The following is a 428942-nucleotide window of genomic DNA, read 5'->3' as shown; positions in this document are numbered from 1 at the left end:
TGACCTGGCAGAAATCAGACTACAACAGAAGTCATGTATGCACATATATGTGTGCGCATGTACACATGTGTGTGTTGCAGGAAAGAGAAACAGATCAGGTTTAAAGACCCTGAAGCACAACAGACGCTGATACTTTCCAAGGAATTGGGGGAAAGGCCAGGACCAATGTCTGGCATGACTCTGGGGAAGGTGAGACCTGGAGAGAGAGACCGTGTTGGGGTAAGATGAGTTGGAAGGACTGAAAATAAGCTCCTTTGCCAGCATGCATTTGGTTCCCTTTTCTTACCTCCCTGTGCCAATGCATGGCATGGCAATGGCAAAATAATGCCTTACAAAACAATCTCTTGAAAATCATAGAAGACACAGGTTTGAAACCCAAAGCTTCAACTGCAAGAGGCAAGTTTTCAGAGGCTCAAAGTTGTTTCTTGGATCTGAGAGTTGGGTGGATTCTGAATATACAAATTAAACCATGCACAATAGAGCTGGCAAAGATATATTAAGAATAAAAACCATTTTCAAACTCAACAGGAGGTGAGACTAAGAGGGGAAGAAAAGAGAAAAAAATAGGAGAGGAGGCTAAGAGAGTGTCTTATAGAAGGAATCCCACACTGGAACACCTTCTCCAGGCAAACCCCAAAGGTGGGGAAGGGGAAGGATAGAACCTCAGTTAAATAAGGGGCATCTGGAGGGCACTTGTATCTGCTTCCTTTCTGGGGCTGCAGAAGGACCACAAGCCTCAAGGAAAGGGTACATTGTCATCAAGGTGCTGGAGTTGGGTTAGTACGGTGAGGTCCAGGTGGTGTTAGACTGGAGGGCAGTGCCAGGGAATTCATCTCCACACAGGCGTGGCATGGGGAGGTAAGGGAAGGGTGCAGGTCCTAGCTGAGCCAGGGGTGTGATGAGGGGACACACGCATGGATGACAGTGTGGGCACCCTGGCCACCAGCTGAGGGGGAAACTGACAACAAAACATCAGTAGGCTGGTTGTACCCCTCAGGATGCTCATCAAGGGAAACCCGTGGGTGATTCCCTCTCCCAGAGACCAACATGGCAGGGGTGGAGAAGTGGGGAGGGAGAAACTTTGCAAATACCTGTGTTTAAAACTAAGAAATCACTGATTTTGATGGGGCTTACCTGGCTGCAGCTAGGTCAAGTTTTTTAGAGCAGAAAATGATGACTAGAAATGGAAATTAAATCATTACAGAAGAAGAGAAACAAAGGTCTGTCTAGTGAAAGCAGTGGTCATGTATGGATGTGAGAGTTGGACCATAAAGAACACTGAGCACCGAAGAACTGATGCTTTTGAACTGTGGTGTTGGAGAAGACTCTTGAGAGTCCCTTGGACAGCAAGGAGATCCAATCAGTCAATCCTAAAGGAAATCATTCCTGAATATTCATTGGAAGGACTGAAGCTGAAACTCCAATACACAGTCCACCTGATGCGAAGAACTGACTCATTGGAAAGGACCCTGATGCTGGGAATGATTGAAGGCAGGAAGAGAAGGGAATGACAGAGGATGAGATGGTTGGATGGCATCACGACTTGATGGACATGAGTTTGAGTAAGCTCTGGGAGTTGGTGATGGACAGGGAAGGCTGGCGTGCTGTAGTCCATAGGGTCACAAAGAGTTGGACACAACTGAATGACTGAACTGAACTGAAAAAGAGAAAATTCTGTGTTTGCAACCTGTGTCTGTAAGTTGTCAAATGTTTGACCCACTAGAGGAGGAATGAAATTAACCGTTGCTTTCGTGGAGCCACCTGAGATTTACACTTATTTTCTCTGGAAAGAACACAACTCCACCATCCATATACCTACACACTCCCGCCTTCTCACTTTCAAAAGGCACAATTATAGGGAAAGTGTGGGCATGTTAACCTTCAAAGCAAGCACAACCTACTGTCCCAGGGGCTGGAGACCTGAGGGTGAGTCCACAGAACGCCCTTGGTTATTGCAAGTTTCGCCAATTCACCAACATGGAAGAGTAAGTTCATGTAATTCAAAAAATGAAATTGGAGCTTCAGGACAAACTGCCAGAGTCTCCTGCCCATCAGGAGATGGGCACTTTATGGACATTCACTCCATAAATTGCCAAAACTGAGTTGCTGAGAAGGAGATCAGAGAGTGAAAGTGAGGGGCTGCAAACTGGTGAAGATACGGAGAGGGGGTCCCATGGATGCCCAGACTGAGCCCCCAGTTTGTCTCTCCCTGAGGACACTGAGCTTTGAGACAAGTCCAGCCTTGTCTCCAGGACCCGCCCTGTCACCCTGACCCTTTAACTCCAGAACTCCTTCACCTCATCTTCCCATCCTCACTATGACTCTTCAAGCTTGAGCTCCTTTCCTGTCTGAGCATCCCAGTTGGTCCTCCCAGCTCAGGTGCACCCAGTATCCTTGGTCACATTTTCCTCAGTGCTCCCTAGAAAGAGGGAATCACAGCATCCTGTAGATGGCTCTGGGTGGCCCTGGTCGATGCGCCTCACCAGGAAGACAATGAGCTCCTCCCCACAAGGCAGGCAGTTACTCATTCATTCATTGGACAAATATTCCCTAAGTATCTACTCTGTGTCAATACCCAGTGCACTGACCAGTGGTTGAAAGGATAAGTGAATGATGCTTCCATTTGCAGACCAGGGGAGTCAGAATGGTGCAGAGGAAAGACATGCGCTCTGGAGTCAGAGACACCCAAGTTAGAAACCCAGCTGAAATTTGCATAGCTGGGTGAGTCTCATGGACAAATTTACTCTGAGTCCAAGTTTCCAGAGGTAAATGGTAATAGTAATATCCAATTCTGAGTCTAAAGAGTTTTGAGGAGTAAATGAGAATGTTCATAGAAGAAATGGCACACAGAAGCCTTAGCTTTTTCCCCATAAGAAAATTCTCAACTATTTCTGGTCTCCCATTGGCCACACAAGAATTTGGCAAAGATTTTGAGTTGCCCTCCCAAACCTTTTCTATTTAACTTCTTCTTCGTGTGTGCTCAGTTGTGTCCCACTACTTGTGACCCCATGGATTGTAGCCCACCAGGCTCCTCTGTCCATGGGATTTCCCAAGCGAGAATACTGGGTTGCAATTTCCTTCTCCAGGGGATCTTCCTGACCAAGGAATTGAATCCATGTCTCTTATGTCTCCCTCAATGGAAGTCAGGTTCTTTACCAGCTAGGCCACCTGGGAAGCTCAGTTTGGAGAATGCCAGTTCCAAAATGACATTTCACATCCACTGTTGTACCCGGGACAGTCAGGTGGCTTAATTCAGGCCAATAATTTGCAAGCAGAAGTGGGGCTTTTAGAAAAGTTCTTTAAAGTGAGCTGCCACAATTGGTATATTTTGCTCTTCTTCCTTCTTCTCACAGCCTAGAGTGAGGATGTGATGACTGAAGTTGCAGCAGCCGTCTTGGGACCATGAGGTAACTGTGAGGACAGAAGCCATGCACCTAGGACGGCTTGAGCAGAAAGACGGCATTGGTGACATCGTGGAGCTCTGTCCCAGCTTGGATGCCACTTCTAGAGTGTGTGTTGTGTGAGAAAAAACTAAACTTCTATCTTATGTACCTCACTAGAGCCTTTTATTCCTGTTACATGCAGCAGAACTCAATCTCTAACTGAAATCACGAGTGTCGGCTGATCACTCAAATCTACCCAATCATAGCACAGTAGAAAAACTGGTAGGAAAGTTGGTTTTACGGTTCATTATTGTTATGTGAAGTGGATTTTCGATACTTCTAAACCAGGAATATGATTAGAAGGAAAATAATGAAAATCATGTTCTTTATACCAAATCTCTGAATTTAGATATCATTCTCTGCTCTTATCTGATTACAAAGGCAATAGAGATTCATTTAAACAAATTTTGAAGCTGTTGAGAAGCACAAAGGAAAAATAAAAGAAAATCATCTGTAATCAATTCTCTGGGAACAAGTAGTGTTAACATTTTGCTTTGCATTCTCAAGGCCTTTATTTTTTTTTATTATTTCTACATAATCACTTGAAAAATAAGGCTCCTTCTTTTCTTCCTCTTTCCTTCCCTCTCTCCCTCCCTCCTTCATTTCCTTCTTTCCTGTTTCATTAATTCATTTACTGAACAGAATTGATTAAATGGTAAACACTGTTATCTCCCATAAGTCTGCATATTTTTTTACTTATTTGTATTTGTTAAAGCTCTCCTAACCACTCATCATCATCAACACCACTGAACAACTGAATAACAACAACAAAACTGAATAAAATATAGAATGTTTATATTAGGCTGTACTGCCACAAAGACATCGATAACAACACAGTCAGTCATCATTTGTTAGGCCCTTAATATGCACTGGACATTGGGAGTTGGCTCAGATGGCTTAATGGCTCAGATGGTAAAGAATTTGCATGCAATGCAGGAGACCTGGGTTCAGTCCCTGGGTTGGGAAGATACCTTGGAGAAGAGAATGAAAACCCACTCCAGTATTCTTGCCTGGAAAATCCCACAGACAGAGGAGTCTGCCAGGGTCACAAAGAATCAGACACAACTGAGTGTCTAACACTTCATACTTCATTGGGAGTTGACTTTCTCTTTTCATCCTTTCAACAACCATGAGATGGGTACTATTTCATATCCTGGCTGTACAGATGAACAAAATCAGTAGTGTGAAGGTTGAGAAGCTAGTGTAGAGTCCCACAGCTCCTCGGGGGCAACACAGAGCCTCAAATTTGAGTCTGTCTCATACATTGCTCTTCTTGCTCCAGCTTCATAATGGAGAAACTTAGACGACTGATTCCAGATCTTTTGTCTTTTCTACTATATGCCTTTAATGGTATACATTTTCCCTTACATACTCTTTGTGCTGCATCCATTCATTTTTCAAGTTGTGTTTTCATTTTTGTTCAACTCAAAGTATTTTAAAATTTTTCCTTGAGACTTCGTTTTGACCCATGTGTTATTTAAAAGTGTGTTTTTAATACCAAATACTTATGAGACTTTCCAGCCCTCTCTTCTGTTTTTGATTTTTAGTATAGTTACACTGTGATATGACAACATACTTTGTATAATTCCTTTTCTTTTACATTTTTTTCAGTTGTGCTTCATGGTCCAGAATATGGTTTATATTTGGAATTTTGCATGTGAACTTGAGAAGGATGTGTATGCAGATGCTGTTAGATGGAGTATTTCTCCTTGTAGTTCTATCACTTTTTGCCTCATGTATTTTGATACTTTATTGTTAGGTGCATATGTATTTAGGATTGCTATATCTTCCTGAACAACTGACCCATTTATTAATATGTATTATCTTCATCCATGATAATTTCCTTTGTTCTGAAGTCTGATTTGCTTCCTTGTAAACTTTCTTTTCTTTCTTTATTTGATTAGTGTTGACATGCATGGAATATCTGTCTCCATCTTTTTTCTAAAGGAAATCAACCCTGAATATTCAGGAAGGACTGATGCTGAAGCTGAAACTCCAATACTTTGGCCACCTGATGCGAAGAGCCAACTCATTGGAAAAGATCCTGATCCTGGGAAAGACTCAGGGCAGGAGAAGAGGGTAGCAGGGGAGATGGTTGAATGGCATCACCAACTCAATGGACATGAGTTTAAGCAAACTCTGGGAGATAGTGAAGGACAGGGAAGCCTGGCATGCTGCAGTCCACAGGGTCGCAGAGTCAGACAGGACTGAGTGACTGAACAACAAAACAAATCCCTTTACACAGAATCTGTTTAAGTCTTGGGTCTTTCTGGGACTCTCTCAGTTAGACTGTGCCTTCAGATATCAGGGTGGGAGTTTGTCCTGTGACTTCAGTTCTCTGATGGGCCCCAGAAAAGACATTGGTTTTCAGTTTTTTCAGCTTTTCTTCCTGTTGGAGAGAGAGAAGTTCTGACTTCTAAGCACTTTACATGTCAGATCTGAATCCAGAAGTTGCCTGAAAACTTTTATGTCTTCTACTTCTCCCATCATGCTCATATTTTCTCCTTCATTTTGAATATACAGGGAATATATAATAGCTGACTTAATGTTCTCATATGCAAATACTTTCCTATCTGTCATTTCTAATACAATTTCAATTGGATGGGTGTTTTTTTTTTTTTTTTTTTTCATGCTTATGGATCTTATCTTCTTGTTGTTTGCATGCCTGGTAATTTTTAATTGGATGCCAGACACCAGTGACTTTATGTTTATTGAACACTGGAGTATCTTGCATTCCTTTAAGTGGCTTTGGGCTTTGTTTTGTCATGCTTCTAAGTCACTTGGGATCAGTTTAAATTGTCTGAGGCTTCTTTTCTTCTTTATTTTTTAAATCTTTTAAATGGCTTTATCAAGATAAAATTTACATACTGTAAAGTTCACCCACTGAAAGTATAGTTTCTTGTGTTTGTAGTATATTTACAGAGTTATGCAATCATAGCTGTAATCTACAATTGGAAAATTTTCACTACCCCAAAATGTACCCAATAGCTACCACTCTCCGTACTCCCCATGCTCCTGCCCATCTCTTATGATTTCAGGCAAATATTAATCTACTCTCTGTCTCTATAGATTTGTTGAGACTTGCTTTAAGCTTTGCTATGATGGGCCCAGAGCAGTTAATTTATTCCCACTACCAAGGCAAGATCCATCAGAAGACCAGCCGATGCATCACACTCAGGCTAGTGGGAATGGAAAATATTCCCAGTCCTCGGTGAGCTTTGGGAATTGTTTGAAAACTACTTTTTCTGGTGGTTCGTTCTCCCTGCTGACAGTTTCTCCTCATGTACACAGGGCTCAGTATTCAGACAGACTCAAAGGAGCCCTTCTGTTGATACTAACTTGCCCCCTCTCTCTTTCTCTTCCCCCTCTAATGGCTCTCCTCCATATTCTGCCTTATAAATCTCACTTGCCTCAGCCTCCTTGATTTCCATTCTTTGTCTCCTCACCTAAGCAAACTGCTGGGCCCTGGGTTCCCCTCCCTGGTCTGCAGCTGTAAAACTCCCTGTGGCACTGAGCTGGGGCAGTCGTAGGGCTCCCTTCATTTACTTCCCTTCTTTCCAGTATCGCAGTCCCATGCTGCCTGTTGCCCCATGTCTGAAAATAGCTCTCTCCTGTATTTTGTCGAGTTCTCTAGTTGTTAAAGTTGGGAGTTTAAATTCAGTCTGTTACTTCACCATGGCCAGTAAGCCCTTCCATATTATCTTGAAGCAAATCTCTAACACCACATTTCTTCCATAAATATTTCAGTATGTTTCTCCAAAAGATAAGGAGTCATTTTTAGCCATAACTACAGTTTCTAGCCAATTATTAACTCTAGGGAAAACAAAAAGTTACACAGAAAAAGGAAATGCAATTAAAATTCACTACATGGCTCAACTTCAAATGAAATGTTATTAATAAAAATGCTGAATACTTAGTGAAAATTGTGTTTTAATTGCATCAGATAACCGGAAAGGAAGGCTATGTATGTTTATCTCTGTATGTGTGTTTACATGTGTGTGTGTCTAAGAGAGCTAAATTCTCATCTGCTATACTAAAAGGTCAATATACAGTATGAATAACACAGCACTGAGAAGTTGCAGTATGTTCCTAAGAATATAAAGGTTGATGCCACAAGAAACAGCTAAGGTACTGAGAATAGTCTCCCCTGGAAAAGAAGAAATTAGAGGTAAGAGGACCATAGGGGGCTGCAAAGGACTGCATTTAAGCTTAAACAGAAAAAAGTTAGAAAAACAGAAATACTAAAATTTGAACATAAGTCAAGGAACTTAAAAATAGGACAATAAAAGAGCAAGGAAATGAGGTTCTTATATAAGTTCTGGTTCTTGAAGAAGATCAATGAAATTGCTGTACATGTAGTTATGTTAATCAAAGGACAGAAAAAGAATAAGCTATTATGAATCAGAAATGAAAGTATGGTCATCACAACTATTCTCATGGATATTAAAAGGAAGACAAACAAGTATTTTCTAAAACTTCATGCTGCATATATGATAACTTATATGAAATGGACCAGTTTCTGGATAGACACACAGTACCAAAACTCACACAAGAAGTAAAAGACTATATAAATCGGTTTATATCTATTAACGTCCTTGAATCAATAATTACTTGCCTTCCAAAACAGAAGGCACTAGATCCAGATCGACTCACTGGAAACTGTTTCATATGATTATTGTTATTCAAGGAAGTTCAGTTCAGTTCAGTCGCTCAGTCATGTCCGACTCTTTGCGATCCCATGAATCACAGCATGCCAGGCCTCCCTGTCCATCACCAACTCCCGGAGTTCATCCAAACTCATGTGCATCGAGTTGGTGATGCCACTCAGCCATCTCATTCTCTGTTGTCCCCTTCTGCTCCTGCCCCCATGTTTTCCAATGAGTCAGCTCTTCACATCAGGTGGCCAAAGTATTGAAGTTTCAGCCTCAGCATCAGTCCTTCCAATGAACACCCAGGAGTGATCTCCTTTAGGATGGACTGGCTGGATCTCCCTGTGTCCAAGGGACTTGTAAGAGTCTTCTCCCACACCACAGTTCAAAAGCATCAATTCTTCTGTGCTCAGCTTTCTTCACATCCAACTCTCACATCTATACATGACACTGGAAAAACCATAGCCTTGACTAGATGGACCTTTATTGGCAAAGTAATATCTCTGCTTTTTAATATGCTATCTAGGTTGGTCATAAGTTTCCTTCCAAGGAGTAAGTGTCTTTTAATGTCATGGCTGCAATCACCATCTGCAGTAATTTTGGAGCTCAAAAAAATAAAGTCTGACTCTGTTTCCACTGTTTCCCCATCTATTTGCCATGAAGTGATGGGACCAGTTGCCATGATCTTAGTTTTCTGAATGTTGAGCTTTAAGCCAACTTTTTCACTCTCCTCTTTCAAGGAAGAAGTGATATCAATTCTCTATAATCATTTCTGGACAGTACAAGCAGTGGAACCACTTCCTAAATTGTTCCATGAGATCACCATTACCTTAATACCAAAACCAGATAAAGCTACTAAAAGAAAGGAAAACAAGTTAGGTGGCTTCTTTTGAGCCACATGGTAAATGGCAGATCCAGAATGGAAATCCAGATGCACTTTCTTCTTTGTGTCTCATTACCACTCAATGGCTCCTTGGGAAGTAAAGACTTCCTTTATAGACACAGATAGGAAGGCTATTAGAGGACAGTTCATGGAGGTCTTGTAAGTAATGAAAAGGTTTTGGAAGTCTTTCAGCAAGGGAGTGACTTAGATATGGCTACCATAGAACAGACTGGTTGCAGCCAACCCAGAGCAGAGGCTGCTGGCACCATCTGGGAGAGACAGGACCTAAGCAGGAAGGGAGAGGTCGGGGCGGGCATAAGTTTTACCACTGTACTACGGCAGTAGTGCAATCAGCAAGATTTGGTCATCATATTTGGGGGACTGAGAAACAGGAAGATGTCTAGGATAATTGTAAGTTTCCGGCTTGGTCCCATCCATTCAGAGAGGGGACGTCTGTAGTGGAACAGGTTTTCTAGGAAGCCAAAGTGTTCAGGGTTGGACAAGTATCTGTGACAAAAGGGTCTGGAGCCCAAGAAGAAGTCCAGTCTGGAGGTAAAGATTTGGAGTCATAAGCTTCAAGCTGTTCCCAAATACCCCGTCAGGTTGTATCTCACTCCCAAACTCCCACAGCAAGGCCTTCATGTGCGTGTGTGCGTGCTCAGTCATGTCCAACTCTCTGTGATCCCATGGACTGTAGCCCACTAGGCTCCTCTGTCCATGAAATTTACCAGGCAAGAACACTGGAGTGGGTTGCCATTTCCTTCTCTGATGCATGAAAGTGAAAAGTGAAAGTGAAGGCACTTAGTCATGTCTGACTCTTCTCGACCCCATGGACTGTAGTCCACCAGGCTCCTCCGTCCACGGGATTTTCCAGGCAAGAGTACTGGAGTGGGCTGCCACTGCCTCCTCCAGATGGACTCTGCATATAAGTTAAATAAGCCGGGTGACAAAATACAGCCTTGACGCACTCCTTTCCCAATCTGGAACCAGTCTGTTGTTCTATGTCCAGTTCTAACATTGCTTCTTGACCTGCATACAGATTTCTCAGGAGGCAGGTCAGGTGGCCTGGTATTCCCATCTCTTGAAGAATTTTCCACAGTTTGTTGTGATCCACACAGTCAAAGGCTTTGGCATAGTCAATAAAGCAGATGTTTTTCTGGAACTCTCTTGCTTTTTCAATGATCCAACATATGTTGGCAATTTGATCTCCGGTTCCTCTGCCTTTTCTAAATCCAGCTTGAACATCTGGAAGTTCACAGTTCACGTACTGTTGAAGCCTGGCTCTCATGGAAGCCTCTCATGGATAGCCTTCCATGTATTGTGGCAGGTGCAGCCTTTCTGGAAGGGTCACTGTCTATTTATCTAGGGTGGAAACAGTAATAAAAAGGAAACATAAAACTCAATTTTGTGAATATGTAAAAATAGAATAGATAAGCTGCACTATTGCACACCAACATTTTACTGTACGCTAACATTTTATATGATATGTGATATCTTCACTCTTTGTGACATCCTTACCCTAAGGTAGGTATTAGGGCTTCTGCTTTCCAGATAAAGAGACTAAAAAGGTTCAGAGTGGTCAAGTGACTTGCTCAAAAGTTGTAGAGCCAAGATTTAAACCTGACCTACCTGATTTCAGAAGCACAAGCTTTCCCATCATGTCTTCATGTTTCTCATGCAGCGAGTTTAGAGAACTTAAACCAATAGTTAGTCTTTCTCTGTCTATTAATGTAGGGAGTTATTATTAGGTTCAAATGTTGGATTTTGAACAGTTTGAGCACCTCCTGTTGTTGCTAATAGCTTATTCATTCAGCCTTCAGCCCATAATTTTGAGATATTTTTTCAAATCTTTGTGTGCAATCTAGTTTCAGTCATGCATAATTCCAGCTGAGTGCTAGAATCAGGAAATTATTAGAAAAGCAAACAGATCACCTTCAAAGAATACAGAAGGACATAGATTGGCAGGCCCATGCCACCACCAAGCGCCTCACAGATCTGGTTTCATCTAATTCTTATAATCTCATTATCCCTTTGTTGATTAAGAAAATGAGGTTCAGAAAGGTCAGGTGACTTGCCCAGGACACACAGCTCACAGGCAACAGAGCAGGATCGGACTGTGTTGGCTTATACCAAAGACCATGCCTTTTCCAGTCCACTACGCTGTGTGTGAAACTCACTGCCCTTTCTCTCCTCTCTGCTCCCCTGACCTTCTGATGGGAGAACTGATCCCATTCACTTTTCTCTCCTTCATTGGAACAGCTTACTTGTGCATATCCACTATAGCAGTGATGTGCTCAACTGGCAGCCACTATAATGGTCCACAGAGGTCCCTGGAAGAAGTGCCAACCCCCAGTAAAGGTCCCTGATCACCATGCTGCATGGTGCCCATGGGAAAGGAAAACTGCAAATAAGACTTGACCTTCACAGGGACTCCCTGGTGGTCCAGTGGCTAAGACTCTGCATTCCCAATGCAGGGAACCCTGGTTCAATCCCTGGTCAGGGAACTAGTGCCGACATGCTGTAACTAAGAGTTCACACGCTGCAAGGAAGATCCTGCCTGCTGCAACTAAGACCTGGCAAAACCAAATACATAAATAATTTTTTAAAAAGAGAGAGAGAGACTTAGCCTTCAGGTTGCCAAAGGCAATGCAGAGTCTCCTGGCAGGTAAGGTCTGAAAGTTAGGAGACTTGGGTTCAAAGTGAGGATTCCTCCTTTACAGGTGGTGTGATTGCCAGAAACCTAAAATTTTCTGACTCTCAGCTTACTTGGGTGTAAAATGGGAGTAATTATCCCCATCTGCTGGGTATCATCAAGGATTAATAAGTGGATTCAAGTAGCTGGAAGGGTCTATTAATAGAAGCGATTCTCTTGTAATAGATGCTTCATCATTGGGATCCCTTTTCTTCCTCTTGCTGGTGACAGGACTCCCTTTCCGATCATTTCCCACCGTCAGGAAAATGAAATAGCTCGGTCGTGTCCGACTCTTTGCGACCCCGTGGACTATAGCCTACCAGGCTCCTCCCTCCATGGGACTCTCCAGGCAAGAGTACTGGAGTGGGCTGCCATTTCCTTCTCCAGGGGATCTTCCCAACCCAGGGATCGAACCTGGGTCTCCCACATTACAGGCAGATGCTTTAACCTCTGATGGTAACCGTAGACCCAATACGATTGTAACTGTATTCTTTGCCTTGTTCTCAGAAATGCTCATGCAACCACCACTATGAGGATGGAAAGGTCAGGGTACAGGAAAGCACGCTGTGAAAGACAAGGACCTGTGCACAGTCAGTTTGCTGGTAAACAAGCGCGGGCAAGTGTGTGTCCATTTACCAAGTCCAGGAGAAGGGACGAGAGTTTGGGGCCGTAAAGTCTTCAGTGAGTCCTGACTTTATTACTTATCGGCTTTATGACCTTAAGCTTCTGGGTTTCCTGATTTGAGTTGGAGATGGTACAGCCCAGGGGCTGGGACCTCTTCAGGCACCTGGAATGATGAAGGGCAAACCTCTACTGAACATCACAACATAGGGGCAAAACCTAAGAAGGGACTAAAAATAAATGGTTCCTACAGAAAGCAACAAACGAACTTACCATTGCAGCAGGGAAGGATGGGGGAAGGGACAGTTAGGAAGTTTGGGATCGACATGCACACAGTGCTATATTTAAGATGGATACCCAACAAGGACCTACTGTCTAGCACGGGGAACTCTGCTCAACGTTATGTGACAGCCTGGATGGGAGCGGAGTTTGGGGGGAGAATGGATACATGTATAGGTATGGCTGAGTCCCTTTGCTGTCCACCTGAAACTATTACAACATTGTTAATTGGCTATTTGTTGTTTAGTCGATTAGTTGTGTCTGACTCATTTGTGACCCCACAGGCTGCAGCCCACCAGGCTCCTCTGTCCATGGGATTTTCCAGGCAAGCATACTGGGGTGAGTTGCCATGTCCTTCTGCATAGTTGGCTATGCATGCATGCTAGGTCACTTCAGTTGTGTCTGACTCTTTGCGACCCCATGGACAGTATGTAGCTCACAAGGCTCCTCTGTCCATGGGATTCTCCAGGCAAGAATACTGGAGTGGGTTGCCATGCCCTCTTATACTCCAATATAAAATAAAAAGTTAAAAAATAAAACAAACATCAAAAATAAGTAAATAAATGGTTCCTACAGAAAGCAAAAATGAGTCTCCTTGAGAGTAGCTTTATATAAAATGCATTTATTAATCAAAAGTTCCCTTGATAAAAATAGAATATGTAACAAACACAATGTGAGAACCGAGAGCCTTGCCCTTTGACACACAGCCCACACTTCAGTCAGGTGTTTCGGGGATGTGAACCGGGAGCTGGGGGGTCTCCCCCAGATCGTCCGTGAGCTGGGACCGAAAGCAGTGAGGGTTCATGGGGTGGTCCCCTGTCTCTTCATGTCCCTTGTGATGCTGAAGGGTGTAGGCCACCTGGGAATTCGTGGGACCAGATTAAACTGAGTCCTCGAAAGTCATGGTGGTAGAGGGGGAGGGTTAGAGATGTGTCAGTCTCCTTCATGTACAATCGATACCTGCGAGTTGTACATAAAACATGCATACACGCAGATGGGCAGGAGAAAACAAATCTTCGTGTCTTCAGACTCTAGAAACTTCCCTTTGGGCTAGTTCAAGCCCAAGGCCCACGCGGCCTTTTTGGCATTCAGAAAGTTCTTCTTCTTCTTCCTGGGAGGAACGTGCAGTGAGATCTCAGGCTCCTTTGGATTTCTGAAGATAAAGAGCTTTTCACCCGTGTTTAATAAGTCAACAGCTTCTGCCCCTACAATGGGCACTGGGGTCAGTTCATCAGTGGACTCCAGGGACAGGTGCGGCCAACTTCTTTTTCCAGAGAATATCACCCTCTCTCTGAGAGGGGGACACGTCTTCTTTAATATGCTAAAGAGAGAACAGAAAATCAGACTGGACATTTTTGGCAACGTACTTTCCTGAGTGTGCCGACAGAGTTCTCCAGGAAAACTCCCTCTTGGTTCCTAGGTCCCCAGTTAAGTGTTACTTTAAAGGGTTTTCTCTGTGGTTGCCAGGGTGGCCCCTGAGATTAGCTGAAGCCCATGGCAGGGGCTGCAGACGGCTCACACTGACTCATGACTGTTCACTTCTCCGGAGTTTGGTGAGCCTGTTGTCATCATGCTGTCAGCATGCAATCAGCCAGGGTGGGGGTGTTTCACACCACGGAACCTGACAGATGCTACAAGTCAGAGCTTCCCGTCTCCCCCCAGATGATTGGGATACATTGTCCATGATGCCTTTGCCTGTGGGCCTCACACTAAACACAGGCTGGTAAAATCTGAGTGTAAGGCAACAGTTAGAAGTTAGGTAAACTGTTTGAAATAGAACAGAGCAGCACACTGGGGGAATATCCTATAAAAGGATTGCTGGAATCCTGCCCGTGAGCGGTCCAGTCCCTCAGTTCCAGCTGCACTTGAAAATGGCTCTGACTCCCTCTGAGAGCCCTGTATGACCTGAAAGCCACAGGGTCCTTTGCCCAAGCAGGGCAGGACAAGGCCATGTCACTGTGGGCTGACATACTGGAGGCCACTGGTAGGCTCATGGGCCCTTCCTGAAGAGAAGTGGCTTTGAGGTTCCAACCTCATCACCACGAACTCCTGCCCTGGCAGCTGTGTCACCTGAACAAGGATTCAAAGACAGCTCCATCAGCTCCCTCTGACTCGCAGTCTGTCCTCCTCCCACCACTCGTCCACAGCGCCTTGAGGCAGAGAAAAGGCGGGCACAGTGGTCCAGCACCGTGGGCCCGGGGTCCTCCTGATCTGCACTCGACCACTGACGTCAGTGCAGCCCAGGAATGCCTTTGCTCTCCCAACCTCATCCTAGGACCCTGACTTCCAGTCCTTGGTGGAGCGCTTTCCCTTTATATGGCCTGAATTTAATTTTCTTGGTTTGGGCTCAATAGTGAGTGAAGTCACTCAGTCGTGTCCGACTCTCTGCGACCCCATGGACTGTAGCTCACCAGGCTCCTCAGTCCTTGGGATTCTCCAGGCAAGAATACTGGAGTGCGTTGCCATACCCTAATCTAATTCCTCTGGGACTAAATTTTGATGTCCAGCCCATTATCAATGGCTCTGGGACTGTTATCATGGACTCTCTGGGCAGCTTGGTCTCTAGGGCTTCACCCTGAGAAATTCTGGAAGGTGCAGGACTCTCCCACGTCCTGTGGGCATCACTGTTTCCATGGCACATTTTGGTTATCACTATTTAACCTGTTACGTTAAAACGGGTTAACCTAACTCTTGTCACTCGTGTTACTATTTTTCCAAATTTTTAGTGGGAAACCCGTGAGCACCTGAGTCTGTTGTCTGAAGCGATCTAAAACCACCCTGCCTCCAATTTTCCTCTGCTCTCCAGGTGTGCCGCCACCGCAGCTCAAAGAGAAAGGGACTCAATACAGTGAAAAGAGCAGTGGCCTGGAAGCTCAGAGAAATAGAGGGGTTGGTTCAGTGCCCTCAAATCCCACGGCTACTTTTCACCAGTGGGGGTCTCTTCTTCTGACCTCCCAGAGCTGGTAAAGCATGGCTGTGGGATTTTGCCCACTTTCCGAAAGCGGGCAGGCTCAGTCCAACAAGACGAGAAAGGGCTTTGTAAACCATAAAATCTAAGCCTTTATAAGGAATAATTCTCCTAATGAGATCCCATTTAAAAAGAGCCACTAGTTAAAATAAAGACTGCAATTAAAATGCTAATAAATGATAGAACATTCTCCCACTGATAGCAGGCGGCTTATCTTCAGTTCCTAGACTAAGCTCACTTTGCCTTTTTTTTAAAAAAAAATGGAAGGATAGTTGATTTACAATATTGTGTTTATTTCAGGTGTAAAGCAAAATGATTCAGTTTTATGTATGTATTGTTTTTCAGATTCTCTTCCATTTTAGGTTACGAGATACTGACTATAGTTCCCTGACCTATACAGTAAATCCTTGTTGCTTATCTATTTTATATACAGTAGTCTGTATCTTTTAATCCCATATTCCTAATTTATCCCTCCCCGCCCCTTTCTACTTTGGTTCCATAAGCTTGTTTTCTAAGTCTGTGAGTCTATTTCTGTTTCACAAGTACATTCATTTGTATTATTTTTCTTAAACTCCACATGTAAGTGCTATTGTTTGATATTTGTCTTTCTGTCTGACTTACTTCACTTTAAACTAAGCCCATTTTGGTAGTATGGCTCTGTGTTCATGCTCTCCCTTGAAAGAAAAATAAACTAAGCCCACTTCGAATAAAGATGTTGTCTGGAGGGAAGGAGTGTGCTGTGTCCATAGTAACCCTCCCTTCATGGTCCCCTCCACCTTCCCTTCTGGGCTCATGGGCACCCTGGCTGACAACCCCTCCAGTCCACCTGAACAGATGCCCTCATACCTCTCCTTCCTCTTCTGAGCCCAGAGCATCTTCTCTAATCCTCTGTTTATCAGTTCTCCACGAAGTTTGCTCTCTAAGGCTTGCCACCAACCCTGGTGTTTCCTGAAGGCAAGAAGGGACGTTCTTATATTTTCAAAAAGAACAGAACCTTCAAGTGATGCCTAATCCTAAAAAGCCCTCTGGGAACTCCTTCCTTCAGTATGACCTTTGGCTGATAGGAAAAACCTTGAGAGTATTCACATTTACTCACTCACTCACTCTGTGAACACTGATCAAGCATCTTGCTGGCCAAGTCAAGACACAGTCTCTGCCCCAAGAGGTCCCCAGTCCAGGGGTCACAGATAGGTAGCACGTGACATGGGTCAGATAGAGGGAGGCTGCCGAGATGTGGGGACACTTGAGCTGAGTCTGAGCATCCCTGCAGTTGAATGCATGGAAGATTCCAGAAGCAAAGAGCTCTCTGCGCTGGCTTGTGTGTGGTCCACCTCCCCCAGAGTGGACGTTCTGGGCGGCAGGACTGTCCCTTACTCTCCCACCTACACCGATGCCTGACAGTGGACACACTAAGAGCTCATACATGTTTTATAAATACATGAATAAGAAGATTGAGAAGGTACAAGGGAAGCTCAGAAGGAGGGTAAGGCAGAGAGCCTGAATGCCACGTGATTCTCAACTGAAGAAGGGACAGCAAACAGGACAGGGGTAAAGATGTCCACGAGCTTGGGTTCAAGTCAAGTCAATACAGGATCGAGTGTCCACTGGTGCCTGGTTCTGGCCAAGTTCATACTCTGCCTCAGCTGCTTCACATTGTGCAGCTATGGGGGTTGGGGGGGGAGTGGGTGCTGAGAGGGGCTATGGGGAAGGCAGAGCGGGGGGAGGGGCGGCAGTGGTGAAGAACCCTCATCCACGCTGGGCCAAGCTGTGACCATGCAAAGTCCTGCTCCAGGGTTACCACCAGTACCTGCTGCCTGTGTGTTCTCTGATTGCACTAGAGAAAGCAGGCTGAAACAGGAAACTCCGACCACGCCCACCCCAGCCCCGACCCCACCCACACCCCAGTCCTGTGAGCACACTCACATCCAGCCCCAGCCCGCCCCGTGCTGGGTCCCTCCAGCTCTAGGAATGCTTGCTCTTCCCTCCCTACAGCTGATGTCACCCTCTCACCCTTCCTGGCACCCAGCCCTACTCTTAGCCCTCTGCTGTGCACCTTGCCTTTGTGAGTCAGGGACTCCCTTACAAGTCGGGGAAAATAACCTGCATATACACATGTCCACACAATCATGCCATTTCCACAGACTCACGGGCATCAAGACGCCCTTCCCTAGCCTCCTGTGGATCCTCGTTGAGGACTGGGCTTTGCTGCCTGGCCTTCAGCACTTTCCAGGTTGGTCATGGCTTTCCCTGCAGCCTCACCCCTAATAAATTCTGCTCTCAAGTGGACTGGCTGGCTGCCCCATACTTATCCAACATCCCTCTTCATGCCTTTCCTTAATAAAGACCCTTAACTGACAAAATGCACACCTGCCACTTGATCCTAAAGTATCTATGCCACCTTATCCACAATTGAGGAAAAATGAACCCAAACTAAATGGTCAGCAATAGAGTAACAGTTATATACACTATGCTACACGCCTCAGTAAAATAATAAGCAGCTATGAAAAATAATATCTATGGAGATGTTTCTATAACTGGGAAAAGCATGAAAATTTAAATTGTTAATAAAAATAGCAGAAAGAGTCGAAACAGATGCTTAGGAAGATGTTTGCACGTGGACAAGAGCTGAAAGGTAATAAGCAAACTTGCCTCTGCTATAAGGTTCTGAAAAGCAGGAGGTAAGGCTGTATATACTGGGATTCCTATACATGTGTGCTCATGCACATGCATACACACACATACACGCACACACACCCCCACACACCGCACACACTCATACAACCCAGGAGACAAACCCATTCTGGAGGAAGAATTGTAACAAAATGCTAATAGCCAGTGGCTCCAGCTGATAGAACCATGGTGTCTCTCTGCCTTTTTCCTTTATGCATTTACTGTGTGTATATGGCATATTTACAGCCCAAGGAAACCTACTGTCTTAAGATCCCATTGGGAAGTGAACCGGTGATGAAAAGAGAAGCTGTGGACAAAACCCTTGGGCCTGCCATGACTTCCAGGATTCATGATGACACTCCTGGATGCCATCTGCTCCCTAAGTGAGGAAGTTCCCCTGGGAAGGCGGGTGTGCTTGTGCCCCATGGTCTGGCTCACCACCCCGATCCGTTCTCTCTCAGGAAAATGGGACCTCATTTTCCAAAAGCGGCCGACCCTGCACTCACCCCCTCCTGCCCAGGTCAGCCTGCACCCTGCTGCCATCGTTCTCCACCGAGTGGTCTTGATGCTTCTGGCCCACGGAGTCCAGCACCGCCAGCAGCTCGGCCTGCGAGGCTGCGGGCAGAGCCACGGTCAGGAGCCGGCGCAGCGTGCCCCCCGGCAGCATCGTCAGCTTCGACAGGTACGACGCCAGTCTCAGCTCCTGGAGGAGTGAATGCAGGCACTCAGAGCCTCACGGCTCTCACCTTGATGAACAGCAGGGTTGAATGGATCACGGTCTTAGGACTTTTTGTCCCAGGGAGATAAATACTTTATTAGCTTGGTCTTGAAAACATGTCCCCAAATTTACAGAGCCGTCAAGAAAATCTATTTGGTCAGCAGCCTTGGCTCCCCATGACATTCCCTAAGCCTTCATCCATCCCTTCCAGCTATCCTCCTGGATACAGGGCAACTCACTCATCATAGTTACAGCCCTGGCCTACAGCCAGGCCAATTAGTAATTTCTCCTCCTACTCATGTTCCGTGAGGCGATAGGGCTCAGAGGGAACAGCACAGGCTGTGGAAACAACTGAAAAGGCCCTAAAGCAGTGGAGGGTTAAAGAAACTGTACTATGGCCATACCACAGAATACCAGTCTGCAGTGAAAGAAATGGAAGGATCGCTAGGGCTTTCCACCGCCTGGAAAGAGCCAGGCTGCACACTTATATCCTGTATGATTCCAAGTGAATAACCAGAGTTGACAGAACATAGGGATGGAGAACAGAGCAGAACTGGCCAGGAGTTAGGGATGCAGTATGTTGCATGCTAAGTCACTTCAGTTGTGTCTGACTCTTTGTGATCCCATGGACTGTAGCCCGCCAGGCTCCTCTGCCCATGGGATTCTCCAGGCAAGAACAATGGAGTGGGTTGCCATTTCCTCCTCCAGGGGATCGTCTCGACCTAGAGATCGAACCCGCATCTTTTATGTCTCCTACGTTGGCAGGCAGGTTCTTTACCATGAGTGCCACCTGGGAAAAGCACAAAAATTCTGTTAATAATTCCAAGTGCCACTACCCAGAAATAATTATCAGTAGCATTAGGCAAAGCACACTCTAGGAATCTTTCTAGGCATGTATGTAAATAGATGAATGGATGGATGGATGGGTTATACAGATGAATAAATGGATGAATGGATAAATGGGTTATGGACAGTTTATGGATAGATGATGAGTGGACAAATGGGCAGATGAATGGATGGATGGATGCAGAGATGGTTGGTGGATGGATGGATAGACAGAGGTGGATTGATGGATGAATGGATAGATGGATGGATGTGTGGACAAAGAGATGAAAGGAGAGGCAGACAGATGGAGTGATGGACAATGGGTGGATAGACGGACATGACTATAAAAATGAGATCATAATCCATACAAAATAATATATATATTATGTATCTATTTTGTTGCTTGCCTGCTCTATCTACTAGAATATCAGTTCATGAGAGCCTGGGCTTCATCTGTTTACTTTGCTGCTAAAATCCCAGGGCCTAGGATAGCACTTGCCACTTACTAGGAGCACAGTCGATATTTATTCAAGAAAAAAGCCTCTTCAGAAGATGTTAAGCTGACTCTAAGTCATATTATATGTGGTTAAAAAAGAATTCCACTCTACTGTCTACAAGTCATACTGGAGCCTCGAGGGAGTAAAGGAGATGAGTTCAGTGAAGACCTCAGGTGGGGTCCCAACCTCTTTCCACAGCACAAGGAAACTTTCTGCCTTGCTGAGTTAGTACCATTCATTTTAAAATGAGCTCCCCCTTCCCATTTTATTCACAAAACAATTAGGAAATATTTTGCTTCAAAGGGAATGGTGCAGTAGCATGAAATGAGTAGCACTTTTTTTTAAAATTTTATTTTATTTTTAAACTTTACATAATTGTATTAGTTTTGCCTTTAAAGGAAGAGAAACTGATTTAAAACCAGCTCCACCACTGAGTGGCTGTGGGACCTTGGCTGAGTCACATCACCTCTCTGACCCTCAGTTTCTTCATCTGTCCAGTGATGATCCTCTCCATGCCTCTCCTCAACACTGGGCTGATATCCACTGCTGTTGGTATCATTGCCATCACAAAAGGAGTGATAGATTTGCAGCAGTGCCTAGGGGAGGCTCTTCCCACTGCCAGGGCCCCCAGAGCAACAGTGAGTATTAACTTGGATGATGTGTGATGTGTCTAGCACAGAGCAGGCATTTGAGTGTTATTTTGACATTGTCATAAATATGCAGAAGAAGGAGGAGTTGGCAAAGTTGCATAAATATGAAAACATGGGTGCTCATGTGGAAATGATCCTTCATGCAAATTTTGTAATTTGAACTATGCTGTCCCTAAGGTAGTGTAATAAGCAGGAAATAAAACAAAAGACACATAGAGGCAGGGGAGGGTTGGGGAGGGAGAGGGAGAGAAAGACAGAGATTGCAGGGGAAAGAAGAAAAAGAAGGAGGAGAAGAAGGAAGAGGAGGAAGAGGGGGAGGAGTATTTAGAAGAAGTAGAAAGAATGGGAGGGGGACTGGGTTTCCCTGGTTATTCTCTTGCCTGGTACAAAGAGGAAACAGGCAAAATACAGGACTCCTCTACAAAGGGAGTGATGGTTAATTTTATAGGTCAGCTTGTCTGGGCCACAGTGCCAAGATTTATATGGAGAAACATAATTCTGGATATATCTGTGAAGTAGCTTTTGAATGAGATTAACACTCGAGTCGGTGGACTTAAAGCAGATTGCCCTCCACAGTGTGGGTGGGCTCCATCTAACCAGGTGAAGGCTTGAACAGAACAAAGACTGACCCCTGAGCCAGAGGGAATTCTGCCAGTAGTGGGCCTTTGAACTTGAACTGCGACACTGGCTCTTTCCTGGTCTCCAGCCTGCTGTTCTATATTGTCAGCCTACTTGGACTTGCCAGTCTCCACAATCACATATGCTAATTTCTTAAAGTAAACCTCTTTCTCCCTCTTTTCCCAAGTCTTTGTGCTTCTGTTTCTCTGGAAAACCCTCACTAATACACAAGGGCGGGAAAGAAAGAAATGAAGTTGAGTAGACATTGCTGGGGGATTCTACAAGGCACAGGATGGGGAGGGGGTGCAGAGAAAAGTCACCCTCCTAAATGATTCCTGCTGCTCAAGGCTTCCATCCCAGCAGCATTTTACTCCTGACAGAGCCAGTTCTTTAGCAGAGTTCACAGTTTAAAAGAGCCAACAAATTAGGGATGACCTGGATGATATTGTACACATGACCCTTTGGCCATCTGTCAAGTCTCTTAGTAACAAAGAAGAGGGGGAATCACAGTGAGTGTGGGAGAGGGCTCAGTTCCCACAGAGACCCAGGCCAGGAGCAGCATGTGCTCTGCAGGGCAACACAGCAGGAAGAGCACATCTGTGTAGTCACCAACCCCAGGCCGAGTCCTGAGCTCCAAGGAGGACAGTGAGCCCTGGAACCCGGAGCCACCCATTCATACCTTGGTTGCTCTATTTGCAAAATAGAGAAGATAGTCCCTGATTCCCAGCTTTCTGCAAGGATTAAATGAATAACTGACATGAGTGCCTAGGATGATACTTAATGCACAACAGGTATTCTGGAAACTTCTGCTTCCTCCCCCATCCCCAGTCTGGAGCTCAAGCTAAGAGATGTGGGGTAGAAGAATGTGGGCTCCAATTCTAGCTCCACCGGGCTCCTCAATGTGAACTTGGGCAATAATGTCCCCTCTGGAGGACCTGTCTATAAGGGGATGATGGTAGAATTGCCAGACAGTGAGGTGAATGGCAAGTACTCTCCTGGGTCCTGCCATGAGTAGGTACTCCTCCCTTGCTGAAAATATCAAGAAAGCCCAGGTCAGCTCTCATGTCAAAGAGAAAGAAGCATGTTAGACTTACTACTCACTTTGATGCTTAACCTTGTCTTCCTGTCTGGTGTTACTGGCAGAATAATGGCCTCGAAGGTGTTCATGCCCCATCCCAGAACCTGTGAATATATCATTTTACATGGCAAGGGACTTTGTGATGAAGCTTAATGATCATGAGCTGAGAGTATCCTAGACTGATTATCCAGATGAGTCCAACCTCATCATCACATGGGTCCTTAAAAGCACAGAACTTTTCCTGCTATGGTAGGTCAGAGAGAGATGTGATGACGATGGAAGAAGCATCAGTAAGATGTGATTTGTTGAGTTTGAAGATGAAAGAAGGGAGCCATGAACTAAGAAAATGCCTCTAGAAACTGGTAACAGCCACCAGCTGACGACAGCTAGCAAGGAAATGAAAACCTCAGTCCTACAACCACAATGAACCAAATTCTGACAATTACTGGAATGAGGAGGAGACGGATTCTCCCAGAGCCTTAGAAGGAGTACAGACCTGCTGACACTTTGATTTTAGTCTGGCAAAGCCCATGCAGGACTTCTGACCCACAGAACAAGCAGATAATAAATTTGTATTCTGTTAAGCCACTAAATTGGTAGTAATTTGTTACAGCAGCAATAGGAAACTAATACAAGTGAGAAGATGCATGTGCCTATGGACAGTTGTGGCCAATTCTGCTGGCTGACACCGGAAAGTGCCCCACCCCTGCTCCCTGCTGGCTCTCTCTGGAGGCTGAAAAGGAAGTGTTGAACTTGCAGCCCCCCTTGCAACCAGGGATCCATGGGTCGCGTCTCCTCAGGACATGAGTATAATTTGCTTCAGAGACTTGGTGGCATGTACTTTCTTGGAAAGAAAAGACAGCAGAGTGATTGTGTTCTACATTTACCTTCTTCACATGAACACAGACACAGCAGCTGGAACTTCAAGGAGAGGTGGGAAGAATCAGTGTAACAGTGACATCGTTGAACTGAAGCAAGGTCAGCAACACCTACCTCCCAATGGCCTGTGATTGGCATAAGCCACTGTCACAAATCACATTTGCTGAGACCCAAAGAAACCAGGAAGCCCACCTTGGAATGCACATAAAACACCACTAGTAGAGTTATGTAACTCTGCACATGACTCCATCTGCACAGCCTCGTGCTCTGTCTCAGGAACGCTGATGAGGGCTGCAGCTCTGGCCAAGAATGAGACTACCTAACCTCAACACAGAAAGGTTGAAACGTGGTGTGCAATCTCAGCATTCTCCTTATATGGCCCAGATTTCAATGACTAACTTTGTTCCTGGTAGAACTTACTCTGTGTATATTAAACCTGTTTAAGACTGAAAAGAAGACCACTTGGGTGCCTGTCTTATCACGGAGAAGAAACTGACCAGGGCAGTGATTACTGTTGTTTTTGCTGCTGCTGTAACCCCAATTGAATATCCCCTAGGTGCTGGCCCTGGGCCAGGGATTTTCACAAATCCTCTTAGCAGTTCTCAAGGTTCCTGTTATCATCTGTGTCCTGCAGGTGAGGAAACGTGGACTCTGAGAAAGAGGTCAAGTTATGGGCTGGCAAGGGATGGACCCAGGACACAGAGAACTTGTTCTCACCTGGCCGTACAGGGTCACAAAGGTGTCAGTCTCCATATTCTCCAGCAAATCTTCTAGCACGACACTGTCTTCTTGCTCCTCTCTCAAACTAGGGTGAAAACAAAATCTCCATACGTTCAGTGTTGTTATAAAGTGATCCTATGAGAAGATCGTCTAGTTGGTTAAAAAACAAAGTATCAAAAACCTAACCTACATGATTAAAAACAAATCCATCAAAAGAGATAGCCAGAAGAAGCTGGCCTCTTTTTAGCTAGATTATCTCACAAATAAATGAATCAGGGACTGCTCACCAGGATGGAGGGCTCCTTCAAGTGAGAACTTTTGTGGGACTGTATGGAGACTTCTCTGTGGCTTTGAAGGGCAGCCTGTGCTCTGCATGGCTATGAGTATAACTGATGTCATCTTGGGCCCTTACAGTATTTCCTGTCCTTCTGCTGACCCACCCAGGACTGTGCAATGAATCACTTCTCTGTCATCAAAGGCTTTGTAGTTAATAGATATTGTTTAATAATCATGAGGGTCAGGTATTCTCTGTGCTTTGTTATTCCCTAGATAAGGATGAAAACCTTCCCTGAAGTATTCCTGGCATCCACGAGACTAGTTACCCATTCACAAATTTTGACTTAGGAACGCACGTCCCATTTCCAAGCATCTACCCCATTGTTGCTAAGTCACTTCAGTCATGTCCAACTCTGTGCGACCCCATAGACGGCAGCCCACCAGGCTCCCCCGTCCCTGGGATTCTCCAGGCAAGAACACTGGAGTAGATTGCCATTTCCTTCTCCAATGCATGAAAGTGAAAAGTGAAAGGAAAGTCGCTCAGTTGTGTCCGACTCTTCGTGACCCCATGGACTGCAGCCCACCAGGCTCCTCCATCCATGGGATTTTCCATGCAACAGTACTGGAGTGCGGTGCCATCGCCTTCTCTGATCTACCCCATACCCTAGGTTAATTATAAAATTGTCTCAATGGCCCCTCGGTTTAGAGTGAAGCCGTGAAGCCTTCTAAGTTGTTGTCCGCCTGATCCACTATATGAGTAAGTTACCATAGATAAATGGATCCATCGGTTAAATGGAGCTGCCTGCCTTGCTTTTCAGTCTCAAGATGCCTGCTCAGTACAGTGGGCACTTTTTGTTCCCTCTGACCTCCAATGGTGATCCTGATGTGAAAACTCTCAGTATTAGCTGTCATGCCTGGTGCTGAAGAATACCAAGGTCTGGGGTCTTCATCATGTGCTCCTGTGTTGAAGTGGGCCAGAATCATCTCCCAAGGGTGGACCTGGCTCTGACCACAGAAGCTGGGTGGCACCTTATCACATGAGGTCTCCATCAGGCTTCTTGACTTCCCCACAAGGCGGTCTTCCCAGTCTATCCCCTCAGCCAATTAAAGCTGGTATCCTAGGTTATCCATCCTGCCTTCTTGCTGGTTAATACAATCTAAACCCTGTGAGGGTACAACTCATACAAAAAGCTTGATCAACAGCAATTTTCTCCATGAAGCATGGAATACATTAAGGTGTTAAATATACTAAAATCCATAATCAAGTCTAAGTCAAATCAACATCTCTGAGCATTTTCCTCTGATCAAACGGAATCAGCCTCTTATGCAATTATTTCAGTGGAACAGAATTGTGCTTTGATGTTGTGTTTACACAGAAAAGCATAATCAAACACATTAAAGTCACCTGTAATCTCACCACACAGAAATCACATCTATTACAGTCTGGCCTATTTTCTTTCAATGAATTTGTGTTTTCAAAAATGGAGTCATGCTATGTATTATAGTTTTCACCCTGTTCTTCACAGTGGAAAATTACAAAGCTGTTAAAAATTGTGTTTTCCAAAAGATATATGTACCCTTGTGTTCACTGCAACACTAGTTACAATAGCCAAGATATGGAAGCAACCTAAGTGCCCGTCCACAGATGAATGCGTAAAGAAGATGTCGTACACTGGGTCCTTAGCTTACCTCTGCTGGTGATACTCCAGGAGCTTCTGACCCTTGCTAAGGGCTCGCTGCAGGACAGCGGAGACGTGCCTTTCAGAATCTGTCTCCTCTGGTTCCTGCAGAAGCGCAGGTCCTTCACCTGCCCATTGCTGCCAACTGTCCAGTGCCCGCTGCAGCTGGGCCGCCTCCTGGTGTGCCAGCTGGTCCTCCAGCTTTCTCTCCAGCTCCTGGAGCTCCTGCACACAGAGGGGCAGGTACTGAGCACAAGGCAGGTGGGCCGCAGGATGCAATCCACCCCTCTCAGCTCGGCGCTGCAAGCCTGGCAGGACCTCCTCTTTTTTTTTTTTTAATTAATTAGTTTATTTTAATTGGAGGCTAATTACTTTACCATATTGTAGTGGTTTTTGCCGTACATTGACATGAATCAGCCATGGGTGGACATGTGTTCCCCATCACTGTCCACCCCCTGCCATCCAGCTGTGCAAACAGCACATGAGACTGCTTCCAGGTCTCTCACACCTCGTGCCCTTGCACATGCTGTGCCCCTACCTGCAGGCCCTTTCCCTGTTTGCTTGGCCAACTCTGAGGCTTCTTTCAAGGACGAGCTTTAGAAGACCCTCCTTGGGGAAACTGCTTTGTGCTGGTCTCAGCCATAGTCCATGACGCTACTGGCTGGAGCTGCTGGGGGTCCTCACCTGGGTCCACATTCCCTGTGGCAGCCCCCAGAGACATTTCCCTGTTGGGCCAATGCTGAGGTTAGACCAGTCCTTGTGATTCTTATGACTATTTTTGTGACTTCTTGTGAATCTATAATTATTTCAAAATAAAAAAGCTGAAAATTTTTATTTTCAGTAAAACTTCAGTATTAAACTTTCAGTACAAATTAAATATTAAACAGACACTAGAAAATGAAGGATAGAAAGATGTCAGAGAAGAGAAGCATGTTACAAAGTTAGCAGCTTGTGCCTGCACACTGGGACAACACCTCAGCCACACCATCAAGGACCTTGAGAAAACAAGGAACACATTCTGGAGGGTACATGGCACACCTCACCACACAGCAGGGTCACAAGGAGAGAAAAGAACATGGCCCAGGTGTTCTGCCTTTTTGGGGGTCAAAGGTGGGGTGCCTAGAGGTCACTGGTTCTCTCTCTGTTGGTGAACTTAAAGGAGCAGGAATTAGGGTGCAGAGAGGGCAAAGCAGGTTCACTCAAGAGGTCAGGTACGTAAGTCAACCAGAACTTCCCAGAAACAGGAACTTCATGGGTGGGGCAGTCTGCTTTTATCTAGTTGTTTAGTTGGCAACCTGTTTATTTCAGTCGGATGTTTTTGAAATGGTTGCCTCAGTAATCAAAAGCTGTCAGGGACTTACTACAGTTTCCCTAAGTTCCTTGGGAGATACAGACTCCCCTTCCTCAACTGCCCACTCACTACCCCTAGTATTTTCCTGTTACAGACTGGATGAATGCTTGTGGTCCTTTAAATCCATACGCTGGATCCCTAATCCTCAGTGAGAGGGCGCCTGGAGGTGTGGAGGTGTGGGCTTTAGGGGTCAGCAGGGCTTCCCAGGTGGCACTAGTGGTAAAGAACCCACCTATCAATGCAAGAGATGCAGGTTCCATCCCCGAGTTGGGAAGATCCCCTGGAGAAGAAAATGGCAACCTACTCCAGTATTCTTGCTGGGAAAATCTCTTAGACAGAGGAGCCTGGCAGGCTACAGTCCACAGGATTGCAAAGAGTCAGACAGGACTGCAAGCAGTCATGCATAGGTTTAGATAGACATGAGGGTGGGACCCCCATGATGGGATTAGCGCCCTTATAGGAAGAAAAAGAGATTGGAGCTCTCTCTGTCACATGAGGACACAGTGAGAAGGCAGCTGTGTGCTCAAACCACAAAGATTCTTTACCAGAAACACAATCAGCTGGCACCTTGATCTTGGACTTCCCAGCCTCAAGAACTGTGAGAAAATCAATGTCTGTTATTTAAGCTCTGAAGTCTATTGTGTTTGGACACAGCAGCACAAGCAGACTAGAACAATGCTCTATTTCCTGCTAGAGTGTGAGCTCCTGGGGGGCAGGGCTGCATTTCTACCCCCTCACCTGCAGCCCATGGCACCTGCCTAGCAGCTCACACCTGTTACAGATGTATGTGGGGTATCAGCATGTATTCTACACGATGAAGACTGGGCTGGACCAGCAAACGAGGATCATGCCTCACACCAACCATACTCAGGTCATGCCCAGCAATGCTCTCAATGCCCTGCATAGATTCATCTCATTGAATCCTTGTAAAAATTACATGGAAACCATACTTCTTTTCCATTACCTATGTGGAAACTGAGGCAGAGAGAAAAAGTAATTTGCCAGGCCATATGATTCTTAAGGGGGCTTCCCAGGTGGCTCAGCAGTGAAGAATCCACCTACAATGCAGGAAACATAGGAGACATGGGTTTGGTTCCTGGATCAGGAAGATCCCCTGGAGGAAGGCATGACAACCCACTCCAGTATTCTTGTCTGGAGAATCCACGGACAGAGGAGCCTGGCGGGCTTCAGTTCATAGGGTTGTAGAGTTGGATATGACTGAAGGGACTCAGCAATGCACGTCCATGAATCTTTAGTGGCAGAATGAGGATATGGAGCCAGGTCAGCTGGCTCCATGATTTGGTTTGTGCCCTAACCCCCAAGCTATACTGTCTCTCACTGGCCAAACAAGAAATTGGCAGCCTGAGGCCATCAGAGTGAGAGAACCTGGGTACAAGAGACTATCCACAGTCTGTTTAGGCGGGGAAGAGAGGGTGGGCAGGAAGGTGGGCTTTAGGAGCTAGTCACTGAAACCATTGTCATCGAACCCATTATTCACCAGATTGGCCAGTGTTCTACCTGGGGGTGGGGTGAGTATGGGGTTTGATCCTAAGAGGCCTTGGATAGACGTCATCAGGTGATGGTCGTCCTTGAGCCTCCTAAATTTTGTACAAAACAATCTCCCTTTCTGCAGAGGCCCCAAAGCTTGCATCAAAGTCTCAGAAACATTACTCAAAAATCAAGACATGGAGAAAATGGCCAGAGAGGTAAAGTGAGGTCATAGCATGGAGAGCATATAGATTTTGCCTCCAGTGCCGTGAAAAGTTTGGGATGCTCTGAGTATGGGCTTCTGGCATGATGAGATTTCCAATTGTTACCATCCTTCTCTTCACTGCACCCCAAATGGAAACATAACCAAACACAGCATTTCCAACAGCACTAATGAGTTTCCACTCCTATGTTCTGTCAGCGTGCCTGGAGCTGGTCATGCACCAGGTTTCCACTGAGGTGCCAGCCCCAGCCCACTGCATGGGGAAGGAAGGAACACACCCACTAGTGTCCCTGAAACAGGCAGAGCACAGAAAGCTGGCATGTCACACTTTGATTTTCCAAGACCAGGTGAACCCTGGTTGGGAACAAACATATCCTGCAGGTTCTAAGTTGCTGATGGCAGGTTCTCCCAGGGGTCAGTCCTATCCCCAAACCCCTGCCACTTAGCACTAATGGAATCCAAGATATGCTTCTAGAATTGAATCTAGAATCTGCTCTCTTCACTAGAGTTTCGATGCTAAGGCAGGGACTCTGGGATGGTCTTGTTCATCCCACTCCCCAGCAGGGAGTAGGCTTCCCAGGTGGCTCAGCTGTAAAGAACTCGCCTGCCAAACAGGAAACCTGGATTGGATCCCTGGGTCTGGAAGATCCCCTGGAGAAGGAAATGGCAACCCACTCCAGTATTCTCGCCTGGAGAATCCCATGAACAAAGGAGCCTGGCAGGCTACAATTCATGGAGTCACAAGAGCTGGACACGACTGAGTGACTGAACAGCAGCCGCAGCTTCCCGATACGGAGCAGGCACCTGGCCTGTGGAAGGAGTCACAGTAATCAGCATCATCTTATTATTAACAATAATAATGGCAGTTAGCACGCACCGAACTTCCACAGTGTACTAGATTCGATTCATGGTATCTTTACATAAATTAATGTATTTGATCTTCATAAACCAGCACAAACTAGGAATTCGTTAATACCCCATTTTATAAATAAGTTAGCTAAGGAGCAGAGAGCATAAGGACATGTGAAGTCCCAAGAACCTGAGAGAGGAGTAACTTCAGGTTTCTCTAACTCGGGGCCCTATCTCTTGCTCCCATTGTCTCTGGAAAGCACTCTGTAGACATCTGTTGGATGAATGGATGGATGAACAGATGGGTAGACGATGATGATGAAGACAGACAGTTCCAGGCCGTTTACTGGGCATGAGGGATTCCGGGGTGAATGAGACATGGCCCCTAGACTCTGGAAACGCATGGTCTAGCAAGGGAGACAGTTGTGCAAACACAGATACAGTGACAGGTAACAGGTCACCTCAGGGAATCTAGATGGAGGGTGACTTGAGCACAGAGCTAGGAGAAATCAACTCTGCCCAAGGGAATCATGGATGGCTTCACAGAAGAGGCAACATTTGGCTTGTTGCAGCTGCCAGAGAGGAGATTGTAGGGTTGGCAGCAGAAGCTTTCTAGACAGAGGTCCTTCAAAGGAACTGAGGCCTGAATGTATCTCAAGTGTTCAGGAAGGTCCGAGGGCTAAAATGCAGGGTCTGAGGGAGGGAGGTGTAGAGGGGAGATATTAAAATATGGAGCTGGGAATGGAGCTGTCACTAATTATTTTTATTTTTCAGAAATGTTGCTTTGGCTGAAGGGTGGAGGAAACTGCAGTAGGGAAAGAAGGAGGCAGGCGGAAATTGGTGTGAGAACAGGAACTGGGCTTTGCAAGCAGGAGGTGTGGGCTTTGATTTCCAGTTCTGGGACTGTGGCAAAATGAGTTAAAAGTCCTAAACCTCAACTCCATCTGTAGAATGGGAATAAAAACATCTCGGGGCTGACAGAAGGTTACACACTTAACACGATGCCCTGGCCCTGATGAGAGCTACTACTGGTGTGATTTTTTGTTTTTAGGTCTAGATTTGTCTGAGTAGCGAAGCTGGGTGGCAAAGGTCAAAAGTGAGAAAATTAAGGCAGAATCAACAGAGTGACTGGTGGTGAGTGGGCAGTAAGGCAGAAGACAGAAAAGGAAGACATCCAGTCCAGGCTTGGAAAAGTAGATACGCACGAAGCAACTTAAACTGGATTAAATACAGTGGGTGCAGTTAGCCTGAGGTCACATGATGTGTTATGAGTAGGACCATCACATTGAAAGCTGCCCATGATTGCCATTCAACCCCATGATTCAGTTATGTCCTTTCTGTGATCCAGTTTCACAGAATGAGTCTAAACGCTTCATCAAATGAAGGGAACCTGACACAGTTTTCTTAGGAATCACTGCTTCCAAAGCATTTCATTTCATGCTTTTTAAATTCTGAATGTGCAACAGCTTAAAAGCCCATTCCCAATGGGAAAGTGGTTTTCCCAGAATGATCAAATTGCAGGATGAAAGTCTAATATCAAGTGTAAAATGATAGGTTTGTCTTCCCTCCAAATGTAAATCTTCATTTAAAAAAAACAAACAAACAAACCAGCATTGTATCCATAGTTTCATCAGTTGCTTCCAATTCAGGACATATTAACTCTTCTACTTCGAGCTCATTCGAGAATAAGGAAGCTTTGATGTCACTCAAAAGGGCTTTAACGTCAAATTGAAAATGTACGTGATGTGCTACCCAATTGCCAGTAGGAACGAGGGTTGTTGCAAGTAAAAAGGGCCATTAGGTGTTTTAGGGTTGAATTGAGGTCTTTCTCAGAGAGTTTAAAAACTTCTCCTTCCTCTCTATACTTCATTATAATGAAGAGATGAATTGGGAATTAAAAGCCAGCGGCTTCTAGTGTCTTGCTTTGTTCTGTATTTACTTGACACATGACCACGGTCCTGCCCCTCCTCTGAAGACCTCGCCTCCTTCACCTGTAATGCCAGGCGGTGACCTTGCCTCCATGCCAATCACCTAGCAGTGATACTCCCTATGGGTTTGGGTAAATATCTTGCAGGATTTCCTCCTATTACTAATTTGCTAAGGAGTCTTACATTGGATGAGCACTGAATTCAATAAATTACCTGTTCCATTCATACCAAAATAATCACAGGAATTGTGTTTCTTTAATCTGTTAATCTGATGAATTTTGTTCATACATGTTTTAGTGTTAAACCAACCTTACCTTCCTGGGAAAAACTCATACTGGTTGTGCTGTATCTTTTTATAGATGATTGGATTATTCATTAATATTTTGTTTATGAATTGTACATCTAGGCTCATAGGTAAGACTAAACTGTAATTATTCTTTCTCATACTAGTCATGTCTGGTTGTGGTGTCAAGGTTATATGAGCTTCATGAAATGAGGAATATTCCCTAATTTTTTTAACATCCGAGTGATCTGCATATGAGATTGGAAAATTTTGCTATCTTAAGGTTTGGTGGAATTGGCCTATAAAACTATCAAGGTTAGATATTTTTGTGTGTGTCAGAAGATTCTGAGACTATTGAATCAATTTCTTTCATGGTAACAGGACTATGGAGATTTTTTTGTACTTGAGCCAATTTTGGCGAGCTATAATTTTTTAGAAATGTTGAAATTCACCTACATAAAATTATTTCTCATAGAATTCTCTTATTTTTAAAAACTCTAGGGATCTATTGTCATGCTGCCTTTTATACTTCTGATATTACTTCTTTACCTCTTTTTTAAATGGTCAATCTTGCCAGATATTTGCATATCTAATTTAATTCATCACCTTGGAGATTTTCTGACTGATTGGCTAAAGTGTTTTTTTAATTCCTTTGTCCTGTTAGCAGAAACCTTTGATGACAAACTCACAGAGGGGACTCCCCGCCCCCAACCCTGGCAGGGCTGGAGATGGACAGGTGATCCTGGGGCCTCCCTTGAGCACAAGTGGCTTCCCCTCACCACCCACCCTCCTCACCAACCGCACTGGTTGCTCTACTCCTCAGGACATCCCACAGCCCCGCCTCCTGGTCCTTCAAATTAACCCCCCAAACCCTGGAGTTCCTGGTTTTCTCCCTTTGCTTTTGGATTTCAGCCTCTGGGTTTGCATTCATCTCTTTCTGTGAGTTCAGATTTTCCAAGCTATCCTCATCCCTTGGGGATTTTCCTCATCCTACTGTGAACTCACAAAGCAAGAAAAAGTATATTTATTTTTATTTATCCAGTGTCGGATGTTTTGTGCTGGGATATCCACAAGGTTTCCCCTTCCTTCCTATCCCTACAAGCAGGTTTCATGGTGCAGGGTGCACTATATTTGCTGGAAAAATAGCCTGGACTCTTCAGAATCTGGGCTTCCCAGGTGGCGCAGTAGTGAAGACCTGCCAATGTGGAAGACACAAGAGATGCAGGTTTGATCCCTGGGTTGGGAAGATCCCCTGGAGAAGGAAATGGCAACCCACTCCAGTATTTTTGCCTGGGAAATCCAATGGACAGAGGAGCCTGGCAGGCTACAGTCCATGGGGTTACAAAGAGTCAGACACCAAGCACAGAGTGACCAAGCGCAAATGCTTCAGAGTCTAATGTTATTTATGATTTTCTATGAAGAAATGGGAACCTCCATCAACAGGATCAACTGAGATATCTGTGGACATGACCCAGGGGCTAAAGTCAGAAAATAACAGATTTCACTTACTAGCTCTGTGGACCTTGGAAAAACTTGGAAAAAGCTTGGAAAAAGCTTGACCTGCCACTTGCCTGAATCTCATTTCTTTACTTGAGAATTGGGCACAGAAACACTACCGAGTTCACAGCATGGCTCAATGATTAACTGACATAATGTCTGACAAAGAACATAATTGCAAAAAGGCATAAAATTGCAACTTATTATTAATCATGCTTAAGCGATCGTCTTAAGATGCATGATTGAGTAAAGAATTATTAGTGCTTAAATGAGAGCAGGCCCATTTCACACAGCTCGTTAGTGCTCTCCTGCCACACACACAGCACTCAATAAATGTGAGTTCCATTTAGGTGACTATTATAATAATACATAAAATTCTAAAATTACACATACAGGAACTAAAATTAGTCCTCAAAGCAGTTACGTTGCTAGCTTTTGTGTTATGAATACACCTTCCACACCCTGAAAACATGCAGCATGTAGAAATAATGGTAATAATTAAAAATTTGAAAATAAAAGCAAATCCAATACTTCATAACATCTAAGGCGCCCTTCACTGAAAGCTGTGCTAAGTTGCTTCAGGCATGCCCGACGCTTTGTGACCCCATGGACTGTAGCCCACCAGGCTGCTCTGTCCATGGGATTCTCCAGGCAAGAACAGCGTAGTGGGTTGCCATGCCATCCTCCAGGGGATCTTCCCAACCCAGGGATCCAACATGCATCTCTTACATCTCCGCACTGGCAGGTGGGTTCTTTACCACTGGCGCCACCTGGGAAGCCCTCATTGAAAGCTACACATCTACTTTTCATGGTGGTGGTGGTTTAGTTGCTAGGTCGTATCCGACTCTTGGGATCCCATGGACTGGGAACCTACAAGGCTTCTGTGTCCATGGGATTCTCCAAGCAAGAATACTGGGGTGGGTTGCCATTTCTCTCTCTACTTTTCATAGCACTATCAAAGAAACAAACAGCTGCTGGCTGCAAAAGGAATCCCAGGTTCCCAGATGTTAAAAATGCTAACATTTAAAAGGTTTGCTTCTGAAGGCAACGAAATAGAGAAGCCTTGGGCAGCAACAGTGCACCAGCCTCCCATGTAAGTTACCTCACTCAGCCCTCCCCAGGACCCCTCGGCAGAGACAGGGCGGCGGATCACCCGTCCGATGGTGGGAGAAATGGAGGCAGTCACCAGAAAGAACCACTGAGGGATGCAATGTAGCAGGCATCCTTTCCTTCCTGGGTCCTGCACTCACCGGGCTGTGAGACTCCAGGATCTGCATGCAGGCTGACTTGGTCAGGGTCTCTGATGAGTTCAGCTCCTCCAGAAGCAGGTCCTGGATGCTCAGGAGGGCGGTGTACGCCCATAGGGTTCTGGCCATCCTCGCTGCCTTCTGGAACTGCAGGGAGACAAGGGACTCGGCAAAGAGTCCCTCCTGGGCCTCCAGCTGTTGCACTCTCTCCCGAAGCAATTCTCCTCGGACCTGGGAGGGGCCAGCCAGAGACCAGAGAGCGGTAAGTAAGGGGAGGGAAGAGGACAGAACGTGCAGCTTACAAACAGCAGCTGGTATTGGTGCTATTTGTATCAGTGCAGGTAGGCAGCCAGTCATCCAGTCGGGACCCTGAGGAAGGTCTCAAGAGTTAGAAGCAACAGTACTGGAATCTCAGCGTAATTAAGACAGCAAGGGCACTTCCGCTCATAAAGAGGCTCACTGCGGGGCTTTTGGAATCTAGCTGTTCATTCCACATTTATCATTCTTGGAGGGAAACTGAACTGTGTTGCTCTCCAGGGAAAAATCCTTCAAGCTTCCCCATCCTACAGGATGAAAGTTCAGTCTTCCTAACGAGGTCTCCAAGCCCTTCCCACCCCCATTCAGGCTAAGGTACAGCTGGTCTGTTTCGCCACCGCCACCCCACACCTAGACTTCAATACCCATGATGGCTCATGCCCTGCCCACCAGGCTCCTTGCATCTGCAAATCCAAACTCTTTACTATGATTCAAATGCCACGCATCCTCATCCTCTGGAAAACCTCCTGTTTGTTCTCTGCATCTCTGGTTCCCAAGGGGCCACTTTGAAGCATCCTCACTTTGCATATCTCTCGCCCCCTTCTCTGTGTTTCCTTCATCTCTCAAGCTTCTCTTCCCAGTTGGCACCATACTGTTTACCCCAGCAGAACAAAACTCCTCTGGGGAAGGTCCTTAGCACCTGCAGGGCTCAGAAGAAATTCTAAATGAAAGAATCCTTCACTCAACTAAGTACTGGGGAGACCCGGGTTTAGTCCCTGGGTTGGGAAGATCTCCTGGAGAAGGAAATGGCAACCCACTCCAGTATTCTTGCCTGGAAAATCCCATGGACAGAGGAACCTGTTAGGCTACAGTCTATGAGGTCGCAAAGAGTCAGACACGACTGAGTGACTTCACTTCACTTGGCATATCTATCGCCCCCTTCTCTGTGTTTCCTTCATCTCTCAAGTTCCTCTTCGCAGTTGGCACCAGCAGAACAACTCCTCTGGGGGAGGGCCTTAGCACCTGAAGGGCTCAGAAGAAATTCTCAATGAAAGAATCCTTCACTCAACTAAGTATTAATAGTTTGTTCATTCCAGCATCTCTACATTTTTTTCTCCACATTACTACCTCTTACACTTTCTCTAGAAAACCTGCTACAGAGAACAACATAGTCTAATAGATGGTAAAGAATCTGCTTGCAATGTAGGAGACCTGGATTTGATCCCTGGGTTGGGAAGATCCCCTGGAGGAGGAAATGGCAACCCCCTCCAGTATTCTCACCTAGAGAATTCCGTGATAGAGGAGCCTGGTGAGCTACAGGCCATGGGGTTGCAGAGTCGGACATGACTGAGCTCATGTAACTCAACTCTCTGATTTCACCACTTGAGCCCCTAAGGGTAAGTATACACTCCAGTCCCCTGCCCGGAAAGCTAAAGCACAACCCTCAAAGTAGCCTGCATAAGCACCATATCTTGATGAAGCCTTTAATTTCACGTTAACGGTTTGTGGAATTATATTCCAAGTAGCCCAAAGTCAAAGCAACCCAAGTGCTGCTCAACAGATGGAGAGATAAACAGAATGGGCTCTTTAATCTACATGATGGAATATTATGCAGCCTTGAAAAGGAAGTAAATTCAAGCAGATGCTACAATGTGGATGACAGTGAAATCAGGCAGTCACAAATGCATGAATTCCCATAGGATTCTGCTTATATGAGTCTCCTAGAACAGTCAAGTTCATAGGGTGAGAACATAGGATGGTGGTTACCAAAGGCTGGGGAGAGGAATGGTGGGAGTTAGTGCTTAATGGAGACAAAGTTTCATTTTGGGAAGACACAAAATTTCTGGGGATGGATGGTGTTAATGGTTATGCACAATGTTAATGTACTTAATGCCACTGAACTGGACGCTGAGAAAATGGTTAAGATAGTACATTTCATGTTATGTATATTTTACCACCAAAAAAAATTGAAAAAAAAAAAAGTTTGTGAAACATTTTTTCCTGTCACATAAGCTATTTTTAAGAGTCACATGTTTGTATTTAGAGGTTTTAAAGTAGTTGGCATATTTCCATGATGTAGAGGCTGGCAGAGGACGATGCCCTGGGTTCTCCCATTTCTGCATAATTTTCCTGTCCTCATTGAGTGTCCTTCAGAGGAGAGCAAGTCCCAGCTTGAAGGGCTCAGATTTCACCTATATGATCTGTCCTTCAAAAAAAAACTCTGCCACAGGGAGGAGGGGAAAAGTGCCCCAACAAAGCAAATAGTCCTCTTTGGCTGTTATTGGCTGGAAAAGAAAATTCTGCTTAGAGAAACTTCAAAGGCTTCTTGGAGAGGTGGTCCTGGCCACAGGCCCTGGAGAAGGAAGAACGACAAAGGAAACTAGTTCTTCAAAGACACACTGCGGGGACCTGCATATGTGGCTCACAAAACAGCCCACTATTATCAGGGACCCGAGGCAATAACAGGCAGAACCACAGCATGAAACAGTTCCTCTGCAAGTTGCTATTATTCTTCAGCCGCTAAGTTGTGTCCAGCTCTTTGTGACTGCATGGACTGCAGCACGCCAGGCTTCCCTGTCCTTCACTATCACTCAGAGTTTGCACAAACTCATGTCCATTGAGTTGGTGATGCCATCTAGCCATCTTATCCTCTGTCACCCACTTCTCCTCCAGCCCGCAATCTTTCCCAGCATCAGGGTCTTTTCTAGTGAGTCAACTCTTTCCATCTGGTGATCAAAGTATTGGAGTTTCAGCTTCAGTCCTTCCAATGAATATTCAGGGTTGATTTCCTTACGACTGACTGGTTTGATCTCCTTGCAGTCCAAGGGACTCTCAAAAGTGTTCTCCAACACCACAATTTGTAAGCATCAATTCTCTGGCACTCAGCCTTCTTTATGGTCCAACTCTCACATCCACACATGACTATTAGAAAAACCACAACTTCAACTATACGGACCTTGGTCAGCAAAGGGACATCTCTGCTTTTTGAGAACTTCATTTCCCTGCTCAGAGGAAACATGAAGTCTTGTTATCAAAAGGATGTTACTAGACCCCACTCCTTCCTGGTTTGGAGCACCAGGTGGACAGCCACCTGCCTGGCGATCTGTCACCAGATCATAGGCTCAATTCAGTTTGTTTCCTGTATCTCAGGGATCACTTTTGATTGTTGTCCAGGTCAAGAACCAACAGTTAGAACCAGACATGGAACAATGCACTGATTCCAAACAGAGGAAGGAGTATATCAGGGCTTTACATGTCATCCTAACTTACATGCAGAGCATATCATGAGAAATGCCAGGCTGAATGAAGCACAAGCTGGAATCAAGATTGCTGGGAGAAATATCAATAACCTCAGATATGCAGATGACACCACCCTTATGGCAAAAAGTGAAGAGGAACTAAAAAGCCTCTTGATGAAGGTGAAAGAGGAGAGTGAAAAAACTGGCTTAAAACTCAACATTCAAAAAAACTAAGATCATGGCATCCAGTTCCATCATTTCATGGCAAATAAAAGGGGAAACAAGGGAAACAGTGTCAGACTTTATTTTCTTGGGCTCCAAAATCACTGCAGATGGTGACTGCAGCCATGAGGTTAAAAGACGCTTGCTCCCCGGAAGAAAAGCTATGACCAACCTAGAGGCATATTAAAAAGCAGAGACATTACTTTGCTGACAAAGGTTCATCTAGTCAAAGCTATGGCTTTTCCAGTGTTCATGTATGGGTGTGAGATTTGGACTATAAAGAAAGCTGAGCACCTAAAAATTGATGCTTTTGAACTTGTGTTGTTGGAGAAGACTCTTGAGAGTCCCTTAGACCTCAAGGAGATCAAACCAGTCAATCCTAAAGGAAATCATTCCTGAATATTCATTGGAAGGACTGATGCTGAAGCTGAAGCTCCAATACTTTGGCTACCTAACGCAAAGAGCTGACTCATTAGAAAAGACCCTGATGCTGGGAAAGATTCAGGGCAGGAGGAGAAGGGGAAAACAGAGGATGGGATGGTTAAATAGCATCACTGACTCAATGGACATGAGTTTGAGCAAACTCTGGGAATTGGTGACGGACAGGGAAGCCTGGCGTGCTGCAGTCCATGGAGTCGCAGAGTCAGACATGACTGATCATCTGAACAATAACCAGAGTTTTCAAAAAACCACTGTTTCATACATTTTGTTCATTCCTTTTTGTTGTGTTTTAGGTGAGGGGATAATTTGATGCTTTAATTCTGTCTGTGTGTGTGTTAGTAGCTCAGTCGTGTCCTACTCTTTGTGACCCCATGGACTGTAGCCCACCAGGCTCCTTTGTCCATGGGATTCTCCAGGCAAGAATACTGGAGTGGGTTGCCATTTCTTTCTCCAAATTCTGTCTTGGCCAGAAGCAAAATAAATAGAATTATTTTGATTATTAAATAATCCACTATTTTTAATTGACTATAACAGTGCCTGACACATTGGAGTGTTCAATGATGGTTAGCGGTTGTTGTTTATTGTTCATTTTAATTTTATTATTAAAGGTAGGACATGGTTGGTGCCAGGCTCCCCTGGTGGCTCAGTGGTAATGACTCCACCTGCAATGCAGGAGATGCAGGTCAATCCCTGAGTTGGGAATATCCCCTGGAGGAGGGCATGGCAACCCACTCCAGTCTTCTTACCTGGAGAATCCCATGGACAGAGGAGTCTGGTCCATGGGGTCACAAAAGGTCAGCCAGGACTGAAGTGACTGAGCATGCAGGCACATGGTTGGTGCCATAAAGGAGGTCTTTATACAGGGCTACGATAGTTTAGAGGATGGAGAAGGGGAAGGGGGAGGGGAAAGTTGTGAAGACCTCGGCATTTGAGCTGGATATTGAAGGATCCAGGCATTCAGGAAGAGGGACCAAAAAACCAGAGGCACTGAGGCCGGAATGCACGGGGTCCCTATGGGATTAGTGAGAGGGTGAATCAGACCAAAACTGAGAGGAAAAGTGGAAGATAAGGACATAGAGGTCAGACAGAGACCACAGCACAGAGACCCTCACCACCAGGTCAAAGTAGGTAGCCTTTCTCTGGAGGCAACAGAAAGGGGGCTATGGAAAGCCTACTAAAGTTCTTAAAAAGGAAAAACGTGAGTGATGGGAGATAAACAAGAAAAGGATGAAAGGCCCCCTCATGACACACCTGCCATGAGCAAAATTTTCATGTTTCCTCCATGTGATTTCAATCTTCCCCACCTTTGGACAGGTAATGGCTCCAGTAAGCTATAAGGTCTAGTCCCCTGGAGACACGCAGGGTACAGTGAGGTAGCCAGGAGGGACAGCTCATTTTATTTATGCAAAAGTGAAAGTTGCTCAGTCGTGTCTGACTCTTTGCGACCCCATGGACTATACAGTCCATGGAATTCTCCAGGCCAGAATACTGGAGTGGGTAGCCTTTCCCTTCTCCAAGGGATCTTCCCAACCCAGGGATTGAACCCAAGTCTCCCGCATTCCAGGCAGATTCTTTACCAGTTGAGCCACAAGGGAAGCCCTATATATGCAAAGTTATTCCTAAAATGGGGGATAAGTGTAAAGCCTTTTGTATATACTGCAAGAACAACCTGGACAGTGAAAGTAAGAAAAGAAAAATTCTTTAACAACCTATTTCTTTCTTCTTTGGAAAACTTAATTTGTTAATTCCAGCACCATGAGAATGTGCCTCTAAAGGGGGCTTTCATCCTTGTCTAAAAGAACTCCTGGGAAAAGATACAGATTTGCATTTCTATGAAGTATTAATGACCGATTTAATTAAATATTCAAACCACCTAAAGTAATAAAAATTCACTTCCAAAACAGTGTGCTGCTAAATACTCTTATTTTAAATGTGAAGCTCAAACAATTTCCTAGTTTCCCTGACAGAATGTGCATTTTGAAGGAGTTTCTTCTATGCTCTCTCTGATGTCCTTTATTGCAAAATAAAATCAACCTGTCAATCAGCAGAGAATTATTGGGACTCTAAGGAGTTCAAGACATCACACCCCTCCTCCTTGCACAAGTTTGGAAACAAATGCAACCGGATGCATGGGTAAGCCAGCCAGACACCAAATGTCAGCTTCAATATTGATGAAAACTAGATTGGAGAACGTGGCTCAGATGAGTTTGCAAATGAGTGGACACTCCCCCAAACAACCAGCTTCCCCCACAAGCTCATCACATCATGGTCAGAGAATGGGGGCTTCCTGCAGGCAGGCGGGCTTCTAAAGAGAGGGGGAAGCTCAGTTCCCTCGTTAATACCACCAATCAGATAGCACCCTTCTTGGAGAGAAGCGGGCAAGGAATAGAAAGAGGCCAGGATGTCACCAGCAAAGAGAAAGGAAAGCCAGAGGTCAGAAAGGAGTCACATCAGGAATTTTATATCCAAATGCTGGGAGGAGATGCTGATGAAACACTATTTAAATATAAGCATTCACTCCTGTTCGAGTGGCTGGCCACCCCCCAACGCAGGTCAGTCTACATCATGCTTTGCTGGATGGATTCAAAATTTAAGACTTTCTCCTTTATCTTGCATCAAGAAGGGGGTGGACTCAGTAAAGGTATGTTCATACTTGTTGAATGAAATAGCACCCTGCTAAATAAACATCATTATTTAAGATAGCAAAGTCGATTTCTATGCCTGGAAAGACATTTTCACCCACCCCCTCATCTAGATCATTAAAGTGCAAAAATCTCAAACAAATTAATTTGACTTTGGAGGCCAGTGGGCTTTGGTTAAACCAGTCAGTGTAGTTTTGTTTGTGGATGATCTGTAATCTCTTATGAACTCTTACCACCGAAGTAGCTATGTGACCTAAACAAACTGCTTAACTTTTCTGAGTCTCGGTTTTGGATGTGTAAAGCAGACAATAAGATAACAGGTGACAATGTCTAGTACAGTCTGTGGTTTAAGCCCCTAATAAACAGTAGCTGCCATATTCTTACTACTACTATTATTTTCACTATCATTACTATAATTTGTTAAATAGAGCTTCCTTTAGGGTGCAGGAAAAAGATAAAAGACAATCAGATCAGATCAGTCACTCAGTTGTGTCTGACTCTTTGCGACCCCATGAATCGCAGCACGCCAGGCCTCTCTGTCCATGACCAACTCCCGGAGTTCACTGAGACTCACGTCCATCGAGTCAGTGATGCCATCCAGCCATCTCATCCTCTGTCGTCCCCTTCTCCTCGTGCCCTCAATCCCTCCCAGCATCAGAGTCTTTTCCAATGAATCAATTCTTCGCATGAGGTGGCCAAAGTACTGGAGTTTCAGCTTTAGCATCAGTCCTTCCAAAGAAATCCAGGGCTGATCTCCTTCAGAATGGACTGGTTGGATCTCCTTGCAGTCCAAGGGACTCTCAAGAGTCTTCTGCAACACCACAGTTCAAAAGCATCAATTCTTCGATGCTCAGCCTTCTTCACAGTCCAACTCTCACATCCATACATGACCACGGGAAAAACCATAGCCTTGACTAGATGAACCTTTGTTGGCAAAGTAATTTCTCTGCTTTTGAACATGCTATCTAGGTTGGTCATAACTTTCCTTCCAAGGAGTTAGCATCTTTTAATTTCATGGCTGCAGTCACCATCTGTAGTGATTTTGGAGCCAATAGCTTATAATATTAAGAGTTTTCTTTCCTCCTTTAGGAAATTTCTTCATTTCTAATTATAAAACACACACACAATGTAGAAAAATATTAACAATTGAGATTCCTGGTGAAAGAAAGTAGATTTAAAACATGCATCTACCGTTCTAGTTTTTCCTGTGGTCATGTATGGATGCGAGAGTTGGACTGTGAAGAAAGCTGAGTGCTGAAGAATTGATGCTTTTGAACTGTGGTGTTGCAGAAGACTCTTGACAGTCCCTTGGACTGCAAGGAGATCCAACCAGTCCATTCTGAAGGAGATCAGCCCTGGGATTTCTTTGGAAGGAATGATGCTAAAGCTGAAACTCCAGTACTTTGGCCACCTCATGCGAAGAGCTGACTCATTGGAAAAGACTCTGATGCTGGGAGGGACTGGGGGCAGGAGGAGAAGGGGACGACAGAGGATGAGATGGCTGGATGGCATCACTGACTCGATGGACATGAGTCTGAGTGAACTCCGGGAGTTGGTGACGGACAGGGAGGCCTGGCGTGCTGCGATTCATGGGGTCGCAAAGAGTCGGACACGACTGAGCGACTGATCTGATCTAATCTGATCTGAAGGCTATTCTACTCAAGTGAAACTTTACCTACTGACTACTAAAAATCTCAGTCCTCTTCCCTCATTTGGCTCCTGACATATGTGCAGCAAGGCAGGAGACTAGTCTTCTCTGGGAACTCTGACCAGACTTCAAAAAAGTTCTAAAAATACTGTTGTTAGGAGTTCTCCAAGTTCATGGTTCAGCCCAATCACACCAGAGTGAAGGTCACAGTCTGCAAACCCCAGTTACAGCTTAGAGACTCCAAGCAGCTTTTAAGTACTCCACTCTTAAACATGAGCAGACCACCAAGGATGGCCACTTTCCTGGGAAAACTCTAATGAATATAGAGATAGCAATAAATATGCAGGAATTGAAAAAAAAAAAACCTTAAAAAATGAATGTTCTCAGAAAGATACAAGAGCTATAGAAGCCTTAAAACAACAAGAGAATGTTATTTCCTTAAGAAGAGACTGTTGAGAGAGGGGAAAAAAGCTCTTGAAAAAAAAAATGAAAATTAAAAATATAAATAAAAATTCAAGGGCTTCCCTGGTGGCTCAATGGTGAGGAATCTGCTCACCACTTCGGGGGACATGGGTTTGGTCCCTGGTCCAGGAGGATCTCACAGACTGCAGGGCATCTGGGCCGTGGGCCACAACTACTGAGTCCATGCTCTAGAGCCGGTGCCCCCAACAAGACAGGCCACTGAAATGAGAAGCCCGGTGCCACAACTAGAGAGTGGCCCCCATTCGCCACAACCTGCCCAGCAAAGAAGAAAAAAACCTGCCCAGCAAAGAAGACTAAAACCTGCCCAGCAAAGAAGACTCAGAACAGCCAAAATAAATAAATAAATAAAATTAAAAAAAACACAACTCAAAGGTTTGAAAAAGAAAAGATGTTCCCCAGAATGTAAAGCAAAAGAACAAAGAGAAGGAAAATAGTAAAAAAAGAAAAGTAGATAAACGGTCTGAATAATTAGAGATCTAGAAAGGCAGATTAAAGACCAGGAGTAAATCACCAAAATTAGTCACGAAAAGTTTCCAGAATTCCAAGATGGGTCAAATTATCCATCAATTATGGGAGCAGAAGGAAACATTTTCAGTCTTGCAAAATTTTAAAATATTAAATCCTTCATGTGTCCTTTCCTCGGAAACTAATACAGGATGTATTTCAATGGGGAAACAATGGGAACAGTGACAGACTTTATTTTTTTGGGCTCCAGAATCACTGCAGATGGTGACTGCAGACATGAAATTAAAAGACTCTTGCTCCTTGGAAGAAAAGCTATGACCAACCTAGACAGCATATTAAAAAGCAGAGATATTACATTGCCAACAAAGGTCTGTCTAGTCAAAACTATGGTTTTTCCGGTAGTCATGTATGGATGTGAGAGTTGGACCATAATGAAAGCTGAGGGCTGAAGAATTGATGCTTTTGAACTGTGGTGTTGGAGAAGACTCTTGAGAGTCCCTTAGACTGCAAGGAGATCCAACCAGTATATCCTAAAGGAAATCAGTCCTGAATGTTCATTGGAAGGACTGATGTTGAAGCTGAAACTCTAATACTTTGGCCACCTGATGCGAAGAGCTGACTCATTTGAAAAGACCCTGATGCTGGGAAAGATTGAAGGCAGGAGGAGAAGGGGATGACAGAGGATGAGATGGTTGGATGCCATCACTGACTCGATGGACATGAGTTTGAGCAAGTTCTGTGGCTTGGTGATGGACAGGGAAGCCTGGCGTGCTGCAGTCTATGGAGTCGCAAAGAGTCAGACACAACTGAGTGACTGAACTGACTGTATTTCATTAAAGGAACATGTCAGGAAAGAGAAGAGTGAAGGGAATTCGTAGCATGACCTCAAGATGGCAGCTGTGCATGAAGTACAGAGACCAATGCCTGGATTGGAGCACAGCTATCCAGAGGCACAGACAAAGATGTCCTTAAGAAAATGGAAATTACAGATGACATGACTTGTGTGATGGTCCTGATAGGATATTTGGCCATTCACCAAAAAGTAATTAAATTAGTGATAAGTACATAGAAAAGTAACCAAAGAAAAAGAAATCAAAGGACAACAATGACTCCAGAAAAAACTAAAAGTTATATAGGAAAAAAAAAATCTGTTTTTATATGACTCAGATGTGGATACTTTTTAAATAATCATAGTAACAGAAACCTTAAATAAGATCTAACTGCATTGAATATGGGGGAGAATAGGAAGGGCTCATGTGTTGCACGATGATAGAAGAAAAACAGCTGTATCTTATCTTCTACAAAGAAAAGTGAATAGATAATACCAAAAATAGACAAAAAAAAAAAAAGAGAGAGGCAAAATACCCAAAAGAAACGGGAAGGCAAGCATGGTATTTAACGATATGGATGTAAACACCAAAAGATCAAACTGAACAATTACAAGTTGTTACCTCTTGGGGCTTGCAAATGTGTATGTATGTGGCTGAGAGGGCTGCTTTTTGGGGGGCACAAAACTCATAGAATTACACGACTCTTTAAAAGAATGCATGCATGCCTAAGTTTGATAAAAATGAAAAGTGAAATTTTAGAATGGACAATGTAGAAAAATGTTACCTCAACCAAACTATCCAAAGATAACCATGGCAACATTTTGGTATGAGAAAAGTAGAAGTAGAATAAAAGACTAGAAAGGTAAGCTGAAGACTGTTTGTAATGTCTTGAAGGTAAAGCTCAGGAATCTTGCCTTTGTTTCGGAGCAGTGGGAACCTATGAAACTTCTCTTAGGAACTTTGCTCAATATTCTGTAATAACCTAAATGGGAAAAGAATTTACCAAGAATAGATATGTATGCATATCACTGAATCACTTTGTTGTATATACCTGAAATTAACACAACACTGTTAATCAACTGTACTTCAATATAAGAGAAAAATTAAAAACAAGCAAATTCCCTTAAACTGGTGCTTCAGGGAGATGACTCTGACAGACTCTGCCTTGAGGGGTAAAACAGGGTCAAGAACCGACAGGAAGAGAACCATCTGGAGGCTTTCCTGGTCTTTGTAGGTGGATGAATGGATTTTCCCTTCCAAAGTACCCTTTTTTTTTCTCTCTCCCAAGCTTTATAAGGACTTGCACCATCAATCTTCTCTCTTGTCAGGTCATCTGAAAAAGCACATTATTCTCATGCTTAAGCTCCAGTCACTTTTGAAATGACAGGTATGTGAAGAGCCGCTGCTGACAGAAGCCGTTCCGTTCTAGTCACCTCTGCGTAATTGCTGAGGCTGCTGCAGAAACACACTGGGGTGCATGGTCGATTGCAGGACAAGAGTTTCACTCCTGATGAAGGGATTGCTAATGAAGTGTGCAAGCATGGCATATTCTGAAACCTGGAAACAGTGAATGAATAATGAATGGGTGAATGGTTATGTGGCAGACATGGCACTCAGACAGAGGGCATCACTAAGACAATACCAGAAATCATGGATGAGCAGAAAATACAGTCTTGCCATTTTCATTTATATTTGAATGTCCCTAAAGATATATATGAGGTCTCCTACATTGCAGGCAGATTCTTTACCATCTGAGCCACCAGAGAAGCCCAAAGATATATATGAGAAATTTGTATGTCAGTTCAGTTGTCTGATTCTTTGCGACCCCATGGACTGCAGAATGCAAGGCTTCCCTGTCCATCACCAACTCCCGGAGCTTGCTCAAACTCATGTCCATCGAATCAGTGATGCCATTCAACCATCTCATCCTCTGTCATCCCCTTCTCCTCCTGTCTTCAATCTTTCCCAGGATCAGGGTCTTTTCCAGTGAGTCATTGCTTCACATCAGGTGGCCAAAATAATGGAGCTTTAGCTTCAGCATCAGCCCTTCCAACGAATAGTCCGGATTGATTTCCTTTAGGATTGATTGGCTTGATCTCCTTGCAGTCTAAGGGACTCTCAAGAGTCTTCTCCAACACCACAGTTCAGAAGCATCAATTCCTCGGTGCTCAGCTTTCTTTATAGTCCAACTCTCACATCCATACATGACCACTGGAAAAACTACAGCTTTGACTAGACGGATATACTCTGTGCAAAACTGGCAACAGAACACACCAAAGATGAACTGAAATAGTCTTCATTTCTGGATCTATCAAATAAAAATTGGCTAATAGAACAAAGAAATGAGCATCAAGAGACCTGTGCTTTAGGCTTTATTCTACCACTCCACAGCTACGAGATCTTGACTAAGCCTCTCAACCTTTCTGAGTTTCAGTATTCTCACCTGTGAAATGGAAATAGTAAGAGTTGCTCTACTTGATTTACTACAAAGGGGTGTGGGATACACACAGAGGTTCCAAGATCATCTGAAATATCAAGAGATTGAGAAGAACCTAAATGTCTTTTAAGTGAACATCAGTTAAGTCATGTAGGGTTCATTCATATCATGAAATGCTATACTGATGAAAAAAGCAACGAGGAAACTGTCATGTACTGATACAAAAAATCTTGAAATTCCAGTGTTAAGTAAAAAAAGCAGAGATGATAGACAGATGATAGACAGACATAGAGGTGACAGATAGACACAGATAGATAGATGAACATAGAGAGACAGATAATAGACAGATAGATAGATCTACTTCTGATAGCTGGACAGTAAAAATGAGCCACATAGTTTGTGCTGTTTTCTACTCTGCTCTATGGATTGGCCCAGGCATTAAAGCAGGAGAAAGAAGCCACATTCTCTGTCCTGGTCAAGGCATTCCACAAGTAAAACCTTGGCCAGAGGCCCTATGCGTGGCAGCCTTCCAGCCCTACAAACTGACCAACTGCCCCAAGCTCTTGAGAGTTTCCTGAAGTTCAAGGTGCATGTGTGCGTGCTAAATTGCTTCAGTACTGTCCAACTCTCTCATGGACTATAGGCCACCAGGCTCCTCTGTCCATGGAATTCTCCAGGCAAGAATATTGGAGTGGGTTGCTGTGTCCTCCTCCCAGGGATTTTCCCAATCAAGGGATCAAACCTGTGTCTCTCACGTCTAAGCTGCATTGGCAGGTGGGTTCTTTACCACTAGCACCACCTGGGAAGCTCAAGGCAGATGCTCAAATGTCCCTTTACCAGTTGGGCACGTGCCTCCGAGCCGCCCCCCTTGGCTCCCCTGCAGGAGATGGTAACAGCACTGACATGATCGACCCCTGCAGAGAACAGTTCTGACCATCTATCAAACCCACACTGGAGCCTTATTCTTGCCGAGGCATCTGATGTTCCCAGAGATGAACCCAGCTCTTGACTGGGGCTGGGACTGCAGCTTTACCTCCATCTCACACTTAGAAGCAGAAGGAAAGGAAGTGGAAAGTCTAAGACACGGCCCCCAACCCGAGAGCCAATGAGAGCAGAGGTCATGAGAGGAGGACCAACGAGCAGAGACCAACTTCCAGAACTACTAATGAATATATCCTGCAAAGGATCCTGCTACTGCTACTGCTAAGTCATTTCAGTCGTGTCCGACTCTGTGTGACCCCATAGACGGCAGCCCACCAGGCTTCCCCGTCCCTGGGATTCTCCAGGCAAGAACACTGGAGTGGGTTGCCATTTCCTGGACCCAGCCTAATAAGGCAAGTCTTAAAAGGACAAAATGAATCCCAATATATGTACATGTCAAAATTTCAACAGTAATAAAGAAAATACAAAAGCCAGTACCTAACATGTAAAATCTACAATGTTTACATCCAATAAAAAATTACCATGTGTGCAAAGAAGCATGAAAATATGATTCATAATCTAGAGAAAAATCAACCAATGGAAATGAGAGAGTTGATGGAATAACCAGACAAGGACACAAACTGATAAGAAAAATAATTGAGGTGCAAAGACCAGAAGGGAGGTTACGAAACTGTGATTATTTGCATACAGGATGCATTATTATGGGTTTCTCAGGTGGTGCTAGTGGTAAGAACCTGCATGCCAGTGCAGGAGATGTAAGAGATGCTGGTTCGATCTCTGGGATCTCCTGGATCTCCAGGAAGATCTCCTGGAGAAGGGAATGGCAACCCACTCCAGTATATTCTTGCCTGCGAAATCCCATGAACAGAGGAGCCTGGCAGGCTACAGTACATAGTATTGTAAAGAGTCGGATGTGAAAGAAGCCACTTAGCACAAAAATTATTAGGCAAAAAATCAGTAGAATCAACAGATACATGCTCACAACCATCCCAAGAGATAGGTATGTCTGCCATCACACTTGAAAGATGAGCACACTAGGGAGGGCACAGGGTGGTTAAGCAACTTGTTCAAAGTCACACAGCTAGAAAGTGGCAGAGCTAGGACTTGGACTCAGCAGTCTGGCTCTGGAGACAGAAGAAGGAAGTCTGGAAAGACTTTTAAAAATTGGTAAGACTTTTTCACAACAGTATCAAATAAGCCCCAAACATAATTAAAAATAGGTCATCATTCACAATTGCAACCAAACCTGTAACATATCTGGGAATCACCATAAGGAATACACAAGACCTTAGGTATATGTGACCCTAGAATTTGTCACCTAAGCTTAAAATATAAGGGAAAGCTAATGGGAACAGACATGCGGTGAAGGGGAGACTGGGACTGTCCCAAGCATATTGAGATGGAGGTTCACCCTATATAATGGAAACAAATGGAAAGATCCTATTAAAGATCCTAAAAGAAGGTCTATATAAAATAAGAAACATTCCAACTTTTTGGAGAAGACAATTTTCAAATGAGCCTCTAATTTTAGTTCAACCTCAACAGAGATTTCTTTTGGAACTTGGTTCAGTTCAGTTCAGTTCAGTTACTCAGTCATGTCCAACTCTTTGCAACCCCATGAATCGCAGCACGCCAGGCCTCCCTGTCCATCACCAACTCCTGGAGCTCACTCAGACTCACGTCCATTGAGTCGGTGATGCCATCCAGCCATCTCATCCTCAGTCATCCCCCTCTCCTCCTGCCCTCAATCCCTCCCAGCATCAGAGTCTTTTCCAATGAGTCAACTCTTCACATGAGGTGCCCAAAGTACTGGAGTTTCAGCTTCAGCACTATTCCTTTCAAAGAACACCCAGGACTGATCTCCTTCAGAATGGACTGGTTGGATCTCCTTGCAGTCCAAGGGACTCTCAAGAGTCTTCTCCAACACCACAGTTCAAAAGTATCAATTCTTCGGCACTCAGCTTTCTTCACAGTCCAACTCTCACATCCATACATGACTACTGGAAAAACCATAGCCTTGACTAGACGGACCTTTGTTGGCAATGTCTCTGCTTTTGAATATGCTATCTAGGTTGGTCATAACTTTCCTTCCAAGAAGTAAGCGTCTTTTAATTTCATGGCTGCAATCACCGTCTGCAGTGATTTTGGGGCCCAGAAAAATAAAGTCTGACACTGTTTCCACTGTTTCCCCATCTATTTGCCATGAAGTGATGGGACCAGATGCCACGATCTTAGTTTTCTGAATGTTGAGCTTTAAGCCAACTTTTTCACTCTCCTCTTTCACTTTCATCAAGAACTTGGTTAACTTATTCTAAAATATACACGCCCCCCCAATATCCCCCAGGTTGAAAGTCTGCATCTGTGCATTTGTAATGAGCCCATCAGAAGGACCAGGTATCTGTGGAGGGTCATGGGTGTACTCCAGCCACCCTGGACAGCTCCTCTGACCAGCGTTAACATCTTACTTTGATAACCTCTCCACTGGACAGAAAAGGTGGCCAGGTAGGAGGCCAACATTCATCCCTCTGCTGGTCTCTCTTTTCCTCTCTGAATCAGTCACACAGCTCTTTCCAAAGGAGTTACACTCCCCTCATCAAGGCAGAGCTCAGGGTAGTCAGGGGGGCTTTCATGTGAAAGCAAGAGGCAAACTTCTAAATGGTCCATGCACAAATTGCCTGCTCATCTAAAACTGTGAATGTCTCAAGAGCAGGATCCTAGAACAGGGCCAGGCCCAGAGAAAAGGCCACAAAATGTTTCTTACAGGAGGAGGTAAAGGGACCGAGGAAAAGGGGAAAGCCAAGGAGGTCAAGGAAAAGAAGACAGGTGGAAGCAAGGGAGGGGATTTCGGGAGGAGGATCAACCAGTCCTGCTGGGAGACAGAAGCCTCCTTGCAGTCACTACAAGCCCAGCCCCGTGACAGGAAGGGCACAGGTGATGGAGACAGAAGTGCCTTGTGGGAGCCCCAGCTCAACCCCTCCCTGATGGCGTGACCTTGGGTAATTCCCTCAGTCTTTCCAGACAGAAGAGTCCTGACCAGGGACATAGCGATTTGGGGCTGAGGGTGGGGGGATATCTGATGCAGATTCTATTTAAGAAAGGGGGTGCCTGCCAGGTGCTCCCAGCCTGCTCTGCAGCCCCAGTCGTGAAGCTGTGGTCCCTCTGGGGACACCCGGGTGCCAGCCAGGCTGGGGCTTGACCATGGATCTTGGGGCAGTGGTCAACAACCCTCCTTGCTCCATTTTGACAGCTGCATGAGCTTAGAGGGGCTTCCCAGTGCTGAAACAAGATCAAACAACTCTCAGCTGTTCGCATACCACACCACCCCCACCCCCGCCCAAGCACTGTCATTTCTCTGCAATTACCCTGCAAATAAAAAATCTGAACAACGGCCGCTTGGATGTTGAGATGCGGCCGATCAATTCCGGGGGGAACATCAAAGCCGTGGACTGGGGAGTGCCTATTTTACTGGCACTTGCCGCAGTGTAACAGCCATTTGTGAAGATGGCCTGTCGTGAAAAGGTCACAGCTGACAAGTGACTCTTGGCTGCCTTTCTCTGTGAGCCTGGGATCGGGTGGTCTATGAGCTGCTCCATCACTGGGAGAAATGGGCATGGAGCCCACTCCAAAGGCAAAAAGCACCTTCCAGCCCACTGCTCCTCACAAACTGGTGGGCTGTTACTGTCGTTCTCTGTATTTAACAGATGTGGGAGCCAAAGCATGCTCATCCAACATTGCACAACTGCAGGATATAACCATCTTCCATGACAATATTCCCTGTCGGCCCTGAAGACAAAGATGAGATACAGCTTTAAAATGTTGGGCCCACCACCTCCTGGTTACAGAAACCCAGGTGAACTCAGTTGGAGACTCAGTTTCCACATCTGTAAAATAGGGATATGGATCATTCCTATTTCTGAGGGAAGTCAGAAGGGGTAAAGCCTATGGAATGAGTGAGAAACAGGTTAGAATAGTGGATGTACGTGGGGTCAGGGGAACTCAGGGAAGGTATGCTGCTGCGTCTGGCTCAGGGAACCTGGGGAACTTCTAACCCCATCCTTCACTGTCTCTATCCTCCTTCTTCGGTGCTGATGAGACTCAGCCTGTCTTCCTAGCCAACACTTGAGATCCTTCCACCACAGATCTGCTCCCACACCCCCTGGATAGACCCCAGACTCCAGCAAACCAGCCTTTGCATGGGGCTACAGGCTCTCTGGGCTCCCCCAAACCTGCACTGTGTCCTTGGCTATGGCTCAGGCCACCCATTACTCCCACCAAACCAATCCCTAACTTATCCTTCTCTGACAATATCCACCTTATGTCTGACGTGCATGCATGCATGCTAAGTCGCTTCAGTCATGTCTGACTTTTTGGGACCCTATGGACTGTAACATGCCAGGCTTCTCTGTCCATGGGATTCTCCAGGCAAGAACATGGAGTGGGTTGCCATGCTCTCCTCCAGGGGATCTTCCCAACCCAGGAATCAAACTCAAGTCTCCTGCAGCTGCTGCATTGCAGGCAGATTCTTTTACCACCGAGCCACTGGGGAAGCCCCCTTAAGTCTGACAGTGGGTCCCAAACCAGTGTGCGTTGGGGGAAATATCTTGCCATGCCTGCCATGTTGCTAGTTCCTCCGTGTAGCCCCTGCCCCCTCCACCCCTTTCCTGGTCCCCTCCTGGGTGAACTGGGAATCCACTGGGCAGGCTTGGCTCAGCTCTGCTCTGGAGCCCCATTCCTGCTCCTCCAGGAAGCCTGCCCCCAGGACACCCCACGGATGCCTGAGATTGGTCCGTTTAATTCTGGGGTGCTTAGCAAGCCCATTTGGCTCTCATAATTTCTAGCTCCTGAATTAGCCTTGAACAGTAAGACAGATGGTATTTCCACCTGTCCCTGCCTTAGTCTTCGTCTCATGTCTCAGTTTTACATAGCACACGAGTGGGAATAAGGGTGCTACCGCTTGGTCTCAGGGGACATCAGCAACCTGGCACACCGGAAGGGACCTGACCTTGCCCAGAGCAGACGCTATGGCTCTTCGCCAGATGACGCATTTGTGTTCTGAGAAATACAGTTAAGAAATAATAATAATTTTAAAACTTAGGCAAACGACCTGTGGGACAGCAGGTAGGAACAAAAACAGCAGCTCTAGAATATGGTCCATACATACATTCACTGACACACTCCTCCAAGGGCCTGCCCTTACTGGGGGAGGTGGCAGGCACCCCAGCAGTGACAACGTGGTGTCAACTCCTAAACCTCACCTCCTCAGAGACACCTGACCTGACCCTCCCACCTGCTGCTGATTCCACTTCCCTCTCACCATCCCCCTGCCCCAGCACTATCACAGCATCCTACTCATTTCTTTAATGGCGCTGACCATAGTCATGCATTTTAAGGGCTGTCTGTCTAGAATATGCATCTCTGAGAGCAGGGACCACCCAAGGGATCATGGTCCCTTCAGCATCCCAGTAGATGAAGGCACAGCGTGAGGCATGCTGGGACAGGAAAGGAAGCTGGTGGGGGCGGGGTGGGGGAGGGGTGAAAGAGAAAGCAGGTGTTCCAGGAAGGCTTCCTGGAAGAAGGGACAGCTGAGGACAAAGTTGACTTGTCCAGGTAAAGAAAGGCGGAAAGGCAAACCCAGGAAGAGGGAAGGACAGATGAGCAGCATGTGTCGTACATGGTGTACAGACAAACCAAAGCCTCGCTGGGGAGATGAGGAAAGGGGGCTGGAGAGGGAGGTCAGGTTGCAGGCAAGATATAGGGGGAGACAGAGGGAACCAGCACAAGTGAACCCCTCAGCACCGAGCCAGAGGGAAGCCTGAAGGACACACCTGAGACTTCTGGGTGGAGAAGTGGAGGAAAAGCGTTCCAGGCAGAAGGGCCAGGAGGAGAGGCACGGTGGTGGGGGCGGTGCCCACGTGCAGGATGTGAGCACGGCGTGAAAGCCAGGTGCAGGATGGAGGCGGACACTTACAGCCCCTGAGGGCTCTGTGTGCCCTCAAACCAGGCGGTGGCCAGCCCTGTGATGAACGAAACACTGACCTTTTCAACCAGGTCTTCGGGAGCCTGTTCCTTGAACAGCTGAATTTTATCTTCAGTGCACTTCTTCAAAAGGTCTATCTTGCTTCTGCTCTTGGAGCGTGGCTTTCTGGCCTTGGACTGTGGCTGGAGTGGGGAGAAAACATGGGTGAGAAAGTGATCACCAGCAGGCGGGTGCAGCCCTCAATCTCCTCAAGCCCAGAGAGACTCCTGCAGCTCTCTGCAGTGCACAGCTGTCTTAGCCAGAGAGGGGTGGAGAGATGAAGCCTTTCCTGGAAGGAGCTCCGGGCACTGGCCTTTGGTCTTGGCATACTCTGGGGGCTCGTCCCACCAAGGGGAGGAGAAGGTTGCCTGTGGGCAGCACCGGAGCTTTGCAGATGGAAAAAGACACTCTCAGAGGTTCAGAGAGCACCATGAAGACAAGGTGATGGAATGAGCGTGCTGGCTGTTATCTCATGTTGGGTGGACGGGGACATGCCTGCAGAGGTGAATGGCTGCTGAGGACATCTGCATGCATCCATTCAAGGAAGCACTGTGCTTGAGGGCCGGGGCAGGGGGTGTTGACATTGACCATCCTCCTAGAACAGCAATCTGCACACCCTGCACACACATACTAGCTGCTCCCAAATGTGAGGAAGTGACACTGCAGCTGAGCCTGGCAGGACAAGGTGTCAGGAGTGTGAAAATCTGGGAACAGACCCCAAAGATCTGAAGCCCACAGCAAATGTGAGAGGGATTAAGGAAGAGGTCGTGGGTGCTCAGTAAACTGATATTCAAAAAATGAATGAATGAGTGTAGCAGATGCTACAATCTCTGAGCCTCAGAGATAATAGTGCCTACCTCACAAGATTACTGCCAAAACAAAACACAATGTAACATAAGTGTTAGTCACTTAGTCGTGTCCCACTTTGTGACCCCATGGCTCCTCTGTCCATGGGCTTCTCCAAGCAAGAATACTGGAGTGGGTAGCCATTCCCTTCTCCAGGGGATCTTCCCAGCCCAGGGATCAAACCCAGGTCTCCTGCATTGCAGGTGGATTCTTTACTGAGCCACCCGGGGAGGCCCTAAACCACATAAACATAACAACATAATATAACATACGAAACACAACAATGTGACACAATACACACAGCATAACACAATCCAATATAACACACCACAGGCTATAGCTATGACATGGCAGAGTTCTGTGACAACAGAAGGTACGTAACCTGAGAATGTGACAACAGGGCATGACGTAACACAGCACAACAGCCCAGTGCAGCACAGCCCGAGGGAGCACAACCAACGCGACGTAACACACCCCACCTAAGAGGCTCAGAGCAACATGTGGTCAGTGGTCACTCCCGCGAGGGCTGGTGCTTTGCGCTCCCTGGCTCACATGCCCACCCTTGCTCCTCTCTTTCATTGCCATGAGCTCCCAGAGCCTGCTCTCGACCTGGACTCAGGCCTGCCCACCAGTCTCCGCCCTGACTCTCATGACCATGGTGATAATACTAGAGGGGACCAGCATGTCCTCAGGGCTTGCCCTAGCCCACTCAGAGGAGGCAAGCACCTAAAGGATAATTCACTGAGTTCAGATGCCCCATTGGACAGAGGAGGAGACGAGGCCAGGAGAAAAGAATCAGTGGCCTCAGCCACATCACAGGAGCCCTGAGAACTCGACAGTGAGCCTCCAGACCCCTGAGCCCAATGTCTTTAAGCACTCAGGCTGGGTTCACTCACTCCATGAGTGAACTACAGTTTTAATCTCCTGTTCTAAAGGAGGTGAGACCACACAAAAGAAGGAAATTGTGAGTCAGGGCCTCTGAGGAACAGAGCTGGCCTGGAGGGTAAGATCCTAAAACCTAGAGCGAGGATTGGCACTGGGACAGGGTGAAGCCAGAGTGGGACAGAGGGTCTGATCATGTACACCTCTCTCAGTGCCCACGTGCTGTGATGTCAAGTCAGTTGACCTTAGAATGGGTACTGACATGAGGGAAATGGGAAAATGCTACAAATCAGGAACAATGAACTTCCATCCAGAGTCAGTTTACCAGCACATGGCCAATCAAGGGTCAGATTAGGTGGAGACCACAGTAGAGACCTTGAGACCACAGTAGAACTTGTATCCTAGCAGAAAGTGCCAAGGAAAGGCTTGAAGGAAAGAGGAGGGAGCAATCTGACTTACATGTCTGTAAGAGTTTACGAGAGCCTCAGACACTGGTGTGATCACTCATCTAGAGCCAGACATCCAGGAATGTGAAGTCAAGCGGGCCTTAGGAAGCATCACTATGAACAAAGCTAGTGGAGGTGGTGGAATTCCAGTCAAGCTATGTCAAATTCTGAAAGATGATGCTGTGAAAGTGCTGCACTCAATATGCAAGAAAATTTGGAAAATTCAGCAGTGGCCACAGGACTGGAAAAGGTCAGTGTTCATTCCAATTCCAAAGAAAGGCAATGCTAAAGAATGCTCAAACTACCGCACAATTGCACTCATCTCACACGCTAGTAAAGTAATGCTTAAAAGTCTCCAAGCCAGGCTTCAGCAATACGTGAACTGTGAAATTCCAGATGTTCAAGCTGGTTTTAGAAAAGGCAGAGGAACCAGAGATCAAATTGCCAACATCCGCTGGATCGTGGAAAAAGCAAGAGAGTTCCAGAAAAACATCTACTTCTGCTTTATTGACTATGCCAAAGCCTTTGACTGGGTGGATCACAATAAACTGTGGAAAATTCTTCAAGAGATGGGAATACCAGAGCACCTGACCTGCCTCTTGAGAAACCTGTATGCAGATCAGGAAGCAACAGTTAGAACTGGACATGGAACAACAGACTGGTTCCAAATAGGAAAAGGAGTACGTCAAGGCTGTATATTGTCACCCTGCTTATTTAACTTCTATGCAGAGTACACCATGAGAAACGCTGGGCTGGAGGAAGCACAAGCTGGAATCAAGATTGCCAGGAGAAATATCAATAACCTCAGATATGCAGATGACACCACCCTTATGGCATAAAGTGAAGAAGAACTAAAGAGCCTCTTGATGAAAGTGAAAGAGGAAAGTGAAAAGGTTGGCTTAAAGCTCAACATTCAGAAAACGAAGATCATGGCATCCAGTCCCATCATTTCATGGCAAATAGATGGGGAAACAGTGGAAACAATGGCTGACTTTATTTTTCTGGGCTCCAAAATCACTGCAGATGGTGATTGCAGCCATGAAGTTAAAAGACGCTTACTCCTTGGAAGGAAAGTTATTATGACCAACCTGCTGCTGCTGCTAAGTCACTTCAGTCGTGTCCAACTCTGTGCAACCCCATAGACGGCAGCCCAGCAGGCTCCCCCGTCCCTGGGATTCTCCAGACAAGAACACTGGAGTGGGTTGCCATTTCCTTCTCCGATGCATGAAAGTGAAAAGTGAAAGTGAAGTTGCTCAGTCATGTCCGACTCTGTGCGACCCCATGGACTGCAGCCCACCAGGCTCCTCCGTCCATGGGATTTTCCAGGCAAGAGTACTGGAGTGGGGTAACATTGCCTTCTCTGATGACCAACCTAGACAGCATATTAAAAAGCAAAGACATTACTTTGCCAACAAAGGTCCGTCTAGTCAAGGCTATGGTTTTTCCAGTGGTCATATATAGATGTGAGAGTTGGACTATAAAGAAAGTTAAGCACCGAAGAATTGATGCTTTTGAACTGTGGTGTTGGAGAAGACTCTTGAGGGTCCCTTGGACTGCAAGGAGATCCAACCAGTCCATCTTAAAGGAGATCAGTCCTGGGTGTTCATTGGAAGGACTGATGTTGAAGCTGAAACCCCAATACTTTTGACCACCTGATGCGAAGAACTGACTCATTTGAAAAGACCCTGATGCTGGGAAAGACTGAAGGCAGGAGGAGAAGGGGATGACAGAGGATGAGGTGGCTGGATGGCATCACCGCCCGATGGACATGAATTTGAACACACTCCAGGAGATGGTGAAGGACAGGGAAGCCTGGTGCACTGCAGTGCATGGGGCCACAAAGAGTCAGACACAACTTTGGGACTGAACAATTCCCACAGTTATCTTCCTTTTACTCATTTTATAGATGAAAAAATGATGGATAAGAAAAAGAAGGCTAAAATAAATAAGATAAAATAAGAATAAAAATCTTTTAGGTCCGAGCTTCCAGCTCGCTTGCCTGCAGGATAACTCGCCCACACCCCCAGGCTGGCAGGGGAGGAGAGCCTGGTGATGGAGTGGCTCCTGGGGTGCCCTCCCAGGTCTGCCCACCATGATGCTCTTCTCATGGTGCTGCTGGTGAAGATACCCAGGCTCAGCCAACCACAGGCTCCATCCCTCACCTCTGCCCATACATCTCTACAGGGTTTCCAGGGACCAACCTTAGGCCCAGGGCAGATGCTCTGCCCCTCTGGGACACAAGGCCAATTCACTTTCAAAATCCAGAACTTTGAACAGCTTACAGTCAGACAGTTAATTCCTGCTGGGATCAGCCCTTCAGTCCTTGGTCCAGCTCAAAAGCAAGGGAAACACACTTCAGTTCAGTTACATGGATATATATATATATTTTTAAACTCACTCTTCCAAAACCTTTTACACATTTTTGGGTATAACCTGTTCCTAACTCTGTAAGTATCACCATTTTATATATCTTGCAACATTCTAATAAGAGAAATAGAAAAAAAAAAAACACTTCAAAATAAAATCATAACGTTTTTGAAAAACTATTTTCATGTATTTATTTATTTAGGCCGTGCTGCAGAGCCTCTGGGATCTTAGTTCCCCAACCAGGAATGGAACCCAGGGTCCCTGCAGTGGAAGCATAGAGTTCTAACCACTGGACTGCCAGGGAATTCTCAACTCACTATTTTTTTTTAATGTGCATACTAAGTCATCATGTCCAACTCTTTGCGACCCCGTGGACTGTAGCCCGCCAGGCCCCTCTGTCTGTGGAATTTTCTAGGCAAGAATACTGGAATGGGTTGCCATTTCCTTCTCCAGGGGATCTTCCTGACCCAGGGACTGAACCCGAGTCGTTTATGTCTGCTGCATCAGCAGGCGATTCTTCACCACTAGCGCCACCCAGGAAGCCCCTTTTTTTTTTTAATGTGAAACGATATAAAATCTTCCAAGTTGGTGCTGTTCACTGATTTTATTCAGAAAGGATGTGGCTGAATTTTTTTTTTTCCTCCTCAAGGAGAAGCACTGGGTTTAAAGTCAGAAAGCACCAGCTCCAAGACCAGTCCTTCTACTCTGTCCTACCTCAGTCAATTAATTCACTTTTCCTCTCGGTCAGTTTTCTCATCTGTAACATGAGGACAGAACACCTACTCCCGGCCCTGCTGTTAGCCACAGCTGAGTTGACAGAAGTGTAAGTGATGTGAAATGCTTTCAACATCAATGTGATATCACCTCAAGGGAAGTCCCCCACATTCTGCCCACATCTGCTGGTTGGTTGGTTCAGTCAATAACACTCACTGCACACCTACTAAGCACCAAGCACATTCTAGATGCTGGGATGGAGTGGTGAATGGGAACTACAAACAGGGAGCTTGTTGGTGGGGGCTGGTGCACAGACCATGAGTACATTGAGCAACCAGGACATTTCAAATCGCGATCAATTCTACGAAGAAGCAAGAACACAGCATTCTGAAGGATGCTTGCAGAGGTGCTGACTTTGGATAGTGCTCAGGGAGGACCTCTGTGTAGATGACATCTGAACTGAGATGTGAAGAAACAGCAAAGAGTTGGCCCTGTGATGTTCCTGGCAGAGGAAACAGCAAGTTCAAAGGCCTTGTAGAGGTCAGGTTCCCCGGAGGCAGAGCCAGAGACAGCAGGGACTGGGGTGAACGCTGTTTCCTGAGAGAGGAGTTCAGAGCAAGCCACAGGAGGTGTGGGAACCAGGACAGGAGGAGGAAAGGGCTAGGTAAGGTGGGGGCTCTGGCCTTGACTGGCCCATGGGGGGCTCCGGAGTAAACCCAGCACCCAAGAGTTGCCTCTCGATGGCATGCAACAGGTGCTCACTATAGGCGTGTCAGGGCTTTCCCAGTGGCATTAGTGGTAGAGAACACACCTGCCAATGCAGAAGACTCGGGTTCGATCCCTGGGTCAGGAAGACCCCTGGAGGAGGGCATGGCAGCCCATTCCAGTATTCTTGCCTGGAGAATCCCATGGACAGAGGAGCCTGGTGGGCTACAGTCCATGGGGTTGCAAAGAGTCAGACACGACTGAAATGACTTAGCCCACACAGGCATCTGTAAATCACCCTCCAAGCCCTGGGATCAGAGATGCCCTTTTCCACCTGAGCCGAAGTGAGCATCTTCCTTATACCACTTACACAAGCCTCCTGCACGGGTCACTGGCTGTGGCTACAGGAGGGGCAGGAGGGAAAGTCACCTCTCAGGCCAGGTGGCTCCCACCACCAAGGGCAATCAACACCCAGGAGAGGGGTGGACCTGTGAACCATGAGTGGTGGAGACTCATAACTGCTGGTGGACAGTGCAAAGCCAGGTACCAGGGTGTCCACTACAGAACTTAAGGCGGTTCCGGGAATGCCCGATGCTACATGGCGAGGGCTGAGGGCGGCACTGGAGCTGGATTCTACAGCCTCAGCAGCTGGAGAAGGCCCTGCCTCTGCCAGCACGAGGCCCCGAGACACCCATCCTACCTGCAGCTCAGGGGCAGTCATGGCCTGGTCCAGTTTGAGGAACTCTGCTTCTCGCCAAGCTGTCTGGAATCGTTGCAGCAGGACTCGGGCCCGGATTTTGGGGAGGGCCAAGCTCCTGTCCATCTGAGCGAAGCAGCCGTGAACTTCCTGCCTCATCCCAAGCAGCTCCTCTTCGGACAGGGAGAAGGCAGAAGAGCAGAGCTTCCTGGAAAAGCAAGAAGAGTGGTCTGTTCTTGCAAAAAAAAAGAAGACAGGGTGGGTTGTGCTGGGGATGGGTAAGTGGAAATTCAAAGCTCAGATTCCATTAGTCAAATCCATGTCCGGAAACGCCCGCCATCTCCTGGATCAGGCATTCATTCCACATGGGTTTCTTCAGCACCTAATGTGTGTCATGCTGGTGTGTGTGTGTGTGTGTGTGTGTGCGCTCAGTTGCTCAGTTGTATCTCTCTGTGACCCCCATGGACTGTAGCCCTCCAGGCTCCTCTGTCCAAGGGATTCTCCAATCAAGAATATTGGAGTGAGTTGTCATTTCTTTCTTCGGGGGATCTTCCCCACCCAGGGATTGACCCCGTGTTTCCTGCATTAGCAGACTGATTCTTTAGCACTGAGCCACCATATTGTGTTAGATATGAAATCGTATCATCTGTTTGATTATTCTGGCAATGTCTGATCAGCACTGGCTGCAGAAAATTCACTTTGCGGATGCTTTAAAATTTGGAAATACCTGCAGGACATTGCTGTGGGAGGCCAGGGCCAGGTCTATCAGGCCCAAATTTCCATGGAGGGGTGTGCAATTTCGGCTCAGCTAGAAAGTTCTCTCCTGGGAACAGAATAAGACTATCAGAGCTGATGTGGGCCCCCAACCAGAAACAGTCTGAAGGCCTCAAGCCCACAGGGTTCCATGGGACCCATCAATTTTTCTGAAGCACATAAGGAAACCACAGCTGCTCCTTTGTACCTTCCTTCATGGAAATCCTTGCCCTACATATTTGCTGCTTATGTGGCCTCTAAGGTGAAAGTAACTCTGAAATGAATCTGAGTCTTTATTCTTCCCTGGGTGGTCTAGGGACTTCCCAGGTGGTGCCTAGCAGTAAAGAGTATGCCTGCCAATGCAGGAGATGCAAGAGATGAGGGTTTGATCTCTGGGTTGGGAAGATTCCCTGGAGAAAGAAATGGCAGCCCACTCCAGTTATGCTTGTCTGGAGAACTGCATGGGCAGAGGAGCCTGGGGGGCTACAGTCTATGAGAATACAGTGTTGGATACAACTGGACATGCACACGTGTGCTGGGTGGTCTGGTCTTGATGCTCAGCTAGATAGGCACCAGGATCATACAGGAACACGGGAGACTGTCTTTGCCCTGCAGGAGTTTAACATACAGGCAGGAGTTTAGAAACAAGGTCTTAAAGACTTTGGTAAAATATGCATCTTGATGAATTCTCACTTCCTCAGACCAGGTGTACAGCAACTCCATCCCACTTGAAATCAGGAAACTTATAAAAACATGTTTCCAAACTATTGTGCAACGTCATTTCTACTTAATGCCTCAGAAATAAAGGCTGCAACCTCTTAGAGTCTTAAATAAGCAAAGTATATAAGCAGACTCACATCGTGTATACTGTTGTTGACCCTCTTTAACCCTAGGGAAAATCATAGAGGTTTTCTGATAGAAAAGTAAGATTTCTCTTTTCCTGTTTTATCAGCGGCAGCTTTAGTAATATTCCAGAAAAATGGAACCAAATGAAGGTGAAGAAGGTGACCATCCAGTAATGAGAATGTCAAGTCCAATCCACAGACTTTAAAAAGCCAGCTCAAACAGGTTGGATGGAGCAAAGAGACTTTGGTCAAATGCAGATTGAACTGAATAATTACTGCTGAGAACAGCTTGTACAAATAAGAAGTGGCATTTAAGGGTCTGATTTGTATGGGCTTGGAGAAGACAGCATCTTGTTTGTTCAAGTCAACAAAAACTAACAAAGACTGTGAGCTAAACAAGGACAGAATCATGAAAAAAAGAGAGATGAGAAAGAAGGGAGAGGTCACTTCAGCCACACCAAGATAACCTCCCTCTCCACAACACCTGGGGACTCTCCTTGCTGGGCGGAGGGTCAGTCCCCAGGGAAGAGCACTTAAGGCAGAGACACTGCATCACAGAGTCCAGGAGGACCCTGCTCCATGGATGTTACTGCCACCAAGGAAGGATGGGCATTGCAGAACGACGTTCTGCTATCTGGTGTCCCTGAAAGGGTTCAAGGAGAGCCCAGGCTTTGATGCAGGTGGAGAAGACCACAGATGTCAAGCAAGCAGCATGGGGCTCAAGAGAGGAGGTGGACAGACAGACTGAGCAGATATACTGGGAGGGACTCCTTCCCCTACCCGCCCCCCCCCAACCCCCAATACCCTCTCTATGATCCTATGTCAATAAGTGTGTATGTGCTCAGTTGCTAAGTTGTGTCCAATTCTTTGCAACCCCTATTGACTCTAGCCCACCAGGCTTCTCTGTCAATGGAATTCTCCAGGCAAGAATACTGGAGTGCATTGCCATTTCCTCCTCCAGAGGATCTTCCTGATCCAGGAATTGAACCCATGTATCCTGCGTCTCCTGCTTTGCCAAGTGGATTCTTTACCACTAAGCCACCTAGGATGTCCTATGTCAATATAACCATTTCTAATCAAAAGAGCTGTAGATTCAGAATTGAAATTGTGGCTAAGATCCAAGTTAAACTGTGGAATGGTCACACTGAAGAAAGAATGGTCAAAGGGCTTTGGTTTTGTTTATTCGCTTGAATAGGGTTTTCTAGGTTGCTTTGTTCAAAGAGAAATGGAATATTGATTGGTGGGTCCATTGGTTTAAGGAAGTAGCACTAAGTTATAGCCAAATGCCCACAACTCTGCCCTTATAGGTAAACAGTTTCTATTACTCTAAATAAGTAGACTAGGGAGGTGGGGTTATTGTTTCTCTCCACTGTGCTGCTGTTGGTGGGGCTTTTGATTTTGTTTCTTTGTGCAGTGAGACTGGTCTTCCCATTTCACACCCAGACAAGGACCCACTAAGCTGCTCACCACCCAGTCCTGCCTCCTCTCAGCACAGCACCAGTGGGTAAGGTCCCCTCATTTCTAGCTCCCAGTACCAGCTCAGAGGCTAGCACCTAAAATGTACCTCCTTCCTATCGTGGTAAAGATCCTGATCCTCCACATGATCACCTGGTTAATTGCTCCTGCTTTGCTCATCACAATCATCTACCTGTGTGTCTGTTCTCCTCCTGATAATCTGAGTTCTTCCTGCATAGGAATGATGGTGGTGATGATGGCAGGTACCTCTTACCATCCACTTATTTCTGATCAAAGGTTGTGTTAAAAGACTGACATACTCGTTCATGCAACCCCTCGTCAATGCTGGGAGTTGGCATTTTACTAGATGGTGATCTAATGGTCTAATCTAGAGTCACTTCCTTGTCCCTTGTCAGCTCAGCTTTTGTTTACAGGGGTTATCCTCCAACAATGTTGGAGATATAAACACCCCTAGTAGCCCAAGGGAGGGAATCCTGAGTGGTCTAAGGCAGGAATTGGCAATCTGTGGCTTATGGACCAAATCTGGCCCACTGTTTGTTTTTGTCAATAAAGTTCTATTGGAACACAGTGATGTTTGTTTATGGGTTGTCTGTAGCTGCTTTCACGCTGCGGCCAGAGTTGAATAGCTGCTACAGAAACCATGTAGCCCTCGAAGCCTAAAGAAGAAGTGCTGCCCTCTAGTCTAAGACAATCATGGCCTTTTCAGCCTCCTAGCAGGTGAACAGTTTGGCATGGACTTATGATGTAGTCCTGCCCAATAGGATAGGGAAGATCAATGCTGCAGATGTTTGAAAGAGATGATGTGTGTGTTGCCTGGAGCTGCAGCAGCCATCATGAAACCATGAAGGGATGAGCCCAAGGACCAAGGCAGCACATTGAGTATAGCAGAGCAGAAAGGTGTTGAGGGCTGAATCCTTGAGGGTATCACTGAGTCATGGAATCAGAACTAGAAATTTTACCTCCCGACTTCTTATAAAATGCTTTCTTCACTTTCTAACAACCCAGTAGCATCATGTGCTACTCAAAACACCATAAATGACTGAGCATTGTCATCCCATTCCACAGACAAGAAAGATGAGGCTCAGAGAGGTTAAGTAACTTGTCTACACTCAGACAACTGGTGGTGGTGCTGGGATTTAAACCCAGATTTTTGTTATACACTGCCCACATTTCATTCCTTTCTGTTGCCCTATGCAGGTGGTGTTTGAGGCTCCTCCAGTTTCCAATCTGATGTACCACCCCCAAATAGCTGCCAAAGCTTTGCTGGCATGTATCACACAACCAAAGGCCCCCTTTATTTTAGTTTAATTCAGTTGCTGTCATGTCCGACTCTTTGTGACTCCATGGACTGCAGCATGCCAGGCCTCTGGGTCCTGGAGTTTACTCAAACTCATGTCCATTGAGTCAGTGATGCCATCCAACCATCTCATCCTCTGTTGTCCCATTCTCCTCCTGCCCTCAATCTTTCCCAGCATCAGGGTCTTTTCAAATGAGTCAGTTCTTTGCATCAGGTGGCCAAAGCCCCACCTTTGGGCCACATCAAATCTCAGACTCAGGATCAGGTGTCATGTGTCTGGCTATGCCCATAACCAGCAGGTGGAAGCAGGTGGAATCCCTCCCCCACCAATAGGAACAGAGGAGGAGAGGGCAACACACAGGGATTAAGACTCACGTGAAGATCAAGTGCTCCCAGTGTCTCAGCTCCGCCTGCTCCTCCGTGGAGGCCTCCAGCGCATCGTCCTTCAGTCTCTGCCTCACGCTCTGGACGCCCTCCTGGCCCCGGTCCCTCTCCTCGCCCTCCAGCCTCTCGGCCCTGGCTGCCAGGTCCCTGCTGTGCTCCTCCAGGATCTGCTGCAGGAAGAGCCAAGGCACCCCACGCTTGAGTAGCTCCTGGGTCATTCCTGAGTTCTGCAGGCGCCGCAGCTCCTCCGTGGCTTTCTCGGACAGCGAGAGGGTCAGGGCCCTGAGCTCGTCCAGGGCAGCCTGGTCCAGGCGCTCCTGCAGCTCCTCCAGGGCGGCGCTGTGCTCAGCCATCAGGCCCCGCCACTGGCCCAGGTACTGGCCGGCATCCTCAGCAGCCCCAGAGGCTTCAGCGATGGATAGCTGCTCCCTCCGCTGTTCCTTGTGCTGCCAGCAATTCCAGAGCAGACAATTAGCAGGGGGCGGGGCTTGGCAGGTACAGCCCTCAAGAAAACACTTTGGGGAATAGTTGCAGGAGGCGCAGAATATCAACAGCCCTTTCCCCAACTATGGCACATTTGGCAAATTATTCTTTAAAAAAAGGAACTGATGTTCTTAAAGACCGATGGAGAAAGCCAAAGTATGACAGCAGCAGAGGAGAAAGGAACTACTGAATGGTTACTTTGAATGAATGCTTTGCTCTTCTAAAACCAACTAAGTTGAGAGTGTAACACTGACATATATACACCACCATGTGTAAAACAGATAGCTAGTGGGAACCTGCTGTGTAGCACAGGAAGCCCAGCCTGGCCCTCAAGGATGACCTAGAGAGTCAGGCTGGGGTGTGGGGAAGGAGGCATATATATATATGTATATATATATACATGGCTTATATATATATATATGGTATGTATGTATATGTATATAAAAGGTATGCATGTATATATATATAAGGTATGTATGTATATATATATATATAAGGTATGTATGTGTATATATATATAAGCTATGTATGTATGTGTGTGTGTTTATATATATAAGGTATGTGTATATATATATATATATACACATTTATGGCTAAATCACTTTGTTGTACAGCAAAAACCAACACAAGTTTGTAAAGCAATTATCCTCAATTAAAAATTTAAAATTATTGTAAATACTAGAAGAAATAAAAGGAAAACCAACTAAATTTTTCTGCAAATAGGCCAACAGGAGAGAAATACTTCAAGAGTGTGTTCAGAGTTGGAAGGACTATTGATTTCTCCCTGCAGTCAAGCCTTAAACGACAAGAGAGGACATTTCTATTAAGATTATTTTTTTTTCCCTTGCCTTCGGTTATGTTTGTGTTTTTCTCAATCAAAACAATTCTTTGACCTCTGGGATTAGCACCAGGAGCTGTGGAGAGGTGACTTCACTAAAGTTCTCAAGATTTCCTTATGAGTACATTAACTTTGGTAAGGGCAGTGTGTGTGCACGTGTGCGTGAAGTCGCTTCAGTTCAGTTTAGTTCAGTTGCTCAGTAGTGTCCGACTCTTTGCGACCCCATGAAGTCGCTTCAGTCATGTCCAACTCTTTGTGAGCCTATAGACTGTAGCCTGCCAGGCTGCTCTGTCCATGGGATTCTGCAGGCAAGTATACTGGAGGGGGTTGCCATTTCTTCCTCCAGGGGAATCTTCCCGAACCAGGGATCGAGCCCAGGTCTCTTGGTCTCCTGCACTGGCAGGTGGGTTCTTCACCACTGCACCACCTGGGAAGCCCAAGACCAGTATAGCCGGCTTCAATTTACATTAATAGGAGTGACTGCATGCTTTAGAAATGTGGCAGATTACATACACCAGTGATTCTCGTCGTATGTGGTGTTCAGTATTAATGGCTAATTTTTTTCTTTTTTTAAATTAATTAATTAATTTATACATATTTTTTTACTTTACAATATTGTATTGGTTTTGCTATACATCAACATGCATCCGCCACAGGTGTACACGTGTTCCCCATCCTGAACCCCCTTCCTAGCTCCCTCCCCATACCATCCCTCTGGGTCATCCCAGTGCACCATGCCCAACCTTCCTGTATCCTGCATGGAACCTGGACTGGCAATTCATTTCTTATATGATATTATACATGTTTTAATGCCATTCTCCCAAATCATCCCCCCCCCACCATAGAGTCCAAAAGACTGTTCTATACATCTATGTCTCTTTTGCTGTCTCTCACACAGGGTTGTCGTTACCATCTTTCTAAATTCCATATATATGCATGAGTATACTGTATTGGTGTTTTTCTTTCTGGCTTACTTCACTCTGTATAATAGGCTCCAGTTTCATCCACCTCATTAGAACTGATTCAAATGTATTCTTTTTAATGGCTGAGTAATACTCCATTGTGTATATGTACCACCGCTTTCTTATCCATTCATCTGCTGATGGACATCTAGGTTGCTTCTATGTCCTGGCTATTATAAACAGTGCTGCGATGAACACTGGGGTACACATGTCTCTTTCAATTCTGGTTTCCTTGGTGTGCATGCCCAGCAGTGGGATTGCTGGGTCATATGGCAGTTCTATTTCCAGTTTTTTAAGGAATCTCCACACTGTTCTCCATAGTGCTGTGTTAGTTTCTGCTGTACAACAATGTGAATCAGTATAAAAATATATGGAACGAATTTGCATGTCATCCTTATGCAGGGGCCATGCTAATCTTCTCTGTATCATTCCAATTTTAGTGTATGTGCTGCCAAAGCAAACACAAGACTCTATCTTCTTAACACATCCCCCCCAAAGGAGAAGAGCAGGTAACTTGATTGAACTTTAGTAAAATGTGATCATCTTTTATGTGTTTCAAAGAAGGATCCAGGGCATCTTTTTCCCACCTTCTTCACTCACAGTATTTTTTCTTTCTTGCTCTCACCTCCTGGACTAGACAAAATCTGCCTCTGTCTCTATTAATCACAATATTCCCAAGGCAAGGGGTGGCAAATTTGATAATTCAAAGGCAAGATTTATGGTGAGGATCCAGGCAAAGGAAAAGGCTTAATTTGCTTCATCCAGCTGAACTTTAAGCATTGCCTCTTTTGTTTGAGGTTTCATGGCTTTTAAGTAAGTTAATAAAGCTGATAAGTGTCCCCTGCCCCCAGAAAAGAAAATTACTCTTAAGGAAATAACTGAAAATGTAGTGAAAACTTCATTTGTTTGACTTTTGTTGAACACGTATTTATTGAGTAGGTTAAAACTCAAGAGGCAGACCACCTGGGTTCCAATCCTGGCTCTTCCACTTACAAGCTGAGTTACCCCAAATGCATGTCTAGCTCTCTCTGTGTGTCCAGTGCCTAAACTATAAAAAGAGGATAACAATAGGATCTACCTCATAGAGTAGCTGTGAGGAGTCAATGAGCTGCTTAAGACGTGTGTCAACTACAAATTGGCACTTACCAAGAACATTGCCAACTGAACAACAAAGGCAGTTGCCCCCTGCCTCCACGGAGACTGAAGCCCATTCTGCTATGGCTGGTGACCTTCAACTCCCCTGAGGGAGTTCAGGGTGAGTGAGACACTCTGTGCTCCAGGGACCCTGGTGGGACAGGACTCTAGATAGGTGGACGTTTTTAGAAAGAGATTTTATGATCTCAACCCTTGCATCTCCTCGTATCTAGAGAAGCACTAAATCCCTTCAATGGTGACATCAGATCCTCATGACTACCAAAAAACCTTTTGTAAAATGAGTGCTTAATGGTACTGAACTCCCCCTTCACTAAAATCTTATATATTGACCCTCCCCAACGGCTGCTTTGGAGCAGTCTCTCAGAGATATCAGAGAGGCTGCCTCTTGGGCTGCAGTCCTCGTTTTGCTCCAGATAAAATGTGTAGGTAGCTCTTAGAGAAGGGCCTGGTGCAGAGTTGGCCTCAATGAATGTCTGCTATTATTATTACCACATCCCAGGCACATAGGAACTGAAAATCAAGATATTCTAAGAGAAAAAACCCTGAGACCCATGAGAGACAATTTAAATAAGGAGGTCACAGAGGCCTTTTAAAGAATCTATATGGATAAACAACAAGGTCCTTCTGTAGAGCATGGGGAACTATATATAATATCTTGTGATAAACTATAATGGAAAAGAAAAAAAAGACTAACCATCATCAAATGTAATTATATTTGCTATAATTATGCTACTATGAATTTTAAAAATGTTAAAAAATAAAGGAGCCCTAAGAGAGACCTGCAGAGAAGGCAATGGCACCCCACTCTAGTACTCTTGCCTGGAAAATCCCATGGACGGAGGAGCCTGGTAGGCTGCAGTCCATGGGGTCGCTAGGAGTCGGACACGACTGAGCAACTTCACTTTCACTTTTCACTTTCACGAATTGGAGAAGGAAATGGCAACCCACTCCAGTGTTCTTGCCTGGAGAATCCCAGGGACGGGGAAGCCTGGTGGGCTGCCGTCTATGGGGTCACACAGAGTCGGACACAACTGATGCGACTTAGCAGCAGCAGCAGCGAGAGAGACCTGAGGGGTGAGGTCATACCTCAGTCGAGTGAAGACGGGGGAAAGGATATTTCTGGAAGAAATAACAGAAAGTATAAAAGGCCCTGTGATGGGAAAAAAGCTGACATGCACAGAGATGTCAATCACAGTGTTATTTATAATGGTGTACCCATGGGCCTTCCCTGTGGCTCAGCTGGTAAAGATTCCCCCTGTAATGTGGGAGACCTGGGTTCAATCCCTGGGTTGGGAAAACCCATTGAAGAAGGGAAAGGCTACCCACTTCAGTATTCTGGCCTGGAGAATTCCATAGACTGTATAGTCCATGGAGTTGTACACCCAGCTTCTCATTATAAGGAAGAAATAAAAAGCAAAGCCTATAATAGTGTACCCAGCAGATAGTCTGGGTTCTATTTTGCACAAACATATCTTTTGTTCATGGGTTCAGGTGACCTGAGAGTGTCAATTCCTTCCTTCTATAAATACTGGTTAAAAACCTGGTTAAGAACACAGATTAAGAACCTGTGTCCTCAGTGCTGGGGATACAACACAAACCTTTGCCTTTGCAGAGTGGCATTCCCACCCTGTGGCACTCACAAGATTTAGCAAAAGCAACTGTAAGAAATTGTATTCATGGAAAATCACTGGAATTTCTGCAGTTCATCCATCCTTGCAGATCCTAACCATGAACCAGGCCAGACCATCAGAGAAATATGGCTATAAGCCCCATTGCTTTGATCCTTGAGCCAATGGAGATGGATGAGGCAATGTTGAAGTTGGGGTGGAGTTCAATGGCTGAGATAAGAATCACAGCTTCCTGTTGGGCCCAACACTCGGTAATAAAAGTAGACTTTCTATCAATCAATTTAAGTTATTCTGCTTCCCTTTCCCTCCTGAATGGTACCACCTATGTCATCCTGACAGCCACCTATGTCATCCTGACATCTCATATCTCCTGAATCTGTCATTGTTCCCATGCTCAGGACATGGTCTCATCACTTCTGATCTGGTCAAGTACTAGAGCCTCCCATAGGTCTGTACCTTAGGGCTCCTTCAATTCTATCTGACAGGCTGCTCAATTGAGCTTCCTAAATTCCAAATCTAAGCTTCCTTCTGAAACCAAGCAGGACCCTGTGGGGCTCCTGGGCACTGAAACCTTTCAAATAGTTTCTAATCAGGTAAGGGAGGGGACTGGAGACAAGGGAGGAGGGGTCAAGAAACAAGAGTGCAGCCTCGGGGCAGGGTCCTGGTTCTGCCTCAAGGGATACATATAACAATATCTATGAGCTCTTCTGCAGAACTGAAACTCCCAACTAATGGAAGATGTTCAGTTCAGTCACTCAATTGTGTCCGACGCTTTGTGACCCCATGGACTGCAGCACGCCAGGCTTCCCTGTCCATCACCAACTCCCAGAGCTTACTCAACTCATGTCCATCAAGTCCGTGATGCCATCCAACCATCTCTGTTGTCCCCTTCTCCTCCTGCCTTCAATCTTTCCCGGCATCAAGGTCTTTTCCAAGGAGTCAGTTCTTCGTATCAGGTGGCCAAAGTATTGGAGTTTCAGCTTCAACATCAGTCCTTCCAATGAATATTCAGGACTGATTTCCTTTAGGACTGATTAGTTGGATCTCCTTGCAGTCCAAGGGACTCTCAAGAGTCCTCTCCAATACCACAGTTCTAAAGCATCAATTCTTTGGTGCTCAGCTTTCTTTATAGTCCAACTCTCATATCCATACATGACTACTGGAAAAACCATAGCTTTGACTAGATGGACCTTTGTTGGCAAAGTAATGTCTTTGCTTTTTAATATGCTGTCTAGGTTGGTCATAGCTTTTCTTCCAAGGAGCAAGCATCTTTTAATTTCATGGCTGAAGTCACCATCTGCAAGTGATTTTGGAGGCCAAGAAAATAAAGTCTGTCACTGTTTCCATTGTTTCACCATCTATTTGCCATGAAGTGATGGGACCACATGCCATGATCTTAGTTTTCAGAATGTTGAGTTTTAAGCCAACTTTTTCACTCTCCTCTTTCACTTGCATCAAGAGGCTTTTTAGTTCTTCACTTTCTGCCCTAACGGTGGTTTCATCTGTATATCTGAGGTTATTGATATTTCTCCCAGCAATCTTGAATCCAGCTTGTGCTTCATCCAGCCTGCCATTTTGCATGATGTACTCTGCATATAAGTTAAATAAGCAGGGTGACAATATACAGACTTGACGTACTCCTTTCCCAATTTGGAACCAGTCTGTTGTTCCATGTCCGGTTTGAACTGTTGCTTCTTGACCTGCGAGGCAGGTAAGGTGGTCTGGTATTCCCATCTCTTAAAGAATTTTCCACAGTTTGCTATGATCTACAAAGTCAAAGCCTTTGGCATAATCAATAAAGCAGAAGTAGATGTTTTACTAGAACTCTCTTGCTTTTTCTATGACCCAACAGATGTTGACAATTTGATCTCTGGTTCCTCTGCCTTTTCTAAATCCAGCTTGAACATCTGGAAATTCACAGTTCACATACTGTTGAAGCGTGGCTTGGAGAATTTTGAGCCCTACTTTGCTAGAATGTGAGATTAGTGTAATTGTGCAGTATTTTGAACATTTTTTGGCATTGCCCTTCTTTGGGGTTGGAATGGAAAGTGACCTTTTCCAGTCCTGTCACCACTGCTGAGTTTTCCAATTTACTGATGTATTGAGTGCAGCACTTTAACAGCATCATGGAATATGTTAGCATTCTTCATTTCAGAGATGACAGCTTGATAACCTGCTCATCAAGAGACCACCTGAGGCCAGATTAAAGATGTGCAGGCCCTGCACACATGCTGATCCTTATCAGCAGTACTGCCCTTAAGGTATAGCTATAAAACTCACCAAATCCTCCCTGGGGGGACACACAGTTTTTCAGGGCAAGGGCCTGCTGTGTCCTCCTTTGCCTGACAAAGCAATAAAGCTTTGCTTTTCTATTTCACCCAAAACTCTGTCTCTGATTCGGCACTGGTGCACAGAGATTGAGTTTTTGGCATCACTTCTCCTGAAAACTTCAGTGTTCAGGGACACTTCAGTGTTCCCTCATCCTCGGATGAAAGTCAGCTGTCACCCCAGCACACTGCCCTCGTTGAAGAGGTGTTGCTTCCTGGGCGTGCCTCCTCCAGCCCCTGCCCTCTCAATCCTCATGTTCTTGGAGCTCCACACACAGCAGGGCACCCTTGCCTGAATCTTTCACGTTTGAACAAGATGCCTGCCCACCACCTGTAATGTCCCTCCTGTCTTGCACACACCAGATGCTCCCTGTCCCCAGGACTCAGGTTCAGCTGCACCTGCTCTGTGCAGCCTTCCCCAGGTGACGGTGACTTCTGTGCTACCAGAGCATGAAGACAGCACAGGGTGCATTTATGTGTTTGCTGTGTTTGCCCCCTCTCCAGGTGGGCAAACAACTGAGCAGGTTAGCGTCAAGGGCAAGGCTGAGACTCTACATCACACAGTCTTGGACTCAATCCCACAACTGCCAATCACTAAACATGTGACCTTGACCTCATTACTTAGTGCTGTAATCTGAATGCTTGTGTTCCCCCAACATGCAGATGTTGAAATCTAACACATGTTCTGAGGATGTAGGTGAGGAAGCTTTGGAAAGGAGCTTAGGGCATGAGGATGGAGCTCCTGGATGAAATTAGTGTCCTTGCAAAAGAGGCCAGACACCCACCCACAGAGCTCCCTCCCCACCTTCCACCCTTCTGACTTCTTCCACCAGCAAGGAGTCTATCATCTGCAACCTGAAGAGGGTCTCCATCAGAACCTGCCCTTGCTGGAGCCCTGATCTTGACTTCCAGCCTCCAGAACTGCGACATATCAATTTTTGTTCTTTATAAGCCACCTAGTCTACAGTATTTTCTGTAGTAGCTCAAATAGATCATAACACTTAAGCCCTCTCAGGTTCAATGTCTTTGTCAGAAAAAAGACAGAAAATAGTAGTATCTACCTCACAGGTTAATAAAACAATTAAATAAGATACATAATACACTTAGCACAGTGCTAAGTAAACACTCCATAAATGTTATAGCAGCCACCAGTCATTATTCACTGGAACCAGCACTGCTAGTCTCTTGTCCTGGCAGACATTACTAATCTATCACAACCCTCAGCTTTGCTGAGCTGGACGGGACCCACTGAAGCCTTATCACAGCATTCCAAAGAGTCACTACCAATCAACTGCAGATGGTGCCTTAGGATGCCTGTCCAGTCACCCTTCGGATCCTAGCCTTCTGATGCCAGTGTCCGGCACTGAACCTGGCACTTGGTAGGTGTTCACAATGATTATGCAAAAAATAAATGTCAGAATTCCTTATATACCTTTTGCAGCATCTCCCGTCTTCTCTTAATTATTAGTTTTTGGTGGAGTTTTTTCTTTTCCTGCTTCAAGTCATTGTCCAACTTCTGTTTTATAGAAAAAACTTCTGTTTGAGCCCGCTCCAAGAGTACTTGCATCTGATCTTCATCCAAGTAGCCTGCTCTAGATGAAAAAGATGCAGAGTTAGTTGATGCAGTGTCCAAACTCACCTGCAGCTTGAATATGCTGGAGATGAGTGTTTATCTCCATATTAGTTTGGTTTGAATCTGAGAAATCGCCACCATCATAACGGGCAGCTAAGACATTACTAAAATGCAGGAAGGGAAAGATCATCTTTTTTAGAGGCATGTAGAGGACGCTCAACATCACAGGGATATCACCTGTCAGGGAAGAAATTGGGGAAGAGTTTTTGGAGAACGTAACATTCCAGAGGACCACGGTGGAACAAATAGACTCTTCCAGGAGGAAATGATGGACTAGGACCTCCTGGTGACACGAACGGCACAAGCAAAGTCCAAGAGGTCAATCAGGGAAAGCTCAGTGTGAGGGTTAATTCTGTGTATTAGATAGACTGGCCAGGGTGCCCACATCAAACATCACGCTTGAGTGTCTCTGTGAGGGTGTTTTCTTGTGAGATTAGCATTTGAATGGGTAGGCTCAATAAAGCAGATTGATTCTCCCCATTGTGGGTGGGCATCACCCAGTTCACTCAGGGCCTGAATAGAATAAAAAGTGGAGGAATAAGAAATCCCCCCTTTTTTCCTGCCTTGCTGTTGAACTGGGATATCTCATCTCATCTCCTTCTCTAAGACTGGGATTCCGCCAGTTCTCAGGCCTTTGGCTGAATTACACCACTGGCTTTCCTGTGCCTCCAGCTTACAGATGGAGATCCTGGAACTTTTCAGCCTCCAACTCATGTGAGTCAATTCCTCAAACATATCTTACTGGATCTGTTTTTTCAGATGCTGTCAATATTACCACTACTGTTCCCAGTCTGTTGCATCCCTGGTTGAGGCCCCTGCTTGGCACACAGTAAATTCTCCATGGAAGCTTCCTGAATGAACAGTAGATACACATTTCAGAAATATGTCTGTGCCAACCTATTAAAATAGTATTTAAAAATCAGAGGTAATATACTTCCCTGGAAACTGCTCCCAACAGTACAACCAGCTGTCTGGTGCTTCTGCTCATGGCAAAGAGCTGCTTCTTTCACTAGAGTGAAAATGAATCAGGAATGTCAAGTCAACTGCAGTGACAAATTTATTAGCATCTTTAGGTGGGAAGTGTTCATATAATTTGCACTTTACAGAATCCTCATTAAAGAGGGCAAAATGAAAGAAAGAAAGTGAAGTCGCTCAGTCGTGTCCAATTCTTTGTGATCCCATGGACTGTTGTCTACCAGGCTTCTCTGTCCATGGGATTTTCCAGGCAAGAGTACTAGAGTGGGTTGCCATTTCCTTTTCCAGGGGATCTTCCTGACCCAGGGATCGAACCCAGGTCTCCTGTATTGCAGGCAGATACTTTACCCTCTGAGCCACCAGGGAAGCCCAAAGAGGGCAAGGGCACTGCAAAGTCCTAATACAATTAGCTAGATAGTAGAACCAATCATAAAACCATGGTTGTCCTAAGAAAATCAACCTTATCATCATGGCCCTATTCATTTTAGAGCTTGTAACCTACAAAGAATAAATTTCATTGTTGACAATCATGAGTCTCAAAGACTAGCTTAGAAAAAAATGTTGTCAAGGGGCTAGAACCTACAGTGATTAACACCATTTACCTGGCTTCATGGTACCCCAATGTTGCTGAGAAAAAGTACCCAGAATCCAAGATAAGCATCTGTGTGTATATACTTAATTCCAAAGGTCAAGACATGGAAGCAACCTAAATGTCCATTGACAGATGAATGGATAAAGAAGATGTAGTATATACATACATATATACATACACTCACCCATAAATAGAAGGAAATAATGCAGATAATGCCATTTGCAGAAACAAGGATGTAGCTAGAGATTAGCATAGTAAGTGAAGTAAGTTAGAGAAAGACGAATATCATATGACAGTGCTTACATGTGGAATCTTAAAAAAAAAGATACAAATGGACTTATTTACAAAAAGAAAAATCCTCACAGATATAGAAAATAAAGTTATGATTACCAAAGTGGGGAGGAGAGGAGGGACAAATTAGGAAGTTAGGATAAACATATACATACCACTATATATAAAATAAATAACCAACAAGGACCTACTGTATAACATAGGGAACTATATTCAATATTTTGTAATAACTTATAAAAAAGGTTCTGAAAAAGAATATATATACACACGCAGATACACTGATTTATATGTATAACTGAATCCATGTGCTGTACACCTAAAACTAACTCAACACTGTACATCAACTATAATTTAGTTAAAAAAAAACCCAAAACACAAAAAACAAAGGTGAATGCAAGAGCCAGCAGTGTGCTAGAGCTCAAGGAGAAGCAGGCTGCCCTTACCACACAGTTCCTCTAAGCCTCCACCACTGATGCCTCAGTGAAATGCTAGGGGTTTGCTTTAAAACGACTCAGGGTCAGGATGAACAGCTACATCAAGACTGGCCACAAGCTGGCACCTACTGAAGTTGATGATGGGAACATATTGGCTCATTGTAAAGTCGTCTCGACTACTGACTATATTTTTAAAATTCTATCATGCAAAGGATTCTTCTAACTAGAGAATTCTTAAGAAATAAGTCAAGTAGCCAGTGCATTCAGTGAATGAACAGAAGTAGGTGGTCTCTAGGGCTTCCCAGGAAGTGTTAGTGGTTAGGAACCCACCTGCCAATGCAGGAGATTAAGAGATATGGGTTTCATCCCTGGGTCGGGAAGATCCCCTGGAGGAGGGCATGGCATACTACTCCAGTACTTTTGCCTGGAGAATCCAATGGACAGAGGAGCCTGGCGGTCGCAAAGGGTCAGATACAACTGAAGCGACTTAGCAGCAGCAGCAGCAGATGGTCTCTACAAGGAATGTTGGAGGAAGGCTGTCTGTCTGCCTTATCTGGGGTGGTTTAGGAGTCTTACCTCTCGTGTTTCTGGATGAGGAGGGTCAGCTGGGCAGACGCAGTGCTCAGCAGGCCTTGCATACGGGTCTCTGATGACTGGATATTCTGGACCAGGTACTCTCTGTGGCCGAATCTTTTACTGAGATGGTATCTCTTACTAGCCTGGAAAAAGTCCATTAACTCTTCGACACTCTCCTGTTTTTAAAAAAAAATCGAGAAAACATAACTAATTAAAATTTAGAGAAAATTCTTTCTAGTCATTTAAAATATTACATTTCCTTTCTGAAGAAAATACACAGGAACAAAAGCCCCGAGATGAATACCTTAAATGTCCCAGCCCTGAACAAAGGCTTAGAGAAAAGTACATACTAATAGGAAAGGGAAACTGCTGTATAGCTCAGGGAGCTCAACTTGGTGTTCTGTGATGACCTAGAGGGGTGGGAAGGAGGCTCAAGAGGGAGGGGAATATATATATATACACACACACACTTATAGCTGATTCATATTGCTGTAATAGCAGAAACTAATACAACATTGTAAAGTAACTATCCTCCAATTAAAAATAAATTTAAAACAAATTATTTTTTTTAAAAGGGCTTTGAAAAGTGCATTCAAGACCCAGATGGTAAAGTCTTATCAAAACAATTCTGCTGCCTTAGGAATGGAATGTACATTTTACTCAGGTGTCCTTCAGCCACATGTGGTCACACCTCTGAAGTTCCCCAAACACATCTCTGAAGTTCCCCAAACACAGCATCACGTCAGATGCTGAAGTTCTGGGATATATCGCCACTGGCTCTGACCCCAGCACCCTCACATTCAGCAAGGACATGAGATGAGTCTGGTCACAGAGTAGCAAGAAGTTCTCAGAATTTGCAAAATGCATAAAAACCCAAGCAAGCACACAAGAGTAATAATAGCCTAGCACACACTGGGTGCTTCTTCTGGGCCTGGCACTGGACCCAGAGTGTTTCTCGTCTTTTCTAACTTAATCCAGGGAGAGGATTCTGTTATTCCCATTTCACAGATGAGGAAACTGAGTCCACATCACACAGCTGGTAAACGACTGAGCAAGGCTTTGAACCTCAGCCATCTGATTCCAGGACCTGTGCTCTAGCTCAGTAGTGGTTGTCTCACAAATCCAACTTCAACCAGTAGCACAGTAATTAGATGAGCCATAATTAAACCAGCAGAAATGAGACCTGCAGTAATTAAAACATCAGCCTTAGTGTATTATCTCACTGACTGGCTCTGTTGTCTCTTTTCCAGGTGAAATACTGTTCATGCAATGCGTTACTTGGAGGTTCAATGTCTTCTTCAAAAAGAAACATATGAGGCCCTGGACAGTCCCCTTTCCATACAAAAGCTATAATCTTTCCAGGTCCAACACCTGAGGATTTGCACTCTCCAGACAGTGAAGAGTGGAATGGTCAATGGGATGTGTCCAAAGGCCAGCTTCTCCCTAAGAGTTCCTGGCAGCAGGTCAACACAATAGGAACACTGAGATGGTATTTCCATCCTCCACGGAGCTGGATCCCGTGAGTTGGCTGATCTGAGCCCTTATGTCAGGAAGCTCAGAGTCGGAGTCCTCAGATACCAACGTGTCTGTGCCATGGCACTATCAGCACAGCTGTTACTTTTCTGTCCCCAGTCTTATGAACAATAACACATGTACTTCCTGACATGGGGAGTCAGACACAGCTCATCATGAGGAGTAAGTAAACGGGCAGCAAAGTCTATTCATCCCTAAGGGATGCGCTAGGGTCTGAATACCTACCCGGGAGTTTACTTATTCTCCTAAAGTTTTAGTGGGAAAAACCAAGAGGAAAAAGGAGAGCCTGGCTAGTTCTCTTCATGCTCAGATGTCCAGTACCTTCAGAGAGGGGTCCTCTCTTCCCAGAAGGCTCATGAGGGCCACTGGTCTCCTCCTGGGATGGCTCTGCTCTGTCACAGCCCTTACTCACAGGGCCTGAGTCAGGACCAGAACTCCGGTGTGTTACTGCACACCAGTGATTTCATTCATTCCCTGGTGGCTCAGACAGAAAAGAATCCGCCTGCAGTGCGGGAGACCTGGGTTCCATCCCTGGGTTGGGAAGATCTCCCTGGAGGAGGGCATGACAACCCACTCTAGTATTCTTGCCTGAAGAATCTCCATGGACAGAGATCCTGGCAGGCTGCAGTCCATGGGGTCACAAAGAGTTGGACATGACTGAGCGACTAAGCATACACATACAGGTGCAGGTTAAAGACCTTAGGCAGGCCTCGTAAAACTACTGACAGTCTCATATAAACTATTAGTTCAGTTCAGTCCCTCAGTCATGTCCGGCTCTTTGAGACCCCATGAATCGCAGCACATCAGGCCTCCCTGTCCATCATCAACTCCTGGAGTTCACTGAGACTCATGTCCATCGAGTCAGTGATGCCATCCAGCCATCTCATCCTCTGTCGTCCCCTTCTCCTCCTGCCCCCAATCCCTCCCAGCATCAGAGTCTTTTCCAGTGAGTCAACTCTTCGCATGAGGTGGCCAAAGTACTGGAGGTTAAGCTTTAGCATCATTCCTACCAAAGAACACCCAGGGCTGATCTCCTTTAGAATGGACTGGTTGGATCTCCTTGCAGTCCAAGGGACTCTCAACAGTCTTCTCCAACACCACAGTTCAAAAGCATCAATTCTTCGGCGCTCAGCTTTCTTCATAGTCCAACTCTCACATCCACACATGACCACTGGAAAAACCATAGCCTTGACTAGATGGACCTTTTGTAGGCAATGTAATGTCTCTGCTTTTCAATATGCTATCTAGGTTGGTCGTAACTTTTCTTCCAAGGAGTAAGCGTCTTTTATTTTCATGGCTGCAATCACCATCTACAGTGATTTTGGAACCCAAAAAAATAAAGTCTGGCACTCTTTCCACTGTTTCCCCATCTATTTCCCATGAAGTAATGGGACCAGATGCCATGATCTTCGTTTTCTGAATGTGGAGCTTTAAGCCAACTTTTTCACTCTCCTCTTTCACTTTCATCAAGAGGCTTTTTAGTTCCTCTTCACTTTCTGCCATAAGGGTGGTGTCATCTGCATATCTGAGGTTATTGATATTTCTCCCAGCAATCTTGATTCCAGCTTATGCTTCTTCTAGCCCAGCGTTTCTCATGATGTACTCTGTGTTAAATAAGTAGGGTGACAATATACAGCCTTGACATACTCCTTTTCCTATTTGGAACCAGTCTGTTGTTCCATGCCCAGTTCTAACTGTTGCTTCCTGACCTGCATATAGGTTTCTCAAGAGGCAGGTCAGGTGGTCTGGTAGGTTTGGCCAAAAAATTCGTTTGGCTTAAAATGTTACAAAAAAACCTAAATGTACTTTTTGGCCAACCCAGTATTTGCACAGTCATCTAGGAATTCATTCTTTCTAGATTAATGACACTCAAGCTTCCATGCACAAACACCCACAAATTCACCCAAGCCTATGAAGACAGAGATCATAAGCCCTAGGCACACATCACCACACATGTGCACACACACACGTACATATATGCACTTACACATTTCTACTTTTAACTGCTATATATATTAAACCTATATTGTGCCAAGCACTGGCTTTCTGTGAATTTGATTAAATCTGCAACATGCCACTTTTAGTATGGGGACTCTATTACTTCCATTTTACAGATAAGGCAACAGACTCAGAGACACTTGGCAATTTGCTTTAGTTGACAGAGCTGACAGGTGGTGGAGCTAGAATTCGGGTCCAGGTGAGCCTGAGTCCAGGGCCTGTGCTTCAAGCCACCATTTATTTTCCCTGCTTACTGGAAAGTCACCCTCTACATCAAGAGGTGGAAGGAAGATGAGGTTAGTTCACTGGAACCCAGCACAAAAGAAGAGACAGGACTTAACTCGGGGAGAGGAGACATTTAGTGAAACAGTTCAGGAAAATGACTCCTCCATCAGAGGGAGCCTCATTGGAGGCATTACCTGTATTTTAGAGTAATCTTGCAGCAGCATTTTTGCTGCCTCTGGCTTCAGCTCGCCTTTGAAAATAGCACTTTTTATCTGGGTAAAAAAGATATTGTGCAGTTCGTTCCTCTGGAAAATGGCCAGCTGCCTGTGGGCCTTGGCAAGGTCCTCCTCCTGCTGTAGAGCGAGCGACCTCCTCAGGTGTTCCTGCTCCAGGCCGTGCAGGGTCCGCAGGAGGCTGCTGCACTCGACGGCGGACTGCGGAGAAAAGAGGGAATGTGTGGGGGGTGACACACCAGCCGGGTGTGTACAGGCACATGCACGCAACATGTGAGCACACACATGTATATGTGTGTGCAAATGTGTACACACAGCACACATACATGTCCCAACACACACGCACAATGCACATAAATGCACTCGCCAGTGATGTACATATATACATGCACACATATACACATGCATAGCGCACATAAACACACCCAGAAATAATGCATAGACATGCACACACATACATGCACATACACAATACACATGTACACACAGGACACACGCGTGCACCATCAACACACACATGCACAGTGCACATAAATGCACATACATATACACAAAGAAGCACACACATGCATGCACACGTACACACACATACACACTGCACACATGCATGTACCAGCAAACATACACATGCACACACACAGTGCATATAAATGCTCACAGCCACAAACAGTGCACATACATGCACAAAGATACAGCTACACACATACGCACACAGAGCGATACACTTACACACACATACATGCACATGCAAGCACATGTGTGCACACACGCATGGAACACACACATGTATACACACGTACACAGAACCATCTCAAAGAAGAAAATTCATAAGGGTTGAAATCTTCAAATCAAACTGCCTGAAAATAGCCCGCAAAATGGAAACATCAATGGACTGTGCTGTTAGGCCTCTCGAGCTTATTTCCATCATCTTTCATTCTTAACTTAGTTGAAGAGAAAAATACCAGTGATCAGGCCCAAGCTGAGATCATTTGTGTAAAAGGGAGGCAAACAGGAGGTAAGAAGTGGCTTCTGGGATGCCTGCACTTTCTACGGTCCAGAGAGAAGGCAGGGGACACACTTTCACTGAGCTCCTGATGCATCTGCACTCCCATCATCTCAGAGACCCATGCTGCAGGAGGGCATGTTAGTAATCCCACCTGCAGGGGCAGAATTCTAAGAAGACCCCAAGATCCCTGGCCCCTGGTATAGACATCACATGAATCCCCTCCTTTTCAGGGGACATAAACTTTGAAGATGATAAGACTGTCACTCCCACAATCCACAGAAATGCGTTCATCTCCTGCTCCAGTTCAGTTCTCCTGAGGCACAGATGAGAGACTAAAGTCTAAAGCAAAGGACACCCCTTCCCAGGCCTGCCAACCAGCAGAGGTCATGTGAAGTGGCCTGGCATGGGACACACTAGAGTGGTGGGGAGTGGGGCAAGGTGGAGACAGAAAGCCCTGCCTACAGGGCCAGCCAGTCAACCCACCAAGGGAGGCTCTGCAGGACTATGCACTTGGGGTAGCCACATCTTCCCATTTTTTTTTAAAGAGAAGCTGAAAGTCTGGATTTTTATCCAAATTTTTATATTTAAAAAACTGGCAACATATGTGCATTTTTAAAGACACATTAATATAATGGTCATTCACCACAACTCCCTACTGAACTTTTCACTAAAATAGACTTTTCAGATAAATGAGGCATGTTTATCCTTTGGCTTCAAATGCCTGAAAAAGCAACCTGCATGGAGGGATTGGAGGACATGGACCAGGACAGGGCACTTCAATCCTGGCTCAAGAATCACAGGCCTGTGGCAGGCTATTCTGGCAACTGCTATTTACCCTGACTCTACACCATCAAGATGGGGAGACAATGAAAACAGTGACAGACTTTATTTTCTTGGGCTCCAAAATCACTGCAGATGGTGACTGCAGCCATGAAATTAAAAGATGCTTGCTTCTTGGGAGAAAAGCTATGACCAACCTAGACAGTATATTAAAAAGCAGAGACTTGACTTTACTGACAAAGATCTGTCTAGTCAAAGCTATGGTTTTTCCAGTAGTCATGTATGGATGTGAGAGTTGGACCATAAAGAAAGCTGAGGGCCAAAGAATTGATGCTTTTGAACTGTGGTGTTGGAGAAGACTTCTGAGAGTCTCTTAGACTGCAAGGAGATCCAACCAGTCTATCCTAAAGGAAATCAGTCCTGAATATTCATTGGAAGGACTGATGCTAAAGGTGAAGCTCCAATACTTTAGCCACCTGATTCAAAGAACTGACTCATTGGAAAAGAACCTGATGGTGGGAAAGATTGAAGGCAGGAGGAGAAGGGGATAACAGAGGATGAGATGGTTGGATGGCACCATCGACTTGATGGATATGAGTTTGAGCAAGCTCTGGGAGTTGGTGATGGACAGGGGAGGAAGCCTGGTGTGATGTGGTCCATGGGGTCACAAAGAGTCGGACATGACCGAGTGACTGAACTGAATTGAACTACACCATCAAAAATGTGAAATTGTATCCAGAAATTATGACTGTACTAAATGACACTCCCTGTACTCAATTTAAAAGGCTTGGCAAATTGTAAAAATGTTTTATAGAAGTAAATCCACCAGGGGTGGTTACAGTGTAAGAGTTCTTGCACGTAAGGCAGTTCTTCCTTAAGCACACATATAGAGGAGTTAGGAGACCTCAGGGAGCTCAGGGCAGGTGGTGCTGGCGCTGCCTCTTCTCCAAGCAGCTGGGAAGCTGGCAGATCTGGAAAAGAGTCCTGGTACACAGCACATACCCTGAATGGCCAGTGGCTGCTTGCAGGAATCTGGGCAAGTCACTTCCCCTCTGGGCTTCTGTTTCCCCAGCTCAAACTGAAAAGATTTCACAGGCTGACTGTTTTATGCCATGGGCTTCTTTAAAGTTACACAAAATGATGAATCATGATAAACACTGTATAGAACAGGGCCGACAGTGCCAAGTTCTGGTCTAAGTCCTACACAAGTATTAATATTAACTGTTCTATACAACAGGCGTCATCATTATCCCCAGTTTAAGGATGGGGAAACCAAGACCCAGGGAGCCTGAACAATGCCCCTGGAGGAACAGAGTGAGATCTAAACCTAAGCCACCCGCGCTCAGAGTCCATGGTCAGCACTGACCTCCCAAGAGTCTCTCCCTGGAGAAATGCTTTGAAAACTGTTTGGGATTACATAGGTTTTTCAATGTGAACAGAATTCACTACTATACTAATTATTGGAATTCCTAAACTTTACTCAAGAAAACTGATACTGCCCATTTCGTTTTTTTTTAAAGCAAATTTTTGGAGGAATAATATGACTGATATATTTTCATGCATTTTTATCTAAAGGTGACTATAATAAATGAACAGATAAGTACAAGGTCGTCAATAGTTTTCTAAGATGGAATGGTTTGAACAGACTGGAAGGGAAATAGCTCTATTACCTTTTGCCGTTCATATGGTATTTTTGGAAGCAGATTGGCTTAAATAAAGAGACTGGTCTCTGCACACGGTGGCCTGGGGGATCCAGAGGGATAGTCCCCTCCCATTGGCCCCTGCATGGATGAAGCAGGAAGACACTGCGTGTCACCCCTTCTCCATGCTCCCAACGGCCAGTGGAAATAATGACCCAACACTTAAAACTGCATCGCCCTGGGCGTCTGTGAGGTGCAGTTGCTGGGATGAGCTGCCTGCGTGAATCTTGGTCCAGCCACATGTCCTACAGCATCTGATTCCTTACCTGTAAACATGGGATCCTATCAATTTCCACCTCCCTGAGTGAGTGTGAATATTTGAAGAGAAGGTCCAGGTGATGAGCTTAGACCAATTCTTGGCCCACAGTGAATGCTAACTAAGCGTGAGAGCATTTCATGAAATCAGAAACTGTACTGTGATGGTGAGTGGAAACAAGCATGATATACTGTTAGTGAACTGCATAAACTTCACTCTGTAAGAAAATATATTTAAAGCAAAGGGATTATGCTGAAATCCTAGGACAGGAGTGGGGGCCCTTTAACATAGCTATATTTCCAGGCTGAGACACAGTAGAACTAACAAACAGGCTGAACGAATGTTGGTCTGCTGTTGAGTGGTCAGGTGGGTTTCAATTTTTTTTGGAAGGGAGGACTTCATTTTATGCTGTGGAGCTGGAGTTGGCAAGCATTCAGTAAAGAACAAGATAAATATTTTAGGCTTTGCAGGACACATCTGGTCTCTGCCACATATTCTTTTTTGTTTTGTTTTTATTTTTTGTAATTCTTTAAAAATGAAGAAACCGTTCTCAAGGGTCAGACAGAAAAAGGCCAGGCAGGATTGGACTCTTGGGTCCCAGCTTGCTGATCTCTGCTTTCCAGTCCTTCTCAAGCCTTCTTTATTGAACGCATATTATTTTTATCAGAAAAAAAATTAGAACAAATTTAGGAAATAAGAGAGAGAGAGAGAATGAGGCTGTTTGGGACTGAATCACTAACTGTATATGATGCATTCTTTTTAAGTGCTGAGCTCAAGGAAACACGGTCCTGACCTATAAAGTCATGGATGGAGATCAGAGAGTGTGGTCAGCTAGGGGAGCCACGGTGAGCTAAACCGTGCCCCCTCCTTAGAAAGATACATCCACCTTCTAACTCCAGCACTTGATGAATGTGATCGTCCTTGAAAGCAGGGTCTTTGCAGATGTACTTAAAGATCTCATGAGGTCATCCTAGATTATTTGGGTGAGTCCTATATCAAAAGATGAGTGTCCTTATAAGAGACAGAAGAGAAGGTGACAGCGTCAAGGGGCATGTGAAGACAGAGCTTAAGATTGGAGGGCTGTGGCCACAAGCCAAGGAATGCCTGGAGCCACCAGAAGCTGGAAGAGGCAGGGGTGGTGGGATTTCTCCCCAAGAGATTTCAGAGCGGGCACGTCCAGCTGACACCGTGATTTTGGACTTCTGGCCTCCAGAACTGTGAGAGAATGAATTTCTGTGAACTGTTCTAAGCCACTATGTCTGTGGCCATTTGTTACAGCAGCTGCAGGAAATTCATACAGGAGCCAAACAGAAGATAAGTCACACTTATTTTCTCATCCCTAAAATGAGATGGGTGTTGAGGTTAAGGGACCCCAGTTGCAGGGGAGTGGGTGGGAGCGAGATAGCGTAAATCACTCCTCTCTTCTTTACTGCCCTGTCCACGGTCTGACCACAGGTGACCATGTGAGAGCCAGGAGGCATCACCCCAAGAGCTCTCCTCACTTCTGGGGAATTCTGTGCACAGCCACCAGTCTGGGGAATGGACATTAGGAGTCGAGAAGCTTGTTCCTATGTAGAGGTTAGACTCCCTCCTCCCGCCTGATGGATTAGGATATGTGGGCTCAAGTCACCGGAGCCAACCAGCCATCTCTTTCATGAAGGAAGGAAGAAATCAGGCTGGATTTGGTACACTTGAGGAAAAAACACTGTGGCATGATTCCTTTCAAGATAGCAACTGACACTCTCTAAAAAAATGAGAGCTGGTCTCTGATCAACAGAGGCCGGCCCTGCGAAGGCTGACGGATCAGAACTCCCAGACCCCGCACTGTGCAGGAGAGCCTTCTGTAGCCCAGGCCCAGGGACTCCTTTCCTGCATTACTTTTCCCAGCCACTCGAAGAGGCCGGTGCCCTTGGCCTTGATTCACAGACTTACAGAAGTAATCAGGGCCTTCAGGAGCAGAGGGGAGTCCAGGCTTGTCTGGTTCAGAGCCCGTACTGGAGAGAGAACCATGATCCAGTACAGTGCAATCCAGACAGACACACGTGCACTGACATCACAGCCCCCTGAGCTATGCTTTCCCAGAATGAAGCCTTTCGACTTGCCCCATGGCCCCCCCGGCACTTGAACATTATAACACAGCTGAATGAAGTCACACTTGTTATACGTGAGGATCCTTCATTAGACTATGAACTTCTCAAATGCAAGAACCATGTCTCAATGTTCTCTGCACCTTCACTGCCTAGACAGAAGTGATCAGTAAATCTTTCTAAATGAATTCTGGGTGGTTGGATGGATGGATGGATGGATGGACAAGTAGATAGATGTACAAGTAGATAGATGTACAAGTAGATAGATGTACAAGATGTACAAGATGGACAAGTAGATGGACAAGTAGATAGAATGGTGGTAGGTGGATGGATGGATAGGTTGGGAGTTGGATGGACAGAAGCATGGATGAGCTGTGAGTGAATAAATGGATGGATGAATGAGTAGATGGGATAGATGGAAGGGTGGCAGGTGGGGAGAATGGATGGATGGATGGATGGATAAAAGGGATGGATGGGTAAATGATGAATCCCTAAGAGGAAGGAGGGAGGCAAAAGAAAGCCTCCCTTTCAAAGCTGCCTTACCCTCTCACTAACACGTTTCAGCACCTCTTCTGCTTCCTCCATGGCTGCCATCTCCCTCTGGTACTGGCTTTCTGTCTTCTTTCTTGTTTCCAGGTCACACTCAGCTGTCAGAGCCACCATCTTCCGATCATACTCCTCTTGAATTTCTTTCTCCAGCAACAGAAACTGCTTTTTGAACACAGCACCCATCCTCCTCTCCACCTGAGGGGAGAGCTGGCCACTGCTGGTCAGATTTTTCAGCAGAAGAGCAATGATATCTTTGCTGATTTGAGTTCGACAAGCTTCCAGATCTGAGTCTGCCCGATTTAGGGTTGCAATTTCCAACCTGGGAAACACAAAGGTCAAGAGAATTCCATTACATCAAATTGCAACAGAAACCAAAGGTCCCTCAGAGCGCTGAGGTTTTCCAATTATGTGTGGGCAAGGTCTTTCTTTTTTCCTTTTCTCTCCTTTTCTCCTCTTCTACTCCAACCAGTTACAAAACGACAGTGAATAAAGTAGCAGAATCTTATTTAATAAAATTCCAACCATGTTGGAAATGACATGGAATATAACTAATATAAGACATGGTCTTTCTCAACAAGCCATAAATCAACAACATCAACAAGACTACGAGAAAATGGTTAAATATTTGGAGAATTTAAAAATTAAAGTTTACTTTTTTCCAATTAAAAATTAATTTATAGGTGTGCCAACTAAATGTAACGTGGTATCCTGTATGGAATCCTGAAACATAAAAAGGACATGAAAAACTAGGGAAATCTAAATAGAGCTTAATTAATAATAAAGTTATTGGTTCATTATTTTTAACAAATGTGCCGTAGGAATGGAAGATTTTAATAACAGGGGAATCTGCGTACAGGATATGTACAAACTCTCTGTACTATTTTCTCAGTTTTTATGTAAATCTAAAACTGCTCTAAAAATGAAGTCTACTCAGGAAATATTGTGAGATACTTCACAGGGTCTCAGATTCTGAAACTTGATTGTGACAACTAAAGATACACATATACATGAGCCTGTCTTCAATGTGACTGAATTTTATGGTATCTCAGCTATACCTCTATAAAACTATTAAAAGATACAAAGGACAAAATTAATTTATGTTCACAGTAGAAAAATCTGGAAAATAATAAAAACACACAAAAAGACTTCATTGACTGTAGGTCCACCACCCAATCAGAACCAAGGAAAGCATTTTGTTGTATTTGCTTCCGGTTTCTTTTCTCTGCACATATTTTAGTTACACAGATCCAAGTACAAGTTTGTCCTTTTTCCAATTACTACTATAGCAGGCATCTTTAAATGGTATTTAAAAGCTGCAAAAGTTTCTTTCATAATGGTTGAAAAATATCTCATGATGCGGTGTACCATGATTCAATGAATCATTCTTCTAGTGCTGCACATTTGGGTTACTCGAAAAATTCAAAATCTAAAATAATCTGAAGTAAACATCCTTTGTAAAGAGTTTTTGGTATTCACGATGATCTCTTCAGTATTATTTTCACAAAGAGTATCAAATGTGGGTCAGATGTGACCAAGATTTTTAAGTCTCCTAGGACATCATGCTAAAACCACTTTCCAGAAAAACTCCCCATCAACGCAGTAGGGTCCTTATTTCACCTGTCCCTCTACTTAAACATTTTTACTAATTTGATAGAAAATAGCATCTGACTGTAAAATATAAGAGTCAACATTCAGAAAACGAAGATCATGGCATCCAGTCCCATCACTTCATGGGAAATAGATGGGGAAACAGTGGAAACAGCGTTAGACTTTATTTTGGGGGGCTCCAAAATCACTGCAGATGGTGACTGCAGCCATGAAATTAAAAGATGCTTACTCCCTGGAAGGAAAGTTATGACCAACCTAGATAGCATATTCAAAAGCAGAGACATTACTTTGCCAACAAAGGTCCGTCTAGTCAAGGCTATGGTTTTTCCAGTGGTCATGTATGGACGTGAGAGTTGGACTGTGAAGAAGGCTGAGCACCGAAGAATTGATGCTTTTGAACTGTGGTGTTGGAGAAGACTCTTGAGAGTCCCTTGGACTGCAAGGAGATCCAACCAGTCCATTCTGAAGAAGATCAGCCCTGGGTGTTCTTTGGAAGGAATGATGCTAAAGCTGAAACTCCAGTACTTTGGCCACCTCACGCGAAGAGTTGACTCATTGGAAAAGACTCTGATGCTGGGAGGGATTGGGGGCAGGAGGAGAAGGGGACGACAGAGGATGAGATGGCTGGATGGCATCACTGACTCGATGGACGTGAGTCTCAGTGAACTCTGGGAGTTGGTGATAGACAGAAAGGCCTGGCATGCTGCGATTCATGGGGTCACAAAGAGTTGGACACGACTGAGTGACTGAACTGAACTGAACTGAAGAACACTTTACTATGGATATTTTTAAGCATTTAAAAGTAGAATAGTAGGACTCCCAATGTAATCATTATTCAACTTGGAAAACTGTCAGTATTTACCAATCATGTTTTAGCTACTCTATTCAAAGTCTGAGCATTTTAAAGCAAACCAGGATATTTCATTTTACTTCGAATTTTCTCAGTATGTATCGTTAACTATCAGGAATATATATATATATATAATGTTTATATACATGTATACAGGCTTCCCTGGAGAAGGCAATGGCACCCCACTCCAGTACTCTTGCTTGGAAAATCCCATGGACGGAGGAGCCTGTTAGGCTGCAGTCCATGGGGTCGCTAAGAGTCGGACACAATTGAGCGACTTCACTTTCACTTTTCACTTTCATGCATTGGAGAAGGAAATGGCAGCCCACTCCAGTGTTCTTGCCTGGAGAATCCCAGGGATGGGGGAGCCTGGTGGGCTGCCGTCTATGGGGTCGCACAGAGTCAGACACGACTGAAGTGACTTAGCATAGCATACAGGCTTCCCAGGTGGCACAGGGGTAAAGAATTCGCCTGCCAGTGTAGAAGACATAGGAGACACGGGTTTAGTCCTTGGGTCTGGAAGAGGCTGTGGAAGAGGAAATGGCAACCCACTTCAGTATTCTTGCCTGGAAAGTTCTATGGACAGAGGAGCCTGGCGGGCTACAGTCCGTGGAGTTGCAAAGAGTCAGAAACGACTAAGCACACACACACACACACACACACACACACACACACTATAAATACACATACACAAAAGTGAATGTGTATGTATACATACACACATAAGTGCATATGTATTTCTATATATGTATATATATGTTTATGTTTATCAGTTTTACCAAATCTTGATGTCATTATCATATTAAATATCATTTAACCCTATCATATTTGAAATGTTAACAATAATTCCAATAATTAGCATTAGTCACTATTTTAACTACCTCAAGTGTCCCAAAAAATTATAGTGGAAAGTCTAATTCAAGAACCAAACAAAATCTGACAATGTTGACTAAGTCTTCTTTAGACTATATCATTCTACCCTTCCATTTTCCTTTGCATGCCACTGATTTGTTGGGAAAACCAGGTCATTTATCCTGCAGAATCACCAACATTCTGGAATTGGCTGATTGCTTCCAAGGGTGTCATGGTTTTTCTGTCCTCTGTTTTTCCACAAACTGTTAGATCTAAGGTCTTGACTGGAGTCAGATTCAATTTGTTTTTGAAAACGTACCATTAGTGGTGGTAACATGTGTTTCCTGTAGAGTCACACTATGGGTGTATGACTCTACAAAATACAAAGGTGGATCAAAGGTTTGAGTGGTGCCAGCAAGATCCCTATACCAGGAAATTCCCTATTAACCTTTCACCTAATGGTTTCAGTATGCATTGTAATTGTTAGCTAGATCCATGACATCATTAGGGGTTGAAAAAAAAAAATCACAGTTTCTATCATTTCTTCTATATTTTTTAAGCTGTAATTCTTCAAAAAGCAGGACTTTCTTTCCTCAACAATGCAGTTACTCTGACATAAAGCTCATAATTAGGATAGATGTTTGAGTCTTTGCTAATTAAAGACTTGGTGTCATAGCAACCTCCAATGGTGACAAATGAGTTGGGAGTCTATATATTGGTTTATTTGCTTGTTTGTTTTGGTATGAGAGAAAAAGATTAATAAAAATTTTCCCAACTCCCTGAGAACCTGAGCTTTGGCTAACTTTTACCTGAAAACCTCAGAAGGCCAAGAACATCAAATGTGATACTAGGCGACATGGCTTATTATAAAAATGATGTCTGATTGATAAATTACATCTGGATGGAAGGACTTGTAAATGAACCATACATTCTGAATAGGGAAGCATCCTCTGAACGTTCCTGAATAAGGTCATTCTTGGATCCATGCTTGCATAGGTTCCCTTGTGAAACGCTGGAAGCTATGCCCATGAGTTCCTACAGAAGATGCTGGCAACTGTGGGGTATGAAGCATTTAAGTTAAGAAAGCTCCCACACTTGCCTGATGTGGACTGAATCTCCTTGCACCGGTGCTGTGTGACTTGGGGAGAAAACACCTCAAGGATAGGTACAGACTGCAGTGTGACCTGAGACAAGGGCACCCACAGAAGAATGTCTAACGCTGCACTCAGAGGACATGAATGCTATGCTCTGTCCTTGAGTGACACAGAAGGGGTGGAGTGCGGCCTAAGGAAGTCTTAAGAGTCCAGCCACTCTTTCTAATGCTCAAATTTTACCGTTTTAGATCAAAATGGTTCCTACGTCCTTTAGACCAAATCAACCTAATTTTAGACAAAAGCTCGTCCATTTCATTCCTTAATTTCCTCAACAGGTATTTACTGAACATGGCACGGGCAGAGAGCGCTTTGCGGGTTACAAAGCAAGGAAGAAGCAAAGAGATGCCTCCAGGTGATGCGTGCATGGTTAAACATCCAAGGAGCCAAACAAACTGTGGTTCACAGGTTCAGAGAAAAATGACTTCTCTACGAGACAGGCAAGATCGATTTCACACCTTTAACGAAGCTTTGTGTGATAGACAAAACAATGTCACCCCCAGAGATGTTTAAGTCCTAATTCCCAGAAGCTATGAATCTGTTAGGTGATATGGTAAAGGCTGCAGATTGGAATTCAGGTTGTTTAATCAGCCCACCTTACAACAGAAATTGATAACAAGGTCTTTAAAAGTGGAAGGGGGAGGCAGAGGAGGAGTGGGAATCAGAGGGAGATGTGAGGAAAGAAGCAGAGGCAGAAGTGATGAGGTAGTCAGCTTTGAAGATGAACGAAGGGGCCACAAGGCAGGAATGTGAGCAGCTCCAAGAAGCTGGAAAAGCCAGGAAATGGAAGCCAGGAAGGAAATGGATCCTTCCTACAGCTGACACCTTGATATTTCCTGAAAAGGGAAAATGAACGTGTTAAGTTGCTCAGTCGTTTCTGACTCCTTGCAATCCCATGGACTGTAGCCCACCAGGATCCCCTGTCCATGGAACTGTCCAGGCAAGAATACTGGACTGGGTAGCCATTCCCTTCTCCAGGGGATCTTCTTGGCCCAGGGGTCAAACCTGGGTCTCCTGCAATGCAGGCAGATTTTTTACTATCTGGGCCACCAGAGAAGCCCCTGATATTTCCGAGGGAGGCCCATTTTGGACTTTGACCTCCAGAATTATAATATTGGGTTGGCCAAAAAGTTTGTTTGAGTTTTCTGTACTAGCCTACGGAAACATTTTGACCAACTCAATACATTTGTGTTATTTTAAGCTACCAAGCTTGTGGTCATTTAATACAGCTGGATATGAAACTCATTCACCTTAGCAGAGTCGCCATCCATCCATCACTCATTCATTTATAAACTGGTATGTGTGGCTGCCTGTTGGATAAACTGCAAGTGCTTTCCTAGGGACATGAAGACCGAAATGAACAGGAGGGAGGCCATGTCCCTATATTCTTCACTGTTACACCACTTCTGAGCTTAAGCAAGCTGGGTACAGGACTTAGTTTCCCCATCACCTCACGGGGACTGTCCTCACAGGTGGTTGTTCATGGTTAAAAGACGTAAGAAATAGAAAATGCACGGAGTCTGGCAGTGTGTCGCTTCTATATGCAGGAATTTCCTTATTCTGTACTATTCTCTCCCCCCGGGAAACTGGCTTCAGAAGAGAGTCGGTCCTCACAGCTCACCCTTTCTGACTGCCTGGGAACACAGGTTCACAGGCACATTCTGTTTTAATAGTATTAATGTTAATCACCATGGATAAATGCTCAGAAGCAGCAACAATAAGAGCTGTCAGGGTGTTCCAAAGCCACAAAAGAAAGAAAAATGTCCCTTTAAACCAATTAAAATAGCGTGCAATTAATGAAGCGATCATCTGTTAATTTCCCAAATGGCACAGAAGAACAAAACGCATATTAAGAATGTATAGTTGGCATATAGGATTGGGTCCACTGGTGAAATTCCCATCACCCACTATGGCACTTACAATTATTTAGACAGTGAAATACACATATTTTTCCAACCCTCCCCCACAAATTCTCTAATGCTTCCAGGAAACAAAGACATTTTAAGTTACACAGCCTGGACTGAGATTCTTAAAATTCTCTACTACTTCACAAAGTTGGCAGAGTTGGCAAGATTTAAACCTGCTTTCCTAGGGAACATTCATTTGGGATTCCCAGGTGGCACAGTGGTAAAAAATCTGCCTGCCAGTACAGGAGACACAAGAGACTAGGGTTCGATACCTGGGTTAGGACAATCCCCTGGAGTAGAAAATGGCAACCCACTCCAGTATTCTTGCCTGGAAAATTCTGTGGACAGAGGAGCCTGGCAGGCTATAGTTCATGGGGTTGCAAAGAGGTGGACACGACTGAGCACACACACACAATTCCTAGGGAACATTCCTTTGCTCAGGTCACAGAAATGTCACCTTGTCACTGTACTTTAGAGGGGGAGGGATTTGCTCAGGCCAGTTTTGCTACACATACTCCCTGTACAAGCAATAGCCCTCTTAAAAATGAGTGACTTCACATGGGAATTAGAACAATGACCAGCACAGAGGAAGCACTTCATAAATATAAGCCATTAAAATGTATGAATGGGCTTGTCTATGACAACATCTTTCTAAAAGAAATGGCACAGCTGAAATTATCCAAGAACAGATAAATACTTTGATCAGCTACTGATGATAAAAGAGAGAAAATAACATGAGTGTATTTTTCCTTATTTATTTCATACAAAAATTAATCAAGTTCTCACCAAATGGCAAGTAAGGTGTCAGGACGAAATTAGGATAAAATTTGATGCAGAAAATGTTCTCCTGAATGAGAAAGAGGACTCATTAACATGGAAGGTAATTCATAAGGAAGGAAAATGAAATGGCCATGGCCGTTTTTTACAGTATAAATCCAGTGTCTTCAAGTTGGCTGGTGTAAGCATAATAAGCATAATAGACCCATGAAAACCAACTGAGTATTAGTGACACTGAAATTTTCCTCATAGGAGCCAATTTCCATGGCATTTTACTGTAGCGAGATTCCATGCAGGGATTATAAATCATATTTATATCCAGTGGATTCAAGGGCCTGGACAATGGATATTTAGGGGAAAAGACCTCCTGGGAGTCCTCACTGTCAAAATTGTAATGGCAGGTTAAATAAGTCATCACTGTGTGTGAGTGAAACGCTGGGTAAAGTTATGATAAACCTTAAGCCTGGTGGCTCAGATAGGAAAGAACCATCTGTAAAGCAGGAGATGCAGGTTCAATCCCTGGGTTGGGAAGATCCTTTGAAGAAGGAACGGCAACCCATTCTGGTATGCTTGCCTGAGAAATCCCATGGACAGAGGAGCCTGGTGGGCTACAGTCCATGAGGTTGCAAAGAGTCAGACACGACTGAGCAACTTTCACTCACTCACTCACGTTCACTCACTCTCACACTCACTTTTTTAGTTTGGTATAAACTCAAATAGATTGTGATCAGAGTTAATGTCAGCAGTCTGTGTCCTTGTCCTTGACCTTTTCCTCTTAAAGATCTCTTGGTTTAGAAGTCACACTGGGCCCTCTCTCTCCAGCCTTGAGCTGCTCCTCAAAGGAAGCACAGATGTAGACAGAGGTTCATCTTTTCATCCTGGCGTTTCCATATCACTGCCTGCTGCCCACTCCCCATTCCCACCTCCCCTTGTCGGTCAGACCCCAACAGGACAGCTTAGGAAGAGGCGAAAAAGAGAAGGGAGGGTTCCTCTCTCCACTTGCCCGTTTCTCAGGAGATGATGTTTCATTATATCTGAAAACATCATGAGCTTGGGAGTCACACCAGTTCAGCTTCTAGTCTCAGCTTCTCCCTCCCCCTGTTAAGCCCTGGGTGATTCAGGTGAGTTACTTTATGTCTCTGAGCCTGGTTTCCCAGTTGGTTAAGTGAGAAAATTATCACCCCTGTCAAATGAAGGTCACTGAGACACAAATGACCTTATCTATGAAATAGAAACAGACTCACAGACATAGCGAACAGACTTGTGGTCAAAGGAGAGGAGTGTTGGGGGAAGGACCGGGGCCAGCAGATGCAAATTATTATATGTTGCTGTTTGTTGTTTATGCTAAGCTGCGTCTGACTCACTGGGACTCCATGGACTGAGTGGACACATCTCCTGCGTGTCTCCTGCTTGGCAGGCAGATTCTTTACCACTGAGCCACCCGGGAAGCCAAATTATTATATATGCATGTTAAGTCGCTTCAGTCAAGTCCAGCTCTTTGCGACCCCATGGACTGTAGTCTACCAGGCTCCTATGTCCAGGGGATTCCCCAGGTGAGAGTACTAGAGTGGGTTACCATGCCCTCCTCCAGGGATCTTCCTGATTCAGGGATTGAACTGCATCTCCCGAATTGGCAGGCAGGTTCTTTACTACTAGCATCACCTGAGAAGCCCCAATTATTATATATAGGAGGGATAAACAACAAGGTCCTACTGTATAGCACAGGGAATTCTATTCAATGTCCTGTAATAAACCATAATAGAAAAGAATATGAAGAAGAATGTGTACACATATATAGGTATATATAACTAAATTGCTTTGTTATGCAGCAGAAATTAACACAACATTGTAAATTAACAACTACACTTCAATAAAAATTTTTTTTAATGAAGATCACTGAGATGATTAATAGTGACTTTTATGCACAGGCTTTGTTTTAATAGCTTGACGGATATCAAACCATTTAATGCCCATGATGACCTTGTAAGGTAGGTGAAGAAATTGAGATGCAGAAAACGTAAACAATCTTGTTGAAAGTCACATCATTATCAGGTGGCAGAAGTGACATCTGAAGCCATGCCATGCGACTAGAGTCCAGGCTCTACGCTCTGCCCCACTGCCTCACACTGACATGCACAAAGTCCTGAGCCAGCACCCGGCACAAAACAGATGCTGGAAAATGTTCCTTCACGTTGTTGTTGCTATGGTTATGGCTGTCAGAGTCTTCCTTGGTGTCATTCTTTATGGCAAAGAAAGGAAAATGTGAAGAGAACATAAGCAGATAGATAGATAGAGAGGTAGAGAGACGAGTGATAAACAGGCGGATTGCATATGAATTCTTTTTTGGAAAATTAGATTTTGCTGTACCTGGAGATTAGATGATGGTGACAGGAAAGGAACTGCAAGACGGAACGTTTAAAGATGGCTTTAGAAATGAGATCAACCTTGGATTTCAGCTAAGTCATCATTCCAACCAATACCCAGGTTTCCTCAATGCTTTCCCGCTGGAGTTCCCCAGCCTCCACTCTGCCCACACACGGGAGGGGCGTTAAATGCTCTTTCAGGCAGCTGTCCATTGCGGGAGAGCTCGGTCAGAAAGGTCCACTTTGTAACCCTCTGAGAGCCACCTTCCTAAAGTTTCCATCGTTCCAGGTTCTGCCGTCTTCCTGGTGACCTCAGAGGTATCTGGGGATGGTGACCACATGCATACCAACTATCTCCAGTCATGGGTATATGACAGGGTTTTACCAAGAGCAATGGGAGGCCAGTGAAGTCAGGGTCACTGAAAAGAATGGACTGAAGGCCCTGGATGTGAGGTTGAGTGCAGGCAGCCGGTGAAAACCAGGCCAGGACTCAGACAGTGAAGCTGAGATGGACATGGGGGAGAGCTCTGGAAGGGACAGGTGAAGGCCCCTGAGGAGAGGCCATGTCAGGATGACACCCACAATTCCCTGGGCTGTTTGTTTCCTCCCATGGGACCCCGGATGAGAATTCCTGGTTAAAGATGAGAAAGGCCTTTTGAGAACTACAAGCTGCCCAAACTGACATGCATGACTCTGATTTCCTGGAGCGGCTATAACAGAATCTTAGGAACCAGGCAGGCTCAGGACAACAGAAATGCCTTGGGTCACAGCTCTGGAGGCCAGAAATCTGGATCAAGATAAATAAATGGGAGCAAACTGACCCCAGAACTGAAGATTAACTGTGCTCAAAACCATCAAGACGACCACTGATGAGACCACTGATCATGACCAATTTCCAGATGACTGTCAGCTGATCGTGCTGTTTCTGCATGTTGCCCCCTCCATCCACGTATACTCCTCTGAAGATTCCCTTTAAAAACTCATGCCCTCTGACTGGCAGTGGGAATTTGGTCTTTGGACATGAGTATGCCTTCTCCTTCTGTTGCCCACCTGCAAGATAAATGAAACTTTCCACCAACTGTGCCTCTCAAGCATCAGCTTTCAAATGGCGAATAGCTGAACCCAACTTCTTGTAACAATACTTTTTCTCTGGCCAAGAATTTAGGCCTCTAAGATCCTCTGCAGCATCCAGACTCTAAGATTCTATTTTCCCAGGAAAGTAAAAATCGCTTTATACTTGAAGTTAGCTAAGAGATGATCAGCAATTTGTGCAAACAATTTTCATGCCACATTTGTCCTTTCACTAGTGTACAAGGATGTGCTCTTACATAACCAAGAAAAGCTTATTTTCCCATCCATTGATGCATACAAATAAAACTTACCTTTGTGGCTCATTTAATCTTCACCACATCATGACATTTCATGAGGACCACCTCCAAGGTGCCTGATTCTGGGAGCCCCAGGGAACATTCAACCCCTCATGAGCTCAAGCACCACAGTTTCAGGAGGTGAACAAACCTCTAGGCTCTTTATCCTCACACTTACACAGAGTTTATGACTTTTCACTTTACGAGCACTGGATGCAACCACAGTATTAATCACATTCTTATTCACTCATGTAGCAACATTTACTGAGCACTTGGGATGACTTTTCCACGTCTCAAGACTGGTGCTGGTTATAGGGCAGACACGTGCTAAAGACAAGATGAAGTTTCATGGTGCCTAGCACCCGTGTGTGTGTGTGTGTGTGTGTTAGTCACTCGGTCATGTCCAACTATTTGTGACCCCATGGACTGTAGACTGCCAGGCTCCCCTGTTCATGGAGTTCTCCAGGCAAGAATACTAGAGTGGGTTGCCATTTCCTTCTCCAGGGGATCTTCCTGACCCAGGGATCGAACCCAGTTCTCCCATATTGCAAGCAGACTCTTTACTATCTGAGCCACCAGAGAAGCCCAGCATGGTGTGGAATCACATATTTTCCCATGTGATTCTCTGATGAATGCCTGTCTTCCTCACTAGACTATAAGCCCCAGGGGCCAGCACCCTGCCTGTTAGGCTTACCCTTGCATTTCCAGCCCCTTGCCACCTAATGCAGACTGAACAACTGCATGGCACACGTGGACAGAGGAATGAATAAGGAGTTGGGAGTCACCAAGAAACGTGTGTCCATTTCTGCAAAACCTATGAAGCTGTGCCATAGAAAGAAACCATGAGATTCAGTGGGCAGAATACAGCCAAAAGCTAAAGTGACTGGAAAGATATGAATCACTTACCGTAGCCAGGCACGCTAACGTCTGGGTGAGCGTGAGTTCATTAAATGCTTACCTCCCATGGCGTGGGCATCATCACCATCCATCCTCATGCTCAGATGAAGAAAGTGACACACAGGGTTTTGACCAAGGCCATCAAGTGATTAAGTGATGGAGCCAAGAGTTGGGAAGAGCACTGCAGCTCAAGCAGCTCAGTGCTAAGCCCAAGCCACTTCCTCTGCTAACCAGACAAGGAAACACGACTACACCTTCAACATAGGAAAAGTCGTCTGACCTTACACAATATAAGCAAAGTGCAGAATTAAAGCTCTCAGGAGGTGCCATGGTTTCCTATTAGATCAGCACAGGTACAAAGATCACCCACCCCTCTGACTAGGTTAGAACTTCCCTGGTAGCTCGGACGGTAAAGAATCTGCCTGCAATGTGGGAGACCTGGGTTCAATCCCTGGGTCGGAAAGATCCCCTAGAGAAAGGAAGGGCAACCCACTCCAGTATTCTTGCCTGGAGAATTCCACAGACAGAGGGGCCTGGTGGGCTACAGTCCACGGGGTCAAAAAGAGTTGGACACAACTGAGTGACTAACACTGACTAACTATGACTAGGTTATGCTGTCAAACACTGGGGATGGCAAACTGGTCCAGCCTCTATGGTGGGCAACTGGACAATACCTATATTTTTTAAAATGCACACTAATGCAGCAATTCGCCTTTGAAAAAGTCACACTACGGGTGGCCTTGCACGTCTGTGCCCAGACAAGCACTGCAGTGCTGACCAAGAGGAAACATGGTTGCATCCAACCACATATTCTTCAGTGGGTGGCTGGGAGGTACAGTGGTTAGGACCATGAGCTCTGAACCCACATCCTGACTGCAGCTCCTACTTGCCTTGTGACCCTGGCAAGCGACTTAAACCCTCTGTGCTTTAGTTTCCTCATCTGTAAACAGCACTCAGCTCAGAGCCTACTCTGAAGAGAAAATATTAAATATGTCCACGTCAATAAAACAACCAGGTCTGTGTTTCATTCACATTAAATTCTTTAAAAATTCAGTTGTCATTACTATTGCTGGAAAACTATGCACCCACTTAAAAGAGCAGTGTTGTTCTGTAGGTATAGATAATCAACAATCTCCAAGATCGCTGCAAAGTAAGAGAAAAGGGAGCAAAACAGTGGGTAAAGTATGTGATCATTTTGCATTTTAATAAAGGCGTGTCTGTGTAAATATCCATACAGTCATGGACCATCTCTAAAGGGTACATGACATTGCCTTTGCCTTTGGGGATGACAACACTGTGCAGGCGATGAGACAATAATTTGGTTTTCACAGTACGGCCTTTTCTGTCATTCTAATTCTGTGCCATGTTCATTAGTGACTTCAAAAAATCAAGTAAAGAAACAGAAAAAGAAAAAGCAAACATGGGTATTATCAGAGTCTGGGATGATGTATCTCTGTGGGACAGAATGAGTTTCTGGGTTGCTTCTGACACCCTCTTTTCTGGCTGCTCTCTGAGGCTGGTGCCAGACCAATGTGGATGGTGACATGCAGACGGTGGCCCGGGACAGGACCCCAAGGGTCTGTGAGAAGCACCACCACCCTCAGCACAGCTGGCCCTACCAGCCAAAAGCACAAAGTCCCATCACTGAAGCTGACTGATGGAAATGGCCAGTGCTGGGGAGGGGCCGTGTGTGTCTCACCTCTGTCCGTGATCCTTCCACAAGGGAAGTGAAGGAAAATTGGAGCAGGAATCCCCTGAAGTCAGTTGTGGAGAGAGTCCAACTGCGGGGGTGGTTATGCCTCCAGCTAAAAGCCACATCCTCCAACCTAGGTTTTCTAAGTAATAAAAGGGTGATTTTTGTGGCTGGGCTGGACAACATGCCTGAGGTATGTCTTATTTTCCAACTGGTTTGGAACTCAAGGTGGTGGGAGACGGGAGTTCATTACTGACCATTCAGACACGCCCAACTGTTGAGATGATTCCTTTTATGTCTAATAAATTCCTAAGAGGATGCATGAACCTCGTGGTCTGGAAGGAGTCGGGTGGAGAAGGTGAGATGCTGAGTCAGAGAGCATACCCATCACATCTTGCAGAGGTTAGCGAAGTGTGATAGTCGCTCAGTCGTGCCTGACTTTGTGATCCCACGGACTGTATAGCCTGCCAGGCTCCTCTGTCCATGGAATTCTCCAAGCCAGAATACTGGAGTGGGTAGCCTTTCCCTTCTCCAGGAGATCTTCCCAACCCAGGGATCAAACCCAGGTCTCCCCCACTGCAGGTGGATTCTTTACCATCTGAGCCACCAGGGAAGCCCAGGTTAAATGGACCATTTATAACTACCTGCACACAGCAGAGACACTGTGGTGGGGATGGGGTGGAGGGTGCAATTCAATGACCTTCCCAGCCTGCGCCTTCTCCTTGTGCTGTATCTATCTGTGTGAGATGATTCACCCTGTGGATGGTTGCATCTTGGGTCCTCCCTTGGCTTGGCTTCCTCTCCAACACCTCATTCAGCTTGGTGCCAAGCACTCAGTGGGAGCTTGGTAAACACTTGCTGAGAGGAGCTTGCTGGACACACATTCTCCAACAAACTGTCACCTAGCTGGGGAGACGAGTGAGGGTCACCATGGCAACCAGACTGGCGTTGCTGCTGCTCTGCTTGGCAGCAGCCTCACTGTAGCCTGCCAGGCTATGAAAATCCCTCTGTGGCTTGTTGGGTCCTTATGGGACCCCGTAGCAAAGCACAGGCATGAGGACAGGGCCGCTTCCAATTCAGTTGGCCTGGGTAGCAAGATGCTTGGTCATCTGATGCTCTAGGTGAACTTGATCCTTCCAGAAACCTAGGAACAGCCTAGACTTGGGTTATCTTGTCAGAAGCCATTCACCTTCTAACAGTGTCCCAATGACCCTTCAACACCCAGCACAAATTTCAGCCACTCATTCATTCACAAGACGAATGCTGATGCTTACCTAGTACCACCAGACTGGTTCCTCGGGGTCTAATGTGGAAACAGACACACAGCATGGGTATCACAGAACCACGGGGCAAGGGCCGAACGGGAGCCCAGGGTCGGGAGCCATGAGTGACTGTTGTTTGTGTCCCCACAATGTGGCACAGTAACTGACACAAGCTATTAACAGATGCTTAATCAATACAGGAAGAAAATGGAAAGAAGGTGGGGTTGGAGAGAGAAGGAGGGGGAGGGGAGGAAAGGGAAAGGAATGAGCTATCCTCAAAGTCATTTAGGATTTGAGAAGAGAGGCATTCCTTGGTGGTCCAGTGGTTAAGACTCCAAGCTTTCACTGCTGAGGGTCCAGGTTCAATCCCAGGTCGGGGAACTAAGATCCCCACAAGGCAAGCAGCGTGGCCAAATAAAAAAGAATTTGGGAAGAAAAGAGGAGGGAGTTATGTATTGGCCCCCTAAAACCCACTACCACCCTACAAGTCTCCAGTAGGGCATCTGGCCCCAGGTGATGAGGTGCAGTTCTTCAAGGCCATAAGTATTCTCTGAGCCCCTGCCGCCTACAAGTCACCATTTATGTCCCAGTCCCACTGAGGGCAATGCGGGTGGGGAGGGTGCACTGTCATGGGGAGGGCCACCCTCACTTGGATCAGGGCCCCTTTCCCTTCTAGGGAGTCTCCTCTTGTTCAGTCCAAGAAGAATCTCCATCAAATTGTCTGTAAGCAACAAGGAAGACCAGAGGGCACCAGCCTCGGGTCAGAGACTCGCATTTGAGCCCTGGACTAACCACTTCTTTTTTTTAATTGTATCTTTGGCTGTGCTGGGTCTTCATGTCTACACACAGGCTTTCTCTAGCTGGGGCGAGCCGGGGCTACTCTTCATCGCGGTGCGTGGGTTTCTCATTGCTGTGGGCTCTAGCTGGGGCGAGCAGGGGCTACTCTTCATCACGGTGCGTGGGTTTCTCATTGCTGTGGGCTCTAGCTGGGGCGAGCAGGGGCTACTCTTCATCATGGTGCGTGGGTTTCTCATTGCTGTGGGCTCTAGCTGGGGCGAGCAGGGGCTACTCTTCATTGCGGTGCATGGGTTTCTCATTGCTGTGGGCTCTAGCTGGGGGGAGCCGGAGCTACTCTTCATCACGGTGCGTGGGTTTCTCATTGCTGTGGGCTCTAGCTGGGGCGAGCCAGGGCTACTCTTCATTGCGGTGCGTGGGTTTCTCATTGCTGTGGCCTCTAGCTGGGGGGAGCCGGAGCTACTCTTCATCACGGTGCGTGGGTTTCTCATTGCTGTGGGCTCTAGCTGGGGTGAGCAGGGGCTACTCTTCATTGCAGTGCATGGGTTTCTCATTGCTGTGGGCTCTAGCTGGGGCGAGCAGGGGCTACTCTTCATTGCGGTGCGTGGGTTTCTCATTGCTGTGGGCTCTCTCATGCAGCACAGGCTCTAGCGTGCAGGCTTCAGTAGTTGTGGTACATGGTCTTAGTTGCCCTGCGCATGTGGATTCTTCCCCGACCAGGGATCGAACCCATGTCCCCTGCACTGGCAGGTGGATTCTGGAGAGACCATCTCCAATGGCCCTTGTCTGAAGAGAACCCTCAGGAACATTCCAGAAACAATGCTATGACTCACCTCCTTGAACCCTCCAACCCACTTCTTACTTCTTCCTATGAGTCCTCAAGCCTCCACTTCCTCCCTCATTCTCCTGAGACTTCCTGATCACTTTCTGGAATAATGGCCATTCAAAGACATCAGGTCCTCCCAGAAATCTGTCAATGCAACCTTTTATGAAAAATGGGTCTTTGCAGATGTAAGTGAAGGACCATGACTTGAGGAGACCATCCTGGATTATCCAGTAGGCCCTCAATCCAATCAAGAGCGTCTTTCTAGGAGACAGGCAGAGGGAAACTGGATGCATACAGAAGAGGAGAAGCCAAATGGAGGCAGAGACTGCAGTGATGTGGCCACAAGTGAAGGACTGCTGGGCCCCGCCCCTTGGATGCTGGAAGAGGCAGGAACAACCCTCTCCAGGAGGATTTACAGAGATGCAGCTCCATCAACTTCAGCCCAGTGGAACTGACTTCGGACTTCCAATCTCCAGGACTGTGGGACAATAAGTTTCTGCTGCTTGGCGCCATCTAGCTGATGGTACTTCATGACAGCAGCCACAGGAGGCACCACACTCCCCTTGTCCCTCTCCTGCTCACCTGGAAAAGCCCTTACCATGCAGAGCAGGGGGCTGGGCATGGCCCTAGCACCCTATGAGGTAAGCACAGTTATCTCCATTTTATAGATAAGGGAACCAGAGTCACCCAAGAGCTAGTGGCAGAGCTGGGACCCAAACCAGGCAGTCGGGTTGCTGAGCTTGAGTTCCTAAGCCCTGGGCTCTACCACCACCCTTCCGCAGTCTCTGCAGGGGAGGGTGCCTCCTCCAGGCAGGCTGGAACCCCTGGCCTCAAATGGGCCCTCCACCTGCCTGGTAATTCTTTGGGGTTTCTCTAGTAAACCACCTCTTCCTCTGGCAGGACTGTTCCATATTTCTTACGGTCCTCCCCACGCTTCCCCTCCCTGGTGTCCTTACCGGTACTTCCTTGAGAAACTTCAGAAAGGCACGTGCTGTGTTTACACCTCTACACGTCCCACCACACATCTGCATGCATTTGCATTTGCTCTGGGTCTTCCTTCCCTGTGTGATGGGTGATATGCCTCTCCAGCGCTTCCAATGGAGCCCTGGTTCCATCTCTCACACCTGAATGACCTCTTCTCTGCAACTATCCCTGGTTTCTCCTGCACCCTCCACCTCCCCTCCTTTGTGCTGGACCATCCCCATCAGAATGCTAAGATGCTCTGGCATCAGCCTTAAGCATTCCCTCTCATGGCTCCATGTTCTTCTTAAGCTCCGGCTGCATTTCTCTGCTCCCCGTCATAGCACAGCACCTTGAAGAAGCCGTCCATACATCTTGTTGCCATTCTACTCATCCTATCCTGGCTTCCTACCTCTGCCTCTCCCCCAAAGCTGCTCTGATCATCAATGATATCCCAGTGGCCAAAATCAAGACACTTGACTGAACTCCAGGCAGTACTAGACATGGTCCGTCATCCCATTTTTTTTTTTTCTGGAAGCCCCCTTCTCATGACTTTCCTGAGAACCTCCTTGTTCTCCTGGGTTCTTCTTATCTTTCTGACTTCTAAATGCTGGCATTCTTTAGGGGACCATGCTGGTTCCCTCCCCTCCCTGTCCTCCCCAAAGTTTCCTCCATCAACCCCCTCTACTTGGCACCTCCATCCAGGCTTCCACCTGGTAACAGACCTACGCAGCTGACTGCCCACTTCACGTTGTCATCTGGGTGTCTCAAAGGCACCTTTCAGTTGCCATGTCCAAAACTAACTTCCAGTCTTTTCCTCAAGATGCAACCCTGTCCTCTTTCTTCATCTTAGGAAATAACATCAGAGTCTCCCAGTTGATCAGGCTGAAACTTAGCATCACCTCTGATGGCTCTTTCCTCCTCAAATCCCACTCTCGACCCCTCAGCAGATCCTGCTGAGTCTCCCTCATTTGCTCCTTGATTCCTTGTGTACATATGAAGCCTGTAAGATGGACATCTGACAGAATCACAAAACATCCCAGGGGGTCTGGTTTGAGGAGGCTTGCACCTTCTCCTAATCTTTGCCATCAAGTTAACCACAGTATGTATACAAAAAACATATACTATGAGTGGCACATAGAAAACGACTTGATACAGGCAGATCTTTGGGCTTTGCTTTACTGAGCTGTGCAGCTACTATGCCTTATAGAGACTGAAGGTTTGTGACAAGCCAGTGTCGAGTAAGTCTATTGGTACCATTTTTCCAACACCATTTGCTCACTTCCTGTCTCTGTGCTGCATTTTTGGCAATTCTTACAATATGTGAAATGTTTTCATTATCATATACTTCTTATGGTGATCTGTGATCAGTGATCTCTGACAATACTACTGGAATTGATTCGTAGCACCACGCTAGCGCCCATACGAGATGGCAAACCCAACCGATAAATACCCTGTGTGTTCTGTCTGCACCACTGACTGGCTGTTCCATCACCTCTCTCCCTTTCCTCAGGCCTCCATATTCTCTCAGACACAACAAGATGGAAACAAGGCCAATTAATAACCCCACAATGGCCTTGAAGGGTTCAACAGAGAGGAAGTTCTGTCTCTCACTTCAAATCAAAGGCATTTTTTTAACAATAAGGTATTTTTACATCAAGGTATAGACACTGTTTTCTTAGACATAATGCCATTGCACATTTAATAGACAAGAGTATAATGGAAACATAACTTTTTATGCACTGACAAACCAAAAAATTCATGGAACACACTTTATCTTGATGGCCTGGAACCAAAGCCACATTAACTCTCTGGTATCTCTGGTATGCCTCTACACGTATTTAAAAGCCTTGGTTTTACAAATACTCTTTGAACACACACTTAATACAAAACAAAATTTTGAGGCAGTTTACATGGTCATGTTGGTATCACTAAAAGACAGCAATAAGCTTCCATTTAATAAAAGAGGAAATAAATGCAGACCTAGACTTACTTTCTTATTTTTCTTTTCCTCTCTAGAAAAACCTAAGCTCAAGCTTTAAAAAGCTGTTCTGTCAATAGAAGAGTGAATTTGAAAGCACTCAGGCCTGGGACCAATCCATTACCTCTTGTGTGACCTCAGGCAAAACCAATAAACCTTCTGGAACATCAGCTTCTTTTGTTAGAGTTGTTGTGAGAATTAAGAAAAATCGGGGTATGAGGTGCTTGGCAGTGGTCAGGGCAAGAACAAGAAAGGAGCTAAAATTCTGTGGGCATGCCATGTTCCGGAAACTTCCAGGACCAGCCAGTCATGGTCAGTTCCTCCTTTCCCCCCCTCCCCACCCCCGCCCCAGCCCACCTGGGGCTGAGCCACCTCCATTATAATAGTCAGGGAGCCTGATAAAAATCAGAGGAAATATTCCTTCCTCAAATCCTCTCTGTTTAAGGCAGCCTATGAATAAACAATGTAAAAGATAAACAACCAAGCAAACCAAGGAAATGCTCTTTGAGAAAAATAAATCAGCAAAACAGGGCAAAGTTATGGCTCTGATGGGTCTCGGAAATGAGGTGACAATCAAATCACCAGCATGTTTAGAATCCCAGCTAAACCTCACGGAACAATTACAAATGGGATAAGTGATTTGCTGGAGGAAAAACAATCTATGTTTAGTGGGGAGGTCATCACAGATTCCCAGGCATACTAAGCCCCTGACATTCTGAGTGACATTTTCTTTCTGGGAGTTTCTAAGCCTGACATAAGTCAAGATGGAAAGATTAAAAGTAATTGGCAATGCTAGGATTTTGTAAATAATTGCCAGGTCCCAAAATAAGCATCCAACCACAATGCCTGAAACAGAACTGGCATTCAATAAAAATTGCATGTTGGGATGGGGAGGGAGGGCAGAGAGATGGGGGAAGGAAGGGAGGAGAAAACTAAGTTCCCTAGTTAGAACTTTCAGGTCATGCTTGATAATCAATGATAAATATTCTTTGGACAAAATAAGATCAGTTCCCAGTGAGAAATATAAGTCCAGAGCTACTAAGTGATTTACAAGAATAAAATCTTGTTGAACCTCAATTTCCCTATTACATTCACACACAAGTATCAGCAAATTGCAGCAGCTAAAAATAATTTATAAAATATAAGGATAAAGGAAGACTCTCCTTGTCACAGGCCATCACTTCTTGGATCTAAAACAAAGCTGGGATGATCAATGCTTTCTTATTTTATAGTATTAACCATACCAGGCAAGACCCTGAGGGACTCCTGGGCACAAAAGTCTTTCTGTGGCCCCTATTTCTTTATTACAGGAAGTAGATTTTGTTCAGTTTCCCTGATCTTTCCTGAGTTCCAACAGCAGGTTCAAACAGATGCTAATTAGAGAAGGGAGGAAATGGGGAGACAATTGAGGAACCCTTAAAAGAAACAGCAGAGCAACCCTGGGGCAGAGTCCTGGTTGCCCCTCAAGGGATACACAGAACAATATCTTTGGGCTGTTCTGCAGATACTGAAACCCCCATCAGTTTGGAGAAATTAAAGGTACGTGTTGTCCACAAGCAACTAGATCCCAAACCAGTTGAAACCAGAAGGTTGATGATGCTGACTCCCACTTACCTCACCACCAACCAATCAGAAGAAGGTCCACGAGCTGATCACGCCCTCTTTGAACCATTACTGTAACACTCCTCCCTCTAGAACTTCCCTGGTGGCCCAGTGGCTAGACTCTGTGCTCCCAGTGCAGGGTCCTTGGGTTCCATTCCTGGTCGGGGAACTAATTTCTACATGCCACAATTAAGAGTTCACACGCTGCAACTAAAGATCCCACATGCCACAGCTAAGACCAGGTGCAGCCAAATAAATAAATTAGTATTAAAAAAAAGAAAACTCCTCCCTACCCACTCCAGCTCAAAACACACAGTTTTGAGGGCAGTAGCCCACTTTGCCTGGCAAAGTAACAAAGCTGTTCTTTTCTACTTTACCCAAAACTCTATCTCTGAGATACAATTTCAGTGTTGGGGTAAAGAGGCTGGATTTGGCTTCACTAATTACTCAGGTTAGAAGGGGCTAGAGCCCTATCTACTTGAAAAATTAAATATCTAAGTGACGATCACATAAACCAAATCTCTGTCAGGGAACGTTTAACAGTAGGATTCCTGTGTGCTGTTTTCTGTCTCTCATGAGCCCTCTGTTCCTTATCAGTTCCTGGTAACAGGAACGAGTGGAACGGCACACTGCTCCCAGGACTGAGGTCATGGGATGGAATGCATGCATGGATTTCCTTCATTAACTTTTCCATACGGTGAAAGTGATTAGTCACGACCCTCTTTCTTAAGATATGGATTGTCTTCTGGCCTTATGACCCCTATTACTCCTTGTTTCCTTGGTAACTTGTAAGTCTGGTCTTTTGATCTTTATCTTTGCTGAAAAAGCTACCTTGTAAAACAGTATATATACTCACACAGAGTTCAGTAAAGCACCGTTGTTCCACTATCAACTTGGGTCCCTGCGTCCTTCTTTCTCTCTCTCTCTCTGACTAAGTTCTCTGGACCGTGGAAACCTGCCGAGCTCACTTTCCTGCCCGGGCTTTCAAGACCTCCTCGAGAGGATGCCCTGTGCCTTTGTGAGTGGTACAAGCCTTGTTCTAGGGCTTTATTGGTTTTCCACATAACCCAAGGAATATTAGTCTTTTTAATTCTTTCACTTTCTTATCGTCGACTCCGGACCACCAGGTTCTGGTCCATTAAAGGACCGCAACATTACCCATTTTCAAGTTTTGGAAGAAAACAGACTGTTAGTTAAGAAATACACTAATAATCATCTGCTCATACCACTTAATATCATTAGTGCTAAGTCGCTTGGGTCGTGCCCAACTCTGTGTGATCCCATGAACTGTATGTAGCCTGCCAGGTTCCTCTGTCCATGGGATTTTCCAGGCAAGAATACTGGAGTGGGTTGCCATGCCCTCCTCCAGGGGATCGTCCCAACCCAGGGATTGAACCCACGTCTCTTATGTCTGCTGCACTGGCAGGCAGGTTCTTTACCACTAGTGCCGTATCATTGGAGATATTTACAAATCTCTGCCAGTGACTGCCCCTTTCTCCCTTTCCACCCTCTCGGACAGTGTGGTTAAATTTAAACTTGTCACCCTTGGCATTCTGATTAGGGAATTAAGCTAAAATGAAGGATCACATCTGAATGGCTGCACAACCCTGACACCCAGAAATGGATTAGCAGGCCCGATTCCAGCAGGGTGTGAAGTCAGCCTAGGACTCGTGAAGCTGGCAACCTGGCCTGCACCAAGGCGCTCACTCAGCTGGTAAGGAGCCCCCTTTCAAGCAGGAGGAAAGTCCCTCTCTACTTAGAACACTCCCTTAGCTCACAAGGTGCTGGGAATCAGACACAACAGAGCTCTCCTCTCCAGGCAATGAACAGTCCCTCTAAAGATAAGGAGGCCACACTCTCGTTTCTGGTTGGATCTTGGGTCCATCGCTATGAGCCACCTGTTTCCAGGGAGATAGGATCACACAGCTGCTCGATTGTGCCTCTGAGCTTGTAACTGAGCAGAACACTATGGGGCTGAGTGACAGTCAGCCAGCAGACTGTGACCCATGTGCCCAGCCTGGAGAAACTGAGTGGGTTTGAAACCTGTCCTCTCACTGACTACCGTGTACCCTGGGGCAAGCCTCTTAACCTTAAGTTCTCATCTGTAAGATGGCGAAAAGAGCGTTACCTGCTTCCTAGGGTTCTTATGAGGATTATACATATTTGTAAAGTTCTTAGAACCGTGTCTGGCTCTATGTTCAATTACACATACATAGAACACTAGAAAGGCTTCCCAAAGTGGTGCTAGTGGTAAAGAACCACCTGCCAATGCAGGAGATGTAAGAAACACGGGTTCGATCCCTCGGTTGGGAAGATCCCCTGGAAGAGGGCATGCCAACCCACTCCAGTATTCTTGCCTGGAAAATCCCATGGACAGGAGCTTGGCTTGCTGCAGTCCATTGGGCTGCAAAGAGTCGGACGTGACTGAAGCAACTTAACACACATGCAGGCAAAACACTCTAGGTTCAATAAAAAAAAGGAATGGATTGTGGTGGAGGACATCAGCATCATGGTGGAGTGAGACATTCCCTTTTGCCTCCCCCTTCAATCTATCATCAGTAAAACACCCACAAGGCAACAAAGGTGTCTTCGCCCAACAGGATGTCAGAGAATTCCACACACCTGTACATCCAAAGGTGGACACACAGGAACAGACAGAGGAGGCAGACCCAGGGGAACAGCAGAGTTGATGCCTGTAGTCCTGGTCTCCCCAGCCCTGGCAGATGAGCCCACAGCCCCATACTGCCCTGTAGCACCAGGAAGAGGTGGCACAGATGAGGACAGCTTGGCTGCAGCAGTGCCATGGCTGCAGGGAACTGGGCAATGACAGCGGACCTGGGACCCTGTCCCTCCAGCCTCTGAGTTACCCACGACTCTGGTCCCCCAGCTCTCTACCTCCAGCAGGAGAGCCCATAAACCGTACAACACTGGACTTGCTAGAGGTGCCCATGTGACTCCAGCTCCTTCCCACCTGAACCCTCCCCCTGTGGTGGCTGCACCTGCAACTCAGGGGTTCCCAGAGGTGGCAGAAGAGCCCCTCTTCCTGGTAGCAGTACCAGTGATGCTGGCAACAGCAAGGCACCAAGTAACCAGAAGCACAAGGCGTGATGATGAGGACATGGAGCCACAGCTATGACAAGGGCAGTGGAGGACTGCTGTCTATCGCTATTGCTAAATCACTTCAGTTGTGCCTGACTCTGTGCAACCCAGTGGAATGTAGCCCACCAGGCCCTTCTGCCCATGAGGATTCTCCAGGTCAGAAAATGGAGTGGTTGCCATGCCCTCCTCCAGGGGATCTTCCTGACGCAGGGACTGAACCCACGTCTCTTACGTCTGCTGAACTGGCAGGCGGGTTCTTTACCACTAGTGCCACGTGGGAAGGATGAAAAGTGTTAATTCTTAAGTATATCTAGAGGCAGCTCAGAATCAATCAAAAAGATGTTTGCCCCTTCAAGTGCACTGGCAGAGGAACAACTCACCGAGCACCACGAAGAACCACAGAAACAATGTACCACAAAAAGAAAATGACAATTCTTCAGAAACCAAACTCAGAGTCACGGAATACTGAGATCTAACGCATAAAGAATTCAAAGTAGCTGTCGTGAAGAAAACTCAGAAAGGCAGTTCAGTGGACCAAGAAACAAAATTAATGAACAGGAGGAATACTTTACCAAATTCAAAAAAAGAATCAGAAAGAAGTTCTGGAGCTGAAGAACACATATGCAAGGTAAATAATGCATTAGAAAACATTGGAAATGGAGCAGCGTACATGGAAGAGAGAATTAGCAAACCCAAAAATAGACATCTAGAAATGATACTGGTAAGAAGATGAAAGAGAAATGAGATGTTAAAAAAGAGGAAAATTCTAAGAGAGTTATTCAGCTCGTTTGGGAAGGGTAACGTTAGGCTGATGAGCATCCCAGGGAAGAGAGGAAGAAAGGAACAGAGAGTTTATTTAAAAAATAATAACAGAAAATTCACAAAGCTGGGAAAGGAATTAGACAAACCTATGAGCTAATTACCTCAATGCAAAATGACCTTCTCCAAGACACATTACATTAAAATTGTTGAAAGTCAATAAGAAGGAAAGAAATTTAAAGCCAGCCAGGGTAAAAAGGACAGCAACCTACAAAGGAATCACTGTTAGGCTACCAGCAGGTTTCTCAGCAGACACTTTACAGGCAAGGAGGGAGCAGAATGGCATTCTCGAAACACTGAAAGATAAAAACTGTCATCCAAGAATACTCTATCCAGCCAGGTTATAAGTCAGATATGAAGGAGAAATTAAAGGCTTCCTCAGGCAAACAACAGCTGAGGGAGTTCATCACCACTAGACCTGGCCTACAAGAAGGGTTGACAGGAGCCTTTTGACCAGAAACAAAAAGGCAAAGTACCCAAAATTTTGAGTAAGGTGATAAACAGAATGAGAAAATTGGAACTCTTCCCCAAAATAGGTTTTAAAACATTTTATTACAGCATAAAGGTTAAAGGAGGGGGGAAAGCAGAAGAAACAATGATAACTACTTCAGTTTCGTAACTCACAACATAAAAATGGATAATTTGAGAAAAACAAAAACATAAAAGGGGAAGAAGAAAAAGATGGAACCCACACAGTGATATTATCAGCATGTGTGTGCTCAGTCATGCCTGACTCTTTGCAACCTTGTAGACAGAGAAGGCAATGGCACCCCACTCCAGTACTCTTGCCTGGAAAATCCCGTGGACGGAGGAGCCTGGTAGGCTGCAGTCCATGGGGTTGCAAAGAGTCAGACACAACTGAACGACTTCACTTTCACTTTTCACTTTTCACTTTCATGCGTTGGAGAAGGAAATGGCAACCCGCTCCAGTATTCTTGCCTGGAGAATCCCAGGGATGGGGAGGCCTGGTGGGCTGCCGTCTATGGGGTTGCAGAGAGTCAGACACGACTGAAGTGGCTTAGCAGCAGCAGACAGTAGCCCGCCAGGCTCCTCTGTCCATGGGATTCTCCAGGCAAGAATACTGGTGTGGGTTGCCATTTCCTTCTCCAGGGGATCTTCCTGACCCAGGGATCGAACCTGTATCTCGTGCATTGCAGGTGGATTCTTTACCGCTGAGCCATCTGGGAAGCCCCATCAGGAAAAGAAGGACTATTTTATCTATGAGAAGTTTTACACAAACATTACGGTAAAAACAAAACATAAATCTAGAAGAGAAAGACAAAAAATAAAAAAGAGGACACTGAGAAAACCATCAAATCAAAATAGCAGACAGAAACACAAGGAGAAAAAAAAAAACAGCAGAGAGATTGAGCAACCAGAAAACAAAATTGTAGTATTAAGTCTTCATCTATCAATAATAACCTTAAATGTAAATGGGTTGAATTCACCAGTCAAAAAGCATGGAGTGGTTGGATGGATTAAAAAACAGGACTCAACTACATACTGCCTCCAAGCGACCCACATCAGCTCTACAGACAAACACAGGTTCAAAGCGAAGGAACAGAGGATGAAATTGTTAGCAAATGATGGCCAGAAAGGGTGTGTAGCCATACTCATACCAAGCAGAACAGACCTGAAGACAAAAATGGATAGTATATTATTATGAGGGGGGAAAGTTATTAAGAAGACATAAAAGTTATTAATGTATTTGCACCTAACATAGGAGCACCAACATATATAAAACAATTATTAACAGACTTAAGGGGAGAAATAGGGGCTTCCCTCGTGGCTCAGTGGTAAAGAACCCACCCACCAATGTAGGAAACGTGGGTTATATCTCTGAGTCAACAAGATGTCCTGGAGGAGGAAATGGCAACCCATCCCAGTTCTTGCCAGGAAAAATTACATGGACTTGCAGGCTACAGCCCATGGGGTCACAAAGAGTGGAACATGACTGAGTGACTGAGCACACACACACCCACAAAGGGAGAAATTATTTCACACAGTATCAGAAGTCCTAGCCAGAATAATGAGGCCAGAAAAAAACCTAAAGGTATCCAAATTGGAAGGAAAGAAGTAAAACTGTCACTATTTGCAGATGATATGACTTTATATATACAAAATCCTAAAGACGCCATCAAAAAACTGAAAGAAATAATAAACAAACACATAAAGTTGCAGGGTACAAAATCAACACACAAAAATCTGTTGCATTTCTATATGTTAACAATGAGCTACCAGAAAGAGACATGAAGAAGTAAATCCCATTTACAATTACAACACAAAATATAAAATAACTAGGAATAAATTTAATCAAAGAGGTGAAAGACATGGACAGTGAAAAGTACAAAGTGCTGTTGAAAGAAACTGAAGAAGGCACAAATAAATGGAAAGATATTCCATGCTAGTGGATTGAAAGGATGACCTTGTTAAAATGTCCATATTACCTAAAGTAATCTACAGATTCAATGAAATCCCTATCAAAATCTCAAGCACATTTTTCACAGAAATAGAGCAAAAATTCTAAAATTTATATGAAACCACAGAAGACTGAACCGCCAAAGCAATCCTGAGGGTAAAGAAAAATAAAGTTGCAGGTATCACAACTCCCGATCTCAGACTATGTTACAAAGCTGTAATCAAAACAGCATAGTACTGGCACAAAAGCATAGATCAATGGGACAGAATTGAGAGCCCAGAAATAAATGCATGCACATATGGACAATTAATTTACAACACAGCAGCAAAGAACATACGATGGATAAAGGATAGTCTCTTCAATAAATGACGTTGGGAAGGCTGAACAGGCACATGCAAATACAAAGAAACTAGGCCACTACCTCACATCATACTCCAAAATCAACTCAAAATGGACTGAAGACTACAATGTAAAACCTGAAACTCTAAAAGTCCTAGTGGAAAACATAGGCAGTTCATTCTTGGTCATGAGTCTTAGCAATATCTCCCCAGGTATGTCTCTTCAGGCAAAAGAATCAAAACAAAAATAAACAACTGGGACTACAGCAAACTAAAAAGATTCTGCACCGCAAAGAAAACTATCAACAAAATTAAAAAGCTATTGAATGGGAGAAGATATTTGCAAGCAATTATATCTAATAAGTAGTAATATCCAAAACATATAAAGAACTGATACAACTCAACAACAACAAAACAACCCACTAAAACATGGGTGGAACTGAATAGACATTTTTCAAAGAAGATATACAGATGGCTTACAGGCAAGTGAAAACAACAGCATGAATTATTAGGGAAACACAAATTAAAACCACAGTGAGGTATCACCTTGCACCTGTGAGAAGGACTATTATCTGGTGAGTGTTGGTGGGAATGTTGGTTGGATAGCATCATCAGCTCAATGGACATGAGTTTGAACAAACTCCTGGATACAGTGAAGGACGAGGAAACCGGGTATGCTGAAGTCCATGGGGTCACAAGGAGTCAGACATGCCTGAGAAACTAAACAACAGCAATGGCCACTATGGAATATAGTCTCAACATTCCTCAAAAAACTGAGAACAGAACCACCATATGATCCAGTTATCCCACTCTGGGGTATTTACCAAATAATATGAAACCATTATTTTGAAAAGACACATGCACTCCCATGCTTACTGCATCATTACTCACAACTGCCAAGTTATGGAAGCAACCTAAATGCCCATGAACAGATGAATGGATAATGGATGACAGATGAATGGCCATGAACAGATGAATGGATAATGGAATACTACTCAGCCATAAAGAGATGAGATCTTTCCATTTGCAACAACACAGATGGATCTTGAGGGTATTATATAAGTGAAATAAGTCAGATGGAGAAGGAAAATACCATATGATTTCACTCATCTGTGGAATATAGAAAACAAATGAAAATACACGAACAAAATCAAAGAAAAACTAACTCATAGATACAGAGAACAGAATCGTGGTTACTGGAGAGGAAGCTGCTGGGGGAAGATGAAATGGATAAAGCAGATCAACTGTACGGTGATGGATGGAAACTAAATTTTTGGTGGTGAGCATGCTGTAGATACCCACACAGATACTCTACTTCTCTGTGTATATACATATATATACACCTATATATACATATATATAGATATATACACATAAATAAATAATAAATATATATACATATATACAATATTAAATATATACATAAATATACTCTACTTCTGTATATATACAGAGGTAGAAATATGTGGTACACATGAAACTTACAAAATGTTATAAACTAACGTTAATTCAATAAGTAAAAAAATAAAATAAACATACTTTGATCTTGGTCCTTAAAGGTTAATAAATAGATAAATAGACAAAAAGAAAAGTGATGAACCCAGTTTAGCCAACAGTCATATCGCCTGGTCTGGATTCTCTCTCAATATGTCACTTCCTTTCCTTCACTACACTACTCAAGACCCCAATCCTCACATCAATCATACTGAGTTACTGACACTTCACCAAACATATATAACTTGCTCATTTCCTGTCTTGACATCTGCCCTTTTTTCTGCCTGAAAAGCCTTTCTTCTCTTAATCTACTTGAAAAGCTTCAAGAATTAGTTAAAATATCTCTTCTTCTGGGAAGCATTTCTATGACCTGCTCAGAGGTAATTACCTTTTCTTTTGTGTTCGGCGAGCCCCAGTCTTAGCATGGTACTCATCAAATTTTCATGGTCACTTCCATTTCTGTGTTTGTCTTCCCAATAGGTCAGACTGCCTCACAGCTCAAACTATGTTCTATCTTTTTTCTTAAATACCAAGCATAGTGTTCAGGTCATGGCAGTTGTTTGATTATGACTCAGTTGAGTTCAGTTCAGTTCAGTTGCTCAGTCATGTCAGACTCTTTGTGACCCCACTGACTGCAGCACGCCAGGCTTCCCTGTCCATCACCAACTCCCAGAGCTTAAACTCACGTACATTGAGTCAGTGATGGTATCCAACCATCTCATCCTCTGTCTTCCCCTTCTCCTCCTGCCTTCAATCTTTCCCAGCATCAGGGTCTTTTCCAATGAGTCAGTTCTTCACGTCAGGTGGCCAAAGTATTGGAGTTTCAGCTCCAGCATCAGTCCTTCCAATGAATATTCAGGACTGATTTCCTTTAGGATGGACTGGTTGAACCTCCTTGCAGTCCAAGGGACTCTCGAGAATCTTCTCCAACACCACAGTTCAAAAGCATCAAATCTTTGGTGCTCAGCTTTCTTTATAGTCGAACTCTCACATTCAAACATGACTATAGCTTTGACTATATGGACCTTTGTTGGCAAAGTAATGTTTCTTCTTTTTAATATGCTGTCTAGATTGGTCATAACTTTTCTTCCAAAGATTACGACTACTGAGTGACAAATGAATGATAAGTGGGATGAATTAATGAATGAAATATGCTCAGCATTTGCTCTCATGCTGCTGTAGATAGAACATTCATGATACCTGCGGAAATATAATGTGACTCAGAATACTTACTCTTCTAAGGCTTGAAGCATGCTCCCGGGGTCCTCAGAAGATAGAATGTCTATCATTTGGTCATTGAGAGCGAGATCTTCATTCACACCATCAGCTGAGGTGAACTGGGAGTGCTCCAGCTTGTTTTCGTGATGCTGAACCTTCAAGAGAATTTCAGGAACAACAGTTGAGTGGGCCTTCCTGTGAATGTCACATGCTGGAAAAGTCATGAGGGAACATGGGGATCTGTAATCAGAGAATCTAGCTGGCCTCACCACTGGTGAGCAGACAAGACTCAGGCACAACATTGTACTTTCCTGGGCCTCATTTTCTCATCAAAGAAATGGAATCATAATTCCTGTAGCCTTGCACAGACTTGTTGTGTGGATAAAACAAAGCAGGGGATAGAAAGAGCTTTATAACTATAAAGATCTAATACAAATATTTCACCATCATCATCATTGTCCCCCCATCCTCATCATCACCACCAAAACCATCATATATCACCATCACCACCATCATCGCCACCAACACCATCATATTATCACCATCATCGTCATCGTCATCGTGATGCAGAAGAATATTAACAGATGGCAGATGGACTTCAACATCATGGATCTGGTTGGCTTCTAATCAGAATATAGAGTTGTCAGATGGAAGTGACATCATAGATAATTAAGCTCAATCCTTCAATTGGATAGATGATGTATCTGTGTTGCTCTCTGACATTAATAATGCCGCAAAAATGCATAATTATACTAACATTTAAGAATTTCTGTCCCTGTGCCTTGTATGAGTTACATCATGAAAATGTCACACAAAATGTATTGATGTCCCCACTTTACATATACAGAAAATGCAGCTCAGAGAGATGAAAATGACATTATTAGAGTTCACACAGTTCATAAAGAGCCTGCATGGTATTTGACCCGAAGTCTACCTAACTCTAAGGGCTGCCTTCTGCTTTATAACACATTTTCTCCTTGGTTACCACCACAAAGAAAAAAAAAATTTTATAATGTGGAAAGATTTCATATTGTGACGTTGGAAAAAAAAATACTACAAGAGTCTTCAGATCTTAAATCAAATTCACACTTTGCTTTCCTCCCGTGGTTGTAACAATCAGCCTTTAATCTCCAAGAAATGAATTCTGCTCCTTCATCGAATGAGCAGGGTGAGTCTTGCTCATCTGTGATTGATAACAGCTTTGGGAGAGTAAGTAGAATGTCTCATTAGATGGGCTATTTTTCTTCTCTTCACTTCTGCCTGTCAAGGAGATTGTGGGTTGACCTCACTTTGAAATGACAAGTCTCTCCTCCAGGAAGTAGAGACAAAGTGAACAACGGGACAGGACTACCAGCCTCCAGAGGCGGGGGTGTCCCTGGAAGCCAGGTCTCAGCCTATACTCGGCCCCCTGAAGGCTGTTTGGCTTTACTGGACTCAGTTTCCTCACTACATGGTGAAGGAAAAAGATGACAAATGTTCCTTTCAAGTTGCTGGACCTCTGGGTAACAGTCACCCAGACCCCATGGTCCTGCAGAAATGAACCACCCCTCAGGGTGCTCACTCCCAGCAGTGACTTCTCATCCTAGGACAGCAACCTGTTTCCCTGCCTCCGTCTGTCCATCCTCTGATTGGCTGCGGGGTGATGGTAGAGACTCATTCCTTCACATGTTCACTAAGTGCCAAGTGCCAGGCTCCTTACCAGGCAATGGGGATTACAGCAGCCAGCATCAGTCCTCCAACCACGACCCCTGCCCTTGCTCTTCCGTGCCTTTGAGCCCAAGATCTACCAGCCAACACCTACACTTCTTTCCCTGAAGGCTCCTTCTGGCCCTTCAGACTCCATTTCAGGGAAATAGCACCTTTGTCCTGGCCCCCTCCCCACCCCTGTCCTCAACCAGCAGCATTTCATAACTCAATACCCATTCTCTTTCTCCCTTCAGGCAGGATGACTCTGAGGCTGCTTCTACAATGTCCCGAGTTCCCAGGTGGGATGAAGAAGTGCCTGGTACCCACGGTGGTAGCTTGACTGGCTGCCTTCCTTCCCATCTCACTCCCCCATCCCCTACCTTTACTTCCTGGGGTCACTTTCCATATAAACTATTTGCATTTGGATCCTGGTCTCAGGGTGTGCTTCTGTGGGAATGCAGACCAAGACAGGAACACAGAGACTGAGGAGTTCACAGATGGGGATAAACAGTGGGGAGGATGGTGGTCCAGAAGCCAGGGCAAGAACCCAGAGAGAGGGCCCCTGACTCAGCCAGGTAGTGGCCAAGTGATGACTTCCAAGGAGAGGCAAGGCCAGAGATGAGTCTTACAGGATGTGTCAGAATCCTGCTCATTGAAGAGCAGAGGGAGTATTACAGAAGCATCCTGGTGAGTGTGGAGAGCTCAGCAGTCATTGTCTAGAGTGGGATGTCGGGGTGTGAAGCTGGACCACAGGGGGCTCTCTTTATAAGCTGCGCTAAGCCGTCTGGGCTTCATCCTGAGGACGAAGGGCAGACCAGGACCTGAATCAGGGTGTGGCATGAATGCACAGTGGGCCACACAGGCAGGCACTCAGTGATTCAGCCAGAATTAGGGGTTCCCAATCCTGGCCATCTGGTTAGAATCATCCAGGGAGCTTTTAAAAACAGCTAATGCTGGGGATGCCTCCCGGGAAAGCAGTCTGAGTCTGTGCAGGAGGGCCTAGCTTTGAGCATGCATCATGGTTCCCCGGGGGTCCTGACATCCCTTCAGAGTTGAAGGATAAACTTGAACCTCACATCTACCACCAACCAACTGCCCTCCAGGAAGAAGATGTGTGTGGATTCCCACCTGATGTCTGGTAAGCGAGCTTCCCTTCACACACTGGTATCGAACCATGAAAAAAAGCACAGCCCAGGTCAGCACCAGGGAGAGGATGAAGGCCACGCAGAACCCTGCTGCGTGGAGGCCGTGGTTTGGCAGAACCTGTGGGATAAGAGAGAGAAACAGATCTGTTCGTGGTCACACTTCACATCTTTCAAGGCAAGTTACAACTGAGTTAGAGAAGAGCAAGAACAGAGTCAGTGAGACCAGCCCGGTTTGGATGGAGCTTTGCCTCCTATTAGCTGGTTGTCTTGGGACCACTGCTGAACCTCTTTGGGCCCAAGCACTTCAAGGAGCTGAGCATGGAGGCTTGCACACAACAGGACCAACCACCCCAAGGCTGGTACATCACAGGCACTCAGGAATGTTAAATTCCCCAAGCAAATATGTAACAATCCTAAGGCAGCAGGAAGGAACCATGACATGCTTTCAGTCAGGCAGAATTTTGCAGAGGCCAGAGCAAGAATCCATAGTGCCCTCAACTTCCCTTAAGGTTGTCCACTCCCCCGGCCCTGGGACCACTACCCATTAGGGGTGGAGCCCACTTTGGACATCAGGGTCACTCTGGAGGATGCACGTGGCAGGGGCAGCATCACACAGCAGAAGCAAAGCCCAATAATGACCATCCAGGGTGAGATGCAGAGCTCATGCTAGCTTCATTCAATGTGCCAAGCGTACTCTCTCCTGGACGGTTTCCTCCGGGCTCCACTCTGTGACATCCTGGGACTAATGTGGATCCACTGATGGGCCAGGAGTGGCCAGCACCAAGTAACAACTGTGAGAAGCAGTAAGTTCTAGACTTTCCCCACATTCCACCCTTCCCTCCACCATCTCTTTGAGATCCAGAACATGATGGTTAGAGGGAGGGGTGGAATGGGATCTCTTTGGGATCCAGACAGCAGCAGCTGCCATCTCCCTAAGCACTCAGCATGGGGCAGGCCTGGGGCCAAGGTCGTGCTCTCACGTCGGGGCTCACATCGGAATCACCTGCATGGCCTGTGTTTCACCCTCAGGGATTCTGCATCACCAGACCTTGGGCAGCAACCGAAAAGAGGCATTTCTAGCAAGTTCCCAGGGGTTGCTGCCGTCCTTCTTGACCAGGGGCCACTCTCTGAGAACCCCTGGGCTAAAGGTTTCACAAGAACTAACTCCTTGAATTCTCCCAAAGACACTTTGAGTAAAATGAGGACAGCTCTGGCTTTCAAATCCTACAGACCTGAATTGGAATGCCTCCTCTATCAAAAGAGCTGGAAGGTAACAATATTTGGGGGCCATGGACTTGACCTCTGAGAACCTCAGTTCTCTTATCTGTAACATGGGGATAAAAACATTACTTCTCACAGCAGGGAGAGTAAATCAAATAAAAACCCAGAGGATATGCATGCAAAGTTCGACTCTTTTATTTAATTGACAAATATGTATTGGGTGTCTACTGGGTACTAGGCTACATGCTAGAAGCTAATAAGAAGGAGATGTTTTCTCCCTTGTGTGATTATGCTCTTCCTGTTGGCACTGGCCAGGGCTGACCCAGACTACACGCTTCTCACAGACAAGGGCCTGGAGCAGCACAGCAGCTGAAGCCTGGGCTCTAGACTCAGACCACTGGGCGTGGGGCCCAGCTCTGCTACCCCGTGGCCATGTGGCATTGGGCAAATCACTTCATCTCTCTCTCTCTCTTTTTGGTGCGGAGCATTTTTAGTCTTTTATTAATTTGTTACAATATTGTTTCTGTTTTATATTTTGCCTTTTGGTTGCAAGGCATGTGGGACCTCAGGTCCCTAACTAGGGATCAAACCCACACCCCCTGCATTGGAAGGTAACATCTTAGCCACTGGACAGCCAGGGAAGTTCTCACTTCACCTCTCTTTGCCTTTGCTCTTTCCTTGTAAGACAGAGATGAGAGCCCTCCAAAGGTTGTGCTGAGGATTAAACAAGAGACATGAACAAAGTCCAGCGAAGTCATCAGAAGAGGGCCTGACCATGAAACTCGCTCACGAAATGTGATTTTTGCCCTGCCTTCCCCTGTGGGCTGGGTGACCCAAGGCGACTCCACTGGTCCAGAAAGGGAGGCGCTATGTAGTGGCCATTAACCACTCATTTCATCAGAAGGTTATCTCAAAAACAGGCCTGGGAACTTCCTGGTAGTCCAGTGGCTAAGCCTCTGTGCTCCCAACGCAGGAGGCTCGGGTTCAATCTTTGGTCAGGGGAACTAGATTCCATATGCCAGATCTAAGAGTTTGCATGCTGCAACTGAGATCTGGTGCAGCTGAAATAAATAAATAAAAATAAATACTTAAAAAAAAAAAAAAAAGAAAGAAAACAGGCCTGGCTTGAGAGAGCCTCCCATTTTGATGATACTTTGATCCTTTGGAGAGTTTTTACCAAAATGTCTATACTCAAAAATGAAGGAAAAAATGTCTGTGTCCTTAACCAGGGGCTTTAAAAAGTCCATCCCTCACCTCTAGGGTTCATGCCTCAGGAAATAATTCGAAGCTATACATAAAAGTTTACACACAGGTTGGTTTTTGCCATACATTGACATGAATCAGCCATGGGTTTACATGTATTCCCCATCCTGAACCTCCCTCCCTCCTCCCTCCACATCCCATCCTTTAGCCTCCAATTAAAATAAATAAAGTAAAAAAAAAAGTTTACACACAGGTTGGTTGATATGCACAGAAGATTTATTTACATATAAGACTGTTTTTAAGAACATTAAATAAAATAACAAATGTGGATGTATCCTAAATGCTCCACAATGTGGAGAATGGTTAAATATTTTAAGATTCTATGAATTATTCTATCCACATAATGGGCAATCATTCAGCCATTTTGTAAATTTTGAGAAGCAAGGTAACACATGCATGCCAGTGGGAGAAAATGGGTTTTTGACAGAAGACAAGGGTTTAAAAAGAAAAGTGAATAACCTATGTGACCTTCTTCACCCTCTTCTAACTCTGCTTCCCAGAGGTTCAATTCAGTTCAGTTCAGTTCAGTCACTCAGTCGTATCTGACTCTTTGCGACCCCACAAATCGCAGCACACCAGGCCTCCCTGTCCATCACCAACTCCCGGAGATCACCCAGACTCACATCCATCGAGTCAGTGATGCCATCCAGCCATCTCATCCTCTGTCGTCCCCTTCTCCTCCTGCCCCCAATCCCTCCCAGCATCAGAGTCTTTTCCAATGAGTCAACTCTTCGCATGAGGTGGCCAAAATACTGGAGTTTCAGCTTTAGCATCATTCCTTCCAAAGAAATCCCAGGGCTGATCTCCTTCAGAATGGACTGCTTGAATCTCCTTGCAGTCCAAGGGACTCTCAAGAGTCTTCTCCAACACCACAGTTCAAAAGCATCAATTCTTCGGTGCTCAGCCTTCTTCACAGTCCAACTCTCACATCCATACATGACCACAGGAAAAACCATAGCCTTGACTAGACGGACCTTTGTTGGCAAAGTAATGTCTCTGCTTTTCAATATGCTATCTAGGTTGGTCATAACTTTTCTTCCAAGGAGTAAGTGTCTTTTAATTTCATGGCTGCAGTCACCATCTGCAGTGATTTTGGAGCCCAAAAAAATAAAGTCTGACACTGTTTCCACTGTTTCCCCATCTATTTCCCATGAAGTGATGGGACCCAATGCCATGATCTTCGTTTTCTGAATGTGGAGCTTTAAGCCAACTTTTTCACTCTCCACTTTCACTTTCATCAAGAGGCTTTTGAGTTCCTCTTCACTTTCTGCCATAAGGGTGGTATCATCTGCATATCTGAGGTTATTGATATTTCTCCTGGCAATCTTGATTCCAGCTTGTGTTTCTTCCAGTCCAGCGTTTCTCATGATGTACTCTGCATAGAAGTTAAATAAGCAGGGTGACAATATACAGCCTTGATGTACTCCTTTTCCTATTTGGAACCAGTCTGTTGTTCCATGTCCAGTTCTAACTGTTGCTTCCTGACCTGCATACAGATTTCTCAAGAGGCAGATCAGGTGGTCTGGTATTCCCATCTCTTTCAGAATTTTCCACAGTTTGTTGTGATCCACACAGTCAAAGGCTTCCAGAGGTTAGATAGTTAAATAGATATTGGTTTTAATTTCTATAGTTTAGTGAACCAGAATGGTTAGTTAACTTAAATATGCTAAAAATTACACATGCATCTTTATTTCTCTATTTATCAACATTACACATTGTTTATGCATTCCTGCTATGACAGATGTGGATTTAGGTCATGAATTTTTAACCTAAAAATCTGAAGGATTTGTTACCTCCCAAAGGCTTTATATCCCTCCTTACACTTCCTCCCAATTTTAATAGTTATATTCAGTTAGCTATCTTTGCCTAACTTTGAAAAGTTGAAACTCAATTTTTATGGCATTAAATTTAGAGAATATTTCTTGTCTTCTTACTAAGAAACATGGTGAAACTAAGGCCCGATATTTTCCTCCTCCATCTCTTTTCACTACTTCTGCCCTCCAGAATTTATTATTTATTTTATACATGCGTATATGTATGTATATTCTACAATCACATTTAAGTCTTTGTGGTGGTTTATAAGTTAATTCTAAAAATAAAAGAAATTAAAGACTATCATGATTATGATTAGACATACATATTCACTGCATATGAATGGATATGCATATTCACTCAAATTAACTGAATGTAATCCTGTGTAACTAAATGTACACCCCTGTGTGCGTGTGTATGCTAAGTCAATTCAGGTCTGACTCTTTGCAACGCTACCGACTGTAGCCCGCCAGGCTCCTCTGTCCATGGAATTCTCCAGGCAAGAATACTGGAGTGGGTTGCCATGCCCTTCTCCAGGGGATCTTTCTGACCCAGGGATCAAAACCAGGTCTTCTGCAGTGCAGGCAGAATCTTGGTCTGAGCCACCAGGGAAGCCCAATACATGCCCCTAAAAGTGACATATTTTTAATGCAGTGCCCTTTCTTACCCTATCAATTTTCAAAATCATGACATATTTTTAAGATTACTTCAATTTGGGCCAACACATCCCTGTGTAACTTTTTGTTTTTCCTGGGGTTTCTCATTGCTTTTCTTTTTCTTCCTGGTGTAACATCCGTTTCCTTAATGATATTAGTTGTTGCAGAGAGTCATTTTGTTGTTGTTGTTGTTCCTTAAAGTCGTCACTCCAGGAGCTCTCTGACATCCAGCTCTACCGAGGACTGGCTACTTTCTAGGCTTGCTGCACGGCTATAACTGGAGGTCTCTCTTTACTGCTTTCTGTATTGCACGCATGCTCAGTCATGAAGTAACATCCAACTCTTTGTGACCCCACAGACTGTGCCCTGCCAGACTCCCCTGTTCATGGGATTTCCCAAACAAGAACACTGGAGTGGGTAGTCATTTCCTTCTTCAGGGGATCTTCCCAACCCAGGGATAGAACCTGTATCTCTTGCATTGGCGGGCGGGTTCTTCACCACTGAGCCACCAGGGAAGTTCCTCCTATAACATTGTTATATTACTGATTAAAGAAAAACTATGTTTTGGAATCCATTCCTTACATTTTCTTATGTTTTGTTTTGTTTTTTTAGTTTGATAGAGCATTTTCCATATTTGTGTGGGCTGAAGTAAATTTGTGTAGAACATGCTTTTATTTCTCATGTAACTCTGCACTCACGTGATTGTTATCTTGGCTGAGTCCAAGGTCCAAAACCTTTTTCCCTCAGAATACTGATGCTGCCACTCCACTGTCTTTTAGTGTGCCTGATGACCTCTTAAAAGGATCTTGCTTTCTAGGAGTTTTAAGTTCTGAATGCTCAACCACTTACAAGAAGATTATGAACTATTTTTTAAATGCAGCAATACACACATTATATAATATTTACCATTTTAGTCATTTTAGAGTGTACATTTCAGTAATGTTAAGTACAACCACACATCACCACCATCTCCAGAACTTTTGCATTTTGCAAAACTGAAACATCTCCTCTGCCCAGTTCTGCTCCCCACTCCTCCCCTCCACAGGTGATCTGATTATGATGGGGGAGCCCCATGACCACCTCCTAGGTTCAGTGATTCACAAAGACTCACAGGACTCAGTATATAGTCATCCTCACACTATGATTACAGTGAAAGGATACAAAGAAAAATCAGCAATAGGAAAAGGCACGTGGGGCAAAGTCCAGTGGAAACCAGGAGCAAGTTTCCAGCCTCTTCTCCCAGCAGTCACACAGGACAGACTTAATTCCTCCAGCAGTCAGTGTGATGACCCATGTGAAATGCTGTCCACTAGGGAAACTCATTTGAGACTTGGTACCCCTGGAGAAGTGGAGGGGGTGGAGCACTAGGGATACTAGAGGACAGGAAGGCCTGGTGTGCTGCAGTCCAAGGGGTCGAAAAGAGTTGAACACGACTTAGTGACTGAACAACAACAACAAGCCCTGGAGTAGGAAATGGCAACACACTCCAGTATTCTTGCCTGGAAAATTCCATGGACAGAGGAGCCTGGTGGGCCACAGTCCATGGGGTCGCAGAGTCAGACATGACTGAGTAACTGAGCACACAGGCACTCATGCAACTAGGGTTTTTACTCAGGCCTAGAGCCAGACATCCTGGAATGTGAAGTCAAGTGGGCCTTAGAAAGCATCACTACGAACAAAGCTAGTGGAGGTGATGGAATTCCAGTTGAGCTATTTCAAAACCTAAAAGATGATGCTGTGAAAGTGCTGCACTCAATATGCCAGAAAATTTGGAAAACTCAGCAGTGGCCACAGGACTGGAAAAGGGCAGTTTTCATTCCAATCCCAAAGAAAGGTAATGCCAAAGAATGCTCAAACTACCGCACAATTGCACTCATCTCACACGCTAGTAAAGTAATGCTCAAAATTCTCCAAGCCAGGCTTCAGCAATATGTGAACCATGAACTTTCTGATGTTCAAGCTGGTTTTAGAAAAGGCAGAGGAACCAGAGATCAAATTGCCAAAATCTGCTGGATCATGGAAAAAGCAAGAGAGTTCCAGAAAAACATTTATTTCTGCTTTATTGACTATGCCAAAGCCTTTGACTGTGTGGTCACAATAAACTGTGGAAAATTCTGAAGGAGATGGGAATACCAGACCACCTGAGCTGCCTCTTGAGAAATTTGTATGCAGGTCAGGAAGCAACAGTTAGAACTGGATATGGAACAACAGACTGGTTCCAAATAGGAAAAGGAGTATGTCAAGGCTGTATATTGTCACCCTGCTTATTTAACTTCTATGCAGAGTACATCATGAGAAACGCTGGACTGGAAAAAACAAAAGCTGGAATCAAGACTGCCAGGAGAAATATCAATAACCTCAGATATGCAGATGATACCACCCTTATGGCAGAAAGTGAAGAGGAACTCAAAAGCCTCTTGATGAAAGTGAAAGTGGAGAGTAAAAAAGTTAGCTTAAAGCTCCACATTCAGAAAATGAAGATCATGGCATCCAGTCCCACCACTTCATGGCAAATAGATGGGGAAACAGTGGAAACAGCGTCAGACTTTATTTTTCGGGGCTCCAAAATCACTGCAGATGGTGACTGCAGCCATGAAATTAAAAGACGCTTACTCCTTGGAAGGAAAGTTATGACCAACCTAGATAGCATATTCAAAAGCAGAGACATTACTTTGCCAACAAAGGTTCGTCTAGTCAAGGCAATGGTTTTTCCTGTGGTCATGTATGGATGTGAGAGTTGGACTGTGAAGAAGGCTGAGCACTGAAGAATTGATGCTTTTGAACTGTGGTGTTGGAGAAGACTCTTGACAGTCCCTTGGACTGCAAGGAGATCCAACTAGTCCATTCTGAAGGAGATCAGCCCTGGGATTTCTTGGGAAGGAATGATGCTAAAGCTGAAACTCCAGTACTTTGGCCACCTCATGCGAAGAGTTGACTCACTGGAAAAGACTCTGATGCTGGGAGGGATCGGGGGCAGGAGGAGAAGGGGACGACAGAGGATGAGATGGCTGGATGGCATCACTGACTCGATGGACGTGGGTCTGGGTGAACTCCGGGAGTTGGTGATGGACAGGGAGGCCTGGCGTGCTGCGATTCATGGGGTCGCAAAGAGTCGGACACGACTGAGCGACTGATCTGAACTGAACTGAACTGAGTCACTTAGGCATCCTCTGCCTGCTACCGTGTGTGTGTGCTAAGTCACTTCAGTCATGTCTGATTCTTTGCGACCCTACAAACTGTAGCCTGCTATGCCCTTCTCCAGGGGCTCTTCCTGACCCAGGGATCAAACCCATGGCTCTTATGTCTCCAGCACTGGCAGGTGGGTTCTTTACCACTAGTGCCACCTGGGAAGCATGCACCAAAATTCCAGGCTCCCAGAAGAAAACAAAACATTTTCAACATAAAATATATTGTTTATTAGAACGCTTTAGGCAACGTGAGCCACTCTTAGTTCGGTAAATGGTGAGGATCGTCCTGAAATCCAAGTTCCCAAATGCCAGCCAAGGACTCACCTTGTAAGCTGGCCTTTCTAAGGACAGCCATCTCAGGTCAGCTATGTTAACTCTTCTGCACACTGGCCACTATGTTATACTCAAACCCTACCTCAGCACCTGCTCCCAAAGAAGCCAACCTGTGACAGCAGGTTTAATTCAAAAGGGCTGCAGACCTCAGTGCTCAATGTTACAATAGCCAAGACATGGAAGCAACCTGAATGTCCATTGACAGATGAATGGATGAAGAAGATATATGCGATGGAATATTATTCAGCCATTAATAAAGAATGAAATAATGCCATTTGCAGCAACATGGGTGGATCTAGAGATTATTATACTAAGTGAAGTCAAATCAGACAGAGAAAGACAAGTATCACATGATATAGCTTTCAAGTGGAATCTTTTTAAAAATTATACAAATAAATTTATTTATGAAACAGAAATAGACCCAAAGACATAGAAAACAAACTTATGGTTACCAAAGAGGTAAGGGGGGTAGAGATAAATAGCTTGGGACTAACATATACATTCTAATCTATATAAAACAGATAACCAGTAAGGACCTACTGTACATACAGCACAGAAAACTATACTCAATATTTTGTAATAAACTATAAAAGAAAGAAATCTGAAAAAAAATATATATATGCAAAACTGAATCACTTTGCTATACACCTGAAATTAAAACAACACTGTAAATCAATACACTTCAATTAAAACAATGGTTGCAGATTATGGGAACATTTAACACATTATTTAGGAGCTGGGAGACAACTAACCCATTTCTCATTCCTGGGATCCCAATGCAGGCTGTATGTAGTTAAGGTTAAATTTATCTGACAGATGAACAAGGCCAACTTGACCTTCTAGACAATCAAAGCCAAGTTATGTCAGAACCAGGAGTTTTGGTCCTGATGGTTACTGAAACCTGAATACAAGCGTGTTGCCACATACGACTCACCTATGATGAATCAGCCTCTGTCCACAGAGGCTGTTATCAGAGATGGTCAGAAAACCAATTCTGTTTTCAGATGCAAACACCCTGATTCTAAATCTTACATTTTGATTAGCACCAAATTGAAATGCAAGCTCTCCATTCGTGCTGGCAACAGCCCTCTGAGCCCTGATTTGTGTACCTACCAGATAAGAAAAAACAAATCAATACATATGAAAAGCAGTTCACAGAGCCTATATTAAAATACGGATGGAAAAGAGACAAAACGTCTGTCTAAAGAGAACAAAAGGCTGTAGATCAGTGATATGTTTTCAAGGTTTTTTCTTTCACAGAAGGCAATTTTTTTTTTTTTTCAGCTGTAGGGAGAAGAATGGAGAGGTGAAGGACATTAATGACATTCGATCACCTACAATATGCCATTCCCTGGCTTAGGTGCCTATAGGGGGTTGAATTGTGCCATCTATAAAGATATACTAAAGTCTTATCCCCAGTACCTCTGCATGGGACCTTATTTTGAAATAAGGTCTTTGTAGACATGATCAAGTTAAGATGAGGTTATATGGGATTGTGTCTGGTCGCTCAGTCGTGTCTGACTCTTTGCAGCCCCACAGACTATAGCCTGTCAGATTCCTCTTCCCATGGAATTTTCCAGGCAAGAATATTGGAATTGGTTGCCATTTTCTACTCCAGGGGATCTTCCTGAGCCCGGGATTGAACCCACATCTCTTATGTCTCCTGCAGTGGCAGATGGATTCTTGACCACTAGCACCACCTAGGAAGCCTAATCCATACTGGATTAGAGTGGATCCTGAACCCAGTGATGGTATCATTATAAGGAGATGGAGACTTGGAGACAGACACACACGGGGAAAAGACCATGTGGTCATGGAGGCAGAGATGGGAGTGATGCAGCTACAGCTGAGGAAGGATTTCCAAGAGCCACCTGAAGCTAGACAGAAGCAAGGAAGGATTCTTTCCTAGAGCCTTCAAAGGGAGCAAAACCCTGCTGACACTTTGATTTCAGTCTCCTGGCCTTGGGAACGGTGTGGGAATAGGTTTCTGTTCTAAGTTTTGTGATCATTTGCTGCGGCAGCCTCAGGAAATGAACAAAGTATGCTAGTGCTTTATCTCATTCAATCCATCTTCAGCAATCTGGTGGGGGATGTATTATCCCCTTTCCATTGAGAGATAAACAGAGATGCAAAGAGTTCAGATAGTTAATCAAAGTCCACAGCCAAAGAGCAACACAGTTAGCTCTGTTTGACTCCAAAGTCTGTGTTTTCCCCTAGTACATCAGACCACTTACCATCCAGGGGGCTGTCTGATTTTCTAAACACATTTTTAGTCCCAAACTCCCATACCACAGTAGAAGTTGCTTACATGATGGATGAGAACCAGAAAAAAAAATACTGGGACATAACTTTAGGTAGGCAGGATCAATGTACTAAAAAAGGCAAGAACAGAACTAACTCATTCTCCCAATCAAAATCTCCCTCCCTTTCCTACTTTATGAAGTAGAACAGCTGAGACAGGCCACCTCCCTCCCACTCTTTTTCCAACCTCCACCTTCTCTGAATCTCCACCTTGAGATCTTGCCCTCCTTAATCAGTTGTGCGGACAAGAGAACTTAAAGAGCAGAGGCAGTGTGGGGAGCAGGAGCTTAATTTATCAATAACAACATGGCTGCAGCAATGAATGCCTGTATTTAGGAAAAGGACAAAGCCAGACCAGCTCTGCAGACCATACCATCTTTCTCCCCTTCTCTCCTGCAATTTCTACTTTCCAATATCAGGTGATAAGTACACCTAGGTAAAGACTGCCTCCTTGGGGCAAGCCTACTCACAACTCTCACTTTCTTCTTTTCCACCTTCTCCATTTATCTGTGTTGCTAAGTTAAGCTAGGTCCTGCTTCCTTGACTTGCCCACAGTGCCTCCACTCTTCAACTTTCCTCCTCCATATAAATGACCGAAGAAGAATGAATCTCGAGATTTTGTTTTATGGGAAGGAAGAAGCTCCCTAGAGTCACTCGTATCACCATCATTATCATCACCACTAACATCGCCACCAGCCGCATCATTATCGCCATTATCACCACCATCATTGCAGCTAATATGTATTGACCAGATACTGAGCACCAGGGATAGTTCCAAGTGTATTACATGCATTACCCATTCACTCCCCACAGCAATATTATAAAGTGGGCATTACTTTAATCCATATTTTCAAATAATAATACCAAATACAGGTAAGTTAAATAGACGGCCTAAAGTCACAGAGCTAGAAAGCAGTAGACCCAGGATTCACATCACAAAGTCTAGACTAATAGCTTTCACACCACAGCTGCCTCTGCAGGGCTCAGGCTCCAGCCTGGCCTTTTACCAGGAGCCCTGCATTAAACTGTCAGGGGCTTGCACCATTGTGAACATTCTGATACTCTCTGAGCACCCAGCTCACCTTATTAGGGTGTGACTAGGAGGGCAGAATTTTAGAATTCCTGAGTCTCTGGCCAAAAGCCTTCACAGTCCCTCAAAACTATGCTTAACTATCAACATTTTCATTGATCTTTCACCAGAGGCCAAGTAACTCCTTTCTAATCATTGCTGTTGTTGTTTAGCCGCTGTGTCCGACTCTTTTGCAACCCCATGGACTGCAGCCCACCAGGCTTTTCTGTCCGTGGCTTTTCCCAGGCAAGAATTCTGTAGTAGGTGGGGTGACGGGTGGCTGAGGTGAGGGGGAAAACCTGAGGACTAGGGTGGGAGGAGGGGCAGCCCCTGGCTCAGCTCAAAAGACAAGGAAGACCTTCCAAGAGGTGACTGTGGGCAGAGGGCAATAAGCCAGGCCAGGAGGAGGGTAAGCCAGGCAGACAGAAGGGCATAAGCAGGACCTGCACGTGGCAAGAGACACAGCCCAGTTCCAACACAGTGGGTTAGCAACATGCGACATCACTCTATGGGCTTATGGGAGATCACAGCAGGGTTTTAAGTCAGGAAGTAACATGGTCAGATCAGTGTTTTAGAAATAGAAATCTGGCTACTATGTGGCTTCAGCCTGGAGGAAAGCACACCTGGATGCCACAGTCCAGGGAGAAATGCTGAGGACCAGAAACAAGGCTGTGAGAAGCAGCAGAGCGTACTCATAATACCACGGACCTAGACCATAATTGCTGAGCAAGGTGGAAGGCGGGAGGAGAGGGGACGACAGAGGACGAGATGGTCGGACGGCATCACCAACTCAAGGCGGGAGGAGAGGGGACGACAGAGGACGAGATGGTCGGACGGAATCACCAACTCAATAGACATGAGTTTGAGTAAACTCCGGGAGTTGGTGATGGACAGGGAGGCCTGGCCTGCTGCAGTCCATGGAGTCGCAAAGAGTCAGACACGACTGAGCGACTGAACTGAGGCCCTAATTGGGGGTTCAGCTCTCAGTTCTGCCCCCACCACACGGGGGGGGACCCTGAGCCTCCCCCACCCTAAACTGCAGTTTCCACATCTGTAAAATAAGGGCAAAAATCTTGCAGACAAATTCCACTAATCATTTGAAGCACAGATTTCAAAGAGCCTATTTATCTTAAACTTCATTATCTAAGAATAAAGAAAAGGAGGTGGCTCAGTGACCCCAGCCTCCACATCCCCAGCGTCCCCACTAACTTTCCTTCTCATCTCTGGAAAAGAATCATCTGTTATTACCACCTCTTTAATCACATATTAGCTGGTAACAGATTCCTTTGATGAGTTTCACCATTGTTATTTATGAAGAGCAATGCCAGACCAAAAAAAGACTTTCAAAAGAAATGCTTTAAATGCTTAAAATCCAATAAAAAGTTACACGACCATGAGGAAAAATTATTTATACAGTTTGACTTCAATTATGTAAGAAATGCATTCATAGGCTTGGGGAAAGCAAGAAACCACCATGTTAACAATGGTTATCTCTAGCGACAAGGCTAGCGGGTGATTCTTCTAATTTTCTCCTTGTCTGTCTCTCTTTCTCTCTGTGTGTGTGTGCGTGTAGAGTGGTGGTTTCTTTAAAATGTCCACAATGGACATACATTAAATCCCATCCCCCCCCCCCCCAAACCAGAAAGGTTCTGAAAGGGAGACCATATTGATTTCCCTAGAAGAGATTTTAGGAGTAATTTCACTAAGATCCTTCTACTGCTTGAGGAAGCAGAGGGCTGTTGGCCCACAGCCCTTGAGGGGCAGCTCTAAGGGCAGAAACTCTCACAATTCTGGCAGGAGCCAGAGCTTGCAGGTAACCACAGACAGAGATAATCACACACACTAACAGAGCTGTTAAGTTACAAATCTAGTGAATGAGGCTTGGATTGCAGAACCACAGAGCATGATTCCATTCCTCAATGTTTGTCATCAAGCTTCAGGACCTTGGCCAGTTCCCAGAGCATCTCAGGACCTAGGAGTTTTTTTATTTTCAAATGAGGAAGTAAAACTAGGTAATCTTTAAAGTCTCTCCCTGGGCAAAAATTCTACTGTGATGTCAATAAAAATGTATTAAGTGCTAACAAGGAGAATAATCTCAAAGTCACAGCGTGACAAGGTTTATCGGATGCCCAATGCCACTGGATCCCAGCGAGGGGTGCCACCAGCATGCTTGGGAGATGTGAAGGAATGACGGAGGTGGAGAAAATTGGTCAGGGTTCCCATAGGATGTATGCCAGCTACCCAGAAGACGGGAATGAAAAGATCAGCATATGTAAAACCAGAGTGAAGTGGGAAACACAGGAACCCCATGGCACTGGGATATAGCAGAGGTCACCATTTTTGATGGAGCCTGAATACCACCTAAGGGAACTGGGCTTTATCAGCAGGTAGTGGGGAGCCCCTCCAGAATAGAAAGTGAGCAGGCTGGTGTTTCAGGAGAGCAGGACTGGACAGGCAGGAGGCTGGGGTAGTAATTCAAACAAGATGTAACATGGAGAAGGCAGATGTGAAGAAACGTCACTGCATGCCCCCAGCCTTCTGTGCTTGTGTGTTTGTGTGTGTGTGTGCATATACGCTTAGTCGTGTCCGACTCTTTGCAACCCGATGGTCTGTAACCCACCAGGCTCATCTGCCTATGGGATTTTCCAGGCAAGAATATTGGAGTGGGTTGCCATTTCCTACTCCAGGGGATCTTCCTGACCCAAGGATCGAACTTGTGTCTCTAGTGTCTCCTGCATTGGCAGACAGGTTCTTTATCACTGGCACCACCTGGGAAGCCCTCTGAATGAAATCCAAATTCACATGATTTTGCCAGAAGAGTTACAAGTTCCCTCCACTGTGCTAAAGGGTACATATTGTAAATCCTTGTATTTGAGAAATTCTCATATCATACATAGCTACTTACAGAGGCTATTCTTTATCTTATAAACTAATAGGAGCTCTTTATATATCATAAAAAGCTGGAGTAGGAAATAGCAAGGCTGTATATTGTCAGCCTGCTTATTTAACTCATATGTTCAGTCGGACATGACTGAGTGACTGAACAAGAACAATACATCATAAAGACATTGCTGTTGTTGTTCAGTCACTCAGTCCTATCCTACTTTTCCAAGGACTGCAGTACATCAGGCTCCCCTGTCTTTCACTGTCTCCCAGAGTTTGCTCAAACTCATGTCCATTGAGTTGCTATCTAACCATCTCATCCCGTCGTCCTCTTTTCCTTTTGCCTTCGATCTTTCCCAGCATCAGGGTCTTTTTCAGTGAGTCAGCTCTTCGCAGAGATGGCCAAAGTATCAGAGCCTCAGGTTCAGATCAGTCCTTCCAATGAATATTAAGGACTGATCTCCTTTAGGATGGACTGGTTGGATCTCCTTGCAGTCCAAGGGACTCTCAAGAGTCTTCTCCAACACCACAGTTCAAAAGCTCAGCTTTCTTTATAGTTCAACTCTCACATCCATACATGACTACTGGAAAAACCATAGCTTTGACTAGATGGACCTTTGTGGGTAAAGTAATGTCTCTGCTTTTTAATATGCTGTCTAGGTTGGTCATAGCTTTTCTTTCACAGAGCAAGTGTCTTTTAATTTCATGGCTGCAGTCACCATCTGCAGTGGTTTTGGAGCCCAAGAAAATAAAGTCTCTCATTGTTTCCATTGTTTCCCCATCTATTGGCCACGAAATGATGGCACTGGATACCATAATCTTCGTTTTTTGAATGTTGAGTTTTAAGTCATCTTTTTTACTCTCCTTCACTTTCACACTTTCATCAAGAGGCTCTTTAGTCCCTGTTCACTTTCTGCCATAAGGGTGGTATCATCTACATATCTGAGGTTGTTGACATCTCTCCCTGCCATCTTGATTCCAGCTTGTGCTTCATCCAGCCCAGCATTTCACATGATGTACTCTGAATATAAGTTAAATAAGCAGAGTGACAATATCGATGATTTTCCTTGATGTTTTTTTCCCCCATAGCATATTAACCAGGATTTACTTTTTACAAACTATTTCATCTATTTAGATTTATATCTATTGAGGGAGTTCATCTTCATTTTTCTTCCAGAAGATCCAGTCAATTGCTCCCCAAATTAATAAATGAAACATTCTCTCCCCATTGAGTTGAAATATCATTTTATCAGATACACGTATGTGTAGGTACTCTATTTTGATCCACTGGTCTAGTTTCTCTTGCAAGACCTGCATATAGTATTAACACAGCTTTCTAATTTTTCATATCCAATATGGCAAATCTTCCCATGTTATTCTTCATTTCAACAATTTTTCATCTAGCCTCATAAATTTATACTTTCAGATGAAACTTTGATTGATTTGATCACATTCCTCCTCCCAATTCCACTATTATTCTTACAGGAATTACACTCGAAATGAATTTGGATGACATACCAATTGGTTTAAATGTCTCACTCTTGATTAGATCCAGATCCTTCGAGTAAAATACGGTGACTTATTCTCCTGGTGCCTGGCAGGATGCCCAGCTTTACTATGAGAAGCTGGAGTGAATCAGAACACCTCCACGCAACTATTATATACAGGATGGATAAACAAGGTCCTACTATAGAGCACAGGGAACTATATTCAATATCCCGTGATAAACATAATGGAAAAAATATGAAAAAGAATATATATGTATAACTGAGTCACTTTGCTGTACAACAGAAATTAACACAGCACTGTGAATCAAATATACTCCAACAAATTTTTTTAAAAAAAAAGAACACCTGCACTCAATGTCCAGCACAGGGTGGAGTGATTTTTTCCTCTCTGTTCATCCAGGAGGCAGAGAGGACTTCTTGGGGCCTTGTCTGACAGATGTCAGTTTCACCCTCAAGAAATTAATAAAAAATTAAGGAAGTAACGGAGTCTCTTCCAAGTGTTGCAGATCCCAGTTTACATAACGGGTTACATAATGTCTTTACTTTGTATTGGGTTGGCCAAAATGTTAGTTCAGACTTTTTGGCCAATCCAAAATTGTTTTACCTGCTCGATGAAAATGTCAGAGGAGCTTATACCTCACTGCCAAGCTCTCCCGTTCATCAACACATGTTCCTAGTATAATGACATTACCTTCGCAGGTGCCCAAGCCAACCTGGTGGCTCACACACTTTACCTGGCAAGGGCCATTACGTGTACCCTCATGATGCCAGGCACTGCTTGTGTGTGTGTGCTAGTTGCTCAGTCGTGTCTGACTCTGCACTGTGCTTGCACCCAGTAAATCTTGGTTCACATCCAACCCACAGTCAAAACAAGCTTAACCTTGATGTCAGATCTTCAGCTGCATATTTTAGAAACCTCTCCTCCATCTTTAGTTAAGCCTTTTCTTTAAGCTCCAACTGAACTCTTACCTCTTCCAAGAGGCCTGTGATCCACCGAGTCCACTCAGCTCCCCTGCACCTTGTCAGTACCACTTGATCTATGATCTATATGTCAGGTTACAACCTCACAAATTCAGTCACAGCTGATGTACACTGTTTGGCTTTTTTCCTCTTGTTTAATGTTGCAAAATCGGGGGACAGATAGTGGGTGATGGGCAGTCTGAATCTCCAGGCTGCTGCAGACTCCACTACACCTTTGAATCTTCCATAGGCCTGACTCACACATTTGCAGCACTGGTGTGAATCTCATGGAAATTGAGCTTGCGACTCTGATACACACAGTTAATCCAAAACAGTTGCACAGCAGCATTGTTTACATGTTTCATAACATTGATGAGGCTTATTGAGCACTTAGAGAATGCCAGGCACTGTGCTCAGTACTTTGCCTGACTCAATTCATTTACTGTGGTTCAGTTCAGTTCAGTTCAGTCGCTCAGTCATGTCCGACTCTTTGTGACCCCATGAATCACAGCACGCCAGGCCTTCTGGTCCATCACCAACTCCTGGAGTTCACTCACACTCACGTCCATCGACTCAATGATGCCATCCAGCCATCTCATCCTCTGTCGTCCCCTTCTCCTCCTGCCCCCAATCCCTCCCAGCATCAGAGTCTTTTCCAATGAGTCAACTCTTTGCATGAGGTGGCCAAAGTACTGGAGTTTCAGCTTTAGCATCATTCCTTCCAAAGAAATCCCAGGGTTGATCTCCTTCAGAATGGACTGGTTGGATCTCCTTGCAGTCCAAGGGACTCTCAAGAGTCCTCTCCAACACCACAGTTCAAAAGCATCAATTCTTCGGCGCTCAGCTTTCTTCACAGTCCAACTCTCACATCCATACATGACCACTGGAAAAACCATAGCCTTGACTAGACGGACCTCTGTTGGCAAAGCAATGTCTCTGCTTTTCAATATGCTATCTAGGTTATCACCCTATAAAGCAGGTATTATTATTCTTATTTTACAACTAGGATACTGAAGTCCAGGGAGGTAAGTAGTGTGCCCAGTGTCACATACAATCAGTGGGGGAACAGGGATTCAGAGTCAGGCTTCTGGTGTAAAAGCTTATTTTCCCCACAGCACTATAGAGCCATCACTGACACGCCTCATCTCTCCACTTGATAATGACCTTCATGAACATGGTCCACAGGCAGAGGTTACCTGGCCCAGGGACCAGTGGGGCTGAAATCCAACCCACTGCTCCACCGCCTAGCCTTGCACCCATGGATCTTGAACAGGCATCTGAAGCAGAATTCCCAGAGGACAGAAGTCTCAGGCCTGTGTGTGAATGCCCTTCTGCACAGCTGGTATTAGAACAGGATTTTAACCTGGGCGCTTTGGCTCCAGACCCCTGCTGTCTGCAGCCTGGGGGGGCCACCTATTCCTGCTTCTCCTGAAGGCAATGCGTGAGCCAGAGGCAGCCCTGAAGACCTGGATATGATGCGTCTCCATCCTCATGAGAGGGTCTGGGCCATGGAGGTGAAGTGAAAGTAGCTCAGTCGTGTCTGACTCTTTGCGACCCCATGGACTATACAGTCCATGGAATTTTCCAGGTCAGAATACTGCAGTGGGTAGCGTTTCCCTTCTCCGGAGGATCTTCCCAACCAAGGGATTGAACCAGGGTCTCCTGAATTGCAGGTGGATTCTTTACCAGCTAAGCCACCAGGGAAGCCAAGAATACTGGAGTGGGTAGCCTATCCCTTCTCCAGTGGATCTTCCTGACCCAGGAATTGAACTGGGATCTCCTGCATTGCAGGCAGATTCTTTACTAACTGAGCTATCAGGCCATGGAGGAAGGGCTTATAAATATTGATTAAATGAATGTTCTCTGACCTTTCTTGCAATCACGCAACCATCAGCTACCTCCTCCACTGAGGGGCAATCACAGGCAATGATGACACTCAGCCCAATCAGGGATCTTTACCTGTTGAGGGCCACCCACAACGTAGGGCACAGTGGGGGACGCACGGACCAGCCAGGAGGACTGTCTACACCTGTGTGCCTGCCTCGGGTTTTGTTCCTGCCTCTTCTGTGTAGGAATTCAGCTTGCTAGGAGGCAGTGTGGTCCACTGTCCAACAGCAGGGCTCTGGAGCCAAAGGGCCTGGGTTTAAATCCCGTTCTAACACCAGCTGTGCAGAAAGGCACTCATGCAGTGGGCCTGAGGCTTCCATCCTCTGGGAGGCCTGCTCCAGATGCTGGGCCATGGCTGGTGTCTGGGAACCCGGATTTTAGAGGGTTCCCACCATCCCCTGATAAGTGGGGCTCACGGCCTAAACTGCTGTGCATATGGTGTGATTTACACTCAACACACACTGTCCTGCTGGGAGGTGCCAGGCACTGGGTCTCTAATGACTTCCCTGATGGACAGCAGTTCACATGTGATGTCACAACTCCGTGCTGGAGGAATTCAGCATGCCCTGCGTGTCTCCACTGGGAGAGAGCCTGGGAAGCCTGTACTTGGTATCTCCAGAGCCTGTCCCACACGTCTGTTTCCTTTGCTGATTCTGCTCTGCACCCTTCTCTATCAACATCAGCCTGAGTATGACAATGTGTGCAGTGCTTTGGGTCCTCCTAGGGAAACCCTGAACCTGGGGGTGGTCTTGGGAGCCCTGACACATGGTCATGTGACCTTAGGCAAATGCCTTGACCTGGGCATGCCGCAGTTTCCCCATATAAGAAATGGAGGCAATTTAAAAGTTCGATCTATCCCCCAAGATTGTAGTGAAGATGTCATGATTCAGCAAATGTAAACTCCTTGGCCTGGCAATTACTGGGAGGCTTCCCAGGTGGCATCAGTGGTAAAGAATCCACCTGTCAATGCAGGAGGCACAAGAGACGTGAGTTGGTTCCCTGGGTCTTGAAGAGCCCCTGGCGGAGGGCATAGCAACTGCTCCAGTATTATTGCCTGGAGAATCCCATGGACAGAGGAGCCTGGTGGGCTAACGCTCCATAAGGTCACAAAGAGTCAGACGTAACCGAAGCAACTTAGTATGCGTACACTGGGGGTTGAAGAAATGTGGACCGTGTTTATATGATAAATAAACACTTGATGAACACATGAATGAATGGATGCGTGAGCTGCGGGTGAGCGGATGATGAAGAAAAAGGGAGAAGTGTTCCTGATGGACCGCAGAAGCAGGTCTCTAAGCTCTGGGAAGACAAAACACGGACCACCCACTGGCCACGGGCAAACACCAAAAGGCAGGTACCAGCCCGCTGAACAGATGTACAGATGGGTGGGTGAGGCCTCAAGCTGGTCCCAGGCAGTGACCAATCCATCTCGCCCAGATGAAGCGGGTATTCAGAAAACCAGCGAGACAGCCCCCAGGCCACACTGGGGAATCCCAGACCTCAGGGAGCCCCCAGCCTCCGCTCGGGTCTAGGAGGCTAAGGTCAGTGGTGGGCCCCTCCCCGGCCTCTGAGGACAGCAAGAGACCACAAACCACAGACAGAAAGAGACACAGTGGGGGTGTAATGTGGGTTTCCCGGTCAAAGTTTTCTCTTACCGTGATCTTTTCTTCTGCTGTTATGGTGAAGGGGGCTTTTAGCTGGGTTCTGTTCTAGAAAAAAGCATAAAGAAAGCAGTTCAGTCAACCGGTTTTGGCATCTGAGACACCGGGTAACAAGTGGTCTGTTTCCGATCCACCCACCTGGAGCTACAGTGGGTTCTTGACTGTCGGGGGTGGGGGGTGGTCAGAGCTGGTGGTGGTCTTAAAGTCACTCCAGGGGAAAAGGTCTGTAGAACCCTCATGCCTCCTCTCCCGGAGGCATGTGTGAAATCCAGACACCAGTTCCCCTAACGGCCAGGGAAACACAGGCATCTTACCAGGGTGGTGAAACACTTGGAGGGGGGTGAGGTCAGGGGAAAGGAATGACCTTGAGCAACTACCCTCCCCCTCCAAGGTCTGGTCTGCCCCCTTCAGGAAGGAGGAGAGAACTGCAGGCTCTGACGTCAGTGAGATCCCCTTTCATTCCAGTGCTCTCGACCCCCCAAGTCCCAACACCCTAAACATCCACTCCCATACTTTCTAATACTCCTCTGCTTAGAAAACATAGGGAATGAAAGGTGAGCGTTATGACTGCTATCTGTCCAGTTCAGTTCAGTTCAGTCGCTCAGTCATGTCTGACTCTTTGTGACCCCATGAATCACAGCACACCAGGCCTCCCTTGTCCATCACCAACTCCCGGAGTCCACCCAAACCCATGTCCATTGAGTCAGTGATGCCATCCAACCATCTCATCCTCTGTTGTCCCCTTCGCCTCCTGCCCTCAATCCTTCCCAGCATCAGGGTCTTTTCAAATGAGTCATCTCTTCGCATCAGGTGGCCAAAGTATTGGAGTTTCAGCTTCAACATCAGTCCTTCCAATGATCACCCAGAACTGATCTCCTTTAGGATGGACTGGTTGGATCTCCTTGCAGTCCAAGGGCCTCTCAAGAGTCTTCTCCAACACCACAGTTCAAAAACATCAACTCTTTGGCACTCAGCTTTCTTTATAGTCCAACTCTCACATCCATACATGATCAGAGGAAAAACCATAGCCTTGACTAGATGGACCTTTGTTGGCAAAGTCATGTCTCTGCTTTTGAATATGCTATCTAGGTTGGTCATAACTTTCCTTCCAAGGAGTAAGCGTCTTTTAATTTCATGGCTGCAGTCACCATCTGTAGTGATTTTGGAGCCCAGAAAAATAAAGTCTGACACTGTTTCCCCATCTATGTCCCATGAAGTGGTGGGATCAGATGCCATGATCTTCATTTTCTGAATGTTGAGCTTTAAGCCAACTTTTTCACTCTCCACTTTCACCTTCATCAAGAGGCTTTTGAGTTCCTCTTCATTTTCTGCCATAAGGGTGGTATCATCTGCATATCTGAGGTTATTGATATTTCTCCCAGCAATCTTGATTCCAGCTTATGCTTCATCCAGTCCAGCATTTCTCATGATGTACTCTGCTATCTGTCCAATCTCGTGGTATCTGAGGAGACCCAACATGAGAACATGCTTCTTTCTGGGGTTGGAGGTAGAATATCTTGCAACTGAAAGGCAATGCAGAGGAGTGGAAGGAAGCAGATTATGCAGGTTCATGCTGGGCTTCATCGTTCTCCAGCACTCTGGCTTTGGACAAGGTACTGACCTCTCTGTGCCTCAGTTTCCTCATCTGTACAGGGGGGATTTTATTCCTCTCATAGGCTGGCTGTGAGGATGAATCAGAAGAGTGCCTGGCCCATAAGGAAGCGTGCTATGAAAGTATGAATGCTGTTGGGTGTAGCAGGTGGTGATGGTGGTTGCTGTATCATCGTAGATAACCTGGCCTGGAGACTTGGAGCCAGAGTGAGCTAGGCAACCCCTGTTTAATTCTATCATGGCCACTCTAGAGGCATTTTCCCCTGACCTGAGCGATGGTCCACCCGAAGCAGGAAACCCCCTGATCCATGTCCTACAGTCGTTACGGCAGCTACACTGGGAGCACTGGGGCATCCCAAACCCATCACAGGCCAGGTGGAGAAGCTGATGTTTTAGGGAGGGAAATGGATGTGAGAATTGGACCATAAAGAAGGCTGAGCATCCAGAATTGATGCCTTCAAATGGTGGTGCCAGAGAAGATTCTTGAGAGTCCCTTGGACTGCAACGGGATCAAACCAGTCAATCCTAAAGGAAATGAACACTGGATATTCTTTGGAAGGACTGATGCTGAAGCTCTAATACTTGGGTCATCTGATGCAAACAGCTGACTCATTGGTTAGACAGCATCATCGACTCAATGGACATGAATCTGAGCAAACTCCGGAAGACAGTGGACAGGGAAGCCTGGCATGCTGCAGTCCATGGGGTCGTAAAGAGTCAGAGACAAACTTAGCAACTGAAGAACAATGGAAATTAAAACACACACACATGTCTTTAAAGAAGAGACACCTCTGAAGCAATCACTTGGCCCTTCTGTTCCTGAATTGTATGTGCTGCAGAGTATTTGTGGTGTCTTGTGGGTTTCAGGGTCTTCTGAACTAGTGGGTTCGAAGGCTGGCTTCCTCTCTCTCTTCTCCCTCTGGGTCCCTCCTTGCTGTTTCTTGACACCCAAGGTCTAAACAGAGAGGGGCTGAAAGTGTGCTGCGCAGCCTATCTCCATCTCTTTGCAAAACAGAAACCATCAGCCTACATCCACCATATAAACTTCAAGGCTTAAGAAACATGTTTTAGAGCACAGCCTGAAGCCGGGAAACACAGACCACGTGAGATCCAGTGATGGTTTTACAAGGTGGGTGGGATGTTTACACAATATACGGTAAGGAACTGGAGATGAATGTTCTAAATTCTTCCCTCTTGACTTCTGCTGCATCTCTGTCCTGTCTCATGTACCCTTGTATGAAGTTGAGGTGCATGTGTCTGTATCTGTGTGCACATGTGTATACCTGTGTGTATAACTGTGTGTATTCCTGTGTGTATACCTGTGTGTATTCCTGTGTGTATACCTGTGTGTATTCCTGTGTGTATACCTGTGTGTATACCTGTGTGTATTCCTGTGTGTATACCTGTGTGTGTTCCTGTGTGTATACCTGTGTGTATTCCTGTGTGTATTCCTGTGTGTATACCTGTGTGTATTCCTGTTTGTATTCCTGTGTGTATACCTGTGTGTATTCCTGTGTGTGTACCTGTGTGTATACCTGTGTGTATTCCTGTGTGTATACCTGTGTGTGTACCTGTGTGTATACCTGTGTGTATTCCTGTGTGTGTACCTGTGTGTATTCCTGTGTGTATTCCTGTGTGTGTACCTGTGTGTATTCCTGTGTGTATTCCTGTGTACCTGTGTGTATACCTGTGTGTATACCTGTGTGTATTCCTGTGTGTATACCTGTGTGTATTCCTGTGTGTATACCTGTGTGTGTACCTGTGTGTATACCTGTGTGTATTCCTGTGTGTGTACCTGTGTGTATACCTGTATGTGAGCTGGAGAAGGTAGTTTCCAGACTCAAACACAGTGCATTTCTGACAGTACCTCCCTCCTATGGTGAGGATTAGAAAGTGGTAACTATTTTTATTGCTTTCATACCATTTTAAAATGTCAGAACTGGAAGAGATGAGTTTGAAGGGAATCTTTTGACCCCCACCCCTCATTTCTCAACTGGGAAAACTTAAGCTCAGAAACACTGAACCATTCTAAAAACATAGCGAGGGCAGCATTTCAGCCTGTGAAGTACCAGACACCAAGTCCACGCCAACATGAAGGATTTCACCCCACTGGGTACCTGCATTTTTAAATAATTCCTTTATTCTCCCATCTGTAGTGTGAGCCTCTCTACAGCCGACAAGCAGAGCAGACCAATGTTCTTGTGTGGAGTTGACAAGATTTTCCCTCAGACTTGGATCGTTTTCAATTCCAAATACACTGGACCTTCTCTCCATCCTAGAGGAAGGCCCAGGAGTCACCCAAAGAAACTCTGAAGTCCAACTGGGTGAATCAATTAGAGAACAAGGCATAGGAGCCTTATCCAGCCCTTATGCGCTCAACAAACACCGAGCTTTCTAGGAAACTTTTCTAAGGCAGGTCTAAGAAAGGCAATGCTGACAGTCTAATGCAAGCAGGTAGGAGCCTAGAACACACACTATGAAGTCTGGAGCTCTAGAATCTCCACTCTGTCCACAAAACTGCCCAGAGAGAGAGCTCTTGAAGGCTTGGAAGGGAAAGGAACCTGAAAGCCACATGCAAATATAAAATCATCGCTTTTATCCCAAGAGACTGGAGACATAGAACAGTCTTCCTTTTTATTGATGAGAAACCAAAGGCTCAGAGAAGTTAAAAAAGAAAAAAAAAAAACCACACACCTGCCCAAGAATCATTAGTTCAGTGATCTATTCATGCACTCACTCAGCGAGCAATTACTGAGCACCTACTGTGTGCAGGGCTCTATTTTTGACACCAAGAATACAGATTGGGAATAAGACCAATGGGGTCTCAAGGAGCAACATTCTAGTGGGAGGACGGAGGGTTACCAGGGTGATAGTGTTGGTACAACACACACAAGCACCAAGCAAAGCAATGGACAGGACCCATTAGGGGGTGACAGCCAGGGAGCCCCGACTCCACGCCTCCTAATATCCCCCCAGCCTCCCCAGGCTCTCCTGGGAGGTGTGAAGCTGCCTTGGTCTAAAGTCCTAATGACCCTACACAGGGAGCTTTTAATTTCATTGGGTTTCTGAGTTTCTCACTGTGGGTTTCTGACTGTTGCCTTTATCTTAAATTTTGACTTTAGCATATTTGGTTTCCTGTCCTTTGAAATTCAGATGGTATTTTTTTCTGGGCCTTTTATTTCCCTTTTTTCATCCTTCTCTGTTCTCGTTCTTGACTTTGCACTTAATTGTTTTCTGAGACATTCGTCTTTTCTGACAGTTTCATATGGCTTTCTCATATCTGGTCCTTACCTTTATGGAATCTTTCATTTTATTTAATTTTATCCAGGATTAGTTTTCTTACTGCAGCAGAAACACTGCACACAGGCCTCTCAGCCTTGGATGGAAGGAGCTAGCAGCTGTGAGGTCGATTTTGGTTTTGCCATGTGACCTGGAGTAGTCACGCTGGAGCCTCGTTTTCCACATCTGTTATGAAAAGTACTTCCTCCAGGGGCTGCAGTCTGAACAAAATGACCAGAGTAACTGCAATGCAGCAGATCCAGGTTCGATCCCTGGGCTGGGAAGACCCGCTGGAGAAGGAAATGGCTACACACTCTAGTATTCTTGCCTGGAGAATTCCATGGACAGAGGAGCCTGGTGGGCTACAGTCCATGGGTTGCAAAGAGTAGAACACAACTGAGCGACTTACACACACACACACACACACACACACACAACGAGAGCACAGGCTCCACGAGGACAAGGACATATCTCTTTCTCTGTAGCCCCAGGGGTGCACAGCGCATAGCATGGGCAATGCACCAACCGCATTCACCACCTACGTGGATTAACAAAAGAGTGAATGGAAAATGAAAATGCTCACGGTAATGGGGTTACAGGTTGAATCATGTCCCCCCAAAATCTATAGCTGAAGCCCTGACCCCAGTGTCTCGGAATGTGTTTGAATTTGGAGATAGAACCTTCAGTTCAGTTCAGTTCAGTTCAGTCGCTCAGTTGTGTCCGACTCTTTGCGACCCCATGAATCGCAGCACGCCAGGCCTCCCTGTCCATCACCAACTCCTGGAGTTCACTCAGACTCACGTCCATCGAGTCAGTGATGCCACCCAGCCATCTCATCCTCTGTCGTCCCCTTCTCCTCCTGCCCCCAATCCCTCCCAGCATCAGAGTCTTTTCCAATGAGTCAACACTTTGCATGAGGTGGCCAAAGTACTGGAGTTTCAGCTTTAGCATCATTCCTTCCAAAGAAATCCCAGGGCTGATCTCCTTCAGAATGGACTGGTTGGATCTCCTTGCAGTCCAAGGGACTCTCAAGAGTCTTCTCCAACACCACAGTTCAAAAGCATCAATTCTTCGGCGCTCAGCCTTCTTCACAGTCCAACTCTCACATCCATACATGACTACTGGAAAAACCATAGCCTTGACTAGATGGATCTTTTTTGGCAAAGTAATGTCTCTCCTTTTGAATATGCTATCTGGGTTGGTCATAACTTTCCTTCCAAGGAGTAAGCGTCTTTTAATTTCATGGCTGCAGTCACCATCTGCAGTGATTTTGGAGCCCAGAAAAATAAAGTCTGATGCTGTTTCCACTGTTTCCCCATCTATTCCCCATGAAGTGATGGGACCGGATGCCATGATCTTCATTTTCTGAATGTTGAGCTTTAGGCAAACTTTTTCACTCTCCACTTTCACCCTCATCAAGAGGCTTTTTAGTTCCTCTTCACTTTCTGCCATAAGGGTGGTGTCATCTGCATATCTGAGGTGATTGATATTTCTCCCGGTAATCTTGATTCCAGCTTGTGCTTCCTCCAGCCCAGCATTTCTCATGATGTACTCTGCATAGAAAGTTAAATAAGCAGGGTGACAATATACAGCCTTGAAGTACTCCTTTTCCTATTTGGAACCAGTCTGTTGTTCCATGTCCAGTTCTAACTGTTGCTTCCTGACCTGCATATAGGTTTCTCAAGAGGCAGGTCAGGTGGTCTGGTATCCCATCTCTTTCAGAATTTTCCACAGTTTATTGTGATCCACACAGTCAAAGGCTTTGGCATAGTCAATAAAGCAGAAATAGATGTTTTTTTGGAACTCTCTTGCTTTTTCCACGATCCAGAATCTTAACAGATGTGATTAAGGTAAAGCAAGGCCATCACAGTGGACTCTAATCGCACCTGACAAGCGTCCTTATAAGGAGATGAGGATACAGACACACACAGAGGGACGACCATGTGAGGCACAGGGAGAAGACAGCTGTCTACCAGCCAAGGAGAGAGGCCTCAGAAAGACAACCCTGCCCATACCCTGACCTGAACTTCCAGCCTCCAGGGCTGTGAACGAACACATTTCTATTGTTTGTGAGCCAGCTGGTCTGTGGTACCTTTTCACAGCAAACCAATATCAATAGAAAGTATATGGTTGAGTGCTTATTACACACAAGACATGGTGATGAGAAATTAACATCTATGTAAATAAATTTTTAAAAAAGGAAAAAAAAACCTATGTAGACATGTGTAAATAAATATGAGACCATGGCAAAAAAAAGAAATTAACATCTATGCATGACATATCTTGATAATCAGGTCCATAGAGGTTACAAGAAGCTAAAAGGGAGCCTGGTTCACGGCAAAGTGTGTGAGATTCCAGGGCCCATTCACTAATCCAGAATTCGGCATCACTGAATGAATGGAGGATGGAAGGAAGAAGAGCATGGATAATGTGCTCGAGGTTTCTAAAAAAACAATGACAAGACAGAAACCACAAGTAACACAGACAATACCGGTGACGAACTCTGGAAGGACAGCTGGGCAGGAAGCAGCAGGATGTCTCCACTCCCGACGTCTCTGGCCTCCAGCGAGGCTGTGTAGCTGACGGAGAAGGAGTCTCCAACTGTTCAGAGAGAAGGCACATGTGGTTAGCAGGGGGGTCCCTGCACACCCCAGACACGGCCACTGTCGAAAGGCGGCGGCACCACAGCGCACGGCGGTAGCCAAGGCCCCTTTGAGCTCACACATTTTTTAGCATGGAGAGTAAATCAAGCAGGCGTGCTCTTGAGCCCACTCTGCTTTCACTCGGAAGGGCTGTCAGCAGGTGCAGGGAGCTTTACCTGGACCCCCAACCCATCCAGGAATGCCTGGGGCTGGGCGGGTCAGCCTTCCTAACTCAGGATGTATTTAGCTCATCCACTTATGAAATACATAACCTTTCTGTTTTGTTTGGAATCCAGGTGGGGATCCTATTTATTCCCACTGATCCTATTCACACAATGAAGAAAAAGTCTTTACTGAACTAACTTTTGGGTGACACTAGCTGCCACTTTGACACCTCCAGGCAGCCTGGTCCTGGGAGCCCAACACGAGGCACAGAGAGGCCGTGCCAGACCAGACCCGGGAGAGGGAGAAGAAGGCCACTCAGGATCATGGAGGGTCCCTTCTGATCTCATGGTCGCTGGCTGGTGCTTAATTACACAGAGAAGCTTCCCTAGAAGACGGGGTTTCTGACTCAAATCTCCCCTTAATAAGAAGCCAGGATTGAAACGCCAGCTATTAGGAGATGGCACCTCTGCCATAGGGAGGGGTCACACCCCAAGGTGAACCAATGGGCTCTGGAGTTATGGGTGGGGAACTCCCTTTTCTTTAGAAGGACTCCCAGAAGTGGGTGCCAGAGCACCCACAGTTCACAGCTGCAGGGACTGAGATTCAGGGATGTACAGAGCGCACATGTCAAGAGCAGAAGTCAGCAAGTTCATGGGCAAAGTGTGTGGTCCTGGCTCCGAGCAGGTGAAGTGCAGGAGTGGCAGGTGAGTGAGGGGCAGGGGAGCAGAGAAAGGTCCTCCAGCGGGACACAAGAGTAGGAGCTGATGCCGAGCCGTGGGAGGAGCGTGCCCAGTTCGGGATGGTAGGAGCATGGACTACACAAGGCCACTGGAGCGATAAAGTGAGAGGCAGGCAGAGTGCCAGGCCATGTCGCCCCATTCAGACTCTGCAGTGACTCTGTGAGTCCGGGGGACACACACCACACCTGCAGCTCAGAGAAATGCAGTGATTTCCAGAGGCCACACAGCTCTGAAATGGCGAGGAGTCAAGGGAGCTCTGTCTGAGATAGAGTCTGGGCTCTGCTCTCAGCCCTACGTTCCTGTCTCTAAGCACGAGCTGAAGAACTGGGGAGATTTATTTTTACATCATTGAAGAAAGGCATTGAAGATCACTTAGCTGAGACGTACCATGATGGTTCTTACACCATGCTTAAACCAGCGCCAGCAAAGAGGTCACTACTGGCGGGCCAACTCCACTGACAGCTTCTGTCAATAGTATGGTGTTAAGATGGATTCTGAGGTTTCATCTAGACTCAGAAAGAGTGGTGGCATTGATGAGCAATGTGGGCCATGTATAAGGAAGTCAGTAAGAGTCCCAGGCCTGTGAGAGGCACTATAGCATCGTGGGTATGGGGTGGACGGAGAAGTCAGACTGAGTCTGTCTCCGCCTTGACTACCAACCCTGGGCCTTGGGCAGGTTCCTCATCACCTTAGTTTCTTCATCTGTAGACAAGGCACCTTCTCAGAATAAAAGAAGTCCCACCTTCCTAGGAAAACTGACAGCTCTGAAGTCAGAGTAACAACTGCATTCCAGAATTATTGTTTTTTTTAATTCCTTGTTTATTTTTGGCTGTGCTGGGCCTTCACTGCTGTGCAAGCTTTTCTCTAGTTGTGGCTAGTGGGGGCTACTCTCTAGGTGTGGTGCGTGGGCTTTTCATTGCGGTGCTTTCCCTTGTTGTGGCAGATGGGCTCTAGGGCACATGCATTTTAGAAGCCGGGCTCCCAGGCTCTGGAGCACGGGCTCAAGAGTTGTGAAACGAATGAAAATGAAAACACAACAACCCAAAACCTGTGGGACACAGTAAAAGCAGTCCTAAGGGGAAAGTTCATAGCAATTCAGGCACACCTCAAGAAACAAGAAAAAAGTCAAATAAATAACCTAACTCTACACCTAAAGCAACTAGAAAAGGAAGAAATGAAGAACCCCAGGGTTAGTAGAAGGAAAGAAATCTTAAAAATTAGAGCAGAAATAAATGCAAAAGAAACAAAAGAGACCATAGCAAAATTCAACAAAGCCAAAAGCTGGTTCTTTGAAAGGATAAATAAAATTGACAAACCATTAGCCAGACTTATCAAGAAACAAAGGGAGAAAAATCAAATCAATAAAATTAGAAACGAAAATGGAGAGATCACAACAGACAACACAGAAATACAAAGGATCATAAGAGGCTATTATCAACAATTATATGCCAATAAAATGGACTACGAGGAAGAAATGGACAAATTCTTAGAAAAGTACAACTTTCCAAAACTCGACCAGGAAGAAATAGAAAATCTTAACAGACCCATCACAAGCACGGAAAATGAAACTGTAATCAAAAATCTTCCAGCAAACAAAAGCCCAGGTCCAGACGGCTTCACAGCTGAATTCTACCAAAAATTTAGAGAAGAGCTAACACCTATCCTGCTCAAACTCTTCCAGAAAATTGCAGAGGGAGGTAAACTTCCAAACTCATTCTATGAGGCCACCATCACCCTAATACCAAAACCTGACAAAGACGCCACAAAAAAAGAAAACTACAGGCCAATATCACTGATGAACATAGATGCAAAAATCCTAAACAAAATTCTAGCAATCAGAATCCAACAACACATTAAAAAGATCATACACCATGACCAAGTGGGCTTTATCCCAGGGATGCAAGGATTTTTCAATATCCGCAAATCAATCAATGTAATATACCACATTAACAAATTGAAAAACAAAAACCATATGATTATCTCAATAGATGCAGAGAAAGCCTTTGACAAAATTCAACACCCATTTATGATAAAAACTCTCCAGAAAGCAGGAATAGAAGGAACATACCTCAACATAATAAAAGCTATATATGACAAACCCACAGCAAACATTATCCTCAATGGTGAAAAATTGAAAGCATTTCCTCTAAAGTCAGGAACAAGACAAGGGTGCCCACTTTCACCATTACTATTCAACATAGTTTTAGAAGTTTTGGCCACAGCAATCAGAGCAGAAAAAGAAATAAAAGGAATCCAAATTGGAAAAGAAGAAGTTAAACTCTCACTATTTGCAGATGACATGATCCTCTACATAGAAAACCCTAAAGACTCCACCAGAAAATTACTAGAACTAATCAATGATTATAGTAAAGTTGCAGGATATAAAATCAACACACAGAAATCCCTTGCATTCCTATACACTAATAATGAGAAAACAGAAAGAGAAATTAAGGAAACAATTCCATTCACCATTGCAATGAAAAGAATAAAATACTTAGGAATATATCTACCTAAAGAAACTAAAGACCTATATATAGAAAACTATAAAACACTGGTGAAAGAAATCAAAGAGGACACTAATAGATGGAGAAATATACCATGTTCATGGATTGGAAGAATCAATATAGTGAAAATGAGTATACTACCCAAAGCAATTTATAGATTCAATGCAATCCCTATCAAGCTACCAACAGTATTCTTCACAGAGCTAGAACAAATAATTTCACAATTTGTATGGAAATACAAAAAACCTCGAATAGCCAAAGCGATCTTGAGAAAGAAAAATGGAACTGGAGGAATCAACCTACCTGACTTCAGGCTCTACTACAAAGCCACAGTTATCAAGACAGTATATGGTACTGGCACAAAGACAGAAATATAGATCAATGGAACAAAATAGAAAGCCCAGAGATAAATCCACACACATATGGACACCTTATCTTTGACAAAGGAGGCAAGAATATACAATGGATTAAAGACAATCTCTTTAACAAGTGGTGCTGGGAAATCTGGTCAACCATTTGTAAAAGAAAGAAACTAGAACACTTTCTAACACCATATACAAAAATAAACTCAAAATGGATTAAAGATCTAAACGTAAGACCAGAAACTATAAAACTCCTAGAGGAGAACATAGGCAAAACACTCTCTGACATACATCACAGCAGGATCCTCTATGACCCACCTCCCAGAATATTGGAAATAAAAGCAAAAATAAACAAATGGGACCTAATTAAACTTAAAAGCTTCTGCACATCAAAGGAAACTATTAGCAAGGTGAAAAGACAGCCTTCAGAATGGGAGAAAATAATAGCAAATGAAGCAACCGACAAACAACTAATCTCAAAAATATACAAGCAACTCCTACAGCTCAACTCCAGAAATATAAATGACCCAATCAAAAAATGGGCCAAAGATCTAAATAGACATTTCTCCAAAGAAGACATACAGATGGCTAACAAACACATGAAAAGATGCTCAACATCACTCATTATCAGAGAAATGCAAATCAAAACCACTATGAGGTACCATTTCACACCAGTCAGAATGGCTGCGATCCAAAAGTCTACAAATAATAAATGCTGGAGAGGGTGTGGAGGAAAGGGAACCCTCTTACACTGTTGGTGGGAATGCAAACTAGTACAGCCACTGTGGAGAACAGTGTGGAGATTCCTTAAAAAACTGGAAATAGAACTGCCTTATGATCCAGCAATCCCACTGCTGGGCATACACACTGAGGAAACCAGAAGGGAAAGAGACACGTGTACCCCAATGTTCATCACAGCACTGTTTATAATAGCCAGGACATGGAAGCAACCTAGATGTCCATCAGCAGATGAATGGATAAGAAAGCAGTGGTACATATACACAATGGAGTATTACTCAGCCATTAAAAAGAATACATTTGAATCAGTTCTAATGAGGTGGATGAAACTGGAGCCTATTATACAGAGTGAAGTAAGCCAGAAGGAAAAACACCAATACAGTATACTAACGCATATATATGGAATTTAGAAAGATGGTAACGATAACCCTGTATACGAGACAGCAAAAGAGACACTGATGTATAGAACAGTCTTATGGACTCTGTGGGAGAGGGAGAGGGTGGGGAGATTTGGGAGAATGGCATTGAAACATGTGAAATGTCATGTATGAAACGAGATGCCAGTCCAGGTTCAATGCACAATACTGGATGCTTGGGGCTGGTGCACTGGGACGACCCAGAGGGATGGTATGGGGAGGGAGGAGGGAGGAGGGTTCAGGATAAATTTTAAGAAAAATTATTAAAAGTAAAAAAAAAATATATATATATATAAAGGATAAAGTAAAAAAAAAAAAAAAAAAGAGTTGTGATGCACAAGCTTAGTTGCTCTGCACACGTGGGATCTTCATGGATCAGGGATCAAACCTGTGTCTCCTGCATTACTTCGGAGCCACCAGGGAAGCCCCCAGAATTGGTTTGAAATCTCCTTAATTGTACACCTGTGGCAGATTCAGATCAATGTATGGCAAAATCAATACAATATTGTAAAGTTAAAAAAAAAGGGAAAAATAATCTCCTTAATTAACCAATGACAAGCTCACTTCAGGAAACACACCTCTGAAAGCCAACCAGTGATGGTGTCATGCTTTGAACGGGAGCTAATTAGCAGCAGAGTCACTTCCGTTAATACAGCTGAACACGTCAAGAGCACGCTTCCTGGGCTGATGCCAAACCCCTCCCGTGTCTGTCCAGCACTCCCCCAAACAAGCTCTTCATTTCACTGAGTGACGGTCATTTTGATCATCTGGCTGATGGATACAGTGGGGTTCGCTATAACCTCTTTGTGTACATTTGAAATTGTTTGTAATAAACTTTGAATATGCATATTTTTAAAAATCCTTCCCCAAATCCCACCTCTCTCAATCTAAGTGACAAACCAGCTTCCTGGTTGCAGACGCTGAGCAGGGGTCTCCTCCTCTGATGCCCCGCCAGCAGATTCTACCATGAGGATCAACGGCATGAACACAAGTCCCGTGTCTGAGAAGATGCCTGCTGCCCATCCTGCGCTCTGTGCCCATCTGTGTGTATCTCCATTGTGCCCCACCCTTAACTTTGTACACGTGGCTATTACCTTGCAGAAACTTCTTCCTGAAAGCCTGGAAGCCTCTCGAGGTCTGGTTTCCAGCCGACTCCCTGATCGTGAGGCCTGTGATGTTGTCGAGTAAGAACAGGTCGGAGAGGTTGGCGGCCGTGGGTGTCCTGGTGTTGTTCACAAACAGTCGCACGTGGGCCGATGGCCACTCACTCTGCACAGATACCTAGGACAGGAGGGGAAGTGAGGCCAGACTCGCTGTTGAGCCCGACTTCCCAATGTAAGGCCCCAGCTCGAGCTGCACCCACTAGGTCTGCAGGCAGAGGGAAGGGACTACAATCTCATGAGGGTTCTAGAATTCATCAGGTCTGATTTCAAAGGCCCTGGGAGAATTTTGACTCCCACTTGACAAGTTGTTGCTCAGACCGGTTCAAAGAAACCAGGACCCTGAAATGCAGTGAAACCACAGAGAAACTTAGATGAAAAAACATCCATGCGTGAGACTACAGTGGGGAGATTGTCACAACTGGGGTCACCAAGAAAAACAAGCTGCAGCGCTTTCTTAATCCATTATTTTGAAGATTCAGCCCCAGCCAGTCCGGGCCTCTGACTGTCATTTGATCTCCAAGTTTGCCCTGAGCTGGTCTCCTGTCTCCTGGCCAGTCGCCTTCCGGGTTCTGCCCACCCATGTGTTTGCACAGCTCAGTTATTCAGAGCCAGTGGCCCGTCTCCAGCTTGGCTCCCCACCTGGTCTCTGACACCGTGTCCTGCCCCCTCTCTCAAAGCCTATTTCCCACCATTCCTGCCCTTCCTTCACCCCAGCTCTGCTGAAAGAGACAGAGAAGCTGAGAAAAGAGAGAGAAGTCATGTACACCCCCAAGAAGAATGAGCTCTGGATTGTAATAAGTGAAAAAAGCAAATTGTAAAACTTGGTATATAGGGTACTGTCACCTACGTAAAAAGGGGAAGAAAGAAGGTATGTGTATGTACGTGCACATGGGCATGCACACATACTTATAACTACACCCATGTAGCAGGAAGCATTTCTAGGAAGACACATGAGAAACTGGTAGCTACAACTGCATTCCAGGAAGTGCAGCAAGAGAGCCAAGGCCTGGGCCGCAAGAGAGCTGTGCAGTACACAGTTAACTAAGCAGAGGTGGACTGTCCAAACCCCGCCTATCCCAAAGAGAGGACCAGCTCCTGAGAGACTGGCCCTTAAAGCCCGTGGAATATCTTGTCTGGAAAGAGTGTCTTGCTATACTTATGGCCTTGGGCCACCCCAGGTAGTCTGTGCTAACCATGTGATTCGTGGTGAGGGCCTTGGGCAAAGCTGTGTTCAGGTGACCTGAGTAACTGAGGTCAGTGACATGAGTGTTCCATGCCTACATGATGGATCCTCAATAAGAATCCTGGACTCCACGGCTTGGGTGAGCTTCCCTGGTGATGTCACACACCACTGCTGGGAAAAATTAAATGCTGTTCCTTCAGTTCCACCAAGAGAAGACCAGGTGTCTTGGGCCTGGTCTCCCCAGAACTCTGTCCTACGAGCTCTTGGCTTTGCTGACTATAATCTATATCGTTCTGCTGTAATAAACTGTGACTGTGAGTAGAGCAGTTTTTCTGAGTTCCCTGAGTCCTTCTAGGGAACCACTGAACCTGACGATGGTCTCGGGGACCCTCAACACAAGGATCATGTGAAGGTCATCTCATGAGATTAGTAAGAATCAAAGACCTAAAAGATATTACATAAATTTGTAAACTGTTGGCATCATACCAATGTTAAAATCTGGGAGAAAATACATGCTTTCTTTCCCATTTTAAATAATCACAGAGGATTTTCAGTAATGATTTTGTTGTTACCAAAAAAATCTTAGTCTGGTGCTTCCATATAAAATATGAGATCCCTGTGGGTCACTTCATCACCCGTGTTCAGATACGGGTAGACGGCCACATGATCTGCCAGTTCTTTAAATACATAACTCTGCTAATATACATTTTTGGCAAATTCAATTACTTTCTCTTTAAGTATAAACCACAGATGAATACTCACCACTGCACATTTCTGAAAAATTACTCCATTCTCAGAAGTCCCTTGAAAGTCTCTTGAAATGTCTCCATACTACAATAAAATATAGAACTTATTAGAAAATGAAAAACAGTTCATGCTACACATGTTAAATAAAAGTACAAGATGAACTTCTAAAAGTGGGGGGAGGGTAGAGGAACTTCCCTGGTTGCCCAATGGTTAAGACTCCATGCTTCCAATGCAGGAGGTACAGACTAGATGCCTGATCCGGGAACTAAGATCCCACACGCTGTGGGATGTGGCCAAAAAATGAACAAGTAAAAGGCAGGGTAGAAGGGTTACTTCTGCAGTCATGCATTTTGACCCTGAAGATTTTTCTTTAAGTCTTACAGAACTGGAACTTAAAACCTATGAATAAAGAAAAATGTGGACATGTGATGACAGGGGGCTATGTCCTGTTCTGAGGTGCATGTCAATGACATCATTGTCACAGGGACTCAGCGAACCAGGGCTGATGCTTTAGCAGGAGGAATGTGAGCAGAGCTATGGAAAAGTCCTTTAAGGATTGCTCACATGTCCTGGCTTCCTAGGCCTTGTCATTGTTCAGTTGCTAAGTCATGTCCAATTCTGTGCCATCCCATGGATTGCAGCATGCCAGGCTTGAGTTTGCTCAGATTCATGTTGACTGAGTCAGTTATTCTATCGAACCATCTCATCCTCTGCCTCCTCCTTCTCCTTTTGCCTTCCATCTTTCCCAACAACAGGGTTTTTAGTAGTAAAGAATTTGCCTGCCAATGCAGGAGACGCAGGAGATGCAGGTTTGATCCCTGGATCAGGAAGATCCTCTGGAGGAGGAAATGGCAACCACTCCAGTATTCTTGCCTGAAGAATCCCATGGACAGAGGAGTTTGGTGGGTTACAGTTCATGGGGTCTCAAAGTCGGACAAGGCTGAGCAACTGAGCAGAACAGCACGCACATGTCCTGAGTGGGGCACGCGAGCCACACAGCAGGAACCTGGTGAACATGGACCATGGTGTGTTGAAGTGCTTCTTGCAAGCTGGATCTCTCATTAACAGGTAGAGAATCCACCCAGGATTGGCCTCTTCCAGCCCCATGAGGGGCTTCCCTGGTGGCTCAGTGGTAAAGAATCTGCCTGCAAAGCAGGAGACCCGGGTTTGATCCCTGGGTCAGGAAGATCCCTTGGAGAAGGGAATGGCTATCCAGTCAAGTATTCTTGCCTGGAAAATCCATGGATAGAGGAATTTAGTGGGCTACAGTCCAAGGGGTTGCAAAGAGTTGGACACGACTGAGTGACTCACACACACACAGCCCCATGACACCTCCTCTGGAAACCAATGGAAAGCCAGGGCTCACCCACTGGATGCCAGCTCCATTGCTCCTTGTAAACATAGCTGATACCTGTTCGTTTTCATCCTTGAACATGCCCCTTGACTCCAGGCCATGCATCCCCACTGTCTGCCCCGTCCACCTTCATCTGCGGTGGGTGGAGCCATACTCTGAATCAAAGACCAAGGCAGCTCTCAGTGATACCGATAATCCTAACAACGGCTATTCTTTCCCAAGTGCCAGGTGTATGCCCATCACTGTACACACATGAATTCTATTTCTCCCATTTTACAGATGAGGAAACTAAGGCTCATGGAGGTTAACCACTTGCCCAAGGCTGCACAGGTAGGAAGCTTGGACTCTACCCAGGCAGTGTGCTGGTTATAGCTCCATATGCTATTATAGGATCGGTATAGGTAGGTATAGGGATAGATATAGCTCCATATGCTATGATTCTTCCGTAGGGCACACTCCTCCAGAGCGTGACTCTCTCAGTGGCTATTGTATAGAAATGAACAAAGACGCAGAGAACAGAAGTGATGTTCTGAGAACACTTTGACCACAGGCAGCAGCATGAGCTGTTGAGGGCTTTGATTCTGGTTGAGTCTCTGTCCATGACCTCACCCTCATGCTTTGACGTTCCAGGACCCCAGCAAGTCCTTGAGGGCAGACATCTGGCTTTCTAGCCTTCAGATCCCCACACAGTATCCTGCATATGACAATCAGATAAACACAGTTTGTTGGGCAAAGACACACAGGAGGGGGATGGAGCACAGACTGGAAAGCTGATGACCACCATGGTGGCTGGATGCAGCTCGTCCTGAAGCCCAGAACCTGGGAAAATGACCCTATTTGGAAAAGTGGTCTTTGAAGATGTAATTAAGCCAAGGCTCTCAAGATGAAATCATTCTGGGTTTAGGTGGGTTGGCTTTAGCCAGGTCCTAAATCCAATGACGTGTCCTCATTAGTGACAGAAGAGAAGACACACCCACAGAGAAAAGGACACAGAAGGTGAAAGCAGAGTATGACAGTAAATGATAGGTGTCAGCTGGCTGGCCATGGTTCCCAGATACTCGATCAATCACCCCCTGATCTCACTGTGAATGTATTTTTAGAAGAGATCTAACGTTTAGGTCAGTGGACTTTGAAGGAAGCTAATGACCCATCATAGTGTGGGTGGGCCTCACCCAATCAGGTGAGGTCTTAACAAAAACGATGAAGGTTTCCCCTAAGGAAATGTGCATTCTGTGCAGAGACCTCTCCAACTTGAGTATCAGCTCTTTCTTGGGTTTCCAGGCCACACTTGCAGATCGTGGACTTTGCCAGCCCCCACAATCACATAAGCAATTTCTTGAAATAAATCTCCCCCTCCCTCCTTCCCATACGTGTGTGTGTGTGTGTGCGTGTGTGTATACACACATCCTACAGGTTTTGTTTCTCTGTAGAATCACAATATAAAGATTGGAGTGATGCAGCCACAAGCCAAGGAAAGCTCCCGAAGCTGAAAGAGATAAGGATGGATTTTCCCCTACAAGCTCCCAATAAAAGCACAGCTCTGCTGACACCCTGACTTTGGCCTTCCTGCCTCTAGAACAAAGAGAGAATAAATTTCACTGTTCTAAGTCACCATGTTGGTGATAATTTGTCACACAACTATCTAATACAAAATGTAGGAGACTAACACAAAATGTAGCCAAGGGCCAAGGAGGAGATTGTCACCGTGGTAGCCTGTTGGCTGAACCCAGTGGTTCTCAAGCCATTATAAATCATGACAGCTTAGGGGAGAGTCAGCCTCATGTGGCACCAACACATTACACAGAGTATGAGGAACACCGGGAGCAGGGACAGCGGCCAAGAGCAGGGGCCCCACATCCTAGTTCTGCTGCTTCGACCTGTGGGACCCTGAGCAAACTCCTTAATCTCGCCAATCTTCAGTTCCTATCTGTAAAAAGGGAATAAAAATAGTACCTGTTTAAGAAACTCGTAATGAGGCTCCAGTGAGATTATGCATAGAAAGCGCTAAGCCTATGGTTTTTCCAGTAGTCATGTATGGATGTGACAGTTGGACAATAAAAAAGGATGAGCGCCCGGAAATTGATGCTTTCGAACTGTGGTGTTGGAGAAGACTCTTGAGAGTCCCTGGGACTGCAAGGAGATCAAACCCCTCCATCCTAAAGGAACCAGTCCTGAATATTCATTGGAAGGACTGATGCTGAAGCTGAAGCTCCAATACTTTGTCCACCTAATTCGAAGAGCCGACTCGTTAGAAAAGACCCTGATGCTGGGAAAGATTGAGGGCAGGAGAAGGGAATGACAGAGGATGAGATGGTTGGATGGCATCACTGACTTGTTGCACATGAGTTGAGTTTGAGCAAACTCTGGGAGATAGTGAAGGACAGGGAAGCCTGGTGTGCAGCAGTCCACGGGGTTGCAAAGAGTCGGACACGACTGAGAGACTGAACAACAACAACATGCCTGGCGAGTGGAAAATAATTTTTAAACATTTGGCACTATTATCGGTAGCAGCGTTTTTATAACAGGTGCAAGAGAATCGATCCAGTTAAAGCAAAACGCCATGCACTGCTTTAGAACCAGCAGATAAAGCTGCCTAATGCTCAGATTCACACATTCTATTCATCTAAATACTGTATATTGTATAGAAGAAGCAACTCTCTGTAAAGAAAAATGGATTTGCTCCCTAATGATAACTATATTTAGTGAAAGAGAAAGAATAGGTGTTTTTTGGAGGAGGAACAAAAGCCTGTGACATTTTCTACACAAGTGATCCAAAACCAGTTTCTTTACAACTTCTGATATGTCTTTAAAAGAACTGAACATGTTACTTACCAGGCGGTGTGTTACAGCAGAGTCTCTTTTAAACAAGGTCTTCCTAGGCCATGAGTGTGTAAAAGCAAAGACAGAATGAACCCATGGCCCACTAGAGGCTGAAGAAGCCAGGGGTGGGTTAAAGACTTCAATTTCCTTACTGAATTTCATTCCGAATGGTGCCTCCTCTGCAAAACAGCAACGTGCATGCATTACATAACACAAAAAGGCAGTGGTTAAACTCTAGAAGCAAACCACATGATACATGGCAGGCGTTTGGAAAATCTTCACTGAGTAAGTGGACGAGAGTGTGAATGAAGGAATGACTTATCTCTTTGCCAAGGTGAGAAGTTCTCATTGGGAGCCATAGAGCTTAAGAAGAGTTTCTTCAAGTGTGTGCTTCTTACCTGATCTGTAGGCTGAAATGTACAAGCCTGGCCCCCCTCTAGACCGGCTGAGTCAGAACCACTAGGCAAGGGAGGAGGCATGGGTGATTCCTACACACTTAGCATCAGAGGGCCCTGAGTTCCAATCCTGGCTGCCACTCGCCAGCTGTGCCCTTGGGAAAACCTCTAACCACTCTGTAAATTTCTATTTTGAAGTGACCAGCATTGTGGAGTCATGCCTTTTCAGCATTTATCTTCTATCCAAGTACAAAGTGTATATAGGCCGAGAATGAATCCTGTTTCTCACTCTTCCTTACACAGAGTATTGATAGCAAGGTCTTTAGAACTGCTTTAGAACCCCTTTTATAGAATTTCTAAATAAATGTAGGAAAAATTAAAAAAAAAAAAAAAAGAATGTGGAACTGGATCCTGGATAAAATCAATATCCTTTTTCCCAGAATAGTATCTGTGGTTCAGTTCACGATGTTGGAATGGGGACAAAGGCCCTCACCATGGAAAACAGCACACGCTTTCCCAGGCTGGCTGCTCAGTTGGGACTCTTCAAGTCAATCACACAAGTAGGACAGAACACCCACCTCCAGACCCCAATCCAGTCCTTCGGGCTAAAGGACAAAGACTCACTGGACTTCAAATCTTAAGGCCACTCTGGGCTTTGTCTCTGGTGCGGGTGTCTAAGCCCCTGCTCCTCCAGGAGCTCAGAAGGCCCAGCCGTGGGCTCTGATGGAGACCTGAATGAGGACAGACATTGTTACTGTCCACAGACAGTACAGAAGGAAGTCAAGCTCTGACCTGACCATCCTCCCACTGCATCACTACCCAGCGGTCTCCCCACTACTGTGCTGTCATGTGGGTCATCGGTCATGACTCTGCAGCTGTTTGAATGCACCCTGGCTCCCTCTGTTTCCTTCTCCTGCTAATTGCTACTTCTCAGGACTCAGCTGAGACTCAACACCTCCTCCAGGAAGCCCTCCCTGAAGCCTTCCTGGTGACCTAATTCCTCCACCCTCTGCTCTCACTACAACCACAGTCCTAAGTACACTGCCCTCCCTTATCCAAAATGTCTGCTTAATGAGTGACTAAAAGTTCTCTGTGATTATGGTGATATCACTTCAACCTATTTTACTCAAATGAAAACACTGGATTTTGTAAACTTTTGTAAAGTCTTTTGCAAAGACTGCTTGTTGTTCTTCAGTTGCTAAGTTGTATCTGACTCTTGGCAACCCTGGAGATTGCAGCATGCCAGGCTCCTCTGTCCTCCACTATCTCTTGGGGTTTGCTCAAACTCATGTCCATTGAGTCAGTGATGCTATATAATCATCTCATCCTCTGTCATCCCCTTCTCCACCTGCCTTTAATCTTTCCCAGCATCAGTGTCTTTTCTAACGAGTCAGCTCTTCAAATCAGGTGGCCAAAGTATTGGAGCTTCAGGTTCAGATCAGTCCTTCCAATGAATATTCAGGACTGATTTCCTTTAGGATTGATTGGTTTGATCTCCTTGCAGCCCAAGGGACTCTCAAGAGTCTTCTCCAGCAACACGATTCGAAAGCATCAATTCTTGAGCATTCAGCTTTCTTTATGGTCAACTCTCACACCCATACATGACTACTGGAAAAACCATAGCTTTGACTATTCAGATCTTTGTTGGCAAAGTGATGCCTTTGCTTTTTAATACACTGTCTATGTTTGTCATAGCTTTACTTCCAAGGAGCAACTTCGTGGCTGCAATCACCATCCACAGTGATTCTGGAGCCCAAGAAAATAAAATCTGTCACTTCTTCAACTTTTTCCCCCTCTATTGGCCATGACATGATGGAACTGGATGCCCTGATCTTAGTTTTTTTCATGTTGAGTCTTAAGCCAGCTTTTTTGCTCTCCTCTTTCACTTTCATCAAGAGGCTCTTTAGTTCCTCTTCACTTTCTGCCATAAGGGTAGTGTCATCTGCATATTTGAGGCTATTGATATTTCTCCCGTCTATCTTGATTCCAGCTTGGGCTTCATCCAGCCCAACATGTTGCATGAGGTACTCTGGATATAAGCTAAATAAACAAGGTGACAATACACCTTGTCATACTCTTTTCCCAATTTTGAACCAGTCTGTTGTTTAACGTCTGGTTCTAACTGTTGCTTTTTGACCTGCATAAGGTTTCTCAGGAGACCGGTAATATGGTCTGGTATTCCCATCTCTTTAAGAATTTTCCATAAGTTTGTTGTGATCCACACAGTTAAAGGCTTTATTGTAGTCAATGAAGCAGAAGTAGATGATTTTCTGGAACTCTCTTGCTTTCTTCATGATCCAATAAAAGTTGGCAATTTGATCTCTGGTTCCTCTCCCTCTTCAAAACCCAGCTTGTACATCTGGAATTTCTCAGTTCATGTACTGCTGAAGCCTAGCTTGAAGGATTTTGAGCATAACATTGCTAGCCTGTGAAATGAGAGCAATTATACAGTAGTTTGAACATTCTTTGGCATTGCCCTTCTTTGGGATTGGAACGAAAACTGACTTTTTGCAGTCCTGTGGCCACTGCTGAGTCTTCCAAATTTGCTTACATATTGAGTGTGGCAGAGTAACAGAAGACCTAAAAAATACTTTTAACTCCCCTAGAAAATGAAATACATTTATCCCTGGAATAAAACAAGGTGTATTCATAACCTGTGTCAATTCTGGATGAAAAGTCTGTTCTGCCTTCCCAGGACCCCTCCCTTCAGGGTAGCCCCCCAACTAATCAGTAAGATTCTAGCTCAGTCTCTACAGACAAACCTGGATCTCAGCATATCCTGGTCCCCAGGAGGCCAGACTTAAGCCCAGAACCCAGAGGACTCTCCCCCCAAGTCCCAGTGATGGGACTGGGGACTGGCATGGAACTCAGACTATGTCCATTAGTCTTCCCTGAACTTCTGTCGAGCTACAGAAAGTCTCTTCCTTTCCGCAAGTGGCAGCAATTACTTCCACATGGAAAGAATGTCCCTGAGAATGACACTCATCAGACGAAAGCAGGAGCCTCAATGGAAAGTGAAAAGCAGAGCCCTGAGAACACTGTGCTCCTGGATCTGGGGCCTGTGCAGTCCAGCGATAAGGGTCAACAAATTGCTCATTGCTTGGTTAGTTTCAGTTGGATTTCTGAAACCTGGTGTGGTAGACTTTCAGTGCATGCATACTCAGTTATGTCCGACTTTTTGCAATCCTGCCAGGCTCCTCCATCCATGGGATTTCCCAGGCAAGAATACTGGAGTGGGTTGCTATTTCCTTCTCCAGGGACCTTCTCGACCCAGGGACTGAACCCAGGTCTCCTGCATCTCCTGCATTGGCAGCCGGATTCTTTACTGCTGAGCCACCTGGGAAGTCAGGTAGACTGAGTAATGGTCCCCAAAGACACCCAGGTCCTAATCTCAGCAACCTGTAAATATGTTCTCTTACATGGCAACAGACTCTTTGCAGATACGATTAAATTAAGGACCCTTAGTTTAATTCATGGGGAAGTAACCTGGATTATCCAGGGGGCCATAAGTGTAATCCCAGATGCCTTACAGAGGGAGGCAGAGAGAGATTTGACAGGCAGAAGAGAAGGTCATGGGACCACTGCGGCAAGAAGCAACGCTGCTGGCTTGGAGGCTGCAGGAAGGGTCATGACCTGCAGGACTCAAGGAATGAAGCTCCAGATCCCGGAGAAGGAAGAATATTCTTCCCAGGGCCCTGGAGAGTGTGCTGACACTCGGAAGTCAGACCAGTTAAACTGACGTGAACTTTCGCCCTCCAGAACTATATGAGAATACATCGATACTGTTTTACCACTAAATCCCTGATAACTTGTTACAGCAGCAAAAAGAAACTCATACATTTGACTAATATACACATTCTGCGTTTTCTTCATCAGGCACCTTCAGGGGAAAATCAAGATTCCCCCTTACCTGAATCATTATTGATTCTTGATTCTTACCAATTATTATTGAATCTTACCAAGAATCAATCACCACCTTAGCTGGGCTAATCACCACTCAGATCTGGGCACCCCAGACCACTGCTGCAGGAGGGGCCTCACAGCCCTTGCTCTGTAGGGTACATAGGTGAGCAGGGTGCCAGGGAGGCAGAAGCAGGAGGTCTATGGCTTTAGGGTCTGGTTCTCTCTCATGGTCAAATCAATAAAAAAATCAACCAAGAGAAAAACTTACCTGGAGTTGTAACGTGAGAGTTTTCCACACTGGGCCAAATCCCAAGGGGTAAGTCCTGAAAGTCCAAAGGCACAATGACGTTATTGAAGAAAACGCTAGGAGTGGTTGAAAAGTCATCTCTAAATGGCCTGCATGGAGAGGAGCTGCACGTTTATCCTGACACCTGATGTAAATCTTTCTAAGTCAACCGTCTCCACCAGCCTCTGAGTAGAGGATTATATAATCGCATTCCTGGAAGCTGTCTAGGGAGACGACACAGTGCAGTGGAAATTTCACACAGTTAGACCTGAGTTCGAACCCCGACTCTGCTTTTCACGAACCCTCTGATGCGGGGAGAGCCTCAAGCCTCTGAATCCCCAAAATCCTGCTCGTTTTCAGAGTGGTACATAAAACACTGGCCTGGGAGTTGGAGACCTAGATTTGAACTTGAACCATTTATCTGCTGTGTGTCCTTGGTCAAGTCTCTTAGACTCTCTGAGCCTCAGATATTTCTTCTGCAAAGTGTAGAACTCCTCCCAGCTTGCTTCACCTTGTTCAGCGATGAAAACTTGTCCAAACGGGGCTCAGTCAACCCCTCCATCCCATCTTTGTGAAATAGTGAGCCCTAAAGAAGCCCAGAGCCCTCCACTATAAAACAGTAATAATAATCATTATCATGATTATTACTATAGTGTCTTGGCTAGAGGCCTTGAAACGGGCCAAGCCCCGTGCTGTGCACAGCAGGGTTATTCACAATAGCCTAAAGGTAGAAGGAACCTAATGTCCACTAATGGATGGATGGATAAGCAAAAATGAAACTGAAAGTTGCCCAGCTGTGACTGACTCTTTGTGACCCCATGGACTATACAGTCCATGGAATTCTCCAGGCCAGAATACTGGAGTGGGTAGCCTTTCCCTTCTCCAGGGGATCTTCCCAACCCAGGGATCAAAACCCAGGTCTCCCACATTGCAGGTGGATTCTTTACCAACTGAGCTGTCAGGGAAACCCATCCAAAAGTGATCCAGGCATAAAATGAAATATCATTCAGCCTTAAAAGGAAGGAAAATCTGTCACAGGCTACAACATGGCTGAAACTTGAGGACATCAGGCCAAGTGAAATAAGCCAGTAACAAAAATGCAAATAGTGTATGATTCCAGTTATAGGAGATATGTAAAATTCATAAGAGACGGAAAGTAGAAGGGTGGTTGTCAGGGGCTGGGGGACAGCAGAATGGGGGGTTGTTGATTAATGGGGACAGAGTTTCAGTATCACAAGATTAAAATAATTCTGCAGATGGAAATACAAAATGTGGATGTATTTAACACTGCTGAACTGTACACTTAAAAAGGGATAAGAAGGTAAATTTTGTTGTGTATGGTGGTGGTGGTTTAGTTGCTAAGTTGTGTCCGACTCTTTGGAACCCCATGGACTGTCCGCCAGGCTCCTCTGTCCATGGGATTTCCCAGGCAAGAATACTGGAGTGGGTTGCCCTTACCTACTCTAGGGTATCTTCCTGACCCAGGGATCAAACCCGCATCTCCTGAATTGCAGGCGGATTTTTTACTGATGAGCCACCAGGGAAGACCATTTTGTTATGTATATATTAGCACAGCTACAAATATAAATATATAAATAAAGCAGGTCTATGATCATCTAGGAAAAAACTCTGAGATATATCAAGTGAGATCATTGGATCATAATACAATGAATAATACAGTCTCATTTAATAAAAATGACATCTTATTTTATAAATATTTAATATATTGTTATATATTTGATAGTTATATTCACTTTATCTTTTATATAAATTATGTTAGTACATGTGCATGTATGCTTAGTCACTAAGTCATGACCAACTCTTTTGTGACCCCATGGACTAGTAACCCACCAGGCTCCTCTGTCCATAGGATTTCTCAGGCAAGAATACTGAGTGGGTTGCCACTTCCTTCTCTAGGGGATCTTCCCGACCCAGGGATTGAACCCGAGTCTCCTGTGTCTCCTGCACTGGCAGGCAGATTCTTTACCACTGAGCCATCAGAGAAACCCCATATTAGTACATATAGTTACATATTTAGTAAGTTACTTTATTAGTACATATACTTATATATTTAGTAATTTGAAAATATATGTAGATATTTAACAATATGTTTAGTATTAATTACTTATAGATTTAATATATAGTTACAAGTTTAACAATATGCCATATAATACCATAGATCATAACCATGTATTATTTTTAAAAGCCAAGGCAGGAGTATGCAGAAGTGTTAGCCCTGGGGGCTTGGGGACTGTGTGTGTGCAGTAGAAGGGGATCCCTGTCTCCACACCGCCTGTATTGATTTGTTCCTTGTAACAAGGAGCATGTGCCCATGTGTCACCGCAACAATAGCAAAACTGACAATAGTAAGAGACCACGTGATGGGGGCCAGGACTCTCACGCCTGGTAGAAACACTGTCCCTGAGACCTCCCGGGACAGGTATGTGTGGCCAGAACAACCACTAGCTCATAACATGCCTTCCACAAGGTGGAAACAGGTGCCATTTTCCCAGAAGAATGCCGTGTGCCAGACACTGTCTTTGCTGCCATTTGGCAGGAAAAAAGAAATCTAAGGGCTTCCATTCTAGGCCCTGCATAGGGACCTCCTTCTAACAAGTATAGTCCGGTTGGGTGGGCAGGGAGGGTTGGGGGATGGGTGGTGAGTTCATGGCAGAGCAACCTGGCCAGTGCTGGTCCAGCCAAGAGTTCAAGGTCAACAACAACAGCAGAGCATCCCAGAAAAATTCCTCTAAATTGCTTGTCCCTATTCCTGAAATTTAAGACCACGCCATTCAGTTCAGTTCAGTTCAGTCGCTCAGTCATGTCTGACTCTTTGCGACCCCATGAATCGCAGCACGCCAGCCCTCCCTGTCCATCACCAACTCCCGGAGATCACCCAGACTCACGTCCATCGAGTCAGTGATGCCATCCAGCCATCTCATCCTCTGTCCCCTTCTCCTCTTGCCCCCAATCCCTCCCAGCATCAGAGTCTTTTCCAATGAGTCAACTCTTTGCATGAGGTGGCCAAAGTACTGGAGTTTCAGCTTTAGCATCATTCCTTCCAAAGAAATCCCAGAGCTGATCTCCTTCAGAATGGACTGGTTGGATCTCCTTGCAGTCCAAGGGACTCTGACCACACCATAGTTTCCACCTTATCTAATATTTCTTCCCCTTTGACTGGGAGTCAGCTAAGGAATCATTTTTGTCATTTTGTGTTTCATTTAAGGAAACACTGACTAATTAGATCATTTTCACTGTGTGGGCAGACATCTGTTCCCAGCTTAATTTTTGGAAGCCAGGCAGAATTCCAAGCAACTCACAGTTATTTGACAGTTTTCCATCTTTGTTTCCACTGGTAGAAATAGCTTTCTTAAATATTCCACTCTTTCAAATAAGTTAATTAACAGTATCTTGAATTTATGTTCATGTCTAAGCTAATGTTCCCAAACTGGGAAAATTTCTAGTCAAAGAAAATTCCCAAAGCTGTTTTGTAGGACAAGGTGTTCTGTACATTACTTTTTATGTGGCTACCTATCATTATGAACATAGAAACCACATTTTAATGTATCTAAATCTGTCTCCTTTGATGCTCAGAAATTGAATATGTGCTTAGAACCGTGGGGTATTTTTTTCACTGTAATAAACTAGAATGAAATCTGAAAACAACAACAACAAAACTAACAAAACAAATTAAAAAAAAACCCACAAACAGCCATAAGGCATGTTGCCAGATGCACCCAGATGAATCCCAACAGAAAGCACCCTGCAAAATCCCCACCCAGTCCTCCTCCAAACTGCCAAGGTCCTCACAACAAAGGAAGTGACAGCTACATGTAAAGTGATGTCCTGGGTGGGGGCCTGGAACCAAAAAGGACACTGGGTACAAGAACTAAAGAAATTTGAATAAACTATGGACTTTGACAATGGCTTGTCAAGGGTACACCATTAATTGTAATAAATGTACCTTACTAGGGCTTCCCAGGTGGCTCAGTGGAAAAGAATCCGCCTGCCAGTGCAAGAGAAAAAGAGACACGGGCTCAATCTCTGAGTCAAGAAAGATGCCCTGGAGTAGGAAATGGCAACCCACTCCAGTATTCTTGCCTGGAGAATCCCATGGACAAAAGAGCCTGGCAGGCTATATAGTCCATGGGGTTGGAAAGAGTCAGACACGACTGAATGACTAAGTACATGTGTATGCACGTATCTTACTAACGTCAGATGTCAAGAGTAGGGGAAGCTGTGCGTTGAGGGGAATATATATGAATTTTCTGCACCATGTGTATGATTTTTCTAGAATCTAAAACTGTTCTAAATACTAAAATCTGCTAACTAAAAAAATAAAAGAATTAATTTGTGAGGTCTCTGGGGTGGACAGTGGTGCCACAAGGCACCAACTCCCACACACGTCTGCCTGTACCATCCCTGCCCCTGGAATTCTCCACCTATTCTTTCCCCAGCATTCGCCGCACAGCAAGCTCTGTGGCAGGTCCCTGACTTGATGGAAGGACAAAGGCCCCGTTCCAACAGACACTTCCACTCCAGGGAGAGGAGCAGGATACCAAGTGCCCAGGGAGCAAACAACTCAGAAAGGCCCTCTTAGCCGAGGCTCCCTTAAGGTCTCATCAGTTCCTGGGTGTCACTAGCCCAGGGGTTCCTCTGGGGGCTCCTTGGCCACCGTGAGCAGCCTGGTCCCACAGAGACCATGCCAACCACCAGTCGATACCTCACTTCAATGTCCAGCCTTCCCTTCCCTGTGTGAAGCCCCTCTCCAAGATGACACAGGTCACCTGACAAGGTCATCATGACCTCGACGGTCTCATTTCACAGCCAGTTCTCCATCCCCATCGCACACAACTCACCAGCAGTATTTGGCATGTGAGTGCATTGGCATCTTATGGCTGCTGTAACAAGTCACTACGAACAGAGTGACTCAAAACAAATATATGCTTATTATCACATGGTTCTGGAGGTCAGGAGTCTCACATGGGTCTCACTGGACTAAAATCAAGGTGTCTGCAGGGCTGCATTCTTATCTGGAGGCTGTGGGGGAGCCTCTTTCAGCCTCTAGAAGCAGCCCACCCTCCTCACTTAATAGCCCCTTCCTGCATCTTCAAAGCCAGCAGCAGCAGGTTGACAGGCCTCACGGGGCATCTTCAAAGCCAGTAGCAGCAGGTTGAGGCCTCATGGGACATCCCTCTGACCTTCTTCCAAGGTTACATCTCCTTCGGACTCTCTCCTGCCTCCCTCTTCCATTTTGAAAGACCCTTAGGATTACACTGGTCCACCGGGATGATCCAAGGTCAGCTGAATAGCGACGTGAATTTCATCTGCAATGTCAATCTCCCTTTGCCAAGGGATGGAACATACTCACAGGCTCCACGGATCGGGATATGAACATCACTGGGGAGTCCGCTCTTCCCAAAATGCCTTCCTTCCTTGACCTGTGGGTCACAGCCTTGGATTCCTTCCTATAAAATCAGCCACACTTTCTGATGTCCTTTGCTGAATCCTTTCTTCTTTCTGGTCTGGCCTTGGTATTGCTCCAGGCCTCTGCCCTAAGGCCTCACTCTTCCCAAATTATACTTACCCACAAGGAAAACTCAGCCAGGTCCTGGGTACACCGGGTTTAAAGGCATGTGTGCACTGACCACTCCCTGGTAAAGATCTCCAGCTCAGATTTCTCACCCAGATCAGGACTCGTCCATCACCACTCTGCTATACATCTCTACCTGGATGCCTCGTGGCAGGGGGCAGGGGTGGGGGGTCAAACTCAATAAGACCAAATCAGAATTCCTCATGGCCTTCTGAGGCTTCTGCATATGAGCTGACGGTATCCCTAGTCTTCTATGTGTTCAGGCCCAAGTCCTTGTTTTCATTCTTGACTCCGTCCTTCGTCTCTCTCAATCTGCATCCAGTCACAGCAAACTCCGCTGGCTCTACTTTCAAATATATATCCCCAATCCAGCAACTTCTCAGCAGCCGTCCACTAACCTCACTGGTCCATTTCATCTCCATCATTTGCCTGGTCTCCTGCCTGCCTCTGTTCTTGGTCGTTACTTTCACCGCTACCCTCTATCCTCTATTCTCATAGCTGCCACGGAGATGCTTTAAAAAGACAAATCAAAGCAGGTCACTTTTCTGCTCAAAACCCACCCACGGCTTCCAACAAAATAACAGTCGGAGTCTTAACCACGGTCCACAGGGCCTTTCCTGATGTGGCCCCTCCCCATCCTCTGGACCCACCTCCACCCACTCCTCCTTCCTCCCCCCATCCCTACTCTAATCACACCAGCCTCCTTGCGGTCCTGGACCACACCAAGCACATCCTGCCTCTGGCCTTTGTCCTCACTATCTCTGGCCTTTGTCCTCACTACAATCTCCTTTGGGAAGTTTTTCTCCAGAAGCACCCATGTCCCTCCCTCATTCCATCCAGGGCTCTGCTTAACTGTCACCGCCCCAAAGCACCTTCTCTGACCACCCTGTCCAAACAGCGCTCAAAGCCACCCCTTCCAGTCCACTCTGCCCACTGCACTTCTCTACAGCCTGAACTGCCGACTCCTGCACCACAGATTAACACCACTTGGCGCCCTTCTCCTGGATTCTAAAGGGCAGAGACTGTCTTGTTCTCTCATATCTCAAGCACCCAGGTCTTGATGCCTAGGTCTGAAGCCTAAAGGGCCGTCCATAAACACTCAGAAGACTCTTGCCCACTCAAGTCTTCACTGTTTCTCTCCTTCCAGCACACTTCCAATAGAGCTTTCTGGGATGGTGGGAATGTTCTATGGTCTGGGCTGTCCAATATGGTAACCACTAACCTACGGGGCCACCAAGCACCTGCAATGTTTAAATTCAAACAGCCACAACGTGGCCAGGGCTACTGTACTGGACACAGCAGTTTCAGAACATCTGGGAAATGGTTGTAACTATTACCTCACCCTTTGCAGGAAGGGATAGATATTAATAATAAGTTAACACGAGCTTTTACGCTCCGGTTTTCAAAGCACTCTTGTGAATGGCCTGGCAACAAATATCCACATGAATGTTCTGGCACTGACTTTCCAAAGGAAAGAGCAGTTGAGGACAGGCGGGTGGGCTCTGAATGTGAGAGCACAGGACGGGCCTGGGGGGCATGGCACTCTGGGTCTCAGTTTTCGGCAAAATGGGCCAGATACTTCCCATCTCAACGGCCAGGAACAAGTGAAAGGACCCTGTGAAAATGTTCATCATGAGCTTTCTAAAAGCTCAGAAAATCGACACAGTATTATTATTTTGTCTTCTCTAGTGAAAGCCTAAGAACCAATCATAGACAGTGAAAGAAATCTCATTTAAAAGACCTAAATATCTGCAGTGAGTATAGCAGGCACCCTGGGGCCTATACTTGGAAAATGCAACAGAATAAGAGGAGCCAGGCCCTGAGGAAGGGCTGGGAGAGCCACAAGGCAGTGATGGGCCGGACCCCTGGACAGGCATTCCTGGGAGCAGAAGCCTGGATGTGCAACTGCAGTCAGAGTGAAATTGGGTGTGAGCACGGGAGAAAAGTGGTCAGATGTATACCACAGACAGGTCATCTAGAGGTCGGGGGGACATGAATGGTAGAATGCACAAATTAGGGGAGCGGGGGTAACCCAGAGGAAACAGTCATCAGAGGCCAGAGGCTGAGGGAGCGGGGACTGAACCTAATAGAGGCAGCCTGGATGGGAGAAGGGCAGACATCTGAGATGATCAGGAGGAAAAGCAGTGGGCCTGGTGATCAGATTTGGGAGAGGAGGAGAAGGACGTATCTAGGATGTGAGCCAGAGCTCCGCGCCCTCCCAAGCTAGGGACACAGGGGCAAGGGCAGGCTACATTTGCGGTCGCAGAAAACTCCAGCCATTGTGCCTTTTATCAACTGCTGCACTCTTGCGGAGCACTCACCTGCGAAAGTCGTTCTATCTGCACTCCTGAACTCATCTAAACGCTCCCATCGACCCTCTGGGGTAGACCCTGCAATAGTTATGCTCACATCGACCCGCTGGGGTAGACCCTGCAATAGGTACAGATCAGAAGCGACCTGCCCTAGGTCTCAGAGCTCTTAGGTTGCCGAAGGGGATCGACCGGGCCGCCTATAAGGTCCAAGCTCTCAGCCACAAACCACACCTCTTTCCCCACCTTTCCAGGGCGTTTTCCGGCCACAAGCGGGATCCACCAGGGTTGCACCTTACTCAGATCCCGCCCTCCCTTTCGGGTAACTTCCCCAACCCAAAGGGGCCTCCCCGCCAGGAGCGTAGGTGAAGCCAAATCTCCGGAGTCCGACCCGAGACTGGGAGCGGGCCCTCCTTACCTGGGCGGTCCGCTCAAGCCCCGCCCCGGGAACGGTGTGGGGGTCCCGGAGAGGCTGTGGGCCCAGGGGGTGCTGGAGGGGAACCTGCCCCGCGGGGAGCTGGCCGAGGTTTCGGGACTCCGCGGGCAGCGCCAGTGCAGCGGCCAGCAGGCTCCCCGCCAGCACCCACGTGGCGCGCCCCGGGCCCCTCGGGGTATCCATCGCCCGCCTGGGTCCCGCGACCCCACAAGTGGCGGGTGCAGGCGGAGTTGGGGCAGCTTCCGGACCCCAGGCCCTGCCCCGCCGCCGCCGAGCATGCTCAGTGCGAACCTCCGCGGAAAGTTTTCTGGGAGCAAGACACTGGCATCTGGGCCTTAGCGGGCCAGCAGGAAGCCTTGGACCAAACTCGAGAGGGAGGGAAGGAAGGAGGGAGCCAAGCTGGCGAGGCCTGGGAGAAGTGACCACACTTGCGTTTCCTCGTGCTTCACCCGGGGGCTCTACCAAAATCAGATCGGGTGACTCCTGCTCCCAGAAAGTTGAGAGCCTCCAAGTGCTCCTCTGTTAATGCCTGCTCCGTTCTCTAAGTTTCAGCTCAGGCCTGTCTCCTCCAGCAAGCCTTCTCTGATACACAGTGGACGGACTCCCGAGTCTACGCAGGCGCAGCAGGCCCCCTTTCCTCTCTCCCCCTCCCCCCATTAGCGAACTGAGAAGCTTTTGGAGAAGGAGAACCATAGGGGTGCAGGACTGCAAGGAGAGGGGCTGGGCGGCGAATTGGCAGCTCATGGCCAGAGGGCAAGGCCAGTTTTCGCGTCCTTTTAGGTTCAGTTCAACCCAGTCTGTTCCCACTGCCTGAGCCCTCGTTGTGGATGAGCCCTTGGACCAGCTCAAGGACCCATTCCCACAGCCCCTGGTCAGGCTGTGGAGGGATGTTCTACCTATACGGCTTTTCATTAGAATCCAGCTTGGCTAAGAGATGCCTGCGCGCACACGGGAGGATCCTGAGATACACCAAATACCAATTTGGGAACCAGGCAAATCATAATGATTGGCCAGAGGAAAACCCAAAGAAATCCCCCATATAGGTGACTGAAGCTGCCATGTGGGTGCAACTCGGGGACTCTCCATCTGAAAGTCTGCAGGTACTGTATTCCTTTTCCCCCTATAAATACTTTACTTGCTTCACTACTCTGTCTTTATGGAAATTCTTTTCTGCAAAGCCAGAGGGCCAGATCCCTTGTCACTGAATACGGTCAGGTGGCCAGGATCCAGTGCTTTCACTGCCATGACCCAGTCCAACCTCTGGCTGGGAACCCAAGCCCTGCTCCAAGCCATGCAGGCAGAGGCCAGACACTGGGGACCTACCTCTCTGGGGACACCAAGAGGGGAGCTCGTGTCTGGAGCCAGGAGTCAGCAGCTGAAGAATCTCCCAGAACTCTCCATGGGGGCAGGGGGTAGGGCTCTTATTCCCCTGGGCCCTCAGGGACAGCTCACGCCTCTTCAGTCTCAGGCAGGAAGCCCGGTGCTTGTAGCCCCCTGCTCCTACCCCTCCAATAGGCCTTTCCTGACTTCACAGGGACAAGACAGTGGGGTTTGGGAACTTGAGAATTTATTAGCCAAGCTTTCCCCATGGGGTTCACTGCCCTCAGTGGTACCCAGCATGTGCCTGGAGTGAGACAAGGCAAAAGGCTGAATGCTGGAGCATTAATTCTTTTAGAAATTTAGAGGATGATTTCTACCTTAAAGTAAAATGCAAACACTACAGTTACCAAGTCCAAGCTCCCTCTGCTCGCCACACAACGGGACGATGGATCTGAGACACAAGGTGTTGAGGCAAGGAAGACGACAGTTTGGAAAGCCAGCTGATGGAGAAGATGACAGGTTAGTGCCTAAAAATAACCATCTTGTCAGGGCCTGGTTGCCAGGTTCTTTGATGGATCAGAGATGGGAGGGAGGTGAGGAAACAAAGTAAAAAGACTACTCAGTCCTTGCAAATTCCCCTAGAATAGCAAGCCTTAGGCAGGAGGATGTGTTAGTTTCACTTCCTTGCCATCCTTCACACATAGGCAGATCAGGTTATCTCACTGAAGCAGGCCATCATGTATGTTTATCATAACAAAAAAAAGGCTAGAGTCACAGAAGCAGATCCAGTGTAGATTTAAAATTAGCCCTTCCTGATTACACCATACTTTAAACTTTTTATTTTGTATTGCAGTACAGCCTATTAACAAACAATGTAACAGTTTCAGGTGAACGGTGAAGGGACCCAGCCATACTTACACAGTTGTCTGTTCTCCCCCAAACTCCCCTCCCATCCAGGCCACCCCATGACAATGAGCAGAGTTCCATGTGTCATACAGTAGGTCCTTGTTGGCTATCTATTTTAAACATAGCAGTGAAAATTAAAAATAAAAGCCTGAGTATCCAAAGAAATAGCCAGCGTAAAGCAAGAACGTCTGGTTTTTGCCCTCAGACATGTTCCCAAGAGTCTTGGAGATGCTCCTGGGGAAACATTTAAGAAGCACCGCATGGCAGAGAGTCTGAGTCCTAAAGCCAGACAGACACAGGTGTGACTCTATCTGCCCCATTTCCTATTGCAAGACCTCGAACGAGCCACGACTCCAGTCTAGCTGTCAGTTCCTTCATTTATACAAAGTAAATCTACATAGTAGTTCCCATCTTGCCAGCTTGGAAGGAGTGAAGAGGAAATGATGGAAAACCCAGAAACTTGAGCTGGATGTTGAGGGAGGTGAGGAAACAAAGTAAAAAGACTATTCAATCCTTGCAAATTAAAAGGACATGAAACCCCTCTCTGTTGAAACAGGTCCCTATGTTACCTCTGCTCTGGCCCTCATAGGGAATTAAGCTCCAAAGGGTAGAAGTGTGTGTGTGTGTGTGTGTGTGTGTGTGTGTGTGTACCCCAGCAGCCAGAATGAGAGCTAGCATCAGTACATGTTGCTTATAGAAAGAACAGATGCTGAACTCATCTGCCTATCTCCCTGCAAGATGCTCACTGCTGGACCTTGTCTGGTTGATGGCTGGCCTGGTGCTGGTTCAGACAGTAGGGTCTCTGGGTAGGCTGAGTGAATGAGTGACCACGTGGCATCTCCGTGGCTAGCCAGGGCTGGATGTAAGCATCTCCCTATAGGTTGTCTTAGAGGAAAGCATTGACCATCCCCAAAGAAACTAGCAGTAAAACAGGAGGCTTCAGGCAAACAAGTTCAGAGGCAGGGCCGGACTGTGCGACCCAAGGATGGCCAACTGCTAGAGGTCATGGGGCACGGCTGAGTCAGACCAGCAATGAATCACTCACCGCAGACCCTGATCTTCACCAAGAGGATAGTAACGCCCATCTCAGAAGGCTGGTAAGAAAGTTACTTGGATCATCAAGCTAAATGCTTAACAAATTCTAAGCACTCGATAAACTGAACCGAGCAACACCCTCCTCGCGTGAAGACCTGGCTGAGGTCACCGGCCCCGCTGGAAATCAGAGCCCTCTGCAAAACAAGACTCCTCCCAGAAGGTTCTCCTCGCTGGGAAGCGCGCCTCTGGCCGGGCATGCTCAGTGCAAAAGGCAGGGCCGGAGGCGGGGGTGGCTCAAAGTTTGGAGCAAACGGTCCAGGCTCCTCCCTCCGGCTAGGCAGCTCCGGAAAGCAAGAGAGAAGCAGGAGGAGGAGGCTACACAGGCCCGAGAAATCGACGGAGTGCACCGCGCCGCCCCGCTGGCCCCGCCGGGATCTGGAGTCCGGCAGCGGGGACCCGCCAGGGATGGAGCGCCGGGCGGCGGGCCGGGGCAGCGCGCGGCGGGAGGCGGGAGGCGGCGAGCCGGCCGCCTGAGCGCCCCCGGATGGCCCGCGGCGAGACGACCTGCGGGAGCGAAGCGCGGCTGCGGCTGGGCCGGGACGCGGTGCGGCCAGCGCCCGCTCTGCTAGTCCCCGCCGTGCTGCTGGGCACCGCGCTCGGCCTCGGCCTCGGCCTCTGGCTCGGCTGCCGCTCCGTGCGCCCGCGTCTCCGGCACCAGGTGGGTCTGCCGGGCGGGCGGCCGCGTGTGGGATGCAAGGGCGCGGTCCCCCCTCGGCGCTGGGGTCCAGGCTTCCACTTGAGCCTGATCACGGGCATCGCGCGCGCGACGGGTCCTGCCCTGGGGACGGGTGTTCCCCTTCTGCTCTGGGAGGCGGCTGGAGACAGTAACTGCAGTGGGAGGCGGCCAAGTGACAGATGGGCTTAACTTGCGATTCCCCGGAAGGGTCCGCTCCATCCAACAACTGCCTGTGACCTTAGCCAATGAGGTCTCCAGGCTGCGGTCTCCTCTGCAGCATCAAGGATTTTGACAGATGCGCTGGGCTCACCGTGGGGGGCTGGAGGGCAGGGAATTCCCTCACCTGCCCTAGTCTCTGCAACCGCCTGTCCATTCTCCTTCCTTGCTGTGTGGATTCCCCCGCTAGCCCCGCTGGAGTCCGCTCTGCTACATCAGCATGCACTCATCATCCCACACAGCAAAAGTTTGCTGAGCATCTTCTACTGCTAGACACGGCCAGGGGACAGCAGTGTGCTCCTGCCTCTGGAGCAAGATGGAGTTGGACAGATTACTAGTAAATGTTTGATTGTAACACAGCCAGATGAGTTCTGTAATGGGGAAATGGAAACACTAGCATTTACTGAATGCTGGCTGTATGCTGGGTGCTGAGCCACACTCTGTACCTGAATTGTCATCTCATTGAATTTCCAAAACAGCTTTGTGAGCTGGTTCCATTAATGTACCCATTTTGCAGATGAGGAAACTGAGGCACAGAGAGATTAAATATCTTGCCAAATGACAGGTGTGTTTCACCCCAAAGCTACTGTATTGGAGGTGGATGGGATTGGTCACAGGTGGCTGCCTGAAGGGGATTAATGGATGTTTCGTGTGGCAGTTGTCATTATGGAATCACATGTTGTGTGGAGGTATCTGGCATACAGCAGTCATTCCATCAGTGGCGGAATGATCACTGTTTTAGGTCTTTGTGGCTCGGACCTCCTTGAGGGATGAAGTCTGGTTGGATCTGAGCTAAGGTAGTGTGGTCTTGTCCCCCCATTTCTGGCCCATGTGAACAGGGTATGCAGTCAGCAGATGTAAGCCAGGTGACTTCAGAGGAGTGTCATGCTGCAAAGAGATGATAAAGGTTAAAATTAACATAATGCAAGTCTCTTGTAGGAAAGTCTGGGTTGTCAAATCCTCCTGGTAATTAAAAGACATTGGCTTCTTGTGTGAAGAGAGAAGTCACATGTCAGAGCCTTCCGTGGGTGCCAGGCCCCTTGTCAAGGGTTTGTGGCTGTTTCCTTCTCTAGCCTCACTCCAAGCCTGAGTGGAGGCTGTCATCCTCACTTACCAGGTATGGACGTTGAGGCTCTGCAAGTTGTTCTCTGTCCAGGGTCATGAAGAATGAACAGTGGGCTGGACTTTAACGGCAGTCTTTCTGAATGCCTAAGTCAGAATTTTTCATCATCCGCTACCTGCTGAGGCAGGTGTTAGTATCTGTTTTAGTCTGCTTGGGTGTCTATAGCAAAAATACCATCAACTTGGTAACTGATGAACACAAACATTTCTCAGAGTTCAGGAGGCTGGAAGTCCAGGATCAAAGTGCCAGTATGGTTGGATTCTGGCAAAGGTCCTCTTCCTGGTTGTAGACGACTGATTTCTGCCTGAGTCCTCTCATGGCAGAAGGGGCAGGGGAATGGCTGGGGCCTCTTTTAGCAGGGCACTAATCCCGTTCATGGGAGCCCCATCATTATGATCTAATAGGTCCTCCCAAAGGTCCCGCCTCCAAATACCATCACCTTGGGGGTTAGGGTTTCAACATATTAATTGACAAGAAAGGTAAGGGACACAGCATTCAGACCATAGAGTCACCCATTTTGCAACTAAGTTGAGGCTGACAGAGACTAACCAAGCTGTCTGGGTTTGTACAGCTGGTTAGTCACAGCTGTACTAGTCTAGTTGAGGGTGGTGGTAAGTCCGTTCAGGTCTGTAGCCATGGAGGGGGTTCATGGTCAAGGGTAGGACTGATGAGATTTTCTGATGGTTTGGATGTGATCTTTGCAATATTCTTTTCTAAATGTCCTCCGTTTCCCACCTCTAGTCTCTATTTCTAAAATGCACATCTAACAATATGACTCCCAGTTAAAAACCTCCAGTGGCTCCTGGCTGCCTACACAAGATCATGTCCAGTTTCCTTGCATGGTTCATAAGGTCACTGACCTTCCTCAGGGTATCCAACATAGCACGCAGGTGTCTGTACATCCAGCCATCCAGAATCCCCTTGATCCCCAGAAACCTCTGCACTTCTGCGCATCTGTTCTCTGCCTCTTGTCCCACTCATTCTTTAGATCGTTGTTGTTCAGTTGATGAGTCGTGTCCAACTCTTCGCAACCCCATGGACTGCAGCATGCCAGGCCCCTCTGTCTTTAACTATCTCCCAGAGCTTACTCAAATTCATGTCCCTCGAGTAGGTGATGCTATCTAACCATCTCATCCTCTGTTGCCCTCTTCTCCTTTTGCCTTCCATCTTTCCCAGAATCAGGGTCTTTTCCAGTGAGTCGACTCTTCACATCGGGTGGCCAAAATGTTACAGCTTAAGCTTCCACACCAGTCCTTCCAATGAATATTCAGTGTTGGTTTCCTTTAGGATTGACTGGTTTGATCTCCTTGCAGTCCAAGGAAGCATCCTTTAGAACCCAGAGAGAAAATCATGTAGGGAACTGTTACAACCCTCAGGCTGGAGCAGGCACTTCCTCCCTCAGGGATCCTGGGCACTCTGGTCCAGGTCACCCAGCTTATAATTCTGTCTTGTACCACTTTCCCTTTGTGGTTTCTGTTTTATTAGTTTTATTTATTTCATCATTAAAACTTTGTTTACATTGGAGTGACTAATGTGTCCACCCTTAGGTGTGCATGCCAAGTCACTTTGATTGTGTACAACTCTTTGCAACAGGGTCCTCTGTCCATAGGATTTCCCAGGCAAGAATACTGGAGTGTATTGACATTTCCTTCTCCAGGGGATCTTCCCAACCCAGGGATTGAACCTGCCTCTCTTACGTCTCCTGCATTGGCAGGCAGGTTCTTTACCACTAGTGAATCATGTGCATAATTTAAAATGTTCCTTGGCAACCATTTCTCACTTCTCTGAAGCCATCTTGTTTGACTCTTGTTCAGCTGGCTGTTTTGGTCATTCACTTCCCATATCTAAATAACCTGCTGATGTGGCTGCTTGACGTCCCACTGTGGAAGTGGGGAGTGATTTACTAATAACTCTTTTTTCCCCACTCTTCATATTTACACCCTTCCCACACACCATCACCACCTCCTGTGTGGTTATGGGGTACGTTTGGTTAAATCAGCATTTGGTGTTTTCGTTACTGCAATTTTGTAAACATAATTCACTGTCAGCCAAGGATCTGCAGTGATTATGAATATTTCCTTTCTTGCACAAGATTTTGTTTTCCTTGAAATTAATAATCACCCATTTTTCATTTCCTTAAATTCTAAGTACAAGTCATTGATTTAACAATAAACTCTCTCCCATTTATCCCCATTTCCTTTCAAGATATTTGAGTACATTAGGTATTTGATCAACTTCCTCTTTTAGAAAAACTTGTCTCCCAGAAAGATTCTGAACTCCATCTGAGCTGGTTGCCTTCAGACTGTTGCTACTCTCAAAATGAACCAGACCAGTAACATCAGCATTATTGGGAGCTTGTTAGAAATGCCAGTTCTTGGACCCCACCCCAGACACACTGATGAGAATCTCTAGAGGCGGGTCCAGTGAGATGTATTTGACAAGCCCTCCCACGATCCATTGGTTTTTTAAAGTTATTCAATTACAGTTTTGGAAATAACAAGAATATTTATACTTATGTGTCATTCTCCACATTAAGCTGTTGCGTGTGTACACAAATATTAATATGCTTGTTATCTCTAATATTGTCATTGGGTGATTTTTAAGAAAATACCTTCAGATCAGATCAGTTGCTCAGTCGTGTCCGACTCTTTGCGACCCCATGAATTGCAGCACGCTAGGCCTCCCTGTCCATCACCAACTCCTGGAGTTCACTCAGACTCACGTCCATTGAGTCAGTGATGCCATCCAGCCATCTCATCCTCTGTCGTCCCCTTCTCCTCCTGCCCCCAATCCTTCCCAGCATCAGAGTCTTTTCCAATGAGTCAACTCTTTGGATGAGGTGGCCAAAGTACTGGAGTTTCAGCTTTAGCATCATTCCTTCCAAAGAAATCCCAGGGCTGATCTCCTTCAGAATGGACTGGTGGGATCTCCTTGCAGTCCAAGGGACTCTCAACAGTCTTCTCCAACACCACAGTTCAAAAGCATCAATTCTTCAGTGCTCAGCCTTCTTCACAGTCCAACTCTTACATCCATACATGACCACAGGAAAAACCATAGCCTTGACTAGACGAACCTTTGTTGGCAAAGTAATGTCTCTGCTTTTGAATATGCTATCTAGGTTGATCATAACTTTCCTTCTAAGGAGTAAGCATCTTTTAATTTCATGGCTGCAGTCACCATCTGTAGTGATTTTGGAGCCCCGAAAAATAAAGTCTGACACTGTTTCCACTGTTTCCCCATCTATTTCCCATGAAGTGATGGGACCGGATGCCATGATCTTCATTTTCTGAGTGTTGAGCTTTAAGCCAACTTTTTTACTCTCCACTTTCACTTTCATCAAGAGGCTTTTGAGTTCCTCTTTACTTTCTGCCATAAGGGTGGTGTCATCTGCATATCTGAGATTACTGATATTTCTCCCGGCAATCTTGATTCCAGCTTGTGCTTCTTCCATCCCAGTGTTTCTCATGATGTACTCTGCATATAAGTTAAATAAACAGGGTGACAATATACAGCCTTGACGAACTCCTTTTCCTATTGGAACCAGTCTGTTGTTCCATGTCCAGTTCTAACTGTTGCTTCCTGACCTGCATACAAATTTCTCAAGAGGCAGATCAGGTGGTCTGGTATTCCCATCTCTTGAAGAATTTTCCACAGTTTATTGTGATCCACACAGTCAAAGGCTTTGGCATAGTCAATAAAGCAGAAATACCTTAGGTAATCTTAAACTCTAGAATGGTTTCTAATGTGAACTAATTGATCCTTATTATTCATGGATTCAGTGTTTTCATATTTGCCTGCTTACTAAAATTTATTTTGTAATCCCCTAAATGGGCACTTGGGGCGCTTTTGAAGTGCTTCCTGAATAGGAGCAGAGTTGAGAAACATATGAGTTGCCTGGCGTGCAGTTTCCAAATGAGACTGAACAAGGCCACACTCTGCTTTCTTGTGTCCACTCATACTGTCAACAAGTGTCCTTTCCATGTTCTCTTTAGTGCCTTTCTTTCTTCTCATCTTTGTGCTTTCTGTTGGTGCTTCTGTTGTTGAAAATGAAGTGTGGCGCTGAAGTGCAGCAGTCTAGTGTTTCTAAGGACAAGGAAGCTCTGCTGTGCTATGGAGAAAATGCACGTGTTAGATAAGCTTTGTCCAGGCACGAGTTACAGTGCTGTTGGCTGTGAGTTCAAGGTTAATGAATCAACAGTATGTTAAATCAGGCATCTTTAGACAGAGACACACGTAAAAAAAAAAGTTATGTATTGATTGGCTAGTGAAAATATTTTCCAGTAGTCATGTATGGATGTGAGAGTTGGACCATAAAGAAAGCTGAGTGCCGAAGAACTGATGCTTTTGAACTGTGGTGTTGGAGAAGACTCTTGAGAGTCCTTTGGACTTCAAAGAGATCCAACCAGTCAATCCTAAAGGAAATCAGTCCTGACTATTCATTGGAAGGACTGATGCTGAAGCTGAAACTCTAATACTTTGGCCACCTGATGCAAAGAACTGACTCACTGGAAAAGACCCTAATGCTGGGAAAGATTGAGGGCAGGAGGAGAAGGGGACGACAGAGGATGAGATGGTTGGATGGCATCTCTGACTTGATGGATGAGTTTGAGTAAACTCCAGGAGTTGATGATGAACAGAGAAGCCAGGTGTGCTGCAGCCCCTGGGGTTGCAAAGAGTTGGATACGACTGAATGACTGAACTGAACTGAACTTAATGAAAATATTGTGACCAGAATCCGTGTTAAGCTGTTGCCCCACCGCAAGGAGCTCTCAGGCTACTGGGGGTGGCAGCCATGGTGGTGACCAACTCAGAAGAACAATGGAATGAGCCTCGAGCCAAGTATCGCTTCCAGGGCCTGAGGACACTGAGATGGGGCTTTGGGGGATTGTCAGGAAGGGGACACGTGGTCAGCCTTGAAGGATGTGGAGCTGATTTCCAGTGGGCCTGGAGGGGAGCACTGCACACAAAGGGCCAGGCGGTGGAGGAGGGGCGGAGACCAGTAGACATGACAGCTGGGCGGAGGGGGGCTGATGGCTCCTGCAGGGCACTTAGCTGACTGACTCTGACATGCTCTCCCGCTCACCTCCACCTTTGGGTTTTAGAAAGACGACACTCAGAGTCTGCTCAGGAATTTGGAGTCTAACATCCAGACCCCGTCGGCAGCTGGGTCCCCATCCAGGAGGAGGAAGAGAGAAGCACTGACTTCAAAAGATGAGGAGCCTCTAGATGTAAGTGGGGTGTTGGGGCGCATCGGAGAATGCTCACGTAGGATGTCCTGTGTCCAGGACACAGATTATCCAGATGAGCCCCAACAGATTTCATGTTCCAGTAGGCATCTCTTGGAGGTATAACTTACACACTAAAAACACAGATTTTCAACTTACAGTTTAATGAGTGACAAGCGCATACACTCTTGTCACCGAGACCCCAATCAGGAATGTTCCTTTATTCCAGAAATTTCTTCAGTGCTCCTTGCACAGACAGCCACTGCTACAGTTTCCATTGCCATGATTGGTTTTGCTGCTCTCAAGTTTTACATAAGAGCAATCACACGCTTTCTTGTGCCTGCTGGTCTAGGTTGCTGCACTGATCAGTCATTTGTCCCTTTCAATTGCTCAGTCTGCTCTGGGGATGTGTCACCAAGTGTGGGTTGGTTTCCATGCCTGGTTATTCTGAACAAGGCATCTGTGAGTGTGTGTAAGTTTGTTTGTTTGTTTGTTTTTAATTTTATTTTATTTTTAAACTTTACATAATTGTATTAGCTTTGCCAAATATCAAAATGAATCCATCACAGGTATACATGTGCTCCCCATCCTGAACCCTCCTCCCTCCTCCCTCCCCATACCATCCCTCTGGGTCGTCCCAGTGCACTGGCCCCAAGCATCCAGTATTGTGCATTGAACCTGGACTGGCATCTCCTTTCATACATGATATTTTACATGTTTCAATGCCATTCTGCCAAATCTTCCCACCCTCTCCCTCTCCCACAGAGTCCATAGGACTGTTCCATACATCAGTGTCTCTTTTGCTGTCTAGTACACAGGGTTATTGTTATCATATTTCTAAATTCCATATATATGCGTTAGTATACTGTATTGGTGTTTTTCTTTCTGGCTTACTTCACTCTGTATAATAGGCTCCAGTTTCATCCACCTCATTAGAACTGATTCAAATGAATTCTTTTTAATGGCTGAGTAATACTCCATTGTGTATATGTACCACAGCTTTCTTATCCATCCATCTGCTGATGGACATCTAGGTTGCTTCCATGTCCTGGCTATTATAAACAGTGCTGCGATGAACATTGGGGTACACGTGTCTCTTTCCCTTCTGGTTTCCTCAGTATGTATGCCCAGCAGTGGGATTGCTGGATCATAAGGCAGTTCTATTTCCAGTTTTTTAAGGGATCTCCACACTGTTCTCCATAGTGGCTGTACTAGTTTGCATTCCCACCAACAGTGTAAGAGGGTTCCCTTTTCTCCACACCCTCTCCAGCATTTATTATTTGTAGACTTTTGGATCGAAGCCATTCTGACTGGTGTGAAATGGTACCTCATAGTGGTCTTGATTTGCATTTCTCTGATAATGAGTGATGTTGAGCATCTTTTCATGTGCTTGTTAGCCATCTGTATGTCTTCTTTGGAGAAATGTCTATTTAGTTCTTTGGCCCATTTTTTGATTGGGTCATTTATTTTTCTGGAGTTGAGCTGTAGGAGTTGCTTGTATATTTTTGAGATTAGTTGTTTGTCAGTTGCTTCATTTGCTATTATTTTCTCCCATTCTGAAGGCTGTCTTTTCACCTTGCTGATAGTTTCCTTTGATGTGCAGAAGCTTTTAAGGTTAATTAGGTCCCATTTGCTTATTTTTGCTTTTATTTCCGATATTCTGTAAGTTTGTTTTCATTTTGTTTCATTTCTTTTGAGTAAGTATCTGGGAGTGGGAGTTCTGGGCCTCTGATGGAAATGTTAAGAGATAGATGTTCCCTATACCTTTCTTTTTGTCCCCTCCCCCGACGTCCCCCATCCTGAGTCAGCCCATAGGGTATCACTTCATACATGAGCGCCATGGATGAAGGGGGCATTTCTTCCAAAGAAAGAATGAGTGACTTCTAGTCACTTCCTAGTCCCTAGAAGGTACCACAGACTCCAGTCATTCAGCATCAATTGCCAAAAGGTAAATATAGACATCTAGGTAAAGAGGGAGGGAAAGAGTGAGAAAGAAAGAGAGAAAGATGCTGGGAAAGGCAGAAAGATAGAACAAAGTTTCTTATTTAGTACCTACTGGATTCAAGGCATTTTTACATATGTCATTTTTGAGTGATGTAAACCATCAAGTGAATTCTCTCATGCAATCCTTTCAGCACTCCATGATATAGACCTTGTTTATATGCCCATTTTCCAGATGGGGAAACTGAGTCTTGTGGAGCCAGGTCACTGTCCCAAGCCTTGAAGCTGATATTTGGACCTGGGGATGTTCAACTCCTGTCCGGGAGGGCTGCGTCCCCACACCCCCATGGCCTCTGACAGTCAGGGACCTGACTGCAGCCTCCGCTTACCAAAGGAGGAAAGCGGGCCGGGTGTTTTAAAACAAATTTCACCAAAAAGTTGGAAATCCATAGGGGAAGCTTCTGGATAAGCTGAAAATCCAGTTTTCGAGAGTCACACACTATCCGTACTTCAGGGATCGGAAGCCCCAGAGCTGCAGAGGAAGAGAGAGCGCCTGGCTGTTCCCAGAGATGAGTCCGCCTTTCCTCGTCTGTGCTGTGTGTCTCCAGCTGACTTGCTCAGCCTCTGTTTCCAGGTGCTTGTCTCTCCAGTGTCTGTTTGTGTGCGTATCACTGCATCCACCTGTATGTCCATCTCTCTCTTTGTGTCTCCACGTGTCTCTGTGTGACAGTGCGGCTGTGGAATGTCTCTCTGTCTTAGTTTCTCTCTCTCCCTCATCTGTCTCTCTCATTCCCTCTGATCCCCTCACCACGTAGGATTAAAACTCTGCTGACAGAAATGAAAACAAAGATCCATGAGAAAACCTGTGGGCAAATATTCCTGACAGCCCTGTTCACAGTAGCCCAAACTTGGAAACCCCAAATGTCCATCAGCTGATGAACCAGTAATCAGAATGTGGTCGCTCCATACAATGAAATACCATTCAGTCGTAAAAATAATACGGATAAACCTTGAAAATAGGATGCTAACTGAAAGAAACTGGTCACAAAAGACCACATGTCATAAGATTCCAAGCATCTGAAATGTCTGGAACAGGTAAACATAAAGAGACCAAAAGCAGATTGGTAGTTGCTTAGGGTAGGGACAGGGGGTGGGAGGGGTAGAGGGGACAGCTAAAGGGTACAGGTTTCTTACAAAATGACAAAAATGTTCTAAAATTGACTGTAGCAAGGGCTGCATGTATCTGTGAATACACCAAAAAGCATTACATTGTACAATTTACACAGTTTAGTAGCATGAATGATATCTCAATAAACCTATTTGAAAAAAACTTTTCTCACATAGAAGACGACCTCAGATATGATGCAAAAATGCTGGCTTTGGGATCCAGAATCCTGGAACCCAGGCCCAGCTCTGCCACCTGTGTGCTGTGTGCTGTTGGGCAAGCGACACAACCTCTCTGAGCCTCAAGGCTCTGAGCTTTGTGATGACGGTGGTGGTGGTGGCCCCTTAGGGTCACCCAGAAATCAACTCTGTAAATCCTTCTAGCACAGAATGAATCAGTCCTTGCTGGGGAGCCCAGTCTGTCTGCCTCCCAGAAGGCTAACCCACTTCTTCCACCTAGTAATGTTTTACCTGTGAACTATTTAGCTGTGCCTCGCCAATGCCCATTATCTAGCTAATAATTGCCAAGAGTTACAGATCTGCCTGTTCCCGTGACCGGCTTTGCCGAAATACCCCTGTCTACAGCAGACTGAGCTTGTCAAGGAATGAGGGCAGGGCTGACTTTAACAGGGCGATGAGCTGTAACCCTGACACCCTCCAATGCCCAGAAAACCAAGGCATTTGGGGTCCATATCACTCCTTGCATGAACTCTGCTTCGATAAATAGCTCACATTAGCCAAAAATACACAGAAAGTTCCAGAAGACTCTGGGAACTGCTGCTTCACAGCCTCGTCCTGTCCTTTGGCTTCGGAGAAGCGAGGGGTGGTGGGGCACAGCTCCCCTCTGGATGTGTCTTTGCATTTGCTGAAAAGAGTACCTTTTGTGGGCGAGTGAAATGGTTTTTCTTTTCCGACAATTATGTTTTAATTTTCTGAATAATTGCGTTGCTTCAGCTGAAGAAGTTTTACATTGTAAATCTGCACTACAGCCTATTTTCTGAATAATTGTGTTGCTACGGTTGGGGAGATGATCAGAATTTAGAGGACAGTGGAACTTAATAAGAAGCACTGTGAGAAACTGGAAACGGCCCAGGCTCCCGGTCCTCAGCTCCACTTCTGCACATCTCAGGTGGACCCCTGCGTCTACATCCTTTATTTCTTATATTATGTTTCCCTGAAGTGCAGTGTGTGTTTGGTGTCGCCCCTGTAGAAGATGAGCCCCTGGAAGGCAGAGAACAATCCTTCCTCTCATCTTCCACCCCCGTCCACTCTGTCCTTTCTCTCCACCTCTGTTTGGAAGAAGTGTCAAAACGCACAGCACCCTTTCTGCTTCCTCATCTTTCCTTGAAGAAGTGTGTCTTCTCTGGATCATCTCTGGAGGCCAGCTTCATAGGCAGATGACCTCCCGTGTGGCCACTGAGGCCCTCTGCCCAATTACCCCCTCCCTGTTCCTGGACTTTGCTGTCCTGAAATTCTTAATCACTTTTGACTAAGGGCCCCTCCCACACACACGCACGCCAGCCCCTATTTTCATTTGGCACTGGGCCTCGCAAAGTATGTCACCAGTTCTGAAGTCAGCCTTTTTGGTCTTACTGCCACGCTGTTGTACCATCTTCCCAGCAAAGATTCAAGAGACTGTGACTGATGGGCTGCTGGGGGCTGGGGGCAGCTATTCTGTATTCACTCAGATCCAAGGAAAGCCAGGAAGCGAGGGGAGTTGTATGGTTAAAAGCTTGTTTGAGAGACTTCCCTAGTGGTTCAGTGGTTGAGAATCCACCTTCCAATGCAGGGGACACAGGTTTGATCCCTGGTCAGGGAACTAAGATTCTACATGCTGCAGGGCAACTAGGCCTGAGTGCTCTCACTAGAGAAAGCTCACGTGCACGCTGCAACAAAGAGCCTGTGCAGCCAAAAATTTAAAAAAAAAAAAAAAAGAGCAATCATTTTTTTTAAAAAAAGGTCATTTGATTGCTTTGGGGAGACTGGATTGGAAAGTGTCCACCTCTGAGCCTTGCTTTACCTCTCTATAAAATGGGCATGATCATGACTGAGTCATAGTGAAATGAGCAGACATCCATCCAGTGGTAGCACGCAGTAAGTCCTTGGTACATGCACAGGGAGTCAGGTAAGAGGCTGTTTCAACCCATTGGGGTAAGTACGATGATGGCTTGGGCCTGAATTGTGGCCCTAGAGAGATGCTTAGAAGGTTAGGGTGGTGGGATTCGTGGTTGATTGGATGTGGCAGGTGTGGGAGTGACCAGTACCTCCGGATCTGACTTGTGTCCCTGGGGGGTGGTGAGGCTGACCTGGGGGCTTCTCCTCTAAACTCCCACTGACCTTGCAATTGCATGGCTCTCCCTCTCATTTCTATCTCATGGAAGGAGACGGACAGTGGCAGCTGAAGAGGAGAGCTAGGGAATCTGAGCTCTAGTCCCGATCTGGACATTTAGTAGCTGTGTGACCTTGGGTGCACAGCTCAACCTCTCTGTGCCATCTTCTCCATCTGGGAAATGGCAGCATCCTTGGAAGTTTAAGGAGGGGGCACATGTTGGTGGACGTCCCCCATTCTTGTCATCTGAGTCTGTTTTTGTAAGCAGTGGTAAAGAAACTGCCTGCCAGTGCAGCTAGACATAAAGACCTGGGTTCGATCCCTGGGTCAGGAAGATCCCCTGGAGGAGGGCATGGCAACCCCGCCAGTATTCTTGCCTGGAGAATCCCATGGACAGAGGAGCCTGGTGGACTGCAGTCCACGGGGTCGCAAAGAGTTGGACATGACTCAAGTGACTTAGCACATGCACAGGTAGAGACAGACATGACAAGACCTGGGGCCCTGCCACAGAGCTTCCTTCTGTCCCACTCAGAAGGGCACTGTGGTGAAATCCTCTCTGAAGATGGGTACAACCCACATCACAGGCTCTGTCGGGTGCTGTTTCAATGTCTCACGTTGTGAGGAAGTGATAAGTTCTTCTGCATTCCCTGTGATAGGGTATGTGGTTCCAAGGAGAATGTGGCAATTGGCAACCAATCGTTTGTCATGGAGTTCTTTTTTTTTTTTTAAGATTTAGTAGAAAGGTGTTGGCATCTGGTTCAGAATTGCTGAGTTGAGATTCCTCCCTACCTGAAGGGCCAGGCTCCTGACTGATCTGTCTGCTTGACTTCATTCACCCACTGGATGTGTCCAAGCCCTTATTCAGCACTGACTGTGCAAAGCCCAGGGGTGACCCTAACAGGAGAGCAATACAGAGAGGATATGGGGCCGTGGAGCAGGCTACGAGTCAGTCTGTCCAGCTGTGTCAGGGAGATGGATCCTGAGCAGAGGTTGATGGCAGCTCTTTACTACTGAGATTCAAAGTGGTCCATCGCCTCACTTGGGCTCTGTTCTAGCATCTCCGCTGGGGGCTTTGTCCATATCCACATCCCCGTCCCTGGGGGAGATAGGCTACCTGCTTCCTGTCTGGGAAGATGGAGGCTCAGAAAAGTGAAAAGATCTGCCAAAGCACATCTTTTCATTTTATGATCTAATCAAAAGACTTGCACGAATATTGCCACACGTAAGTTTTTATACACTTGGTAGAGCTAAAAATATTAAAGTGATTCACAACTTTTAGGAAAAGTTTTGGTGTTGTCATGTTATTTAATTCCTTATTTCTTCCAAAGCTGAAGACTTGGAATTAAATGAAGAATATGCTTTGTAACATCTGTCCATTCATCCCCTCACCCATCTGTACCTCTGTCTCTTCCACATCCATCCGGACACCCATCTATCCATCCATCCATCCACCTGCCCCATCCATCTGTCCATCCACTCATATATCCATCTATCCATCCATTCGTCCATCTATCCATCCATCCATGCTCCTAGCAAGTGAGCACTGCTTGGCTCTAAATGTGTCTACTGTCGTCCCTTCCCAGGGCCACTGTTACCAATGGGATGTGGCACTTTGGAAACTCAGTGGTTTGTCCTTCATTTCACCAAAAGCCTCCCCACGCCATTTATTCTTTCTTCTTCCCAGGAATACGAGCCGTCTTTCAACAGCAATATCACAGCATTTGCACTGAAGGCAAAAGTCGTCTATCCCATCAATCAGAAGTTCAGGGTAAGCGTCCTGAGCTCCGTCTTAGAAATGCAATTTACCAATAACGTGCTGGAGATTGGGGTAGAAGGGGGGAGACGCAAATGTGCAGTTTGGGGTCCTACTTGAGGATTTTATGGCAAGCCATTTTAATAGGGATAATTTTGTGGCTTTGTAATGGACCATGCCCTTAGGGTGGATCCATTTTACGATGGTGTTGTCAGGCGCAGGGTATGCCCATGGTGGAGCAAGTATTCTCATGACGCCAGGCGACAGCACAGCAGGGCAGCATCCACTCTCCTCTTTCAACACTGACACAAATACTGATGCTGATACAAGTTACTAACATTACTCCTCATTCAGAGACCCCAGGACTCATGCCAGCAGCTGACACTTAACTGAACACTTACTGTGGGGCCAGCGTAACACTCAGCGTCTGTCATACATTAGGCGTTTCAGTTCTCCTCACCATGTTCCTGTAAGGAAAATAATACCATTATCTCCACTTAATGCACAAGGAAACTGAGGCCCAGAGAGGCTAATGACCTGTCGGAGGTCATGCTGCAGGAAGTGGCTGGGCCAGAGTCATACCCGCAGGTTTTACACCTGGAGCCAGGAGTTCACACCTGGGGCCAGGCATTTTGCAGAGGGCAGCATAATCCCTAATGCTTTGGGGAGCCCTCGGCCTAGGAGATGCTCCATGAAAGAAGGAGTTTCCTGCTTGAGTAAGTTAAGGAAAGGACGGCCTGCTCTCCTGGTGATAAAGAAGACAGGCTTGAACCTAGCTCCCAGCTCAGCCATTTACTCCTAGCCATTTCCTGACTTCTCAGGGCCTCAGTTTCTTCATCAACTAAATGGGGATAAAGGGCCCTTCTGCCTCACCTAATCATCTTGAGGGTTAGATGGGGTATTGGGTGTAGGACTTAGAACAGTTTATGATGTCTGCACACTCAGTACACATTCAGTTTTTTAAATTATTATTTGCTTTTGAGGACAGCAGGGCGTATCGAAAGCTCTGAGAATTCCTGCACCAAAGAAATGATTCCAGGGGCTTTCCTGGCGGTCCAGTGGTTAAAACTCCATGCTCCCAAAAAGGGACACGGGTTCAGTCCCTAACTGGGGAATTAAGATCCCATAAGCTGTGACACGGCCAAAAAGGGGGGATAAATGATTCTACTTTGTTTACACAGACTTTCCTAAACTAATTTTTCTGTGGAACATTCACAGTGAGCAGTAACTGCTTATAGTTCATGGAACTGCCTCCTGGACACACACTAGGAACCACTTCCTTCACTATCTGGTGGGTGGGTGACAGCTCGAAACTCCCAGATTCAGGACGTTTATTCCTCATGAGTACCTGTGCTGGGCAGGCTCGGTGGTGGGCACTGCAGATTATCCGGTGGTCAGGAGGGCACTGTCCTCACCTGGAGGCCCTCCCAGCCCTGCAGATCTTGTAGGACAGTGTGTGGTAGCAGGCAGGACAGAAGTGACCCAGGACCTGTGGATTCCACCCCGGGCTGGGCCCAGGGAGCAGGGAAGGAAGATGCAAGGGTCTGTGTCCGGAGGGAAGGAGGTTTCTGCTCCACAGACGGTGAGTGAGGGGAATTTGAGGCATGGGAACCAGAGTCCGGAAAGGCCCAGAAGCATGGGATGACAGTGAGGGTTTGGAGCTGGTCACCAGCTCAGTGCCCTCTGTACACACCTCTGGGAGCAGCAGATTTGAGGCTGGACACACGGACGGCTGATGTTTGCTGAGCCCTCCGGCTGTGCCAGGCACTAGGCTGTGTCCTCGTGTGGTCATGGCAGGGGGCAGGGGCGTTCCCTGGTAAGGAAGGTGGGTCGACAGACAGAGAAGGTGGGGTCTGAGAGCTGGCGGGGAGGAGCCTGGTACAGAGGGGCTGGCCTCCAGGGACGAAGGATGAGACAGGAGCTGTGATGCGGGTCCCTGGGGCCATGGCCATGCCCCTGGGGTAGAAGCTGCAAAATCCACTCACACCCTCCCCATCCTCCCTGGCCTGGCCTTCCTGGGACCCACTGCGTGTGTCGTGGGTAGAATTACAGAAACACGCTGGTGATGGGTCACGTGGACTGAGAGGGCGCTTTGTCTCCTGTCCCCCAGCCTCTGGCCGACGGTTCCTCCAACCCATCTCTGCACGAAACCTTAAAGCAGGCCGTCCTGCCGAACCAGCCGCTGGAGGCGTCCCCTTCCAGCAGCCTGGGGAGCCTGAGCCAGGCCGAGAAGGACGACTGCAGCTCCTCTTCCAGCGTCCACTCGGCCGCCAGCGACGACAGGTTCCTGGGTCGCAGCTTCCTCGGGGCGAGCAGCTTCCCCGAAGTGCTGACCTGCGAGAGGTGAGGAGGGGCCAGGTGGAGGACTCAGACTGACAGGCCATATCCTGGTCAGTGGAGGAAATGGAGGCCCAGAGTGGTTAAGGACTCAGCCGTGGACACACAGCGACCCAGTGTCAGAGCTGGAGCTGAACGTGTGGCGTTGGCCGGCAGAGGGGTTAGGGAACCCAGCCTGGGTCCTGAAGAGAGATAGGAGGGCCTCTTCTAATCACTGACCTGCCTCATGCCCTGCATAGCAGTGCTGGAACTGGTTAAGTGCCTTCTGTGTACAAAATACTAAGCACTTTGCAGACATTATCTTGTGAGCACGAAGACCAGATCTGTCTTATTCACAGCTGTGTCCTACCAGCCAGTGGGAGCCTGAGACAGATGCAGTGATGAATAAATATTCATGAGTCAAATAATTAATTCCTCTTAACAGCCTTCAGTCATTAAGGTTGTGAAGTAGATGCTAATATTGCCTTCATTTTACAAAGAATAAAATGAGACACAGAGAGGCTGTGACTTGCCCAAGATCACACAGCAGGTGAGTGTTGGAGTCAAGTTTGACCCTGGTGCCTTGTCGTTAGCAGTCCATGCTCTAAACTGCCAAAGTGCCCAGTAGCAGTCCACGCTCTAAACTGCCAAAGTGCCCAGTCCAGAGCAGAGTTCAGCACACAGTAATTATTCAGTAAAGGAGTCAGCAGATTTGTGTATTGGTCCTCAGGCCCCTGTCGACTCTGAATTTCTGCAAGTCCCCACGGGCCTTGGGCGAGATGAACAAGGCACAACCTGGCTCAGAGCTGGGGAGAGAGCAGGCTCAGAAGATGTTGACCCTGCAGGGGGCCCCAGAAAGGACGGACGCCATTGACTTGGAGCTTTCTTGGCTCCCCTGCCAGGCTGGAAAGGGATATTTCTGAGCATTCAGACGTAGAGAACTCGTAATAGCTCAGGTGGGAATGTAGTATTTAAAACACCTTTGCTTGTGCAGGAGAAAAAGTCAAAGGCCTTTATCTACATGCTGTCACTTATCTGCCCCTATGACCACATGATTGCTACTAGGTTTCTCTGACTGTTGATTTCCTGAGTCAGTTTTCCCATCTGTAAAATGGGCATGAGAATGTGTGCATGATGGCAGAGGGGAAGGATGACACTTGATGCTAGACCTGAAAATGCCGGGGGCAGGGCCAGAGGAAGTGTTCATTTTTCTTACCTTCCATCTGTTCCTGTCTCCCGTCTTTGATTCTCAAGAGCTGTACCCTTCTGGCCACACGTGGGTTTCAGATGTGTTCTTTGATTTCTCCTCAGCGCCCTGGGTGGCCGTGAGGAATCTTAGCACACTGCTGAATTTAACGTCTGCAGTCAGGGTGCACCGTAGCTCCTCCTGAGCAGGGCTGTCCTGATAACTCGGCAACCTCGGGCCCCACTTCAAATCCGCTGAAAGTCTCTTCTGTTTCTCTTTGCATTTTTCAGTGTGGACCTTGACTTGTGTGTCTACAACCTTCACTTAAAAGACCTGCTGCAGTTGGACGCGGCCCTGAGGCAGGAGAAGCACATGGTAGGTGGAGTTCAGGACCCAGAGGCCTGCCCTCCGTGTGTGTGGAGTCCTGGGGACGCTCGGGAAATGGGCATCAGTGACAGCAGAGCCACCGCTGAGTGGGGAGAGAGAGACTAGGCATCCGACCACAAAATGCCTGCAGATGGGGTACAGCGCTGTGGGGGTTAAGGGCTTCCCTGGGGGCTCAGTGGTAAAGAGTCCGCCTGCCAATGCAGGAGATGTGGGTTCAATCCCTGGGTCAGGAAGATCCCCTGGAGAAGGAAATGGCAACCCACTCCAGTATTCTTGCCTGGGAAATCCCACGGATGGAGGAGCCTGGCGGGCTACAGTCCATGGGGTTGCAAAAGAGTTGGACACGACTTAATGACTGGGCATGTACACATGTGGGGTTAAGCAGATGGCTGGGTACCTACTCTCTGGACACACCTCTTGATGGAGACAGAGAACAAAGAGAAAAGTATTTTTGGAGGAAGGATAATGGTGATCATAAGATTTAGGATCACTAACTATTGAGCGCTTACTACACACTAAGCCTGGGGCTGTCACACAAGTGGTTATGTTAAACCCCATAAAACCTGGCAAGGTAGGTGCCATTAATATGTCCACTTAACAGATAGGGAAACTGAGGCACAGAGAGGAGACAGGCCCTAAGTCATAAAGTGCTAAGTTGGGGCTGAGATGCGTAGTTGCGTACCTTGTCTGAGTGAAGAGAGGAGAAATCAGAGCCATGGACGTCAGGAAACAAGATAGTCTGCCAGACACACATGAATCGATACTGGATCCAAGCCACAGGAAGTCAGAGGAATGAGTCCCACTGCAGTACAGAAGCCCCTGGGCTAGCCAGGCAGCAAGGCCACTCGGGCTAAAAGAGGAATTATCGGGACTTCCCTGGTGACCCAGTGGTTAAGACTCCACCCGCCTACTGCAGGGGGCACCAGTTCGATCACTCCCTGCTCAGGGAACTGGATTCCCACGTGCTGCAACTAAAACCTGGCACAGCCAAATAAAAAAAATTTTTTTAAGAGGAGGAATCATTTCTCCTTGAGACATATCCTCTGAATTACTGAGTGAGGGAGGAGACCTCCTGAGAAAAGGGATGAGAGAGAAGACCTGTTAGGAAGAGAAGGGGAGGGGTAGATGGAGAGAAAGACAGACAGACATAGATAGGCCCACAGGTGCTCCATTAGAAACTGGGAAAATAAAAGGACATTAAATTGAAGATAAAACAGAAAGAAGTTTTGCTCTATGTAAGCAGAACAATCATCATGATCAGGCCCCAGTATGTGAAACCACGAATCATCCTAGGATTCCAGATTCCTGTGTGGCCCCTGCAGAAGCCCAGGTATGAGACACTCACCCTTCTGAAGTGCAGTCTGCTTTCATAAGTCTCACCTGGTCCTGCTTGGGTGCAGGTGGCCCTGGCAATTCTTTCCAAGGCTCTGCTCCCTGGGGGTGATTGTTTCTGTGCTCAGAGCCCCATCGGGCTGGTGAGGGACATAGTCCTGGCCAGCCTCACCCCTGGAGCAGCCAGCGACTGCCCACAGGGAAGCAGCCTGTTGTCGTGGACAGAGCATTCACCATCACTCATCTGCCCATCTTTCCTGTGGGTAGCCTCCCTACCCTTCTGAGCAGTACCTGCCTTTATGGAGCCTACTGTTCCGGGGAGAGATGGCAATCAAAAGACTGCACAAAATGCACAGAGGCAAAAAATATGACAAAGCAAATAAATGATGGAGTACCATGAGAGTGTATAAGAGACGACCTGAGGGTGTGTAGGCTTTGAGGAGGTGATCAGACTTCCATGGAGGGAGACACTTCAACTGGAACTGGGAAAGTTCCAAGAGCACCAGAAACAAGAACTTCCAGATGTTCAAGGTGGTTTTAGAAAAGGCAGAGGAACCAGAGATCAAATCGCCAACATCCTTTGGGTCATCGAAAAAGCAAGAGAGTTCCAGAAAAACATCTACTTCTGCTTTATTGACTATGCCAAAGCCTTTGACTGTGTGGATCACAACAAACTGTGGAAATTCTTCAAGACATGGGAATACCGGACCACCTTACCTGCCTCCTGAGAAATCTGTATGCAGGTCAAGAAGCAACAGTTAGAACTGGACATGGAACAACAGAATGGTTCCAAATTGGAAAAGGAGTACGTCAAGGCTGTATATTGTCACCCTGCTTATTTAACTTCTATGCAGAGTACATCATGAGAAATACCAGGTTAGATGAAGCACAGCCTGGAATCAAGATTGCTAGGAGAAATATCAATAACCTCAGATATGTAGATGACACCACCCTTATGGCAGAAAGTGAAGAGGAACTAAAGAGCTTGTTGATGAAAATGAAAGAGGAGAGTGAAAAAGCTGGCTTAAAACTCAACATTCAAAAATGAAGATCGTGGTATCTGATGCCATCACTTCATGGCAAATAGATGGGGAAACAATGGAAACAGTGACAGACTATATTTGGGGGGCTCCAAAATGACTGCAGATGGTGACTGCAGCCATGAAATTAAAAGACACTTGCTCCTTGGAAGGAAAGCTATGACCAACCTAGATAGCATATTAAAAAGCAGAGACATTACTTTGCCAACAAAGGTCCGTCTAGTCAAGGCTATGGTTTTTCCAGGGGTCATGTATGGATGTGAGAGTTGGACCATAAAGAAAGCTGAGTGCTGAAGAATTGATGCTTATGAATTGTGATGTTGGAGAAGACTCTTGAGAGTCCCTTGGACTGCAAGATCAAACTAGTCAATCGTAAAGGAAATCAGTCCTGAATATTCATTGGAAGGACTGATGCTGAAACTGAAACTCCAGTACTTTGGCCACCTGATGCGAAGAGCAGGCTCATTGGAAAAGACCCTGATGCTGGGAAAGATTGAAAGCTGGAGGAGAAGGGGATGACAGAGGATGAAATGATTGGATGGCATCACTGACTCGATGCACATGAGTTTGAGCAAGCTCTGGGAGTTGGTGATTGACAGGGAAGTCTGGCATGCTGCAGTCCATGGGGTCAGAAAAATTCAGACATGACTGAGTGACTGAACTGAAGAGTCAGAAACTTGGGTTCTAATCCACCCTTTGACACTTATCAGCTGTGTTACTGTGGCTAAGTTACTTTCCCTCTCTGGGCCACTTTAGGATAGGTGTGAAAATAATATACTTCCAGCTCTTACTCTATGGAATTATGGAGTTAAGTTGTCCCACTTTGAAAAGTCTCTGTGGATACATATATCTATGGCTGATTCATGTTGGTGTTTGGCAGAAGCCAGCACAATATTATAAAGTAATTATCCTCCAGTTAAAAATAAAAGAAAATTTAAAAAACACATAGAAAAGAAAAGTCTCTGTGGGCAAAGCTCTGGGCTCTTTGGGGATGTGTAACCAGCATCATTACAGCAGTGTTTAAGAAGCACTGATACTCTGCTAGGCTAAACACTTTAAATGTCTGATCTCATGGAAACCTTACTGCTGTTTTACTCATGAAGAACCTGAGGCTCAGAGATGTCAATTAGTTGCCCAAAATCACATAGCTGGTAAATGGCAGAGTCAGAACCCAAATGAGGTTTGTTTGAGTACAAAGCCTGTGTATCCTCAGAGCCCAGAACAATGCCCTGCATAGAGTAGGTGCTCAGTAGAAATGTGTCTGGCTGAAATCAACATCATGCTGGGAGAAGTGCTTTCTAAGCCTGGCCTTTCATTCTCTGCAGGGCGTGTCTTCAGGTGTGAGGACCTAGAGAAACACAGGGAGGAGGAGAGAGCCATGTTATACAAAGACTTCAAATTTTGTTCCTCTGGTAGAGATTTGTTATCACAAGTCAGATTTCAGAAGTGACTCAGACCAGAAGCTTAGAGCTCCCTGGCAGCCCTTGAGGAAGACAGGGTACTGGACTTGTCTAGGAGTTTTTAAGAGCATCTTTAAGAGCAGAATGGCAGAGATGAAAATAGATTAGGGTCTGTGGGAAGGGGGTGGCTACTGTCAGATGAGCAGTAGGACCGGGGGTTTCTCCTGGTGCTGGAAGATTGTCTATCTTGTTTGTGGCAGTGGTTATAGGAATCTATTGTTCAGTCACTAAATCGTGGCAGACTCTTTTGCAACCCCATGGACTGTAGCATACCAAACTCCTCTGTTCATGGGATTTCCCAGGCAAGACTACTGGAGTAGGTTGCCATTTCCTTCTCCAGGGAATCTTCCCAACCCAGGGACTGAAACTAGATATTGGCAAGTAGATTCTTTACCACTGAGCCATCTGGGAAGCACACAGGAATACATGAGGTAAATTGCATAAAACCACAAACACACATACACACACAAATGAAAGCCTGCAAAAATGAATAGAAAATGAGTAAGGTCGGTTAACTGTACTGGACCTATGTCGATTTCCAGGTTTGATATGATGTTAATACCACAGTGATGTAAAATAGCAGACCTGGGGGTAAAGCACACAGAACTCTACTATTCTTGCACCTTCCTCTAAGTCCATAATTATTCTAAATTGAAAAAGTTTTTAAAATTTAAGGAAGTGGGACAAAACCAATAAACATTACTGTTTCGGTTTGGGGTCAAAAAGAAAATAGATTTGAGATGGACATCCTGAGAAAAGAATGTTACTTTACATAGCCTTAGACTTCAGTGGGTAAAAAGCCAGGCCAACTTTTATCTTCTTAGAGCTTATTAGTATTGGCAAGCATAATGAGGCCACAAAAGAAGTCCCAATAAATTTAAGGGCAAACTCATATCAAGCATCTTTTCCAACCACAGTGGTACGAAACCAGAAATCAGTTATAGGCATACGTTGGAGATATTGCAGGTTTGGTTTCAAATGACTGCGGTAAAGTGAATATCATAGTAAAGTGAGTCACGTGAGCTTTTGGTTTCCCAGTGCATATGAAAGTTATAGTTACACTGTACTGTTGTCTATTAAGTGTGCAATGCATATCTAAGAGAACAATATGCAATCTTAATTTTAAAATAGTTTGCTATTTGAAAATGCTGACCATCATCTGTGCCTTCAGCAAAGTGTAATCTTTTTGCTGGTGGAGGATTTGAAATATTGCAAGACTTACCCAAATGTGACACAGAGCCACAAAGTGAGGTAATGCTGCTAGAAAAGTGATGATGAAATACTTGCTCAACACATGGTTGGTACCTTTGATTTATAAAAATGAAATGTCTGCAAAGTGCGGTTAAAGCAGAGTTCAATAACACTAGGGATACCCGTACAGGAAGAAAACTGGGAAAATCACAAATACGTGAATATTAAATAATGTGCTACTGAACAACCAATGAATCAATGAAGAAATCAAAGGAGAAATTGAAAACTATTTTGAGACAAATAAAAGTGGAAATAAAACTTACCAAAATCTGTGGAATGCAGCGTAAGCAGTTCCTAGGGGGAAATTCATAGCCATCCAGGCTTACCTCAGAAAATAAGAAAAATCTCAGATGAACAATCTAACTTTACACCTGTAGGAACTAGAAGAAGAAAAAGAGAAGCCCAGAGTTAGTAGAAGGAAGGAAAATAACAAAGTTCACAGTGGAAATAAATGAAATAGAGACTAAAAAAGTAAGCATTGAAAAGATCAACGAAGCAATGTCTGGTTCTTTTAAAAGATAAACAAAATTGACAAATCTCCTGATCAAAAAAGAAGGATCAATGGCTTCACTGGTAAATTCTACCAAACACTTAAAGAAGATTTAATACCTACCCTTCTCAAACTCTTCCAAAATACTGAAGAGGATGGGATGCTTCCAAACTCATTTCACTAGGCCAGCACTTCCCTGATACCAAAACCAGATAGATTCCTGGAAAAAAAAAAAAAAATACAGACTGCCATCTCAGGTAAAAACAGATGCAAAAATTCTCAACAGAATATTAGCAAATCAAATTTAGCAGCAGATTGAAAGGGTTATAGCTTCCCTGGTGGCTCATGGTAAAGAATCTGCATGCAGTGCAGGAGACCCAGGTTCAAACCTTGGATCAGGAATATCCCCTGGAAAAGGGAATGGCTACCCACTCCAGTATTCTTGCTTTGAGAATTCCATGGACAGAGAAGCCTGGCCGGCCCCAGTCCCTGGAGTCACAAAGAATCAGACAGGACTGAGCAACTAACACTTTTCACTTTTTAACACCATAATTAAGTGGGATTTAGTCCAGAAATGCAAGGAAGGTTCAACATCCACAAATCAATCAACATGATACACCACATTAACAAAATGAAGGATAAAGATCATATGATCATCTCAAAGCAGAAAAAGCACTTAACAAAATTCAACATGTATTTATGATAAAATCTCTCAACAAAGTAGGCATGGAGAGAATGTACCTTAATGTAATAAAGACCATACATGACAAACCCACAACTAACATCATACTCAACAGTGAGAAGCTAAAAACTTTGCCTCTAAGATCGGGAACAATACACATATGCCCACTCTTGCCACTTTTATCCACCATTGTACTGGAATTTCTAGGGAAGTTAGACAAAAAAAAGAAATAAACAGAATCCAAAATGGAAAGGAAGAAGTAAAGACTCTTTTCAAAAGACCTGATTTTATACATAGAAAAGACTTTACAGAAAACTATTAGAACTAATGAATTCCATGAAGTTGCAGGGTACAAAATCAACATACAAAAATCTGTCCTGTTTCTATACACGAAAAACAAACCAACAGGAAGAGAAGTTAAGAAAACAATCCCACTTACAATTGCATCAAAAAGAATAAGATACCAAGAAATAAATTTAACCAAGGAGGTGAAAGTCCTGTATACTGAAAACTTAAGACTTTGATGAAAGAAATCAAGGCAGACACAAATAAATGGAAAGATATTCCATGCTCATGTATTGAAAGAATTACTATTGTTAAAATATCTGTATTACTGAAAGCAATCTACAGATTCAGTGCAGTCCCTATCAAAATCTGAATGGTATTTTTCAAATAGAACAACAACAAAAATCCTAAAATTTGTATGGACACATGAGACCCCCAAATAGCCAAAGCAATCTTCAGAAAGAACAAAGCTGGTTATGTCAATTACTTCTCAAAAACAAAAGATGCCTTGCTTTATAAATATGTCTAACTGGCCTTTGACAGAGGTGTAAGGCAGTTCAGTGGAGGAATGTTAATCTTTTCAATGAATTACCTGCAGTTGAGTATTCATAAGTAAACCAAAATGAACCTCAAGCTAAACCTCATACCTCATGCAAAAATTAACTAAAAATGGCTCATGTACTTTAAAGTATTGAAGGAGAAATCAAAAGCTTTTCAGACAAGCCAAAGCTGAGAGAATTCTGCACCACCAAACCAACTCTCCAACAAATACTAAAGGATATTCTCTAGACAGGAAACACAAAAACGGGGTATAAATTCAAACCCAAAACAATAAAGTAAATGGCAACGGGATCATACTTATCAGTAATTACCTTAAACATAAATGGGTTGAATGCCCCAACCAAAAGACAAAGACTGGCTGAATGGATACAAAAACAAGACCCCTACATATGTTGTCTACAAGAGACCCACCTCAAAACAGGGGACACATACAGACTGAAAGTGAAGGGCTGGAAAAAGATTTTCCATGCAAATAGGGACCAAAAGAAAGCAGGAGTAGCAATACTCATATCAGATAAAATAGACTTTAAAACAAAGGCTGTGAAAAGAGACAAAGAAGGTCACTACATAATGATCAAAGGATCAATCCAAGAAGAAGATATAACAATTATAAATATATATGCACCCAACACGGGAGCACCGCAGTATGTAAGACAAATGCTAACAAGTATGAAAGGAGAAATTAACAATAACGCAATAATAGTGGGAGACTTTAATACCCCACTCACACCTATGGATAGATCAACTAAACAGAAAATTAACAAGGAAACACAAACTTTTAATGATACAATAGACCAGTTAGACCTAATTGATATCTATAGGACATTTCATCCCAAAACAATGAATTTCACCTTTTTGTCAAGTGCACATGGAACCTTCTCCAGGATAGATCACATCTTGGGCCATAAAGCTAGCCTTGGTAAATTCAAAAAAATAGAAATCATTCCAAGCATCTTTTCTGACCACAATGCAGTAAGATTAGACCTCAATTACAGGAGAAAAATTATTAAAAATTCCAACATATGGAGGCTGAACAACATGCTGCTGAATAACCAACAAATCACAGAAGAAATCAAAATTTGCATAGAAACGAATGAAAATGAAAAGACAACAACCCAAAACCTGTGGGACACGGTAAAAGCAGTCCTAAGGGGAAAGTTCATAGCAATACAGGCACACCTCAAGAAACAAGAAAAAAGTCAAATAAATAACTTAACTCTACACCTAAAGCAACTAGAAAAGGAAGAAATGAAGAACCCCAGGGTTAGTAGAAGGAAAGAAATCTTAAAAATTAGAGCAGAAATAAATGCAAAAGAAACAAAAGAGACCATAGCAAAAATCAACAAAACCAAAAGCTGGTTCTTTGAAAGGATAAATAAAATTGACAAACCATTAGCCAGACTCATCAAGAAACAAAGGCAGAAAAATCAAATCAATAAAATTAGAAACGAAAATGGAGAGATCACAACAGACAACACAGAAATACAAAGGATCATAAGAGACTACTATCAACAATTATATGCCAATAAAATGGACAACGTGGAAGAAATGGACAAATTCTTAGAAAAGTACACCTTTCCAAAACTCAACCAGGAAGAAATAGAAAATCTTAACAGACCCATCACAAGCATGGAAATTGAAACTGTAATCAAAAATCTTCCAGCAAACAAAAGCCCAGGTCCAGACAGCTTCACAGCTGAATTCTACCAAAAATTTAGAGAAGAGCTAACACCTATCCTGCTCAAACTCTTCCAGAAAATTGCAGAGGAAGGTAAACTTCCAAACTCATTCTATGAGGCCACCATCACCCTAATACCAAAACCTGACAAAGATGCCACAAAAAAAGAAAACTACAGGCCAATATCACTGATGAACATAGATGCAAAAATCCTTAACAAAATTCTAGCAATCAGAATCCAACAACACATTAAAAAGATCATACACCATGACCAAGTGGGCTTTCTCCCAGGGATGCAAGGATTCTTCAATATCTGCAAATCAATCAATGTAATACACCACATTAACAAATTGAAAAATAAAAACCATATGATTATCTCAATAGATGCAGAGAAAGCCTTTGACAAAATTCAACATCCATTTATGATAAAAACTCTCCAGAAAGTAGGAATAGAAGGAACGTACCTCAACATAATAAAACCTATATATGACAAACCCACAGCAAACATTATCCTCAATGGTGAAAAATTGAAAGCATTTCCTCTAAAGACAGAACAAGACAAGGGTGCCCACTTTCACCATTACTATTCAACATAGTTTTGGAAGTTTTGGCCACAGCAATCAGAGCAGAAAAAAAAATAAAAGGAATCCAAATTGGAAAAGAAGTAAAACTCTCACTGTTTGCAGATGACATAGATCCTCTACATAGAAAACCCTAAAGACTCCACTAGAAAATTACTAGAACTAATCAATGACTATAGTAAAGTTGCAGGATATAAAATCAACACACAGAAATCCCTTGCATTCCTATACACTAATAATGAGAAAACAGAAAGAGAAATTAAGGAAACAATTCCATTCACCATTGCAACGGAAAGAATAAAATACTTAGGAATATATCTACCTAAAGAAACTAAAGACCTATACATAGAAAACTATAAAACACTGGTGAAAGAAATCAAAGAGGACACTAATAGATGGAGAAATATACCATGTTCATGGATTGGAAGAATCAATATAGTGAAAATGAGTATACTACCCAAAGCAATTTATAGATTCAATGCAATCCCTATCAAGCTACCAACAGTATTCTTCACAGAGCTAGAACAAATAATTTCACAATTCGTATGGAAATACAAAAAACCTCAAATAGCCAAAGTGATCTTGAGAAAGAAGAATGGAACTGGAGGAATCAACCTACCTGACTTCAGGCTCTACTACAAAGCCACAGTTATCAAGACAGTATGGTACTGGCACAAAGACAGAAATATAGATCAATGGAACAAAATAGAAAGCCCAGAGATAAATCCACGCACATATGGACACCTTATCTTTGACAAAGGAGGCAAGAATATACAATGGATTAAAGACAATCTCTTTAACAAGTGGTGCTGGGAAATCTGGTCAACCACTTGTAAAAGAATGAAACTAGAACACTTTCTAACACCATACACAAAAATAAACTCAAAATGGATTAAAGATCTAAACGTAAGACCAGAAACTATAAAACTCCTAGAGGAGAACATAGGCAAAACACTCTCTGACATACATCACAGCAGGATCCTCTATGACCCACCTCCCAGAATATTAGAAATAAAAGCAAAAATAAACAAATGGGACCTAATTAACCTTAAAAGCTTCTGCACATCAAAGGAAACAATTAGCAAGGTGAAAAGACAGCCTTCAGAATGGGAGAAAATAATAGCAAATGAAGCAACTGACAAACAACTAATCTCAAAAATATACAAGCAACTCCTACAGCTGAACTTCAGGAAAATAAATGACCCAATCAAAAAATGGGCCAAAGAACTAAATAGACATTTCTCCAAAGAAGACATACAGATGGCTAACAAACACATGAAAAGATGCTCAACATCACTCATTATCAGAGAAATGCAAATCAAAACCACTATGAGGTACCATTTCACCCCAGTCAGAATGGCTGCGATCCAAAAGTCTACAAATAATAAATGCTGGAGAGGGTGTGGAGAAAAGGGAACCCTCTTACACTGTTGGTGGGAATGCAAACTAGTACAGCCACTATGGAGAACAGTGTGGAGATTCCTTTAAAAACTGGAAATAGAACTGCCTTATGATCCAGCAATCCCACTGCTGGGCATACACACTGAGGAAACCAGAAGGGAAAGAGACACGTGTACCCCAATGTTCATCGCAGCACTGTTTATAATAGCCAGGACATGGAAGCAACCTAGATGTCCATCAGCAGATGAATGGATAAGAAAGCGGTGGTACATATACACAATGGAGTATTACTCAGCCATTAAAAAGAATACATTTGAATCAGTTCTAATGAGGTGGATGAAACTGGAGCCTATTATACAGAGTGAAGTAAGCCAGAAGGAAAAACACCAATACAGTATACTAACACATATATATGGAATTTAGAAAGATGGTAACAATAACCCTGTGTACGAGACAGCAAAAGAGACACTGATGTATAGAACAGTCTTATGGACTCTGTGGGAGAGGGAGAGGGTGGGAAGATTTGGGAGAATGGCATTGAAACATGTAAAATATCATGTATGAAACGAGTTGCCAGTCCAGGTTCGATGCACGATACTGGATGCTTGGGGCTAGTGCACTGGGATGACCCAGAGGGATGGTATGGGGAGGGAGGAGGGAGGAGGGTTCAGGATGGGGAACACATGTATACCTGTGGCAGATTCACTTTGATATTTGGCAAAACTAATACAATTATGTAAAGTTTAAAAATAAAATAAAAAAAAAGAAGTTAATCTTGTTTTGCAAATGATCTGTGTACACTACAATTATACATGCCACAGTTTTGGTGTATAGTATTGAATATCATAACTGTGACAATTATGTCAGTTTTGCTAGTCATGTTATTCAAATATTCCTTAAGCCTACTGATTTTTTGTATACTAATAGATTAATCAATTCCTGATAAAGTTGTGTTGAACTTTCTCATTATAATTCTGGATTTATTTATTGGTCAAATAAAACTATACTACTATTTAAAAAAAACTATAAATCTTTTTTTAAAAAAAGGAGGAAGATCTTTGGGATCTAAGCAAAGGGTTCTTAGATTAACACTGATATTATGATCCATAAAAGGGAAAACTAATAAATTGAAACTCATCAAAATAAACTTCTGCTCTGCAAAATACCCTGTTGAGAGGATGAAAACACTGAGGCAATATTTTGCAAACCACATTCTAAAAAAGAACTAGCATTGGAGAATGAAATGGCAACCCACTCCAGTGTTCTTGCCTGGAGAATCCCAGGGACGGGGGAGCCTGATGGGCTGCCGTCTATAGGGTTGCACAGAGTTGGACATGACTGAAGCGACTTAACAGCAGCAGCAGCAGCAGTACCTACAATATATAAGGAACTCTCAAGCCTCAATAGAAATAATAAAGAATCCAATTGGAACATGAGCTAAAGACATGAACAGATATTTCACCAAAAAGAATATATGGCTGACAGGTAAACACATATAGAAGCACATGAAAAGATGTTCAACATCATTAAGCCATTGTTGTTGTTCAGTCATTCAGTCGTGACCTACTCTTTGTGGCCCTGTGGTCTGCGGCACATCAAGCTTCCCTGTCCTTCACCATCACTGAAGCTTGCTCAAACTCATATCAACTGAGTCAGTGATGCGATTCAACCATCTATCCTCTGTCATTCCCTTAAGCCATTCAGTTCAGTTCAGTTCAGTTCAGTTCACTCAGTCATGTCCGACTCTTTGCGACCCCATGAACTGCAGCACGCCAGGCCTCCCTGTCCATCACCAACTCTCGGAGTTCACTCAAACTCACGTCCATCGAGTCAGTGATGCCATCCACCTATCTCATCCTCTGTTGTCTCCTAGTCCCTCCCAGCATCAGAATCTTTTCCAACGAGTCAACTCTTTTCATAAGGTGGCCAAAGTACTGGAGTTTCAGCTTTAGCATCATTCCTTCCAAAGAACACCCAGGACTGATCTCCTTTAGGATGGACTGGTTGGATCTCCTTGCAGTCCAAGGGACTCTCAAGAGTCTTCTTCAACACCACAGTTCAAAAGCATCAATTCTTCGGCGCTCAGCCTTCTTCACAGTCCAACTCTCACATCCATACATGACCACAGGAAAAACCATAGCCTTGACTAGACGAACCTTTGTTGGCAAAGTAATGTCTCTGCTTTTCAATATGCTATCTAGGTTGGTCATAGCTTTTCTTCCAGGGAGCAAGTGTCTTTTAATTTCAGGGATGCAGGCACCATCTGCAGTGATTTTGGAGCCCCAAAAAATAAAGTCTGACACTGTTTCCACTGTTTCCCCACAATGCTGCTGCTACTGCTGCTAAGTCGCTTCAGTCGTGTCTGACTCTGTGTGACCCCATGGACTGCAGCCTACTAGGCTCCCCCGTCCCTGGGATTCTCCAGGCAAGAACACTGGAGTGGGTTGCCATTTCCTTCTCCAATGCATGAAAGTGAAAAGTGAAAGTGAAGTCGCTCAGTCGTGTCCGACTCCTAGCGACCCCGTGGACTGCAGCCTACCAGGCTCCTCCATCCATGGGATTCTCCAGGCAAGAGTACTGGAGTGGGGTGCCATTGCCTTCTCCTTTCCCCACAATAGGGAAATGCAAATTAAAACCACATGAGATGTGACTGCATACCTATCCAGATGGCTAAAATAAAAACAGCAGCAACACCAAATGCTGGTGAGGATGTGATGAACCTGTATCACTAATACATTGCTGGTAGGAGTATAAAAGCCCACTCCAGAAAACAGGCAGTTTTTCATAAAATTGAACATGCAGTTAGCAGAAGAATCAGCAACTGTACTCTTGGACATTCATCCCAGAAAAACTTATGTTCACTCAAAAGTCTCTATGTGAATGTTCATAGCAGCTTTATTCAGAATAACCCCAGACGGGAAAGACTCAGATGTCCTACAACCGGCGAATGACTAAACAAACTGTGAAGACAGCAGCCTTGGACTTGCCAAGGTGCCCCTGCCTATGGAGGGCCCTTCTTGATTTAAAGGACACCTCCATCCATTGAGACAGGGAGCTGGAGTGGACAACTTTACACATCTTAATTTCTTACAAGTGTTCTTCTGATTGTTTCCACAGAGAAGCAACTCCCCCTTTTCCTTGTCTGTTTTCTTCACTCATGGAAATGGGGAAAGTGGGGGGTTTCCCAAAGAGTAGGCTCCTTATAAATATGTGCGGGAGAGATGAGGCATTTTTCTTTAGAAGCTTCATGAAAACACAGTTCATTATAGACCACTGTCATGGTTTTAAATCTGATAGTCTTTTCCTAGAGCAAAAATTATGGGGGGAAGTGGAGAAAGAAGGTGGTAGGAGAAAAAGGAAGGAAGGGTGAAGATACCATTGTTTAAATCTTTCTTGTTTTGTTTCCCTTTTTGGCAATAGATGTTTATTCAAATTTTTAAAATGTGCCTCCTTGACCTTCTCCCTAAAAAGAAGTCTGATGATGAATTATACCAGAAGATTCTTTCAAAGCAAGAAAATGTAAGTCTTCAACCTATATTGCAAAGTAACTTAAAAATAGTTTATTAAGATATATAAAACATAATATCATAGGAAAGTATCTTTTATGTATAAAAATACTTTATTACAACATACAGTTTTCAACACAATATAATGGTATATAAAGCTATAGGTATAAATATAAAGATAACAATATATATTATTAAAATGTGGAAAAATATTGGAAGTAGGAAAAAAGAATGTCAGTCATATCCAGTACTCAAAGAGAACCACTATTGATGTTATTTTCTGTACAGTTTGGGGGAATTTTAAAATATATACTTGGTTTATTAGTTACAACTCTTAACACCACTTTGCATTCTTCTCGCCTTCTATACAACCTTTATATTGTTTTATGCACAGCAAAACGAATCAGGGCAGTAGAGGTTGATACCATGGTCTGTCTTTCACAAACTCTCAGAATGCTAGGTTTTTCATTTGTGCCATGGGATAGTAATTCCTGTCCTACGGGATTACAGAAAGGAGAAGAGAGTTGTGTATGAGACATGTAGCAAAGTAGCAGCTCAGTTCAGTTCAGTCGCTCAGTCATGTCTGACTCTTTGTGACCCCATGGACTATAGCATGCCAGGCCTCCCTGTCCATCACCAACTCCCAGGGTTTACCCAAATTCATGCCCATTGAGTTGGTGATGCCATCCAACCATCTCATCCTCTGTCGTCCCCTTCTCCTCCTGCCTTCAATCTTATTCAGCATCAGGGTCTTTTCAAATGAGTCACCTCTTCACATCAGGTGGCCAAAGTATTGGAGTTTCAGCTTCAACATCAGTCCTTCCAATGAACACTCAGTAGCAGCTAGACACTGATTATATGATCTTTGCCATCATCATCAATATCATTGCCATTATTATCATAATAATAGCATCACTATCATCAATGTCACCATCACCAGCACCATCTTTGTTATTGTCATAATCATTCTTATGATGACCATCACCACCGTTATCATTATCTTCATTGTCATTCTTATCACTGTCAGCACCACCACCATCACCATGCTTCTCCTTATTTCCAAAAGTACTACCAACATTTCATCATCACCACCACCGTGTTGACATCACTCTTATTACTCCCATCACCAGCATCATCTGCGTCATTATCATCTTCATCACCGTGACCATCACCCCCTCCACCATCATCCTCATCATCGTCACTCCATCATTGTCATCACCCTCACTGCCGCCATCACCATTATCTTCATCACAGTCACCATTGTCATCCTTAGCACCACCACCATGAGGTTCGGGAGACTGGGAAAGAATGTTTCGTCTTCATTCCTCTGGATTCCATGTGGGAGGATCCATCACTACCTCCCTAGGAAAAGGCAGACCATCTTCATTTTTCTTGTCATCATCCTGGGTACCACCACCATTGTGATCATCAGGCAGTGCACACAGGGCTTTACATGTAATCTTCACAGCAGCCCTGTGAGTGGCCATCATTATTTTTGTTTACAGCTGAGGAAGTTGAGGTTCAATGAGTCTAAATGACTCTCCAACAACAAAAAATATTGATTATGTGGTGATACTTGCAGTTATATGAGTAATGAAACAATGTCGTATGTCATATAGCAAGAATAAGAGCTTTGGTGTCTGCAGGTCTGGGATCAAATCTCACCTCTACCACTTACAGAGCATTTTAATTATTATAGTGGCTACTATTCACTGAATGTCATCTGTCTGAGGACTTTAAATGCATTCTTTCCTTTAATATTGACAGCAGCCTTAGAACCTCTGTATGAGGATGAGAAGTACCCAGAAATGGCAGCTGCTTTGGAGAGAAGCAGATAATGCATGCAGTTGGAAGAGTGGGTCTCTGGAGTCCATGGGCCTAAGGGACCTAACCTAGCATACCGCTTGCTACTGGGGAACTTTGGACAAGATATCTCAACTTCCCATAGATGAGTTTCCTCAGCTAGAAAGGAACCCTCATTTCTTTCTGGTAGAGTTACTGTAGAGAATTAGAAGCCACATATGACTTCCACTTGGACAATCAACAGCAGTTTTCCTAATGAACCTGAACCCACACCAGTGAACACAGGTCTGGAGAAAACAGAACTGCCACCCACATTCTATGTGGGGTTTTGAAAGACTCCATACATAGACTTCTCCTTTTCCTTCTAAGATCTGATTTAATTGAGAGTGTTGGGGAGACATATATACAAATGTCAGCTTAATTACTGAGAGGAACCTGCTTGCAGGGTGTGACTTAGATATATAGCAATCATGGCTTCCTAACGCTGAATCCGGGATTAACTAAATTGCTTACCTAAATCACTTACTGGCAAAGCTGGGCCACCTCAGACCTCCCCACACACAAGAGGGACCCTTGCTTCCCAGCTCACTCTAGACTGAAGCCACACCAGGGTGGTGGCCTCCCCTGAATGGTCTGTCCCAAAGAGGATGAGGCTGGGCAAGCTAGGCGCTGTGCTCACTTCCTGCTTTTGAACCACCAATCAAATACATATCACTTCCTCCCTGGGGTGTACTAAGTAATCCTTCCCCATGGAAACCAGAGGAGTGGAGAGGAAATATTCCATCCCAACACTCCAGAGTACCATGACATGTTCCTGGAACTTCATCAAGATTGGAAGATACTTTTCATTGTTTTTAAAGTATGGCCTATTTTGGGGGAGGGTGAGGAAAATACAGAAGAAAATACATAATCCAGTATTCCTGAGGCTGTACATTTAATGAGAAAAATAGATTTTTTTCATCAATCCTTCAGTAGGACAATACCCAGAGCATTAATTATCATAAGAAATTTTTATGATAATGTGGTAAAAAATTAAAAGCATTTCTTCTCTAGAATTTAAGATACATTTTCTTTTTCTTTTTCTTTTTTTCTCCAGGATTTGGAGGAATTAGAAAAGAGACTTCAGGTCAAGCTGTCAAACACAGAGATGTTGGGTGGCGGTGACTCCGAATACATCACCCTGGCAGATGTGGAAAAGAAGGAAAGAGAATATTCTGAGCAGCTAATAGCTAATGTATGTGGTGGATTTTCTTTCCCCTATAAAAAGCATGGTTTCTGGGACAGTTCATTTGGCAAGATTAAAGAGCTGGTACCTAGAAGCATGTTTAATACTCAAATTCTCTGTTGTATTTGAGTATTAAATATACCCTGGAGCCAAGGATCCCGTTTCTGAAGTTAAGCGATAGAGAAGGTATAATTAAGGGGCCAAGATTTACTGAGGGAGTCTTTTTTTTTTCCTTTAATGAATTCTCCTTGTTTAAATTTTAGATGGATCTTTTTATCATTCAAAGCAAATATCGCCCTAACCCTCTGTGACATTACTGCCCTGTGGGTTAGAGCAGATGCCAGCTGCTAACTGCTCAAACTCCAGGCATCACTAATAAAAGCATGTTTTAAATTCCAAAGAGGATGAATGGTTTAGTCACTAAGTTGTGTCCAACTCTTGCAATTCCATGGACTGTAGCCTGCCAGGGTCCTCTGTCCATGGGATTCTCCAGGCAAGACTACTGGAGTAGGTTACCATTTCCTTCTCCAGGGGATCTTCCCAACCCAGGAATTGAACCCAGGTCTCCTGAATTGCAGGCAGATTCTTTATGGATTGAGCTATGAGGATGGCTCAATCATCCTCAAGAGGATGGCTTCCCTCAAATTCTCTTTTTTGCTTTGACATTCTACTACCCACTGTTCACATATTCTGAATTAAACAAATATTTCCTTGGCACCCAGGTGTTATGCTGGACACTAGAAATTTACAATGAACTTAGACCTGGCCCTTGTGGGAAGATGCTCAGGCCAGTCTGGTGGGGGTACCAATAGGTGAGCAGGTGAGGACTTTGTGGCTTACAGGGACCATGATAGATGGATATATGGGAAGCCTGAGGTACAGTGCAGGGAGCAATTCATTTTACTCTCTAGAGTTAGGAAAGTCTGAATAGAAGAAAGAGCCATGATGAGGTTTTGGGGGAAGTGTGGATGGATGCTGTCCAGTGGGTGGGCAGAGAAGGGAGCCAGGGCAGGAAGCAGGCTGAGCAAGATAAAGCCAGAGGTCTTCCCTGAGGGCTTTCATCTCATGCCAAGGAGATGGGAGTCACTGAAGTGGCAGAGGGTGGCTTGGTTCATTCTGTTTTAGAAGCACTGCTTAGGCTGCTGAACAGAGGGTCGTTAGGAGTTTGGGGGCTAATCCAGTAGGAATTTCAGGAAAACATTTGCAGTAGGGATGGAGAGGTAAGAAAAAGTGGGAGAGCTGAGAGGGTTGTGTCTGAGGAGGTGATGGTGGGAAGAAGAGGGTGTAGAGCGTCAGGTCTATGGAAATAAAGACCCCAGTATGACAGGAAGTCAGGAGGGAAAATGCTGAATGTGGCTTGATACCTTGAGTTGGAGATGCCTGGAGATGGAGCGTCTCCACTGAGCTCAGGTAAGTAGGAGCACACGGAGAACAAGGATGTCCGAGATGAGAAAGCTCAGGGAGGGTGCTTAACCCAGATTCCAGCGGTCCGTGGTCTCCCCAGAGCAGTGGAACATCTTGTCCTTGTCTGACCATTTCAAGCAGAGGATTGATAGTTCTCAGGAGATTCTCTAACATATTGGCAGCATCCAATAATGGAGATGCCCCTGGCCCAGGAGTACCGGGAAGCCTGGCATGCTGCAGTCCAGGGGGTCCAAAGAGCTGGATACAACTGAGCGGCTGAACAACAAAATTGGTATCATCCAATAACAGAAATGCCTGTGGTCCAGAAGTGCATGTAGAAGGGGTAGTAAAAAGCCTTATGCCAAATCTTGGATCCTGCGAGCATTGAAGGAGCAAGATTCAAGAAGAATCAAAACAAGAAGCAGAGTCTAGACCTTGAAGAACCAGGAGAAAATCATGTCATGAATGCTAAGGGAATTATGAGTTTTTCAGAACAATAGAGTGGGCATCCTGGTTCTCTGAGATAGGAAGAGAAGATGCAGAGCTGCCTCTTCTGGGACGTAGAACTCTGTTTCCAGATGTGCGGGAATTCACAGATGATAGTCCACCTTCATCCTCTGTTGTAGATGCTTGGATGGCATCACCGACTCAATCAACGTGAGTCTGAGTAAACTGCGGGAGTTGGTGACAGACAGGGAGGCCAGGTGTGCTGCAGTTCATGGGGTTGCAAAGAGTCGGACACGACTGAGTGACTGAACTGAATTGAGTCCACCTTCTGGGATAGCGGTTGGAAAGGAGGTCATCTGATGGGATGAGAAGGGCAAGAGCAGGGTGTGAATGTGAGTGAGGAGGTGACGGGGGTCTATAAAGGGTCTGCTGAGCTACCATGAGGCCCGGGAGATGGGAGACAAAATTTTCAAAGAGGTGCCAGTTCTTACAGGTCTAGGCTTTCTCCTGGCCATGCCCAGGAGAGATGGCTGGTTTGATTGACTCAGAGTTTCAGGTCTCCATCTGTCTGTACCCATAGCAGCAAGATCAGCATGGACTTCTGATACCACTAAGCTCTGACTCTCCCATGTGCTGCTGAGCGAGAAATGTCCATCTTGGCATCTGAGGGGTGGAGCCAAGCTAGAGAAAACCACCGCCGTGGGAGCTGAAGGGACCTGAATCCAATCCCCCTCTTCCTCTTGACTCTTGGCCAGTGACCTAACTACCTGAGCCTGTTTCTTGTCCTTCCAATACATATTTTATCTAGAAATGAGATGTGTGACACGTGGAGCCTGGCATATAACCTGCATGCCATAAAGAAAAGTTGTTATGACTCCAGATGTCATTCTTTGAGCTCTGGGAGGCTGCATTGACAAAAATTTAGCCCTCAACACTAAACCACTTGGAGATTTCCTGCTCTGCTCTCAGTAAGATGGGGAGAAAAGTGTTAGTTGCTCAGTCGTGTATGACCCTTTGTGACCCAATGGACTGTAGCCCACCAGGCTCCCCTGTCCATGGAATTCTCTAAGCAAGAATACTGGACTGGGTTGCTGTGCCCTCCTCCAGGGCAACCTCCAGGGCAACCTCCCCTCCCAACCCAGGTCACCTGCATTGCAGGCAGATTCTTTACAGTCTGAGCCACCAGGGAAGCCCAAGGTTGAGGAAAGGGGAAAAGATTGGAAAGCAAAATGTTTTTATGGTTATCATCGTCTCTGCCATACTGTTCTTTTGTACTTTTAGGGCAATAATTAATATTTAAATGGCCATCCATGCTTTTATTTCCAGGATGGATTTAATCCCTTTTAAAGATCCGGAAGCTTCCAGGAGGACACTGTTGAATTTCATGAGCCCCTCCCCTCCCCTCCCCATCCCAGGCAGCAATCACAGGCTGTTTTTCTTAAGCAGCTGTCTTTCAGCTGCTTAAGCTGGGGAATCTCATTGTGTTTTCCTTCCTTATCAGCCATACACTGGTGTTTGCTGAAAAGCTGCCTTGAAACTGACTGGCACTCACAAAAGAACGAGGAGGAACTTCTGGAGAATGTGATTGTTGCCAAGATAACTTGCTCCGACTTGTGGAAGTGTTTAGAATCTGAGTTTGTGATAAGGGGTGAATAGTAATGCTCAAGCCTGAACCAGACAGCTTTATACCTTTCTTAAATAAGTTTTCTCTCCCCCACCTCTTGCTTCTCATTCTCATTTCACAGATGGAAGCTTTCTGGAAACAGATGGAAAACATCCAGCACTTTCTGGTGGACCAGTTTAAGTGTTCCAGCTCCAAAGCCCGACAGCTCATGATGACTCTGACAGAAAGAATGATTGCAGCTGAAGGGCTGTTGCGTGATTCTCAGGATTTGCAGGCTCTGGTAATACTGGAAGGGGCAGGGAGGGAACGTGATATTCAGACTAGATATATGGAATCAGAAGCTTGGAGGGCTGCAGGGATAGTTAAGTTCCACACCCGTGTACTGTAGATGGGGATACAGAAGCCAGAGAAAAGCAGTGCATCCATTTGTCCATCTATCCATCCATCAGGCATTTATCTATCCATCTGTCTATCCATCCGTCTGTCCATCTGTCCATCAGTCACAGAGATCTGTACATCTCTCCATCCATTCATCCATCCATCCATTCATCCATCCGTCCATTCCATTAATAGAAAAGCCTGCCAGCTCCATGTCACTACAGCATGGAACATTGGTTCTCAATTCTGGCTGCACATTGAGGTTATCTGAGGAGGTTGAAAAAGTACTGCTGTTTAAATCCAAGATGGGTCCCTCTCCCAGAGATTCTGACTTAATCAGTCTAGGATTTTTAAGGTTCCAGCTGACCACAATGAGCAATCAAAATTGATGCCCACTGGTGGATGGAGCTTTGGGTAGCTCTCCTGATGGCCCCATGTATCATCACCAAGGGAGCTTAAAATAATGCCTGTGCCCCAGGCCTTTTGCACAGAAATCCAGTCTGATTGGTCTGAAGTGAAGGTTCTGGCATTGCCAGTTTTAAACCCCCTGCCCCAACGATTCTCATGTGTAACTGGGAATACCAACCACTGGTTCAGAGGAATCCACAAATCCAAATCCAACTTTAAATCTAAGCTTACCCAGTTGAAGCTGTGTGATCTTGAATCAGTTACTTAACCCCTCTGAGCTTTGATTACTGATAAAAAAATTCCATCCCAGGAGTTGCTGCAGGCAGGGCCCTGGGAAATGCTCAGAAACTCATAGTCACCATGGGGTTTTGCCCTGGAAGTTTTGGACTAGCCTGGCTGTATGTAAAGCCCAGGACACTATGCACCTATTAACCCTTTCTCTGACCTTGAGAACTCATAAGCTCAGACCCATGCACCCGCCCAGGTCACACCTGACTCAGAAACCTGCAGCAGCCGCCCTGCCCTCTGCTCAAAGACTCAGCTCCTCAGAGAGGAGATGGTCCTGTCGAATCGAGAGGTTCCTGCTGCTTCTGCACAAACCGCTCTGTTCCTCAAAGTGTGGTCCACAAACCGGCAGCATCAGCATCGCCTGAGAGCTGGTTAGAAATGCAGAATCTTGTCCCCCTCCCGAATCAGGGTCTGCATTATAACAAATTCCCAGCTGCACGGAGCTGTTTGAGAACTTTCTCTGCTTTTGCTTATCATGTACACGTTGTTTCTTTTCTCTCCTCTGCACTGCTGAAAGATAGACACAGATATTTCATTCCCAGTGAGCAGAGGGACCAGCCAAGCAACGCACCTGGGACCCCTATACTGTCTAATAACATCCCTCAGCCTGTGCCCCAAACTTCCTGGTTTGCTGTCCAAGCCCCTTTGAATTGGACTTTAATTTGATAAGGCTGCCGATATGAATGCTCATCAAAGGAGAAAGATTTTTTTCCTTTTACTCTTTTTTCTTTGTATTTAATTATTATTCCATCAGCAGGATATTGATGCCGGGGGGAAAAAATGGTATCCTTAGCTGACACTGGCCCAAATATTAGCCAGTCACTCCAGAGAGGAAGAAGGGGAAGAATTTTCTCCAGGTTATCAGTAGGTCCTTCCTTCAGTCAGCATTTCATGAGCACCTACTGTGTGCCACATCCTGTTACAGAAACCGTGCTGCAGACTTGAGCTAGAATCCTGACCCATTCCACAGTTGCCTGTTATTAGCCGTGCGACATTGGGCAGGTAACTTAACCTCTCTGGGACTCAGTTTCATCATCTGTAAAATGGGAATCCAAATAGCATCAGCTCTGAGAGTGTTAGAAAGCAGATAACAGGTAACGCCTTTACAACAGAGCCTGACCCAGTGGGAGTGCTCAGTATGTGCTAGTGATTGGATTCTGGCAGGTCACATGTCAGCAGGGGAAAGAGATAGAAACAAATCATTCTCATGATGTGTGAAAAGGCTGTAATCTTTGTTTGTACAGAAGTGGGACAGCTGGGCTCTGCCTGTATCCTATGCACCAAAAATAAAAAGTAGCTTCTGTATGATGGAGTCTGTTGACGATAAGCTCCAGAAGAATTTTAAATTCCCAAGCTAGTGACATCTGAGTGTTCTGGCCTGGGCAGTCAGAACGTATCACATAGCATCGCTGAATATCAGAACTGGAAGAGCCCTAGAAAGGGCCCCAGAGGTCATCAGAATCAGTCTCTAGGGATGTTCAAGAGAAAGAGGATGCCAGGAGAGAGGTGGGCACCTGCTGTAGATAACTGGAACAGCAGCTTGCATTCACCAGCACCTGCTATCTTCTGGTCGCTATTTTAAGTGCTATACATATTTTGATTTATTTTATGATCACATACACTCTGTAAGTCACATCCACTGTGCCCAAGACTGTGCAGGTCTGGAGTCAGGTTTGAGGCTGGGTACATTTGAGGACCAGCTACACTCAGAGCCAGCAGTGGCCCCTGCACCTCCCGTGCAAGTCCTTGTCCCCCTCCCGCCGCCCATCTTATGCTCCTGTGTTCCTGCTCACCTCTCTCCACGCCTGTCTTTCCTTAAATATAAATCCAGAGAGTGCACTGTCGCTGCCCAGCCAAGGGGCCTCACTTAGAGGACCATCTTAGAGGTGGCTGCTCTGGACGGGGGACGCCTTCCACTACCCTAGGAGCCTGGCGGGACCGCTTGCCGGCCACTCCTGCACGGAGCGCTTATCCTCTTGCACCCTCTAGTGGTTATGGGGCCACTGATGCCTGTCAGGCTTATTTATTTAATTGGAGGAAGCCCAGCTAAAGGCGGGAGGAGAAGGGGATGACAGAGGATGAAATGGTTGGATGGCATCACCGACTCAATGGACATGAGTTTGAGCAAGCTCTGGGAGTTGGTGATGGACAGGGAGGCCTGGCGTGCTGCAGTCCATGGGGTCACAAAGAGTCAGACATGACTGAGTGAAATGAACTAAACTGAACTGGAGGAAGCCCGCTGTCCTTGGGCTAGTTTGATGGCCTTCCGGAATAAACCTCACCGTTCTTATCTGTAACTAGGGTATCACTGTCCTGGCCCTGTTCACATGTTGTTATAACACAGACCAATGCAGCTCAGTAAACAGTGAGGCCCAGGGCTGCGTGATGGGTATGGCCCAGCTATGGCCCCTGCATCCAGGGTTCTTGGTCCAAACAAGGCACAGGAGCTGTGGAGCTGGGAGGAGGGACCGAAGGGTTGGGGAAAAGCCAAGGAACGACCACCCAGTCCACAGTAGGACCTGGGCAGGCAGAGGAGTGACAGGTCATGGGCAGAGTGTTCCAGGAGGAGGCCCCACATGTGCAAAGGCCCTGCGGAGCTGAGAGCCAGGCATGCTGGGCAGTCCGGAGCAAGGACGGGTGTGGGACCAGGCTGGAGGCCCAGCCAGGCCTGGTTCGGGAATGCTTGTCCACTGTGCCTGGGAGTTTAGATTTGCTTTGAAGGAAGTGATTGTAGGATTTGGGCCTGGGGATGTTAGAGTTACGTTTGCACCCCAGAAAGGCCCTTCCATCTGCCATGCAGGGAGGAGCTGAGGGGGCAGTTTGATGCCAGTAAAGTCAGGGCAGTTGCCCAGGTGGAATTGACCAGGGCCTGAGCTGGGCCTGGCTCTAGGCCAGCAGGAAGGAAATGGAGGGATGTAGAGAAGGCAGGGGTGCTGGTATGATGGGGAGAAGGGCGCTGAGGCTAACTCGGGCCGTGGCCATGGAGTCCCGGGGGCCAGGTGGACCACCCCAGGAGGGAAAGGCATCCTTTCACTGCAACGCAGGGCCTGCGACTCTAACGCCGTGCCTGGGCTCCCATTCTACACGTTTCCTTGAGCTGCTGCTCTTGGAGACAGAAGGACCCTAGACGCAGACCTGCAGGGCCCACCTCTGCCCTTGATGGAAATTTCCCGCATTGGGGAGGCATCTTTTCCGAGGGTTGTGTCCTCAGTGAAGGACAACCCAGTAGGGCTGGTGGACCTGTTCTAAAGTCTAGCAGCTGGGGTCACCCTCCCCGTCAATCTTACCTGGAGAATCTCTTTAATCCCCAGCACTCTGGTTTCTGGAGGCTCGGAGGCCAGGAAGCCCCGTGACCTTTACTGTTTCTCCCAGAAGCCCTGTCATCCTGGGAGGGATGACGATGAGGGAGGTGGATTTTCCTGTTTGGTCGTGTGCGTTTATTGAGCTTCCCCCAGAGACGAGCGAGCCCGCTGTGGCACACTCACCGTGTTCCAGGTGCTTTCCGCGCGGCATCCAGCATCGGCCGCACCACGTCCCCAAGAGGGACCACTTTGTCCCCATCTGAGACGTGCACACAGGAAGCTCAGGAGAGCGGGAGCTTCGACTGTGCTCTGCTCACAGGGAACCGGGGGCCCCAGGATGGAGCCTGTGGCTGTTAACAGCCCCTCGTGGCCAAGCGCCGACGCTGAATGTCCCAGCCTGATGCTCTCCATATTGCTTTTCCCAGGACACCCTGGAGAGGACGCTGGGGCGGGTGCATGTGGCCAAAACGATGGAGTTCCTGAAGCTGCAGGTCCAGGAGGAGACCAAGTGCCGCCTGGCGGGCATCTCCCACAGCCTGGAGCTGCTGACCGTCAAGGGGAAGCTGTCCGGGCGGGAGAAGGAGGACCTGCTGACCCAGCAGCACAAGGCCTTCTGGGAGGAGGCGGAGGGCTTCAGCAGGGGTGAGTGAGCAGGCCAGGCTGGGCGCCTGGGACCCCGTGCTGTGCTGCGTGCCATGGGGGCCAGGGCTGGTGGTGGCACTTGCAGGCGTCAGGAGTAGCTCCCATGAGACTAGCACAGGCTGCCATCCCCAGTTACTTAACGTCTCTGAGCCTCGATTGTCCTCTCGTGAAGCAGAGGTAATAGGGCTGCCTTCTAGGGTCCAGTGTTGCCTGCTCTGTCGTCATCAGTGATTCGGGCTGACAGAGACCCCCCTGGAATACTCAGAGAACAAAGCCCAGAAGCCCCGCAGGAGTCTCAGGGCCTGGCTCAGCTGCAGGTGGATGAAGGTGGCTGGTGGTCAAGCACATGGGAACTGGGCATGATTATTTCCCACACGTGCTGCTGCTCCCGGGCTGGACCCTGGGAGTTGAGCAGGTTAGGGCTCAAGACATCAAGGGCACCCAGGACAGTCCAGCTCACACCACTGGTGGGACCCTCAGGAAGAAACTCAGGTCTTCCACCTGCAGGGCGGGTACCCCCCCTGAACCTCCTTGGACCCTCAGCAGGAGAGCTCCTCAGCACTGAGCCAAGGCTGTGTGTGCACCTGCGGCCTGAGTGGAAGCACAGCCGGGGCCTCTCCAGGTCAGGAAGTCTGTATGGCAGGGGATCTGTGTGCCTAACAAGGTCTCCAGCAGCTTCTGGGGACCTTGTAGGACCAGGGAGGCTCTGGGTGTCTTACCTGCTGGGGCGGCCGTAACAGGATGCCACGGACTGGGTGGCTTACACAACACACATTTGTTTCTCACGTTTCCGGAGGCTGGAAGTTTAAGATCAGTGTGCAGCCAGTTTGATTTCTGCTGTGGGCCTGTTGTCTGACTTGCAGACGGCTACCCTCTCACCATGTTTCACAGGGCAGAGAGCAAGCTTTCTCACCTGAGTTCCTCTTTTTAGAAGGCACCAACCCTGTGTGATTAGGGCCCCATCCCTAGGATCTCATTTAACTTCATAGGCCCCACCTCCAAAGGCAGGCGCGTGAGGCTTAGGACTTCAGCTCATCACTCTGGGGGCACAGTCCAATCTCCAGCACCAGTTTCCACTGCAGCCATGGGCTTGATCCTTCTGCAATTGCTCTGTCCCCTCTGCTGTGCCTTCCCACTGCCCTTTGGAGAGCTGGCTCTCCAGACTGGGACTCAGGACTCCAACCAGGCTGTTCCACACATGTCTGTGTCACTGGGTGCTGTGGTTTCACGTGGTCACGTGTGACCACATGGAAACCTGTTGTGGCTGGGAGTTTGGATGGCATAGAGTCTGAATGCATCTGGCCTTGAAGTCACCACACGTGGTGGACAGGGCTTTACCAGTGGGAGGGAGTGGCCAGGCCGGGATGGTGAAGCAGCCCCCTAGGTGGGGCTCCTGTGAAATAGAACAAAACAGAGGAGACAAGGAGACAGTAATGGGTGGACGGAGGACCCTGGTCTCTCCTGGCTGCACTCTTTCCTTTGGTGCTAGAGGCTAAACAGATTCTCAGGTCAAGCCCTAGGAAGCTTGCCTGCACTGGGAAAAGTGCCCAAGGAAGTATGACATGTGGGGCAGTTGGGGGAGGCGAGATGCTGAAACCAGTGTCTCCAAGGGCTGCAGCCCCTTGTGACCCAGCCCTCACCTCCTCTCCAACCTCTTTGCCCAGCATCTCCTCCAAAACCCAAGTGAACAGAATCTGGCTGGGCTCTTCATTGTCTCCACTCTCAGGAGCCTTCTCCGGGGTCCCACGCTGCCTGTGTCTCCTCCCCCACCACCATCCCAGCCCTCATCAGCACAATTCCTTCTCCTTCCGCATTTCTTGTCTTCCCTGGACCATGAGCACCTTGAAAGCTAGGCTAGGTCCTGCTCACTGGTAGGCCCCAGTTCCCAGTGTTGTGCTTGGTGCGCCTCTGAGGCTGAGGGGCCTGGGTAGGCTGACAGGTTGTTTTTAGTGGCTCAGCGGGTAAAGAACCCTCCTGCAATGCAGGAGAGCTGGGTTCGATCCCCGGGTGGGGAAGATCCCCTGGAGAAGGGAACAGCTACCCACTCCAGTATTGTGGCCTGGAGAATTCCATGGACTGTGTAGTCCGTGGGGTCGCAAAAAGTCGGACACGACTGAGCGACTTTCACTTTCCTCTCGCCTCAAGTTTACCTTCCCCCACCGCAGGGGCCCTTGGCCTTGGTCCACCCACCTCCTCTTCTGCTGATATAACTTGCCCTGGTGGGTTTTGGATCTCGACTCCAGTCTGAAATGTCACTGTCTTCCTGCAGACTCAGGCCCTCTGTCCTGTGTCACCTGCCCCTCCCTGTGCCCCCTCCTCCCCTCCCCCATACACATATACTCTTTTCTCCAGGAAAATGCCCTTTTGTTTCTCTCCAGGTCAGGGTCAGGGTGAAAGCCTTGCATGTTGCTCTGAACCCTGGGCCGTGAATGAGCGAGGGATGGGTCCCTTAAAATGACAAGGGACTCTGAGGAGCTCCTAACACCAGCCTTTTGGAAGCACCTAAATGATAAAAATAAGAAATGAGCGTTTCTGACACTCCACGTGCTGGAAGAAGCAGCCAGTGGAGGTTTCGCCAGGCGAGCGACCTGCAATGTTCTTTGTTTTGTTTCAATTGCAGAGTTTGTCCAGCGAGGCAAAGACCTGGTCAAGGCTTCGCTGGTGCGCCAGGCGAGCGACCTGCAATGTTCTTTGTTTTGTTCCAATTGCAGAGTTTGTCCAGCGAGGCAAAGACCTGGTCAAGGCCTCGCTGGTGCGCCAGGCGGAGGAGATGGCAAGGCTTGCGCTGGCCCAGCAGGAGGAGCGGAGGAGCTTCCTGGCTGCGGGGCAGCTGACCGCCCACCCCGAGGAGTTCCTCCAGGTGACCTGCTCCCGACTCACGCCCAGGTCCACAGGCATAGCCATCCAGGGGAGCCACGGGGGCTGCTTAGTCCTTGTTACTGTGCTGGGGAAGCCAGAGGCTTTGGCATCCGGCAGACAGAAAGTCTCTCCTTGGATCCCATGTGTCAGTTCAGGACCTTAGCCAAGTGGCTTGAGCTCTGTATCCATAGCTTCCCCATCTATAAGCCAGTGATGCGAGCATCAGCGCCCTCACTGAGATGAGGGAAAGGCGGTGGGAGGGTCTGAGGAGACGGCATCTCACAAATGGTGCCGGACAAGGGCCCAGCCTACAACGGAAGTCACCAGGCAGTGTCCCCAGAGGGGACAGGCATGTCCGAAGGTGCAGGGCAGGCAATTACAGACAAGGATGGGGCCCCTCGGTGGGTCAGGTGACAAGTCAGAGGAGGGCCCTGCACATGGAGCTGAGCAGGAAGGACCAGAGAGGTGGGCAAGCTAGACAGAGCTCGTGGCCTGACTGGGAATAAAAGACAAGGGGACCCCCAGGAGGACAGGAAGCAAGATGTCACCCTGCTTAAAGGAAAACAGACAAACTGGTGCAGCACAGGCTGGAAGGACCAGGGCTTGGGGTCCTCGGAGGACAGAACTCTGCCTCATGGTGCCCTGTCGATGGGTGTGGAGGGAGGGGCTGTTAGTCTCTGGCTTGTCGCCCAAGGTTGTTAAGCATTTGGGTGCTGGGGCAGCAGGACCTGGGTTTGAACATTGCCTCTGCTGCGGTGTCTCACTGACCACTTGGCCTTCAACTTCCTCATCTGTGCATTAGAAATCATCACGCCTACCTAATGGGGTTGTTGGGACTCAACCAGACCAAGCTAGGGACAGCCATGGCCTGCCTATTTCTCTGCATGAGCATTTGCTTGTCTCTGCTCTGCCAAGGGGATGGCAGGACCGTATCAGGGTTCAGGCTCGGCCCAGAGCACAAACACTGGTCCTCCCTGGGGGCCAGCATGATAGTGTGGCTACCTCCCCCGCCCCTCAGTGAGAAGCCAGCAGAGGGACCCTCAAAGACGGAGGACAAGTCTTCTCATCCCTGGGTCCCTGGTCCAGTGCTCTTGCCCACCCGTAGAGCCTCCTCTGAGGGCCCATGCCTGGGGTTTCTTGGATTTGACATAAAGTGGGGTGAGGGCTGCTTCTGTCTTTGAGAAGGTCCATTTGAAATGAGAGTGAAAAGATAGGATCATACAGATCTCTGTTACTCTGGGATTGCCGGATCCTCCTGCCTAACGTCACATTGCTCAGGGGGAGTTCTGAATGTGGAGACGGTGATGCCTCAGCTCTGTAACCCAGGATCTCGGCCCAGGCTGGTGCACACTGATGCTCAGGAGACGTGGAGCCGAGAAGGGAAGGATTGAATGGACGCATGAGTGAATGAAAGAATAAGTGGACGAATGAATGAATGGATGGACCCACAAAGTGTTAGTTGCTCAGTCATGTCAGGCTCTTCACTGCCCATGGAATTCTCCAGGCAAGAGTAATGGAATGGGTTGCCATTTCTTTCTCCAGGACCCACAGAGCAACACATAACTGAATGAATAAATGGAGAAATGACAAATGAGTGAATGAACGAAGACATGAAGGAATGGGTGAATGAACGAAGAAATGAATCAGTGGGCGGATGCATGATGGACACAAAAGCACAGATAATTGAATGAATGAATGGGCGGCAAACAACCGAATAAACAGGGACTGATGAGTGAGCGTGGACTTTGGCCCCTTGCCCAGCCCCTCCCTCTCTGGTTTCTGGTCCTTCTCTCAGCTCCCCTCCTGTTCTGCTCCCACGGAGACCAAAGGCTTCTGACTGCCAGGTCACCACTGCTGTTGCTCCCTGAACTTGGCTTGGATTGGCTTCCCATCTTCCCTTCAAGGACCCCTCCTTGTCCATCAAGACTCAACTTACGTGTCTCCCTCACAGGGACTCTTGCCCTTCTGCTGACCCCTACGAGGAGTCCACCCTCCGTACTTGGGCCCCAGGTGCCTCTCTGACTGTATTTGGAGCATCTGGTACATGACTCTCTGTCACTCTGTTGGGCTCCTCAAGGATGGGCCAGCACATGGTCAGAGGGGCCCGGCTGGCCACTGACCACCCTGATAGGGTTCGGGCTTTGCTGCATGGGCCTCCCAAGACCTGGATAGTGGTCCCCAGGAGCTGAAATCAGAAAATGATGTCTAGGGGTTGTGGTCAGGAGAGAGGGGTGACAGGGCAGGGAGGTGGTGGTGGGCACAGTGGCATCTTCTCCTGCTGGGTAGATGAACAAAAGTGCAGTCTCGTTTTCCTGGAAATAGGATTCGCTGGTCCCGGCCTCAGCCACAGTTCACAAGCCATGAAAATCATGTGACATTCCTGTGCCTCGGTTTCCTTGGGTATAAATCAAGGGTGAACATCCTTCCAACGTGCGAGGCAGGGTCATTCGGGGAGGTTGTTCAGGGGAAACAAATCAGCATCTCTCTGCAGATTCGGCCTCTGTTTTACTTGCAGGCATTTCATGACGTCCTGGAGATGCAGAGGCTGACGCGGGGTGACCTGGAGGAAGAGGAGGACGTCAGGGCCGCCCAGGCCGTGGCCGCGCTCTGCCAGGTACGTGGCCTCCAGGCAGAACTGGCCGAAAAACCTCAGCATCCGTGCATGCGTGAGAACCTCACGTCCTCGGGGGCCAGGGACCCCGAGACCCTCTGGGCAGAAACCAGGGAGGGCAGTTGTTGGTCCAGGTCACATCTGAGGCCCCTTCCATTTCTGAGATGTTCGGGACTCTCACCTCCAAGCGTTCCTAGAGGCAAGGGTCTTTAAAAGTCAGCTCATCCACGTTGAGAGTAGGCTGGCGTCTGTGGGTGTCGTGAGTGTGGAGCGGTGATGAGGAAGGAGGGTTAGGCTTGAAACAGAGGCCTGGGTTCGAGTGCCGGCACCATCTCTTTCTCCCTGGGCAACCTCATTTAGCTCTGGAACAAGGGCTGGCTCTAAGAAAACAGGAGAGAGCAGCCAAGCCCTCCAAAGTCAGAGGGTCTCCGGGATACGATGATGACTGAGACAGACAGAGACCCTGCCCCAGGCAGGACCCAGAGCTGCTGGGAAGGTGGAAATGTGGCCCCAGTCAGGAAAGAAGGTGACATGTGCCGCATTGGTGGGGAGCGCCCCAGGGAAGGTCCACCTGGATCCAGAGGGCCTGAGTCTGCATCCTGGCTCTCCTCCCTCCCCACAGTGCAACCTCCAGAACATTACTTGGCCTCTCTATGTCTCAGTTTCCCTATCTGTGAAATGGGGCCAGTGATGCCCTTCTTCACGATGCTGTTGTGAGCACTGAATGTGCATGAGAACAGACAGTAGTTGGCACCCGGGACATGCCCAATCCAAGTTCACTGCCCTTACAACATCCCTGCTAATGGATGCAGAGAGGAGGGGTGAGAGACGCCGGGGATGGGGGGATGAAGGTGAGTTCAAAGATGGCCATCCACAGGTGATGCCTGAGACAGGCTTTGAAGTGGGAGACAGGCTCCAAGTGGACCAGGAGTCAGCAGGCAGCCCAGTCAGAACACGAGGAAGGGGAGAGAGCACAGCCTCCGTCATGATGGCAGCTGTGTGGGGTTCAGTGGCATCTGTATGAGTTTGCAGAGGCTGCCACAGCAAAGTGCCCCAGCCTGGCCCTTAAATACCCAACATTTATTTTCTTGTTGTTCTAGAGGCTAGAAGTCCAAGATCAAGGAGTCATCAGGGTTGAATTCCAGTGAGCCCTCTCTTTCTGGCTTGGAGACGGCCACCTTCCCACTGTGCCCTCACTGGCAGAGAAACCTCAGGTGTCTCCTTCTCTTACAAGGACACCAGTCCCATCAGATTCGGACCCCACCCTATGACCTCACTTTACTTTCACTATCTCCTCCAAGGCTGTATCTCCAAATATAGTCAGAATAGGGGTTAGGGCTTTAGTATATGAATTTTGGAGGGATGTAATTCCATCCATAACAGTGAACTTCAAATTTCATGTCCAGCGGGAACCTCAGAATGTGAACTAATGTGGAAGCAGGGGGGCTTTGCAGATGTGATTAGTGGAGAAGAGATCATTCTCGGTTAGCGTGGGCCTTAAATCTGATGACTGGTGTCCTTACGAGATGGTCATCGTGAGGACGCAGACACATAGGAAGGCAGCCGTGAGAAGACACAGGCCGAGACTGGGGTGATGCGACCACAAGCCAAGGAACACCTGGCGCCTCCAGAAGTTGGAAGGGACAGGTGGGATCCCCCTAGAGCCTCTGGAAGAAGCTGACACCTTGATTTCTGACTTCTGGCCTCTGTATCTGTGAGACAATAGACTTCTGTTGTCTGGGTGCTTTGTATCAGCAACCCCAGGACCCTGATGGCAGAGCCAGTTTTGCTCAGGGCCAGCCCCTGTCGTAAGTGCTTTCTGAGTTTTGCATCATTTCATCCTCATGAGACTCTTGTGAGGCAGAAACTGCATTTTCCTTCCTTTACAGATGAGGCGTCAGGAAGGGTCTTCTTGAGAAAACAGCCAGGTGGGATTCAATTTGTCAAAGCCCAAGATTCCCAGGCGAGAAAGGAACACCACCATCCCCAAGGGAGTCAGGACTTAAGTCCCTGGGCTGGGAGTGAGGATACTGCATTCTAGTCCCCCTCTGGGTCCTCACATACTGCTTGACTGTGAGTTGGTTACAAAACCTCTCTGAGCTGGCTCAACCATCTCTCTCAGGTCCCACAGCCAGCCTGCTAGAGTGAGATGGGACTTAAAGTAAGTCTTTCCAACTTCAGTGCTCTTGTGCTCACCATGACCCATGCTGGTGAGCGTGGGCTGTGACTACAGCAGTGAAGGCAAGTTTCTGAACCCAGACTGGCCTATGGGCCAGTCCCATTCTAGCCACTGACCAGCTATGCAATTGGAAGCAGGTTATCTCACTTTTGTCTCAGTTTCCTGCATGTTAATAACATCCAGATGCACAGCAGAGTTTGAGGACCACTGCTTTGGTGGGGAAGGGGTGAGAGTCAGATGGGCTATGACTCTGATGATGTCCAGGACCCCTGTGCCCATCTGCGCTCTCGTCCAGCAGGAGTTAGTGTCCAGCAGGCTGTCACTCCCTCCCTTGAGCTGGGATTAGAATCTAAAGTCTTGGTCGACTCAGTGTCACTTTCCTCCTCCTCGAAGCCAGAAGAAAGCACCCGGTCACTGCTGTGAAGAGGAAATACACATACCAGTGCCTGGCAAGTCTCAGTGGGTGGCCACAAGTACAGCATTGTCTATTAATAAAGATCCGTTGATGATGCTGATGTGACCACAGCCTCATCCCTCCAGCAATATCCTTAGGATGCTGCACATTTGGCTTTACCATGGCTGGTTGAGCTGCTGGCCCGTTACAGTCTGGTCAAGGAGGTAAAGACACCCTTGTTTCAAACATGAGGAGAGGCCAGCAGGTGTGAGCAAGGGGCAGTCCCTGCTGAAGTTGTGTCTCAGGAGGAGGCACTTAGAAATACCTTGTGTTAGGAGAGGTTGGGGGCAAGGTGAAGGGGTGTTGGCAGTTCTGTGCAGGTGCTTTTGAAAGGCCTGAAATGGCCAGAAGCCTGTGCCAGCTTCTCCCCCAGAGTCAGTGAAGAGATGTTTCCTATTATTCATGTTGTCATTTCACATCAGTTCAGTTCAGTCACTCAGTCGTGTCCTACTCTTTGCATCCCTTTGGACTGCAGCACGTCAGGCTTCCCTGTCCATCACCAACTCCTGGAGTTTACTTGAACTCATGTGCATCGAGTCAGTGATGTCATCCAACCATCTCATCCTCTGTTGTCCCCTTCTCCTCCCACCTTCAATCTTTCCCAGCAACAGAGTCTTTTCAAATGAGTCAGCTCTTGGAATCAGGTGGCCAATGTGTTGGAGCTTCAGCTTCAACATCACTCCTTCCAATAAGCACCCAGGACTGATCTCCTTTAGGATGGACTGGTTGGATCTCCTTGCAGTCCAAGGGACTCTCAAGAGTCTTCTCCAACACCACAGTTCAAAAGCATCACTTCTTCGGCACTCAGTCATTTCACATAGAGCCCTCTTGTTCCATATGTGCGTGTGTGCTGAGTCACTTCAGTCGTGTCTGACTCTTTGTGGCCCCATGGACTGTAGCCTGCCAGGCTCCTCTGTCCGTGGAATTCTCCAGGCAAGAATACTGGAGTGGGTTGCCATGCCCTCCTCCAGGGGATCTTCCTGACTCAGGAGCTGGGCCTGCATCTCTTATATCTCCTGCATTGGCAGGCAGGTTCTTTATCGCTACACCATCTGGGAAGTCCCCTGGTTCCAGGCAACTTTGGTTAAGTTTACATCCCTTAAATGTGGAGCTCATTGCCTTGGGTATTGGGAACTGCTTTACCTGGTATTTCCGAAAGAATGAGGTTGAAATCCTCTGGTGTAGTGGAAAGAAGCCAATTGGAAGACTGGAATGCTGGCGAGGACGTTCCTGGGTGGGCGACGTTGAGCAAGGAGAGCTTAACCTCGGAGCCCTTTTCCTTATCTGGGAGGTGGAGACAGAAAGCCTGTTGGCCTTTGTGGCAGCGCAGAGTGCATGGGGGCAGGGGACAGGGGGCAGGGGGCAGGGCTGCGGGCCTGCACGTGGCTGGTGCTCAGTTAACACCTCCCCTTCTGCTCAGTCCCTGAGCGTGTTGAGCAGGAGGCCCTGAGCCCAGGGGTGGTGAGCCCGACTCTGGATCCAGGGCCCGGTGAGAGTGTGGCTTCCTCACCAACCAGCTGTAAGCTTGAGAGCTTGTTAGTTCATTTGTTCAGTGAATATGATTAAGCACTGCTTTGTGCAACCCACAGTCTCAGCACTAGGGCCTCAATAGTGAACCAAAGAAAATTTCAACTTTATTTTTGTGAAGTTTGAGGGGCACGTGTGGGGTTCCAGCAGGGAGGCCAGTGTGGCAGCCATGGGGGAGGGGGAAACAGGGATGGGCTGAGGTCAGAGCCTCGTCTCAGAGGGCCTTGCAGTCCATCCGAAGACATTTGCATTGCCTTCTTTTACATATATATATATTTTTTTAACATTTATATATTTATTTATTTATTTATTATTTATTTATTTATCTATTTGACTGTACCAGTTATAGCATGCGGGATCTTTGATCTTTCTTGTGGCATCATGGATCATGAGTTGCGGCATGCAGGATCTAGTTCTCTGACCAGGGATCAAACCCACGCCCCCTGCATTGGAAGCTCAGTGTCTTAGCTACTGCATCACCAGGAAAGTCCCTGCATTGACTTCAGAGTAAGAAGGGAAGTTTCAAGCCTGTTTTGAGTAGAGAAGTGACTTGCCTTGTGTTTCCCAAGGATCCTTTGGTTTCTGTGTAGAGGACGGACTGTAGGGGGCAAAAGTGGAAGCAGGGATCCCTGGGGAGGCTCTGCAGGGCTCCAGATAAGAGATGCTGGGGGTCTGGGCTTAGATGACGCTGATGGAGGTGGTGAGAAGGCATGGGATGGGGGTCTATTTTGATGGTCAACATCTGGGTCTCCTCTTCAAGTGAGGATAATAAATTTTATTCCTATGGCTATTCAGAAGTTTGAAAAAGTCCACATGTGCAAAGCAATAGACAGAAATGTGTGTGGCATACAGTGAGCACTTAGAAATCTGTCATCATGAGCCTGGTTATTATCACTCACCATCTGGAAGGGTGTGTCCGCACCGGTCACACTCACGAGGTAACTTGCCTTGCAGTCTGCTGGCTCTTTCCCAGACCTGGTCACATGGAGACATAATCCCCCCTTTCTTTGGACACTGATCAAGACAGTGTAGGCACGGTGACTGCGAGATGAATTTGATCACCACCTAACGGTGCTCAGGCTGCAGAGAAAAGTGCATTTTTCTAACTTCCCACTGTCTCTTGGCCTCTTAAACAAACAGTAAATTTTCGGCTTGACTGAGATGGATGCCTGTAAATTACACGTCTTCCTGATAATGACAGGCACTGAGTTTGCCACTGTCGCTTCGCAGGGTGCCCCAGAGACCTGCTGATTTGTTTATTTATTTCTCACTGTCCTCCCCACGCTGTCTCCTGAAGAGCTCCTGGGTATGTAGGATAACAGCCCTGCCAAGGTCAGCTCCCACAGCTTCAGATTCTCACAGGAAGTTAGGGCAAAGAAGAGAGGAGAAAAAGTGAAACTCTGTCTTTGAAGAAAGCAGAAATAATAATGACAGGCACTCGTGACGTGTTTGGGAGTAGTCCCTGTAAGGTACGGAGTTAGAGTAGGCGAGGTTCAGAAAAAGGATGAGACCAGCACTTTACAGGAACAGATCACCTTTAATGAGGTGAGAAGGGGCAGTAGTCAGATTATCGAGCTGCTGCACTTATCTAAGAAAAGAGTAAGTATATATGTATGTAGAAAGCTACTGTCTTAAAGGGGCTTGTTCTTCTCCAAGGTTTCTGGGAGTAGTTATCTCTTAAACGGCTGGGGCAAGGAGTTCTGGAGATTGGCCAGAGGCTGGGCCGGCTTGGAGCTGGGCGAAATCAACCTAATGTCTATTTTTTATTCGAGTGAGAGAGTTCTTTGTTTTGCCTAGAGTGGTGGGGAGGACCTGGAGGGGAGTTTTAATTCAGGTTACCTTGAGCCATGCAACTTTCCTTCAGTCCCCAAGATCACCTTCACTTCTGATATCAAATACAAACCCAGAGGTCCCCAAGACCACCCTCAGGTTCTTCAGTTCTATAGAACAGTACTTGTTTTTTTTGTTGTTGTTGTTCAACTGCTCAGTCGTGTCTGACTCTTTGCAACCCCGTGAACTGCAGCACTCCAGGCTTCCCCATCCTTCAGTATGTCCCAGAATTTTCTCAAACTCATGTCCATTGAGTCAGTGATGCCATTCAACCATCTCATCCTCTGTCTCCCCTTTCTCCTCCTACCTTCAATCTTTCCCAGCATCAGGGTCTTTTCCGATAAGTCAAGTCTTTGCATCAGGTGGCCAAAGTATTGGAGCTTCAGCTTCAGCATCAGTCCTTCTAATGAATATTCAGGGTTGATTTCCTTTAGGATTGACGGGTTTGATCTCCTTGCTGTCCAAGGGACTCTAAACAGCTATAGAACATCAGTCCCCAATGTTTCTGGCACCAGGGACCAGTTTTGTGGAAGACAGTTTTCCAGAGGGGGATGGAGGGGAGTGGTTTGGGGATGATCCAAGCACATCACATTTATTGTATATTTTATTTTTGTATTACATCAGCCCCACCTTAGATCATCAGGTATTAGATCCCAAAGGCTGGGACTCCTGCTCTGGAAGGACTCACTAAAAGCTGTTCTCATGGTTACAGTTTAGGCTACAGATCAAAGTCAGCCAAGAGAAGAGGCACATGGGCAGAGTTTAGAGTTACAAACAGGAAGCTCCCAGTTGTCCTGTCCCATGAAGTCGTGGACAGCACTGACTTCTTCCCAGAACTGTGTCTGACACTACATACTGAGCATTGCCAACCAGGGAAGCTCACCCAAGCCTTAGCATCCCTAGTTCTTACTGGGGCTCAGTCACGTAGATGTGGTTGACCACCAGTATGGCTCACCTTAACCCCCAGACCCTCTGCAGGTGGAGCTGATGCCACATGGCCCAAAAGCCCCAACCTAAATCACATCATGGTCATAGATTGTCTAAAGCTGCCCAAGGTCCCCAGGTAAACAGAGACCCTCTTATCAAGCAAGACATTTGAAGAACTTAGGGGTCACTTCCTAGGAAGCAAGGACTAAGATCAGGCCTCTCTATTAGCCAGGTCAGCTCTTTCTTGCACAGCACTGAAATTCTGTTCAAGGTCACACAGCTGAGGAGTCTGGGATACAGGCCTAGGGCCCTAATGTTCAGGTGGGGAGAAGCGATTCAATTGACAAGGGAAGGGAAGGGGCAGGCAGTCCTTGCTGGAAGTCTCCTGCATCTCCTGCCTTGGCAGGTGGATTCTTTACCACTGAGCCACCTGGGAAGTCCAGTTACTCTACTAGTCTTGTTAAAATAGAACCAAAAGCCACGTTCCTCTAGCTTGCTGTGACATGTTCTGCAGAATCCAGCTGGGGATGACACAGTGCAGGCAATCAGTCAACATTGATGAGTAATGGAATGAGTGAATCAATGAATCAGTGGCTGTGTCATGTAATCAGTGGCACCCTGAAGATGGTGTGTTCTTGCTGCCAGAATAAACTACCACAAACGTAGTGGCTTAAAACCACAGAAGTGATCACCTTATGTTTCTGGAGGTCAGGAAGGGTCTCACTGGGCTGAAATGAAGGTGTCAGCAGGGTTGTGTTCCTCCTGCAGACTCCAGGGGAGAATCCGTGTCCTTGCCTTTTGCAGCTGCTGGAGGCACCTGCATTCTTTGGCTCGCGGTCCCTCACTCCATCTCCAAGCCACAGGTGGGCTTCTCCTGCGTCTGTGTCCACCCTACATCTCCTGTCACTCTGACTGCCTGCCTCTTTCTCTTTCATTTACAAGGACCCTTGGAATTATGTATGTGGGACTCACCTAGATAATCCGAGATAATCTCATCTCAGGGTCCTTTCAATCCTTTAATCACACCTGTGAAATCTTGGACTGTGTAAAGTGGACCCTTCAAAAGTTTCCAGGGATTAGAACATGGGCATCCTGGGGAGCCATTATTTTGTCTACCAGAGATGGGAAACAAGTTTTCAAAGAGTACAAGAAATTAGGTTTGGGAGAAATACCAAAACAATGACTTGGGGGCAGTGTTCTATTGGAAGTAGATCTTGAGAAGAAAGTTGACAGAAGTGTAGGCCCCATATAGGTGCTGTCTGTCCCTGGAGAGAAGATTTCACTGGGTGCTATAGAGGGCGAGTCCATTCCATGGTTGTTTATCAAGGTTAAAGTGTGATACCTCGTCGCTAAGTATGAGTCTGAGAAAAAATAGACTGGCGCTTTCACATCTGCCTTACGGTAGCAAACTACGGGAATGTGACTTTTTGTTTCAATAAGGCTAATAGAGTAAGTGGGCTTCCTAGGTGGCTTGGTGGTAAAGAATCCTCCTGCCAATACAGGAGATGCAGATTTGATCCCTGGTTCAGGAAGATGCCCTGGAGGAGGAAACGGCAACCCAGTCCAGTATTCTTGCCCGGAAAATTCCATGGACAGAGGAGCCTGGCAGGCTACCTTTCATGGGGTCGCAGAGAGTCGGACACAACTGATCAACAGTTGTCAACAGCAACAATGATAAGTAATTATGTTTTCTTTATTTCCAGTAAATATAGTAAAACGTGCCCGTGCCCTCAGGTTACCACGTAGTACTCAGTTATACCTGTGCTCTCCTTTTAGTAATTCTCACAGTCAGCTCATTTCCCTGCAAAGAAGTACAAAAGCGCAGGTAAGATAAGAGTCACCCAGGTCAGGCTGTGGGCCTGACCCAGCCGTGTACCCGCTGTGAGGCCTGGTCACTGGTGAAGTGATATCACTTCACCTCTCTGATCTAGGAAGTCTTAGCTACCTTCTTTGTAGGTTGACCATACGAAAGAACCCACTTAATACCCTGGATGCTACCCATAGCTCTCAGGATGAAATCCAGCATCCTTAACCTGGCCGTGATGACCACCCAGCCTGGTCCATGAAGTGCTCACATGGCCTGACTCATAAGACCCATGTGACACAATACCCAAAAGCCAACCTTGTCTGGTCCATGAGGCCCACCCTGCTTGGGCCATAAGACCCCCTGACCTAGCCCACAAGGCCCACGCGACAAGTCCCACTCACCACCTGTCTGGAGTCATGTCCTTTGCTCTCTGCCCTTCAGCCAACCTCAGACATCCCTCAGCTCCCCGAAGGTGAGCGTCTCCTTCCTGCCACAGTGCCTTGGCACATGCTCTTCTGCTGCTTAAATACTGTTTCCTCCAGCCCCTCAGTTTGGCTTTTTCTCATTCTTGTCTCAGTTTACACATCACTTCCTTGGGGAGCCCTTCCCGATCAATTAGATCCCCTGGTCTGTCCCTAGGGCTCCCAGCCTCTCCTCCATCACACTTTGCATACTGTACCATGAGTTCCTCTGTGATGCCTGCCCCCATCCTGGGCTGTGCTCCCTAAAGTCAGGGTCCACATCAGCCTCATTCACTGAGTGGCCGTGGCCCACAATAGATACTCAAGAGATATTTGCAGGATGAACCCATGCGTGCTGTGAGGATAAGACACCTTTACACCAGAGCTTTCACCTTTAGGGACCCTTCCATCTGGTGTGGAATCACACAGTTATGTCTACAGTAATGCTGTGCATGAGACACCCCAAAACCCAGTGGCCAAAAATGACAGTGATGTATCCCCAGGGTCTGTGTGTCTGCCAATAGTTGGCTGATCTTAGGAATGACTGACACAACTTGACCATGGTTTCCTGTCTCTCCTCTCCTCCTGGGACCAGTGGCCGGCCTGAAGATGTTCTCCTAGCAATGGCAGAGGACTAGCCTCCAAACTAGCCTACTTGGCTTCCACCTCATTCTGTTGGCCAACGCAGGTCATGTGACGGACCCAAAGTTAAAGGGTTGGGGAGGTACTTCCCACTCTTCTGGGGAAAACCTGTCAAGGCTATGTGGCAAAGGGCATGGCTCTGGGAGAGAGAAAAATCTGGACCCCGTGTGCCCCTCCACACACGTGTCTCTGGCATCTCCTGTCTTCCAGGCACAGATAGGGTGAAGACCCAGAGAGGAAGAGAGTCACCCCCAGTCACATTGTTGGTGAGTGACCCAATGCAGGTGGTGCCCAGGCTCCTGACCCTTGGTCCCACCTACTTCCCATTTTTAAGAGACCCAACTTGACCTGTGTCTTGACCTGTGACCTTGCACTGTTCTGTCCCAGGATCCTGGGCACACCCTACTCTGAAGCAGGTAACTGTGTCTTAGAACACGCAGGGTACCATCCCTGCTGGGGAACATTTCCGGTTCCTCTGATGAACCAAAACTCAGCAGAGAGCTGGGCCATGCCTGTGGGATCCTGGAAGGATGTTTTATTCACTCAGTCTCCACCCACCATGATCAGGACATCTTCGGAGCTGGTCACATTCATGCCTTGCTGGTCCAGACTGCCGGGCCTTGACTCCTCCTTCATGAGGCACTGAGCCCCTGTCTGCCCCAGTCCACCCACCCTCCATGCCCCACCCTGTTGGGGTGACCCCCTACTGCTCCTCTGCTTCCCCAAATCCATAGCTCACCCCACACTGCTCCACCAGGCTTTCTCCTGCCTCTGCTGAGAAGGGTGCCCTTCCTTACCTCCCTTCTCCCTACCCTGCAGACAAATGGAACCAAACTGCCTTTTCTCCAAAATGTTCAGTTCCTGGAAGGAAAATAGCCATAGGCAGCCTATTTGAGAGCCACACTAACTTTCCCAGCCTCTCTGCAATGATAACAGCCAGCATTTATGAAGTGCTTGCCCTGTGCTGTTTGCGTATGTGTTCAGTTGCTCTGTCGTGTCTGACTCTTTGTGACCCTGTGGACAAGCCTGCCAGGCTCCCCTGTCCATGGAATTTTTTCAGGCAAGAATACTAGAGTGGGTCGCCATGCCCTCCTCCAGGGGAGCTTCCCAACCCAGGGATCGAACTGAAGTCTCCTGCATCTCCTGCATTGCCAGGCAAATTCTTTACCACCGTACCATCTAGGAAGTCTGTAATCCTGATCATCAGTCCTCAAGGCAGGTGCTGTCTTCACGGATGGACTTTGCATCGTATCCCTTTTGCAGATCAGAAAATTGAGACTCCCTTCCATGATCTCCAGAATATGCATCCTTGCCCCTCCAGAACTTTCTCTGAAAAAAGTCAGGGAAGGGCACTGCTCCTCTGGGTCAGGGAGCAGAAGGGGAAGCCAAGTGACAGGGGAGTCCAAGGGAACTGCCACCCTAGCTTGGGTTCCCTGTGCTTGTGTTTGAAGAAAAGTGCAAAAGGCTGAGGCACCAAGGTTCCCCCCCGGTCCACACTGCATCCGACCCCTCACACATGCTAAGAGAGAACAGATTAATTCCAGTTCTGTTTCAGCCACAGAAGAATCAGCATCTCCCAAACGTAACATCTCAGTGTAAAGTGGAAGTGCTGTGTTTTGTGACCTGCAGAGCATGTGACAATGATGCCGATGTGTCTCTGTCGAGGGAGCAGACAGGATCTAGCATGTTTTGGGTTTCTTTTTAATTAGAAAGAGTCTCGACTAGTGAACCATGTAGCTTTTACAAAGTTCACCTTTCTTGAATTTCAGTTCAGTTCAGTCACTCAGTCACATCCTATTCTTTGCGACCCCATGGACTGCAGCAGGTCAGGCTTCCCTGTCCATCACCAACTCCCAGAGCTTACTCAAACTCATGTCCATCACGTCGGTGATGCCATCCAGCCATCTCATCCTCTGTCATCCCCTTCTCCCACCTTCAATCTTTCCCAGCAACAGGGTCTTTTCCAGTGAGTCAGTTCTTCGCATCAGGTGGCCAAACTATTGGAGTTTCAGCTTCAACATCAGTCTTTCCAATGAATATTCAGGACTGATTTCCTTTAGGATGGACTGGTTAGATCTCCTTGCAGTCTAAGGGACTCTCAAGAGTCTTCCCCAACATCACAGTTTAAAAGCATCAATTCTTCGGCACTCAGCTTTCTTTATAGCCCAGCTCTCACATCCATACACGACTACTGGAAAAACCATAGCTTTGACTAGACGGACCTTTCTTGGCAAAGTAATATCTCTGCTTTTTAATATGCTGTCTAGGTTGGTCATAGCTTTTCTTCCAAGGAGCAAGTGTCTTTTAATTTCAGGGCTGCAGTCACCATCTGCAGTGATTTTAGTTCTTGAATTTACAAACAGCATATTTTTGTAGTTTGACAATCACGCGCCAAAAAGAAAAAGGTATGTCTTAATGTCCACAGCCACTGCTACGGGATGATAGATTCCAAGGTAGGAGAATCAGATGTTTAAAATCTGTCTCCTGCCTGGCAGGAAATTGGGATTTCCAGGGGCTGGAAGAAAATGTAAGTCACTCCCATATTATTAAACCATTTTTATTGTGAACTGTAACAGATACAAATAAATGGATAACACATAAACTTATAGGTTAGCGAATGATGAGTGAAAACACATCTATGTAACCTCTGTCCAGATTGAGAAAGAGATCTTGGCCAGGATCCCTGAACCCCCTCATACCTCCTGCCTGTCCCAGTCTCCTCCCTGCTCACAGGAGCCAGACCCTGCCTTACATGGAAATTAGGTCTTTGCTTTTATGGGAATGGGATTGTATAGCATGTTAGATTTGCGTCGCTCCACTTTGTATTGTGAGACAAGCTTTGTGCCTTGTGAGATTTCTCTGTATTGTCGTGTGCAGCAGTATTCATTCTTATTTCACTGTATAAATACACCACCATTTATCCATCCTACTGTTGACGGACATTTGTGTAGCTTCTTATTTTAGACTGTTACACGTTCTGCTGACAAGAACTTTCTTGTGGATGCTGTTTGATACATGCATGCGCCTGTTTCTTCTGGGCAGATACCTAGGAGCAGAATTGTTGGATTCAAGAGTTATGTGCAGCTTCAATCTATAGTCTACAAAGTTACTGATATAGCCCCCAATTTGATTAGCATTTTGAATTTATAGATCAAGTTGGTGAGGATGAATGTCTTTACTGTATCAAATCTTCCAGTCTACAAACATGGTGTATCCCTGTATTTATTTGTCTTATTAATTTTTCTTAATATTGTTTTATAGTTTCTACCCTCAGGTGAAATGTTTGCTATAGATTTTTTCAGATTAAGGAAGCTTCCTTCCATTTCCTATTTTGTTAGTGTTTCTTCTGCATGGAAATTACAATTTGTGAAATAGTTTTTTCTTCATTTATTCCCATAATTAACATTATACTTTTCTGCTTTATTTTATTAATGTGTCAAATTGTATTGATTTGGATAATGCCTTGTGGTTCAGACAGTAAAGAATCTGCCTGCAATGTGGGAGACCCGGGTTTAATCCCTGGGTTGGGAAGATTCCCCTGGAGAAGGGAATGGCAACCCACTCCAGTATTCTTGCCCGGAGAATTCCATGGACAGAGGAGCCTGGTGGGCTATAGTCCTTGGAGTCACAAAGAGTCAGACAGAGCTGAGTGATTGACACCTTCATTTTTTTTGTTAAGTGCATATAAATTTAGAAACTTTGCATCTTTCTGGCAAATTAAACCTTTTGATATTATGAACTGCTCCCCTTTCTCTCTAGAAGAGCTTTTTTTCCCTAAAGACTGTTTTATCTACTATTAATGTAGCAAACAGTGACCCTGTGTTTATTAGGTGCTAGTTATAGTCTCATTCATTCATTGTTAGAAAAATTCATCTAAGAGCATCATGGTTAGATCATGTGTGGTGAAGCCTTACCAGGGTCCTGTGGGTGAACTAACACAATTTATTTAACCTCCCTTTCACATGTACAGATGAAGCCTCAGTTTCCTCATCTGTAAATTTGTTTCATCAGTTTTGAGAGATTTCTCACCCACCGTCACTTCAAATATGACTTCTGTCTGAACTCTCCCTTCCTTCCTTCAGGGACTCCAGTTAAACATGTGGAACTTTGTTACTGTATCTTTTATCCTTCATCTTCCCCGCCATATTTTCCATCCTTTAGCCTCTCTTTACTTTGTCCTAGATTTTCTCCTGATCTGTCTTCCTGTACGTATTCTCTCTTCAACTGCAACTAAACTGCAGTGAAACCTTTGCATTGGGTTCCTATTATTGGACAGTGTTCTTCAATTCTAGAAGTTCTAATTAAAAAAAAAAAAAAAAAAACTAGCATTACTTTTTGTAATCGCCAGGTCATTGCTTTAAGGTTTAAGAGTGGCTTTTAAAATCAGAAGCATAGTAAGCATCAGCCCTAAAGTCTGTGTACTGTGCTCCCCAGACAACCTGTGGGTTTGCATGTCTGTTGTTCGTGTAGCTCTTTGGTCATGGTCTTGTCTCCTTGTGTACTCTGCTTGTATTCTCGTCTCCTTGTGAAGAGAAGATGAAGGCTAAAAGAAGATGAAGGCTAAATACTCATGTATTTTTCACTTTATGCCTTATCTCAGATTTGTACATTATTTATAAAAATATTTTCAGGCATACAGTGATGTTCTCCTTCTCCAAAGAAGATTTTTTCCTTTGCTTCTGCCAGATGACTGGGTCTCGAATGATCTAGAATCCCCTTAATTCAAGGCCTAAACTTGAAATAAACTGGGCCACCCGCATGAACGGATTCCAGGTTGCTGTGTATTTAAACCTGTCAGATCTGATTTCCTTCCATTTCACTCATGTTTCTGTATTGCAGCTTTTGGGTTCCCAATCCTTGGTGTGGAATGAGGCCCCAACTCATGGTGAGCCATGAGCTCCACCTTCTGTCCCTTCAACTACCAGAGGCTGTCCAGGGTCCATCAGCTGTGCAGGCATGTCCCTTGGATTGACCTGCTGCTGCTGCTAAGTTGCTTCAGTCGTGTCTGACTCTGTGCGACCCCATAGATGGCAGCCCACTAGGTTCCTCTGTGCCTGGGATTCTCCAGGCAAGAATACTGGAGTGGGTTGCCATTTCCTTTGCCAATGCATGAAAGTGAAAAGTGAAAGTGAAGTCGCTCACTCGTGCCTGACTCTTAGCGACCCCATGGACTGCAGCCTACCAGGCTCCTCTGCCCATGGGATTTGCCAGGCAAGAGTACTGCAGTGGGGTGCCATTGTCTTCTCCGTGGACTGACCTACACCCTGTATATAAATGCAGCCCAAAGGCTGGGCATGCTTCTCTGATGCCATCTTCTCCCAGACCTTGGACCCTACACTCTATACTTCTTTGTTAGCTCTTTGGGACTTTTATGATGGTTTAGTAAACATTTTGTCCAGCTTTTTAAAAACATTCATCCTCAGTGGGAAAAACTGGTTCAAATTACCTGCCTGGCCACTATCAGAAGCAGGATCTCTAAGTCTTCTAAAAGGATGTGGATCCCTTATGTCCCTGTCATGGGCACTTTATTCCAAACAAAGTTCAGTTTGGCCATGAGCTTTTCAGAGCATGGTATGCATTGAGTTTGGGCTTCCCAAGTGTCTCAGTGGTAAAGAATCCACCTGCCAATGCAGGGGATGCTGGAGACTCGGGTTCGATCCCTGGGTCAGAAAGATCCTCTGGAGGGGGAAATGGCAACCCACGCCAGTATTCTTGCCTGGATAATCCCATGGACAGAGAAGCCTAGGGGCTACAGTCCATGGGGTCACAAAGAGTCAGACATGACTGAGCATGCATGCACGGTCATTGGGTTTAATTAACATGGAGTTAAATTTAACTTATATTCATTGAGCCCACCAAGTATGAGCTAGGTACACCAGATGAGATGCTAAGAATTTTTTTCCAAAAAAAAGAAAAAACAATTATCCTCATACCATACAAGTTAAAAGCATGAGTCCAATAGTCCAGTAGTCAGAATCCACCCTCTACAAATGTCCAGCTACTTCTCTTCTCTGGGTCTTATTTTTCTTGCCTATAAAACAATGGTAATTATAATAGAACATCTACATTGGACTATTGGATGATGATATTATGCAAGAAATGTGTTTGTGACACTCTGGCACACAGTAAGAACTCATAATTATTAACAATTTTAATATTATTACCTGATATTTGCCAGGTACTCTTCTAGGTGCTATGGATGCTAAAGTAATAAGAGGTTTCTTGAGAAACCTCATGGTCTAGTCCATGAAAAGGATAATCAAACAACTAGTGGCCACAAGAAGCCCTGTGGTCAGGAGGCCTCGCAGAAGAGGAGACCTCAAATAGAATTTGGAACACATGTAGGGAATTCCTAGATGGAGAAGGGGGAATGGGCATTCTGCCTCCTGTTGGTGTGTGATGCGTTCAGAAACTGCAGTCAGGTGGTTGGTCTGGGAGGATGTGAGACGTAGGTGCAGAGTATGATGCAGCCACTCTCAGGCAGTTGTGGTCCAGGAGGAATGACAGATGAATTGTAGTTTTGATGCCCTGGTGGGGCTAACCAAAAAGCTGCAGGAGCCCAGGGTCAGAAATGCCCTTGTTAGTCTGAGTGGCCCAGGCAAGGCTTCACAGAGAAGGGGTTTTTTCATAGGGGTTTTGCAGGATGAAGAGGAGTCCATTTCAGATGTGCAAGTGCCTGGAGGTGGGGCAAAGTGTAGAGGCTTGCAAAGTATCTGTATAATGAAACATGCAATGAGATGTCATTTATGTGAATGAACAGGCACACCAAAAGCCACGTTTGTGGACATCACATATAGTGAAAATATAGACATCTAAATTGGAGACAGAGATGCTGAATTCATAGGGATGGCTGATTCTGGGGAGGCTAGGTGGGAGGGGAAAAGAATTACGGAGAGAACTTAAAGGGTTCCAACTTAACCTGCAAGTTTTAGTGTATTTAATCTGGGGGAAAAAGAAAACTGAATGGTGGATTCCGAATGTTTAATATATTATTATCTATATGCTTTTATTTTTCACAATTAAAAAGATACATTTTTAGAGAGAGAATGGAGTGGGGAAGGTGGGATGAAAGAGCAGAATGGTGAGTAATGAGTCAGGACTGCCTTGAAGCCCTGCTAGGTAATTCTGATTGCAATGGAAAGAGAAGCCCTCCAAGGTATTTGAACCGGAAATGAAAGGGCTGTGCTTCTGCAAATAACTCACCTAAATGTGGAGGATGGAGGGAGGCAGGGAGACCAGGGAGGGGCTGTGAACAGAATCTGGATGGAGGTTTAGAGGAGATGCCAGTGAGTAAGGGCTTACTGGGTCAGCGGGGCAAGTCTGGGGCTTGACTGGGTGCGGGTGAGAGGGCTGGGAGGCAGCCGGTATTTCCCGACTGTGTGTGTGTGCTTGTGCGCATGCGCATGTGCACACACGTGTGTGATTCGACGGTTCCCTTTGCTGGATTTCCTCTGTGTCTTGTGAGGAGACCTTGGTCCTGCCCAGGGTGAGACCATGACTTGTAACTCCGTCTTGTGGCTCTCGGCTTCAGGAGCTGTACTGCAGCACCATGGAAACGTTCCAGAAGTTCGCGGACATCCTGTTCCTGCAGACGCTCCCCCGTGTAACCGACCTCTCCCAGGCAGAGTGTGAATACCTGAGGCAGGAGGCCCAGGAGAACTCGACTCGGCAGCTGGAGAAGTCGGACCGCTTCCGGAGCCAGCAGTGGAAACTCTTCCAGGATCTCCTAGAGCAGGAAAAGCAGGTGCAGCATTTCGTAAAACTGGGTCTAGAGTCTGCGTTTTTCATTAACTTTTGAAGGATAATGAGGCATTTCTTTCACTGAGCATCCCCAAGTGCCTGTGCTGAATGCTTTACCAAGATTCTGGTTGCCAGCCTTTCACAACAGCCGGCCGGGTGGGCTAGGATGGGAGGAAGAGAAGAGAGCAGACCCCTCCTCTCCCAGTGTAGGAAGTCAGGAGATGACGCCCAGAGCCTGTTCTTTAGAACAACAGAAGTAAATGGCAGAAGGTAGTACTTCAAGGGAGTGGACTGAGGTAGGGGTGGGAGGGGCTGCACACAGGGGACTCCTCTATTTTTCAGTGAAAGTCTATTTCATCATTAAAACCGTATATTGGCCACCTGATGTGAACTGACTCATTGGAAAAGACCTGACGTTGGGACAGATTGAAGGCAGGAGAAGAGGCAACAGACCATGAGACGGTGGATGGCATCACTGACTCAATGGACATGAGTTTGAGCAAACTCCAGAGATAGTGAAGGATGGGGAAGCCTGGTATGCTGCAGTCCATGGGGTCGCAAAGAGTCAGACACGACTGAGCGACTGAACAACAACAATATGTGTTGTAGGCAGAATAATGCCCCCAATCCTAATCCCCAGAACCTGTGAATATGTTACCTAACAGGGCAAAGGGGACCTTGCAGATGCAATTAAATTAAGGATTTGGGGACATGACGTTTATTCTGAATTATCTGAGTGGCCAGTGTAATCACAAGGATCCTTTTAAGAGGGAAGGAAGAGGGTCAGTGTCAGAGGAGATGTGATGTCCTGGGCAGAGGGTAGAAGGATGTGGGCATCAGCCAAGGAATGGGAGCGCCCTCAAGGAGCTGGAAAAGGCAAGGAACAGATTTCACCCCTACCCCAGAGCCTCCAGAAGGAAAACAGTCCTGTTCCTTTCATTCCAGACTCACCTCCAGAACAGCAAGGTACTAAATTTGTTTGAAGCCACAGATTTGTGGTGCTGTGTTACAACAGCCATAGGAAGCTAATATACATCAATTTTATTTTTAAAAAATTAAAACTGTCAGATTTTCAAATGTGACACTTGAAAATGCCCCAATTTCCCTTCTCTCTTGCTTTCCTGCATGCTAGAGGCTGCAAAACTAACATGCTCAGTATCCCAGTTTCTAGAAGTGGCCTCATTGACGGAGTTCTAGCCTATGAGACAAGGTGCAATACCTGCAGGGAGCTTCTGTTCACTAATACAATGGTCACGTGTTGCTAAGAAACATCTTCCTCTTTAGCATTTCCTGTTCTTCCTGCCCAAAGCAGTTACAGGAGGACTGGAGGACCGCTGGCCTTCCTTTGACTTAGAGACGAGATGAAGGAGGGTAGGGCAGAGAGGTGGACTGTCCCAGCCCCGGACTGCCCATCCCTAGGTGCTTGTTATGAGAAACACCATGTCTTTTTCCGTTGAGTGTTCAGTTAGTCACAAAAAGCCCTCAATGTATGTATCTGATAGAAATTTTCTAAAGAAAATAAGGTGAGCTGTCCAAACTACCAAAAAGTAAATGGAAGCACCATGCAAACACAGGGCCTTTCCCTGTGGGTGGGCACAGGTCTAGCTACCTGCCTGCCCAGTTAATTAGATCTCCTTCTAATAAATTTCAGTCTGCCATCAGCTTCATCTGTTGTCCTATGACCAGTAGTTGTCTCCTGCATATGTGGCTGGTAGGTCCTAAAGGGCAGTAGCCCTGATTTTCTTAACTTCCTTATTCAAAACCCACTAGCTGGGAGAAAAATTCGCTGCATTTCCAGGGATAATATGCAGCTTTGGAAATTGGCACAGGATCACCAGGGGATGTACAAGAAGCTGAATTCCTCTAATTCATACCAATCCCGGATCCCAGGCCATATCATTTGCCATCTCTGGGGAAATGGGGAAACCTGGGCCTCAGTGGTTTGGAAAGCTCACCAGATGAATCTAAAGTGCCTCTGATGTTGGCTCCCCAAGTGGGGGGTCAGGCCTTTTAAGGACGATTGTGGTTTGCAGACAGTCTTCTAACCTTGGAAGCTGAATGCCTGCATTTGAAGCAGAGTAGCCCCATTAACGGGCTCCCCTGGTGGCTCAGTGGTAAAGAATCCACCTGCCAATGAAGGAGGTGCTGGAGAAATGGATTCGATCCCTGGGTCGGGAAGGTTCCTTGGAGAAGGGCATAGCAACTCACTCCAGCATTCTTGCCTAGAGACAGAGGAACTTGGCGGGCTATGGTCCATAGGGTCTCAAAGAGTCAAACACGACTGAAGCGACTTGGCACGCGTGCACACAACCCCATTAATGGGCTTCCCTGGTGGCTCAGTGGTAAAGAAATCCGCCTGCCAACACAGGAGATGCAGGTTCAGTCCCTGGGTCAGGAAGATCCCCCGGAGAAGGAAATGGCAACCCACTCTAGTATTCTTGCCTGGAGAATCCCACGGACAGAGGAGCCTGGCGGGCTACAGTCCATGGGGTCACAAAAGAGTTGGATGTGACTTAGCGACTAAACAACAGCAATGGCATTAATGGCCTGAGTGACTTTAGCCAGTTAGCTGACCTCCCACAACTCTGTGATTTTGTGCAACTTACTGAATTTCTCTGAATCTCAGCTTTCATGTGAAAAATATGGATCAAAATACCCTACGTGGTTGCTGCAAGATAACACAGGCAAATGCAGGCTAAAACCCTTTGCACTATATCTGTTTAATCACTTTATAACATTGATATTGAAAAAAATCCAGAATTTCAGTTCTGATAAATTATTAGGCAAAGGCTCATGATTCATCCAAAAACCTCCAGTTATGAGTCTTTTATTTTAAGTAGATATCAGACAGTACCTAGATTCTGGGTTTTATTTTTTATTCATGTACTTTGTGAGCATATGCACATATATGAAATTTCCTGTGCTTGTGCGGAAGTATTTTGAGAGGAGTTTTGCATGCAAGAAGCAAACAGGAGGGTTAATGACCTTATCAACTGATTAAATAAGTATGACCCAAGACTGCTTTCTCAAAGTGTGTATGTCAAAATTAATTTACTGATTGATTGTCTAATTGCCTTAAATTACCATAAGATATTTAGGGATCCATATTCTCTCCTGCTTTCCATATTTCCTTGTTGATGATGAAAATAAGAGATGAACTTTCTGTGGTCGAGATGAATATTTAGTCATGAGAAGAAAAGGACCGACAAAACTCTTCATGGAAAATCAAACACACACCCAGACTGTAAAATTCATTTTCCACTTATTTTCCTAGGTAAAAGATCTTGGTGATTTCATACCCCATTGCTCAGGGAAATTGTTAAATATTGTGGATTTTGTTAGTTACACAATTGGAATAGGATGTAGAATCAGTTCAGTTCAGTTCAGTTGCTCAGTCGTGTCCGACTCTTTGTGACCCCATGAATCGCAGCACGCCAGGCCTCCCTGTCCATCACCAACTCCTGGAGTTCACCCAAACTCATGTGCATCGAGTCAGTATTGCCATCCAGCCATCTCATCCTCTGTCGTCCCCTTCTCCTCCTGCCCCCAGTCAGGGTCTTTTCCCAGCATCAGGGTCTTTTCCAATGAGTCAGCTCTTCACATGATGTGGCCAAAGTTTTGGAGTTTCAGCCTCAGCATCAGTCCTTACAATGAACACCCAGGACTGGTCTCCTTTAAGATGAATTGGTTGGATCTCCTTGCAGTCTAAGGGACTCTCAAGAGTCTTCTCCAACGCCACAGTTCGAAAGCATCAATTCTTCGGCACTCAGATTTCTTCACAGTCCAACTCTCACATCCATACATGACCACTGGAAAAACCATAGCCTTGACTAGATGGACCTTTGTTGGCAAAGTAATGTCTCTGCTTTTGAATATGCTATCTAGGTTGGTCATAACTTTCCTTCCAAGGAGTAAATGTCTTTTTATTTCATGGCTGCAGTCACCATCTACAGTGATTTTGGAGCCCAAAAAAATAAAGTCAGCCACTGTTTCCACTGTTCCCCATCTATTTCCCATGAAGTGATGGGACCAGGTGCCATGATCTTCGTTTTCTGAATGTTGAGCTTTAAGCCAACTTTTTCACTCTCCTCTTTCACATTCATCAAGAGGCTTTTTAGTTCCTCTTCGCTTTCTGCCATAAGGGTAGTATCATCTGTATATCTGAGGTTATTGATATTTCTCCCTGCAATCTTGATTCCAGCTTGTGCTTCTTCCAGCCCAGCGTTTCTCATGATGTACTCTGCATAGAAGTTAAATAAACAGGGTGACAATATACAGCCTTGATGTACTCCTTTTCCTGTTTGGAACCAGTCTGTTTTTCCATGTCCAGTTCTAACTGTTGCTTCCTGACTTGCATATAGGTTTCTCAAGAGGCAGGTCAGATGATCTGGTATGCCAGTCTCTTTCAGAATTTTCCACAGTTTATTGTGATCCACACAGTCAAAGGCTTTGGCATAGTCAATAAAGCAGAAATAGATGTTTTTCTGAAAGTCTCTTGCTTTTTCCATGACCCAGCAGATGTTGGCAATTTGATCTCTGGTTCCTCTGCCTTTTCTAAAACCAGCTTGAACATCTGGAAGTTCACGGTTCACGTATTGCTGAAGCCTGGCTTGGAGAATTTTGAGCATTACTTTACTAGCGTGTGAGATGAGTGCAATTGCGCAGTAGTTTGAGCATTCTTTGGCATTGTCTTTCTTTGGGATTGGAATGAAAACTGATCTTTTCCAGTCCTGTGGCCACTGCTGAGTTCTCCAAATTTGCTGGCATATTGAGTGCAGCACTTTCATAGCATCATCTTTCAGGATTTGAAATAGCTCAACTGGAATTCCATCACCTCCACTAGCTTTGTTTGTAGTGATGCTTTCTAAGGCCCACTTGACTTCACATTCCAGGATGTCTGGCTCCAGGTGAGTCATCACACCATCATGATTATCTTGGTCATGAAGATCTTTTTTGTACAGTTCTTCTGTGTATTCTTGCCACCTCTTCTTAATATCTTCTGTTTCTGTTAGGTCCATACCATTTCTGTCCTTTATCAAGCCCATCTTTGCATGAAATGTTCCCTTGGTATCTCTAATTTTCTTGAAGAGATCTCTAGTCTTTCCCATTCTGTTGTTTTCCTCTATTTCTTTGCATTAATTGCTGAGGAAGGCTTTATTATCTCTCCTTGCTATTCTTTGGACCTCTGCATTCAAATGGATATCTTTCCTTTTCTCCTTTGCTTTTCACTTCTCTTCTTCTCACAGCTATTTGTAAGGCCTCCCCAGACAGCCATTTTGCTTTTTTGCATTTCTTTTCCATGGGGATGGTCTTGATCCCTGTCTCCTGTACAATGTCACAAACCTCATTCCATAGTTCATCAGGTACTCTGTCTATCAGATCTAGTCCCCTAAATCTATTTCTCACTTCCACTGTATAATCATAAGGGATTTGATTTAGGTCATACCTGAATGGTCTAGTGGTTTTCCCTACTTTCTTCAATTTAAGTTTGAATTTGGCAATAAGGAGTTCATGATCTGAGCCACAGTCAGCTTCCAGTCTTGTTTTTGTTGACTGTATAGAGCTTCTCCATCTTTGGCTGCAAAGAATATAATCAATCTGATTTCGGTGTTGACCATCTGGTGATGTCCATGTGTAGAGTCTTCTCTTGTGTTGTTGGAAGAGGGTGTTTGCTATAACCAGTGCGTTCTCTTAGCAAAACTCTATTAGCCTTTGCCCTGCTTCATTCTGTATTCCAAGGCCAAATTTGCCTGTTACTCCAGGTGTTTCTTGACTTCCTACTTTTGCATTCCAGTCCCCTATAATGAAAAGGACATCTTTCTTGGGTGTTAGTTCTAAAAGGTCTTGTAGGTCTTCACAGAACCATTCAATTTCAGCTTCTTCAGCATTACTGGTTGGGGCATAGGCTTGGATTACTATGATATTGAATGGTTTGCCTTGGAAACAAACAGAGATCATTCTGTTGTTTTTGAGATTGCATCCAAGTACTGCATTTCAGACTCTTTTGTTGACCATGATGGCTACTCCATTTCTTCTGAGGGATTCCTGCCCACAGTAGTGGATATAATGGTCATCTGAGTTAAATTCACCCATTCCAGTCCATTTTAGTTCGCTGATCCCTAGAATGTCGACGTTCACTCTTGCCATCTCCTGTTTGACCACTTCCAATTTCCCTTGATTCATGGACCTAACATTCCAGGTTCCTATGCAATATTGCTCTTTACAGTATCAGACCTTGCTTCTATCACCAGTCGCATCCACAACTGGGTATTGTTCTTGCTTTGGCTCCATCCCTTCATTCTTTCTGGAGTTATTTCTCCACTGATCTCCAGTAGCATATTTGGCACCTACCGACCTGGGGAGTTCCTGTTTTAGTATCCTATCATTTTGCCTTTTCATACTGTTCATGGGGTTCTCAAGGCAAGAATACTGAAGTGGTTTGCCATTCCCTTCTCCAGTGGACCACATTCTGTCAGACCTCTCCACCATGACCTATCCATGTTGGGTGGCCCCACACGGCATGGCTTAGCTTCACTGAGTTAGACAAGGCTGTGGTCCATGTGACCAGATTGGCTAATTTTCTGTGATTATGGTTTCACTGTGTCTTCCCTCTGATGCCCTCTGATGCCCTCTCCGTGTTACTTGGGTTTCTCTTACATTGGACGGCTGCTCTAGCCAAGCACAGCCACTGCTCCTGAGGTCCCCCCTCCTGACCTTGAATGTGGATTAGCTCCTCTCAGCCCTCCTGTGCCTGCACAGCCACTGCTCCTTGAACGTGGGGTTGCTCCTCTCGGCCGCCGCCCCTAACCTAGTGGTCCTCAAAGTGTGATCCATTCTAATGCAGGTGTGTAGGCTTCTCCTCAGTCTGCTGGGACATCCCCTCAAAGATTTCCTCATCCTAATTCCCAAAAGCTATGAATGTTACTTTATATGGCAAAGGGACTTTGCAGATGGGAAGTAAGTTAAGAACCTTGAAACGGGGAGATTATCCTGATTGTGCAGGTGGACCTAAGGTAATTGTTGCTGTGGGGTGCATCATTTGCAAATACCTCCCATTCAGTGGGCAGCCTTTCCATTTTGTTGATAGTTTCCTTCAGTGTGCAAAATCTTTTTAGTTTCATTTAGTCCCATTTGCTCATTTTTGCTTTCATTTCCTTTGCCTGAGGAGACGTGAGTGGGTGGTCATGCTCAGTCATGTCTGACCCTTTGCGACCCCATGGACCATAGTCTCCCAGGCTCCTCTGTCTGTGGAATTTTCCAAGCAAGTATACTAGACTGGGTTGCCATTTCCTCCTCCAGGAGATCGTCCCAACCCAGGGATTGAACCCAAGTCTCCTGGTTGAGAGGTAGATTCTTTAACACTGAGCCTCCTGGGAAGCCCCCTGAGGAGACATATCCAAAAAATATTACTAAGACTACTGGTGAGTGAGGCTGGTCTAGCAGCTAGTACGGGGCCACCGGTTGGTGGGCAGGGTCAGGTCCTGGGCCAGCTAGAGGCTCTACGGGTCCTAAGGCAGTTGGCTTGCTGGTGGGAGGGCTTGTGTCCTTGCCTGGCCAGCTGCTTCACCTGAGGTGCCCCAGCACTGGTGCTGACAGGCTGGTGGGCGAGGCTGGACCCCTGTGCTAATAAGCCAGAGCGGGGATTCAGAAAGAGTACTTCCAAGCACGTGTCCTCATGGTAGAAAGTGTTAGTTGCTTGGTCGTGTCTGACTCTCTGCAACCCCATGGACTGTAGCCTACTGGGCTCCTCCATCCGTGGGATTCTCCAGGCAAGAATCCTGGAGTGAGTTGCCATTTCCTTCTCCACGAACCTGGGTCTCCTGCATTGCAGACAAATTCTTCACAGCTTTCGAGGTAGAAAGAGCTCCCCCAAATGGCTGCACCCGTGTTTCTGTCCCCAGATGGAGCTCTGGTTGCCTCCTGCCTCTCTGGCAGGCTCTTTAATATCAACAGGTGGATCTGACCCAGGGTTCTTTCAAATGACTACTTCTGCCCTGGATCCTGGACCTTGTGAGATTTTGTGTGCAGCCTTTGAGGATGGATCTGTTTCCCATGATCATTTGGCTCTCCCGAATATAAGCCCTGCAGATCTTCAAAGCCAAACGTTCTTAGGGTTCATCTTCGTAGTTCAGGACCCCTGGGCTGGGGAGCTTTGGACCCCTCACTGTGTGGGGAGAACCAATGCAATAGTAATTATCCTCCCGTTTGAGGGTCCCCCACCTGTAATTATGGGACGTGAGTATACGCTGACCTGATCCTTTTGACCCTTCTCATTGTGGTTTCTTCTTTTTTTTAATCTGGCAATTTTTCAATTGGAATATAACTGCATTACAATGCTGTCTTAGTTTCTGCTGTACGATAATGTGAATCAGCCATATAGGTATTCATATATCTCCTCCCTTTGAGCCTTCCACCCCCCTCCCCATTCCACCCCTCTAGGTCATCACAGCTGAGCTCCGTGTGCTGTACAGGAACTTCCCATTCATCTTTATACAATTGGTTGTAGACTTTTTTCTGCTGCTCTTCAGGTCATTCTCATCAATAGGTGCTCTGTGAATAGTTGTAACTTCGATGTGCCAGTGGGAGGAGGTAAGCTCAGTGTCTTCCTATTCTGCCATCTTGACCCCTCCCTGCTCCAGAAGGAACATATATCCCATTCATTTTTAAGATGCAGATTTACTCACATTTTAACATCTCTAAAACCGAGATCTTCTTAATTTACTTGGCAGTGATTTTTCTCTCTGCATGGGACCTAAAATAACTGCATTTCATAACCACTGGCACATTAGACTTGATAAAAGATACTATGTCACATCAATTCATTTCTCCGCTCATTTCATGCAGCGTAAAAACCAGAGTCCTTATTTTGCCCTGCACAGCCCCATGTGTCAGGAGCTGACCTCCTCCCTCTCTCTCCTCCCTGTCTCCCCTCTCACTCCACCCTAGCCTCCCTGGTATCCTTGCATGCCTCTAGCTCCCCAGCGTTCCTGACTCATTTGTCCTGCTTAAGGACTTTCTCCCAAGCCGCCTTCACCCCAAGACCCTCTCTGACTGTGCTTTTAAACCTGCAGTGCCTCCCTCCCCGTAGCACACCAGTGACTTCACCTCCTGGCTCACTTATAAACCCACCTCCTTTATAGGAGGGCTTCCCTGGTGGCTCAGATGGTAAAGAGTCTGGCTGCAGTATGGGAGACTTGGGTTCGAGCCCTGGGTTGAGAAGATCCCTTGGAGAAGGAAATGGCAACTCACTCCAGTATTCTTGCCTGGAAAATCCCGTGGATAGAGGAGCCTGATGGGCTACAGTCCATGGAGTTGCAAAGAGTCAGACACGACTGAGCAGCTTCACTTTCTTTCTTTTCCTTTATAGGAAAATGTTCCAAAACCCCCAACACGTACCAGGCATGTGCTGACTGTTGGTTCCTTTTCCCTTTCTCTCCTTAGTAGATGAAACTTTGAAACAACAGTAACCATATTGGAAACCACAAATTACCCAGTAGCACTTAACAGGTTCAACACTCTAGCCCAGGGAAGCAGCTCTTTGCTTCTAAATGCAAACATTTATGAACTTGCCTTCAACAATATTAAAGAAATGGTGTGACCACTTTGGGCACCGTCTGCTTGGATGATCTGTGTACTCTTGGCCATCTTTGGATCCTGTTACTAGCTTTATCTGTCTTCTCTAAATGCACATCAAAGACCCCCATGTACTTTAGTGACAATGTTAATATATTTTTTAGGGAATCTAGACTGTGTTGAATTTTCTAGAGTGTTCTGGTTTCCGAAGCACTTTGACAGGTTATTGTAGAGTTCTCACAAAACACATCAGAGACTGGCTTTAACAAACAATTCTGGGTAACGCAGTGTGATTTTATGTGATTAAGTATAAGTGTTTTAAATTACGAGGCCCAGAGAACTGAAGCCTAAGCTGCTTACTCACATTCAAAGCCTCTGTGAAAGTGTTAGTCGCTCAGTCATGGTTGACTCTTTGCGACCCCATGGACTGTATCCTGCCAGGCTTCTCTGCCCATGGGATTCTCCAGGCAAGAACACTGGAGTGGGTTGCCATTTCCTTCTCCAGTGGATCTTCCTGACCCACGGATCGAACCCAGGTCTCCTGCACTGCAGGCTGAGTCACCAGAGAAGCCTCTGTGCTTTGTCTCTGTTCTGCATGCAGCATGGCCATCTCCAGAAAAACACTCCAGATGTAGGGGAAGTGAAAGAGTCTCACCTTAAAGACAGAGCCCTTGGTGTAACACAGGCTAGCTGCATGTTTCTAAGTGCTTGTGTCTCCTGGTGATGTGAGTGAGCTAGGGAGATGCATGGTGGACCTAGGAAATATTTGAGCCTTGGAGACAGACAGACTTAGATCTGAGTTTCTGCTATTCTTTAGAGCATCACTTGTGTGGCCTTGGACCTCACAAGGTTTTCACAGACAAAGCCACACTGAAGATGAGCTAACATCCAGAATTACGAAACACACAGGGGACAATCTGCCATAAGTGAGAGCCAGCACATACAGCAAGCACCAAGTTTAGACCACAAGCGCCAGGAAATCCAGATGAAGAGACTATTAGAGAGCACTTATAAAGGAAGTATGTTTGAAACAATAAGAAAAAAAAAAACAAGAGGAATTACTAGCATAAAAACAAGACATGATATAAAAAGATGACATTTAAAAACTACCTACTTTTGTGAATGAAAATTGTAATCATGAAGACAAATTTAATGGATGAGTTAAATATCAAATTCAGTATTGTTGAAGACACAATGTGTGAACTAGGAGATAAAGGTGAGAAAGTAGTTCAGAATATGACATGGAGGGCTAAAGAGATGGAAAATATGAGAGGTTAGGAGGCATGGGCAGAGAAGGCAATGGCACGCCACTCCAGTACTCTTGGCCTGGAAAATCCCATGGACGGAGGAGCCTGGTAGGCTGCAGTCCATGGGGTCGCTAAGAGTCAGACACAACTGAGCGACTTCACTTTCACTTTTCACTTTCATTCATTGGAGAAGGAAATGGCAACCCACTCCAGTGTTCTTGCCTGGAGAATCCCAGGGACGGGGGAGCCTGGTGGGCTGCTGTCTATGGGGTCACACAGAGTCAGACACGACTGAAGTGACTTAGCAGCAGCAGGAGGCATGGGAATAGAATGTGAAAGTCCTAGGGGGGACTTCCTTAGTGTTCCAGGAATTCTAGGAGAGAATGAAAGAGAAATAATATTGAAGCTGATAATGGATAAGAAATTTTCAGAAGTGCTGACAGTCATGAATCCTATGGTAAAAGAAATGTTGATTAACTTTGGATTTGTGAAATCAGGAATATATGTTAAAATTTCTAAATGTAGATAGAATAGAAATAGAATAAGTAACTTTCAAAGCAGTAGAGGAGAACAGTAGTGAGATCATAAAGATCCCCTTTAGAATAAAAACTACAGGGTGCCTAAAAATAAATCTGACCAGTGTTTATAAGAGCTTAATGGAGAAGACTTCCCTGTAGCTCAAACAGTAAAGAATCTGCCTGCGAAGCAGGAGACCAGGGTTCGATACCTGGGTTGGGAAGTTCCTCTGGAGAAGGGAATGGCAATCCACTCCAGTATTCTTGCCTGGATAATTCCATGGACAGAGAAGCCTGGCGGACTACAGTTCATGGGGTCGCAAAGAGTCAGACATAACTGAGTGACTGACACAGTCCAGTGGAGAAGTTTATAAAATGTTTTTGAAGGGAATTAAAGAATTGAGAAAAAGGCTTTGTTCTTGGATAGGAAAATTCAATTTCTACAAATAAGTCTATGAATTCAATCTAATTACAAAATGAATCCCCAAAAAGCTATTTCCCAAACTTGATATACAGACCCTAAAATTCATATGTGAAGAAAAGGAACCAAGAATAGCAAGACAGTTTTGTACAAAACAATATGGGGAGACGTGCTCTAGCAGCTATGAACTCTTGTTATAAATTGCAGAACTTCAAGTGTGATGTCTTGGTATAGACAGACCCGCAGAATTAAATAAAGAGCCTGGAACGAGATTCATGTGCATATGGAAACTCTGTCAGACAAAATGTCATGACAGGCCAGTCATAAGAAGATAAATTATATAAGAAATGGTGCTGGGACAATTCCTGGAGTAGGAAATGACAACTCACTCCAGTATTCTTGCCTGGAAAACTTCATGGACAGAGGAACCTGGTGGGCTACAGCCCTTGGTGGGCTACAGCCCTTGGGGTTACACAGAGTCAGACATGCCTGAAGTGACTTAGCACATAGGAGAAAAATAATTAAATCAAAAGAGAAAGGGATTTTTAAAAATAAGAAACAAAAAGTATGCTCCGACAAAGCAATGATGGATGAAATGAACTTGAGCTCGACCCCTGTCCCTCTGCTGTGGGCTTTAGGTGTGGATGGAGGAGGACGCACTGTCCACTCTGCTGCAGGCACACCTGAGGGATGACCATGAGAACATCATCCACCGAGTCCTGGGCCAGCTCGGCAGCCTCAGTGAAGAGTGAGTACAACTTCGTGTAGGCTGGGGGCCTCCTGTCCGGTGTGATACTCCACGCTAGCCTCCGTGTCCTCATCTGTAAGTTAATTCCCACCCCCTGGGCTCCCTTACAGTGTGGTTTGGAGAACAACCAAATTGTGAACATAAATATGAAACACCGTGATAGCAGAGTGCCATGTATGAAAGGTTGAAGTCAGACCTGGTGTGGGCACAGGAACTGTTCTTACCCTCAATTTTCTCATCCATAAAATGGGGCTAACAATACCTACTTCATAGAGTTGTCTTTCATAGAAACTTTTAAAACACCTTTTGTGAGGTATAGTTTGCATACATTATTTTTAAGAGTACAATTCAATGATTTTTAGTTAATTTTAAAAGTTCTGCACCCATCACCACGATCCAATTGTAAAACACTTCCACCACTCCAAAAAAGACCACTTGTGCCCATTTTCAGTCATTCCCCATTTATTAACAAATTTTATATTTTAAAATATTCTTTATATACTTATTAATGTGGTATCACTTTTTCAGCTTCCTGAAAAATATTTCTTTTTCTTTATTTTACATAAGAAAAATTATTTAGATATAGCTAATTTTCTAGTTGCCCAGTCTTTTCCAGGAAATTATTTTGTGTATATATCAAGAAGCATGTGGATAGCTGTATTGTTAGATAATACAAAGGAGGTATCAGGAGATGGAAACAAGTAGGGAGAATTTGGTGAGCAAGTTAAGGACAGTAGTGAGCAATTGGAAGATTTATCTAGTCTCAAAAACTATATCTTTTAATAGTACCAATATTTAGTCCATTTATATTTAATGTAAAACTTTATGGTAATATATTTGAATTTTTAATCTATCTCCTTTCTGTTTGTTTTATCTTTTTCCAATCTGCTCTATGTTCCTTTTCCTCTCCTCTCTTACCTTCTTTTGGTTTAGGTGTTTTATTATTTTCTGTTTTCTCTCTCTAATTTAGTTATTAGTTATGTATTATATATATACTATATAGATAATATATAGTATATATATATATAATATATAGTATATACATACTATACATAGTAATATATAGTATATATGTTATATACTAATAATTTAGCTTATTAGTTATATATTCTTTTACTGTGATTTTAATGATTCAGAGATTTTGAATTGCATCCTTTGTGTGCCAAAATATAGCATACATTAATATGTTCCTTCTTTCAAGACAGTAGAATGCTTTATTTCCATTCATTTCTCTCTCACAGAGGAAAAATGCTTTTCTTATTGGGCATTTTACATGAAGAATCTGCCTGCAATGCAGGAGACCTGGGTTTGACCCGTGCGTTAGGAAGATCCCCTGGAGAAGGGAAAGGCTACCCACTCCAGTATTCCAGCCTAGAGAATTCCATGAACTGCAGTCCATGGGGCTGCAAAAAGTTGAACATGAGTGAGAGACTTTCACTTTCACTTTCTTTATACATTTGCAGCTCCACAAGATACTGTTTTTGGTTTGTGCAGTCAATATTCATTTAGATTTACACTTTATGATGCTCTTGATTCTTTCCTGCATCTTTAAGTGTCCACCTAGGAGTATTTCTCTTTGCATGAAGATTCTGTTTATTTTAGATTTGCTACTGACAAATTTTCTTAGATTTTGTTTGTCTGAAAATGTCTGTCTTCACTTTTGAGGGATGTTTTCATTGGGTGTAAAATCCCGGTTTAGCTGTCTTTTAAATTCTTTTAAAGAAATCTTTTGTTTCTGATTTCAGTTGTTTCTGATTGCTTTTAAGATTTTCTTTTGTTCTTTGGTTTTCATCAGTTTATTATAATATGCCTAAACATGGATGTGGGTTTTTGTGCATTTCCTGTTTGTTTTTACTAAATCTGTAGTGATTCTTGAATCTGTAATTTGCTATCATTAATCAGTTTTTTAAAATTCTGAATCTTTATCTCTTTAAATATTCCTTCTGCTTATTCTCTTCCTACTCTTCCTGGGAATGCAATTTAATGTCTATTAGATTTTTTTACCTTAGGTTATTTGTCTCTTACATGCTATTCTATATTTTTGTTCCTTGTAGTTCAGTCTAGATAACTTGTTTTGACTCTCTTCCCCTTCACACTCTCCTCAGGTGTGTCTTATCTGCTGTTCAATCCATCTGCTGAATTCTTAATGCTGGTTACTGTGTTTTTAGTTCTAGAATTTCCACTTTATTTTTGTCATAGTTTCCAGTTATCTGCTCAGATTCATCTTATCATTTAATTTCCTGAACATATTCATTATAGCTGACTATTTTAATATCCAGTATCTTGTGGGTATGTTTCTGTTGTCTGTTTTTTTTTTTTTTTTTTCCTTTATTTTTGGTCAGTTCTTATCTGTTTGCAAGTCTGGTTATTTTTATTGAATGCTAGACAGTGTTATTAAAAAATCATAGTAATAACTTAGGACTTTGAATGATGGGATCTTCCTCCAGACAGGATTTATCTTACTTCCAGCAGGGATTTCAGACAGTGGCAGATCAACCACTCCATGGGTGAATTTAGCTGATTCAAAATTAGGTCTTTACGAGGGGTGATTCCTTATTCTTAGGAGTGTTTGCTGGTTCTCTCCTCCTTGGTAAACTGACTGACAGTTTTCTGTTCAACTTTTCAGGCTGTAAGAAAACACCTCAAGTTAGAAAACCAAATGTTGAGCCTCTCTAAACCAGTTTCCTACTTAACTCATTGAGATAGGAACTCAAAAATAGTTCATGACTTCAGTTCTGAATGTGCTAATTTTGAGAGTCCTGTAAGAAATTTGAGTGGATACGTACTGAAGGCAACTGTATATATGCATCTGAAACTTGAGGCAGAATGTGATAAAGTTAAAAAGGTTAATCAAAGGACAGATGACTGACTATAACTCAAGTGTGCACCCACATCTAAAAGGATGGGCAGCAGAAGATGGGATAATTTTAACCTGTTGCTTCTGGAAAGGTTCCCTGTGGGGCATGACTATTTGGGGTGTTTCTTAGTGGGTCAATGTATTAGTCAGGATTCTCCAAGCAGAACCAATAGAAGACATAGTATAGGTGATATAGGTAAAGATACAGGTGGGCTTCCCAGGTGGGCTTCCCAGGTGGGCTTCCCAGGTGGGCTTCCCAGGTGGCGCTAGTGGTAAAGAGCTTCCCTGCCAATACAGGAGACATAGGAGGCACGAGTTCAATCCCTAGGTCGGGAAGATCCCCTGGAGGAGGGTGTGGCAACCCACTCTAGTATTCTTGCCTGCAGAATCCAATGGACACAGGAGCCTGGAGGGCCACAGTCCATAGAGTTGCAAAGGGTCAGACACAACGGAAGCAACTTAGCATGCATGCATAGGTACAGATATAGAGAAGTTGAGAAGTCACAGGATCCACAGTAGGCAAGCCGGAGACTCAGGAGAACCAATATGTAATTTCAGTCCCAAGTTCAAAGGCCTGAGAACTCAGGGGCTAATGGTGTGATGTCCAGTTTGACGGTCAGCAGTACCAAGACCCAGGAAAAGCCAATGTTCCAGTTTAAGTACAAAGAGAAGGAAGTACAAAGGAAAACCATGTCCCACTCAAGGCAGTCAGGCAGGAGGAGTTACCCCTTACTTGTGGTTAAGTGGGCCTTTTCGTCTCTTCACACCTTCAACTGATTGGACAAGGCCCACCCACTTTAGGGAGAACCATCTGCTTTACTCATTTATTCAAATATTAATCTCATCCAGAAACACCCTCACAGCAGCTCTCAGAATGATATTGGATCAGCTGTCCATTCAGCCCATGGCCCAGCCAAGCTCACACATAAAATTAACCACCACACTCTGTTGCTAGGAACACTCACCCCCCCCCGCCCTAACCTCCTCCCCACTGTCTCCAAAGGTCCACTCAGTGCATCCTGCAGGGGCACGGACTGCTCCTGCATTCAGCTCTCCGGAGGCTGGCTCTCCGCGGCAGTGCCATCACCACCCTGGCCCAGATGAGGCTGTCCGGGAAGAAAAGCCTTCTCCAGGAGCTGCGGGAGCAACACGCCCTGGAGCAGGGCTCCTCCCAGTGTCTGGATGAGCACCAGTGGCAACTGCTCAGAGCCCTGGTAAGACCGTGCCTCAGCCCCTGCCCCACCCAGAGCAGGAGTACCGCTTCCTTGGCTTCCAGGTTCCAGTCTGGTTTAGTCAAAGCCCCAATCCTGGGGACTTCTCTGGCTAAGATTCCTTGCTCCCAGTGCAGCAGGGGCCTAGGTTCAATCCCTGGTCGGGGAACCAGATCTCACATGCTGCAAGTAAGAGTTTGCATGCTGCAACTGAGAGAAAAAACCAAAGATCTTGCGTGCCTCAGCTAAAAATATCCTGCAAGCTGCAATGAAAATTGAGGCTCCTGTGTGCCACAGTTGGGACCTGGTACAGCCAAATAATTAAATGAGTGCTTAGTTGCTTAGTCATGTCCGACTCTTTGTGACCCCTTAGACTGTGGCCCACCAGGCTTCTCTGTCCATGGGATTTTTCAGGCAAGAATACTGCAGTGGGTTGCCATTTTCCTCCTCCAGGGAATCTTCCTGACCCAGGGATCGAACCCACTCTCCTATGTCTCCCGCATTGCAGGCAGGTTCTTTACCCACTGAGCCATCAGGGAAGCCCCCAAGTAAATAAATAAATTAAAAAAAAATCAACCCTGCTCCCATATTGTTGTGGGTGGGGACAATGGCACAATAGGTACCCCTGCTGAGGGCACCCAGTATGCCCAAAGCTTGCAGTGTATATGATAATGACAATTATACTAAAGTTGCATAAGAAGTCAGAACACAGATAGGTGCAGTCATCATCAGGGGTTGAGAGAAGAGGGCTCTGTGGTCTCTTTTAAGGTCTTCACAAATCTAAAGAAAGACTGTAAATTGCAGGGCTGGGATTTAAACCCAGACAGGCTGACTCCAGGACTGCTATAGCCACTGAGCTGTATGAGCAGCTGATGTTTTCTGACCTATGAGTGAGGGACAAGCTCACCGTCTCTTTTTCTTGGCCCTGGAAGACTTGGTGGGAAGCAGGCAGCACTTCCTGCCCTACCTCCGACTCCCCAGCCTCCTTCTCCAACCCCTATTCCTTCAAGAGACGGACTTCTCACAGCCCCTATATTGGCTTCCATGATGTCCCAGACTACTCTCAGACTCAGATGTGACTGAAGAACCTCTCTGCTGTGTGACTTTTAGAAAGTTGCTCAGCGTCTCTGCTCCTCTGTGTCCTCATCACTCCTAGTGATCAGGTCTCAAAGTGTTTGGGGTGATCAAGTAAGTTCTTGTACATGTAAAGAGCCACGGATGGCACTGGGCACACTGTTGGTGCTCAATAAATGCCCAAAGGGATCGTCAAGATCCCCAGGCTCATCCACTGTGTACAAGTTTTTGCCAGGCCAGAGGTGCCCACTCCTACCCTTCTCCAACCTTTCTGGGACCCCAGGCAGGGCCAACCCCACCTCCTGGTTTGGTCCTAACCAGAGCATCCATTGACTTCCCTGGAGCTCAAACGGTAAAGGTGATGCAGGAGACCAGGGTTCAGTCCCTGGCTCAGGAAGATCCTCTGGAGCAGGGAATGGCAACCCACTCCAGTATTCTTGCTTAGAGAATTCCATGGACAGAGAAGCCTGGCAGGCTACAGTTCATGGGGTCGCCAAGAGTCAGACACGATTGAGTGGCTAACACACATGCACAGAGCATCCATGCAGGCGACAGGGGTCTCCAGTCTTCTCCCCGCCCGACTTTTCCAGGAGGCGCGCGTGCTGGAGGAGACCGGCAGGCTGGAGGAGGAGGCGCAGCAGACGCGCCTGCAGCTTCAGCAGCAGCTCCTGGCCGAGGCCCAGGAAGTCGGGCAGCTCCTGCAGCAGCACACGGAGCACGCCATCGGGCAGGCGCTGCTGGGCCACGCGCGGAACACAGCCTCCAGGAGCCGGGCCAAGGACACAGATGACTTCAAGGTGCGGGGCCGCCCCAGCCCCCAGGGAGCCCAGGGGACCAGAGGCGGGGGTCAGGGGTGAACGAGAGAAGGGATTTGAGCAGAGCAGCAGCTGGGCCTGCCCAGGAGCCTTGAGACCTGCAGAGCTCTTTGCCTCTGAGCCGCCTTTTCCCCTCGCTGTAAGAGGGAACGCCTGCCCCGTGGAGCGGTGAGGATTTCCGCCTGCTGCCCAGCCCTGTCTCCCGTCCTTCTGAGCACCAGCTCGGTCCTTGCACCAGCCCAGAGAGGAATGTCATTTCAGCCAGAGCCTCCCAGTGAGTCAGTGGCAGGTAACAGAGTCTGAGCCTAAGTCCCTCCCCCAGGGGCAGGCCCTCCCTGCCCTTGGCCACCTCTGTCGGAACCTGAGCACTGGTGGAGTTGTCCCTGATGGCTGACCATTGCTGCTAACATCAGTCTGACTTGAGTAAGCTGTGGTTGTCTCCTTGCACTGAGTTATGACAAACCACAGGAGTGAAAACCACCTTCGTAAGAAGTGACGTGGGCATCGCCCTTCTAAGTCAGTGGAGGGGTGGGTGGGGCTTTGACTGCCTCATCTCACTGGGCTCTTACCACAGCCCTTGCCTGGAAAGGATAATTTTTCTTCCCATTGTTCAGGTGGGAAGACTGAGGAGTTTCACTGGGCAGAAGACATGCTTAAAGCCCCCCAGCCTCAGTGAGTGGCTGGGACTGGAGGCTGGTCATGTCTGGAATGACCAGCACGTGCTTGGCTTCTCCTTGCCTGCCTCCTCCCTCAAGCTGTAAGAAAAGGCAGGGGACCCCCACATGTTGCAGATCTCAGCAGAGAGAGTCTGTGGCTGGTACCCATGGGAGGTGTTTTAGATTTGGGCTGGCAGCAGACCCATCTGGGATGTGCCAGGACCCTCGAGGGCACTTCCATGAGTCCCTTCATTTACATAAAGTCACTCACCTGCACAGCAGAGAGATTGGCCCCTCAATTCTGAAACACCCCATCTCGTTCCAGATCTTTGGTGTCTGCCACACTTCATCATCCAGACCTCAGGGCTAGTGATGCTGGGAGAGTCTCTTCCCTCTCCTAAAACCTTACAACTCTGACCTAATCAATGGTCATTACGTGAAAACAGAATGAAACATACGTGTGGCATATCTTCTCCTCGGCTTCTCCAAAGGACTCTGAGTCAGGCTTAGATAACGGACCCCCACCAGACACACACCCACCAGAAAGAACGTGGGCCCGGTGTCTGGAAGGATGTTCTTTGCTGGACCTCTGTTCACAGGGCCCCTCGGCCTCGGGCCCTGCGGCAGGTGCTGGGACAGAGGAGCCAGGTGGCAGTGTTCCTGCCTTCAGGGAGCTTATCATCTACTGGGAGAGGACACGCTAACTTGAGAAGTTGTGCTGGATGGGAGCTGAGATGCAGGCAGCGCCGAGGGGGATCGAGAGAGGGCTGAAACATTGGACATTCTAGAGCAAGTGTATTTGCTGACTTGAGTGGTACACCAGCCGGAAAAACTGGGGAGGAGGAGAGGAGGGTGGCCAGGACGGAGGCCCTGGAGAAGGGAGGAAGGCTGCAATGCAGAGAGGTGGACACCGCCCCCCTGTGGCAGGAGCCTAGAGGGACAGAAGGTGTGAAGTGCAGGTGGGTTTGCTGACTTGACAGGGAAGAAGAGGGACTTCCTGTCTTCTGCGTTGCTGCTGCTGCTGCTAAGTTGCCTCAGTCGTGTCCGACTCTGTGGGACCCCATAGACGGCAGCCCATCAGGCTCCACCGTCCCTGGGATTCTCCAGGCAAGAACACTGGAGCAGGTTGCCATTTCCTTCTCCAATGCAGGAAAGTGAAAAGTGAAAGTGAAGTCACTCAGTTGTGTCCAACTCTTAGCGACCCCATGGACTGCAGCCTACCAGGCTCCTCTGTCCATGGGATTTTCCAGGCAAGAGTACTGGAGTGGGGTGCCATTGCCTTCTCCCATCTTCTGCATTAAATGTGCTAAATGAAATCCAAGGAAGGCTGTTAGCGGGAGCTCCTGACTGGAAGTGCAAGGCCAGAGCTCAGAGTCCTTGGGGGTGGAGTCAGATGTGAATGTTGGATGGAGAGGGAGAGAGAAGTGGCCACAGTAAGGGAAGAGCAGGACTTAGGGGTGAGGAGACGGACTCTCATCTCCTCTGCATCCCGAGCTGCAGCCCTCCTCACCTCCACGGCTTCCATCCACGCCAGCACGTCAGGGTATATTTCTCAGCCCTACGAACATAATGAATCACTCAACAATAATGAATGGGCATTTTTTTTCTTGCCCAGAGCTTGAAGCCATTCAGTAAATGTTTGCTGAAATGGTGAATCGAACCTGACCTTTGCCCATCATCTCATAAGGTAAAAGGTGATGACTTTACAAGTGCCCAACCATGTCCCCAGTGATAGGGCATCCCAGCATTTCTTCTCTGTTCTGCTTTGGGTCCAAAGGTGTGTCATTGAGGACTGTGTATAACTGCAAGTGACAGAAATCTGTGCTTAAGTAAATGGAAGTTACTGATCTCACATAACAAGAAATGTGGTGGTTCCAGGCTGGCACAGAGGATCAATGATGTGACCAAGGACCAACCTCTTTCTGATCCATCATTATTGGTGTTGGTTTTGTTGCCTCATGGTCTCAAAATGGCTGCTGCTGCTCCATACATCAGGCTGTGTCCTGGCCAGAAGAGGGAAACACAAAGTCTATCACCCTCACCAAGGCTTTGCTTAATGTTGGGAAAAGGGAGGCCCTCAACAGACTCTCTCTAACATTGCATCTCACTGGTCAGGACTGGGTCATACACCCAGCGTCAGACCATCCCTGACCAAGGAAAATAACATTATTCAGTTCAGTTCAGTTCAATTGCTCAGTCATGTCCAACTCTTTGCGACCCCATGAATCACAGCATGCCAGGCCTCCCTTTCCATCACCATCTCCCGGAGTTCACTCAAACTCACATCCATCCAGTCAGTGATGCCATCCAGCCATCTCATCCTCTGTCGTCCCCTTCTCCTCCTGCCCCCAATCCCTCCCAGCATCAGAGTCTTTTCCAATGAGTCAGCTCTTCACATAAGGTGACCAAAGTACTGGAGTTTCAGCTTTAGCATCATTCTTTCCAAAGAACACCCAGGGCTGATCTCCTTCAGAATGGACTGGTTGGATCTCCTTGCAATCCAAGGGACTGTCAAGAGTCTTCTCCAACACCACAGTTCAAAAGCATCAATTCTTCGGCGCTCAGCTTTCTTCATAGTCCAACTCTCGCATCTATACATGACTACTGGAAAAACCATAGCCTTGACTAGACGGACCTTTATTGGCAAAGTAATGTCTCTGCTTTTGAATATGCTATCTAGGTTGGTCATAACTTTTCTTCCAAGGAGTAAGTGTCTTTTGATTTCATGGCTGCAGTCACCATCTGCAGTGATTTTGGAGCTCAAAAAAATAAAGTCAGCCACTGTTTCCACTGTTTCCCCATCTATTTCCCATGAAGTGATGGGACCAGATGCCATGATCTTAGTTTTCTGAATGTTGAGCTTTAAGCCAACTTTTTCACTCTCCTCTTTCACTTTCATCAAGAGGCTTTTTAGTTTTTCTTCACTTTGTGCCATAAGGGTGGTGTCATCTGCATATCTGAGGTGATTGATATTTCTCTTGGCAATCTTGATTCCAGCTTGTGCTTCCTCCAGCCCAGCGTTTCTCATGATATACTCTGCATATAAGTTAAATAAGCAGAGTGACAATATACAGCCTTGACGTACTCCTTTTCCTATTTGGAACCAGTCTGTTGTTCCATGTCCAGTTCTAAGTGATTAAGGGGGCACAGGTTCAATCCCTGGTCAGGAAGATCCCACATGCTGCATGGCACAGCAAAAGAAAAAAAAAAGTAGTGCAGATGAGGTAAATGCTATAGAAGTATAGAAGAAGAGTCAGATTATACATGTGATCAAAAATAATGTGATCAAATCCACAGGCAGAAAGAAGCAACATGTGTTTAGGGATATTGTTGTTCAGTCGCTCAGTCATGTGCAATTCTTTGCAACCCCATGGACCGCAACTCCATGGACTGCAACCCCAAGGAACCACGCCAGGCTTCCTTGTCCTTTACCATCTCCTGGAGCTTGCTCAAACTCATGTCCGTTGAGTCGGTGATGCCATCCAGCTATCTCAACCTCTGTCATCCCTTTCTCCTGCCTTCAGTCCTTCCCAGCATCAGGGTCTTTTCCAGTGAGTCAGTTCTTCACATCAGGTGGCCAAAGTATTGGAGCTTTAGCTTCAGCATCAGTCCTTCCAGTGAACATTCAGGGTTGATTTCCTTTAGGGTTGACTGTTTGGTCTTGCAGTCCAAGGGACTCTTAACTGAGCCTTCTCCAACACCACAATTCAAAAGCATCAATTCTTTGGCACTTAGCCTTCGTTATGGTCCAACTCTCACATCCATACATGACTACTGGAAAAACAATAGCTTTGACTGTAGGACCTTTGTTGGCAAAGCAGTGTCTCTGCTCTTTAGTATGCCGTCTAGGTTCATCATGGCTTTTCTTCCAAGGAGCAAACATCTTTTAATTTCATGGCTGCAGTCACCATCTGCAGTGATTTTGGAGCCCAAGAAAATAAAGTCTGTCACTGTTTCCATTGTTTCCCATCTCTGCCATGAAGTGATGGGACCAGATGCCATGATCTTCATTTTTTGAATGTTGAGTTTGAAGCCAGCCTTTTCACTCTCCTCTTTCACTTTTTCAAGAGTCTGTTTAGTTCCTGTTTGCTTTCTGCCATAAGGGTGGTGTCATCTGCATATCTCAGGTTATTGATATTTCTCCCAGAAATCTTGATTCTGGCTTGTACTTAATTCAGCCTGGCATTTCGCATGATGTACTCTGCATATCAGTTAAATAAGCAGGGTGACAATATACAGCCTCGACATACTTCTTTCCCAATATGGAACCAGTCTGTTGTTCCATGTCCAGTTCTAACTGTTGCTTCCTGACCTGCATATAGGTTTCTCAAGAGGCAGGTCAGGTGGTCTGGTACTCCCAATCTCTTTCAGAATTTTCCACAGTTTATTGTGATCCACACAGTCAAAGGCTTTGGCATAGTCAATAAAGCAGAAATAGATAGTTTTCTGGAACTCTCTTACTTTTTCCATGATCCAGCGGATGTTGGCAATTTGATCTCTGGTTCCTCTGCCTTTTCTAAATCCAGCTTGAACATCTGGAAGTTCACAGTTCACATGTTGCGGAAGCCTGGCTTGGAGAATTTTGAGCATTACTTTACTAGTGTGTGAGATGAGTGCAATTGTGCAGTAGTTTGAGCATTCTTTGGCATTAATAATAAGATTATTAATGCTGGTTTAAACCAGCCAGGTGCTCTCTACCTGCTCTGGACCAGCGAAGTTTGGGAGTAAGTGGACTATGGGAGTCAGGACTGTGTTGGCCGTAGCTGGCTCTGTGTGTGCCCTCTACTAAGACTTTCCCCTCCTGCCCACAGAGAACGCTGATGGAAGCAGCCGTGGAGAGTGTCTACGTAACCAGCCCTGGCATCGGCCGGCTTGTGCAGGCATATTACCAGCAGGTTGGGAGGGTCATGCAGGACCACGAGGAGAGAAGGCTGCAGCATCTGAAGACCCTGCAGGGTATGGTGCCCTCCACGAGGAAGCCCTGCCAGCAGCGAGCCAGATGTGCTCTTAGTTGGGGATGGGGTGGGATGTCAGCATTTTCAAATGGTTATTTAAGAGGATTTAATTTTTTTATGTTTTATGTATTTATTTATCCTTGCCTTGTCCCCCAAACCACCTTGAAGCCACCTTGGTTTCCCTGGTGGCTTAGATGGTAAAGAATCTGCCAGCAATGCAGGAGACCTGGGTTCAATCCCTGGTTGGGAAGATCCCCTGGAGAAGGGAGTGGCTACCCACTCCAGTATTCTTGCCTGGAGAATCCCATGGACAGAGGAGCCTGGTGGGCTGCGTTCCATGGGGTCACAAAGAGTCAGACACGACTGAGCAACTAATACTTTCAATGACAATGACTTGTTCCCCAAAGGCTTTTGAAAAAGCACTTAAAGAAACATATCTATAGAGTACAATAGGATTTTATTTTTTAAGTAGGTGAAGCAGGACAAGGAGAGGACAGTGAGATGGAGTTAAGGTTCAGTCATCGTCTGGGACATATGTGAGCACTTTCCTACTTAAGAGGTGACATGCATTTGCCTCTGGGCTTCCTAGTGGCCAAAGAGACGTTCCCTCAATTTAAGCTGTCACAGTGACAATGAGTAAGAACAGGCCAGTGGCCCATATGTGGGCACATTCACCCATGAGAGTCAGTTTTTCCCTGTGGGCTCTCGTAAGAGGCCACCCGGGGGATGGAGCAGACCAGACCCCCAGGGCCAGCAAGAACATCATGGAGTAACAGACAAAAACCAGTTCCTTAAAGTCTCTTGTTGTAATAGTCCTCCCTACACCTGGGGCTTTGGAGCAGGGGAGAATCCCATTTTCTCTGATGGGTTTTTCCTGGATTGTCCACAATCTCTAGACGAAGGACGCGAAGCTGGTCCTGGGAGCAGGTCTCCCATGAATCTTATTTTTCTCAATGAGTTCAGCTGCTGCTTTTTTCCTGCCCTTGCCCTGGGGAACTAGAGCTCTACATTCAAATAAAATCTGGGACCTGCCCAGAAATCTGCCTGCTGGCTACAGATCCTTCCTGATGGTTCTCTCAAGTAAGGGTAGGTCTCCTTTAGCAGGAGGCAGATGTGATTGATCATTCCTGCAGAACATTCAGGAACTGAGGTGTTCACATCCCCTCTCTAAGCCTCAGTTTCCCGACTTGTGGGGCTAGGCTCAGGCTCACCCTTCCTGCATCCTCTTAGCTCTAATTTCCTGCTTCCCTGATACCCCAACTTAGTGAGAGGATTTCTCAACAAATGCCTTGAAATGATGTAACTTGATCACACGAACTCCTTTTTTCATTCAGTCAACTCTTAAGAGTCCTAGAATGCTATGCCCCTGGGGATCATCCAGGATGGACCTTTCTATTAATTCTAGAAAGCTTGGGTCCAGGGAGGTCAGTGGCCTGTTGATATCTCATAGCTCGGTCAGTATGGCAACTGCTGCTGCTGCTGCTGCTAAGTCGCTTCAGTTGTGTCTGACTCTGTGTGACCCCATAGATGGCAGCCCACCAGGCTCCCCCATCCCTGGGATTCTCCAGGCAAGAACACTGGAGTGGGTTGCCATTTCCTTCTCCAGTGCATGAAAGTGAAAAGTGAAAGTGAAGTTGCTCAGTCATGTCCGACCCTCAACGACCCCATGGAGTGCAGCCCACTAGGCTCCCCTGTCCATGGGATTTTCCAGGCAAGAGTACTGGAGTGGGGTGCCATTGCCTTCTCCGGTATGGCAACTAGGTGAGTGTAACTAGATAAATGTAGCAGCTAGCTAAGAATAAGCATGTTCTGAGATGACTAGCCCAGGTGGCGCTAGTGGTAAAGAACCTGCCTGCCAGCACAGGAGACAAAAAAGAGACTTGGGTTTGATCCCTGGGTCAGGAAGATCCCCTGAAGAAGGTCATGGCAACCCACTTGTCTGGTGAATCCCATAGACAGAGGAGCCTGGTGGGCTATGGTCGATGGGGTCACAAGGAGTCAAACACGACCGAGACGACTTAAGACACAGCGTGCACAAGATGACTAGGAAATATGAAATATATATATGATGAAATACGAAAAAATATATATATGAAAAATATATATAAATATATATTGTTATGGCTATGGTCTAATAAGCAGTTAATTCAGGTAGTAGCAAGAATGCAGGAGAAAATAATTTTGATCATCTGTTTCAAAATATACCATTGTTTTAAATAATTAAAAAAAGAAGAGGAAATGTGTTCTGATATATAGACCAGTGCACCTCAGACTCAGAAACCAAACCTCTCAGCTCCTTGGAAAGTACCCGGTTCAGCACCCATGTCTGTAGGACTCACTGCATGCGTACAGCACTTTGTGTAGGTTGGTTTTCTTTCCTGGTGTGGACTTTTAATCATTTTTGGTGGCCTTTTAGTGTTGACCCTTTCTTATTAGGCTTTCCTTTCTCCTGATACTTACAAGAAAGCGGGGCTGAGCAGATGCAGGCAGAGCTGGGGTACTGTCCTCATTGGTGCATGGGGTGTGACGGAAATCATGGCTTCCTCCTGCACACGAAGCCCTTCCCCGGGTGAAGCATGGAGCTGGTAAACAGCACACCTGAGAGCAGGTGTGTCCTGCTCATCTCTGCACCCCAGCGCCTGGCCCCTTCCCAGCACAGTGTGAGTCCTTCAAACACCCACCTCGATCATTGTGTGTTATGTGGGCTTCCCTGGTGGCTCAGCTGGTAAAGAATCTGCCTGCAATGCAGGAGACCCTGGTTCAAATTTCTCGATCAGGAAGATCCCCTGGAGAAGGGATAGGCTACCCACTCTAGTATTCTTGGGCTTCCCTGGTGGCTTAGACAGTAAAGAATCTTCCTGCAATGCAGGAGACCTGGGTTTGATCCCTGGGTTGGGAAGATCCCCTGGAGAAGGAAACAGCTACCCGACTCCTGTATTCTTGCCTGGAGAATTCCAAGGACAGAGGAGCCTGGTGGGCTACAGTCCATGGGTGGTAAAGAGTCAGACAGGAATGTGCGACTTTCACTTTCAGGTGAGAGAATAGAAGATTACAAGCTGCGGAAAAAGCAAGAACTCGCCGATCCTTTGTCTGGGGCCGAGATGGCAGGTGGAGCTCAGGAATCCTCCAGAGCTGTTCACCAGAGGTAAGGCCTCCCCGCTGGCTGAGGGTCCCCACGCAAAGGTCCCAACCCCTGTGCATCGCCTTTGTCTCTAATACACTCTCAGCAGCTGACCTCCCGTTCATTCACCTGTGGGCCTGGGTTTCCTGTCCCATGTGGCAGCCCACAAGCCCCCGTCTGGTTCCCCTCTAACTCGCAGCCCCTGGAAGGGACTTTGGCAGAAGGGCACAAGTCAAGATGTGCTGAGGGCTTCGTCCCAAGGTTGGAGTGGTCTTCACAGCCCTGATGTGGCATCTCCTCTCTGATCCATGCTTAGCTGAGGCCCCAGGGGCAGGTGAGCCCAGGAAGCATGGTGAGGGGGCAGGGAAAGAGGAGGAGGACTGTTTCCTGCTGCTGCCGTAGCAACGCCCACCCCCGCACCGCCGCTATCACACTCCGTGTTGTCTCAGGGAGCCGAATGTCAGAAGTTAGGCTGATGCTACTGGTTTTCTGGGCCTCCCAGGCCAAAATCAGGGTGTTGCTGGCTGGCCTATCATCAGAGGCTCTGGAAGCTTCCAGGCTTCTTCAGGTGTCAGCGGACTCCAGTTCCTTGTAGAACTGAGGTTCTGTTTCCTTGTGGCTGTTGGCTGGGCCCACCCTGACCTCCCAGTGGCCTCTCTCTGCATCCAGAGATGTGGTCCCTGCATCCAGAACACTAAGTCTTGCCCACACTTGTCATCTCTTCTGCTGCATCTCTCTGACCGCACCTGGAGAAACCTCTGCGTTCACAGACTCCAGTGATTGTTGTTGTTTAGTCGCTCAGTCGTCTGACTCTCTGCGACCCATGGACTATGCAGCCTGCCAGGCTCCTCTGTCCATGGGATTCTCCATGCAAGAATACTGGAGTGGGTTTCCATCTCCTTCTCCAGGGGATCTTCCTGACCTAGGTATTGAACCCAGGTATCCTGAATCACAGGCAGATTCTTTACCACTGAGCCACCAGGGAAGTCCCCCAGTGATTTAGACCCACCTAGATAATCCAGCAGAGAAGGCAACGGCACCCCACTCCAGTACTCTTGCCTGGAAAATAGACGGAGAAGCCTGGTAGGCTGCTGTCCATTGGGGTTGCTAAGAGTCGGACACGACTGAGCAACTTCACTTTCACTTTTCACTTTCATGCATTGGAGAAGGAAATGGCAACCCACTCCAGTGTTCTTGCCTGGAGAATCCCAGGGATGAGAGAGCCTAGTGGGCTGCCGTCTCTGGGGTCGCACAGAGTCAGACATGACTGAAGCGACTTAGCAGCAGCAGCAGCAGCAGCAGATAATCCAAGTTAATGTCCAAATCTTAAAACCAGTAACCTTAATCACCCCAGCAGAGTCCTGATTGCCATGTAACATAACATCTTCACACGTTCCAGGGATTAGGGTGTAGTGGGGGGCGCTGTGTGGCCTACCACTAGGAGGGAAAAGCCAATAAGGCCTGTGACAATGAGGGGTTTCCATGCCAACTGAGGCCCACCCCAATCTGGACCTTCTTATGGACTCAAGGAGATGGGCGTTGAGGGAAGGGCATCGAGGGTCATGTATGAGCCTCTAAATCACTGAAACTAAATCACACACCTGCACCCCCACTGGGCTTTGCTTATTTATTTTCCATAAACCCAACAGAGTTGGACCAAGGAGTGGCAGAGGCCCCAACTCTTGGGTCACTGGGGTCAAAGTGGAGCCCTTGGCCCACAAGATGTATAGAACTCAACTTCCAATAATGCCAGCAAGGGGTGAGGAAAACAGGGGACTTGTCTACCAAGTCTGCCAAGCCCCTTCCACGTTGGTTGAGGGTCTGCCCTGGAGGCGTTAATTCTCCAGCGTTCTCAGGCATCCCTGAGCTGGCCAAGCCCCACACCCCATGGTCAGAGGAAGCCCTGAGACCTGGGCAGAGGTGCTCGTAATGAGACATTGGCATGCATGGAAACTGTCCCCTGAAGGGCAGCCAACCACCACGTAGGCTGAAGGGATGTGGGCTTAGCACCAGCATGTCCCCATAAGCACATACTTAGGTCCTGAGGTAGGCACGGGGGACAGTGCTTCCCACCTGAGAGCTCAGAGCCTAGAGGGAGAGATGGACAAATTAAAAAGAAAACAAGTCGGCACAGGCGCTGTGATGAGGGAGGGGGCATTGCGGGACCGCAGCGGGGATGGGGCTCCCTTGTCTAAGGAGAGGCATCTCGCCAGCTGGAAGTAGCAGCAGGACCACCGCTCTCCAGGATGGAGGAAAGTGAGCTACATCCTGGGCCACCGAGTAAATCCCAGCCCTTCTCTGATGCTCCTTTAAGAAGCAGGATCCGCAAGGTCCCCCAGGTCAGACTGAGTCCAGCTTCCCCTCCGTAAATCCTCTGGCCATGAGCTGCTGCTGCTGCTAAGTCACTTCAGTCGTGTCCGACTCTGTGCGACCCCAGAGACAGTAGCCCACCAGGCTCCCCCGTCCCTGGGACTCTCCAGGCAAGAACGCTGGAGTGGGTTGCCATTTCCTTCTCCAGTGCATAAAAGTGAAAAGTGAAAGTGAAGTCGCTGAGTCGTGTCCGACCTTTAGCATGAGCAGTGGTCAGCAAATGCCCTGCCATTGGGTTGAGGCTGGGACTCACTCTGACTGTTGGCACAGTCTTCAAACTACAGTCCAGCAGTTCTCAGATTTGGGGGCATCTGTCTCTCGTGGCTTTGTGCTGAACATGCTGGTTGCACCCCTGGACACCCAGACTCAGGGACTTGGAGCAGGGCCCAAACATCTGAATTGCTAACACTCTCCAGTCCTTTGTGATCCCAGGGCTCCACTTTGACCCCAGTGACCCAAGAGCAGGGGCCTTAGCCACCACCTGGTCCAACCCTGCTGGGTTTATGGAAAATAAAGAAGCAAAGCCCAGCGGGGGTGCGGGTCTCACTGATCTTAGAGACTCATATATGACCGTCAGTGCTCTTCCCTCCATGCCCATCTCCTTGAATTCATAAGTGCAGTTTCTAGTGAAAGTCAGCCAGAGCTCCTAGGGACAGAGCAGCGTGCTGATGACAGATACCGATTTTAAAAAGGATATGAGAATAAGCACGCACATGAAGCACTTCTCAGTCAGATGGTAAATTTCACACTTCTTCTCTGGTGAGGGGTGGGATTGTAAGCGAGCCCACCTAGGGATACCAGGTGATACTTAGCGGCCCCTCCCACCCTTTACGCCCCGGGCCCCAGGTTCCCCATCTGTAAAACAGCGTTGCCATAGCACCTATTACTACAGACGTATAACTGTCAGATAAGCCATGCAAAGCCTGCAAAACTCTCACGCTGAGGCCGGCACGTGGCAGGGCACCAATGTCCATCACTGCTGTCAGCACCGTCTTGGCAGAGACGTTGGCACTGCACGTGGTGCAATGTGAAATTCAAACAGTTCTGGAATCAGAACTCTTTCAAATGGATATTTTTGAAGTATCCATTCCCGTAGTCGCATTTGTGTCCACATAAGGCATCCACGAGCTGATGCACTCAACCAGGTGACCCTGTCCTCAGCCGGCTCTCTCGTCTTAGGTCCTCGTCACTCCCCTCCTGGTTTGGAGCTGCAGCCTCTGCCCAGACCCCCACTCAGCCTTCCTGCTTTCTATGCTGCAGCCACGGCATCGCATGAAACACCAGACAGCCGTGTCTCAGATTCTCCCAGACCCTTGAGACTGCAGGGTCTTGCGTGGCTCCCCAGCTCTTGAGACTGAAGCCCTGCCCTAACCAGGGGACACAGGCCCTTCCTGGGCAGTCCTGTCACTTCCCAGCGTTCCCAAGAGCCAGGTCCATGGGGGAGATGAAAAGTCAGCTGGATGACAGTCGAGAGTGACCAGGACTAGGGACAAGATGCGTGTGGGACTGAGGCTGCTCACAGAAAGAAGCCACCTGGCCTCTGTAGCGGGCTGAACAGGGGTCCCCAAAAGTGAGGTGAACATCGCTCAGTCGTGTCCAACTCTTTGTGACCCCATGAACTATACAGTCCATGGAATTCTCCAGGCCAGAATACTGGAGTTGGTAGCCCTTCCCTTCTCCGGGGGATCTTCCCAACCCAGGGATCAAACCCAGGTCTCCTGCATTGCTTTACCAGCTGAGCCACCAGGAAAACCCAAGAATACTAGAGTGGGCACCTATCCCTTTTCCAGCAGATCTTCCCGACTCAGCAATCAGCGGATTCTTTACCAGCTGAGCTACCAGGGAAGCCAAAAGGTCCATGTCCTAAGCTCTGGAATCCATAGATGCTAAGTCACTTCAGTCATGTCCAACTCTTTGTGAACCCATGGACTGTAGCCCGCCAGGTCCCTCTGTCCAGGGGATTCTCCAGGAAAGAATACTGGAGTGGGTTGCCATGCCCTCCTCCAGGGGAATCTTCCTGACCCAGGGATTGAACCTGCATCTCTTACGCCTGCTGCGTTGGCAGGTGGACCCATACATGTGACTTTATTTGGGAAAAGGATCATTGCAGATGTCATTTATGTTAAAGATCTTGAGATGAGGCCATCACCCTGGCTGATGGCCAGGGAAGCAGGGGGACATCTGACCACACATGGAGGAGATGATGTGACAACAGAGGCAGAGACTGGAGTGATGCAGCCACAAGCCAAGGGGTGCCGGCAGGCACCTGAAGAGGCAGGGAACAGGTTCACCTCTAGAACCTCCTACGGAGCACAGCCTTGCCAACTCCTTAACTGAAGATTTCTGGACTCTTCCATGAGAGAGGATAGATGTGTTAGAAGCCTCCTAGTTTGGGGTCATTTGTTAGAGCAGCCCCAGCGAAGTAATGCAGCCTCTTTGAAGGTGTGAGAGAGACCACACTGCAGAGCACTGACCTCAGCTGCATCATAGTTACTTGTTTGATATCTCTCCCTCCCCTCAGCTCAAAGTAGGGCCCTGTAAGGGCAGAGATTATGAGTCTGCTATTCACAGCTGTGTCTTCAAAAGCCAGCATCACACCTGGAAGTCTAGAAATTCTTCTGTGAATCAATGAATGAGTGGATAGAAGGATGGATGATAGGGTCTTGTAGGATGAATAAGAGTTTACCAGAAAAAGCAAAAAGAGAGGGAAAGATATTACTGGTAGAAAGAAGAGCATGAAGCAAGAGCTGGTGGAATTTCGTGCCTTCAGATACAATCCATGGACAGCTGATGCTAAAGGTGTCTTCTGCCTTCATGTCTAGAAGTTCAGCGCCTTTCAGAAAACCAATCATAACAAGGAAAAGACAACGGCAGAGAACAATTACCGAAAGAGGGTGGGTGGAATTGAATGTTCCCCTTTGCTGAGGACCAGAGGAAGGTCTGCTGAGGAGGGGAGGGAGTCTCTGCTCCTGAAAGGGAGGTGGGGGTGCTGTCTCCAGGTCAGGGACCCTGCTTCAGCCCCAGCTCTGGCCCCTGCCACTGGCAGTAATGAGGCTGTCCTATTCAGGACTTCTCAGACTCTGCCTTCTAGGAAACCCAGCCTTCTGTTTTAGAGGGAGGAGCTCCAGCAATTCTGAAATTTTAAACAAAGACGGGTCCTTTCAGGGCACCATCTCGCCCACTCCCCACCCTCGCCACACCCCGGAATTAAATGGCTTTTCTCCTATGAAGATGCCACTTGCAGCCCGAACTCTGCAGGTGTGGGACTCAGGGTTGCCCCCCTACCCTCCACCCCGGCCCTCTGAGCTTCTCCCGAGCTCTTCTCCTCTCTGTCCTGTGGATATTACCAAACCACCCTGAAGATCAAGTGAAAAATTTGTGTGTGAGACTCTGTAAACTCCCCAGTGTTCATCGGAGGACATCTGTTTTTCTGATGAGTCAGTCGCGGGGCAGAGGGAGTCGAGAACTGCGTCTCGCATGGCTTCAGTAAATCAAGCCGCGATGGCGGTTATCCCCTGTTCTCCCCAAGGGCTCGGCCATCGGTCATCAGTTCCGCTGATTCAGCAGGTCCTGAGGGCAGGGTCGCGCTGGGTCTGATGAACCCGCCGGCAGGGCAGCGCTGACGGCCGCGTTCCTTCCCGCAGGATGCTGGCGCAGCAGAAAAAGTTCCTGGCTCAGTTCACCACGCACCAGCGGACTCGCCGTGACGCGCGGAAGCGGAAGGCGAGGGTCATGGACCATCTGGAAGCCCAGCTTGAGACCCAGCTACAGGTACAACTTGTGCAAACGCACGTGTGCCATGTGGGCAGTGGTTTACAGGGGAGTGGAAACAGTGAAAAGCCAAGCTCGTGGTCACGTGACCAAGGCACAGGCGCCTTCGTGGGGACCACACACCCTGCGCCGGAGCCCCTCAGCCTCGGCGAGTCTCCTGGGCTAATGACGCATCAGCCTTGCAGCTCGATTATGAACTTCGATTCTGCCTGGGGTCTGCAGCGCCCAGCTTAGAGGCAAGCCCGGACCACTCATCAGCTTTGTCTGTTGAGCTGAAAAGAATGAGCATCTCCCTTGTGTGCCAGTCGCCACCCTGTAGCCCTCTCGGTGTTAAGGCTGACGTTAGCATCATTCAGGCAGTGCTGCTGGGCCCAAGGCTTGCACTTTAGAATATCCAGGATGCTCATATTTCATGATGTAAAGTGAATATTTCATCCCAGAAAAATCTCCTTGGTGTGAGATGATAAGGTATGGCTATAAAGCAAAGCGGCTGCCCTTAAAAAGAAATCAGATATTCCAGAAAGGGAGTGCTGAGCAGTGTTGACCCATCTGAGTATTCACCAGCAGTGTGGCGTAACAACAGTGATATGATAGGGTGGTGACCCCTATTCCCTGAGGGCCTCCTGTAGACAGTCACTGAGGGCCTTAGGTTCATCCACAGCCAATAGTGGGTTACTCTTGGCATTTTACAGATGGGGAAACTGAGGCCCCAAGGGATCAGGCAGAGGGAGGGGTTAGATCCTGGTTCTGTGCTGCCTTCAAGGAGTCCCTCACACCTCAGTATTCTCATCTGTAAAGTGGGACCCACAGCCCAAGTGAGTGAGGATGGACGGCCAGCCGCCCCTGCATTCCATGTGCCTCGGCCACTTCAGGCCTCTCTGGATGCTTCTCAGGGAGACAGAGGATGCTCCACATGGGAATGCTGTCCTATCTCCTGTCCCCACTCTGAGCGCATCCACCTCGATCTGATGGAAGGGGATTTAGAGGCAGAGCATGGCAGAGGGAGGCCCCACTGACCCTCTCTCTTCGCATTCAGGAAGCTGAACAGAACTTCATCTCAGAGCTGGCAGCATTGGCCCGGGTACCTCTTGCCGAAAGCAAACTATTTTCGAGTAAACGTGGGCTCTCAGGTGAGTCATAGGAGGAGGTGCCCTGCAGGCTGGTGAGCAGAAATATAGGTTCTAGACCCCCGGTCTGCCGCTACCGGTGTGTGACCTCAGGCACCACATGCACCCTCTCTGGGCTTGTGTGTCCTGTCTGTAGATGAGCAGGCTCAACTAGGATGCCTGCTGGACCCCTGGCCCTCCAACCTGCTGTAAGTCCACTCAGCAGTCGACTCTCACATCTGACTCCATTTCCCCATCTGTGAAATGGGATTCATTAGTCTTTCTCCCCCTGCCAGTGGAAACCCCAGTGACATCACAGATGGTGCGGCAAGAAGAAAGTGTGTAAAATCACAGAAGGCCAGGGACTTCCCTGGAAGTCCAGTGGTTAAGGCTCTGCACTTCCCAGGCAGGGGGCGTGGGTTCACTCCCTGATTGGGGAACTAAGGTCCCACATGCTGTGTGGAGGAAGGAGGGATATATGTGCTCAGTCATGTCCGACTGTTTGCAACCCTGTTGACTATAGCCCACCAGGCTTCTCTGTCCATAGGGATTCTCTAGGCAAGCATACTGGAGTGGGGTGCCATTCCCTTCTCCAAGGGATCTTTCCCACCTAGGGATCGAACCTGAGTCTCCTGCATTGCAAGCAGATTGTTTACCGTATGAGGCACCAGGGAAGCCCCATGCTGCGAGGCATGGCCAAAAAACAAAACAATATTCAAAAATTTGGGGAAACACTTTAGAAAAAGAGATCACAGGGGGCTATTAAAAGCTGCAGGTTCTCAGGTTCTCACTGCTTCGGGAAGCTGCCAGGCTGGCTGGGTGTGGGATAAACACAGCAGGAGCCTGACTGACTGAGTGTGAATCCCGGCTCAGCCACCTCCCGGCTGCATGGGTTTGGGCAGGCTCTCACCTCCCGCAAGATCTCAGTTTCCTTATGAGTTAAGCAGGTCTAAGAGCAGTAGGTACCAAATGCACTCGGCCCCCAGAGCTTCTCAAAGAGTGCCAGGCTGGGGCAAAGCGAGGCCAAGAGAAACTACCCCAGAGCCAACGTCTGGTTACCGTGTCTTCAGCAGAGAAGCCCCTGAGGACTAAAAGGAAGAAGCCAGCACCCCGAGAGAGAGGGGACACTGGGGGTCCCCAGGATGATGACCCTGCCTCGGGGGGCCCCACGTCAGGATCGCTCAGGTAAAATGGGGCCCTTGTTGGTCTCCTAAACCTGGGCGGGAAAACCGGCATCTCTTGTAGGTGTTGACTCAGGTCCGAGAACTGATGGGTGATGATGGGAAGTGTTGGTGTGACTATTACTGCTGTTGTTAGTGTCCAGTTTGGCTCCATTGGCCATGACCCATCTCTCCAGCCCACCAGCATCCAGCCACAGCAGCCGGCAGTCCCAGGCCTCACCAGGGCCACTGGGTTTAGACACTTCGGGATTGGCGGCAAGGTGGGTCCGGCAAGGACTGGGGCACCGCAGTCCTCTGAGCGTGGGTTTCCTGTTCCTGTGGCTCATGGATGGCCTCCCACCAAGCACAGGGGAGCTAGGAGTTTTGTTTCTTAACAGCCCATGTCAACATGCCAGCTGTTTCAACTGCCCATCACTGCCTTTTCACATGATCAGGTTGGATGCATGGCTGCATCACGACAGACCTGGAATCATTGTTCTGACCAACTGCATTTCTTCCCTATTTTTAAGCAGCAAAAGGCTGAGCCAGCAAGAAAGTGAAGTTGGTGATGGCGAGAATTCCAAGAAGATGCTAAAGAGAAGAAGCCATCTGTAGCTTAAGGCTGCTCAGGACAGGCCCTGAAGACCCGGGCATTCTCTGAAGCCCACTTGCCCCTCCCCCAGGAGGATTTGCCACCCCAGGGGTAGGGGGGACAATGGGGTCTTCCCTCTGCCCACCGGCTTGTGCAGGGCTGGAGAATGGATGGCAGAGTCCCAGCAAATGCCTAAAAGAGTAAGGCGGACCCTACTGCCTGTGAAAATGACAAGCTCCCGGTGTTGGGAACACATCTTTTCAAGTTTTTGCGTCTCCTCGGCTTTGAGACACGGCTTGGTTCCTTAGGGAGCCCTTCCTTCATGACTCTCTCTAACCTCCCATTCCGCCAAGTGCTGATGCCCTCCAGGCCCGCCCTCGCCAGGCTGGGTGGCCTCAGTCCCGCCTCGGGGCCCTCTGCTCCCTAGCCGCCTTGTGGAGTTCTGCCGCTGGTGAAGCAGGTGTTGCTAGTGTTTTCTGGGTCCAAGGGCTTTTCTCCTGCATCTTCATCACCCCCACTCTCTCTGTCCCATGCACCATGACCACTGGCCAACCTGGATTCTCATCAGGACCCAGTCCCTTCTTTGGCTCAGCCGGCAGCTCTGGCCTGGTCTCCATAAGAGGATCTGAGTCTCAGGTCTCATGACATAGACCATGGAACCCCTAGCCTGTGGGCCTGTCCTCACCCACCCCAGGGACTCAAGGACCCATAGAGGCGTAATGACAGCTGCAGCAGTGTCTTCTGTTGGAGACATTTAAAGCACTGGGTAGGGGGCCCTGCCCTGGAGTAGGAAATGGCAACCCACTCCATGTTCTTGCCTGGAAAAAATCCCATGGACAGAGGAGCCTGGCAGGCTACAGTCCATGGGGTCGCAAAGAGTTGGATACGACTAAGTGAATGAAGATGCATGCAGGGAGGCCTTGCCCACCCTGAAGACTTCCTCTGGGAACCGTGAGGCCTTCTGCTAGACAGCTGCTCTCCCCTAAGGAGAAATGGTTCTCCCAGAGGATGCTGGGAATATCCAGAAGCTTCCAGACCAACCACTGCCAGGAGAGGCCATTCCCATCTGGAAAGAAAATTGCTCTTTTAATTGAAATCAGGGATTCTCCATCTTGGCACTGGGGACATTTGAGGTGAGAAAATTCTTTGGGGATGGGGGCTATCTTGTGTATTATGGCATGTTTAGCATCATCAAAGAACCCACCTGCCAATGCAGAAGTCCTAAGAGATGCGGGTTCAATCCCTGGGTCAGGAAGATCCCCTGGAGAAGGGCATGGCAACCCACGCCTGGAGAATCCCATGGTCAGAGGAGGATGGCAGGCCATGGTCCACAGAGTCACAAAAGAGTGGAACATGACTGAAGAGACTTAACACACGTGTGGCCTCTGCCCACAATATGCTAGGAACACTCCCAACTGTGTCAACAAAATGTGTCTCCAAACACCACCAGATGTTTCCTGGGGAGCTGGGGGGCGGGCATCATCCTCTGACCTAAGGCAGAGGGTGCCAGCCCATGTGTGTGTGGGATGAGAGTGTAGTATTTCCATGAATTCCCAGTACACAGTGGGCTTCAGGTTCTAGGAGCTCCTGTCTCAGGGATTTTCTGGACCAACCATCTGTGGTCTGAATCTATATTTCTTAAAACCCAGGTTAGTCTCTCTTAGTCAGGAAAGAGTGGCTTAACAGAAGAGGGAATCCATGCTAGTTGCATCATTTGTTAAGGATATCTGCCATTAGAGCATCCTCAAATCCTGACTGGGCATCCAGTAGAGTTCCAAAATTAACCAGCAGCTCCCTCTTGTGGCTAAATAAAACATCACCTTATTCTGCAGTCTTGTAACAAGCGATGGCTTCCTTCCTGCGGTCTTCTGAGAACCTGGTTTACATAGAAATTGCTTTTGGCACATGGGTCTTGTGCCCAGAGGTAGTCTGGAGGCAAATGCCTCCTATGTTGGGAATGATTTGGTGACTAGGGTTTGGTAACTGCAGACGCCCTGGCAGCACCAGAACCCTCAGAAGGTCACGAGCAGCAAACCAACCTCCACCGATCTTGCATGGGTGATGATTTTGCTTAAATGTAGCTTCCTTAGCCCAAGGGAATATGTCACATGTCACAGACTGCTGGACGGCTTGGCACAGTGTGGGGCACATTACTCTCCATGAAGGCTTTTGGGCTGTGTCTGTTTTCATCACATCCCAAATTGACTCTGGGAGTCTTTCATAATGGAATTGCCTCTGTGATCAAAATGGAACATGGGCCTCTGGAAGCCACAGGACCCTTGGCGATGGTGGGTGCAGGTGGGACACCCAGGTGTGGAGGAGGGCTTTCAGGCCTGACACTGAGCTGCATGAACACAGCACACCCCGGGCCAGGGGAGAGAGGAGCGGCCAGAAGCCCCCAGGGGACACATCTCAGCCACCCTCCCTCCGTTTGGGTTGTGTCCCCAGTCCTTACAGAATGTGAGTGGTTACAGAGATGGAAAGAGGTGAAATGGAAGGGGTTCATGAGTGATAATATAATGACAAGTTTGGCGGATTTTGTGCAAATTTAGCCTCTCTGAGCTGAGTTGCTGGGATGAAGCCAAGGGATATACAAGGTCAAGACTCCTAGGATTCCTCCAGCCAGCCTGGGGTCGGTCTTGTTCTCATCACCTTAGGGCTGATCTTGCTGCTGTTACAGAAGCCTCCTAACTGCTCCTGCTCTTCCCTCTGCCCTGGACCACCCTTTTCTAATCTGTCCACACTTCCTAAAACACAGATCTGACTGCTGCTCTTCAGTGGCGATCCCTTGCTCTTAGGAGAAAAAAAAAACAGTCTTTGACATAGACCACGGGTCTGGTGAGGTCTGGTGTTAGCCACCCCTCCAGCCCAGCTGATGCCCTTGCCTCACCCAGCATCCAGTCTGTCTCCTCTCTTGGCCTCATGTAGGCCTCACCCCCCGCCTACCACATGGCCTTGCCACATGACATTCTGCCGGGAACACTTCCACCTCCCATCCCCTTTGCCTCATTAGCTCCTAGCCATGCTGACATCTCAACAGGGCTCACTCACAACTTCCAAGAGCTTCCCCTGCCCTCCTTGACAATATCAGACCCTCCTCTTTCGCTCTTAAGAACTGTCTCTGCTTTTTGTTGCTGGGATGCGAGAGGGGATGGTAGATAACACTCTATTTCTCATCCAAGTTTGGAACCAGCTGCGATAGAGGCAAAGCAGCTACACACATCTGCATATCAGCTTTGTAATTGGTGAAGCCAAACTGGGGACTCGATGTCCACAAAGACCTGTTCCTACATTGCCCTGAACTAAACCTGCCCGCTCCTTCCTTCCATAGACACAGACATGGCCCCAGTCACAAGCCTCTACCACGGGGTCACCCCCACAACAGTAAGAAGACTGGCAAGGGGACCCAGATCTAGCCGGGATTAGGGATGGGGTAGGGAGATGGGGGGGGGGTGTGTCTGGAACTTGTGTATTTGGGAGTTTCATAAAAAAGCCAATAAAATTACAGAAGATAGTAAGAGTGAATATATATTCAGAATGAGATCAGAACAAATTATGTTTTTAAAACTTGATGAATTCCACAAAATCACAAATACAAAAAAAAAAATAGTAATTTTTTAGGTCAATGAATTGCCTAACCACTCCTATAATTCTTTGTTCTAATGTTGCTCCACTTACTGCTGCATCTGCCAGCTGAGAGATGTCCATGGACCAGTCTCTGGCTCTGCAACACTCGCCTCTCCTCCTTGCTGGGCACACTTCCTGTCTGGGTGCACTTCTGGTGCCAGGTGCTATGGGGCACGTTTATGTTGGGTCCCCCAGCCTGAGCTCCATGTCACAGTGCAAGGGAGTTGGCACAGGAGTGGCCATTTGTGCCGGGATGGCTGGTAACACCTCCACAGCACATATGCCCATCCCCACTGAACACAACTCAACCTGCCCTAACCCAGATCCCAGATGAGTCCACAGCCTCCCAGGGTCACCTGGTGAACATCACTAACTGTGGTTAAATTCACATCTGAGGGGTCTGTTTCCTGAAGCCAGTCATCTCCATGGATGGAGGAAGGGAGCCAGTTAGCACGCTCAGTTCGGAGAAGAAATCAGGTAGTTTCACCCTCCACTGGGGGAGAATGAGTGAGGAAGAGGCCAAGAGAGCCCCCATGTTTCCCCCCCAGAGAGTGGGCACCTCTCCTTCTATGGGGACACGAGGAGTGGGAGATAATGTCTCTGCTCCTTGCAAAATGCCTCCTTTACAGCAATTGGCATGGTGTGTAGTTTGGGTAATAATATCTGACCTTCCCCCTCGAATATATACCCACTGCATTGTCCCCACTAGCCCGATGCCTAGCACAAAGCAGGCAGTCCTTAGATACTTGGTGGAAGTAAAAAGGGAGGGAGGGAGGGAGGGAGGAGGGAACTTTCAATCTAGTAGAAGCCTTTGTTCAGGAATCTTCTTGCTCTCTTGCTTCATGAGTTGAAGTCATTGGAGGAGAACTTGAAGCCAATGGCCCTTACTATACATACCGCAATCCATACACTATAGGTCGGCTCTGGTGTCCTGGTGCCAGGGGCTATGGGACACGTTTGTGTTGGGTCCCCTGGCCTGAGCTCCATGTGACAATGCAGGGGGGTTGGCACAGGAGTGGCCATTTGTGCTGGGACGGGTACCATAGCCCCGGGCACCAGAGCCAACCTGCAGTGTATGGATCGCAGACTCACAGGCTTCATGTTGGTTTAGCTTGAAACTGGCTACAGTGAGAGTGTCTGCACCAGAGAAGCCGACCCTTTGCCAGCCATCCTCCTCCTCTTCCCATCCTCGGTCTCAGGATCTAACACTCCCCACAGGCTCCCTCTGCTCCCTCCTCTGTGTCCCCCACCACCTAACGAGTCCTTGTTAAAGTAAGCACCACTGGTTACCATGAGGGGAAGCTCCAAGCACGTGCACCCAACCAGCCGCCACTTAAATGCCAACACCCCAGTCCGGGAATGGGCCATTGATTTTATTTTTTCACAAGCTTTGAATTCAGAAATAAGAGTCACAATAAGTCAGTCGTTAAGTAAAAATGGGGGTGATTACAAAGGAAAACTATGTACAAAACTTTAAAAATCTGACTGCTCATCATCCGCCTTGGAGGGACCAGGACACGGGCACCGGGAGCAGCCGTGGCCCCACCGTCCTCAGCCCTGAATGCGGGCGGGAGACCCCTTTCTGAGGGTGAACCTGCTCGGCCTGCAGTCCGGAGCTGGCTGGAAGGACACACATGGACCGGAAAGACATGGCGAGCTACCGGCACCACGGAGACCAGGGTTCCTGACACAGGACGCGGGTGACGCTTCTCGGTAAGCAGCTGGGGGTGGGGGGCTCTCTTGCCTGGGAGTTCCACCCAGGATCTCACTGGGGGTGTCGGGGGTGGGCCGATGAGAACACACTTTCCTTGCGAGAGATCTGGAGTTGCCCCCCGCGGGGGCTTGAGGTCTGGGCTTCGTGTCTGTCTACCTGGGTCTTCGGGCCGTCTTCCATCAGACGCACGCACGGACTCGCATACATAACTTAGTAACATGCATCAACTATCCTAGAACAGCTAGAGGGGTGCAAGGGAACCACTCGGAGAACCATGGAGCCCGTGGCGTCAGGAGTGGGAGGGAACAGTACAAGACAAGGTTAGAACCTGTGTTCACTAAGGAGGGGCCTGTGGAGACGCCATGCTCTGAGGTGGACTCAGATGAACACACGACTGAGGGCAGGGGATTTCCAAGCAAACACACCACACTAGTACCACTTCTTCCTAAACCAAATAAAGGGAAAGAACATCATTCCATCTCCCTCCCCCCTCCATCAGTACCAAACACAACTGTGGGCTTCCAAACACTGACAGGTAAGGGATGGACGTCCTTCCCAGAATCCTTCACTCTGGCTCATCCATGCAGCGCCTTCACCCGAGGCTGGTGATGTTGGAGCGGCCGCCAGGGGGCGCCACGATGCGGTGGCCAGTGCGCCGGGGGTTGTTGTCGTCTATCTGGGCGCCTGGGAAGAGACACGGCCAGTCACTCGGAGATCTGTGGACACCAGCTCTGCCGGCTGCTCCTGCCCTCTCGTGTCAGGTCCCCACGTCAAGCCCTTGGGACATGGAGCCCTTGTCTTGACCAGCCCTCCGTCCACCCGACCCTGCAGTCGGGTTACCACTAGGCTTACCACTAGGAAGGCTCCCTGACCTCCATGGGGTCCAATGCTCTCTCTTCTGTGCCCCCCGAGGCCCCGGGGCCACCTCCTGCAGCACTGACCACCCCATTCTCTTTTCTTGTCCGGCCTCATGGTCTTGCAACAGGGGAAAGGGAAAGTTGCTCAACTGTGTCTGACTCTTTCTGACCCCATGGACTATACAGTCCATGGAATTCTCCAGGCCAGAATACTGGAGTGGGTAGCCTATCCCTGCTCCAGTGGATCTTCCCGACCCAGGAATCGAATCAGACGTCTCCTGCCTTGCAGGCAGATTCTTTACCAACTGAGCTAGCAGGGAAGCCTAAAACGGGGACAAACAATTATTGATTGGTTGCCTACCATGTGCAGGCACAGACTTGGTGCTTTAGCATATGTTGTTGAGTTCAGGGCACAGAGTAGTCCTGTGAAAAGGGTGTTGTTTTACCCCGAATTTACAGATGAGGAATTTGAGGCTCAGGTCAATTGTAGGAGCACCACTGGAGGGCAGAAAAGCCCGAATTCTAGCCCCAAGTGGTCTGTCCCCAAAGTCCAATGTCACAAAGGTGTTTTATGTTATGTGTGGGGGCACATGTATGTGCATGTGTGGGCATGCATGTGTGCCTGTGTGTGAACACTCAGAGCTGGATTTACCCACCCCGTTTGCAACGGGCAGATCTGTATGGAGGTAGGGACAGCCTTTTTTGTTATAAATCTGCAAAGCTAACCATCCGTTCCAATCTCATACATTCTCTTGTGGTTAAAGATTTAAAATTCCAGAACTAAGCTCAGTGCTGGCACTCAATGAATATGTATTAAGTAAATATTGAAAGCTGGATAATGCTGGGGAGGAGGAGTATTGTGGGGAGGGTCAGTCAGAAGATTTTCCTTTAGAACAAATGGGCTCAGGGAAAGCAAGAAGGTCTGGATTGAGGGACCCCTTAATTCATGTCCCTCGTTGCATGATCCCTGAATTATTGTGGTAGGTGGTCACCCCCACAATTTAAACTGGTATTTAAACTGGTATCTTCTCTCTGTCCCTCCATTCTCCCTTTTGCCAACCACAGAGCCTTTCTATTTAAATGCCCTTCACTCCTGCCGGACCACCAATCAGTCCATGACAAAACTCAGCTCTGTTTTTGTACAGCCCATGAACTAAGAGTAGTTTTTGCATTTTTTAATGGCCTTAGATTTTGCCTTTTTGCTCACAAGACTTAAAATATTTACTATCTGGCCTTTTAAGAAAAAGTCTGCCAACCTCTGGACTGGACTGAGGCTGCCCAGCCATGTCTTATTCATCACCATCTTCCTAGTACCTGGCACAGCAAGCAACCCACATTCAATTGAAATTCCAAGGTCCCAACACATGCACGCCTGCCCTCGTGTGGTGAGCTGATGAAATTGCAGACACGCATCCCAAAAGCCTTCAGAGAGGCTGAGGGACCAGGGAACTTCTGATTTTGTCCACACACATTCACTTGAGCATCAAGCCCTGGCATTTTGACACTGAATGTCTTGGGGCCTTAATTTCCTCCTTAAAGAAGTATGAATAATATGACTCTACACACAGGGCTGTTGTGAGGCTGAAACAGTCTTGAGTTACTAGAGCGTGTGACAAACCACCATGGATGGGACTAGCTAAAGATCTGACCCAGAAGATATACCCAGCAAAGGCAGCTACTGTGACTTCCCCTCCATACTCAGCTTCATGGGTAAGAATGTAAAATGGACCCAAGTGCATTAAGGACGAGCACATGGACAATTTACACAGATTCTTCATAAACCAGGGTCATGTATCTCTATGCTGCCCCCATGGACCCCCTCTGCTTTCTGCACAACCCCCGGAGGAAGGGAGGCGGGGATTCCCCCACTCCCATCTTTGGTTCCTCGGGTGTCTGAGGCTGTGGGTCCATTTCTCAGGAGTTCATGGCGCTGGGAGCCACTGCAGGGTGGGGAGCCTTGGCTGCTGTAGTTTCTCACCTGATAAGCTGAAGTTGGACTGGTGGAGGTTTCTGATGGGTGGAGGCTGGTGTTTGGAAGGCGAGGATTTGACAGAAGGAGCGGGAGTTGCATATTTGGGTGTGGCTGGCACCTCGTACACAGGCCCGTCATACATGCCCCTGGGAACCCCTTGCAACCCAGAAACCTGAGAGGGGTGAGAAGAGCAATTGATTGACAAGATGCACATATGCATTCCCACATGCAGGCGAGTGACCTGTGGTCTCCCTGGGGATATGCACAAGTACGCACACACATGCTTGTACACACGCCACACACAGGCACACATTCACATGCACCAGCATACCTAAATGCACGCGCACACACACACGTGTGCATGTATGCATATGCATGCACACACCACACACCCCCACTCCACACACACATAATTCACACATATGTGTATATATGCACACACAAGCCTGGATACACACTAACAAACATGCATAATACACACGCCACATGCATACACACAATTTTACACATGTACATGCATGCCTGCATACATATACTAACAAACACATATAATGCACACATCACACATGCCTACATACAACCTAACACATTCATATAAAGACAGGCATGCACAGACTCACATGCATACACACACACACAGAGCTTCCTGCAGGAGAACTCCAAAGCCATTTCCAAGAGGAAAACACTTTCCCTGATGCCCCTACAAGGACCCCTAAACTGAGGACCAGGGGCATCTTCACCACGGATTAGGGGATGTTGGGTAGTTTGTTTGGAAGGTGATCCCAGACAGGAGGAGAGAGGATGAGAGGGTCACCTCTAAGGGCAGCTGGCTCAAAACAACTGCCAGCACAAACCTCTGCTGGGACCCAGAAATGAATGGGGCAAGGCCCCCAGCCCTCTGCATGGGTTGAGGATTGCCCCAGGAGACAGAGCCCTGAGCAGAGAAACTGAAACCTGCAGGGGCTCAGGTGGGAGGCTGGGAGCCCGCCAGAGGGCTCAGAGCCAGCCAGGGGTCTGTGGGCGTCTGCCCAAGTCCCGGGAGACAGCGTGTGGCCAGGGACACAAGCAGGTCCCCAGTGTGAGTCAGTGACAACGGCCCAGCCTCACACCCACTTCCCTCCTCCCCTGCACAGGGGGACCCCAGTCCTCAGCTCCCTCCTCCTACACAGGAGGAAGGGGAGGCTCGGGCAGAGTCCCCGGGCTGTCACCTTGTTCCGGATCCTTATACGCTGGTAGAGGTACTCGGGGAAGGGCTTCCTGGGGATGAAGCGGCCCATGCCCTTGTTGACGTTGATGTTGCCATCCTCGAAGACGATCTTGCCCTGGCTGATGACCACCAGCGGGGAGCCGTGGCACTCCATGCCTTCGAAGATGTTGTACTCCACGGCCTGTGGGGCGAGAACCACTGGGTTTAATCAACTCCCCAGGCTTTTCTCTGCATGAGCCCTGTTCATCCTGATGGTGATTCTGCTACACAGGCTATCACAGGCATTTTCCTGTGTTTATTCTTTCTGGGAAACACCTTAGTGCCATGAAATATTCCTTTGTACGCTCTTTCATTTGTATAATTAGCCCCTCACTGTTAAACTTTGATGTTGCTGGTGGTTTTATATAATCTAACTATTACCCTCTGGGGATCTTGAATGTGAATGGGGTCCCTGGAGTTAGGAAATGCAGCCACTTTGGCTAACATGGACATTTTGGGATCTCATTTTTAAAAACATTCTTTAAGATGGTTTCCTAAAATTAACTTACTGGGTCACAGGGATATGAGCTTTTGAAAGGCATTCATTGCAGACTGCCAAATAATTTTCTGAAGGCATCAGATGAATTGACACGACATTGGCAACAGGGGACTATTTAGTGATTTCATGTCTATGAAGTCCCCTCCAGCACTGGGGAAGGTCTTTTTAATTTTTTCTGTCTTTTTAAAAAATAATTTGAAAGACAAATCATTTCCTTAAAACATAATGCGTTCCTTTCATAACTCCTAAAGTGAATATAACTAACACCAGTCACACTCTCTGATTATTCAAAAAGTAGGTCATGTAGACAGTGAAAATCCCAATTGTACAAAAGATACATCATTTTAAAAAGCAGGTCTGTCTTCACTCTCAGACTGAGAAGCCTGACTCACACTGGCATTCCTCCACCAGGGAATTCTTCTGAGGCTCAGGATAAATTGCCCACAATGTCACATTCTGTATTTCACAACCACATAGAGTTTTGGCTTTTTTGGCTTTGCTTTTTACTGTTAGTTTTTTATTTTTGGCCATATAACATGACCTGGGGGATCTTGGTTCCTCAACCACGGATCAAACCTACAGCCTCAGCAGTGAAAGCGCAGAGTCCTAACCACTGGACCACACAGAGTTTTAGAAGCTAATATAATTGCTGCATTACTTAAAGGTGCTATATGAACAAAGTAAAATTCAATACAAACGACTATTATTCACGAGCTGTCGTCGCTTCCATCCTGGGCCCCCAGATATTTTCTGTATGTGAACAACTATCTCATGTTCCAGGTGCTCCGTACACAGTTTCCACTTTTGTTCTTCTTCCTACCTCCGAGAATGTTCCTGTCAGCACATCTCGTGGGCTAAAAGTGTCTTGACATTCCTTAAAATGCTGAACTGGATTCCACCCCAGGGACATAATCAGTTCAGTTCAGTCACTCAGTTGTGTCTGACTCTTCGCGACCCCAGGGACTGCAGCAGGCCAGGGACATAATATCATTTACTTATTCAGTTTCCAGGGACAAACATGAGGGTCATTTTCCTGCTTTTGCTAAAAAGCATGACAAATACACATGGGTGTCCACACAGGCATATGTGAACATCTTCCTAGACATGGTGTTTGGGCCAAAGCGTAAATGGATTTTAACTTAGATTTGCCCTCTGAAAAGGCAGCACTGTTTTATATTCCCAGTGAAACCCCATCAGTCGGTTGGCCTCCTTGTCAGACCTCATCTCTGTCGTCGTAAATCCCTGCATCTCAGTCACTGGTGCGGGTGAAAACATTTTACTACGATGATTTGTATTTGGTTAATTACACATAAGGTCAGGTCTGGTTTTGAATGAACAGAAACGCTTTGTGTATTTCTTCTCGTGTCACTGAGCTTTATGCTCCTTGTTCTATTAGGCTTTCAGTATTTTCCTTAATGGTTTCTAACGACATAGTCAATGTTAAAAAAATTTCTTGTCTGTGAGAGCTTGAATAGAATTTGTATCCTACTGTTGTGTGAAAATTGTATAAATCTTAATTATGTTGAAATAGTTTATAGTGCTTTTCAGGTCTACAATATCCTTCTACTTCTCTGTATATTCATTCTATTCATTTTTGAGAGTTTGATATTAAAAATCCAACTACAAATCTTAATTTATCTACTTAAAAAAATAATTGTAATATATAGTGTAATTATATGTAACCTTTCTTCTGTATTTTCCAAGTCTCTTGTTACCATACTTTCATAATTTAAAATAAAAATTATAAAAATTAAAATACATTAAAAATTTTTCTCCCTTTGTTTGTATTACCAATACTTCTCCTGTTCATCTTCTGCCTTTAGATGTCATATAAAGTAATAAGTATTATTACCTGCTGCAATATAAAGGTTTTTTTTTTTTCTTGATTTTATTTGTATGTAGTCAGTGGCCAAACAGACCACTCTTCTTCATAGCTTCTAAGTTCTGTATCTCGCTTAGGTCTTCCCACCTTCAAAATGATCATTTTTAAAAATGGGTATCATTCTAGTCCTTTCATAACTTCATTTTATTTCAGTCTTTGACCCATTTCCATTTGTTTTACAGTCAAGAGTACAGTAGAGGTCTAGCCCTATGAGCTAAGTATTCAAACACAATTGATTGAATAACTGTCTTTGTCTAATTTCAACTGTCTACTTTGTTGGAAATCAAATTCTTGTATGTGGTCAGTCTATTGCGTGGCTTTCTTTTCTCTTTCTCTAATACCAAACTGTGTGGATCACAATAAACTGTGGAAAATTCTGAAAGAGATGGGGATACCAGACTACCTGACCTGCCTCTTGAGAAACCTGTATGCAGGTCAGGAAGCAACAGTTAGAACTGGACATGGAACAACAGACTGGTTCCAAATAGGAAAAGGAGTACATCAAGGCTGTATATTGTCACCCTGCTTATTTAACTTATATGCAGAGTTCATCATGAGAAACGCTGGGCTGGATGAAGCACAAGCTGGAATATGACTGCCGGGAAAAATATCAATAACCTCAGATATGCAGATGACACCACCCTTATGGCACAAAGTGAAGAAGAACTAAACAGCCTCCTGATGAAAGTGAAAGAGGAGAGTGAAAAAGTTGGCTTAAAGTTCAACATTCTGAAAACTAAGATCATGGCATCTGGTCCCATCACTTCATGGGAAATAGATGGGGAAACAGTAGAAACAGTGTCAGACTTTATTTTGGGGGGCTCCAAAATCACTGCAGATGGTGACTGCAGCCATGAAATTAAAAGACGCTTACTCCTTGGAAGGAAAGTTATGACCAACCTGGACAGCATATTAAAAAGCAGAGACATTACTTTGTCAACAAATGTCCATCTAGTCAAGGCTCTGGTTTTTCCAGTGGTCATGTATGGATGTGAGAGTTGGATTATAAAGAGGACTGAGCACAGAAAAATTGATGCTTTTGAACTGTGGTATTGGAAAAGACTCTTGAGAGTCCCTTGGACTGCAAGGAGATCCAACCAGTCCATCCTAAAGGAGATCAGTCCTGAGTGTTCATTGGTAGGACTGATGTTAAAGCTGAAACTCCAGTACTTTGGCCACCTGATGCGAAGAGCTGACTCATTTGAAAAGACTCCCATGTTGGGAAAGATTGAGGGCAGGAGGAGAAGGGGACGACAGAGGATGAGATGGCTGGATGGCATCACCAACTCAATGGACATGAATTTGGGTAAACTCTGGGAGTTGGTAATAGATGGACAGGGAGGCCTGGCATGCTGCAGTTCATGGAGTCGCAAAGAGTCGGACACGACTAAGCGACTGAACTGAACTGAATACCAAACTATCTTGATGATTGTAGCTTTATAATATGAGTTAATAATGGGGCTGATTAGCACTGGTTCTTTCATTTTTTTCAGAAATGTTTTGGCTATTCTCACATCTTCCATCCAGGAACTCTGATTTTCTAGTTAAAAAAAACAACTCCATTACATTTTATGTGAAGATGACTTCAGCTTTATAGATTAAATTAGAAAGAACTGATATTTTTATTCTATTGAATTTTTTTTAGCATAGAAGAAATTGCATTTTTGGAACTCTTCATTTTTGAGTATTATTAAAACAGGAATTTGATTCCCATTCTGTTTTTCCAAGTGCTCTATAATTATCTCACAGTGAAGGTATCGATTCTTTATATTGATTTGGAATCAGCCTTATTGTTTGTGATGGTTTTTAGGTGTGGACTCAGGGCTTCAGGGAAATAATCAAATTGATTTTCTACAAACAGATGTTAATACTACGCCTTGGACTCCTCGTGGCCACTGCCTTCCAGGACCCAGGCAGATGATTTGTTTTCAGTTTTAACATTTGCTCATCTACTGTGTCCTGAGTCACCCTGAAGTGATCCTGCTAGGCAATAATTTATAATTTTTTTGAAGCCTAAATGTGGATTGCAAATGTCAAAAAAGTGGTGCAAGAAGCAAATCACTAACTCCAGTCAAAACTAGCCAACTGTGCACTCACTCAGCTCTGTATGATCTGTTGTCTCTTAGTGGAAGGACAGTTAAATGCCACAGTGGCATTCCTCACTTGGGGAATTCTATGAGGCTCAGGTTATATCACCCACATAGAATTAAGAGCAGAGTCAGCTGAGAATGCTGCCAGGAACTCCGGAGACCGAGGGAGAAAGAAATGAGGGGGAGAGAGAGGAGAGAGAGAGAGAGATGCTAGAACAGTTCAGCTGAGCCTGCTTCAAACCCCTCTCCCAATCTCTCCAACCAGAGGAGAAATCAGAATGATGGAGTCACACCAGATATCAGATCACACTTTAGTTAGAGAATTCATAAATCATTTTTAACCAGAGGCTCCTAAAACGACTGCAGAGCAAGACCCGTTCACCCAAGGCAGGAGCGTCACTGATAAACCAGGACTTACCGACTTGTGACTCTTGGCTGTTATGGTCTTCACCTTGTCTGGGTCCCAGATGACCACGTCGGCATCCGAGCCCACGGCAATCCGCCCTTTTCTGGGGTACAGGTTAAAGATCTTGGCTGCGTTGGTGCTGGTAACAGCGACAAACTGGTTCTCATCCATCTTGCCAGTAGCCTGAAGCAGAGATCCGCTGATGAGAAGAGCAGCTCACAGTAGGCTCAGAAGGGGCAGACAGGACAGACCTAAAGCAGCCAATGGGAGTCCTTGCAAGGACTTCAGAATTTTCTTCTCCTCTGCCCGCTGAAACCAGGCCACCTTGAAAGAGTGCCAGGGGCCTGGCTTCATCAGAGCAGAGGAGATGTAATTAACCACTCCAAGGTGTGTTAATATTTTCCCGAGGGCCATCCTGATATCTGGTCAGTTTCACTGGGCCCAAGTTTAATTGAGAATAAAAATCTACTCTTTCAAGTGAGTGATCGAGGTGTGACCCAGGGATTCCTTATGGAACAGGAAGTCTCTGTACCCTGCTCTCAACCCTAACCTCGAACACACACATGGTTTACAGTTATCTTTACATGGACTAAAATGTGGATCAAAACAAAATATCTTCATCCTTAAAAACTAAACGACAGCCGCTGTCTCATCTACACGTGCAGAGGATGCTACAGGGCTCACATTGATTTCTTTTTTAATGAAAAAAAATTTTTTAAGTTAAAAAGAAAATTTTTTGGCCACATCTCAAGGCATGTGGGATCTTAGTTTCCCGACCAGGGGTTGAACCCGTGCCCTCTGCATTGGAAGCTTGGAGTCCCAAGCACTGGACCACCAGGGAAGTTTCCTCAAGCTCTCCTAAGGGTCCACCTGTTTTCCATGTGCCATCCTGGTACATTCTGCTTCTCCCTCGAAGCAAGAAAGGAAATTTAGGAACCAGGGGCCTAACACACTGCTTCGATGGGCCAGGAGGGCCAGGAGGGTGTTTCTAGAATTTCTACAACATTCCAGGGGGAGATGCCGCCGCCTTACCACCGCCTTGTCCCAGACCACGGTCATGCGCTCCTCTATCCCGTTGACACCCTCAGGGATCAGGGTGAAGTTGTCCTTGCCCACCGCCTTCTGCGCGGTGCTGTAGGGACAGTGGCTGCTGCCCGTGACTTGCAGGTCTCCACTGGCAAAGGCAAAACAGGGTGGGCTTCAGACCTGAGCTCACGCTGAGGATCAGGCTTTGACTTAAACACCCAAGAAGGCTGTGAAACGCAAACCCTAGTGAGATTCGGGGCACATTATGGGCTTTACTTTGTCGACAAAGGTCCATATAGTCAAAGCTATGGTTTTTCCAGTAGTCATGTACAGATGTGAGCAACCATAAAGAAGGCTGAGTGCCAAAGAATTGGTGCTTTCAAACTGTGGTGCTGGAGAAGACTCGTGAGAGTTCCCTGGATTGCAAGCAGATCAAACGAGTCGACCCTAAAGGAAATCAACCCTGAATATTCATTGGAAGGACTGATGATGAAGCTGAAACTCCAATACTTTGGCACCTGATGCGAAGAACTGACTCATTGGAAAAGACCCTGATGCTGGGAAAGATTGAAGGCAGGAGGAGAAGGGGGTGACAGAGGATGAGGCGTTGGATGAGGATGGACAGAGGATGAGGCATAGGATGGCAGCACTGACTCAATGGACATGAGTTTGCACAAACTCTGGGAGATAGTGAAGGACAGGGAAGTCCATGGTGTCCCAAAGAGTCAGACAGAACTGAGCGACTGAACAACAACAATAGGCTTTTCTGAGTGACACCACAAGGTCCATTGGCCTTTGGTGTCTGGTTGAAGACTGGGAAGAGACCTGGGCATCAGGAGTAGGTTCTGCGTGAGTGCAGACTCTGGGTAAGGCTCCCCAGGTCAGCCTTTTCCTCCTGCCCTAAAACAGGTCCTGGGGCGCTGGTCTGTTCTTTTCCTTTTAAAAAAATTTTTGGAGTATAGTTGATTTACAACGTTGAGTTTCTGTAGTATAGCAAAGTGAGTCAGTTATACGTATACATATATCCAGCCTTTTTTAGGTTCTTTTCCCATATAGGTCGTTACAGAGTACGGAGTAGAGTTCCCTGAGCGATGCAGTAGGTCCTTATCATTACCTATTTTATATATACTAGTGTCTGTATGTCAACCCCAATCTCTCAATTCACCCCCTCTTTTCACCTTGGTAGCCATAAGTTTGTTTCCTATGTTGTGAAAGCATCTATTCTACATCTGTTCCTGCTTTCGGTGTCATATGATGTTCGCTTTTCTCTGTCTTACTTCACTCAGTATGATCATCTCTAGGACCATCAGTGTTGCTGCAGAAGGCATCATTTCCCTCTTGGTGGGCGTGTTTTCACCCCTCGGAGAGAGAGTCCACGGTGCCCCCACGATGCAGCATCCGTGCAGAAGCCTGCTGAGCAGAAGCTACTAAAGCTGAGCAGGGTGGCTCTACTTCCACTCTGCATCTCACTAGACCTCTGAACAACCCTTTGACTTTACAGATCCAAGAGGTCGGCTTTTAAATCCCAGACCTGCCACCTCCTGGTCAGGTAAGTCACTCCTCTTTTTCACATGCATAAAATGGAGAAAAGAATAGAACCTTCCATCCAGGGTCACTCTGAGGAGCCCATGAGCTACCTGCCTGGCGCTCAGCTCCAGACAAACGGTGTCAAAGATGCCAACTCCCTTGCTTCTCTCTCCTTCCTTCACCAACCTCTTCTCTCTGAGTGCTCAAGGAATTTTAGGTTATGTGAATTTTATCTCAAGGTTTAAAAAAAGAAAAAAAAATGAGTGCAGCCAATGAATGAATGAATATATAAATAAGTGAGTCAAACACCTAGCCTCCAGGACGTGCCTGTGAGTCTCATGGAGTCAGGGATGTTTGTGCTGGAAGGAAGGTCATGCCCCTGGCCTTGTATTCCTGCCATGTCACATGGGACCTGACACAGGTCATCCTTCTGTAAGGCTGGTGTTTCTGTGCTGTGCCCAAGGGACAAAACGCTATTTGTTGATTTGTTGATTGCAACAAAGTGACACAAGCTCACTGGGTTTGCTCTTTCGTCCCTCAGGCGTTGGAGAGAAAATACTTTTGGACTATGTGATGAGCCCCAAAGTGGCATCTAAATCAATGGAATAAGTGGAGCGTTATTTTGTGATTTTCAATGAGGGCAGAGGCCAGCCTCTAGTTCAGAGCCCCAGGCATGTGAGCAATCATCTAGACATACAAAAATACTTTCAGATGTGATATTCACTCATTTATTCAACAAAGGTGTGTGGTCCTGTGTCTAGCATAGTCTTAGGCAATGGGGATGCACCTACAAGCAGAAAGAGACAAATGTCTCTGTGCATTTGTTGACATTCCCGTGCGGGGTGAAGAAGTTAGGAACGTATCTATCAGGAGAATGAGTATTACGATGTGTGGGGTAGCACTGGGGTTGCCATTTTTCAGAAGATGATTCAAACTCTTCTTTAAGAAGAAATCTTCCAGCAAAGAGCAAATCAGAAGATGAGCAAGAAAAGAGTGCTAGGCAGGGGTAGAGTGAATGCAAAGGCCCTGTGGCACCATCCTGCCTGGGGTATATTTAGCTTGAGACCAGAGGGCTGGACCAGGGGAACCGAGGGGAGAGGAGGGCCTGGGAGGGCTAGGCAGTGTTAGTAAGGAATGAAAGTCAGATCCGGTTCAGCCCTGTGGGACATCGTGGGAACTTGCATTTCACTTTGAGAGGAAAGAACCCTGGAGGTCTCCTGGCCAAGGGATGGCTTGGTCTGATTAAAGTTTTAAAATTTCTCAGCATCTGGTGAGAACAGACTGTGATGCGATGAGGGTGTGGAAGGAGCCACACAGAAATAAACAAGGTCAGTTGGGAGGTGAGAGATGTGGTCCTTGAGCCAGGATGGCTGCAGCCAAGGAGGAGGAAGTGGCCAGATTCCAGGACCTTTGGTCCATGTCCGGCCTCCTCCTGAGATGGGCAAAATTTGGGGGGCAGCAGCTCCCTGGAGGAAGATCAAGGGTTTGTTTTGGACTTGGAACTGCCCACCAGACTTCAGGCTGCAGAGACTCTGAGTGAGCGATTGGATATGTAAGTCATGGGCCGCTGCGTCAATGCTGGGTACACAGCCTCACCCTCTTAAGGTTCCTGCTGATTAGAAGCTCCTTCTTATCCTCACCCATCAGGCAAACTCTTATGCATCCTCTAGCTCCAGGCCTGATGTCACTTCCTCTAGAAAGCCTTCCAAGCTTGCATCTCCACTTCCAGAACGGCTTGCACCCCTCACCACTTAGCCTTCTCCTGTGACCTCACGTATTCTTGCCGTGCACTGGCGGACAGCAGAGAAGGGACTGAAGCACCTGTGCGCCTACCGGGTGCAGGAAGCAGACTAGAATGCACTGGCTGCTGTGAACACTGAATTCCAGGCTTTCTGCCTACACTACCTCACAGCCAGCTCTGCAGTAGGTACTGCGTTCTCCCCACTCGGCCGAGGAGCCAACTGACGCAGAGATATTACAGGTTAGCTGACATGGCCAGGGTGACACAGTCCATCAGGATTGGGATCCTGGTCTCACACTCCTAATTCTGTGTGTTTCCTATTTCACTACAGTGCCAGGCACACAGAAGGTGCTTAAATATTGCTGAATGAATGGCAGGTGACCTATAAACTTGAACAGTTACTGATTAAAAGGCCTGAAAGTGTTAAGATGCTCAGATGTGTCCGACTCTTCGTGACCCCATGGACTGTAGCCTGCCAGGTTCCTCTGTCCATGGGATTCTCCAGGCAAGAGTACTGGAGTGGGTTGCCCTTCCCTTCTTCAGGGGACCTTCCTGACCCAGGAATTGAGCTGGGTCTCCTGCACTGCAGGCAGATTCTTTACCATCTGAGACACCAGAGAAGCCCAAAGGCCCAAAGGCGTGCTGTAAACCACTTGGAGCTTTGTTCTGAGGTCTCCCGGAGCGCCCCGCCCAAGATCCTCTCCCAAGTGAGTCTGAGGCAGTTGCAATCTCCAGCCCTTCAACCTGCCCAAAGGCCCGGCCCACCTGCCCAGCCCCGAGACCCCGCCCACAACCCCAGCCCCGTGACCCTGCCCACAAGCCCAGCCCCAACACCCCAGCCACCCCAGGGTTCTCACCAGGCCAGTAGGGAGGTCAAGTAGTCAGGCGTGGTGGGGTCCGGGCTCAGGGGAGGGGAAGTCACAAAGGCCGCCGCCTTGGCCCAGTTCTTGCTCCAGTAGTGGGTGCCGTCCGTCCCCAGACTGGCAGCAATGGGCTCACCAAAAACGAGCGGGCCTTGGGAGGCAAACAGACACATATGGTTGACAGTGGATGGTCTCTCGTGGGAGATTCTGATGCAGGAAAATAGAATCTCAAAGGCCAGACAATGAGATGGGGGATAAATCACACCCGTCCTCTCCATCAGGCTTCACCACATACACCCCAGAGGCCCTGCCCCCGGCCACCAGGCACTCAGCACCCAGTGTCCCACTCAGTGACCCTGTGGACCATCAACACTTTCAGCGCTTGGATCTGATCATTATCTGTTTATGATGGTCAGTCGAGGCACAGACACCTGATGTGCTGTCCTTGCATAGGTTCTGCCAGGAGCAGATATTCAAGTGAAAAATCAAGTTCAAGCATTTTATCTGGAGGTGATTCCAGGAAACAACTTGGCGGGCATGGAGGACGGGACATAGGCTGAGAGAGACACTGAGGACAGGTGAGTGAGCACCTAGTCATGGCTGTGGGCGCCCACAGCTCAGTGCCCTGGGGGCTCCAGGAGCCCCAGGGCCACCCCACCCTGCGGAGCAAGGGGACCAGGGTATGCAGCCGCCAAGTCACTGCTAGGGGCTCATTGCTGAGCACTCACTTTCCAGGGAGGGGCCAGAGGTGTTTCTGCCAGAACAAAAACCCACAGGCAAAGTCTCAGGCTTAGTGAGAATTCCTGCAGCTGAGGAAGTGCCAAGGGGACTTGGTCCCACGGCTCTGTGGCATCTGCCCGGGGCCACACTGCTGGCAAGTGGGAGGGAGGCTTTTGTCTCCAGCAGCCTGGCTCTGGGATGGTGCCACCCAACGGTGGTGGTGGGACTGTTCTGTGCCGAGCTGTCCGGGGCAGGAGCCACCAGCCACACGTGGCCCTAGAGCACAAGAAAGAGGGCTAATGCCACTGTTGTTTAGATGCTCAGCGGTGTCTGCCGGGAGCCAGCGTGAGGAGCTCCGCCCGTGGCAAGGGTCATGAGGAAGGAGGTTCGGCATACGCAAAGGTGGGATCAAGCCTCAGGAGTCCCCCTGGAAATTCTCGAGTATCTATCCCCAAAACCAGACTCTGCCTACTTTCTGCTTTGTGCTCTCACCTACACCTCTGACTTTATGGGGGGCTGTCCCCCACTACCTCTCTCTGAAAAAAGAGTCAACTTACAGCTCCAGTTAATAAAGTTCCTGGGTGTGATAGTGTTTCAACCTACAAACTCCTTTGGAAGTCCTCTAGCCTGCCTGAATAGGTTTTTCTGGCCACATGTGATTGCTCAGAGCCTCCCAACTGTGAGAGGCATGAGATGTTCTAAACTGTCTAAATACAGATTCCTTTGAGCAGTTAAAAGATTGATTAGAAATTGTATTGGTGAAGGGTTTTTCACTTGTTGGGCCAATGTTTGCTACGTCTCCATATCCCTTACCTACTGTGTCCCTGGCAGTGTATTGATTGATATAATTGGTATAAGTAGTAGCTTTAATGTTTGTAACCTTGGACCCTTGAGTTAATTCTTTTTCTTGTTATAGCCCACCACACCTTTGCCCTATAGGAATGCAACTTTATCTAATGCTTTTGGAGGGTGGCGCCTGACTAATCACCTTTAGAGAAAAATAAGTTTTCTGAACAAAGGGTCTTAAAATGTTAACAGGCCTCCAGGCCAGAAGATGATGCAAATCACCTAAACTTTTGCATATGGTAAGTTTGCAGGAAGAAAGCCTGGCTTACTGTATGACTCTACCCCTTCCCCCATTATCCTCTACGCATAACTTAAGGTATAAAAACTACTTTGGAAAATAAAGTGAGGGCCTTGTTCACCGACTTGGTCTCCCCATGTCGTTCTTTCTCTCACCTTCTGGCTGAATTATTCAGCCTCTTTTCTCCACTAAATTTTCTCACTGAGCTATCCTTATTCTATTACTCTTTATATCCTTAATTAACATTTAATTAAGCAATTGTTTCCTGATCCTCGCCAACGCTGTCCCCGCTTCGAATTCCCTGGATCCACCAGGGCTGGACCCTGGTAGGTGTCTAACACTTTTGAGACCTCCATGGGATTTTCCTGGCAACATGACTGGAAGCAGGATGCCATTCCCTTCTCCAGGGGATCTTCCTGACCGAGGGATCGAACCCGTGTCTCTGAGTCTCCAGTGTTTGCAGGCAAATTCTTTACCACTGAGCCACCAGGGAAGCAACTAAAGAGCCAACTTAAAAATTGTATTTAAATTTGCTTCATTTAAACTGAAATAGCCACCCACGGCTGGTGGTCACCTTATTTCTCGGCAGCTCCAGGGCCTGCAGGCATAGTTATGCCAGCATGCTTACTGCTGCTTCTAAGCTTCTGTTACCGCTCTGAGCCACAGTTTCCTCATCTTTAACCCAAAGTTGGTCCTCCGCAAGCTACGCTGGCCTAGAGCACTATCAACACCTCCACTCATTAGCTTGCCCTTAAAATACTAAAACCAGGTATTTGGGGTTCAAAACTGCTCTGTTCCCGGACTTCCCTGGTGGCCTAGTGGTTAAGAATCAGCCTTCCAATGCAAGGGATGCAGGTTCAATCCCTGGTTGGGGAACTAAGATCCCACCTGCAGAAGGACAGCTGAGCTGCAACTAGCAAGCTCACACACAACAGGAGATCTTGTACGATGCAGCTGGGACCTCACAAAGCCAAACAAATAATTTAAAAAAAAAAAGCTGCTGTTCCATATGAAAACCACCAGCCGCATCGTGGCTTTCAGGCATTTGGAGTTGGGGTTGGTCTGAAATGAGACGTGCTGAAAGGGTGATACACACGCTAGACTTTGAAGATTGTACAGAAAAAATAACGCCAAATATCCTGTTAGTGCTTTTATCTTGACTACATGTGGAGTGAATATTTTGGACACATTAGGTGAAATATCGGGTTGACCAACAAGTTCGTTTCGATTTTTCTGTCAAATCTTATGGAAAAAAAACTCTAACTTTTTTGGTCAACCCAGTAACATATATCATTAAAGAATTTTAAGACCAGAGCCACTTGCACTTTCCATGAAGGGTTCCTGTAAGAAGGGGGAGCCCTGTGGGTACAGAGGGTGGTGGATGCTGTCAGGGCTGTGCTGCTCCTGCTGATTTTCACCTGGCCACACCGTGTGACCCAGAGCTTCCGATCAACCTCATATGACTCCCAGAGCGTGGATGGGGTGGACCTTGTCTGAGTGGCGAACCTCCTTGGTGAATGTCCACAAGGATCAAAGAGTCTAGCCACTGTCTCCGTGTGACATGAGCTCCTGTCATTCTCTCTCATCTCTGTCCATCTGTCATTCTCTCTCTGTCCATCTCTCTCACCCTGATTTTGGGAAGGAAGACTCATCTGGGCGCCCTTCCTCACTCTTGACCTGCTAGTTGTTGGGGGCTGTGGGCCTCAATCATAAGGCCTGGGCAATGCCCTTCGATGCCTCCTTTGAGCCTCCTGGGGAAGGGCCATTGAGCAGGTCAGAGGGTAAGTAGTGTGTCCAAGTCTTAGAGCTGGAGGCGGACTTCCTGCCTCACTCCCCTGATGTCCAGCATGGGGCTGTCCCCCAGACCCTCTGGCCGGTGGAACAACATCTTCCTCCTTCCCAACCTGCAGCTGAGGCTCTCTGTGGGTCCCACAGTGGAGCCTGGGTGCATGCACCCACTGAGAGGCCCTGGATGGGGGAACCAGGATGAAGGGCCCAGAGAGAAGCAGAAAGAAGGCGGGGAGGACCCAGAAGCTGATGCAGCCCCAGCTCCATCACTGCCTTGATGTGAAACCCTGGGGAGAACTTGGAACTCTTCACAGACCTTTAAAATACATGGTCTCACGTGACCCACAGGAGGGATAATCACCTTAGCTACAAATGGAGAAAATGAGGCTCAGAACACCACTTACCTGGGGCCTGTGGCACACCAGGAATCAAACCTAAAACCAACCACCCATCTGGCATCTGCCCACTGTCCAGCTCCCTTTTCAACCTGGCTGGCAGAGGGTCTCTGTCCTGGGCAAGAGCTCCACCAGTGAACCTGAACCTGCTGGACACGCCCCTTCCTCACACCCAGCGGAGATCCCGGGTGCTGGGCTGCGTACCTTTCTTCCTGGCCAGGGTGATGATGTCCGCCGCGCTCTTACTCATCACCTTGGTGATGTACACAGGGCAGTTGATCCGGCCCGCGATGGTGATGGCCCGGAACACAGCCTCGGCCTCCAGCTGCGGACACAGCGAACACACAGGTCATGAGGGGAGGGGTGGGGGCACCACCTACTCTGAGCACCCAGGGCTCTTCCTGATCAGCCTTCCTCGATTTTCCTTAATGAAGTGTGGTCAGAGGGAAATCTATCGCATCAAGGGAGGAAGACACTGTTGATTTTTAAAAAGGAAAAAAAAAGGCAATGTATTCGGCTAGACAGTTGGAAGGCAGAACTGTGTTATTTGCATGATTGGCAGTGCTCTGGATGCTCTGTCAGAAGATCACCTAAGCAGAACAGGCCATCAAAAGGTCCCCACGCTGCTCACACACTTGGTGGTGGTGGTTCAGTTACTCAGTCATGTTTGATTCTCTGCGCCCCCATGCAGCACACCAGGCTTCCCGGTCCTTCACCATCTCCTGGAGCTTGCTCAAACTCATGTCCATTGAGTCATGATGCCATCCAATCATCTCTTCCTCTGTCGCCCTCTTCTCCTCCTGCCTTCAACCTTTCCCAGCATCAGGATCTTTTCCAATGGTTTGGGTCTTCTCATCAGGTGGCCAAAATATTGAAGCTTCAGCATCAGTCCTTCCAATGAATATTCAGGGTTGATTTCCTTTAGGACTGACTGGTTTGATCTCCTTGCTGGCCAAGAGTCTTCTCCAGCACCACGGTTCAAAAGCATCGATTCTTCAGTGTTCAGCCTTCTCTCTGGTCCAACTCACATGCCTGGAGGTGGTTATTTATAAAATTCCTGACATCAGGGAACACAGGGGTTCCCATACATTCCTTCCTTCATTTGTTCAACAACCATTTGAAACCACGTGCTATGAGGTTTGGTCTCTGTACACCCTAGACCAGTACTTCTTGAATAAAAGAACCAGTGATGTTTTTATTGTCTTATTTTTAATTTCCAATCTGTCGGAGGCCCACACATGGATGGCTGTGCTGCTCTTGGCTGGCAGGAAGCCCAAGCCACAGCCACGTGCCGGGAAAGCAGCCACACCCAGAAGAGTCCCCACGCTGCTCACATGCCTAGAGTTGGTGGCAACGTAACATGCTATAAAGGTTTATAAACACTGTCTCTGGTGTGTTCCTGGTCTCACCAGGGACTGGGAATCCAGCTCATGGGCATGGACCTCACGTCTGGAGCACTGGGCCAGTTCAGGGATCCTTGGGATAAGGAGTCTGTGTATTCATGTGTTGTGTCCCATGTTCCAAACAGGCCAGCCCAAAGCAGAGATCAGGGAAGACTGCTAGTGATCTGATGAGACATCAGAAAATGCTGGGTGCCCGTCCTGTCCGATGTTCAATCTGCTTGCCTTCCTTCTGTCCCTGCTAAACACACACACACACACACACACACACACACACACACACACACACACAAGGTGCGCCCTATCACTCACTCCTGGGGGAATCTGTCAAGTCTTACAGTATAGCGGACAGGAGGCCTATGCAGAGGCAGTGATTTGGAACTCGCTGTGTCTGGGACATGGGGCTCCACATTCCTGTTGTCAAATACCCCGAGTCCTCGGTCGGGATTCTGAAGTGTCCTTGGGGACTTGGTGGGAAGCTCCTGGGCCCTCGGAGAGGCAGAGCCTTTCCTAACTCTTCTGATGGATCTGCAGCCCCCAGAGCTCCCGAGACCCAGGGCAGACCCTGGAGAAGACCACACATGCCGAGATAATCATATGGGGAATGTGACGGGGGCGGGAGCTCTAGCCAGCTGTTCCAGCTGGAATAGCATTGGCGTAAGCTCTCAGCTATGTCAGAGTCACACCCAGCGGAGGCTCCATTACCTCTTCAGGTCTGCTCAGAGCATGGCCCTCAGGACCCGTGATGCCCATCTCTAAGATCCGCTTCTGTTCCTACAAGACAAGAACGAATGAGTCAGTGATGGCAGAATGCCAGAGCCAGGAAAGGCCAGTCCTCCAACCCATTAGACGGATGGGACAGCTGAGCCCAGGAGGAGGACTGGACTGTGTGGAGTCTAATGGCTGGAGACATCCACAGCTTCTTTGCCCCCTTCACTCCCAGTGCCCACCTTCCCCCTTTGCGATGTCCCCATCCACAGGGGCTCTATTCAACCCCACAGGACCAGTGAGAGGAAGCAAGGTTGTAAGAAATGAGTCTCAAAGACCACCCTCCACTCTTCCAACTTTTAAGTCTCTGCTGGCCAACAAGAGAAGGAAGCAGGTGGTGTGTGGGCGTGACATGGATGTGGAAACCACAGAATCCTCAACTGGGCATCCACTTCCAAAACTGAGCGTGCGTGTGACTTTGGGCACACTGGTCACACTCTCGTGAGACTCAGTCTTCTCTTCTTTCCTTTTGTTAAAAATTGAAGTAGAGATGATCTACAAGGTTGTGTTAGCTTTAGGCGAGGAGTAAAGGGATTTATTGGAAAAATTAATCCTGAAGCTGAAACTCCAATACTTTAGCCATCTGATGGGAATAAATGACTCCTTAGAAAAGACCCTGATGCTGGGAAAGATTGAAGGTAGGAGGAGAAGGGGATGACAGAGGATGAGATGACTGGATGGCATCACCGACTTGATGGACCTAAATTTGAGCAAGCTCCGGGAGTTGGCGATGGACAGGGAGGCCTGGCATGCTGCAGTCCATGCGGTCGCAAACCTTCAGACACAACAGTGTGACTGACTGAACTGAAAGTAATTTTCAGTTCAGTTCAGTTGCTCAGTCATGTCTGACTCTTAGTGACCCCATGAACCGCAGCATGCCAGGCCTCCCTGTCCATCACCAACTCCCGGAGTCCACCCAAACCCATGTCCATTGAGTCAGTGATGCCATCCAACCATGTCATCCTCTGTCATCCCGTTCTCCTCCTGCTCCCAATCTTTCCCAGCATCAGGGTCTTTTCAAATGAGTCAGCTCTTTGCATCAGGTGCCCAAAGTATTGGAGTTTCAGCTTCAGCATCAGTCCTTGCAATGAACATCCAGGACTGATCTCCTTTAGGATGGACTGGTTGGACTGGTTGGATCTCCTTACAATCCAAGGGACTCTCAAGAGTCTTCTCCAACACCACAGTTCAAAAGCATCAATTCTTCTGCACTCAGTGTTCTTTATAGTCCAACTCTCACATCTATACATGACCACTGGAAAACCCATAGCCGAAAGTGATTTAGTTATACACAAAAGGAAAAAACTGAATGAACTTTTGGGCCAACCCAATATATTCCTTTTCAGATTCTTCCTCCTTATAGGTTACTATAAAATACTGAGTAGAGTTCCCTGTACTATACAGTAAGTAGGTCCTTGTAGGTTATCTGTTCCCTATATAATAGAATGTATATGTTAACCACAAACTCCTAATTTATCCCTCCCCCTCAACCTTCCCCTTTGGTAACCATACATTTCTTTTCTAATGTCTCTGCATCTGTTTCTGTTTTGTAAATAAGTTTATTTGCATCATTTTTAAATTTTAGATTCCACATATAAGCCGTTATCATATGATATTTGTCTTTGGCTTACTTCATTATTTCATTTAGTATAATCTCTAGGTCCACCCATGCTTGCTGCAAATAGCATTATTTCATTCATCTTCTCTAGTTCACACTGGAAATAACAGCGCCTGCACCTGGAGTTGCTATCATGCATCACCAAGGTGGCAGATGAGAAATGTCTGGGTGATGTATATACAATCTGCAGTGTATATATATGTGTGTGTGCATATAGTGTCTAGTGAGAGCTCTTGAGTCATCACCCAGTTCTCATTCCCTCTACTATAGCTTCATCTTTCTGGCACCTATCTTCTAACAAGAAAGCTCTACCTCAAGTTTATAAATGGAATGGTTCCCTGAGCTAATGGCCTAGATGCAAATCCATTGGCTCCAAGGCTTCAAGATGCCCCCTCCTTAGGAATACTTCAGTATCTAACAGTGATCTCTTCACATCGCCCAGATGTCAGCTGTGCTGCTGCTATTTTTAACTTCTCCAGTTTCTGTATCATCATTCTGGAACACGTTCCTATGAGAAGCCCCAGACCCTATCAACAATAAAAAAAAATCATAATTTTCAACTCTGCATTTATGGTTATTAAGCTTGAGTTTATTATAAGAACATAAATGGAAATGTTTTCAAGATCCAACAGCTGGGGTGGATTTAAGTACAGAACGGGATAATGTCAGCTATTGAAGATGATGTTTACAAGGCATTTTTTAAACTGTTTACAAAAAGATTTACGATACGGAGACATCCCTGTGAAAGACTGTTTAAACATCAGTTACTATTTCTGTTGGAAGGAAGGAAAGAGGAGAAAAAGGGAGGGAAGACAAAAGATGAAATAAGGGGGCGTGGTGGGAACGGATCACAAAAGGCTAGAGAAGGGTTTCTAGTTAACTATCATGGCTGAATACTCCCATTATTGTCACTCCATCATGAAACTCCACTAGAGTGATAGAAATGGTACCCAAGAACCGAAAGAATGCGGAGATGTCAAAAATGTTTTGGAACTGGGGAAGCAGGTGTACAAAAGGTAACATATTTACTGGAGCTGAGAAAACTCAATCTTAAATCAGTAGCAAGAGATTTCCCTGGTGGTCTAGTGGTTAAGACTCTGTACTTGCAATGCACAAGGACCAGGTTTGATCCCTGGCTGGGCTTTCTGCATAGCTGTTGGTAAAGCATCTACCTGCAATGCGGGAGACCTGGGTTCAATTCCTGGGTCGGGAAGCTCCCCTGGAGAAGGAAATGGCAACCCACTCCAGTATTCTTGCCTGGAGAATCCCATGGAGAGAGGAGCCTGGCAGGCTACAGTTCATGGGATCTCAAGACTTACCACTATCTTTCTTTTCTTTCTGGAGAACTTCAATTCTAGATGTTGCATGGTGAGGCCAACACACACACACACACACACACACACACACACACACAATGGCAGCAAAGAAAGCAAAAAAGCCCCATTTAGGAACTGGGGCTCCAGAGGCTCCCCTGGTGGCTCAGAGGTTAAAAAAAAAAAATCTGCCTGGCAATGCAGAGACACGGGTTTGATGCGGGTTTGGGAAGATCCCACAGGCCATGGAGCAACTAAGACTGTGTACCACAACTCCTGAGCCTGCGCTCAGAGCCCAGGAGCCACAATTACTGAGCCCATGTGCTGCAACTACTGAAGCCTGTGCTCCGCAACGAGCTAAACCACCGCAGTGAGAAGCCTGCAAGTCACAGCTAGAAAGTAGCCCCCACTCGCCACAACTAGAGGAAGTCCATGCACAGCAACATGGATCCAGCACAGCCAAAAATAAATAAATAATTTTTTAAAGTACTGAGGTTCCAAACTCAACGTCTCGCACACGTTTGATGAGACGACAGGTTGGCGCACCCTGGAAAAGTGGGTAACAGTAACTACAAAAGCCAAATATATGTACCCAACCACCCAGGAGCGCTACTCCCAGGTATTTACCAACAGAAATGCGAACACATGTTTAACAACAGACTAAACAAGAATGTTCAAGAAAACTTTACATACAAGAGTCCCAAATTTAAAACGATCCAAATATCTATCAGGGGCTTCCCTGGTGGCTCAGGCAGTAAAGAATCTGCCTGCAATGCGGGAGACCCAGGTTCCATCCATGGGTTGGGAAGATCCCCTGGAGAAGGGAAAAGCAACCCAACTCCAGTATTCTGGCCTGGAGCATTCCATGGACATAGAAGTCCAGCGGGATATAGTCCATGGAGTCCCAAAGAGTCAGACACACTGAACAAACATAAATAGAAAAATAAATAAATAAATAAACTATCAACTGGAGAACAAATCGTGATCTATTCCTGCTGTGTAATTCTACACCATGATGAAAAAGAAAACACTGTGCTTCAGGAAGCCATAGGGATGAATCTCGCAGACCTAGGATTGAGCGAGGTCAAATGAGGTCTCTTTCTCCCTCACTTGGAAGGAAGCCGCCACCATGATGTAGCTGCCCATGTGTCAGGGAGCCAAGGGGGCCTCTGTCTAACACCCAGCAAAGAATAGAGGCCATCGGTCTGATAGCTTGTGAGGAACTAAATCTTAGCAACAACCCTCTGAGCAATGCTGGAAAGGAATTCTGTCCCACACCAGCCATGAGACAACTGCAGCCAGACCCAACAGCTTCACGGCAGCCTGTGAAAGATCCCAAAGTCAAAGACCCAGGAAGACCACACCTGGACTCTCAACCCACATGACCATGACACAGAAGAAGTTTATTCTTTGGGAATGCTAAATCTGGGACAGGGGGTGGGGGGGGGATTGTTATGCAGCCACAAGAACTGAAACAAGTTTTGGTGTACAGAAGTAGAGTTTTACCATGAAAGTGAAAGTCGCTCAGTTGTGTCTGACTCATAGTGAACCCACAGGAGATGTGGGTTCGATCACTGGGTCAGAAAGATCCCCTGGAGGAAGAAATGGCAATCCACTCCAGTATTCTTGCCTGAAAAATCCCATGGACAGAGGAGCCTGGCAGGCTACAGTCCAATGGTTCCCTGAGAGTCGTGAGTGACTAAGCACACACATACACTACTTAGCGTGGCATTAATTACTTTCACTGGGTGCATCCAAATCTTCTATCTTGATTTGTGGCATCATGATTAACCCAGCCCTTCCCCCGCAGGAGATGACATGACTCTTCTTGATTTCCTCCTCTTCCTCCCCATCCAATCTATCATGAGTCTTGCAGAGTGCTCCTCCTCCACCGTACTCTTGCCCCTTCCACCCGCCTCTGTATCCTCTCTTCATTTCCTATGAGCAAATCCTAACCAGTCAACCTGACTTTATTCCATCCCCATCAAATTCTCCACCCTATGGCCAGAATGATCCAAATGAGTTCAAGTCTCGCTCTATCCAAAAATTTGCACGACCCCATCTGCTACATGTCCAACACTGAGCTTTGCATTCACAATATCACTGACCCTCAGATAAAGAACAGGAGCTTTCCTGGGGTAGAGCTCCCTGCCCCATGTCAGAGGGCCAGGAGACAGAGGAGGCTGGGCTAGAACTCTGCTCCTAGCCTGCGCTCTGTCCACTATCCCCGCTCCCAAAGCTCCCAAATCATTGGAGGACGGGCAACTCCAGTTTCCACGTCTGTTGCCTCTGGGGTCCCCTAGGTGTGCCAAATGCATTTTCTTTCGGATCTTCATTTATTGCACATGCAAACTCTCCATGGTTCACAGGGCAGTCATGTTACCCCTATTATACAGGTGAGAAAACTTCAATCCAAGAGGTACTATGGCCTGCCAAAGGCCACAATGCAGACAGTGCATGAGTGACTCACACCCAGGTCTGACATGCCATCCAGTTCTTGGCTTGACCCTTCACTGCCTAGTGACCTGGCTGATTAGTGCTTCCATCCCCTCTTCTCATAGCCTTTACAACAAGGAGAAGGAGACTGAGATAGAAAGGCTGGGAATTCAGACCACTCACCTGAGCTATCAAATCGCCATTTTCTGCGTGGACCAGGATCACAGCTCCCAGCCCCTTAAGGAAGGTGAAGGCTTCATAGAGCTAAGGAGAGATAAACGGGGGTTGGGGTCAGATAAAAATATCACAGCATGAGCATTTGCAAAGACTGGCCTTATTGCTCACACATACAGTCATCCACCTGCCGGGATGCTCCATCGACATCAATGGAACACGCTGTCCAACAAGTGAGCACGGGAAAAGATCTTCCCTTAGCCCTACACCCTCCAGATCCAAAAGCAGGAAATTAAGGTGGGTGGGGGGGTGGCAGTGGTGGGCATAACTGATAAAAGTCCCACCAAGGCATGATTATGCCCACAAGTACACCCACGTGGGCCTTTCACTTTCTTTGTGGCTTTGCTTCTTTAAAGTATGTAGTTGTTGATGGGCACAAGTGCAGCTGAGAAGTTTACTGAAATTGTATAATTAAACCCACTGAGCCTGTATTGCAACCACCAACAACCACAGGAAATGTGTACATCTTTACAAAAATTCCAACCCATGTCATCTTACAAATCACAGTGAAATAGGGGGGACCAAGTCCTTTAATAACTCTAATGCCCAGATCACATATATCCTGCCAAGCATCACCTGATTTAGCCAATCCAGGTCCTGCCCACACTGCCCACCACCCTCTTCCAACCCACAAAGGATTTGTAGTCAGACAGTTGTATCTGGTGAGGACAAAGCCACATGTTCCCTCCCTTTGCCAATCTCAACTTTGTCCTCTTTGCATATAAGACCTCCTTCACCCAGGATGTGTGCTTTTAGGGGTAGACAACAGGTGGTGGAGGCATATGGAGTTATCGAGCACTTTTGAGGACCCATACCCTGAATCTGCTCAGCTCCATTTCTAACCAGGGCTTCAGTGAAACAGACATTCGAATGAAACAGATGAAAATGTCAACTATGCTAGAGAAACACACACTACTTTTTCCATGAAACTGAATGAACTTTTAGCCTTTAGGATGCCTTTGATGGTTGCATCAAAGGTTTCCAGGACATCCAGGGCTAAGTTATATCCTGTAACTCCAAGTGTCTATTTTGAAAGGGAACACATGGACGCTTCCTCCATTGCACATGAAACCCCATGGTGATCATGACAATCTGCTTATTAATACCCGAATGGCGCTTGCTGTGTGCCAGGCGCTGCCTAGAGCTTTACTTGTACGGAATCATTTAATCCTCGACAACCTCTCTTAGTGGTAAGTGCCATTAAGAGCCTAAAGCACAGAGAGGTTAGGAAATCTAGCCCCAGGCTACACAGCAAAGTTGGGGCTTCCTGTCAAGCAGTCTGGCTCCAGCATTCATTTCCTTTGCCACCACACTGCCCCACCTTTTTAACAAGCAGAAGGCAGAGCGATAATAACAAAATCAAACCAGGGGTCCTAGTAGTGAAAGAAGGCCCAGGGCCCAATAAATTGTAACCCGCTACATCTGTACTCCTCAGAACACTATCTTCCTTGACTCAACTCATCCACATAACAATTGTTTGAGGTTGACAGGGCCAGCGGTGATCATGCTGTATAGATGAGAAAACTGAGAAAGGACATGACTCGCACGTGGCTGGAGGAACAGCCAGGGCTCTGCTTCAAGTCAGAGACCTAAGGAAATGGTCCCCAAACTCGCTTGAGCCCCAGAATCAGCTGCAGAGCTTTCGGGACATACAGATTCCTGAAGTCTAGCCCTGAGCATCTCTGATGGAATCTAAGAGTCTGTGTTTTTAGTGAGGTCTTTACATGAGGCCAAGGATGAGCTGAGTTTGGGAATCACCATGCAGGGGGTCCCCACTCTATGCCACTCTAGCCGGAAAGGAATACAGGGTGATGACTGACAGCTCAGTGTCAGAACCAGGACTTGAACCCAGGGCCCTCCCTGGCCTGCTCTGACATCTCCCCTGCCCTGCGCTGCCTTCCTGACAAGGCAGGTCTATTCCTGCCCCGGGGAGGTGGAGGGTGTATGAGGACCTACCTGGCTATCAGACATTTGGTAGAGATCCTTGTAAGCCATGTAGACCTGGAAGGAATTGACTCCTGTTTCAAGATAAAAAGAGAGCAAAAAATGCATTTAAGAAAAAAAAGAACACGTCTTGCCGGTAAATCAATAAGCACAGCACAGAGTGGTAACAACCAAGATGGAAGGGTGCCATCAGAATTCACAGCAGGGGCATCTAAGCTAGCCTGGGGGTGGGGATAAGGGTCAAAGGGGGCCTCCAGGGAAGGCCACGTGTCAGCTGAGTCTGAAAGAGCAGGAAGAGGAAGGGGAAGAGGAAGAAGGGGACGGGGAGGATGAGGGGGAGGGGAGGGGGAAAGGGAGGGAAGAGGGAAAGGGAGGGGAGCTACCTGGGCTGAGAGGGAGGGGCGTGCACGGCACAGACAGAAGGAAGGATAAAAGGACATTAGATGTGCAGGTGCTACAAAGTGTCCTGTGTCAGAAGCAAAAAGATCATGTGCTTTTAAGAAAATTCCCTTAGGCTTTTTCATTCTGGTAAAATACACAAAACAAAATTCAGTATCGTAACCATTTTAAAGTGTACATTTCAGTGGCGTTTAGCGCATTCACGATGTTGTACAGCCATCACTATTGTCTAGTAAAACACGTGCTTTTAAAGCAAGGGAATGACACGATCGGACTTTTTTGTCCCAGAAGGACTCTTCTGGAAGGATGGGTGTGCAGAACAGCAGAGAGACATGGAAGCGAGTTGGAAGATGCTGAAGGCCAAAGGGACAGGTGAGGTGAGGCTCTGAACCAGGGTAGGAGCTGTGGGGATGGAGAGGGAGTGAGAATGTGAAAAGCTGAAATGACAGGATTTACTGTGCAGTCAGAGGTGGGGGAGCAGGGCATGTGGGGAGAGGACTGCTCCTAGTGCCATCAAGGGGCCCGAGAACAAGGGACCATTATTTCACCTTCCACACCCACAGCATGTACTGAAAAGAGCCAACTCACTGGAAAAGACCCTGATGCTGGGAAAGACTGAGGGCAGGAGAAGTGGGTGAGAGAGGATGAGATGGCTGGATGACTTCACTGACTCAATGGACATGAGTTTGAGCAAGCCCCGGGAGATAGTGAAGGACAGGGAAGCCTGGTATGCTGGAGTTCGTGGGATGGCAGAGGGTTGGACACAACTTAGCAACCGAACAACAATGAACAGGTAAAACCACAGTGAAAGGTAAATTCATAGCCTTAGATGCTTTGTTATTTTTGGAAAGAGAGGAGAAACATATCGATTGAGTAAACTTCTACGATCAGTTCAGTTCAGTCACTCAGTCTGGAAATTCACCAGAAATTAGAAGTAAACAATACAAATATAAAAGCAGAAATAATGAATTGGCAGAATTGATAAATATGCCTTAGAACTGGTTCTGGTGAGTGGGTGGATGGGGGTAAAGCTGTCTCAGATTCGCTTTTGTCCAAATCATGATAGAGTTGACTCATTTTAAATGGAAAATTTCTATAAGTTAAGTCTTAAAAATTCAAAATAAAAAGCAAACAACCAACATGGTGAACATATCTGCAACAAACTAAACAAAAGTTTCTTTTTTCAAAACCTCTTATTTGAAGAATATCGCCAGGAGTTGCTTCTGGGCAGAGGAGGGAGTTGTGACTACAGTAGGGGCCCATGAGAAGTTCATCACGGAGGTCTTTGTTTGGGGCAAAGTTCTATTTCTCACCTGGAAAGGGGAATCTTGTAATTCATAAAGTCACATTTTTTCTTCTGTGGTTTTCTGCATGCTTCATTTTACAGTTTAAAAAGATTAAAATAAAAGCAATAAAGCAAAAAAAGGCACTCAGAATTTTTAGACAACTTTTTTTAGTTGGCTAACAAATAAAGATAAACACTATTTGGTCTTATGTGTAATCAAAGTAATTCAGATGGAAACCTCAGTACTGTACACTTTAGAATATGCTGCTCAACGCTAGTGAATAAGCATCAAAATGATGCTCTTTCCTAACAAGTGACAGGAAGATTGGCACAACCAACTTGCACCTGCTTGGAAAACCAATCCGTATCAAGAGTTGTGCTTCAGTATCTTTGGCCCGGTAATTCTACTACTAGCGGTAAAACTTTGGGAAATACAGTCAGCCCTGTTACTCAACAACCTCCCAAATTCATAATCTCCATCATCACAGTCCTCCTCCAAGGAGGCTGCAAGGAGCACCAAGGCTAAAGGATGACACTGAACACCTACTGAGCCATCAATCCATCCATAACACCCTCCAGTTCTCAGAACTGTCTTACATTTTTTAGCAAATACCCTCCCCGTATCCAACCAGTAACCTTGGAAGCAGCCATGTTCATGCCACATGGCCACAGATCACAGATGGCCGGTCCAGGGCTGGGCATCTAACAGATGCTGAGCTGAGCCAGGAGGAGGGACTGAGTCCAAGTGACAACAAAGGACATCTGACTGGTCTTTGGAACAGATGTCCACCCAGACAAAGTGTGGGCTGTTGTATTCCACTGCAGGGACTACGGAAATAGAGAATGCAGGTCAAGGGTAGGAGGAGGGCAGGGCTGGCTCAGAGAGAAAGGCAGGGATGAGCACAGGAAGACTTCCTGGCATGGCACGGATGTATTCATGGATCCCTGAATACACGTCTCTATCACTAAAGGAAAGCTGCTTTGTTTAGCTTAAGCCAAGCTCTGGAGTGAGTCTCTTGCTTGTAATCAAACATAGGGAAGCTGACATTTATATCAGTAAAGAAAAACTGGATTCATAAACAATAAATAGGTTTATTGGCTGCAAGACAGATTTTTACATGACAATGTGCATTAAGAATATTCAAGAAGAGAATAAATGGGGAGCATTTCTGAAACTTATGAGAGCCCAGAAGCCCTTTCTCAGGGAATATTCATTGTCTGACTCATCAAATATTCACTGAGTATGGACTATGGGCCAGTACCATTCTAGAAGCTAGAGATACAGCTATGAAGGAGGCAGGAAGGATTCCTATCTATATTCTAGTGGAAATAAGCTGTGAACAAACAAATAAATGAGATAATTTCATGTAAAAGCAGGAGGCAGGAAGAAGTTAAACAGGCTGGTAAATAGTTTAAAGATTCACAAAACTTTTACAACAACCTTTCTCAAGAGGTAGAATCTATTTTCTCATTTCTTGAATGTGGGCTGTCTTGAGACTGACTCTGAACCGCAGAATGAAGCAGAAGTGTGAGTGGACACATTCCAAGCCTGGACTCAGAGGGCTTGCAGCTCCATCAGCCTCACGGAGACAGCACGGGAAGAAGCCTGTGAGAGCTGCTGGGGAAGGGAGGGTGCAGAGAGCCATCCCAGGCAGCCCCCACCTCCCAGCTGGGGCCTCCAGCATAAGTAAGCCACATGTGGGCAGCAGAACCACCCAGCTGAGCCCAGACCAAAGTGCCTTTCCACAGAGTTGTGCACAAATAATAAACGTTGCTTTTTATTTGTTGTAGTAAAATACACCTCACCTAAAATTTACCACCTGCACCATTTTAAGTGGTTTACGTACATGCACACTTCTGTGCTTCTATTTCAAAACCTTTCATTTTGGCAAAACTGAAACTCTATCCCCATTAAACACTTCTGCTTCACTGACTATGCTAAAGCCTTTGACTGTGTGGATCACAACAAACTGTGAAAAATTCCTAAAGAGATGGGAATATCACACCACCTTACTTGCCTTCGGAGAAATCTGTATGCAGGTCAAGAAGCAACAGTTAGATGGAACAACAGACTTGTTCCAAATTGGGAAAGGAGTATGACAAGGCTGTAGAGTGTCACCCTGCTTATCTAACTTATATGCAGAGTACATTATGTGAAATGCCAGGCTGGATGAAGCACAAGTTGGAATCAAGGTTGCTGGGAGAAGTATCAATAACCTCAGATATGCAGATGACACCACCCTTATGACAGAAATCAAAGAAGAATTAAAGAGCCTCTTGATGAAGGTGAAAGAAGAGAGTGAAAAAGCTGGCTTAAAACTCAACATTCAAAAAACTAAGATGATGGCATGCAGTCCCATCACTTCATGGCAAATAGATAGGGAAACAATGGAAACAGTGACAGGCTTTACTTTCTTGGGCTTCAAGATCAATACGGATGGTGACTGCAGCCATGAGATTAAAAGACTTCCTGGAAGAAAAGCCATGACAAACCTCGACAACATATTAAAAAGCAGAGACACTGCTTTGCCAACAAAGGTCCATCTAGTCAAAGCTATGGTTCTTCCAGTAGTCATGTATGGATGTGAGAGTTGGAACGTAAAAAAGGCTGAGCACCAAAGAATTGATTTGTTTTGAATTGTGGTGTTAGAGAAGACTCTTGAGAGTCCCCTGGACAGCAAGGAGATCAACCAGTCAATCCTAAAAGAAATCAACCCTGAATATTCTTTGGAAGGACTGATGCTGAAGCTGAAGCTCCAATACTTTGGTCACCTGATGTGAAGAGTCGACTCATTGGAAAAGCCCCTGATGCTAGAAAAGACAGAAAGCAGGAGAAGGGGATGATAGAGGGTGAGATGGTTGGATGGCATAACCGACTCAATGGACATGAGTTTGAGCAAACGCCAGGAGATGGTGAAGGACAGGGAAGCCTGGCATGCTGCAGTCCATAGTGCAGCAAAGAGCCAGACATGACTGAGTGACTGAACAACAACAAATTAGACACTGACTCCACGTTCCCCTTCCCCCCAGGCCCTGGCAACCACCTGTGTATACTCTCTATGAGCTGGATGACAACAGGCCCCTCACACGAGCACAGTCATACAGCACTGGCCTTCTTGTGACTGGCTTATCATGTCCTCAAGGCTCACCCATGTCATAACAGGTGTCAGAATTCCCTTTCTTTTCAAGGCTGAATGACACTCCATTTTACGGATAGACAACATTCTGTTTATCTGATGGACATTTAAGTGGCTTCCTTTTTTGAATGGAGAATTAACACCAAGCTCAGACCAGGGGTCTCACCCTGGTACCAGAGCTCTGGTGCTGAGATCACTAGGTGAGCCTCAGAGAGGTCAGCTTGGTGACATGCACAGTATCCGATAGCCAAGAAGTATGAGGGCAGGATTCAGATCCAGGCAGCCCAACTTCTGGGATCTTTTTACATCCTGGACTGTGATTCTGTATAAAAAAAGAGTGACTCACAGCAACTTCAATGAAGGGATAAAACTATCTGGATATAGAAGTTCAGACTTATAAGACCCAAACTGGTAAACAGGCAAGGAACACCATCAGATATTCACATAAAGGAAAAGCGTGCACAAAATGTTTAACGTAATTAGCAGTTGAAGCATTGTAATGTTCAACAGCAGACTGACTTTTATTCATCAAATTAGCAAGGATTTCATAGAAGCAACAAGACCCAATGGTGCAAACATGCAGGGAGTGATGGACATAGCGCAGTGGGCACACAAGTGGGTGCATTTTTGTGGAAAGCAATTTGGAAATAAGTGTTAGACTTTTGAAAAAAGTTAAAACTTTGACCCTGTAATGCCATTTCTGAAAATCTAAGGAAATAATTAGAGATGCAAACAAATGTTTATACACAAAGATGTTCACCAAACACAATTTACAGTAAAGCAAACGGAAAGCCTAAGTGCCCAATAAAAAGGAAATAGCTGAGCAAATGAGCCATTACATTGTATGTTACGAGCCATAAAAAGTTATTAATGAAGAGTAATGATTATTCATAAAATGTTAAGTGAAAAAAGAAGAATTCCAAGTAACTGCTACTGTATAACTATATAAGGAGAAAACTGTCTAAATAGGGAATGGAAAGCAATAATCTTTAACATTGATAGTAAGTGGTGATTTGGGGGTAGGACCAGAGGGGGATCTTTTTTTTTCCTTCTCTTGATTTTCTTTATTCATATTGTGGTGATGATACTTTTATAAGAAAACACAGCACATATATTTTAAAAATTGAAAGTACCCCCCTTTCTCTCCTTGAAGCATCTCATTTATTTGAGGCTGTCTCTTCAGAGAGCCTCAAAATTGCCCCCTTTCTGGAGGGACCACTCATATCTTCTTCACTCTGTTCTCTTCTCTGCTTCTGTGGGTCTTCAGTTCAGTTTATCTTCATTTGGTGTAACACACACTGTAAGGTACCCACACTGTGAAGGGACAGCCTGTGTGAGCCCACACAGAGGAGGGCCAGGATGGACATAGAGATGCACAGACATGATCCCCTCTGATCATAAGCTCAGAGTTTAACAGAAGAGCCAGACAGACAACAAGGGTCTTCAATCCAAAAAACAAAGCAAAAGCAATGGAAAAGGTGTGCCAAACAGGCCCCAGTAACCTGCTATGGATATTCAAAGGATAAAGCAATTCTGATCAGGGAAATCAGAGGAGGTGATAGTTGAGCTGGGTACCAGAGAGAAGAATGGGCATCCCTGGATGCAGGTGTAGGGATACCAAGAACAAAGACCCAGCAGTGTAGCAGGTTTCAGGGGGTGGCATTCAGGATAATAAACACCCAGATGAGTGTAGTGGGGAGAGAGAAAAGTGAGGCTAGGTCAGTGGGGGCCTTGTGTGCAAGGCTCAGGAAATCAGGCTTTTTTCTATGAACAGAGGGATTCTCCAAAGGATCTGAAGGAGAAGAAGACAGACTCTTTAAGGAGGGTCCAATATTTCCACTGTTCATGTGGCAGGGCAGAGCTCACAGTTGGGCTCAGAACAGATGCAGTTAAAGAGATTCTTAACTCCACAAACCAGATCCATCGAAGATACAATGATTCCAGAACTGTGCCCCGCTTCTGGGGCTGTAACTGACCTTTGTCCTGCACCAGGACCTCGAGCTCCTCCCGAACGCCATCGTACCAGCTGGTGATGTCCACATGGAGGGAGTAGTCGCAGCAGGATTTGGTGTCTGCTGCTTCATGCCATTTCTCAAAGGAGGTCAGCAGGCTGGACCCAGGTTCAGGAACAACATGGTCAACTAGGACAGAAAAATATGTGTCACATCCCAAGATGCTCAGGACCCAAGTTGTTCCAATGGTAGCCTCTTCCCTGCCATCACCTCCAAACAGCATAACTACTGTGACCATCCCTTATCCCCCCATCACCATGATCATCACCACCACTTACACCATCCAGACCAACATCCTCAGCATCACCATCCCCTTCATCACTCTCACCATCGTCAACATCAATATTGTTATTGTCATCACCATCATTATCAAAATCATCAGCAGTGAAACGGTCACCACCATCTCAGCCTTCATTGCCACCACCACTGTTACTGTAGTCTCATCTTCCTCCTCCTCATCACCATCATTATCATGACTGCTTATTGAATGCTTACGATGTGTCACATACTGCCACAAAGGCTTTACCTAAATTATCTAATAAAATCCTCACAACTACCCTGTGAAGTGAGTATAAATACCCCCACTTGGCAGATGAGGAAACTGAGGCTTAAAGAAGGTGAAAAACGTCCAAGGTCACACAACTAGTAAGGAGTACAGAGAAGATTCCCAGAGTCCGGTCAGCGATAAAGACTGGACCGTCTCCTGTGACTCCATGTTACCTTCTTGGGCATAGAATGCAAAGGTGAAAAGGACTTAAAAGAATATGAACTTCACCATCCCTTTTTCAAATAAAGTCGTAGGTGTAAAGCATATCAATGGGGAGACATCTGTCTTTCAAACCACACTGGGCTTTGCACATCCCTCTGTTCCCGCCCTGTTTCTAACATCCACCCTTCGCAGCCATAAAGAGCAGTATCTGCTACCCAACCCCTCTCACTCCTCCACACACATAGAGCATCAAATTAGCCTTTGCTAATTTGACTTTCCAGTCCTTACTCTACTTGACCTCTCAGGACATGGCAAATCACTCTCTCCTCCTTTAAACTTACTCCTCCATGGTTTCCATGGCAACGTGATTTTCAAAGTTTGGAAACATTATGCTATGCATCATTATCCCAGCAGCAATACTGACACAACCACTTTCCAGCTGTGAAAATTTCAGCAGCTTCTCTCTCTGAGCCTCTGCTTTCCCAATGGTCATAACAACACCTGCCTCACTGGTTCTAAAACTTTAGCCTTCTGCACACCGGGTACCCAGAGCAAAGAGCCTGATGTTGCTCACAATGCTGGGGATTTGAAACAGAAGTAGCAGCCTATGGCCTAAAGCAGGGGTACGACTCACTGATCATTGTGGTCCCGCCCGCCAGCGCTGCTTTGGTCCCTTGGAAGAAGTCATCAGCAGCCGTCATCCCCTGGGAGGGCTTCTGCAGGTAGGTGTTGACATCAATACCTCCAGGAATAACCATCCGCCCATTGGCCTCAATGGTCTTCACTCCACCGGGAACAATTAAGTTCTCTCCTATTTGCCTGGAAACAGACAACAAAGACAGATTTTGGTTCTTAGAAAAAATGGCTGCCAACTGTGCAGTTTCTGGGGCAGGTCCCACCCAGGGCACCAGGTGGACAGAGAAAACTCAGGCAGGGTCCCTGCCCTCCAGGGGCTCACAGCCTAATGAGGAGAGACATATAAGCAGATGTTTATTACAACCCAGTTCACACTGGGGGTTGGGGAGCACATCATCAGCCCTGGTGATCTGGGGGGGCTTCCAGGGGGAGGCAGGGGCAGAGCTGAACCCAAGAGCAGTGAGACCAGCATTGGCCTTAAGTGGGAAAGCGTTCTCTGAACAGCTTGTCACTCAAGAATACTTCATAGTTTCTTGGCAACTGCCTTGGGGACAGAGATGAGCAATGGCAGGGAGGCAGAGTGACAAGACCCCTTAGCTCTGCAAGTCCTCAAAGGCAAGGCTATGGAGTGAACTCTGACATTCCCAAATCCGTATGCTGAAGTCCTAACCCCTAGCCCCTCAGAATAAGACTATACTTGCAGAGACGGCCTCTAAAGAGGTCATTAAGTTAAAACGAGGTCACTAGGGTGGGCCCTGACCCAATATAACTGGTATTCTTATGAGCAAAGAAGATTAGGACACAGACATGTACAGGGAAGACCACACGGAAACACGGAGAAGACGGGCATCCCAAGCCTCGGAAGAAACCAACCTACCCACACCCTGATCTCAGACAGTCAGCCTCCAGAACTGGAAGAAACAAGTATCTGACGTTTAAACCTCCCCATGTGTGCACTCTTACGTCAGCCCCGGCAAACTGATACAGACACGCAATCCTCATAGAAAACAGTTGTGAGCACTGGCCTCAGGAAAGCTGCTTAACCATCAGGCATTAGCACCATAAAACCTACCATGAGGGAGTCACACCAAGGGTGGCAGGGCTTTTCTAGATAGACTGACCAGCCCTTCCATTCCCCATGTGCTTGCTGCCTGCAAATGTCCTCGAGAAGTGGGGCAAATTCCAAAAGTTGGGGAAGGAGGAAGAAGAGCCTAAGAATCTCAAAGACTTGCCCCTGCGGCATCTATCGGCTGTGTCTTGTATGTTGGAACCAGAGTCAGGAGATGTATCTAGGGGCCAGTGGAGGGATGGGGTTGGGGGTGGGTGGAGAAAGACCAGGACAGACTCAACAGCCTCCATGGCCAGCGCCCGCCAGAGACCACAAGCAATGGTTATTTAAAACAGAAATCCAGGGGCTTCCCTGGTGACTCAGTGGTAAAGAACCCGCCTGCCAATGCAGGAGTTTGATCCCTGATCCAGGAAGATCCCACATGCCACGGAGCAGCTAAGCCATGAAGCACAGCTACTGGGCCTGTGCCCTCGTGCCCAGGAGCCCAACTACTGAGCCCTCGTGCCGCAAGTACCAAAACCTAGCACCCTAGGGCCCGTGCTCCACAAAAGAAGCCACCGCAGTGAGAAGTCCACACAATGAAACCAAGAGTAGCCCTTGCTCGCCACAACTAGAGAAAAGCCTAGGTAGCAATGAAGACCCAGCACAGTCAAAAGTACATAAATAAATAAAAATTTTTTAAAAAGAAATCCAGTTGTGCTGAACGGTTGGGATTTGGCCCCAACATTAGTTTCTCTAAGTTATCTAAAAACATCAGTAATGAAGATGCAGGAAAATGTTGCTTCGGTGACCACAAACGTCAGGCGCCAGAGTCCACACGCAGGAATAGAAGCAGAAGCTCCTTGATCTTCTGGACTCCTGGGCTTGGGGCACAGAGGTAACCGGGCTGTATGTGGGGGGTCTTCCAAAAGAAGTGGAGCATCACACAGTTTGCCCTGAAAATGGAAACGGTTCTAGTCCAAGCACAGTGCCAAGGCCACGGTGAGCCCCCAGGAAATGTCAGCATTTCTGCCAATTTCACCAGCACAACAACTGCAGCTGCTGCTGCTTCTAGTTGCCAACCCTCTTCCCTCTAGAATTCCCATCATCATGTAGAGAATCCTGCTGGGTCCAATCTCCCCACTGCCCATCTCCAAGATCATGGACGATGCCAGGAGCTGAAGGGAAGGGGGTTCAGGGAAGTCACCCCCAAGCCTTATAACAAGAGCCGTGAGCTGCTATTGTGCACTGACCACGGAAGACTTTTCTAAGCCCTTTATGGAAGGTCTCATTCACGTTCACACTAGCTGTTAAAGACGACAGGGTGATGTTCAGAATGTGTACCACTCACAAAGGAACAGGCACAGCCCAATTAGAACAAACATGCACACAGACACCTCGGCACAGCCTTCCAGTGGGAACCAGTGGAGTCACACCCGAGCCTGAGCCTGGTCTGTGTGACTTGGCTGCCACACCGCAGCGTCAACAAGGCCTACCCTTCAGGGCCATTCTAACCAGGCAGATCATCGCCTTTTTACAAACCCTCTCTCATCTCTTGCCAACAACTTGTGAGGGAGGAAGTGTTCACATTTTACAAAAGAGGAAAATGGAACTCAGAGAGGGGTGGTAACTTGTCCAAGGCCACCCAGCGAGCCAGTGTTGGGTCTGGATTCAAGCTCGGTCTCCCCCAGTCTACTATCATACTCTGCCTGCCAAGGTCAGATGCCTTCCTTCTTCCCTTCCACAGAAGCAGCAGGTTCTCTCCAAACTGGGATTAAACTAAACGGGACACCCAGTGAGCCCCCACGAATTAGGAGGAGGACTCCCTGAATGGTTCTCAGTGACAATGTGGATGGAAGGAAAGAAAAGAAAGGAAGGAACTGGGAGAAGCAGGCACCAGTCCCCAGCCAGCACCACCCTCACCACCATTCAGAAAAAAAGTCCTCAGCCATCAGCATCTGATTCTCCAATGCTCAGCAAATTGGATGGAGCCCTCGATGAATCATAACAAATGCTGCACAAACATAGCTGAATGGCTTTTAGTAAAACTTGGTGAATGGCCGCAAGATGAAAGGATTCTTGGGGTTTAATCAGAATGAAGAGGAATAACAGCCTCCTTGTGCCAGGCAGTTCCTTGGGCTCTCCTCACTTCCACACCTCCTTCTCAGCCAGCAGGGACCTGGGCCCCACGAGACCATCCGAGACTCTGTAAGGTGTTCAAACATGGTCATTTGCTCTGCTTAGTAAGGCAGGAAAGGCACCTCCAGTGCTTAGAAATTTTACAGCAACAGGGTTAAAAGTAAAAGGCATCTCCCAGGAAGAGCTGATGAATCTTGAATTTACAGACACTGCTTATTTCCTGAATACCCTGGGTGACCTCACACAAACACCAAGCACTTAATAACTGCAGCCCAACCTCTGAGCATGGGCTCACATCCTGGACTGCAATCTTCCAACCCCCAACTGCACATGGCGGGTGGGAATAGTGGTTCCGTGTCACTATGTCCTTCACGCTCAGGACCCCAGAGGCCTCACATAAGTGGGGAGCTCAACGCGGAGCGGTTGTGCCTCATCTAAGCTGCAGTGACTCAGAAACCTCACTTTACCATGCATCTCACCACACTCCACCCTACCCCGCCATCCCTTTCTGGTTCCAGGCTATACCGTGGCTGAGACTGAGGTCCTCACCTTCTGATGTCTAGGTTTGTATGTTACATTTGCTTTATCAACATACTGGGGTCCCATCCATCCCTGGCACAGTGCTAGGCCCTATGGGATGGCAGGTAGTAAGACAAGATCTCTCATCAGCGGCAAGGGCATTGGCGGAGGTGGTGAGGGGGAGGTGGGCACATTCAGCACAGAGGAACAGTCTGGGTTCTGGAAGGCTTCCTGGAGGAGGAGCCACACGAGCTGGGCCGGTAGGACAAACAGGAGCTGGGAGGCAGGGGCATGACATGAGGATGGGGGAGGGGCAAGGCATTTCAGATGGAGGATTTATGGATGCAAGTCTCGCAGGGGAGAACTGCTTGGCAAGTTCTGCAAAGGCCATTTTTAGTGCAGAGGGAACTGGGGGACGGGGAGGGAATAAACTGGAAGAGGTGAGGCCTGAGCTGGACCGGAAATGGTCAGATCCATTCAGGATAAATTGCTGGGGGGTCAGGCAGAGGGAGGCCGGGAGGGGCTCAACGCTGCCCTGAGCACCTACTCCTCACAGATGGTCCCTTAACATGCAAGGCAATCCACAGGCTCCTCCTCCTCATCCCTCCTCTTCCTCTGCCCCTTCCTCCCTCTCTTCTTCTCCTCCCCACCATCATCTTCATCGTCAGAGGATACACGCCCAGGACGGACCCACCAATAAACATTCATTCCTATTTGAACTTGACCTTGCTCACACCCCCTCTGCCTTCTTTCCAGGGCCAGCTGCCCACGTTGGATCTGAGACGATCTCCAACTCTGCTCTTCCCAACTCCAGAGGAAGAGCCAAGCAGCAGAGTAAAAGGTGGAAATCACGTAAAAGCCACTGTCTGGTATTAGGGGCTGAACAGTGTCCCCTGAAACCCATATGGAAGCCCTAACCCTCAGTAACTCCGAATGTGACCATGTTTGGAGACAAGGTCTTTAAAGGGGTAATTAGGTTAAAATGAGGCTATTAGGGCGGATCCTAATGCAATAGGGCTGTTGTTCTTTTAAGAAAGAGGAGGACAAACCAGAGGCACACACAGAGGAAAGGCCACGGCAAGGAGTTGGCCATCTGTGGGGGGTGGGTGTGGGGGAGGAAGGCTCCAGAGGGAGGGGACATACCTACACCTATAGCCAATTCACACTGTTGTACAGCAGAAAGCATTACAACATTGTAAAGCAATTACCCTCCAATTAAAAATAAATTAAAAAAAAGAAGATGGCTGTCAGCAAGCTAGGGAGAGAGGCCTCAGGAGAAACCATCCTGTTGGCACTTCAACCCTCAACCCAGGACTTCAGCCTCCAGAACTATGAGAAGAAATTTCTGTTGTGTAGGTCTCCCCATCAGGGGTATTGTGCTCTGGGAGCCCACCCAGACTCACACCTCTGGGATGTCCTACACGGCTGAAGAGGCAGCCAGCCAGGAGAAGGCACAGGAGAACTCCAGAGTCCCAAAGCATGTCTTCCCTAAACCAGACAAGAACCCTGCCTGGAGGCCAACATGCCTCCTTCTCTCCTGGCCCCCTCTACCCAATTCCAGAAACTACAGGCATGTAGGGGGAAAAAGAAGCTATGAATCTAGTCAGGTGTGCTAGGTTGGAATTAGGCTCTTGCCCCTAACTCATTCTGCAACATGGAGCAGCCACTTGCCCCCAGGGGCCCACCACCCGCCAAGAACAGAATGGCTGGTGTGTGTGCCTCACAGCCTCTGTGGGCCTCACGGCCTGTGTGAGCACCATGGCAGGGAGCCTGCGTCATCATGGGGCACTCAGCAAACACCATCCCCTTCTCCACCCATGGTTTGCGCCTCTCCACACGTCTCCATCCGTGGGAGTCACAAGAGCCAGCACAGTTACTCTGGGGCAGAGTAACTTCTGCTTCCAGAAAGCCTTCTACTTCCTCTAAGGGCTGGGCAGCTTAGGGAGATGGGCTTCTTTAAAAGGTGTGTTTGGTCCACCCACTTTATGAGTCCATCTTCCAGGTAGACGTCGGCATAGAAGGACTGGTCATCGTTGATGATGCGTCCGCCCTTGATGAGAAGTCGGTCACTCTGAAAAGCCAAGCAAAGTAGTAAATGTCATTATAGAAAAGCCAAGAAATGCTTTTTTCTAACTTTCAGCATAAAATTTTCAACTCTTCTAAAGTAAAGAAATGGTCTTAAAAAGCCCCCTGCTAGCCTTCATCCAGATTCTTTCAAGACTTCATCCTTCTCCTTTCACCTCTTTCCCCCCTTAAACACTGGCTTTGTATTCACTGAGATATTTTAAAGCAAATCTCAAACATGATATCATTTCACCCATAAATGCTTTACTACATAATCTGTTAGGCAATTAAAAAAAAAAACAAACTAAGATCCATTATCCCAACAAACCCAGTCATCATCAATTCCTTCAGCTCAGTTAATAACCAGACCATGTTCAATTTTACTTGATTATCTCAAAAATGTCCTTTTACACTGGGGTATTGTGAAGAGGAATCCACCCGAAGTCCCCAGAACACATCCAGCCCACAATTCTCTGCAGTCCACTGAAATGTGTACCATCTCCTCCTCTTTTTAAATGTCATTCATTTGTGGAATAAACTGGGTCATTTGTAAATAGAACAAGAATTTCTTCAGGCATTATTATTGAAATTAACAAAACTCAATTTAAAGACATTTTCAAACAAGTGAAATGGCCAAAAAAACAAAGTGACATTCCCCAGGAAAAACACCACCAGTCACTGTTCTGATGTTTTTTCCCCATTTCCCTCTACTTCCATACTTGTGATCCTAGCACACCTAGTCATTCACTCACCCGTTCACCCATCAGATACTAGCCCAGGAGCCTGGAAGAACAGGAGAAGAATGAGCTCTCGTGGAGTTGGTGAGGGACAGACAGAGGTTTAACAAATCTGGGAGTATGTTGGATTCAAAAAAGGAGAATTATAGGGTGCCCATCATGGGCACAAAGCGAAAGGGCTGCTGACCTTATTGGGGAGTCAGATAAGAACAAGCTCAGATCTAGAAAATAATTCTAGATAAGCTGGACCAAAAGGTAAGGAAGAAGGCCAGTAAGGTGAGTGCTAAGCGCCTGGCAGAAAGAACTGACGTGCCAAGGCCCAGAGGCAGCAAAGGATACAGCCAATTCTAGGAGCCGGAAAGAACACACGGTTGTGTCCTTTCTGCATTTTACCATAAGCCTGTCTCAAGTTATTTCATTTAAGGGGTTATAAAATATTTCATTTTATGCATACACAGTAGACTGTTAATTATTCCCCCATGGTTCTTTTCAATGTTTCACAATGATACGTATTTCTACAATGAACACCTTTGTGTATAAAGCTTTTCTTTTAATTTGGACTGTTTGTTAAGCTAAATTGTCAGAAATTTAACAACTGAGTCAAAAAGTATAAACCGTGCTTGCATCCCTTGATAAATATAACTAGACTGCTTTTCAAAAGTACCTCTCCAATTTGCCATTCTGAGACCACCAAAACACCCTTGGTTGTCATTAATATTTGTCAACTTGCACTTCTTGGAGGCTGAGAACTTTTTCTGCCACATGCCCATTTACTGTTTGTGTTACCTCCTAGCTGGAGATGTGGTGATGGACAAAGCACAGCCTCTGCCCTTAAGCCCCACCCCTTAGATAAGAAGCCAATTGTTACTGACAGACTTTATCTTTTTGGGCTCCAAAATCACTGCAGATGGTGACTGCAGCCATGAAATTAAAAGACGCTTACTCCTTGGAAGGAAAGTTATGACCAACCTAGATAGCATATTCAAAAGCAGAGACATTACTTTGCCAACAAAGGTCTATCTAGTCAAGGCTATGGTTTTTCCTGTGGTCATGTATGGATGTCAGAGTTGGACTGTGAAAAAAGCTGAGCATCGAAGAATTGATGCTTTTGAACTGTGGTGTTGGAGAAGACTCTTAAGAGTCCCTTGGACTGCAAGGAGATCCAACCAGTCCATTCTGAAGGAGATCAGCCCTGGGATTTCTTTGGAAGGAATGATGCTAAAGCTGAAACTCCAGTACTTTGGCCACCTCAGGCAAAGAGTTGACTCATTGGAAAAGACTCTGATGCTGGGAGGGATTGGGGGCAGAAGGAGAAGGGGACGACAGAAGATGAGATAGCTGGATGGCATCACTGACTCGATGGACGTGAGTCTGAGTGAACTCCAGGAGTTGGTGATGGACAGGGAGGCCTGGCGTGCTGCAATTCATGGGGTCACAAAGCAAAGAGTTGGACACGACTGAGCAACTGAACTGAACTGAACTGAACTGAAACAGTAACAATTCAGAGTAGCCACCTCAGAGGGAGGGTCTGGCATGGGTTCCTCTGAAAACTGAGCCTGAGATGACGATTTTAGACCCAAGCAGTGATTCTGGGAGGTGATTCCAGTAAGTGGAGTAAGGGAGGCAGGCATGGAAATCCAATACAGGGTACCCACTGATCCAGCTAACACAGGGTACCCAGTGAGTAACTGGGCTAGATCCCACCAGGGCCCCCTGAGAAACCCTCTATAGACACAGAATGCACCTCAGGTGGGTCCCAGTGGTCCCATAGCACTGACCATGAGAGGAAGGCAGAGGATGCTGCATAAGCCTAGAAAAGAAGGTTGTCACCCAAATTAAGGAATCGGCAAATGGAATGCATGCATGTATGCACACTCAAGTCATGTCCAGCCCTTCCCGATCCCATGGACTGCAGCAGGCCAGGCTCCTCTGTCCATGGAATTCTCCAGGCAAGAATACTGGAGGGGGCTTGCCATTTCCTACCACAGGGGATCTTCCCGACTCAGGGATCAAATCCACATCTCCTGCATCTCCTGCTAGTGGGTTCTTGACCACTAGTGCTGTCTGGGGCTTCGGCTCAGTGTTAAAAGACAAGCACAGGACACAACTCAGTGACTAAAACAAACAACAAACTAAGGAATCAAAAAAGGCTTGCTGAGCAGAAACAGAGCCTGCAGCCTGCTACTCAGAACCCTCTAGTGGGTTCTTGCATCAGTATGCTTCCTCCAGAGTGAGGGCTAAGTTAGTGAGACCCTACTTAATCTGGACTCCTACTATGTGCGAAATTCACTCTCTCACTTGCGCCAGGCAGCTCTCTGATCAGTGTCACCTGAGGGTCCCCCCCTTGGCTGGCTTGTTTGGGACACCTTACATCACGGTCTCGTCTGCAGACCCCTCACCTCTTAGCCACTTTATGTTTACACAGTTCTTAACACAGTACATCTGACATAGTCTACATTTACATGTGTTTATAAATGTGCCTTGTCGCACCGACATCAGAGGTGTGTTCCCCCGCTGGCTGCATCAGGTACCACTCACAGGGAACCAGCTGTACTCTCGTTACTGCGGAAGGAGGGCAGCGCCTACAGCTGTCCCTGCAGTTCCCTCAGAGACTTGATTCCATGAGGGCAGAGATTTCACCTGTTTTCTTCACTGCTGGGTCTCCAATACTTTGGGCACAGCCTGGCAGGACAGATTAATGGATGAACACCTGAACTAATTCTCGAAGGATAACTGCGTAAAGATGGAGAGAAACGGCATTGTGGCCATGAGACAAAGAACCAAGGGCCAAGGAAGCCAAGGAAGAGACGTATGTCCTGTTCTCCAGGAAGGGGGTCTCTGGAGGAAAGGGCTTCAAGCTCAGTCACCCCCAGGTCCAACCACCTGCCTCTTATCTTTAAGACAGAAGCCAGGACCAAAGGAAAGAGCCCTGAGCACTGCATACCCAGAGGCAAAGACACTGCTGTGCAGTTTTCTTGGGCACTAGAAAGCAGAGAAATGTGAGTCATTGGCAGCTGGCGCCTAGTTTCTGAAACACGGTGTTCCGTGGGCAGCCGTCTGCCTTGTCACATTTAATAAAGGGCTTTTCAGGCTAATCCTGAAAGGTGGTATTTAATGCACTGTGCCCAGAAGACCAGCCCCACCCAGCTCTGCTCTTCCTAGAATCAGATGTTCAAATCCCCACCCCACCCCCCAGCTACCAGCAGATACCATGTGTAGCTACCATCAGGGTACTGGCTCTTGCTGTTCTCAGGGGCCAGCCTATTTCTAAAAACAATAAGCTCACAGCAGAAGGCAAGAGCTGATGTGACTTCTTTTTTCTTCCTTCAAATGACTAGCGTGCTTGCCTTTCAACTGACACTTTCAAAAGTATGTTCTTTGGAACCCTAGCCCAGCAGGGTTTTAATAGATGTTGATCCAAAAGGGGATTCCCAGGTGCAGTGAGTTTAGAAAATTCTGGGTTAAAGAGATGTAGAGATCGTTTTTATGTCAGGAATTCCCAGATCCTTTACTGCCGATGTGTAATGTGAATATTCAAGAGGGGAACTGAGTTGATCTTTTCCAAATTTAGACCCTTTTCATTCTGTGGGACACTTGACAAGGATATTTTTTCTCAAAAGACATCTCAGGAAATGTGCTTCATGGCTGCAGTGCTCTCCATGCCTGTTTGTGCTGAATGGTTCTCAGGGAATGTGTGGTCCCATTGACCTTGGATGGAAATGGAGCTCGAGATGGGCTGACCTCCCAAATTCATAAAATCAACATGGGTGGAGATTAGACTCAAGGTTTCCTAATCTCCTGTCCAGCGTTCACTCCATCAAACACACTTTTGTCTCATTTTTAAATATGTTCACCCATCTGAGGGCTTCCCTAGTGGCTCAGCAGTAAAGAATCCGCCTGCAATGCAGGAGTTGCAGTAGATGCAGGTTTGGCTCCTGGAAGAAGGCATGGCAACCTGCTCCAGTATTCCTGCCCACAGAACCCCATGGACAGAGGTGTCTAGTGGGCTACAAAGAGGGTCGCAAAGAGACACGACTAATGTGACTTAGCACACATCCACATGGTAGAAGCCATAACCACCCATAATCAGATGCAATTTAGAAAGAACCTGAGGATCTAGCTCTCTAGGACTCCCTTTCTTCATGCAGGAAGTGTGAGTGAAAAACCCTAGAGCCGTACTTCCCTCCAAACAGTAAGTTTTATGACACATAATTTTGAAGAACTTAATAAAAATCACACATTTAAAAGAAAAATACCAATACCCTGCCTCTCCCAGGATTACCACAAGGAGCAAACAGTCAGCAGATATAAACAATGACAAACTCTGTACAAGACTCACTGTTTTAAATACCTTGAAAGAAAATGAAATACCTCCTTAAAAATTCAACAAAAATCTAACAGCAAGGGTATGTCAGAGACTGCCCACTTCTTCCTGGGTGACAGCAGTAACCTAAAGAGACTTACACTCATCATGGCTCACGGCCTTGGATCAGCGTTGTGTAAGAACAAAACGTTCAGAGTCAGACAGATGCAGCTTCCAATCCCTGCTCATTTGCTATCCATGTGACTTAACCTGTCTGAGCCTCAGTTTCTTCATCTATAAAATGGGGATAATTGTCCCTGCCTTACAGGGCTGAGGGATAACCCCATGGGGTACGTATATAAAATGCTTTGCCCAGGCCTGCCACTGGTGAATGACTGGTGAATACTCAGCAGAGTTACACATTGTTTATTCTTTGCCATTTTCTGTAGCAGAAATTATACTCAATAAATATTTGCTTAAGAAAAAGAGTACATGCAGCTAAAAAAAAAAAAATCTTGCCCTTAAGGAATTCTCAGGCCAGTGGGAGAGACTGAATCATAACCAGACCTTTGCACTCCAGTGTGGGAAGGGCTTGGACAGAGGGGTGGTGGGAGCAGAGAAGGCCTCCACTCCAGCCCTTCCAGGAGAACCGTGCTTATTCTGAGCTTGAAGAGTGAGTAGGAATTAGCCATGTGGCAGAGGAGAGAGATGAAGAAGGGAATGGCAATCCACTCCAGTATTCTTGCTTGGAGAAGCCCACAGATGGAGGATCCTGGCAGGCTGCAGTCCGTGGGGTTGCAGAAAGTCGGACACGACTGAGCACCTAACACAGACAGAGGAGATGGTAGAGGCAGGCAATGGCAGGGACAGGCATGGGTTAGGGGGTGCCAAGAGTACTCAGGGGTCTGTCAGTGGTTTCCTCTGGCTGAAGTAGGACCACAGGGTGAGGAAGCTGGAGAGGCAAGCAGGTGCTGGCTCACAGGGGCTCTAACGCCATAAGCAGACGCGAGGCTGGGCTGGCCATGATGGTAATGACGATAATGAAAAGGCTTTCACCAAGGAGGAATTCAAGCCCACCAAAGTTTCTGAACTGAGACTGCCCAAACTGGGCGGAAGTGGGAGAAGAGAAACTGATCATCTGCACAGCTTCCTTCAAGCTGGGATTTCTTAGTAAGGGTATGCCTCAGCCATTTTTTCAAATTGTATCACAGATCTTGACTTCTGACCTAGAAATTCAGTGCTGGGAATCTGTCCTCAGGATAATATCCCAAACAGGGTCAAAGAATTATCCACAAAGAGGTAAATCAAAATGAGTGACAAGGTACCACACCACTAGTGGCTAGCACTCAGCTGCTAAAATATCCCCCAGGAATTTTTATTTATTTATTCATGGCTGTATGGGTCTCCGCTGATATGCACAAGCTTTCTCTGGTTGTGGTGAATGGGGGCTACTTCTCTTGTTGCAGAGCTCGGGCTCTGGGGGCGTGCAGGCTTCAGTAGTTGCGGTGCATGGGCTTCGCTGTCCTGCAGTAAGTGAGATCCTAGATTCCCAGACCAGGGATTGAACCCGTGTCCTCTGCACCGGCAGGCAGACTCTTAAACACTGGACCACTAGAGAAGTCCCTTCCCAGGGATTTTAAAGGATAAACCACAGTGCTAGACAATAAAACGTTAGGTGGAAAAGCAAAATACCAAACCCTCTACATGGTAGATCTTTCTGGTAGTATGACTCCACCCAGTGCAGGCTTTGGGGTGCTGCCCCGTGTCCCCACTGCCCCTTGTGCACCCCTCCCCCAGAATGCTCATCACACTTCATGGTCACTGGTCACATGCCCATCTCCTGCTGGGCTAGATACCCCTCCATTCCCAGAAGAGTTCTGTGTGACTCATCTCCAAATCCCCAGAGACCATGCAGGGCCCTTACAAAGTTTTTAGCAAATGTTTGCTGAGTGGGAGGGGAGGAGGTGACAGCCAGGAGGGAAGGAGAAGAAAGAGTGTTTGAAAAGACAAAGGGCATGGGGAGAGAAAAGAAGAGTGAGATAAAGGAGTGATAAAGAGGGAAGGAAAACGAATGGAAGAGGGAAGAAGGAAAGGGAGGAAGCTGGGGGAGAAATCATGAAGAAAGGACAGAGTAGACTGACAGATCAGAAATCTCTCTTTTATTTTAACATTCCCTGAAGTCTAACCCTGCTGCCTGGGAACAGGAGCTTGCTTAGTGCAAATCCTGTTCAATACAGGACAGGTTGTTCAATATAGGTGGGGCCCGCCTACACCTTGGTGCTGGGCAGTCATCACATCTCCACGGCCAAACATCATAGGGAGCAGAAGAGCAGCACAGAGAATGGAAGACTTTCTTCTCCAAACCCAACACTAATCTCCCTTCCAGCCCCAACTGTGAGGAGAGAGTAGGTGTTGGCAGGATGCCTTTGCTCTCTTCAGAACATCAAGTACCATGTTGAATGCCACTTACAAAAATTAGCCTTTATAGTTTCTGATATTTCTACCCACACAACAGCAAAATAAATAACCATCAGTTAGGAGGGGAGGTCTGGATCACACTGTATCTTGTGTATCACTGTCCTGAGGGAAGCATGAAGCCTCCCTGAATTCTGTTCTCCTTTCTGCATGGTGGGAATAAAGTCTGTCATTTCCAAAGTAAAGTTAGAGGAACAGAAAACTCATTAAGGTCTGGGGAGCTTTAGAAGAAAAACAAGGTTCCACTCTCATCAAACCAACAACTTACCCCAAAGTCACTAGTTTAGCAACCTTGGCTGCTATCTGGAAAACATTAGAGAGTGAAAGTTGCTATTACAGAGACAGAGAAAGGCAGTGACTATTTCATCAAGGAGAGGATGTTTGAGCTGGGTTCTGAAGTATGAGATGCTCATGAAGTCGGAGGAGGGCATGGCAAACCACTCCAGTATTTTTGCCTGGAGAATCCCTTGGACCTAGAAGCTTGGCAGGCTACAGTCCATAAGGTCACAAAGAATTGGACATAACTGAAGTGACTTAACACACACACATACACACAGACATGAAGCAGAAAAGTGGAGGAGAAGTGGAAGATTCCAGCAAAATAAATAGTATACACACGGACACAGTTCTGAAGTTTTCAGGTTCCATGAAGTAAATAAGGACTGGAAAGCAGTACTGTATGCTGTCCATGGTCCTGAAACACCACTAGGCACCTGAAAACAGATTTCCTGAAACCCTGTGATGAATTGTGGTTTCCCTGGAAGCTCAGATGACAAAAAATTTGCCTCCAATGCTGGAAACCCAGGTTCTATTCCTGGATCTGGAAGATCCTCTGGAGAAGGAAATGGCAATCCACTCCAGTATTCTTGCCTGGAGAATTCTATGGACAGAGGAGCCTGGTGGGCTACAGTCCATAGGGTCGCAAAGAGTCAGACACGACTAAGCAACTAACACTTTCACTTTTTGATGCTGAAGATCTGGCTCCCTCCTACCTCACCCATCCATGGAGTTCTTCACTGCTTTTCTTTCTTAGATCACGGCATATCTGTAATCTTTATATTCCCACAGATCAAAAACAATCATGGATTATGCTTCACATTGTATGTAATAGCTGGTTTCAAGTACATCTCACTGAGTGCCACTGTTTCAATACTTATTATTCCACTCAAGAAATTGGGGGGAGAGCCTGTGACACCCCACATCCCCTCTCCTACCATGCTTCACTAGTTCACACACTGGAATCTGGGGTCAGTGGATTTTGTTGTTGTTCAGTCTTGAAGTCACGTTTGACTCTTTGCAACCCCATGGACGACAGCAGGTCAGGCTCCTCTGTCTTTCACAATCTCCCAGAGTTTACTCAAATTCATGTCTATTGAGTTGGTAATGCTATATAACCATCTCATTCTGCTGCCCTCTTCTCCTTTTGCCTTCCATCTTGCCCAGCATCAGGGTCTTTTCCAATGAATCAGCTCTTAGCATCAAGTGGCCAAAGTATAGGAGCTTCCACTTCAGCATCAGTCCTCCCAATGAATATTCAGGATTGATTTCCTTTAGGATTGACTGGTTTGATCTCCTTGCAGTCCAAGGGACTCTCAAGAGTCTTCTTTAGCATCACAATTCAAAGGCATCAATTCTATGCTCAGCCTTTTTTTGGTCCAACTCTCACATCATTACATGAATACTGGAAAAACTATAGCTTTGACTACATGGACTTTTGTTGGCAAACTGGTGACTCTGCTTTTTAATACACTGCCTAGGTTTGTCATAGCTTCCCTTCCAAGGAGCAAGTCTTTTAACTTTGTCAGTGGATGAGTGAGTGCCAAAAATAGGGGTACTGGCTTAATACAAAGAGGGCAACTCCATCCACTTACAGGCTGTAAGTGTGTAGAGATTTTGATCAGGCTGCCTGATTTATCAGTGGGAAGGGGCTCAGAGTAAATAAATGACAAATTACTCCTTGAAAGATGAAGAACCTCTTTGTGTCTGAAGGGCAAGCACAAGAACAAGTCTCAAAAAGGTAAAGGACATGCTTGTCTGTGCATTGAGTGCAGGTAGAATTGCTTTCTCATGAGGCAAGGAAATGTCAAGGTGAGTTCTGAAAGTTCTTTGCCTTTCAAACTCTACAAGCCACTGACTGACATTAAGTCACTGACTCACGCTTGCAACTCAAACATTCAATTGGACAGGCAGCTACGCACTCCACTCATGCAAGTACAACTCACAACACAGCACCAGAGCCAAGATAATGCTGCAAATCCACTGGGATTCCAATCCTAGTGCTTTTGTCAAGATTTTCAATTGCCAGATCTAGTTTATGGGACAGGAATTTATGTTATTAACAAATACCTCAGACACTCTTGACGGAGACCTTCTGTGGTAGACTGGGTTATTTCTTTCACATTCCTTCCTGCCCTCCTACCCTTGCCATGCTCCAGCGTGGGTGCAGGGCTCTTCCAGTCACACTGACTGTGGGTGTGTCTGCATGACTCGCTTTGACCAATAGACTGAGAGTGATGTGAGTGCACCAATCTGAGCATAAGCTTCAAGAGGCAGGTGGGTTTCAGCTCAATTTCTTTCAGAGTTCATCCTCTACCGTGAAAACTGCAGGACCCAAGGAATGATGCCTCCTTCAGTCTGAGTCCCAGAATGGGATGCTATGAGCAGCACACCTGATTCAAAGAGAAACCTGAAGACAATTCTAGCTGAGTCCAGCTAAGCCTCTGCCACCCACAGACCTGAGAACAACAGACAACTCTTGTTGTAAGCCACAGAATTATGGGGTTGTTTGTTAGGCAGTATTATTGTATCAAAGTGAACTGATACACCATCCAAAACTTGCACCAGGAGCCACAGCCCCAGTAGCTGCTGTCTGATTTTCTAGCTCAAATACTTTATAAACCCATGACTCTGTTCCTACCCCAAATGACCAGATCCCTCTTTCTTCTAGGGTCCCCTCACAGTTGTCCCAACCAGCCTCCCTGCAGTAGCAAGAGTGACCTACAGTGCAGCTGCATGCTCTTATTAATTCACAAAAATCATCTGCCTTTGGTTTTGCCTCAGGGGACAGCCTGTCAGCCAGCAGCCCTTTGCCACACTTTCCAGGAAAGCAACCCTGGAAGTGGCAACAGGCCTGAGACTGAATGTAATGAACACACATTTGTTCTCCACCTGCATGGGGAGAGGACACAGCGGCATTGCCCTCCTTCATGAATCAGAAATATAGGTGGTCTCCAGGGGCTGCAAGATCTTCTGTGAGCTCAGGCCCATTTCCATGGCAACTGCAATTTTAACAGCGAGATCTCAAGCTCCACTGTACCTAACAGACATTCAGCAAACACTCCCTGATGAACTGAATATCTGGTTTTAAAATAACACAGCTCTGTCATGACCCCAGGAGCAGGAAAGGTCTTCAGGTTTCCTACAGAAGGGAGAGGCCAGACAAATCTGGATGTATGTGGAGACCCATTTCTGCACTTCCTTGTCTCTGCTTTTTATCTTATATAAAGCAATCTGGACAGAAATCCTTTGCCTTCTGAGTACATATAAAGGACCACTTGCACTACACGGATTTTCATTTCTCATTCATTTTTTTTTTCCTGTTTTTAATTCTGAAGTCACATTAAGAAGCAGGTATTATTGCTACAAATAGGCAAACTCAGAGAAGTGATATAATCTGCTCAAGGTCACCCAGCCAGGAGATAGTGGAGGCAGATCTGAACCTAGTGCCACTGGGTACCTACCAAGTGACAACCCAGTGTTCTGTGATAGTTACCCCAGTGTTCTTAGTTAAGACACCTGCACCTCAGTTTCCTCCTTTGAAGAAAGGGAATAAGCAAGAATAGATCATACATATCAAGGCCATTCCCAACATCATGCATCTCACCAGCACTTCTGATTGGATTGTTGTGAGTGTGGCCAAAAGGGGGTAGGCAGATCAAAGCCTCTGAAACTTGGAAAGGGCTCTCCAGTGGTAAGACAGGAAATTCAGAGCCCTATTCACCTAATAAAGATGTCCTGGGTGGCACAGTGGTAAAGAATCTGCCTGAAATGTGGGAGACAAAAGAGATGCAGGTTCGATTCCTGGTTCAGGAAGATCCCCTGGAGGAGGAAACGGCAACCCACTTCAGTAGTCTTGCTGGGAAAATGCCATGGACAGAGGAGCCTGGTGGCCTACAGCATCACAAAGGGTCAGACATGACTAAGCAACTGAGCACGCATGCATTCACCTAACAATTACTGACAACACCTCCTGTGAGTCAGATGCTTCCACACTTACTATTTCATTTAATGCTCATTTAACAAGGAAGCAGTGTTGCCTGCTGGCTAAGGACATGGTGGGTAGAGGCCAGAATGCCTGAGTTCTAAGCGGGCCCCACACTTATTACCCTTGTTCCTTAGGCACGTTTACCTCTCTGTACTTCAGTATTCTATCTATAAGGCAGAGAGTGGTTTTGAAAAAGTAAATGAATTGATGTGTAGACAGAGCTTAGTGTCTGATTTATAAAGTCCTTGCAACCCAGGGAAATAAATCTCATTCAAACGCCCAGTTCCGTTTTCAGCTTCTCTCTAACCTCTCACACCCCAAACCCAACATCTATTCCAGAAGTATCCTTATACCTACCTGCTGATCTCCACCTCCCACTGCACCTGCCGCAGGTCAGCCCTCTTCCCTGTCTCCCTGCTGCCTGCCTTGTCCCCTCCCAAAACAGCCAGTGACCTTTCTGAAACACAAATGCAACCATGTCATGTGTGTGCTTAGTCATTCCGACTCTTGGGACCCCACAGACTGTAGCCTGCCAGGCTCCTCTGTTCATGGGACTGACCATGGTGTGCCTCTCCTTAAACCTTTCTCCAGCTCGGACTCACACGCAAGATAAAGTAAGCCTCCAGGTGCTTCCTGGTCTGACTCCTGCCCTCTACCAGCATGGCACCATAGTCGTCTATCCTGGTCTGACTCCTGCCCTCCCCCAGCATGGCACCATATTCGTCTATCCTGGTCTGACTCCTGCCCTCTCCCAGCATGGCACCATATTCGTCTATTCACACTATCGTCTGGTTATCTAAGTCCTCCCAAGGTGGCGCTAATGGTAAAGAACCCTCCTGCCAATGTAGACAGATGTAAGAGACATGGGTTCGACCTCTGGGTCGGGAAGATCCCCTGGAGAAGGGCATGGCAACCCACTCCAGTATTCTTGCCTGGAGAATTCCATGGACAGAGGAGCCTGGCAGGCTACAGTGCATAGGGTCGCATAGAGTCGGACGCGACTGAAGCAGTTTAGCACTGCACTGCACTCTGGCTCTCTAAGCTGCACTTTCACAGCCCTGTGCCTTCATCTACGGCATCTGCTACCTGGACTTCCTGCCACACCTGCTCTGCCCGTTCATTTCCGGCTCACCTTGTCAGGCACAGCACTCTGCCTCCAGGAACATGTGTCCACCTCTTGGAGTTCCTATGGCATAGGGCTTGCACTCCTTAGTAGCATCATTTCACAATTTCATCTTTTGGCTCATTTTTGTTTGTCTATTTCACCCAGGAGACTGTGAGATCCTTCACCCCAGAGACTACAGCTTACTCCTATACAAGTTGTTAGCTGGGTGACCTGTGGTAAGAACTTAATCTCTGTGTTCCAGTTTTTTTTTTTTTTTTTTCCCTGTTAGTGGAGCTAATCAAAGTACCCAACTCACAGGATTACTTAAGTAAAAGCTCTCGACACACTAAATACTGGCCTATAAAGCCCAATGCCTTATGCTGAATGTTCTGTGTGTTTTTGAGGAAGCAGGAAAACCTTCCATTGCTTTTATCAGCTTCTCAAAGGAGTCTGACCCTAGAAAGTACTTAAACCAGTTTGCATGTGTGCTAAGCCACTTCAGCTGTGTCTGACTCTTTGCAACCCTACAGACTGCAGCCCACCAGGGTCCTCTGTCCATGGAATTCTCCAGGCAAGAATACTGGAGTGGGTTGCCATTCCCTTCTCCAGGGGATCTTCCCAACCCAGAGATTGAATCCGCATCCCTTGTCTCCTGCATTGGCAGGCACGTTCTTGACACTAGTACTACCTGGGAAGGCCAAACCAGTTTAAAAGGTGCCCAGTAACCAAAGTTTTATGTTGATTCCATTTTGTTCTCCATGCTCAGAAATAAAGAACAGCAAAACGAAAAAAGGAGTGGGGGAAGAGGGGAAAAGGGAAAGAAAAATCCAAATATTGTACTTAGAAATTGCACTAAAGAACTGGGGATATTTTGAAAAACAGAAGGTCCTAGGTAACTGAGAAATATCTTCCAGATCCTCCAGGAATATCAGTGTGAAAGAGGAAGGCATCTGTGAAAACTTCTGAAGGCAAAAGGTAGACTCTCTACATATGAGACTTTCCAACAACAGAGCTGTCCAGGAGTAAGCAGGCTGCTGTGCAAAGTGGTGACCTCCCTGCTACTGGAGGTAAGCAAGGAGAGGGTACTTAAAACTCCTACACTAGAGAGGAGGCTGGGGGTGGGGGAGAAGCAATGGACACTCTTTTCTGCTGCCTCAAATGTATAAACACAGAGAAATTCACAAAATTTAAAAGCTTCTTCTCAACTTTGACGCTGTATCAATCAAATATTTGCCTAGGACTGAATCCCTAAGGTTCTATGAATACAGTCTGATATTAATATAAAGTACATGCGTGCATGCTAAGCTGCGTCAGTCATATCCAAGTCTTTATGACTGCATAGACTGCAGCACACCAGGCCTCCCTTTGCTACATAGAGAAATTAAGTGACTTACCAAAATTACACAGCAAGTAAGCAGAACAGCTAGGATTCAAACGCAGAGAGTTTGACTTCAGAGTCCACATTCTTCCATTCTGGCTTTATCACCATCCTCCCAGCTCAAGAACTTCTAGAGGCTTCCTATTACCCTCAGAATAAAGTCAGAATTTCCTATACTTGGAGCTGAATTATCTACTCCAACTCTGTAAAGAAAAGGGATCCAAGGCCCAGAGAAGAACTGACTTGTCCAAGATCAAACATCCCATTTGCATTTGAGCCAGACTTTGAACCCATGGGCTATTTCTGTCACTTTGAACGCATTCTGCCTGACTTCTAAAGCCCTGTAGAATTCTCTCGCTCCCCAGCCATTCAAATTTATTTCAAGTTCCTCATCCTCAGATTCAGCTGTGTAAAATCCTCACCCTGCTGACCACATTCATTCTCCAGCCCAGGGCTTGTCCATGCTATTTCACCTGCCTTGCATGCTTTTATGTCTCCACCAATCAAAGCCCTCAACACCTAGCTCATGCCATCCCCCAAGCCCCCAGAGACCAACTCCAGTCGCTTCTGGCAAAAGCTGAGCCCTCCCTTCTCTGAACCCCTCTAACACCTGTGCTCTATTCCACAGATTACCCTCTGGTCCTTTTTCAGTCATCCCAGGCATGTGCAATTTTTCATTTAGCTGGAAAGGTCAAGATCATGAAATATTCAAGGAACAGAAAAGATCTGCAGTTAACAGTGGCTGATATCTGTCATTCTGTATCTTCATCTCCTGTGTTGGGGGGAGGGAACTGTCATCTGTTAGTCATTCACAATGTGCATTCACAAACGTTATATTATGTGTTTTCATGTACTCAGTCTTGGCCAAGTCCGTCATAAAATACAGGCGCTCAGATCTAAGTGTGTACGGTTATGTTACAGAAGATGTCACAATGCAGTATCACTTGCATGCTCTCTGATACACTTTTTAAGAATCTAATTTAAAATAATTTTACCCCAAAGAATATGGCCAACTACTCCTTGTCTGATCATGAACTTGACCAAGCTGAGACTGTCTGCTTCTCTGCCCCAGATGACAGAAGCCCCGATTCAGAACCAGATGTCCGCTAGTACTCCTCTTGTGGGCCAGATCACTGGCGGGTTTGGTCTCTGCTCTTCCTTGAGTCTCAGTCCTGCTGATTTCACTAGATGCATGACAAATCCCTGTAGGCATCTCAAATTCTTTGCATAAAAAGGCACCAAGATAAGCCACATAGTTAAAGGTAGGCTGAACACCATCTTTGGGAAGAAACAAGCTTTTGGCACATCTGTCTATTAGGTAATTGAGTCTGAGGTACTTTTAATTTAATGATCACTTTCTCCCCTGCTCATCTCATCTTGAATGTTTGACTTAACACACACACACACAAAGATTTCAATCAGACGGTGACTATTTTAGCAAGCAGACCAGACTATCTACTCTTCCCTGTTTGAATGGACCTCTTCATTTCTTCACAGGCCACCGAAGAAGCTTTTAAGACTCTGTAATCTCAGTTTACTCTTTGAGAAACAGGTTGCCTTCCTCAAAAAACCCAGTTAGAGATCACACAAATCCTTTTTTTTTTTTAATCCTTTTGAATGCCATAATGGTCTGCAAAAATCACAAATGGTCAGTACGCATGAAGTCTTATTCATAATGATAATAATTCTTGAACCATCTCAGTGGACACTCCTGCCTCCCCTTCGGTGGCTCCATGGGGACACAGAGCATCTGCAGGGCCACCAGCCTTTGTTCGTTCAGAGCCACGCCCAGGATGCCCTACTTACTTAACCACCCAAGTGGGCACCAAAAACCCGCTTAAATTAATCCCGGCTGTACCATTAATTTTTAAAAAAGCCACACGTGAAAGGGAGCTTTATTAATATTTTAAACAATCCTTGGGGGCTGAAGCCAAGTGTTTCGATTTTTTTTTTTTCCCCTCTTCTCTATCAGGCTACTCTAGTATCTCAGAAAAAAGCGGAGGCGAAGAATAGAGGAAAAGACACCGGAGTCAAGATGAGTAGAAGAGGGCTTCTGTGACGCAGCTGCCTTTGTCCCCACTGTGCCCTGTCTGGGGTGTCCCTTCTCTTCCTCTGCTCACATCCTCTCTCCTGTCTCTGATTTCACTGCCAAAGCTGCGACCTTATCCCCTTCACTCAGATGAACGAGCTGAGGCTCAAGGGGGCACAGAGACCCAACATCAAGGGGACTTAAGGATGTATCTTGGTCCTTTTGACAGCCCCTCCCCGCCTTGGTCTCTCCACAGGCCACACACACACCATGGCTCCCAAAAACATCTTACCTGTCTCCAAGGTTTGCTCTAATTGCACAGAGAAGCCACACTTGGATGCAGAGGTCGGGCTCCGCAATGCTGACTTCCCTTCAGTTTCTCCAAGGGGTCACACTCTTTGGCCTCAGGGCCTCCCCTAACTCTCAGAGAATCCCCTCCCTCCTCCCTAACTCCCTCCCCTTCCCAGAACTGGGTATTGCTGTGGTGGTCCCCCCAAGCCTCCTGTATTTCCCTTATAACAACCCCCCCCCCACACACACACATACACACTGTTACCATTTCAGGCTGAAATGTCGGTCTTTACTAAATTCTGGGAAGATGAAGGACACGCCCATCTTATGTCCACTTTCCTTAGCACACAGAAGGTGCATGGAACAGACAAGATCCTATTATTATTATTATTAACCTAGGAACTGAGTACTATTGAACAGGTTAAGGGAGCAGTAAGTGAAAAGGCACAGTGCCCGTCCACTCACTGAATGGCATTCCAGTTCTTGTCACTTCTTATGCATTATCAGCCAAAGGTTCTCAAGAAGCTGTGGGCCCTACAAAGGAGCTCCATCCAAGTCCATTCTCTCTGGCTTCTCCTCTTAAACCACATACCTTTCTAGCTGGAGTGGACTACATGCTTAGTGGCTAAGTCATGTCTGACTCCTTATGACCCAGTGGACTGCAGCCTGCCAGGCTCCTCTGTCCACGGAATTTTCCAGGCAAGAATACTGGAGGGGGTTGCCATGTCCTACTCCAGGAGTGGACTATGTGGACTACATCAAACACAAATGCCTTGTCAAGGGCCACTTTTCCAGGAACTAAGGATCATTTTCAGCATCTCTCCTTCCCATGCTACTGGAGCTGCCAGAGCCACTCTATCTGACTCTCTTTGACACACAGGTTGACTGCCTGCTTCGCACAAAGGACTAAAGAAGCAGGATCAACCAGAAGTTCTGAAGCCCTTGCCATGTGCCCACCAAACACTAAGCCCTTTGCCAGGGTCCTCTTGAATGAATGCTCCAAGGTCCTGTGAAATGGCCAGGGCTTGGCGCACTTTGGATAGCAGAGCCCCAAGGCTCAGAAAGGAGGCAGAGCAGGGCTGAACACCCAGATCCATCCAGTATAAAAGCCGGGCCAGTTCAGCTCCACTCCAGAGGGCCACAGCCAGCAGGCAGGGAGACTACTGCGGTTGTGTAGACAGAGCCACACAACTCCAGAGGCACTGCTCCCATTGACCCACCTCAAAGACCATCTTGCTAAACTTCCTTCGTGGAAACTGGGGTCCAGTACAGGTTACAGATCTGCTGTGGTCCACAGCCACAGTGGTACCCAGGCCTCCGAACTCATCAACCACTGCATCACCTCCATCTCCTGCCTCAGATCCCTCGAGGGCAATGTCAGAGTCCAGAAGCTGGGACTGGCTCCTACAAATATTCCACACGTTCCTCCCACACTGCCTGGCCCCAAGGCAACCACATCCCCCCTGTGGATTCTTAGCCAGCTACAGCGTTAAGGGATTGGTCACGTATGCCTCTGTGTCTCAGAGGGCAGGGATTAGGGGTGGCTAAGAGGTGGCCCCCATCTTCAGGGGTCTCATCTCTGGATGTGACTCAGCAAAGGTCTACTGACAAGATCTGAAGCTGGGCCAAGGAGGAGTTTTCTAAGGGAAGACTCAGTCCAGAGTTGGGCAGGAGGCAGGGCTCTTCTGGAGAAGCAAGGGGGCCAGCCCCCTCCCAATCTTCCTCTCATTTGCGCCCCAGTGCTCCAGCCTCTGAGAGCTTTAGGTGGACAATGCCCCCTTCAGAAGGCTTATTGAGAAGATTCAATAAAACAAGATCCACAATACACTGGGCAGATAAGTGGGTAACATCAGTTCCTTTCCCCTTACCCAATGTGGCCCTCTCCAAGGTGCTTTGGGGCCATCCCTGAGCTTTTATCCCTTCTGGATAAAGGAGGATGCTAGGTTTCCTGTCTCAAACCTCAAGCATCTTCTCGAGGATTTCATGGAGATGGAATTTCAGCAGGCCATCTATCTGGCTGCTTAGATACCAGCCACCCAAGGCCCACGGTTTTCTCCAGCACCCGAGGTCCACATCCCTCAGGAACGGTGTGGTTCAGCTCTAAGGCCCGGCAGGCAAGGAGGATGGAGGCCAGGTCTCCCGGCCCCGCTGTGCCCTCAGCTCCCCACCCTGAGACAAAGCCGAAGGACCTGGGATCCTTTGTTTCCGGCCACACCCTGGGACCCAGAGGACGGCTCAGCCCCCACCGCCATTCCTAACCCCCGCACCCCAGTGTTAACCCTTTCAGGGCCACAGCCCCTAACCCCCCAGAGTCTCTCCATTAGGTTATTTTTAGCTGCCGTGAGGACTGGGAGGGGCTCCTCCATCATGGCGCTTGTCTCCAGGTCCAGACTTCCACTCCACCGGTCTGGGCGGGAAGTGGGGGCCAATAGTCGACCCTTTCCCCTCCTTAGTAGGCAAGCAACGCTGCCGCGAGGGGCCAGAGCTGGACGGTGCAAAGACCCCCCCCTCTATCCCCGCGCTGGAGTTTCAGCTCCAGGACAAGGAAGGAGGGGGTTCGGACCCCCGCGCCCCTCCCTCTTTTGTTCAGCTCCGCATCCTCTCAGTCCGCGCCATCCTCTGGCACATCCCGTGGCGAAGGGGGCGGGGGGCGGTGGCCGCGGGGGAGGCGGCTGCAAGCCCGCGGGGAGAGGGACCCGAGGCTCCAGCCCCGCCCCGCCATGAGGGGCTCCCCCTCCCCCCATTGTCCCCAGAGGCTTGGGGGGAGGGGGCTCCAGAGCCGAGCCCGGCCCCGCCCCACCCGCGGCGCCGCAGGAAGCCTGGCCGGCCGCCCCTGCGGACCCCGGCCGATCCTCGGCGGCGCCCACTCACCACTGCACCGAGACCGGGCGGGCTCGGGGGGCGGGGGCCCGGCTTACCGTGATGTGCGGGATGCTCTTCTTGCCCTGGTAAGACATGGCCCCCCTCCCCACCTCTGGCGCCCTCGGCCCGGCCGGGGGACTTTGTGGGGCTGGCTTTCGCTCGGTGCGGCTGTCTCTCGGTCCCGCTTCCCGCGGGCGCGGCGACAAAGGCCCCGGCCCAGAGACGAGAGGCACGGAGCTCGGCTGCCCGCGGCTGCTCGGCCCGCTCGCCCGCCGCCGCAGCTCCGGCTGCCAGCACCGCCCGGCTCCGCGAGGAGGGCGGGACGAGGGCGGGAGGAGGGGGCTGCAGACAGACAGCTCCTCCCGGCGGCGCGGAGCCGAGCCCGATTCGCCCCTCTCGCCTCGAACCAGGAAGCGCTTCCCTTCCGATCACCCCTTTCCCCGCACTCCGCCCCCCGCCCCCCAACCAACCAGCCCCGCCGACCCCCGCCCCGCGCACACGCCCTCGGCTGGGCCCCGGCCTCGCTCTCGCGATTGGGTAGGTCTGGTTTTTTCAGGGCTCTTTTGAAAGCCAGAGATGGACTTCGGATGCGCAGGCGGAGACCATGGGCAGCGCCACAGGTGTGCGGTCCCTCATGGGGGCCTGGGCGGGGGGCTCCCGGAACATCTGTGTGGGGGACGGAATGTGGGCCGGATGCCCAGAACCCCCCACCCCTCCCTCGGCTGCTGGAGTGTTTTGAGGATACGGTCCAGCAACCTCCCGCCTTTGACCTCTCATTCCACAGCCTCCGTTTGTCTGCTGCGCCACTCGCTGCACAGCTCAAGCATATATCCAGCCCCAAGTCCAAGCCTTTATTCAAACTGTGCCCTCTCTCGGAATATCTTACCTCCTCTACCAGACTCATCTCTAATGGCTTTTCCATGAATCTTTTCTCTGCCACCCCTCCCACCCCAATTACTGAACCCGTCTGTCCGGGGACTCAGTAGGAACTTCCCTGCAGAAGCAGGGACCCCCAAAGACAAGGCCCTAATTAGTGGCTGACCTGCTCTACCGTTTGCAGCCCACCCCCCTCACATCACACAGCCCCCTGCCATTGGGGCCACCGGGTCATCCCCAGAGCCTGTCTACCAGACAGTGATTGCTGATTTCAGAGCCAGACCATTGTCACTAAGATCCCCGCAGCCCTCCGGGGCAGGCTAGGGGTCAGGCGGGGGAGAAGGAAGTCCTGGTTTCCAGTGGAGAGTGAACACCAACCCCAGCACCCATAGGTCCAGATGGTGTTTTGGGGAAGAGGTGAGGAGCAGGCTTGGACACGGCTTGATAAACTTGACAAAAGAAAGAAAAAGGAGAGCCCTAGCAAGCCCCCATAACACCAGACAGGTGCCCCAAATCTCCAGGCAGGTTAAAATGCCAACCTTGTCACTTCGGCCTACAAAACTCAAATCTCGGGCACAGGCTCTGCTAAAAGACCCCATCTTGTATACGTCAAGCTGCCACCCAGAGGAAGGGTGCACTAGGCCTGCTAAAGCCCCCCACCCCCCAACCCCCGACCTCTCAGGTTAGGGCCTGAAGCCCTTACCTCCATCACCACTTGGGAGCCAGTCCTCCAGTCCAGGACGGAGACCAGAGTTACCTGAGCCTTAAAATGAAGATGGGATGTTTACAAAAGAGAAACAGTTTAGTATTCCAGGAACACTAGGCCATAAGCTTCCCATTTCACAGGTGGGAAATTCAGGCTGACACACAGGTAAAATATCTCTTGGATATAAAGCATGTTAGCTGCAGCAGAGCAGTATCTGGAAGCCAGGTTCTGGCATACCTAGTCTAGAGGTCAGTTCTCCTACATTCATTCATTCAGCCTCGGCTCTGAGCTGGGTCCTAAATTCTTGGTGCTAACCGGAAATTGGGGTCTCCCTTCCCCCCACTCTATATTCCCTTCCTCGGCGTTGCTAAGTGCTAGATTCCACAAACCAGGGAATCCCCGGGGCTCAGTCTGGGCAGGGTAGCTCCAGGGGTGGGGTCGAGAACTCGGGGGAGGGGCGCGGGTTCGCTATTGGCCAAACAGACCACAGCTCCGAGTGGACTTCCCGGGTACAAAGCGCCGCATTCGCTCAGCCTTGGGCCTTGGCAGACGCTGCGCCTGCGCCACCGAAACCCCTCCTCCCTCCCCAGGAAAGAGGTTTATGGGTTGGGGGAGGGCCCGGGTACCCTCTGCAACGCGCAGGAGCAGCGAGGCCCGCCGGCTACGGGACCCGAACCCCGTAGCCGCTCGGCCCGCGGAGAGTAAAACGCTCCCCCAAGGGAGACCGCGAGCCCCTTGGCTTCACGGTCCCGAACCTCGAGTGCTTCTGGGGTCCTTGGCGTGCCCGAGGCGCTGCCTTTTGTCCAGAAACCATGGAGAAAGGGGAGCGGGCTAGAGGGGGAGAGGAAGGAGCAGTGGAAGAGGAAGCGACCAGCGTCCCCAAGGGCCGAGGCGCGGCTGCAGAGCCGTCCGGGGCCGAGCCCAGGGCCGATGCTGGCGTTGGTGACATTGACCGCAGCTCCTGATGGACGCTCTTCCACAGCTCCCGGCTGTGCACAAAGCTCTCTCGCCTCCCTGATACTCCACCACGCCATGAGGGAGGCTGGGAGATGCCACCCCCATTTCACAGATGAAGAAGCTGAGGCTCAAGAGGACGCACAGCCCTGACGAAACCACGGTTCTCCCGTATTGGCCCCAGCTTCTAGGTCCGCGGCCCCCGAAGCCTCCCTCTCGGGCTCTTAATCCTGGATCGCAAGTGAGGTCGGACAGCAGGGAAGGAAGTGGGGAGGGAGAGATAGAAAAGGGATACGGACAAGGAGACGGGACCCTCTCGATATGTCCTTTCCTTGCCCCCCTCCCGCCCCCACTCCCGCGCACTGTAGACCTTCCGCGAGGCGCCAGATTCAGGACCACGGAGAGTTCCCGAGCTCCCCGGACAGAAAACCGGGGGTGTGAGGATGGGGGCTGGAAGAGACCCACTATTGAGTCGGAGCAGCCACAGGTCGGCCCAGCCCCCATTCTTCCACGAACCCCCTCACCCAGATTTCCGTCCAGATCAAACTGGCTCCCTCACTGTATGCCTCTCATAACATTTAAGGGGAGAAGGGTTCATAAAAATGATGATAATGATAAAACTCATAATACACGACGAATGTTTATTGAATGCTCGCTACCTGGCGTCATAACTGATTTAATTTTCACAGTGAGTCTGTCGCGCCCACCGTGGCCAGGGGTGGGGCGGGAGTGCCAAACAGGGACCCCAGTACCCATAGTGGCCTGGGACCTGGGCAGTGCTCAGACATGGAGTTCTGGGGTGAGGCGATGGCTCTCCGGCCTTCGGGTGCTCCAGTTTCCGTTCTCCAAGCACCTGACCATATATATCCCACAGCTGGGTCGTCTATCCATCCATCTTCCCTCAGTGGCTCTGGTGACCACCAACTAAAGGGAGATGAGCCTTAGGGTCCAATGCCTGGCGTTCCCTCTCCCTGATGTTTCCCCCGCTTTCACGAGGAGAAAAATCTCCAAGTCTACTGACCCCGGTTCAAATCCCTGCTCTGTCTCCAACTTGCTCTGTGAAGCGAGCACACTGGCGTCGTGCGGGACTCAGAAACATTCTCTGAAGGTGTCGGGTGATTGCGGCTCGCGGTTTCCAGGTCTATCTGCCCGACGATTTCAATCTTTAACCAAATCCTTCCCCCCAGAAAACACAGAGGGAGCACTCAAGAAAGGCTTAAGCTTTAAGCCGTGTAACCAGAGGCATTTCATTAAACCTCTCCCGGCGCTAGTGACATAGGAGGTGCTCTATAATTCCTCATGAGTGAGTGAATAAATGAAGGGATGAATGCGGAACAGAGCTACTCGTCTTCTTAAAGCAGAGAATGGGGACCTTTGGATGAAATTAACCCCAGAGGGCCCTCTGCGCTCTAAGGACCATGTGGCGGCTTTAGCCAACTTACTTCCCTTCTCAGAACCACGGTCTCTCCCTTTCTGCAGAGGAGGAGCAGGGGACTGGATCTCGAAAGACCCTCTGGAGTCTCTTGGACTATGCTGGCCAACCCTGACCGACTGGCCAAACCTCTCCAAACCTGCTGTACGATAGAGTGGGGGAGGGGCCTTGGGCGCTCTCCCAAGCCCGGAGGGCAGCGGCCCCTAGCACTCCGGCCCCCGGGCACGGCCTCCAGGCGGCCCCACGCCCCGCGCCCCTAGGGCCCCGCCCCCTCCGTCCGGCCCACGCGCGCCCCGAGGGTACCTGGCCATTGTCCCGGCCGAGTGGCAGGTCGCGGGGCGCGGGGCAGCGGATGCGCAGCGCGGGCGGTCTGTCGTCGCGCTCGCCCGGCGAGCTGACGGCCGAGCCCGAGGGCTCGCTCACGTCGCTGGCCGTGTCCTCGCTGCCGCCGGGCCCCGGCAGGCCGACCGCATCAAGCCGGCCAGCACTGCGCGGCGTGCGCGCCGAGCCGCGGCGGCCCACGCTGTACGCGTCGAAGTCGATGGTCTTATTCTCGTAGGCGCCCTCCACCGCGGCGAACATGCCGCCGTACTTCTGGCGCGGGGTCTGCGCCGCGCTGCCCGGCCGCGCCAGGTACACGGGCAGGTCATCCTCCGTGTTCCACGCGCGCCGCCGGTCCGCCATACCGGTCCAAGGCCGGCTGCCCGACCGCGCCCCCACCCTCCCGCCCGCCCGCCCGCGGCCCTGGCCACCGCCGTGCGCCGCGCTCCGCGCTCGGTGCGGGCCCGCGGCTGCCCAGGCGCGACTGCGGCCCGGGCAGGGGCGGGCCGGGGTGCGAGCCGGGGCGGGGCCGGGGCGGGGCCGGGGCGGGGCCTCCGGGCGACTGTCGAAGAGCACCGCGGCCGGCTACAAAGGACCGAGAGGCGGGGACCGCGGCGAGGGCGTGGAGGGACCGTGACGTGCCCTCGCCGCAGCGCCGAGGGCGGGCAGCCCAACCGCAGTGCCCTCGCCGCACCCCAACTCCCCGCCCCCAGGCCGAGCGCAGGGCGCGAGGAGAGCGAGGGGTGCGAACCTCGGGCACGCACACACTGCCAAGCACACGCAGGTTGGTATTAGCACAGTAGACAATTACGCCATACAAACACGTGAGAGATGCACAAGCATGCCGGCGCACACGAGAGTCGGTTACACACACGCTCCCCAGACACACTTAGTCTCTTTCATGCACATCATTGGTAATTTTGCATACACATACAAGCTTGTATATATTCCTAGTCAATCACACACACATACACACACACACATACACACAAGCCAGAAATTCTCAGTCACCCAACCCAGCGCATAGACAGCATCACACCGAGATTGATTGCACAACCAGAGAGATGCTCACACATTGGATACGGCATCCATTCACTCAGTGCTATTATACTGAGTGCCCCTCTGGTGCCTAGCACGTTTTGGGCACTGGCAACAGCACCGTGAACAGAATAGATGGAGTCCTGCCCTCCGGGAGCTGACATTCTCCAGAGGAAGGAGACAAACACACACACACACCATATACCGGGCAGGGCTGCACACCAGGAAGGATGAAACCGCAGGGCAGGAGGGATGTGCTAGGACCGCATTCACGCCAATAGACAAGAGAAATACACTCTTGCGTGTGAACCAATGACTCACACATGTACACGAGGCTGACTCCTGCAATAACCCCGCAACAAAGAGATTTTTCATGCCCTTATACCAAAGACTAACTCACAAGGTGACTCCAACACACACAACCCCGACAGGGAGCCCACACACAAATCCACCCCAGAAATACGGGTAGTCGGGAGCTTAAATAGCAACATGCTCCAGAAAAAGACACACAAAGAGACAGATCATTTCACACACACTGCACACAGTCCTGTCGTCACCCACACAAATATTCCCCATTCCAGGGTCACCTCCCATGACCCCGGATGCAGCCCACCCTTGCTGAGCTAGGAATTTGCAGCCTGGTAGTCCCAGGCTTCCTCTGACTATGGCCAGGGTGAAGGGCATGGGGTCCGGGGGTCGTTCTGCTGCAGTTTCCCTCTAACCCCCTTCAAAGCCAGGTGCCATGTGCCTTCTCTGGATACCCTGTCTCATTTCTCCCTGATCATTATCAGGCAGAGGGTCTTAAGAGTCTCCAGGGACATGGTGGTCCCAGCTGCTCTTTCTGGATGGGCAGAATTGCCAGCTGCCAACCCCCACTCCTCGAGCAAGTTCAGACATGCCATATCGGGCTGGGTGGGGACCCAGCTGGGGGCGTGAGTGCCTCCTCTTGCACCCCCCACCCCCACCTCTTCCAGGGCTAGGAACTGTCTCTTCAGCACCCAGCCTCATGGTTCTAGGAGTCCCAGACTCCGGGATGCAGTGCAAGTGTATTTTTAACAAAACCTGCTCCCGTTTCTGTGAAATACTGTTTCAGAACATTCCAAGCAAGGAAATTTCATGTTGGAGACCACATGGAGACTTATTCTAAAGCTCCAAAACTATTCATGGTGACTAAACCCTTAGAAAGGTCTTTCCTGGTGGCTCAGACAGTAAAGAATCTGCCTGCAATGAAGGAGACCTGGGTTCTGTCCCTGGGTCAAGTAGATCCCCTAGAGAAGGAAACAGCAACCCACTCCAGAATTCTTGCCTGGAGAATTCCATAGACAGAAGAGCCTAGCTGGCTATAGTCCATGGGGGTCTCAAGGAGTCTAGCTTTTTGTGTGATTAACAAACACAAGCAAACCCATTGAAATAGAGAATTCAAGAATCTGAGTTAGATGAAACTTTTGAGGTCAGTCCTCATGCTGGGTGCGTGCATCTGCTCTCACATCTTAAGGAGACAGTCTCTCTGGCTTTGCTTAAATACTGCTGCTAATGGAGACCTCACTACTTTCCAAGTAAACCCTTTTCACTGGGAGAAAGGGCCAGGCGGTTGTCAAGACTAGGAGGGAGTGACATGGAGGGAGGAGAGAAAGAGTCCTCTGTGCAGAAGCTAGAGAACATAAGAATAACTCCCACTCCTAGAGTTTGCTACATGCCAAGGACCATTGCAGGCATTTTACATGTCATTGCTCTTGTAAGGCTCACAGAGACCTTTGAGATACATATCATTTTAGCCATCTTTTTCAAATGAGAAAACTGAGTCTCTGGGAGGTAAGTAACTTGTCTAGGGTCACAGCTAGTGAATGATCCCACTTTGGACTGAAACACAGTAGTCTGGTCCCAGAATCTGTATCTCAACCAGTATCTTTTACTGCTCCCCGCAAGAAAGCTGGCTGAAAAGTTCCCATTGGAGAAGGGAGAGAAAAGCAGGAGCTTGGCATAGGTAGGAGAGTCTAGATTTTTGAGTTTGAATCCTATGTTCCATGCAACCTTGGGCAGCTGATCGTTCCACATTCATCCATCACACATCTTGGGTGCCCACTGAGTTACTGACTTTATTTTCCTCTTCATCTCCTACGTCTTCTAAAGGAGGGGAATCTGACTTTTATTGAAAACCCACCATGTGTCAGGGTCTATGCTCACACTGTTTATTTCCAGACATCGCATCCCGCTTTCCACAGCCCCCTGGGCAGATGTTAGCACCTCTGTTTCCAGGCTGGGGTGCTGAGGATGACGAACCTTAAACCCACGGCTCACGTGAACCTCCGGGACGTGACCATGCTGGGATTAAACTTCAGTTTGTCTGAGTGCTTTCCACAGCATCTCCTCATCTCAAGACCAGTAATGCCAGTGTAACAGAGGAAGGGAGGCAGAAACAAAGCCAGGGGATAAGTTAGGAAATGTGCCCACCAGCTTGTAGGGACACCAAGGGGAGGGATGTCTGCCAGAGGCCAACAGAGGAAAGTCCAGAAAACCTGAGCACTCTGCACCTGGTCCAGAGGGTGACTGTGACCTTCCCCATCCTGCACTCTGACTGCTCTCAGCCGTCCAGAGACTAAGAAGGAGTGCTCATGAGTGGATTAAACTGTGACATCTGGTGAAGGAAAGCCTCCAGCTCATCCCGTTTGGCTAGGAAGCCTTCCAGGTGACGGCAGAGAACAAACAGGACACAGGACAGGAGGCACTACTCAGCTCTGTGGCATATCCCCCATTAGGGACTTTTTGGGTAAATATACCAAAAAAAGGATTGAAGAAAACCCATAAGTTATAGAATGGAGAAAAATAGAATTGAAGTTCATTGTTAGCTGCCTAATTACCCTCTTAGCAAATCTTTGAGGCAAGTAATGGATTATTGTGCTCATTTTGAAAATAAGAGAAAAGGTTTAGAGAAGTAAAGAAAGCTCCCTCAAGTTATATGGCCAGCAAGTGGAGATACAGTTCAAATCCAGGCCTGTTTGATTCTAAGATGTCTGTTTTCTTCTCCAGCCTCCAAATCAGCTCATAGGGGATTGTGGGAGGCAGAATAATGCCTCCTTCCCAAAGACGTCCACCTCCTGACCCCCAGAACCTGTATGTATGTAACCTTACATGGCAAAAGTTACCTTGCAGATGCGCTAAAGTTCAGGATCTTGGGGTAGAGAGATTATCCTGAATGATCCGAGTTGGCCGCATGCAATCACAAGGGTCCTTATAAGTGGAAGATGGAAGGAAGCTGGAGGGTCAGAGAAGGAGATGTGGCAACAGAAGCAGGTGCAAGAGCCAGAGTGAGATGTGAAGATGCAGGGCTGCTGCTGGCTTTGAGCCAGAGGAGGAGAACATAAGCCTAAGAAGCAGGCAGCTTCTAGAATCCAGAAAAGACAAGGAAGCCAATTCTCCCCTAGCCTCCCCAGAAGGAACACAGCTCTGCCAATACCTTGGTTTATAGCCCAGTGAGTTTCGTTTAGGCTTTCTCATATGCATAACTATAAGATAATAACCATGTATTGTTTTAAGTTCTTAGGTTCATGGCAATTTGTTACAGCAAAAGTAGTGAAGTAAGTAAACTATGAACTGTAGCCCACCAGGCTCCTCTGTCCATGGAATTCTCCAGGCAAGAATACTGGAGTGGGTAGCCATTTCCACCTCCAGGGGATCTTCCTGACCCATGGATTGAACCCGCGCCTCCTGACAGGTGGATTCTTTACCACTGAGCCACCTGGGAAGCCCCAAACAGTTTATTCCCCACCTAAAGTCAAGAGTCTTGGATTTGGTGCCTTTGTTTTTTGTTTTGTGTCAGGGTCTACAACACTTTGTAATGAACCGGCAGTAAGTTAAATTCAAGTTAAATTCAAAAAGGAAAAAAAGAAAACTTTAATTGTGAAAAAGGATACATTTTAATGTACAAAATTACACAAATTATACATTTGACTAACATAGAAAAATACATCTTGGTAACAAGAGAAAATGCCAGCCTACTATACACAAGATTGAGCAATCAATACAAATCTTGAAAACCCAACTGGTCAGAAATCGGATGGGCATCTCCAAGAATGGATCGCTGTGTCCATTGCGCTGCAGGTGGGAGTTTGGGGACAGCCACTGCTCCAGGACCCAAAGGAGGGTCCCACCACAGAACATCCAAAAGGAAGTGGGGGGTGTCTGCCTGTGTTGCCAGACCACCCCACTGTGAACCAGTGCTTCAAACCGAGGGGAGGGGCAGAGCACGGACTGCCAAAATTCTGACCCTGTGTAGATTAATAGAGATGTGTAACACAGGGGTCCTTTTAGATACATGCAGTTACGAGGTGTAGAGTTCCTGTGCGTTGGGGACCCACTGGGAAAGTACTGAATTTCCAAAATGCTGTCTGTGCTTCACAGCTTTTATGTGATATCTGCCTAGGATTCAACCTGGGAGAGTGAGAAGACTGAGGAGGTTCTGCCAAAATGAACTGACAAGCCGTGCTCATCACCGTTGCCAGTGACACCCAGGTCATTTCCCTGCCTCCCCAGCAAAAATTGGTTATGCGACATTGAACGTTGGGAGATCATCTCAGTTACCCAACTGAGGTTGGTGGTTCATGTCCCACCACTGCACTGAAATGCATCTGAGTTAGGTTCAATATGTTGAGGGAAGGTTCTCAACATCCACAGAGCACTAATCTGTGCTGAATGCTTTAGGAAACCTGTGCTAACTCATTAAGGCCCACACCTTCCTTGATGTTTCTGTGGAGGACATTGAGACTGCAAGAGGCGAAGTATTCTGTTAAAGCTTGCACGACCAGTTGGTGGCAGAGTCGTAGACCTCTGTGTCTCTGGGCCATAATCCAACCTTTGTGAGAGGCAGAACGTGTCCTTGTCCTGATGCCAAGTCTAATAGTTAATAGTTATAACATCACTGCATAGATATATATTGCTCCCATCACTTTCAATGTCATACTTGCAAACATTGTGTCATATTACTTTTGCTTTAAAAGGAAGCTATTGATAGAGTTGATACTGAGTTTTCAGCCCATTCATTTGTCTTTCTCTTCCCTTGTTCTACCATCATATAAAGGTATCATCAGTTTACCTTTGGGCATCGCCTGATGATGTTTTTCAAAGACAAAAAAATTGTTGTCAGAGCAAACCTTATTTTGATGGTATCAGTTCTCCCATTAGTCTTCCTACGACTCTGTGTAATACATTTATGCCAAAGTTGCAGACATCAGATTTGGATGGGAGCTGTGCTTGCTGAAACCAGAATAGGATTTAGGGAAAATCAAATGGGATAAAGCAAAGCCAGTCCTCCCATCCTAAGCCTACTGACATTTTAAAAGCAGTTTTAGGTTCAAGGCATACACTCTTTTTTCTAGAAATTCTCATAAAACAGGAAAGAGGACTAAATACAGCCACAAACTCCAGAGGTTTCTTCTTCTCTGCCTCCTTAAGGTACCAGTTCAGTTTAGTTCAGTCACTCTGTCTTGTCCAACTCTTTGTGACTCCATGGACTGCAGCATGCCAGGCCTCCCTGTCCATTACTAACCCCCAGAGTTTACTCAGACTCATGTCCATTGAGTCGGTGATGCCATCCAACCATCCCATTTTCTGTGGTCCCCTTCTCCTCCTGCCTTCAATCTTTCCCAGCATCAGGGTCTTTTCAAAAGAAAATGTACCAGAGAATTTCCAAAAAATGCATTTCAGAGCCAGGTAGGAACACAGGTGACCACTGGTGCAAATGCTGAAGAGAAATCTGCTTCTATTTGCTTACATGACTGGTCAATTTATATATCACACTGGACTTAGAATATCTATTTCTGGAAGATTTTAGGATGCAAGTAACTCTACCCAAGAAATCTGCTTTATGTGCCTGTTTGATCACTCAGTCATGTAATCGGAACTTTGTGTAACTGTGCCATGACCAGCTACCAAGAACTCAGCATCCAGGTCTGCTGCAGTGTAGATACAGTTGGCTACAGTGTACTATGCATTTCATTTCATAGGAGGTGAAGTTACCAAGCCAACTTGTGGAATACAAATATTCCAAAGATGAGAACTTTCCTCCTGTCACCTCTGAGAATACATGCTTTTCCTAAGCAAAGAGCAAAATGGGTCTGACACAAAAGAAACCCACAATGGCATCTGGGTATTTAATAAACACAGTGGATGGGAGAATGAAAAGAGACAGCGAGGCTATAGTTTGAGAGTTCTCCCCCTGGCTGCTCGTTAGAATAACTGGGGGGCTCTTTAAAGACCCTGCCTGGGGCCCGCTCAAGACGACCTGATTTAAGTGGTCTGGAGAGGAACTGGGTGTTGTATTTCTAATTGCTCTCCAGGTGAGTCCAACACGCAACCAAGACGAAGAATCATCACTACAGAGCACAATGGTAGCCTAGGAAGGGGGCGTGGCAGGACTCCCACTGCACCCACCCCCTGACTCCCAGCCCCTCCCACTTCAAGGCACTGTCTGAATACAGAAAAAGGGGCTGAACGTTTCAAATGTGTCAGAAAAGTCTAGCACCCTATTCTCCGACGTTGACTGAATTCTCAAGAAGTGTCTCATTCCAGACCTGGAATTTCACCCTGGAATTAAAAGAAAAGCTGTGAATCCCTCAAAAGAAGCTCCCACCTGCCTGAACGTTAAGAAGCCACAAGTTTTTACAAAGTTTACTCAGTAAATCGCTGAGTAACAGAAACAGAAAGAAATCCATCTTTTAAAGGATTTGGGCTCCCTGTCCTCTGCAATGATGGATAAGTAAGTTCATACAGTAATCTCATCACAGAATGATTCATAAACTTTTGATCAGCTTTGCTGCTTCCTTTTCACATGGGAAACTAGGGTAGGGAGGCTTTGGAAGGGGCGGATTTAAGCTGCAATCATCTCAGCCTAGCTAAGAAGTAGGTGAGTTTTCATATCTTGGGATTCAGGACTTCCCAGGGAGAAACATGGGGGGAAATTCTTGGATCAAATAAACGTTGCCTGGTGGCTCAGATGGTAAAGAATACACCTGCAATGTGGAGACCTGGCTCTGATCCCTGGGTAGGCAAGACCCCCTGGAGGAGGGCATGGCAACCCACTCCAGTATTCTTGCCTGGAGAATCCCCATGGACAGAGGAGCTTGGTGAGCTACAGTCTACGGGGTCGCAAAGAGTCGGACATGACTGAGAGATTAAGCACGCACACAAGTGATGCCATGTGGATTGTAATCATTAGAAAACGAATTGCATCAGACTCAGATCTAGAATTACAGATCAGAAGAAGGAGCATCGTGGCACAGCCGGAGAGCCCTGCGTAAGATATCAGAACCAGATTTGGTTCCATCTGCCATCACGCAGCTGTGTGATTATGAGTGTGTCCCTTAACCTCTCTGGACTTCAGTTTCCTCACCTGTAAAATGGGGAGAGGCAGAGATGTTAATACTGAAGGCTCTAGCTCTAACAATGGATGCTTCCGGATCTGTTATCTTAGTTCCTGCACCACTGGCCTGCCTGGGAAGGGCAGAGGCATGATCACTCCCAGCACATCTTGGTCTGCAGAGCCATCAGACCACACGGTCTCTGTGTATCTCCACTGCTGCTACACCTCTGGCGGACCTATTTTAAGAACGCTGCCTAGCAGTTCACGGGGAAACGTTGCCATGCCAACTCGCTGGCTGTTGCTAATCACAATCTATGAATGCGCAGAACAACCATCTGACAAGCAATTCTCTTCTTCCTTAGCCTGGAGACCTTCTCCAAACTGTCATGAGACAGATCACCTTGTGCCTAGCGGCACACAGCAGGTATTGATACGTAATGGATGTGCATTGGATCAGTGATGTGAATTAATGACATGAAAGCGTGTGCACCACACCGAAGTCTGAAAAGCGCTTTCCCATCCCATGTATCTATAAACACTCCTAGCAGGCGCTAAGGCAGGTATTTTATTGCTCCTTTGACAAGTAAGTAAATAGAGGAGAGGAAGTGATTTTTCCATGATCTCAAAACTAAAAGGTTGCAGAGCCCAGACTCCAGCCCAGTGACTCTGTTTTAAACCCTAATCTCTCTCCTGCAGCAGGTGGTCTCTTGTCTCTCCAGGACGTGAAGGTCAAATCCAGTATACTCATGCAGAACTTAAGAGTTGACAAGTGCATTTTCCATCTGCCTTCCCATTTCATCCATCCAAAGCCTGAAGGTAGAGAGGTGGGGCTCTGTCGAGGCCGCACCTGGCCTCTTAGGTTTCCTGGGTGCAGCAGGATGGACTGCTCCACTCAGGAGGGCCTCACAGGCCCGAAAGTGGCTCAGAGGCCTCCCTCGGGATCTCTGGGAAGGACTGAAGTAAAAGACGTAGCATCGAGGGTAGAAGGACCAGTGATGGGTTATGTCAGGACCAGAATGCCATCTGGGGCAATGCACTTTCAGCAACAGAGATGAGCCTGGAGGGTGAACGCTCACGTTAAAACCAGCTCAGAAGAGGCATGTCACGAGGGGTAATCGACCGACTAACCAACAGACTGATACAAAACCTGCCCGTGAGAACTGGGTCTGTCCAGTGTCTTCTCTAAGCCCAGACCTGGCTGGATGGAGGAAGGTACCGCAGGGAATGTCACACCTCAACCCCAACAACACGTGGACCCAGGAGCCTCCAGTGGAAAGCTGAAAACTACATTTTTTCCTCTTTTAGTTTTGAAAATATTTGGAAAATATGCCATCTTTTGAACCTCAGAGGGAGACTTTTGCTTGGGAAGGGAAGGAAGACAACTGAACTCAACTGAGCATCAATGCTGTGCCAGGCACCTTAGCTTTCTCACCCACCTTGTGCTGGTAAGGACTAGGATATCACCCCATCTGACAGCCGGGGTTCTGCAGCTCAGAGAGACGGGTGACCTGCCTGAGGCCCCAGAAGGTAAAAGGTGGAGGGTGGCCTCTGAAATCAGGCTGACTCTGAAATCAGACTGCAGCCAGGCTGTCCCCGCAACATCAGGACATCATGTCTTTTGCTGGGTTGTGCCCTGCTGCCAAGGGGATTTGCAGCCCTGAACACAAGCCTCACTTGTTCCAGAGGAACCCGTGTGAAGCACCTGCTGCGTGCCAAGCCCTCTGCTGGGGGCTTCACCGTCCTCCTCTCGGTTAACTCTCAGAACAATCTAGTCTCCTTTCCCCATTTTGCAGATTAAGAGACAGACCTCTAACTCTGAGCTGCCTGACTCACCTGGGCTGTGTAATAAGCTCCTCACATCCTGACCCCAGGTTCTAATCACCATGCATCCCCTTCTCTGTCTGTCTCAACGATTCTGTGAAGCTGTTGGAGAAGGTTCCCTCTCTCCCATTTCCCTTCAAAAAAGAATCTTGGTCTCAGAACAGTCAAGGTTACGGTGGAGGGGGTGAGGGGGGAGGCAAGTGGCAGAGTTGGAACCAGAATGCAGTCCAAGCCTTCCTGGATGACCACGGTCACATCACCAGCCTGTCTGTGAGACCCTGGGCCCAGGTCACTGTGCCTCTCTGGTCTCTGTGTTTCTATCCATAACTGGAAGATGCTGGGCAGACCAGGCGTATGAGGCGGGAAGCAAGGAGAAGACCAGGAGGGAGTGGGGGCCTGAGGTCCCCCGGGCTATGTGCCTGTCTGCGGGGCAAGGAATGAATGATCGGGCCTCATTCAGCTCTGAGCGTGGCCAGGAAGCTAGAGACCCTGACTTGCCAGATCTACTCTTTTCCCAAGAGAAGCCAGAAATCCAGGTTTTTATGAGAAATCTCTTGGCTTTTAAATGTCATCTGCTAATTCCCCTATTAACAGATATAACCTAGGTTTCCATACCTCAATGTTCATGGCAGTATTCACAATAGCCAAGAGAGGGAAGCAACCCAAATGTTCATTGACAGGTGGATGGATCAGCAAAATGTGATCCAACCACACAATGGAATATTATTCAGTATTAAAAAGGAAGGAAATTCTGACACATGCTACAACATGGATGAATCTTGAGGACCTTGTGCTAATTGAAATATGCCAGTCTCAAAAAGAAAAAAATCTCTGTGTGATTCCACTTGTATGAGGTCCCCAGAGTCATCAATGTCATAGTGACATGAGAGTAGAATGGAGGTTTCCAGGGTCTGGGGAAGGGGAAACGGGGGTCAGTGTGGACAGAGCTTCAATACGGGAAGATGGAAGATTCTGGAGATGAACGGGGGTGATGGCTGCACAAGCTGTGACTGCATTTAATGCCAGTGAACTGGGTATTTAAAAATGGTGGCATCCGGTCCCATCACTTCATGGGAAATAGATGGGGAAACAGTGGAAACAGTGTCAGACTTTATTTTTGGGGGCTCTAAAATGACTGCAGACAGTGACTGCAGCCATGAAATTAAAAGACGTTTACTCCTTGGAAGAAAAGTTATGACCAACCTAGATAGCATATTCAAAAGCAGAGACATTACTTTGCCAACAAAGGTCCGTCTAGTCAAGGCTATGGTTTTTCCTGTGGTCATGTATGGATGTGAGAGTTGGACTGTGAAGAAAGCTGAGCGCTGAAGAATTGATGCTTTTGAACTGTGGTGTTGGAGAAGACTCTTAAGAGTCCCTTGGACTGCAAGGAGATCCAACCAGTCCATTCTGAAGGAGATCAGCCCTGGGTGTTCTTTGGAAGGAATGATGGTGAAGCTGAAACTCCAGTACTTTGGCCACCTCACGCGAAGAGTTGACTCATTGGAAAAGACCCTGATGCTGGGAGGGATTGGGGGCAGAAGGAGAAGGGGACGACAGAGGATGAGATGGCTGGATGGCATCACCGACTCGATGGACGTGAGTTTGAGTGAACTCCGGGAATTGGTGATGGACAGGGAGACCTGGCGTGCTGCGATTCATGGCGTCACAAAGAGTCGGACATGACTGAGCGATTGAACTGAACTAAACTGAACTGAAGGTGGTAAATTATATGGTATGCATGTTTTCACCACAATTAAAAAAACAAAGCAAAACAAAACAAAAGCTAACCAAGATATGCTTGTGAACCAAATCTGGCCTGAGGACTGTGGACTGGGAACTCTCTGAGGTTTGTCCCATGTATCGTGGGGCTTGTGTGAGCCCAGCCCTGGTCCTGCTGAAGTCCCAGACGTGAGGGCAGACCCCACCCACCAGCCGCCTTCTTGCCATCCACCTCTGCCTCACAGCAGAGGCAAGAGAGAACTCAGCTCACCAGCTTGTACACGCACAGCCCGCTTTTCAGGCTGCCTTTCTCAGGGTGTTAAGACTTCAGACATCCCAGTTAGCCCCTCAGCTGCCCGAGTGAGATGGCCTCATGGCCAGCTCTGCAGTTTACAGGCAAGTCTTTACAGAAGAAGCAGACCCTCTAGGTCTGAGCCCAGCTGCTGGGCCACAGTGCTCTTTAACTGCTGGGTGAGATGAGCAGAAACAGAGCTCCAGTACTTTGGGCACTTTGGAGGTGCTTTGGTTATTTGAGAGAGGTGGAAAATTCATGCACACAGTGGCCCAAAGAGACTCATGTGTAGAAAAGAAGAAATCTCTACTTATTCTGGAAGCAGGTGGGGGCTGGGTTCAGAAACTCCCAGCTGGCCAGAGCCTGCCCCACAGTAAGACCCCAGATGATGTTTGCTGCAGCGGGACGAGCCTCATCTGATGAAGGACACGATACAGGGAGGGTTATAGAATCATCAGAGGTCTGAGCAGAGAGGGATGCCAGAGGGCTCATGTCCACACCCATTTCACAGATGAAGAACTGAGGCCCATCACTGGCCAGTTAGAGGCAGAGTTGGGTCTCTGCGTTCCTTAGTAGAGTCCTTTCTCCCTAGACTAGGGGTGCTTCACCCTTGGGGGTCCCAGTCTCATTTGAGAATCTAGTAAAGTCCATGGTCCCTCTCCCTAGGAAAGTGCTCACACACGTACAGTGTTTTGCACAGGCTAGCCCTGCACAAGCTCTGGAATACCAAGGTGACTACTCAGATGTCTTTCACATTGTGACACTCCCAGGCCCCACATCACCAGTCTTGGGTGTCAGCTATATAGAACGGTAATGAGTACTTTATGGCAGAGAGCCCTCCTGAGCAGATGTCAGTATGTGAGTGAGAAAAGACAGAATTGCATTTTACCAACAACTATGATTCCTGATCACACGGGAAGCATTGTGGTGTTTGGGGCACTTTTGCAGCCATTAGTTCATTAGGTCATTGGAACAAAACTGTCAAGTAGGCATGAGGCCCCTCAAACAGATGCAGAGGTGGAAATTCAAAGGTTAGTCATCTGTTCAGGGACACAGCTTAGGAATGGCCATGCCATTCAGGACCTTGGGACTCCAGCCCCTGACACCTTCTGCCACCCTGTGCCAATACACACAGGCTTCTGACAGCTATCAGCCATCCCGCTGGTCCCCCAGTTGGTTTTACACAGAGTAGAGGCGTTCTCAAGAGTGACTTGAAATAGGAAGAGGGTTGTTTGGCTTGTAGCTCAGATCCCTCGAAGGGATCTCAAATCATGGGCCCACCTCTGCTACACTGGGCAGTTGGGAGCGATGTAAATATTTTCCAGTTTGATGCACTTGCCTCTGCGCTGCCTTCTTTCCTGCAACAACAAAAAACCAGGGAGATGAGCTCTTAAAGGGAACATACCAACCTGCATGGCATCTACATGAAGCCATCTGAACACACAACACTTTAAGATGCCGGGAAGCCCACAGTCATCTCTCCTTGTAACTGGGCTTAAATCATGATGGGCTTCCCAGGTACCACAGTGGTAAAGATTCCACTTGCCAATACAGTAGTCACAGGAGCCGTGGGTTTGATCTCTGGGTTGGGAAGATCCCCTTGAGGAGGAAATGGCAACCCACTCCAGTATTTTTGCCTGGAAAACCCCATGGACAGAGGAGCCTGGCGGACTGCAGTCCACGGGGTCACAAAAGAGTCGGACCTGACTTACCAATGGCACACACATGTAAATCATGATATCTATATATAAATCATCAGCTGTTCTCTCTAGAAATGAATCTTAGCTTGAAATTAATAATGCTCTCTTCATCTGGGGTGTTTTTTCCTATTTTATTGAAGTATAGTTGATTTAGAATGTTGTGTTAATTTCTCCTGTACAGAATGATTTGATTATACATATATATATTCTATTTCATATTCTATTATGATTTATGACAGTATATTGAATACAATTCCCTGAGCAATATAGGAGGACCTTGTTGCTTACCAATTCTATCTGTAAGTTTGCATCTACCAACCCCAAACTCCCAGTCCCTCGCTCTCCCTCCCCCCCGGCAATCACAAGTTTTATCTGTGTCTGTGAGTCTATTTCTGTTTCATGGATAGGTTCATTTCTGCCATATTTCAGATTCCACATATAAGTGATATCATATGGTATTTGTCTTTCTCTGTCTGCCTGACTTCAATTAGTATGATAATGTCTAGTTGCATCCATGTTGCTGCAAATGGCTTATTTTGTTCTTTTTTATGGCTGTGTATAGGTACCACATCGCCTTCATTCATTCGTCTGTCAATGGATGTTTAGGTTATTTCGGTGCCTAGATATTGTGAATAGTGCTCTATGAACCTCAGGGTGCATGAATCTTTTTACATTGTAATTTTGTCTGGGTATATGCCCAGGAGTGGGATTGTTGGATCATGTGGTAATTCTATTTTTAGTTTTCCGAGCAACCTCCATACTGTCTTCCATAGTGGCTACATCAACTTAGATTCCCACCAGCAGTATAGGACGATTTCTTCTTCTCTGCACTCTCTTATCTGGGGGTTTTTGAACCTTGAAACAACACAGGAGTTTCGTGTGAAGAAGCATTCATGTACAAAGAGGGTGTGTCGCCTTCATGAGATGCTTAAAGGGGCCAGCGACCAAGAGAAGTTTAAAAATGACTGATCCAAAGGAAGAAAGAGACTGAGGTTCTCAGGGATGTCTTCTTTCACCCACTCAACAAAGTTAGCAGGCACCTCCTCTCTGTCAGGCTGGGTGCTAGGCATTGAGGTTACAGCGCTTGTCCTTGTGTGCTCAAGGAGACAGACGGTAACCTAGGAATCGCGAAAGAAATATTATGTCCTGGACACGAAGGAAGACAGAGTGAGACAACTGCAGGGGGCCAGAAAGGAATAACCTAAATGGGGGACAGCTGGAACATGAGCAGGGAGGAGCATTCCAGGCAGAAGACTGACACGGCCTGTGCAAAAGTCCTGTGGAGAGAGGCAGGGCGCACAGACAGCCAGCGGGGAGAGACCAGAGAAGTGAGGGGAAGCATCGTGGGAGATGAGGATGGGAACATCTGCCACATGGCAGATGCTGGCATGAGGGGAAACTGGGGAGCTCCAGTGCAATGCTGGGATGCGATAAGGGCTTAATGAGTGAAGGACAAAAGGAAGGAAGGAGATGAAGGAGGAGGGCTGCCTGGAGTCGGTGATATTTGAGTGGTGTCTTGGAGATAAACAAGAGTCCTCTGGCCAAGAAGTGTGAGTGAACATGGGCTCGGAGGACTCAGCAAGGCAGATTCAGTTTGCCAGGAGAGTCTTCTTGAGTGTTGCCAGACCAATAAGTGTGTATTTGGACAATTTATGCAGCAGGACCCTAGAAACATTAAAACTCTATCGAAGAGCAGCAATCCCTTTGCAGTTCTACTGTTGCTCACATAACTTATTTCGCTGAGATGGCTTTTAATATTGAGGGTCTCCAGAGATGGATAATAACGGCTCCCACTTCATTCCCAGCCACATAAGGATGTTGGTGAGGACACCGACCACAGCATTACCTTGTGTGTGTCTCCAGTCTTGGCATAAGGTCAGATCTCACTTCCTCAGTTTATTTGTGTGGGTGGTTTTTAAGTCTGCTTTTCACAATGTATTTGCATGTATCCTGTAAGCTGCTTTCAATCCTTTTATTTGAAGGAAATAAGCAAGGTAAAAATAAATCCAATTACAGTCCCTAGAGCTTCTAGGACCACTGGTACCCAAACTTCACTATACATCAGAAGCATATGGAGAGCTGTATAAGATTCAGATTCCTAGGCTCACTTTTAGACTTATAGAATCAGTGCCAAGGAGATAGATCTCAGAAATTCGTGTTTTCACTGAGTCCCACACTCATATATTCAGCTGGGTGGTTTCTAGACATGAAGTGCACACATTAAGAGCCTGGCATCTGGGTACCACTGCACTTGATGATGTTCCAGTCTTAGGACAAAGCTGTCATATAAAGTTAATGCTTCTAGAATCAGGTGTGTGAGACGAAATAGAAGAAATCCTCACCTCTTGCCTACGTTGTGCACAAGGTTGGTACCCAGTTCCTTGCACTGATCTCGTATTCATCAAGGAATTAACGTAACAGCTCTTCCAAGATTCATGAACTTGACGGGTCCCCTCCATAACCTATGTGGATCACTCATAGATGATAATTTCTGATAAAGTTGCATCTTGAAAATTATAACAATTACAAAGATACTCAAGTCCTGAGGGATGATCAGCATACAATAAATTGGAGAAATCACTAACGGAGGGTGACATGCAATAGAGATTGTAAAAAGGATTTTAAAATGATGATGCTTACAATATTCACATACGCATTCTATGAATGAAATGCAGAGTGACAGATCCAAGACCTCAGTCAATAGGCTAGGCAGACACTGATGAAGAGAGGTTTCGTGAACTGGAAGATGAATCTGAGGAACTTACCCAGAATTCAGCACAGAGAGATAAAGAGGTGAAAGGACAAAGGGAGTTACTCTAGACTGAGTGGTTGGATGTTGCATTTTTGGGGAGGTAAGGCCCACATGGCACGGAAGGTCCAGCCATGAAAGAAATGAGAGTCAAGGGTTTCCAGGCAGAAGTGGAAAACACATAAAATGTTCAAGGTAAGAAAAAGCTGGGCAGGAACAGGTTGATGTGTTTGAGGCAAATAAAGCAAGTTGCTGTGGTCTCATCAGGTGAGAAGCCACCACGAGGAAGAGGAAAATATGGTTTGTGTGGAGTGGACTTCAGCTCCAGAAGCGGTGGTTAGCAGGAGGCATGCTTCAGCCGAGGGTAAAGAACTTTCTAACACTGAGAGCTAGCCACTCATCCATTCATTCATTTAGTCATTTTCTCATTATCAAGTTCCCACTCTATGACAGGTGCTGTGTTCAAGGCTATGAGGAATGTTAAAGTAAATAAAACATGGGCATCTATGTTCCTAAAGAACACAGTTGAGTGAGTAAACTAGACAGGTAAACTCAAATTTCAGACAGAATGAAATGCTGACTTCACAAAACATCAGTGGTTGTTGAGAGTCAGAGGCATGAAGGTGATCTGACTGAAACATCAGGATACCTCTTGGAGGAAGAATGTGCTCACTGCGCTGTAGATGTGTGGACATCAGAGGGGACTCCTGCATTTGCATAAGGAACAGTTACCCACTGGACCTGAAAGTCATTTCCAATCCTAGAATTGATGATTCTATAAAACAACAGCAGGTATTTACATGCCAGGGGAGTTGGAGGGGACTAGACTGCCTCTTCACCTCCTAGTCCATTGAGGGAAGCAAATGTCTGAGTGGATAATGGCGGAGATCCCAGGCAGAGAGACGACCACATGATGGGGAGAGGGGAAGCCCTTGGGTATAAGAAAATGAGGGCAAAAATGGGGACACCAGTCAGTGCCCTACTTAGTTCCAGACCTTTGTGAAGACAGGAGCTCCTCAATAAGAGACTGCACTCTGACAGGAGGGGCCAACACAGACGTGACTGTCCTTGACACCATTCACTTAACACCCAAGGTTATACAGCCTTTTTTCCGGCAGATGTACAGAGAAGATGAGAAGGTCATACTTAGGGACCTCTCTGTCACTGCTCTTTCTCTCACTCTGATCTGTAAATCCAAACAATGCTGAATTGACCTACTTCACAGGTTAAAGGCACCTGGAAAGTGAAGAACCGGTATTCTCTGCTGTTTCCTTCTTTTCTTCCTGCCCAGACCACCAGCATGTTTTACCTAGATCACTGAAACAACTTCCCAACCAAGCTGTTGGGCTGGCCTCCCCTTAGTCCACTCTCTACACAGCAGTCAGAATTACGAGAAAACCAATCACATCACTTCCTTGCTTCTGCTCTCTGTCTTTCTCTGCTCTCAGGACAAAGCCAAGCTCCTTAGCAAGACTTCCAGGACTATGTAACCTCCAGCCCCACCACCTGTCTTATCTCATCTCTTGAAATGCAAACCCTTCCACGTCACAAAGCCGCCACACAAATTCCTTGCAACTGAGTGCACTTGCCTTGGTCACATAAGCAGTGTTAGGTGCCTAGCGGGTGGAATCAGTGAATAGGTACTTGATGGCAAGTGTTTCTGGCACTGATGGGCACATTCAGTGGGTTTTCCCCTCAACTCCATCCTCCTCTGGGTGTTTGTTGAATAGGAGCTTCCATTCCACTAACCCTTCATCAGGAGCAGTTGTTGGACCAGAAATCATTTCCCTTTTTTTATGTGTCTCTCATCTGAATGTGAAGTCCAGATTGGTCAATTAAGGAGATACTCAGCTCCCTGGACATGCAGGACAGTGGGTTGAGTGCTCTGGATTGGCACAAATGCAAAGTGTGTGCTCTCAGGAGCTTGCAGGAAAGGACAGAAGAATCTGCAGCCTCCACAAGGCGATCAGGACCAGGATGCAGGAGTCTTGGGAAATAGAAGTGAGGAGGGTTCTGTGGGGGCATCTTCCCTGGGGAGCCGGTGCTCCAGGTGGAAGGACCAGCAGAGGCGGAACTTGATAATCCAAAGTTACAAGAACAGTAACCCTGGACTATACCTACTATGTGTCACCTACTGCCCTGGGCGCTTGACAGATATCGCCAGACTGAATCCTCAAAACTCTCCATGATCCGCATTTATCATTTCCCCCATTTACAGAGGAGGACTTTGAGAGGCTAAGAGATAAATTTTCCCGTTCAATGCACGATGCGGGATGCTTAAAAAAAAAAAAAATTTTTCCCAAGATCCTACAGCAGTAATTGGTGGGGTGGGAATTTTAAACGAGACCTACCAGACTTCAGGGGGCTTCCCGGGTGGTTCGGTGGTAAAGAATCTGCTTGCAATGCAGGAGACCTGGGTTCAGTCCCTGGGTTGGGAAGATCCCCTGGAGGAGGAAATGACAACCTACTCCAGTATTCTTGCCTGAGTAATCCCACGGACAGAGGAGCCTGGTTGGCTATAGTCCATGGGGTCGCAAAAAGTCGGACACAACTGAGCGACTGAGCATGAGTACCTGACCCAGGGCCTACAGAAAAAGGCGTGAGTGACGGCCCAAGCGGCCGAGACACCGCTCGTGAATAGGGTGAGTGCTGACAAAGAATAGACTCAATGTGGATCGACTTAATGCAGTTCTCATTGAATGCGAACCAATTCTAACATATTTCCTCAGGGAATATTTAGCATTTTATTGCAGGTAAAGGGAATCAAATGCAAAATTCACAATTAAAAAAATAAATAAATAAACATCTTCAAAATTTAAGAACCTTCACAATCTGCTCCATCTGGCCACTAATTTTTATATTTTTAATGATGTCTGTTTGTGATCCACATTATGCTATAAACAGGTTTGGTGTGAATCATGGTGTTGTAATTAGAATACTAGTTGTTCTCAAGAAATCATCTAAAATAAGTCCTTGTATAATTAGTTGAGGAAGCAGACCTCTAGAGAGAAAGTGGCCTTACGGGAATCACACGGTTTGATCGATAAGGCTGAGCTTGGACTAGCTTTCCAGTCCTGTAACTGGTACTCCAGGAGATGGTGAAGGACAGGGAACCTGGCGGCTGTAGTCCATGGGGCTGCAAAGAGTCAGACACGACTGAGCGACTGAACAACAATAACTGATACCAGCATTGATCCAGAACCTTCTGGGTACCAAGCACCAGGCAAGAACCTACTTTGGTGTCAGTGAAATAATGAAATAAAGTCCCTTCCCTCAAGCTGCTCATATTGTTTTTTTCTTTTTCGGTACCTTCCTACTGAATTTGAAAGTAGTACCCTGTCCTTATTTTTCTCATAGATTTTTCACCAGTGTTGCTGTTTCTTCTTCCTTCATGCCTTCTGAATTTGTGGCTTTTTCTGGCCCCTCTCAAAGCCCAAACCCCACGTCCTTTAAGCATCTGAGACAGATTTTGCTCAGACTCTTCTTGGATACACCCTCTTATGGGGAGCTCACCACCATGCCAGAGACATTTGTTTCACTGGACAGCCGATTGTTGGGAAATTTCAGTGTGTATTTTTTCCAACACCACCAAATAATTCTCCACTTCTCAGGAAACACTGACTGGAGGTCCTGTGATTTAACTCAATTCTGACAAAATCTACCTGGAGGAAGCCTTAGCTCCCGTGTTAAAAGCTTAGTCCCACAAGACTGCCCCCACTTCAGATGCCAATCACAAATCTGTGTTGTTACCAATTAGGGATAAGTTGGAAGTTCCTATGATCCTCTCCTTAGGACGTTTTTAAAAGATAGTTTTAAAAATTTGTTTATTTTGTTCATATTTATTTATTTGGCTGCGCTGGGTCCTAGTTGTGACAAAGAATCTTCGGTCTTCGTTGCAGTGTATTGTGGCATATGGGACCTAGTTTCCTGACCATGAATCGAAACTGGGCCCTTGCATTAGGAGTGTGGAGTCTTAGCCACTGGACCACCAGGGAAGTCCCCACCCTGGCTTATGTTGTTTAATTTTCTAAAGGGGCTCACAGAACTCAGAAGAACATTTATTCATGTTTACCAGTACATTATAAAGCATATTGTAAAGGATACAGATGAAGAGGTTCATAGGGCGGGGTTCAGGATGGTCCCCAGCGTAGGAGCTTTTGTCCCTATGGAGTCTGGTGTGCCGCACCCTCCAGGCACATGGATGAGCTCTGGTCCATCCACCTGGAAGCTCTGTGAACCCCATCTTTTTTAAAAAGCCTTGTTATAAAGAAACAACAGTGTGACTCCAAATGGAGTCACTTGTGCTAAGCCCTGCGTCAGCAAACCAAGACCAATTTCTAGCCTGGAGGCAGTCTCAGCTTCTCCCAGCAATGTTGTCTTACCAAGTCAGTCTGGGATTTCCTGGTTAGCAGTAGTGAGGTAATTCTCCCAACAGACCCTTCATCACTTCCCCAAAAGATGAAGCAATCCACTTTCTTAACTCTCTGTTAATAAAAGGTCCAAAATCATTGCAGATGGCAACTGCAGCCATGAAATTAAAAAACGCTTGCTCCTTGGATGAAAAACTATGACCAACCTAGACAGCATATTAAAAAGCATAGACATTACTTTGTCAACAAAGGTCTCTCAGTCAAAGCTATGGTTTTTCCAGTAGTCATGCATGGATGTGAGAATTGGACTACAAAGAAAGCTGAGCACTGAAGAACTGATGCTTTTGAACTGTGGTGTTGGAGAAGATTCTTGAGAGTCCCTTGGACTGCAAGGAGATCAAACCAGTCAATCCTAAAGGAAATCAGTCCTGACTATTCATTGGAAGGACTGATGCTGAAGCTGAAACTCCAATATTTTGGCCACCTGATATGAAGAACTGATTCATTTGAAAAGACCCTGATGCTGGGAAAGATAGAGGGCAGGAGGAGAAGGGGACGACAGAGGATGAGATGGTTGGACGGCATCACCGACTCTATAGACATGAGTTTGAGCAAGCTCTGGGAGTTGGTGATGGACAGGGAAGCCTGGCGTGCTGCAGTCCATCGGGTTGCAAAGAGTCGGACATGACTGAGTGACTGAACTGAACTGAATTAAAGGTTTCTGTTTTGTATAGCTCCTTGGTGTGCTCAGTCACATCTGACTCTTTGTGACCCTGAAGAACTGTAGCCCACCAGGCTCCTCTGTCCATGGGATTCTCCAGGCAAGAATACTGGAGTGGGTTGCCATGCCCTCCTCCAGGGGATCTTCTCGACCCAGGGATTGAACCCACGTCTCCTGCTTCGGCAGGTGGGTTGTTTACCACTTGAGCCACCTGGGAAGCTCTCTGGGGGGGGGATGAAAAATTCTAACGCTCTAATCACATGGCTGGTTCCCTAGCAACTGGCCCCCACCTTTAGGTTACCTGGGGGCACCCCTCCCCAGTCATCTTATTAACATAACAAAGCCATCTGTATCTCAACAGTTGAGACATTTCTAGAGTTTTGGGAGCTAAGTGCCTGGAGCAATGGATGGAGGATCAAATATACTTTTCTTATTATAAGTTATACTATCACAGAAGTTCATCAATGAATGGAGTAAAGATGAGACTTGCTAGAATGTGTGTTAAGCCACTGAAGGGATATTTCACATGGTATTTAAAGCCCAGAACAGGGTCCACTCACTGAGGGTGTCTCTTCAGACACACTGAGTCTGGTTTGAAGGTCCCTTCCTGCTAAGTCTGTTTCCCGTGGCCCCTCCTGGCTCCTGGCTTCATTTGGATGAGGAGCCAAGGGCTTCCCAGGTAGTACAGTAGCAAAGAATCCACCTGCCAATGCAGGAGATTCGGGTTCGAGTCCTACGTCGGGAAGATGCCCTGGGGAAGGAAATGGCAACCCACTCCAGTTTTCTTTCCTGGGAAATTCCATGGGCAGAGGAGTCTGGCTGGAGCCATAAAGAGTCGCTCTTGACTGATAGTGGAAGAAGATAAAGAAAGGCACAGCTTTTCCTGCAGGAGAACTGCAGGGGTTAGCTGGTAAATATGAAGGGCTCTCAGAAAAAAACAGCCCTGATTTTTAGCATTTGTCAATTTCTGTGATATAAATGTTCCCACCGTGGCTGATTTCCAGCCACCAATGGGATGTCACTGAGGAGCTGGTAGAGATGTTCACAAGCAGCTCTGATCAGCCAGGAGAAGCCAGTTCCAACCCACCACTGTGTGTGTGTATTTGGGAAGAGTAGGTGCATAAAAGAATGAAAGAATGAATGAATGGGAGACAGAGATACCAATTTTGCACAAGTGACAGGACAGAACTGGAATGAACAGGATATTTCTTATAACTGCGGTAAATAGACTTTACAAATAAAATAAGCCAGGATCAGTGTTAAAAGCACTTTAAGCAGCTTCTCCAAATTACTTTAAAAGAATCAGGCCTGTTTTTTCATAAAAGGCCATGATGACAAAGTGTACCAGCCCTATAACTTACTACCTCTGTGACCTTGGGCATGATACTTAATCTCTCTCTCAGTTTCCCCATCTATAAATGACAGTGATAACACCCATCACAGGGCTAGTGTGATGGAGGGCCCTGGCAGAAGTGAAGTGAAGTGAAAATGTTAGTTGCTCAGTTGTGTCTCTTTGAGACCCCATGGACTGTAGCCCACCAGGCTCCTCTGTCCATGGGATTTCCCAGGCCAGAACACTGGAGTGGGTTGCCATTTCCTCCTCTAGGGGATCTTCCTGACCCAGGGATCAAACCCGGGTCTCTTGCATTGCAGGAGGATTCTTTACCATCTGAGCTACCAGGGAAGTGTGATGAAGGACTCTGGCAGACTTGCAATGATGGTTCTTAAAATAAATTTTGAGTGAGTGTAGTGGGGTCAGCGTGCAAGTGTGTAGTGGAAAGAGCATACACTATGACACAGATAACCTCTGTTCTGTTTCCATGAGTTTCCTATGTATGGGATACAAAAAATATAGATAAAAGTAAAATGCTCTTTTCCCCCAAATGCCCTAATCAGTGTTTCAATATCAAGATTCATTGGACCATTTTCACTTTCGCTGTTCTTAACATTCTGGTCTAATTGATGGATTCTTTCATGAGTTGAGGCCCCTCTGAATCTCATTATACTGGGGCTTCTGGGCATATTGATCCTCTCTAGAAATAAGGCAATAAATCGTCCACAGACCTAATAACCAAGCCCACTGCCAGGGGAGAGAATTCAGAAGGCGGGTTTCCTCACTGCATTGTCTGTCTTTAATTGAACTTTTATCATGAGTTTGAAAATCTGATTCAGCAGTAGGTATCAGTGGCTTAAAACTGTTTGTTCCCTTTGAGGTAGTAATTCCATCTCTGAGAATCAATCTCCAAGAAATAGTCTTCAATGAAGACAAAAATTTATACACAATGATAAGCATCACATTATTTATTATGAAAAAAAAGGAAGTCACTCAAATGTTCAATAACAGGGGTCAACAAAGTTTTGTTTATGAAACCATGAGAACGGAAGTTTAGGAAAACTATGTTATCATGGCGGGGGGGAAACCTACAAGATGAGATTAGATTTTTTAAAAAGCAGCATATAGGGATTTCCTTGGTGGGCTAGTGGTTAAGACTTTGCCTTCTAATGCAAGGGGTGTGGGTTCAAACCCTGGTTGGGGAACTAAGATCCCACATGCCTCGAGGCCAGAAAATCAGAACAAATAAAACAATAGAAGTAATACTGAAACAAATTCAATACAGACTTAAAAATTTTTTTAATGCATGTGAATAATTTTTTAAAAAGCAGCATATAAATTATACTACAGTTATGAATACTGGAAACTTACCTATAAAGATAAAAAAGGACATGGGCCAAAATAGCAGCAGCTATTTTGTTTTTATGAGTTTTGATGTTTTCTTCTTAAATTTTTTTCTCTATTTTATACATGTTTTTGTAACAAACACACATTACTCAAAATTAATTTTCATAATCTGAATTTTTAATAGTATATGTGTGTATACTTTTTTTATACTATAAAAAATAGTATACTTTTTAATAAGTATACTGTGGCCTTTCTAACCAAATATACAAATATATTAGGAAGCAGTGACAGATTTTATTTTCTTGGGCCTCAAAATCACTGCAGACAGTGATTGCACCCATGAAATTAAAAGATGCTTGCTTCTTGGAAGAAAAGCTATGCAAACCTAGACAGGATATTAAAAAGCAGAGACATCACTTTGCTGACAAAGATCCATATAGTCAAAGCTATGGGTTTTCCACTAGTCATGTATGGATGTAAGAGTTGGACCATAAAGAAGGCTGAGCACCAGAGAATTGATACTTTTGAAATGTGGTGCTGGAGAAGACTCTTGAGAGTCCCCTGGACAGCAAGGAGATCAAATCAGCCAATCCTAAAGGAAATCAACCCTGAATGTTCATTGGAAGAACTGATGCTGAAGCTGAAGCTCCAATACTTTGGCTAACCTATGTGAAGAACTAACTCATTGGAAAAGACCCTAATGCTGGAAAAGATTGGAGGCAAAAGAAGGGAGCGGCAGAGGATGAGATACTTAGATAGCATTATCAGTTCAATGAACATGAATTTGAGCAAACTCGAGGAGATAGTGGAGGACAGAGGAGCCTGGCGTGCTGCAGTCCATGGGGTCACAAAGAGTCAGACATAACTTAGTGACTGGATAACAACAAGATAGCCTTTCTAACAAGGCCAGCAGCTCTATAAGAAGGAACACATATAATGTATAATGATATTTCTCATTCTTCAATTACTGGAAATACTTAGTCTAATGTCCTATTCTATAGAGTTAATGTGATTTGTATTCACTCTCCCATAGATGCAACCTTGAGTTCGTTTTATGTGGCTGAGTCAGTAACTTAATGGGGCCTGGAATTGCTTATGCACAGAAATGCAAAGAAAAGCCATTTGCATCATCTGAAAAATCAGATATAAGTGCCATATCAGAGTCTATTTCTCCACCAGGATAAATTCTTCTGTATTTCTCAAGAGTTTTAGTTTAGTCTCATTTATCTGCTCAGGCACATTTTTGATCCAATAAGCAGCTCAGGAAGGGGTTACTCTAAATTCTATGCCTACAAATACTATCTTCAATTCATAGAATGAGCACCGGAATGCCTCTAACTTGCTCCTAGTACAACTCCTCTCCAAGCCATCCTCTACTTAATAACCAAGGTGATCTTTCTAGAATGTAGCTCTGGTCCTGACAGTCCTCCACCTGGCTTAAGGACCTTCAGTGGCTCCCATGGGCACATCAGGTCCTCCTCCATCTTACCTGTGAGCACACCCTCTAAGGACCACTCACAGCCAGTTCTTACTATTCTCAGACACAACATATTGTGTGTGTGTGTGTGTGTGTGTGTGTGTGTGTTAGTTGCTCAGTCGTGTCCAACACTTTGAGACCCATGGACTGCACATGCTAATAAGGAAAGTTGCTGGCCAGTTCACAACTTTTCCCAATCCTTTTTTCTTCTATCATCTCCCAACCTAGAGGTTGGAAAGGTGGTAATTGGCCCTCAGGTAGGAATGGCCATGGAACATATTTATGGGCAGACTTGGCCAATGAGATACAGAATAAAGTCCGCTGGAGCCATCTGGGAAAGATTTACCTTCCCTTCCCTCTTGGGACACAGATGTGAAGCCTGAAGCTGGAGCAGCCCTGTTGTGACCATGAGGCACTTATCACCCGGAAGAAACACCAACAAGCTGCAGACAGTGGATTTGAAGGAGGGAAAGCAGCTGAGTGGTTGCTGGTATCACTGAGATGCCAGACCAGCCTCGAGACCACACACCTCTGACTCCTTGAAGAGTGATTAAGGGGTTCTATTGCTTGCAGTAACAGGTCTTTTATGGGACTCAGTCTTCCCTTACATAGGAAATGCACACAAAATGGTACCTTTAGCTCCTGGAATGTTCTAGAAGATCAGTCCTTGTTATTCTCCTCTCCTTTCTTCCTCAGTATCTCTTTTGGGCTGTATTCACTCACCTGTTGGGAACACTGTACCCAAAGCTGTTGGGTACTTTTACTGCGAGATACCGGGTTGTGTATCTGTACACATGATTTGACTGCCTATGACAAAAATAAAGTTTAAGTTGATTTGGAATTTACGGTGAGGATCTCCCATCCCCAGGGACGCAGCGGTTATACACAGCTGTAACCAATTATACAAGCACCACCGGGAAGAAACCTTTCTGTCTCTCCTCGGTTGCGACTTTTTTCTTTCTTACTCTGCACTGCCTTCCTTCACGGTCACAGGGAATCTGATACACTGACAGCTCCTGAAGTTACCGTGGAACTTGTTGTACCCAGAGAGAATGGGTCTCAGTTTCAAAATGAAAAATTGTGGAATTCTGATTGGCCTGCTTGGGTCAGGTGTCTGGCTGTGGGCCAATCAACAATGAGGGGATGGAGCAGAGCCACTTAGGTTCCACCCCGTGCAGAGCAGGTGTGAAGCAGGCTGTGCCCAGCTGGACCCAAGCTTCTGGGTTGGTCTCCCTCACACCACAGCTCCTGCCCACCTTCTCCAGTACAGAATTGGTCTCCCTGGTACAGAATTGGTCACCCCAGGACAGCGTGAGTTACTCAAGGGCAAAAATCAGTGTTCTGTTGTTCATAAAAACTGTCTTGGTTTGGTAACTCAAGGGCAAAAACCAGTGTTCTGTTGTTCATAAAAACTGTCTTGGTTTGAGTGCCTCCCAAAGCAGCATCTGAGATTTCTAAGTAGTGCACAGAAGTCCCTTTTCTGCTTAGAGGACAGGATCCCGTGCTTGAGGTGGGCACAAGGTGATCTGAGCACCTCGGAACAAGTCTCACTATTGTTGAGAGCAGAGACAGGCTCCAGAGTGTAGCACTGGGGCCCCGAAATGTCTGCTACACAGACAAGAAGGGTGAACCCCAGAGCTGCCTTTTCTTAGATGTTGGAAGGGTCCCTGGTTCAATGCAGAACTAGTCTGACCTAAATAAAGATTTGGCCAAACAAAAGTAGACCCAGACAACAAGGCCCTACTGTATAACACAGGGAACATATTCACTATCCTGTCATAAACTATCATAGAAAAGAATATGAAAAAGAATATATGTATGTATAATTGAATCATTCTGCTGTATAGCAGACATTAGGACAACACTGTAAATCAACTATACTTCCCTGGTGCCTCAGATGGTAAAGAATCTGCCTGAAATGCAGGAGATCCAGCCTCAATCCCTGGATTGGGAAAATTCCCTGGAGAAGGGAATGGCAAGCCACTCTGATATACTTGCGTGGAGAATTCCATGGACAGAGGGGCCTGGTGGGCTACAGTCCGTGGGGTTGCAAAGAGTAGGACACAACTGAGCAACTAATACTTTCACTTAACGTACTTCACTAAAAAAAAATTTTTAAGTGTATCCAGGATTTCCAGACCACCTGTGTGGTACCTACCCTACCAGATGCTCCCAACACTTTTTTTTTTTTTTTTTTTTATGAAATTCTCTAATACTAGCACTCCTGTCTTCTCACCTCCATGTTATAGAAGATGGACTGAGGCTCAGAGATGTTAAGTGTCTTGTCCAAAGCCACCCAACTGGAAAGTGGCAAAACAGGCATTTGAAACCAAAACTACCTTGCTTGGTGAAGCCTAGACTCCCACATGGCACTGTGCTGTCACCAGAGAGGTTTAGTCCAAAGGAAAAGTTGAGGCCTGAGAATCTCTGAGAAGATGACCTCATTCACACAGCTCTGCTCAGAGAGTCTGGGTTGCAAAAGCTAGACAGAATCCCTTGGACGGAGGAGCCTGACAATCTACAGTCCATGCAGTTGCAAAGAGTGGGACATGACTGAGAGACCTAAGATAAGAAAATAAAATTAAAATGTCCAGAAACATATAACTGAAAAATCTCAGCGATCTTCAAAAAAAAAAAAAGACAACTGTGGGCCAGGATGCAGAGAGGTTGGTGGATTTCGGTTCCTCTATTTCTACCTTGAGTCTTGAGGCACACTCACAGCCCCAGGGGGGGTTTCCTTATTGGGCTCTCTAGTGCTTCAGAGATCACCCCAGGTCTCAGTTTGTACAGGTCACCTGGAGGTGTCCAGTCTCTGACACCTGTAAATCATCGTGAGCCAAGCAGAGACCCAGGGCGAGGCGATGCAATCAGCTCAGAGTGCAATGAGATGCCATGGTCATTCATCAGAGAGCCAGGGACCAGACAGACACAAATGATGGCTAAGAAAAATGATTCCAGGGCCCGAGGGCGAGGCACAGAGTGAAAGGGGACACTCGACAAAGAAACCACACTGTCACTTCTGTCATCAGGAAGCTCCCAGAAGAAGCCCCCAGAGACAGGAGACCCCAAAATTCAACCACAAGACACAAAACTGGAGGAGAGGTTCCCCGGCACAACCCCTCCACCACGGCAGGTGTGTCAAGCATTGAGGATCACGGAGCAGAAAGCGTGCTCAGCCCTGGGTTACAATCCTTTCCAAGTCTTGTGTGAAAATTCACGTGATACCACGCCGCTGACCCTGACACACAGCACGTGTCCATCACTGGTGGTTTCTTTCTCTTCTCTCCTTCTCCAACCATCACCGGCAGCCCCAGTTTTGTCTGAATGTCAAGCTTTTGTCATCCGGACCTTTCAGCTCATCATGATGGTCGGCACCTTGGGGCTCCCTCACTGGGCTTTCTCACGTCCACTCGTGACCCTGCTATCAACTTTCCAAACAGCAGACACAGTGAACCAACGCCAGGGCAGTTCACATCTCCTCTTTAAAACTCTCCAGCAGCACTGAGAAGAAAACAAAAACTGCCGCCCCAGCATTCAGCCCCCTGGATGGCCAGTCTCCCTGACCGCATCTCCCAACACCCCCTCCCATGCTTGCTGCCCTCCAGGGACACTGACCTGGGACCACCCCTGGAGTCTCCAGGCCCTTTCCTGCCTCGGGACTTATATATGCTATTCCCCCTGCAATGATGCTCTTCCCCACAGCACCCTGAAGGCCTCTACTCACCCTTCAGGTCTTAGCTTAATTGTTCCTTCCTCTGAAAGTTTCCCCACCCAGAGTCCCCGGTCATAGACCCTCATGTCCCTCTTCATAGCAATGACAAGAGTTGAAATTGACTCATTTCTTGTGTAAGCATTTATGTACCATTTTAGTCTGCTGTTAGTTCTGTGAGGCTAGGATGGTGGGTTTGTCTCACTCCTGGCCAGAACTCCCATGCCAAGCCCAGCATCTGGCACATCAGAGGTATTTAATAGATATTTGATAGATAAAATATTTGATAAAGAAATGAATGTCACTTATCTTGGACAGATAACATGTCATCCTGGGTTAAAAAGACCAAAGGAAGTTTCTAGTCTTCACTCACATTTGGATTTTAATGGCTGTGTGTGTGCTAGGTTGCTACTGTCGTGTCCGACTCTTTGCGACCCCATGGACTGTAGCCCACCAGGTTCCTCTGTCCGTGGGTTTTTTCTAGGCAAGAATACAGGAGTGGGCTGCCATTCCCTTCTCCAGGGGATCCTCCCAACCCAGGGATCGAACCTGAGTCTCTTACATCTTCTGCATTGGCGGGCAGGTCCTTGACCCCTAGCACCACCTGGGTTAGTCATCTTTTTTTTTTTTTCAGAGAAAGAAATAAGGTGAAACAAAAAGAATTTTGGACCCTTTACTGACAAGGAACACCAATATTTCTCTCCCCTTTAAGAAATGATCTAATAGGGACTTCCCTGGAGGTAGGACTCCTACCTTCCAATGTAGGAGACGCGGGTTCAATCCCTGGTCATGACATTAGGATCCCACATGCCTCACAGCCAAAAATCCAAAACATAAAACAGAAGCAATATTGTAACAAATTCAATAAAGATTTTTAAAATGGTCCGCATCAAAAGAAATTATCTAATAGTCATAATGGTCATCATCACACAGTATTCAGGGTGTTCAGTGTGGAGAGCCGGACTCTGGTCATCACATGCCTCCCCAGGATGGAGCACTGCCCTCATCTCCTACATCACAGATGAAGAAAGGGAGTCATGGATGCTGAATGCCTCGCCCAAGGTGACCCACCTAGAACTCGGTGTTTCTGGAGGTCAAACCTGGGCAGTTTAGGTCCTGAACCACATTCATAATCATTCACATCACCACCTTTGGAGGGAGAAAACCAGCCCCATCTCTTAACACAGCTAAGTCTTTGCCAGTGGTCAAGTTATCAGGTCCCCACACTCTGCAGCCGCACAGACAAGGGGAGTCAGGGCCAGGCCTGGGCTGGAGGCAGCACGCGATCTCAGAGAAAGCTTTCAGGGGAAGGCGAGAGCGACTCCTGCCTTAGGTGCTCTCTGGTGAATTGACTTTCCCTGGGGCCACCTCTCAAAGGCACTTTGGGGAAACTGATCGCCTATGTGGCCCTTCTGAATTTAGTTTCTTTTGCAAGCAACTCCAGAAGTTTCTGCCTGGTGGAGTGGGCCACTGTGGAGGTCACCTGGATCCAGACTTCTTGTCAAAACTGCCTGGGAGCTGGCAGAAGTGTCAACCCCTGGATCCCTCCCAAACCAAGCAGAGGGAGCCTCCTGGCCTGAGGACCAGGCATCAAGGTCATTTAAAGCTCCTCTGGGTGTTTATTAATGGTCCAGCCCACACTCGTGTCCAGGCAGGTGGAGAGATCATGGCCTGGAGACACTGAAGGCTCATTCAAGGGCCCACGGGGACTGGTGGTTTTCAAAGACAATTTGTCAATGGGCTTCTGTTAGGACAGATATTAGTCTGTGTCTCCTCTGTTGAGCTGCAGGGTGGGCGGATGTCAGTCCTCAGGGCTCCCCTTTCTCATTCAGGGTCCCTCAGCTGTGCCTTTTCTAAAGTTTGAGGTACTGCCACTGACTCTGGGGCTGGTTTTAAGTTCAGAGGAGGCCCCAGCTCTTCAGGTTGGCAAATATGGTGTGCGGTTTCGGTGGACACTTGAAGCTCAGGAGGTTGTGGAAGTCTGGCTGGACTAGCTGAGGATATCACAGCATGTCTACCCCCTCATTCCTCATAAGCTGTGGACTGAAGCAGATGCAGACGGGGGTGGAGGTAGGGGGTACAGCCCTTTCTGGGGGGACTTATCTGCCTCATTGCCTCCCGCAGCCCTACTGAGCCTCTGCAAGGAAGCTGGTTCAGGACGTGCCCCAGAAGCGCAGATGGTGAGGATGGCAGCTCCACCTTCAAGAGCCTCCTCTGTATCTTTCCTGAAACCTGGGGAAATGGACATGGTGTTGAGTGGGAGCCCCTTTGCAGGATTTGCTGCTGTGAGCAAGAGGGGTCACAGCTCTGGAAGGACCACGACAGACAAAATTGCTGTTGAAATGAAAGTGGACAGAGAAGGAATGCTCACGTCTGAGCTTCAAACAAGGCACACGATATTAGACACTTTATCTGGATCAACTCTGAATCGGGGATTTCTCAGGGCTTCATCATCATGATGTCCTGCACAGTCACTAGGAGCTCAGTCACAAAGCCAGACTACAGGGTTCAAATCCCACCTCTGCTCTCATCAGCTCTGTGATCATGGGCAAGTTGGTTAACCTCTGTGTTTCCACGTCTATAAAGAGGTGTGATAATAATATACACTTTACAGACTTGGTTGTGATGATGAAGTGAGTGGATGTGTGCAAAGTGCTTCTAACACAGCCTGGAGCATTATAAGCACTTAATGTTAGCTTCTGTCTTAGTCCATGCCTGCTGGGATAAAAAGTACCATCGGCTGGGTGCCTTATCAACCGCAGAAAGGTACTCTTCACAGTTCTGGGAGCTGGAGGGCCAGATCAGGGTGAGAACCCTCTTCCAGCCTGCAGCCTGTCAACTTCTCTCTGTATTCTCACACTGCAGACAGGGTGTGGGAGCTCTCTGGGGTCTCTTTTATCAGGGCACTAATCCCATTTATGCAGGCCCCATCCTCCTGACCTAAGTAACTCCCAAAGGCCCCACTTCCTCATACCATCACCCTGGGGGTTAGGGCTTCAACACAGAAATTTGTGGGAATACAAACACCCCATGACAGTTATGAATATAGTTCAGCTTATGTGATGAGGGCAGGAGAATAAATAGTGAATTTGAGTTTTAATTGCAAGTACTAGGATGAGATGATTGGATGGCATCATCAACTCAGTGGAGATGAGTTTGAGCAAACTCCGGGAGACAGTGAAGGACAGGGGAGCCTCACATGCTGCATGGGGTTGCAGAGTCAGGCATAACTGAGTGACTGAATGACATGAGTAGAGCAAGAGTAAACGACTTTGTTCAGATCAGCAAGAAAGTTGTGACGCTAGTTCTGCAGGTGACTAAAAATTGATCCCCTTGGGCAAAGAAGCTGAACTCCTAGGAAGCCTGAGTTTGTGCCCCTGACCACAAGTGACACTTAGACCACAGGTCGGTGAAACTGTGGGATGGGACTCACTGATTTGACTGATGCCTCCAGACCTGGGTGAGCTGTGGGGGCAGGGGTCAGAAAGGACCCTGTCCATCCATTTCTGGGCTCTTGTATCTTGAGGGGGTTCCAGAAGAAGAGAAGTGTCCCCGTGAGGATGTGAGGTTGCTCGCTGTAGAGTAGGTAATGGAGCCCCTTCCAGTCTCCTGTTCCCTTTTGGTAAGTTCTGCATTGCTCATCACTGCCTGGGTGAGGGGATTCTTTGGGGGATCAGAGAGAAGCCAGAGACTCATCCCAGTTACGCGGTGGGCTGGGGGAAATACAATATGACTCCTGTAGACAAATGGGCCTGAGCCCTGGGACAAATGCCATCTGGGAAACATACATGCATGCATGTCTACGTAATGGATATGATGGCACGTCTCTGTGTGCACAGACAGTGAGAGAGATGAATGACATAAGACAGTGCAGACACAGTGAGGAATGTGGGCTAGAGGCAGCTTCCAGCTGATGGAAACCACTGAAGCCTTCGGGGAAGAACTTGCTTCTGAAGCAGCATCCCAGGGCAGCAGGGCTTAGGTATGAAGGAAGCCGTGAAAAAGACACGGGGTGGGAAAGGCAGCATGTGTCTTGCGAGGAGCCAGAGGGTTGGGTGCATTGGCAGGTGGGGTTGGAGCGAGAGGAGGGGGAGAGAGAACCAGAGAGGGTGGTGAAGACTACCAATGCCGAGTTTAGGGGTTTGGACTTTTCCCTGCAGATGACAGTGAGAGAGATTCGGGAAGTATTTTTGTACATGGCAGTGATATAAAAAGTGCTGCTCTTTGGAAAAAAAAGAGCAGTCAGTTGTCTGGTGCGGGGCAGCAGTGAGAAAATGGGGGTGGGGGAGCTGGTCTGAGGGTGCAGGCAGAGGGCTGGCGATGGAAGGTGGAGAACTCAGCTCCTCCATCGGACACAAAAGGCAATGGAGCAGTCTCTGATCCCACTTGGATGTCCCTGCAGGAACCAGTAACTAGAGCAGCCACAGCCCAGGGCTTGGCCACCAGCTCTCTAGTTTCTGCAGAGGGGGCGGGGAGTGATGGGAACTCAGAGAAAACACAAATGGAAAGATCTCAGAGTGGTGGCCCAGATCAGACTGCAGCATTGTTAAAAGAGATATGAATAACCTTGTGGGTTGGGGTAATGCACGCCTGGTCCCTGACTGCTCAGAGAGCAGGTTTTATTAAGTTGGTTCAACTTGACACTCATCCACCCACACCTTCCAGATGTCCGGTCCTGTGCTGGGTGTTGGGGAAATGCAGAGGACAAGACAGAGTCCTCGGCCTTAAGGAGCTGTACTCAGGGGGACGGGGTGGGGGGTGAACCTCCAAAAAGGCTGGCCCTGCACGTGACGGGTGACCCCATAGAGGACATCAGAGGGAAGGTTCTGAATTACCGCTTTCCTGTCTCATGTGTGGACTGTCAGCACTTTGGGGGCAGGAACGGGGCTTCCCCCTCACTACCTGCACCCCTGGCTGCCCCGGGTGCAGGGTAGACACATTGTGTGTTTATGAATGGAGAGATGGATGCACAAGGAGCTGAAGGTATGGAGGGACCCAGGGAGTTTGCTGGCCTGCAGACTCCACGAATCTGCCTGCAATGCAGGAAGCCCAGGTTCAATCCCTGGGTTGGGAAGATCCCCAGGTGAAGGGAATAGCTACCCACTCCAGTACTCTTGCCTGGAGAATGCTATGGACAGAGGAGCCTGGTGGGCTACAGTCCATGGGGTCACAAAGAGTTGGACACGACTGTGCAACTAACTTTCACTTTTCAGCCTCCAAGCTCCAAGTAACTCATCACTTATAGTCTCTTAACTGGTTATGTTTTCTGAGTATCTCAAAAACCCTCTGAAGGCAGGAGGCTGGAGCTTCATCTCACACCATGCCTCCCTCTTGGCTGCCCTAAATTTTAATTAGTCATAATCATTATAAACGTGTTTATAGCACTTCAGCATTTCCAAACCACTTCCCGCACATTATCTCCCCGGGATCTCACACAACTGCGTTAAGGCAGGAAGATGATCAGGGCATTTGTGACCCTCCCTGACACACAAGAGAAGGGGACCGATGTCTTCCATGTGCCCTCGGGCGCTGCTTGCCTTCCACTTGCTCTCATTATCCTTACTTTTACACATGTAGCTTATTTAATTATCTCTGCAACAAGGCCAGGCCATTATTATTCCCGTTTTACAGATGTGAAACTCATATGCAGAGAAGTCAAGCATGGCGCCCAAGGGGGCACCGCAAGTGAGCTGAGATTCAAACTTGGTTCTGCCTGATTCCAAGTCTAGTCATTATGACAACAAAGATGATAAGTATGATGTGGTGATGATGGTGGTGACAGGCACTTACTGAGTGTTAACTCTGTGCCAAGCACTGAGCCTGGCATTTACATGTTTTATTAAATGAATACTCACTGAGTACTAATTAATTAATTTAATACTCAATGCTAATTTACTCCTGACAGTCCCCTAGGGTAGCTGCTATTATTATCCACCGTGTTGTTTCACTGGGCCAGATGCACTGGGGAGTGTGTATTTCAGAGAGGGTGACAGCTGTTACCTGATGCTTCATGGGCATGAAGTAACTCCAGGTTTAACGCTTTGCACAACCAGTTTAGGGCTCAGTATGTAGCATGGCGACAATGTGTACAAAATAGAAGTGAACCAGACATTGGGAGACTTCCTCCCAAGATGCATAAATGAAATGTACTTTAGACAACACTGTTTGAATTTTATTTTCACTATGCGGCTTCCCAGGTGACACAGTGGTGAAGAATCCACCTGCCAATCCAGGACATGCAAGAGACAAGGGTTCAGTCCCTGCGTGGGAAAGATCTCCTGGAGTAGGAAATGGCAAACTGTTCCAGTATCCTTGCCTAGAAAATTCCATAGACAGAGGAGGGCTACAGTCCACGGGATCACAAAGAGTGAAACACGACTGAGAACGCACATCCTTATTCTCATAGATTCTAAAAAGGAAGACTTCACCTCCGAAGAATGAAATTTTTTCGAAGAATTCAAGGTCTTTCAAAATGGACTAGGCATCTTGGGGCAACAGTGAGCTCACCGATGCATTACAGGAAGACAACAAGCCCCTCTTTGGATCTGCCTGAGCTTCAGTTGCTGTGGGGCATCAGGGCAGGACTAGGAAGGAGGCTCTGAAGGAACGGGAAGATCTGGAAGGAGGTCTGGGCTAGCGCCAGACACCAGGCCAACGACCAGACCCCGGGGAAAAGGGCATTGAGAGGCTGGAAGGGCGCCTTGGTGAAGAGGCCTGGAGATTGCACTTGCAGGAGGGGAAATGGGGGAAGGTGGGGTCCGGGGCCCCAGGAGAGCACTCTGAATAGCGGCTCCTGGACAAGTGGCATGAAAGATCAAGTTCATAGGACCAGGAGGTGGTCTCAGGATTGCCCAGGTGAAGACCTGGCGGGGGTGGGGGGCGGTGATGGGGGGAAGCCATGTCTGAGGAGTAAGGCGGGGAGCAGTGTGGGGAGGGGGCAGAGTGAGTGGAGACTGGGAAGCCTGGCAAAGAGGAGACAGGGTGGAGACTGCACAGGGGCTTGCCTATTTGGTTTGTGTTTAGCCTGAGACAAAGGAACCAGGAGTTTGGGAATGCTTAAAAGAAATGGCTGATTCTAAGAGAAGGCATGGGGGAGGGAGGCAGAAGTGGCTGAAAGGGAGCCCCCTTCCTCTGGAACTGCAAGAAATGAGCTACATTAAGGAGGGCATGTTGATGACCTTAAAGACCCAAGGTCTCATGATGGGCTTCCCTGGTGGCTCAGTGTTAAAGAATCCACCTGTCAATGCAGGAGACGTGAGTTCGATCCCTGAGTCTGGAAGATCCCCTGGAGAAGGAAATGGCAACCCACTCCAGTATTCCTGCCTGGACAATCCCATGGACAGAGGAGCCTGGCAGGCTACAGTCCATGGAGTCACAAAGAATCGGACATGATTTGGTGACTAAAAACAAATTCCAGGCAAAGGGGCACCTGGTGAGCACAGAGGCGTGTGTTGGAAATGGTGACTGTTCCTTCTGTAGCCTGAGCACTAGAATATAAACAAGCTCAAGCTTGACCCAAGGCCACAGGGCCTGGCAGGCCGATGGTCACTCCATCGGGTGGCTGCACCAAGGAGGTTCTGGAAGGAGTGAGCGGTCCTGGAGGCAGCCAGTCTGTCACTGGAAACATTGACAGAAGGGTGGCTGCTGCAAACAGACGGGCCCCTCTCTTAGGCATCCCCAAATTGGGTTTCTATGGCAACCCGCCTCTGACCTGCATATCCCACAATCATTCAGTTTCAGCAGAGCCCTTGCTGAGCATGCACCCAGCCATCTCAGAGACTAGGAGGTGCGGTCCTGGCCTCAGGTAGCTATGGTCTTGTCAGGGAGGCTAAGAGAGACAGACATCCACCAGCGTTTAGGGTGAGGACAGCTCAGGACTCCTCCTTAGGAACCAGGGATGGCTTCCGGAGGTGACAACACCTCCTGAAAGTTGAAAGTGAGCTGGAGCTAGTGAGGCAGAGGAATCTGGGGCCTGGGGGCCCCGGGAAGAGTGGCACCCTCGGGGAAAGTTCTCTGCAGTGTAGAGAAAGAAGTGAAGAGAGACAAGGAAGATTTCAAGGCAGAAGTACCCATGGGCAGAGGGTGATGCTGTGGTGAGGTGAATCCCAAGGGAACTTTACCGTGTGTGTGTATTTTTGTCAGGTTTGCATTTTCGTAAGGAAGATGTATTAATTTGGTAACTTGAATAAACATAGTAGTCAAAAAAGGGAAGAATGCAAAATGTCCATCACCTGATGAGTGGATAAACAAAGGACGGCATATCCACACAGAGGATTATCATTCAGCCATAAAAAGGAATGAAGTGCTGATGCTACAACATGGATGAACCTTGAAACCACTTGCTGAGTGAAGAAGCCAGACAGAAAAGGCCAAATACACTAGGGGTCCATTTATACGACATGTCCAGAAGAGGCAGATCCGTAGAGACAGAATGTAGCTAGCTGAGTGGCTGCCAGGAGCTAGTGGGGAGGACGGACTGGGGATCGTCCGCTTACTGGGTATGGAGTTTGTTTCTTGGTTCATGAAAATGTTCTGAGATTAGAGTGGTGCTGGCAGCACGACGCTGGGAATGCACTAAAACCCCCTGGATTGTAAATGATTTAATTGATTAAATTGAATGATTTGACTAAATTGTAAATCATTAAAAATGATTAGAATGATGAATTTTACATTATTTGCGTGCAAGCTAAGTCACTTCAGTCGTGTCTGACTCTGCAATCCTATAGACCGTACCTGCCAGGCTCCTCTGTCCATGGGACTCTGCAGGCAAGAATACTGGAGTGGGTTGCCATGCGCCGCTGCAGGGGATCTTTCTGACCCAGGGATCGAACCCACGTCTCTTACATCTACTACATTGGCCGGTGGATTCTTTACTACTAGCACCACCTGGGAGGTTATTTACCTCCATAAAAAAAAAAATAGATGACCCAGCAGAGCACCTGTATCCTCAGACTTGGAGACCACATTTCTGAGCCAGAGGAAGAACTAAGATGATTGAAATAAGCCAGTTCATAAGTAGAAAATGCTACCCACCCACCCACCCCCATGACCATTCATTCTTCAGGCTTGCTGTTTCCCACCCAGCCAGGCCACCTGCTTGCTGGCCTTAGGGAGAACCACAGTGACTCGATTGCCCATTCATGTTCATTCATTCATTTATCCATTCATTCGATAAGGATTTTATGGGCGCTTTCTTTGTGCCCACATTTCAGGTGAAATGCATGGTGGTCCTGCCTTCTTGGGTCACCGCTGTGGAGGGGAAGACAGCCCAGGAGCAGCTGCACATGGTCAATGGCCACGAGCGCTGTGAACCACCCAGGAGGGTCAGGGGTGGGGAGAGGACTGGTATGCAGTGTCGTCTGCAGCCAGCAGCACATCAAAGCCAACAGACGGGTCATCCACAGGTGACCTGGTATCAGAGGCACCAAAGCAGTTCCCAAGGCAACAGATGAGCTGGCCACATGTGTCTAGGACCACCATCGGGCCCCCTGACCTCAAGGGTGGGAGCCCTCTAGACCCTGCTGGCTTCTCCCGCCCATCACTGAGCACAGGCCACTCCCCCTACAGCCACATTCAACTCCTCCCCATCCTTCTGGCCTTGGGCCCTTGTCCCTTTTGTTCCCGCTGCTTAGAACGTTCCTTCTTTCCACCCCTGCCCTCTGCCTGGTAACCTTTCCAGTCTTCATGTTTCTGCACAGACGTGGCCTCCTCCAGGAAGCCTTCCTTAACTGCACTGCCCATTCGAGGTCAGGCACCTCCTCTGGCTCTCAGCATGGACCACACAGCTTCACCATTGTCTGATTCCAGTTGTGTGTTCCTGGGTGGACCCTGAGCTCTGCCAGGACCAGAGTCCTGCCTGGAGCTCTGTGTCCCAGTTCTGCCTTGGTGGAGAGCTCTGCAACCATGGAGCTGCCATTAACACACGGAGCTTGCAATCTGAAGGCACATAAAGTTTATGGCCTTCTATAAACGTTAAATGTTCATAATACACCTGATAATTTAATTGAGATGGAGCTCATTAAGTCAAAAGTAGAAATTCAAATCTTTCACAGAATTCCCCTGAACAATGTATTTTAATTCATATATCCTATTCACTGAGTGTCCACCAGACGCAGAGTCCTGGAATACGAACCGCAAAACATTGACTCTTACAAGGTCAGCGGCGAAAACAAGAAACAGTAAATAAAGGTCTTTGGCGGGTGGGCTGGCTTTCTCTCTCTCTCTCTCCGTGTCGTAGACACACATACTCACATACACACACACACACACACACACACACACACACACACACATACACACACACGCATGCGCCCGCACACTCACACACAGCTTACCTCAGACAGTGGCAGCCAAGTCCTCTGTCACCAGGGAATGCGTGCAGCCGATGATGAAGTACCTTTGTTTGCTCTGACCGGAAGCAGCCGGCAGGTCCGCAGGGACAGGATGGCTACAGAGGAGGCAAGATTCTCCGTGAGCTTCTGGAGGAAGAGGGGTGGGTACTGCATGAGCTGGAGGCACAAACAGCCCACACCTCCTACTATAAAACATCTCTCTGGGGCCAGGAGACATTCTTACCCTGGAAGACACTCCATGTCACTTCCAAGGGGAGAGTAACTTTTGATATACGGACAATTCCTAAGAGGGATACCTCCAAATTAATATTGAAATGCTTTTTAAAATCTGTTTTTCGCCCACTATAGAATTTTTATGTGCACCTTAAAACTATTTGGGGAAATAGTTTAAAAACCAAAGATATTTTTATGTGCATCTTAATACGATTTGGGGAAATACTTTAAAAACCAAAGACATTTGGAGAAATAAATAAAAGTAAAAAAATAAGTCAGTGTCCCAGGGAATACATTAGCGTGTGTTTTCAATGGAATCAAGATTATAAAATTTCACAAGCGTTCTGATCTTGTATTGTAAGAGTTCCTCAAAGGACCATATTTGCAGCAGCCATTGTGAACTGCTGCAAAATCTGCCAGTTTATCGTTGTATACCCACCTCCTAACCCTGCCTTTGGTACACGGTAGGCACTCAGTAAGTATGTGTTGTATGAATGCTAAATGACCAATGTTTCATTGATGAGATATATTGCCATTTACTTAACCCTTCCAGCAGCTGGACACTGCAGTTGTTCCTAATAACTTGCTATTATAATACTGTGATAAATTGTGCAATTAGTTATATCTGTGTCTCAACGATCAACCAGAGAATCCCCTCAAAAGGTTTTACCCAGGTGAAGGATGTGAATAGTTTTCAGCTTGCAGGCTCATCTGCCAACAGACATTTTTTTTCAAGCCAATATCTGCCTTACATTAAAGGCTGGAAGTTGGGTAAATATTCCTTTATCCCAAACCCAACACCAAGGCAGGTAGAATTTACATTTTGTTTTGCAAAAGCATGAGCGTTCTCCTTTAGGAATAACATTACACCTTCTTGACTTGAATTCAGATATGAAATATTTACTTTTGAGAAACCCAAGAGAACTGACTCCGATATGAATTGTATTTTAATAACAGTGACTTGCATCAGAAGCCAAAGGACAGAAGGGAAGGAGAGGGGAAATTTACAATTTACGCCTTATAAACAGAAAAGAAAACCCTAAGTGAGAAATTCAGGGAAATGAATCGTCTATGCCTTAAGACTCTCTTGAGTAAATACAGTTGGCGGCAAGCTCGAAGCTGCCTGGAGCTCTGTTTGAGTCAAACCCAAAGTGTCCATCAGTAGAGACCACCATAAGTTGAGAGAGAATTAAAAGTTGAAGAGCCTGATCTGATTACCTAATTCTGCTGCTGCTGCTGCTGCTAAGTCACTTCAGCCGTGTCCGACTCTGTGCAACCCCATAGACGGCAGCCCACCAGGCTACCCCGTCCCTGGGATTCTCTAGGCAAGAACACTGGAGTGAGTCACCATTTCCTTCTCCAATGCATGAAAGTGAAGTCGCTCAGTCGTGTCCGACCCTCAGCGACCCCATGGACTGCAGTTTTCCAGGCTCCTCCGTCCATGGGATTTTCCAGGCAAGAGTACTGGAGTAGGGTGCCATTGCCTTCTCCAACCTAATTCTGCTATCATCTAATAAAGGGTAACTAAGAGTTGAAGACGCTAGGTCATTAAGGGCTCTTGTGACAATAAGCAGCTTTAAATACCTGCCACCCCTTAGCAAGTGAACTTTATTGGGTACTAACCAGAGGAGTGAAATTTCAGGTGGTTTTTACATGATAGGTTTATAGCCCCGTGAATGTGTATGGCCTTTAACTTCTGCTCCTGTGTTTACCGGACTCAGATCACACCTCCAGACATGACAACCAGGTGTCATGTGGAAATTGTTGGGTCCTGGCAGAGGTTGACCATATTGTGAGGGGAGTGTATATGTGCTCAGATGCATCCAATTCTTCACAACCCCATGGACTGCAGCTGCCCAGGCCCCTCCTGTCCATGGACTTTTCCAGGAAAGAACACTGGAGCAGGTTGCCATTTCCTACTCCAGGATTGTGAGCGGGTACAGGACTGAAAATCAGGGGCCCTGGGCTCTGAATGCTGTGACTGCTCTGACACTGACATGCTTTGGGGTCTTGTTCAAGGTGCTGCCTCTCCCTGGCTTCAGATTCATCCTCCTTCCAGTAAGGAGCTTAGATCAGATGGTCCCTGTGTGCCATTTACTTCTTCGAAAATATCAACTAGTAATAAAAGTCACTATGTACGTGTTTACTATGTGCCAGAGTCTCAAAAGCTCTAGGGGGCCAACCCTTGACACCTCAAGCTCCTCTTTCTATCATCTCAGACTGACTCTGGTTTCAAGTGTTAACTCGAACCATCTTCAAACTCCTCTGAGCTTTTTTTTTTCAGTTGGCCACTTCATAAGGTTGCCGGGACAGTCAAAACATTGAGGTTTCATAAGCTTTGAAATGGAGAAGGAAATGGCAACCCACTCCAGTAATCTTGCCTGGAGAATCCCACGGAGTCGCAAAGAGTCAGACACGACTGAATAACTAACACCACGCTACTAAACTTTGAAATACTAGACAATTTTGACAATTTAAATTAGAGCATATCTGAGTGGCTCCTCCCCAGTATCACACCGGGTGGACAGATGCAGCAGCTTTGTAATGGGGTGCATGGAGAAAGAGCCCCCCAAGCCTCATGCACCTGGAGAGGTCAGATTGCTCCTCTAGAGCCTGGGTCACCCCTTCAGTAGGGGTACAATCAGCTCCAACATCTGTCTCCCTGAGGAGCACGTGAGTCCCCTGAGGGCAAGGACCATGTTTAGATTCAATTCTGCCATCCACTTGGCTGGGACCAGGCATGGGAGCTCAGTTGCTCAGTCATGTCGACTCTAATAATTTCTGGACTGCAGCCAGCCAGGCTCCTCTGTCCATGGGATTTTTCAGGCAAGACCACTGGAGAGCGTTGCCATTTCCTTCTTTAGGGAGTCTTCCCCACCCAGGGATGGAACCCAAGTTTCCTGTGTCTCCTGCATTGCAGGGGGATTCTTTATCCGCTGGGTCATCAGGGAAGCCAGGCATGGAAGATGCTCCAAAAAATGTTCAAAGGCGTAAGTGGAAGGAGAGAGGTGGGGAGGGGACAAAGAAGGAAAGAGGGTGGGGGACTTCCCTGGGCAGGACTGCGTCTATGCTTTGTGCTTAGAGAGTGATGGTTCAGCCCGCCTGGTGCCCTTGCAATGAAGCAAGATCTGCTCTCCTGGGTCTTTTCCAAGGAGACTTGGATGAAAGCACCATGCCCGGATTTCACAGGTCACTGGAATCCATCTCTGTCAGGCCCCACTGAAAAGACACTCCCAGAGTCTGGGACGGAGCTAGAAACACCCCACAAAGAGCCCCCTGGGGCCTCACCATCCAGACACTTGGCTGGTGTGTTCCCATGACCCTGGTGGTTTGTATCCAGGGCAAAACAGAGGCGGCTCTTAGGGGGTCTGAACAGCACCAGGAGGAAGCACATTTGGTCTCTTGAGTAAAGGAACACACTCTCATGTCGGTGAAGACTTTCACTGTCAATCTCCCAATGGGGAGATGGAATCATTGACCAGGATTCTCACTCTGTGGAGGAGAAAAAGGCTTAGGAACAAAGAGCTATTTTCCTTGAGGTTATTCAGCCCTTAAAGGCCAAACAGAACTAAAAACCTACTCTTTTTGACCCTGAATCCATTCTCCAAACACTCTGATTTGACTTTGCCCTTATTCTCTCCATCCTGCTAACACAAAAGCCCTTCCCTGCTCCTGGGCTGACCCTGGTCCACTTTTTCTACTGGAGGATTCATTGGGTCCACCTCCTTCAGGAATTCTCTGATTACACATGCCAGCTCCCCACATCCACCTGCCCTGTCCAGATCCAGACTTCTTCTTCTGGGCTTTGACACAGACCTCACCACCCGTGTTGTCCTTGGCTTCGATGTCATTTGCTCCCTCTGTTCACTTATTCAAGAAAATGTACAGAGCACTTGGAGGAAGGGAGACTGAGGCTGGGAAGTGAGTCTAGTGGTTTAAGGCCACCGAGAAGGTAGATGAGGAGCCATGGGACTGGATGTTCATTCAGTGAATTTAGAGAGCTGCCACGTGACTCCCAAACGCTCAGCTCTTTCTAACATCTGCCTCTTTATGGGGCCGCATTTCTGAACAATATTTGGACATTAGCCCATCCTCCTGGTCAGGATGGCAGGTGTAACTCACTAACCTGCCAGGTGTTAGCCCATCGGCCACCTGTTCACACAAGCACACGCACCGTGCCTGCAGGACTTGGCTAAATGCCCTATAGAGCAGAGAGCGTATCATTTCCACTCTAGCATTTTCCATCTTTGGTCCATTTATTGAGCCGTGAAGCCGAGCTCCTTTAGAGAATTCAACCATTAGAGAGGGGCGTTTAACTCCCAGATCTGCCACCTGATAGAAAGTAACTCTTGGGAACCTCAGTTTCCTTTGGTGCCAGATAAGAATATCACCAGTTCATGAATTAGTATAGATGATGCATTAATGATGACACGCAGCCCAGCTCCTCCTGGCATACAGCAGGCACGCAATAAGTGGCACAATATTATTGTTTATGTTGAATGTTATCATCTGTTTTTATCATTGTATTTATGTATTTATTATTGGCTGTGCTGGGTCTTCATTGATGCACAGGCTTTTCTCTAGCTGAGGTGAGCCAGGGCAAGCAGGGATGAGTGTGGGCTATTCTCCAGCTGCAGTGTGCAGGCTTCTCAGGGCAGAGGCTTCTTTTGTTGCAGTGCACGGGCTCAATGGTTGTGGCACACAGGCTTAGCTGCTCCTTGGCAAGTGGGATCTTCCTGGATCAGGGATCGAACTCATGTCTCCTGCATCGGCAGGCGGATTCTTTACCACCGAGCCGCCAGGGAAGCCCAAATGTTATCATCCTGGTCTCTACCCCAGAGCTTTTATAGATAAGTTTGCTTTTAGAAGAGCTACTCCCAAACCAGGGATTAGGAGCACTGTGATGAGAAGTGTCAATTTTAAGTGACCCAGCGAGTCCTGAGTCCTTAAGTCCTTTGGCAGCTCAGTTTTCTCATCTGTAAAATGCGGATTGTGGGACCTGCCCTCCTCTCTCACAGAGGGCAGAGGAAGGATCGGATGCAATGAGGCCCATGAAAACACTTTTTAAAGGGGCTTTTAAAAGTTCACTTCACAGAACACAAAGATACGCTCTTGAGGACCTCACAGAAACCTTCGGATGTCTCCCTCTGGATTCTGGGAGAAGACCCAAATTCCTGAGGCCACCATTCACAGAACTTTGTGGGCTTTTTCTCCTCCTCCAGCCTTTTTGAATGGCACTTCCTGCCTGCCTCCTCCCATCCCCACCCCCACACCCTCCATCAGCCGCCGGGGAACTTCCCTGACCTCTACTCTCCCGACTAGCATCCATCACATCAGGCTACACTCCAATTACTTGCTCATGTGACCGGAGTCCCTGAGGGCTGGCACTGTCTAGCTCAATCCTGTGTTCCCAACACCAGCATTCAACCAGCCTGGACTCGTTAAATGTCTGCAGCAGGAAAGAAAGCGGGTGGGGGGCTTTCTCGGCAGGAGCCGTTTCTGCCCTGTTTTACAGTGGCTTCTCCCTTGGGGCTCAGGCGCTTATGGAAAAGGGGCTAGGGCAGCAGCGAGGTCCTCCGTGGCCTGGACCCACACGGAGGACCCATTCTCAAGGCTGGCACACAGGCAGCCCTGGGAGGCATGGGAGTCATGCCCTTTTAAGATAGAAAAGAGCCAAAACACTGGATCCTGGTGACATGGCTGCAGTGGGGAGGGGTGGGAGGAGAGGGTCAGAGGAGGAGAGAGGAGAGAAAGACGGGTTAGAGGAGGGAAGCGAGCTAGGTCTGCCCCCCTGCTTTTGTTCTTAAACTGCAGAGGTAACATGCTGTAGGGGTTGAAAGTGGACTCCTGAACCAACCCCTCACCACCTGAGCCCCTGGACAACTTACGAAACTTATGTAACCTCTCTGTGCCAAAGTCTTTGACTGTGTGGATCACAACAAACTGTGGGAAATTCTTCAAGAGTTGGGAATACCAGACCATGTGATCTGCCTCTTGAGAAATCTGTATGCAGGTCAGGAAGCAACAGTTAGAACTGGACATGGAACAACAGACTTGTTCCAAATGGGGAAAGGAATATGTCAAGGCTGTATATTGTTACCTTGCTTATTTAACTTCTATGCAGAGTACATCATGAGAAACACTGGACTGGAGGAAGCACAAGCTGGAATCAAGATTGCTGGGAGAAATATCAATAACCTCAGATACACAGATGACACCACCCTTATGTTAGAAAGCAAAGAAGAGATAAAGAGCCTCTTGATGAACATGGAAGAGGACAGTGAAAAAGTTGGCTTCAAACTCAACATTCAGAAAACTAAGATCATGGCATCTGGTCCCATCACTTCATGGCAAACATATGGGGAAACACTGGAAACAGTGGCTGACTTAATTTTGGGGGGCTCCAAAATCAGTGCAGATGGTGACTACAGCCATGAAATTAAAAGATGCATGCTCCTTGGAAGAAAAGCTACAACTAACTTAGACAGCATAGTAAAAAGCAGAGACATTACTTTGTCAACAAAGGTCCATCTAGTCAAAGCTATGGTTTTTCCAGTAGTCATGTATGGATGACTACTGAAGAGTTGGACTATAAAGAAAGCTGAGCGCAGAAGAATTGATGCTTTTGAACTGCGGTGTTGGAGAAGACTCTTGAGAGTCCCTTGGACTGCAAGGAGATCTAACCAGTCCATCCTAAAGGAAATCAGTCCTGAATATTCATTGGAAGGAGTGATATTGAACCTGAAACTCCAGTACTTTGGCCATCTGATGGGAAGAACTGACTCATTTGAAAAGACCCTGATGCTGGGAAAGATTGAAGGCAGGAGGAGAAGGGGACGACAGAGGATGAGATGGTTGAATGGCGTCACTGACTCAATGGACATGAGTTTGAGTAAACTCCTGGAGTTGGTGATGGACAGGGAGTCCTGGCATGTTGCAGTCCATAGGGTCACAAAGAGTTGGACACAACTGAGAAACTGAACTTAACTGTGCCTCAGTTTCCTCATCTGTAAAAAGGGATAACCAAAGAAAAGTCTACAAATTATAAATGTTGGAGAGGGTGTAGAGAAAAGGGAATCCCCCTACACTGTTGGTGGGAATTTAAGTTAGTGTAGCCACCATGGAAAATAGTATGGAGGTTCCTCAAAAAAACTAAAAGCAGAATTACCATGTCATCTAGCAATTCCACTCCTGGGCATATGTCCAAGATCAGATCAGATCAGATCAGATCAGTCGCTCAGTCGTGTCCAACTCTTTGCAACCCCATGAATTGCAGCACGCCAGGCCTCCCTATCCATCACCAAATCCCGGAGTTCACTCAGACTCTCATCCATTGAGTCAGTGATGCCATCCAGCCATCTCATCCTCTGTCGTCCCCTTCTCCTCCTGCCCCCAATCCCTCCCAGCATCAGAGTCTTTTCCAATGAGTCAACTCTTCGCATGAGGTGGCCAAAGTACTGGAGTTTCAGCTTTAGCATCATTCCTTCCAAAGAAATCCGAGGGCTGATCTCCTTCAGAATGGACTGGTTGGATCTCCTTGTAGTCCAAGGGACTCTCCAGACTCTTCTCCAACACCACAGTTCAAAAGCATCAATTCTTTGGCGCTCAGCCTTCTTCTCAGTCCAACTCTCACATCCATACATGACCACAGGAAAAACCGTAGCCTTGACTAGACGAATCTTTGCTGGCAAAGTAATGTCTCTGCTTTTGAATATGCTATCTAGGTTGGTCATAACTTTCCTTCCAAGGAGTAAGCGTCTTTTGATTTCATGGCTGCAGTCATCATCTGTAGTGATTTTGGAGCCCAGAAAAATAAAGTCTGACACTGTTTCCACTGTTTCCCCATCTATTTGCCATGAAGTGATGGGACCGGATGCCATGATCTTCGTTTTCTGAATGTTGAGCTTTAAGCCAAGTTTTTCACTCTCCACTTTCACTTTCATCAAGAGGCTTTTGAGTTCCTCTTCACTTTCTGCCATAAGGGTGGTGTCATCTGCATGTCTGAGGTTATTGATATTTCTCCCGGCAATCTTGATTCCAGCTTGTGTTTCTTCCAGTCCAGCGTTTCTCATGATGTACTCTGCATATAAGTTAAATAAACAGGGTGACAATAGACAGCCTTGATGTACTCCTTTTCCTGTTTGGAACCAGTCTGTTGTTCCATGTCCAGTTCTAACTGTTGCTTCCTGACCTGCATACAAATTTCTCAAGAGGCAGATCAGGTGGCATATGTCCAAACAAAACTCTAATTCAAAATGACTCAGGCACCCCTATGTTCACAGCGGCACCATTCACAGCAGGCGAGACAGGGAAACAACCTGAATGCCCATGGACAGATGAATGGATAAAGAAGATATGGTGCATACATACAATGGAGTACTACTAACCCCAGCCCTAAGTGGAATACCACTCAGCCGTAAAAAGAAGGAAATCATGCCATTTGCAGCAACATGGATGGACCTAGAGATGATCATACTGAGTGAAGTAAGTCAGAAAGAGAAAGACAAATACCATGATACCACATACACATGGAATCTAAGATACGACAGAAATGAACCTATTTATGAAGCAGAGACAGAATCACAGACATAGAGCACAGACTGGTGGTCACCAAGGGGGAGAGGGTTGAGAGAGGGTTGGAGTGGGAGGTTGGGGCTAGCGGATGTAAACTTTTACATATAGGATGGATAAACAACAAGGTCCTACTCTAATAGCACAGAGAATTATACTTAGTATCCTTTGATAAACCATAATGGAAAAGAATATTTTAAAAAGAATGTGTGTATATATATATATACTGAAACACTTTGCTTATATCAGTAACTAACACAACATTGTAAATAAGCTATACTTCAATATACAATTTTTTAAATTGAATAAACAAAGTTCAGGGATCCACAGGGTGGCTGTGAAGACTAAATGGCTAAAAAGTAATGAGTGTCTGTACCTAGTAAGCACACAGGAAGTGTCAGATCTATACTTAAAAATCAGGAATCATTCAAACGTTATTAATCCTTTTCACATCTCCACTGTTTTTTTTAGTCTTTCTGTCCAAATAACCTCAATATAAAATTTTTGGCAAGTTTGTTTTCATGGGAAAATTCAACACAGAATTGAGCTTTAAAAAAAAAAATCAATTACCCCTCCTCTAACCCAAGAACTTTCTCTTCTTCATTTCCTGCAGGAGAATGCCTCACTCCCTGGTACAGCCTCCCATGTCCTCTGTGATCTGATCCAATCAGCCTTTGCTTCATGACCTGCTGCTCCTCTGTGATTCCTTGTTCCAGCCACACTGATCCCTGGCATGTTCCTTTGCCTTAGCTTCGAATCACCTGCCTCATCCCAGCCCCCAATCTCCCAAGATCTATCCTCATCCTCATCTCATACATCACTTCCACAGCCAGGCTGGGAGAAGCAAGCCTTCCTTCCAATGTGGATCTGGTTGGGGGAATGGGGAGGGGGCGGTCCTGAGCCATGAGATCCCAGGACTTGGGAACATGATTTACTTGTAAACAATGACAATAGTAGTAATAATAACAATAATGATATTTATAATAATAATAATAATGGCCAATGTTGTATATGCACATTTATGGGCCAGAGACCACAAAAAATGTCCTCCTATATCCTGGGAAGCAGAACAATGTTGGCTTACAGCCTGCATTTGGACCTAGACTGCTTGGGTTCAAATGTGACTCCCCACTTTCTGGCTGGGCAACAGTTCTATGCCTCATGTCTTTAGCTGCAACACAGGGTTAGTAGTTGTGTGCACGTATGGTTGCTGTTAGGACTGAGTTAATACATGTGAGTGCTGAAAACTGTGCTTGGCACTCAAGAAGCTCTAGATTCATGATTGCTGTTACTAAAGGTAGTTACTTTTTTCCTCCCAGCAGCTCTGTAAGGAAAGTACTTTGCAGGAAAGGGAGCCAAGGTTCACCCAGTTGAAATGAATCAATCAGGGGGACTGGGGAGGAGCCATATGGGATTCGGATTTGACCTGCTGTTCAACCCAAGTCCAGAGCTCATGTCTTCTCTGTGTTGCCAGAATTGACTGGATTTTCCTCGCTCCCATGTTGCAGAAGTAGATCCAGACCAACTGCCTGTTGACAAGACCCCCAGGTGATCATGTGCACTTTGACCCCTGAGAAGCACTACCTCATGGAACAAGCGTTCACTACCCTGTAAGGCAGTGGTCACCTTCGTTACTGCTGGGCTTGGGGCATGGAGAGCATCAGGCTGAAAAGGAAACATCTGTTAACTAAATTCATTGGCAGTATCATACCCTCCAATTAATTTTCTGTTGTCCTCTTCAGGCATGGTCTCCTCTGCTTAGGATCAGACTCCTGAGCAAGTAGAGACACAGTCCCATGTGGTGGCCAAGGCTCTGAACTGGAGGACTAGGCTCTTAGGTGTCCAGTCTTCCAGTCTGTCCATTCAACAAATATTTCCTGAATCCAACCTTGATCTGGGCTCTATGCTAAGTGTGAGGTTGTGAGGAAGACCAAAGAAGACTTCTCCCCTAATATGGTGGATGCTATGACTTCCACATCGCTGGATAAAGCACTGAAAGCATTTTCTACATGAAGGGCTGAACTCACAAGCCAAGAAGGGAAATCTCCATGAAAGATGGTGCCCTGGGAAGGCTGTGCTGTTCTCTGTGAATTAGGGGAATGGGACATAACACTTATGCAGAGAGAGTCATGCTCTGGAACTGAGATCATCATGTAACTTGGGACCTTGAATGACAAGTCCCTCAGCAAAACAGTAGATTAGGTGGGGAAATTCTCCCTTTAGCACAGGAGATCATAAGATTTGCTTCTCTTTCTCAGTCAGAGCTCTAAGTGGGGAAAAATATCTCCCTTGAGAATATGTGACCACATGCCTGTATCTCATGGGAATGTGGGGTTGAACTCATACCATCCAAATGGTGCACAAACCTCCAGTTAGTAAATGAATAGATAAAAGGTTTCCTGAGCCAGTGAAACTCTGGTTATGATACGCCTGATATCCTAACACCCACAGGCCAGTGATATTCCTGAAATTCCTGGGCCTGATATTGCTGAGCCTGTAACATTCTTATGGCTGAAGTGGAGACACACAGGATTCTTCACACTGATAAAGTCCCACAGGCCAAGATTACAGAGCACCCAACAAAAGGATATTTTACGAGTGAGACACAAGACATAATCAGGAGAGTTCAGTTGCCTAAGAACATCAAATAATAGAACTATTGGATAGCACCATAAAGTAGATTCTAAAAATAATGTCTAACTTTTATAGAGTACTTAATATGGGTCACGTATTGCTCTAAGAGCTTTTTTTTAAATATATTGACTCATTTAACCTCAAAATAATTTTAGGTGGGTAGGTATTATTATAACTTCCACTTTAAAAATGGTAACACTGAAGTATAGAAAGAGTCTGAATTCAGAGACTTCATGCTGCAGAAAAATACAGTACCATTGAAGATTCACCTGAGGAAACTAGCCAGGATATTATTTAGACAGAGTTATAAAACGTGGAAGAGACGTCACGAGTTGAGAAACAATAAGGCAGTCCAACAATGCTAGTATGAGCTCCAGAAGGAAAGAAAGGAAAGAGGGTAATATTCAAATATATAATGACAGAATTTTCCAGAAATATTGAAAAATATAAATTCTCAGGTTTAAGAATTACAAGTGCCAAGTAGGAGAGAGAAAATAAATATGTCTTCTAGCAGAACTTTATAATCCCCCAAACAAAGAGAAAATCCCAAAATCAGCCAAAGAGAGAGAAAGGGACAGGTTACCTAAGAATGTATGGCAATTACACAATAGCAGATGTCTTGATAGAAGCCAGAAGACAGTGGAATAGCACTGTCACATTACCAAGAAGAAATAATTGAAGATCTAGAATTCTACATCCAGGTAAATGATCATTCAATAGTGAAAACAAAGTAAAGACATTTTTAGGCACAAACTGAGGTTAACTGCTAAAATTCCTTGCTGATAAGATGCTAGTAATCAATGGGCTCCAGGCAGAACTAACATGAACCCAAAAGAAGAATACAAAATTCAAGAAGGAATGGTAAGCAAGAAATTGGTAAATCTAAACAAGTAATGACTATATAAAATAATAATGACTAATTTGTGATGTATATAAACAGAGTGGAAATATATTATTGGATAATATGAAAATGTAAAAAGATATATCATAATTAAAGTCTTCTGGGATTTTGTGTACAGGTGGATGATAGAGATATTAATCCAAGGATGCACAATAAAATGTTAAAGAGTACTCAAAGAATAGAAATATAATATGTACCCGGGGCAAAGTGTGGAATAAAGAAGACAGTCAGTTTTACAGAAGGCACAAAAGGAGAAAAATAAGAATGATAGCAAAGGCAGGGTAAATAATAGGTACAAAATAAGATGATGGAAATCAATGTATACATTAGTTACTATAATAATTATAAATGGACTAAACTCTTCTTGAAAAAAGATAGGGATCATCCTACTGGATTTCTGAAATAAAGCCACGTGCTGCTACAACCAGAGACGTACCTAAAATATAAGGACAGAGAAAGATTGACTGTTAAAAGAACGGGAAAGGCGTACCAAGCAAATATTAACCACCAAAAGAAACTCAGTGTAGCTATTCAACATGAAGCAAAATAAACTTGAAAATACCAAACAGTATTAAGGATAGATTGATAGTATGATAGAAAAATACTAGACTTATATGCATCGAAGAATATAGCTTCAAAATTCACAAAGCAAAAATTAGAAAGAGAAAATGTTAAATCTACTCCATGGCTGGATGTTTAAACATATTTTCCTCAGACAGATCAAGCATACAAAAATGCCAGTTAGGACAAATCACATTTGAAGAACACACGTAACAAACTTGATATAATGGTATCTATAGAAGTCTGACTCGATGGACGTGAGTCTGAGTGAACTCCGGGAGTTGGTGATGGACAGGGAGGCCTGGCGTGCTGCGAGTCATGGGGTCGCAAAGAGTTGGACACGACTGAGCGACTGAATTGAACTGAACTGAATAGAAGTCTGAAACTAATAATAACTAAATACGCTTTATTTTTAAACATACAAGGAATGTTTGCAAGAAGTAATCATAGTCTTAGAGCAGGCCCCCACAAGTAAAAAATACATTAGAAGGCTTTGTGATCCATTTACTGGGTCCCCTAAACAAGCCATTTTTCTCCTTAGGCCTCAGTTTTCTCAAATGAGTTAGTTGCACTGATTCATCCCCAAGTCTCTGATAACTGTTTTATTTTTTAAACTTAATTCAGATCATCCCCAGTTTCAATACTGCTAAATATCACATGGATCAAGACAAATTCTTCTTTCTCATTGTAAAAACCTGTCAAATCCCTTTCACAATATAATGTCAGTTTTCTTCTCTTTTTTTTTTTTAATAATTTAAGACAAATGACGCCTCTTTCTGCCTTGGCTTCACCCTAATCTTCCCAAGTTTGCTGCTGAGACAGATGGCCCATTCATCAAGTAGTGAGCCTTCCTCTGTCTGCTCATGTTTATCTGCTTCTTCAATTTATGAAAGAAATAGAACAAATCAATCACCATGCAGCCTCTCAGTCATTGTCCAGAATCAGGCAGCATCCTCACACCATCCTGTCTCCACTGTTCTCTCCCCTTCAGTCCTTTCTCCACACTGAGTCCAAAATGGTCTTTAAACACATGAAGTCATTTCCCTGCTGGAAGCTCCCCATGGTTGCAAGGGAGCCACGAGCTCAAATTCCTACAGTAACCCAGCAGCATGCTCATTGGGTCCTTTCTCTGGCAGAGCCTGAATAGGAATCCTTTTCTTCTCAGCCTCCAGACTGCGGAAAACTTGCTGTACTGTTCAAAGGCTTTCTTACTGGTTTATCTACTCCCCATCCGCCCCAGCTTTAGAATCTGGCAAATGTCCAGAGGAGAAAATGAAGCAGGCGCTTGACTCCCGCACCCCCACCTCTAACTTGTCTCTTTGGTCCCATGGGTGGGCATCTCTCTGTCCCCAGCAGCAGCATCCACTGGACCAGACCTGGACTCATGGTCCTGCCCCCAGGTTGCAAAAGACCCAGAGGAAAAGCAGCAGCTGGCTCTCCACAGTTCTCCCCTCCCCAGAACCTGTCTCCCTCTAGTCCTCACTGATTCAGCTGCTCCCTGAGGATTTAAATGGATAATTTTTGTATTTCATACAAAACAGGCTTTCTCATTGTTCTTGGCAGGAGTGATTGTCTAATATCTCTAGGAGCTGCTAACAACTCCATCCTACCCAGGACTGCCTCTCATTTTTAAATTCCAAACTTCCTGGCTTCAAATATCCAGAGACAAGAGCAATGAGCCTATGAAAGAAGTGCTGTGTCCATACCACCCAGTATGTCATTAGGGCCTCAAAAAGTGACCTCACCAAGAACTCCCACAAGACAGATTAGGGCTAGGTCATTCTATTCCCTCCCATCAACTCAGGCCCCTCAAAAATCACGCACCCCTCTCTTGCTTAGTGACTGGGGAAAACCACACACCTCTGCTAGTATTAACATGCTTTTCTTCAATGAAATCAACATGACTTTGACTTTGTCCTTGTTGTTGTTGAATTGCTCAGTCGTGTCCGACTCTTCGAGACCCCATGGACTGTAGCACTCCAGCCTTACTAGCTCCCAGAGTTTGCTCAAATTCATGTCCATTGAGTCGGTGATGCTATCTAACCATCTGATCCCTCAAAAGAAATCCTAACTCTCATCTGTAATTCAGTTGGCTATTTTGCATTTTTTTCGAATCCTGCATTTCTCACTGATAGAAAGCACCCTAGTGCCCTCCTCCCAGCCCCTAGCCTGCAGGCTGAATCCCACCATCTCAGTCATTTTAAGGGATCTGCAGATGTGGCTTGAATATTCCTAATATAGTGAAGTTCTCACCTCATCAGGAAGCTAATTTTGCTGCGTGGACAACAGTTATGGAAGCCAATGTGCTTGGCAAGTTACCAGAGCCTCAAAAACGTTAGCTGCTTCTGTAGAAGACTGTTTGCAGAGCTGGTCGAAAGAGTTCCTCCTTCTTCTATGTACACACGCATTTGCAATATGACTCCCCTACCTTGTCACACGTTAGATGAACAGAGAGGGGCAGTCGTGATCATTGTGGGTGTTCTGGCCTCAGGAGACCTTGAAGCACCTGCTCTCTTGTTCTCTCTTTTAGCTGTTCATTTGCTTTAGTCTTTATTTTATATGGAGTATAGTTGATTTGCTACCTCTCTTTTGGAATGCTGCCTTGAGACCACCAAGTACAGAAGCCTGAGCTAGCCTCCTGGAGGATAAGAGGCCACGTGGAGCAGGGATGAGCATCCTAGCTGAACAGACCAGTCTACTGCTGACTGGTCCCAACCACCAGAAGTCATCTTAGACTACCTATCCCCAAACTGTCTGATCTCCCCAATCGAGAAGTCAGCCAAAAAACTGTAGAGCCAGTCCAAACCTCACCCATATACGTGAATAAATGAAATAGGAAAGGTTTTAATCAGCAAGATCAACAATATCTAATAAACCTTCCTTCTGCCAATTATTAAGGGTTCTCATGGTGATTTACATTAACTAGGTGCTTCCTCTATGCTAGGCTCTAAGTATTTTACTAAATTCTTATAATTCTAACAACCCAATGAGTTAAGGATGGTCATTGCTAATGCGGAAACTGAGGCCCCAAGACCTGAGGCCCCAAGACCTGAGCCTTACCTTAGGTAAGGCTGCCTATTCAGCAGATAGAGGAGCAGACTCTGGTGTGCCGGCCCCAGTTCCCACATCCTCTGTCTCTGCCCAGACCACTTCTCTCTTACCTTGTAATCCTCTCACCCACCCCGTTTCCTCCCCATCCCATGTAACTTCCCTCTGGGACCCATATACTCAGAATGGCATGGAAGGAAGAACTCAAATTTGTTCACTGAGGATTCATTTAGGCAATAACATGCATCACACATGTTGTGTGTCCGATACGGTTCTAGAAATTAAAGATACCAGTTTCTAGAACACAGTAGATCAGATCGCTAAGAGTTTAAACACGTGCACAGCACATACAACCACTCTGAGCACATTCTCTCATGGGGGTTTTCACAGCAGCCTCACTGGGTAGACATCACTTCCCCTCTCTTACAGAAGGAGCTGAAGGAAATAAGGACATTCACACAAGGTCACCCAGGGGGTGGGACCCAGGTTGGACCAACCTCAGACTTAGGCTTTCCCCAGTTCACCCTCAGACCTTCTTCTACCCACAGCTCCTTGGGAAGGATGTCCTCCAAGTCTTCTCCAAACTAAAGACTCCATTTCCCATCTTTGTCCTTCTAATGTCTTAGTTTCAATCCCAAGAATCTCCTGTTCACTGATGTTTATTTTTAAGACTTGCTTGGGGAATTCCCTGGCAGTCCAGTGGTTAGGATTCTGCACTTGCACTGCAGGGGGCCTGGGTTCGATCCCTGGTCAGAGAACAAAGATCCTGCAAGCCACACAGCATGGCCAAAAAATATAAATAAATAACAGATTGTTTTAAAAACTATTTTTTAAAAAAAGGACTTGCTTTCAGCTAAATTGTGTGTGCATTTATGGAGCGCTGAGCATCTGCCAGGCACTGGGGAAGGGGCTGGCAGGGGGAATCCCAGTCAGTTGCTTAAGGAAACTGCAGGAGAGGTAGCACCTGGTTTCAAATAATGGTGGGGCAGGTAGTGAAAGTGAAAGCGAAAGTCACCCAGTCGTGTCCGACTCTTTGCAACCCCATGGACTATACTGTCCATGGAATTCTCCAGGCCAGAATACTGGAGTGGGTAGCCTTACTCTTCTCCAGGGGATCTTCCCAACCCAGGGATCAAACCCATGTTTCCCGCATTGCAGGTGGATTCTTTACCAGCTGAGCCACAAGGGAAGCCTGGCACAGTGTAGGGTGGGTTACAAATAGACTGAAAGGGTTCCTTTTATGCACACACTGCCCCGAGAAGCAGCAACGATCAAGGCCAGACTAATCAATAATAGCTACTATTGCACCTCTCTGCTTTCTGCAGACTTAAGATCAGGGGCACAGTGGTCCGAGAAGAGACCAGGGGCTTGAGGGTCTGATTGGGCCCAAAGGGGAATCACAGGAATCCACAAAGGGACTCTCAGGAATCTCGCCTGTGCTCATCACCATACATACAACTTGGACAATGACAAGTCTCAGTTTCAACATCTGCAAAATGGGAGACAAAACCAATTTCTTGACATTGTTACACAAATGAAATGTAGCAACACGTATGAAAGGCCTTGAAAAATGCCCAGCATAAAGTTAGTAGCCGGTGGGACTTATAATTTTACCAAAAATGCTGATACTATCAAATATTTAGTAAAGACTTGCTATATGCCAGGCTCTGCCCAAGTATGTTACATAATCGATTCATTTCTTCCTACAAGTAATGAATATAAGACAGATGCTGTGCTTCCACATTCCATTTGAGACAACAGAGGCACAGAGGGGTTAAGTACAGTTTACCCGCAGCTAGTTAGCAGCCTGTGGTGCTGGAGAAGACTCTTGAAAGTCCCTTGGACTGCAAGGAGATCAAACCCGTCAATCCTAAAGGAAATCACTCCTGAATATTCACTGGAAGGACTGACGCTGAAGCTAAAGTTTCAATACTTTGGCCACCTGATGTGAAGAGCTGACTCATTGGAAAAGACCCTGATGCTGGGAAAGAGTGAAGGCGGGAAGAGAAGAGATGACAGAGGATGAGATGGTTGGATGGCATCACCAACCTGATGGACTTGGGTTTGAGCAAACTCTGAGAGATAGTGAAGGACAGGGAAGCCTGGTGTGCTGCAGTCCATGGGGTCGCAACGAGTCAGACAGGACCAAGTGACTGAACACCAACAACACAGTAAGTGGCCTAAGAGGCTAGTTTCAGAATCCACTATGTTAACCAACATGCTCTCCTGCCTCTGTAAACTGAAAGGATGACAGCGTCAGGTTGGATGGGAGATACTAGGAAACATCATACACACAGCATGATCTCAAGTTGAAAAGTCTGCTGCGTAAGGATGATCGTCAAATGTTGAAAGTGAACATCTCTAATGGTGGGATTCCGTGTGGTGTGTGTGTGTGTGTTTTCCAAATTTACTCAAATAAATACATACCAATTTTTAGAAGCAGGAAAACATTTTTTAAAACGTTATTTAAAACGTTTCCTAGTAGCTACTATTCCAGGCTTGGTTAGGCACTGGGCATATTTACAAGGATATTATATTACCCTGGATTTTCAGGCACTATCTGGAAAGTTTCTAAACTGACACAGAATAGATACTCAATACATGTTTAGCCTCTTTCTTCTTAGTAGCAACAGCTATTTATAGTGTTCCATGAAGCACCCATAGTAGGCTTCTTCTAAAGTGATCATATCTTCCCTACAATTGTTATGAATGCAATAGAACCAAACGACATCTTCATGATGTTGTTTCTTTACATTCACTCTGAAGATAAGCCTCCAAATTTTCCCAGGGGTTCACATTTTGATCCCTATATTTAACTTTTGAATTTAACTGGGGGTGCACCTCTGGGTTGATGTTTAGGCACCAGTAGGTAGAATCTTGGAGAAGGCAATGGCACCCCACTCCAGTACTCTTGCCTGGAAAACCCCATGGACGGAGGAGCCTGGTAGGCTGCAGTCCATGGGGTCACTAAGAGTCGGATACGACTGAACGACTTCACTTTCACTTTTCACTTTCATGCATTGAAGGAAATGGCAACCCACTCCAGTATTCTTGCCTGGAGAATCCCAGGGACAGAGAAGCCTAGTGGGCTGCAGTCTATGGGGTCGCACAGAGTCGGACACGACTGAAGCAACTTAGCAGCAGCAGCAGCAGCAGCAGGTAGCATCTGGTGTGCCCTGGAGGTATGAGATATGTGGTATTTTTTCCATTCCATGGGGGGCAAGAAGATTAAAGCCACCCTCTGCCCTTTACCACAGCTGTGTGACCTTGGGCAGATTCATAAAAACATCATCAAGCCTCAGTTTCCCAATCTATAATATGGGTATCCTCTTCTTTATCCCTAGTGTGGTCATTGGGAGACTCAAACAAGAGCACGCACAAGGAAATACTTTGCAAATTGTGAAGTCCCATCCAGAAACGAGAGGTGGAAAATGCTAGAGGCAATCACGCAGCCTTGCTGTGGTCTGAATATTTGTGCCCCCTCCCCAATTTCATACATTGAAATTCTAATGCTGAATGTGATGGTATTAGGAAGTGGAGCCATTGAAAGGTACTTAGATCATGAGGGTAGAGCCTTCACGAATAGGATTAGTGCCCTTGTTAAAGGATTCTACTAGAGTTCCCTTCTGCCATGTGAGGACACAGAGAGCTGTCTGAATTCCAGAAGTGGAGCCCCCTCAATCCAAACCAAACCACGCTGGCACCCTGATTTCAGAGTCCCAGAGCTGTGAGAAATAAATGCGTGTTGGTCATAAGCCCCCAGCTTATGGGATTTTATTTTAGCAGCCTGGATGGACTGAGACAGCACCAACAGCATGGTGGATAAAAAATGGATAGGACCCCTGGACCCGTCCGCACCCTCACGCATTTAAGGAGCCAGCTTGCCCCACAGCTGGGAGAGCGAGCAAGGGCAACTGTCCCTTGTTTTTGTCCCTCTTGCTGCAACAGGGGCCCCAACAAAGCCTAAATTTCTCATCTTATCAATTTCTATTGATAAAGGGTCCAAGAACCTAAGCCAGTGAAAACCTCAGGTGCCTCCAGGCCCACAGCCTGTCCTTGAATTTCTAAAATAAATCTTGGTAAAAGATACGGGGCTCCATCACTTGATCTGCACAGGGAGGTGCATCGGGCTGAGGATTCTACAGCTCTTCCAGCAAAGCAGGTAATCTAGTCGGGTCCTGGAAGCCCCATCCCCCACTGCATTAGGGGAGCCGAGGCAGAGAGAGGAGGTTTCCCTTAGTCAGCAGCATTCTGATTTAGACAGCCTGGGAAGGCGTGACATCTTAATCAATCTTCCTTCAGGGGTTGTTCCTGATTCAGCTTGGCACACAGATTCCCCAGGGGCTGAGCAGCTGCTGGTTGCAGGTCTTGCTAAGGCCAGACCTCGGGGGTTCACTTCATTTTCCTCCAAGTCATCTTCCCCCGAACTGAAGAGCCCACTGGAGTTCCAGGGGAGGGAAAGCCCTACATTGTATCCATGGACGTGAGTTCCGAGCATCCGTGCATCAGTGATTCACTGAGGGGCCCCCCCGCAAACAAGATCTGGGAGTGCTTTAGAGTTCCACTCAAGGAGACACAGCTCACGGTTTGCCCAGCTTCCTGACCCTCATGAAGTCTCTTTCTCTCCATTTCAGCATCTCCTGTTCATTGATGGAGGGACAGACTCTAATTTGTCTCCACTTCCCTGGTGGCACTAGTGGTTAAGAATCCGCCTGCCAGTGCAGGAGATGTGGGTTTGATCTCTAGATTGGGCAGATCCCCGGAGAAGGAAAAGGCAACCACTCCAGTATTCATGCCTGGGAAATCCCATGGACAGAGGAGCATGGCGGGCTACAGTCCACGGGGTCGCCAAGAGTCAGACACGACCTGGACACTAAACGGTGACAGCCATCTGCTCTGTGCTGGGCGCCGACCGGCGGGGCCAGCCGAGCCTCTGCTGTCCTCCCAGCCACCAGCGTTATCCATTTTCTGGAACCCAGAAGGCTGACCCCTAAACATGACCTCCAGCTTGATTTCTGGCTTCCAGTTTGGTTCAGTCAATGAGAGGCAGGAGGAGGGGTCAGGAGGGAGGCAGGAGAGAAGGTTTCAGAATTTATTCTGCACCCCCTTGGGAGCATGTCCACAGTGGCTGAGGGTCTCCACCACAGCCTGGCTCCCTGCAGCCTCGGGAGCAGCAGAGGCCCCTCCAGGCCCTACTTCCCTTCTTGCCGTCCTCTGTCCCCTCACCCCCACTGTCCCGACACCGAGTACACCCTCTTCAGTCACCCCTTTTGGGAGTATCTCCTCTTTCCTGCCTGGACCCGGCTTGTGAGATGAATTCAGTAGCTGTACTGTGTTACCTCCAGCCGTGAACTTGAGGACAGTACCCTGAGTGAGATAAGCCAGTCATCACAAGGGCACAAACACTGTACAATTCCGCTTAAACAAGGTACTTAGCGTAGTCAGACTCACAGACAGAAAGTAGAATGGTGGTCTCCAGGGGCTGGGGTGGGTTGTTGAACAGGGACGGAGCTTCCGTTTGGAAGATGAAGATGTTCTGGAGAGATGGATAGTGGTGATGACTGCATAACAATATGAACGTACATGTTGGTTAAAACAGTAAAATTTGTATTACGTATATTTTATTACCAAAAAAGGCATCAGTCAATCACAGTGTGATGACTTTATTTAGATCTTGACTCAAAAAACTGCAAAAAAAATTTAATATATATGTATAAGATAATTAGAAACTTGTACACTGATTGGATATTTGATTAAAAAGGAATTGTTTGAGGTATGGTGATGGTGTGGTGATGGTTACAAAAATATCTTTGAATTAAGTGAAAAGTTGTCTAGTTTTACTTCAAAATAATATGTGTGGGGGGAAGCCAGGGGGCGGGGTATACAGATGAAAACAAGATTGGTCTTGAATTGCTAATTTTTGAAACTGAGTGACATCTACATGGGGGTTCCTTCTATTATTCTGTTTGTTTTGTAAATGTTTGAATTCTTTCATAGTAAAATGTTTTTCAAAATGAAGTTAAATCTCAGACCTGTCTTTTATTAGCTGGGTTCTCTAGGACATGCTACTTCACCTCTCTCCTGCATTCCTTCTTCAAGGAATCTTCCACTCAAAACGTCAACTGCTCTGAGCATCTTGGGATGACACCGCTGTAGGTATAGGAGCACCTTCCTCATTTTTATCCCTTTTTCTCCCTCTTCATCCTCTTCATCAATCATGACTTGAACTCACACCACGTATGAGTGTGGGTATAGCCTTTCTCTCCCCCTCTGACTCATTCATAGCTGCATGTCCCACACCAAGGAGCATGCCTGGCACATAAGAGATGAGCGATAAGAATTGCTGGAATGAGAGAATACATGAACTATCTCTAAAATTACGGAAGCAGTGACTGCTGCTTCAAGTTGACAGGACCAGGAGTGCAATGAAGTGCTCAGCCCAAAGCTCAGGAAAGGATAGATGCTGACTGAGCACTAACTCTTTTTTTCTTTTCTCTCCATCTTGAAAGCAATGCATGCTTAATTATCAGAGAAATGCAAATCAAAACTACAATGAGGTATCACTTCACACCATGCAGAATGGCCATCATTAAAAGGTCTACAGATAAATGCTGGAGAGGGTATGGAGAATGTAAATTGATACAACCACTATGAAAAACAGTGTGGAGGTTCCTCAAAAAACTGAAATAGAGTTGCCATATGTGATCCAGCAATCCCACTCCTGGACACATATCTAGAGAAAAATATAATTCGAAAGCATACACACACCTCAAAGTTCACTGCAGCACAATTAAAGACAGCCAAGACATGGAAGCAGGCTGAATGTTCATCAGCAGATGAATGGATGAAGAAGAAGTGCAATGGAATATCGCCAGGTCACTTCAGTCGTGTCTAACTCTTGTAGCCAGCTAGGCTCCTCTGTCCATGGGATTCTCCAGGCAAGAATACTGGAGTGGATTGCCATGCCCTCCTCAATGAAATATTTTATCCTCTGAGCCACTAGGGAAGCCCCTCAATGAAATATTACTCAGCCATAAATAATGAAACAACCCATTTGCAGCAAATGGATGCAACTAGAGATTATCATACTGAACGAGTTAAGTCAGAAAAAGACAGATATCATGTGATATCACTTATATGTGGAATATAAAACATGACATAAATGAACATGTCTATGAACAGAAGCAGACTTACAGATACAGAGAACAGACTTACGGTTGCCAAGGGGGAGGGAAGGATTAGAGTTTGGGGTTAGCAGATGTAAACTATTATATATAGGATGGCTAAGCAACAAGGTCCTACTGTTTAGCACAGGAAACTGTACTCGATATCCTGCCATAAACCATAAGAGAAAAGAATGTGAAAAAGACCACATATATGTATAACTGAACCACATTGTTGTGTAGCAGAAATTAACACAATACTGTAAATCAACTGTAGTTCAAAAAAAAATTTTTTTTTTAATCAATCATGCTTTTTTTTCACTTTATCTTCCTGAACCTACAACTCTTTGTATGTGCGTGTGATAAAAAAACACAGTAATAAAACTGACCATCTCAACCATTTATAGATATGCATACTGCTGTGCAATAACTCTCTAGAACTTTTTCAACTTGCAAAACTGAAACTCTACACCCAATGAACAATCATGCCCCTGCCCCAACCCTGGCAATGACCATTCTACTTCCTGTCTCCATGAATTTGTCTCCATTAGATAATCCCATATAAGTGGTGAGCTTCCCATGTGGCTCAGTGGTAAAAAAAATCTGCCTGCCAATGCAGGAGATTCAGGTTTGATCCATGGGTCAGGAATATGCCCTTGAGAAAGCAATGGCAACCCACTTCAGTATTCTTGCCCGGAGAATCTCATGGCCAGAGGAGCCTGGAGGGTACGGTCCATGGGGTTACAAAGAGTCGAACATGACTTAGCGACTATAAACAACAACAGCAATGTATAAGTGGTATAAAATACACAGTATCTGTGCTTATTTTTTTTTTTTTTTTGGTATTTGTGCTTTTGTGACTGATTTATTTCACTGAGCATAATGTCCTCAAGATTCATGCACATTGTAGAATGTGCCAGAATGTCCCTCCTCTTGAGGCTAAATCATATTCTGTTGCATGAACAGACTGCATTTTCTTACCCACTCACCCGCTGATGGACACCTGGGCTGCTTCCCCGTCTCAGCTACTGCGAATGATGGTACATGGACAGGGAGTGCAGGTTTCTCTTTGAGCCGTGATTCAGTTCTTTTGGCTGTATACCTGGGAGCAGGATTGCAGGATCCTGTGATGGTTCTATTTTTAACTTTTTGAGGAAACAGGCTGTCTTTTGACTAGAACCAGAGTGCCTCAAGCGTTCTGGGTCTTTGGGATTTCAATATAGACAAAACTCTTGACCTTACAATACAACAGTGTGCGAGGGCAACTCAAATGTCCCAGTGAGAAATGTGATGCTAGAGGAGGCTGACGATTCAAGCGGCTCAGAAAAAAGGTAGGGCTTGACTTAGTAAGAGATGGGCTAATCCTACGGAACAACCTGGCCAAAGCCTTAGGTTTTAAAGGAGAGCAGTCTATGTCTTGGATCAGAGCAGACACAGGGGTCCCTCTTCACCTCAAAAGGTCAGGCTCCTAAAAGTGGTCCAGCAGAGAAGACCGGTGATGGAAGATTTCGAGGCTTCATAGAGCTAAAAGGTTGTGGGTGAACCAATGAAGAGCCAATACAGAGTTCTCTGAGAATAAAGAGGATGGTGAGGAAATATATGATATACAGAAAACATGGGTCAAACATCAAGGGGGTGGATAGAGCATTTTGTCCCCTTGTTCCACAGAAATTCTTTAGGTTCTTTCTTCCTTACATTTCCATTAAGATGCCAGTGATTTTGCTCTGTTTTGTTGCTGACAGCGTGAATGGTGAGGCCACACCAGGTGTATGTGACTTTGTATCCAAATGCTCGACACCTAGGAAGAGCTCATGCTACCTGAGGCTGAGACCATAGAGGCCAATCCCCTGATCATTTTCCACTTGTTTTTTATAATGGGACACTAGTTTTGTTTGGGGTTGCCAGGTATCCAAGTAACAGACTGTAGTCCCAGTTTCCTTTCCAGCCAATTATGGTCATGTGACTATGTTCTGCACTTCAGACAGTATCTGCACTTCAGACAGTATCAGCAGGAGACACCTAAAGGGCTCCTTAGGGAGTCACTTCTCCTACTACTCCACAACCAAAAATAACATATTTTCTTTTTTGTTTTTGGCTATGCTGGGTCTTTGTAGTTGCAGCGCATGGGCTTCTCATGGTGATGGCTTCTCTTATTGCTGAGCACAGGCTCTAGGGCATGGGCTCAGTAGTCATGGCTCAGTAGTTGTGGTGCACAGGCTTAGTTGCTCTGAAGTATGTGGGATCTTCCCAGGTCAGGGATGGAACCCATGTCTGCTGCATTGGCAGGCGGATTCTTTAGCACTGAGTCACCAGGAAAGCCCAATGATAACCTATCTTCTGCTTCCTGGAACTTGGACTTAATGGCTGACACTACAGCAACCATCTCAGATCATGAGGGGACTTTGAGAATGGAAATTTTGATCTGAAATGTTAGAAAATAAAGAAGGAGCATGTAGACCATTCAGGTATGACCTAAATCAAATCCCTTATGATTATACAGTGGAACTGATAAATAGATTCAAGGGATTAGATCTGATTGACAGAATGCCTGAAGAACTATGGACAGAGGTTCCTGACATTGTACAGGAGGCAGTGACCAAGACCATCCCCAAGAAAAAGAAATACAAAAAGGCAAAATGGTTGTCTGAGGAAGCTTTACAGATAACTGAGAAAAGAAGAAAAGCTAAGGGCAAAGGAGAAAAGGAAAGATATACCCACCTGAATGCAGAGTTCCAAAGAATAGCAAGAAGAGATAAGAAAGCCTTCCTCAGTGATCAATGCAAAGAAATAGAGGAAAGCAATAGAATGGGAAAGACTAGAGATCTCTTCAAGAAAATTAAGAGATACCAAGGGAACATTTCATGCAAAGATGGGCACAATAAAGGACAGAAATGGTATGGACCTAACAGAAGCAGAAGATATTAAGAAGAGATGGCAAGAATATACAGAAGAACTATACAAAAAAGATCTTCATGACCCAGATAATCACGATGGTGTGATCACTCACCTAGAGCCAGACATCCTGGAATGTGAAGTCAAGTGGGCCTTCAGAAGCATCACTACAAACAAAGCTAGTGGAGGTGTTGGAATTCCAGTTGAGCTATTCCAAATCCTAAAAGATGATGCTGTGAAAGTGCTGCACTCAATATGCCAGCAAATTTGGAAAACTCAGTAGTGGCCACAGGCTGGAAAAGGTCAGTTTTCATTCCAATCCCAAAGAAAGGCAATGCCAAAGAATGTTCAAACTACTGCACAATTGCACTCATCTCATACACTAGTAAAGTAATGCTCAAAATTCTCCAAGCCAGGCTTCAACACTACATGAACCGTGAACTTCCAGATGTTCAAGCTGGATTTAGAAAAGGTAGAGGAACCAGAGATCAAATTGCCAACATCTGTTGGATCATCAAAAAAGCAAGAGAGTTCCAGAAAAACCTCTACTTCTGCTTTATTGACTATGCCAAAGCCTTTGACTGTGTGGATCACAACAAACTGGAAAATTCTGAAAGAGATGGGAGTATCAGACCACCTGACCTGCCTCTTGAGAAACCTGTATGCAGGTCAAGGAACAACAGTTAGAACTGGACATGGAACAACAGGCTGGTTCCAAATAGGAAAAGGAGTACATCAAGGCTGTATATTGTCACCTTGCTTATTTAACTTATATGCAGAGTACATCATGAATGCTGGGCTGGAAGAAGCACAAGCTGGAATCAAGATTGCCGAGAGAAATATCAATAACCTCAGATATGCAGATGACACCACCCTTATGGCAGAAAGTGAAAAAGCGCTAAAGAGCCTCTTGATGAACATGAAAGAGGAGAGTGAAAAAGTTGGCTTAAAACTCAACATTCAGAAAACTAAGATCATGGCATCTGGTCTCATCATTTCATGGCAAATAGATGGGGAAGCAATGGAAACATTTTAAGACTTTATTTTTTTGAGCTCCAAAATCACTGCAGATGGTGATTGCAGCCACAAAATTAAGACACTTGCTCCTTGGAAGAAAAGTATGATCAACCTAGATAGCATATTAATAAGCAGAGACATTACTTTGTCAACAAAGGTCTGTCTAGTCAAAGCTATGGTTTTTCCTGTAGTCATGTATGAATGTGCGAGTTGGACTGTAAAGAAAGCTGAGTGCTGAAGGATTGATGCTTTTGAACTCTGGTGTTGGAGAAGACTCTTGAGAGTCTCTTGGACTGCAAGGAGCTACAACCAGTCCATCTGAAAGGAAATCAGTCCTGAAAAGTCATTGGAAGGACTGATGCTGAAGCTGAAACTCCAATACTGTGGCCACCTGATGGGAAGAACTGACTCATTTGAAAAAACCCTGATGCTGGGAAAGATTGAAGGCGGGAGGAGAAGGGGACGACAAAGGATGAGATGGTTGGATGGCATCACCAACTCAATGGACATGAGTTTTAGTAAACTCCGGGAGTTGGTGATGGATAGGGAGGTCTGGCATGCTGCAGGCCATGGGGCCGCAAAGAGTAGGACACAGCTGAGCAACTGAACTGAACTGAAATGAACTGAACTGAACTGAGTGATGCCCGTGGGCCCCTCTGAGACCTCTGAATGCTCAGCCCTGAAGTACATAAAGAAGCTTCTACTTCATTTAAGCCATCATTATTTTGGAATTCATTATATGCATCCAAAATCAGTTTTAATTGAAACACCCTCCTTTGCATGTTAGGACCCATCCTGGTCTCAAGGTCATAGGCGGACTTGGAAGCTTGAACTGGAAAAAGTCTGAGTTGCTTTTATATCAGCTATGCTGATTAGTTTTCCTTCCCATCTTCCCAGTACTTAGGGCTTACAGCCCAGATTCTGCCCCTGATAACTTCCTGTCAGATCAAGCCATCTGACTTTCTTACACTTTTCCAGCCTCTCCTTCTCCTCAGGGCCAGGAAAGAGGTCTATTCCCTGCCTCCAGAAGCTTCCATGTAATGAAGGATATAATTTATCCCATCCCCTTATTCCTGCTGCTAGTCCTTCAGGCTTCCTCTTCTTGGAAACCCCAGCTCACTCATTTTCTCATTATTCCCAAGAGGAGTGACTCATGGTTTGGGTTGAATAAGACTCAAATTGTCATGGCTCACAAAAAGAAATAAGACTGAACTTGCTAAGGGGTCACTGTTGGAGGAAGAATTATATGTTCTTCTCATGTTGTATTCACCACACATGTACTGTTTATATGACCCAAACCTGTACCCCATGACAAACTCCTCTGCATTTCAATGCACAGAAAGAGTACCATGCAATGTGGGCATCAGGAATCCCAGGTCCCAGGCCCAGCTCTATCCCTGACTTCCTGTGTGGCAAAGGGAGCCACGCTCCCCTTCTCTGAGCCTTGATGCCTTCATCTATAAAGCAAGGGCCCTCAAAGGCATCAGTGCATTTTATCCCTCTGCTCCCAAATCTGCCAGATGAAATTTCCCCTGTGCTAGTGAGCACCTTCTTCACAAAATACAAATGTTCATAGAAACTGTCAGTCATTCACTACATAGTATGAAGTACTAATAGTTAAACAAGATGACTTTCCTCCTGACAGTACGGTAAAGCCATCTGTACTGAATGTATTGGAATGATCATTCTGAAGGAGGGAGGAAGGTTATGGTTACAAAATAAAGGAAACTGTGGAATGAGGAACTGAGGCTCAGAGAGAATATATCCCCTTAGGTTCCATAGCCAGTTAGATTCAGTACTAGTTTTACAGTCTGTCTCATTCCAAGTCTTTGTCCACCATCCTGCAAACCAATACTTGGAGAAAATCTCCATGATACAAGAAATACAAATATTAAGCTGAGAAAAGATGTCACCCTATGTATAAGGTGAAATTTATGGCCCTAATAATAATGGCACAGATAAGGCATCTGTATTAAATGAGTAAGACAGATGGTGTGTAGTAAATAGCAATCCTTCCAAAGGAAAAATTCCAGAGATGAAGAATGAGTATGACGTTTCCCTGCCCCCAACCCTCACACCTCTGCCTCTTTCTCCATCCCTGCCTGTGACATCTTTACCCTCTGACCCACCTTTCTTCCATCCCAGAGCCCTAGAAATGCCTGGGCTCTTTACTTCTTCAGCAGCTAAAGGCAAAAGTCCCAGTGCAGGAGATCCTAGTAGGGGTTGGGAGGGGACCTGGGTTCGAATCCAGCCCCCTCTTCTGCTGAATCACTTCCTTCCCAACCCCCCCACCCCAAGGCAAACATGAAAAGGACGGTAATATTTCTCATCCAGCAAGGTTTGGATCTTGTGTGTGCATAGTCATGTCCGACTCTTTGCAACCCCATGGACTGTAGCCTGCCAGGCTCCTCTGTCCATGTAATTCTCCAGGCAAAAATACTGAAGCAAGCTGCCATTTTCTACTTCAAGGGACCTTCCCAACTCAGGCACTGAACCCTCATCTCTTGCGTCGCCTGCATTGGCAGGCGGATTCTTTACCATTGCACCACCTGGGCAGCCTGTGCCCTAGAAACAACCAGATATGGTAAAACAGGTGCTGGGAGCACCACTGAAGAAAATCGAGCAACTAATTCGTTCATTCAATAAACATTAATTGAACCCCTAGTAGACACCCGGCACAGTTCTAGGCACTGGGGATGCGGCTGCAGAAAAACCAAAACAAAACAGTGTTGGGGGCAATAGGAGGTGGTCAGATCCTGGATAAATTCTGAAGGTAGAGCTGACAGGGTTTGCTGATCTGAGGATACGCACACACACCACAGCAGAAGGAGGAGGAGGAAGAGAAGAGAGAGCACAGAAGTGAAGCTCACTTTGCAGCATTTTTGCTCTACTGAATTCCTGTAAGAAGCCAGCACAATCACACCTCCGAATCCTGAGAAGGCTGGTGACGGGCCCAGGGCACCTCTGAGGGAAGAAGGCAGAGCAGGACTAAATATAGGAGGATTGAAGTCTGTACAGGAAGCAGCTGGGCCCTGAGGCCCCTGCCCCGGGATTGCTCAGCCAGGCGACAACCACCCCAAACCTAGCTGCCGGTGGGAGGGAGGCTCCAGGCCTGGGACTTCAGGAAACATCCCTTCTCACTCCACCTCCTCTTCCTTAAGGGAACTTTGGAGGAAATACTTCAACTTCCTAAAAGATCAGGGGCCGAAAAATAAAATACCACCTGGCTCCTTTGGGGGATGGACTTGCTTTGATCATTCTCTGCATGTCTCAGTTTAGATGTGTTTGGAAGAGGAAAGCCAGGTGTTTCTAGGAGGCAGACCAGGGAAGAAGGAGACAGTGAGAAGAGACAGAAAGGGACTTCCCAGGAGGTCCAGTGGCTTAACCACTGCACTTGCACTGTAGGGGGGACGGGTTCGATCCCAGATGGGTAACTGAGATCGCACATGCGGTGTAGCCCAACCCAAACAAACAAAACGAAACAGGGACTTCCCTGGAGGTCCAGTGGTTAAGACTCTGTGCTTCCACTGCAGGGGCATGGGTTCGATCCCTGACTGGGGAACTAAGATCCTGCATGCCACATGGGAGAGCCAAAAACCAGGGGGGATAAAGAGAGAAAGACAGAAAGCGAGCAGAGATGGGTGCTCTGACACTTGAGGATGACTGTTCCATGTACTACGAGGTCCTTAGCCCTTACTCCACTGAGGGTACACGAAGTTTGGTTTCACTTGGACATATTTTATATCCACATGAAGATACTCGAGGAGAGGCAAAGGAGGGTGGCAGCGGGAGCAGAAAGCTGCCACGTGCCTCCTCCTCTTTGCACGTCCGGTCGCTTTCTGTCTTGATCGCCGTCACACGTGAGACACGCCCAAGTCCGGCTGTGAGGGTGTAGTAGTTGGGGTGTTTCTGATCTGTTCTTCCTCCTCTTGCCCATGACCTTGAAACACTGGGGAGCGGGCAGAGGAGTCCATTTCCCCTCTCACTGATGTTCTACCTGTTCACATGACTCGCTGTGGCCATTGGAATATGGTTCTGGGCATATTCCAGTGTTAAGAGGCACTGATGCCCCATCCACCCTCCTGTGTGCCACCAGAAGACCATGAATTCCCGGAATTCAAAGGGGAACATGGTGATGGGTGCCACAGGCCTGAATCCAGCCTCAGCCTACAGCAGAGCTGCCCTGATGAGCCCAGCCTGGTCAGCCGAACCACAGCGCACCATAGACCTGAGAGTGTGGGCATGGACATGGTGGTAGCTGAGTTTGGGCTGGTTTGTTATCTGGTGATATTGAAGCAACAGCTGATCAACACAGACAGGTTAAGTGACTCCCCTAGGGACACACAGCTGTTAAGCAGCAGCCCTGTAACTTCCTTACCTAGTGCTCCTTCCCTCCCCTCAGGGTCGGGGCTAGGGTATAGAAGTTAGATGGTCCTAGGTAGGACCCAGAATTCAGGGCTCAGACTCTTTCGGGGTAAAAAAGGAAGAAATTCATGGTCATTCCTAATGATGCAGTGAACAGAAACCACCATCCTGTTGAGGGCTGCTCCCAGGCCAGGCTCAGGACAGCTTGGGCTCTTGAGTCAGGCTCAAAGATGCATGGGGCCAGGAACAGCCCTGTAGCACTTGGCAAGCTGGAGAGCTGCACAGGGAAGGCCTTGGGCCTCCCTGACCCTCCAAGACCTGCTGACCTCAGCCTGCTGACGTGGCACCTCTGGGTCTGAGTTGGCAAAAATCAGGCGCTGAGACTGGTCTGGAGCATTTGTGCAGAATCACAAAAAAATGCCCATTCCACATGGCTCCAGCCCACAGCCCTCTCTGTGAACTCGTAAATGGCACTACTTCTTCTAGACAGGCATGGTCTCCTGGCAAGAAGAGACAGCAAGGGGATTTGACCCCCTTTGGCCCCTGGACTATATACTTGGTTCAGTACACAACATGAACAACCAGACCAGCCGCCCTGGAAGAGGCGGACGGTTGGCTGTTTGGCTCTGCTGCCTGACCACGGACCCCACACTCCCAGCTGGTGGGCCTGGATCCTGCTCTGCTGATCACATCCAGGGCAGCACCTGGACACAGTTCGACCTCAGTGTTGACATGTGTCTGATGAACAAACCATCAGTAACGATAGGGATGCTTTTGAACTGTGTTAGAGAAGACTCTTGAGAGTCCCTTGGACTGCAAGGAGATCCAACCAGTCCATCCTAAAGGAGATCAGTCCTGGGTGTTCATTGGAAGGACTGATGCTGAAGCGGAAACTCCAACACTTTGGCCACCTGTGTGAAGAGCTGACTCATTTGAAAAGACCCTGATGCTGGGGAAGATTGAAGGCAGGAGGAGAAGGGGACAACAGAGGATGAGATGGTTGGATGACATCACTGACTCGATGGACATGGGTTTGGGTGGACTCCAGGAGTTGGTGATGGACAGGGAGGCCTGGCGTGCTGTGGTTCATGGGGTAACAAAGAGTCGGACACGACTGAGCGACTGAACTGAATGATAGGGAATTGTATATTGAGGCCATTGAGATTTAACCCATCACCTTCTGTCTGTAGTCTTCCCTGTGTGTGTGTGTGTGTGTGTGTGTGTGTGGTAGAGGATATTGACTCTGGGGTCTTGTCCAGTGTGAGGCAAACACCAGGGGTCCTAGTCCCCGGGATGAGGGTAGCAGAAGCCACAGCAGCAGCTGGAAGCAGTGAGCCCTGCCCCCAACTCTCCCCACCTCCAGCCTCACACCTGCTTCCCGTTGCTCAATTACTCTCAGCTGCCAGCAGTCAGAGCTGCACGCTTTGGAGCGGAGCCCTGGAGGGCTTGGGGGCCCTTGGGAGCTTTTGGCGGAGATTTATAGCCAAGGGGAGAATTGATGTGCCTGCCTGTGGGGGAGGGCTGCAGGTGGGTGGGGGAAGGGAGAGTGGGGAGTAGAGAGAGGGAGGGGGTTGGGAGGAATAATGGAGGGGATTAGCTCTGGGCAGTAATCCAAGCGCCAGGCATCCCTGAGCCAGGCAGCGTGGCAGAGAGGCAGGGCTTAGGAGCATGGCAGGCTGGCACCCCTTCTGAGAGCTTTGTCCCCTACAGGCCAAGAAAACTTAACACCAGGGGTGTCTATGTGGTCTCACCTTAAAGGGCGAGTGATGATGCCGTGAGCCCAAGGAGCTGTGAGAACCCCGTGAAGGTGGGTGTGGCCCATGGCACAGATGGGGGCGTGAAGCAGCTTATTTTTTTAAACTTTATTTTCTATTAGATTTTATTTTTTTAAATTCAGGTTGCTCTGGGTCTTTGTTGCAGCACGCGGGGAGGCTACTCTTTGTTGCAATGCCCAGTCTTCTTACTGGGGTGGTTTTTCTCGTTGTGGCACTCGGGCTCATTCGTCATGGTTCTCGAGACCTAGAGTGTGGGCTCAGTAGTTGTGGCGCATGGGCGCGCCACCTCCGTGGTTGCCCGCGGCATGTGGGATCATCCCAGACCAGGGATGGAACCTGTGTCCCCTGCATTGGCAAGTGGATTCTTGTCCACCGCGCCACTAGGGAAATCCAGGAAGCAGCTTTTATGAGATGGCCCTCCCTCCATAGCCCACATGGTTGAGCGGGTGTCCTCCTAGGGACACGAGCCACTGTTTACCCTCCTTCCACTGTACAGAGACCCTCAGGATGAGTCCCGTAGGAGGTCAGAGCTTGAAGGAAAATTCTCTAGTCTGCTTCCTTTCACTGGAGATTCAGTGCAATCAAACCCATGTTATTCCCCCCGTTTGCCTTGACCACCAGGAAGCTCAGAAATCATATTTTTCCCATTCAATTGTCATAGCTGCCCACAACCTCAGTGTGGGGCATATAGTTATTCTCTCCTACCATCAATTATTATTTGGCCTTAAGTTTTCACTCTGTAATACAGATTATTTTTTAAAAATTTATTTACTTTCCTTTATTTTTGGCTCTACTGGGTCTTCACTGCTGTGTGCAGGCTTCCTGGTATCCATATCTGTTCCTTAAGTCCCTTTAACTCCTTGGACAGAGACAGGGACATACATGGGGCAAGGTGGATCACACAGGTACATGCGTGAGGACCTGTGTGTCACGCTCTGGGATTCAAGGTCCAGTGGAGAAAAAACTAATTTCAGAGTCAGAGCCAGACAGACTGGGGCTCAGATCCAGGGCTCTACCTGTCTGGGTTATCTGTGAACCTCAGTTTTCTCAGCTGCATAATGGGGATAAACCACCATCCTTCACAAGCTGATCAGTGAGGAATTTCAGAGATACACTGCATAAAAGCCATGAGTGCCCAGTGTCTGGGGTGGTGATGGCTGTTATCTGGTCAGTGGGGGGCACTGTGTTTTATGCAATTCCAGGAATGGGAAGACACGCTGAGCCTTGACTTTAGCAGGTAGAGAACTTAAAAGCAACAACGACAGTAATAATATCTTGCACAATGAGCTGAGTTCTGTGCACTAAACTGTCTCCCTAAGATACGAGGTCCTTTAAATGTCCCCATTTTATAGATGAGAATACTGAGGTCCCAAGGGGCCCAAGGTCACACAGAAAGGAAATGGCAGGTGGACTTTTGAGGCCAGAGCCTGCGCTGTTGCACTCTGGAACTGCTCTCAAGGAGGATAGGTTAGGCAGAGCGGACAGGAGGGCAAGTGCTATGGGCGTGTTGGTCACCCTGTGGATGGAGCAGAGGGTAGATAAAGCTGGAAGAATTGTTGATTAAATCCCTGAAGGGCTGAACGTCAGCATCTGAGGCTGGGCTGGTCCTGCAGATTCGGACTCACCAGGAGTTGGAGGGGGAGAAGCAGCTCAGGAAATTATTTTCCATGCTTACCAGTAATTTCTGTATTTTTGAAAACATTTTCTCTGGATGGTGGGGAATGTTGGCTTTCTACTTGAAGGCATACCAGCAAGTTAAACTTAAAAATAACATCAACACCACAAGCAGTTACGATGCAGGCATCTAGCCTCTGCTTAATCCTTCTGGAATACACTTTGGGAGGTGAATTTGTTACTGTCATCAGAAGAAGGAAATTGAGGCACAGAGTGGGCAAGCATCTTGCTCAAGGTCACACAGCTGATGATGGCAGAGCTGCACAGCTCATACTGAATGGCCCACGTTAGATCTGTTCATTTTTAACGAGAGTCAAATGAAGCAAGAAGGACTGGCCCAAGCAGCATAAATGAGCTTCCTTATGGTTGATGAACAGGGGCTTTTAGGAAGTGAGCGATACCAGCCCAGACTGCCTCCCGAAGACCTGGACAAAGATGCCCTCAAAGCCGTGGGGAAGCTTTCCAGGAACAGGCAGACCAAGGAGAAGGACCAAAGATCCTGGAGGAAACAGCAGCAGTTCCCGCACAGGAATTGAGCTCCTGTGACCGTCAGTGTTGAAAAGCTCCTGGCAGGCTCCTTACAGCCCTGGACAAGCTTGGCTGTATCACCACACACAGACCCTCAGCAGCACCGTCACTGTCTCCCAATCTCCTTACAGATGTTCCTCCGAGAGCTTTTGCAGTCCTAAGCCCTGTCTCCACCTGTGCCACCAGCATCGGCATCCTCTCCTCGTCACCCTCAACTTCCCTGATTCCTCCTCATTCCGGTTCTTCACATCACCCTCACGGAGAGGAAACAACAGCAGCATTCCTGGCGTTCTCACCATGTCCCCTCTTTTTAGTGCTTTTCCTCACTCACTCACACCCACCCTAGGTTGTGTCCCCATTGTACAGATGAAAAAACTGAGGCACAGAGAGGTAAGGTGAGGGGAGGAGCCAAACAGGGCGGGTGTGCTCAGGTCCTGGGCCACCTGCCTCCCAGCATCAGAGCAAAAAAAGGAGGGATGCGCCTGCAGATTGGAAACCCGATGGTCTCTCCCTGAGGTCAGGAAGCAGGTGCTGTCCACTGAGCTGTCTCCCCAGTCCAACGTCCCCCCTCCTCCTGAGGACAGGGCCCTGTCTGTCTAGTTCACCACCTGAAGCCACGCTGGCCCATCCATGGCAGGGGCTCAGAAAGGAAAGGCTAAATTGAAAGAGCACATCCTTGCGTGCATGACAGCAGGGACCGCCAAGCGTCGCAAGGGTGGGTGAAAGCCACGCAGCTTCAGAGTGGGCTGGGGAGTGGGGGTGGGCAGGGCTCTCAGAGTGACAAAAGCTTTTCTGCTCTGACCCAGAAATTCCAGATTCCAGGAATCTGCCCTCAGATGAATTCACACATGAGTAAAGAGATGGATGGGCAAGCATCGTCGTGACAGTCCTGGATTTAACAGCAAAAGATCAGAAACAATGCACATGTCCATTGAAGCGGGGCTGTCCACACAATGGAAAACAGTGCAACTGTTCTTTAAAATATGGTTTTTGTGGGTTTTTTTGGTATACTATTCAGCTTGCAGGATCTTAGTTTCCTGACCAGGGATTGAACCCGGGCCCTGGCGGCAGTGAAGGCACCAAGTCCAATCACACGGGCACGGTGCATGTGTGCTAGGTTGCTTCAGTCATATCTGACTCTTTGTGACCCCATGGACTGTAGCCCACCAGGCTCCTCTGTCCATGGGATTCTCCAGGCAAGAACACTGGAGTGGGTAGCCATGCCCTCTTCCAGGGGATCTTCCCGGCCCAGGGATCGAACCTACACTTATGTCTCCTGCATTGGCAGGCGGGTTCTTTACCATGAGCGTCACCTGGGAAGCACCCTAA

The 428942-nt window shown here is 46.7% G+C and overlaps 3 protein-coding genes, 1 long non-coding RNA gene and 2 other non-coding genes across 14 annotated transcripts; 3 read left to right on the top strand and 3 right to left on the bottom strand.

Annotated features, from left to right (window-relative positions):
• The first annotated feature begins 11406 nt into the window (after positions 1-11406).
• Positions 11407-11479, top strand: TRNAG-CCC (transfer RNA glycine (anticodon CCC)). The gene has a single exon. It is a non-coding gene; the product is annotated as a tRNA-Gly (tRNA).
• A 1683-nt stretch (positions 11480-13162) lies between these two features.
• Positions 13163-178207, bottom strand: EVC2 (EvC ciliary complex subunit 2). 3 transcript variants are annotated; one of them, XM_070791783.1, is made up of 22 exons: positions 178073-178207; positions 166446-166500; positions 161892-162058; positions 157721-157789; positions 155707-155893; positions 149537-149646; positions 142150-142203; positions 121397-121531; positions 118598-118737; positions 88299-88623; positions 81888-82127; positions 77938-78113; positions 74869-75028; positions 66035-66489; positions 61292-61496; positions 54652-54774; positions 35015-35242; positions 26156-26370; positions 24188-24275; positions 18712-18908; positions 16382-16483; positions 13163-13888 (listed from the first exon to the last, which is right to left on the bottom strand). In XM_070791783.1, the coding sequence occupies exons 3-22, from the start codon at positions 162039-162041 to the stop codon at positions 13618-13620; spliced, it is 3630 nt and encodes a 1209-aa protein (XP_070647884.1). In that variant the 5' UTR covers positions 162042-162058; positions 166446-166500; positions 178073-178207; the 3' UTR covers positions 13163-13617. The 3 variants fall into 3 exon arrangements, with proteins under 3 accessions (XP_070647884.1, XP_070647882.1, XP_070647883.1); XM_070791781.1 differs by lacking the exon at positions 178073-178207 and adding an exon at positions 174784-175076; XM_070791782.1 differs by lacking the exon at positions 178073-178207 and adding an exon at positions 174378-174771.
• On the bottom strand, positions 68689-68790 carry LOC139183757 (U6 spliceosomal RNA). Its single transcript, XR_011567374.1, has one exon. It is a non-coding gene; the product is annotated as a U6 spliceosomal RNA (small nuclear RNA).
• A 133-nt stretch (positions 178208-178340) lies between the features above and the next one.
• On the top strand, positions 178341-283286 carry EVC (EvC ciliary complex subunit 1). 6 transcript variants are annotated; one of them, XM_019963082.2, is made up of 21 exons: positions 178345-178780; positions 185240-185365; positions 192481-192564; positions 194660-194892; positions 196342-196426; positions 210620-210718; positions 213605-213742; positions 217330-217488; positions 222010-222226; positions 224938-225086; positions 227601-227699; positions 245055-245267; positions 257658-257767; positions 261628-261838; positions 263500-263706; positions 269192-269336; positions 272369-272480; positions 278471-278597; positions 279634-279727; positions 280777-280888; positions 281394-283286. In XM_019963082.2, exons 1-21 carry the CDS (start codon positions 178607-178609, stop codon positions 281476-281478), a joined length of 2979 nt encoding a protein of 992 aa, XP_019818641.2. In that variant the 5' UTR covers positions 178345-178606; the 3' UTR covers positions 281479-283286. The 6 variants fall into 6 exon arrangements, 5 of the variants coding, with proteins under 5 accessions (XP_070647885.1, XP_019818641.2, XP_019818642.2 ...); XM_019963083.2 differs by having other exon boundaries at positions 178346-178780; positions 281397-283286; XM_019963081.2 differs by having other exon boundaries at positions 178346-178780; positions 280774-280888; positions 281397-283286.
• Positions 283287-286434: 3148 nt separating this feature from the next.
• Positions 286435-352674, bottom strand: CRMP1 (collapsin response mediator protein 1). 2 transcript variants are annotated; one of them, XM_070791786.1, is made up of 14 exons: positions 352269-352674; positions 328472-328560; positions 322782-322966; positions 321403-321567; positions 314618-314679; positions 312611-312691; positions 306998-307066; positions 305097-305217; positions 300900-301056; positions 296781-296922; positions 295761-295931; positions 290834-291013; positions 289632-289797; positions 286435-287480 (listed from the first exon to the last, which is right to left on the bottom strand). In XM_070791786.1, exons 1-14 carry the CDS (start codon positions 352647-352649, stop codon positions 287389-287391), a joined length of 2061 nt encoding a protein of 686 aa, XP_070647887.1. In that variant the 5' UTR covers positions 352650-352674; the 3' UTR covers positions 286435-287388. The 2 variants fall into 2 exon arrangements, with proteins under 2 accessions (XP_070647887.1, XP_019818638.1); XM_019963079.2 differs by lacking the exon at positions 352269-352674 and adding an exon at positions 348054-348399.
• LOC139183676 (uncharacterized) lies at positions 350093-351182 on the top strand. The gene is made up of 2 exons (XR_011567272.1): positions 350093-350779; positions 350902-351182. It is a non-coding gene; the product is annotated as an uncharacterized lncRNA (long non-coding RNA).
• Positions 352675-428942: the final 76268 nt, after the last annotated feature.

This window comes from Bos indicus, chromosome 6, assembly GCF_029378745.1.
Source record: "Bos indicus isolate NIAB-ARS_2022 breed Sahiwal x Tharparkar chromosome 6, NIAB-ARS_B.indTharparkar_mat_pri_1.0, whole genome shotgun sequence".
In the NCBI taxonomy this organism is placed as follows: Eukaryota; Metazoa; Chordata; class Mammalia; order Artiodactyla; family Bovidae; genus Bos; species Bos indicus.
This window is presented reverse-complemented; position numbering and strand designations above follow the sequence as displayed.

Bases quoted from the DNA above. Each gene is read 5' to 3' on its own strand.
- CRMP1 (XM_070791786.1), bottom strand. From the start codon at position 352,649: ATGGCGGACCGGCGGCGCGCGTGGAACACGGAGGATGACCTGCCCGTG. The intron at 307,067-312,610 runs GTGAGTGGTCTG...CTTGTCTTGTAG, and splicing joins ATGGCGATTTGATAGCTCAG to GAACAGAAGCGGATCTTAGA. The intron at 289,798-290,833 runs GTGACAGCCCGG...CACCCCTCTCAG, and splicing joins GTATAAGGATCCGGAACAAG to GTTTCTGGGTTGCAAGGGGT.
- EVC2 (XM_070791781.1), bottom strand. From the start codon at position 174,984: ATGGATACCCCGAGGGGCCCGGGGCGCGCCACGTGGGTGCTGGCGGGG. The intron at 166,501-174,783 runs GTAAGGAGGGCC...TTGGACTTTCAG, and splicing joins GGCTTGAGCGGACCGCCCAG to GACTTACCCCTTGGGATTTG. The intron at 88,624-118,597 runs GTAAGTATTCTG...TGTGTTTCCCAG, and splicing joins ATGCTTCAAGCCTTAGAAGA to GTTGGAAATTGCAACCCTAA.
- EVC (XM_019963080.2), top strand. From the start codon at position 178,607: ATGGCCCGCGGCGAGACGACCTGCGGGAGCGAAGCGCGGCTGCGGCTG. The intron at 194,893-196,341 runs GTGAGGAGGGGC...TGCATTTTTCAG, and splicing joins GAAGTGCTGACCTGCGAGAG to TGTGGACCTTGACTTGTGTG. The intron at 245,268-257,657 runs GTGCAGCATTTC...TGTGGGCTTTAG, and splicing joins TCCTAGAGCAGGAAAAGCAG to GTGTGGATGGAGGAGGACGC.